The sequence below is a fragment of the Pleurodeles waltl genome, chromosome 2_2, assembly GCF_031143425.1.
Source record: "Pleurodeles waltl isolate 20211129_DDA chromosome 2_2, aPleWal1.hap1.20221129, whole genome shotgun sequence".
In the NCBI taxonomy this organism is placed as follows: domain Eukaryota; kingdom Metazoa; phylum Chordata; class Amphibia; order Caudata; family Salamandridae; genus Pleurodeles; species Pleurodeles waltl.
Genome location: NC_090439.1, coordinates 866,783,040 through 867,359,755, shown reverse-complemented (window position 1 = coordinate 867,359,755; position 576,716 = coordinate 866,783,040). Strand labels below are relative to the sequence as shown.

The 576,716-nt window shown below is 45.9% G+C and overlaps 1 protein-coding gene across 1 annotated transcript; it reads right to left on the bottom strand.

Moving 5' to 3' along the window:
• Nucleotides 1-109,915: 109,915 nt before the first annotated feature.
• MTDH (metadherin) lies at nucleotides 109,916-392,737 on the bottom strand. Its single transcript, XM_069220519.1, has 12 exons — nucleotides 392,174-392,737; nucleotides 357,478-357,582; nucleotides 350,599-350,680; nucleotides 339,591-339,755; nucleotides 338,595-338,822; nucleotides 270,245-270,334; nucleotides 237,649-237,747; nucleotides 230,722-230,846; nucleotides 205,994-206,113; nucleotides 185,322-185,441; nucleotides 133,096-133,255; nucleotides 109,916-111,734 (listed from the first exon to the last, which is right to left on the bottom strand). The coding sequence occupies exons 1-12, from the start codon at nucleotides 392,516-392,518 to the stop codon at nucleotides 111,664-111,666; spliced, it is 1,710 nt and encodes a 569-aa protein (XP_069076620.1). The 5' UTR covers nucleotides 392,519-392,737; the 3' UTR covers nucleotides 109,916-111,663.
• Nucleotides 392,738-576,716: the final 183,979 nt, after the last annotated feature.

The following is a 576,716-nucleotide window of genomic DNA, read 5'->3' as shown; positions in this document are numbered from 1 at the left end:
GTGATTGGAAATCGTGCCCCCCATAAATGGTGCCGCCATTCTTGAAAGGCCAATTTTATTGCCAGAAGTTCTCTTTCAGCAATAGTGTAATTTTGTTCTGCGGGTAGACGTTTTTTGGAAAAATAAGCTATGGGATGCATAAGACTGGTTTTTGGATCTCATTGAGAGAGAACACCAATGACTGCCACTTGAGAAGCATCTGCTTCTACATAATATGGTAGCGAAGTATCAGGATGTTTAAGAATAGGAGCAGAGGTGAAGCTTGTTTTAAGCTTGTCAAACACTTGTTTTGCTTCTTGGGTCCACAGGAAAGGAACCCCTTTTCGTTATAAATGAGTGATTGGAGCAACTACATCGGAAAAGTGGATAATGAACCTTCGATAGAAGTTAGCAAAACCGAGTACTGTTTCCACTTCTTTTATTGTCGTAGGCTCTGGCCATTTAAGGATGGCATCAATCTTTTTTGAGTCCATGTGAACCCCTTGAGCAGAAAGCACAAAACCTAAAAAGTCCACCTGAGACACATAAAATTTAAATTTTTCTAATTTTGCATATAATTGGTGTTCCCGTAATTTTTTAAGAACTTTTGAAACATAGAGTTCATGTTCATTCTCGTTGTTAGAGTATATTAGTATATCGTCTATGTAGATGATCACAAAGTGATCAAGGAATTCACCTAAAACCTCATTGATGAAAAACTGGAATGCCGCTGGAGCATTGCATAGACCGAATGGCATAACACAGTATTCAAACAGGCCGTACTTTGTGCGAAAGGCCGTTTTCCATTCGTCACCTTTGCGGATTCGTATGAGATAAGCCCCTCAAAGGTCTAATTTGGTAAAAATGGTGGCCTTCTGTAGCTGGTCCAATAACACTGGGATTAGTGGAAGTAGATACTTATTTTTTATAGTCACTTTATTCAGGGTTCTATAAGTCGCGTGGGCTCTCATTATCCTAAATGAGACTACTGGATTTCTAGGTAGCAGGATCGTTCCTGGTGTGGGGGACTTAGTCTGACCCACTTGGAAGGACCTCTGTCACCCTCAATCCGGTTTTGCTCCGGCTAACTAGGAGTGCCTCATCTCTCCCATGGGGAAGAGATGATTGGGCAGCCGAGGGCATGACATCTTTGGAACTTCTCAGGGAAGTCGTGGTCACTCAGATCCAAACCAGCTCTCTCATTTACAGTATGATCTCATATACAAATGACAAAGGCAGTTTGAGTTTTATATATATTGCTTTTAAAAAAACGACTGCATTTTAGATAAGGCATGAGCCGCAATAACCAGAACCATACAACACAGTAGGATTGAAATAGTCACGATGAGAGTGAAACATAAAAACAACGCTATCATGGTGTTAATGGAGTCCATTCTCTCTCTCAATTAGTTATATTTCGAGCACAGCATGTTAAGCTACTAACTTGCCTTTCAGATTCCCCGGGAAGCCATCAACCCTCATACCTGAGCAAAGGCCTGGGATCTGGTTCAGCATCTGCAACGAGGCAGTCATCGTCTAGTTGTGGTTTCATGGTCGGAATCTCCCTCTTGCGTGTATTAGGACAAGCAATTGTTTTTATAACTAACATGTCAGTGTGATCACAAAATGTCCCTATGCAAGAATGCCAAAGACTAAACTCCTACCACGTCTATCGGCAATGTACCAGACTGTATCCTTGACTGAAGCACAGAGTGAGCAAGAATGTGTTATTGAGAACTCCAGTGCTGAAATAGGCTAAACAGTGTAATATCAAAAATAAAACAAGACCGTAGAACTGGCTATTTGAAAAATAACAGTACGAAGCTGAATAAAATGCATTTAGAGCAAAGTGCACAGAGGCTCTATGCTGCAAGCAAGGAATAAAATACATCCAGGGCAAAGTGCGCAAAGGCCTAACGCCAGAAGCAAACGTGCAAAGGATACATAAAAATGACCACACTACACCCTCCCCTTGTCGGTAGTAAGTGGTTCTAACCAAAAACGAAAAACAAAAATAATATGCCCCAGATATAAAAATATACAAAACACATTTCGACAAGTCCAGAGGACAGCAAAGCACAGAACCATATTTAATTTTGTAAGCATGTGACGGTAAAGCCAAATCAATACAATGTCAATTTAGAAGAAAACCCAATTTCAAATGGAAGCCACGGAAAGCAGGATATCCTCCACCTCGGCAGATGTCAACACCGGAAAATCCATGCCAACTACTATCATGGAGCAGGTGTGTTCCAAAGCCCCAGAACCATCCAAGGCGGCATCGCATGCAGGGCCTATGAACGAGACAATACCATCTTCCTCCAGGAAGGGAATCTCATAAACTGCCTCACAAAGCAAATGCAAACGCAGTGCACATGTCTGGGAATGAGCCCTAATCGGGAACATCAATAGATTAGCATCAACCACTGGGGGGCGCTGCAGTGAGAGACAGAGAGCCATTGCATGTTCAAACGAGCACCAGAGGCACCGAAACACGGGTTGCACACAATCCAAAACTGGTCGGAATGACAGAGACCAGTCACACTCCAAAGTTCCCAGGAGTGTTGCTCCAAAATGCTGCATCATGCGTTCACAACACAGCTGGCTGATGGGAGCGCCCATATTGGATCTGGTCGCGGCGGGACAGCCATTGCGGAAAAACAACAGCAACAGCGAAACACCAGCCAATAAAGCCAAAGTGATCGGAAATCCTCCAAAGATGCGTCCGAAAATTGAATGAATAGCCGAAGGTATCAAACCGAATATGGAAGAGAAGGCATGAGCAAACCCAACACCAACAGCTTTAAAAAAAATGTGCAATTCCAGCAGTGCTGGACGCATTAAATATACATACCACGAGTTCACCAAAGTGGCTCGGAAAGTTAGTATTTAAAAGGGACTGTATTTCTGCTGATGACCTCGCCACCTGAAGTGCGTAGGTCTCGCGTGCAGATGTGAGGGCCACATGCTTTTGAAACAATAGAGCCTTCAGTCGACTCAACTTGTCCAAATTCACCTTGGAAGTAGCAATGTGAGGCCAGATGTCTGCTACCTCCCTAAATTGAGTGGGGGGAAACAACATATTTCCGCAGCACGTAACGGCCTTGATGACAACGACCACGTAAACTATTCCGGCACGCGTGCCACAATAGGCTTCACTGTTAAGAAGGACGTAGCTGCCGTTTGAAAGCACCTGGAATGTGTTTTTAATCACGGGGATTGGAACTCCCTTTAGATAGCAAGCTAAATTAGCAACCAAAGTATTACACGCCCCATGCAAGGACAGCTGCTTACAAACCATCGAATGGCTGACAGAAGTTTCACATTCGCTACCGCTAAGAAAAACCTCCCTCATACCATTAAGACATCTGTATAAAAAGGGAAGCTCCCACACCTCATGTATGTAACTGTCTCCCAATTTCTCATATCTGCCCACCGGAATATGCTTCAAACAAGAAGTGAATTGCAGAGTGGAAATAGGCAAATGTATAACCCTGTGTATCAACCATTCAGCTGACGGAATCTCAGCCACAGTAAAAGGCAACTTCTCCAACTTTTCAATATTCAACATAACATATGTCACCTCCTTTTTAGCTATCAGTTGCTGCTGACGCGTCGAATTAAAGGAAAAAATAAATCTCCCTGGCTCTGATGTGCTGCCACGGAACGCGACCTGCCTTTAATGTCTGTAGAGTCCAACCCAACTGTATAATGGACCGCGTTTCACTCTGCCCATGATATAAAGAAGACATATCTGATCTAATAAACTCTATAGCAGAGGAAACAATGTTATCAATCGTATATACACGGTCGGACAGGGTATGCATTCCATTATCCACAACAGATAACGCTTGTCTCAAATTCTCTTGATCTATCTGCCTCAACCGGGCCGCCGCCTCCTGTTGTGAAAGTTTCCATATCTCATTGTACACTTCATACAAAAACTGTTTTTTTTCGGGGCACTCTTGGACCTGACAAAAAATCTTGCAAGTCAGTATAATTAGACAGTAACGTGAGATGTGTCTTAACTGCATCTAGTGTGGATGACTTTAACCATTGTTGACAAAGTTTCCCCACGCTATATGTAGTAGTGATATCAGCATGTTCTGGTGATATGTAGCGAGGGTCTGCCCTACTAGTCCTGAAACCCCCCGAAGAGGTGACAAAACGTTGATGACACCCATTAGTGTCTATGGGCCACAATAACCACCCGCCTGGACGTGTCAATGAAGTGTTAAGCGTACCATTCTGGACCCAGTCTGTAAGCTCACTAAATGTGGCATTAATATATTGCTGCCAATTTTTTATTTTGGAAGGGACAGGTATGCTAGGCAAATTCAAGTCTCTAATAGTTGCTAAGCCCAAACAGCTAGTCTGTTGTACAGTGTCATTTAAGAAAATCATTTGGACAGGAATAATACATGCCCTAAACAATGTATCCCTGCCCCGCATTTGCCAATTTTTCGTTCCCCAGACACTTTTCAAATCAACAGTTTTGGACCAGTATTCATACCCCTCAACCGAAAGTTTGGATACAAACAAATTTGAATACAGTAATTTAGTATCAGTCAATAACATTTGCTTATTAGCATGCGGAGTAACCTTAAAATAGTAAGACTTAGCACTCTGTTGATTATGCCCAGAAAAATATGCAAATTTATCAGAATAGGTTTTTTAACTCTCCTGTGGAGGAGTCGGGCAATGTTCCCATTGCATATACTCAAATATGGATTTAGGGCTACTGGCTTTATGAATAAAGTGGCGTCCATAATAATTGTAGCAAAACATGTCACCATAATTATCTCTAAATTGGTAAGCATCTTCATTCTCATAGACAGTATAATATTGCAATTCTGTCAACATAGAATCAACTGTCTTTACATCCCAATCATCAGATACAATGCCTGGTATAACGATATAATTCATTGACAATTTGACAACATATGGTATTTGAATTATTTCAGTGGGTCCATATATATCAAACATTACTCTATCCCACACAATCCCATCCGGAATTGGTACAGCAGAAATGTTCACTAAGGACAAGTCTCTTCGGACCATATGCAATGAAAAATGTGGTTTCAACACCATCTCCACCTGTTCAATCTCAGATCGCTCAGGAAGAAAATGACCATGTATCACCAGAAAAAAGGTAACAACAAACCCCAACCATAGGAAAAAAGTCATCACAGTCATGACGAGCCACAGATAATTCCAAGGAACAACAAAATATGTGTTTTAAAGCCGATACAGCAGCTTACGTGGACCCAGGGCTGGTGTTGAAGAGGACGAGGAGTCCGATACGGTATCATCATTGTTATTAAAGCAGCCGGAGGCAGTCCTCGCAAAAGGTGCAACCGTAAACAAAGGAGCAGATTGTGGCTCTCGCCGTGGTACGCTGTAGATAACACCTTCAGCAACATTAGTAGTCACAGCAACTTGATCAAAAGATTCCAAATTATTCGTTGTTAGTGGAACAATCGCAAAATCAGCTACCACCTTCCCCAAGCTCAGAGAGGAAACAGCGTCGGTGCTAATCACCTGCAGCGGAACATTATCCTCAGTAGTGAGAGGGATTCGGGAACTACTGGGCGTTCCTCTTGGTCTGCTGTGTAGAATTGGCCACATGTTGTAACTTGACATTGTCAATGGAAACAAAACGATTTCCTTTGGCCCCTTGCAGCGGTGGCAAAATCACAGTTCGCGTGCCGTGGATCCCTAGCACAGGGACTGGCACTCGATACGAAGGGCCAAATTATTTTTTCACTGCGACCTTTTCACGCACAAGATCCCCAATTCTGGGAATCCAACCAGTAGGCGTTACTGGTTCATCCTTAATTCCTGTGGAGGCAGCACTGGCAGAAGAGTTATCTTCACGGAATTGTTGTAAATCCTGCAAAACAGTGACACGATCATTTATGTCAAAGGGCGTATCTGCCGTCTCCACACCAGGACCATCTAGATCAGGAGCACACATTTGTGTTCCAAACAGGCACTCATATGAAGTACGGCCCCCCAGGGACCTTCTAGGCAAGTTATTAAGTGCTCTCTGTACTCCATACAGGTGGGCTAGCCAACTACGACCCGTACCTATAACTCTGGCCGTTAAGGATTGCTTTAAATCGCGATTTAATCGCTCCACGACTGAATTTCCCTCTGGATGAAATGGAGACGAGAACTAGAACTTGACCCCCAACGAAGCCATGGTGTCCCTGAATGCCTTAGAGGCAAAAGCAGGGCCCTGGTCCGAATGAAAAGCCGCAACTGCATATGTATCGACAAAGATGCGCAAATCTTTAATAACAGTTTGAGCATCAGCCGAGCGCTGTGGCCAGACCCACACAAATCTGGAGCACGAATCCACAGCTACCAATATATATTTGTATGCACTATCTGGTGTCAGCGGCCCACAATGATCCAAGTACACACACTGTAAAGGTTTATTCGATATCAGAAGGGGTGTCTGCTGCGGGCGTCTAGCCGTGGAAACTTTAATTTGTTGGCAGATGTCACAACAAAGGACATACTGTTTCGTCTCTTTATAGAGACCAGGCCACCAGCAACGGGCCTGTAAGAGTGAAATTGTGGCAGCCACGCCAGCATGTGCAGATGCCGCCCCCTCATGTGCTGCAGTAATTAATCGAGGGCGCTCACTTTTATTGGGCATTTCGCGTACAGCAACGCCTGGTATTTTAACTACAGCGTTCAGCATACCACCCATGCAGTAATCATATTTAGAAGGGAATCCTTTAGGATAAGGTGTGCCATCAGCTGTAGCCTTTATGGCAGCCAAAATCTCCGAGTCTGGTTTGGGACTCAAACGAGTTACTGCGGCCACAGTGGCAACTGCCACTGCCGATTTCGCGGCTTCATCAGCCAAAGTGTTCCCAGCAACATGTATTCCAACGCGCTGGTGTCCAAGTGTATGCACAACATGGACTTTAGGAAGCATTTCCTTTAGATCCGCAACCTTCCCCCACAGCAATCTGTGTTTTATGGTGTTACCCTTGGAATCTCTGAATCCATTCAACCTCCAGTAATGTAAATATTAATTGAAAGACTGAACACAGTAATAGGAATCACAAACCAGCAGTGTGAATATTGCTGGATCCGCATGTTCCAAGGCTAACAACAGAGCTTTCAGCTCAGCCAACTGTGCCGTACAGTCTCCCAAGGTCTGTGTGTAAGTATGTTGGGGGCAGAACTTCTCCCCCTCCATATGGCCGCTCACCACCGCACATGCAGCAGAACACTGTTGCTTAGTCTCAACCGCTGGTTGCGCAGCGCCATCGGTGTACATTACCACCTGATACTGATCAATAGGCAATGTGCCAGCGGGAACTGGGTACTCCATTTCATATTGAAGAAATTCCTGAGTCTGCAGTTTAGGGTCAAATATGTAATCTACATCAGTGGCTGTAAAAGACGTTGCCCATTGTATCCATCGCGGGTGTAAAGCTTTCGAATTAGGAACACTCGCTTTTGTAACAGCCTCTAAGGCTGGAATCGGGGAAAAGACAATGATGCGTTGGCCCTGGGCAAGAGGTCGTTCTTTAATCACAGCCATCTGTACAGCAGTGAGAATTTTCTCAGTCTGTGCAAAACGTTGTTCTGCAGCAGAATACAAGTGGGACTTGTTTGCTATCGGCACTGTCTCACCCTCATTAAAGGTGACATATGGAAATCCAACGGCCTCAGCTATAACCCTGATGACCAGATGTGTTTTATTGTCCCGTGTGTGTAAATGCTTTACCGCTAAGAGATCAGTTTGCAAATCCCGAAGAATATGTGTATGCTCAATTGTCCAAAATCTATTCGAAAAATGTGGGCGAATCAACTCGTATAATGGCTTTATACGTGTAGCATAATCTGGAATGTAAGTTCTGCCAAAATTTAGAAATCCCAATAACGACTGGAGTTTTTGAATCGTATTGGGAGGATGCAACTGTGCACATTTTTCCAAAAAGTGTGGCGCTAAGCTCTTGCCCTCATTCGACAGCTCATATCCCAGGAAAATGACGCTGAGGAAGGCAATTTTTGATTTTTTTAAATTAAATTTGTAGCCTATTTCGGCAAATCCCACAACAATGCGGGTTACCCGCCTTAAATGTTGTAGTAACTTGTCATTGGTCAGATAGATATCATTGACATATGACAAAGCTTCAGGGTCCAACTCGTGCAAAATTTCAGTCACACGAGCCGAAAACAGTCCTGGGCTATTCTTATACCCCTGAGGCAAACAACAAAAAAAATTCTGGGAGCCAAACGGACTAAAGCTCGTATAATCCCTACTTTCGGGCGCTATATTTTGGCAGAAGAAACCATTCGAGATATCTAAAGTTGTTTTGTATTTCTTACTCACAATATTATTCATGAGCGCTGCGCTGTGTGAATTTTGTATTGCATATGTGCGTGTATGTCCATTTAAATGGCTGTAATCCACCACTATCCTATAAGAATGGTCCGGTTTAGCTACAGAAAATAAGGGATTATTAATCAGCGAGACACAGGGTTCAATAACTCCCTGGTACTCCAATTGTGTAAGTATTTTCCTCACCGATGCCCTTGCTTCAAATGTTATAGGATATTGCGGTTGCGGCTGAGGTTCGCCCTTAATCGGAATTACATGATAAGGTGAATCCCTGTCCCACCCCACGTGATTTCTATATAAGGTGGGTGCTTGTGCCAGAGCCCAATGAATGCTATAGGACTCTGCAAGTTCTCCCAGAACAAGTGGTGAGAATGAAGGTGTAAGAACCTCCTCCCCAACTGGACAGTCGCGAACAAAGCCTGGGGGCCAATCCTGTTCGGCCAGCAGAATGTCATACAATTTGACTACACGATCCCAAAAGATGGCGTTAATTGTGCGCTCAATGTCCCCTTCTAATTGTAAAGTTACTGTATAAACTCTATCGGGATCAGAGACACGCATATCTGCTGTTTCGACTTGTATGAAGTCATCAGTTGCTTTCATCTCCAGATGCTCTAGAAGATTCCGGCAAACTATTGTGACCTCTGCCGTGCTGTCTAATAGTGCTCACGCCCATGTCTTGTTCCTCAAGAGAACTCTCTTCTTGTGTGGCTAGTCTAACTGAGACCGCCGCCATCTTCTTCTTTTTAAACTGCTGCTTTTGTTGGGTCGGTTTCTCTTCTTTCTTGACAGAAACCTCCGTTGAGCGTTGTGATTCCTGTCTCGGTTTCACGTACTCTGTTCTCCGCTCTGACCGCCCACCTCTCTCATTTCTCTTTTCCGATTAGACCTGAAAGGAACGAGATTGGCGTGTATCAGTATATTGATATCTATCAGGCGTCTTCAAATTATCCCTATTTCTGAGATTATACCTAGTCTGTGGGGTCTCCGGTCGCGGAGATTCTCCCCTTTCTTTCTTAGGTGTTTGTTGTTTTTTCTCCCAGCGCTTCTTAGTACCCTCAGGTTGCTGTTGTTTAGTAATATCCTTACTATTCTTACCCTGAAACTGAGGCTTCTGCGGTCTAGCCCCTAGGCTATCACGACCTATACTTGAATATGTTTCCGCTATTATTCTTGGCAGCTCCCACTTCTGATCGAGTTGCGGGACATCACGAAGACGCATACGCACCGCTAGCCCTACTGCGTCCCCTTTTAGATTACTCAATATGATGGAAGAAACCGTGGCAAAATTGCCAATCAGTTGCATCCCTAGATCTAAGGCAGGGGCAGCCCCATATTCATCTTGAATTTGTTTAAGCACTTCCGGTAAATTAACCAATGTCGGTGTACCGTGTGCTGTAGTGTAGAGCGCGGCAAACACCGTGCCCCATGTATTACAATGGTCCACAGTAGGAACAATACCAAACGGTAAACGCATCGTCAATATTCTATGTTTATCCTGAGGTCCAGTATGGGGAAATACTGCTTCCAGCGTATAAATTTTTTGCGCCAGCAACCTTCCCCCACAGAAATCTGTGTTTTATGGTGTTGCCCTTGGAATCTCTGAATCCATTCAACCTCCAGTAATGTAAATATTAATTGAAAGACTGAACACAGTAATAGGAATCACAAACCAGCAGTGTGAATATTGCCGGATCCGCATGTTCCAAGGCTAACAACAGAGCTTTCAGCTCAGCCAACTGTGCCGTACAGTCTCCCAAGGTCTGTGTATAAGTATGTTGGGGGCAGAACTTCTCCCCCTCCATATGGCCGCTCACCACCGCACATGCAGCAGAACACTGTTGCTTAGTCCCAACCGCTGGTTGCGCAGAGCCATCGGTGTACATTACCACCTGATACTGATCAATAGGCAATGTGCCAGCGGGAACTGGGTACTCCATTTCATATTGAAGAAATTCCTGAGTCTGCAGTTTAGGGTCAAATATGTAATCTACATCAGTGGCTGTAAAAGACGTTGCCCATTGTATCCATCGCGGGTGTAAAGCTTTCGAATTAGGAACACTCGCTTTTGTAACAGCCTCTAAGGCTGGAATCGGGGAAAAGACAATGATGCGTTGGCCCTGGGCAAGAGGTCGTTCTTTAATCACAGCCATCTGTACAGCAGTGAGAATTTTCTCAGTCTGTGCAAAACGTTGTTCTGCAGCAGAATACAAGTGGGACTTGTATGCTATCGGGACTGTCTCACCCTCATTAAAGGTGACATATGGAAATCCAACGGCCTCAGCTATAACCCTGATGACCAGATGTGTTTTATTGTCCCGTGTGTGTAAATGCTTTACCGCTAAGTGATCAGTTTGCAAATCCCGAAGAATATATGTATGCTCAATTGTCCAAAATCTTTTCTAAAAATGTGGGCGAATCAACTCGTATAATGGCTTTATACATGTAGTATAATCTGGAATGTAAATTCTGCCAAAATTTAGAAATCCCAATAACGACTGGAGTTTTCGAATCGTATTGGGAGGATGCAACTGTGCACATTTTTCCAAAAAGTGTGGCGCTAAGCTGTTGCCCTCATTCGACAGCTCATATCCCAGGAAAATGACACTGAGGAAGGCAATTTTTGATTTTTTAAAATAAAATTTGTAGCCTATTTCGGCAAATCCCACAACAATGCGGGTTACCCGCCTTAAATGTTGTAGTAACTTGTCATTGGTCAGATAGATATCATTGACATATGACAAAGCTTCAGGGTCCAACTCGTGCAAAATTTCAGTCACACGAGCCGAAAACAGTCCTGGGCTATTCTTATACCCCTGAGGCAAACAACAAAAAAAATTCTTAGAGCCAAACGGACTAAAGCTCGTATAATCCCTACTTCCGGCGCTATATTTTGGCAGAAGAAACCATTAGAGATATCTAAAGTTGTTTTGTATTTCTTACTCACAATATTATTCATGAGCGCTGCGCTGTGCGAATTTTGTATTGCATATGTGCGTGTATGTCCATTTAAATGTCTGTAATCCACCACTATCCTATAAGAATGGTCCGGTTTAGCCACAGGAAATAAGGGATTATTAATCGGCGAGACACAGGTTTCAATAACTCCCTGGTACTCCAATTGTGTAAGTATTTTCCTCACCGATGCCCTTGCTTCAAATGTTATAGGATATTGCGGTTGCGGTTGAGGTTCGCCCTTAATCGGAATTACATGATAAGGTGAATCCCTGTCCCATCCCACATGATTTCTATATAAGGTGGGTGCTTGTGCCAGAGCCCAATGAATGCTATAGGACTCTGCAAGTTCTCCCAGAACAAGTGGTGAGAATGAAGGTGTAATAACCTCCTCCCCAACTGGACAGTCGCGAACAAAGCCTGGGGGCCAATCCTGTTCGGCCAGCAGAATGTCATACAATTTGACTACACGATCTCAAAAGATGGCGTTAATTGTGCGCTCAATGTCCCCTTCTAATTGTAAAGTTACTGTATAAACTCTATCAGAGACACGCATATCTGCTGTTTCGACTTGTATGAAGTCATCAGTTGCTTTCATCTCCAGATGCTCTAGAAGATTCCGGCGAACTATTGTGACCTCTGCCGTGCTGTCTAATAGTGCTAACGCCCATGTCTTGTTCTTCAAGAGAACTCTCTTCTTGTGTGGCTAGTCTAACTGAGACCGCCGCCACCTTCTTCTTTTTAAACTGCTGCTTTTGTTGGGTCGGTTTCTCTTCTTTCTTGACAGAAACCTCCGTTGAGCGTTGTGATTCCTGTCTCGGTTTCACGTACTCTGTTCTCCGCTCTGACCGCCCACCTCTCTCATTTCTCTTTTCCGATTAGTCCTGAAAGGAATGAGATTGGCGTGTATCAGTATATTGATATCTATCAGGCGTCTTCAAATTATCCCTATTTCTGAGATTATACCTAGTCTGTGGGGTCTCCGGTCGCGGAGATTCTCCCCTTTCTTTCTTAGGTGTTTGTTGTTTTTTCTCCCAGCGCTTCTTAGTACCCTCAGGTTGCTGTTGTTTAGTAATATCCTTACTATTCTTACCCTGAAACTGAGGCTTCTGCGGTCTAGCCCCTAGGCTATCACGACCTATACTCGAATATGTTTCCGCTATTATTCTCGGCAGCTTCCGCTTCTGATCGAGTTGCGGGACATCACGAAGACGCATACGCACCGCTAGCCCTACTGCGTCCCCTTTTAGATTACTCAATATGATGGAAGAAACCGTGGCACAATTGCCAATCAGTTGCATCCCTAGATCTAAGGCAGGGGCAGCCCCATATTCATCTTGAATTTGTTTAAGCACTTCTGGTAAATTAACCAATGTCGGTGTACCGTGTGCTGTAGTGTAGAGCGCAGCAAACACCGTGCCCCATGTATTACAATGGTCCACAGTAGGAACCATACCAAACGGTAAACATATCGTCAATATTCTATGTTTATCTTGAGGTCCCGTATGGGGAAATACTGCTTCCAGCATATTAATTTTTTGCGCCAGCCAAAATGGAGTTTCCTCACGTTTTGCTGGTACTTTACCCATAACTGAGTGTACAGTGGCCGGATTGAGACCCGGAACCACTGCATGTGGTTGCGCCGGAGCAGCACGCGCTGGGTTTGTGTTGAGTGTCTGCATCACAAATTGTACTAAACGTCTATATGTAGCTGTTAATTCCGTGTATAAATGACGAACTTCAGCCACCATTAAGTTAGCAACCGCTGGATGTGGTGTATATGTAGCCAATAAAGGCCAGGTAGGACCATCGTTACTTAGTGGACCTAACCGAACAGGTGCTATGGTGTGGGGTAGGGGGCCATCAAGCCAATTATTGTGTTCTTGATAAAATAGAGGTATCTCTAAATATGCATATGCCCTGTATTGTCCAGGGACATTAGCAAGAGTGTAATCGTGAAATGTGTTTGAATTCCCATCAACTGCTAGAAATATGACCCAGGAATAAAAATGTTCTGTTCTATAAGCTGCATCGGCGTCCACCACAAACGTGAGCGGACCCCCCTAGTTCGTCAGACCATGTGCTAACAGATGTCCTGTGAGCGGGTCTCGCATATTAAGTGCAATGTTTACTGCCTGGGGATTCGCCATTATGAAAACAGCGCTAGGTCAGAGAAGGCACACCAATATCGGGGTTTTCCTTTCAGAGTTCAAGCTTGAACAACCGACCACAAAATAATAGGATGTACCTATATTGTGGTGGCGGAAATCCTCAGTACCACGGACGTCTCCGTTAACGGAACCGAGGAATCAATATATATATATGAGACCGAGAGAGTCATCCGGACCCGAAAATTAGAGCCAGACCAATTGTTGGCGGCACCATGTCGCGTGGGCTCTCATTATCCTAAATGAGACTACTGGCTTTCTAGGTAGCAGGATCGTTCCTGGTGTGGGGGATTGAGTCTGACCCACTTGGAAGGACCTCTGTCACCCTCAATCCGGTTTTGCTCCGGCTAACTAGCAGTGCCTCATCTCTCCCATGGGGAAGAGATGATTGGGCAGCCGAGCGCATGACATCTTTGGAACTTCTTAGGGAAGTCGTGGTCACTCAGATCCAAACCAGCTCTCTCATTTACAGTATGATCTCATATACAAATGACAAAGGCAGTTTGTGTTTTATATATATTGCTTTTAATAAAACGACTGCATTTTAGATAATAAGGCATGAGCCGCAATAACCAGAACCATACAACACAGTAGGATTGAAATAGTCACGATGAGAGTGAAACATAAAAACAACGCTATCATGGTGTTAATGGATTCTATTCTCTCTCTCAATTCGTTATATTTCGAGCACAGCATGTTAAGCTACTAACTTGCCTTTCAGATTCCCCGGGAAGCCATCAACCCTCATACCTGAGCAAAGGCCTGTGATTTGGTTCAGCATCTGCAAAGAGGCAGTCAGCGTCTAGTTGTGGTTCCCTGGTCGGAATCTCCCTCTTGTGTGTATTAGGACAAGGAAGTGTTTTTATAACTAACATGTCAGTGTGATCACAAAATGTCCCTACGCAAGAATGCCAAAGACTAAACTCCTACCACATCTATCGGCAATGTACCAGACTGTATCCTTGACTGAAGCACAGAGTGAGCAAGAATGTGTTATTGAGAACTCCAGTGCTGAAGTAGGCTAAACAGTGTGATATCAAAAATAAAACGAGACCGTAGAACTGGCTATTTGAAAAATAACAGTACGAAGCTGAATAAAATGCATTTAGAGCAAAGTGCACAGAGGCTCTATGCTGCAAGCAAGGAATAAAATTCATCCAGGGCAAAGCGCGCAAAGGCCTAACGCCAGAAGCAAACGCGCAAAGGATACATAAAAACGACCACACTACAATAAAAAACTGGAATGCCGCTGGAGCATTGCATAGACCGAAAGGCATAACACAATATTCAAACAGGCCGTACTTTGTGCGAAAGGCCGTTTTTTATTCATCACCTTCGCGGATTCGTATGAGATAAGCCCCGCAAAGGTCTAATTTGGTAAAAATGGTGGCCTTCTGTAGCTGGTCCAATAACACTGGGATTAGTGGAAGTAGATACTTATTTTTTATAGTCACTTTATTCAGGGTTCTATAATCGATGCACGCCCTGAGTTCTCCCCCATCTTTCTTAGGGACAAAAAACAGAGGAGAAGAGACAGAAGATGTGGAATGTCGTATGAATCCAATGGCCAAAAGCTCATCTAAATATTGTTTAAGATAGTTATTCTCAGGTTCTGACAAGGCATAAATTCTACTACAGGGCAAGGTAGCGCCAGGCACTAAATATATGCAACAGCCAAAACTGCGATGAGGAGGTAGGGTGGTTGCTTTAATTTTGTCAAAGACATCTGAGTAAGCTTAATATTGTCTTGGAAGGACTATAGTTTCTACGGTGGGAGATGTTGCGCATAATAAAGGTGAGCTCCAGCACGAGGCTTCTTGATAACAGTACTGTAAACAGAAAGAGGAATTCAGAGTTACAGTACGGTTTTCCCAATCAATTCTTGTGTTGTATTGTTGAAGCCATGGCACTCCTAATATAGCTCCAAAAGTTAGGGTATCAATAGGATCAAAACTAATGGATTCGGAGTGACCACTGTCACAAACAAGAGTGATGGGCTCAGAGTAATAAGTGATTAACCAAGAAGATAACTCAGAACCATCAACGGCTCGAACTGGCTTAGGTTCTTGTTTACGCAAAAATATGGTTCCTAACTTTTTAGCCAATGTGATGTCTAAAAAATTGTCAGTTGCTCCTGAGTCTAGCAAGACAGATTGAACTTTCCTTACTTGATTTTGCAATATTATGGTCACAGTTATAAGAAAATGACGTGGAGATCTCGAGAGAGTATGTTTAAAAAACTTTGGGTTCTGTAGTGCTTCACGCAATGGATTGACCTCTATTTTCCTTGGGCTATTTAGTTTTCTGTACTTTCTATGGGGACATTTACAGGAGCAACTGTTTACTTGGGGGTGGCAGCCCTGGTTTTGGGTCTAATGGGACATTCACGAGCAAAATGCCCTGCTTTACCGCAATATAGGCATAAATTCTGAGAACGACGTCTCTCTTTCTCTTCACTAGTCAAAGGAGAGCGAAGGCCTCCTATTTACATAGGTTCGCTGCTATCATGTGTCTTTTACTCTTCTTTCTTTTCAGTGCATAACAATAAATAACATGCAGAATCTCCCCCTTTGCTCTTTTCCCCCCTCCTCTCACTTAAACGATGGTTGAGTTTCACAACCAAATCTATAAACTCAGAGCAATCATCTGGGGGGTCCACTATTTGAGACAGACATCCTTAAGGTCATCCCTTAGTATAATAATAATGAAGTTCTTTTTTCCTCAGGCCAATGGTTTTCAGATACTAATCTGTTAAAATTTGTAACATATGTTAACAGATCTTTCGTGCCCTGTTTTAAATTCAATAATTCTGTATCACTTGCTTGCATGAAGGTATGTTTGGAAAACAGTTTTTTGATTTGTGTCTTAAATGCCATAAAGTTATACAAAAGGGGGTCATCATTTCAGACTAGTGGGATTGACCAGTTGGCAGCATTTCCTGCTAGGTAAGACAGAATGAAAGCCACCTTTGCAGCGTCATCCAGGAAGGCAGTGGGCCTACACAAAAACTGCAAGTGACATTGATTCATGAAAATATCAAACTTGTTGCTATCCCCAGTAAATCTCTCAGGTGGGGCCAAAGGGACAGGTACAGGAGTTATCACAGTAAGTTTCACAGGTGTAACCTCATCTGTTTTAGTGGATTTACTAGCCGTAAATGTAGGTGGTCCTAAATACGTTTTATCGGATTTTGCGGTTGCACCAGACCAAGGATCAACTCGAGGTTTATAGCTATCCAATTCAACCCTAAGAGTATAATTCTCCTCCCTTAATTGTGCTACTTCTGCCTGAACCTGAACTAAGGCCTGTGCCAAGTCTACCATATTAACCTCAGCCTGTGACATGTTCGCTCAAGTGGATTGGTTTTTCGTGGGCTTGGCTTACTGACAATGCCACGACCATTCACCTGAAATCCAGGTATCCGTGGGAGCAAGGAGGTAACCCACATCCCTATGGATTATTCTCTCAAAGCCAAGAATAACAGCTGCTAAGGGAATAACCCCCGGGGGGAGGGTAGGGGTAGGGAAGATGGGAGAGGGAAGAGATAAACTAGTATCAGAAGCTCCTGTGACATCCAATCCAAAAGGAACGTGCCTCTTTTATAGTATATCACAATGCCTATGTGAGAGACAATGAACAAAAATAAGTATAGCCCTTTAGTGTGTGGAAAACAATGTAACATAAATCAAAACACACATTCACATACCATAGTCAATGCTGTAGTCAATGCTGGCAATGAGTGCTGACAGGTAAAATTAAATTTGTCTTAATGTTCACTTAATTTCATTGATTTACGCAATATTGTCTTTTCATTTCTCTCTATTCTTTCAACAGAATTCCAGGATCCTTTATAAGTTACCAGCAAACGGAGCAAGTAAAAAAATAATGACTATTACTGCATAGTCAATTCAAAAACATGTCCTGATTAACTTTTACCATAATGTTCCAAAGTTCAAAAAATAAAAGACAGCAGTTTCTTTGAAATAAATGTTGACCTTTATGAACAGTCTTTCCCTGAGAAAGTCACATTCATTTCTCTCTTTTTCTTTGTAAAATAAATCTGATAACACTGACCTTGAAGCACCCAGGGGCACAGGGGGAAGGATAGGAATCTTACTAGTAAAGCTGCTGGGCTTTGCGTTTTCCAAGAGATGAACCAAAATCCTTTCTTGCAGGAAATCTGCTCACTGACACAAAGACTTCAATGCTTCAAGGATCATCACAGGAACACTCTGACACAAAAACCAGAACTCTCGAAGCCAAGCAAGGAAACGTTTGAAGACTGTTTGTGGGAAAGAATTTAGCATGGTTTGTGCACTGAGAAAGAACCAGCATGCTTTTGTATAATTGGAAACGCAAACGCTCACACCAAAACAATAACAAAGAAGTATTCTTTATACTCCAGGGGGCGTACTAGAAGGTACAAGTCCTAACCATAAGAACAGTACAATATCCTATATTTTCCTACACTTTTTGATGGGGCGTGTAGGAAGTTGGCTCTGTATGTGCTATTTCAAAGTAAGGAATAGCATGCACAGAGTCCAAGGGTTCCCCTTAGAGGTAAAATTGTGGTAAAAAGAGATAATACTAATGCTCTATTTTGTGGTAGTGTGGTCGAGCAGTAGGCTTATCCAAGGAGTAGTGTTAAGCATTTGTTGTACATACACATAGACAATAAATGAGGTACACACACTCAGAGACAAATCCAGCCAATAGGTTTTGTTATAGAAAAATATCTTTTATTTTATTTTATTATTTTAAGAACCACAGGTTCAAATTCTACATGTAATATCTCATTTGAAAGGTATTGCAGGTAAGTACTCTAGGAACTTTGAATCATTACTTTAGCATGTATACTTTTTACATAAAACACAATAAGCTGTTTTAAAAGTGGACACAGTGCAATTTTCACAGTTCCTGGGGGAGGTAAGTTATTGTTAGTTTTCACAGGTAAGTAAGTCACTTACAGGTTTCAGTTTTTGGTCCAAGGTAGCCCACCGTTGGGGGTTCAGAGCAACCCCAAAGTTATCACACCAGCAGCTCAGGGCCGGTCAGGTGCAAAGGTCAAAGAGGTGCCCAAAACACATAGGCTTCAATGGAGAGAAGGGGGTGCCCCGGTTCCAGTCTGCCAGCAGGTAAGTACCCGCGTCTTCGGAGGGCAGACCAGGGGGGTTTTGTAGGGCACCGGGGGGGACACAAGTCAGCACAGAAAGTACACCCTCAGCAGCGCGGGGGCGGCCGGGTGCAGCGTGCAAACACGCGTCGGGTTTTCAATAGAAGTCAATGAGAGATCAAGGGATCTCTTCAGCGTCGCAGGCAGGCAAGGGGGGGGGCTCCTCGGGGTAGCCACCACCTGGGCAAGGGAGAGGGCCTCCTGGGGGTCACTCCTGCACAGAAGTTCCGTTGCCGGAGGGTCCTCCCTGAGTTGGTTGTTCTCCACCAGTCGAGTCGGGGTCGCCGGGTGCAGTGTTGCAAGTCTCACGCTTCTTGCGGGGAGTTGCAGGGGTCTTTAAATCTGCTCCTTGTAACAAAGTTGCAGTTCTTTTGGAGCAGTGCCGCTGTCCTCGGGAGTTTCTTGTCTTTTTCGAAGCAGGGCAGTCCTCAGAGGATTCAGAGGTCGCTGGTCCCTTGGAAAGCGTCGCTGGAGCAGGTTTCTTTGGAAGGCAGGAGACAGGCCGGTAAGTCTGGGGCCAAGGCAGTTGGTGTCTTCTGGTCTTCCTCTGCAGGGGTTTTTCAGCTCAGCAGTCCTTCTTCTTGTAGTTGCAGGAATCTAAAATCTTAGGTTCAGGGAAGCCCTTAAATACTAAATTTAAGGGCGTGTTTAGGTCTGGGGGGTTAGTAGCCAATGGCTACTAGCCCTGAGGGTGGGTACATCCTCTTTGTGCCCTCTCCCAAGGGGAGGGGGTCACATCCCTAATCCTATTGGGGGAATCCTCCATCTGCAAGATGGAGGATTTCTAAAAGTTAGAGTCACTTCAGCTCAGGACACCTTAGGGGCTGTCCTGACTGGCCAGTGACTCCTCCTTGTTGTTTTCTTTGTTTCCTCCAGCCTTGCCGCCAAAAGTGGGGGCCGTGGCAGGAGGGGGCGGGCAACTCCACTAAGCTGGAGTGTCCTGCGGTGCTGTGACAAAGGGGTGAGCCTTTGAGGCTCACCGCCAGGTGTTACAGCTCCTGCCTGGGGGAGGTGTTAGCATCTCCACCCAGTGCAGGCTTTGTTACTGGCCTCAGAGTGACAAAGGCACTCTCCCCATGGGGCCAGCAACATGTCTCTAGTGTGGCAGGCTGCTGGAACCAGTCAGCCTACACAGATAGTCGGTTAAGTTTCAGGGGGCACCTCTAAGGTGCTCTCTGTGGTGTATTTTACAATAAAATGTACACTGGCATCAGTGTGCATTTATTGTGCTGAGAAGTTTGATACCAAACTTCCCAGTTTTCAGTGTAGCCATTATGGTGCTGTGGAGTTCGTGTAAAACAGACTCCCAGACCATATACTCTTATGGCTACCCTGCACTTACAATGTCTAAGGTATTGCTTAGACACTGCAGGGGCACAGTGCTCATGCACTGGTGCCCTCACCTATGGTATAGTGCACCCTGCCTTAGGGCTGTAAGGCCTACTAGAGGGGTGACTCATCTATACCTGCATAGGCAGTGAGAGGCTGGCATGGCACCCTGAGGGGAGTGCCATGTCGACTTACTCCTTTTGTTCTCACCAGCACACACAAGCTGGCAAGCAGTGTGTCTGTGCTGAGTGAGGGGTCTCCAGGGTGGCATAAGACATGCTGCAGCACTTAGAGACCTTCCCTGGCATCAGGGCCCTTGGTACCAGAGGTACCAGTTACAAGAGACTTATCTGGATGCCAGGGTGTGCCAATTGTGGAATCAAAAGTACAGGTTAGGGAAAGAACACTGGTGCTGGGGCCTGGTTAGCAGGCCTCAGCACACTTTCAATTCAAAACATAGCATCAGCAAAGGCAAAAAGTCAGGGGGTAACCATGCCAAGGAGGCATTTCCTTACACAACCCCCCCCTCCAAACGAAAGAGGATGAGACTAACCTTTCCCAAGAGAGTCTTCATTTTCTAAGTGGAAGAACCTGGAAAGGCCATCTGCATTGGCATGGGCAGTCCCAGGTCTGTGTTCCACTATAAAGTCCATTCCCTGTAGGGAGATGGACCACCTCAACAGTTTTGGATTTTCACCTTTGATTTGCATCAGCCATCTGAGAGGTCTGTGGTCAGTCTGAACTAGGAAGTGAGTACCAAAGAGGTATGGTCTCAACTTCTTCAGGGACCAAACCACAGCAAAGGTCTCCCTCTCAATGGCACTCCAACGCTGCTCCCTGGGGAGTAACCTCCTGCTAATGAAAGCAACAGGCTGGTCAAGGCCATCATCATTTGTTTGGGACAAAACTGCCCCTATCCCATGTTCAGAGGCATCTGTTTGCACAATGAATTGCTTGGAGTAATCTGGAGCTTTTAGAACTGGTGCTGTGCACATAGCTTGCTTCAGGGTGTCAAAGGCCTGTTGGCATTCTACAGTCCAGTTTACTTTCTTGGGCATTTTCTTGGAGTTGAGTTCTGTGAGGGCTGTCACAATGGATCCATATCCCTTCACAAACCTCCTATAGTACCCAGTTAAGCCAAGGAATGCCCTGACTTGAGTCTGGGTTTTTGGAGCTGCCCAGTCCAGGATAGTCTGGATCTTAGGCTGGAGTGGCTGAACTTGGCCTCCACCTACAAGGTGTCCCAAGTAAACCACAGTTCCCTGCCCTATCTGGCATTTGGATGCCTTGATAGAGAGGCCTGCAGATTGCAGAGCCTTCAAAACCTTCTTCAGGTGGACCAGGTGATCCTGCCAGGTGGAGCTGAAGACAGCAATATCATCAAGATAAGCTGCACTAAAGGATTCCAACCCAGCAAGGACTTGATTCACCAACCTTTGGAAGGTGGCAGGGGCATTCTTTAAACCAAAGGGCATAACAGTGAACTGATAATGCCCATCAGGTGTGGAGAATGCTGTCTTTTCTTTTGCTCCAGGGGCCATTTTGATTTGCCAGTACCCTGCTGTTAAGTCAAAGGTACTTAAGAATTTGGCAGCCCCTAATTTGTCTATTAGCTCATCAGCTCTAGGAATGGGATGAGCATCTGTCTTGGTGACAGAGTTGAGACCTCTGTAGTCCACACAAAACCTCATCTCTCTCTTTCCTTCTTTGGTGTGAGGTTTGGGGACTAAGACCACTGGGCTAGCGCAGGGGCTGTCAGAGTACTCAATTACTCCCAATTCCAGCATCTTGTGAACTTCCACCTTGATGCTTTCCTTAACTTGGTCAGACTGTCTAAATATTTTGTTTTTGACAGGCATGCTGTCTCCTGTGTCCACATCATGGGTACACAGGTGTGTCTGACCAGGGGTTAGGGAAAAGAGTTCAGCAAACTGTTGCAGGACCTTCCTACAGTCAGCCTGCTGTTGGCCAGAGAGGGTGTCTGAGTAGATCACTCCATCCACTGAGCCATCTTTAGGGTCTGATGAGAGGAGATCAGGGAGAGGTTCACTCTCAGCTTCCTGGTCCTCATCTGTTACCATCAACAGATTTACATCAGCCCTGTCATGGAAGAGCTTAAGGCGGTTCACATGGATCACCCTCTTGGGGCTCCTGCTTGTGCCCAGGTCCACCAGGTAGGTGACCTGACTCTTCCTCTCTAGTACTGGGTAAGGGCCACTCCATTTGTCCTGAAGTGCCCTGGGAGCCACAGGCTCCAGAACCCAGACTTTCTGCCCTGGTTGGAATTCAACCAGTGCAGCCTTTTGGTCATACCACAACTTCTGGAGTTGTTGGCTGGCCTCAAGGTTTTTACTTGCCTTTTCCATGTACTCTGCCATCCTTGAGCGAAGGCCAAGTACATAGTCCACTATGTCTTGTTTAGGCTCATGAAGAGGTCTCTCCCAGCCTTCTTTAACAAGAGCAAGTGGTCCCCTTACAGGGTGGCCAAACAGAAGTTCAAAGGGTGAGAATCCTACTCCCTTCTGAGGCACCTCTCTGTAAGCGAAAAGCAGACATGGCAAGAGGACATCCCATCTCCTTTTGAGTTTTTCTGGGAGCCCCATGATCATGCCCTTTAATGTCTTGTTGAATCTCTCAACAAGGCCATTAGTTTGTGGATGATATGGTGTAGTGAATTTGTAAGTCACTTCACACTCATTCCACATGTGTTTTAGGTATGCTGACATGAAGTTGGTACCTCTGTCAGACACCACCTCCTTAGGGAAGCCCACTCTGGTAAAGATACCAATGAGGGCCTTGGCTACTGCAGGGGCAGTAGTCGACCTAAGGGGAATAGCTTCAGGATACCTAGTAGCATGATCCACTACTACTAGGATATACATATTTCCTGAGGCTGTGGGAGGTTCTAGTGGACCAACTATGTCCACACCCACTCTTTCAAAGGGGACCCCCACCACTGGAAGTGGAATGAGGGGGGCCTTTGGATGCCCACCTGTCTTACCACTGGCTTGACAGGTGGGGCAGGAGAGGCAAAACTCCTTAACCTTCTGGGACATATTGGGCCAGTAGAAGTGGTTGACTAACCTCTCCGACGTCTTGGTTTGTCCCAAATGCCCAGCAAGGGGAATATCATGGGCTAAGGTCAGAATAAACTCTCTGAAACTCTGAGGCACTACCACTCTCCTAGTGGCACCAGGTTTGGGATCTCTTGCCTCAGTGTACAGGAGTCCATCTTCCCAATAGACCCTATGTGTTCCATTTTTCTTGCCTTTGGACTCTTCAGCAGCTTGCTGCCTAAGGCCTTCAAGAGAGGGACAGGTTTCTTGTCCCTTACACAACTCTTCCCTTGAGGGTCCCCCTGGGCCCAAGAGCTCAACCTGATAAGGTTCCAGCTCCATAGGCTCAGTTCCCTCAGAGGGCAGAACTTCTTCCTGAGAAGAGAGGTTCTCTTTTTGGTGTTGTGTTGCAGCTGGTTTGCCAGCTGACTTTCCATTTCTCTTGGTAGGCTGGGCCATTTTTCCAGACTCCAGCTCTACTTTTTCACCCTGAGCCTTGCATTGTGCCCTGGTCTTGACACACACCAGTTCAGGGATACCCAGCATGGCTGCATGGGTTTTCAGTTCTATCTCAGCCCATGCTGAGGACTCCAGGTCATTTCCAAGCAAACAGTCTACTGGGATATTTGAGGAGACCACCACCTGTTTCAGGCCATTGACCCCTCCCCACTCTAAAGTTACCATAGCCATGGGATGTACTTTAGTCTGATTGTCAGCGTTGGTGACTGGATAAGTTTGTCCAGCCAGGTATTGGCCAGGGGAAACCAGTTTCTCTGTCACCATGGTGACACTGGCACCTGTATCCCTCAGGCCCTCTACACTTGTCCCATTAATTAAGAGCTGCTGCCTGTATTTTTGCATGTTAGGGGGCCAGGCAGCCAGTGTGGCTAAATCCACCCCACCCTCAGAGACTAATGTAGCTTCAGTGTGACACCTGATTTGCTCTGGGCACACTGTTGATCCCACTTGGAGACTGGCCATTCCAGTTTTAGCTGGATGGGAGTTAGAAGTGGTGGTATCTTTCTTGGGACAGGCCTTGTCTCCAGTTTGGTGTCCAGACTGACTACAGCTACGACACCAGGCCTTTTTGGGATCAAAGTTTTTACCCTTGTACCCAGAATTGTTTTGTGAAGAGGCTCTGGGCCCACCCTCCTGTGCAGGTTTTTGGGGGCCTGTAGAAGACTCTTTACTATTTTTGTTTTTGGCTGTCTCACCACCTTTCCCCTGGGGAGGTTTTGTGACCCCTTTCTTTTGGTCACCCCCTGTGGAAGTTTTGGACACCCTAGTCTTGACCCAATGGTCCGCCTTCTTTCCCAATTCTTGGGGAGAAATTGGTCCTAGGTCCACCAGATGCTGATGCAGTTTATCATTGAAACAATTACTTAATAGGTGTTCTTTCACAAATAAATTGTACAGCCCATCATAATCATTTACACCATTGCCTTGAATCCAACCACCTAGTGTTTTTACTGAGTAGTCTACAAAGTCAACCCAGGTCTGGCTCGAGGATTTTTGAGCCCCCCTGAATCTAATCCTATACTCCTCAGTGGAGAATCCAAAGCCCTCAATCAGGGTACCCTTAATGAGGTCATAAGATTCTGCATCTTTTTTAGAGAGTGTGAGGAGTCTATCCCTACACTTTCCTGTGAACATTTCCCAAAGGAGAGCACCCCAGTGAGATTTGTTCACTTTTCTGGTTTCACAAGCCCTCTCAAAAGCTGTGAACCATTTGGTGATGTCATCACCATCTTCATATTTAGTTACAATCCCTTTGGGGATTTTCAACATGTCAGGAGAATCTCTGACCCTATTTATGTTGCTGCCACCATTGATGGGTCCTAGGCCCATCTCTTGTCTTTCCCTTTCTATGGCTAGGATCTGTCTTTCCAAAGCCAATCTTTTGGCCATCCTGGCTAACTGGATGTCCTCTTCACTGGAGTTATCCTCAGTGATTTCAGAGGTGCTGGTCCCTCCTGTGAGGGAGCCAGCATCTCTGACTAGTATTTTTGGAGTCAGGGCTTGAGAAGCCCTGTCCTCCCTAGATAGGACTGGTAGGGGGGAATCTTCCTCCAATTCACTATCATCTTCATCTGTGTTATCCACAGAGGGGTTGGCTCTATCATACTCTGCCAACAGCTCCTGGAGCTGTAGTTTGGTAGGTCTGGAGCCCATTGTTATTTTTCTTATTTTACAGAGTGACCTTAGCTCTTTCATCTGGAGATGGAGGTAAGGTGTGGTGTCGAGTTCCACCACATTCATATCTGTACTAGACATTATTCTTCTAAAAGTTGGAATGCTTTTTAAGAATCTAAAACTGGTTCTAGAATCTAATTCAAACTTTTACAAACTTTTAAACTCTAAAAGAAATGCTAACAGGGACTAACACAAGGCCCTAGCAGGACTTTAAAGACTTTAGAAAAATTTCAAATTGCAAAAAATCAAGTTCTAATGACAATTTTGGGAATTTGTCGTGTGATCAGGTATTGGCTGAGTAGTCCAGCAAATGTAAAGTCTTGTACCCCACCGCTGATCCACCAATGTAGGAAGTTGGCTCTGTATGTGCTATTTCAAAGTAAGGAATAGCATGCACAGAGTCCAAGGGTTCCCCTTAGAGGTAAAATAGTGGTAAAAAGAGACAATACTAATGCTCTATTTTGTGGTAGTGTGGTCGAGCAGTAGGCTTATCCAAGGAGTAGTGTTAAGCATTTGTTGTACATACACATAGACAATAAATGAGGTACACACACTCAGAGACAAATCCAGCCAATAGGTTTTGTTATAGAAAAATATATTTTCTTAGTTTATTTTAAGAACCACAGGTTCAAATTCTACATGTAATATCTCATTTGAAAGGTATTGCAGGTAAGTACTCTAGGAACTTTGAATCATTACTTTAGCATGTATACTTTTTACATAAAACACAATAAGCTGTTTTAAAAGTGGACACAGTGCAATTTTCACAGTTCCTGGGGGAGGTAAGTTATTGTTAGTTTTCACAGGTAAGTAAGTCACTTACAGGTTTCAGTTTTTGGTCCAAGGTAGCCCACCGTTGGGGGTTCAGAGCAACCCCAAAGTTATCACACCAGCAGCTCAGGGCCGGTCAGGTGCAAAGGTCAAAGAGGTGCCCAAAACACATAGGCTTCAATGGAGAGAAGGGGGTGCCCCGGTTCCAGTCTGCCAGCAGGTAAGTACCCGCGTCTTCGGAGGGCAGACCAGGGGGGTTTTGTAGGGCACCGGGGGGGGACACAAGTCAGCACAGAAAGTACACCCTCAGCAGCGCGGGGGCGGCCGAGTGCAGCGTGCAAACACGCGTCGGGTTTTCAATGGAAGTCAATGAGAGATCAAGGGATCTCTTCAGCGTCGCAGGCAGGCAAGGGGGGGGCTCCTCGGGGTAGCCACCACCTGGGCAAGGGAGAGGGCCTCCTGGGGGTCACTCCTGCACAGAAGTTCCGTTTCTTTAGGGGCTGGGGGCTGCGGGTGCAGGGTCTTTTCCAGCCGTCGGGAAATGGAGTTCAGACAGTCGCGGTCAGGGGGAGCCTGGGGATTCCCTCTGCAGGCGTCGCTGTGGGGGCTCAGGGGGGACAACTTTGGTTACTCACAGTCGTAGAGTCGCCAGAGGGTCCTCCCTGAGTTGGTTGTTCTCCACCAGTCGAGTCGGGGTCGCCGGGTGCAGTGTTGCAAGTCTCACGCTTCTTGCGGGGAGTTGCAGGGGTCTTTAAATCTGCTCCTTGTAACAAAGTTGCAGTTCTTTTGGAGCAGTGCCGCTGTCCTCGGGAGTTTCTTGTCTTTTTCGAAGCAGGGCAGTCCTCAGAGGATTCAGAGGTCGCTGGTCCCTTGGAAAGCGTCGCTGGAGCAGGTTTCTTTGGAAGGCAGGAGACAGGCCGGTAAGTCTGGGGCCAAGGCAGTTGGTGTCTTCTGGTCTTCCTCTGCAGGGGGTTTTCAGCTCAGCAGTCCTTCTTCTTGTAGTTGCAGGAATCTAAAATCTTAGGTTCAGGGAAGCCCTTAAATACTAAATTTAAGGGCGTGTTTAGGTCTGGGGGGTTAGTAGCCAATGGCTACTAGCCCTGAGGGTGGGTACACCCTCTTTGTGCCCTCTCCCAAGGGGAGGGGGTCACATCCCTAATCCTATTGGGGGAATCCTCCATCTGCAAGATGGAGGATTTCTAAAAGTTAGAGTCACTTCAGCTCAGGACACCTTAGGGGCTGTCCTGACTGGCCAGTGACTCCTCCTTGTTGTTTTCTTTGTTTCCTCCAGCCTTGCCGCCAAAAGTGGGGGCCGTGGCCGGAGGGGGCGGGCAACTCCACTAAGCTGGAGTGTCCTGCAGTGCTGTGACAAAGGGGTGAGCCTTTGAGGCTCACCGCCAGGTGTTACAGCTCCTGCCTGGGGGAGGTGTTAGCATCTCCACCCAGTGCAGGCTTTGTTACTGGCCTCAGAGTGACAAAGGCACTCTCCCCATGGGGCCAGCAACATGTCTCTAGTGTGGCAGGCTGCTGGAACCAGTCAGCCTACACGGATAGTCGGTTAAGTTTCAGGGGGCACCTCTAAGGTGCCCTCTGTGGTGTATTTTACAATAAAATGTACACTGGCATCAGTGTGCATTTATTGTGCTGAGAAGTTTGATACCAAACTTCCCAGTTTTCAGTGTAGCCATTATGGTGCTGTGGAGTTCGTGTAAATCAGACTCCCAGACCATATACTCTTATGGCTACCCTGCACTTACAATGTCTAAGGTATTGCTTAGACACTGTAGGGGCACAGTGCTCATGCACTGGTGCCCTCACCTATGGTATAGTGCACTCTGCCTTAGGGCTGTAAGGCCTACTAGAGGGGTGACTCATCTATACCTGCATAGGCAGTGAGAGGCTGGCATGGCACCCTGAGGGGAGTGCCATGTCGACTTACTCGTTTTGTTCTCACCAGCACACACAAGCTGGCAAGCAGTGTGTCTGTGCTGAGTGAGGGGTCTCCAGGGTGGGATAAGACATGCTGCAGCCCTTAGAGACCTTCCCTGGCATCAGGGCCCTTGGTACCAGAGGTACCAGTTACAAGGGACTTATCTGGATGCCAGGGTGTGCCAATTGTGGAATCAAAAGTACAGGTTAGGGAAAGAACACTGGTGCTGGGGCCTGGTTAGCAGGCCTCAGCACACTTTCAATTCAAAACATAGCATCAGCAAAGGCAAAAAGTCAGGGGGTAACCATGCCAAGGAGGCATTTCCTTACAGGGCGCTTTTTACAAAGGGACACAGGCAACGCATGATGGGTGCTTCCTAACAGTAAGTGCTTCATTAACAGACGGGAGGGGTTTGGAAGTAGAAGCCCCAGCATTGAAGCACATCAAGATGTTTGTCTTGACAGCTACTGAGGGCAGTTCGAGGTCGAGGACCTCCGTTGCCCCACCCACCACAATTGCATAGGAAGCTCCCTCCTCTGTAGCCACTGTAGGGGGAGAGAGCAAGCCAGAATCTGGAGAGGTGTCCAGTTCACTGACCTCTCCTATTTCCTCATACCAGTCCAAAGAACATTCTAATTGATGTTCTAAGGGGTCCAGCGACCCCTCCCAATTTTCTCCCATGCCTCGATGTGAATAAAAAGGGTCAGGCACCGGTCTGGCACTTGTGGGCGCCGTCAAGTCCAGATCGCTGGGAATCCGAATGGCGCTGGTCCCATTGGAACCAAGGCCGAAAACGCAGCGCATGGCCTAATAAAATTCCTTTACCTCCGCAGGTACTGATCTGGCTCCCAGAAGCAGGGGGAAGTACAGAGTTGGACTGGGCAACGGCTCAGTGGAACCTTGCCTAGAACGCCGATGTTCCTCACGCGTTGCGTCAGACAACAGACAAGGTGAACTTGAACTGCGCTTGAACTGCTTCTTGTGCCTCTTCCCCGAGTGTCCCGAGGACCTCGAGTGTAACGAAGAGGACTTAGGGCTCCTGGAGCGGTCCTGCGACCTCCTTCTTGACTCCAAGGAGTCGTGTATTCCGGTGTCGTCAACTGCCAGGCCTCAAGCAGCTTTAGGGATCACTACCTCAAAGCTTTCGTCACTAGGGCCCGGCAGTCTGAGCAGATGATCTGTAACTGACGTGCGCTGACAGGTGCCACACGGTTTCAAGCCTGCCATCCTGGATAACATCCTTGACACACCACCAAGAAAAATCTTTGACAAGATGTCGAAAAAAGGCCTGTCAAAAAACAAAAGAGGGGTAGCTCTATCCAGATCTGTGTTAACTGCTGTGGAAAGAAAAGAACTGACATCCATGCGCCTGTGTGGCACCTAAGTAAATGACTGCGATGTCACATCCGGCGGTAACGCTCCCACCGACACCATGCAGAACCGAACATAGCCACCCGACGGCACACGCAGGGGTATTGCTCAAGCAAAATTTTCTGTATCCAGTCTGACACCTGGGAAAATTCAAAGGTAAGCAATATGCAGCAAGAAGTCTCTATCAGATGCACAATGTTTCGATTCCTAGTGTGTTATAGTAATTAATGGTTAATTTATGGTAATTGGGGTGTCTTTCTATTCTGTTTTTAGTATACTGATCCCTCCTCCATGAACTTTAACAAGATCAAACCCTGTTTCATTCAAGACTGTTTTAACACCTAGCCATACAGAATTATATTGGTATTGTGAGGTGAGATGTTTGAGAGACTCTTGGAGTACAGGGGAAGTGACAGTGGTAGTTGGGAGGGGAGGAGTCTGCCATTAGATTCTTTAGTATCGGCTAAAGAACATCATTTATGAAACATGAAGGCTAATGAAGGTCAAAAATAAAAAAGATGCACTTTAGTCGATGCAGGTTGCTTACAAAATGTACAATGTTCACTCAGTAGTTTTAGGTAATAAACAATAATAGAACTGTCTGCTCAATGGGGCCAGGTATTACGTCAAATGTGTGCACTTCACTGAACAGGTGCTGACCTGAACTCACTAAGGTGTGAAATGGTTGGAAGGGAAATCGAGGTAACCCAGCCCCAGTGTGCTTGACAATTTAATGGGACTCCTAAAACGATGTCCCAACTTATGCACAAGACAATTCACATCCACCATACCAGTCAAGAACTGAGGAAGGAGAGGCCTGATCAGAGGAAACCATTGCTGGCTACCACGAGAGTCAGGATCGCCTAATGATCATATCCATTGTGTTAAAGAATGACCCAGTCACATTTCAGAGGCTTGTGGACCATGTACTCAATGTTCCAGTGAACCTTTGGACTTTTTAGAGAATATTACTTTGTACAGTGAAAGTTAGAAGGGGCACATGGGACATATTCTAAGGATGTTGGCTGTATTACAGGTAGGAACACTGATCAGCAATGCAAACAAGTACCATGTTGGCCTTCTATTACGGGCACCTGTTTGGTGGTGAGAGTCCCAGATCTCTAAAAAAGCCTATGTCCAGGCTCTGATAGATTGAAAATTCTCACTACACAAACCCAGATGAGAGCCTTCTTAGTTCTCACCGGTTATAAGAAACTCTATGGTCAACTTTGAGACTATAGTTGCTCCTCTGAGAGCCCTGACCTACAGGAAACATCCCAATAAAGGTTTCTGAACAGAGGAATGGCAAAGGTCCTTTGATGAACTGGACAAAGCATGGTGTATTCCCCTTGGCTCCTGACTACGGTTGGCCCTTCGTTGGACAGATGGATGCTTCAAACAAGGGAGGTAGAACATCCCTGAATTAACTCAAAGGAAAGGGAGAATCTTATCATCATTATGTGTCACAGACTACTCCTATGGAAGTACAACTGGGCTGCTATTTAAAAAGAGTGCATTGTTACTTTAATATACTTTGGAAGTATTTGTTAAAGTCGAACATTATGGTCCAGCTGGACCATAAACCCCTCAAATTATCCGATTTTAGAGAGCACTACCTTCTCGGAACCTGGTCTAGGGACACTGTGAACCATGATCCTCATTTTCACAACTTATCCCTTGGCCTCCCTATGACCGTGAGCTCACCGTCTTGGTGCAGCACCTCTCCACTGATTGATCCCAGGAGATCAGGCGGCGGCCACTTCTCATGGTGTGCATGGTCTGTATCGGGGTGTGGGGGTACGTTCCATGTCCATAAGCCTAACAGAACCTCCGTTTCCATTACAAGGTACCTATGTGTTAGGAACTGATCCGCCTGGAGATCCTTGTGCTCTGGTAGTAAGCCAAATGGGATAATCGTTCAGCTGTGGAAAAGATTGCCTAGCGTGCCAAACCACATTGCCTCCCAAAGTTCTGGTCTGGCTTGTACCACTGCAGCCCAAAAGGCATTCACTGACGTAAGGGGTATTTCCAGGGCATACCCAGGAATCCAAGGCAACATCTGCAATGCTCTTCGATGGCTCCCGTGCGCCACAAGGAGCAGGCCGTTCTAGAGCTCAGTCCTGTATCTGCGTCTGTGCCTCAGTCTCTGCACCTAACCTTGCTAGGTTGTGGCCTGCGAGCCATCGGGCCGGCCACTGGAGCTGGGCCACCAGCTAAGAGTGCTCAAACACTGGGGCCCTCAATCCACCATACTTAGGCGGCAGCTGCAGTGTGGGGGAGAGCAACTCTAAATCTCCCCTTATTCCAGATCAATCCACCCAGCATCACATTCAAAATTTGGAAGGTGCCACAGGGGGTATGGAGCGGCAGATTCATAAAGTAATACAGGAAACTGGGCAACATCACCATTTTTGCAAGCACCACCCAGCCCTGATCCGTGAGGAGAAAGGACCACCAAAAGGCGATCTGAGGCTGAAGGGAGCATGTTTTTTGTGAGACTGCCATATATCAGGTCCCACGCCGTATCAAAAAGGTTATTGCCCAGATATCTGAAGGTCTGTGGCTCCCACCGAACAAGACCCCCAACCGTGATGACCTGTGCAGGACCTCCAGGAAAAATGGGGAAAACGCAGGTCTTGGCCCAGTTCATGCCTATCCCAGAGGCACCTCAAGAGCAGTCTGGGATATTTGCATTATGGGCAATGCCTGCACGCCGTCCCTGGTGTACACAAGAATATTGTCAGAATATAGCGAAACAGTGTGAAGCTGGCTTCCAATCGGTATACCCTAGGTATGCCCAGACTGTCGCAGTCATCGTGGTAGTGGTTCCATCACCAGAGTGAACAGCACAGTTGAAAGGGGTCAGCTCTGGCGAACACCCCTACATATCTGAAATGACTGTGAGATCCGTTGCCCTATCCTGACTCTAGCTGACGGTTCTGTGTAAAGGAGTTTAATCAACCAGAGTAACCTTCTTGGAATACCCATCCCGACAAACAGGTCGTCCCAGTCCAGGATGTCAAACCCCTTCTTGACATTCAGGACCAGGTGCACAGAAGGGCCAGTGCTAAGGGGCCTCCTGCAGTAGCCCATGCAATCTCAAGATATTGAACGTAGTAGACCTGCCTGGTATACAACCATTCTGGCCTGGGTGTAACAATATAGGAATGTCCCCCAGTAGATTTGCTGCTACTATTTTGATGAAGAATTTATAATCACTGCCCAACATGGAATGTGGACTAGATGAGGCAGAGGATGCCTGGGTCGCACCCGGGTTTCAGGAGCGACACTAGGAGCGCTTCTCTCATGGACGGTGGCAGGTGTCCCCCCACTAGAAAAGTCAAGTAGAGTTCAGACAGCTTAGGGACTGGAAGGGACTCATAGGTTTTGTTGATTTCGATGGGCAGGCCATCAAGGCCCAGAACTTTACAGGTAGGAGAGGCGCAAATGTCGTCCCATATCTCCTGCTCCATTATGGGCCGTCCCTATGTACTGCGGGTATCCTCAGTAACATGACCGTGGGTAAAAAAAATCCCCAAATGTAAACCTCTGCTGAAAAGGCACAGGGCTGGAGAGGGCCTAGTAGTGCTCACAGAAGGTGCCATGTATTGCCTCCTGACTGGTGTCGACTAAATCGGGGGAGGCATGGATGAAGGTAATCTGTTCGATGTCCGACGCGGGCCTTAACAGCCTCGCCAGCAGGAAGCCCAGTTTGGGCCTGTATAAGCTTACCCAGCTACCCATCCTGTCCCCTCCTTTCTTTCTACGTCTCTCATTAGCAAACTGCTTCTACTTTTATTATTTGCTAATTCTGAAAGTCGTCTTGCTGGAGCTCAGTTTCTATCCCAGTGTGCCCACTGGAGTACTGCTTCCAGGCCAGTCATGAAGATTGAGGTCCTCCTTCAAAATAGGTCATTAACCCCGATGCAAGCACACCCAGAAGCTTTTTAACCTGAATCAGATTAGCAACTGCTGCATTTATACCACCTTTCCCCATGTTAAATGTATGCCATGTAAATATTGCAATTTATACGCATAAGGTACTGCATATTCTGAGTTTTGCTGCTTGAAACAGAAAAACATATGGTAATATTGTGTTATTTCTCAATCTGAAGTGGGGAACTCAAAATGAGGAGGTAACAAGGCAACCGGTAAATACCTAACTAGCAGTACTGTTATTTACCAGATGCATTATTACTTCTAAGATACCAGGGTGCACAAAAAGAGATCCCAGCCTTCAAATCCGTCATCTAATGCCACAGACGTATTTACTTGGTAGTTGAGTATGTTCTTCCTTTGGGTTCCACTGTAGGCCCATGAAAATCTTGGTGGGTTTAGTAAACTTCAAATTTTAGTCATCCGCACAGCTAATATTCCTTTGTGGGCTTCATAGACATGAGATATTTGCTGACTTTTTTTTTTTTTTTTTTTTAGGAACCAGTGTCGTCTGGTGGGTTGCACTCCAGTGCTAGTGGATAGAATCCCTAGACCCATAACAGGCCTAGCTTTGGGACAGGTGCACCTCCTGGAGGTTGCCATCTTACCCATCCTTGGGTAGGCTACAAATAAATTTGTTGAGGTTTGAGACAATATCTCTTCCTTCCATTGAGAGTACGTATGTGACTCTTGGGTAGTACCCAGACCCCTAAGAAGTTATATAGGTTTTGGGAAGCTGCACCTGTCAGTAGGTCACAACCTTATTGTTTTTGGGTAGAAGCCCATGGACTGGGGGGTTGGAGTCTGAAAAAACAAACTACAATAGTAAACTTACTACTAGTAGTGACTTTACGACCCCATTTGATATTCTGCCCACCTTACGGGGACTAACCCAAGCGGGCGAAAATCTCTGTGTGGTGAAGTATACAGGAAATTATAAAAGTGTTTTCAACTTTGGAAAAAATTTGAAAAAATTATTATTTTTACATTAAGTATAAATGTTAATTAAGTCTATGTGTTTAGTTTGAATGTAGAAAAATATATAAAAAGGTCACAGTATTAATAACCTATTTTTTAATTACAAATGTAATTATTTTGCAAATATTAAATTCAAGTAAAAAATGTTGGGGCGTTTAAAAGGTTAGATTATAAAAATAAATTCCATCTAAAGAAAAAAAAAATCATTTTATTATGTACTTAACATTTAAAAGGAATATGAAAAAAATGCATAGCAATTTTTTTAATAAATATTAATATTAAATTATTATTAAAATTCAAATAAGGTAATACATATTTTTAAATACAATAATTATTTATGGATAATTTTTAACAGTGAATACAATTTAGTTCTAGTTTTTATTTCAACATTAGTTCCTATGGAGTTTTAATTTAAGCCCCTACCTCCATTATTTTCTTGGGTAGGGTGCTGCAGTACTAGTGATTGGCAATGTATGATGCTGTCCTTAGTCCAGCCCTGAGCTGGAGTACATTTACTACTCTTTTGGGTCTTTTTCGATTTTAGTAAATATAGAAGTGCGTGAATATCAATTTTCTTACTCTTTTGTGTGAAGGTGTTTGCCCTTCCCTAGAACCCTCTCAAACCCTTTCTAGACAACTCCTTACTCCTCCGTAAACCCCTTGCCTTTATTAAGTTTTCCCCATTTTCCAGCCACTCCTTTCTGTCCTTCCCACATTTACTACTGAAACATAAACTAACGTGTGGAAATCTCAGTCAGGCATAGATCTCAGCACAGAAAAGGTTGGAGAGTCAGGGGCCTCCATCCGTAAGTATGTAAATAGCATTTTATAGTAGGTTTGTAGTACTACTAAATTGTAAGAAATGAGGGTATTAATTGCAGTGCATAATTACCCACTTCAGGTATTAACCATAATCCTTGTCAGGGTGAACCCTCAAAGTCATTAAATTAACCTGAGCTCTACTCCCCTTCTAGTGATGGCAGGAGTGGACAGGCTTAGAGGCAATGTGCAAAGTATTCATAAAGTAAAAAAGTTGAAATGTAAAAGGAACAAGTTACTTATTTGCGGTAACACCTTATTTGGTAGAGATTATCAAGTCACAGCTTCCTTACCTTACAATATTTTCCAGACGTCAGACTGGATCCCGAAATTTGGGGGGGGGGGGCAGTATCCCTAGCACTGGTAGGTGGCATTATTTGGCATTGTCTGTGGCGGAAGTGACATGCGCCATGCCTACATAGGCACCACCCCAGAGCGCTGACGTCAGTTTCTTTTCCATACTTTCCATGCCAGAAGAGTGGGGCCATGCAGAGCACTAACCACTGGTGTGGTAAACTAAGCCCCTTAAAAGGGGAATAAATGGTTTCTTACCTGTAATCCCAGTTCTCTCTCAGGGGAATCTCCATGGAAAGTCATATGCTTTGAATAGTCCTTCCGACGTATTGGGATCCCGGAGCATTTCTTTAAAATATGTGTTCTTAAGTGTAGATGTTCGCCTTTCTTCAGTAAGGCCAGAAGAAACACTTAAGACATGAATAGTTTGCAGCCTATGATAAAAGGCTACAATGACTAATTTCTTCTGATTGTATTATAAAAAATATATATTTATATATTTTTTTTAATATATATATAAATAATTATATGTATATAAAAATGTAAGTCAAATTGGCTGGGAAAAGGTTGTTTGACTAAAATCTCTTTCACAAACACCTTTTTAAAAAAAAAAGATAAAGATGAAGGAACAGAGGACACTGTAGCTCCATAGGCTTATCTTATATAACTTTGAAAACATCATCTGCACCTTAAGGGCTCAGAGACCACCAGTATCCCATCATGCCCACCAGATGGCAGTTGCTTCAATGTGGCAGTTTAGATAGGTCTAACAATCATCTCTGTCATTTCCAGCGGGGAGGAGGGAGGGTGCTTATGACTTAGATGGAGATTCCCCTGGAGACAACTGGGATTGCAGGTAAGAAACCTTCTCTCTCAGGGGATCTCCACTGACAGTCATAAGCTTTGAAGAGAGAAGAAAGCCCATACCTACCAAAGAGTAATGGAAAAGGACAAAGAGCACAATCAACTGACTAGATTATCAGGGGCGGCTTCTCCGTTAGGGCGGAGGAGCGCTGCCCCCCTGCCAGCAGCAGAAGCTGCAACACTTTCACAACGAGGGGATAATGAAAGGGGCGGGGCATCTGGGGTGAGGAGCTGTGAGGGGGAGTGCTCAACACTCCCCCTCACTACGCATGTATGTTTGGGTGGCCGGCTTGGCCGGCTCGGGCACATGCAAGATAGGCTCTCTTCAGCGGCTGGAGAGAGCCTGCACAGGCCCCTAGTCTGCCTGGGTGCTCCCAGACAATCTTGATGATGCTTTGAGCAGCGTCAGGACTGACCCCAGGGCAGGCTGGGAGCCTGTGCCAGCGTACAGCCACCATGGATGAGGAGCGCAGTGTGGGACCGCACCGAAAAGTTGTGGTTTTTTTAAAATCTAATTTTATTACATTTTAGGTGACCCCCCTCCACCCCCACCCTGCTCCTTTCGAGCGAACGGGGTCGTGACTGTAGATTATGCAAAAACATTTCCCAGGGAGGCCTGTCCTTCTTAAGCATCTATTTTTGCATCAGAATCCAAACAATAGTGTTTGGTATAGGTGTGAACTAGCTCTCCATGTAGCCGTTTTACAGATCTCAGCGATTGGAATATTTCTCATTAAAGCATCTGCAGCCGCTTTCCCTCTAGTGAACTGAGCTTTAGGTCTACCGGACAGAACCTTATTTGCCTTCTGATAGCATAACAGAATGCAAGACACTATCCATCAAAATATGGACTGTTTGGACGTGGCTAAACCTGTACAGACCGGACCATAGTTTACAAACAACTGGTCCGACTTGCGGATATCATATGTTCTGTCTGAATAAAAATGTTAAGACTCTCCTCCTTTTAGCTGGTGTAGAAGGGTGCTGAAAGAAGGTTGATAAAGAAACAGTCTGATTGATGTGAAAATCTGAAATATCTTTCAGTAGGAATTTTGCATGAGTCCTCATGACCACCTTACTAGAATGAAAAAACATGTATGGTTTATGAGAACATAATGCCTGAATTTCGCTAATCCCATGTGCTGATGTGATCGCTACGAGGAAAGCAGTTTCCAGTCAGACATTGAAAAGAGGATTTATGAATAGGCGTGAAAGGGGCCAGCATGAGCCCTGAAAGGACTATACTGAGCTCTTAGGGAGAGATGGATGCCTTATGGGAGGGAAAACCTTCTTCAACCCTCTGAAAGATCCTTGATAACAGGTATTTTGAAAAAAAGAGGTTTGTGAAGGATATTTTCTGTAGGCAATAACTGCCACCAAATTAATTTTTATAGAAGAGAAGTTTGTATTGACTCTTAGAGGATCAAAGTTCTTGTCAGAACACCAGCTACAGAAGGCCTTCCATTTCAATGAATATGCAGAACGTGTTGATGGATGTTTTACCTCTTTGAGAATGTTCATACAGTGTTGTGGCAGATTCAAATGCCCGTATTGTACTAGCTCAGGAGTTGTGCTGCCAAACTTGGAGTGAACAATCTGGCTTCCGAACTTCGTCAGAAGGACTGGTCTAAACAGCAGACTCATGTTTGGACACACAAACATGGAGATCTGTGTACCACCATTGTCAGGGCCATTCCAGAACTATCAAGGTCATTCTGAGCCTTGAGTAAGACAGTTTGATGAGAACTAATCGAATCAGTAGGATCAGAGTAAAGGCGCAGAGAAATTTACCAGACCAGAAGTAGGTTGAGGTGAAGCCTGTCATGTTTTGTTTTCTGTGGTAGTGAATGGGGACTGTCCCATGTGCTGAAAATGCTTCGCACGTCATCATGAAGGAACCATTCATTCATGGTTTGCCAGAAAAGACACCGCTTAGAGTTTGCTTCAACATTTTGAACACCTGGGTGGGTTGCAGAAATCCACAGGTCTCCGGCTATCAGCCAATTCCAAATTGCCTGGGCTTTGTGAGACAATGGCCCGGATCTTGTTCCCCCTTGCTAGTTGAGGGAGTGCATGGTTGTTGTGTTGTCTGTCTAAACAAGCAGAGATTGTGTCTTGAAGAACTGGAGAAAACCCTTCAACACTAAGTGAACTGCTCTTAGCTCAAGGATATTGATGTGGTAAGTAATCTCCCTTGGAGACCATGTTCCCTGGATTTGTAGGTGATCCATATGTGCTTCCCAACCTGACAGAGAATCTGCAACTATCTTCGGAGATCGAACATCTTGATGAAATGGCATCCCTTGAAGTAGGTTTGCTGGAGAACACCACTATTTCAGGGACTGTTTACCTTGGGAGATAGTGTGATCGTGTCCTCCCATTTGCCTGAATATTGATCCCACTGATTCTATAGACACTCTTGAAGTGGCCTCATGTAGGGATGGGCATTCGGAGTGAGAAAAATGCACGAAGCCATCGAGCCGAGGAGAGATGATACTGTTCTCACCGTAGGATGAGAGACTTTCATGAGTGAAACCTCAGACAGATACATTCTTGCTTTTAGTGTTGATGGTGACACCTACGTAATGCAGATATCAGAATGGAGTAGAGGTCAATTTGTTGTGATTGACATGCAGTCCTAATCAGTGGAGAACACTGCATGTCAACTGATAATGAAGTTTGGCTTCTTGTATTGTTGACGCTTTGAACAGCCAATCGTCTAGATATGGATAGACGAATATTCTGAGCTTTCAGAGATGTGCAGTGACCACTGCCATACACTTTGAGAAAGTTCTAGGGGCTGATATGAGGCGAAATGGAAGCACTTTGTACTGGTAGGGATCTTGACCTAGGACAAACCTCAAGAATTCACTGTGTTTTCTGGCTACTGGAATAAGTATGCATCTTGAAGGTCTATTGAAGAGAGCCAGTCTCCTTGATGTGTTTGGGGATTAATCCTGATGCAGTGCAAACATTCAGAATGTTGCTCTCCAAACCCATTTGTTGGCTCTCTTCAGATCTAGAATGGGCCTGAATTCCTTTTTGCAGCCTTTCTTTTTCACCAAAAAGTAATAGGAGTAACTCCCCATGCCTCGTTGTTTGGAAGGAACGATCTCCACCGCTTGCTTGTGCAGAAGGATGTTGATTGGATGGCTTTAGTGATTAAATCTCTTTATTGAAATTTTTTTATAGAGTTGTGCAACAGCACCACCTACAACCACAGGCCGGTGGTTAGTGAAAACATATAATAAAATGGAGTGGGGAAACAGGGAAATGAGACAAATACCCTGCACCTATAGATAATCACTACTGTAGAGCCTGCTAACCGATTCTTCAATATGGGCAGACCTATTGCCCCTATGCAGTATCCGCTGTCTCAGTCGGGTATATGTCTGAACTAGTCAAGCATAGGACACGTAAGTAACGTAGACATATCAATTCCCTAAATTTGTCAGAGATAGGAAATACAGGGACCCCAGGTTTTATCAAAAGCTGGCAGGGATCCAGTAGCTACGGCCGTCAGTTTCTCCATTCCCACTTTATCCCAGAGCTTATGCAGCCAGTCTGCATGAGTGGGGATCATATCGGAACCCCATTGGATTAAAAGAAGCTGTTTGGCTGCTCTGATCGCCAGTGTGATGGCTCCACCTTTCGAAGCTTTGAGGGGGTATGTCTGCAGATTCGGAAGTCCTAATAGGATGTAACTAGGAAAGCGTGGTATGGTGGTGTCATAAACTTCGTCAATGGCGTTTGGGATGTTGTCACAAAAGGGGCTACTTGGGGAGTGCCACAAAATATGTGTTCGTGTAACCAGCTGTCCACATTTCCGCCAACACCGATTGGTGGTGTCCTTCCGCCATCCGGTGGCCCTTGCAGGCTTGAAGTATCAGTAGTGTGGTATTTTCAGAAATAATTTTTTGGTGTTCATATTGCGGGTTGTCACTCACGCACGATGTAGCACATCTCGCCATTCCCAGTCTGTAAAGGAACACCCACACTTGGCTTCCCATCTAAGCCTCAGGGGCGTCTGGGCAGGTGCAGCGGCGTAATCAAAAAGCCTTAAATGTCAGAGATAAAACTCTTATAATTCATGCGTGTTAATAATCACTTCTCAAAGAGAAGGAGGGGCCTACCCGCATGCAGTCGAATTGTTGGAGAGGACACCCAATGCCAGATCGCCAGATATTGCCAATAGACTGCCTGCGGGAGGTCATAAGCCAATTGGAGCCGGGGAAATTCCATAATGCCTTGAGCATCACAAAGATCTCCAATACTTTTGCAGTTGGAGTCCTTCCAGATCTTGAATGTGGGCTCAGTAAGTACTAGGGGGAAATCTGGATTGCCAATAATCGGTGTTTGCGGAGATATGGGGGGAAGACAGACCCTTACACGTTTGCACTTTGTCCCAGACGTCCATCGTGGTTCGTAGGATGGGAGAAACAGTCTCCCAGGGGGGCAATGTGCCCAAAGAGCCAGGGAACCCTCCAAATATGTTGTCCCGCCACTGCCTGATCAATAAAGCACCAGTGCTTTTCAGTGAGCGCACAGGACCATTCTAATAAGTAAAACAGACGGGCAGTCTGGTAGTAACCAACCAGATGAGGGACTCCCATTTTCTCTTTCCAACTGTGACAGGTAGGCATGTACCCGTGCCATTCGCGTCTTTTTCACAGCCCAGATGAATTCCAAGATCAGCCTCTGTATAGTATCAAGTACTCTGAGTGAGGGTTGTAATGGCAGGGTTTTCATAATGGATAGCACTTTGGGCAAAAGCATCATCTTTATACCCACTGCTCGGCCCAGCCAAGAGAGACCATAGCCTCTCCACTTGGCCAAAGCCCCACGCGCCTCACTCAACAGCGAGGTATAATGACATTCACCTGTAGTTGCTAAGTGTCCACTTTTAAAATAGCTATTTGTGAATAACTTGAAAAGTATACATGCAATTGAAATGATTCAAAGTTCCTAATGTACTTACCTGCAATACCTTTCAAACAAGATATTACATGTTAAATTTGAACCTGTGGTTCTTAAAATAAACTAAGAAAAGATATTTTTCTATACAAAACCTATTGGCTGGATTTGTCTCTGAGTGTGTGTACCTCATTTATTGCCTGTGTGTATGTACAACAAATGCTTAACACTACTCCTTGGATAAGCCTACTGCTCGACCACACTACCACAAAATAGAGCATTAGTATTATCTCTTTTTACCACTATTTTACCTCTAAGGGGAACCCTTGGACTCTGTGCATGCTATTCCTTACTTTGAAATAGCACATACAGAGCCAACTTCCTACATTGGTGGATCAGCGGTGGGGTACAAGACTTTGCATTTGCTGGACTACTCAGCCAATACCTGATCACACAACAAATTCCAAAATTGTCATTAGAAATTGATTTTTGCAATTTGAAAAGTTTTCTAAATTCTTAAAAGACCTGCTAGGGCCTTGTGTTAGATCCTGTTTAGCATTTCTTTTAGAGTTTAAAAGTTTGTTAAAAGTTTGAATTAGACTCTAGAACTAGTTTTAGATTCTTAAAAAGTACTCCAACTTTTAGAAGCATAATGTCTAGCACAGATGTGAATGTGGTGGAACTCGACACCACACCTTACCTCCATCTACAGATGAGAGAGCTAAGGTCACTCTGTAAACTAAAGAAAATAGCAACGGGCTCCAAACCTACCAAAGTACAGCTCCAGGAGCTTTTGGCAGAGTTTGAAAAAGCCAACCCCTCTGAGGATGGCAACACAGAGGATGAAGATAGTGACTTGGAGGGAAATTCCCCCCCTCCAGTCCTACTTAGGGAGAACAGGGCTTCTCAAGCCCTGACTCCACAAATAATAGTCAGAGATGCTGGTTCCCTCACAGGAGGGACCAACAACTCTGAAATCACTGAGGATAACTCCAGTGAAGAGGACATCCAGTTAGCCAGGATGGCCAAAAGATTGGCTTTGGAAAGACAGATCCTAGCCATAGAAAGGGAAAGACAAGAGATGGGCCTAGGACCCATCAATGGTGGCAGCAACATAACTAGGGTCAGAGATTCTCCTGACATGTTGAAAATCCCCAAAGGGATTGTAACTAAATATGAAGATGGTGATGACATCACCAAATGGTTCACAGCTTTTGAGAGGGCTTGTGTAACCAGAAAAGTGAACAAATCTCACTGGGGTGCTCTCCTTTGGGAAATGTTCACAGGAAAGTGTAGGGATAGACTCCTCACACTCTCTGGAAAAGATGCAGAATCTTATGACCTCATGAAGGGTACCCTGATTGAGGGCTTTGGATTCTCCACTGAGGAGTATAGGATTAGATTCAGGGGGGCTCAAAAATCCTCGAGCCAGACCTGGGTTGACTTTGTAGACTACTCAGTAAAAACACTAGATGGTTGGATTCAAGGCAGTGGTGTAAGTAATTATGATGGGCTGTACAATTTATTTGTGAAAGAACACCTGTTAAGTAATTGTTTCAATGACAAACTGCATCAGCATCTGGTGGACCTAGGACCAATTTCTCCCCAAGAATTGGGAAAGAAGGCGGACCATTGGGTCAAGACTAGGGTGTCCAAAACTTCCACAGGGGGTGACCAAAAGAAAGGGGTCACAAAACCTCCCCAGGGGAAAGGTGGTGAGACAACCAAAAATAAAAATAGTAAAGAGTCTTCTACAGGCCCCCAAAAACCTGCACAGGAGGGTGGGCCCAGAGCCTCTTCACAAAACAATCCTGGGTACAAGGGTAAAAACTTTGATCCCAAAAAGGCCTGGTGTCGAAACTGTAGTCAGTCTGGACACCAAACTGGAGACAAGGCCTGTCCCAAGAAAAGTTCCACTCCAAACTCCAATCCAGGTAACACTGGAATGGCTAGTTTCCAAGTGGGATCAACAGTGTGCCCAGAGCAAATCAGGGTCCACACTGAAGCTACTCCAGTCTCTGAGGGTGGGGTGGATTTAGCCACACTAGCTGCCTGGCCGCCTAACATGCAAAAATACAGGCAGCAGCTCTTTATTAATGGGACAAGTGTAGAGGGCCTGAGGGATACAGGTGCCAGTGTCACCATGGTGACAGAGAAACTGGTTTCCCCTGGCCAATACCTGACTGGAAAAACCTATACAGTCACCAATGCTGACAATCAGACTAAAGCACATCCCATGGCAATGGTAACTTTAGAATGGGGAGGGGTCAATGGCCTGAAACAGGTGGTGGTCTCCTCAAACATCCCAGTAGACTGTCTGCTTGGAAATGACCTGGAGTCCTCAGCATGGGCTGAGGTAGAACTAAAAACCCATGCAGCCATGCTGGGTATCCCTGAACTGGTATGTGTAAAAACAAGAGCACAATGCAAGGCACAGGGTGAAAAAGTAGAGCTGGAGTCTGGAAGAAAGGCCCAGCCTACCAAGAGAAAAGGAAAGTCAGTTGGGAAACCAACTGCAACACAGTCAGAAAAAGAGAACCTCTCTTCTCAGGAAGACGTTCTGCCCTCTGAGGGAACTGAGCCTTTGGAGCTTGAACCTTATCAGGTTGAGCTCTTAGGCCCAGGGGGACCCTCAAGGGAGGAGCTGTGTAAGGGACAAGAAACCTGTCCCTCTCTTGAAGGCCTTAGGCAGCAAGCTGCTGAAGAGTCCAAGGGCAAGAAAAATGGAACACATAGGGTCTATTGGGAAGATGGACTCCTGTACACTGAGGCCAGAGACCCCAAACCTGGTGCCACTAGGAGAGTGTTAGTGCCTCAGTCGTTCAGAGAGTTTATTCTGACCTTAGCCCATGATATTCCCCTTGCTGGGCATTTGGGACAAACCAAGACGTGGGAGAGGTTAGTCAACCACTTCTACTGGCCCAATATGTCCCAGAAGGTTAAGGAGTTTTGCCTCTCCTGCCCCACCTGTCAATCCAGTGGTAAGACAGGTGGGCACCCAAAGGCCCCCCTCATTCCACTTCCAGTGGTGGGGGTCCCCTTTGAAAGAGTGGGTGTGGACATAGTTGGTCCACTAGAACCTCCCACAGCCTCAGGAAATATGTACATCCTAGTAGTAGTGGATCATGCTACTAGGTATCCTGAAGCTATTCCCCTTAGGTCGACTACTGCCCCTGCAGTAGCCAAGGCCCTCATTGGTATCTTTACCAGAGTGGGTTTCCCTAAGGAGGTGGTGTCTGACAGAGGTACCAACTTCATGTCAGCATACCTAAAACACATGTGGAATGAGTGTGGAGTGACTTACAAATTCACTACACCATACCATCCACAAACTAATGGCTTGGTTGAGAGATTCAACAAGACATTAAAAGGCATGATCATGGGGCTCCCAGAAAAGCTCAAAAGGAGATGGGATGTCCTCTTGCCATGTCTGCTTTTCGCTTACAGAGAGGTGCCACAGAAGGGAGTAGGATTCTCACCCTTTGAACTTCTGTTTGGTCACCCTGTAAGGGGACCACTTGCTCTTGTTAACGAAGGCTGGGAGAGACCTCTTCATGAGCCTAAACAGGACATAGTGGACTATGTACTTGGCCTTCGCTCTAGAATGGCAGAGTACATGGAAAAGGCAAGCAAAAACCTTGAGGCCAGCCAACAGCTCCAGAAGTTTTGGTATGACCAAAAGGCTGCAATGGTTGAGTTCCAACCAGGGCAGAAAGTCTGGGTTCTGGAGCCTGTGGCTCCCAGGGCACTTCAGGACAAATGAAGTGGCCCTTACCCAGTGCTAGAAAGGAAGAGTCAGGTCACCTACCTGGTGGACCTGGGCACAAGCAGGAGCCCCAAGAGGGTGATCCATGTGAACCGCCTTAAGCTCTTCCATGACAGGGCTGATGTAAATCTGTTGATGGTAACAGATGAGGATCAGGAGGCAGAGAGTGAACCTCTCCCTGATCTTCTGTCATCAGACCCAAAAGATGGCTCAGTAGATGGAGTGATCTACTCGGACACCCTCTCTGGCCAACAGCAAGCTGATTGTAGGAGAGTCCTACAACAGTTTCCTGAACTCTTCTCCCTAACCCCTGGTCAGACACACCTGTGTACCCATGATGTGGACACAGGAGACAGCATGCCTGTCAAAAACAAAATTTTTAGACAGTCTGACCATGTTAAGGAAAGCATCAAGGTGGAAGTCCACAAGATGCTGGAATTGGGAGTAATTGAGCGCTCTGACAGCCCCTGGGCTAGCCCAGTGGTCTTAGTCCCCAAACCTCACACCAAAGATGGAAAGAAAGAGATGAGGTTTTGTGTGGACTACAGAGGGCTCAACTCTGTCACCAAGACAGACGCCCATCCAATTCCTAGAGCTGATGAGCTCATAGACAAATTAGGTGCTGCCAAATTCTTAAGTACCTTTGACTTGACAGCAGGGTACTGGGAAATAAAAATGGCACCTGGAGCAAAAGAGAAAACAGCATTCTCCACACCTGATGGGCATTATCAGTTTACTGTTATGCCCTTTGGTTTAAAGAATGCCCCTGCCACCTTCCAAAGGTTGGTGAATCAAGTCCTTGCTGGTTTGGAGTCCTTTAGCACAGCTTATCTTGATGATATTGCGGTCTTTAGCTCCACCTGGCAGGATCACCTGGTCCACCTGAAGAAGGTTTTGAAGGCTCTGCAATCTGCAGGCCTCTCTATCAAGGCATCCAAATGCCAGATAGGGCAGGGAACTGTGGTTTACTTGGGCCACCTTGTAGGTGGAGGCCAAGTTCAGCCACTCCAACCCAAGATCCAGACTATTCTGGACTGGGTAGCTCCAAAAACCCAGACTCAAGTCCGGGCATTCCTTGGCTTGACTGGGTATTACAGGAGGTTTGTGAAGGGATATGGATCCATTGTGACAGCCCTCACTGAACTCACCTCCAAGAAAATGCCCAAGAAAGTGAACTGGACTGTAGAATGCCAACAGGCCTTTGACACCCTGAAACAAGCAATGTGCTCAGCACCAGTTCTAAAAGCTCCAGATTATTCTAAGCAGTTCATTGTGCAGACAGATGCCTCTGAACATAGGATAGGGGCAGTTTTGTCCCAAACAAATGATGATGGCCTTGACCAGCCTGTTGCTTTCATTAGCAGGAGGTTACTCCCCAGGGAGCAGCGTTGGAGTGCCATTGAGAGGGAGGCCTTTGCTGTGGTTTGGTCCCTGAAGAAGCTGAGACCATACCTCTTTGGGACTCACTTCCTAGTTCAAACTGACCACAGACCTCTCAAATGGCTGATGCAAATGAAAGGTGAAAATCCAAAACTGTTGAGGTGGTCCATCTCCCTACAGGGAATGGACTTTATAGTGGAACACAGACCTGGGACTGCCCATGCCAATGCAGATGGCCTTTCCAGGTTCTTCCACTTAGAAAATGAAGACTCTCTTGGGAAAGGTTAGTCTCATCCTCTTTCGTTTGGGGGGGGGGGGGGTTGTGTAAGGAAATGCCTCCTTGGCATGGTTACCCCCTGACTTTTTGCCTTTGCTGATGCTATGTTTTGAATTGAAAGGGTGCTGAGGCCTGCTAACCAGGCCCCAGCACCAGTGTTCTTTCCCTAACCTGTACTTTTGATTCCACAATTGGCACACCCTGGCATCCAGATAAGTCCCTTGTAACTGGTATCCAGATAAGTCCCTTGTAACTGGTACCTCTAGTACCAAGGGCCCTGATGCCAGGGAAGGTCCCTAAGGGCTGCAGCATGTATTATGCCACCCTAGAGACCCCTCACTCAGCACAGACACACTGCTTACCAGCTTGTGTGTGCTAGTGAGAACAAAATGAGTAAGTCGACATGGCACTCCCCTCAGGGTGCCATGCCAGCCTCTCACTGCCTATGCAGTATAGGTAAGACACCCCTCTAGCAGGCCTTACAGCCCTAAGGCAGGGTGCACTATACCATAGGTGAGGGTACCAGTGCATGAGCACTGTGCCCCTACAGTGTCTAAGCAAAACCTTAGACATTGTAAGTGCAGGGTAGCCATAAGAGTATATGGTCTGGGAGTCTGTTTTACACGAACTCCACAACACCATAATGGCTACACTGAAAACTGGGAAGTTTGGTATCAAACTTCTCAGCACAATAAATGCACACTGATGCCAGTGTACATTTTATTGTAAAATGCACCACAGAGGGCACCTTAGAGGTGCCCCCTGAAACCTAACCGACTATCTGTGTAGGCTGACTGGTTCCAGCAGCCTGCCACACTAGAGACATGTTGCTGCACTGGGTGGAGATGCTAACACCTCCCCCAGGCAGGAGCTGTAACACCTGGCGGTGAGCCTCAAAGGCTCACCCCTTTGTCACAGCACCGCAGGACACTCCAGCTAGTGGAGTTGCCCGCCCCCTCCGGCCCCGGCCCCCACTTTTGGCGGCAAGGCCGGAGAAAATAATGAGAACAACAAGGAGGAGTCACTGGCCAGTCAGGACAGCCCCTAAGGTGTCCTGAGCTGAGGTGACTCTAACTTTTAGAAATCCTCCATCTTGCAGATGGAAGATTCCCCCAATAGGGTTAGGATTGTGACCCCCTCCCCTTGGGAGGAGGCACAAAGAGGGTGTACTCACCCTCAGGGTTAGTAGCCATTGGCTACTAACCCCCCAGACCTAAACACGCCCTTAAATTTAGTATTTAAGGGCTACCCTGAACCCTAGAAAATCAGATTCCTGCAACTACAAGAAGAAGGAGTGCCTAGCTGAAAACCCCTGCAGAGGAAGACCAGAAGACAACAACTGCCTTGGCTCCAGAAACTCACCGGCCTGTCTCCTGCCTTCCAAAGAACTCTGCTCCAGCAACGCCTTCCAAAGGGACCAGCGACCTCTGACTCCTCTGAGGACTGCCCTGCTTCGACGACGACAAGAAACTCCCAAGGACAGCGGACCTGCTCCAAAAAGACTGCAACTTTATCCAAAGGAGCAGCTTTAAAGACCCCTGCAATCTCCCCGCAAGAAGCGTGAGACTTGCAACACTGCACCCGGCGACCCCGACTCGGCTGGTGGAGAACCAACACCTCAGGGAGGACCCCCGGACTACTCTACGACTGTGAGTACCAAAACCTGTCCCCCCTGAGCCCCCACAGCGCCGCCTGCAGAGGTAATCCCGAGGCTTCCCCTGACCGCGACTCTCTGAAACCTAAGTCCCGACGCCTGGAAAAGACTCTGCACCCGCAGCCCCCAGGACCTGAAGGACCGGACTTTCACTGCAGAAGTGACCCCCAGGAGTCCCTCTCCCTTGCCCAAGTGGAGGTTTCCCCGAGGAAGCCCCCCCTTGCCTGCCTGCAGCGCTGAAGAGATCCCTTGATCTCTCATTGACTTCCATTGCGAACCCGACGCTTGTTCTAACACTGCACCCGGCCGCCCCCGCGCCGCTGAGGGTGAAATTTCTGTGTGGGCTTGTGTCCCCCCCGGTGCCCTACAAAACCCCCCTGGTCTGCCCTCCGAAGACGCGGGTACTTACCTGCTGGCAGACTGGAACCGGGGCACCCCCTTCTCTCCATTGAAGCCTATGCGTTTTGGGCACCACTTTGAACTCTGCACCTGACCGGCCCTGAGCTGCTGGTGTGGTAACTTTGGGGTTGCTCTGAACCCCCAACGGTGGGCTACCTTGGACCAAGAACTGAACCCTGTAAGTGTCTTACTTACCTGGTAAAACTAACAAAAACTTACCTCCCCCAGGAACTGTGAAAATTGCACTGTGTCCACTTTTAAAATAGCTATTTGTGAATAACTTGAAAAGTATACATGCAATTGAAATGATTCAAAGTTCCTAATGTACTTACCTGCAATACCTTTCAAACAAGATATTACATGTTAAATTTGAACCTGTGGTTCTTAAAATAAACTAAGAAAAGATATTTTTCTATACAAAACCTATTGGCTGGATTTGTCTCTGAGTGTGTGTACCTCATTTATTGCCTGTGTGTATGTACAACAAATGCTTAACACTACTCCTTGGATAAGCCTACTGCTCGACCACACTACCACAAAATAGAGCATTAGTATTATCTCTTTTTACCACTATTTTACCTCTAAGGGGAACCCTTGGACTCTGTGCATGCTATTCCTTACTTTGAAATAGCACATACAGAGCCAACTTCCTACATGTGTATTCTCTAATTGTCGGGTTGTGAGAACGCCAAACGTCCGTTTACCCACTCTCCTTCAGCCAGTGTTGAAAGCCTATAGAATAAGCTCCTGTCTGCCCATATCAGTGTGCCGATCTGTCACGAGGGTGTCAGGGACCTCATTGAAGTCACCCCCTATAAGAATGTCCATGTCCAGAGTAGTAAGCACCTGCCCAATGGCCTCTCTAAGGAACTCCTCCTGATACTCATCAGGGCCATAAATACAAGCAACCTTACTTTTTTATCCATGTGTGTCTATCTGCAAGGAAATGAGCCTCCCGTTCATCTCTGCCTGGGTACCCAACACCTTCCCGGGGAAATGTGTAGCTAATACAATCACCACCTACGCCCCAGGGCCTGCCGAATGGTACAGTCTATTGAACCATCGTGATCTCAGCCACTTCCAGTCCGTTCGTATCAGGTGCGTATCAAACATAAGTCACATTTGGATTCCCTGAGCAGCAAGAGCAGGGCTCGTCTCTTCACTGGGGCATTAAGGCCTCTAACATTGAGACTAAGGGCCAGATGTAGCAAAGGTTTTTCCCTATTCTGTGTCTATGGGAAAAAGTGTTCGTACATATGTCCCCAATTACCTTGATAGAAATGCACTCGGGGTAAGATAAAGGGGAAATACCCTTGAGGGCCCAGTCTGTGTCTAAATAAGTCAGCTACTAACAATGCCAGTGGTGAAATCAAAAAGTGAGGTGCGATAGGTATTGTCAACTTAAAAACAAATGGAACATTTAGATAACCAGAAACTGAACCAGTTCCCTGCCAGGGAACCACTCAAGGTCTGTCGGAGAGGTACATCCCACTGTACTAGATCATTCTCATTCCCGCCGGCATCCTCCATGGGGGTGGGGGGGGGGGGGGAAGAGGAGGCGAACCATCTGTCACTCCAAATGCACGCCCATCCCTGGACACTGAGAATCTGCTTCTGTCTTGGAGACACTCCCCTGGTGTTGCAAACTGCGCAGCAGGTCCGCCCTGTCCTTCTTGCTCTCCTCCTCAGATGGTTTATGGGTTTTCCCCTTTCGCTGTTGAGCTGCATCCCCACGGCCCCCTGCCCGCAAAGCCCGGTCCTGGTCCTCCGAAAGAAACCACCAAACCCCACGCTCATTTCGGGGAGAGATTCCGACTCCTCCAACGTGCGGATAATGCACATCTCACTACGCCAAACAAACTGTAGATGGAAGGGGTAGGCCCACTTATAGTGATTTCCTCTTTCTTGTAGCAAGGCTGTGACAGGTCAAAGGGCACGACAGCACTACAATGTTAGCAAGGAGAGATCTTGATCCAAAAATATTTTGTGGCCCTCAGTCAATTGCGTTCAGATCGCACATCGCTGCTAAAATTTGTCTTCTCTGTTTGTAGTAATGGAGGCACGTAAGCAATGTTCCCTATAATTTTTTTCCACTGTGTGTTGCAGTGTGCGGTCTCTGTGCGCTGCAGCCAAGGATACGTGCGCCAAGAAATTGACCATTCACGTGCGCGCAGCGCATAACTAGCCAAGATCTTTGTCATTAGCCTCTCCATACCACTAAAGCAAAAAAGGGATATCATTGCTCCATGCAATAGGGCATCAAGGCAGTTTTGTGACCTGGTTGCACACCCCAAGGACATGACCTGTTAGGGGAGCACATATATTGCTCTAAAAGGCATATTTAGGCTTAGAAAGTGATAACGCATATAAACTACCACAAAGTATAGGAATGGTGGAACATTTGATAACAGCACATTTTCTACTGTTCTGAAGCATTTCCTAGCTCATGAACCATTGATTTTCAAGACAAATATCACTTGCCCGCTTGTATGCTAAAGCAAGCCAAATGATGTTTAAAACACTTCCTGCAATATTTAAAAGCTGTTTTCATTTACTTTAATCCAGATTCAAATATAAGCATTATCTGCCTTAGGGGAGCACGTATATCGCTCAAAAAGGCTTATTTAAACTTAGAAAGTGATAACGCATATAAACTACCACAAAGTATAGGAATGGTGGAACATTTGATAACAGCACATTTTCTACTGTTCTGAAGCATTTCCTAGCTCATTAACCATTAATTTCCAAGACAAATATCACTTGCTCGCTTGTATGCTAAAGTACGCCAAATGATGTTTAAAACACTCCCCGCGGCATTTAAACGCTGTTTTCATTGACTTCAATCCAGATTCAAATATGAGCATTATCTGCCTTAGGGGAGCACGTATATCGCTCTAAAAGGCTTATTTAGGCTTAGAAAGTGATAACGCATTTAAACTACCACAAAGTATAGGAATGGTGGAACATTTGATAACAGCACAACGTGCGCGCTTGCCAAAGGGGCCTGCGCGATGGGGGAAGGAAAGGTGCGTGCGCGCCTTACAGGGAACATTGCATAAGTATGTCCTGTGTTTGGCCTGGGGTCTGGGACGGACGACCCATCCTATGTGTGCGGTCCAATATTATCTGCTGATCTTTGAGCACTGGTGCATCCCGGACAAAACAGGCAAATCTAAAAGTCTTCCAGGGATCCCATCGTCACCTGTATTGGTACTCTCCTAATATAGATGGAGCGCCGTGACCTATTCCCTAAAACTTCAAGTCTGTGTTCACAATTACTTTCTTGGAGGATAAGAATTTCTTGCCTGTGGTGGTCTAATTCTTCCTCTTGAGCATCATGAGTGCGCTCCACCTTGTCATCACACCCCAGCTCTGCAACATCACTCTTAAGATCCTTGCGAAGCATTCCAAATAATTGTTCCAAGAAAGATTTTATCATCGGGGTAATGTCTTCCTCTACCTGTTCACCATTGATTGATCCTCCGCCATCTGCTGCAGCTCCCCGGAGGTTCCTGTCTTTTTGCTGGGGTTTTTGCAAACAGCTCTTTCAGGCTGCCCTCTTTCTTGCATGTCTTTGTGTTGCCATGTCAGTCTGATGAGGGGTGCTCTCTCTGCAGCAAAAAACGTGTGACGCCCACGCAGAACCTCCACCTCTGGCCCCCCACTCTCTCTGCCAGTCTTCAGATTCATGGCTACCATCAAGGTCCACTCGGCTGCTCAGCGGTCGCGTTCAGGATGAGCTCTCCCACTTTTATGCACTAGTCAGTAACCACCACTGGGAGGTGGGGGAAGGGGGAGGGGCTCTACTCTTGTCCCTCTCTAAATCGCCAGGCCCCCAATTCCTCTTCCACAGGGAGGGGCTCTGGAGCATTCTCCCCCTGTCTCCAGGCGTTCTAAATCTCACCCGGCTCAGCGGTCATGCACTTCGTCACCACAACCGCCGGCAGGCCTGCCGTCCCCAGGCCCCTTCGTGACCGCACCCTAGTCCAAGTGTCTCTTCTCTGGATCCACTTGTCTCTCCTCCAGCCTCACCCCAGGAGACGATTACTCCTAGTTGTGCCTTCGCAGCTCCCAGCTGCTCCAATCCCCTTCTCTTCTTTCCAGGGGCTCCCAGTCAGGCCCCACCAGCCACGAGCCTCCATCTCAGGAAAAAAAGAAGGCGGTGGGCACCGCTCTTCTCACACCTGTCTGCGGTGTAAGCCCCTAGCTGCACCAGGTCTCTGGCTCCTTCAGTGCTCTCAGCCTCGGAGCACTACCTTCACACTGTGCAAATAGGGGAGCGCGGCAGGCCCCCTTTCTATATTGCTCGGGCCACCTTAGAGTTCCTCACCCACTTAACACCCACCCCGAACGACTCAGTTCGCGCCCTCCTCCAGCAAATCACCCGGCTGGCATTATGTCCCGGGGCTGGCGACTTCTTCAGGTCTGCTGGGCGCCTTGCCTTCCACCTCCATGGCTCCAAGCGGGCGTCCCACTGTCCTCATGGCCTCCGATGGTGCCTCACCGGGCAGGAGGCATTTTAAGCGGCTCCAGCTGCCCCCAGCCTGTGTCTGATGGTAGAGCTCCGCAACGGAGCTCCTATTCCGCCGCCATCTTGGCATCACCCCCTGATTGGATGGTTTTAGAGGGATATTTGGTGGAGGACTGGTAGATCTCAGTCAATACCACATTCTGTACAATATTTAAAACTGAGGTGCCTTTTGTGATGGATTGCCACGGTCAGGAAATGAAAGAAACTTCCCCATTCCGGAGAGGGTAACAGAAGAGGGGGGGGGGGAGTAGAGATTCATTGTTTGGAGCTTCTTGTAGGTTTTCCCCTCAAGCAGGCTGGTGACAGACCTTTGTTGTGGGTTTGCAATGTTATTGGTACTGATTAGGGTCTTTGTTGTTGTTGACCTTGGTACCTTTGAGAGGTTTGAACCCTTTGCGGGTGATAACGTCATTGGTAAGGCTTGCAGGTAGGCTTTTGCTGTTCTTTTTGTTTTTCGAAACCTACCACGTTCAGGATCTCCATCTCGATCATCATCCGAGCCATCTCGACATCAGTATGACTGCCTAATAAGGTGGATCCTTAGAAGGGAAGATTAATAATATATTGTTGCGCTTCTTATTTAAGAGTTGTAAGATGAAGCCAAGAGTGCCTTCTGATGGCCAAACCATGGCAGTACTCGTGGGCTGCTAGTAATAACAAACTGGCAGTTGCACTAATTAATTGGTTTGAGACCATTATGTCCTCGTTTACCACCTCAAAGAAGTCATTTGACTTTCTCAAAGGTCTGGAATGCCTAGATGTCGACAGACTTCTAGATGTTGATTTTCTCCTACTTCTCAGCGCCAACAGACTTATCAACGTCGAACTTCTCTAGTGCCTTGACGTCATGGTAACCCTCGACATCGACCTATGTCTCGACATTGAATATCACCTCTTCTTCAATGTTGACCCAACCATCGACGGTGAACATGTAGGGACTGTTCCTTGTCTTGATATCGATGTTCTCAATGTCAAGCTGCGATGACGTTTTTGATGCGGGCCTCTATTTTTGTTTCTCACATGCCTGGAGACCTCAGACGAACGTGGTAGAACCCTGGTAGAGGACTTACCTCTCCTCGCTCTCTGGATGTCCCATCTTTAGATTGCACGTTACCTACATCACTCCTCTGTGCCATGAAGGCTACTCTTCTCCTTTTGCCTCAGGGTGCGCCTGGAAAACTTCCTACAGTATGGATATCCATCAGAAACATGGCTCTCAGAAAGGCCAATGATGCAGACATCATGAGGGCCTGATTTGGATTTTTATTTCTTCCACGGGCAGGACACTTGTCAAATAAATACAGCATTTTATTCGACTAAGTAAAAACAATTCTGCCAGAAAATGACAGGAAAAGATTGTTGAATTAAATAGTTGTCAAAAATTTCTAGTGAGATTTTTTTAAGGAAAAAAGCCCGAGCTTGGTGCTTCAAGATCCTGTCACCAGGAGCTGGAGGGGAAAAAATTTAAGCAACTGCCACCTCCTGGGCATGATGGGATACTGCCTGGAAGATATCCAGGACAGGCACTCTGTGAGCTAACACAGTGGTCGCAGTCTTGGTTCTGGTGAAACGAGTTTGCAAGCCTTCAGGAGATTGCTTTTTGGCCACTGAGTAACAGATCTTGATGCAGAGCGCTATCCATCTTGAGATGATCCATTTCTGCACCGCCTTTCCTGTCTTTGCTCCGACATACCCCACGAAGAATCTATTTTCCACCTGGAACTCTGTTGTGCAGTCAAGGTAGAAAGCCAATGCTCTTTTTGAGTCCAGCAAATGGAGTCTCTCCTCTTCTTTAGAGGGGACAGAGTGATGGATTGGCCTAAGTGAAAGGGAGTTACCACTTTTCATAGATAGAATGCTCTAGTTCAAAGGACCATTTTGTCTGGGTAGATGTTCAGGTACAAATGATGTGCCAACAGTGCCAGTAAGTCACTGACCATGCGGACAGATGTTATTCCCACTAGGAAGGCCATTCTTATGGAAGGAATCTAAGTTGGCAGTTATGTGGTTCCAAAGGAGCATACATCAAAAATGTGAGAACTAGGTTGAGGTTCCACTCTGGCATAATGAAAGGTGCTGGCAACCTGGGAAATTCCAAGACGGCAGAAAGATACTTTTTGATGAGCCAAAAACAGAGCCCTGCTAGGCTAAGCTAGGAATAAACAAAAGAACTCGAGAAAGGAGTGCAGATAGAGGATCAATGTGTTTATCTGTACACCAGGCTACAGACTTGCACCAAAGGCAGGCCTATACCATCTTGGTGGAGACACACCTGGCTACCAAAATAACACTGCAGACTTTGGGCAGAAGGCTGAAAGCAGTCAACTGTTGTCACTCAATGTCTCCACATGAAGGTGTAGGATTTTCAGGTTCGCGTGCAGAACAGTGCCCTGCTGCTGCGATAGATGATCTTCCCAAAGAAGAAGACTGCTCAGAGGACCCGTGATCATGCTCAGCAGCTTGGGATACAAGACTCCGTGCTCAATCCAGAACCACAAGAATAACATGGGTCCAGTCATTCCTGATTTTCGTGAGAACTCTGGGCAGGAGCTGTATTGGCAGAAAGGCGTATAAGAATCAGGAGCTCCACTCCAGACGAAAAGCATCTCTGAGCAACAGTAGCCTTGGAAACTCCACAGCAGAAAACTGCTAATATTGCGTATTCTCAGCAGAGCCGGCAAGCTCTAACCAATGTTCTCCAAATTCCTGGAAGAGACATTGCTCCACCTCCAGATGGAGATATAATTTGTGATTAACTAGACATTGACAACTGTGTTTGTCTGCTCTGGAGTTCAGAGAGCCTGCTAGGTGTTCAACCACTAGGGATATAACCTGGTGTTCCAGCCAAATCCAGAGGGGCAAAGCCTCATGAAAAAAGGGGTTGAGGACCCCACACCACCCTGTTTGTTGCAATACAACATGGCAGTGGTGTTGTCAGTGAACACCTGTACCTATCTTTCTCCTGACTGAACGAAGAAAGGCTTTCAATGCCAATCAGAGCACCCGAAGCTTCAGTAAACTGATGTGGAGCCCAGATTCCACCGGAGACCATAGTCCTCTGATCTCCAGAAGGCCACCCCAGAATCGACGTCTCTGTCTCTACAGTCAGCTCTGGTTGGGGAAGGGAGAGTGCTCTACCACTGACCCATTTGCGGTTTGTTAAGACACAACTGCAGGTCTTCTGCAGTTCCCTACGAGATCTTGACCATGTCAGAGAGATTCACCTGATGCTGCGCTCACTGGAACTTCGGGTCCCACTGCAGAGCCCTCATATGCCAACAGGCATGTTTTATTAGTAGGATGCAGGAGGCCATGAAACCCAGCAGCCTCAGATTCAGTCTCACCGAAATCCAGGCTAGGGACTGAAACATTATATCTTGGCTTGAATATCCTGGACTCACCTTTCAGAAGGATAAGTCCAAAAATGCACTGTGACCAGGACACCTCCAATGAAAGGGTGCATCTGAGAGTCAGGTGCAACTTCAGCACGTTGATAGTGAACCTCAGCAAATGCAGAAGGTTCACCTGAGTTTTGAGGTAGGAGATGACTGCCTGTGGCAAGCCTGCCTTCAACAGCCAATTGTTGAGGCAGGAGAAGACGTTAACCCCTGGCGGTGAGCTGTGACCATCTCTATCACTTTCGTGAACACCCCAGGTATGCTAGTAAGGCCAAAGGGGAGCACAGCAATCTGAAAGTGCTCTTGGCCAACCGTCCAGTCTCTTGGGTTCAGGGCAGCTAGGACTCGTGCAAGCATCTTGAATTTCCCCTTTTCAGGAAGAGATTTAGAAGACACGGGTCTAGGAAAGGACAAAGGGCCACGTCCTTCTTGAGCACCAGAAGGTAACAGGAGTAGCAACCACTACCTATTTCTGATGCTGGCACCTTCTCCATAGTTCCACCAACTTTAGATGGTGGCACCTTCTCCATAGCTCCCTCAGTCAAGAGAACTAACACTTCCTGAGGGAGCAAGGAGAGGTGGTCCCCCCTCAGATGTTCATAAGTAGGTGGCATGGGTTAGTCTCAAAGGGAGGGAATAGCCCTTAGGACAAGCTGCAAACCCAAGGGTCAGATGTTATTGACCTCCATGGGTGTAGGTGATGGCATATCCTGCTCCTCACTGGATGCCCATGATGGTCTGAGGGCAAACAAAAGGGGTTTGAAGGCTGTGGCTGCTTTGGTAGGGGGAGGGAGGAAGTGGACTGGCCCAACTTCTGACATCCTGTCCCGTGCGGTCTGTAGGAACCGCGTCCTCAGCCACGAAAAAACAGTGAGATTTGTTGACTGCAGAAGTTCAGTGTATCAAGATGCTGCTGAAACCCCCTTCAGTGGCCACAAAGGGAAACAGCATTCACAACATGGCCCGAACCATGCATGCTGTTACATCACGTGGTACAATGACTGTCTCTTTAACACGCATTCCTATACCACACATATCTTTACAACAGGCATTAGGGAAAGCGGTGCTGGACTTCAAAGTCTAACGCTTCTCCTACTGATGCGCCAACTGGAGTTGGAATAGTAAATTATATCTCTTCAAAGTCAAACGCTTTCCCTAAGGTATGTTGTGTTAACAATATCTGTGATAAAGGAATGCGTGGTGAAGACGCATTTGTTGTAATGCCTGCGATGTAACACCATGCGTGGTAAAGTCATGCGTTATTCCAACATACAACCGGCCATAAAAGGTGAGGAAGACAGACTGGGGTTAACAGGGGGCCATGGAAAGGCCAAGGACCAGCCTGTAGCCCTGCTGTCCTTAAAGTACTCCAGCGAGGAATCCAGCTTCTCTTTGAATAAATTGGAGTCAAAGGGCATATCCATGAACAAAGCTTGGACATCCTCCAAAAAGCCAGTGGGTTCTCAACCAGGTGTGGCACCTAAGGGCCACAGACTGTGCAGGGCTTGGACCAGGCCCAGAGTAGGACATCTGTGAGGGCTTCATGGAATAGGAGTAATGGTTCAAGATGTCTTGAATACCACTCAGGGTAGAGTAAGGTCCATGACCTCAGCACCACAATTGCAAATGAGGTACCCTCTCTGTAGCCACAGTACGGGAGAGACCAGGCCAGTGTCTGTGGAGGAGTCCAGTCGACTGGCATCTGCAAGATCCTCAAACTAGTTGTTCTTGGGATCTTCTGTGTAGTATCTATACGGATCCATGGACGGATCCATGGACATGGATCCATGGACAACTCCAAATTATCACCAAAGCCAGACTTGTCAAATCAATAAGCCATTGGCTCAAATACGGTGAGTTTGAATCCACCTCCCCAGTTGGCACCGACATCGGACAACGTCCAGCTGGCTCCATATAGGGAATGACGATGGGGCCAGTGCCACGGTAGGGCCCTGGTGGCGCCAGGGACACCAGCACTGGAGCAGGTGTTGAAGGTCACTCAACAGGCACTGCTCCAGACCCATCAATAAATCGAATGGCACTGAGGGCAAACCGGCTGGTGGAAGACCAGTTGGGGCCCCTTCCAGACCCTGGGACCCTAAGGCACTTCAGGGGTGTTGCACCACTCAAAAATGAGGTGCATGGCCTTGCAAAATTTCTTAAGTTGGGTGGGGGTCACTCCAGTTCCCAGAAATTCAAGGAAATGCAGAGATGGCCCATGCGCATGCTTCATCACAGAGCTTGGCTTCGAGTGCCGATGGGCCAGCGACTCCTCCAAAGGCTTGTGCAGCAAAGTCAAAGACCTCCTAGACTGCTTTTTATTGTGGGACTTACCAGACAACTTGGAGTGGGGCACAAAGTGACCGGGTATGACTACACAAATGATCTTGGAACCTTCCTCGTGACTGAGACATGGGCATCGCGCAGGGAGAAGCTTGAAGGAGCGTTCCCTCAGCACCTTAGGGTGCATGGCGTGGCAACCCTTGCATGTCGTGGTGTCGCGGTCTTGCTCAAGACACCAGAAACAAACCAAATGTGGGTCAGTTAGCAACAACTGTAAATGACAGGCACCACATGGCCCAATACCAGCTTTTCTGGCAGACATCTTCCTCTCCAGGAGATATTCTCAAAATAACTTCAACAAAAGTCAGTCAAAAAGTGACTGTGATAGGTCTTCTGCGACTCTGCGCTGGCTGCTGCGTAAAGAAGGGAACTGACATCAGTTCTTGGGTGGCGCCTATATAGATAACTCACATGTCACTTCTGGCACAGGTGACGCCATGTGAAGCTGAACCATGCCACCTACTGGTGCGCAGGGGTACTGCTCGCCATAAACTTGTGGATCCAGTCATGTCCTAGGAATATTCTAAGGCAAGGAATCTGTGGCTAGAAGCCTTTATCACATAAAAATCAGAAAACAAATTAGACAGAGTAAAAGTTTCTAAACAAAGTGACACCAAGATGTTAAAATTCAATAAGGGGAACCAGAGATATATATATTTTTTTTCATTTTTTTAAGTAAAAATAGTTCCGAACAAGTATAAAGTGTAAAATGGCTGTGGTAGAGTGGGTCCTAGGTGCAATCTAAGGCTGCCAGCAATGGAGCACAGGTTGGATATGCTAACAAGGTTCATCCTGGTCAAATATTTTACGTTCTGAATTTCTTCCTTTAAGTTCCAATCCAACACAGGAGTACACTTCTAAAGCTCCCCAGGACCTTGAGGAAGGCACTTAGGATGACATAGGGTGTGAGGCAGATGCTAATGGAGAGTCCAATCCAGGCACCACTAATCAGCTGCAGGAAAGAGCCTCTTGTAACTTGCCGTCTTTGTAGCTATAACAGGTCAGCTTTATGACCCTTGGAGTCCACTTCTTGGTCCTGGATGCAAGAAAGAACAGGCCCAATCCTCCAGGGCTCTTCTCATGTTGCAGACAGCAGGTTCAGGTCTCTTCTGATCTCCCTCAGCTTCAGGAGTGTTCTGAAGTGGGTACCTAGAAATGCCTGGCAAATGTTGGTGGGTAGGACCACTGGGGATGCCCTAAACAACAGGTCAAGGTTTCCGGGGCTAACCCTACCCATTTTGTGCAATTTCAAGATGCCTGAGGGCTGGGGTGGGCTTGTCTCCTCCCCCACATGTAACACTACAATCCACTTTTAGGCAGTCCCTGTACCCCCCCCTCCCCTCCCCCCCACCCAGCAAAATCAGACAGATGTCTGGTAGGATAAAAGCTGTGTGTGAGCAGGGCCATGACCCTTGTAGTCAAACATTTGTCAATGGAAACACTGCGGTGTACTACCTAAATGTATTGCCTCCACCTAGACGCTGGGTCTTTTATAACTGACAGATCTTCAGGCCCTGAGCTTTTGATCAGCCAGTTATCAAGGTTAGACTAATATTTTCTTCCTCCGCAGGAATGCTGCGATTAGAGCCATGCATTTTGAGAATGTAGAGGTGTTGACTTGGGCCTGATGCTGATGGAGGAGAAGTGCCTCTTCCTCGAGCTGGATACGGGGATGGTAGTATGATCAGGCTTGTTGCTGTGGTATCCAGTGAGGGGTTTGAACCCTCTGATGGTAAGATAGCCAATTGTAAGGCCTGAACCTGCAATGTAATTCCTTTCTTTTGTCTAGGCCAGCCGCTTTGAGCGTGTACTGTTCAGATTTCACCCTGGCCATTTCATCATCTGCGTGTGTTCCGAATAATGAATTTCCTGTGAATGGCAGATTCAATATTCTTTGTTGGGCCTCAGCTTTTAGGCCAATAAGTCGAAGCAAGAAGGAGCGTCTGGTACAAATACTATGGGAGTAACCATGAGCTGCAAGGTCAGAAGCTTCCGCAGCTGCACTGATCACCTGGTTTGCAACCAGGCTGCCTTCATGTAGGATTTCCTCAAAATCCTGTCTTTCTTTGGCAACTTGTCTGTAAACCTTGATAGAGAATCCCTAAGTGATCTGTCGTACCTTCCTAATAATGCAGAGGTACTGTCCACCTTCATAAAGGATGCAGATGTACCGCACATCTTTTTGCCTACAGAGTCCATTTTGTTTGCTATTCTTATCCAGAGGAACTGCTGACAATGCCACCAGATGTGTTTTTTTTCTTGCAGCCGCTATGATCACAGAATCTGGTGGGGCAGGGTGGTAGGGCAGATCTAAAGAAAGTGGGTCTTGCACAGGAAATTTGTATTTTTTTTTTTTTAAAGTATACGCAATGGTGCAGCCCGTAGAGATACTGAAGTAAGAAAAACTTCCAGCACAGGCTCAAATAGACCTGGGACCAGAGGAAGGAGCAGTCTCGCTGCAGTTCTGTGATGGGGCATCTCGAATATGACTGATGCTGAAGAGACAGGTGCCGGTATGTCAATATTCAGCTTTGCTGCTCCTCTGATGAGAATGTTGTTGAAAGTAATGAGGATGTCCACTGTGGAGAACTTTGCAGGAGGTGAGTCCCACAATATTAGTGAATAGTCTTTCACCAATAAACAAGAGGTGGTTCACCAAGAAGGTGTTCTATGTTTGCCTCAGTGAGACCTAGACTGGTGGGACTGACAAAATCTGGAAGATGGGGCTCTGTGAGGTGTTCTAGATCTTGACCTTTGTCTTCGAGGAGTCCTGAACTGTGATCTACATCTCTGTGGTCTTTTAAACCTTATTGAAAATTTTGCCTGTGTCTGAGGAATTGAAGGAGCCTCTGGAGAAATTGTAGCAGGAGAAGTACGTTTTGGTGTCGGTGTACGCTGAGAGACCCTGGACAGTGAATATATTTGAGAATAGTCTAAACCAGGACTCTGATGAGGGTTATCACTTTTTCTGAGTTTTTCCATCTAACCTGGAGACAGGTTAATGGATGGAGACTTTTCTGTAACTGGGGACTCATAACTGTTTGGGGGCCGCACAATTGAGAGTTCTGAGGAGGGAGAACGGCTTCTCGACATCAATCTTTTATCTCTTTTTTTTGTTTTAAATCTTTTTATTGAGCAAGATATAGAAAGTGACAAAGCAATACAGCTGTTTCAAAGGAGTATACAGCTTCTTAGCTCATACAGTAAGAAGCTTTTAATAATGTGCATCAAGTAAACAAAAAAAAAGAGAGCAAAAAAGTAACCAAGAAGAGACAAGAAGAGAAGAAAAAAGAAAAAAGGAACTATACATTATATAACTGTGTTCACTCTGGTTATATCTTTTTGCATGTGTGCATAATGGCGTTCAAACATTAGGATTGTCGTTGGGTTGCCTGGGGGGGTGAAGGTGCACAGTTGATGTGGGTACAGGTTTTAAATAAAGGTGCATGTTCTTGCGTGGGCATGGCATATGCATATTCGTTTGGGGGAGTTTATGGCCATGTTGTCTTGATGAATCTAGCTAGTTCTTTAAGTTATGTGACCATTGAATGTTCTATTGTGGGTGCTTATTAGTGAAGAAAATGTATTGAGTCATGGGGGGAGCAAGTCAACTCTAGTTTCTATTTTAACCACAAAGCTGTCCCATATTTCGGTTCCTTCCTGTGGCTGGCCCGTCTGTTGTGCTTGTTTCAGTGTATGGGCTTCTGCTTGTGTACGGTTATATAGGTCGCGCAGCCAGGTTATGTAAGGAGGAGTTTGGGGCGCCTTCCAATTTATAGCGATCAGGCGTTTGTAGGCTACAAACGCCAGATCTATGAATTTGTGTTGGTGTTTATCACCTTTGGTGCGGTGGCGGATTCCTTGGAGACATGATTCTGGGGAGGGGGTGAGTACATGATCAGCAATTTCTGAGGTAGTTTTTGTGATTTTCTGCCAGCTTGCATTTATTGCGGAGCATTCCCATACCATGTGGTAGAAATTGGCAGTGGATGCTGCACATCTAGGACATTCCGATTTGGCATTGGGGTAAATTCTGTTGATGCGTGCTGGGGATAAATACGTCTGATGAATATAATTAAATTGAGTGTATCTCAGTCTGGTGTTTCGTGATACCGATTTGACCGTGGCTAGAATGATTTCCCATATTTTTGGGGAGATTGGATCAGCTAGTGCGGTGTCCCATCGAGATTTAGCTGGTGTTAGGTCTACACGGGCATTTGCTGTTAGGTCTTTGTATATCCTTGAAATAGTACCCTTAGTGTTGCCTATTGTCAGGAGCGTTGTGAGCAACCCGTATTCATCAGGTTCGTTATTACTATTGCCCCATAGGTCATGTATCAGTTTGGTGATGGCCCCATACATTAAAAAAGCTCCGGTGTGCATTACTTCCAACTCCGCCTGTTCCGTAAAAGTTTTCATGTGGGAGTCAGAGTATAGATCGCCCACATTTAGGGTTGCCGTTTCCCGTATATCATGATATAGTGCCAAATTCTGTATTTTCGGGATCTGTGATAGGGGTATTGTAGGTGAATATGGGGGAAGGTTGGACTTGCCCTGAACATATCTTTTCCAGCAAAATTTAGCAGCTTCCAATATTGGGGATCTATTGGGTGGAGAGGGAGCGCCCGCTAACAATGTTGTTAATATCATTTGCGATGTTGTGTATCCCTTCATGGCTGCGCATTCTGGGGACGTTGGGTTGTTAAACCATGAAGCCATCCACTGTAGTTGGGCCTCTGCATAATACAGTTCCAGGTTTGGCATACCCAAACCACCTTCTGCTTGTGAGTGTTGTGCAATAGCCAGTGATACCCTTCGTCTATCTCTGCCCCATAGCAATTCAGTTAGCAGGGAATGCAGTTTATGGAAGAATATACGTGGTAATGTCAGTGGGAGGGCTGTGAAATAGTACAGGAAACGAGGTAGGATTAGCATTTTAGCTATTGCGGTACAGCCGATGGGGGATAGTGGGAGCGATATCCAGAATGTCAGGGAGCTCCGGGTGGATCTAAGTAGACAGTCTAGATTACCCTCCTTTAGGTCTTTCATAGAGTGATAGATCTGTATGCCTAAATACTTAAAGGTGGAGGCTGCCCAGGGTAGTTGATATTGGGGTAAACTGCTGTGCTGTTCATTTGGTATGGGTGTTAGGGGAAAGATACACGATTTGGACCAATTTATATGTAGTCCCGAAACCTGTGCAAAGCTTTCTAGTATTAGCATTATTTCTGTGATAGATGTTGGTCCACCTCTAGTATGCCCCATTTGTGAGCGTCTTTACGAAGTCTAATTGCCAGTGGTTCCATTGCAATGGCAAATAATAGGGGGGGGACAGTGGGCAGCCTTGCCGGGTGCCTCTGCCTATTGGGATTTCTTCAGATATAATTTGACCTGTTTTGACTCTTGCTATGGGCTTGTGGTATAACGTCCTAATCCAGTTTATGAAGCCTCGCTGGAATCTGAATGCTTCTAATGTACTGTAGAGATACTCCCAGCTGAGTGTGTCAATAGCTTTTTCTATGTCTAGGGACATAGCTACTGCTTCCGTCCCGTTAGTGCCATGCATTAAGCGAATCAGTCTTCTAATATTTAAGAAGGTGCTTCTACCTGGTATGAACCCTGATTGATCTGAGTGTATTAGCTCCGACAGGTAAGGGAGAAGTCTATTTGCCGGGATTTTTCCTAGGACTTTACAATCAGAGTTAATAAGCGATAGGGGTCTGTATGACATGACGTCTAAGGGATCACGGCCTGGTTTTGGGAGCACGGCTATTAATGCTTCTCGCATGGAATCTGGAAGTTGCTTTCTGTTGTGTGCTTCATTAAACACCTCAAGAAGGTGTTGTAATAATTGGTTAGGGTATGATTTATAGTACTCTACTGGCAATCCGTCAGGGCCTGGGGCCTTGTTGCTTGCCATTTGCGAAAGAGCAGTTTGTAGCTCTTCTATTGTGATGGGGCCGTCTAGCATTTCTGAGTTGCTTATTATGTGTGGGTTTTGGGGAATCAATGTTAATAGTGTAGCAAGCTGTTGTTTAGGAGGGGGATTAGAGGTTTGATAAAGAGTGCAGTAGTACGTATGGAAGGCTGTGTTAATTTCGACTTGGGTGTTGACGACACGGCCTGTATGAAGTTTAATTGCTCCTATGGGTGCTGTCTGTATTGGTTGTCGGACCAACCAAGCGAATAATTTTCCTGATCTGTCGCCCTCTGCGTGTTGTCTCGCCTGTAGGTGTCTGTAATCGTGTTTGCATAGTCTGGTGTCTGTTTCTTTATAGTTTGGTCTGAGATCACTCAGTGTTTGCAGTGTGGATGGATTTATTGAGTGCTCAATCTCCGCCTTGCGCATTTTAATTTCTAATTCCTGTAGTTCTTTAGTAAGCACTTTTCTGACTCCTACTGTGGCCGCTAAACAGTGGCCACAGGTCACAGCTTTATGGGCATCCCTTTCAGTAGCGGGGGGTCTGTGAGAGCTTCTGATTGTAAGCGCCAAGTTGGAACACGGGTATGTGTGCGTCCCCATGTTATTGTGACATGCAGTGGATTGTGGTCCGAGATAGTGCGAGCTAGGTATTCTGATTTATTTATTTTGTGAATTATGTCAGGTGTTGCGAATAGCATGTCTATTCTTGTGTGTATTTTATGTACTGATGAGTAATAAGAGTATTCGCGATGCGTGGGATGTCCCGCCCTCCATGTTTCTTTCAAGCCATTATTTGCAGCCCATTCTACTAGGTCGGCAGTTGTGCGCCTGGCTGGTGCAGTGATCAGTGGGGGAATTGATCGATCCATGTGTATGTCTAACACCGAGTTAAAATCCCCACCCCATATACTAGGCTCAAATGGGTCTCTGAGTTTGCTGTTGTTGAGTGTCCATAAAAATTTGCGTTGGCCTGTGTTCGGGGTGTATAGAGCTACTATTGCTAATGGTTGACCATCTAGTTCCCCCTCCAATATCACATACCTTCCGTTTGTATCAATCTGCGTGCAGGATATTACAAACGGGACCCCTGGTGCTATCCATATCGCCACCCCTCGGGCGTAGGATGAAAAAATGGTGCCATATATTTGGCCCGCCATTTTGCGCGCATGTTTTCTAGTAAGGCCCGGTTGAGGTGAGTCTCTTGCAGCAAAGCTATGTGTATCCGATGTCGCTTAAGGTAGGCATACATTTGTTGCCGTTTACGTATAGCTGCCATGCCCCTGATGTTCCATGTGATTATTTTATATTGTGTTTAAGTTGTGTTGGTGTGCCATGTTATGTGTGTTGTTTTGCTAAGTTAGGGGGATGTATTGTCTGTGCGTTGCGCTCTACCCAGCATTTCCGACTGTGCTTTGTAATTAGGATATTACTGACTTTAGCAACAAGTACAATATTTGTGTTGTATGATTGTTTACCATGCCTATTGCTACAATCATGGGTTACGACATGTGCCTTGAGTGAATCACATCTAACAATGTTTGAAACAACAACTATATATAACTGTAACTGTGCATACAACACAGCTGTAATAAAGCCTGTGTCTGCCTTCTTAAAGAATCTGTCCATATGGAGTGGGGGGCGCTGTGGACAAATGTATCAGAGTTGTCGAGCTTCTCAGCCCGTTCTGCTCCCTGTACTGGTGCGTTCCTTCGGGCACCTCTGGCGGCTGCAGGTCTAGGCCTGGCAATTCTCCGCTTCCTTGCTAGTCATCAGGCTAGGTGGGTTTTTTACACTGTGAGGAAAACTGTTCCTGACTAAAGTTATTTTGGACTTTCCTGTTTAGCAAATATCATCTGCAGTGCGCGGGGTCAGGCTAGGGCCGCGGTTGGAGTCTGTGGAATCATATTGTGTTTCGAGGTCTGGCTCGCCTTCGTTTTGGATGAACTGGGACGTCAGGGATGTGTTGATGAAGCGTGTTGTGGCCTGTAATAATGAAGAGCGTTCTGCTTGGGATTGTTCAGGTGAAGGTTTAACATCCTGTTTCTTTCGTGGCTTGCGTCTAGACTTAGGTGATGACCATTTTTCCGCTGTGTTTCCCAAATTCGTTGTCTCAAGCTTCTGAAGTGCCTGGTGTGTGATCGAGGACTCCGGCGGTGGATTAGGCTCGTTTGATTCCATGTTGTTTGGTGGCGCTCGCGGGTTCTTTGGTTTGCCCATTAGGGGAGCGAGTCTAGTTTGATTCGTTGCTAGTGAATTGGCGCGGTACTTATAGGTCAGTCCGAGAGCAGTATTGATCAAATTCGATGTTTTTCTGGTTCCGTTAAGTTCAGGTTTTTACTTCAATAATGATGATCTGGCCTGTCCCTCGTAGAGTTTTTGGTATTGTTGAATGTTGCACACACGGTGTACTTTTATTCTGTAGTGAGCAGTAGTTGTTGGAAGCTACCTGATGTGGGAAGCCACAGTACGCTGTATGGTGCCCTAGTGGAGAGCCCGTTGCGGTGGGACAGTTGGTGCGTCTAGGCACTTGTGTGATGTCTGGTATACGTTATTTGGTCCTGGGGTCTAATCAGTTCCACTAAAAGGGCTTGCAGTTGTATTCTACTAGGTGTAAATTATTTACAGGCATTGAATATTTGGTGCGTAGCTTCCTGTGTGCAGCCGCGGTGCGTTATGTGGTGTCCTTACAGGCACTGCGCTGTTGCGGAATAGTTATTCTAGTCAGCTGTGTGGTGTCTGATGCTCCTTGGGGGACCTTGCGGCCCGGTCAATGCCGCCAATGGGGCACGCTGTTATGGTACGCTGAGTGATGAACTTTTGCAAGCGTTTAATATTTGATGAGTAGCTCGGGCCTCTTTTGCCCGCCTCTATGTCTACGCTACGTCGCTTATACCATGTATTGGGTGGTTGGGGACAGTTCCACCGTCTCAGGCCGCCATGGCCTGTCCGAGAGGCCTCCGAGGTCTCTCCTAGCCAGGTTCTCTCACCTATCGCCTCTGCCTCCCCGCCAGATCCCTTAGCCCACACGCGGGTTCTGTCCTCGTTTCAGCTCCACCTCCGTCTGGGGCGGTGGGGCCACGGAGTCCGGCTCCTCGTGTGGTCACGCTGCCCGTCTTAGCGATTGGCCATCGCGCCTGTCTCCGTAATCACGATACCGCTTCTCAGGGGCATCCAGGGTGCGTTTCAGAGCCTACCCTACGTAGGATTTTTGATGCTTTTGTATGTTGCGCACACGGTGTACATTTTATTTTGTAGCAGGCAGTTGTTGTTGGAGTACGCTGTATGGTACCTTTACGGACAGCCCATTGCTGTGCGATCAATAGTGCGTCTTCTAAGCACTTTTTTGGTGTCTGATATACGTTGTGGGGCCCTGGGGTCCGTTCAGTGCCGCTGGAGGGGCTCGCCGTTGTGCTCCTCGAGGTGTAGGTTATTTACAAGCATTGAATAATGGTGCAAAGCTTAATGTGAACAACCACGGTGCATTATGTGGTGTCTTTACAGACACCGCGCTGTTACGGGATAATTGTTGCGTCTTCTAGTCACCTATGTGGTGTCTAATGCGCCTTGGGGAGCCCTGCGGCCCGGTCAGTGCCGCCGATAGGTCACGCAGTTATGGTACTCAGAGTGAAGAATTTTTACAAGTGTTAAATATTTGATGCGTAGCTCGGGCTTCACTTGCCTGCCTCTATGTTCGCACTACGCCGCTGCTGCTAACCGTGGGCTGGATGCGCCTCTCACTAGGTCAGGCCCCTTGTGTATTGGCTTGTCGGGGACAGGTCCGCCATCTTAGGCTGCCATGGCCTGTCCGGGAGGCCTCCGTGGTCTCTCCTCGCCATCTCCGGGAGCTCTCACCTGTCTCTCGGATCTGGTGCTGCCGCTTCTGCCTCCTCGCTAGCTCCTTTAGCCCACACGCGGGTTCTGTCCTCGTTTCAGCTCCACCTCGGTCAGGGGCGCTGGGGCCACGCTGCCCGTCTTAACAATTGGCCATCGCGCCTGTCTCCGCAGTCACGATACCACTTCTCAATGGCATCCAAGGTGTGTTTCAGGGCCGCTGGAAGGTACCGGTGGCAGCACGTTTGGCGTCTACCGTGTTTAAGCACCGCAGGTGTCTTTTAAAGGATTTTTATTCGGGCCGAGAGCAGAGCTCTGTTTTATGCGACCGCTCTGGCCGCCATGTTGGCCACGCCCCCATCAATCTTTTCTCTTGACATTGATCTAGATCATTCTGGTTGAAAGGCCGCATGGTGTACATTCGAACGTCTCGGCGTTGACATTCGTGCCATCTCTCTTGGCGGCGAGACCATAGGCCTTGCATGTCTCAATGCCGCCTTGGGTGCCAGAGAGTGCCTCAACGGCGAGCCCAGACACTTCGATGTGTGCTTTGACGTTGATCTTTTGTGCAACGCTGATCTTCCTGATGGCTACCCTGTTTGAAAGTACAAGAAGGACTTAGTAGACACACACTTTTAGTGCTGTATAATAGAAATTAATCTATTAATGAATTCTCATAAAAGAAGCATAAATTCATCAATTACCACAAAGAAAAACAAGAAACTCTTCTTCCTAAAAACCATGATCTATAAGAGGATTATCTGAAATACTCTTAACAGAAATTAAACAATATACTGAAATTAAACAACATACTCCCACTGAGTTGCCAATATCAGAATTTCCCAATAAGGGATACTACGTCTCATAACTTTATGTATATTAATGCCCACCAGGCATACAAAAACCAATGCTCCACTTAAGTACATATCATGAAGTTATCACCTCTAGTGGTCAAGCTCTTCTCCACAAAAATGTTTACAAATAAATAAATATATATATATATATATGGAGTTCATTACTCCAGAATCCTCACTGAAGAAGCTGGAAAAAAGAACTAACCTGTCACCTAACAGTCACCCCTGGAGCATGATACATGATGTCCTGGAGGGCTTAAAGGGACAGTGGCAGTATTTTCTTGTTATGTTTTTAATGCAGCCTATTGGCTAACACTGCCTTAGTATTACGTTGCAGTTTTCTCTTAAATGAAAATTGTTTTTTTTACACTTTATGCTCTCTTTCTGATTTACAGGAATGTTCTAGTCTGGTAAGAGAATTATTAAAGGAAAACAATGTAAATTTGGCCTTTTTAGCCTATGATATAGGCTGCATAGATTTATATAGATGTATGCTATGCATATATATGTGAATTATATATATATATGGAAAATGTCACTTACCCAGTGTACATCTGTTCGTGGCATGAGACGCTGCAGATTCACATGCTGTGCATTATCCTGCCATCTAGTGTTGGGCTCGGATTGTTACAAGTTGTTTTTCTTCGAAGAAGTCTTTTCGAGTCACGAGACCGAGGGACTCCTCCCTTTCGGCTCCATTGCGCATGGGCGTCGACTCCATCTTAGATTGTTTTCCCCGCAGAGGGTGAGTTAGGAGTTGTGTACATAGTAAAAGTGACCATGCAATGGAGTGAGTATGTATGTACATAATGTGTATAAAAATAGTATATATTTACAAATGTACAAGTTTCATCAACTTATAACGGCTACAGGCTCCCGGGGAGGCGGAAGGGCGCATGTGAATCTGCAGCGTCTCATGCCACGAACAGATGTACACTGAGTAAGTGACATTTTCCGTCCGATGGCATGTGTAGCTGCAGATACACATGCTGTGCATAGACTAGTAAGCAGTTATCTCCCCAAAAGCGGTGGCTTAGCCTGTAGGAGTTGAAGTTGTCTGAAATAATGTTCATAATACAGCCTGTCCTACTGTGGCTTGTTGTGTTGTTAACACATCTACACAGTAATGTTTTGTGAATGTATGAGGCGTAGACCATGTGGCTGCCTTACAGATTTCGGTCATAAGTATATTTCCTAGAAAGGCCATTGTGGCGCCTTTCTTCCTAGTGGAGTGCGCCTACGGCGTAATAGGCAGATCTCTTTTTGCTTTAATATAGCAGGTCTGAATACATTTCAATATCCATCTGCAATGCCTTGTTTGGATATTGGATTTCCTGCATGAGGTTTTTGGAAGGCTACAAACAATTGGTTTGTCTTGCGAAATTGTTTTGTTCTATCAATGTAATACATTAATGCTCGTTTGATGTCTAACATATGTAAGGCTCTTTCATCTACTGAGTCTGGTTGTGGAAAAAAGACTGGGAGTTCCACTGTTTGGTTTAGGTGACACGGTGATATAACTTTTGGTAAGAACTTTGGATTTGTACGGAGAACCACTTTATGTATTTGTATAAAGGGTTCTTGTATAGTAAATGCTTGTATTTCACTTACTCTTCTAAGAGATGTGATAGCTATTAGAAAGGCTACTTTCCAGGTTAAGTATTGCATCTCACAAGAGTGCATGGGTTCAAATGGTGGACCCATGAGTCGTGTTAATACAATATTGAGGTTCCACAAGGGAACTGGTGGTGTTCTTGGGGGTATGATTCTTTTTAAACCCTCCATAAATGCGTTGATGACTGGGATTCTAAAGAGTGATGTTGAATGTGTAATCTGCAGATAGGCAGATATTGCTGCGAGATTTATTTTGATAGAAGAGAATGCTAGTTTTGATTTTTGTAAGTGTAATAAATAGCTTACAATGTTTTTTGCAGAAGCATGTAGTGGTTGAATTTGATTATTATGGCAGTAATAAACAAATCTTTTCCATTTGTTTGCGTAACAACGTCTTGTAGTAGGTTTCCTAGCTTGCTTAATGACCTCCATACATTCTTGTGTAAGGTCTAAATGTCCAAACTCTAAGACTTCAGGAGCCAGATTGCTACATTGAGCGATGCTGGATTCGGGTGTCTGATCTGCTGTTTGTGTTGAGTTAACAGATCTGGTGTGTTTGGTAGTTTGATATGAGGCACTACTGACAGGTCCAGTAATGTTGTATACCATGGTTGGCAAGCCCAGGTTGGTGCTATTAGTTTGAGTTTGAGTTTGCTTTGACTCAATTTGTTTACCAGATAAGGAAGGAATGGGAGAGGGGGAAAAGCGTAGGCAAATATCCCTGACCAACTCATCCATACCGCATTGCCTTTGGACTGAAGGTGTGGATACCTGGACGCGAAGTTTTGGCATTTTGCGCTTTCTTTTGCTGCAAATAGGTCTATTTCTGGTGTTCCCCAGTGTAGAAAGTAAGTTTGTAGTATCTGGGGATGAATTTCCCATTCGTGTGTCTGTTGTTGAGCTCGACTGAGATTGTCGGCCAACTGGTTTTGAATCCCTGGGATGTATTGTGCTATTAGGCGAATGTGAATCGCCCAATGCCAAATCTTCTGTGCTAAGAGACACAGTTGTGATGAGTGTGTCCCTCCTTGTTTGTTTAAGTAATACATTGTTGTCATGTTGTCTGTTTTGACAAGAATGTGTTTGTGGACTATTAGCGGTTGAAATGCTTTCAATGCTAGAAACACTGCTAACAGCTCTAAATGATTTATATGCAGTTGCCTTTGTTGAACGTCCCATTGTCCCTGTATACTGTGCTGGTTGAGGTGTGCTCCCCACCCCATCATGGAAGCATCTGTTGTGATCACGTATTGAGGCACCGGGTCTTGGAATGGCCGCCCTTGGTTTAAATTTATAGGATGCCACCATTGAAGCGAGAAGTGTGTTTGGCAGTCTATCAACACTAGATCTTGAAGTTGACCCTGTGCTTGTATCCATTGTGTTGCTAGGCACTGTTCTAAGGGCAGCATGTGTAGTCTTGCGTTTGGGACAATGGCTATGCATGAAGACATCATGCCTAGGAGTTTCATTACAAACATCACTTGATAGTGTTGGTTTGGATAAATGTTTAGTATTACATTTTGGAAGGCTTGTACCCTTTGTGGACTTGGAGTAGCAATCCCCTTTTGTGTGTTGATTGTTGCTCCTAAGTATTGTTGTATTCGACACGGTTGTAGATGCAATTTTTGGCAGTTTATAGATGTAGGAAGTTGGCTCTGTATGCACTATTTCAAAGTAAGGAATAGTATGCACAGAGTCCAAGGGTTCCCCTTAGAGGTAAGATAGTGGCAAAAAGAGATAATACTAATGCTCTATTTTGTGGTAGTGTGGTCGAGCAGTAGGCTTATCAAAGGAGTAGTGTTAAGCACTTGTTGTACATACACACAGGCAATAAATGAGGAACACACACTCAGAGACAATTCCAGGCCAATCGGTTTTTGTATAGAAAAATATATTTTCTTAGTTTATTTTAAGAACCACAGGTTCAAATTCTACATGTAATATCTCATTTGAAAGGTATTGCAGGTAAGTACTTTAGGAACTTTGAATAATCACAATAGCATATATACTTTTTACATAAAACACATATAGCTATTTTAAAAGTGGACACAGTGCAATTTTCAACAGTTCCTGGGGGAGGTAAGTTATGGTTAGTTCTTGCAGGTAAGTAAACCACCTACGGGGTTCAAATTGGGGTCAAAGGTAGCCCACCGTTGGGGGTTCAGAGTAACCCCAAAGTCACCACACCAGCAGCTCAGGGCCGGTCAGGTGCAGAGTTCAAAGTGGTGCCCAAAACACATAGGCTTCAATGGAGAAGGGGGTGCCCCAGTTCCAGTCTGCCAGCAGGTAAGTACCCGCGTCTTCGGAGGGCAGACCAGGGGGGTTTTGTAGGGCACCGGGGGGGGGACACAAGTCAGCACAGAAAGTACACCCTCAGCAGCACGGGGGCGGCCGGGTGCAGTGTGCAAACACGCGTTGGGTTTTCAATAGGTTTCAATGAGAGACCAAGGGGTCTCGTTAGCGATGCAGGCAGGCAAGGGGGGGGGGGCTCCTCGGGGTAGCCACCACCTGGGCAAGGGAGAGGGCCTCCTGGGGGTTACTCCTGCACTGGAGTTCCGATCCTTCAGGTCCTGGGGTCTGCGGGTGCAGGGTCTTTTTCAGGGGTCGGGATTTTAGAGTCGGGCAGTCGCGGTCAGGGGGAGCCTCGGGATTCCCTCTTCAGGCGTCGCTGTGGGGGCTCAGGGGGGACAACTTTGGTTACTCACAGTCTCGGAGTCGCCGGGGGGTCCTCCCTGTAGCGTTGTTTCTTCACCAGTCGAGTCGGGGTCGCCGGGTGCAGTGTTGCAAGTCTCACGCTTCTTGCGGGGATTGCAGGGGTCTTTAAATCTGCTCCTCTGGAAACAAAGTTGCAGTCTTTGTTGAACAGGGCCGCTGTTCTCGGGAGTTTCTTGGTCTTTTGGAAGCAGGGCAGTCCTCTGAGGATTCAGAGGTCGCTGGTCCTAGGGAAAGCGTCGCTGGAGCAGTTTTCTTCTGAAGGAGGGAGACCGGCCGGTAGGGCTGGGGCCAAAGCAGTTGGTGTCTCCGTCTTCTCTGCAGGGGTTTTTCAGCTCAGCAGTCTTCTTCGTATGTTGCAGGAATCTCAATTCTTAGGTTCAGGGGAGCCCTTAAATACTAAATTTAAGGGCGTGTTTAGGTCTGGGGGTTAGTAGCCAATGGCTACTAGCCCTGAGGGTGGGTACACCCTCTTTGTGCCTCCTCCCAAGGGGAGGGGGTCACATTCCTATCCCTATTGGGGGAATCCTCCATCTGCAAGATGGAGGATTCTAAAAGTTAGTCACTTCAGCTCAGGACACCTTAGGGGCTGTCCTGACTGGCCAGTGACTCCTCCTCGTTATTCTCATTATTTCCTCTGGGCTGGCCGCCAAAAGTGGGGCCGTGGCCGGAGGGGGCGGGCAACTCCACTAGCTGGAGTGCCCTGCGGTGCTGGAACAAAGGGGGTGAGCCTTTGAGGCTCACCGCCAGGTGTTACAGCTTCTGCCTGGGGGAGGTGATAGCATCTCCACCCAGTGCAGGCTTTGTTACTAGCCACAGAGTGACATAGGCACTCTCCCCATGTGGCCAGCAACATGTCTCGAGTGTGGCAGGCTGCTTAAACCAGTCAGCCTACACAGGTAGTTGGTTAAGGTTTCAGGGGGCACCTCTAAGGTGCCCTCTGGGGTGTATTTTACAATAAAATGTACAATGGCATCAGTGTGCATTTATTGTGCTGAGAAGTTTGATACCAAACTTCCCAGTTTTCAGTGTAGCCATTATGGTGCTGTGGAGTTCGTGTTTGACAGACTCCCAGACCATATACTCTAATGGCTACCCTGCACTTACAATGTCTAAGGTTTGGCTTAGACACTGTAGGGGCACAGTGCTCATGCACTGGTGCCCTCACCTATGGTATAGTGCACCCTGCCTTAGGGCTGTAAGGCCTGCTAGAGGGGTGACTTATCTATACTGCATAGGCAGTGTGTTGTTGGCATGGCACCCTGAGGGGAGTGCCATGTCGACTTACTCGTTTTGTCCTCACCAGCACACACAAGCTGGCAAGCAGTGTGTCTGTGCTGAGTGAGGGGTCCCCAGGGTGGCATAAGATATGCTGCAGCCCTTAGAGACCTTCCCTGGCATCAGGGCCCTTGGTACCAGGGGTACCAGTTACAAGGGACTTACCTGGATGCCGGGGTGTGCCAATTGTGAAAACAAAAGTACAGGTTAGGGAAAGAACACTGGTGCTGGGGCCTGGTTAGCAGGCCTCAGCACACTTTCAATTCAAAACATAGCATCAGCAAAGGCAAAAAGTCAGGGGGTAACCATCCCAAGGAGGCATTTCCTTACAATAGAGAACTCTTGTTTGTAAAGGGTTTCTATGACGTATTTTATGTCTAGAAGACACTGTTGCTGAGTGCTGGTTTTTATTAACCAATCGTCTAAGTAAGGGAATACGTGCATGTGCTGTCTCCTGATGTGAGCGGCTACTACTGCAAGGCATTTTGTGAATACCCTTGGGGTTGTTGTTATGCCGAATGGTAATACTTTGAATTGGTAATGCACGCCTTGGATTACAAACCTCAAGTATTTCCTATGGGAATGATGTATGGGTATGTGGAAATAAGCATCCTTGAGATCTAATGTTGACATGTAGTCCTGTTGTTTGAGCAAGGGAATCACGTCTTGAAGTGTCACCATGTGAAAGTGATCTGATTTGATGTAAAGATTCAGTGTTCTGAGGTATAATATGGGTCTCAGTGTTTTGTCCTTTTTTGGAACTAGGAAATACTGGGAGTAAACACCTGTTCCTTTTTGATGGTTGGGTACTAGTTCTATTGCTTTTTTTTTGTAACAATGCTTGGACTTCTAGTTGTAACAGGTCTAAGTGTTGTTTGGACCTACTGTGTACTCTTGGAGGCACATATGGTGGCAAATGTAGTAATTCTATGCAATAACCATGTTGGATAATGGCTAGGACCGATGCGTCCGTAGTTATGTGTTCCAAGTTGTGGTAATAATCTGTAAGTCTCCCCCACACTGGTGTTGTGCGGTGGGGATTTGTGACATTGAAGTCACTGTTTGGTTTGTGGGGTTTTTGGGCTCTGGAATTTCCCTCTTGTTTTAGGGAACTGTCCACCCCTATATTGTCCTCGAAAACCTCCCCTCTGATACTGGCCCTCCTATGTGGGTCTGACTTGTGAGGTGGAAGGTTCTGTGGTTTGGGCCCGAACCCCCCCTCTAAAGTGCGGCTTCCTAAAAGTGCCTCTGCTCTGTGGGGAGTAGAGCGCGCCCATGGCTTTGGCCGTGTCAGTGTCTTTTTTCAGTTTTTCTATCGCCGTATCCACCTCCGGCCCAAACAATTGTTGTTCGTTGAAAGGCATATTCAGCACAGCCTGCTGGATTTCTGGCTTAAATCCAGAGGTTTGTAACCATGCGCGTCTACGAATGGTTACTGCCGTGTTCACTGTCCTCGCCGCCGTGTCTGCTGAGTCCATAACCGACCTTATTTGGTTGTCCGAGATAGCTTGGCCCTGCTCAACAACCTGTTGGGCACGTTTGTGGAACTCTTTGGGAAGGTGCTGAATGAGATGTTGCATTTCATCCCAATGTGCCCTGTCTTATTGTGCCAACAGAGCTTGAGAATTGGCAATTAGCCGTTGATTGGCTGCTTGTGCTGCCACCCTCTTGCCTGCTGCATTGAATTTCCGACTTTCTTTGTCGGGCGGTGGTGCGTCTCCAGAAGTTTGTGAGTTTGCCCTTTTCCGGGCTGCTCCTACTACCTCCAAATCAGGAGTTAACTGTTGTGTGATATATACAGGGTCGCTAGGGGGAGGTTTATATTTCTTCTCCACCCTAGGCGTGATGGCTCTGCCTTTGACTGGGTCCTGAAACACCTGTTTGGCGTGTTTTAACATGCCTGGCAGCATTGGTAAGCTTTGGTATTGGCTGTGCGCAGATGACAGGGTGTTGAACAAAACGTCGTCCTCTATGGGCTCTGCATGCAATGCTACATTATGAAATGTAGCTGCCCTTGAAACCACCTGCATGTATGCAGTACTGTCCTCAGGTGGTGACGGCCTTGCCGGGTAGCAATCAGGACTATTGTCTGAGACCGGTGCATCATACAAGTCCCATGCATCCGGGTCATTTTGGCTCATCCCTGTGTGTGTTGGTGACTGCATCATTGGGGGTGTTGCTACTGGGGACAGATGTGGCGACTGTGTTGGCGATTCCTGTGGCGAGAACCGTGGTGGTGTCTTTTCTTTAGCCACTTTCGCTTTTGGCTGCATTTCCGCCTCTTGGAATGCGAGCTTGCGCTTCATCTTTACTGGAGGAAGAGTTCTGATTCTCCCCGTGTCTTTTTGTATATGCTGCCTCCTCTGGGTATGGTCTGGCTCTCCCATGCCCAGTTCTTGTTCAAATCGGTGACCTTGCAATTGTTTTGAAAGGCCTTGTTCCTCTGTATAGGAGCCTTGTTTCAGCTCCGAGGCCGCATGTTTTGGCACCAAAATCTTTTCGATAGTCCTTTTTGGCTCCGAGGAAACCTTTTTCACTTTCAGGGTGCCGAACTCTCAGTGCCGAGTCTGGTCAGAGCCGGTATATCTCGACTGGAGTCGGTAGTCTTTCGGCTGCTGGGAGGCCTTTTTCGGTGCCGATGTTTGGTCACCGTGTTTTCGGGTTAAGCCATGGCCTGTTGGCAGTGGCGTCCCCTTAGCCTTCATTATTTTGGAGTTAGCTTTTACCGGGGCTGGTTTACTCACGGTTTGTTGCGTCTTCGGCTGCTCGTTCTCGGACTCGTCCTAGTCCGAATCTCGAATGCAGAATCTCTCCTCTTCGACGTCGGTGTGCCCAGCCGGTGTCGACGCCATCTGGAGTCTTCGAGCTCTTTGATCCCGCAGTGTTTTCTTGGATCGAAATGCCCGACAGGCCTCGCAAGTATCCTCTTTGTGTTCGGGGTACAAACACAGATTACAGACCAAGTGTTGGTCTGTATAAGGATACTTTGCGTGGCAGTTGGGGCAGAAGAGGAAGGGGATCCGGTCCATGAGGTTTGAAGATGGACGCGGTCGGGCAGACCAGGCTCCGCTGAGGAGTGGAAGCCCCGAAGGGCCGCCGGAGCTCTTCTTTCTTCGGTGTCGATGTGCTAGCACTAATCCGGTACCGAGCGCAAACAATACCGTCTAATTTTCCGATGGATAACTATCTTTTCCAAACCGAAATACGGAGCGAAGAGGAACACGTCCGAACCCGATGGCGGAAAGAAAACAATCTAAGATGGAGTTGACACCCATGCGCAATGGAGCCGGAAGGGAGGAGTCACTCGGTCTCGTGACTCGAAAAGACTTCTTCAAAGAAAAACAACTTGTAACACTCCGAGCCCAACACTAGATGGCAGGATAATGCATAGCATGTGTATCTGCAGCTACACATGCCATCGAATATATATCTATATATATATCTATATCTATATCTATATCTATATATATATATATATATATATAGAAGGCGTTCTATATATAGAAGGCGTTTTGCCGAAACGCGTTGACATTGCATCTCAGGACTCTGTGTTACCTGCATAAGGAAATAAATTTGTGAACTGAATACGAGCTCATTGGATATGAATTTGCTTCGATAACTGGGATCCATTCGACGGGATCGGTGCAGCCGTCAGATGGCCATCAGTCCATCTGTTGAAGAATTATATATATATATATATATTTTTTAATATGTACTCCGGGGTCCCAGCATGTGGGTGGTACTATTGAGTGCTAATGACTATTGACAAGGATACCCTGGAAGAGAAGTACATTTTCTATTGCTTCCCATAGACTTTCGCTCATAACTATTCTACCTTATGATGTTGCTCTGCAGACAGAAATTTATTCGATGTTTTTAATGTTCTCAGACATTGTTGGTTTCAAGAGAGGCCATTTTTCCACCTGCCCTGTTTCTTCATACCACCTCTTCCACCCCGCTCCTAACCGCCTATCCTCCTGTTGTACCTTACTCCTGTATACTTGCTCCGCCCCTAAATCTTTCCTCTTTACCGCATTAATCACCCTGGTCTTCACTCTCTCTCCCTACCAGATCACTCTAGATCTGTATCCGCCTTCCCCACTGAACCCTTTCATACTGATTAATCGGTTTGACCTAGCACTCCCTTGTCCTTCTCTCCTTTCATCTTTCAAAATTCCTCTTCAACATTTTCTTCCTATTCCCTTCTGCACACGTATATAGCATCTCTTCAATAATCGCCTTTACATTTCTTCCGGAGTCGAAAACCTCCCTGCCCATGATCTTTCTCATGAACTATTACAGAAGAGATGAAGACTTCTCTTTTCCCCTTGAAACATTTCGCTGCCCTACGAGTCTCTACGGTCTCCACCCCAGCCACATTCCTTCACTCCCCATTTCCATGCCCTCTTACCTTGTAGTTCCCTAGCCGTCCTATCTCACCTAACTTCCTTCTCTTTTGTTGCCCTATCATCAGTGGCGGCCGGCAGCTTTAGGAGGGAGGAGGGCGGGGCGCACACAGACATGCACGCACACCCATTAACACTCATACCATTCAAACATGCACGCACCAAACATTCATTTTAAAACATCACACACACTCATTTTTTCACACACGCACATCCATTAACATTCATACCATTCAAACATGCATGCACCAAACATTCAATTTAAAACATCACACACATATACAAACACACACACACACACACACACACACACACACACACACACTTACCTTCAGCCTCCAGGTCTGACCTTCGGTCAGCCAATGAGGGAAGGCAGCAGTCCCAGCCTCGTCACAGAGTGGGATGGGGTCAGTGAGACTGCTGACCCCACCCCACTCTATGACGAAGTGTCACTGATTGACACTCACCCTGGGCACTTCAGGGCTTAAACTGAAGCGCCCAGGGAGAGTGTCAGTTGGTGATGCTTTCCTCGTCACCCAGGAGAGGGCCTCGAGGCACCTTTGCTGGGCTGAGGTCATGCCCATAGGAGCTTTGATCTCCTCAGCCCAGCAAAGTTCAGCTCAGGCAGCCAGGAGTCTGCGCAAATCGCGCATGTCTGCTCCTGGCTGCCTGACCTGAACATGAAGAGTGTCTGTCAGGCTGACCTTTGTTCAGCTTGACAGACACTCTCCATGGGGGGCAAAAGGTGGGGGGGCGTGGCCCCTCCGCCCTAAAGGACGGGCCGCCACGGCCTATCATGATGCCATCAAATCACTGCTCCCCCTCCAGGAACCTAAAAATAACCCAAACACTTCTGCATCTCCTTTTCCCTACACCACTCACCCTATCCACCCACCATCTATCCTCCATCCTCTAATGCAAGATCAATGAAAAGAAAAAGCACCTTAACATTCAGTCTTTTTACTGACAGTCTAGACCGTCGCTTCATGACTGAAACATGGCTAAGAGGCTACTATTACAGTCCCAAGTATAATTTAGTGGAAATATGTGCATAATTTTCTCACTAGCAGAGGGTTTAGGAATATAATCACTTAATCTAAAATCACATTACTACCCTCAGGTGACAAAAAGGACATCGCCATGTTGGTTAGATGGGCCAACCCAGTTAGTTGGAATAAATTAGTTATAAAAAAATTAAGGAGCTCACTCCACTTCCATGTTACATGCTATAATAAAGAGTAATGTCCTAAAGTAAAGTTTACATGAAACATTTTACTTGGTATCAACAAATGCTACATCCATATGGTCTTGCATAGATGATGCTTGCAGCATGCACCCTGTCTGGTAAACAGAAATGTACCTCTGCCCTAAATAACCAAGCTTGTGGATCTGGTATCCAGACTTTTCTTTGGCTCAGCACCCAGAACTAAATCCTACATGTGCTCTAAGACCAGGGACCTAAATTTACCCTGGAACCTACAGACTTTTTCTAAGATTAAGCAGGGTGTGTCAAAGGCATTACCCTCGAGCAACAAAAGAGGACTGTGTGTCCCTGGGAAATGTATAGTCAACGGTGGTTGCACCATAATGTTTTTGAATCTTTAACACATTGGCCTTTTTTCCTGTTCCGAAACAATATTGCTTATCGGCCCACTTATGTAAAGCTCTTCTCATGTGTCATGCCCCTAACCTGGGGTGACATCTCTGTGTAGTGCCTGCTAGCAGGACTCCAGTCGGGTTGTGTACTATATCATGGGTTTAATTTATTTTTTTTAAAGTTCACCACTCGGACTCGAGATGGTTCTGAGGTAGGCACATAATACATGAAGAGTGCTCATCTATGTAAAACAATAGTTTGCAATACCACTGGAAAGACTTGGAATGCTTTCCATAAGTCACAGCAAAACACCTTATGAAACATACAGGACGACAAAAATAGTAAAAATAGTAAATACTCTCATATGACCTGATCTGTTGGAAATGCGTGGAAAAGATTACCTCTGTTAAGGTGTAGTTACTCTGCATGACTTGAGAAAGATGTGGCAGAATACACAGTTTTTTGTTTATTTTCTGGCATGCCCTAAATCTCCTCCAGTGAAATTGACAAACTGCTGATTCACTGGAGATGCTCTGAACTGGACTTCGCTCCCAAACTGTACACCTTATGTATCTCCAATGAATGTGAAGGTGAAAACAACCTCTTAGAGCAGGCTATTTCTAACTGAACTCTTTGTGGTGGAAGCAATTCTAGATTAGGGATCCATGCATGGGTGCAAGGAATGTCTGTAGGAAAGTATCTTCTTTTGGCATGGTTATCCCCTCTCCTCCCCTTCCACCCCGCAGGTTACCTCCACCTTTTGCTTGCTGTCAGTGTGTTTAGACTGTGTTCTCTGGGATCCTGCTAACCAGGACCTCAATGACTGTGTTCTCTTCCTCTAAATTTGGTTGCTCCTAACCTGGTACACCCCACAATTGGCATACTGGTGCCCCCATCTAAGTCCCTAGTATATGGTACCTAGGTACCCAGGGCAGTGGGGAACCAGAGGTTCCCCATGGGCTGCAGCATGTATTATGCCACCTGTGGGATCCCATGCAAAATGTGTTTGCAGGCCTACCATTGCAGCCTGCGTGAAAAGGTGCATGCACCCTTTCACTAAAGGTCACTGCATCAGGTCACTGTAAGTCACCCCTATTGCAGGCCCTCCTAGCCCAGAGGGCAGGGTGCAAGTACCTATGTGTGAGGGCACCCCTGAATGTGCAGAGGTGCCCCTACGACCCCCAGCTCCATTTTCCTGGACTTCACAAGTGCAGAGAAGCCATTTTACCTGTGCACTGGACACAGGTCACTCTACCTATGTCCAGCTACATAATGGTAACTCCGAACCTGGGAATGTTTGGTAACAAACATGTTGGAATCATACAACCAATACTGTGGCAGGTATTGGTTGTAGGATTCCTTGCCCTCCGGTTGCTCCTTGGAGGACCCCCAGCATTTCTCTTACCAGTTTGCAGGATTTTCCCAGGAAGCCTGCACTGCTGCCCTCCTGCTGTTTGACCAGCACAAGCCCAGGAAGGCAGAACAAAGGATTTCCTTTGTGAGTGGGAGGCAACACCCTCTCCCTTTGGAAATAGGTGTTACATGCCTTGGGAGGGGAAGTCTGAAGAGCACAATTGGTGCCCCCCCTTGCATAAACAGGTTTGCACCAGTCCAGGGACTCCTCCCTATCCCCCCTCACACCCAGTGTCCCTGCTCTAGCACAAAACTGAACAATGGAAAGGGGAATGACCACTCCCCTGCCCTTCACCACCCAAGGGGAGTGGGGGTGCCCAGAGCTCCTCCAGGTGGCCACTTGATTCTGCCATCTTGAATCCAAGGTGGGCAGAGGCCCCTGAGAGCATCTGCGTGGCTAGGTCAGGCAAGTGACATCACTGCCCCCTCCTGATAGGTGGTCACCCTGCTAGGTGACCAATCCCCTTTCCTGGGCTATTTAGGGTCTCCCTCCTGGGTGGCTCTTCTCTCCTGCAAAACTAAGTGGACACTGCAATATAGGTGGTGGTCTGGAGTGGTCCCCTTGGTCCTCTCTACCAGGTGTCCAACTTGGGAGACAGTAAGCCCTTGTCTCTCCTTGCAGGTCTGCACTGTAACTCTTTCAGCTACCAAGGCTTGTTGGCTCTTCTTCCAAGGGATCTTCAGGCTCCGTGTAGCCCAGCCTCGAGCACTCTTCCATGCAAAACACAATCTCCTTCCTCTGCTCCAGCAACATGGGACTTCTCTCCAGGTGTTCTGAGTGGGGCTCACTACGACTCCTGTGTCTGAGTTGCCTGTGGGGGCTGCCTCGGACTGCTGGCTCTCCTCACTGCTGAAGGTCGCCTGGGACTCCCCTCATTGGGTTGAGGTCCCTCCCTCCGGACCTTCCTGGTCCCCATCAGCTCTCCCAACTCTTCATTTGCAACTCTTGCCTTTGCCAAGGCTTGTTGGTGGTTTTTCCATACCACTGACTGACTGCAACTCTTCTTTTGACATGGGACATCGCATGCATCCTCTTCACTGTCGACCTGGTCCTGCATCTCCAGAAGGATAAGTAGTGGCTCCTGCCCCAACTGCAACTGGATTTAGTCCCCTTCATTTGCAGGATCCATCTTCTGTTTCTTCCAGTCTTTCTTAGGGCTTGCACAGTCACTTTACAAAGTCTACCTGTGGGTTTGGGGGAAAACCAGATACTTACCTCCTCCCTCCTGGTCGCTGGAGGGCACTCGGCTACTTACCTTTTGGGCTTCCTAGTTCCTTCAGCTCCCCTCTACAGATTCCACTTCCTTGGCTGGGGGATTGACTATCGCATTCCACTTACTTAGTATATGGTTTGGTCTCCCCCTAGGGTCTCTGTTATTTTGTTATATTTCACTGTTTTCTATTGCTTTCTATGCCAATTCCGGACTTCTAATGTGAATATAACAGTGTGTTTACTCAGCTGATAGAGTAATTGCCTATATTTTACCGGTATCGCCGGTATTTTAATATTTGTGTTACTATTATAAAGTATGTTTATTTTTGTAACCCTGTAAGGTTCTTTCATGTGTGCGAGTGCTGTGTGACTATTGTGGTGTTGCTTAAGCTTTGCATGTCTCCTAGGTAAGTCTTGGCTGCTCATCCACAGCTACCTCTGGAGAGCCCTGGCTTCCTAGACACTGTCTACACCTAATGTGAATACCTGGTATAAGGTGATAACACACAAGGCCAGCTTTCTACAATGCCTACAAACTTTCATTTATAAAGAGCTCTGATACACAGGATCCCTTGGTTATCCTCTGATATGGGTAATGTATCTATGAGTGCTTCAATGTGAACAGTTGTTCATGTGGGACACCAGGTGCAGGGTTGCACAAGATGGTAGTCACTATGAAAGCTGTGAGTGTCTAAGGCGGACATGACAGCTTACATGTCCTTCCTGAAATCAGTGTCACCTGTGAGGGAAGGTAGCCAGTGATCACTGCTTTTGCTCTGGTGGAATGACCAGAGGGTTGCTTCTTGGCCAATGTGTACCAGATCTTGATAAAGAGCATGATCCATCTGGAGATGGTCCCCTTCTACATAGCCCATCTTTTCCTCGCTCCGACATACCCTACAAAGAGTTTGTCATCAACCTGGAACTCTAGTGTGCAGTCAAGGTAGAAGAACGCTCTTTTTGGGTCCAGACAATTAGCCTACATGAAAGGGAGTAACCACTTTCAGAAGAAATTAAGCTTTTATATAAAAAAACAGTTTGTCTGGATAGACTGAGATAAGGAGGCTTGGATGACAATGTCTGAATGTTGCTGACCCTCTGGGCAGATGTCATTGCCAAGAGGGAGGCTGTCCAGATGGTAAGGAGCCTGAAAGGGCAGTTGTGAAGGGGCTGAAATGGAGCACACATCAGCAATTTAAGTACAAGATAGTGGTCCACTGGGGCATAATAAAGGAGGAAGGTGGAACCATATGTTGCAGACCTTTCAAGAACCTATTTACAACAGGTGATTTAAAGAGGGAAGGCTGGTCAGGTTACTGCAAAAAAAAAACTGAAATAGAAAGGTAGCCCTTCAAAATGCCAAGAGCAGACCCCTGCTGGGCAAGAGAAAGAATGAAAAGAAGAGGCTGAGAAAGGGGATCTAGTTGTCTTTCTGGACACCATGTCACAAATTTCCCCCAACGTCAGGCGTATACCATCTTGGTGGAGGGATGCCTGGCTGCCCAGATAACATTACAGACTTTGGGAGGCAGGGCCAAAGCTGTTAACTTTCACCACTCAATACTCACGCAATAGGCCAAAGAGTTGACAAGGTGAGGTGGAGGATCCTTTCCTACTACTGTGGCAGAAGATCCTCCTGAACAGGAAGCCTCATCGGAGGATCGATGGCCATGCTTGACAGCTTGGGATACCAAAATCTCTGTATGTCCAGTATGGGGCCACAAGGATGACTTGGGCCTGGTCGTTCCTGATCTTCTTGAGAACTCTGGGCAGGAGTTGTATGGACAGAAAAGTGTATAGGAGGCCTGAGCTCCACTCAAGATGAAAAACATCTTGCGTGAGAGGCGCCTTGGAAACGCCAGTGCGCGAAACTGCTGACACTGAGTGTTCTCTGCAGTGGCGAACAGATCTAATCAAGGCTCTCCACACTGCTGAAAAAGACCTTGCACTACCTCCGAATGGAGGAATCATTTGTCATCTGCTGCTGAGCTTGTCTGCTCTTGCATTCGCCAGATGTCGAACCACTAGAGAAATGCCCTGACATTCCAGCCATGTACAGAGACGCAAGGCCTCTTTACAAAGGGCCAATGACCCCCACGTTGCCCTGTTTGTTCAAGATCCACATGGCGGTGGTTTTGTCCATGAACACCTGCACTAGCCTTTCTGTAATGGATACTAGAAAGGCCACTGATTGCTCATAGCTCCAACAGGTTGATGTGGAGTCTGGATTTCAGGGGGAGTCTCTGGATCCTATATGCAGGCGTCGCTGTGGGAGTGCAGGGGGGTCGACTCAGGGTGTCCATGTCATTGGAGTCACCGGGGAGTCCTCTGCGGTGTTGGTTGTCCTAAACTCGAGCCGGGGGCGTCGGGTGAAGTTTGAAGACCCACGCTTCTGGCAGGAAGTGAGAGTCTCTTTAAAGTTTCTTCTTTTGTGCAATTTTGTTGTTGTTTCTAGACAGAGCCGCTGACCTCTGGAGGTTCTTGGTCCTTCAGGTGCAGGTCAGTCCTCTGAGTCCTCATAGGTCACTGGTCCTGCTAGATGCGTCACTATGCAGGTTCTTTGAGTCTGGAAACAGGCCGGTAGGGCTGGGGCCAAGTCAGTTGTCATCTCAGTAGTGTCTGCAGGGCTTTCAGGTGAGCAGTCCTTGTTGTAGGTTGCAGAAATCTGATTTCCTGGTTTCAGGGTTACCCCCTAAATACTGAATTTAGGGGTGTGTTTAGGTCAGGGGGCAATAGCCAATGGCTACTGTCCTTGAGGGTGGCTATACCCTCTTTGTGCCTCCTTCCTGTAGGGCGAGGGGCACATCCCTATTCCTAATGGGGGAATCCTCCAAAACGAAGATGGAGGATTTCTAAAAGCAGGGGTCACCTCAGCTCAGAGCACCTTAGGGGCTGTCCTGACTGGTGGGCGACTCCCTTGTTTTTCTCATTATCTCCTCCGGATGTGCCGCCAAAAGTGGGGTCTGTGTCCAGAGGGGCGGGCATCTCCACTAGCCGGGATGCCCTAGGGTGCTGTAACAGGCATGAGCCTTTGAGGCTCACCGCCAGGTGTTACAGTTCCTGCAGGGGGAGGTGAGAAGCACCTCCACCCAGTGCAGGCTTAGTTCCTGGCCACAGAGTGACAAAGGCACTCACCCCATGTGGCCAGAAACTCGTCTGGTTGTGGCAAGCTGGCAGAAACTGGTCAGCCTAGCACTAGAAGTCGGACTGGTGTTCAGGGGGCATCTCTAAGATGCCCTCTGTATGTATTTTTCAATAAATCCCACACTGGCATCAGTGTGGATTTATTGTGCTGAGAAGTTGGATACCAAACTTCACAGTTTTCAGTGTAGCCATTATGGTGCTGTGGAGTTCGTGCATGACAGACTCCCAGACCATATACTCTTATGGCTACCCTGCACTTACAATGTCTAAGGTTTCGCTTAGACACTGTAGGGGCATAGTGCTCATGCAACTATGTCCTCACCTGTGGTATAGTGCACCCTGCCTTAGGGCTGTAAGGCCTGCTAGAGGGGTGACTTACCTATGCCACAGGCAGTGGGATGTGGGCATGGCACCCTGAGGGGAGTGCCATGTCAAGTTAGTCATTTTCTCCCCACCAGCACACACAAGCTGTGAGGCAGTGTGCATGTACTAAGTGAGGAGTCCCCAGGGTAGCATAATACATGCTGCAGCCTTTAGAGACATTCCCTGGCCACAGGGCCCTTGATACCAGGGGTACCATTTACAGGGAAATGATCTTTGTGCCAGGGCTGTGCCAATTGTGGGAACAAAGGTACAGTTTAGGGAAAGAACGCTGGTGCTAGGGAAGGGTTAGCAGGGTCCCAGCATACGTTCAATCATAACTGGCATCAACAAAAGGCAAAAAGTGAGGGGGTAACCCATGCCAAGGGAGGCATTTCTGTACACAACTCCCCTCCTCTCCCCCAATGAAAGAGGATGAGGCTAACCTTTCCCAAGAGAGTCTTCATTTTCTAAGTGGAAGAACCTGGAAAGGCCATCAGCATTGGCAAGGGCAGTCCCATGCCAATGCTGTGTTCCACTACAAAGTCCATTCCCTGTAGGGATATGGACCACCTCAAAAGTTTAGGGTTTCCTCCTTTCATTTGCATAAGCCATCTGAGAGGTCTGTGGTCCGTTTGAACTGTGAAGTGAGTACCAAACAGGTATAGTCTCAACTTCTTCAGGGACCAAACCACAACAAAGGCCTCCCTCTCAATGGCACTCCAACGCTGCTCCTTAGGGAGTAACCTCCTGCTAATAAAAGCAACAGGCTGGTCAAGGCCATCATCATTGGTTTGGGACAGGACTGCTCTTATCCCATGCTCAGAGGCATCAGTCTGCACAATGAACTGCTTTTAATTGTCTGGAGCTTTTAAAACTGGTGCTAATGAACACACAGCTTCTTTCAGGTGTTAAAGGCCTTTTGACAGTCCAAAGTCCAGTTAACTTTTCTGGACATATTCTTGGAGGCAAGTTCTGTGAAAGGTGTCACTATGGATCCATATCCCTTCACAAACCTCCTATAGTATCCAGTCCAGCCACCGAATGCCCTGACTGGAGTCTGGGTTTTTAGAGCTTCCCAGTCCAGAATAGTCTGGATCTTGTGTTGGGGTGGCTGAACTTAGCCTCCACCTACAAGGTGTCCCAAGTAAACCAACAGTACCCTGCCCTATCTGACATTTAGATGCCTTGATAGAGAGGCCCGCTGCTTGCAGGGCCGGCAAAACCTTCATGTGGACCAGGTGATACTGACAGGTGGAGCTAAAGACAGCAATATCATCTAGATATGCTGCACTAAAGGACTCCAAGCCAGCAATAACTTGGTTCACCAACCTTTGGAAGGTGGCAGGGGCATTCATTAAGCCAAAGGGCATAACAGTAAACTGATAATGCCCATCAGGTGTGGAGAATGCCGTCTTTTCTTTTGCTCCAGGTGCCATTTTGATTTGCCAGTACCCTGCTGTCAAGTCAAAGATACTTAAGAATTTGGCTGCACCTAATTGGTCAATGAGCTCATCTGCCCTTGGAATGGGGTGAAAATCTGTCTGGGTGACAGAGCTGGGCCCTCTGTAGTCCACACAAAACCTCATCTCTCTCTTTCCATCTTTGGTGTGAGGTTTGGGGACCAAGACCACTGGGATAACCCAGGGACTGTCAGAGTGCTCTATCACTCCCAATTCCAGCATCTTGTGGACTTCCACTTTGATGCTTTCCTTGACTTGGTCAGACTGACTGAATATTTTATTCTTGACAGGCATATTGTCTCCTGTGTCCACATCATGGGTACACAGGTGTGTCTGACCAGGGGTCAAGGACAATATCTCAGCAAACTGCTGGAGGACCTTCTTGCAGTCAGCTTGCTGTTGGCCAGAGAGGGAGTCTGAGTAGACAACCCATCTACTGAGCCATCTTTAGGGTCAGTGGAGAGGAGATCGGGGAGAGGTTCACTCTCAGCTTCCTGGTCCTCATCTGTAACCATTAACAAGTTTACATCTGCCCTGTCATGAAAGAGTTTACAGCGGTTAACATGGATCACCCTCTTGTGGCCCTTGCTAGTGCTCAGGTCCCCCAAGTAGATGACCTGACTCTTCTTTTCTAGCACTGGGTAAGGGCTACTGCATCTGTCCTGAAGTGCCCTGGGAGCCACAGGCTCCAGAACCCAGACTTTCTGCCCTGGCTGAAACTCAACCACAGCAGCCTTTTGGTCATACCACAACTTCTGGAGTAGTTGGCTGGCCTCAAGGTTTTTGCTTTTCTTTTCCATGTACTCTGCCATCCTAGAGCGGGGGCCTAGTATATAGTCCACTACATCTTGGTTAGGCTCATGGCGAGGTCTCTACCAGCCTTCTTTTACAAGGGCCAGTGGTCCCCTTACAGGATGGATAAACAGAAGCTCAAAAGGGGAAAACCCTACTCCCTTCTGTGGAACCTCTCTGTAAGCAAAAAGCAGGCATGGCAAGAGGACATCCCACCACCTTTTGAGTTTTTCAGGGAGACCCATGATTGTGCCCTTCAATGTCGTTAAACCTTTCTACAAGACCATTGGTATGTGGATAGTATGGTGTGGTGTGGTAAACTTGTAAGTCACCCCACACTCATTCCACATGTGCTTCAAGTAAGCTGACATGAAATTGTTACCTATGTCAGAAACCACCTCCTTAGGAAATCCCACTCTGGTGATGAGTGCTTTAGCTACTGCACGGGCAGTAGTGGACCTAAAGGGAATTGCCTCAGAGTACCTGGTAGCATGATCTACTACTACCAGGATATATTGGTTCCTTGATGCTGTGGGAGATTCAAGTGGACCCACTATGCCCACTCCCACAAAGTGGACCCCCACCACTGGAAGTGGAATGAGGTGGGGCCTTTGGATGGCCACCTGTGTTACCACTAGCTGACATGCGACACAGGAGGTGCACAACTCCTTAACCTTCTGGGACATATTGGGCCAATAGAAATGGTTGACTAATCTCTCCCATCTCTTGGCTTGTCCCAAATGCCCAGCAAGGGGAATGTCATGGGCTAAGGTCAGAATGAACTCCCTAAACTCCTGAGGCACTACCACTATCCTAGTGGCACCAGGTTTTGGATCTCTTGCCTCAGTGTAAAGGAGTCCATCTTCCCAATAGACCCTGTGGTTTCCACTGACAGTTCCTTTTTCTTGCTCAGTTGCTTGCTGTCCTAGGCCTTCAAGAGAGGGACAACTCTTTTTCCCCTCACACAGCTGTTCCCTTGAGGGCCCCTCTTGGCCCAAGAGCTCAACCTGATACGTTTCTAGGTCTATGGACTCAGTTCCCTCAGGGGATAGAACATCTTCTTGGGAAGAGTTTCTGTTTCTTGAGCTGTGCTGCAGCTGGTTCCCCAGTCTTCTTTCCTTTTCTCTTGGAAAGTTGGGCCATTATTCCAGACTCCAACACTTCTTTTTCACTCTGAACCCTGCATTGTGCCCTTGTCTTGACACCAGTTCAGGGATACCCAGCATGGCTGCATGGGTCTTGAGCTCTACTTCAGCCCATGCTGAGGACTCCAGATCATTCCCTAGGAGACATTCTACTGGCATTACAGAGGGGACTACCACCTGTTTGAAGCCAGTGACCTCTTCCCATTCTAAAGATACCATTGCCATGGAATGGACTTTAGTTGGATTGTCAGCATTAGTGACTGGATATGTCTGTCCAGCCAGGTACGGTCCTGGGGAAAACAGTATGTCTGTCACAATAGTGACACCGACACCTGTATCCCTCAGGGCTTCTACTCTAGTCCCATTTATCAAGAGCGGCTGCCTGTATTTTTGCATGTTAGGCGGTCAGACAGCAAGTGTGGTTAAATCCACCCCACCCTCTGAAACTAATGTAGCTTCAGTGTGGACCCTGATTTGCTCTGGGCACACTGTTGATCCCACCTGGAGACTAGCTATTCCAGTACTAACTGGAGTAATTGTTGTGGGACTTTTCTTTGGACAGGCCTTGTCTCCAGTTTGGTGTCCATGCGGTCTACAGTTTTGACACCAGGCCTTCTTGGGATCGAAGTTTTCACCCTTATATCAATTTGTGGACAGGCTCGGGCCCACACCCCTGAGCAGGTTTTTGAGGCCCTGTTGAAGACTCTTTACTTTTGTCCTTTGATGTCTCACCACCCTTCCCCTGGGGAGGCTTTGTGACCCCTTTCTTTTGGTCACCCATGTGGGAGTCTTGGTCACCCTAGTCTTGACCCAGTGGTCTGCCTTCTTTCCCAATGCTTGGGGAGAAATTGGACCTAGGTCTACCAGATGTTGAGGCAGTTTGTCACTGAAGCAATTACTTAACAGATGCTCTTTCATAAATAAATTATACAGCCCATCATAATCATTTACACCACTGACAGTTATCCAACCATCTAGTGTTTTGACTGAGAAGTCAAAATCAACCCAGGTCTGGCTTGACGATTTATGAGCCCCCACTGCCCCCCAAACCTAATCCTGTACTCCTCAGTTGAGAATCCAAAGCCCTCAATCAGGGTAGCCTTCATAAGGTCATAAGATTCTGCATCTTTACCAGAGTGTGTGTGGAGTCTATCCCTACACTTGCCAGTGAACATTTCCCAAAGGAGTGTTCCCCATTGAGATCTGCTGACTTTTCTGGTTGCACAAGCCCTCTCACAAGCTGTGAGCCACTTGATGTCATCACCATCTTCATATTTAGTTACAAACCCTTTGGGGATTTTTAGGATGTCAGTATTCTCTCTGACCCTATTTAAGTTGCTGCCACCAATCGGATTTAAACCCAAATCTTTGCTTTCCCTTTCTATGGCTAGGAGCTGCTTCTCCAAAGCCAATCTCTTGGCCATCCTGGCTAACAGGAGGTCCTCTTTATTGAGGCTGTCCATAATGCTAACTGAGGCACTGGTTTCCCCTGTGGAAGAACCAGGTTCTCCGACTATGATTTGTGGAGTGAGGGTTCTGTGAACCCTGTTCTCCCTAATTAGGGCAGGAGGGATGAGTTCTTCCTCCTGTTCACTAATTTCCTAATATCTGAAGGAGCATCCTCCACATCAGAGGGGAGGTCCCTTGTGAACTCTGCCAAGAGCTCCTGGAGCTTTGACTTGGTAGGGTTGGACCCAGTTTTTATCTTCCAGAGAGACCTTAACTCTGACATCCCTAGATGCAGGTAAGGTGTGAGATTGAGTTCCAGCACTGTCTCTTCTGTTTGACTCATTATCACTCTAAAAGTTTGGATTACTTTTTAAGAACCTAAAAACTACTTTTAGAACTTAAATCCTAACTTTTACAAACTGTTAAACTCTAAAAGAAATGCTAACTGGGACTTACACAAGGCCCTAGCAGGACTTTAAAACATTTATAAATAGTCAAATTGCAAAAATCAATTTCTAATGACAATTTTGGAATTTTAGTCATGTGATCAGGCAAAGTCTTAAATCCCACCGCTGTTCCACCAATGCAGGAAGTTGGCTTTGTATATACTATCTCAAAGTGAGAGATAGTGTGCACATAGTCCAAGGGTTCCCCTTAGAGGTTGATGCCAGGGCTGTGCCAATTGTGGGAACAAAGGTACAATTTAGGGAAAGAAAACTGATGCTGGGGGCTAGTTAGCAGGGTCCCAGCACACTTTCAATCATAACTGCCATCAACAAAAGGCAAAAAGTTAGGGGGTAACCATGCCAAGGGAGGCATCTCCCCACAAAGAGCAAGAAAACAGCCTTAAGCTACAAAACATACGAGGAGAAACAAGCACTGGCAAATCCGATAGGTCTTGGCAATGCGAGAGCTACTGGCTTTGTCAATGTAAATGTCTTCTTGCACTCTGCCCAGAGTGCTACCCCATGCCCCCCCCCCCAATCGAAACCAAACCACAGACCAAAGAATCACAGCAGAGGATCCATTAATAGGCACCCACAGATGGCCTATGATCCAGCCCCGGCATCAAAGGGACGTGAAGCAATGGAAGGAGGAACTGGAACAACACTCAAACCAGGATGGCTCAGATAAAAGGAAACCTCTGCTAGAGAGTCAGGTGTGACTTCAGCATACTGACTGATAACCCCAGAGGTTTAAGAAGGGCTGCCGGAGCCTGGAAGTGGTCTATGGCTGAATGTGGTGAGCTGCCAAACTACAGCCAGACAAATTAAGTGACACTACTATCCCTGATCTCTGAACATGTCACAACCACCACCATCACTTTTGTGAACACTCGAGGGGCACTAGTTAGGAGAAAGGGGAGCAACGCAAACTGAAAATTGCCCTAGGATACCCTGAACTGCAGATAACATATGTGGACTGCAGGATGGAGATATGCGAAGACACATTGTGCAGGTCCAGAGCTACCAACTAGTCTCCAGAATTCATGGCAGATAAAACCTGGGCCAAATGTGAACATCTTGAATTTGTCTTTCCGCAGGAAATCATTCAAAGGGCAGAGATTCAAAAGAGGAAGAAGGTCTCAGTCTGTCAACAATAGAAAATAGCAGGAATGATATTCAGTTCTTGTTTCCGAAGCTGGCACCATCTCTATGCCCCACTAAACAACAGCCTGAATTTCTTGCAGTGAAACAGCCAGCTGATTTTCAAAGGCGCTCTCAAGTAGGTGGAAGATGTGGTGAGTTGAAAAGGAATGGAATGATAAGGGTCTGTTCAAGTATTTAAAGGACCCATCTGATGTAATCTCTCCCCACCCCCTGGAGAAAGTATTGGATTTGTCCTCCTACAGGGTTGTCGTGGGCCATTAGGGGCAAGCTAAAGAGACTTCTGGGTCAATGCGTTGCCTGCCTGAAAGGGCTGGCATCCTTGCTGTGGTGCCGGAGTTGGGTGGGCCTGAATGATCTCAACCTCGTTTTAAAGGATTATATTAAGCTCACTCACCTCGTGCTAGTACACAGCAAAATTGCTTTCATTGTATTGCAGGAATAATACATCCCAAACGAACGAGTTACTTACCTTCGGTAACGACTTTTCTGGTGGATACATTAGCTACCTGTGGATTCCTCACCTCATGAATACTCCCATGGCGCCAGCATTCGACGGAAATCTTCTTACTAGTCTCTGCACGTCGACGAGGACATCACTGTCTCGCACGCGACGCCGTCTGACGTCATACAGGCAATAAGAGGTCCTCGACGACGTGCAGACGTCAGTACCAATCATTTTTTACGTGCATGAGAACAACCAGGCAATGCAATGAAAGAGCAAGGCAACATCCATTATATTGTAAAATACACCACATTGTATGAATAACTGTAAATCTTTTTATGTACATATATATATATATATATATATATATATATATATATATATATATAAAACTCTCTCTTTTAAAATATATACACACACCAAGTATATACATAAAGATATATACACATATACACATATATATATAAATATATTATATATATACATCTATTGCACCCTCAAGGACCAAGAGGAGCGCACTCAAGGATTACTTGGCAAGACCATAAAGGCAACGGGGAGGCGGGTGGGACCGTGAGGAATCCACAGGTAGCTAATGTATCCACCAGAAAAGTCGTTACCGAAGGTAAGTAACTCGTTCTTCTGATGGATACAACTACCTGTGGATTCCTCACCTCATGAATAGAGTCCCAAAGCAGTACCACGCCCGGCGGTGGGTGCCTAAATGGTCAAATCAAGAAATCCTGCAGCACTGACCGTGCAAAATGGCCGTCCCTTCTAACCTCAGAATCTAAACAGTAATGTTTTGCAAAAGTGTGAAGGGACGACCAAGTTGCGGCCTTGCAGATGTCGACCACAGGAACACCTCTGGCTAAGGCCGAAGTGGCCGACTTAGCTCTGGTGGAATGAGCTCTAATGCCCTCAGGAGGATCCTTCTTTGCCAAAGAGTAACATATTTTAATGCAAAGAACAACCCACCTGGATAGTGTTCTCTTGTGGACTGCCTTTCCTCTCCTCTTGCCCACGTATCCAATAAACAGCTGATCCTCCAGCCTGAAATCCCTTGTTCTATCGATAAAGAAGCTCAACGCTCTCTTTGGGTCCAGACGGTGCAGTCTTTCTTCCTCTTTGGAAGGATGAGGCGGAGGATAGAACGTGGACAAAGTAATTGCCTGAGCCAAATGGAAGGGTGAAACAACCTTCGGGAGGAAAGCAGCCTTGGTCCTCAACACCACCTTATCCCCATAAAAAGTTGTATAAGGGGGTTTTACTGATAAGGCCTGCAACTCACTCACTCTCCTTGCTGGTGTTATAGCTATCAGGAAGACTGTTTTTAAAACCAAATACCTCAAGGGGCAAGAATGCATAGGTTCAAAAGGGGACCCCATAAGGAAAGTCAGGACTAAGGACAAATCCCATTGCGGCATAACGAATGGCTTTGGAGGATATTGATTTAGAAGACCTTTCAAGAATCTGATAACAATAGGGGATTTAAATAAAGATGGTTGGTCTGGAAGACATATGAAGGCTGACAAGGCCGATAAATAACCTTTAATGGTAGCCACTGCACAACCTTTTTGCGCCAGAGATAGAGCAAAAGACAAAATGTCCGATAGATGAGCATGTAAGGGATCAATCTGCCTCTCTCCACACCACGCAACAAATTTAGACCACCTATTAGCGTAGATAGATTTAGTGGAGTGTCGCCTGGCCGCTAATATAACATCCACTACCTCAGGCGGGAGAGAGAAGGAACTCAGGTTGCCCCGTTCAATCTCCAGGCATGTAGGTGCAGACTCTGGAGGTTGGGGTGTAGAACCTGCCCCTGCGACTGTGAGAGGAGGTCTGCCCTGAAAGGGAGACGGAGCGGCGGGCACGTTGAGAGTTGGAGAAGGTCGGAGTACCACACCCTCCTTGGCCAATCCGGAGCTATTAAGATTACTAGAGCCCGGTCTTGGCGAATCTTCCTCAATACTCGAGGAATCAAGGGTATGGGAGGAAATGCGTAAAGCAACTGGCCGCACCAGGTCATTTGAAACGCGTCCCCCAACGCTTCCTGCATCGGATACTGAAGGCTGCAGAACAACGGACAATGCGCGTTCTCTCGAGTGGCGAACAGATCTACCCGAGGAAACCCCCACTTCTGGAAGATTAAACGGACTTGATCTGGATGGAGATGCCACTCGTGGTCTGCCGAGAAGTGGCGACTGAGACTGTCCGCACGCACGTTCAAAACTCCGGCCAGATGGTTTGCTATCAAGCAAATCCGATGGTCCTTTGCCCAGGACCATAGTCGAAGAGCTTCTCTGCAGAGAAGGTACGACCCCACTCCTCCCTGCTTGTTTATGTACCACATCGTGGTAGTATTGTCCGTTAGGACCTGTACCGACTGACCACGAAGGGAAGGGAGGAAGGCCTTGAGAGCCAGACGTACAGCCCGTAACTCTAACAGATTGATGTGAAAAATCTGTTCCTCTGGAGACCAAAGACCTTTGATCTCCAGATCCCCCAGATGAGCTCCCCACCCTAGAGTGGAAGCATCCGTTATGACTGTTGTCACTGGTGGCGACTGCTGGAACGGCTTTCCTTGTGAAAGATTGTTGCTTGCAATCCACCACTTCAAATCCACAGCAGCATCTCTGGAGATCTTGACAGTACCCTCTAGATCCCCTCTGTGTTGAGACCACTGCCTTCGGAGGCACCACTGAAGAGCCCTCATGTGCCAGCGAGCATGCGTGACCAACAGAATGCAGGAGGCAAAAAGACCGAGGAGACGAAGGACCTTGAGGACTGGAACTACCGCTCCATTTCGAAACATTGGAACCAAATCCTGAATATCTTGAATCCGCTGAGGCGGAGGAAAGGCCCGACCCAATGTTGTATCCAGTACTGCCCCTATGAACAGGAGGCGCTGAGAGGGCTCTAGGTGAGATTTGGGCTCGTTCACCGAAAAGCCCAGGTCGAACAACAACTGGGTTGTTGACTGCAGATGACGCAACACAAGCTCCGGGGACTTGGCTTTGATTAACCAATCGTCCAAGTAAGGGAATACTGCTATCCCCTTCCTTCTGAGCTCTGCCGCAACCACCGACATCACCTTCGTGAAGACTCGAGGTGCTGAAGTAAGACCAAACGGAAGGACCGCAAACTGGTAGTGTTGCGATCCCACCACAAACCGGAGATACTTCCTGTGTGACTTGAGTATCGGGATATGAAAGTAAGCATCCTGCAAGTCGACAGACACCATCCAGTCTTCCATGTTCAACGCCAAAAGCACCTGTGCTAGGGTCAGCATCTTGAACTTTTCCTGCTTGAGGAACCAATTCAAGATCCTCAGGTCCAGAATTGGTCTCAAACGACCATCCTTCTTGGGAATCAGGAAATACCTTGAGTAAACTCCTTGACCCCTTTCCTGCTCCGGGACCAACTCCACTGCGCCCTTTAAAAGGAGGACTTCTACCTCCTGTTCTAGCAACAGGAGGTGTTCTTGTGAACAATACGAAGGGCGGGGCGGGATGAGGGGCGGAAACTCCCGAAAGGGAAGGGTGTAGCCTTTTCCCACAACACTGAGAACCCAAGTGTCCGACGTAACAGTCTCCCATTTGGTGAGAAAATGCTGTAATCTTCCCCCTACAGGAGAGGAGTGAGTGGGAAATGGTGGAAGCCTAAGGCTGCTTCCCCTGCTGCACCCCGCCAGAGGATGAAGAAGAGGCAGAGTGCTGCTGAGAAGCTCCCCTGGTGCGGACCCTACCCCTCCCCCTAAAAGATCTATAGGGATGGGAAGAGGCAGGTTGCTGATATCTTCCCCGAAAGGAAGAGGAGGAAGAGCCACGCCCAAATCCACGAAACCTCCTGAAGAATCTGGAAGAGGCCGTGGAAGAAGGAGCTTGGAGTCCCAGCGACTTAGCCGTGGCCCTGCTCTCCTTAAACCGTTCCAAGGCCGAATCAGCCTTAGCCCCAAACAGTTTGTCCCCATCAAACGGGAGATTCCAACAATGTGGACTGTACATCTGCCGAAAAGCCCGAGTTACGGAGCCAGGCCTGTCTCCTTTCCACCACAGTTGTGCCCATTGCTCTGGCTACCGAGTCGGTGGTATCAAGTCCCGTCTGGATAATTTGGGTCGCAGCAGCCTGAGCATCAGAGACAAGATCCAAAAGACCCTGGGGAAGCTCTGTAAACGAAGAGGAGATGTCATCCATCAGAGCATGAATATACCTCCCCAGGATACAGGTTGCATTGGTGGCTTTTAAAGCCAGACTGCAGGACGAAAAAATCTTCTTCGACTGCGCCTCCAGCTTTTTTGAATCTCTGTCCCCCGGCACCGTCGGAAAAGAACCAGGCGCTGACTTGGACGAACAGGAGGCCTGCACAACCAAGCTCTCCGGCGTAGGGTGCCTAGATAGGAAACCAGGATCAGTTGGAGCCGTCCGATACCTCCTGGCCACGGCTCTGTGAACTGCTGGGGAAGATGCCGGCTTCTTCCACACCTCTAAAACCGGATCCAGCAGAGCGTCATTAAAAGGTAATAGAGGCTCCGCCGCGGCTGAGGCCGGATGCAACACCTCTGTCAAAAGGTTTTGTTTCGCCTCCACCACCGGCAAAGGCAGGTCCAAAAAACTAGCTGCCTTCCGTACCACTGTATGAAAGGAAGCAGCTTCCTCGGTATATTCCCCCGGGGACGAAAGGTCCCACTCAGGGGAAGTGTCCAGCCCACTGGCCGACTCCAGTCCACGCAGCCCATCACCCGAGTCCTCTAGCTCTCCTTCCTCTAGGGCTCGTTGGTACTCCTGCTCCTCTAGTACCCGGAGAGCACGCCTCCTTGAATGCAGTCGTTGCTCAATCCGCGGAGTCGACAATACCTCCGCCGAAGTCGGAGATCGGCGCCGATCTTCCGAAGCCACCGACGCCGCATCCGGCGCCACAGGTAACTTCGGCGCCGACTGAAGAGCAGATGAAACGGATGGACCCACCGGAGTCACAGGCCGAAATCTCGACGTCGACGGGATGGAAATCCCTGGGGCCAATCCCTCCGAAGCCATCGGAGCGGCCACCGGCGCCGACACTGGCGCCGAGCCCACGTTCCCAAACGGGAGAAAGGGCATAAAGGGTGCCGGCCGAAGAGGCGCAGGATCACCCAAAGAAAAGGCCAAAGGCCCAGACGGAGCACCCCCTGGAGCCATCTGTTGGAAGATGGCATACATCGCATTCAAGAATGCGGAACTATCGGCTCCAGGGGTGGGAAAAGCCGGATACTGGGGTGCCTGACTCGGAGGCGACCCCGACGCCGGCCTCGGCGTCTGCGCCGGAGAAAACACTTGAGGCTCCAATACCTCAATCACCGACGCCTGTCCAGGCGAAGTTGGAGACGCCGGAGAGAGCAACGGCGTCGAAGGATGCGGCGTCACCGTGGGGCTGACCTCCCATGTCCTCCGGCGCCGATCCGGAGACCTGGAACGAGCCTCCCTTGAATGACACCGAGATTCTCTACGGCGCCGGGAGTCTCGATGACGCCGATGTCTTGGAGAAGACTTTTTCTTGTGATGCTTCTCCTTTGACTTGGCCATAAACAGCTTCGCCTCGCGTTCTTTAAGGGCCTTCGGATTCATGTGCTGACACGAATCACAAGTCGAGATGTCGTGGTCGGAGCTCAAACACCAAAGGCAATCGGAATGAGGATCCGTCACCGACATCTTGCCTCCACACTCACGACAAGGCTTAAATCCAGACTTTCTCTGCGACATTATTTCCACAGAGAAAGAGTACGCAGCAAGATATACACTGTAACCGCAAGAGTAACAGTTGCTCCCTCGAAGATAACCGTTTCGAATGCACGGAAAAAAGGGAACTGACGTCTGCACGTCATCGAGGACCTCTTATTGCCTGTATGACGTCAGACGGCGTCGCGTGCGAGACAGTGACGTCCTCGTCGACGTGCAGAGACTAGTAAGAAGATTTCCGTCGAATGCTGGCGCCATGGGAGTATTCATGAGGTGAGGAATCCACAGGTAGTTGTATCCATCAGAAATCAGTATTTTCATCTACAAAAGATGGAAGACTGATCAGAGTCTGCACCAATAAGCTGGTAGAGCTGCAGAAGGTGATTCGGGCTGTGTCAGCCTGAATGCATGGGGAGTCCAGGCATGTCAAATTGGATTTGAGACATGATCTCTGCCGAAGACAAGACTAGTCTGGCTTGAAGTCAGACACTGAAAATGGAATAGGGTATTCCTCTGGTGCTAGCAGTCAGTACCGGCGTCATTATCAACAGTACTGGTGTGGACTTTGGGATGCAGAAGTCTGCACTGGTGCTGAACCTGAAGCAGCAAAGACAGCACAGAGAACAGATCTGTCGGCACAATCCTAACAGGAACAAAGACGTGCTAGAGAGAACGAGGAGTGCTAATTATTTGCAACATAACCTATCTGAAGGCCTTCATCTATTGCAATGTCGCAGATTACCTGGAAAATTCAAGGTGTCTCAGGGTAAATTGCAGATTTGGCTCCTTGGTGAACCAGAAACGAGTGGCATGTTGATGCCCCCTGATTTCTCAGAGCATGGCGTAACAAGATTGAAAGAGTCCAGCTTGGGATTCTAATGTTTCCTCTTCAAACTTTCTGATTTGGACCTACCCCAAGACATGCTGCACAACGAGCCTGTACTTTCAACTTTAACCAGCACTTGTATGGTTTGTTCTGGTGTTCTGCGACATACAAGTTTGCTTTGCGTTCACAAATCTCCTTTGGGTTCATGTGAGCACAATCCTCACACGACCTGGAGTCCTGTCCTGATCCCAAACACCACACGCAGACCTTTTGTGGTTCTGTCGTAGACATTTGTTTGTGGCAGACTCTGCATGTTCAAATCCTGTAGTCTTAGAAAAGCATAGTTCCTCTGCACACTAGTCTTATATTTCAGAAACAAAATCTTGGCAAAAAGTTAATCAAAACAATTCAGCAAAGAAGAGTGGAGATACAGTTCAGCGGTTGAAGAAGTTAACTGACATCACTCTGCAAAGCAGATGCCTATATCAACTTTGCTCTGTCACTTTTGGAGCAGAACTCATTTAACATGGAGCTGCATGGTGCCACATGACACACAGGAGCACTGCTGTGAAAACTTTCCAGATCCAGTCTTGTCCCTGGGTATTTTTCTAGAAGTGAGCAATCGGTGGTTAGAAGTACTCACCGGAAAGAAAGTGCCCCAAGAGTTTTCCGTGCTAGCAAAACAGTGCTGGCTAAGCATCCTCCAGGACATACTCTATAGCACAGGTTTCATGTAATCATAATGGCAGCCTATGGATTTCAGAAATGGAACTGACCTTCAAGGAGAAAGCCAGATTTGGGCATTCTCTTTCCAAAAGCAGAGACATTTAGCTAGTGTAAATAAGTCCGCAGAGGAAAGTTTCCTCTTCAGGAAAATAGCCATCACTACCACAGACTTGCGCTGATGGGTAACCAAAGACACATTATAGTGAATTTTAGAGGTCAATACCTATTGTTCTCAAGGAAGTGGACTGCCATCTTTGTGATGTTTTCTTCCGATCGCATGACCAAGTTTGCCATTTGGTGCTCTGATACCACAGGCAGGCTTCAGAGGTTGGGGTTGAGTCTGAATAGCATCAAGTTGTGGTAGGAATGCATGAAATTATACAATTCACTGGGGAACACAAGGGGCAGTAAGTAATTACCAATGGTTGAGATTAATTCAATAATCCCACCCATCCCTCTGTTTGGGTTAGACACCTGTGTTTAGTGTGCACTTGGACTCATGCTGCACTTCACTGATGAGGTGCAAATAGGCACAGAATGGAATTGCTTGTGCTTGAGGTTTGTGCTGACTGTTCCTACTGGAACACAATCAACCTGATTTATAGATGACAGCTGTCTAGAGTTAGATCAGCAAAAATAATTGGCTGTAATGTTGCTTAACTAATTATCTGTGACTGAGATTGTCAACTTGAATTTTGGTTCTCTCATTCTGAGGCAGGGGCGTCAGTTTATTGGACAGAATCTTTAAAGTATTGTCCATGTGGAATTTGTTGGTTAAGCGAAGGTCACTGTGCTCTCCATTAAAGGGTAATGAGAAGGGCCTGGATGCATTAAGTTTGACATCTCGTGGGGTATTTCTCCTGGAAAGCTGCCCAACCCAGTGGTCCATACTGAAGCAGACAATAGTGGGGTCATGCCACACAATGGCAGAAGAGACACAGATCAGTCATTAGTACTGGTCCCTACCCTAGATTGTGGGAGAAGCATTTGGGGTACCGTAGACTCTACCAAAGACAGTGGGCATGCATGGAGTGGGGCAAATCGGGTGTTAAAAATGGGGAGGGGTAGTCTGTATCCTTAGCCTTTTGCTTATGCTTAAATCAAAGATGAAATCAGAATTCAGGCAAAATCTTCACTTGTGTGAAGTGGAGCTGGGAATGTTTAGGCACATGTAGCAGTTTTTGGTCAAATGAGTCTCAATAGAGGTGCATGGCCAGGGGAGAATCTCGAAGTAAAGCCGGTACCATCTAAAACACTTACCTATGAACATGTGGCTGCCCAGGGGAGACCTTGTGGGTAATCCAGCTCATTAAAGAATTGGAGAAGCAGGGAGGTGGGTGAGGTATATTACTCATGGAAAAAGTGCACCTTTGGTGCCAGGGGAGCTCTCACCAATTACTATTGCTACCAGCTGGCCTGAGAAACATACTCTGGAAGGCTAGTGACCCTCACTGCTTGATTCTTTATGTGCCCCATGCGTTTCAGATGGGGCTCCCAAACAGAGCAAGGATATTTCATCCTAGTCACTGACCAAGAGTCCAAATTCCTCGTGGCAGCATCACACACACGGGTCCTTGCAATCACAGGGGGAGGCAGAGGAACTGCTAGGAGACAAGAATACTTTGTCAGACTGGGATTACAAAATAGACAATCTGTGGAAGGAGCTCTATGACCTGGTGCTAACCCCCAGAGTGATCACAGAAAACAGACTAGGTCCCTGACCCACTCGCAAAGTGGGAGGATTGTGCAACTTGTGTGAGAAGCAGAACAGTTAATGCATCCAGATTTGTTCTATATTATACTACAATGGTGACTTAGGAACTCCACACCTTGTTGGTGAGCACACACTGGAGGGTTTGAAACACAGGGTGCTGATCTCAGATGTGCTGGTCTTCTCTTTGACCTTGACAACTGGGTCTGGCTACAATAAATCATCTTTAAAAAATGAAAAATTATCGTACAGCTGATTGTTTTCATTTTCTCTGGGCTTTCTTGCACTGGTGGCACAGGGCCGGAGAGGATGGCCTTCATAAAGGTGGGGCTGTGGGTAGAATACCAAACTACCTCACTGGCACACAGGACCTGCTCAGGACAACAAGTGGTCGCCAAAACACTATAAACTTTCATTGTTGTTCCTTTTGATGGCATCCGCCATCTCCTATGTGATAGCTGGGCCCTTACTTTGCATCAAACCAGGCATCCCAAAGTGAGACCTCATACTAGCGTGAATCAGGTGACTGTTCCCCCAAGCAGCAGACTTATTTTGGCCAGCTGGTGCAGATGAGAATGTCAAAATATACAAATAGCAACAGTGCGGAGGGGAGGAAAAAAAAAAAAAAAAAAAAAGCTGAAAAATGTTTTAGGAAATCAGAGTTCCTTTTGGCAAACCGGGGATCACGAGAAACTGGTACCTTGCATGCCATTTGGCTGTAAATAAAAAGGGAACTGGTGAGAACAGGAATGTGTGCTCAACTGAGGGAGCATAAAGCCTATAACATCGATGAACTGGAGGTGCGGACAGGCAACCTTCTGAATTAATCTAATTTGTAGCAGTTTTGGGTACCATAATAAGGTATCAAGGCAAGTACTATCAGCCTGACCAAGAATCATTCAATTTATGGAAGGTTAAATGCTGAGGTACTTCTGGGCAAATCATTAATTTATCATGGACAAACAGGAATTTAATTTATCATGACACTCTTTACCCTACATTTTTTCAGTTTCTACAACAATTTAAGAGAACTGGCTTGAAGGGAAAAAAGTAGAAGAAAAAAAAAAAAAAAAAAAAAGAGTATAGGGTAAAAATAAAAACTGAACCATAACAGTATAAACACAAATTTCCAGTTCCAGCGACACCTTGACGAACGTGCTGGGGATTTCGAGGGCAGAACCAGAAGGAAGAATGTTCGTTTTCTAGAATTTTCTGAGAAAGCAGGCGGCGCTCCGCCAAACTGTTCCTGTAGGAATGGACCACAGCAACCCTTAAGCCAAAATGTCTTTCGAAATTCTTCATTACTGAACGGGCTCACAGGGTATTGTTGCCGCCACCAAAACAGGGAGCTCTTCCAAGTGCTATTAAAGCCCATCTATTTAACTTCAGAGGCCGGGATGCTATATTGTAAAGTCTCTGGAACTATGAACCTCCGACATATCAAGGAATCTCAATCTCCGTATTCCAGGACTATTCGCAACTCGCACAGGAACAACAGAAAACATTCATGTCCGTCAAGAAACGTCTGCAAGGGCTCAGCGTGAAATACAGTCTCCTCTTCCCAGCGAAACTGTATTCATTGCAAGGGCTCAACAATGTTTTTCTCTGACACCTCAGAGGCAAGCGACTGGTTGGATGTGCTCCCCCAGAATTCTGAAGGGACCCCAACCCAAAGGTCTCCTCGACGCAACCGGTCTAATCGCCTGAATTGTATGGGTCATGGAAGAAAAAGGCTGACTGATGCTTCCACGGTGGGGAAAATTATAGTATTCAAGAATGGGACACTCCAAACAGACAATCTAATTCTAGACTTGAGGGTTAACCTCTCAATAACGCCCAGTGAGTGTTCTGGGGCTGAGTGCACTGAGAATTCAGGCGCTGCACAGAATTCTATCTCTGAAGACTGCGACCATGATCTCTTCTGTGACCAGTAAACAGTGAGGGTCAAAGTGATAGTATATTTTACTAAAAGGATGGTCAGGATATCATACACACTTCTCAAAGCGATGTTTATCCCGTTTTCAAATGCTCACAATGGGATGCACTAGGAGAGAGTTGTGAGGGAGGGGGAGGAAGCTTGAGTGCCTTAGACCTCATTTCCCTGCCTCTTATCCACAATTTTAGCAAAGGACCTGATTATCTACATTGTAATTTTAGTTTTGTGTGTTAACCTGAAATATGTTATCTATTTGGGAAATGGAGCTGCTGTTCTCATTCCTAAGCCACAGCCAATTTGGGTGGGCGGATGTAGCACTACTGCCCATGGGGGAAGGGGGGGGGGGGGGGGGGGGTTTACAGGATTTCTTAAAGATTATAGGTTTTAAATGTTATGCTCTGCTCTTGTGTATTGTTGCTGCATTCATAAAATACTGGAACACCATTTCTGATGGAAAGGGGAAGGATCTCATCTGTAGGTCGGGAGAGGGTGGAGACGACAAAAGCGTCACGTCAATGTCTAAATGGTTGACCACATGGCTAAATTATTGACATGGGATGTTCATAGTATTTCCCAACTGAAAAAAAAGGAGAAGAGTACACTTATACTTGAAACGTTATAAGGTCTCTATTGCCTTTAAGCAAGAAACCCACATTTGGGGTAAGTGAATACTCAGTCTACACAAATGGAGAGGACAACTTTATGCCACATCCTTCTCCGGCTATGCCTGTGGAGTTTTAATTTGAGTAGCCCCTGGTATCCCCTTTCTACATCGACATCATCTCCTAGACCCTGAAGGCCGATATGTATTTTTATATGGCACTCCGGATGGTAGTGAAATTCGATTTATTAACAATTATGCTCCTAACACTGACTCCCCAGACAGTTACACCAATGTGTCCCGAGCCGCAGCACTATATCTGGGGGCAGATGTGATTAGGGCCAGAGACAATAACTGCATTTTAGAGGGTAGCAAAGACTGACATCCCCCACGACAACACACTAAAACTCACGACAGAAGCGCTCCATATTCTAATGAGAGAATTACATGTGTGTGGCCTCTGGCGCGTCCGAAACCCTGAAACAACAACTCCTGTTATACCCTGGCCACAGACACACATAGTAGACTGGACTATGGTCTGATATCCAACTCCTTGGCACCTTGGGTTTTGCATATTTCTTATTTACCTAGATATTTATCGAACCGCTCTCCTGTCCTATTAGAGTTGGGGCGGTTTTGACAGCAAACCAAAGATACCACTGGAAAGGCTCCGTCCAGAGGCGCTCACCGACCCCACCCTTTGCAATTACACTTAGAGATACCCTAGACCATTATTTCCAGGAGAATTATGGTACCTCGCCCAATAGGACAACTGACTGGGATGCAATGAGAGTTGTAATCTGGGGGGTATGTCTCAAAACTACTTACGGGGTTAAGAAACAACTCAAGAGACATCACATTGCACGAACAAAACGTTCATGAAATCGAGAAGGACCTCCCCTTCCACCCACAGTGCCTAGTGGACTGGAGAGACAAGTATGACACTATTAACGGGTGGCATGGCTTAGAAAAATACACCTTCATAACATATCGCGAGAGACTCAATATGGAGGGGGACAAAAGGGGTGAAATGCTGGCCCGACTGACTAAGCAGGAACATTCTAGAGTCCCAATCCTGACTTATGCACTAATCCAGGTCCGTCCTGCATATACACAAAAAGCCATCAATTACTTCTTTTGCTCTCATTCAAGTGAGGTGTATGCTAACAGCAAGCAGCCGCAGCTTGACGGCATACTCAGGGTATCTCCTTGCCACTCCGATCCCCAATCTTTGCTCTGCGGATAGTAAGACCCTGGATTGCCCACTCATGCGTGAAGAAATCATCATGGTTCTTCGCAAGATGAAACATGCCAAAACTCCAGGGAACGATGGTCTCCCAGTGGAGTTCTATGTCAAATACCCATATCCTAATTAACAGGCTACTGGAAGTCTTTGAGGATGCTCTCCAAGGGAGGTCCTCCTTCCCACACTCCGGGAAGCCGTGGTAGTGATGATCCAAAAACCAGGGAAGGAACACACCCTGGCCTTAGCATATAGACCCATTTCCCTTCTAGATCTGGATGTCAAGATTCTCAGTAGCGTCCTGGCCAGCTGCCTCTGCCCTTACCTCTGGTCCCTCATACACTCAGACCAGTCAGGGTTCATCCCCAGGAGAAGTATGTTACACAATCTAAGACTACTAGCTCACATATACCATGCCTCATACCAACTAGATAGTGAACATGCACTGGCTCTGCTAGATATTGAACAAGGCTTCGATTCTTTAAAATGCACGTATTTAAGACAGGTTCTTGGCAAAGTTGGACTAGGTCCCAAGTTTATTCTATGGGTCCAACTACTAATATATGCGGGCCCGTGTGCATACCTGAGGATTTGTCTCAGATTTATTCAATCTAAACTGGGGCACTAGGCAGGAATGTCTCCTGTCACCAATTCTTTTATCACTGGCAAAGGACCCCTCACGACACTACTACGCCAAATGCTCCACCCACAGGGGATTACCGTGCAGGAGACTACCTACGTGGTGCCTCTTTACATGGATGATGCCTTGGTCTATCTCCAGCGCTCGTCCCGTTCTGTCCCAATGCTCATACGGGCAATGCAGGAGTTTGGGTTATAAGTCAATCCTTCTAAGTCTACATTATATCGTTTGAGTGCCTTCTCGGGCATTGATGTAATTGATCTACCCCCTATGGGAATATCCTGGAAAGTCTGATATTTAGGGATATACCTTGCTCCTACAGAGACTGAGTTCTTGGAACTTAATATTGGTAGTTATCACAGGGCTCATGACGTCAGTCCGTTTCTGGAGAGACTTACCTTATTCACTCGTGGGGAAAATGGCAATAGCTAAAATGATCCTACTCCCTCCGATGTCTGTATGCTCTCAAGGGTAATTTAAGATTTCCCAACATTACTTCCGACAACTTGACAGTATATTGACCGATTAGCTATGGGTCGATAATGAGAACATGTCAGGCTCTCTATGTTAAAAAGACATTGGCCTCATGGTGGGACTGAGATCCCACACCTAGAATTTGATTGCATGGCTGCACATTTATAGCTTGCCATCCACTGGTTGGCAGAAGAAAGCTCATGGGGGAAAACAGCTCTTTGAGGGTACATACGGAGACGCAACACTACCTGCATTGCTGATGACTGGTTTTAAAGTCCCCCCGACATACCCTAAATAATCTGCCAGGAGGCTGAGATACGGGATAGACGGGTCAAGAGAGTAATCCAAAAGGCCCCATTAGCCCAAGACCTCCCGATCTGGATACTACAACCCTATAACAAAATAGAGGAATCCATGTCACTTCAGCGTTGGAAGGCTAGGTGATGTCTGACACTGGGAGACCTATACGCAGGAGAACACTTTATAACATATGCTGATGCAGTAAATACATTCGCTTTAGGACCAGGACAATTCTTACAATATCAGAAACGTTCGGCCACAGCCCACAAGATATGGCCTACATTCCCCAATGTCCCACCTAGCTCCAATACTCTCATCACTACTTGGCGTGACTGGGGTCCGACACTTAATCGCACATCTATACTGGGCATTACGAAACTATCTCCTGTTGCATCTTCTCCGAAGTCAAGCCAAGTGTGAGGAACTACAACCACACCTGCTAACAGATAAAGAGTGGCTGCGCATACATGAGGGAGGTCCGCACTGCCAGCACCAATGCAAGATTCAAACTTACGCAATATAACTTTGTTCACAAAACGTACGTTTCTCCCACCACAAAAAGTATTATTTACCCCACAAGTTCCGATAAGTGTCCCCACTGCCAGACCCTTGGTACAGACTTTATACACATGGCCTGGGATTGTACTGCCCTATCCCCATATTGGAACCAAGTAGTCTTGAGATGGACTATACCAATGGAAACAAGACAAATACTCATAGGCCTCATCCCGTCCCCTCCTGGAAGGAAACTCAGCAGTAAGCTCCTTGTGTTAGGTTTGACCTTGGCAAAAAGCTGAATTGCTATAAAACGGTTAAGTCCTTCACCCTGTGTACTCTGACTGGCTCAGGGACATTATTAAATGGGTTACAGCAGAAGAAATTTGCATGAAACGTACGTACTGATAAACTAGCGGATGATTTAACGGCATAGGTGGAAATGTTGGCTGACCTCAAAGACTCCTCCTCCAAGGACACCACAGATCGTTCATATACTGCAACACATACTAATTATGAAACATAAATGTACGTGACTAAGATATATACTATATCCCAATTTATGTTCATGGAATGCTTTACGCAAGAGCAAGGGTGGGGAGGTGGGATGGGGATTCAAGCTGTTGTAATGATCTTGGTGGTGAATCATGAGATTTGGTACCAATTGAAGTTATCTATATTCCCTCATAAAACCAGTATATTCATGGAAAAAACAAAAGCAAGCAGAAAAAAAAGTTCATGCGGATGATAAAGTACTAGCGAGCCATTAAACACTTGGACTGAAAGAAGAAAAAAAAAAAAACAGATAAAACCTTGGAAACAGATAAGTGTAAACCTTTGTTCTGTTGAAGCAGAAAATGTGATCTTTTTTGTCCTTGGAAACTGGGGAACAAGGTTCAAATCCCAGCCCTGCTCAACATCCTGTAATTTTGTGCAAATCACTGAATAATCCCAAACCTAGAAAAGTGTAACATCTGGTTCTCATTTAAGTGCTTTAATGCCCTTGGGTCACGTTTGCACTATATAAAACTGCCCCCCCGCCCACACACTCCGTGGTGCAATAAAATCAAACTCTGGATAAGAGGTGCCTGTATTCCACCCGCCACCCCACCCCCCAGCCTCCCAAAAAACTCATTACGCAACAAAACCAAAACAGAATCTGCTTGATTTATTTGAATAAATCAACTTAGAAATGTAAATTATTACACAAAAAAATTCTGAACACGTAAACATACCTGCCATGTTCCTGAATCTGGTGTTAATGCACCTGCATAAAAGTTAGCAATCATTTATGAGAGCGGTTCACGAATAAGGCTCAGCTTCAGGACAACTAAACCACCGGCTCTTCCAGTATTTGAGTTGTGCTGATTAATACTACCAAACTGCTGTCAACTACAACAATAAGACATAATATTGGATGGGCAATCAGTACCATTGGTTACAGCTGTTACAAATGGTTTAATTCTCTGCTCACTTAAAACAATTAAGCCAGTTACAACAATTAATTCATGGCTTTTTTGTACACACAATTTCTTTAAGACATGATCTGTGTTCAAAACTCACAAGTTTGGTAAGGGATATTTACAGTGTACATGACTTAGCATGCACTATTTATAGATACAAATATAACCTGCCAATTCCAATGTAATTAAACAGTGCTTGAAATGGTGATATACCTATAACACCATTTAGAATCGATAGTTTCAAGCTCAAAATTATGTGTTAGTACAGCTGCAATAGTCTCATGAAAAGTTTTATAAAACTCACCCTCTGCGAAATCTATATATATTCTCTACATACTACAGGTTAAGGCAGTAAAAAAATGTTCCTGAAACGCAGATATCTTTCTACTGTCAGTTAAAGCTGCCCTGTTTCGCCAGGCCCAATGCTTTTCCCTATACATTACGTTCTAGTTCCTGAATAAAAGAAAAAAAAAAAAACACTGCGCTTGCGTTTAGTTTTACGCTAACATTAACATAGCAAAAGGGACTGTAGGATAACAATTAAATGGATTATTAGGTTTAGGCAGAACGAACATATGGCTAATAGCATTAAGCATCCAGTTCTCCAATCAGGAGTGAGTTATGTGTACATTCTAGATAAAGACCTAACACTCGGTGAACAAAGCAGAAAACGTTCAAGAAGGAACAACAACCTATTTAATTACACATGGTTGTAGTTTCTTAAAACATAATTTAAAAAAGATCCCAAGATATTTTGAAAATTCAAGTGACGGAATCAGACAGTCAAATTTCTCACAATCCATACTCTCAAAACTTTCAACCGTTTCATTCTCCTTTATGTAATCAGAAAGCATATTTAAGTATTCAGAACCGTCAAGAGCTAACTGTACAACATTGTTGATTATTAATGGATTTCATATTTGCCCTTATGATTTACTACAGGCAAGCGCAACGCCTACCATTCTACTGTTAAATTATGGCATAATGTGTATATCAAACAAAACAATTTAAATTTAAAGTAGGTGCAAATTGTCAATACTTTAGAGTATCTGTTAGAAAATAAAAAACAAGAAATAAACATTACAGAAATCACCCCACCTAATTCTTTGCTCTTTAGATTCAAATCAAATCGGGCAAAATATGTTGTAAACAGGGCACTGCTTGTTAAACCTGTAACTCTGCAGCACTGGTTATCTCCCATCCAAATAAGGTGAGAAGCACAGATTTTTATTCGGTCTTCTAGTAATGTTGTATATTCTGCAGGCCTCTTCTTTCATTCGTTCCTTTCCTTGGATGGTTTTCATAGCAGTTTTGTTTAAAAATTGTTGAATTTATATAAAATCCTGTACATGTTCAAAAATTATTGCATAAACAGCATAATCTTCAAGACAGCGTTTCAACAACACGTCCAAATCATGAGGGGAGATGGGGGGGATAATCACGTTTCTCTTCTTGCTTTTTTTTTCTTTTTTACTTGCTTTGGAGACTCCCAGCTTTCTTCAGACTTGGCTAACAGAATAAACCAAAAATAAAGGGTGAGTATAATAACAGTGTTAACTGACCTGAGGAAAAAAGGTAATGTTTCCGAAGGATAAACCGATTTGTTGGCATGCAATTTAGTAATCATGAGCATTTCGGGCATTTTGGCATTACAGCAAAATAAATTACAGCTCAGAGCACGAAAAGCAAAAACTGCTAAAACTCTGATAAACCCAAACAAGAAATACTTACCTGTAAAAGCAGTGCTCTATCTTGGATACCTTCATGAAATTCACGCACTGAAAAAGGCCCTAAAAATGAAACAGAAAAATGGCCATTGAAGGCAACCGTTTGTTTTCTGTTATATTTATTTGTATAGGCACAACTCATTCGGGAGGATATCCTGGCACTAAAAGCAGGAGCTGTATCGGTCGAGGCGCTGTCAGTGTTAGGGGAAAGGACAACTCTTAATTTTTTTGCAGAAGTTAAGAACTGAAGCGGCGGCTCCGATTTGCTGGGATAAAGCAGTTCCAGTTTTTAGGAGTGGAGCTGGAGAAGCTAAGCCACCTGATCTGGTTGTTTGTGCGCGGTGGCGGCAGCATTTTTTTTGTTTTTTTTGCTCTTACTAGCCAGCCGACTAGGTAAGGGTAAACATGCATGCCATATCTTGTTTGGTCTGCTGCTACTGTGAGATATTTTGTAAACACTCTTGGCATTGATTTTATCCCGAATGCTAATACTGTGAACTGATAGTGAGCCTTTTGTTACCACAAACCCGAGATACTGTTTGTGCTTTGGATTCATTAGGATATGCAATTAGGTGAGTTTTAAGTCTATAGTTGCCACACAATGCTCTTTTTGCAATTGTGGAATGACCTCCTGTAATGTTGTCATTTTAAATCTGAGTCTTCATACAGGGAGTGCAGAATTATTAGGCAAGTTGTATTTTTGAGGATTAATTTTATTATTGAACAACAACCATGTTCTCAATGAACCCAAAAAACTCATTAATATCAAAGCTGAATATTTTTGGAAGTAGTTTTTAGTTTGTTTTTAGTTTTAGCTATGTTAGGGGGATATCTGTGTGTGCAGGTGACTATTACTGTGCATAATTATTAGGCAACTTAACAAAAAAAAATATATACCCATTTCAATTATTTATTATTACCAGTGAAACCAATATAACATCTCAACATTCACAAATATACATTTCTGACATTCAAAAACAAAACAAAAACAAATCAGTGACCAATATAGCCACCTTTCTTTGCAAGGACACTCAAAAGCCTGCCATCCATGGATTCTGTCAGTGTTTTGATCTGTTCACCATCAACATTGCGTGCAGCAGCAACCACAGCCTCCCAGACACTGTTCAGAGAGGTGTACTGTTTTCCCTCCTTGTAAATCTCACATTTGATGATGGACCACAGGTTCTCAATGGGGTTCAGATCAGGTGAACAAGGAGGCCATGTCATTAGATTTCCTTCTTTTATACCCTTTCTTGCCAGCCACGCTGTGGAGTACTTGGACGCGTGTGATGGAGCATTGTCCTGCATGAGAATCATGTTTTTCTTGAAGGATGCAGACTTCTTCCTGTACTACTGCTTGAAGAAGGTGTCTTCCAGGAACTGGCAGTAGGACTGGGAGTTGAGCTTGACTCCATCCTCAACCCGAAAAGTCCCCACAAGCTCATCTTTGATGATACCAGCCCAAACCAGTACTCCACCTCCACCTTGCTGGCGTCTGAGTCAGACTGGAGCTCTCTGCCCTTTACCAATCCAGCCACGGGCCCATCCATCTGGGCCATCAAGACTCACTCTCATTTCATCAGTCCATAAAACCTTAGAAAAATCAGTCTTGAGATATTTCTTGGCCCAGTCTTGACGTTTCAGCTTGTGTGTCTTGTTCAGTGGTGGTCGTCTTTCAGCCTTTCTTACCTTGGCCATGTCTCTGAGTATTGCACACCTTGTGCTTTTGGGCACTCCAGTGATGTTGCAGCTCTGAAATATGGCCAAACTGGTGGCAAGTGGCATCGTGGCAGCTGCACACTTGACTTTTCTCAGTTCATGGGCAGTTATTTTGCGCCTTGGTTTTTCCACACGCTTCTTGCAACCCTGTTGACTATTTTGAATGAAACGCTTGATTGTTCGATGATCACGCTTCAGAAGCTTTGCAATTTTAAGAGTGCTGCATCCCTCTGCAAGATATCTCACTATTTTTGACTTTTCTGAGCCTGTCAAGTCCTTCTTTTGACCCATTTTGCCAAAGGAAAGGAAGTTGCCTAATAATTATGCACACCTGATATAGGGTGTTGATGTCATTAGACCACACCCCATCTCATTACAGAGATGCACATCACCTAATATGCTTAATTGGTAGTAGGCTTTCGAGCCTATACAGCTTGGAGTAAGACAACATGCATAAAGAGGATGATGTGGTCAAAATACTCATTTGCCTAATAATTCTGCACTCCCTATAAAATTTCTTCATAAATTGGAGGTCTGGAATTGACCATACATACCCGCCTACCTTCGGCGTTAGAAATTATGTTTAGTAATTTCCCTTGTTTAGATATTCATTTAGCACTGCCTGCATTGCCTTTTCTCCAGCAATTCCTCTACCTCCTTGAGCAGGTGAGATGTTACTTCTTTTGAATGGACCTTCTTTGGTCCCCTTGTTGAAGGTCTCTTGACTAATTTTATGCAATATCCATATTTTATTACGTTTAGGATCAATTTTTCTGATGTTATCTTTCTCCACTCCTGAAAGTTTTTTATTCTGCCTCCCACTGGTGTTGTGTGTAGGAGTTTGTGATCTGGGTTTCCCTCTCAGTGATGTTTGTGAGAGGTTGTGGAATGTTGTGAAATCACGTGGTGCGGTTTGATTCTCTCCAATTGGCTGCCCTCTGCTTCGTATTCTTCCACGAAAGGACTTTTGTCCTTCCTGCTGGTACTGCCAAATCTGCAGGGTTGTGGCAGACTGATTGCTTCCCTGGAATGTTTGGTGAGATTATCCTGACTGGAAGTTGCCTTTCCACGTGGGACTACGCGGTGCTACTATTCCCCTTTGCATTCCTTCTCGAAACTGCAAAGCTCCCATTGATTTTGTTTCATTATATTTCTTGAGCTGGTTCAATGAGTATTCCACTGAGCTCCCAAACAATTGTTCTCCATTGAAAGGGGTATTAAAGTATGTTTGCCTACACTTCAGGCTTGAACCCCGAAATTCTCAGCCATGGGTGGCAGGGTAGGGTGATGCCCATCATATGGATGCGCCTGCTGCATCAAATGCCGACTTGAAGCATGTATTGTCGATGTTTTTCCCCTCGTCCACCAGGTATGCAGATCTCTTCCTGTATTGGTCAGGCAGCTCCATCATCATTTCAGCCACCTCCTCCCAATGCTTCTAGACATAATGATTTAGGATGCCATTTGAATTTGTGATGCGCCACTGGTTTGCAGCACTGCGCTCAGATTTTCGACCCGAGGCGCATCCTCCGGCTCTCCTTGTCTGGAGGTAGGCCAGACATAAATGGGATGTTGCCCCTCTTATGTGCTGTTGAGGTGATAATCAAATCAGCTGGCACTGCACACCCTTTATGTAGGCTGGGTCTGTTGACGAGTACTTATATTTTTTTCTCCATCCTTGGAGTTATGGCTCTACAAGTGGTGGGTTATTTGAAGGCCCATCGTTTCTGGTTTAGTAAACTAGGAGGCACTGGCAGGAATTGGCTCCTGGCTTGTGTGGGTAGAAATTTTCCAGTGGGATATAATACTGTGGCGTTTCTTCCTCCACCTGCACCCATATCTGTCCACAGCTTTCTTAATCACAAGGTTACAGACGCCAATGTCATCTGGAGTTGATGGCCTTGATGGATAGCGGTCAACCCCCTCTTCCGGGGAGTCTGTCCCCCAGATCTTGCCACTGGGCTTCTGTGTAGTCAGAGCCTTTGTAGAATCCTGCCATATGTTCCTCCTCTTCTTCATAGAAGAGTCCCTCCTACTGTGGCTCTGGTGTTAGAGAAGCCCCAACTTATTTTTCACCTGTTTCTTCGGTGCCAAAGTCTTTGTTGAAATTCGAAAACCCTTTAGGGCTTTCCTTGAACTCCTTAGGTGGAAGGGCAGCCATTTTGGCCTCAAGACATTGCTTCTTGATTTCTTCTGCTCGTTCTTGGGCATCGAGGTTAGCTGTTGTCTTTCTGTTTAACCCCTTGGGTGCCTGGGGCAAGCTGGTCTCGTCCTCTGTTGCTGTGTGCAGAGGATGAGACCAGCTCATCCTGCACCTGGCCCACACCCCTCTGTCAGGGAAAGAAGGGGCATCGCTACCCCTTCCACTCCACCCTTGTGATATCTGATGATTGCGCACTAACGTCAGAGGTCACCTCCTATTGCACTGGAAGCTAAGCCTCCAGCGTGAACTGAAGAGAAATGCAAAGCAGAAACCTCTAGACGCCAGGGATTATTTACTTTTTTCTCCCCCCCCCTAAACAAGAGGGGAGCAACCCCCTTAACCAAGGGTTGCTCCCCTGGGGAGCAAATTATTTTTAGGCCATTTCTGCCACCCATTAAAATATTTTAATTAGCAGTTAGATGTCCTCGCTCGTACTACTCATGCTGTTCTGTTTATGAAGCAAGAGACTTACCATGGTCTCAGGGATTTGGGTCCTCCCTGTACTTTAGATCGGGTGACCCTGCATACACTAAGGGCGTAGTACGCCAATGATACTTTCTGACATTCCTTAGAACGCTTACACGATTTTAGCCTTGAAAAAGTCGCATTTTGTGGCTAAACACGCGTTGGCTGTGAATATGGAACAACGAACATCCTATGGATGTGACACTTGCGAATACTTTTAAAGAACCCAAAACCACTCAACTTCATTGGTGGACTTATTTACTTATGGTTACTCTCGGAGTGCTGCGGTGTCTTTGACCAATTCTGAGTGGTGTTTCATGTGAACACCAGATCACACTCTGGGAGTAGGGGAACTCATCTCACTGCATCGCACCATAGCTTCCATTTCAACAGTAACTCTATTTTACGTACATGTTTGGGAAGTGCACCCCTTTGAGCCACCACTGCCCATTTTCTTTGTTTATAACTTTCAGAATCGTCCAACTTGGAATGATGAGGGCTGCACTTTTTGGACTTTGGGACGCTGCCATGTAGAAAAATCTACGAGACCTAGACACATCTGAAAACGAAACATCTGTGAGAGTCCAGGGTGGTGTGCTTCACATGCACCACACTTTTCCTACCCACAATGCCCTGCAAACCTCCAACTTTGCTTGAAATCACACATTTTCCCCACATTTTTGTGATGGAACCTTCAGGAATATGCAGGAATTCACAAAATTCCTGCCACCCAGCATTGTTGCAGCTATACCGATAAAAATTCTGCCCCACTTGTTGGCCTAAAAATGTTGTTTTCCAAACTGCCCTTTTGGACCTGCTTTGGTTCCCTTCCAATTTCGGCATGTTTTTGGCTCTTCCCTGTCAGAGGCGCTTGGCCAACCTACACAAGTAAGGTATAATTTTTATTGGGAGACTGAGGGGAACGTTGGGTGGTAGGAAATTTGTGCCGGTGTGGTGATCCCACACAGAAATGTAGGTAAATGTCATTTTATTTTAGCTAAATTTGAGATCTGGTGAGGATTATGGGTAAGAAAACACTGGGGGATCCACGCAACTCACACCTTCCTGGACTCCCTTGGGTGTCTAGTTTTAAGAAATGTTGTTTTGGTAGGTTTCCCTAGATGGCAAAAACGCAGGTGAGAGCACTACAAGGTACCCCATTCTGGGTTCCCCTAGTTGTCTAGTTTTCAGAAATGCCCAGGTTTGCTAGGTTTTCCTAGGTGCCAGATGAACTAGAGGCCAAAATCCACAGCTAGGCACTTTGCAAAAACAGGTCTGTTTTCTTTGGGAAAATGTGATGGGTCCATGTTGTGTTTTTAGGAATTTCCTGCCGCAGGCACTAGGCCTACCCACACAAGTGAGGTACCATTTTTATCGGGAGACTTGGGAGAATTCTGGGTGGAAGGAAATTTGTGGCTCCTCTCCGATTCCAGAACTTTTTTAATCACCGAACTGTGAGGAAAGTGTTTTTTGACAACTTTTGAGGTTTGCAAAGGATTCTGGGTTACAGAACCTGGTGAGAGCCCCACAAGTCACCCCATCCTGGATTTCCCAGGATATCTAGTTTTTGTAAAATGCACAGGTTTGGTAGGTTTCCCTAGGTTCCGGCTGAGCTAGAGGCCAAAATTCACAGCTAGGCACTTTCCAAAAAAACATGTCAGATTTCAATGTAAAAATGTGATGTGTCAATGTTGCATTTCCTGTCGCGGGCATTAGGCCTACCCACATAAGTAGGGTACCATTTTTATCAGGAGACTTGGGGAACAGAGAATAGCAGTGTTATCGTCTTTTCGTAGATTTTTTCCTTCCAAATGTAAGACGGTGTGTACAAAAGATGTCTATTTGAGGAATGCCCTGTAATTCACATGCTAGTATGGGGAGCCCGGAATTCAGAGATGTGCAAATAACCACTGCTTCTCAACACCTTATCGTGTGCCCATTTTGGAAATAAAAGGGTTTCCTTGACACCTATTTTTCACTCTATTTCAGCAAATGAATTGCTGTATACCCGGTATGCAATGAAAACCCATTGCAAGGTGCAGCTCCTTTATTTGCTCTGGGTACCTAGGGTTCTTGATGAACCTACAAGCCCTATATATCTAAGCAACCAGAAGAGTCCCGCAGACGTAATGGTATATTGCTTTTGAAAATCTGACATCGCAGGAAAAATTTACAGAGTAAAACGTGGAGAAAAAAAAAGACTTTTCCCCCATCCATGTCAATATTTTTGTTTCAGCTGTTATTTTCTGTAGGAAAACTTGTAGGATCTACACAAATGACCCCTTGCTGAATTCAGAATTTTGTCTACATTTTGGAAATGTTTAGCTGTCCGGGATCCAACATTAATTTCACACCCATTTCCATCTCTTACTGGAAGGAGGCTAAAAGCACAAAATAAATAGTAAAAATGGGGTATGTCCCAGTAAAAAGCCGAAATTGTGTTGAAAAATGTGTTTTTCTGATTCAAGTCTGCCTGTTCCTGAAAGCTGGGGAAAAGGGAATTTTAGCACCCCAAAGCCTTTGCTGATGCCATTTTGAGGGGAAAAACACATGCTTTCTACTGTAGCCCTTTTTCCCATTAAAAAACAAACAAACCTACATTTTCGTTGTATTTTGGCTGATTTCTTGGTCTCCTTCAGGGGAACCCACAAACTCTGGATACCTCTGGAATCCCTAGGATGTTAGGAAAAAAGGACCCAAAGTTGGTGTGGGTAGCTTATGTGGCCAAAATGTTATATGAGGGCCTAAGTGCGACTTGCCCCAAATAGCCAAAAAAGGTCTGCCACCTGGGGGGAAAAGGCCTGGCAGCAAAGGGGTGAAGAGTCCTTCGACGAGGTCAGTCGTCAAGCTTTGATTTTCTTCTAGCGATCTCTCTTAAAATTGCAACATCTTTTCCTCGTCAGTCCTTCAACAACTGGGATTTTTCTGGAGATCTTCCTCTTGTGGTGTCGATTTCTAGGGACTCGAGGGGCGCTCTGTCTCAGGGCATGCCTGTGGTTGGCGAGTGTTTGACTCAAAAGGTGACGAAAGGAGCCTTGGTGTCAAGATTTCTTTGATTCGGTCATTTTCTTTGAGGTTGTTGACGCTCTTACCTCGTGTCACTGTCTCCTTGGCTTCCTGAGCTTCAATGTTGATGATCCATAAGTCGGCATCCGAAGTTTCCCCTTAGCACCTTTGGCGACATTTTCCTAGTCGTCGCTCGGAACGCCTAGGTCTCTTATGGTTACAGTTGTCTGCTGTCTGCGTGATATGATGGGCTCGCCTCTGTCTTTCTCTCACACTCAGCGTCTTCAATTTAAACACGGAGCAGGCACTGCAGCAGTAGCTTTGATGGTCTACAGGCTGAACGAGGCTGCGATTAGGTGTTAGTCCTTCTGCAAGAATTTATGGTGGCAATTTGGGCAGAACTGTCCATTAGTCCACAAAAGGAGCCCCCTGCATGGGCATTCTCGAAACCATTGAGGAAATTCTTCTCCTCTCCTGAGATCTCCTCCCGTACCACAGTGATCTTCCCCGAATTATGTGAACTTTCAGCGAACTTCTCCTGAACTTTTCTCAACTCTTCTTCCTCGTGCAGAGCAGACTCTGGACAACCACACAGCCTTCAAAAACACCATCCACACACACCAACAACCCATCCAAACCGCCAAGAGAACCGCCTTCAAAGACCGAATCAACAACAACACACACAGCCACAAGGAGCTCTTCAACATCATGAAGGAACTCTCCAACCCAAGCTCCAACGCCAAAGACATCCCGCCATCTCAAGACCTCTGCTACTCCCTAGCCTCCTACTTCCACTGCAAGAATGCAGACATCCATGACAGCTTCAGTACCCAGACCCCCCCGGGAACCACCAACACCACAGATTTATCTCCGACCAACCTCCTGCTCTCCTGGACCCCCCGTCAACAACAATGACACCATCAAGATCATGAACTGACCGCTGCCCTCACACCACATCCTCAACAAAGCAAGCTCAGTCATCACACAAATCTACAAATGGATCTCCACCGAAACCAGGAGAAAAGTCACCCAAGCCCTCGTAAGCAGCAAACTGGACTAGGGCAATGCCCTCTACGCAGGAACCACGGCCAAACTCCTGAAGAGGCTGCAACGCATCCAGAATGCCTCTGCACGTCTCATCCTGGACATCCACCACCACTGCCACATCACAGGCCATCTGAGAGACCTGCACTGGCTTCCAGTCAACAAGAGAATCACCTTCAAACTCCTCACCCAAGCTCACAAAGCACTTCACAACACCGGACCAGAATACCTCAGATTGCTCTTCTTCTACACCCCGACCCGGCATCTCCGATGTGCTGACCTCACCCTCGCAACCGTCCCATGTGTCCGTAGAACTACAACCAGCGGCAGATCATTCTCACACCTCTCCGCCAAGACGTGGAACACTCTTCCCACCCACTTGCATCAGACGAAAGACCTCCTTCTTCAGGAAACTTCTCAAGACCTGGCTGTTCGAGCAGTAGCAGGACACCTGCCCCCCCTCCAACCTCAGCACCTTGAGACCCTCATGGGTGAGTGGTGCGCGCTTTACAAATTTCTGATTGACTGATTGTTGAAGAGCCTTCAGCACAACATCAAGAACCAATAGCGAAAATAATCTGAAGATGGCGACCAAAGGTGGGATCTCCTGTAGGAAGCAGTACGATGTCACAAGGGACAAGTGGACGTCGAAGCCCACCAATAAGAAAAAAAAAAAATAGAAGGACTACAAAAGTTGGGAAATTCCAGACCCAACCGCTAGTTGTGGAAAAATGCAGATGTGAATCGAGAAAAGATTCACGCTGCAAAAAAAAAAGTTTGTAGGTCTCAAACAACCAAGGTACCACAGCCAAAAACTGATCGGCACAGTACAATGGTTTTTCATTGTGTACAGAGTATGGAAAATGTCACTTATCCAGTGTACATCTGTTCTTGGCATGAGACGCTGCAGATTCACATGCTTTGCACATCCCGCCATCTAGTGTTGGGCTCGGAGTGTTACAAGTTGTTTTTCTTCGAAGAAGTCTTTTCGAGTCACAAGATCGAGAGACTCCTCCCCTTTCGGCTCCATTGCGCATGGGCGTCGACTCCATCTTAGATTGTTTTCCCCACAGAGGGTGAGGTAGGAGTTGTGTATTATAGTAATAGTGCCCATGCAACGGAGTAAATATGTATGTACATAATGTGGTTTAAAATGATATATTTACAAATTTACAAATGTTCAAGATCAACTTCGAAACGGCTACAGGCTCCCGGGGAGGCGGGTGGGCGCATGTGAATCTGCAGCGTCTCATGCCACAAACAGATGTACACTGGGTAAGTGACATTTTCCGTTCAATGGCATGTGTAGCTGCAGATACACATGCTTTGCATAGACTAGAAAGCAGTTATCTCCCGAAAAGCGGTGGCTCAGCCTGTAGGAGTTGTAGTTGTTTGAAATAAAGTTCGTAGTACTGCTTGTCCTACTGTGGCTTGTTGTGTTGTTAACACATCCACGCAGTAATGTTTGGTGAATGTATGAGGCGTAGACCATGTGGCTGCCTTACATATTTCAGTCATTGGAATGTTTCCTAGAAAGGCCATAGTAGCACCTTTCTTCCTAGTTGAATGTGCCTTTGGTGTTATAGGCAGATCTCTTTTCGCTTTGAGATAACAGGTTTGAATACATTTAACTATCCATCTGGCAATGCCTTGTTTGGATATTGGATTCCCTGTATGAGGTTTTCGAAAAGCAACAAACAGTTGTTTTGTTTTCCGTATTTGTTTTGTTCTATCAATGTAGTACATTAACCGCTTTGGTGCGGGCGTCGGCCACTGGCCGACGCCCACACACCCTCCCTGGTGCGGGTCACGACCAGTGGCCGACACCAGGAAGGGCATTAATAAATCCTCGGGTGCGTCGCACCCGAGGATTTATTTTTATTTTTTTTACTTCCCTGGGGAGACACGGAAGCTACCGTGTCTCCCCCTGCCCCCCACCCGCCCCTTTGTGACGTCAGCGCGCCGCGAGGCGCGCTGACGTTGCAAAGGTGTTTTCCCCATCAAAGCAGGAAGCAGGAAGCAGCCTTGCGGCCGCTTCCTGCTTTGATGGGGAAAACGGCCTTTTACACGTTCGGGAAGGCCTCGTAAGAAAGGGGAGAGTCTCCCCTTTCTTATGAGGCCTTCCTGAAAGTGTTTCCTGGCCCCCGATCGCAGCTGTGCTGCGATCGGGGGCCAGGAAACACTTTCAGGTTTCCTGGCCCCCCCCGATCACAGCTGTGCTGCGATCGGGGGGGCCAGGAAACACTTTGAAAAGGCCTCGTAAGAAAGGGGAGAGTCTCCCCTTTCTTAAGAGGCCTTCTGAAACTGTTTCTGGCCCCCGGCCAGTATATGTAGATATATATATATATATATATATATATATATATATATATATATATATATATCTAGATATATATATATATCTAGAGGTAGATCTGTATCAAAGAGATTTATAAAGCGCGCTACTCACCTGTGAGGGTCTCAAGGCGCTGGGGGTGGGGGGAGGGAAAGGGGCTGGGAGGTTCACTGTTCAAAAAGCCAGGTTTTGAGGCCCTTCCTGAAAAGAAGTAGGTTTTGGGTCTAGCGAAGGTGGGTTGTGAGTGCGTTCCAGGTTTTGGGTGCAAGGTAGGAGAAGGATCTGCCCCCGGTGGTGGTGTGTTTGATGGGGGGGGACAGAGGCGAGAGAGAGGTCAGCTGAGCGGACGTTTCGTGTGGGGGTGTGGAAGTTGACTCTCGTTGAGGTAGGCAGGGCCTGTGTTGTGGAGTGATTTGTGTGCGAGGATGAGGATCTTGAAGGTGATCCTTTTGTCAATGGGGAGCCAGTGGAGGGATTTGAGGTGTGGAGAGATGTGTTCGTGTCGGCGGAGGTCGAGGATGAGTCGTGCTGCTGAGTTCTGGATGCGTGTAGTTTGCGCTTGAGTTTTAGAGTGGTGCCGGCGTAGAGGGCGTTTCCGTAATCAAGCCTGCTGCTGATGAGTGCGTGAGTGACAGTTTTTCTGGTCTCTGTGGGGATCCATTTGAATGTTTTTCAGTATACGGAGTTTGTTGAAGCATGAGGAGGTAAGAGCGTTGATTTGTTGGGTCATCGAGAGGGAGGAGTCTAGGATGATGCTGAGGTTCCGTGCGTGGTTGGCAGGGGTGGGTGCAGGGCCTAGCGTGGTGGGACACCATGGGGGGTCCCAGGTGTTTTTGTGTGGGCCAAACAGGATTATTTCGGTTTTGCTTGAGTTGAGTTTCAGGTGGTTGGCTGTCATATATATATCACTTTTGTCAATATGTGTGTGGTTTCCCTGGGTGGAAAAGGGTCCGACTTGTCTAGTGGCAGTTTTAGTGCCATAAAGAAGCGCAGAAGGTTTATATGCCTACTGCAAAGAGCACATCTGTATTTTATGTAAATAGCTGCGTACATTAGTAAAGTCTATGGAGAGATGAAGGGCACTTTTGCTGGGTGGTAATGAGGGAATCCGAGGAGGAGGGAGTGGGAGCACCAATAATGATTGTTGGACTGGGCGCAGGAGGTGCTAAAGACTGTGACGAATGGTATGTGACAAGGTGTTTTTTGAGTGTCTTGAAAGTACGTGCTGATTGAGGGAAGAAGCGCAGGTAAGGTGGCCTCTACTGTTGCACGTATCTCACACACACCATCAATTTTGTGACTGTCTACGTAGGCTAGTGTTTTAGAGCAACAGTTTAGCCAATAGCAGAGATGGCATCTTGATGGATGACTGCTGCCTGCACTCGGGTTATAGAGGACCGCTCTGACATAGGATCAGAGACTGAGACATCAGATACTGAGACAGCATCTGAGGGATAGGATAATGGCGCAGACTCTGGGAGTGATTTTTCAGTCAGAGGAGTCCCATTCGAAAACTCCTCTTCCAGTACATTATGAGGAAGGTGATGAGGACAGTCCTGCTGTCCCTTCGCAAGCTGTTCGTGCAACTGGGTAATAGTGGGTTAGGCCAACCCGGAGAGCAGGTGAATGCGGCGGCAAGCAGAGAGAGAGTGCTCTCTTGGGAGCTCACCAATTTAGTTCAGCCCCAAATTCCACCACCCAAATCATATTGTGGAGACATCAAAATTGTCTATGGCAAAACAAACTGGTTTTGTAAGGCAGGCACCTGTGTTTTTGGTCCTGGATTCGGCGGCCATATAGAGAAACACACTAAACCCAAACATTTCTGGAAACAAGACATTCGGGGGAGTCCACAGAGGTGTGACTTGTGTGGATTCCCCAAAGTTTTCTTACCCAGAATACCCTGCAAAGCTGAAATGTTGAAAAAAACCTCTATTTTTCTCGCATTTCTGTCACACAAACTACAGGAATATGCTGGGATCCACAACATTCCTACCACCCAGTGACTCCTCACCTGTCCTGATAAAAACACTACCCCACTTGAGTGCCTACATCTAGTGCCTGTGTCAGGAATGGATCACCCCAGGGTCAACAGCTGCCTCACGTAAGGACCAACATTGACCGTTGTGTGATCTATTCCTGTCGCAGGCACCAGGCCTAACCACACAAGTGAGGTATCATATTTATCGGGAGACTTGGGGGAACGCTGGGTGGAAGGAAATTTGTGGCTCCTCTCAGATTCCAGAACTGTCACCGAAATGTGAGGAAAACGTGTTATTTTAGCCACATTTTGAGGTTTGCAAAGGATTCTGGGTAACAGAACCTGGTCCGAGCCCCACAAGTCACCTCATCTTGGATTCCCCTGGGTTTCTAGTTTTCAAATATGTGCTGGTTTGCTAGGTTTCCCCAGGTGCCGGCTGAGCTAGAGGCCAAAATCCACAGGTAGGCACTGTTTTCTATGAAAAAATGTGATGTGTCCACGTTCTGTTTTGGGGCATTTCCTGTCGCGGGCGCTAGGCCTACCCACACAAGTGAGGTATCATTTTTATCGGGAGACTTGGGGGAACGCCGGGTGGAAGGAAATTTGTGGCTCCTATCAGATTCCAGAACTTTCTGTCACCGAAATGTGAGGAAAACTTGTTTTTTTAGCCACTTTTTGAGGTTTGCAAAGGATTCTGGGTAACAGAACCTGGTCCGAGCCCCGCAAGTCACCCCTCCTTGGATTCCCCTAGGTCTCTAGTTTTCAGAAATGCACAGGTTTGGTAGGTTTCCCTAGGTGCCGGCTGAGCTAGAGGCCAAAATCTACAGGTAGGCACTTCGCAAAAAACACCTCTGTGTTCTTCAAAAAATTTGGATGTGTCAACGTTGCGCTTTGGGGCGTTTCCTGTCGCGGGCGCTAGGCCTACCCACACAAGTGAGGTATCATTTTTATCGGGAGACTTGGGGGAACGCTGGGTGGAAGGAAATTTGTGGCTCCTCTCAGATTCCAGAACTTTCTGTCACCGAAATGTAAGGAAAACTTGTTTTTTTAGCCACTTTGAGGTTTGCAAAGGATTCTGGGTAACAGAACCTGGTCCGAGCTCCGCAAGTCACCCCTCCTTGGATTCCCCTAGGTCTCTAGTTTTCAGAATTGCACAGGTTTGGTAGGTTTCCCTAGGTACCGGCTGAGCTAGAGGCCAAAATCTACAGGTAGGCACTTCGCAAAAAACAGCTGTGTTTTCTATAAAAAAAATAGGATGTGTCCATGTTGTGTTTTGGGGCATTTCCTGTCGCGGGCACTAGGCCTACCCACACAAGTGAGGTATCATTTTTATCGGGAGACTTGGGGGAACATAGAATAGCAAAACAAGTGTTATTGCCCCTTATCTTTCTCTACATTTTTTCCTTCCAAATATAAGAGAGTGTGTAAAAAAGACGTCTATTTGAGAAATGCCCTGCAATTCACTTGCTAGTATGGGCACCTCGGAATTCAGCGATGTGCAAATAACCACTGCTCCTCAAAACCGTATCTTGATCCCATTTTGGAAATGCAAAGGTTTTCTTGATACCTCTTTTTCACTCTTCATATTTCAGCAAATGAATTGCTGTATACCCAGTATAGAATGAAAACCAACTGCAGGGTGCAGCTCATTTATTGGCTCTGGGTACCTAGGGTTCTTGATGAACCTACAAGCCCTTTATATCCCCGCAACCAGAAGAGTCCAGCAGACAAAACGGTATATTGCTTTCAGAAATCTGACATCGCAGGAAAAAGTTACAGAGTAAAACAAAGAAAAATGGCGGCTGTTTTCAGCTCAATTTCAATATTTTTTTATTTCAGCTGTTATTTTCTGTAGGAAAACCTTGTAGGATCTACACAAATGACCCCTTGCTGAATTCAGAATTTTGTCTAGTTTTCAGAAATGTTTAGCATTCCGGGATCCAGCATTGGTTTCACACCCATTCCTGTCACTAACTGGAAGGAGGCTGAAAGCACCAAATATAGTAGAAATGGGGTATGTCCCAGTAAAATGCCAAATTTGTGTTGAAAAATTTGGTTTTCTGATTCAAGTCTGCCCGTTCCTGAAAGGTGGGAAGATAGTGATTTCAGCACCAGAAACCCTTTGTTGATGGCATTTTCAGGGAAAAAACCACAAGCCTTCTTCGGCAGCCCTTTTTTCCCATTTTTTTGGAAAAAACAAAATTTTCACTGTATTTTGGCTATTTTCTTGGTCTCCTCCAGGGGAAACCACCAACTCTGGGTACCATTAGAATCCCTAGGATGTTGGAAAAAAAGGACGCAAATTTGGCGTGGTTAGCTTATGTGGACAAAAAGTTATGAAGCCCTAAGCGCGAACTACCCCAAATAGCCAAAAAAGGGCTCAGCACTGGGGGGGAAAAGGCCCAGCAGCTAAGGGGTTAAAGCTCTTTTGATGTCTAATGTATGTAGTGCTCTTTCAGCTACAGAATCTGGTTCTGGAAAGAACACTGGTAGTTCTACTGTTTGATTTAAGTGAAACGGTGATATGACTTTTGGTAAGAACTTTGGGTTAGTTCGTAAAACTACTTTATGCTTGTGTATTTGAATAAAGGGTTCTTGTATGGTAAATGCCTGTATTTCACTTACTCTTCTTAGGGATGTGATGGCAATGAGAAACGCTACTTTCCATGTTAAATATTGTATCTCACATGAGTGCATGGGTTCAAAAGGTGGACCCATGAGTCGTGTTAATACAATGTTAAGGTTCCACGAAGGAACTGGTGGCGTTCTTGGTGGAATAATTCTCTTTAGGCCCTCCATAAATGCTTTTATGACTGGGATCCTAAATAACGAAGTTGAGTGGGTAATTTGCAGATAAGCTGAAATTGCGGTAAGATGTATTTTAATGGATGAAAAAGCTAGCCTTGACTTTTGTAAATGCAGTAAGTAGCAGTAGGAAGTTGGCTCTGTATGTGCTATTTCAAAGTAAGGAATAGCATGCACAGAGTCCAAGGGTTCCCCTTAGAGGTAAAATAGTGGTAAAAAGAGATAATACTAATGCTCTATTTTGTGGTAGTGTGGTCGAGCAGTAGGCTTATCCAAGGAGTAGTGTTAAGCATTTGTTGTACATACACATAGACAATAAATGAGGTACACACACTCGGAGACAAATTCAGCCAATAGGTTTTGTATAGAAAAATATTTTTTCTTAGTTTATTTTAAGAACCACAGGATCAAATTTAACATGTAATATCTTGTTTGAAAGGTATTGCAGGTAAGTACATTAGGAACTTTGAATCATTTCAATTGCATGTATACTTTTCAAGTTATTCACAAATAGCTATTTTAAAAGTGGACACTTAGTGCAATTTTCACAGTTCCTGGGGGAGGTAAGTTTTTGTTAGTTTTACCAGGTAAGTACGACACCTACAGGGTTCAGTTCTTGGTCCAAGGTAGCCCACCGTTGGGGGTTCAGAGCAACCCCAAAGTTCCCACACCAGCAGCTCAGGGCCGGTCAGGTGCAGAGTTCAAAGTGGTGCCCAAAACGCATAGGCTTCAATGGAGAGAAGGGGGTGCCCCGGTTCCAGTCTGCCAGCAGGTAAGTACCCGCGTCTTCGGAGGGCAGACCAGGGGGGTTTTGTAGGGCACCGGGGGGGACACAAGCCCACACAGAAATTTCACCCTCAGTGGCGCGGGGGCGGCCGGGTGCAGTGTTAGAACAAGCGTCGGGTTCGCAATGGAAGTCAATGAGAGATCAAGGGATCTCTTCAGCGCTGCAGGCAGGCAAGGGGGGGCTTCCTCGGGGAAACCTCCACTTGGGCAAGGGAGAGGGACTCCTGGGGGTCACTTCTGCAGTGAAAGTCCGGTCCTTCAGGTCCTGGGGGCTGCGGGTGCAGGGTCTTTTCCAGGCGTCGGGACTTAGGTTTCAGAGAGTCGCGGTCAGGGGAAGCCTCGGGATTCCCTCTGCAGGCGGCGCTGTGGGGGCTCAGAGGGGACAGGTTTTGGTACTCACAGTCGTAGAGTAGTCCGGGGGTCCTCCCTGAGGTGTTGGTTCTCCACCAGCCGAGTCGGGGTCGCCGGGTGCAGTGTTGCAAGTCTCACGCTTCTTGCGGGGAGATTGCAGGGGTCTTTAAAGTTGCTCCTTTGGATAAAGGTGCAGTCTTTTTGGAGCAGGTCCGCTGTCCTCGGGAGTTTCTTGTCGTCGTCGAAGCAGGGCAGTCCTCAGAGGATTCAGAGGTCGCTGGTCCCTTTGGAAGGCGTCGCTGGAGCAGAGTTCTTTGGAAGGCAGGAGACAGGCCGGTGAGTTTCTGGAGCCAAGGCAGTTGTTGTCTTCTGGTCTTCCTCTGCAGGGGTTTTCAGCTAGGCAGTCCTTCTTCTTGTTGTTGCAGGAATCTCATTTTCTAGGGTTCAGGGTAGCCCTTAAATACTAAATTTAAGGGAGTGTTTAGGTCTGGGGGGTTAGTAGCCAATGGCTACTAGCCCTGAGGGTGGGTACACCCTCTTTGTGCCTCCTCCCAAGGGGAGGGGGTCACAATCCTAACCCTATTGGGGGAATCCTCCATCTGCAAGATGGAGGATTTCTAAAAGTTAGAGTCACCTCAGCTCAGGACACCTTAGGGGCTGTCCTGACTGGCCAGTGACTCCTCCTGGTTATTCTCATTATTTTCTCTGGCCTTGCCGCCAAAAGTGGGGGCCGGGGCCGGAGGGGGCGGGCAACTCCACTAAGCTAGAGTGTCTTGCGGTGCTGTGACAAAGGGGTGAGCCTTTGAGGCTCACCGCCAGGTGTTACAGCTCCTGCCTGGGGGAGGTGTTAGCATCTCCACCCAGTGCAGGCTTTGTTACTGGCCTCAGAGTGACAAAGGCACTCTCCCCATGGGGCCAGCAACATGTCTCTAGTGTGGCAGGCTGCTGGAACCAGTCAGCCTACACAGATATTCGGTTAAGTTTCAGGGGCACCTCTAAGGTGCCCTCTGGGGTGTATTTTGCAATAACATGTACACTGGCATCAGTGTGCATTTATTGTGCTGAGAAGTTTGATACCAAACTTCCCAGTTTTCAGTGTAGCCATTATGGTGCTGTGGAGTTCGTGTAAAACAGACTCCCAGACCATATACTCTTATGGCTACCCTGCACTTACAATGTCTAAGGTATTGCTTAGACACTCTAGGGGCACAGTGCTCATGCACTGGTGCCCTCACCTATGGTATAGTGCACCCTGCCTTAGGGCTGTAAGGCCTACTAGAGGGATGACTCATCTATACCTGCATAGACAGTGAGAGGCTGGCATGGCACCCTGAGGGGAGTGCCATGTCGACTTACTCGTTTTGTTCTCACCAGCACACACAAGCTGGCAAGCAGTGTGTCTGTGCTGAGTGAGGGGTCTCCAGGGTGGCATAAGACATGCTGCAGCCCTTAGAGACCTTCCCTGGCATCAGGGCCCTTGGTACCAGAGGTACCAGTTACAAGGGATTTATCTGGATGCCAGGGTGTGCCAATTGTGGAATCAAAAGTACAGGTTAGGGAAAGAACACTGGTGCTGGGGCCTGGTTAGCAGGCCTCAGCACACTTCCAATTCAAAACATAGCATCAGCAAAGGCAAAAAGTCAGGGGGTAACCATGCCAAGGAGGCATTTCCTTACATGGTGTCTTGAGGAGTTGGATTTTCGGCATGGGGAGCACCCACGGTTGAGGGGGCTTACAGAGGCTGCAAGCAGCGTCGGTGAGTCCACAAAGGGCAAGTCCAAGGTGGGCTTTATCTCTGGAGGGCAGGGGGACAACGCTGGCACCATTGGCCAACTTCAACTCGGGCTGGGTGGCATGGGTGCAATGGTAATTTCAGGTGTCGGGATTTGGTGGTCTGGAGTCATCTCTGGTCTCTGGAGGTGCCTGCAGGATGCAGGAAAGCAGCTCTGCTGCTCCACTGGAGTTCCTGGGTCTTTGTTAAAGGCAGAGAGTCCACCCAGGCTTTTGGAGGCATGACAGCTTGCAGGATGAGACAACTTTGGTGCAATTTGGTGGGAACATCTGACAGGTCGGCAGGGCTGGTGCCAAGTCAGCTGCTTCTTTCTCAGTCTTTGCTTCTGTGGCTCTTGAGTGCCCACCTTCGTAGGTCAGCAGGGATCTCATTTGCTGGTGTGAGGGGCTCCCCAAAATACTGAATTTAGGGGAGTTTAGGAGAGTGTAGGGTAGTAGCCAATGAGTTACTTACCCCTGGGGTCAATACGCCCCTTATATGACCACGTCATGTGGGAAGTGGGCATAACCCTGTCCCAGAGTTCCTAATTCTGCCAACACAAAAATGGCAGATTTCAAAATGTGTCCACATCAGGCAGCTCACCTTAGGGGCGGGACTGACCTGAGGAGTGGACACCTCTGAATACTAAATTTCCCACATGTCCAGGTGCCAAATGAGCCCTGAGGCAGGGGTAGGTTTGCATCTTCCTTCTGAGGGAATCCAGCTTCTTTGAAGCTCACTGTCTTGGAATGCAGATTTGCATGTCATCCTGTTGGGTGGGGTGTGTTAACACCCCTGCCAGAGCATGCTGTATTCCTGCCTGCCCAAGAGCAAAGGCTCTCACCCCTGGGGGTCAGAAACCTGTCTATTTGTGCAGGTTGATAAAAACTAGTCAGCACAAAGGTAGAGGGTATGTTTTCAGGGGGGCACCTCTAAGGTGCCCTATGGGTGCCTTTTCATTAAATCCATCACTGGCATCAGTGCGGGTTTATTAATACGAGATGTTTGATAACAAACATCCCTATTTTCATTGAAGCCACCATGTGGCTGGGGAACTGGTACTGAGCTATTTCGACCACATTTACTTATAATGGTTTCCCTGTTCACTCAATATGTCTGAGAATCGATAAAGATATAGCAGGGGCTTATCTGCTCTTACAGATATGTCCGCACATGTAATATAATGCACCCTGCCTTAGGGCAGGAAGGCCTGCTGTAGGAGTGACTTACATATATTGCATTGTTAGGGGACATGGCACACAGTTGTGCCATATCTTGTTTTCGTTTTTAGCAGCACCAAGACATGCAGCCTGGAACAGCAGTCTGCCTGTGCTAGGTGAGGGGTCCCCCAAGGATGGCACAATCCATGCTGCAGCCCTTGGGGATCCTCTTGTACCCCTGCCCTAGGTAGTAGGGGTACCATTTACTAAGGAGTTAGAGGGGTGCCAAAGCTATGCCCAATTGGGGAACAATTGCACAGTTTTAGGGAAAGAGATCTTGCAAAGGGACTGGTTAGCAGGAACCAAGTGCACTTTCAGTCAAAATTGCATCAAATACTAGGCAAAAAGTGGGTGTGACCAGGTCAAAAAGGTGCACTTTCCTACAAATACCAATTACTTTAATTCATGTCTCGGAGACACAGTAGACCCAACTGCAGAATACATTTGGAAACACTAATTCAACCGCATGCTCAGATAAAAGTGCTAAAATTTTCAAAACACCATCTACCTGTCTGACTTGAGGTGAATTATTAAAAGAGTTGGTGCCTCGGGTTGTGCGTAAAGAATTGAAAAGAAGTCATTTGTATACAACTGGAGCAATAAAATGTACATGAGAGAAATACTACAAGAGGATGCTGTGTACTGGTGAGAACAAGGTTTTGTAGCCTCAGGGAGCCTACTGTTTAAACAAATTGTAACATTTTGCAGCATAAGCATCAGTGTCTCTGGAACAGATACTGATGTGTAATCTATGCCAGGCTGTTCATTGAAAGAGCTACACTATTTTGCTGTCAGTAAGTGTTTATCTGTGCACATTATGCTCATCTAGACATTTGAGATTCATTTAATTCATAAATTAAATATGCAGTTTGCAAAGGGCAAAAGTGAGTTAAAAGTGCCCGAGCTTGTAGTAGGATCAATTTTATTTGCTTTTAAATAGACAGTCTTGAGCTGGAACCACAAGAACAAAGGCAATGCATACTAACATTTCAGCATCCGATCTCTGGTACCTAAAACAGCAAAATATATTTCACATTACCTAGCAGAACACTGCTATAAGAAGCAATTGTAACTAGACAAACAGGTCTTTAAAACCATACATAACAGAGAATGCAAGTTAATATCACAGGTCCCCAAACTATAGGATCAGATACCTATTCAATAATCTTAACAGGAAAGAACTCTAACTTTTAAGTAAAAATAATCCCTCTACTCATTATGCCAGTAGTATGCTTCAGGGCAAAGAGCGCCTACAAATGACTGTTTATAGGGAATGAACTGCAACTAACATTAACTAGCAATTTGTCTGATTACTAGGCAGTCCTAATGCTCAACACTAATTCAGCTCTAAATGATCCATTAATGGGCAACACAACACTTAACCTGGATGACAGAGGCAGAAGGCATTGAACAACAAATCAATCCACAATTCAACATATTCAGTATAAAGCACTTACTCTGCAAAGGTGGAGGCACACTATTTTGCTTATTCAAACTGGAAACATCTGCCTCTTGCAGTGGCTGTGGCACTTGGGCGGATATCTTTTCAGTATTATTCTGTGATACAGGTACAGATGGCTCAGTAAAAACAGCTAGTTGACAGGATACTTCCACGGGCTGTTAAATATGGAACAAAACTTAGCTTTAAAACACAACTACTCTGACAAGTTAAATTACTTAATATAGTCAGGAAAATGTTACTTAACTGTAACAACCAGTTTTACAGCTTGAGTGATGTGCATTCACATACTGTGCAAACTCCTGCCACCAGTATTAGGCCCAGGACAATAGAAATTGTTTTTCCTAGAAAAATGAGGTTCAGTCGTGAGGGGACCAGTTATACCACCAATGAAGCCCACAAAGCACCAGGTTGCAGACTTCACCTCAAAATATATTTTCCCCCCACCATCATGGGTAAATGTACATGTGGAGATGCAAAGCAGTACATTAAGGTAGCAAATATTTCGTAGTGATGTTAAAACTGGTGTTAGAGCATCTGGGAAGGTGTGTAGAGCGCTGTGAGCCTATATTATTACAAAATGCAAACCAATTGTTACATGTAAATAATGTTTTCTGTTGCAACCTGTGCTGTTGTAGTTTACATGTACATAGATTGTAAAGTAGAGCCTACACCCCTTAAAATTTGGCCAACTTGTGATTTTTGTCAAGCCTGAACGTCCGGGCAGAAATGCTGGGGAACTAGGGGTGTGGTGTGTTGTGTGTTGCACTTGTTCAACTTTGTAAAATCAAGAGATTGACTGTCATGAACATAAGATGACCTTTAGCAAAAACCTAGGGTCTCTGAAGAACACTTGTGCGGCTACTTTAGGTCATTTCTTATGAGTAGAATGGGATCTTGGTATCTAATGTAGCATGTTTAGCTATGTAAATCAATGGACTGATTGTTGGACAGGACGATATGAACTTTGGCACAAAAAATAAATAAGGGTGCGTCCTAAGAACAACTGTTTCTGTAAAGGTTCCTCCACCAATAAAGCTTGCAGTTCACTCACTCTTTGAAAAGAGGTGATCACTTCGAGGAAAAACACTTTCTATGAAAGGAATTGTAGGGGGCACAAATGAAGGGTCTCAAACAGATCCATAGGTCTAGTAAGGATAATCTGATCTGGGCAGACTGTGATTGGGTGGAGGTAGTGGAATTAGAGGGGGAGGGCAGTATTCTCTTAAGGCTCTCCCTAAAGTCTTCGATTTCAAGAATTTGTAAACACAGTCGTCTATATTTTCGAGGTAGGCAGCTTGCTACGTGCATCCAGATTACGCAGATAAAGTGGCTTTGTGAAGCTGTAACAAGTAAATACTTTATACTGTGATTGCTAAAGGTTACATGTTAAGACTACTACAGTAGTGTAGAAACCTCTTCATTTAGCAGCATTACAACCTTGCATAGTAGGATAACTAGCATCCACTATTAAGATGGTTATTTAGTAGCCAAATTAAAGGACCTTGAGTGCTAAATCACAAGCTTGAGCGCCTTATAGATAGCTCTATATACCTGATATTACATGAACAAATCTGGCGGAGACTGTGGTTTCTCTTGATGGTGATGGCTATTTCTTGAACTAGCGAGTACCACAATAAGTGAACCCACTAATGGGCTACTAGAATCAATGCCACTGAATTTTGCTGCATTTCTCGGACCATGTACTGAATCTGTGGTAGTGGGGGAAAGCATAAGCAAATGTCCCTGATCAGCTGATCCATTCTCAAGAGATTGTGGGATAGGGTGCCTAGGAGTGAAGACCTGGCCTGACAGTTCGGGCTGGACTATTCCCATGGGAAACAGGGTCAAGACTGATTTGCATATGGCTGGGTCCAAACTGGAATGGCATGGGTAGCAAAAAACCGATGAATTTAGGCCCAGATATCTGTACTGGGGTTTAATGTTAGACATTGTTCAGCCTTCCATCCATCACTTGACCTTTTTAGAAGTGAGGTTTTGGCATTATTCGCTGCATGGCAAACAGGTCAGCTGTTGGTGCTACCCAGTGTTGGAAGTACTGCTAGAGTAGCTGGGTGCTGAGTCCCCATTAGTATATTTGGTGATGGCTTCTGCTGAAGAGATCAGCAATGGCATTGTCCTCCCCTGTAAAATGTGCCAGTAAGGATAATTGGCAGTCTGCCAATGCTACATTGCCTGGCTGCACATTGCCCACCTCCACTTGCCTCCCATGTTTCTGTACCTAATACATGACAGTCATTGTCAGTTCGGATGAGAACTACTTTGTTGTAAATTTGCTTATAAATCTCAAAGATAAGTGCACTGCCATGAGAAACATCCCACTGATGTGTGGCAGGCACTCGGGGAGTACCACTATGCCTAGATTATGACAACTGCCCATGTGAGCCCTCATCCCAGGAGAATCTTAACTGTACTGCTCACTAGCAACTGTAGATCTAGAGATGGTCTGCCCTGTTGACAAGATGTTCTTATTCCACCAATGCACTTTGTGCTGAACACTCTACTAAGACCAGATATGCCCAATTCCCAGGCACTTGTGACATATGGGAAAGGTGTTTATTCAACAGGTGCATGTGCAATCCTCCACTTGAAACTAGTGCAACAGAGAACACCACCATCTCCAATATTTTCATTATTATTCTGTCAGAAGACACTAGATAAAGTAAGGGGGAGCAGCCTTTGAAATACCATCATGTGCTGCTTCCTGGGATAAACTTTGTCATTGACTGTATTGAGAGGGCTACTACAAAATCCGGTTTGTTGGGGACACTGGTCTAACTTTTTATCATGAAGCTTAATTTGTAAGGCAGTTTATTTTGTTAAAAAGGGCGCTAGGCATTGACCATGACCTATCCCGCTTACCTGACAGTTTGCCAAGCATGGAAAGACAAATGCGAGTGCAAGGGTGCACTATTACAGCAAGCCATTTGATAAACACTCTTGGAACTGTAATGACCCTAAGAGGCACTACTTTTAATGTGAAATGAAGGAATAGTTTGTTACTTGTAACTCCAGTTCTCTCGTAGGGAATTTCAATTGAAGTCCTAGGCACTGAACAGTCCCGCACATGTGCGGGACCCTGGAGCACTTTTACACAATATAATGTGCTCGCCTTTCTTCAGGAAGGCCTGCAGTCACTTAAGAGAAACATTCTGCAGCCTAAAGGAACAGGCTACAAAGGCCCAATTTCTTCATCTTGTACATAAAAAAGGGTCCAGGAGATTATATATGTATACATTTTCATGATGTTTTTATAAAAACATAAATGTCTTTCACAAACCGTTTTTTAAAGCAGGGTAGTGTAGCCCCATAGGCTGTTAATATACGAGTTAAAAAATAGGGGCTGTGCCTTAAGAACCCAGTGACCGCTAGTATCCCTTCATGCTGAGCAGGCAACAGTTGCTTCAGTTCTTTTTGAGGCAATGCATGATGATATGTAGGCCTACTGGTTACTTCTGTCCACTCCATCGGGGAGGAGGGAGGGTTGCTTATAACTATAATAATGGAAACTCCCCCACGAGAGAACTGGAGTTAGAGGTAAGAAACTATTCCTTCTCTCTTAGGGGATTTCCATTTATAGTAATAAGCAATGAGTAGAGTAGCAAGCCCATCCCTACTGAAAGCAGTGGAGAAAACTGAGCGAACTAGGGTAGAGGTTTTAAGCAAACAGATTTCAGAGGGAGGCCTGTCCTACTTGAGCGTCTGCCCTGGCACCAGAGTCCAGGCAGTAATGTTTGGTAAATGTAAGAACAGATCTCCATGTGGCTGCTTTGCAAGTATCTGGTATCGGGATATTTCTCAATAAACCAACTTTAGCCGCTTTACCTCTAGTGGAGTGTGCTTTAGGCTTAGCTGATATTAGCTTTTTGATAGCACAATAAGATACAGGAGACTATCCAGAGATGGATTGTTTGGAAGTAGCTAAGCCCGTATGGATCGGACTGTAGTTGATAAACAATTGGCTCAATCTGCTGATGTATCATGTCCTATCAAGATAGAATTTCAAAACTCTACTGACATCCAGGGAATGAAGAAATATTTCAGCTGGAGTAGAGGGATTCTGAAAGAATGTAGGTATTGATATGGCCTGATTAACGTGGAAATCCAAAATAACCATAGGGTGTAGTTTCGGGTGAATTCTCATAACCACCTTGCTTGAGTGGAAGACTGTGTGTGGTTTGTGAGAACAAAGCACTTGGATCTCCCCAACCATGGGAGCGGATATTATTGCTACAAGGAAAGCAGTCTTCCAAGAAAGGTGTTGTAGGGAGACCTTGTGAATAGGCTCAAAGGAATCCTGCATAAGATTAGAGAGTACAATATTAAGCTCCCAGGATGGTGAAGGACGCCTAATGGGAGGTAGTAAGGGCTGCCAGGTGAACCTTTATAGAAGCGAATTGCAAGCCAGATGGAATAAGTATTGAAGAACATCTTCCTGGCAAGAGGTAGGGTCCACCTTATTAGAGCGACACCAAATGCAAAAGCTCTTCCGCTTGAAGGGATATGCGGAACATGTTGAAGGCTGCTTAGCCACTGGGAGGATGTCCATACAGCCCTGCCACAGATTCAAGGGTCCGTACAGCACTAGCTCAGGAGCCATGTCACCAAATTCAAAGAGGAAAGACTGGGGTGTATCATCTGGCTTCCGGACTTTGGTAATAGGTCTAGTCTGCATGGCAGCTTGAGATGTGTATGGACAGATCGGTGAAGGTCAGTGAACCACCAATGACACGGCCACTCCGGAGCTATAAGGATCATCCTGGCTCTCGATTGGGACAGCTTGATGAGAACTGTTGGGATCAGGGATAATCAGCAGAAACGCGAAGCAAAATTTGCCGGACCAGTTGATCCATAGGGCATTCCCAAGTGTCGCTGGCTGGAAATACCTCGAGGTGTAGCATCAGTGTTTTCTTTTTTCTGTAGTGGCAAACAAGTTGATGGCCGGGGTTCCCCACTGTTGAAAGATGTTTTGGATGTCATCGTCGTTTAAGACCCACTCATGGTTTTCTTGCAGGAGTCTGGTGAGGGAGTCTGTGTGAGCATTTTGAACAGACTTCAAAGTAAGCATCTATACTTATTTAGAAGTCTAGAAGCGGGAGCTGCACAAAGCCTTTCAAAAGAGAAAGAGACACTTAAACAATCTGCATGTAACTTTCCAAGATCAGACTTAAGGGGACACATGGATCATTGGGTCCTAAAGTTTACATTTTTCATTGAAATTCACATATGGAATTATGGGCAAGCGTGAACACCAATTGTCGTCTGAGGACAATGCATACTTGTTACTGGGTGGGTAAATTACTGCAGGGTATAGCTAGTGCTAATTGGGTGTCTGGGTAGTGAGAGGCGAAGGAAATGGGTAAACTATATGGTGGAAGGTCACCCCTTTGGGCCTCTAACCAGTGGGCACAGTCAAAGGCACAGAAACAAAGTGATGGAAAAAAATGTATTCCTCAGGATCACATTACCATTCACCTTTTAGCGCTCATTGGAGCCACTCTAGAAAGACCAAATAAGTCTCTCATACTCCCACAGGAACAGTCCTGCCCAAATGAACATGCCAGGTCTTCTCAGACAGAGCTGGCAAATAAATGATAAATTGGAATGTGGCCCAGGTGAATATATGTAGCTGAGATTAACCTAAAAATGCCATACATTTTTTAAAAAGTTTTTTTTTAAGTCAATTCATGCTCAGACATGTGCCCCATAATCACAGTCCCACTGGACCCAAGATGAACCTCGGTGACTAAGCCTGAGAAGCCAAAACAGACATGGGGGTGTCTTGTGTTCCAATCTGAAGACAACCTGTTCTGACTGTTCATGCTAGACAGTTCTTATTTAAGTTGTACCAAGTTTGGGTTACATATGGCTAGACTGGAAAAGTGGACAAAAACAATTGATTGTAATGCAGCCTCAATAATGATCCCAAACAGACATTAATTGAAGCACTCCACAAAAGATGGCATGGATTATCTGCTCAAGAATGTTTTCAGTGAAGTGACCTTCACACCTCTCTCTTCAGTGGAACAAGCACATAAGTTGCTGGCCATGCTTTCCCCAGCTGGTGCGGTGCACTGCCCAGTAATCGCCAAACAGTTCAATTACAAGGACAGTGACCTTGTTCAGTGTCTAGCGAGAGAAAAACACAACTTTGGGCATGAGGGTAATGACATACTCAGCTATCCTGATTTTAACATATCTGTTCAGGCAGCCAGGTGTGAATTTCTTCAAAAACTTCAGAAAGCTGGTACGTCATATGCCCTGCTGTATCATGCCAGATTTCAGATCGCAGAGAACTGCAACTATCATACTTGCTAGAGCAGAACAAGTGGACAGCTACCTTTTCAAGGCTCTACTGATTTGTTTTTTCTTTTTAATTAGCACCTGTTAGAAATGGGGTTTCTGGTTGGCTAGGGTATGCACCTCAACCAGGCAGAACCCACCCACTCTAGTCAGGGCAAGGGAGTTGTACGTCCACGTTAACCCCTCGCTCCCCCCCTTTGCAGCTTGGCACGAGCAGTCAGGCCTATCCCAGAGAGCAATGTGTAAAACGTTTGCACAACACACGTGACGCACCACAAAGGAAACACAACACCAAGTTACATGAAAATATACTGAATTTTACACTACGTAATTATTAGACCAAACATCAACTATCTGTAGTATCCTGCTGCCTTAGCAGTTGTCAGAACGTTACACATTAGTTACTCTGCAAACTAGCAGGAGTCACATATAACACACAGGTTACTCAGTATTCTGCAACGTAAGCAGTAGTCAGGGAACATGTTATTATACCAAAGCATTTGTCATAAGAATATCATAAACGCCCATAGTAGGATTATAATAAAACATTTGGCAAGTCATGAAAACATTAGTATGGTATGCCAATAGTAAGAACATTTACATAAATATATAAAGGCATCAAAAACAGGTAGGCAATATAGGTATCAACAAAGTCTGTAAAAAGAACCTAAGATATACATAGCAGAGTACCTGCTCTGATGATGAAGGAACTTCCAGTGCTTAGAAGATGAAAAATGGGGCCCGGCACTCCTCTGGGCAAAACAGGGGCCTCTGGTATCCTTTGGTCAGAGGAGGGCGGCACTGGGGGCCCCCCGGGCCTCAACCAGCCCTCACGAGGGGGGCCAAAGTCCTCAGGAAAAATGCAGGGGGGAGCCACACACCCCTCCGGTTCGTAATGATCTCTTTGGGTCCCCCCCCCTCCTGTGCCTGCACTGGCCCTCCGCCCATGGCCTCTGCCAGCAGGTCCAGAGTTTTGTGGGGGAATGGGGAGCCAAGGGTGAGGCTTCCTTTCCCCCCTGACTGGCAAAAGGAACCAACAGTGGCCTGGTGGGGCGAGGGAGCCTCCGATGAGGCTTCCGTCCCTGCCCACCGGCACCAGCAGAACTCGGCGGCCCGTCCGGCTGCCGGAAAGGACAGGCACCAATGTAGGTGCCTGCCTGTGCCCCGGGGGCGCTCCACAGAGCGTGCTTCACCCCAAGGGCATGACAGAAGCGCTCTTGCTCCAATTTCTTGTGAAGTGGAATCTTCTCGTGCCCGGGGGCACAAAGGACAGCGCGGTGCCGGCGCTGAAGAATTCGCAGCCCAAGTCGTGCCGGTGATACCTCCTCAAAAGGAATAAGCGCGTTTTAAGGCGACACATGCAGGAAATGGGAAGCGCTTTCCAGCGCTAAAGAAATCCCCAAGGAAGAGCTTTCCAAAGCGCTCAACTCAGAAACAAAGGGAAGCACCCCTTGTACTTAGAAGTGGATCCAGGGGTCAGGAGCCACGGCACCCTGCCCCTGGGGAGCAGAGTTCTAGGGAAAGGCCCACAGGTGGAGGGGCCCAGCAACAGGCCAGCACAAAGAGGATGCAGCAAGTGGCAAGTCCTTTACAGTGACCAAGCAGGTCACAGGTCAGCACAGCAGCAGCAGTCCATTGCGCCTCCTGGTGAGTCCTTCCAGCATTTCTGTGTCCAGTTCCAAGAGTCTCTAAAATTGTGGGGAAAATTCCCCCGTACTTATACTCAGTCCTTACAATGTTTTGCAATGGTAGGGAGAGGAGGTTCCAGCCAGTTACAACTGGTTCTGAGGGTGCCCCCTCTCTCCTTCAGCACAGGCTCCAAACATCAAGTGGGGGGGGGAACGCCCCTATTGTGTGAGGCTAGGACACAGCCTTTAGAAATGTAGGTGTGCCCCGCCTCTCCCTTCTCTCAGCCCAGGAAGACTATTCAGTATGCAGATGCACCTGCACCTCTGTGACACCTACACCCTCCCCTGTGTACAGGCTGTCTGAAAGGTATGCACAAAGCCCCAACTGTCACTCTGCCCAGACGTGGATTGGAGTCAAGCTGTAAAACATCAAAGTCCTAAGCACAGGGAAATGCGCACTTTCTAGAGGTGGCATTTCTGTAATATCAATAAAAAAAATACACCTACACCAGTAAGCAGCATTTATTATCACCATCACAACCATACCAAAAATGCCTAAGCTACCCCTCATAAATCAGACAATACCCCTAAACATAAGGCAGAGCATTTCTAATGCAAACCTATGAGAAGGCAGCACTCACAGCAGTGAGACATCAAGTTAGGCTGTTTGTCACTACCAGGACAGGCCACGCAACCTGGCACATGTCCTGCCTTCTACCTACATGGCACCCTGCCCATAGGGCTAGCTAGGGCGTATCTTAGGGGTGACTTATGTAGTAAAAAGGGAGTTCTGGGCCTGGCAAGTAAATTTAGATGCCAGGTCCCTGTGGCAGAAAACTGCACACACAGGCCCGGCGCTAGCAGGCCCACTAGTAGTATTTAATTTACAGGCCCTGTGTATAGAGATACCACTGTACAAGGGACTTAAAGTAAATTAAATATGCCAATCAGGTATAAGCCAATCATACCAACTTTAGATGGGAGAGCACCTGCCCTTTAGCACTGGTCAGCAGTGATAAAGTGCTCAGAGTCCTAGAGCCAACAGCGAGAGGTCAGAAAAAAATAGGAGGAAGGTGGCAAAAAAGACTGGGGATGACCCTTTGTAAGGAAAAACGTCCAACAGCACCACACTCAATATTTATTTTATGTAGCAGAAGCTCACAAATTTAGCCTCAGAGGCATTAGTCGAAACCACGTCTGCGATATGGGTTTAGTCATTGAGTGGGTTGCTCTGAGGAGTTATAAACCATGGACAGCCTGGCCCACGTACGTGGTGTAGAAGGAGAAGAAAAATGTTACGTGCCCAGTAAGATCTGTTTGTGGCATGTAGTGCTGTAGATTCCCATGCTCTGCATACTCCAGCCATCTAGTGTTGAGTCCGGCGTTGTGCAAGTTGTTTTTCTTTGAAGAAGCGTTTCGCGTCATGGGATCGAGTGACTCCTGTCGGTGATACTCCTTTGTTAGATTGTTCTTTCGCAGGCAGGTGAGAAAAGGAGTGTAGAGGAAGTACAGAGAAAGATGCCTCTGCAAATTAAGTACATATGTACATACATATAAACAAACATAATGTAACTTGAACGGCCACGGACATCCGGGGAGGACGCATATGAATCTACAGCACTATATGCCATGAAATGGTGCTGTCTGGGTAAGCAACATTTCCCGCTCGATGGCATGTGTGGCCATAGATACATATGCTCTGCATAGATTGTGAAACAGTCCCTTCATAAAAGCGGTGGCTAGCTGTAGAGGTTGCAACTGATTGGAAAAGTGTTTGTAACACAGCTTGACCCAAGTTGGCTTGCTGACGTGCTAATACATCCACACAGTATTGCTTTGTAAATATATGTGGTGTAGACCATTTAGCTGCCTTATAAAATGTCAGCTCTTGGGCTGAAAGAAAACTGGTAGCTCAATGGATTGGTTTACAAGGAATTGTGAAACAACTCTAGGAAGGAACTTCAGGTTTGTGAGAAGGACCACTTTGTCTCTATGAATTTGGAAGAAAGGTTCTTCCACGGTTAGTTCTGCTGCTCACTGACACACCTGAGCGATGTGACGGCAACTAAGAAAGCCACCTTCCAAGAAAGGTGTTTAAGAGGACATGAATGAAGTGGCTCAAAAGGAGGGCCCATGAGCCTGGTAAGCACAATATTGAGGTTCCAGGATGGTGCAGGAGGCACCCTGGATAGAATAACCCTTTTAAGGCCTTCCATGAAAGCTTCAATGACTGGGATTCTAAACAAGGAATTAGGTTATCTGTTCTACAGCTATGCAGCTATTGCTGTGAGGTATAGGCGAATGGAAGTGTAAGCTAAACTCGCTTTTTTGTAAAGGGAGCAAATTAAACACTTGAACAGTAGCTTTGAAGTGGTCAATACATTTGGGTTGGCAGTAGCACACAAAACATTTCCATTTTGAAGCACAACATGCTCTGGTTGTGGGTCTGCCGGCTTCCCTGAGAATGTCCATGCATTCCGCAGGCAATCCTAAGTAACCAAACTAAGACTTCAGGAGCCATTTCGCAAGGCTGAGTGACCTGGAGTCTGGATGTCTGATTTGGTCTTGATTTTGAGTGAGAAGGTCTGACCAGACCTGCTGGGAAGCTTCTCGTGGGGGACTAATTATAGGTCCAGAAGTGTGGTGACCCATGGCTGACGTGCCCTTGTGGGAGCTACCCGAAATGGAATAAGAGTGAGATGTGAAAAAGCGTAAGCAAATATCTCTGACCAGTTCCTCTATAGAGCATTGCACTTGGATAGAGGGTGTGGATACCTGGAGGTGAAAAGTGGGGATTTTGTGTTTTCTGCTGTCGCAAAAAGGTCTACCTGAGGCGTTCCCCACATGTGAAGTATGTTTGAAGGCCTTGTGAGTGGAGTTTCCATTCATGGACTTGTTGCTGCATCCTACTGAGCAGGCCTGCTAAGTCGTTGTCTGTCTGACAATTGGGATGACCATGTCTCCCCCCCACTTTCTGTAGCTATTGTATGGCTGTCATGTTGTCCATGAGGACTAAGACAACCTTGTGAGACCGGTGATGAAGAAAAGCTTTCAGGGCTAAAAGCACTACCTGAAGCTCGGGGTAACTGATAAGTAAGGATTGGTGACTGATCCTATAGGCCCTGTAATGTGAGGTGTTGAAGGTGAGCGCCCCAACCAGTAAGTGATGCATTTGTGGTCAGAATGATCCGGCACAGGGTCCAGAAAAGGAGGCTGCCATTTCAACCGGTTGGTGGGGTTCCACCATTGCAGAGAGCAATGAGTATGGCAGTCTAAACACTAGATCTTCTAGGTGACCCTGTGACTGAAACCATGGACAAGATAGACAGTGTTGTAGGAGACAGTCTGGCACGGGGAACGATGGCAATGTAGGATACCATCATCCCTAACTGGCACATAATAGACCTGGTAGTGTATGTGCAACTCTCCTGAAGTTTGGGAGAAGAGACTTAAAACTCTGAATGCAGGCCTGGTTGGGGTACACTAGCCCAAAATCTGTATTGAGAATAGCTCCTAGATGAGGCTGTTACCTGAAGGCGTTTGAGGTGGGATTTTGAAAAGTTGGATGTGAAGGAGGTATATTGTCAACAGAGTATGATGTTGCCATTGTTGGAAGGTACTGGCTTTGATGAGCTAGTTATCTAGCTAAGGGAACATGTGTATGTTCTGTCTTCTGAGGTGTGTGGCAACTACTGCTAAGCACTTTGTGAAGACTCTGGGGCAGCTGTGACTCCGAAAAGCAGGACTTTGAACATGTAATGTTCATCTGTAACCACAAATCTTAGGTATTTGCGAAGTGGAGGGTGCGTAGGAATATGAAAGTAGGCATCCTTTAGAAGTAGAGCCATCATAAAGTTGCCTTGTTGCATAAGTGGAATAACGTCTCAAAGAGTAACCATGTGAAAGTGTTCTGAGAGAATGTACTGGTTTAATGGTCTGAGGTCCAGAATAGGCCTGAGAGAGCTGTCTTTCTTGGGAATGAGGAAGTATAGGGAGTATACAACTGATCCCTGGTTTTGTAAGGAAAGAGGCTTGATGGGCCCTTTGAGAAGAAGGGATTGAACCGCTTGTTTGAGAAGGGTAAGGAGCTCGTGGGATAGCCTGTGACTACAAGGGGGAACGTTTGGAGGAGTGGTAATGAGCTCCAGACAATAACCATATAGAAAAATGAAAAGGACCTAATGGTCGGTGGTGATGTTGGCCCATTCTGAATGAAAATCTTGAAGCTGTCCCACAACAGGTCTGGAGAGAGCAGAGGGAAGTTTGAGGTAGTCACTGATTTGCATTGGAGGCAGTGCCTCAGGAGGTGGTGCTCTTACCTTTACCCTTGGTTACCTCTGCAGGAACCCCTATTGAAACCCCTAGAATAGGAGTGATTTACAGTGGAGGATGAGCTTCAGGAGGCGGTGCTCTTACCCTTACCTTTGGTACCTCTGCAGGACCCCCTATAGGGTCCCCTACAGAAATCCCTAGAATAGGAGGGTGAGGACTGTCTGGTTTGAGAAGTAGACTCCTCTGAGGATGTGGATTTGTAAGCACCTCTGAAAGTGGGGTGACAAAAAGTGCCCATTTGCGGGGGAGGAGGGACTGTAGAGCACCCATGGCCTTAGCTGTGTCAGTTTCTTTGTGAGCTTCTCAAGGGCTGAATCCATTTGAGGGCCAGAAAGCTGCTCCTTATCAAATGGCATGTTGAGGACCGCATGTTGTACCTCTGGTTTGAAACCAGAGCATCGGAGCAACGCATGCCTTCTTATTAAGACACTTGTATTGTTGCCGCGTCTAGGGAAAAGTGCATAGAATTATTTGTTATTGTTTGCCCCTCTGCAACAATTTGCTGCCCTCTCTTGCGGTGCTCCTCTGAGAGGATGACTGTGCCAACACTCACCCCAATCAAGAAACATTCAAACAGACGCATCGACAGAAAGGCCTTCTGGTTCACCGCCCACTTCCAAGAATCCAAGCAAACATGCCGAAGACTCGAGAAGTGGCACCAAGAACAGACACCGGACAACCACACAGCCTTCAAGAACGCCATCCGTAGACACCACCAACTCATCCGAAGCGCAAAAAGAACTTCCTTTAAAGAACGCATCAACAACAACGCACACAGCTATAAGGAGCTCTTCAACATCATGAAGGAACTCTCCAACCATGGTTCCAATGCGACATCCCGCCATCACAAGACCTCTGCGACTCCCTAGCCACCTTCTTGTACCGCAAGATCGCAGACATACATGAGAGCTTCAATACCCAGACGCCCACCGTCAACAACTGACACCAGACTCACCACCCCCCAGCCACACCAACCTCCTACTCTCCTGGATCCACGTCAACGAAGACACCACCATCAAAATCATGAACACCATCCAATCCGGCTCACCATCTGACCCCTGCCCTCACCACATCTTCAACAAAGCAAGCTCCGTCATCACAACCCCAACTCTGGAAGATCATAAACAGCTCCTTTGAGACCGCCACCTTTCCAGAGAGCTGCAAACACGCAGAGATCAACGCCCTCCTCAAAAAACCCAAGGCGGCCCAAAGGACCTCAAGAACTTCCAGCCCATCTCCCTGCTTCCCTTCCCAGGGAAAGTCATCTAGAAGATTGTCAAACAACTGACCCGCTTCCTTGAGGAGAACACTCTGGACTCATCCCAAGCCAGATTCCGCAGCAACCACAGCACCAAAATCACCCTCATCGCCGCCACCGACTACATCAGGACCCTACTTGATAATGGTGAAACCGTGGCCCTCATCCTCCTGGACCTCTCGACTGCCTTCAACATCATCTGCCACCACAACCTACTCACACACCTCAACGACGGAGAGATCCGGGACAGAGCCCTGGACTGGATCACCTCCTTCCTCACCGGCAGAACCCAGAGAGTCTGTCTTCCTCCATTCCGCTCCTAAGCCACCAAGATTATCTGCGGCGTACCCCAGGCGTCGTCCCTCAGCCCGACCCTCTAACATTTACAAGGCTCCGCTCGCAAACATTGTCTGATCACATGACCTCAACATAGTCATACGCATATCAGAAACAGCTGATCCTCCCTCACCAAGGATCACACCACCGCCAAAACCAACCTCCACGAAGGAATAAAGGCCATCGCCAAATGGATGAAGAACAGCTGCCAGAAACTGAACTCTGACAAGACTGAGGTCCTAATCCTCAGCTCCACCTCCTCCACCTGGGACGACTCCTGGTGGCCTACCCCACTGAGAACCGCACCGACACCCACCAAACCACACACGCAACCTGGGGTTCATCCTGGACTCATTGCTATCAATGACCCAGCAAGTCAACGTCATCTCTTCCTCTTGCTTCACCATCCTCTGCATGCTTCGGAAGATCTACAAATGGATCCCCACCGGAACCAGAAGGACGGTCACCCAAGCCCTCGTAAGCAGCAGACTGGACTATGGCAACACCCTCTATGCAGGAACCACGGCCAAGCTCCAGAAAAGACTGCAACACATACAGAACGCCTCCATATGCCTCATCATGGACATCCCCCGCCACATCACAGCCCACCAGAGACACCTGCACTGGCTCCCCGTCAACAAGAGAATCCCATTCAAGCTCCTCACCCACGCTCACAAAGCACCGTACAACACCGGACCAGAATACCTCAGACGACTCTCCTTCTACACTGCGCTGACCTTGCCCTCACCACCATTCCACGCATCCACAGAACAACCGCCAGTGGTACATCGCTCTCCCACCTCGCCACCAAGACGTGGAACCCCTATTCCTATCCACCTGCGACAGACAAGTCCTGCTAACCTTCAGGAGACACCTCAAGACCTGGCTGTTCGAGCAGTATCAGCACCCCTGCCACACAGTCTGATGGGCACAGACAGCCCACCGTTGGGGGTTCAAGGCAACCCCAAAACCATAGCAACAACAACACAGGGTCGGTCAGGAGCAGAGGTCAAAAGGAGGGTCCAAAACACACAGGCACCTATGAAGAACGGGGGTGCTCCGGTCCTAGTCTGCTTACAGTTAAGTACCTGCGTCCTCCGGGAGCAGATCAGGGTGGATTTGTAGAGCACACAAGCCCACAAAACACACCCTCAGCGGCACAGGGGCGGTCAGGTGCAGTAGGCAAAGTAGGTGTTGGGTTTGTTATTGAAAGTAATGGAGGGACCCCAGGGTCACTTAAACAATGCAGGCAGGGCACAGGGGGGTTTCTCGGGCCAGCCACCGACTAGGCTAGGGTGAGGGCCGTCTGCTGGTCACTCCTGCACTGGTAGGTGGTTCCTCCCAGTCCTCGGGGCTGCGGGTGCAGTGCTTGGTCCAGGCGTCTGGTTCCTTTGTTACCAGGCATTTGCGGTCAGGGCGAGCCGCTGGATCCTCTATGCAGGCGTCGCTGTGGGGGTGCAGGGAGGTCGACTCAGGGTGTCCACATTGTTGGGAGTCCCCTGGGAGTCCTCTCTGCGGTGTTTGTTGTCCTGGACTCCAGCAGGGGGCATCGGGTGCAGAGTGTGAAGTCTCACGCTTCTGGCGGGAAGTGAGACTCTCTTTAAAAGTTGCTTCTTTGATGCAAAGTTGTTGCAGTTTCTGAACAGTGCTGCTGTTCTCTGGAGTTTCTTGGTCCTTTAGGTGCAGGGCAGTCCTCTGAGTCCTCAGAGGTCACTGGTCCCTTTGGATGAGTCGCTGTGCAGGTTCTTTGAGTCTGGAGACAGGCCGGTAGGGCTGGGGCCAAGTAAGTTGGTGTCTCCGTCATCTCTGCAGGGCTTTCAGGTCAGCAGTAATTTCTTCAGGTTGCAGGAATCGGATTTCCTGGGTTCAGGGTTGACCCTAAATACTGAATTTAGGGGTGTGTTTAGGTCGGGGGGCAACAGCCAATGGCTATTGCTCTTGAGGGTGGCTACACCCTCTTTGTGCCTCCTCCCAGAGTGGAGGGGGGCACATTACTATTCCGAGTGGAGGAATCCTCCAAACTCAAGATGGTGGATTACTAAAGGCAGGGGTCACCTCAGCTCAGGGCACCTTAGGGGCTGTCCTGAATGGTAGGTGGCGACTTGTTTCTCATTATCACCTCCGGACTTGCCACCAAAAGTGGGGGTTGTGTCCGGAGGGGTGGACATTTGCACTAGCTGGGATGTCCTGGGATGCTGGAACAACAGGCAGGAGCCTTTGAGGCTCACCGCCAAGTGATACAGTTCCTGCAGAGGGAGGTGAGAAGCACCTCCACCTAGTACAGGCATTTTTCCTGGCCACAGAGTGACAAAGGCACTCAACCCATGTGGCCAGAAATTAGTCTGGTTGTGGCAGGCTGGCAGAAACTGGTCAGCTTAGCATTAGGAGTCGGACTGGTATTCAGGGGGCATCTCTAAGTTGCCCTCTGGGTGTATTTTACAATAAATCCCACATTGGCATCGGTGTGCATTTATTGTGCTGAGAAGTTGGATACCAAACTTTCCACATTTCAGTGTAGCCATTATGGATCTGTGGAGTTCGTAACTGACAGACTCCCAGACCATATACTCTTTATGGCTGCCCTGCACTTACAATGTCTAAGGTTTTGCTTAGACACTGTAGTGGCACAGTGCTCATGCAACAATGCCCTCACCTGTGGTATAGTGCACCCTGCCTTAGGGCTGTAAGGCCTGCTAGAGGGGTGACTTACCTATGCCACAGGCAGTGAGAGGTGGGCATAGCACCCTGAGGGGAGTGCCATGTCGACAGTCATTTTCTCCCCACCAGCACACACAAACTGTGACACAGTGTGCATGTGCTGTGTGAGGGGGGGGGTCCCCAGGGTGGCATAATACATGCTGCAGCCCTTAGAGACCTTCCCTGGCCACAGGGCCCTTGGTACCAGGGGTACATTTACAAGGGACTTATCGGTGTGCCAGGGCTGTGCCAATAGTGGGAACAAAGGAACAGTTTAGGGAAACAACACTGGTGCTGGGGCCTGGTTAGCAGGGTCCCAGCACACTTTCAATCATAACTGGCATCAACAAAAGGCACAAAAAGTTAGGGGGTAACCTTGCGAAGGAAGGCATTTCCTTACAGACAGTACTCGTGGGTTGTGCAGATGTTACCTCGTGGCTTTCGATGTCAGACTGCACAACAGAGACCTGGATCGAGAAGGCCTCCTCCTATTGTTCAGGTTCCTCCTGGCCATGTTTCTTCCTAAACCTGTCCAGTGTGTCATCCAGAGTCTTGTGCGCCATCTCAAGTCGACGAGCTCTTTGGTTCCAAAGCATCTTCTTCAACCGAAGTATCAGCAGGTGTCACAGATATGTTCCTGGTGATCAGGGAGAGGTACAGGTTACACATCAGCTGTTGGTCAGTATGGGGAAATTTAGTGTGGCACCGAGGACAGAAGCAAAATGGCCTTCGTTCCATCACCTCAGCATAATGGTCGGTGCCGCATGGTGAGGTAGGCCCGAGATGTGCGAGGACGCCCCCGGAAGGCACAAGGTTGGTGCCCTGACCGAAGATTCAAGCCGAACGCTTAGATAAGAATGCACAATCGAGAGACATTACCATCGAAAAAGAAGACTAAGAGATGTTTTGAACCAGAGCGAGTCGCAAGACTGTCAGACACACGTCCGAACCAGAGGGAGGAGAGAAAACAAAGGAGTCGATGCCCATTCGCATTATCGCAGAGAGGAGTTGTAAGGAAATGCCTCCTTGGCATGGTTACCCCCTGACTTTTTGCCTTTGCTGATGCTATGTTTTGATTTGAAAGTGTGCTGAGGCCTATTAACCAGGCCCCAGCACCAGTGTTCTTTCCCTAACCTGTACTTTTGTTTTACACAATTGGCACACCCTGGCATCTAGGTAAGTCCCTTGTAACTGGTACCCCTGGTACCAAGGGCCCTGATGCCAGGGAAGGTCTCTAAGGGCTGCAGCATAGCTTATGCCACCCTGAGGACCCCTCACTCAGCACAGACACACTGCTTGCCAGCTTGTGTGTGCTAGTGAGGACAAAACGACTAAGGCGACATGGCACTCCCCTCAGGGTGCCATGCCAACCTCACACTGCCTATGCAGTATAGATAAGTCACCCCTCTAGCAGGCCTTACAGCCCTAAGGCAGGGTGCACTATACCATAGGTGAGGGCACCAGTGCATGAGCACTGTGCCCCTACAGTGTCTAAGCAAAACCTTAGACATTGTAAGTGCAGGGTAGCCATAAGAGTATATGGTCTGGGAGTCTGTCAAACACGAACTCCACAGCACCATAATGGCTACACTGAAAACTGGGAAGTTTGGTATCAAACTTCTCAGCACAATAAATGCACACTGATGCCAGTTGTAAGGAAATGCCTCCTTGGCATGGTTGCCCCCTGACTTTTTGCCTTTGCTGATGCTATGTTTACAATTGAAAGTGTGCTGAGGCCTGCTAACCAGGCCCCAGCACCAGTGTTCTTTCCCTAACCTGTACTTTTGTATCCACAATTGGCAGACCCTGGCATCCAGATAAGTCCCTTGTAACTGGTACTTCTAGTACCAAGGGCCCTGATGCCAAGGAAGGTCACTAAGGGCTGCAGCATGTCTTATGCCACCCTGGAGACCTCTCACTCAGCACAGACACACTGCTTGCCAGCTTGTGTGTGCTAGTGAGGACAAAACGAGTAAGTCGACATGGCACTCCCCTCAGGGTGCCATGCCAGCCTCTCACTGCCTATGCAGTATAGGTAAGACACCCCTCTAGCAGGCCTTACAGCCCTAAGGCAGGGTGCACTATACCATAGGTGAGGGTACCAGTGCATGAGCATGGTACCCCTACAGTGTCTAAACAAAACCTTAGACATTGTAAGTGCAGGGTAGCCATAAGAGTATATGGTCTGGGAGTCTGTCAAACACGAACTCCACAGCACCATAATGGCTACACTGAAAACTGGGAAGTTTGGTATCAAACTTCTAAGCACAATAAATGCACACTGATGCCAGTGTACATTTTATTGTAAAATACACCACAGAGGGCACCTTAGAGGTGCCCCCTGAAACTTAACCAACTATCTGTGTAGGCTGACTGGTTCCAGCAGCCTGCCACACTAGAGACATGTTGCTGGCCCCATGGGGAGAGTGCCTTTGTCACTCTGAGGCCAGTAACAAAGCCTGCACTGGGTGGAGATGCTAACACCTCCCCCAGGCAGGAGCTGTGACACCTGGCGGTGAGCCTCAAAGGCTCACCCCTTTGTCACAGCCCAGCAGGGCACTCCAGCTTAGTGGAGTTGCCCGCCCCCTCCGGCCACGGCCCCCACTTTTGGCGGCAAGGCTGGAGGGAACAAAGAAAGCAACAAGGAGGAGTCACTGGCCAGTCAGGACAGCCCCTAAGGTGTCCTGAGCTGAAGTGACTAACTTTTAGAAATCCTCCATCTTGCAGATGGAGGATTCCCCCAATAGGGTTAGGATTGTGACCCCCTCCCCTTGGGAGGAGGCACAAAGAGGGTGTACCCACCCTCAGGGCTAGTAGCCATTGGCTACTAACCCCCCAGACCTAAACACGCCCTTAAATTTAGTATTTAAGGGCTACCCTGAACCCTAGAAAATTAGATTCCTGCAAACTACAAGAAGAAGGACTGCCTAGCTGAAAACCCCTGCAGAGGAAGACCAGAAGACGACAACTGCCTTGGCTCCAGAAACTCACCGGCCTGTCTCCTGCCTTCCAAAGATCCTGCTCCAGCGACGCCTTCCAAAGGGACCAGCGACCTCGACATCCTCTGAGGACTGCCCCTGCTTCGAAAAGACAAGAAACTCCCGAGGACAGCGGACCTGCTCCAAGAAAGGCTGCAACTTTGTTTCCAGCAGCCTTGAAAGAACCCTGCAAGCTCCCCGCAAGAAGCGTGAGACTTGCAACACTGCACCCGGCGACCCCGACTCGGCTGGTGGAGATCCAACACCTCAGGAGGGACCCCAGGACTACTCTGATACTGTGAGTACCAAAACCTGTCCCCCCTGAGCCCCCACAGCGCCGCCTGCAGAGGGAATCCCGAGGCTTCCCCTGACCGCGACTCTTTGAATCCAAAGTCCCGACGCCTGGGAGAGACCCTGCACCCGCAGCCCCCAGGACCTGAAGGACCGGACTTTCACTGGAGAAGTGACCCCCAGGAGTCCCTCTCCCTTGCCCAAGTGGAGGTTTCCCCGAGGAATCCCCCCCTTGCCTGCCTGCAGCGCTGAAGAGATCCCGAGATCTCTCATAGACTAACATTGCGAACCCGACGCCTGTTTCTACACTGCACCCGGCCGCCCCCGCGCTGCTGAGGGTGAAATTTCTGTGTGGGCTTGTGTGCCCCCCGGTGCCCTACAAAACCCCCCTGGTCTGCCCTCCGAAGACGTGGGTACTTACCTGCAAGCAGACCGGAACCGGGGCACCCCCTTCTCTCCATTCTAGCCTATGTGTTTTGGGCACCACTTTGAACTCTGCACCTGACCGGCCCTGAGCTGCTGGTGTGGTGACTTTGGGGTTGCTCTGAACCCCCAACGGTGGGCTACCTTGGACCAAGAACTGAACCCTGTAAGTGTCTTACTTACCTGGTAAAACTAACAAAAACTTACCTCCCCTAGGAACTGTGAAAATTGCACTAAGTGTCCACTTTTAAAACAGCTATTTGTCAATAACTTGAAAAGTATACATGCAATTTTTATGATTTAAAGTTCCTAAAGTACTTACCTGCAATACCTTTCGAATGAGATATTACATGTAGAATTTGAACCTGTGGTTCTTAAAATAAACTAAGAAAAGATATTTTTCTATACAAAAACCTATTGGCTGGATTTGTCTCTGAGTGTGTGTACCTCATTTATTGTCTATGTGTATGTACAACAAATGCTTAACACTACTCCTTGGATAAGCCTACTGCTCGACCACACTACCACAAAATAGAGCATTAGTATTATCTATTTTTACCACTATTTTACCTCTAAGGGGAACCCTTGGACTCTGTGCATGCTATTCCTTACTTTGAAATAGCACATACAGAGCCAACTTCCTACATTGGTGGATCAGCGGTGGGGTACAAGACTTTGCATTTGCTGGACTACTCAGCCAATACCTGATCACACGACAAATTCCAAAATTGTCATTAGAAATTGATTTTTGCAATTTGAAAAGTTTTCTAAATTCTTTAAAGTCCTGCTAGGGCCTTGTGTTAGTCCCTGTTAGCATTTCTTTTAGAGTTTAAAAGTTTGTAAAAGTTTGAATTAGATTCTAGTTGTAGATTCTTAAAAAGTATTCCAACTTTTAGAAGCAAAATGTCTAGCACAGATGTGACTGTGGTGGAACTCGACACCACACCTTACCTCCATCTTAAGATGAGGGAGCTAAGGTCACTCTGTAAAATAAAGAAAATAACAATGGGCCCCAAACCTACCAAAATACAGCTCCAGGAGCTTTTGGCAGAGTTTGAAAAGGCCAACCCCTCTGAGGGTGGCAACTCAGAGGAAGAGGATAGTGACTTGGAGGAAAATTCCCCCCTACCAGTCCTATCTAGGGAGAACAGGGTCCCTCAAACCCTGACTCCAAAAATAATAGTCAGAGATGCTGGTTCCCTCACAGGAGAGACCAACACCTCTGAAATCACTGAGGATAGCCCCAGTGAAGAGGACATCCAGTTAGCCAGGATGGCCAAAAGATTGGCTTTGGAAAGACAGATCCTAGCCATAGAGAGGGAAAGACAAGAGATGGGCCTAGGACCCATCAATGGTGGCAGCAACATAAATAGGGTCAGAGATTCTCCTGACATGTTGAAAATCCCCAAAGGGATTGTAACTAAATATGAAGATGGTGATGACATCACCAAATGGTTCACAGCTTTTGAGAGGGCTTGTGTAACCAGAAAAGTGAACAGATCTCACTGGGGTGCTCTCCTTTGGGAAATGTTCACAGGAAAGTGTAGGGATAGACTCCTCACACTCTCTGGACAAGATGCAGAATCTTATGACCTCATGAAGGGTACCCTGATTGAGGGCTTTGGATTCTCCACTGAGGAGTATAGGATTAGATTCAGGGGGGCTCAAAAATCCTCGAGCCAGACCTGGGTTGACTTTGTAGACTACTCAGTGAAAACACTAGATGGTTGGATTCAAGGCAGTGGTGTAAGTAATTATGATGGGCTGTACAATTTATTTGTGAAAGAACACCTGTTAAGTAATTGTTTCAATGATAAACTGCATCAGCATCTGGTAGACCTAGGACCAATTTCTCCCCAAGAATTGGGAAAGAAGGCGGACCATTGGGTCAAGACAAGGGTGTCCAAGACTTCAACAGGGGGTGACCAAAAGAAAGGGGTCACAAAGACTCCCCAGGGGAAGGGTGATGAGACAACCAAAACTAAAAATAGTAAAGAGTCTTCTACAGGCCCCCAAAAACCTGCACAGGAGGGTGGGCCCAGAGCCTCTTCACAAAACAATGGGTACAAGGGTAAAAACTTTGATCCCAAAAAGGCCTGGTGTCATAGCTGTAAACAGCATGGACACCAAACTGGAGACAAGGCCTGTCCCAAGAAAGGTTCCACTCCAAACTCCCATCCAGGTAACACTGGTATGGCTAGTCTCCAAGTGGGATCAACAGTGTGCCCAGAGCAAATCAGGGTCCACACTGAAGCTACTCTAGTTTCTGAGGGTGGGGTGGATTTAGCCACACTAGCTGTCTGGCCGCCTAACATGCAAAAATACAGACAGCAACTCTTAATTAATGGGACTAGAATAGAGGGCCTGAGGGATACAGGTGCCAGTGTCACCATGGTGACAGAGAAACTGGTTTCCCCTGGCCAATACCTGACTGGAAAAACTTACACAGTCACCAACGCTGACAATCAGAGAAAAGTACATCCCATGGCAATGGTTACTTTAGAATGGGGAGGGGTCAATGGCCTGAAACAGGTGGTGGTCTCCTCAAATATCCCAGTGGACTGTCTGCTTGGAAATGACCTGGAGTCCTCAGCATGGGCTGAGGTAGAACTAAAAACCCATGCAGCAATGCTGGGTATCCCTGAACTGGTGTGTGTGAAAACAAGAGCACAATGCAAGGCGCAGGGTGAACAAGTAGAGCTGGAGTCTGGAAGAATGGCCCAGCCTACCAAGAGGAAAGGAAAGTCAGTTGGGAAACCAACTGCAACACAGCAAAAGAAAGGGAACCTCTCTTCTCAGGAAGAAGTTCTGCCCTCTGAGGGAACTGAGCCTTTGGAGCTTGAACCTTATCAGGTTGAGCTCTTAGGCCCAGGGGGACCCTCAAGGGAGGAGCTGTGTAAGGGACAAGAAACCTGTCCCTCTCTTGAAGGCCTTAGGCAGCAAGCTGCTGAAGAGCCCAAGGGCAAGAAAAATGGAACACATAGGGTCTATTGGGAAGATGGACTCCTGTACACTGAGGCCAGAGACCCCAAACCTGGTGCCACTAGGAGAGTGGTAGTGCCTCAGCTGTTCAGAGAGTTCATCCTAACATTGGCCCATGACATTCCCCTTGCTGGACATTTGGGACAAACCAAGACGTGGGAGAGGCTAGTCAACCACTTCTACTGGCCCAATATGTCCAACATGGTTAAGGAGTTTTGCCTCTCCTGCCCCACCTGTCAAGCCAGTGGTAAGACAGGTGGGCATCCAAAGGCCCCCCTCATTCCACTTCCAGTGGTGGGGGTTCCCTTTGAAAGAGTGGGTGTGGACATAGTTGGTCCACTAGAACCTCCCACAGCCTCAGGAAATATGTATATCCTGGTAGTAGTGGATCATGCTACCAGGTATCCTGAAGCTATTCCCCTTAGGTCGACTACTGCCCCTGCAGTAGCCAAGGCCCTCATTGGTATCTTTACCAGAGTGGGTTTCCCTAAGGAGGTGGTGTCTGACAGAGGTACCAACTTCATATCAGCATACCTAAAACACATGTGGAATGAGTGTGGAGTGACTTACAAATTCACTACACCATACCATCCACAAACTAATGGCTTGGTTGAGAGATTCAACAAGACATTAAAAGGCATGATCATGGGGCTCCCAGAAAAACTCAAAAGGAGATGGGATGTCCTCTTGCCATGTCTGCTTTTCGCTTACAGAGAGGTGCCACAGAAGGGAGTAGGATTCTCACCCTTTGAACTTCTGTTTGGTCATCCTGTGAGGGGACCACTTGCTCTTGTTAAAGAAGGCTGGGAGAGACCTCTCCATGAGCCTAAACAAGACATAGTGGACTATGTACTTGGCTTTCGCTCTAGAATGGCAGAGTACATGGAAAAGGCAACCAAAAACCTTGAGGCCAGCCAACAGCTCCAGAAGTTTTGGTATGACCAAAAGGCTGCACTGGTTGAATTCCAACCAGGGCAGAAAGTCTGGGTTCTGGAGCCTGTGGCTCCCAGGGCACTCCAGGACAAATGGAGTGGCCCTTACCCAGTGCTAGAAAGGAAGAGTCAGGTCACCTACTTGGTGGACCTGGGCACAAGCAGGAGCCCCAAGAGGGTGATCCATGTGAACCGCCTTAAACTCTTCCATGACAGGGCTGATGTGAATCTGTTGATGGTAACAGATGAGGATCAGGAGGCAGAGAGTGAACCTCTCCCTGATCGTCTATCATCAGACCCAAAAGATGGCACAGTAGATGGAGTGATCTACTCAGACACCCTCTCTGGCCAACAGCAAGCTGATTGTAGGAGAGTCCTACAACAGTTTCCTGAACTCTTCTCCTTAACCCCTGGTCAGACACACCTGTGTACCCATGATGTGGACACAGGAGACAGCATGCCTGTCAAAAAAAAAATCTTTAGACAGTCTGACCATGTTAAGGAAAGCATCAAGGTGGAAGTCCACAAGATGCTGGAATTGGGAGTAATTGAGCGCTCTGACAGCCCCTGGGCTAGCCCAGTGGTCTTAGTCCCCAAACCTCACACCAAAGATGGAAAGAAAGAGATGAGGTTTTGTGTGGACTACAGAGGGCTCAATTCTGTCACCAAGACAGATGCTCATCCAATTCCAAGAGCTGATGAGCTCATAGACAAATTAGGTGCTGCCAAATTCTTAAGTACCTTTGACTTGACAGCAGGGTACTGGCAAATAAAAATGGCACCTGGAGCAAAAGAGAAAACAGCATTCTCCACACCCGATGGGCATTATCAGTTTACTGTTATGCCCTTTGGTTTAAAGAATGCCCCTGCCACCTTCCAAAGGTTGGTGAATCAAGTCCTTGCTGGCTTGGAGTCCTTTAGCACAGCTTATCTTGATGATATTGCTGTCTTTAGCTCCACCTGGCAGGATCACCTGGTCCACCTGAAGAAGGTTTTGAAGGCTCTGCAATCTGCAGGCCTCTCTATCAAGGCATCCAAATGCCAGATAGGGCAGGGAACTGTGGTTTACTTGGGCCACCTTGTAGGTGGAGGCCAAGTTCAGCCACTCCAACCCAAGATCCAGACTATTCTGGACTGGGTAGCTCCAAAAACCCAGACTCAAGTCAGGGCATTCCTTGGCTTGACTGGGTATTACAGGAGGTTTGTGAAGGGATATGGATCCATTGTGACAGCCCTCACTGAACTCACCTCCAAGAAAATGCCCAAGAAAGTGAACTGGACTGTGGAATGCCAACAGGCCTTTGACACCCTGAAACAAGCAATGTGCTCAGCACCAGTTCTAAAAGCTCCAGATTATTCTAAGCAGTTCATTGTGCAGACTGATGCCTCTGAACATGGGATAGGGGCAGTTTTGTCCCAGACAAATGATGATGGCCTTGACCAGCCTGTTGCTTTCATTAGCAGGAGGTTACTCCCCAGGGAGCAGCGTTGGAGTGCCATTGAGAGGGAGGCCTTTGCTGTGGTTTGGTCCCTGAAGAAGCGGAGACCATACCTCTTTGGGACTCACTTCCTAGTTCAAACTGACCACAGACCTCTCAAATGGCTGATGCAAATGAAAGGTGAAAATCCTAAACTGTTGAGGTGGTCCATCTCCCTACAGGGAATGGACTTTATAGTGGAACACAGACCTGGGACTGCCCATGCCAATGCAGATGGCCTTTCCAGGTTCTTCCACTTAGAAAATGAAGACTCTCTTGGGAAAGGTTAGTCTCATCCTCTTTCGTTTGGGGGGGGGTTGTGTAAGGAAATGCCTCCTTGGCATGGTTGCCCCCTGACTTTTTGCCTTTGCTGATGCTATGTTTACAATTGAAAGTGTGCTGAGGCCTGCTAACCAGGCCCCAGCACCAGTGTTCTTTCCCTAACCTGTACTTTTGTATCCACAATTGGCAGACCCTGGCATCCAGATAAGTCCCTTGTAACTGGTACTTCTAGTACCAAGGGCCCTGATGCCAAGGAAGGTCTCTAAGGGCTGCAGCATGTCTTATGCCACCCTGGAGACCTCTCACTCAGCACAGACACACTGCTTGCCAGCTTGTGTGTGCTAGTGAGGACAAAACGAGTAAGTCGACATGGCACTCCCCTCAGGGTGCCATGCCAGCCTCTCACTGCCTATGCAGTATAGGTAAGACACCCCTCTAGCAGGCCTTACAGCCCTAAGGCAGGGTGCACTATACCATAGGTGAGGGTACCAGTGCATGAGCATGGTACCCCTACAGTGTCTAAACAAAACCTTAGACATTGTAAGTGCAGGTAGCACCATAATGGCTACACTGAAAACTGGGAAGTTTGGTATCAAACTTCTCAGCACAATAAATGCACACTGATGCCAGTGTACATTTTATTGTAAAATACACCACAGAGGGCACCTTAGAGGTGCCCCCTGAAACTTAACCAACTATCTGTGTAGGCTGACTGGTTCCAGCAGCCTGCCACACTAGAGACATGTTGCTGGCCCCATGGGGAGAGTGCCTTTGTCACTCTGAGGCCAGTAACAAAGCCTGCACTGGGTGGAGATGCTAACACCTCCCCCAGGCAGGAGCTGTGACACCTGGCGGTGAGCCTCAAAGGCTCACCCCTTTGTCACAGCCCAGCAGGGCACTCCAGCTTAGTGGAGTTGCCCGCCCCCTCCGGCCACGGCCCCCACTTTTGGCGGCAAGGCTGGAGGGAACAAAGAAAGCAACAAGGAGGAGTCACTGGCCAGTCAGGACAGCCCCTAAGGTGTCCTGAGTTGAAGTGACTCTAACTTTTAGAAATCCTCCATCTTGCAGATGGAGGATTCCCCCAATAGGGTTAGGATTGTGACCCCCTCCCCTTGGGAGGAGGCACAAAGAGGGTGTACCCACCCTCAGGGCTAGTAGCCATTGGCTACTAACCCCCCAGACCTAAACACGCCCTTAAATTTAGTATTTAAGGGCTACCCTGAACCCTAGAAAATTAGATTCCTGCAAACTACAAGAAGAAGGACTGCCTAGCTGAAAACCCCTGCAGAGGAAGACCAGAAGACGACAACTGCCTTGGCTCCAGAAACTCACCGGCCTGTCTCCTGCCTTCCAAAGATCCTGCTCCAGCGACGCCTTCCAAAGGGACCAGCGACCTCGACATCCTCTGAGGACTGCCCCTGCTTCGAAAAGACAAGAAACTCCCGAGGACAGCGGACCTGCTCCAAGAAAGGCTGCAACTTTGTTTCCAGCAGCCTTGAAAGAACCCTGCAAGCTCCCCGCAAGAAGCGTGAGACTTGCAACACTGCACCCGGCGACCCCGACTCGGCTGGTGGAGATCCAACACCTCAGGAGGGACCCCAGGACTACTCTGATACTGTGAGTACCAAAACCTGTCCCCCCTGAGCCCCCACAGCGCCGCCTGCAGAGGGAATCCCGAGGCTTCCCCTGACCGCGACTCTTTGAATCCAAAGTCCCGACGCCTGGGAGAGACCCTGCACCCGCAGCCCCCAGGACCTGAAGGACCGGACTTTCACTGGAGAAGTGACCCCCAGGAGTCCCTCTCCCTTGCCCAAGTGGAGGTTTCCCCGAGGAATCCCCCCCTTGCCTGCCTGCAGCGCTGAAGAGATCCCGAGATCTCTCATAGACTAACATTGCGAACCCGACGCCTGTTTCTACACTGCACCCGGCCGCCCCCGCGCTGCTGAGGGTGAAATTTCTGTGTGGGCTTGTGTCCCCCCCGGTGCCCTACAAAACCCCCCTGGTCTGCCCTCCGAGGACGTGGGTACTTACCTGCAAGCAGACCGGAACCGGGGCACCCCCTTCTCTCCATTCTAGCCTATGTGTTTTGGGCACCACTTTGAACTCTGCACCTGACCGGCCCTGAGCTGCTGGTGTGGTGACTTTGGGGTTGCTCTGAACCCCCAACGGTGGGCTACCTTGGACCAAGAACTGAACCCTGTAAGTGTCTTACTTACCTGGTAAAACTAACAAAAACTTACCTCCCCTAGGAACTGTGAAAATTGCACTGTGTCCACTTTTAAAACAGCTATTTGTCAATAACTTGAAAAGTATACATGCAATTTTTATGATTTAAAGTTCCTAAAGTACTTACCTGCAATACCTTTCGAATGAGATATTACATGTAGAATTTGAACCTGTGGTTCTTAAAATAAACTAAGAAAAGATATTTTTCTATACAAAAACCTATTGGCTGGATTTGTCTCTGAGTGTGTGTACCTCATTTATTGTCTATGTGTATGTACAACAAATGCTTAACACTACTCCTTGGATAAGCCTACTGCTCGACCACACTACCACAAAATAGAGCATTAGTATTATCTATTTTTACCACTATTTTACCTCTAAGGGGAACCCTTGGACTCTGTGCATGCTATTCCTTACTTTGAAATAGCACATACAGAGCCAACTTCCTACACCAGTGTACATTTTATTGTAAAATACACCCCAGAGGGCACCTTAGAGGTGCCCCCTGAAACCTTAACCAACTACCTGTGTAGGCTGACTGGTTCTAGCAGCCTGCCACACTCGAGACATGTTGCTGGCCCCATGGGGAGAGTGCCTTTGTCACTCTGAGGCCAGTAACAAAGCCTGCAATGGGTGGAGATGCTAACATCTCCCCCAGGCAGGAACTGTAACACCTGGCGGTGAGCCTTAAAGGCTCACCCTCTTTGTTCCAGCACCGCAGGGCACTCCAGCTAGTGGAGTTGCCCGCCCCCTCCGGCCACGGCTCCACTTTTGGCGGCAAGGCCGGAGGAAATAATGAGAATAACAAGGAGGAGTCACTGGCCAGTCAGGACAGCCCCTAAGATGTCCTGAGCTGAAGTGACTAACTTTTAGAAATCCTCCATCTTGCAGATGGAGGATTCCCCCAATAGGGATAGGACTGTAACCCCCACCCCTTGGGAGGAGGCACAAAGACCCACCCTCAGGGCTAGTAGCCATTGGCCACTAACCCCCCAGACCTAAACACGCCCTTAAATTTAGTATTTAAGGGCTTCCCTGAACCTAAAGACTCAGATTCCTGCAATTTACAGAAGAAGAGGGCTGCTGAGCTGAAAAACCCCTGCAGAAGAAGAAAGAAGACACCAACTGCTTTGGCCCCAGTCCTACCGGCCTGTCTCCTGCCTTCTAAAGAAACCTGCTCCAGCGACGCTTTCCCCAGGACCAGTGACCTCTGAATCCTCAGAGGACTGCCCTGCTTCAAGAGGAACAAGAGGAACAAGAAACTCCCGAGGACAGCGGCCCTGTTCCAAAAAGACTGCAACTTTGTTTCAGAGGAGCAGATTTAAAGACCCCTGCCATCCCCGCAAGAAGCGTGAGACTTGCAACACTGCACCCGGCGACCCCAACTCGACTGGTGGAGAACCAACACCTCAGGGAGGACCCTCCGGCGACTCCGAGACCGTGAGTAACCAAAGTTGTCCCCCCTGAGCCCCCACAGCGACGCCTGCAGAGGGAATCCCGAGGCTCCCCATGACCGCGACTGCCTGACTCTAAAATCCCGACGGCTGGAAAAGACCCTGCACCCGCAGCCCCCAGCACCTGAAGGATCGGAACTCCAGTGCAGGAGTGACCCCCAGGAGGCCCTCTCCCTTGCCCAGGTGGTGGCTACCCCGAGGAGCCCCCCCCCCTTGCCTGCCTGCACCGCTGAAGAGACCCCTTGGTCTCCCATTGACTCCCATTGGAAACCCGACGCTTGTTTGCACACTGCACCCGGCCGCCCCCGCGCTGCTGAGGGTGTACTTTTTGTGTGGACTTGTGCCCCCCCCCGCCCCCGGTGCCCTACAAAACTCCCCTGGTCTGCCCTCCAAAGACGCGGGTACTTACCTGCTGGCAGACCGGAACCGGGGCACACCCTTCTATCTATTGAAGCCTATGCGTTTTGGGCACCACTTTGACCTCTGCACCTGACCGGCCCTGAGCTGCTGGTTTGGTGACTTTGGGGTTGCTCTGAACCCCCAACGGTGGGCTACCTTGGACCCCAATCTTAACCCCGTAGGTGGTGTACTTACCTGCAAAACCTAACAATACTTTACCTCCCCCAGGAACTGTGAAAATTGTCCACTTTTAAAACAGCTAAATGTGTTTTATGTAAAAAGTATATATGCTATTGTAATTATTCAAAGTTCCTAAAGTACTTACCTGCAATACCTTTCAAATGAGATATTACATGTAGAATTTGAACCTGTGGTTCTTAAAATAAACTAAGAAAAGATATTTTTCTATAACAAAAACCTATTGGCCTGGAATTGTTTCGGAGTGTGTGTTCCTCATTTATTGCCTGTGTGTATGTACAACAAATGCTTAACACTACTCCTTTGATAAGCCTACTGCTTGACCACACTATCACAAAATAGAGCATTAGTATTATCTCTTTTTGCCACTATCTTACCTCTAAGGGGAACCCTTGGACTCTGTGAATACTATTCCTTACTTTGAAATAGTGCATACAGAGCCAACTTCCTACAGGAGTCACTTGATCCTGTGACTTGAATCGCTTCTTTGAGGAGAAACAACTTGCACAGCTCCGGAACCAACACTAGATGACAGGAGTATGCGGAGCATGTGTATCTACAGCCACACATACAATCGAACTAGAGTTTTCAACGCATATGTCAGGCCCCGATGGGGGATCGAAGCTACCCCAAAGTCTTTCGATGATCGGTGTCGATGTACCTAACTATCCCGATACCGAACGGAACAATACCGACGCTTTCTTCCGAGATTCTGACTAACTTTCCGAACCGAAACACGGAGCGAAAAGGAACACGTCCGAACCCGACAGCGGAAAAAAACAATCTAAGATGGAGTCGACGCCCATGCGCAATGGAGCCGAAGAGGGAGGAGTCCTTCGGTCCCGTGACCAAAAAAGACTTCTTCGAAGAAAAACAACTTGTAATACTCCGAGCCCAACACCAGGCAGTGGACTGTGCTCAACATGTGTATCTGCAGCAACATATGCCATCGAACGGGTATGATATCTGACCAGAATCTTGTCTGTTGGGACTACGTTGGCATGGTAAAGGAGACAAAAAGCTTAATAAATTTATTGACCTAGCCTTCACAGTGTTCAAACGTTTGATAGCCATGGACTGGAAAGCTCCACATGCTCCGGAATATAACCACTTGGCTGCGCGACCTACTAAAGTGCTCACACACAGAGGCTCAGACACTGCGCCAGTTGCAGTACAGAGGGCTGATCCAGGGAGGCTCTGAAATATGGGACACCTTTATTGTGGACATAGAGGCTAAGAGCGACATATATCCACCATGAGCCCCAAGTATACTACAAGACATCAAATCTGTCGTGCCTTCTTATTAGCAACCATTCACACATCACTGTAGATCGCTCATGTACTACATTCACTGCACACTACGTAGAGTCCACACACATTGGATGCACGGGCACTATTTATGTTGTGCTCCTTTTGCAAAAGGATCACCCACTAGTAGGACAGAACCATCTCCTAAGTATTACACAGCCAAGCTTGCCTGCTGAACTGCAGTTGTATATATCCGGCAGCCCCCCCCCCCCCCCCCCTTGACCCCCCCCAGGTCTAGAGACACACAATGTACCACCTCCCTATCCAAGACATGGGCAGATCAACCCACCCCACGCATCCTGTAAACCACATAAAGGACATTAATATGACATAGTTTAACAGTTTATTGTTGTGTTATTCCACAGTACAATAATATACGAACTGCACTAAATAAGTTTATATATGTGTGTGTAAACGGTATACCAGAATTAATGGATAAATGTACTGATGCTTTTCATTAAGTTTAATAAACAGATTTTTCTTTTTTTGTAAAAGGGTATGATATCTGAGTGACTGCAGCATCACACAACCACTACATGCCTGGCTAATTTTATAACAGAAAATCCAGTGGCTTCAGGAGAGGAACGTCTATTTCCACAAATAAAAAATAATTCCATGGATTTTATTAATTGGGAGGCTAAGTCTGTAAGCATTGCAATTTATTTAGAAAATAAAAGTATTAACCTACTCTCCAGCTTCAACATTACCTTTTGTTTAATCAGCATCGGTGTTCCTGAATGGACAGCAGTTAAGGTGCACGGTTTGTGAAGATGGACCACCATGAATGTCTCATTGTAAAAACAGACAAGGAGCTAAATCACCCCTGTGGCCTTCAACTGTTTATAGACATATGGTTTATAGTCAGAGAAGTGAAAAATGTATACACTATAAGGCATAGAATAGTATATATCCACTTCATCCAAGTCAAAGAACGGTGTAGGTGGATTAGTGGTGGAAGAAACTTGTATTTGGCTTTATATGTGTTACTGAGCATTTGTATTGCTATTTTTCTGCATGATGTGCTATTTTGTTGCAACATGTTTATGCTTTCTATCTTTGTATTGTATTTTACAGCTGCATTGTTTGGGTACCGACGGGTTGCGGTGCTTTGCTGGTGTCATGAAGTGCTATTTACCTATGCTTGTTATGTGTTCATTTGGGTGTGCTATGTGACAATTGTGGTGTTGAACTGCACTAACATGCTGTAAAGTTACTCAGGGTTTGGGCTCCTGATGTTTGGATTTGTAAGAGTGCTTAATGCTATTAATATCACTTGCCCAAAATACGGTCTGGTAGGCTCAAAGTGCAAAAGTATAGATCGCAAATGGGCCAATCAGCAACCAAGGAAGATTGAAACTCTCACACGCAATTCCCCCTTAAAAAACATACTTCTAATGATCTGTGCCCAGTCGTCTAATATGACAGCTGCCTGTTTTGTCCTTATGCTGTGCCCACGTGCTTTTAGCCACACCATTTGCCTCGTCCCTCTTCACCCAGAGAATACTGGGCATGGTCTTTGGCCATGACCAACAGGAATAGAACACGAGCCACGGTCTTCAGCCCTGCCATATGCACAACGCATTATACCTAGTCTATTCTGTCTTGATAGTAGTTTGGCACAGCCAACAGCAAGAATACTTAATGGCCCTGGGATTGGTCAGTACCTTTAGACATTTAGCTCAATCAATGACTGTCTTGATATGGAATGAAAATGTCACTTACCCAGTGTACATCTGTTCGTGGCATCAGTCGCAGTAGATTCGCATGTTTTGCAATAGCTCGCCATCTGGTGTTGGGCCGGAGTGTTACAAGTTGTTTTTCTTCGAAGAAGTCTTTCGAGTCACGGGACCGAGTGACTCCTCCTTTTGTCTCCATTGCGCATGGGCGTCGACTCCATCTTCGATTGTTTTTCCCCGCAGAGGGTGAGGTAGGAGTTGAATTGTAGTAATAGTGCCCATGCAATGGAGTGACTAAGTATGTACCTATTTAAGGTTGAGATGATACATATACAAATAGTTGAAGGTAACTTCCAAACTGCTACAGGCTCCCGGGGAGGCGGGTGGGCACATGCGAATCTACTGCGACTGATGCCACGAACAGATGTACACTGGGTAAGTGACATTTTCAGTTCGATGGCATCTGTCGCTGTAGATAAGCATGTTTTGCATAGACTAGTAAGCAGTTATTTCCCCAAAAGCGGTGGATCAGCCTGTAGGAGTGGAAGTAGTTTGAAATAATGTTCTTAATACGGCTTGACCTACTGTGGCTTGTTGTGCAGATAACACGTCTATACAGTAGTGCTTGGTGAATGTGTGAGGCGTAGACCATGTGGCTGCCTTACATATTTCTTGCATTGGGATGTTTCCTAGAAAGGCCATGGTAGCACCTTTCTTTCTGGTTGAGTGTGCCCTTGGTGTAATGGGCAGCTGTCGTTTAGCTTTAAGGTAGCAGATTTGGATGCATTTAACTATCCATCTGGCTATACCTTGCTTTGATATTGGGTTTCCTGCATGAGGTTTTTGAAATGCAATAAATAGTTGTTTAGTCTTTCTGATGTTCTTTGTTCTGTCAATGTAATACATCAATGCTCTTTTGACATCTAATGTATGTAGTGCCCTTTCAGCTACGGTATCTGGCTGTGGAAAGAACACTGGAAGTTCCACTGTTTGATTTAGATGGAACGGTGAAATAACCTTTGGCAAAAATTTAGGATTGGTCCTTAGGACGACCTTATTCTTGTGTAGTTGTATAAAAGGTTCCTGTATTGTAAACGCCTGAATCTCGCTTACTCTTCTTAGGGAAGTAATGGCGATGAGAAATGCCACCTTCCAGGTTAGGAACTGTATTTCGCAGGAGTGCATGGGTTCAAAAGGTGGACCCATAAGTCTAGTTAGGACAACATTTAGGTTCCATGAAGGAACAGGTGGTGTTCTTGGTGGTATAATTCTCCTAAGGCCCTCCATGAATGCTTTAATGACTGGTATCTTATATAGGGAAGTTGAATAGGTAGTCTGCAGGTATGCAGATATTGCTGCAAGGTGTATTTTAATGGAAGAGAAAGCCAGGTTAGATTTTTGTAAGTGAAGCAAGTAACCCACTACATGTTCTGGAGTTGTGTGTAATGGTTGTATTTGATTAATATGGCAGTAGCAGACAAACCTCTTCCATTTACTTGCATAGCAGTGCCTGGTGGATGGCCTTCTGGCTTGCTTTATGACTTCCTAGAATTCGGGCACTTACAACTTACCCAAGAATGTATGGATTTCAGGAGCCAGATTGCTAGATTCAGCGATGCTGGATCTGGGTGTCTGATCTTTTGGTTGTGTTGTGTCAACAGATCTGGCCTGTTGGGCAATTTGATGCAGGGTACTACTGATAGGTCTAGCAGCGTTGTGTACCAGGGTTGCCTTGCCCAAGTTGGTGCTATTAATATGAGTTTGAGTTTGTTTTGACTGAGTTTGTTTACCAGGTAAGGAAGGAGAGGGAGAGGAGGAAAAGCGTAAGCAAATATCCCTGACCAGTTCATCCATAGGGCATTGCCTTGGGACTGTTTGTGTGGGTATCTGGATGCGAAGTTTTGGCATTTTGCGTTCTCCTTTGTCGCAAACAAGTCTATCTGAGGTGTTCCCCAGAGTTTGAAATAAGTGTTCAGAATTTGGAGGTGAATTTCCCATTCGTGGACCTGTTGGTGATCTCGAGAGAGATTGTCTGCGAGTTGATTTTGGACCCCTGGTATAAATTGTGCTATTAGGCGAATTTGGTTGTGAATTGCCCAACGCCAAATCTTTTGTGCTAGCAGGCTTAACTGCGTAGAGTGCGTCCCCCCTTGCTTGTTTAGATAATACATTGTTGTCATGTTGTCTGTTTTGACGAGAATGTATTTGTGAACTATTATTGGTTGGAAAGCTTTTAGTGCTTGAAAAACTGCTAGAAGTTCTAGGTGATTTATATGCAGTTTTGTTTGATGTACGTTCCATTGTCCTTGTATGCTGTGTTGATCGAGGTGTGCTCCCCACCCTGTCATGGAAGCATCTGTTGTTATTACGTATTGTGGCACTGGGTCTTGGAAAGGCCGCCCTTTGTTTAAATTTATGTTGTTCCACCACAGAAGCGAGAGGTAAGTTTGGCGGTCTATTAACACCAGATCTAGAAGATGACCCTGTGCTTGAGACCACTGTGATGCTAGGCACTGTTGTAAGGGCCTCATGTGCAGTCTTGCGTTTGGGACAATGGCTATGCATGAAGACATCATGCCTAGGAGTTGTAATACCATCTTTGCTTGTATCCCTTGTGTTGGATACATGCGTTGTATGATGGTGTTGAAATTTGGAATTCTTTGGGGACTTGGAGTGGCTACTCCTTTTGATGTGTCTATTATGGCTCCTAGGTATTGTTGTACCTTGCGCGGCAGAATGTTGGATTTTGTGAAGTTGACGGTGAACCCTAGTTTGAAGAGGGTTTGTATGATATGATTTGTGTGATTTGAGCACTCTATTAACGAATGGGCCTTGATTAGCCAGTCGTCTAGATATGGGAACACATGTATTTGCTGCCTTCTTATGTGTGCAGCGACTACCGCTAGACATTTGGTAAAGACTCTTGGTGCGGTTGTTAATCCGAAAGGCAGTACCTTGAATTGGTAATGTATTCCTTTGAATACAAACCTTAGGTATTTCCTGTGCGATGGGTGTATTGGTATATGGAAATAAGCATCCTTGAGGTCTAAAGTTGCCATGTAGTCGTGTAGTTTTAGCAATGGTAATACTTCTTGTAGTGTGACCATGTGAAAGTGGTCTGATTTGATGAAAGTGTTCACTACTCTGAGGTCTAGGATTGGTCTCAGCGTTTTGTCTTTCTTTGGTATCAGAAAGTACAGTGAGTAAACTCCTGTGTTTATTTGTGTGTTTGGCACTAATTCGATTGCATTCTTTTGCAATAGTGCCTGCACTTCTATCTCCAGGAGATTGGAATTATGTTTTGTCAAATTTTGTGCTTTTGGTGGTATGTTTGGAGGGAATTGTAGAAATTCTATGCAATAACCATGTTGGATAATTGCTAGAACCCAAGTGTCTGTAGTGATTTCCTCCCATGCTTTGTAATAATGACTTATTCTTCCCCCCACTGGTGTTGTGTGGAGGGGGTGAGTGACATGTGAGTCACTGTTTAGTAGTAGGGGTTTTGGGGCTCTGAAATCTTCCTCTATTCCTAGGGAATTGCCCTCCTCTATATTGTCCTCGAAAACCTCCTCTATACTGTCCCTGGTAACTGGACGGTGTGGCTTGTGAGGTGCTGGCTTGTGTGCTCTGACCCCGAAACCCCCCTCTAAAGGGTGTTTTACGGAATGTGCTGTAATTCCCTCTGCTCTGCGGGGAGTAGAGTGCGCCCATGGCTTTGGCAGTGTCCGTGTCTTTTTTGAGTTTCTCAATCGCTGTGTCCACTTCTGGACCGAACAGTTCTTTTTCGTTAAAAGGCATATTGAGAACTGCTTGCTGAATCTCTGGTTTAAATCCAGACGTTCGGAGCCATGCATGCCTTCTGATAGTTACAGATGTATTAATTGTCCGTGCAGCTGTATCTGCAGCGTCCATGGAGGAGCGGATCTGGTTGTTGGAAATGGTCTGTCCCTCCTCAACCACTTGTTTTGCCCTATTTTGTAGGTCCTTGGGCAGATGTTCAATGAGATGTTGCATCTCATCCCAATGGGCCCTGTCATAGCGCGCAAGTAGTGCCTGGGAGTTCGCGATGCGCCACTGGTTTGCAGCTTGTGCTGCGACTCTCTTACCAGCTGCATCGAACTTGCGGCTTTCTTTATCTGGGGGTGGTGCATCTCCAGATGTGTGGGAGTTGGCCCTTTTCCTAGCTGCTCCTACAACGACAGAGTCTGGTGGCAGCTGTGTAGTGATGAAAACCGGGTCTGTAGGAGGCGCCTTATACTTTTTTTCCACCCTTGGTGTGATTGCCCTACTTTTGACCGGCTCCTTAAAGATTTCTTTTGCGTGCCGGAGCATACCAGGGAGCATAGGCAGGCTTTGGTATGAGCTGTGGGTGGAGGAGAGTGTGTTGAATAAAAAATCATCCTCGACCTGTTCTGAGTGGAGGCTTACATTGTGAAATTGTGCTGCTCTAGCCACCACTTGAGAATACGCGGTGCTGTCCTCTGGTGGAGATGGCTTCGTAGGGTATGCCTCCGGACTGTTATCTGACACTGGGGCGTCGTATAGGTCCCATGCGTCTTGATCTTGGTCACCCTGGCTCATGGTTGTGTGAGCTGGGGAGTGTGATGGAGTTTGTGCTGGCGAGACGTTAATCACGGGCGGAGGAGAGGGTGGTGGGGTAACTCTTTTCACCACTTTCGGTTGTGGTGTCTGTTCAGTTTGGAACTCCAACCTTCTCTTTCTTCTAATAGGGGGAAGGGTGCTTATTTTTCCTGTCCCCTGCTGTATGAAAATACGCTTTTGCGTATGGTCCACATCAGTTGATTGTAGCTCTTCCTCAAACCTATGCTTTTGCATTTGGGAGGTTAGCGAGTGCTCTTCTGTATAAGAGCCTGAAGCTGGGTCGGTTGCAGTTTGTTTCGGGCCCGAAACTTTGTCTGCATCCTTTTTCGGCTCCGAGGTGACTTTTTTCTTTTTCGGGGCCGAAACCTGTCGGCGCCGATCTTCTTCGGGGCCGCTGTCTCGGCGTCGAGCCGTGTCTACACCGGCATCTCGGTGTCGATGCTTGTCTCCAGCACTTTCTCGGTCCCGAGAAGGCTGCGTGCCGGTGTCTCGACCGGAGTCGGACGATCTCGGCACTGTTTGGGCCTTTTTCGGTGCCGACGGTCGGTCACCGAATTTATGGGTGGAGCCATGGCCTGGTGGCAGTGGCGTTCCCTGGGCCTTGTAAATCTTCCTCTGAGTGGTTTTCGACGTCTTACTCACGGTTTGTGTATCGTCGAATCCTTCGGAGTCTGAGTCTTGGATCGAGAAGGTACCTTCCTCTTCTTGTTCCTCGAACTCTCGGTGGGCTGTCGGCGCGGACGCCATCTGGAGTCTTCTGGCTCGACGGTCTCGGAGTGTTTTTCGGGACCGGAACGCACGACAGGCCTCGCAGGTGTCTTCACTGTGCTCAGGTGACAGGCACAGGTTGCAGACCAAGTGTTGGTCTGTATAGGGGTATTTATTGTGGCATTTGGGGCAGAAACGGAACGGGGTCCGTTCCATCGGCGTTCTTCAGCACGCGGTCGGGCCGACCAGGCCCCGACGGGGGATCGAAAATCTACCCCGAAGGGCACCGGAGCTCTTCGATCCTTCGACGCGGTGTTGAATCTAACTACGCCGATCCCGAACGCAACAATACCGTCGAAAATCTTCCGAAATTAGCTATCTTTCCGTTCCGAAACTCGGAGCGACGGGAACACGTCCGAACCCGATGGCGGAAAAAAAACAATCGAAGATGGAGTCGACGCCCATGCGCAATGGAGACAAAAGGAGGAGTCACTCGGTCCCGTGACTCGAAAGACTTCTTCGAAGAAAAACAACTTTTAAAACTCCGGCCCAACAACAGATGGCGAGCTATTGCAAAACATGCGTATCTACAGCGACAGATGCCATCGAACATGTAGATATGAGATAGTCTCAATTTGGGAAGTATGCCATTCTGGAGAAATAAAGGTTAAGTGCAAGGATCAAAAAGCATTTGTTCACAATCATGAGCAGTTCTTATAAAAAGAATGCCTATAGCACTGGCCGAATTGGCTTATGATTTCTTTTGGCTTAAAGGATCAACCCAGTTTATGTCAGGGAACGGGTGAAACGTGTACCCATTTATCATTTGAGGGCAATGCCTCATGCAAGGGCAAAATTCATACCATTTTAAGTATATGGCTAGTGAGACTAGACTATGGGTAGTCCCCTCAGGCCAAGGGATGGTTGAGCCAATTAGAGTCATCATGGTCCAATCTTTAATAAATTCCACAGCACCACTAAGAATATATGAACAGCACATACCTCAGGCCTATTCTTAAGTTTGAGGACACAAAGGCAACAAATAATATTGAGGCACAAAGGGCACCTTTAGGTATACTCCAGAATAAGGCTCACTGGTGGATACCTGGCCCTGGCTCTGCAATAAGGGCACTGGTAAAGATTCATCAAGGATCAATTAGGCAGCAGAACCTCAGACAAGAGAAGACAGTGCCCAGTTGACAGATGAAGGTTACAACTAGCCTATCCTGTTCTAGATTTAAACCTTTATTATATGATAAAACCCTACTGAAAGGGAAACAACCCTAATCACTTTAAACAAACACTGATAAACATCGGCACAAACTAAAATGACATTCAAAGAAACTAGCTTGAGAGAGAATGATCCCATTTCATTTCTGTCTGAAGGGGCCATTACAATTGTAACTTTGTTATACTTTATAGCAGTAAGAAAGACCAGTCTAAGAGTATTCTGCTCGGGTTTTGTTGTTAAGGAATGTGCTTCTTCCATTTGTTTTACCCATTTTTTCTGTTCTTGGAACAAATATGAAGAAATTAGAAGCGTGTTTTAAGTCTGATCTAAATACTTTTATATACTGTAGAGAATCTGTGAATATTAGGATCCTATTTGATCGGCCGTATTTAATTCTTTCACTGTTTGGTAAAATGGCTGGCTCATAAGAATTTCTGCCAACATGTACTACCACATGTACCCACAACAAACGGGTAAAACCTTTTGATATATCGACTCCCTTTTCAAACCCATCACTATTGATACCACCTATCAAACACACCAGAATTTAAACAGTGAATGCAAGGCATAGTAGCACATACCTGTGAAACGCATGCTGTCACCATGCATATGGGATAGTGGTGAATACATGACATTAGGCTTCCACATAACCAAATTCATAGCTGCAAGGTGTTTCATTGGTAAATATGACACCTCAGCTAACACTGGCTTTTTACACAGCTGCACTTTACTTTACTGCTGTGGTCTCAGCTCATAGTTACATTGTTAACAGCAAAACGTCAATTCCCAGGTTATAATGCGATGTCTGTTAAAAGGTCTGGCCTGACACAGTGAGTTATTTTCCATGGGGACACTGGACAGCTCTGAATGCTCACACAACAGCAGCACCACCTTAATGTTTTCAGGCAGAGTGCAGAAAAGCAGGGGTGGGCATGCCTAAAGCATCACGTTTTAGGAGCTACAAATTAATCTGGTGTAATACAAAATATTAAAGGTTTCACACGGTACTAAGCTGCTGGCAGATGTGACCACCCCCTACAAGGTCATAATAGGAAGAAGTAGGTGAATGACTTCTGTGTCCAAGAATTTCTTAAAACATTTGAATATAGCACTCTTTTGCTTCTAACTCATGAATAGTCCCGTAAACCAGAGTCCTGAAAGAATGAGATATCAGAGAGGGTAATGAGATGTGAGTGAGATTGCAGTAAACAGATTTTCTATGCTTGAAAAGGCTAACATGAGTCCACAGGACACATTGCCAGTAAGAATGTGTAAAGAAATGCCTCCTTGGCATGGTTACCCCCTGCCTTTTTGCCTTTGCTGATGCTTTAATGATTTAAAAGTGTGCTGGGACCCTGCTAACAAGGCCCCAGCACCAGTGTTCTTTCCCTAAACTGTACTTTTGTCTCCACAATTGACACACCCTGGCATCCAGGTTAAGTCCCTTGTAACTGGTACCAAGGGCCCTGATGCCAGGGAAGGTCTCTAAGAGCAGCAGCATGTCTTGTGCCACCCTAGGGACCCCTCACTCAGCATATGCACACTGCCTCCCAGCTTGTGTGTGCTGGTGGGGAGAAAACGACTAAGTCGACATGGCACTCCCCTCAGAGTGCCATGCCAACTTCACACTGCCTGTGGCATAGGTAAGTCACCCCTCTAGCATCCATTACAGCCCTAAGGCAGGGTGCACTATACCACAGGTGAGGGCATAGGTGCATGAGCACTATGCCCCTACAGTGTCTAAACCAAACCTTAGACATTGTAAGTGCAGGGTAGCCATAAGAGTATATGGTCTGGGAGATTGTCAAACACGAACTCCACAGTTCCATAATGGCTACACTGAAAACTGGGAAGTTTGTGTAGTTTGTGTAGGAAGTTGGCTCTGTATGTACTATCTCAAAGTAAGAAATAGTGTGCACAGAGTCCAAGGGTTCCCCTTACAGCTAAGATAGTGGCAAAAAGAGATGATTCTAATGCTCTATTTTCTGGTAGTGTGGTTGAGCAGTAGGCTTATCAGAGGGTAGTGTTAAGCATTTGTTGAACACACACACAGGCAATAAATGAGGAACACACACTCAGTCAATTACAGGCCAATAAGTTTTTATATAGAAAAATATATTTTCTTAGTTTAAACCACAGGTTCAAGATTTACAAGTAATACTTCAAATTAAAGTTATTTCACTTGGGTACTTTTGGAACTTTGAATAATCACAATAGCATGTAAAGTTTTGGCAAAAATGGCAATAAGCTATTTTAAAAGTGGACAGTGCAAAAAAATCAACAGTTCCTGGGGAGGTAAGTAGAGGTTAAGTTCACAGGTAAGTAAAACACTTACAGGGTTCAAAGTTGGGTTCAAGGTAGCCCACCGTTGGGGGTTCAAGGCAACCCCAAAGTTAAGACACCAGCAGCTCAGGGCCAGTCAGGTGCAGAGGTCAAAGAGGTGCCCAAAACACGCAGGCTTCAATGGAGAACAGGGGTCCAGTTCCAGTCTGCCTGCAGGTAAGTACCTGCATCCTCGGGGGGGTTGGGTCCCGGGGGAGGGGGGGGGGGGTGGTTTCAGACCTGCGGGGTTTTGTAGGGCACGGGGGGGGGGGCTGGGGGAGGTGGGGAACACAAGCAGGCACAGAAAGTACACCCTCAGCAGCACAGGGGCGGCTGGGTGGAGAGTGCAAACAGGCATCGGGTTTCAGATAGGAAGTAATGGGGAGACAAGGGGGTCTCTTCGACGATGCAGGGAGGCACAGTGGGGGGCTCCTCAGGGTAGCCACCACAGGGGCTGGGCAGAAGGTCGCCTGGGGTTCGCTCCTGCACTGGAGTTCGGTTCCTTCAGGTCCTTGGGGCTGCGGGTGCAGTGTTGGTTCCAGGCGTCGGGTCCCTTGTTACAGGCAGTCGAGGTCAGGGGGAGCCTCTGGATTTCCTCTGCAGGTGTTGCTGTGGGGGCTCAGGGGTGTCGTCTCTGGCTACTCACGGGCTCACAGTCGCCAGGGAGTCCTCCCTGTAGTGTTGGTTTTCCGCAGGTCGAGCCGGGGCAGAGTGGAAAGTCTCACGCTTCCGGCGGGAAATGTGAAGTCTTTAAAGTTGTTTCTTTGTTGCAAGAAAGTTGCAGATTATTGATCAGGGCCGCTGTTCACAGGAGTTTCTTGGTCCTTGGTTGCAGGGCAGTCCTCTTAGGCTTCAGAGGTCACTGGTCCCTGTTGGATGCGTCGCTGTTGCAGTTTTCTTCGAAGTTGGGAGACAGGCCGGTAGGGATGGGGCCAAAGCAGTTGTCGTCTCAGTCTTCACTGCAGGGCTTCAGGTCAGCAGTCGTCCTTCTGGTTAAGGTTGCAGGAATCTAGTTTCCTAGGTTCTGGGGAGCCCCTAAATACGGAATTTAGGGGTGTGTTTAGGTCAATGGCTACTGTCCTTGAGGGTGGCTACACCCTCTTTGTGCCTCCTCCCTGTGGGGAGGTGGGCACATCCCTAATCCTATTGGGGGAATCCTCCAAACTCAAGATGGAGGATTTCTCAAGGCAGGGGGTCACCTCAGCTCAGGACACCTTAGGGGCTGTCCTGACTGGTGGGTGACTCCTCCTTGTTTTTCTCATTATCTCCTCCAGCCTTACTGCCAAAAGTGGGGTCAGTGGCCAGAGGGGCAGGCATCTCCACTAGCTGGGATGCCCTGGGGCGCTGTAACAAAAGGGTTGAGCCTTTGAGGCTCACCACCAGGTGTTACAGTTCCTGCAGGGGGAGGTGAGAAGCACCTCCACCCAGTACAGGCTTTGTTCCTGGCCACAGAGTGACAAAGGCACTCTCCCCATGTGGCCAGCAACATGTCTGGTGTGTGGCAGGCTGGCAGAAACTGGTCAGCCTACACTGGAAGTCGGGTATGTTTTCAAGGGGCATCTCTAAGATGCCCTCTGGGTGTATTTTACAATACATTGTACACTGGCATCAGTGTGCATTTATTGTGCTGATAAGTTTAATACCAAACTTCCCAGTTTTCAGGGTAGCCATTATGGTACTGAGGAGTTCGTGTTTGACAGACTCCCAGACCATATACTCTTATGGCTACCCTGCACTTACAATGTCTAAGGTTTTGCTTGAACACTGTAGGGGCATAGTGCTCATGCACCTATGCTCTCACCTGTGGTATAGTGCACCCTGCCTTAGGGATGTAAGGCCTGCTAGAGGGGTGACTTGCCTATGCCACAGGTAGTGTGAGGTTGGCATGGCACTCTGAGGGGAGTGCCATGTCGACTTAGTCATTTTCTCCCCACCCTTGAGTCCCTAGGGTGGCACAAGGTATGCTGCAGCCCCTAGAGACCTTCCCTGGCATCAGGGCCCTTGGTACTTCCCCAAGAGAGTCTTCATTTCTAAGTGGAAGAACCTGGAAAGGCCATCTGCATTGGCATGGGCAGTCCCATTGGCTACTGCCCTCCCAGACCCAAACACACCACTAAATTCAGTATTTAGGGGCTCCCCAGAACCTAGGAAACTAGATTTCTGCAACTTGAAGAAACAAGAAGGACTGCTGACCTACAAGCCTGCAGAGAAGGAGGAAGACGACAACTGCTTTGGCCCCAGCCCTACCGGCCTGTCTCCAACTTTGAAAACCTGCAACCAGCGACGTATCCGACAAGGACCAGCGACCTCTGAAGCCTCAGAGGACTGCCCTGGACTTAAGGACCAAGAAACTCCCATGAACAGCGGCCCTGTTCAAAACCTGCAACTTCTTTGCAACAAAGAAGCAACTTCCAAAGACTTCACGTTTCCCGCCGGAAGCGTGAGACTTCACACTTTGCACCAGACGCCCCCGGCTCAACCTGCAGAAAACCAACACCTCAGGGAGGACTCCCCGGCGACTGCGAGCCCGTGAGTAACCAGAGACGACCCCCCTGACCCCCACAGCGACGCCTGCAGAGAGAACCCAGAGGCTCCCCCTGACCGCGACTGCCTGTAACAAGGGACCCGACGGCTGGAACCAACACTGCACCCGCAGCCCCCAGGACCTGAAGGAACCGAACCTCAGTGCAGGCGCGACCCCCAGACAACCCTCTGCCTAGCCCAGGTGGTGGCTGTCCTGAGAAGCCCCCCCGTGCCTGCCTGCAACGCCTATGTGTTTTGGGCACCTCTTTGACCTCTGCACCTGACCGGCCCTGAGCTGCTGGTGTGGTAACTTTGGGGTGGCCTTGAACCCCCAACGGTGGGCTGCCTATGCCCCAACCTTGAGACTTGTAAGTGTTTTACGTACCTCCAAAACTAACCTTTACTTACCTCCCCCAGGAACTGTTGATTTGTGCACTGTGTCCACTCTGAAAATAGCTTATTGCCATTTTTACAAAGACTGTACATGACATTGTTTTCATTCAAAGTTCCTAAAGTATCTTAAGTGAAGTACCTTACATTTAAAGTATTAACTGTAAATCTTGAACCTGTGGTTCTTAAAATAAACTAAGAAATGAAAATGTCACTTACCCAGTGTACATCTGTTCGTGGCATTAGTCGCTGCAGATTCACATGTTTCGCACAGTCCGCTGCCTGGTGTTGGGCTCGAAGTATTACAAGTTGTTTTTCTTCGAAGAAGTCTTTTTTGGTCACGGGACTCCTCCCTCTTCGGCTCCATTGCGCATGGGCGTCGACTCCATCTTAGATTGTTTTCCCCGCAGAGGGTGAGGATGGAGTTGTTTGCTATAAATAGTGCCCATGCAATGGAGTGAATACGTATGTACATAAAAAGTTTATAATAATTATTTACAAATGTACAAATGTTTAAGATTTAAGATGTACTTCTAAACGGCTACAGGCTTCCCGGGGAGGCGGGAGGGCACATGTGAATCTGCAGCGACTAATGCCACGAACAGATGTACACTGGGTAAGTGACATTTTCAGTTCGATGGCATATGTTGCTGCAGATACACATGTTTCGCATAGACTATAAAGCAGTTACCTCCCCTAAAAGCGGTGGTTTAGCCTGTAGGAGTTGAAGTAGTTTGGAATAATGTTCTTAGTACAGCTTGGCCCACTGTAGCTTGTTGTGCATTTAGTACGTCTACACAGTAGTGTTTAGTAAATGTATGAGGCGTAGACCAGGTTGCAGCCTTACATATTTCGCTCATAGGAATGTTTCCTAGAAAGGCCATTGTAGCACCTTTCTTTCTGGTTGAGTGTGCCTTTGGTGTAATAGGCAATTCTCTTTTGGCTTTAAGAAAGCATGTTTGAATACATCTGACTATCCATCTAGCAATGCCTTGTTTAGAGATTGGATTTCCTATGTGTGGTTTTTGAAAAGCTATGAACAGTTGTTTAGTTTTCCTGATTAGCTTTGTTCTGTCAATGTAGTACATTAGTGCTCTTTTGATGTCTAATGTATGTAGTGCCCTTTCAGCCACGGAATCTGGTTGTGGGAAGAACACTGGCAATTCTACTGTTTGATTTAAATGGAATGGTGAGATTACTTTTGGTAGAAATTTTGGATTTGTTCTTAGAACTATTTTATTTTTGTGTATTTGAATAAATGGTTCTTGTATGGTAAATGCCTGTATTTCACTTACTCTTCTGAGGGATGTGATTGCAATGAGAAATGCGACTTTCCAGGTTAGATATTGCATTTCACAGGAATGCATGGGTTCGAAAGGTGGACCCATGAGTCTTGTTAAGACGATGTTAAGGTTCCATGAAGGAACTGGTGGTGTTCTTGGTGGTATAATTCTTTTTAGCCCTTCCATGAATGCTTTAATAACTGGTATTCTAAATAGAGACGATGAATGAGTAGTTTGTAGGTAAGCAGATATTGCTGCGAGGTGTATTTTTATAGATGAAAAAGCGAGATTCGCTTTTTGCAAATGTAGTAAGTATCCCACTATGTCCTTTGTAGAGGCATGCAATGGTTGGATTTGATTGGTATGGCAGTAGCAAACAAATCTTTTCCACTTAGATGCATAGCAGTGTCTAGTGGAAGCTTTTCTAGCTTGTTTTATGACCTCCATACATTCTTGTGTGAGGTCTAAGTGTCCGAATTCTAGGATTTCAGGAGCCAAATTGCCAGATTCAATGATGCTGGGTTTGGATGCCTGATCTGTTGTTTGTGTTGTGTTAACAGATCTGGTCTGTTGGGTAGTTTGACATGCGGTACTAGTGAAAGGTCTAGTAGAGTTGTATACCAAGGTTGTCTTGCCCATGTGGGTGCTATCAGTATGAGTTTGAGTTGGTTTTGACTCAACTTGTTTACTAGATATGGAAGGAGAGGGAGAGGGGGAAAAGCGTATGCAAATATCCCTGACCAACTCATCCATAGAGCATTGCCTTGTGATTCGCGGTGTGGGTACCTGGATGCGAAGTTTTGGCATTTTGCGTTTTGTTTTGTTGCAAACAAATCTATCTGGGGTGTTCCCCAAATTTGAAAGTACTTGTTCAGAACTTGGGGGTGAATTTCCCATTCGTGGACTTGTTGGTGGTCTCGCGAAAGGTTGTCTGCTAGTTGGTTTTGGATCCCTGGAATAAATTGTGCTATTAGGCGAATGTTGTTGTGAGTCGCCCACTGCCATATTTTTTGTGTTAGGAGACACAATTGTGTTGAGTGTGTTCCTCCTTGTTTGTTTAAATAATACATTGTTGTCATGTTGTCTGTTTTGACAAGAATGTATTTGTGTGTTATTATGGGTTGAAAGGCTTTTAAACGCTAGAAATACTGCTAACAGTTCTAGGTAATTGATATGAAAGTTTGTTTGGTGTACATCCCATTGTCCTTGAATGCTGTGGTGATTGAGGTGTGCTCCCCACCCTGTCATGGAAGCATCTGTTGTTATAACGTATTGAGGCACTGGGTCCTGAAATGTCCGCCCTTTGTTTAAATTGTTGCTGTTCCACCATAGAAGCTAGAGGTATGTTTGGCGGTCTACCAACACCAGATCTTGAAGTTGACCCTGTGCCTGTGACCATTGTGATGCTAGGCACTGTTGTAAGGGTCGCATGTGTAGTCTTGCGTTTGGGACAATGGCTATGCATGATGACATCATGCCTAGAAGTTTTAGCACAAATTTTGCTTGTAACTTTTGGTTTGGAAACATAGCACTTATTACCTTGTGGAATGCTTGCACTCTTTGTGGACTTGGAGTGGCAATTCCTTTTGATGTGTTGATGGTTGCCCCTAGATATTGTTGTGTCTGACACGGTTCGAGGTGTGACTTTGTATAGTTGATGGAGAAACCCAGTTTGTGAAGGGTTTGTATGACATATGTGGTGTCGTTTGTGCACTTTTTTACAGTGTTGGTCTTGATTAGCCAATCGTCTAGGTAAGGAAACACATGTATCTGTTGTCTCCTGATATGTGCTGCTACTACTGCTAGACATTTTGTGAATACTCTTGGTGCAGTTGTTATTCCGAATGGCAACACTTTGAATTGGTAATGTATTCCTTTGAATACGAACCTTAGGTACTTTCTGTGAGATGGGTGTATCGGTATATGAAAGTACGCATCTTTTAGGTCTAATGTGGTCATGTAATCTTGCTGTTTGAGCAGTGGAATGATGTCTTGTAGTGTGACCATGTGAAAGTGGTCCGATATGATGTAGGTATTTAGTGTCCTGAGATCTAATATTGGTCTTAATGTTTTGTCTTTTTTTGGAATTAGAAAGTACACGGAGTAAACTCCTGTGTTTTTTTGTTGTACTGGTACTAACTCTATTGCATCCTTTTGCAGTAGTGCTTGAACTTCTAGTCCTAAAAGTTCTAAATGTTGTGGTGACATTTTGCGTGTTTTTGGAGGGATGTTTGGTGGGAATTTGTGGAATTCTATGCAATAGCCATGTTGGATTATTGCTAATACCCAATTGTCTGTTGTAATCTGCTGCCAAGATTGGTAGAATTGGCTTAGTCTTCCCCCCACTGGTGTTGAGTGAAGGGGTTGTGTGACTTGAAAGTCACTGTTTAGGTGGAGGTGTTTTTGGAGTTTGGAATCTTCCCCTACTCCTTGGGAATTGACCCCCTCTATATCCCCTGAAACCTCCTCTTTGGAATGAACCCTGATATGGTGTGGTTCTTGTTTGTTGGCTGGTGGTGTCTGTGGGTTGGCCACGAAACCCCCCTCTAAATGGAGTTTTCCTAAAAGAGCCTCTGCTCTGCGGGGAGTAGAGTGCGCCCATGGCTTTGGCTGTGTCTGTGTCCTTTTTAAGTTTTTCAATGGCTGTGTCCACTTCAGGGCCAAAAAGTTGTTTCTCGTTGAAGGGCATATTAAGGACAGCCTGCTGGATTTCCGGTTTGAAGCCTGAAGTGCGGAGCCAAGCGGGTCTCCTTATGGTGACAGCAGTGTTGACTGTTCTCGCTGCAGTATCGGCTGCGTCCATTGAAGAGCGGATTTGATTGTTTGAGATCGTTTGTCCCTCTTCAACTATTTGCTGCGCCCTTTTTTGGTATTCCTGTGGAAGATGGTCTATGAGAAGTTGCATCTCATCCCAGTGTGCGCGGTCATATCGGGCCAGCAGCGCTTGAGAATTTGCGATGCGCCACTGGTTGGCTGCCTGTGATGCTACTCTTTTTCCTGCCGCATCAAATTTTCTGCTTTCTTTGTCCGGAGGTGGGGCGTCGCCAGATGTATGGGAATTTGCTCTTTTGCGAGCTGCCCCTACTACTACGGAGTCAGGTGGTAACTGCGAAGTAATAAACACTGGGTCTGTGGGTGGTGGTTTGTATTTCTTATCCACCCTTGGGGTGATGGCTCTTGATTTTACGGGCTCTTCAAAAATTTGTTTTGCGTGCCGCAACATCCCTGGTAGCATTGGGAGACATTGATATTAGCTATGTGTAGCCGAGAGGGTGTTAAATAAAAAATCATCCTCTATAGGATCGGAATGCAGTTGGACATTGTGGAATTCTGCTGCCCTAGCCACCAGTTGCGAGTATGAGGTACTGTCCTCTGGCGGTGACGGCTTTGTGGGGTATGAATCGGGATCATTGTCCGGCACTGGGGTGTCATATAGGTCCCAAGCGTCTTGATCCTGATTATCTTGACTTATGGTAGTTTGCGCTGGTGAGTGCATTTGTGGCGGTGTTTGTGCCGGCGATGCCTGTTGTGGTGGAGAGGGCGGAGGCGTGACTTTTTTAACCACTTTGGCTTGTGGTTGTGCGTCATCCTTGAGAAGTCCGATCCTTCTTTTTCTCATTATTGGGGGAAGGGTTGATATCTTCCCTGTGTCTTGCTGGATGTACAGTCTCTTTTGTGTGTAGTCTGATTCTACACTTTGGAGCTCTTGTCCAAATCTGTGCATTTGGCCACTTATTCCTTGTTCCTCTGTGTAGGATGGAGGTGTGGAACTTTTCGGCGCCGAGAGAGAATCTTTTCTCGGCTTCGGCACCGACAGAATTTTTGTGGCTTTCGGCAGGGTGTCTCGGTGCCGATGTTTTTCGGTGCCGGCATCTTGTTTTTGCCTCTCTGAGCCGCTATCTCGGCTCCGAGGTTGCTCCATGGCGGTCCCTCGACCGGAGTCGGGTGTCTTCGCTATGGGCGTGCCCTTTTTCGGCGCCTTCGATGCCTCGCCGGTTTTATGGGTCGAGCCATGGCCTGTTGGCAGTGGCGTCCCCTGGGCTTTTGTCTTCTCGATGGTTTTAATTTTCGACGTCTTACTCACTGTTTGTTGCTGTTGTTCGACGTCGGAGTCTCCGGATTCTGATTCCGGAACCGAGAATGTTTCCTCTTCGTCGTCGAAACGTTGTTTTGTCGGCGTGGACGCCATTTGTAGACGCCTGGCTCTTCGGTCCCGGAGTGTTTTTCTGGACCGGAAGGCTCGACAGGCCTCACAGGTATCCTCCTTGTGCTCGGGGGACAAGCACAAGTTACAGACCAAGTGCTGATCTGTATAAGGATACTTACTGTGACATTTTGGGCAGAAACGAAACGGGGTCCGTTCCATCGGCTTCGATGTCGCACGCGGTCGGGCCGACCAGGCCCCGACGGGGGATCGAAGCTACCCCAAAGTCTTCCGATGATCGGTGTCGATGTACCTAACTATCCCGATACCGAACGGAACAATACCGACGCTTTCTTCTGAGATTCTGACTAACTTTCCGAACCGAAACACGGAGCGAAAAGGAATACGTCCGAACCCGACAGCGGAAAAAAACAATCTAAGATGGAGTCGACGCCCATGCGCAATGGAGCCGAAGAGGGAGGAGTCCTTCGGTCCCGTGACCAAAAAAGACTTCTTCGAAGAAAAACAACTTGTAATACTCCGAGCCCAACACCAGGCAGCGGACTGTGCGAAACATGTGTATCTGCAGCAACATATGCCATCGAACATATATTTTTCAATATAAAAACCTACTGGCCTTGAGTAAGTCTTTGAGTGTGTGTTCCTCATTCATTGCCTGTGTGTGTACAACAAATGCTTAACACTACCCTCTGATAAGCCTACTGCTCGACCACACTACCACAAAATAGAGCATTAGAATTATCTACTTTTGCCACTATCTTACCTCTAAGGGGAACCCTTGGACTCTGTGCACACTATTTCTTACTTTGAAATAGTATATATAGAGCCAACTTCCTACAGAGTGTCACTACATATCCTGCATTACTTCTTATGTGCTTTATAACAAAGACAGGAAAAAAAGTCACATTACGTAAACACTGGAAAGCACAGTTTTTGTCTGAGTTATGCAGCGGTATAAACACGGATGAGCAATGATTTCATGAAGTCTGGAACACACTGAGAAAACACCACTGAAATCCACAAAAATAAACATTATAGACAGAACAGCCAAGTTACAACCTAGATTAGTTCAAATCAGGAGTAGATGCTGGAAAAAGACCATAGACTAACAAGTCCAGAATAAGGCAAACCATGATCTCCAACACAGGTTTGCATGTAAGTACATGGCATCTACAGGAACACCCCAGAATTAGGCCACATAATGATGGATTCCCAAATATAAGACCTAATGGCATCTCAGCTGCACCTGCATCTGTAGCCAGATGACCGATGCAGTCTCCTAAAATATGAAAGCTTTAAGATTGGGGTTTCAAACAAACGGTCTACTAGTAAGTGGCAAAAAGGTTTGACAAGAGTTTGCAGTCCTGAAAACCAGATGCAGACTATTACAGAAGAACTGCAGCTATGCAGCAATGTAGAGAGAAATGTAGGAAATTCAAGTTTCTTTCTCTAAATAGTTGATTCAAACAGCAGTCGCCAAATACTTGGGGCCAATATATTTAATGGGCTAAGATGAAAGGACTGATTTGCTAAAATGTAAGCAGCGTGTGAGAAAGGGACAAGGCTGAGAGGAAGTCTTTCGATGGCCATTCATTCTTCTGTCATATGAATGCACCTGCTCTGGTACCATCCAAAGGGAAAGACTAGGTTATAAGCTGTAGATGTCTATTTGGTTGCACCTTGAGATGTTTTGTTGAGGTTTTCAGTTTTAGTCTATTGACATTCATTTTGAGTGGAAAGTATCTTATTTACAAAGCGAGATGAATGTATTTAGTATGAAGGCTAATATTGCACATACCTCATCTGGCTCACTAGGTATTAAGGTATTTAAAGGAGGTGCTATCTCCTGTGTTGTTTGGATTGCTGGGAGCTCTTCTTGGCAGTCATCTCCGATCTCTCTGTCCACATCATCTCCATCCTTTGAAGAAATTAATTTGCTTATAAACATATCACTCAGTTAAAATGGACATTCAATTTGCAACTAATATCTTTATCTCAACCAAACATGCACGTGAATAAATCTCAATATTAATCTAAACAAATGCTTAAAAGCCTGAACTAAAATAAAGTTAACCCAGGAAAATGCTTAAAAGTGTAAATTAAGAATACAAATCCAAAACACCGTATAAAAATGTTTTATTAATCTAAATCAGGATTAAGACAGCAAACAATACAAGGAACTATTCCTTCAGAATCACAAGCTGCATGGAGTCACAAGAGCAGAATATTTATTATTAAGATTGGAAACAAAGAAGAACCAATCAATTACACACAATATTTAAATGACAACTCATAATATTATATTTACCCACAAGCCTGGTCCAAAAAAGCCTGGAGTTCCTTGGTTAAAAATAAACAGTTGTCGAATCCAAGACTAACAACTGATGTATAGTAAAAAATAAAGCAGCAACGGCGATACTATTTACCAACTCTGGCCAGGCAGGGCTATGGGGATTTATTAGCGCTAGATTAATACATTATTTGCCTTAAGTGTTTTTACCAGAAAAAGAATCACTGAACAGCAGATTCCTCATCTTTCCAATCTTTCCTGACACCAGACTAATCTGGACACTAACAATGGCATCTCACTGACAGATGGAGTTATATGCCTACTTCACAGCTCCACTGGTCTCCGGATTTGACGACACAGAGCCACATAAATACCTAACACATGTGCACTGATGTTGGTTTAATCTTTTTGACAATTCTGCACACAAAAAAAACACAGAGTATAGTAGACAGAAGAGAATTTCCCTGGCAATATGCGAAGATTAGCTTGAAACCTTACTAATTCCTCGATGGCTCAACTCCACATAAAGGGAAGAAGGGAGGTGAAGAATCTGTGGTCAGATAAAATATAAACCAGAAAAGAATGTTAGCAAGGGCAATTTATTCTTCTGATGGATATTTTTATCTGAAGATTCCTCACCTTAAGAATTGATACTGAAGCAATGCGGTTTCCTTAGAAGTGGGACAAAGAACTGGACTGTTAGCAGAAACCCAGGACCTGGCACAACGGCCTGCTTGCAGACTTGGGAACTAATAGAATAGTGCCTTGTAAAAGTATATACACATGCCCCATCTGGATGCTCTAGTGGAAGTGTGCTAAAGTTCTCAGGAGGGCCCTTTCTTGGCCAATGCATCACAGTTTGATACAGAGGCCAATGCACCTGGATAAGGATCAGGACTCACCTTTGTTTCACATCTACAAACCCAGCAACTGCACATCCACACAGTACTCTTTACTTCTTAGTTCTATAAAGAGAGAGGTTTGCTGTGAGTTCAAATGGTGAAGCCTCTTCTTTTGACTGGTGCTGTGAGGAAAAGAACTTGTGGTGAACATCTCCACATGGAAGCGGGAGACCATTTAAAAAAAGAAAAAAAAAAGAAAGGGGGATACACAAGTCCTATGCACCAGATTTTCAGGAAAAAAGTGCATGAGCACTTTGCCCCTACAGTGTCTAAGCAAAACCTTAGACATTGTAAGTGCAGGGTAGCCATAAGAGTATATGGTCTGGGAGTCTGTCATGGACGAACTCCACAGCACCATAATGGCTACACTGAAAACTGTGAAGTTTGGTATCAAACTTCTCAGCACAATAAATGCACACTGGTGCTAGTGTGCATTTTATTGTAACATACACCTCAGAGGGCACCTTAGAGATGCCACCTGAAACCTTAACCGACTACCCGTGTAGGCTGACTGGTTTTAGCAGCCTGCCACACACCAGACATGTTGCTGGCCACATGGGGAGAGTGCCTTTGTCCCTCTGTGGCTAGTAACAAAGCCTGTACTGGGTGGAGGTGCTTCTCACCTCCCCCTGCAGGAACTGTAACACCTGGTGGTGAGCCTCAAAGGCTCACCCCTTTTGTTACAGCGCCCCAGGGCATCCCAGCTAGTGGAGATGCCCGCCCCCTCTTGCCACGGCCCCCACTTTTGGCGGCAAGGCCGGAGGAGATAATGAGAAAAACAAGGAGGAGTCACTGGCCAGTCAGGACAGCCCCTAAGGTGTCCTGAGCTGAGGTGACTGACTTTTAGAAATCCTCCATCTTGCAGATGGAGGATTCCCCCAATAGGATTAGGGATGTGCCCCCCCCTCCCCTCAGGGAGGAGGCACAAAGAGGGTGTAGCCACCCTCAGGGCTAGTAGCCATTGGCTACTAATCCCCCAGACCTAAACACACCCCTAAATTCTGTATTTAGGGGCTCCCCAGAACCTAGGAACTCAGATTCCTGCAACCTAAGAAGACGACGACTGCTGAACTGAAAAACCTGCAGAGAAGACGGAGACACCAACTGCTTTGGCCCCAGCTCTACCGGTCTGTCTCCCCACTTCTAAAGACACTGCTCCAGCGACGCGTTCCCAGGGTCCAGCAACCTCTGAAGCCTCAGAGGACTACCCTGCATCTAGAAGGACCAAGAGCTCCAGAGGCCAGCGGCTCTGCTCCCCAAAGACTGCAACTTTGCAACAAAGAAGCAACTTTGAAACAACACACGTTTCCCGCCGGAAGCGTGAGACTTTGCACTCTACACCAGACGCCCCCGGCTCGACTTGTGGAGAACAAACACCAAAGGGAGGACTCCCCGGCGACTAAGAGACCGTGAGTAGCCAGAGTTGAGCCCCCACAGCGACGCCTGCAGAGGGAATCCCGAGGCTCCCCCTGACCGCAACTGCCTGCTTCAAAGACCCGACACCTGGTAAAGACTCTGCACCCGCAGCCCCCAGGACCTGAAGAATCCGACCTCCAGTGCAGGAGTGTCCCCCAGGTGGCCCTCTCCCTTGCCCAGGTGGTGGCTACCCCGAGGAGCCCCCCCCCCCCCTTTGCCTGCATCGCTGAAGAGACCCCTTGATTTCTATTGCGAACCTGACGCTTGTTTGCACACTGCACCCGGCCGCCCCCGTGCCGCTGAGGGTGTACTTTCTGTGCTGACTTGTGTCCCCCCCGGTGCCCTACAAAACCCCCCTGGTCTGCCCTACGAAGACGCGGGCACTTACCTGCTGGCAGACTGGAACCGGGGCACCCCCTTCTCCATTGAAGCCTATGCGTTTTGGGCACCACTTTGACCTCTGCACCTGACCGGCCCGGAGCTGCTGGTGTGGTAACTTTGGGGTTGCTCTGAACCCCCAACGGTGGGTTACCTTGGACCCAAACTTGAACCCCGTAGGTGGTTTACTTACCTGCAAAAACTAACAAACACTTACCTCCCCCAGGAACTGTTGAAAATTGCACTGTGTCAAGTTTTAAAATAGCTATATGTCATTTATGTGAAAACTGTATATGCTATTTTGCTAATTCAACGTTCCTAAAGTACCTACCTGCAATACCTTTCATTTAAAGTATTACATGTAAAATTTGAACCTGTGGTTCTTAAAATAAACTAAGAAAAGATATTTTTCTATACAAAAACCTATTGGCCTGGAATTGTCTCCGAGTGTGTGTTCCTCATTTATTGCCTGTGTGTGTACAACAAATGCTTAACACTACTCCTCTGATACGCCTACTGCTCGACCACACTACCACAAAATAGAGCATTAGAATTATCTCTTTTTGCCACTATCTTACCTCTAAGGGGAACCCTTGGACTCTGTGCATGTTATTTCTTACTTTGAAATAGTACATACAGAGCCAACTTCCTACATTGGTGGCAGCGGTGGGATACAAGACTTTGCATTTGCTGGACTACTCAGCCAATACCTGATCACACAACTAAATTCCAAAAATTGTCATTAGAAACTGATTTTTGAAATTTGTGCTATTTTTCAAATTTTTTAAAAGTCCTGCTAGGGCCTTGTGTTAGTCCCTGTTAGCATTTCTTTTAGAGTTTAAAAGTTTTCTAAAAGTTTGAATTAAGTTCTAGAGATAGTTTTAGATTCTTAAAAAGTATTCCAACTTTTAGAAACAATGTCTAATGCAGAAGAGAATGTGATGGAACTCGACATCACCCCTTACCTCCATTTTAGGATGAGAGAGTTAAGGTCTCTCTGCAAATTAAAAATTATTAAAACAGTTTCAAACCCTACCAAATTACAGCTCCAGGAGCTTTTGGCAGAGTTTGCCAAAAACAACTCCTCTGAGGATGATCTCACAGAGGAGGAAACTAGTGATGTGGAGAAGTCCCACCTCCAGTCCTAGTTAGGGAAGTCAGGGCTCCTCAAACCCTGACTCCAAATGTGATACTCAGAGATGCTGCTTCTCTCACAGGAGAGTCCAGCAACTCTGTAATCACTGAGGATAGCCTCAGTGAAGATGACCTCCTGCTAGCCAGGATGGCCAAAAGATTGGCTTTAGAGAGACAGATCCTAGCCATAGAAAGGGAAAGACAAGAGATGAGTTTTGGTCCCATCCATGGTGGCAGCAACATAAATAGGGTCAGAGATTCTCCTGACATGTTGAAAATCCCTAAAGGGATTGTAACTAAATATGAAGATGGTGATGACATCACCAAATGGTTCACAGCTTTTTGAGAGTAAACAGATCTCACTGGGGTGCTCTCCTTTGGGAAATGTTCACTGGAAAGTGTAGGGATAGACTCCTCACACTCTCTGGAAAAGATGCAGAATCATATGACCTCATGAAGGCTACTCTGATTGAGGGCTTTGGGTTCTCCACTAAGGAGTATAGAATTAGGTTCAGGGGGGCTCAAAAATCCTCAAGCCAGACCTGGGTTGATTTTGTGGACTACTCAGTGAAAACACTGGATGGTTGGATTCAAGGCAGTGGTGTAAATGATTATGATGGGCTGTACAATTTATTTGTGAAAGAACACCTGTTAAGTAATTGTTCAAATGATAAACTGCATCAGCATCTGGTAGACCTAGGACCAATTTCTCCCCAAGAATTAGGAAAGAAGGCGGACCATTGGGTCAAGACTGGGGTGACCAAGACTTCCACAGGGGGTGACCAAAAGAAAGGGGTCACAAAGACTCCCCAGGAGAAGAGTGTTGAGACATCCAAGGGAAAAATAGTAAAGAGTCTTCTACAGGGCCCCAAAAACCTGCACAGGAGGGTGGGCCCAGAGCCTCTTCACAATCCAATTTTGGGTACAAGGGTAAAAACTTTGATCCCAAAAAGGCCTCGTGTCGGTGCCAGGACACCAAACTGGAGACAAGGCCTGTCCCAAGAAAGGTTCCACTTCTAACTCTACTCCAGCTAACACTGGAATGGCTAGTCTCCAAGTGGGATCAACAGTGTGCCCAGAGCAAACCAGGGTTCACACTGAAGCTACATTAGTCTCTGAGGGTGGGGTGGATTTAGCCACACTGGCTGCCTGCCCCCTAACATGCAAAAATACAGGCAGCAGCTCTTAATTATTGGGACAAGTGTAGAAGGCCTGAGGGATACAGGTGCCAATGTCACCATGGTGACAGAGAAACTGGTTTCCCCTGGTCAATACCTGGCTGGACAAACTTATCCAGTCACCAACGCTGACAATCAGACTAAAGTACATCCCATGGCTATGGTAACTTTAGAGTGGGGAGGGGTCAATGGCCTGAAACAGGTGGTGGTCTCCTCAAATATCCCTGTAGACTGTTTGCTTGGAAATGACCTGGAGTCCTCAGCATGGGCTGAGGTAGAACTGAAAACCCATGCAGCAATGCTGGGTATCCCTGAACTGGTGTGTGTCAAGACAAGGGCATAGTGCAAGGCTCAGGGTGAAAAGGTGGTGTTGGAGCCTGCAAAAAGGGCCCAGCCTACCAAGAGAAAAGGAAAGCCAGCTGGGAAACCAGCTGCAACACAACAACAAAAAGAGAACCTCTCTTCTCAGGAAGAAGTTCTGCCCTCTGAGGGAACTGAGCCTATGGAGTTAGAACCTTATCAGGTTGAGCTCTTAGGCCCAGGGGGACCCTCAAGGGAGCAGTTGTGTAAGGGGCAAGAAACCTGTCCCGCTCTTGAAGGCCTTAGGCAGCAAGCTGCTGAAGAGTCCAATGGCAAGAAAACTGGAACACATAGGGTCTATTGGGAAGATGGACTCTTGTACACTGAGGCAAGAGATCCCAAACCTGGTGCCACTAGGAGAGTGGTAGTGCCTCAGGAATTCAGAGAGTTCATTCTGACCTTAGCCCATGACATTCCCCTTGCTGGGCATTTGGGACAAACCAAGACGTGGGAGAGACTAGTCAACCACTTCTACTGGGCCAACATGTCCCAGAAAGTTAAGGAGTTTTGTGTCTCCTGTACCACCTGTCAAGCCAGTGGTAAGACAGGTGGACATCCAAAGGCCCCCCTCATTCCACTTCCAGTGGTGGGGGTCCCCTTTGAAAGAGTGGGTGTGGACATATTGTGTCCACTTGAACCTCCCACAGCCTCAGGAAATATGTACATCCTAGTAGTAGTGGATCATGCTACTAGGTATCCTGAAGCTATTCCCCTTAGGTCGACTACTGCCCCTGCAGTAGCCAAGGCCCACATTGGTATCTTTACCAGAGTGGGCTTCCCTAAGGAGGTGGTGTCTGACAGAGGTACCAACTTCATGTCAGCATACCTGAAACACATGTGGAATGAGTGTGGAGTGACTTATAAATTCACTACACCCTATGATCCACAAACTAATGGCCTTGTTGAGAGATTCAACAAGACATTAAAGGGCATGATCATGGGGCTCCCAGAAAAACTCAAAAGGAGATGGGATGTCCTCTTGCCATGTCTGCTTTTCGCTTACAGAGAGGTGCCTCAGAAGGGAGTAGGGTTCTCACCCTTTGAACTTCTGTTTGGCCACCCTGTAAGGGGACCACTAGCTCTTGTGAAAGAAGGCTGCGAGAGACCTCTTCATGAGCCTAAACAAGACATAGTGGACTATGTACTTGGCCTTCGCTCAAGGATGGCAGAGTCCATGGAAAAGGCAAGTAAAAACCTTGAGGCCAGCCAACAGCTCCAGAAGTTTTGGTATGACCAAAAGGCTGCTATGGTTGAATTTCAACCAGGGCAGAAAGTCTGGGTTTTGGAGCCTGTGGCTCCCAGGGCACTTCAGGACAGATGGAGTGGCCCTTACCCAGTGCTAGAGAAGAAGAGTCAGGTCACCTACCTGGTAGACCTAGGCACTAGCAGGACCCCCAAGAGGGTGATCCATGTGAACCGCCTCAAGCTCTTCCATGACAGGGCAGATGTGAATCTGTTGATGGTAACAGATGAGGACCAGGAAGCTGAGAGTGAACCTCTCCCTGACCTCCTCTCCACAGACCCAAAAGATGGCTCAGTTGATGGAGTGATCTATTCAGACACCCTCTCTGGCCAACAGCAATCTGACTGTAGGAAGGTCCTGCAACAGTTTGCTGAGCTCTTTTCCCGAACACCTGGTCAGACACACCTGTGTACCCATGATGTGGACACATGAGACAGCATGCCTGTCAAAAACAAAATATTCAGACAATCTGACCAAGTTAAGGAAAGCATCAAGGTGGAAGTCCACAAGATGCTGGAATTGGGAGTCATTGAGGGGCACTCTGACAGCCCCTTGGCGAGCCCAGTGGTCTTAGTCCCCAAACCTCACACCAAAGTTTGAAAGAGAGAGATGAGGTTTTGTGTGTACTACAGAGGACTTAATTCTGTCACCAAGACAGATGCCCATCCCATTCCAAGAGCAGATGAACTCATTGACAAACTAGGTGCTGCCACATTCTTAAGTACCTTTGACTTAACAGCAGGGTACTGGCAAATCAAAATGGCACCAGGAGTAAAAGACAAGACAGCATTCTCCACACCTGATGGGCATTATCAGTTTACTGTTATGCCCTTTGGTTTAAAGAATGCCCCTGCCACCTTCCAAAGGTTGGTGAATGAAGTCCTTGCTGGCTTGGAGTCCTTTAGTGCAGCTTATCTTGACGATATTTGTATCTTTAGCTCCAGCTGGCAGGATCACCTGGTCCACCTGAAGGTGGTTTTGAAGGCTCTGCAATCAGCAGGCCTCTCTATCAAGGCATCCAAATGCCAGATAGGGGCAGGGAACTGTGGTTTACTTGGGTCACCTAGTAGGTGGAGGCCAAGTTCAGCCACTCCAGCCTAAGATCCAGACTATTCTGGACTGGGCAGCTCCAAAAACTCAGACTCAAGTCAGGGCATTCCTTGGCTTGACTGGGTACTACAGGTGGTTTGTGAAGGGAAGGGATATGGATCCATAGTGACAGCCCTCACAGAACTTACCTCCAAGAAAATGCCCAAGAAAGTAAACTGGACTGTAGAATGCCAAAGGCCTTTGACACCCTGAAACAAGCAATGTGCACAGCACCAGTTCTAAAAGCTCCAGATTACTCCAAGCAGTTCAGAGGCATCTGTCTGCACAATGAACATGGGATAGGGGCAGTTTTGTCCCAAACAAATGATGATGGCCTTGACCAGCCTGTTGCTTTCATTAGCAGGAGGTTACTCCCCAGGGAGCAGCGTTGGAGTGCCATTGAGAGGGAGGCCTTTGCTGTGGTTTGGTCCCTGAAAAAGCTGAGACCATAGCTCTTTGGTACTCACTTTGTAGTTCAAACTGACCACAGACCTCTCAGATGGCTGATGCAAATGAAAGGTGAAAAACCAAAACGGTTGAGGTGGTCCATCTCCCTACAGGGAATGGACTTTATAGTGGAACACAGACCTGGGACTGCCCATGCCAATGCAGATGGCCTTTCCAGGTTCTTCCACTTAGAAAACGAAGACTCTCTTGGGAAAGGTTAGTCTCATCCTCTTTCGGTTGGTGAGGGGGGGGGGGGGGGGGGGGGGGGGGGGGGGGAGGGGATGTGTAAGGAAATGCCTCCTTGGCAAGGCCCTGATGCCAAGGAAGGTCTCTAAGGGCTGCAGCATATCTTACGCCACCCTGGGGACCCCTCACTCAGCACAGACACACTGCTTGCCAGCTTGTGTGTGCTAGTGGGGATAAAACAACTAAGTCGACATGGCACTCCCCTCAGGGTGCCATGCCAACCTCACACTGCCTATGGAGTATAGATAAGTCACCCCTCTAGCAGGCCTTACAGCCCTAAGGCAGGGTGCACTGTACCATAGGTGAGGGCATAAGTGCATGAGCACTATGCCCCTACAGTGTCTAAGCAAAACCTTAGACATTGTAAGTGCAGGGTAGCCATAAGACTATATGGTCTGGGAGTCTGTCATGCACGAACTCCACAGCACCATAATGGCTACACTGAAAACTGTGAAGTTTGGTAACAAACTTCTCAGCACAATAAATGCACACTGGTGCCAGTGTACATTTTATTGTAACATACACCCCAGAGGGCACCTTAGAGATGCCCCCTGAAACCTTAACCGACTACCCGTGGAGGCTGACTGGTTTTAGCAGCCTGCAACACACCAGACATGTTGCTGGCCACATGGGGGGAGTGCCTTTGTCACTCTGTGGCTAGTAACAAAGCCAGTACTGGGTGGAGGTGCTTCTCACCTCCCCCCTGCAGGAACTGTAACACCTGGTGGTGAGCCTCAAAGGCTCACCCCCTTTGTTACAGCACCCCAGGCACTCCCAGCTAGTGGAGTTGCCCGCCCCCTCCGGCCACGGCTCCACTTTTGGCGGCAAGGCCGGAGGAGATAATGAGAAAAACAAGGAGGAGTCACTGGCCAGTCAGGACAGCCCCTAAGGTGTCCTGAGCTGAGGTGACTGACTTTTAGAAATCCTCCATCTTGCAGATGGAGGATTCCCCCAATAGGATTAGGGATGTGCCCCCCTCCCCTTGGGAGGAGGCACAAAGAGGGTGTAGCGACCCTCAGGGCTAGTAGCCATTGGCTACTGCCCTCCCTGACCTAAACACACCCCTAAATTCCGTATTTAGGGGCTCCACTGAACCTAGGAACTCAGATTCCTGCAACCTAAGAAGAAGAGGACTGCTGAGCTGAAAAACCCTGCAGAGAAGACGGAGACACCAACTGCTTTGGCCCCAGCTCTACCGGCCTGTCTCCCCCCTTCGGAAGAAAACTGCTCCAGCGACGCTTTCCCCAGGACCAGCGACCTCTGAATCCTCAGAGGACTGCCCTGCTCTAAAAGGACCAAGAAACTCCAGAGAACAGCGGCTCTGTTCACCCAAGACTGCAACTTTGTTTCCAAAGAAGCAACTTAAAGACAACTGCATTTCCCGCCAGAAGCGTGAGACTTGCAACTCTGCACCCGACGCCACCGGCTCGACTTGTGGAGAAACAACACTTCAGGGAGGACTCCCCGGCGACTCCGAGACTGTGAGTAACCAAAGTTGTCCCCCCTGAGCCCCCACAGCGACGCCTGCAGAGGGAATCCCGAGGCTCCCCCTGACCGCGACTGCCTGATTCCCAGATCCCGACGCCTGGCAAAGACCCTGTACCCACAGCCCCCAGGACCTGAAAGATCGAAACTCCAGGGCAGGAGTGACCCCCAGGAGGCCCTCTCCCTTGCCCAGGTGGTGGCTACCCCGAGGAGCCCCCCCACCCCCTTGCCTGCATCGCTGAAGAGACCCCTTGGTCTCCCATTGATTTCAACGACAAACCCGACGTATGTTGGCACAATGCACCCGGCCGCCTCCGTGCTGCTGAGGGTGTACTTTCTGTGCTAACTTGTGTCCCCCCCGGTGCCCTACAAAACCCCCCTGGTCTGCCCTCCGAAGACACGGGTACTTACCTGCTGGCAGACTGGAACCGGGGCACCCCCTTCTCCATTGAAGCCTATGTGTTTTGGGCACCACTTTGAACTCTGCACCTGACCGGCCCTGAGCTGCTGGTGTGGTAACTTTGGGGTTGCTCTGAACCCCCAACGGTGGGCTACCTTGGACCCAAACTTGAACCCCGTAGGTGGTTTACTTACCTGCAAGAACTAACAATTACTTACCTCCCCTAGGAACTGGGAAAATTGCACTAAGTGTCTAGTTTTAAAATAGCTATATGTGTTTTATTTGAAAAGTATATATGCTATTGTGATTATACAAAGTTCCTAAAGTACTTACCTGCAATACCTTTCATGCAAAGTATTACATGTAGAATTTGAACCTGTGGTTCTTAAAATAAACTAAGAAAATCTATTTTTCTATACAAAAACCTATTGGCCTGGAATTGTCTCTGAGTGTGTGTTCCTCATTTATTGCCTGTGTGTATGTACAACAAATGCTTAACACTACTCCTTTGATAAGCCTACTGCTCGACCACACTACCACAAAATAGAGCATTAGTATTATCTCTTTTTGCCATTATCTTACCTCTAAGGGGAACCTTTGGACTATTCCTTACTTTGAAATAGTGCATACAGAGCCAACTTCCTACACATCTCATATGCCTAACTGCTCGACCACGCTGCCCAAAAAGAGAGCATTTGGGATGTCATTTGTGCCTCTGTGATACCTCTGGAGATTGCTTGGACTCATTAAACAGTATCTCATTATGGTTCAATATATAAAGAGCCAGCTTCCTACAGTAACAAGCCCAAAAGTCTTAAACCCTCTGGTGTGGGCCTCTGCCAACCAGTGGCCGACAACAGGAAGGGTGTTATATAAAAAAAAAAAGAAAAAAAAAAAAAGAGAAAAGTAAATCGTCCGGTGCGTCACACCAGAGGATTTTGTTTTTATTTTAAAAAACCCCGGGAGACAGGGAAAAGCTTCCATGTCTCCCTCCCCTCCCCTTTGTGACGGCACGTTGACGTCACTTGTTTTCCCCACCGGAGCAGGAAGCAGCAGGTAAGGCCGCTTCCTGCTCCAGTGGGGAAAACATGCCCAAATGGGCCTCCCAGACATTCGGGAAGGCCTTGTTTGAAAAAGGAGATTCTCCTCTTCCAAACGAGGCCTTCCTGAAACGATTACGAGGATGCTGGGTGGTAATGAGGGAATCCGAGGAGGTGGTCGTGGGAGCACCAATAATGATTGTTGGATTGAGTGCCAGAGGCACTAAAGACTGACGATTGGTATGTGGCAAGGTGAAGTGGTAGTGTATCTTTGTTTTTTTTTGTGTGTCTTGAGAGAACGTGCTGATTGAGGGAAGAAGCAAAAGGTAAGGTGACTGACCTTTACTGTTGTATGTATCACACACACACACACACACACACACACACACACACACACACACACACACACACACATAACCACCCACCAGCAATTCTGTGACTGTTTACGTAGGTTAGTGACTTAGAGCGACAGTTTAGCCAGTAGCAGAGATGGCATCTTGTTGGATGACTGCTGCTTAATCCCTAACTCCGATTATAGAGGACAGCTCTGACGTAGGATCAGAAACTGAGACAGCAAATACAGAGACAGCATCTGAGGGATAGGACAATGGTGCAGACTCGGAGTGATTTTTCCCACAACTCCTCTTCCAGTGATTCTGAGGTAGGTGATGAGGACAGTCCTGCTGTCTCTTCGCAAGCACAGTCTGTGCAGCTGGATAATAGCGGGTTAGCCCAACCCAGAGAGCAGGTGCATGTGGCGGCAAGCACAGTGAGTGCACTCGCTTGGCAGCTCCCCGATCAAGTTTAGCCCCAAATTCCACCGCCCAAATCGTATTGTGGAGACATCAAAATTATCTATCACAAAACAACCTGTTTTGGAAGGCAGGCACCTGTCTTTCGTCCAGGGCTCGGCAGCCAAATAGGGAAGTCTACCAAACCCAGAAATTTCTGGAAACTAGACACCTGGGGGGGGGGGGGGACGAAGTCCACAGAGGTGTGACTTGTGTGGATTCCCCAAAGTTTTCTTACCCAGAATACCCTGCAAAGGTGAAATGTTCAATAAAAACTATTTTTTCTTGCATTTCTGTCACACAAACTACAAAAATATGCTGGGATCCACAAAATTCCTCCCACCCAGTGTTTCCCCACCTGCCCTGATAAAAATGCTACCCAACTTGAGTGCCTGTACCTAATGCTTGTGTCAGGAATGGATCACCCCAGGGTCAACAGTTGCCCTCATATAAGGACTAACATTGACCATTGTGTGATCCACTCCTGACACGGGCACGGGCACTAGGCCTACCGACACAAGCGAGGTACCATTTTTAACTGGAGACTTGGGGGAATGCTGGGTGGAAGGAAATTTGTGGCTCCTCTCAGATTCCAGAACTTTCTGTCACCGAAATGTGAGGATATTTTGAGGTCTGCAAAAGAATCTGGGTAACAGAACCTGGTGAGAGCCCAACAAGACACCCCATTCTGAATTCCTCTAGGTGTCTAGTGTAAGGAAATGCCTCCTTGGCATGGTTACCCCCTGACTTTTTGCCTTTGCTGATGCTATGTTTTGAATTGAAAGTGTGCTGAGGCCTGCTAACCAGGGCCCCAGCACCAGTGTTCTTTCCCTAACCTGTACTTTTGATTCCACAATTGGCACACCCTGGCATCCATGTAAGTCCCTTGTAACTGGTACCCCTGGTACCAAGGGCCCCGATGCCAGGGAAGGTCTCTAAGGGCTGCAGCATATCTTATGCCACCCTAGGGACCACTCACTCAGCACAGACACACTGCTTGCCAGCTTGTGTGTGTTGGTGAGAACAAAACAAGTAAGTCGACATGGCACTCCCCTCAGGGTGCCATGCCAACCTCACACTGCCTATGCAGTATAGATAAGTCACCCCTCTAGTAGGCCTTACAGCCATAAGGCAGGGTGCACTATACCATAGGTGAGGGCACCAGTGCATGAGCACTGTGCCCCTACAGTGTCTAAGCCAAACCATAGACATTGTAAGTGCAGGGTAGCCATAAGAGTATATGGTCTGAGAGTCTGTCAAACACGGACTCCACAGCACCATAATGGCTACACTGAAAACTGGGAAGTTTGGTATCAAACTTCTCAGCACAATAAATGCCCACTGATGCCAGTGTACATTTTATTGTAAAATACACCCCAGAGGGCACCTTAGAGGTGCCCCCTGAAACTTTAACCAACTACCTGTGTAGGCTGACTGGTTCTAGCAGCCTGCCACACTCGAGACATGTTGCTGGCCCCATGGGGAGAGTGCCTTTGTCACTCTGAGGCCAGTAACAAAGCCTGCACTGGGTGGAGATGCTATGACCTCCCCCAGGCAGGAGCTGTAACACCTGGCGGTGAGCCTCAAAGGCTTACCCCCTTTGTTCCAGCACCGCAGGGCACTCCAGCTAGTGGAGTTGCCCGCCCCCTCCGGCCACGGCCCCACTTTTGGCGGCAAGGCCGGAGGAGATAATGAGAATAACAAGGAGGAGTCACTGGCCAGTCAGGACAGCCCCTAAGGTGTCCTGAGCTGAAGTGACTCTAACTTTTAGAAATCCTCCATCTTGCAGATGGAGGATTCCCCCAATAGGGATAGGATTGTGACCCCCTCCCCTTGGGAGGAGGCACAAAGAGGGTGTACTCACCCTCAGGGCTAGTAGCCATTGGCTACTAACCCCCCAGACCTAAACACGCCCTTAAATTTAGTATTTAAGGGCTCCCCTGAACCTAAGAATTTAGATTCCTGAAACTACAAGAAGAAGAGGACTGCTGAGCTGAAAGACCCCTGCAGAAGAAGAAAAGAAGACACCAACTGCTTTGGCCCCAGACCTACCGGCCTGTCTCCTGCCTTCTAAAGAAACCTGCTCCAGCGACGCTTTCCCCAGGACCTGCGACCTCTGAATCCTCAGAGGACTGCCCTGCTTCAAGAAAGACAAGAAACTCCCGAGGACAGCCGCCCTGCTCCAAAAAGACTGCAACTTTGTTACAGAGGAGCAGATTTAAAGACCCCTGCAAATCCCCGCAAAAAGCGTGAGACTTGCAGCACTGCACCCGGCGACCCCGACTCGACTGGTGGAGAACCAACACCTCAGGGAGGACCCTCCGGCGACTCAGAGACTGTGAGTAACCAAAGTTGTCCCCCCTGAGCCCCCACAGCGACGCCTGCAGAGGGAATCCCCCGGCTCCCCCTGACCGCGACTGCCTGACTCTAAAATCCCGACGGCTGGAAAAGACCCTGCACCCGCAGCACCCAGCACCTGAAGGATCGGAACTTCAGTGCAGGAGTGACCCCCAGGAGGCCCTCTCCCTTGCCCAGGTGGTGGCTACCCCGAGGAGCCCCCCCCTTGCCTGCATCGCTGAAGAGACCCCTTGGCCTCCCATTGATTTCCATTGAAAACCAGACGCTTGTTTCTACACTGCACCCGGCCGCCCAGTGCCGCTGAGGGTGTACTTTTTGTGTGAACTTGTGTCCCCCCCCGGTTGCCCTACAAAACCCCCCTGGTCTGCCCTCCGAAGACGCGGGTACTTACCTGCTGGCAGACTGGAACCGGGGCATCCCCTTCTCTCCATTGAAGCCTATGTGTTTTGGGCACCACTTTGAACTCTGCACCTGACCGGCCCTGAGCTGCTGGTGTGGTGACTTTGGGGTTGCTCTGAACCCCCAACGGTGGACTGCTTTGGACCCAAATCTAAACCCTGTAGGTGGGTTACTTACCTGCAGAAACTAACAATACTTTACCTCCCCCAGGAACTGTGAAAATTGCACTAAGTGTCCACTTTTAAAACAGCTATTTGTGTTTTATGTGAAAAGTATATGTGCTACTGTAATTATTCAAAGTTCCTAAAATACTTACCTGCAATACCTTTCAAATGAGATATTACATGTAGAATTTGAACCTGTGGTTCTTAAAATAAACTAAGAAAAGATATTTTTTCTATAACAAAACCTATTGGCTGGAATTGTTTCGGAGTGTGTGTTCCTCATTTATTGCCTGTGTGTATGTACAACAAATGCTTAACACTACTCCTTTGATAAGCCTACTGCTCGACCACACTACCACAAAATAGAGCATTAGTATTATCTCTTTTTGCCACTATCTTACCTCTAAGGGGAAATCTTGGACTCTGTGCATACTATTCCTTACTTTGAAATAGTGCATACAGAGCCAACTTCCTACATCTAGTTTTCAGAAATGTCCAGGTTTGCTAGGTTTTCCTAGGTGCTGGCTGAGCTAGAGGCCAAAATCCACAGCTAGGCACTTTGCAAAGAACATGTCCGTTTTCTATGGGAAAATGTGATGTGTTCACGTTGTGTTTTGGGGCATTTCCTATTGCAGGCACTAGGCCTCCCCACACAAGTGAGGTACCATTTTTATCAGGAGACTTGGGGGAATGCTGGGTGGAAGGAAGTTTGTGGCTCCTCTCAGATTCCAGAACGTTCTGTCACCGAAATCTGAGGGAAAAGTGTTTTTTGCCAGATTTTGAGGTTTGCAAAGGGTTCTGGGTAACAGAACCTGGTGAGAGCCCCACAGGTCAACCCATCCTGGATTCCCCTAGGTGTCTAGTTTTCAAAATGCACAGGTCTGGTAGGTTTTCCTAGGTACCAGCTGAGCTAGAGAACAAACTCCACTGCTAGGCACTTTCCAAAAGACACATTTGTTTTCAGTGTAAAAATGTGATGTGTCCATGTTGCGTTTTGGGGCATATTCTGTCGCGGGCACTAGGCCTACCCACACAAGTGAGGTACCATTTTTTATTGGGATGACATGGGGGGGGAACACAGTAGAAAAGAACAAGTGTTACTGCCCCTTGTCTTTCTCCACATTTTTTCCTTCCAAATGTGAGCGTGTGTAAAAAAAAAAGACGTCTATTTGAGAAATGCCCTGTAATTCACATGCTATTATGGGGACCCCGGAATTCAGAGATGAGTAAATAACCACTGCTTCTCAACACCTTGTCTTGTGCCCATTTTGGAAATACAAAGGTTTTCTTGATGGCTAGTTTTCATTCTTTATATTTCACCAAATGAATTGCTGTATACCAGGTATACAATGAAAACCTATTGAAAGTTGCAGCTCCTTTATTGTCTCGGGGTACCTAGGGTGCTTGATGAACCTACAAGCCCTATATAGCCCCGCAACCAGAAGAGTCCAGCAGACATAATGGTATATTGCTTTGGAAATCTGACATCGCAGGAAAAAGTTACAGAGTAAAACTAGGAGAGAAACGGCTTTTTTTCACCTCAATTTCAATTTTTTTTTTTTTTATTTCAGCTGTTATTTTCAAGGGGGACAACCTTGTAGGATCTACACGAATGACCCCTTGCTGAATTTAGAATTTTGTCTACTTTTCGGAAATGTTTAACTGTCTGGGATCCAGCATTGGTTACACACCCATTTCTGTTACTAACTGGAAGGAGGCTAAACGCACAGAAAAATAGTAAAAATGGGGTATGTCCCAGTAAAATGCCAAAATTGTGTTGAAAAATGTGATTTTCTGATTCAGGTCTACTGGTTCCTGAAAGCTGGTAAGTTGGTGATTTTAGCACCACAAAGCCGTTATTGATGCCATTTTCAGGGGGGGCACATGCTTTCTTCTGCAGCCCTTTTCCCCCATTTTTCTGAGAAAAAAAAAAGATTTTTTTGCTGTTTTTTGGCAAATTTCTTGGTCTCCTCCAGGGGAGCCTACAAACCTTGGGTGTCTTTAGAATACCCTAGTATGTTGGAAAAAAGAGATGCAAAATTGTGGGGGGGGGGGAAGGGGAGGAGGCCCAGCAGCTAAACGGTTGACGTGTGCAGTGGATCCTCTACTGGGATTAATGTGGTGATCAGACGATACAAGGATGTCAGGTCACACAGCTCATTGCCAGCCAGGAGGGACAAATGTTGTTTCTTTCTGGCGACTCTTCCTAGGTGTGGAATGCTCTTCTAGCAGTGAGGAAATTCTCACCTGAGAAGCTGTAGAAAATATGGACTGAACTGCAGAAGGAGACATGTACCGAACCTTGGAGACTTTTGAAAGAGTGGTAAACAAATTGTTTTGTCGTCGACTGAGCTAGTCTGATACTGTGTTCTATTTGATGGTGATCACGTTTGAACTAAGTGATTCCAGTACCCTCAACATCACTAGTGTGTGATGGTATGATGGTATTTCTTGGACAATGAAGCTGATCGGTCTGTGTCGATGTGTGGACGTCGATCTCTCTTTGGACAGTGAGAGGGCAGACTGTGTCAAGGTCATCTGCGATCGTGAAGTCGGGCTTCGGCGACGATGAGGAGGATGTCCATCTCATCTGCTTTTCTCCTTTGACCTGCCTCTGGTCTTTAGCAGTAGGTGGCAGAGAAAGTGAAATAGGTTGATGCTGAACTTTCCATTTTCTCTCCTTTCTCTCTTCCTCAGATCCCGTGTCTTCCAACATGCTTCAATCTTATATTTTTCCTGTCTTTTAAAGTTTTTAGACATCTTCCTGCAGGTGCTGCATTCATAACAGGCATGAGAGGATGGCAAACATGCTACGCACACTTTGTGGGTGTCACTTAGTCTTCTTCCTTCAACATGAAGGGCACTTTGAGCAAAAACTGTTTCTCTCCACAGCAGGTGATCAATATTGAGTGAAGCTAAGTGAAGCTAATAAAATGGCTTTCCTGACAGGAAAATATAAGTTTTTTTGTGAAAAAAGCATCGGGTGTCCTGGGATCCTTCTCTCATGAGCTGGTAAAAAAACAGAACTGGATCAGAAAGGCTATTGCTAGTGCAGTACAGTGTGGGAAGAGTTGTCTTCAAGGTTTTTAAAAAGGGACAGGCTCATTTATTCCTCTTCTATCTATGCCTTAGGTAAGCCAAGCAGGCTACATTGTACCTTTGTGTTCTATGCTGTTCTATTCAATGCAGATACTCCTTCTCAATATTTTCATGTGAAGGAGGGAAGAAAAATAAAGGATTATGAGTCTGTGCCATGGGAAATGTAGAAACCACTATGTTTGGGGGGGGGGAGAAGATGGGGGGAGAGGGTAGGTGATGGGGGCAACTTTTTTGTGTCTAAAACTGCAAAGTGCAACAGACAGATAGGACTTGTGCCCCTCTGTGCAGAAGCAATTTCTACCAACAGGACTGTTTTTAGAATAAGGACTTGAAATTGACAACAGTGCATCGTCTTGAATGGAGGCCATCAAGAAGGTCAAAATACGGTTGAAATCTTATTGAGAAAAAAAAACAGAATGGGTAGGTTTAGGGTGGGGTGGAAACAAGTAAAGCAACCCTTTCACATCTTTCAGAAAATGTGCCAATAGTGACTATTTAAACAGAGCGATTGGTCAGGCAGCTGCATGAACTGTAGCCATTGCTAAGCCCGGACACACTTAATTCCAGCAAGTGACGAGACGCATCTGATAAAAAGTTATAATTCTTTGTAAATGTCTGCAGAGTTAGGAAAGGGGGAGGGAAAGAAGAAGGGTGGCAGAAGGTCATTTCAAAACGGTGTCTCTTACACCTCTGATGACATCCTTCAACAGGGTGAGTAGTGCCACTCCTTTATTTACGAATCAATTGTGATTTAACACTAGATGTAGGACACATTTTAGAGTCCAAGGCTGCCTCATGGAAAGGGGATGCTCTCCAACTAGTCATCATATATCAGCACTCGAATCCCTTCAAAATATAGGTAGTCGTGAAAATGGCCGGAAGAAAGGGATGAGGCTCAGGAAGCCTAAACTAAACAATTGGTTTTATTTGTTGTGGGTAACTGTGCCCCAGACAAGCAAATGCGAGGAGATTCAACCTTCAGACACAATAGAATGCTCCATGAACCCATAAGGGAATCAAATGTGACCTTTTGCTAATTTGGGATATAGAGGTCCCAGGAAGTGCACCAACTAGGTAGGTCACAGAAGTGCCTAGTAAAATAAGAAGGCTGGATACTTTTTGTCCATATCCTCCTGAGCTACTTGATGGTCGTGATAAACAGCCTATTTTGGCTGGTGAGAGCAGAGGGGTCACTATAGCTTGCCTTAAGTACTTGAACGGCATGATAATTAAATGACTGGGCAGTGCTGGCTGCTACTGTACCCAGAGGGAATGTGGGACTGGCAAAGGAAATGGAGGTAGGATATCATTACCCACTTCTGAGGAGAAAAAAACACAAGTTCTGCTGATGTAAAAATCAGATGCTTTATGAAAAAACTGTTTTGGATAAAGAAAGGGCCAGAGACATCAATATTGATGGCCTAATACTCTGTTCAGTATAGCTGTTCTGAACAACGTTCCATTACGTCTGATGCTTCATTGATGGATGGAAGGGTCCTCCTGAGATGGTGTACATGAGGTCAACGGAACCCTAGAATTTTCACTGGGACATCTTGGTCGCAGTTAAGACTGGGAATAACAGACTCGTTCCCACTGAAGCATCCCCTTTGTTGACTGGTCTGGAAGAAAATTAGGCATTTAAGATGGGAGGACGTTCACAGCTGGAACAAGGGGCTTGATGCCACTTGCACGATACACGTTTGTCATAGTTTCACAAATTACTCCCTACTCTTCTGTAAAAAACACATTGGCAGCTGACCACAAATTTGAATGCGAAGTGTGGTACAGTCAGGCGGCATCGTTGCAAGAATGCCCATTCAATCTTACAGACAACAGCCATCAGATGCACCCTATAATTTGAGGATACCACAACAATGGACTTAAAACAGGTTTCCACACATTAATGTTATACAAAGGAAATTGCTCTGCCTGAAGGTATGTTTGAAATCATTACTATGTTTTTTCAAACTAATTACAGATACCTAATGCCTAAAAAACGAAGTTGTTTTAACCATAGATTTTTCAGAAAACCAAACACAGAAAACGTTTACCTGAGCAGCAGATGTTCCATCTTCACCTTGCTTCTTTTTCTTCTTTTTCTTCTTCTTTGTTTTACCACTTGTAGAGCTCTGAACATTGGGATCTCCCTTTTCCTTTTCATCATCTGAAATCTAAGAAGCAAATATGCACAATTTGACAACAATTACACTGATGGTGTACAGAATCAAGAGCCTCTGATAACTAAGTATTGGATTGCAATGAAACCTGTATATTAGTTCATGCATGAAGATTTCCAAGTATTTAATAAAAAAGCAGGAATTGTTGCAGGGTGTGTTAAGGGCACACTTTGTCTATAGGACAATCTTTGCAAATATACAGAACAATCGATGAGCTGGTTGAAGTAATCTGCTGCAGTTAGTGGCATTAGCCTAAAGTCAAATTCATAAATAAGTTGGATTATTTAATTAGAACGCACATGTTAAACTTCCACCTTAATATTGGTCTCCTACTCTAGATAAGCATGTAATTCAGACTTTTAAAAAAGACCCTTATCACAGGATGAATTGAATTAAGCAGGTCTCTTTCCTGAAACTGCTGGTACGTGTAGACATGTAGATGCAGATTACGAGACCTCCTAGGCTTAGCGATGTCAGAAAAACATTTGATATTGTTCACTTAACACTGGTTGCAGACTAGCCTCCACATGTCAAGGACAGAACTTCTTCTGGCAATTGGTAGCACGGGAAGAATGAATCAAGGCTTTGTGAAACACCTTAACAGAATCATTTTGGTGCTAAATTCTGGGTGTACATGAGTCATGCCTATAAAGAGATACTGAATTGTTATAAAGAATCCACATTTCTGCTTAGCAGTTGACGGTTTAGTGGTCATTTAAAAATAACACTCAACTGACAGTCGATGCATGTCTAGGAACCATGTCTACCTTACGTAATATGGCGTTACAACAATCCTTTGGCAACCACACTTAAGGAGCATCAAGACTGCTGATGTATTCTTTCAATGTTTTCCTCCAAGCAGATACCTTTTGTTGCATGCCACACAATTTGATATTACACCATGGGTGTTCAACTGTATTTTTCCTTACAGGTAACTGGAGACAAGTAGAGGGAGGGGTATGTTCTAACCTAATTAAGAAGATATAAAGTTACTTATCTTCGGTGACACTCGCTCATGAAAACTCTAAATGCAGATTTTATATCAGGCTCTAAGGCAAGGATTACGCTGTGCTTTTTTCACTTTATTTGCCAGCAGCCAATAAAGAACAATCATAAAAGAAAAACTTCACTGCCTGTGACACTCAGGCAAAGGAAGAAACAACATTAACACATCAGTTCAGCCAATCACGATCCAGCATACTCCTTCAAGAGCCTCTGTAGACCTTCTTGCCTCCCCCCCCACACCTTTTCTTCGATGCTCCAGCAGCAGCAGTTAAGTACCTTAGACGCATTACTGCATTAATTTTATTCATGTTTGCTTACTTGATAGTGTGACTAAATACATCTTTTCCCTTCCACAAAGTGCAAACGCTTATACGCTCCTTTGCGGGCGCATTTCTATTTCCCTGCCGCTTCCCAGCAGCATGGACGGCCTCCGTGCGAGGTGTCTCAGGACTCTTGCGCAGCGCGGTCTTCCAACAGCATGAGGGCGCTGAGGATACCTCACTCAGGACCTCAGCACTTCTCTTTTCTCTGCTGTGGCCTGCGCACATATCAGGTTAGCTCTAAAGAGAGAGGTACTGCCTGCCATTATCTCAGTTGCAGGTTTGTTTTTCGGTAAGCATTGCTGTGTGTCGGATCCCGCCGCCTGGAGTCTGAACGCCCCAGCGAGGGTAATTGGTTTCACTGCACTGCATGGTGGTAATTACTTATTGGACACCGACCAAGGCGAGTTCCAGTCTCCTTGATCCCAGTGGTGTGTTTTGGGCGTCCTTGGCATTAATTTGGTGGCACAAATTCTGACTGCATTTCTCCAATGTGGCTGGCACGCACATCACCTTAGACCAGAGGTCTCCAAACTTTTTTAGGCTGAGCCCCCCATGTAAACTTTTTTTTTTAAGACATCGAGGCCCCCCCCCCCCCCCCACACACCCACTCACCCACCCACACCTGACAACAAAAAATGCTGGAAGCTGGTACCCTGCATCAACAGCCATTCCCATCCACAGAGTCCAGGACATATATGGAAAATCATATTAAATAACATAGGAGTTCATAGTCAACTGAAGTCTTTGCAGTGCCTGTGGTTAAGTGGCAGATGTTTATTACAAAGTTCAAATGAAAAGTCTCCAAGAAACATTTTGCACCAAAAGAATTACAATCCTGCTTTATTTTTCACATAAAACACAAAATTTGGTCTGGATGAATAAAAACCCTAACTATATCTGGAAGACAGACTCATCACAGATAGTTGCAGACTCATAAATTCTATTTAGGCAACTGGATCAGTAAGATTATTGAACAAAGAAACATCAGAGGATGGTGAGCAGAAGGGCAAGACTTGCAGTAGGGTTTTAATAAACCAGTTTGTAATTTGTCCGTTTCAAAGAGACAACAGCAAAGAAACCTGAATGTTCATAATTTAATATATTTTTAGAATTTTTATATAGCGAAACACATCCCAAAGGTATTGTAGCGCTTTACAGGAGCACCTTTTATATTACACAGAGATGCATCAATTTTTTGTAAGCATAGGGAGACTAAGTGATTTGCTCAGAATCACATGCTGTTATGCCTCTATCTCACCCCAGACACGATATCTGGAAACGAATTCCAGCAAAGCATGCTTTTTGACACAAGTTAAACATCTGTGATTATGTGTACGGCTAGGTGTCACCAGTAGGAGGCTATCCACAATTTGCCAGGAAGGCTTGGGGACACCTACATTAGTCACATACATGATTGAAGTGATTCAACTGGATATTTCCCCTTCTTCTCTAACAAGGTGTCATTCCTTTGTAAACATAATTGTCTTATAAGAAAGATCGCCTTCCATAGACTAACATCCATCTGCCCTGCGGAAGAAGTGATGACAGATGGCATATTTCATAACATTTGTTATATCAGGCAGTGATGTTAATCATGGTCAAATTCATTCTCCCTAAGTAGGGACATTTTAAGGATTTTGGGGCCCTGGGCCAAACATATTTTGGGGGACCCTCCTCGGAACAGATTTTGATTTCTGAGCAGTGGACAGTGCACAGGCACACTTGTCTAAATTCTAAATGTGTTTACATTTCATATTTAGGAATGTGGTATATGTTTTCAATATTGCAACGCAGCAACAGCTCAATGTTACCGAAAATAATCTCTGTGACACTGTCCCGTTTCTCATGTGAGGTCCTGTTTTGATCTATAAGAAGCCTTTTTATGTATACTGCATGAGACAAACACATTTGTCTGCAAAATGTCTGTAATAGACTCACACATCACCCACATCAAACATATTATCTGTTTAAGAAATATACAAGCTCATTGGGAGGAGACTCACTCCAGAACAGAGCTGGCTCTATCGGGGGCCCCCTGAAAGTCTGGGGCCCAGGGTCACAGCCCACTTTGCCCATGATTTTAAAAGTCTCTGTCCCTAAGTCACCGGTAAATCAAGTGTTTTGCCCAAGGATCGCAGGATGTTGATCAGATGCCGCGATTCAACCTTGCTCCTTCAGAAAGAGAGTCAGCCACTGTGGCAGTAATCTCTCCTTGTCGAAACAATTATTGAGACGAAAGGAGAAAGAGTATAAAAAAAAAAAAAAAAAAAAAATAAAGAAGAAAAAAAACAAACAAAAAAAAAACACTCTTCACGCTTGCTTGCCAGTGAACGGAATCTTCAGGAATGCAGCCCGTTTAAATTCTTGCAGTGAAAGTCAGTAGCGTGAGGTTACAAACCAGGATAACCTCGGAGGGGAAGGCTTCAGCAGCATGGCAAAGGCCAGCAACCCGATGTGAAACTCGGCAACCACGAGGCAAAAGGCAGCAGCAAAGCGAAAGTATTTTGCAGATTTATGCCTGCAAAATGTGCAGCAACATTGAAAGGTGAAATGGCAGGGAGGAGTGCGAGCCCCCCCTGGGGGGCGCGCCCAACACTTTGAAGACTTATGCCTTAGACCCAAAGCGAGCAGCACGGTCGCCCATTATCTCCATTGCAGGTGTATTTGTCGGCAGGAATTGAAGTGTGTCGGACCCCGTGTACCAAGTGTGTGGCTAGCACTTGTGAATTGTATTGGCTTTTATTAGCCAATCTTCTAAATGTGGGACCACATGTATGTGTTGTCTTCTTAGGAATGCTGCAACTACCGCTTAACAATTGGTGAATATACTTGGTGCTGTTGTTACCCCGATTGGTAGTACCTTGAAATGGTAGTGCTTTCCTGCAATGACAAATCTTAGATATTTGCGGTGTGCTGGATGTATAGCAATGTAGATTTAGGCATCCTTGAGATCCAGTGCTGTGATGTAATCCCTTGCCATAGTAGGGGAATAACATCTTGCAGAGTGACCAATGGATCTGCTCTTTCTCTACAGATTGATTGGCCAGAGATCTAGAATTGGTCTTAATGAACCGTCCTTTGGGAAGTAGTGTGAATAACCTCCTGATCCTTGTTGGGATATAGGTACTGATTCTATAGCCCCTTTGAGAAGAAGGGACTGTACACCTGCTCCTTCAAAAGAGTGAGATGGTCTTGAGAGTTTGTGTGAACGAGGGGGAATGTTTGGTGGAGTGGAGATGAGTTCTAGACAATAGCCATTTTGGATAATTGATAAAACCCACTGGTCTGTAGTGATGTACCATTGTGGATAAAAATAAAGTATTCCTCCCACAGGAGATGTATGCACAGTGGGGATTTTTAAGAGGTCACCGTTTTTGTTGAGGTAGAGGAACCTCTGGAAGCAAGTGTTTTCTCTATTAGATCCTCTGAATTAACCTCTGGTGTAGAAATGCGAGCCCTGTTTCTGTTGTGAGGTGGATGGTTCTGTAGTCAATGGTGTGAACCCACCTCTAAATTGTGGCCTACGAAATGTGCCTCTAGTAGGTGTGGTGTACTGTGCACCCATAGCCTTAGCGGTCTCTGAATCTGAGTTTTTCCTGTGGTGGTGTCCACCTCCGGTCTGAATAAGTGCTCCTTATCTAAGGGCATAATTAAGACAGCTCGCTGTATTTCAGGTTTAAAATGTGACCACCTTAACCAAGCATGCCTTCTAATGACCACGCTAGTGTTGACCTCTCTTGCTGCTGTATCAGCTGCATCTGTAGCACATTTAATTTCATTATTAAATATAGCTGGTCCCTCTGTTACTATTTGTTGCCCTCTCTTCTGATGTTTGGGTTGAAGATACTGTAAAAGCTCTTCCATCTTGTCCCAGTGGGCCCTATCATACCTTGCCAGGAGTGCTTGGGAATGTGCAGTCCTCTAGTGGTTTGCAGCCTGGGAAGCCACCCTTTTACCTGCTGTAACTATTTTTTTGTTTTCTTTGAGGAGCATCTCCTGTAGACTATTAGCCTGTTTTCTTGCCACACTCACAGTTGTGGTAACTGAGTCCTGATAAGGAATGGATCAGAGGTTGCAGGTTAGTCCTTTTTAATCAACCCTAGGTGTAATGATCCTAGCCTTAAAGGGTTCTTTAAAAATGTCAAATGCTTGGCTAAGCATGCCTGGAGGCATTGTACTCCTTAGATGTTAATGTTCTGAACAAGAAACCTTCTTCAATGGGATCTGTGTGCAGATGAACATTATGGTACGCAGATGCCTTAGCTATCACCTGGCTATAGGCAGTGGTAACTTCAGGTGGAGATGGTCTGGCTGGATAAAGATATGGATCATTGGAAAGAATGAAATCAGGATCACATTGATCCCATGGATCTGTATCCTGCTGAACATCACTTAGGTTATCCCTATGTGGTGATGCTGCTGATGTCTGAAGAATATGTTGGTGAGGGTGGGGTAGAAAGAAGGAAAGGAGAATGTGGAGGTTGCTGTGTAGCCTTTTCCTTCTTCTTTTATTTGAGACTGTCTTTGGTTGAGGCCCAGCATCCAGAGTCTCCTGAAAAGTCAGTTTTCTTACAGTAGTTACCGGAGGAGAAGCAATGATCCTTCCCGTTTTCTTCTGTATATGAAGTTTGCACTGTTTAGCATCAATGACCTCTAAAACAGACGATAGTAGATGATTCCTCTGTAGCTGTGGTATGCTTGCTACTGATGGTTTTCTATTCCAAAAGGTTTCAATACCGAATGTTTGACTCTGACCAAAAATGTCGGCTTTGAAAGTGATATTGATTTTTTTGGCTCTGAAATGGAAATTTCCGGTTTTCGGCTCGATACCGAGACAGATGTAGTAGTCCGTTTAAACAGTGCCGAATGAACCTCGGTCTTGGATGTTCGATGACGAACCTGAAGGTTGGTCACCCGGATGTATTTTTCGGCTCCGACCATGGCCCGAATGCAGTGGAGGACCGAAGACCAGTGCAGGAGTCTTTTTAACTGTTGTTGGTTGATGTGATGGGGCTAATGTACTCACGTACTGCACTAGTGGTATGGACTGGCTGTCGATGTTGGAATCTTGATCAGAGTCCGAATCTCTAATGGAGAAGGCTGTGTGCTGTCCCACCTCTTCCTGCATGTGCTCCTCTCCGAAGATGTTGAGTGTCATCTGCGGGCTTGGATGCCATCTCTAACCGACATTACGGAGTGTCTTTTTGGATCTAAAAGATCTACAGGCGTCGAAGGTCTCTTCTCTGATCTGGAGACAGGCACAGATTGCACACCAAATGCTGGTCGGTGTATGGAAATTTGGCGTGACACTAAGGTCAGAATCAAAATTGAATTAATTCCATCAGCCTGACATCGAAGTCGGCCCAAGAAGGGCGAGGTCGCCCCCTAATGGTGTGAAAACAACCCAGACGATCTAAATTTGATTGACTATAGAAAAGGTAGAATAAAGTTCAGAAGTACCATACTGAGATCCACCGGAGCGAGAGGAAACACGTCGAACCCAGCGGTGGAAAGAAAACAATCCAACAAAGTACTCAATGCCCATTCGCAGTATCACTGAGAGGAGTCACTCAAACTTGTGACTCGAAGATATTCTTAGAAGAAAAACAACTTTTAACAATTTGAGCCAAACCACTAGATAGCGGACTTATACAAAGCATGTCTATCTACAGCTACACATGTGATCAAACAAAATGTTTTTTCCTTAGATCAGGACACAACTGTACTCGCAAGTTTTTCTTTTTCATAGGGACAGAGTCTTCTAAACAGGACTGAATCGCAACTTGAGTGGCCTTTGTCGCAGGAAGAAAGGGGGCAAGAAGGTCTAAAGAGGATCTTGAAGGAATATGCTGGCTCCTGATTAGCTGAACTGATGTGTTAATGCTGTTTATCCCTTTCCCTAAGTTTCATGGGAAATCAAGTTTTCTTTTATGGCTGCTGGCAAATAAAGTGAAGAAAGAACAGCGTAATCCTCACCTCCGTGTCCTTAATAGAATTAACACTTTCCATTACGATAGCTAGGAAATTCTACATTCCTCAACTCCCCAGGCGCAAGACTGGATAAGGAAAATTTCAACAGAATGAGTCCATACGCCAGAAGGCGGTGTTGCAACATGCAAGTACAACCCATGCATACTGACACAAGTTTATCTTATTCCCTTTCCACACCCTCAGACACAGAGTGTAGAACAATTGTTGGCGATAGTGTGAAAATCTTTAACTTGGGACCTTTTTAGATGGCATTGATGGCACTCCATAGAACAAGGAGATGGAAGGACAGTGGGAAAGCTGAAGTTAGAATATCTATCAAGAAAAGCGTTACTGAATGCAAGTAACTTAGCCTAATAAATACTTACATTTAGAATGCATACCAAGACAAAACCTCCCAAAAGGGTGGAGAGTATGTGGGATGGACGGAGACCAAAAAATCCTTTAAAACTGGGCAAGCAAAGTGACCTCGGTAGACCTGGCTGTCAACACAGTAGTGCTTAGGGAAGATATAATTCCCACAGCGTAGCCTAACGGATAGCAAGAACTGGCATCCCTTATGCCATGCCTTGTCCCTGGTGGAAAAGATTCTCATGGGGGAAAATAGGGGTGTAGGGTGTAACACCATACTAAGACTTTTTCCAGGGTCCTTGATGCATAATTGTCTGGAAGAAGGAAAAGGGAAGTACAGGTTGGTTATATCAATGGTATTTGCAGCTCATTCACACGGCATGCCTACATCAAGAGCCCTAAGGCACACCTGTACATCATCTCGAAAAGCGTGCACATCAGAAATGTCAACACAAGGCTAAGAACTCAATGAGGTATCACAAATGGTTTGGAAGTAAATATATGTGGCAAACCATCAAAACAAAAGCATCAAAAAGGAAACTTAAACAAGGATGTTTTGTCTGGGAAATGCAGAAAGCCGGAGGGAAAAGTTTGTTTCTGGTGGGTACTATAGCTACAGATTTCTCGCCGCCCTCCCACTTCCCTCTTCTGTAGAGGGGCCTCTTTACTAGTAAATCGGCTCCAAGTTAATATTCAGCATACTGTTACCAACAGTTGTTTAAGTTAAGCGCGTGGGGGATAGAAATGGAAAGACAAGTAACCGATGCCAGCAAGCAGGGGTGGTTATACATGTGGCTACACTCCATCACTTCCAGGGCAGCAAACAGCCAACGTGGAGCAGCACAGAGGCTCCTGGTGGCGCACAGAAACACTGCTGAAGAAACACTTTCCTGAATACAGTCTAGCACCTAGGGAGTATTCCAAGTTGAGGAATAGGGGTGGCTAGATATAGCCATTTCATATCTGCTGCATAGTGGGTGTCAATTTTCACCTTGACAATTCACTACTGACTCAATAGCCAGGTCTGTTGGGAGGGGCACTTTGCCCGTTAGGCCCTGCAGAACATTTTGGTCTGAGCCAACCTTGGTTTGTTTTGGTATCTATTTACAAGGAAAGAACCTCTTGCCTCCCCCTTCTTTGCAATGGTCTCTTTTCTCCATCTTAAAAGGGTCCCAATTTAGAGATGTGTACACTATTCAATCAGATCAGATACTGGCTCTGTGTCAGATGGCATAGACAGTGTTCAGTGGAGATATAAGGCTATGGTGTCACTTCCAGTGCAGGATGGAGTGACACAGCTGAACTATGCCACCGGCCTTTGAGCAAGGGAATACCTGAAAGAAGAAAAAATAAGAAACAAAAAAAGCTCTGGATCTAGCCTGGCAAAATTCAAAAGTGGAGGAATATGCATTTATAACTATCCATTAGAAAGGCCTAAGAGGGGAAAGTTACATACCTGTAGACAGTTCTGCTTGTAGGAATGCGCATTGAAGTCCTAAACCTTGACTAGTTCTGTGCTGCCTGCATGGACCCCGGAACACTTTCAATATATATCTGTGAAACGTCCAGGAAAATATATGCAGTGTTCATCACTGGAAGTCCTTTTCCATATAAAGTCAGTGAACACTGTCAGAGATGTATTTTCCTGGAGAAGGCTGCAGGAGAATAGCAGATTGTATGTACTAAAAATGGCATTTTTGTTTTGGACACCTGCAACATATGGTCATAGAAAAGGCTGCCCAATCCTAAATACAGTATTGGAAGGAAAAGCCAGTCTGACAGGCTAACTCTGAGAAGCTTAGGAAAAGAGACCTGTACCTTTAAGGGTCTGAGAGAGACCCTGTTCCAGAATGCACTGTTTTGGCAGGTTGCTCGTGAGTTTTTTTTACACGATGCACAGAATACAAATAAACCTTGAAAGCCGGACAGGAGGGAGGGCGTTTATGACTTCAATGAAGATTCCTACGATGCAGGACTTTCTACAGGTATGTAACTTTTCCATCTGCATCGTAGGATCTTCAACAACAGTTATAAACCTTGACTAGAGTAGCATGCTAAAAACATAAGCTCCTTACAGCGGCTGTTAAAATATCCACAAAAATTACAGCTTAAGTGAAATAGGTTCGAGTTGAACAATCAAATTATTTGAATACATTTATGAGAGTTTCAGCACCAAATCTAGACTCTGCTTGACTGAAAGTGTCTAGACAATGGTATTTTGTGAATGTGTGAAGCAAACCTCCAAATGGCTGCTTCACAGATGTCTAGAACTGGTACTTGTCTAATCCAGGCTGTTGCAACCATCCCTCTTGTTGAGTGGGCCTTGGGTTTACCTTCCAAGGGCTTGTTTGCAATTTGCTAGCTAAAGGAAAAGCAAGACACAATCCATCTAGCTAGGGATTGTTTGGATGTTGCTAAACCTTGCCATAAATGACCATAGCTAAGATATACGTAAATTTCTAAAAGATGTGGATTTATTGTAAGATTTTAATGTCAAGAGAATGTAAAGACCTTTTCGCTAGGGAGGTGGGGTTAAGAAAAAAAAAGTAAGCAGAGTGATAGATTGGTTGATATGAAAATCTGATACCACCTTAGGTAGAAACAATAGTTGTGTACTTATAATAACCCTATTGTGAAGGAAAAAAGTGTGAAATGTCCAACTGCAGAGAGGGCTTGTAACTCACTAACTTCGAGCCACTAAAAACGCTGTTTCCCATGAAATGTGTTGCAGCGTTGCTTTATGGATGAGTTCAAAGTGGGGACCCATAAATTTCGAAAATACCAAGTTAAGCTCCCACAGAGAAGGGCTTCTGGCAGGTGGAAAAGCCTTCTTTAGCCCGTCAAGAAAGTCTGACTACTGGTATTTTGAAAAAGGAGTGCTGTGTTGGTGACTTGCGATACGCAGTGATAGTTGCTAAGTGTACTTTGATAGAGGATAATTGTAGTCCTGACTTCGTGAGATTTAACTTCTCACCTCAAGCCCAGGAGATTGGTCTTGTAAGTCGCTGTACTCTAACTGTTTGCAGAACTTGTTTTTCCTCGCATAAGACAACTCTGCCGAACTCAGAAATTGCACCCTCTTTGTAAAGTGAAAAGAATTCATATTTAAAAACGCACACACCTGAATCATTTTTCTGTAATGCCTAAACATACATAAAGGTACTTGCTATGTTTATAAACTGGTGTGGATCTCCTTCGAGTCATGTGTCTCAATTATTTACTATTGTGTGTATTTGTAGATGTCATGCACTCCTTCCTGTGTTTGCAGCCTAAGGCATAGTAGTCCAATTCCACATAAAGGGGCAGCTTCCTACAAGGGACAATTGTCTTGATCTTGTTCTGCCTTGTTTGTTTATATAATACATTGTAGTGGTGTTGTCCGTTTGAATCATGAGGTCTTATGATGTTGGAGACGGAAGAAAAGCTTTGAGAGCTAGGTGTACAGCTTTCAGTTTCATAAAGCTGATGTGATAGGAATGTTCCTTTCGAGACCAGAGACCTTGAACAGTTAATTGATTCACATGAGCACCCCATCCTGTCAGTGATACAGCGGTTATGATGGATTGAGATGGTGTTACTTCCTGAAAGGGAACTCCTGCCAGAAGATTCTGAGCGTTGGTCCACCAAGAGAGTGATAAGCTGTTAGGCGAATGCGATCTCCCCAGTGATCTTAATTGGTGACCACTGATCCTCTAGACACATTTGGAGAGGTCTCATATAAAGACGCATGTTTGGAAGTATGGCACTGCAAGAAGCCACTGATCCTATAAGAGAGGCTTCTTTGCGAACTGTTGGCTTTTTCTGCAGTATGATGCGTGTGCACTTCGTTTGGATTGATAACACCTTTTCTTCCAAAGGAAACACTTCTTCCTTTGGGGTGTCTAAATATGCCCCTAGACACAAGAGACTTTGTACTGGTGTGCAGTTTGCCTTTTCTGAGTGGATGTGCACTACCAGCTGAGTTAGAAGAGATGCTGAGGTGGCATAGCATTTCTTTGTCTTGGTTATCAAGTCTGCTCTTATTAATCAGTCATTGAGGTATGGATATACAGAAATACCTTTTTCCTTAGATGCGTCGCTACCACTGACATGCATTTGGAAAAGGTGCGAGGGGCTGATTTCAGTCTGAATGAAGTGCACCGTATTGGTAGTGGTGCATTCCTACTACAAATCTCAGAACTGCCTGTGATGGTGAATGATTAGAATGTGAAAGTACAAAACAAATCTTGTAAATATACTGCAAAAAAGCCAATCATTCATTCTGACATGAGGGAATGATATGTGCAGTGACAGCATTCAGAATGTTTCTCTTTTTATACATTTGTTGAGGCTCCTGAGATCCAGTATCTTTTGAAATTGTTCTTATTTTTCTATTTGACAAGAAAAAATCTGGAATAAACCCCTTGGTTCCTCTAATGTAATGGAATTTCTTCTAATGCTTCTTTTTGCAATAGAAAAAATGTTTCCTGTTTGAGATCGTGGAAATTAGCTGTCGCAACTTGATGAGGAGGCACAGATGTTGGAGTGGTTGCGAAGTGGTGTGCATATCAGTTGTGAACGATGTTTAAGACCCATCTGTAAGGAAATGCCTCCTTGGCATGGTTATCCCCTGACTTTTTGCCTTTGCTGATGCTATGTTTTGATTTGAAAGTGTGCTGAGGCCTGCTAACCAGGCCCCAGCACCAGTGTTCTTTCCCTAACCTGTACTTTTGTTTTCACAATTGAAACACCCTGGCATCCAGGTTAAGTCCCTTGTAACTGGTACCCATAGTACCAAGGGCCCTGATGCCAGGGAAGGTCTCTAAGGGCTGCAGCATATCTTATGCCACCCTGGGGACCCCTCACTCAGCACAGACACACTGCTTGTGTGTGCTGGTGAGGACAAAACGAGTAAGTCGACATGGCACTCCCCTCAGGGTGCCATGCCAACAACACACTGCCTATGCCGTATAGATAAGTCACCCCTCTAGCAGGCCTTACAGCCCTAAGGCAGGGTGCACTATACCATAGGTGAGGGCACCAATGCATGAGCACTGGGCCCCTACAGTGTCTAAGCAAAACCTTAGACATTGTAAGTGCAGGGTATATGGTCTGGGAGTCTGTCAAACACGAACTCCACAGCACCATAATGGCTACACTGAAGACTGGGAAGTTTGGTATCAAACTTCTCAGCACAATAAATGCACACTGATGCCAGTGTACATTTTATTGTAACATACACCCCAGAGGGCACCTTAGAGGTGCCCCCTGAAACCTTAACCAACTATCTGTGTAGGCTGACTGGTTTTAGCAGCCTGCCACACTCGAGACATGTTGCTGGCCACATGGGGAGAGTGCCTTTATCACTCTGTGGCTAGTAACAAAGCCTGCACTGGGTGGAGATGCTTATCACCTCCCCCTTGCAGGAGCTGTAACACCTGGCGGTGAGCCTCAAAGGCTCACCCCCTTTGTTACAGCACCACAGGGCATTTCAGCTAGTGGAGTTGCCCGCCCCCTCCGGCCACGACCCCACTTTTGGCAGCAAGGCCGGAGGAGATAATGAGAAAAACAAGGAGTCACTGACCAGTCAGGACAGCCCCTAAGGCAACCTGAGCTGAAGTGACTCTGACTTTTAGGAATCCTCCATCTTGCAGATGGAAGATCCCCCCAATAGGGATAGGAATGTGACCCCCTCCCCTTGGGAGGAGGCACAAAGAGGGTGTAGCCACTGTCCGGGCTAGTAGCCATTGGCTACTGCCCTCCCTGACCTAAACACACCCCTAAATTCTGTATTTAGGGGCTCCCCTGAACCTAGGAACTCAGATTCCTGCAACCTAAGAAGAAGAGGACTGCTAAGCTAAAAAACCCTGCAGAGAAGACGGAGACACCAACTGTTTTGGCCCCAGCTCTACCGGCCTGTCTCTCCCCCTTCTAAAGACACTGCTCCAGCAACGCTCTCCCCAGGACCAGCGACCTCTGAATCCTCAGAGGACTGCCCTGCTCTAGAAGGACCAAAAAAACTCCAGAGGACAGCGGCTCTGTTCACCCAAGACTGCAACTTTGTTTCTAAAGAAGCAACTTCAAGACAACTGCGTTTCCCGCCGGAAGCGTGAGACTTGCTACTCTGCACCAGACGCCCCTGGCTCGACTTGTGGAGAAACAACACTTCAGGGAGGACTCCCCGGCGACTACGAGACCGTGAGTAGCCAGAGTTGCCCCCCCTGAGCCCCCACAGCGACGCCTGCAGAGGGAATCCCAAGGCTCCCCCTGACCGCGACTGCCTGACTCCCAGATCCCGACGCCTGGAAAAGACTCTGCACCCACAGCCCCCAGGACCTGAAAGATTGGAACTCCAGTGCAGGAGTGACCCCCAGGAGGCCCTCTCCCTTGCCCAGGTGGTGGCTACCCCGAGGACTCCCCCCCCCCCCCTTGCCTGCATCGCCGAAGAGACCCCTTGGTCTCCCACTGATTTCAATGACAAACCAGACGCGTGTTTGCACACTGCACCCGGCCGCCCCTGTGCTGCTGAGGGTGTACTTTCTGTGCTAACTTGTGTCCCCCCCGGTGCCCTACAAAACCCCCCTGGTCTGCCCTCCGAAGACACGGGTACTTACCTGCTGGCAGACTGGAACCGGGGCACCCCCTTCTACATTGAAGCCTATGCGTTTTGGGCACCACTTTGACCTCTGCACCTGACCGGCCTTGAGCTGCTGGTGTGGTAACTTTGGGGTTGCTCTGAACCCCCAACGGTGGGCTACCTTGGACCCAGTAGGTGGTTTACTTACCTGCAAGAACTAACAAACTCTTAATCCCCCCAGGAACTGTTGAAAATTGCACTGTCTAGTTTTAAAATAGCTATATGTGATTTATGTGAAGACTGTATATGCTATTTTGATTATTCAAAGTTCCTAAAGTACCTACCTGCAATACCTTTCATTTAAAGTATTACATGTAAAATTTGAACCTGTGGTTCTTAAAATAAACTAAGAAAATATATTTTTCTATACAAAAACCTATTGGCCTGGAATTGTCTCCGAGTGTGTGTTCCTCATTTATTGCCTGTGTGTGTACAACAAATGCTTAACACTACTCCTTTGATAAGCCTACTGCTCGACCACACTACCAAAAAATAGAGCATTAGTATTATCTCTTTTTGCCACTATCTTACCTCTAAGGGGAAGCCTTGGACTCTGTGCATACTATTCCTTACTTTGAAATAGTGCATACAGAGCCAACTTACTACACCATCTGTCAGTTGTTATTCTTATCCACTCGTCTAGGAAATAGGTCCCCCCTCCCCCCACAGCAGTGGAAAACTGTGGAGGGGGTGTGTACCTTTCATTGTTTAGTATTCAAAGAGTTGTTGCCTTTGGTTTGTGAGGGTTTTTGCAGCGAAGATCTTAGTCTCTGATAACGGTTTTGAATAGATCTTTGATTTTGCCATTGTTGGGGGATACTGGTAAGGCCATCTAGAGCTTTGAACCCTATGGTAGTAGAATGTCCAGTCCCTGGACTTTTATTGTTGCTTATAGGCCTTTTTCTGTCCTTCTAGGCCAACAGCCTTGAGTGCCTGTTTCATTCTACATGTGAAGCATTTCTTCTTCAAAATGTTGCCCAAAGAGAGAAGAACCAGAGAAAGGTAAGTTCACAAATTTGTAACTGTACTTCTGGTTCTAAAGATAACAATCTTAGTCACAATGTATGATGGAGAGAGATGCCATGAGAAAAGGCAGTGGCTGAAAGCCTGACTGAGTCCACCGCAGCACTGACTGATTGGCAATTAGAGAGCCCTCACTAATCATCAAGATAATTTTGCTGCTTGTGAGATGATAGGCCATCCATAAAGGATTTCATGACTTCCCAAATCTCACAATGGTATCTGCCCAAACGTGCAGCTGAATCGGCATTGCCTAAGTGTGTTCATACTGTGCCATACATCTTTTTGATAGCGTCCATCTGTTTGCTTTGTCACTCTGGTAGAGATGTCATTTCTGGAACCGAGACCGGCCTTCTTCGCACCACTGTGACGATAAGAGTCAGGCTTAGGATCAGATTTAAGAAATTCAGAATCCTGTTGTGGAGGTTTGTATTTTTTTTTCAACAGCCTAGGTGTTACAGATTTAACTGTTGCTGGTAATAGTGGCAAAAGAGGTCTTGGGGGGTCACTCTAGGCTGTAGGGTTCTCCAGGATGACCAAGACTGTTGGCTGAGCAGTGTCTATTGGAATGTTAAGCTTAGAAACACATCTCATCAGAGCATCTTGGAAGGGGAGGATATCACCCACTGGCGAAACCCTTGCTGGTGATTGAGCCTGAGACGTCAGTGTAAGATGACGAACAAGTTGTGGCCGGAGAGATTGATCATGATGTTGTGGAGGGAGTCCAGGATTTTCTGGGCCAATTCATTATCGGGCATGAAGCTTTCCACTTGCGAATAGGTGACACTGATGTTGCTCTAGAGAATTGTCTCATGGTGACAACTGTAAAGGTTGTATAGGTACTTGCACAGAGCCAGACAATGGAATTATGGGTCGGTTTGGTGAAAGGCCCATAGTTTGAGATGGAGTCTCTGACTGCGGAGATGAACCTGACCAATAAGAAGTGGAATCTCCATATGAGTGACTCTTGAAGTAGAGAGCAGAGTCGCCAACATTGTACATGTTCACAACTATAGCCGGTGTCCTAAACAGAGAACGGTGTTGCTTCGACGTAGAGTGCGACTTGGTCTTAGTCACTGATAGCTGGGATTTCGACTCGACAACTAGGGATGTGAATGCAACATCAATTGGTGGGATCTTGACATCAAGTGGTGAGATCGGCACAGCTCTTAAACCTGACAGCAGTGTTGAAACCTTTCTTGGTGTTAAGGGAAGTCCTGCTGCGGACCTTGACGTCAATCTTTGACAGTGGAGAAGTGCAGTTGACATGGAGCTTTCCTTTGAAGGTGAACAGGTAGGTGCTAAACCTCTCAACCATGACCTCAAAGTTTTTGACATTGGTGAATGACATCGGTCGGAATGGCGGTGCCGAAAGGGTGATTTTTCAGCCTTAGATCTCCTTATGTGAGAGTTCGTACCTGTTTTTTGCCGCTTTTCCAGAGAGTTGCATGAGACAGGCCTCTCCATTTTCATTTACCGGTCTGCTTTCATGTCTTCCATCCAACCACAGCACCTGATAACTTCTGTGTCTTTTAGGGTTCTTTCTGAAATGTTGCTGCATTTATCACAGGCCTTAGAAAGATGTTTGGGAGACAAACACCACACAGACCTTGTGGGCGTCAAAAGGAGGCTCTCTTCCTACCACAAGAAGGGCATTTTGTGAAGAGAACAGGCATTCTGAAAGAATCGCTTCTGAATTCCTTAAGAATCAGCAGTACTTGTCAAAAGAAGTCTTAAATGCCAAGTAAAAAAAGGCTTTTAAAGTTCTGAGAAGGTTTATCAAAATTCTGGTGAAGAAAAACACCAGAGCTGTTCTGCAATACTGCCTGAAGGAGCAGAAAAAAAGAGAACCAACACTCTCAGGCAACCTGCCACTACAGTGCATTCTGGGATGGGGTCTCTGTGGGGTCCTTAAAGGCACATGTCCCTTTTTCTAAGCTTCCTAGTGTTAGCCTATCAGGCTGTCCTTACCTTCCTATGCTGCACCTAGTACTGGGCAGCCTTTTCTAGGACAATGTTGCAAGTTTCCAATGGCTCTTTTGAGTATATACAAACTGCTATTGTCCTCCAGCATTCTCCAGGAAAATACATCTGACAATCTACACTGACTTTATATGGGAAATTGACTTTCAGAGATAAACACTAAGCAGATATTTTCCTGGACTCTTAAAATACATATATTGAAGAAGTTGTTCGGGGGTCGCACAGGCAGCACAGAATCATTCAAGGTTTATAGCTATCAATGAAGATTCTACAACACAGAAGTAACCTTTCACTGGGCCAACTGCAATGCCTTGCTGGACTATGGAGAGAACAAAAGAATATTGGAAAGTCTGTGTAAGGAAATGCCTCCTTGGCATGGTTACCCCCTGACTTTTTGCCTTTGCTGATGCTAAGTTTTGATTTGAAAGTGTGCTGAGGCCTGCTAACCAGGCTCCAGCACCAGTGTTCTTTCCCTAACCTGTACTTTTGTTTCCACAACTGGCACACCCTGGCATCCAGGTAAGTCCCTTGTAACTGGTACCCCTGGTACCAAGGGCCCGGATGCCAGGGAAGGTCTCGAAGGGCTGCAGCATATCTTATGCCACCCTGGGGACCCCTCACTCAGCACAGACACACTGCTTGCCAGCTTGTGTGTGCTAGTGAGGACAAAACGACTAAGGCGACATGGCACTCCCCTCAGGGTGCCATGCCAACCTCACACTGCCTATGCAGTATAGATAAGTCACCCCTCTAGCAGGCCTTACAGCCCTAAGGCAGGGTGCACTATACCATAGGTGAGGGCATAAGTGCATGAGCACTGTGCCCCTACAGTGTCTAAGCAAAACCTTAGACATTGTAAGTGCAGGGTAGCCATAAGGGTATATGGTCTGGGAGTCTGTCATGCACAAACTCCACAGCACCATAATGGCTACACTGAAAACTGGGGTGTTTGGTATCAAACTTCTTAGCACAATAAATGCACACTGATGCCAGTGTACATTTTATTGTAACATACACCCCAGAGGGCACCTTAGAGGTGCCCCCCTGAAACCTTAACCGACTATCCGTGTAGGCTGACTAGTTCTAGCAGCCTGCCACACACCAGACATGTTGCTGGCCACATAGGGAGAGTGTCTTTGTCACTCTGTGGCTAGTAACAAAGCCTGTACTGGGTGGAGATGCTTATCACCTCCCCCTGCAGGAACTGTAACACCTGGCGGTGAGCCTCAAAGGTTCACCCCCCTTGTTACAGCACCCCAGGGCACTCCAGCTAGTGGAGTTGCCCGCCCCCTCCAGCCACGACCCCACTTTTGGCGGCAAGGCCGGAGGAGATCATGAGAAAAACAAGGAGGAGTCACTGGCCAGTCAGGACAGCCCCTAAGGTGTCCTGAGCTGAGGTGACTGACTTTTAGAAATCCTCCATCTTGCAGATGGAGGATTCCCCCAATAGGGATAGGAATGTGCCCCCCTCCCCTCGGGAGGAGGCACAAAGAGGGTGTACCCACCATCAGGGCTAGTAGCCATTGGCTACTAACCCCCCAGACCTAAACACGCCCTTAAATTTAGTATTTAAAGGCTCCCCAGAACCTAGGAACTCAGATTGCTGCAACCTAAGAAGAAGAGGACTGCTAAGCTGAAAAACCCTGCAGAGAAGACGGAGACACCAACTGCTTTGGCCCCAGCTCTACCGGCCTGTCTCCCCACTTCTAAAGACACTGCTCCAGCGACGCTCTCCCCAGGGACCAGCGACATCTGAAGCCTCAGAGGACTGCCCTGCATCTAGAAGGACCAAGAACTCCCGAAGACAGCGGCTCTGTTCACCCAAGACTGCGACTTTGCTACAAAGCAACTTTGAAACAACTTGCGTTTCCCGCCGGAAGCGTGAGACTTGACACTCTGTTCTCCACAAGTCGAGCCGGGGCCGTCAGGTGCAATCACTTCAGGGAGGACTCCCCGGCGACTGCGAGACCGTGAGTAGCCAGAGTTGCCCCCCCCTGAGCCCCCACAGCGACGCCTGCAGAGGGAATCCAGAGGCTCCCCCTGACCGTGACTGCCTGCTTCTAAGAACCCGATGCCTGGTAGGGACACTGCAACCGCAGCCCCCAGGACCTGAAGGATCCGAACTCCAGTGCAGGAGTGACCCCCAGGTGGCCCTCTCCCTTGCCCAGGTGGTGGCTACCCCGAGGAGCCCTCCCCCCTCTCTCCCCACCCCCCCGCATCGCTGAAGAGACCCCTTGGTCTCCCATTGAAATCTATTGAAAACCTGACGCTTGTTTGCACACTGCACCCGGCCGCCCCGTGCCGCTGAGGGTGTACTTTCTGTGTGGACTTGTGTACCCCCCCGGTGCCCTACAAACCCCCCCCTGGTCTGCCCTCCGAGGATGCGGGTACTTACCTGCTGGCAGACTGGAACCAGGGCACCCCCTTCTGCATTGAAGCCTATGCGTTTTGGGCACATCTTTGACCTCTGCACCTGACCAGCCCTGAGCTGCTGGTGTGGTAACTTTGGGGTTGCTCTGAACCCCCAACGGTGGGCTACCTTGGACCCAAACTTGAACCCCGTAGGTGGTTTACTTACCTGCAAAAACTAACAAACTCTTACTCCGCCTAGGAACTGTTGAAAATTGCACTAAGTGTCTAGTTTTAAAATCGCTATATGTGATTTATGTGAAAACTGTATATGCTATTTTGCTAATTCAAAGTTCCTAAAGTACCTACCTGCAATACCTTTCATTTTAAGTATTACATGTAAATCTTGAACCTGTGGTTCTTAAAATTAACTAAGAAAAGATATTTTTCTATACAAAAACCTATTGGCCTGGAATTGTCTGAGTGTGTTTTCCTCATTTATTGCCTGTGTGTGTACAACAAATGCTTAACACTACTCCTTTGATAAGCCTACTGCTCGACCACACTACCACAAAATAGAGCATTAGAATGATCTCTTTTTGCCACTATCTTACCTTTAAGGGGAACCCTTGGACTCTGTGCATACTATTCCTTACTTTGAAATAGTGCATACAGAGCCAACTTCCTACAGTCTGGCTTGTAAAGGGGTTGACGTCTAAGACACCACACTAAGCAACAAATCAGTCCTACAGCCCCGAGTAGCTGGACGTCTTAGATGCAGGTATGGCAGCAAAGATAATATCCACCGCCTCGGTCGGCATTGGCCATTCAATTGCCATGCATTGAGGTGCTAATTGTGGAGATTCAGATGCAAGCCCCTGCTGCTGAGACAGGAGAAACATGATAGGAGGGCAAATGCTCAGACTCTGAAGCTCTGGGTAACATACTCTCATGGCACAGTCCAGGGCACTCAAGATGGCATTGATTCAGTCTTTCACTGGGAAGGCAAACAGGAGACTCATGGTCCATTCCAGCCAGAATCAATCTCTGGAGTGCCAGAGGATATTCCCGTGCACAAACGTCTTCAAACTGCACATCCTAAAGAATGGTGACTAGCTTGAGCCAGGGCTTCCCCCAGTGTTTGAAGATGTCCTGCACCACCCCACAGTCGAAACATCACTCAAGATTTGCCATATGACCCCCTGCTCAGTTAATCCATTGTGGTATTCAAGGACTGTGCCAAGTGGTTGGCAACCAGGAAGATGTTGCTACTTCTAGAGAGACAGAGTTTCTTGACACAGAGCCCACAACACCACTTCATACTGTTCACCACATTGCAGTAGTGTTGCCCTTGATATTCTGCGTCAGACTTTAAGAACGGCAGGAAGGCTTTGAGGGCCAAAGACTTCTCCTGAAGCTCCGGTAGGGTGATGTGGAGTCATTCAAAGGTCTGAGCTCCACCTTCCCGAGGTGCCCACCCCCCAAAACCAAGCAGTAAAAGGTCTTTCTCAACTCCGAGTGGGGTAGGAAGAGATGTTTGCAGAGGGTCAGTTTGGCATCTGACAGCCACCACTACAGATCCTGACCAGTGTCCCATGAGGCCTGAATTGAGTTGGAGAGGCAGTCCACTGAGATTTGAGAGGCTTGCATGTCCCACCCAACGTTGTGGATAGAGAGGCAGCAGGGCCCAAAATGTGCATGAGGCATCCTTACAGAGATCCAGGACTGATCCAGAAGTGATCATAACCTGAATTGACTCACTGTGGTGGTAAAGGAAAGGCCTTGAATGCCACTGTGCCCAGAACTGAATTGCCTCAATAACTGAAAAGTATTTGTGTGGGCCTCAAGTGGAACTTTTGCTCAAAGGTGAAACCCAATAATGTCAAGAGTTTGGCGATCTCGAGGTAGTCAATGACTGACTGTGGCAAGTCCACTTTAAGCAGATTGTTGTCAAAGAATGGAAGTATATGCAACTCCTGACTGCTATCACCCACATGAACACCTGAAGGGTTGAGGTAAGGGTATGGCACATTTAAAGCGTTCTTGGCCAACTCTGAACCACAGGTAATGACTTTAGGAGAGGTATATGAAAATGTGTTCTGCCAGTCCACGGACATAATCAAATCTCTAAGGTCTAGGGTCTTAGGTTTAGGAAAGATAGGATCCTGAGCATTCGGAATTTGTGCTTCTGCAGAAAGGAGTTCAACAGGCAAAGGTGATGGAAAGGCTTGAGGCCCCCCATTCTTGTTAGAAAGATGGATGTAGCACAAATAACATCCGTCGCCCTTCTCAGTTCGGTCCCATTCATTGGAACCCTTGGAGATTAAAAGATTTACCTCTTGCATCAGTTTAACTTACGTTCCAAATTCGTTCTGGAGTGAAAGGAAGATGGTGCAGGGAGAAAATGAAGGGTAGTGTGCAGTTCCTTTGCAAGATTTTTAAGAGCCATTTGTCTGTTGTAATGGATCTTCAGCCAGAGAGAAAAGTATGAATCCGGTCTTCCACCAGTCTGACATGACGGCAAAGTAAAGCATATGATGCCCTGTGCAGTGTCCTATAGTGCCACATTAGCCACTTGAAAGGATTCTACTGTCTGCTGTTTTGCTTGTTGCTTATTGGACTGATGTGGCCTACAGGGCAGCCCTCTGGAATAGCACGTCTTTTTTTAAATTGATGGGGCTATTGCCTCATTGGTGTGCAGTGGCTTGATTGTCTTTAAATATTTCTTGCACAGTGTATGCTTCCCCTCAAACCCCCTTACCTGAAGTGTCTTCTCCCATCGAAGGGTATATCCATTAAGGATGCTTGCAGATCGCTAGAAAAATTCAGCCTACCTCATTGAAGCTGCCTGCCAACACAGTTAGCAGTATCCAAGCCTGCACTGATTACATACTGTACTGCATCATGCCCTTCATGTATAATCTCACCCAGAAAAGCTGACATCCTCCTGGATCTCCAGTTAGACACATAGGGCCATGTGTACCCAATAAACAAACTGCATTTATGGACCTAAGAGCCATGCTCACCGAAGAAATCGTTCCATTACCAAATGCATTAATCCTTTTGGAGTTCAGATCTAAAGGACTGTACAGAACAGAATTAGGATTGACGTTGCTGGTAGAAGTCTACATAAAATTTCCTGGTGTAGTGTGCTTGGTTAGGCAGTTCAAACTCTGGGAGGAGGTCTATGTTGCCAGGCCACTGGCTTGCTGACTGTCGTGCAGAACAAGGCTTAGGCCAGGTACCCATCAAATCATCAGTGAGGGCATAATGAAATGTTAGAAAGGACTCTGATATTGCCCATTGTTGGAGAATTTGTCAAAAGATAGTTTTTTCCTTAAAGGAGAGCAACTGCAGATAGCCTTCCGCCTCATCAGTGTCCTAAAAGGCCACATTTATTTTCTTGCAGGGAGTCCGAATCAGAGCAGCAAAAAGTGGAGGCTCGGCTGGTAGCTGCGTCATGGGAGAGGAATATGGTTGGAGTCAAGTGCTAAAATACCTGGATGCACTTTCGTATTCTTGAGGTGCAACATCATATGAGCTCAGGTGGGGCGCTACATTGGGGGTCGGCACCGGTTCTTCAGCAGCACTGGAGTCCATACAGATAGGGACTGGTGTGGATCTTGGAGCCACATCGTATTGGAGTCTGTACTGGACTGGTAATTTGTGCCAAGATGACAGACTACATGCGAGAAAGGCCCACCAGTAGAAATATACTGGAGGCCCCTGCAGTTCTACAGGGACCTAAGGCACCCCAGAAGGTGGCAGAATTGCACCACAAAGTTACAGCATGGTCTCCTTGAAGGCCGCTATGTGGTGTGGGGTTGATGGCAGCCCAAGAAACTTTGGGAGTACTGGGACTAGCTAATGGACTGGTTCTGGAACTAGGGACTTGAAAAGGGTGCAATGTTTATCTTGAAGTCCATGCGCTCTTTTGAAGTAGAGTTCTGGGATGGGGAGGAGACTCATTTCACCTTTTTGTATTTACCAAAAGATTTCATCTTGCACATAGAGTATGAGCAGGAAGTGGATCATTCCAAGAACGGCCACGGGACTAAGAAAAAACTGGTCCTGTGACCTGAGTGGGTGTTAAACCTGTGCATCAACAGTGATTTCTTCTTGTGTTCAGCAAAGTAGTGCTTAGGTTCATGTCCAGGATTGCTTTTGTATGCACAAGGCACACTTATAACACAAATTGGAGTCGTGACTAGTGCCCAGGGACCAAAGACGTAACTTGCACAGATCCATTAAGTACATCTGCTTCCTGCAGTCTGTCTTGAAGCATGTCTTTCTTTGTGGGGGCAGCGTTCCCAGACACACTGTCTTAATAGTGTTAGAAATAGACAAAGATTGAGGAAGGAGCTGAAAGGCATGGAAAGCAGGGTTAGGTGGTTTTTATTTGCAACTCCCCTCCATCACTTCAGGAGAAGTACAAATCCAGAGTACAAAGCCAACATGCAGCTGTACCTTCCGACTGGTGCACAGGAGCTCTGCTGTTGAAGATCTCTGGATCTTTGTCTGGAACCTCTGGATATTTTAAAGGTGAGGTTTTGCAGCTAGAGGTATCCACCAATTCTAAACCACCCCAATCAAATTGTTCACTGCTGCCCTACCTTTACTTTTGTAACAGTTGTTGCTTCTAGTGTCAGCTGGAAAGCAGAAAGTGCACGATCAATTACATCTTTTTTTGTTTAGTGCAGAGGGAGTCATGCGAATAATTAGGGGAAAGCAGATTTGATGCTAACAGAGAAGAGAAGAATTTTCTATCACAGTAGAGGGCTGCAGGATAAGCAAAATAAATGCTCTTGTGCACTAAGAGCAGCTCACATGTCAGTGGGACAGGAGCTGGTTGATTGTTCTGAAAGTGCCATGAAGCATTTTCTGACCATGGGAACTTAACTGTTACTATTTTTTTTAATCAACACACACTTAAAATCAGAATTTGATTTAAGAACATGGTTACTGACCTTTGGAACGTCGGTTACTGGCTCTTCAGTAAGTGGAAGAGATGGAGTTTCTTCTTCAGCAAAGTTTCCCCATTCCTCTGCTGGTGCCTTCCAATCAGAGACAGTCTCTGCACAGTTAAGCCCATCTAGAAAAAAAATACAGTGACTGAAATGGAGTTGAAATGGAGTCTAGCAATAAACAAAACCTGGAAAAAAAGATATTCGGTTTGGCACTTAAATCAAAATCATTAGCAATTGAAGACCATGCATACAGGATCAGATCTGATATAAGTAGACTAACTGAACATCTAGGGAAGAGGATGGATTAGATGGTGAGGCATGTGGCGAAGGTTCAATTAAGGTTTCAGACCATGTTAGAAGTAATATGGAGGAGTGATATGATCAACATCAGAAAGATAGAATAGGTGGCTGATCTTGTTTAAAAATTTGTTTTTAAAAATGCATGTAGCAGGGCAGAAGAGCACGTGACTTGGTTCAGATTCTTTAAATTCTCTTCTCCGATTAGGTGTAAAGGATAGAATTGATACTCTAACATACAATGATCGATAGGGGCATATAGGAACATGCCATTTAGTTTGGGTTTCCCTGATGGGTGGAGGGCTGCACTGAGTGGACAGTAAATTGGAGGGGGGAGGGGGAAGAAGAAAGACAAAAAAAAATAGTCCTAATTAGTATTGACAGCAGATCTGGTGTGAGAAATGTGGTGCTTCCAACATTAAAGGGTGGGTAGATGAGGCAGATTCAGATACTGGAATGTCAATGGGTTGCATAAAACATATATACACAGAAATCAATATAGCAATATCTTCAGGATAGCTTAATCCAGATCTTAGCTCTGCAGGAGACTCACCTGACCCTGACTGACAGTAAAAGATTATTTGGGAGGCAGAGATGGATACAGCAGATGGCATGCTCCAACCAATTCCAAGGGGGTTGCTTTATTTATCAGTAAATATCCTGGGACAGTGGTTGGAACATAAAACTGCTAAAGCCAGTAGATGGGTAATTGGAAAGTTTAGATGCAACAGGATTGTGCTTAACTTTGCTCGTTTTTATGGTCCAAATTATGATAATGCAGGACCTTTGGAGACACTTCGAATAGCTATAGCAGAGTTTCCATCCCAAGTGGTAATAGGTGGCAATTTTAATGTCATCTTAGATAAAGATTTAGACATCTTCTATACAGAGAGTAATCTTGGTTAGCGTAGCAAAGGCGTTAATTGGGCTGATCTAAGTTTATGGTCCCTTGAATGCATGGATAGTAAAGGTAGGCTCAGAGAGGGGGGGTATACCTTTTACAGCAAAAAGGTTTCATAGTTATTCAAGAATTGATTTAATTCTGGTAGACAATATTTGGAGAAGTAAAAGGCGTAAGATATATCCTGGTGCATGGTTCAGACCACTCAGCTGTTGTGCTAACGCTGAGATTGAGGTGTCAATAGACAGTAGTTGGACAGTAGATAGAACATTGAGGGATAATGTGGTGGTAAAAATATTGGGAGCAAGCAGACTTTAAAAAATAAAAAATAAAAGTAAGAGCACTGTGTCTTCAGTCATAATATGGTATACTTTTAAGGCTTATATGCAGGGAATCATGCGTAAAATTGCCTTAAACAGGAATAGACAAGTAAGAGAGGAAGTTAGGAGGAAAGAAGAGGATATTATGGAGTTAGAGAGAGTGATATCAAGTGTACACTGTAGATAAGCTCAGGGTATGTGTAATGAACGGACTGGAAAACAAGAAGAGTTGAAAAACTTACTAGTGGGCAGGGTACAAATCAAAATGGCAGGCCTCTCAGTAAGCAGGTTATGAATAGGGGGAAAGTGGCAGACTGCTTGCTTGGAAGGCAAGAGTACATAGAACGAGGAACTACATCAGGAAGTTAAAGATAGATAAGCAGGGGAACACTTCGGAGAATCCTGCAGTTATAAAGGAAGTTATCAGGAAAGGGTTTGTATCATTATATAGAGGGAGTGTAGTAAGCCAGACAGGCAGGTTATGGGAGAATGGTTGAGGGACTAACAGCTGCCAGCTCTGGAAAAGAAGGATAGAATCAGCAGAGGAAGTGCTCAAACAAACTGAGCAATGAGAAAGCTGTCGGCCTGAATGCTCTTCTGCCTGAATTTTATAAAGTCTTGAATTAAGTGATAGCCCCAATGTTAGTGGAGCTGTTTGATCTAATATACAATGATGTAGGAATACCTCCAAGATTAGCAATCATTACTTTGATTGTAAAACCCAATAAAGACCCGGAAATAGTTGAATCCTAGAGCCAAATACCCTTGTTGAATAATGATTATGATATATTCTGGGATAATAGAAAAAAGACTGGTAAAGGCAGTGGCAATAGTAATACGTAAGGATCAAAAGGGGTTTCATTCTGGTAGACAAATGCACAACCTCACTTATCAGTTGATATCAACTATCAATTTTGCCAATGTAAGTGGAGATCCATTGGCAGTAGTCCACTAGATGCCGCCAACACATTCAACAGAGTGTACTGGGTTTACTTAAGGGAGCGAATGGGGGCTCTCCTCTTTATTAATCAAGGAGATAAAAAAAGATAGATAAACAACCATCAGCTAGGAACCGAGTGAATGGGCACTAATGAACAGATTTAAAGTCAGTTGAGGAGCGTAACAGGGTTGCACCCTTTCAGTCTTGTTTGGCTTATACATAGAACCTTTGACGCAGGCTTTTAGGCAGGATACAATGATTGTGCCATTTCAGTCCGTGAACTATGTTTAAAAAAAAAAAAAAAGTGTCTACATGCTGATATTATTCTTTATTATAAAGACCCTGGCTTAACAGAACCTCGGATGGAATAGTAGGCTACTGAGTTTGGGTCCTTTTTAGGACTGACAGGTGATGGGCTGGAACTTGTCAAACTTCAGAGGCCCTTTCCAATTCAGGATCACGTATCTTGGTATTACAATCAGTGACAGATTGGACGATCTGCCTACTGAATGTTAGGAGGGAGATGAGGATGGTGTTTAATAGACTGAGAAACCTCCCCTTGAAAGTATATGCTCACAAATCTGATTAAAATGGAAACACTTCAGAGTCTGACATATCTGTTCAACAATATACCATCTTAAAAGACATTTTATTAAAGATTCAGGGGATGTTGAGAACCTCTTGTATGAGCTTGCAACGGGGTTAGATTCAGTTGGAAGAAGCTCAAAAGGAGATTGGATAAAGATGGTCTAGCTCTTCCAGATTTAAACGATGCTTGAGCTAGCCTTTCAATTTAAAAATTGCAGAATTCTGCTTTCCAGACCGGATAACTCATGCAGGTGCAAAATGTTTTCAGCTTTATTACAGAACTGATCTGACATTTTTCAAAAAGGTGTGACTAAAGATTTTCAGAGTTGCCCTGAAGGTATGGCACAGCATAAGGAAAATGCTAGGGAACAGATTATTATATAACACACGCACCCATTTGGAACTCTAAGTACCCGAGATAGCTTGAAAGACCATCTTAAACCTCCCATTAAAGGAAGCAGGACTGTCATACTGGGATCAGCGGAAAGACCAGGCCCTTTATGTGGTATGTGACTACCGTGTAAAGGGTCCAGGGGTTTCCCAGTGAGTGGACAGGGCTTGCTATGCAATCCCAAAGGGCTCTAGTTAGGGGTAGTGTGGCCGAGCAGCCTTGGGCTTAACACAGAGGAGTGCAAGAGACCTAACAAATACTCATAATAGTTAATAAGTGAGACACGACACAAGAAGAACAGCCACACCAATTTACAAAAATAGCAGGTATTTTTTTATATATGTTTAGGCATCAGAGTAAAAAGGGTCAGGTAAGTACGTTTTTAAGTAGGAATTCTTTTCACTTTAATAAGTGGACGCAGTGCAATTTCTGAGTTCTGCAATGTAGTGGGCAAGGTCCAAGAACCACAGTACACCGTCAGCAGCACAGAGGCAACCGGGTGCAGAGTGCAAAACTGCGTTGGGTGCTCAACACGTTCCTATGGAGATCAGTCACTGTGAAAAGAGGCTGCAGGCTATGACTGGGTGTTCTGTTTGGGTAAGCCACAGAGTGTGTTCAGGTCTTGCGATGTAGGACACCAGTAGTCCCTTCCTCCTCCGCCCGGGACGTTCGGGTGCAGATGCGATATTAGCAGCCAATAGGAGTCAGACAATCTCCACTTCCCTAATTCCCTGCTTGAGAATTATTTTAATGCTGTACAGGGATACACAGTGGGTTATTAATATTATGCATATTATCCTAATGCTCATGTACACCTTGAAGAGGGGAGGACAGATGTTGTCTTACAGGGACTAAATCATCACTTTGGCATTTTTTGGAATATTATACAAGACGTTAATGTATGTAGGAATTTTGTTGCAGTTGTCCACCTCACTTTTAGCCCTCTTTAGAACTACTAGAGGCTGTTTATTTCGGCTTTCAGTGCCCTGAGGCCTGCCAACCAGACCTCAGTGATAGTGCTTTTACCCCTAAAACAAGTGAAGTCTAATTGGACCTCAATTGGCATCGACTTTAGCACCCCTGTAAGTCCCTAGTAAATGGTAACCCTGGTACCTAGGGCATGGGTGCTAAAGATGCTACCCTAAGAGGTCCACACACAAATTACACAAACACAGTCATTGCAGGCTGCGTGAAATGGTGCAAACTATGTTTGACATGACATGGTGCACTCCTGTGTGCCATGCCAAAGATGCTGCATGGGCTATATGTAAGTCACCCATAGAGCATGCCTTGGAGCCCTAAGGCAGGGTGCACTGTAGCAAGTGAGGACATATCTGCATAAGCAGATATGCCCTGTAATGTCTAGTAGCATTGCTAGGTATTGCAAGTGAGAAAGGAAGCAATCTTAAGGTATGTACTGGACAGTGCTCAAAACGAGTTACCCAGCTACACAATGGCTTCAGTCAAACCTTTGGTCTTTGGTATCCAACATCTCGTCTTAATAAATCCATACTGACACCAGTATTAAATTCATTAAGACATGCACCCAGAGGGCACCTCAGAGGTGACCCCTGAAAACCTATTAAGTCCTCTAGTGTGATTACTGACTGGCATCGACCAGCCTGCCACCACAGATGAGTTACTGATCCCTGGAGGTGAGAGCCTCCGGCCAGAGCTCAGAAACAATGCCTGCTCCAGAGGAAAGTGTTATTACCTCCTCCAGCAGTGAGACACCCCTAGGGTGGGCTACCTGAAGTGAACACAAAGGAAAGAATTCTAACATCCTGTGTGTGGTGAAATTAGGCAGTATGGGGCAGGGTTATGCCCACTCCTTGCAGGAAGAAGTCATATTGGGGGGGGGTTTAGTGACCCCCAGAGGTAAGTAGTCCATTGGTTACTACCTTACTCTCTCCTTAACGCCCCTTCAAATAGTATTAAGGTAGCCCCTTGACACCAGGAAAACAGATCAAGTCAAGATTTCGACTACTGGGAACCAAGGAAGAAAGAAGTAGGACAAAGAAAGAGAACAGAAAACCTGCACTAAAGACTGGCAACAAACCCTGCCAGGCTGCCTGCATTTCGACAATTGTTAGGAACAACTTCACAAAGAGTTGGACAACCTTCCCAAACCTTTAAAGGACTGCCCAGCATCTCAACAACCTGGAAAGACCTCTGTTGGAGCAGAGAAGCTGCTTCCCTGCATCTGCAGGCACCGCTTGCAAAGTCCAGTACTCTGTCCCTTTGGCCATTGATCCCACCGGTGGAACAAGGAGCCAGGAGAAGATTGTTTGGAGCTCAGGAAGAAAACCACCCACTTCCCTGAAGTCCTGAGATGCTGACGCCTCACTGCTCCTATACCCAGGGTATCAGACCCCTTGCACCAGCCAAAGCTTGTTGACGACCCAATACGGGCTCCAACAGCCCAAAGACAGCACTACCGACGAGGGACGTCAGAGCTGAAAGCCAACATCGAGAGTGGCCCTAATAGCCTGTTTTACCCTCTCCACCAGGTCACTGATTCAGAGTGAGCCTCTGACCACTGTGACCCGACGCCGAAAAGCACCACTGCACCCCAGCCTCACAGTCAGCGTCCAAGTGAACTGACAGTGCCAAATGGGTCCATAGATCCTCTACAGCAGAGTCGATTATTTCAAGTTTGAGCATTTTCAGATCGAATGCAGCTCGCTAACCAGTGACAATGGTTCAGAGAAGCCAACATGACAGATAACAGTGGGAGCAACCCTCAGCTTTCTGTGGTGACACTATGGTCAGCACTATTAGCATTTTGTCTCTAATGAAACCTAACCATACTGTATAAAGGCACAGAATGAACAAATGCAGAATACACTCGGAGTCCACTCATTGTGGAAGATAGAGGACTTAACGAGTTTTCCATAGCTGTAAGCTCACAATCTTTGGTTTCTGTTGTCTACTTCAGTGTAGATAGATGTTGCAATCACCCATGTTCTTCAACCCTACTTTTTTTTTTATCCACCACAACTGTGCAAGCGCTTACCAATTAAATGGCAGAAATGTTATCTAAAAATATATAACATGCTGTGTGACACTGTGAGCTCCAGGTCAACCATATAATGAGTCTTACTGATTCCCCGAATTGTGCATGTCCAAAACAGAAACAAGATGCTTTTTCAAGCCTTAACCTGCAATAACTTAGCATACTGCTTTCTTAACTATAAAACAGTGTTAATAATTATTAATTACTCTCTTCACGGTCACTCAATGTGTTGACTTTAGGATGCTGAAATACACAGAAAACGTACACTCAAATCAGTGATCTTCAACATTAATGTAACTAACAGCAGGCAAATGAAACAACAGAACAATCTTACAACAATATGAATCAGGGATGTCAAGCCAGAAAATGCTGCTTTAGAGCCTTCAAAGAAAACAGTGAGCAAAAAAAAAACAAAGAAAAAAAAAAAAACACCCTTGGGCATGACCAAAATATTACATTATGGTATGCACATACTTGATCCCGACCACTCATCATCAATACGAGGTTGATTACAGCTTAAATCCCACTGAACGTCAGGGGCATTTGCCTGAGAAACGGGTTCACTGGTAGACCCTAAAACAAATAAAAAAATACAATAAATATTTTCTGCAAACCATTTTTGCAATTAAGCAAAAGTGTTCTAATTCCATTGCATTTGACAAACTTTGAATTAAAGAGGAGACAACATTAAGGAAGCAACTAAGTTACCCATTGCTGCGAAATTGGATAACATATGTAGAATACTTAAAGAAAAATGTCAAAATACTCACAATAGCAATTATAGTATGTAGGAAGTTGGCTCTGTATGTGCTATTTCAAAGTAAGGAATAGCATGCACAGAGTCCAAGGGTTCCCCTTAGAGGTAAAATAGTGGTAAAAAGAGATAATACTAATGCTCTATTTTGTGGTAGTGTGGTCGAGCAGTAGGCTTATCCAAGGAGTAGTGTTAAGCATTTGTTGTACATACACATAGACAATAAATGAGGTACACACACTCCGAGACAAATCCAGTCAATAGGTTTTGTTATAGAAAAATATATTTTCTTAGTTTATTTTAAGAACCACAGGTTCAAATTTAACATGTAATATCTTGTTTGAAAGGTATTGCAGGTAAGTACATTAGGAACTTTGAATCATTTCAATTGCATGTATACTTTTCAAGTTATTCACAAATAGCTATTTTAAAAGTGGACACTTAGTGCAATTTTCACAGTTCCTGGGGGAGGTAAGTTTTTGTTAGTTTTACCAGGTAAGTAAGACACTTACAGGGTTCAGTTCTTGGTCCAAGGTAGCCCACCGTTGGGGGTTCAGAGCAACCCCAAAGTTACCACACCAGCAGCTCAGGGCCGGTCAGGTGCAGAGTTCAAAGTGGTGCCCAAAACGCATAGGCTTCAATGGAGAGAAGGGGGTGCCCCGGTTCCAGTCTGCCAGCAGGTAAGTACCCGCGTCTTCGGAGGGCAGACCAGGGGGGTTATGTAGGGCACCGGGGGAGACACAAGCCCACACAGAAATTTCACTCTCAGCGGCGCGGGGGCGGCCGGGTGCAGTGTTAGAACAAGCGTCGGGTTCGCAATGGAAGTCAATGAGAGATCAAGGGATCTCTTCAGCGCTGCAGGCAGGCAAGGGGGGGCTTCCTCGGGGAAACCTCCACTTGGGCAAGGGAGAGGGACTCCTGGGGGTCACTTCTGCAGTGAAAGTCCGGTCCTTCAGGTCCTGGGGGCTGCGGGTGCAGGGTCTTTTCCAGGCGTCGGGACTTAGGTTTCAGAGAGTCGCGGTCAGGGGAAGCCTCGAGATTCCCTCTGCAGGCGGCGCTGTGGGGGCTCAGGGGGGACAGGTTTTGGTACTCACAGTCGTAGAGTAGTCCGGGGGTCCTCCCTGAGGTGTTGGTTCTCCACCAGCCGAGTCGGGGTCGCCGGGTGCAGTGTTGCAAGTCTCACGCTTCCTGCGGGGAGATTGCAGGGTTCTTTAAAGCTGCTCCTTTGGATAAAGTTGCAGTCTTTTTGGAGCAGGTCCGCTGTCCTCGGGAGTTTCTTGTCGTCGTCGAAGCAGGGCAGTCCTCAGAGGATTCGGAGGTCGCTGGTCCCTTTGGAAGGCGTCGCTGGAGCAGAGTTCTTTGGAAGGCAGGAGACAGGCCGGTGAGTTTCTGGAGGCAAGGCAGTTGTTGTCTTCTGGTCTTCCTCTGCAGGGGTTTTCAGCTAGGCAGTCCTTCTTGTTGTTGCAGGAATCTAAATTCTAGGTTCAGGGAGAGCCCTTAAATACTAAATTTAAGGGAGTGTTTAGGTCTGGGGGGTTAGTAGCCAATGGCTACTAGCCCGGAGGGTGAGTACACCCTCTTTGTGCCTCCTCCCAAGGGGAGGAGGTCACATCCCTAATCCTATTGGGGGAATCCTCCATCTGCAAGATGGAGGATTTCTAAAAGTTAGAGTCACCTCAGCTCAGGACACCTTAGGGGCTGTCCTGACTGGCCAGTGACTCCTCCTTGTTATTCTCATTAGCACCAGTGTTCCTTCACCTAAAATGTACCATTGTATCCACAATTGGCACACCCTGGCATTCAGATAAGTCCCTTGTAACTGGTACTTCTAGTACCAAGGGCCCTGATGCCAAGGAAGGTCTCTAAGGGCTGCAGCATGTCTTATGCCACCCTAGAGACCCCTCACTCAGCACAGACACACTGCTTACAAGCCTGTGTGTGCTAGTGAGAACAAAATGAGTAAGTCGACATGGCACTCCCCTCAGGGTGCCATGCCAGCCTCTCACTGCCTATGCAGTATAGGTAAGACACCCCTCTAGCAGGCCTTACAGCCCTAAGGCAGGGTGCACTATACCATAGGTGAGGGTACCAGTGCATGAGCACTGTGCCCCTACAGTGTCTAAACAAAACCTTAGACATTGTAAGTGCAGGGTAGCCATAAGAGTATATGGTCTGGGAGTCTGTCAAACACGAACTCCACAGCACCATAATGGCTACACTGAAAACTGGGAAGTTTGGTATCAAACTTCTCAGCACAATAAATGCACACTGATGCCAGTGTACATTTTATTGCAAAACACACCCCAGAGGGCACCTTAGAGGTGCCCCCTGAAACTTAACCGACTGTCTGTGTAGGCTGACTAGTTCCAGCAGCCTGCCACACCAGAGACATGTTGCTGGCCCCATGGGGAGAGTGCCTTTGTCACTCTGAGGCCAGTAACAAAGCCTGCACTGGGTGGAGATGCTAACACCTCCCCCAGGCAGGAGCTGTAACACCTGGCGGTGAGCCTCAAAGGCTCACCCCTTTGTCACAGCCCAGCAGGGCACTCCAGCTTAGTGGAGTTGCCCGCCCCCTCCGGCCACGGCCCCCACTTTTGGCGGCAAGGCTGGAGGGAACAAAGAAAGCAACAAGGCGGAGTCACTGGCCAGTCAGGACAGCCCCTAAGGTGTCCTGAGCTGAAGTGCCTCTAACTTTTAGAAATCCTCCATCTTGCAGATGGAGGATTCCCCCAATAGGGTTAGGATTGTGACCCCCTCCCCTTGGGAGGAGGCACAAAGAGGGTGTACCCACCCTCAGGGCTAGTAGCCATTGGCTACTAACCCCCCAGACCTAAACACGCCCTTAAATTTAGTATTTAAGGGCTACCCTGAACCCTAGAAAATTAGATTCCTGCAACTACAAGAAGAAGGACTGCCCAGCTGAAAACCCCTGCAGCGGAAGACCAGAAGACGACAACTGCCTTGGCTCCAGAAACTCACCGGCCTGTCTCCTGCCTTCCAAAGATCCTGCTCCAGCGACGCCTTCCAAAGGGACCAGCGACCTCGACATCCTCTGAGGACTGCCCCTACTTCGAAAAGACAAGAAACTCCCGAGGACAGCGGACCTGCTCCAAGAAAAACTGCAACTTTGTTTCCAGCAGCTTTAAAGAACCCTGCAAGCTCCCCGCAAGAAGCGTGAGACTTGCAACACTGCACCCGGCGACCCCGACTCGGCTGGTGGCGATCCAACACCTCAGGAGGGACCCCAGGACTACTCTGATACTGTGAGTACCAAAACCTGTCCCCCCTGAGCCCCCACAGCGCCGCCTGCAGAGGGAATCCCGAGGCTTCCCCTGACCGCGACTCTTTGAACCTAAAGTCCCGACGCCTGGGAGAGACCCTGCACCCGCAGCCCCCAGGACCTGAAGGACCGGACTTTCACTGGAGAAGTGACCCCCAGGAGTCCCTCTCCCTTGCCCAAGTGGAGGTTTCCCCGAGGAATCCCCCCCTTGCCTGCCTGCAGCGCTGAAGAGATCCCGAGATCTCTCATAGACTAACATTGCGAACCCGACGCTTGTTTCTACACTGCACCCGGCCGCCCCCGCGCCGCTGAGGGTGAAATTTCTGTGTGGGCTTGTGTCCCCCCCGGTGCCCTACAAAACCCCCCTGGTCTGCCCTCCGAAGACGCGGGTACTTACCTGCAAGCAGACCGGAACCGGGGCACACCCTTCTCTCCATTCTAGCCTATGTGTTTTGGGCACCACTTTGAACTCTGCACCTGACCGGCCCTGAGCTGCTGGTGTGGTGACTTTGGGGTTGCTCTGAACCCCCAACGGTGGGCTACCTTGGACCAAGAACTGAGCCCTGTAAGTGTCTTACTTACCTGGTTAACCTAACAAATACTTACCTCCCCTAGGAACTGTGAAAATTGCACTAAGTGTCCACTTTTAAAACAGCTATTTGTGAATAACTTGAAAAGTATACATGCAATTTTGATGATTTGAAGTTCCTAAAGTACTTACCTGCAATACCTTTCGAATGAGATATTACATGTAGAATTTGAACCTGTGGTTCTTAAAATAAACTAAGAAAATATATTTTTCTATACAAAAACCTATTGGCTGGATTTGTCTCTGAGTGTGTGTACCTCATTTATTGTCTATGTGTATGTGCAACAAATGCTTAACACTACTCCTTGGATAAGCCTACTGCTCGACCACACTACCACAAAATAGAGCATTAGTATTATCTCTTTTTGCCACTATCTTACCTCTAAGGGGAACCCTTGGACTCTGTGCATGCTATTCCTTACTTTGAAATAGCACATACAGAGCCAACTTCCTACAGGAACCCTTGGACTCTGTGCATGCTATTCCTTACTTTGAAATAGTGTAGGAAGTTGGCTCTGTATGTGCTATTTCAAAGTAAGGAATAGCATGCACAGAGTCCAAGGGTTCCCCTTAGAGGTAAAATAGTGGTAAAAATAGATAATACTAATGCTCTATTTTGTGGTAGTGTGGTCGAGCAGTAGGCTTATCCAAGGAGTAGTGTTAAGCATTTGTTGTACATACACATAGACAATAAATGAGGTACACACACTCAGAAACAAATCCAGCCAATAGGTTTTTATATAGAAAAATATCTTTTCTTAGTTTATTTTAAGAACCACAGGTTCAAATTCTACATGTAATATCTCATTCGAAAGGTATTGCAGGTAAGTACTTTAGGAACTTCAAATCATCAAAATTGCATGTATACTTTTCAAGTTATTGACAAATAGCTGTTTTAAAAGTGGACACTTAGTGCAATTTTCACAGTTCCTAGGGGAGGTAAGTTTTGATTAGTTTTACCAGGTAAGTAAGACACTTACAGGGTTCAGTTCTTGGTCCAAGGTAGCCCACCGTTGGGGGTTCAGAGCAACCCCAAAGTCACCACACCAGCAGCTCAGGGCCGGTCAGGTGCAGAGTTCAAAGTGGTGCCCAAAACACATAGGCTAGAATGGAGAGAAGGGGGTGCCCCGGTTCCGGTCTGCTTGCAGGTAAGTACCCGCGTCTTCGGAGGGCAGACCAGGGGGGTTTTGTAGGGCACCGGGGGGGACACGAGTCCACACAGAAATTTCACCCTCAGCGGCGCGGGGGCGGCCGGGTGCAGTGTAGAAACAAGCGTCGGGTTCGCAATGTTAGTCTACGAGAGATCTCGGGATCTCTTCAGCGCTGCAGGCAGGCAAGGGGGGGGTTCCTCGGGGAAACCTCCACTTGGGCAAGGGAGAGGGACTCCTGGGGGTCACTTCTCCAGTGAAAGTCCGGTCCTTCAGGTCCTGGGGGCTGCGGGTGCAGGGTCTCTCCCAGGCGTCGGGACTTTAGGTTCAAAGAGTCGCGGTCAGGGGAAGCCTCGGGATTCCCTCTGCAGGCGGCGCTGTGGGGGCTCAGGGGGGACAGGTTTTGGTACTCACAGAATCAGAGTAGTCCTGGGGTCCCTCCTGAGGTGTCGGATCGCCACCAGCCGAGTCGGGGTCGCCGGGTGCAGTGTTGCAAGTCTCACGCTTCTTGCGGGGAGCTTGCAGGGTTCTTTAAAGTTGCTGGAAACAAAGTTGCAGCTTTTCTTGGAGCAGGTCCGCTGTCCTCGGGAGTTTCTTGTCTTTTCGAAGCAGGGGCAGTCCTCAGAGGATGTCGAGGTCGCTGGTCCCTTCGGAAGGCGTCGCTGGAGCAGGATCTTTGGAAGGCAGGAGACAGGCCGGTGAGTTTCTGGAGCCAAGGCAGTTGTCGTCTTCTGGTCTTCCGCTGCAGGGGTTTTCAGCTGGGCAGTCCTTCTTCTTGTTGCAGGAATCTAATTTTCTAGGGTTCAGGGTAGCCCTTAAATACTAAATTTAAGGGCGTGTTTAGGTCTGGGGGGTTAGTAGCCAATGGCTACTAGCCCTGAGGGTGGGTACACCCTCTTTGTGCCTCCTCCCAAGGGGAGGGGGTCACAATCCTAACCCTATTGGGGGAATCCTCCATCTGCAAGATGGAGGATTTCTAAAAGTTAGAGTCACCTCAGCTCAGGACACCTTAGGGGCTGTCCTGACTGGCCAGTGACTCCTCCTTGTTATTCTCATTATTTTCTCCGGCCTTGCCGCCAAAAGTGGGGCCTGGCCGGAGGGGGCGGGCAACTCCACTAGCTGGAGTGTCCTGCTGGGTTGGCACAAAGGAGGTGAGCCTTTGAGGCTCACCGCCAGGTGTGACAATTCCTGCCTGGGAGAGGTGTTAGCATCTCCACCCAGTGCAGGCTTTGTTACTGGCCTCAGAGTGACAAAGGCACTCTCCCCATGGGGCCAGCAACATGTCTCGGTTTGTGGCAGGCTGCTAAAACTAGTCAGCCTACACAGATAGTCGGTTAAGTTTCAGGGGGCACCTCTAAGGTGCCCTCTGGGGTGTATTTTACAATAAAATGTACACTGGCATCAGTGTGCATTTATTGTGCTGAGAAGTTTGATACCAAACTTCCCAGTTTTCAGTGTAGCCATTATGGTGCTGTGGAGTTCGTGTTTGACAGACTCCCAGACCATATACTCTTATGGCTACCCTGCACTTACAATGTCTAAGGTTTTGTTTAGACACTGTAGGGGTACCATGCTCATGCACTGGTACCCTCACCTATGGTATAGTGCACCCTGCCTTAGGGCTGTAAGGCCTGCTAGAGGGGTGTCTTACCTATACTGCATAGGCAGTGAGAGGCTGGCATGGCACCCTGAGGGGAGTGCCATGTCGACTTACTCATTTTGTTCTCACCAGCACACACAGGCTTGTAAGCAGTGTGTCTGTGCTGAGTGAGGGGTCTCTAGGGTGGCATAAGACATGCTGCAGCCCTTAGAGACCTTTCTTGGCATCAGGGCCCTTGGTACTAGAAGTACCAGTTACAAGGGACTTATCTGAATGCCAGGGTGTGCCAATTGTGGATACAATGGTACATTTTAGGTGAAGGAACACTGGTGCTGGGGCCTGGTTAGCAGGGTCCCAGCACACTTCTCAGTCAAGTCAGCATCAGTATCAGGCAAAAAGTGGGGGGGTAACTGCAACAGGGAGCCATTTCTTTACACAAGCCCCCCCCAGCCTACAGGCCAGGAGACTCAGCCCAAGCTGGGAGAGTCTTCCTAGTCTGTCAGGCGAGGAAGAGTAGGAGAAATAGGCTGGTTAGTTGCAGGGCCTACTCTGCCTTACATCCTTCTGTTCAGGTCATTCCCTTTGGGGAACTGACCCACTTCCACAGTGATAGGACCTAGTCTGAATTGCCTCTTGTCTGCCTCTTCAATGTCTCCACCCATTCTTTCTATTTTGGTCTTAGAGGTGTCCACCTCTGCTAACCTTATCTTGGCCAGGGTCACCCCTAGCTTACCCAGAGAGGTTACCCAGAGCTGGAGTAACCCCACCATGACCAATAGGGTCAGGGGGCCTAACTTGCTATTTGGCATGGGGTCAGACCACCATGCTAAGGATAGTGCAGCCATAAAGGTTAACACCCAGCAGAGGCCACTGACAGCTGTCAGTGCCCAGAACCACACCTTTAGCTCTTCACCTAAAAGGGAAGGGGCTAAGTTACAGGCTTCTTTGGGTTCAGGTTGCCTGTCTGCTGTATTGGAGTGGGGGGTTACCACATCTTGTAGTAAACACCCTCCTTCCACTCTTTCTTCTGTTAGCTGAGGAGCCACCCACTCAGGTTTAACAGTTGCCTGACTAGCCAGGACTTCTTGTGGGTCAGGTTGGACTTTATCAGGGCCATTTTTGGAGTTCTCCCCTACTGGAGCAGAATCTCCTTGGCTTGCTGTAACCTTGGCTAAAGGTTGTCCACCCTTCCTACTCTGTTTTCTTTTCTTCTTCTTCTGGGGCCTGCTTGCATTTACTGCAGAGGCAGGACTTCCAGAATCCTTGGGAGAGGACTGGCACTGAACCAGTTTCTCTCTTGGGCTCTGACTAACCTCTGGGTAGTCATTTCCAAGGAGACAATCAAGGGGGAGGTCTGTACTGACTACTACCCTTCTCCAGCTAAGAGTGCCACCCACTTCTATGGGCACTAAAGCCACAGGCCTCTTAGTGACCCTGTCTAGGCTAACTCTTACCCTGGCAGTCTCACCTGGGATGTACTGGTTCGAGAGCACCAGCCTGTCATGCACAATAGTGTGACTGGCACAAGTGTCTCTCAGGGCAGTGGTTGGGATTCCATTCACCAGTAGGTGGTGGAAGTGTCTACTTCCCTCTGGAATCTCCAACTCACCTGTTGGGCCCTGTTTCCAGTTGAAGGCTATGAAGACCTCCTCATCTGAGGAGTCATCTCCCATGGCTACACTGGTTACCCCTGGAATTTTGTTCTGGGGTTTGTTTTTGGGACAAGAAGTGTCCTTGGTGTGGTGCCCAGACTGTTTACAGTTGTGGCACCATGCCTTAGTGGCATCCCAGTTCTTACCCTGGTACCCACCTTTGTTTTGGGTTGTGTCTTGGGGCCCACCCACCTGTTCTGGTTTTTGGGGGCCTACAGAGGACTCTTTTTCTTTGTTTCTAGTGTCACCCACTTTCTCCTGGGGAGTTTTTGTAACCCCTTTCTTTTGGTCACCCCCAGTGGAAGTTTTGGTTACCCTAGTCTTGACCCAGTGGTCTGCCTTCTTTCCCAATTCTTGGGGAGAAATTGGACCTAGGTCTACCAGATACTGATGCAACTTTTCATTGAAGCAGTTACTTAAAATGTGTTCTTTCATAAACAAATTATAAAGCCCAACATAGTCACACACTTCATTTCCAGTTAACCAACCATCTAGTGTTTTTACTGAGTAGTCTACAAAATCAACCCAGGTCTGGCTCGAGGATTTTTGAGCCCCCCTGAATCTAATTCTATACTCCTCAGTGGAGAATCCAAAGCCCTCAATCAGGGTACCCTTCATGAGGTCATAAGATTCTGCATCTTTTCCAGAGAGTGTGAGGAGTCTATCCCTACACTTTCCAGTGAACATTTCCCAAAGGAGAGCACCCCAGTGAGATCTGTTTACTTTTCTGGTTACACAAGCCCTCTCAAAAGCTGTGAACCATTTGGTGATGTCATCACCATCTTCATATTTTGTTACAATCCCTTTGGGGATTTTTAGGATGTCAGGAGAATCTCTGACCCTATTTAAGTTGCTGCCACCATTGATGGGACCTAGGCCCATCTCTTTTCTTTCCCTTTCTATGGCTAGGAGCTGCTTTTCCAAAGCCAATCTTTTGGCCATCCTGGCTAACTGGATGTCCTCTTCACTGGGGTTATCCTCAGTGATTTCAGAGGTGTTGGTCTCTCCTGTGAGGGAACCAGCATCTCTGACTATTATTTTTGGAGTCAGGGTTTGAGGGACCCTGTTCTCCCTAGATAGGACTGGTAGGGGGGAATTGTCCTCCAAGTCACTATCCTCTTCCTCTGAGTTGCCACCCTCAGAGGGGTTGGCCTTTTCAAACTCTGCCAAAAGCTCCTGGAGCTGTATTTTGGTAGGTTTGGGGCCCATTGTTATTTTCTTTATTTTACAGAGTGACCTTAGCTCCCTCATCTTAAGATGGAGGTAAGGTGTGGTGTCGAGTTCCACCACAGTCACATCTGTGCTAGACATTTTGCTTCTAAAAGTTGGAATACTTTTTAAGAAACTAAAACTGGTTCTAGAATCTAATTCAAACTTTTACAAACTTTTAAACTCTAAAAGAGATGCTAAACAGGATCTCACACAAGGCCCTAGCAGGTCTTTTAAGAATTTAGAAAACTTTTCAAATTGCAAAAATCAATTTCTAATGACAATTTTGGAATTTGTCGTGTGATCAGGTATTGGCTGAGTAGTCCAGCAAATGCAAAGTCTTGTACCCCACCGCTGATCCACCAATGTAGGAAGTTGGCTCTGTATGTGCTATTTCAAAGTAAGGAATAGCATGCACAGAGTCCAAGGGTTCCCCTTAGAGGTAAAATAGTGGTAAAAATAGATAATACTAATGCTCTATTTTGTGGTAGTGTGGTCGAGCAGTAGGCTTATCCAAGGAGTAGTGTTAAGCATTTGTTGTACATACACATAGACAATAAATGAGGTACACACACTCAGAAACAAATCCAGCCAATAGGTTTTTATATAGAAAAATATCTTTTCTTAGTTTATTTTAAGAACCACAGGTTCAAATTCTACATGTAATATCTCATTCGAAAGGTATTGCAGGTAAGTACTTTAGGAACTTCAAATCATCAAAATTGCATGTATACTTTTCAAGTTATTGACAAATAGCTGTTTTAAAAGTGGACACTTAGTGCAATTTTCACAGTTCCTAGGGGAGGTAAGTTTTGATTAGTTTTACCAGGTAAGTAAGACACTTACAGGGTTCAGTTCTTGGTCCAAGGTAGCCCACCGTTGGGGGTTCAGAGCAACCCCAAAGTCACCACACCAGCAGCTCAGGGCCGGTCAGGTGCAGAGTTCAAAGTGGTGCCCAAAACACATAGGCTAGAATGGAGAGAAGGGGGTGCCCCGGTTCCGGTCTGCTTGCAGGTAAGTACCCGCGTCTTCGGAGGGCAGACCAGGGGGGTTTTGTAGGGCACCGGGGGGGACACGAGTCCACACAGAAATTTCACCCTCAGCGGCGCGGGGGCGGCCGGGTGCAGTGTAGAAACAAGCGTCGGGTTCGCAATGTTAGTCTACGAGAGATCTCGGGATCTCTTCAGCGCTGCAGGCAGGCAAGGGGGGGGTTCCTCGGGGAAACCTCCACTTGGGCAAGGGAGAGGGACTCCTGGGGGTCACTTCTCCAGTGAAAGTCCGGTCCTTCAGGTCCTGGGGGCTGCGGGTGCAGGGTCTCTCCCAGGCGTCGGGACTTTAGGTTCAAAGAGTCGCGGTCAGGGGAAGCCTCGGGATTCCCTCTGCAGGCGGCGCTGTGGGGGCTCAGGGGGGACAGGTTTTGGTACTCACAGAATCAGAGTAGTCCTGGGGTCCCTCCTGAGGTGTCGGATCGCCACCAGCCGAGTCGGGGTCGCCGGGTGCAGTGTTGCAAGTCTCACGCTTCTTGCGGGGAGCTTGCAGGGTTCTTTAAAGTTGCTGGAAACAAAGTTGCAGCTTTTCTTGGAGCAGGTCCGCTGTCCTCGGGAGTTTCTTGTCTTTTCGAAGCAGGGGCAGTCCTCAGAGGATGTCGAGGTCGCTGGTCCCTTCGGAAGGCGTCGCTGGAGCAGGATCTTTGGAAGGCAGGAGACAGGCCGGTGAGTTTCTGGAGCCAAGGCAGTTGTCGTCTTCTGGTCTTCCGCTGCAGGGGTTTTCAGCTGGGCAGTCCTTCTTCTTGTTGCAGGAATCTAATTTTCTAGGGTTCAGGGTAGCCCTTAAATACTAAATTTAAGGGCGTGTTTAGGTCTGGGGGGTTAGTAGCCAATGGCTACTAGCCCTGAGGGTGGGTACACCCTCTTTGTGCCTCCTCCCAAGGGGAGGGGGTCACAATCCTAACCCTATTGGGGGAATCCTCCATCTGCAAGATGGAGGATTTCTAAAAGTTAGAGTCACCTCAGCTCAGGACACCTTAGGGGCTGTCCTGACTGGCCAGTGACTCCTCCTTGTTATTCTCATTATTTTCTCCGGCCTTGCCGCCAAAAGTGGGGCCTGGCCGGAGGGGGCGGGCAACTCCACTAGCTGGAGTGTCCTGCTGGGTTGGCACAAAGGAGGTGAGCCTTTGAGGCTCACCGCCAGGTGTGACAATTCCTGCCTGGGAGAGGTGTTAGCATCTCCACCCAGTGCAGGCTTTGTTACTGGCCTCAGAGTGACAAAGGCACTCTCCCCATGGGGCCAGCAACATGTCTCGGTTTGTGGCAGGCTGCTAAAACTAGTCAGCCTACACAGATAGTCGGTTAAGTTTCAGGGGGCACCTCTAAGGTGCCCTCTGGGGTGTATTTTACAATAAAATGTACACTGGCATCAGTGTGCATTTATTGTGCTGAGAAGTTTGATACCAAACTTCCCAGTTTTCAGTGTAGCCATTATGGTGCTGTGGAGTTCGTGTTTGACAGACTCCCAGACCATATACTCTTATGGCTACCCTGCACTTACAATGTCTAAGGTTTTGTTTAGACACTGTAGGGGTACCATGCTCATGCACTGGTACCCTCACCTATGGTATAGTGCACCCTGCCTTAGGGCTGTAAGGCCTGCTAGAGGGGTGTCTTACCTATACTGCATAGGCAGTGAGAGGCTGGCATGGCACCCTGAGGGGAGTGCCATGTCGACTTACTCATTTTGTTCTCACCAGCACACACAGGCTTGTAAGCAGTGTGTCTGTGCTGAGTGAGGGGTCTCTAGGGTGGCATAAGACATGCTGCAGCCCTTAGAGACCTTTCTTGGCATCAGGGCCCTTGGTACTAGAAGTACCAGTTACAAGGGACTTATCTGAATGCCAGGGTGTGCCAATTGTGGATACAATGGTACATTTTAGGTGAAGGAACACTGGTGCTGGGGCCTGGTTAGCAGGGTCCCAGCACACTTCTCAGTCAAGTCAGCATCAGTATCAGGCAAAAAGTGGGGGGGTAACTGCAACAGGGAGCCATTTCTTTACAAATAGCACATACAGAGCCAACTTCCTACACACGTCTACACAGTAGTGCTTGGTGAATGTGTGAGGCGTAGACCATGTGGCTGCCTTACATATTTCTTGCATTGGGATGTTTCCTAGAAAGGCCATGGTAGCACCTTTCTTTCTGGTTGAGTGTGCCCTTGGTGTAATGGGCAGTTGTCGTTTAGCTTTAAGGTAGCAGATTTGGATGCATTTAACTATCCATCTGGCTATACCTTGTTTTGATATTGGGTTTCCTGCATGAGGTTTTTGGAATGCAATAAATAGCTGTTTAGTTTTCCTGATGCTCTTTGTTCTGTCAATGTAATACATTAATGCTCTTTTGACATCTAAAGTATGTAGTGCCCTCTCAGCTACGGAATCTGGCTGTGGGAAGAACACTGGAAGTTCCACTGTTTGATTTAGATGGAACGGTGAAATAACTTTTGGTAGAAATTTAGGATTAGTCCTTAGGACAACCTTATTTTTGTGTAGTTGTATAAAGGGTTCTTGTATTGTAAACGCCTGAATCTCGCTTACTCTTCTTAGAGAGGTAATGGCGATGAGAAATGCAACCTTCCATGTTAGGAACTGTATTTCGCAGGAGTGCATGGGTTCAAAAGGTGGACCCATAAGTCTAGTTAAGACAACATTTAGGTTCCATGAAGGAACAGGTGGTGTTCTTGGTGGAATAATTCTTTTAAGGCCCTCCATGAATGCTTTAATGACTGGTATCCTATATAGGGAAGTTGAATAGGTAGGCTGCAGGTATGCAGATATTGCTGCAAGGTGTATTTTAATGGAAGAGAAAGCTAGGTTAGATTTTTGTAAGTGAAGCAAGTAACCCACTACATGTTTTGGGGTTGCGTGTAATGGTTGGATTTGATTAATATGGCAGTAGCAAACAAACCTCTTCCATTTACTGGCATAGCAGTGCCTGGTAGATGGCCTTCTGGCTTGCTTTATGACTTCCATACATTCTTGAGTAAGTTGTAAGTGTCCGAATTCTAGGATTTCAGGAGCCAGATTGCTAGATTCAGCGATGCTGGATCTGGGTGTCTGATCTTTTGGTTGTGTTGTGTTAACAGATCCGGCCTGTTGGGCAGTTTGATGTGGGGTACTACTGATAGGTCTAGCAGCGTTGTGTACCAGGGTTGCCTTGCCAAAGTTGGTGCTATTAATATGAGTTTGAGTTTGTTTTGACTGAGTTTGTTTACCAGATAAGGAAGGAAGGGGAGAGGAGGAAAAGCGTAGGCAAATATCCCTGACCAGTTCATCCATAGGGCATTGCCGTGGGACTGCCTGTGTGGGTATCTGGATGCGAAGTTTTGGCATTTTGCGTTCTCTTTTGTCGCAAACAAGTCTATTTGAGGTGTTCCCCAGAGCGTGAAGTAAGTGTTCAGAATTTGGGGGTGAATTTCCCATTCGTGGACCTGTTGGTGATCTCGAGAGAGATTGTCTGCGAGTTGATTCTGAATCCCTGGGATAAATTGTGCTATTAGGCGAATTTTGTTGTGAATTGCCCAACGCCATATCTTTTGTGCCAGCAGGCTCAATTGCGTTGAGTGCGTTCCCCCTTGTTTGTTTAGATAATACATTGTTGTCATGTTGTCTGTTTTGACGAGAATGTATTTGTGAACTATTATTGGTTGAAAAGCCTTTAGTCCTTGAAAAACTGCTAGCAGTTCTAGGTGATTTATATGCAGTTTTGTTTGATGTACGTTCCATTGTCCTTGTATGCTGTGTTGATCGAGGTGTGCTCCCCACCCTGTCATGGAAGCATCTGTTGTTATTACGTATTGTGGCACTGGGTCTTGGAAAGGCCACCCTTTGTTTAAATTTATATTGTTCCACCATAGAAGCGAGAGGTAAGTTTGGCGGTCTATTAACACCAGATCTATAAGGTGACCCTGTGCTTGTGACCACTGTGATGCTAGGCACTGTTGTAAGGGCCTCATGTGCAGTCTTGCGTTTGGGACAATGGCTATGCATGAAGACATCATGCCTAGGAGTTGTAATATCATCTTTGCTTGTATTCTTTGTGTTGGATACATGCGTTGTATGATGTTGTTGAAATTTTGAATTCTTTGTGGACTTGGAGTGGCTACTCCTATTGTTGTGTTTATTATGGCTCCTAGGTATTGTTGTACCTTGCATGGCAGAATGTTGGATTTTGCGAAGTTGACTGTGAACCCTAGTTTGTAGAGGGTTTGTATGATTTGATTTGTGTGGTGTGAGCACGTTATTAACGAATGGGTCTTGATTAGCCTGTCGTCTAGATACGGGAATACATGTATTTGCTGCCTTCTGATGTGTGCAGCGACTACTGCTAGACATTTGGTAAAGACTCTTGGTGCGGTTGTTAAACCGAAAGGCAGTACCTTGAATTGGTAGTGTATTCCTTTGAATACAAACCTTAGGTATTTCCTGTGCGATGGATGTATTGGTATATGGAAATACGCGTCTTTGAGGTCTAATGTTGTCATGTAGTCGTGTAGTTTCAGCAATGGTAACACTTCTTGTAGTGTGACCATGTGAAAGTGGTCTGATTTGATGTATGTGTTTAGTATTCTTAGGTCTAGGATTGGTCTTAGCGTTTTGTCCTTCTTTTGGTATTAAGAAGTACAGTGAATAAACACCTGGGTTAATTTGTGTGTTTGGTACTAACTCGATTGCATTCTTTTGCAATAGTGCTTGAACTTCTATCTCCAGGAGCTCGGAATGATGTTTTGATAAATTTTGTGCTCTCGGTGGTATGTTTGGAGGGAATTGTAGAAATTCTATGCAATAACCATTTTGGATAATTGCTAGAACCCAAGTGTCTGTAGTGATTTCCTCCCATGCTTTGTAATAATGACCTATTCTTCCCCCCACTGGTGTTGTGTGGAGGGGGTGAGTGACATGTGAGTCACTGCTTAGTTGTAGGGGTTTTGGGGCTTTGAAATTTTCCCCTATTCTTAGGGAATTGCCCTCCTCTATATTGGCCCCGAAAGCCTCCCCTGTACTGTCCCCGGTAACTGGATGTTGTTGCCTGTGAGGTACTGGCTTGTGTGGCCTGACCCCGAAACCCCCTTCTAAAGGGTGTTTTGCGGAAGGTGCTGTAATTTCCTCTGCTCTGCGGGGAGTAGAGTGCACCCATGGCTTTAGCAGTGTCCGTGTCTTTTTTAAGTTTCTCAATCGCCGTGTCCACTTCTGGACCGAACAGTTCTTTTTCGTTGAACGGCATATTGAGAACTGCCTGCTGAATCTCTGGTTTAAACCCAGACGTTCGTAGCCATGCATGCCTTCTGATGGTCACAGATGTATTTATTGTTCTTGCAGCTGTGTCTGCTGCATCCATGGAGGAGCGTATCTGGTTGTTTGAAATGTTCTGTCCTTCCTCAACCACTTGCTTTGCCCTCTTTTGTAGGTCTTTGGGTAGATGTTCAATGAGATGTTGCATCTCATCCCAATGGGCTCTGTCATAGCGCGCAAGTAGTGCCTGAGAGTTAGCGATGCGCCACTGGTTTGCAGCTTGTGCTGCGACTCTCTTTCCAGCTGCATCGAACTTGCGGCTTTCCTTATCTGGGGGTGGTGCATCCCCAGATGTGTGGGAGTTGGCCCTTTTCCTAGCTGCTCCTACAACGACAGAATCTGGTGGCAGCTGTGTAGTGATGAAAATAGGGTCTGTAGGAGGCGCTTTATACTTTTTTTCCACCCTTGGTGTGATTGCCCTACTTTTGACCGGCTCCTTAAAGATGTCTTTTGCGTGCCGAAGCATACCAGGGAGCATAGGCAGGCTTTGGTAGGAGCTGTGGGTGGCGGAGAGGGTGTTGAATAGAAAGTCATCCTCGACTTGTTCTGAGTGGAGGCTTACATTGTGGAATTGTGCTGCTCTAGCCACCACCTGAGAATATGCAGTACTGTCTTCTGGTGGTGATGGCTTTGTAGGGTATGCCTCCGGACTGTTATCTGACACAGGGGCGTCGTATAAGTCCCATGCGTCCTGATCCTGGTCACCTTGGCTCATGGTGGTGTGAGCCGGGGAATGTGATGGAGTTTGTGCTGGTGAGACGTGAATTATAGGTGGAGGAGAGGGTGGCGGAGTAACCTTTTTCACCATTTTTGTTTGTGGTGTTTGGTCAGTTTGAAATTCCAGTCTTCTCTTTCTCCTAATAGGGGGAAGGGTGCTTATCTTTCCTGTCCCCTGCTGTATAATGAAAATGTCACTTACCCAGTGTACATCTGTTCGTGGCATCAGTCGCAGTAGATTCGCATGTTCTGCAATAGCTCGCCATCTGGTGTTGGGCCGGAGTGTTACAAGTTGTTTTTCTTCGAAGAAGTCTTTCGAGTCACGGGACCGAGTGACTCCTCCTTTTGTCTCCATTGCGCATGGGAGTCGACTCCATCTTCGATTGTTTTTCCCCGCAGAGGGTGAGGTAGGAGTTGAATTGTAGTAATAGTGCCCATGCAATGGAGTGACTAAGTATGCACCTATTTAAGGTTGAGATGATACATATATAAATAATTGAAGGTAACTTCCAAACTGCTACAGGCTCCCGGGGAGGCGGGTGGGCACATGCGAATCTACTGCGACTGATGCCACGAACAGATGTACACTGGGTAAGTGACATTTTCAGTTCGATGGCATCTGTCGCTGTAGATACGCATGTTCTGCATAGACTAGTAAGCAGTTATTTCCCCAAAAGCGGTGGATCAGCCTGTAGGAGTGGAAGTAGTCTGAAATAATGTTCTTAATACAGCTTGACCTACTGTGGCTTGTTGTGCGGATAACACGTCTACACAGTAGTGCTTGGTGAATGTGTGAGGCGTAGACCATGTGGCTGCCTTACATATTTCTTGCATTGGGATGTTTCCTAGAAAGGCCATGGTAGCACCTTTCTTTCTGGTTGAGTGTGCCCTTGGTGTAATGGGCAGCTGTCGTTTAGCTTTAAGGTAGCAGATTTGGATGCATTTAACTATCCATCTGGCTATACCTTGTTTTGAAATTGGGTTTCCTGCATGAGGTTTTTGAAATGCAATAAAGAGTTGTTTAGTCTTTCTGATGTTTTTTGTTCTGTCAATGTAATACATCAATGCTCTTTTGACATCTAATGTATGTAGCGCCCTTTCAGCTACGGTATCTGGCTGTGGAAAGAACACTGGAAGTTCCACTGTTTGATTTAGATGGAACGGTGAAATAACCTTTGGCAAAAATTTAGGATTGGTCCTTAAGACGACTTTATTTTTGTGTAGTTGTATAAAAGGTTCCTGTATTGTAAACGCCTGAATCTCGCTTACTCTTCTTAGGGAAGTAATGGCGATGAGAAATGCCACCTTCCAGGTTAGGAACTGTATGTCGCAGGAGTGCATGGGTTCAAAAGGTGGACCCATAAGTCTAGTTAGGACAACATTTAGGTTCCATGAAGGAACAGGTAGTGTTCTTGGTGGTATAATTCTCCTAAGGCCCTCCATGAATGCTTTAATGACTGGTATCTTATATAGGGAAGTTGAATAGGTAGTCTGCAGGTATGCAGAAATTGCTGCAAGGTGTATTTTAATGGAAGAGAAAGCTAGGTTAGATTTTTGTAGGTGAAGCAAGTAACCCACTACATGTTCTGGAGTTGTGTGTAATGGTTGTATTTGATTAATATGGCAGTAGTAAACAAACCTTTTCCATTTACTTGCATAACAGTGCCTGGTGGATGGCCTTCTGGCCTGTTTTATGACTTCCATACATTCTTGGGTAAGTTGTAAGTGCCCGAATTCTAGGATTTCAGGAGCCAGATTGCTAGATTCAGCGATGCTGGATCTGGGTGTCTGATCTTTTGGTTGTGCTGTGTCAACAGATCTGGCCTGTTGGGCAATTTGATGCAGGGTACCACTGATAGGTCTAGCAGCGTTGTGTACCAGGGTTGCCTTGCCCAAGTTGGTGCTATCAATATGAGTTTGAGTTTGCTTTGACTGAGTTTGTTTACCAGGTAAGGAAGGAGAGGGAGAGGAGGAAAAGCGTAAGCAAATATCCCTGACCAGTTCATCCATAGGGCATTGCCTTGGGATTGTTTGTGTGGGTATCTGGATGCGAAGTTTTGGCATTTTGCGTTCTCCCTTGTCGCAAACAAGTCTATCTGAGGTGTTCCCCAGAGTTTGAAATAAGTGTTCAGAATTTGGGGGTGAATTTCCCATTCGTGGACCTGTTGATGATCTCGAGAGAGATTGTCTGCGAGTTGATTTTGGATCCCTGGTATAAACTGTGCTATTAGGCGAATTTGGTTGTGAATTGCCCAATGCCAAATTTTTTGTGCTAGCAGGCTTAACTGCGTGGAGTGCGTCCCCCCCTGCTTGTTTAGATAATACATTGTTGTCATGTTGTCTGTTTTGACGAGAATGTATTTGTGAACTATTATTGGTTGGAAGGCTTTTAGTGCTTGAAAAACTGCTAGAAGTTCTAGGTGATTGATATGCAGTTTTGTTTGATGTACGTTCCATTGTCCTTGTATGCTGTGTTGATCGAGGTGTGCTCCCCACCCTGTCATGGAAGCATCTGTTGTTATTACGTATTGTGGCACTGGGTCTTGGAAAGGCCGCCCTTTGTTTAAATTTATGTTGTTCCACCACAGAAGCGAGAGGTAAGTTTGGCGGTCTATTAACACCAGATCTAGAAGGTGACCCTGTGCTTGAGACCACTGTGATGCTAGGCATTGTTGTAAGGGCCTCATGTGCAGTCTTGCGTTTGGGACAATGGCTATGCATGAAGACATCATGCCTAGGAGTTGTAATACCATCTTTGCCTGTATCTTTTGTGTTGGATACATGCGTTGTATGATGGTGTTGAAATTTAGAATTGTGGACTTGGAGTGGCTACTCCCTTTGATGTGTCTATTATGGCTCCTAGGTATTGTTGTACCTTGCGCGGCAGAATGTTGGATTTTGTAAAGTTGACGGTGAACCCGAGTTTGAAGAGGGTTTGTATGATCTGATTTGTGTGATTTGAGCACTGTATGAACGAATGGGCCTTGATTAGCCAGTCGTCCAAATATGGGAACACATGTATTTGCTGCCTTCTTATGTGTGCAGCGACTACCGCTAGACATTTGGTAAAGACTCTTGGTGCGGTTGTTAATCCGAAAGGCAGTACCTTGAATTGGTAATGTATTCCTTTGAATACAAACCTTAGGTATTTCCTGTGCGATGGGTGTATTGGTATATGGAAATAAGCATCCTTGAGGTCTAAAGTTGCCATGTAGTCGTGTAGTTTTAGCAATGGCAATACTTCTTGTAGTGTGACCATGTGGAAGTGGTCTGATTTGATGAAAGTGTTCACTACTCTGAGGTCTAGGATTGGTCTCAGTGTTTTGTCCTTCTTTGGTATCAGAAAGTACAGTGAGTAAACTCCTGTGTTTATTTGTGTGTTTGGCACTAATTCGATTGCATTCTTTTGCAATAGTGCCTGCACTTCTATCTCCAGGAGATTGGAATGGTGTGTTGTTAGATTTTGTGCTTTTGGTGGTATGTTTGGAGGGAATTGTAGAAATTCTATGCAATAACCATGTTGGATAATTGCTAGAACCCAAGTGTCTGTAGTGATTTTCTCCCATGCTTTGTAATAATGACCTATTCTTCCCCCCACTGGTGTTGTGTGGAGGGGGTGAGTGACATGTGAGTCACTGTTTAGTAGTAGGGGTTTTGGGGCTTTGAAATCTCCCTCTATTTCTAGGGAATTGCCCTCCTCTATATTGTCCCCGAAAACCTCCTCTATACTGTCCCTGGTAACTGGACGGTGTGGCTTGTGAGGTGCTGGCTTGTGTGCTTTGACCCCGAAACCCCCCTCGAAAGGGCGTTTTACGGAATGTGCTGTAATTCCCTCTGCTCTGCGGGGAGTAGAGTGCGCCCATGGCTTTGGCAGTGTCTGTATCTTTTTTGAGTTTCTCAATCGCTGTGTCCACTTCTGGACCGAACAGTTCTTTTTCATTAAAAGGCATATTGAGAACTGCTGGTTGAATCTCTGGTTTAAATCCAGACGTTCGGAGCCATGCATGCCTTCTGATAGTTACAGATGTATTAATTGTCCGTGCAGCTGTATCTGCAGCGTCCATGGAGGAGCGTATCTGGTTGTTGGAGATGGTCTGTCCCTCTTCAACCACTTGTTTTGCCCTATTTTGTAAGTCCTTGGGCAGATGTTCAATAAGATGTTGCATCTCGTCCCAGTGGGCTCTGTCATAGCGCGCAAGTAGTGCCTGGGAGTTCGCGATGCGCCACTGGTTTGCAGCTTGTGCTGCGACTCTTTTACCAGCTGCATCGAACTTGCGGCTTTCTTTATCTGGGGGTGGTGCATCTCCAGATGTGTGAGAGTTGGCCCTTTTCCTAGCTGCTCCTACAACGACAGAGTCTGGTGGCAGCTGTGTAGTGATGAAAACCGGGTCCGTAGGAGGCGGCTTATACTTTTTTTCCACCCTTGGTGTGATTGCCCTACTTTTGACCGGCTCCTTAAAGATGTCTTTTGCGTGCCGGAGCATACCAGGGAGCATAGGCAGGCTTTGGTATGAGCTGTGGGTGGAGGAGAGTGTGTTGAATAAGAAATCATCCTCGACCTGTTCTGAGTGGAGGCTTACGTGGTGAAATTGTGCTGCTCTAGCCACCACTTGAGAGTACGCGGTGCTGTCTTCTGGTGGAGATGGCTTCGTAGGGTATGCCTCCGGACTGTTATCTGACACTGGGGCGTCATATAGGTCCCATGCGTCCTGATCTTGGTCACCCTGGCTCATGGTGGTGTGAGCTGGGGAGTGTGATGGAGTTTGTGCTGGTGAAACGTTAATCACGGGCGGAGGAGAGGGTGGTGGTGTAACTCTTTTCACCACTTTTGGTTGTGGTGTTTGTTCCGTCTGGAACTCCAACCTTCTCTTTCTCCTAATGGGGGGAAGGGTGCTTATTTTTCCTGTCCCCTGCTGAATGAAGATACGCTTTTGCGTATGGTCTACATCAGTTGCTTGTAGCTCTTCCTCAAACCTATGCTTCTGCATTTGGGAGGTTAGCGAGTGCTCTTCTGTATAAGAGCCTGAAGCTGGGTCGCTTGCAGTCTGTTTCGGCATCGAAACTTTGTCTGCGTGTTTTTTCGGCTCCGAGGTGACTTTTTTCCTTTTCGGGGCCGAAACCTCTCGGCGTCGATCTGTTTCGGTGCCGCTGTCTCGGCGTCGAGCCGTGTCCACACCGGCATCTCGGTGTCGAGGCTTGTCTCCAGCACTTTCTCGGTCCCGAGAAGGCTGCGTGCCGGTGTCTCGACCGGAGTCGGACGATCTCGGCACTGTTTGGGCCTTTTTCGGTGCCGACGGTCGGTCACCGATTTTATGGGTCGAGCCATGGCCTGGTGGCAGTGGCGTCCCCTGGGCCTTGTAAATGTTCCTTTGAGTGGATTTCGACGTCGTACTCACGGTTTGTGTATCGTCGAATCCTTCGGAGTCTGAGTCTTGGATCGAGAAAGTACCTTCCTCTTCTTGTTCCTCGAACTCCCGTTGGGCTGTCGGAGCGGACGCCATCTGAAGTCTTCTGGCTCGACGGTCTCGGAGTGTTTTTCGGGACCGGAACGCACGACAGGCCTCGCAGGTGTCTTCGCTGTGCTCAGGTGACAGGCACAGGTTGCAGACCAAGTGTTGGTCTGTGTAGGGGTATTTATTGTGGCATTTGGGGCAGAAACGGAACGGGGTCCGTTCCATCGGCGTTCTTCAGCACGCGGTCGGGCCGACCAGGCCCCGACGGAGGATCGAAAAAACTACCCCGAAGGGCACCGGAGCTCTCCGATCTTCGATGCGGTGTGGAATCTAAGTACGCCGATCCCGAACGCAACAATACCGACGAAAATCTTCCGAAATTAGCTAATTTTCCGTTCCGAAACTCGGAGCGACAGGAACACGTCCGAACCCGATGGCGGAAAAAAAACAATCGAAGATGGAGTCGACGCCCATGCGCAATGGAGACAAAAGGAGGAGTCACTCGGTCCCGTGACTCGAAAGACTTCTTCGAAGAAAAACAACTTGTAACACTCCGGCCCAACACCAGATGGCGAGCTATTGCAGAACATGCGTATCTACAGCGACAGATGCCATCGAACAAATACGTTTCTGCATATGGTCTACATCGGTGGATTGCAGGTCTTCCTCAAACCTATGCTTTCGCATTTGGGAGGTCATTGATTGCTCTTCTGTATAAGAGCCTGAAACTGGGTCGGTTGCAGGTTGTTTTGGCACGAAACCCTGTCTGCATCTTTTTTCGGCTGCGAGGTGACTTTTTTCTTTTTCGGAGTCGAAACATCTCGGCGTCAATCTTCGTCGGTGCCGCTGTCTCGGTGTCGAGCCGTGTCTACACCGCTATCTCGGTGTCGATGTATGTCTCCAGCACTTTCTCGGTCCCGAGAAGGCTGCGTGCCGGTGTCTCGACCGGAGTCGGACGGTCTCGGCACTGTTTGGGCCTTTTTCGGTGCCGACGGTCGGTCACCGAATTTATGGGTGGAGCCATGGCCTGGTGGCAGTGGCGTCCCCTGGGCCTTGACAATCTTCTTATGAGTGGTTTTCGACGTCTTACTCACGGTTCGTGGATCGTCGAATTCCTCGGAGTCCGATTCGTGTATCGAAAAGGTTTCTTCCTCTTCTTGTATCTCGAACTCTCGGTGGGCTGTCGGCGTGGACGCCATTTGAAGTCTTCTGGCTCGACGGTCTCGAAGTGTTTTTCGGGACCGGAACGCACGACAGGCCTCGCAAGTGTCTTCACTGTGCTCAGGTGACAGGCACAGGTTACAGACCAAGTGTTGGTCTGTATAGGGGTATTTGTTGTGGCATTTGGGACAGAAACGGAACGGGGTCCGTTCCATCGGCGTTCTTCTACACGCGGTCGGGCCGAGCAGGCCCCGACAGGGGATCGAAAACTACCCCGAAGGGCTCCGGAGCTCTTCGATGCGGTGTTGATTCTAACTACGCCGATCCCGAACGCAACCATACCGACGAAAATCTTCAGAAATTTAGCTGTTTTTCCGTTCCGAAACTCGGAGCGACAGGAACACGTCCGAACCCGATGGCGGAAAAAAAACAATCGAAGATGGAGTCGACGCCCATGCGCAATGGAGACAAAAGGAGGAGTCACTCGGTCCCGTGACTCGAAAGACTTCTTCGAAGAAAAACTTGTAACACTCCGACCCAACACCAGATGGCGAGCTATGCAAAACATGCGTATCTACAGCGACAGATGCCATCGAACATGTTAATTACACCAAGGCACCCACAGACCACTGTTAGCTAAAATCCATGCTGTGTAGCGGATGGGCTACAAGATACCACAATCTGGTAATAAGAGACATGGACCATACCAGACATCCTTGTGCTTAAAGGTACTGGCAAGAGTGGCATCTCCATGTGCTTCTGAGAACAGACCAAAGAGTCAACGGTTCATGTTAGGCAGGGAAAAAAAACCAGTCTCCATGCACCATAAAAAGGAGCTTGTCTTCTGTTTTAAAGGAACCCAAGGTATCTGGCAATGTCAGAGTTTGTTTTTATGGCTAGTCAATATGACATTCAAATAGATGCTCACCGTCAAATGCCTTATCTAGTATGAAACGCTGTGCCTCAGGGAGGAAAGGAAAGATACTGAGCATAGCCAGCGCTTGCGCCTTAAGGATTACAGCAACTGCAATTTGCTAGAAGCCTCTGGTGCCTATGTCCGAGCCCTATCAATCACTACTGCCGCTGCTTTAACACCTTCTTTCAGGATGGATTTTGCTTTCTGCTTCTTATCTTATCAGTTGAAGATCCAGGAACAAGAGGCTTTTTTAAGCCGTAAAGTGCAATAACATAGCATCTTTCTTTCTGAAATTAATGTTAATTACTCAGCTCATGGTAGTATTGACTTTGGAAGCCTGGAAGTTACAGAAAATGCAAATCACCTGTCTACATTTGCCCATCACCCCACAACAGCAAGAGCATTAGCAGTGTTGATGGCTGTTGTTGTAAGTCTGGACAATCTCCTGCCAAAGTTGACAATTTTTCAGCCTTATCATCCTGGAGCGATTATGCAGGGCAAGGGAAGGTTCTGTGAGCGGCACTCTGCTGCCTCCATAACCACAGAGTCTTTCTGTAGGTGGCCTATGAAGCATGCACAAATATTATCAGGTGCCCCATGTTTTTTGCGCCCTGAAGAGAGCCATGGCAGAGAGAGATGCTAGCCCTTGCATTATTCTGACTCGTACCTGCTAAATGAAATCACCGATGGCAATCACTTTGATATAGTGCTGCCTTAAAAATCATTAAACAATATATATATATATATATATATATATAATTTTTTTTAAACACATCAGTCTAACTATGAACGGAAATTGAAATCTTTAAGGCTCTTTTGACCAGAACATGAAAATGAGCAATGTCATCTGGCCAGGAGTCCACATGTGGTGGCACTGGCTCTGATGTTGTCTGTGATATGTATTCATCCAACCAGTCAGGCTGATCTTGAGGTTGTTTTGGCATTCACCTTCTTCACCCTCATCATTAAAATGTAGTGGTTGCATGCATTGGTGACTGTGATTAGGAGGATGTAGTACTATTTGAGGAACAGGAGTTGCACTTTGTGCTGTTCAGCATGCTGTTGTGGCTGAGACAGGTGACCTGCATAATCAGGTGGACGTGACAACCTGGTATAGTATTCTGACATTTAAAGCAACTAATAGGATTCACTAGGACCATTATCATAGGCAGGTCCCCATACAGTTACTCCTCATTAATATCTCTTTGAGTGACCACAATGAGTACTGTCATTTCTTTGCTGTGAGTCATCTCGTGATTGTCCTCGAAATATCTTAAAGGCTGCTGTTCCTCAGGCCCTCTTCATTCATAAAGCTCCTCATCCTCAATATACTCCAGGCCCTTTAGAGAGTTGAGTAGCTGTTCAAAATGGATCCTCATCCTACAACTCCCTTTTGGTGTTGAATGGTTTCTTGGGTAAACAAAGCAAGACCTTGTTTGGGAGATGTATCTCACGGTTTTAGAGATGTTAACAATGCAACCAATGGTTTCACAGCTTGGCTGGTACCAGATGGTATGAGCACGACTGTCTAGTTGATGATGGTTTACGATTCAGCTCAGTGAAGAAACAGTGATTTTTCTCTAGTGCGTCAGCAGTGATTGCAGTCTGATTAAGTTAATGGTGCAGTCTTAACAATGCCTTGAAAGAGTTTCTTTACAAGAGGAACACCAGAAGGTATTTTGCAAGCCCTCTCTGGCTGCCTGCAGACTACCTTCAGACCTTATTGGGCAGGTCGCTAGATACCTATGGGTATGATTTTGCCGATCTAGTATTCTGAAATTTTTATATGACCCTGGGCCATTTAATGTTTTTTTTTTTTTCCCCCAGGGGAAGATTCCTCACCCGAAGGAATGACCTCCAAAACCGTTTTAGCCTGGAACTACAGGAGTAGGCAACACTGATGCTTGTTAATAGTTTTAGTGGAAAAAGTATGGCAAATCTTTCAATCTTTGGTCATAGAAAATAGATGCGAGCTTCACGAGGTTCGGCAGCATAACGTTTATTATCGCCCCAATAAGCACAGGGTCTACATAGTTTTCTTGAATTCTGCCAGCCTAACCACAAAATGAAACCTATTTCAGCAAATTATCACCACACTAACTTCACAATAGCAAATGCTGTAGGTCGAAGTAGTATTCAATAGTAGGTGAAAAGTTTGGTTACTCAGCAGAGTTCTACACAGTGATACTTCCCTTGCCACGCATGCTTGCTTCTGAGAGTGATGTGTGCCTTCACCTCTTTGGTTGAACTTCGAGTCACTACTAATGATGTGAAAGGGCTGTTAAATCAAATATTTTCCAATATAATTTGCCAAATCAAAAAGTTATAAAAAGTATCAGGTTAGATCGATGTACTTTTGAGGGGCACCAGATGCAAAACCTTTTCTATTTAAAAGGAATAGGAAGTTCCAGTGGAAGGACATCTGATTTCTTTCAAAACGTTCATGCAATTTACTGGAAGATTTATAGTTCTGTATTGCAAAAGTTCAGGAGCCAAGTTCCCAAGCTCAACTATGGCAGGCTGTGGTGCAGGATCTGGCCTCAAACTTAGACACGCAATTCGGTCTGAATGACAGTCTTCTGTGCCTGTTCTGAGCAGTGCAGAAGGTCAGTACACTATCAGTGCCATGGCCACTCTGGAGTGAAGAAAATCCTCCTCATCTAGTCGTTTTCCTTTCTGCTCAGCACTAATGGAATGGAATCAGAGGAAATGCGTCAAAGGTCTTTTACCAACTGATCAAAAATGTTCCCGAAGCGTGCCTGGTTGGTATTTTAATGGATATGTAATTTGGGCATTTCTCTTGTTCTCTGCATTTGCGAATATGCAGACTTATGACCAACCACATCCCCGCCCACCCATCCTCCCCCTCCACCAGTCACTTCCAGGCACTGTCGCAACATCACATCCGCAGACAGGCGTTTGGAACAAGAAAGATGCAGGGTGGCACGGAGTCCATTACAGATTTAATCGGAGGGGTCATCAGCAGTTTCATCCTTAAAGGTTTCTGATAGTGCTGACAGATAAGACAGTGTCTCCGATCCGAAGGACACCTTCTTGACGACAGCATACTAGGACTGCCCACATGTATTGGATAGAATGCTCTGGATTCACCAGAGTGATTCACCCACAGCCACTGCTGATGTAACAGTCTCAAAATGACACTGAGCTCCTTGAGGTGCCTTTCTAAGTCAGCTGTCCAACGAGGGACAGACTGCTAAGCATTTAAGTCCAGGCTGAAAGGCAGGACTTGTACTCATTAAGGACACTGCGCAATGGAATTCTCAAAAGAATGTAATGCTTTTCAAATGATTGTGATGTGTAACAATGCCTAGGGCACACATCCAATGCCTCTGATGGAGCTCGGGGTACATCTGGTAGACTACAATATACAAATTGTTGCTCTTCATGTAGTTCTCTATTGCCCTGAGGTCTAGTATAGGACTGTACATTCCTCCTTTCTTTTAAACCGGAAAGTAATAGTAGACGCCACTTCATTTCAGGGAAGATTGGCCACTTCCACAGTTTCTTTGATCAGAAGAAGACTTCCACTCTTGGCAACTTTGTTTTGTTTTGCTAATGAATTACCAATCTAAATACCCTGAGGTGGGGTTTGTGGAAAGTGATACTGCTGAGGTGGTACTTGAATTTCTTTTAGGAGCTATCAGTAGAGAGGGGTTCCCAGAGACATTGGTCACCAATAACTATGTTTACTTCACTACTGGGTGAAATGTCTCAATTCTTAAAAACTAACACACACATAACAATATGCAGGTCAGAACCACTCTGTATGACCCTCAGTGCAATGGCATCGTGGGACATTTTAACAGGTATTTGAAAGAAACTGTCAATCTAGCCATGACAGGCAAAATTCCTTTTGCTGTCACATGTTGTGAAAGAAAGAAGGACAGTAGTCTTCAAACTTGGGGTAAGCCCCCTGTGGGGTACTCAAAATTTTCCTAAGGGGCTGCACCAGGCTTTAGCCAAGCGAAGCATAACAGGGCTTTGTTTTAAGCTGAAAAAACATGAGCAGCATTAAACTGATCTGTAACATGCCATCATTAGCATGTTTTGTCATTCATATCCAAGCTGGGAAAATGTGTCAAAAGGGAAGGGACGCCAAATACTCTTCAAAAACTCCCACTCCACACCCACTTCTAATAATCACACTGTGGATACTTTTACATGTTAGTAAGGCCTGCCTGACCAGAATAGAATGTTTGGCATCAGGTATTTGATTACATTTTTTAAAACAGTAACAACACTTAACTGCAATGTTTAAATAAGCCTAGACATATTGAAACACTGCCACCTGAATACAATAATTGTGAAAAATTCAGAGGGGGGGGCCCTGATATATATGTTTTCCACTGGGGGAGGGAAAGGGGTATTAAAACGTTTTAAGACCATTGCTGTAGACATACAGAATTACCCCTCACTCTGTTACTGGAGTGTTACCTTTATTGATGATGAAGAGCAGACAATCCACATCAAAACCTCGTCCAAGATAGTTCAAAACAAGGTTTCATACTAATGATTGTGCCCTATCTAAACAATCTTGATAAGATAAAGGCAAATTTCAGATCTAAACAGGTAAACTCAAAGAAAAGGTATGATTTCATGCACAAGATCTCTCCATCTAGATTTGCTCTGGGTGATTACATAAGGATTTGTTTAGGCAGGCGTGTGATTAAGAAAAAAAGCCAATATTCCAAACCTCTTATAGTAATTAAGATCAATACAGGCGGTGTCATCACCCAAAAAGGTAAGTGTTGGGGCTTCATGGGATTGTCAAACTGTAGGAAGGGTGTTTTCCTGGTATTCAAAAGCAATTGCCTGGCTATACAAGCAATGACAATGAGGAGTGTGATATGCCCTCCTCTGGTTTATCTTTCGACATTCTTGAAGATAAATATAGAAGCGTGAATGAATCTGTAGATAGAAGGTGCAATATATCCGAACACAAAAACAGAACCAGTGAGTTTAGCCATGGGTCCATGATCAACAATGAAGGATGTGTTGCGGACAGAGTGAATAATGTTTCTAGGTCAAGGTTTCCATCATCTTAAATTTTTTTGATTATAGTAGTTCACATAAGAAAGAAAATGTGCTTTATAATGGAGTATACCCTGACATATTCAATCAAAGCAACTTTAGATGGTATTGGATGTTGTCTAGGGTTGGATGAAGGGAGCAGATGACCAAAACATCAAAACAGCAATTATGTACCGTATTCAACACCTTTCTGCCAGTTATTATTTTCCACTATACTAGATTGCAGATGGTTCCATCTATTGGTCGCTGCTCGACTGGTATTCCTGCTGCAGCTGCTGTTGGATGCCTCTTCCTTGTGTGGTCTATCAAGTTTGAAAGGATTTTTGAAGAGGATGGTGCAGGTGGTAATGCTGCAGCCGTTGATAGTCTTGAACCCTCTGCTGCTGGTAACATCTATCATAAAACTTGCATGAATGATTCCTGTACCCGATGCAATTTTCAAGGCCAGTTGTCTTCAGTGTATCCAACTCAACCTTCATGAGCCGCAGTCAGTGGTTCTAGAAAAGAGAAGGCTTAAAAGCCTCTGGACAGCCCTGTGATTTTAATACAGTAAGGTGGAGTCAAGAAGATCAACAAAGAGACCATGACTGGTAGCCAAGGGTGGCTCAGTAAGCAGTAGCTCGAATACCTTTATTGGAGTAACTTATCTGTTTTCTCAGGGAAGCTTTTATTGACCCCACAGGAGAGATTCCCAGAGACCCATCATACCCACTCAGCAGGGCAGTGTCACTAGCTCCTTTCATGACAGTCACTGATGTTCCGCAGAATTTTCTATTAATCGCATCTATTTTCTTGTCTTTCCGGAGGCACCAAAGAGGATGGCAAAGCAGTCACTATAACGGAATCAGAAGCAGAATTTGCATGTAAGAAGAGATTAGCTTGTTCAGGAGCCATCTACTTCTGTGAACCCGCTAGAGCAAACTTCGCTGAAGCTTGAGTGAGGAACAACTTCCCGAATCAAAGGCAGCAAAGAGTGTGCAGAAGATTGATGGTGCAGTTTTTCAAAGATCACTGAGGTGTTTGGCTAGGTCGTTGGGTTACTACGTTAAGTAGCATTCGTCAAGAAAACGTAATGGAAGGTGATAACATCTATAGGCAAAACCCTTGCAGGCAAAGAGTTGAAGAGGACTGGATAGTATTACTGGATGGACGAGTAAAATCGACAGAATAGTTGCGATGCAGAGATAGACAGTCTAGAAAAATGCAAAGATCTAGAGCAATGCAAAGATCTTTGATGTCTGAAGTAATGACGTAATAGTGTATGTTGACATGAATGACAATTTCTACTTAACCGAGGAGTTCTAGAACACGGTAAGAGTTCTGGACCTCCTTTAAAACCTCAGACTCCAGACGCGCATCAGAGGGCCTCTGTGGAAGGCAGTAGTAAAACCAGATGTAGTGCCAGAAGAGCAGCTGTAAACGATGCAGACAATATAGGCTGAGTGAGGAGCAAACCACTGTTGCAGGTAGCCCAACTGAAGAGGTTGCATTGGAGAGTGAGCTGAGCCAAAGATAAAGTTGCTGCTGGTGAGATCTCTCTGGACAGTTATTAAGACTACCATACATGGAACCCTCTTTTTTGTGCAGAGCCACTCAGTAGAAATGTGGAAAGATCGGCTTGTGGAGGAATTCTTCGCGTTTTCGGTTGACCCTTTCTTGAAGGCAAGTACCTTTGACATAATAGACAGACTTCAAACAGGTGCGTTGTTTTTTTCTTTTGGATATTGTCTCCCCAACAGGGGTCCTTAGTAATAGTGCAAGTACAGGAGATAAAAGGAACACCCTCTCTACTTTCCTCAGGCCTTCTGGATGCTGCCACTTCATGCCTGTATTGGTCTTCTTGAAGTCCACAATGCAGAATCGTCTCTGTTCTTCAAAAGGTCTCCAATCTTCATACAGAATTCAAAAGGAATCTGGACAATGAGAAATGGGACTAAAGACAATACAGATTGCATAAGGGTTTGTTGGGACCTTCTTTGTTGCACAGTTTGGAAACTTCACAAAAGATTGCATTTCATGAAGTGAAAATATTTTTTCTAATCAGAAAAAAGAAAAGGCATGTTGCCTGACCCAAAAGACATTAAGAGAAGCTGTTTTGAAAGGTTTAGAAAGGTTCCCCAAAGGAAAAAAAAAAGTTCAAGGTCAGTGATCCAGAATCTTATCAACAGGAGCCAGAAAAAAAGAAACAACCGACAACTGCTCTCTACACAGCATGCTTTGATACTGGTGGTTCCATGAAAGCAGTGGGTGTTTTCCCTGCCTTTCAGGCTTCAGCATTAGGCTACATTGTCCCTGGTTTCATTTATCCTTTTGCTAAAAAATATTTGTGAAAGTGTTCTAATCACTTGGTTATTCTAACAAATAAGTTTTTTACAATTTTATTTGTTAAAAGTAAATGGACAAAAAATGGCCAACAAAGCCATTCATATGCTGTTATAAAATACTTCTGATTGAAAAAAATTGGGCTATTAAAAAAATCCTGTTTAAACATACTTTTGTAAAAATATGTTCCAGGATCCAGAGCTTGGGTGGAAAAAATTCAGTGTTTGTGACTAATCATGAAGATAACTTGGAGTTTGTGCTGGTCCATCAGTCCTAACCCAATACCTATTGAGCAACTTGCTCTTGTAAGGTTGTAAATTGGCTTTTCTTGTTCGCACATTGGAATTCCACATCTAAGATGGGCTACTCTGCCTATATCAAATGCTTGGAGAGTCGGCCTCTCTAAAATCTGTCTATCAGATCAAGATCATGTTCATGCGGTTTCCTACTTTTGAGTGAAACAGTTGAAAGGTTTTGTTCCTCCCCAAAAAATCTACTTAATATTTCGGTTTTTATTTAATTTTAGTCCTTCAGTAAAACAGGATTTATTTTTGGTTATTCAGCAAATGCAGCCCAGAAAATATATTTCAAGTAAATATATTCTCCTGGCACACATTTTAAGCATTCTCATGACTGGATTTTACTGAGTCATTGAGATGGACATGGTTTATCTAGGCAGGTATTGCCACAAGTTAATGTCAATGCTGTCTGACTTTTCCCTGCATCTCCATACGTTACAGCTAAATTGGCAATGCAGCTTATTATGCTTGCAGTGGGTGGACAGGTGCGCACGGAGTTCGGAAAACTGATATCCCAGGTTTGCAAAGTTAAAAATCATTCATGCACGTAATCTCATTTTAAACAATTACCAACCTACCAGTAACTACTGGATTTATGGCGAGAGAAGGGAACGAAGCAGAACTATTTTCTGAGGTGTTTATTCTTCCATCAACAGCAGACCAAGCAGCTGCAAAACAGAGACAATATTAAGATTAGTTCATAACATCAAGAACATTAGTATCCAATCTGTCCCAGGGACTAATAACAATAGCAAGGTTGTCAGATCCCCTTCCTACCAAACGACATTCAATTCCATACTAATACAGATTAGGCACTACAAATGCTAATTAATGATAAACAGAAGTGGAAAATAAACAGGTGTGTAGGAAGTTGGCTCTGTATGTGCTATTTCAAAGTAAGGAATAGCATGCACAGAGTCCAAGGGTTCCCCTTAGAGGTAAAATAGTGGTAAAAATAGATAATACTAATGCTCTATTTTGTGGTAGTGTGGTCGAGCAGTAGGCTTATCCAAGGAGTAGTGTTAAGCATTTGTTGTACATACACATAGACAATAAATGAGGTACACACACTCAGAGACAAATCCAGCCAATAGGTTTTGTTATAGAAAAATATCTTTTCTTAGTTTATTTTAAGAACCACAGGTTCAAATTTAACATGTAATATCTTGTTTGAAAGGTATTGCAGGTAAGTACATTAGGAACTTTGAATCATTTCAATTACATGTATACTTTTCAAGTTATTCACAAATAGCTATTTCAAAAGTGGACACTTAGTGCAATTTTCACAGTTCCTGGGGGAGGTAAGTGTTTGTTAGTTTTACCAGGTAAGTAAGACACTTACAGGGTTCAGTTCTTGGTCCAAGGTAGCCCACCGTTGGGGGTTCAGAGCAACCCCAAAGTCACCACACCAGCAGCTCAGGGCCGGTCAGGTGCAGAGTTCAAAGTGGTGCCCAAAACGCATAGGCTTCAATGGAGAGAAGGGGGTGCCCCGGTTCCGGTCTGCTTGCAGGTAAGTACCCGCGTCTTCGGAGGGCAGACCAGGGGGGTTTTGTAGGGCACCGGGGGGGACACAAGCCCACACAGAAATTTCACCCTCAGCGGCGCGGGGGCGGCCGGGTGCAGTGTTAGAACAAGCGTTGGGATCGCAATGTAAGTCAATGAGAGATCAAGGGATCTCTTCAGCGCTGCAGGCAGGCAAGGGGGGGCTTCCTCGGGGAAACCTCCACTTGGGCAAGGGAGAGGGACTCCTGGGGGTCACTTCTGCAGTGAAAGTCCGGTCCTTCAGGTCCTGGGGGCTGCGGGTGCAGGGTCTTTTCCAGGCGTCGGGACTTAGGTTTCAGAGAGTCGCGGTCAGGGGAAGCCTCGGGATTCCCTCTGCAGGCGGCGCTGTGGGGGCTCAGGGGGGACAGGTTTTGGTACTCACAGTCGTAGAGTAGTCCGGGGGTCCTCCCTGAGGTGTTGGTTCTCCACCAGCCGAGTCGGGGTCGCCGGGTGCAGTGTTGCAAGTCTCACGCTTCTTGCGGGGAGATTGCAGGGTCTTTAAAGCTGCTCCTTTGGATAAAGTTGCAGTCTTTTTGGAGCAGGTCCGCAGTCCTCAGGAGTTTCTTGTCGTCGTCGAAGCAGGACAGTCCTCAGAGGATTCAGAGGTCGCTGGTCCCTTTGGAAGGCGTCGCTGGAGCAGAGTTCTTTGGAAGGCAGGAGACAGGCCGGTGAGTTTCTGGAGCCAAGGCAGTTGTTGTCTTCTGGTCTTCCTCTGCAGGGGTTTTCAGCTAGGCAGTCCTTCTTGTAGTTGCAGGAATCTAATTTTCTAGGGTTCAGGGTAGCCCTTAAATACTAAATTTAAGGGCGTGTTTAGGTCTGGGGGGTTAGTAGCCAATGGCTACTAGCCCTGAGGGTGGGTACACCCTCTTTGTGCCTCCTCCCAAGGGGAGGGGGTCACATCCCTAATCCTATTGGGTGAATCCTCCATCTGCAAGATGGAGGATTTCTAAAAGTTAGAGTCACCTCAGCTCAGGACACCTTAGGGGCTGTCCTGACTGGCCAGTGACTCCTCCTTGTTGCTTTCTTTGTTCCCTCCAGCCTTGCCGCCAAAAGTGGGGGCCGTGGCCGGAGGGGGCGGGCAACTCCACTAAGCTGGAGTGCCCTGCTGGGCTGTGACAAAGGGGTGAGCCTTTGAGGCTCACCGCCAGGTGTTACAGCTCCTGCCTGGGGGAGGTGTTAGCATCTCCACCCAGTGCAGGCTTTGTTACTGGCCTCAGAGTGACAAAGGCACTCTCCCCATGGGGCCAGCAACATGTCTCTAGTGTGGCAGGCTGCTGGAACTAGTCAGCCTACACAGACAGTCGGTTAAGTTTCAGGGGGCACCTCTAAGGTGCCCTCTGGGGTGTATTTTGCAATAAAATGTACACTGGCATCAGTGTGCATTTATTGTGCTGAGAAGTTTGATACCAAACTTCCCAGTTTTCAGTGTAGCCATTATGGTGCTGTGGAGTTCGTGTTTGACAAACTCCCAGACCATATACTCTTATGGCTACCCTGCACTTACAATGTCTAAGGTTTTGTTTAGACACTGTAGGGGTACCATGCTCATGCACTGGTACCCTCACCTATGGTATAGTGCACCCTGCCTTAGGGCTGTAAGGCCTGCTAGAGGGGTGACTGACCTATACTTGCATAGGCAGTGAGAGGCTGGCATGGCACCCTGAGGGGAGTGCCATGTCGACTTACTCGTTTTGTTCTCACTAGCACACACAAGCTGGCAAGCAGTGTGTCTGTGCTGAGTGAGAGGTCTCCAGGGTGGCATAAGACATGCTGCAGCCCTTAGAGACCTTCCTTGGCATCAGGGCCCTTGGTACTAGAAGTACCAGTTACAAGGGACTTATCTGGATGCCAGGGTCTGCCAATTGTGGATACAAAAGTACAGGTTAGGGAAAGAACACTGGTGCTGGGGCCTGGTTAGCAGGCCTCAGCACACTTTCAATTGTAAACATAGCATCAGCAAAGGCAAAAAGTCAGGGGGCAACCATGCCAAGGAGGCATTTCCTTACAAGGTGTTTAAGATATTACTTTGCATTTTATAATTATGGAGGCCGCTGAAGTGGTAAACTAACCAACGCCTCCATCCTCACAACACCCTCAATGTGGATTTAGACAATTTTTTGCTCATTTTTAACCTGCTGTTTTGGGATGATGAAGTATGCTTTCCATGTGGACCATGCTCAAGCAAGCAGTGCACAACTATTTAAAAAACAGGCAATAATTTTTCTTTCTCAAATGGACATCATCCAAAAGGACCCTTCCAGCTTTAGACCTGCATTCTTACTCTGAAACAGACAACCTCTTGAAAGCAGATTCTTTTATAGGCAACTGACGTTGTTCATCACGCCCTGCTGGATAGGTATGGGGAGAGGGATGTTACAGAAATGAGGGGAAAGACAAATTATGCTGCACTCATCTTCAGTGGTTTTTGTAGGCAGTCTCAATGCCAGGCCTTAACTCCAACCTATAACCATAACATTTGGGGGTTACTCCAAAGGTTCTGAAAGTCACTGAGTCTTTTAAAAATCTGTATTAAGCCTCTTCCTTATTTTACCAGCTTGACAGCCTCCCACATTCACATGCATAGAGACAGTCATATTTTCTTTTGGCTAGGTGGTCATTTTAGAGGCCCTATTAGAGATCATTATGAGGTTCTAGCAAAATACGGTGCACATCTGGAAATGGATGGAGAGCAGGTGGCTTAAGTTTAACTTTAACAAGGGCAAGTGCTGGTTATTATCAGGGGTCCACAAGTCCTGTTAAACTATGTGCTTATCCCAAGTCTGTTTCAACCATAAAACATCTTGGCTTCAACATGAATAACTCATTTTCGGTGTTAGCTAGTATTCCAGGCTGGTTTATTTACAACTGAATATTTACACTACAACCTGCTTTGTCATCTGTAAACTGGATTATGATAGATATGGAAAATGTCACTTACCCAGTGTACATCTGTTCGTGGCATGAGACGCTGCAGATTCACATGCTTTGCACATCCCGCCATCTAGTGTTGGGCTCGGAGTGTTACAAGTTGTTTTTCTTCGAAGAAGTTTTTTCGAGTCACGAGATCGAGGGACTCCTACCCCTTCGGCTCCATTGCACATGGGCGTCGACTCCATCTTAGATTGTTTTCCCCGCAGAGGGTGAGGTAGGAGTTGTGTATTACAGTAATAGTGCCCATGCAATGGAGTAAACATGTATGTACATAATGTAGTTTAAGGTGATATATTTACAAATTTACAAATGTTCAAGATCAACTTCGAAACGGCTACAGGCTCCCGGTGAGGCGGGTGGGCGCATGTGAATCTGCAGCGTCTCATGCCACGAACAGATGTACACTGGGTAAGTGACATTTTCTGTTCGATGGCATGTGTAGCTGCAGATACACATGCTTTGCATAGACTAGTAAGCAGTTATCTCCCCAAAAGCGGTGGTTCAGCCTGTAGGAGTTGAAGTAGTTTGAAACAAAGTTCGTAGTACTGCCTGGCCTACTGTGGCTTGTTGTGCTGTTAACACATCCACGCAGTAGTGCTTGGTAAACGTATGAGGTGTAAACCATGTGGCTGCCTTACATATCTCAGTCATTGGAATGTTTCCTAGAAAGGCCACAGTGCACCCTTCTTTCTAGTTGAGTGTGCCTTTGGTGTAATAGGCAGTTGTCTCTTTGCTTTGAGATAACAGGTTTGAATGCATTTAACTATCCATCTACCAATGCCTTGTTTGGAAATTGGATTTCCTGAATGAGGTTTTTGGAAAGCAACAAATAATTGTTTTGTTTTCCGAATTTGTTTTGTTCTGTCAATGTAGTACATTAACGCTCTTTTGATGTCTAATGTATGTAGTGCTCTCTCAGCTACAGAATCTGGTTGTGGGAAGAACACTGGTAGTTCTACTGTTTGATTCAAATGGAACGGTGATATGACTTTTGGTAAAAATTCTGGATTTGTCCGTAGAACTACTTCATGCTTGTGTATTTGAATAAATGGTTCTTGTATGGTAAATGCTTGGATTTCACTTACTCTTCTTAGAGATGTGATGGCAATTAGAAATGCAACTTTCCATGTTAAATATTGCATTTTACATGAGTGCATGGGCTCAAAAGGTGGACCCATGAGTCGTGTTAAGACAATGTTGAGGTTCCATGAAGGAACTGGTGGTTAGCTTGGTGGTATAATTCTTTTTAGGCCTTCCATAAAGGCTTTTATGACTGGTATGGATAAGTTACTTACCTGTAAATCCTAGTTCTCTTCCAGGGGTATCCTCATCAAAGTCATAAACATTGAATATTCCCGCCCTTGTGCGGGGACCCCGGAGCATATATAAAATATATACACATTATACATGTGTAACAAACAGTCATGCAGGCTATCATGTTAAAAACAGGCTAAAATGCTTTATTATTTATTTATTTATTAAGTTTTTTTTTTTTTTTTTTTTAAATACTACAATAGAGCATAAATAAGTACCCAAGCTCCTAAAACTAGGCTTGGGGAAGTAAGCAGTAGCAAACTCTAGTGAAAAAATAGAGAAAACTGCATTGAAAAACAATGAAGCATTCTTAGCCAATAGGCTGCATGTAGGTTAACACAGGAGAACCATAAAAACTTTGGCACTGTGCCTTTAAGACCCTGAGCACCTCCAGTATCCCACCATGCCTCAGGGGTGAAGGAAAGGTGACAGTTGGTTCACAGTTAGGTCAGTTCTTTTTACGGTGACAATTTGTATAATTGAATCAAAATACTGTCTGTCCTGCACTTCCAGTAGACGTGAGTCCGGGGAGGAGGGTGGGTTGTTTATGACTTTGATGAGGATACCCCTGGAAGAGAACTAGGATTTACAGGTAAGTAACTTATCCTTCTCTTCCAGGGGATCCTCATCAATAGTCATAAACATTGAATAGATTAGCAAGCCCATCCCTAAACCTAGCGGACTGTCCGATAGAAGTGCAGGAATAGACATGTCTTACGCAAATAAATTCCTTAGAGAGGCCTGCCCCACTTGGGCATCCGCTCTTGCATCTGAGTCTAAACAATAATGTCTTGTAAAAGTATGGACAGACTTCCATGTAGCAGCCTTACAAATCTCAGATATAGGAACATTGTTAAGGAGAGCAGCAGTAGCCGCTTTTCCCCTTGTGGAATGCGCTCTAGGCCGCGCCAGCAATTGTCTATTAGCTAGCTGGTAAGTATTAACAATACAAGAGACTATCCATCTTGATATTGTTCGCTTAGATGCTGCTTCTCCTGTCCTTAAATGACCATAGTTCACAAACAAGTGGTTAGAGTGTCTAATCGATTTTGTCTTGTCCAGATAAAATTTCAGCACTCTTTTCAAGTCTAATGAGTGCAATGCTTTCTCAGCCGGAGTTTCCGGATTGGGAAAGAACGTCAGTAAAGTTATGGTCTGATTAATATGGAATTCTGACACCACCTTCGGAAGGAAAGATGGGTGAGTTCGTAGAACTACTCTATTGTCATGAAAAACCGTGTACGGTTCTTTTGCAGACAAGGCCTGGATCTCACTGACCCTCCTCGCTGAAGTAATGGCCACCAGAAAAGCCGTTTTCCACGTAAGGTGTTGTAAGGAGGCCTTATGGATAGGCTCGAAAGGAGGGCCCATAAGTTTTGCTAGGACTATGTTCAGTTCCCACGGAGGAGAAGGCCTCCGAATTGGCGGAAAAACTTTCTTCAAACCTTCTAAGAAATCCTTGACTACAGGTTTCGTAAAGAAGGATTCCTGAGAAGGTGACTTGCGATAGGCAGTAATAGCAGACAAATGTACCTTAATAGATGATACCTGCAGACCGGATTTCGCTAGGTGAAGCAAATAGGACAGTATGACGTCCTCCTGCGCCCGTATGGGATTATGGCCTTGCTGACAGCACCATATGTAGAATCTCTTCCACTTAAAAGCGTAGGAACGCCGCGTGGAAGGCCGTTTGGACTCTTTCAAGATGTTCATGCACTCCTGCGAGAGTCCTAGGTGCCCATACTGCAGGAATTCAGGAGCCATGCTGTTAAGCTCAGAGAGGGTAGGTTGGGATGCAGAATCCTGCCCTCCATTCTGCTCAGAAGATCCGGTCTGCACGGCAGCCTCCTGTGAGGTTTTTCCGACAGGTTGAGGAGATCCGTGTACCACAATTGCCGAGGCCATTGTGGTGCTATAAGAATCATTCTGGTCCTGGATCCGTAAAGTTTGCTGATCACTGCCGGAATGAGGGGAATCGGAGGAAAAGCGTAAAGAAATGTCCCTGACCAGTCGATCAACAGGGCATTCCCTCGAGATCCTGGACGGTAGAACCTGGATGCGAAGTCTGGGCATTTCCTGTTTACATCGTCTGCGAAGAGGTCCAGTTGAGGCCGACCCCATTGCGCGAAGATGTATTCTGCGACTTCGTCGTGCAGGACCCAATCGTGAACGTCCTCCAGGTGTCTGCTTAGAAAGTCTGCTTCTACGTTCTGCTGACCTGGCAGGTGAACTGCTGTGATTGACATTCCTCTGGCCAGGAGCCAATGCCATATCGCTTGGGACTCTCGTGAAAGGGGTAGGGATCTCGTTCCCCCTTGCTTGTTCAAGTAATACATCGTGGTTGTATTGTCTGTCTGTATCAATAGAGTTTTCCCCTGAATTAGCGGTGTGAAAGACTTGAGAGCCAGATGGACCGCTCTGAGTTCTAGCAGATTGATGTGGTACTGCTTCTCCTTGTCTGACCACAGACCCTGCGCTTGAAAGGGACCCAGATGAGCCCCCCATCCCTGAAGAGACGCATCCGTTACCAGAGTGTCGGATGGAAGTACCTGGTGAAACGGAGCGCCCACTGACAGGTGAGGTCTGTGCATCCACCATCTCAATGACTGCAGTGCTACCTCCGGTAGCCGCATTGTGTCTTCCCAGCGACCTGTTCTTTGGCTCCAATTGGCCTCCAATGCCTCTTGGAGGGGTCTCATGTGGAGTCTGGCATTTGGGACAATAAAGATGCACGATGCCATGGAGCCCAGTAGTGATGTCACCTGACGTGCCGTAGGTGCGCTGGCTCTCAACAGGTCCTGGCACTTCATGTTTATTGAGGACAGTCGTTCCTCCGAAGGATACACTTTTTGTAGTTCTGTGTTTATGATAGCTCCTAGGTAGTGAAGACTCTGCGTTGGAGTCAAGGTTGACTTCTGGTAATTGACCTGAAGACCTAGAGCTTCGCAAACTCCTAGTACAATGTCCCGATGGCTTCTCGCCTGCTCCGGAGAAGAAGCCTTTAGTAGCCAGTCGTCTAGGTATGGATATATGTATATCCTTTGTCTTCGTAGATGTGCCGCCACCACTGCCATACATTTCGAGAAAACTCTTGGAGCAGATTTCAGGCCAAAGGGTAGAACCCTGAACTGGTAATGCTGTAACGCTATTCGAAAGCGCAGGAATTTTCGATGCTTTGGAGCTATTGGGATGTGGAAATACGCATCCTGTAGGTCGATGGAGCACATCCAGTCTCCCTGATGCAGTTGAGGGAAAATTTGGTGAAGCGCTAGCATTCTGAACTTCTGCTTTCTTATGTATTTGTTCAGCAGTCTTAGATCCAGGATTGGCCTGAAAACGCCCTCTTGACCCTTCTTTGCTACTAGAAAGTAACGGGAGTAGACCCCCTTTCCTCTGTGGGCAGGTGGAACCCTTTCTATGGCATTCTTTCTTAGGAGGGCGAGAGCCTCCTTGCGTAGCAAGGTGAGATGAGCCGAATTGTGTTTGGTTGGTGGCAAGTGTGGTGGAGGCTGCTTGAAAAGGAGAGAATAGCCATGTTCGACAATATTGAGCACCCATTTGTCTCTTGTGATAGAGTGCCACTCGTGAAGATGAGCAATAATACTTCCCCCCACCGGAGTGGTGTACAGTGTCGAGGGAAGCGAGACTTCATTGCTTAGTGGGTGCTTTTGGAGTGGACTGTTGAGGTCTACTTGACCCTCGCTCCCTTGTGTTTCTTCGTTGAAACAGAGGGCGTCCCTGTCGTTGCTGAGACCTTTGCGACCAATGAGGGGTTTGAACCCTCTGTTGGAAAGGGCGTCTATCGTACGGTCTGTACCTCCGCCTGAAATCTTTCCTTCTTTCGAGGCCTACTGCCTTCATGGTATCCACCTCGGTCTTCATGCGGGCCATCTCTTCGTCTGCATGGGCACCGAATAGAGAATTCCCGGCAAATGGGAGATTCAGGATACGTTGTTGTGCCTCCTGTTTCAAGCCAGTGAGCCTCAGCCAGGAAGATCTCCTCGCACAGATACCATGTGCGTACCCATGAGCCGCCAAATCCGCCCCATCCGCTGCCGCGCTGATAACGTGGTTAGATACCAGGCATCCTTCCTGTAGAATCTCTTGGAAATCTTGCCTGTCTTCTCTGGGCAGTTTTTCTGTAAATCTACTGAGGGAATCCCACAGAGAACGATCGTACCTGCCCAGGAGCGCAGACGCACTAGAGACCTTCTTTGCTGAAGCCGCTGTCCCGCACATCTTTCTTCCCAGAGAGTCTAAATGCCTGCTCTCTTTATCCGGGGGTACCGTGGATGAAGATGCCACCGAGTGGGTCTTTCGGGCGGCAGCTATGATCACTGAGTCTGGTGGCGGATCCTTCCTAAGGAATAAAGGGTCTTGCTCTGGAGCCTTGTACTTTTTAAGAATCCGAGCCGGGGCAGACTTAAGCGAGGCTGGGGCCAGAAAAGTGTCCATGGTCGGCTGCAACAAACCAGGCACTAGAGGCAGCAACTTTTTCGACGCTGATCTCTGTTGTAGCGTCTCAAAGATGATTGATGAGGAGGTAGACGGTTCGGGAACCTCTATATTGAGTTTCTGCGCTCCTCTTAGCAACACCTCGTTGAAAGTGGTTATGTCATCCACTGGTGAGACTCTAGCAGGTGGTGAATCTGTAAGAGTAGGTGAGTAACGCCTGACAGAAGAACCTGATGAAGACCAAGAGGGTGATCTTCTTCAGCGCGACCTGGATCTCCGTTGAGAGCGAGATCTGCTGCGGGACGCTGAAGCCGAGCGTCTAGGCCTCGCGGTCGGCTGTTGAGGAGCTGAACGAGCCCGTTCTGCCCCGGCTGTCGGCGATGGCGTTCTTGGCGGGGAGGCAGTGGGTGAATACATTCGCGAATATAGCGAATCTGGGGAGGCCGCTGGTCTGTTGAGGCTCTCCAGCCATCTCGGAGATAGGTTGATGGGCGAGACATGCCCAGGAGATGCTCTTGACCGAGAAGAGTCGCTCGGTATGGAGACCACTGGAGACTGAGCCTTGTCTGGTGAGGGGCGATGTTCTGCTCCCTGTTGGACAGGTAAAACCTGCGTCGACGTCGATGGCTGTTTCGACGTCGAAGGATGCCCAGTCGGTTGGTCCTGCCTCGACGTTGATTTCCTCGACGTTGAGTGCCTTGACGTCGAACGGCGTTCCTTGGACCTCGACCTGCTCGCCGTCGTGTGCCTCGACGTGGAGCGATGGGAGGTTGACGGCGGATGTTTCTCGTGCCGTCGTGGAGATCTCGACGTCGTGTGTCCTGACGTCGGGGGCGCACAGCCTTTGGCGGTGACCGGACATGCCGGCGATGGCTCGACGTCGATCGGCGGGCTGCCGTCGACGGAGACCTGCCCCTGCTCTGATGTTCCCTCGACGCCGTTCCCTTCGACGTCGGGTGTGTCGCCGTCGACGGCGATCTATGCCGGTGGGACGGTGGTAGCGACGACGTCGACGGTGAACAAACAGGTATTTTCCTACCTGTCGATGTCGACCGGGCCATTCTCCCCTGAGAATGGCCTTCTGGATGCTTGGGGAGTGAGGAGGACGATGTTCTTTTCCTCTCCTGAAGCCCATGAAGTCGGATCTTCTCTCTGTCTTTCAGAGTCCTCCTAGACATGTTCTTACAGAACTTACAAGTGTCAGGGCAGTGACTCTGAGGCAGGCACACTATGCACAGAGAGTGGGGATCTGACTGGGCCTTCTTCTTCCCACAAGCAGGGCATTTGACAAAAAGAGAAGGCATTTTTCTGTCAGAAAAAACCTTCCTAGCTCAGACAAAGATGTTACTTGTCGAGTGAAAAGTGAAAAAACGCTTTTTTTAAAGAATTTTTCTGAGGAAAACTCAGAAAAACTGAGAGCTCAATGCTCCAGGATCCTCTCAGAAGAAGCCGGAAAAAAGAACTGACCTAACTGTGAACCAACTGTCACCTTTCCTTCACCCCTGAGGCATGGTGGGATACTGGAGGTGCTCAGGGTCTTAAAGGCACAGTGCCAAAGTTTTTATGGTTCTCCTGTGTTAACCTACATGCAGCCTATTGGCTAAGAATGCTTCATTGTTTTTCAATGCAGTTTTCTCTATTTTTTCACTAGAGTTTGCTACTGCTTACTTCCCCAAGCCTAGTTTTAGGAGCTTGGGTACTTATTTATGCTCTATTGTAGTATTTAAAAAAAAAAAAAAAAAACTTCATAGAAATAAAGCATTTTAGCCTGTTTTTAACATGATAGCCTGCATGACTGTTTGTTACACATGTATAATGTGTATATATTTTATATATGCTCCGGGGTCCCCGCACAAGGGTGGGAATATTCAATGTTTATGACTATTGATGAGGATCCCCTGGAAGAGAACCTAAATAGTGAAGTTGAGTGGGAAATTTGCAGGTAAGCTGAAATTGCGGTAAGATGTATCTTAATGGATGAAAAAGCTAGTTTTGACTTTTACAAATGTAGCAAGTAGCTTACGATGTCTTTAGCAGATGCGTCTAAGGGTTGAATTTGATTATTATGGCAATAATAAACAAACCTTTTCCACTTATTTGCATAGCAATGTCTAGTGGTTTGTTTTTTTAGCTTGTTTTATGACTTCCATACATTCCTGTGTAAGGTCTAAGTGTCAGAACTCTAAGACTTCAGGAGCCAAATTGCTAGATTCAGCAATGCTGGATTTGGGTGTCTGATCTGTTGTTTGTGTTAACAGATCTGGTCTGTTTGGTAGTTTGATATGAGGCACTACTGAGAGGTCTAGTAGTGTTGTGTACCAAGGTTGTCTTGCCCAAGTTGGTGCTATGAGTATAAATTTGAGTTTGTTTTGACTCAACTTTTTTACTAGATATGGAAGGAGTGGGAGAGGGGGAAAAGCGTATGCAAATATCCCTGACCAACTCATCCATAACACATTGCCCATAGACTGATCTTGTGGGTACCTGGATGTGAAGTTTCGACATTTTGCGTTTTCTTTTGTTGCAAACAGGTCTATTTGTGGTGTTCCCCAATTTTGGAAGTAAGTGTGTAGTACTTGGGGGTGAATCTCCCATTCGTGGATCTGTTGGTGATCCCGAGAGAGATTGTCTGCTAACTGATTCTGAATCCCTGGAATGAACTGTGCTATCAGGCGAATGTGGTTGTGTATCGCCCAATGCCATATTTTCTGTGTCAGGAGACACAACCGTGTTGAGTGTGTCCCTCCCTGTTTGTTTAGGTAATACATCGTTGTCATGTTGTCTGTTTTGACAAGAATGTGTTTGTGGCTTATTATTGGTTGAAATGCTTTTAACGCTAGAAATACTGCCAATAGTTCTAAGTGATTTACGTGAAACTGTTTTTGCCGAGAGTCCCATTGTCCCTGAATGCTGTGTTGATTGAGGTGTGCTCCCCAGCCTATCATGGAGGCATCTGTAGTTATTACGTACTGAAGCACTGGGTCTTGAAAAGGCCGCCCTTGGTTTAAATTTATATTGGTCCACCATTGAAGCGAGGTGTATGTTTCGCGGTCTATCAACACTAAATCTAGAAGTTGACCCTGTGCCTGTGACCATTGTGATGCTAGGCACTGTTGTAAGGGCTGCATGTGCAACCTTGCGTTTGGGACAATGGCTATGAATGAGGACATCAAGCCTAGGAGTTTCATTACTATTTTGACTTGTATTCTTTGGTTTGGATACATGACCTGTATTACATTGTGAAATGCTTGTACTCTTTGTGGACTTGGAGTGGCAACCGCTTTTGCTTTGTCGATTGTTGCCCCTAAGTATTGCTGTGTCTGACACGGCTGAAGGTGTGACTTTGTGTAGTTGATTGAGAAACCTAGTTTGTGTAGGGTTTCTATGACGTACTTTGTGTGTTGTGAACACCGTTCTAGTGTGTTGGTTTTGATTAACCAATCGTCCAGGTACGGAAACACATGTATTTGCTGCCTTCTGATATGCGCAGCTACTACTGCCAGGCATTTTGTAAAAACTCTTGGTGCAGTTGTTATTCCGATGGCAACACCTTGAATTGGTAATGTACCCTTTGGAATACAAATCTTAGGTACCTTCTGTGTGAAGGATGTATTGGCAGATGGAAATATGCATCCTTTAGGTCTAGTGTTGCCACGTAGTCTCGTTGTTTGAGCAGAGGGATTACGTCCTGTAATGTCACCATGTGAAAGTGATCCGATTTGATGTAGGTATTTAATGTTCTGATATCTAATATAGGTCTTAGAGTCTTGTCTTTTTTGGGTATGAGAAAGTACAGAGAGTAAACTCCTGTTCCTTTCTGTTGAATTGGTACTAATTCTATTGCTCCTTTTTGTAGCAGCGCTTGGACCTCTAGTCCTAGAAGGTCCATGTGTTGTTTTGACATATTGTGTGTTTTCGGTGGGACGTTTGGAGGGAATTTGAGAAATTCTATGCAATAACCATGCTGGATAATTGCTAGGACCCAAATGTCTGTTGTTACTTCCTCCCAATGTTTGTAAAATTCGGTTCGTCTCCCCCCCCCACAGGTGTTATGTGTTGGGGATTTGTGACGTAGAAGTCACTGCTTGTTTTGAGGAGTTTTGAGACTTTGGTACTTCCCTCTACTCTTTTGGAATTGTCCCCCTCTATATTGACCCCGAAAACTTCGCCGCTGATACTGGCTCTGATAAGTGGGCCTGGTTTGTGAGGTTGTGGGTTCTGTAGTTTGTCCTCGAAACCCCCCTCTAAACTGTGTTTTGCGAAATGTGTCTCTGCTTTGTGGGGAGTAGAGTGCTCCCATGGCTTTGGCCGTATCAGTGTCTTTTTTAAGTTTTTCGATAGCAGTGTCCACCTCCGGCCCAAACAACTGCTGTCCGTTAAAAGGCATATTCAGCACGGCTTGTTGCATTTCCGGCTTGAATCCTGACGTACGCAACCATGCGTGTCTCCTTATGGTTACTGTTGTATTTACTGTCCTGGCAGCTGTATCTGCTGCATCCATTGCTGATCGTATCTGATTATTTGAGATACTTTGTCCTTCCTCCGCCACTTGTGCCCTTTTTGGAACTCTTTGGTTAAGTGTTCAATGAAATGCTGCATTTCGTCCCAATGAGCCCTGTCATATCTTGCCAGCAGTGCTTGCGAATTGGCAATGCACCATTGGTTGGCCGCTTGTGCTGCAACCCTTTTCCTTGCAGCGTCGAACTTGCGACTCTCCTTGTCTGGAGGTGGTGCGTCTCCCGAGGTGTGAGAGTTTGCTCTCTTGCGAGCTGCCCCTACTACCGGAGTCTGGTGTTAATTGCTGCGTACTATATACAGGGTCTGTTGGCGGTGGCTTGTACTTTTTCTCCACCCTTGGAGTAATGGCCCTGCACTTCACGGGCTCCTGAAACACTTGTTTTGAGTGTTTTAGCATTCCAGGTAGCATAGGTAAGCTTTGGTACTGGCTATGAGAGGAGGACAGTGTGTTAAACAAAAAGTCATCCTCAATAGGTTCTGCGTGCAAGGTGACATTATGAAATGCTGCTGCTCTTGACACCACCTGTGTGTAGGCTGTACTGTCCTCAGGTGGCGACGGCCTCGCTGGGTAACAGTCTGGGCTGTTATCTGACACCGGCGCATCATAAAGATCCCATGCGTCGGGATCATCCTGACTCATTCCAGTATGAGTTGGGGATTGCATCAGTGGTGGAGTGGCTACCGGTGATGTGTGGGTTGATGGTGGTGGAGACGGTGGCAGAGTTGTTTGTCTTGCCACCTTTGCCTGTGGCTGCTTGTCCTTTTCTTGAAAGGCAAGTCTTCTTTTCATCCTAATTGGTGGAAGAGTACTTATCTTCCCTGTGTCCTTTTGGATGTGGAGCCTTCTCTGAGTGTAGTCTGGCTCCATTGACTAGTTCTTGTCCGAACTTATGTCCTTGCATTTGTGAGGACAGTCCTTGTTCCTCTGTGTAGGAACCCGATTTCGGTTCCGAGGCTGGTTGTTTCGGAATGGAAACCTTTTCGGTAGCTTTTTTCGGCTCAGACGACACTTTCTTTACTTTCGGCGTCCCGCCCTCTCGGTGCCGAACTTGCTCGGACCCTCTGTCTCAGGTCGAGGTTGCTGTGTGCCAGTATCTCGACTGGAGTCGGATGACTCAGACACATGCGTGCCCTTTTTCGGTGCCGATGATCGGTCACCTATTTTTCGGGTTAAGCCATGGCCTGCTGGCGGTGGCGTCCCCTGGGCTTTTGTGTTCTTTTCGTGAGTTTTGTGTGTCGACGTCTTACTCACGGTTTTAGGCGTCTCTTCGGGATCGAGCTTGTCCGACTACGACTCCTGGATGGAGAAGGTTTCTTCTTCCTCCTCGAGGTGTCTTTGTCCTGTTGGCGCCGACACCATTTGCAGTCTTCTTGCTCTTCGGTCTCTTAATGTCTTCCTCGACCGAAACGCTCGACAGGCTTCACAAGTATCTTCTCTGTGTTCTGGAGACAAACACAAGTTACAGACCAGATGCTGATCTGTATAAGGATACTTGTTGTGACATTTGGGGCAGAAGCGGAATGGGGTCCGTTCCATCAGCCTTGAAGAGACACGCGGTCGGGCCGACCAGGCCCTGACGGGGGATCGAAAAAAAACTGAAGGGCCACCGGAGCTCTTCCAAATATCGGTGTCGATCTGTTGTAACTAACCCGATACCGAACGCAAACAATACCGTCGAATTTTCTGAGATTCTAACTATCTTTCCGAACCGAAACGCAGAGCGAAAAGGAACACGTCCGAACCCGATGGCGGAAAGAAAACAATCTAAGATGGAGTCGACGCCCATGTGCAATTGAGCCGAAATGGGAGGGGTCCCTCGACCTCGTGACTCGAAAAGACTTCTTTGAAGAAAAACAACTTGTAACACTCCGAGCCCAACACTAGATGGCGGGATGTGCAAAGCATGTGTATCTGCAGCTACACATGCCATTGAACACACATATATATATATATATATCAGATCTGCAGATTCACATGCTTTGCATTATCCTGCCATCTAGTGTTGGGCTCGGAGTGTTACAAGTTGTTTTTCTTCGAAGAAGTCTTTGAGTCACGAGACCGACGATCCATCTTAGATTGTTTTCCCCGCAGAGGGTGAGGTAGGAGTTGTGTATATAGTAAAAGTGCCCATGCAATGGAGTGAGTATGTATGTACATAATGTGTATAAAAATAGTATATATTTACAAATGTATAAGTTTCATCAACTTATAACGGCTACAGGCTCCCGTGGAGGAGGGAGGGCGCATGTGAATCTGCAGCGTCTCATGCCACGAACAGATGTACACTGGGTAAGTGACATTTTCCGTTTCATGGCATGTGTAGCTGCAGATACACATGCTGTGCATAGACTAGTAAGCAGTTATCTCCCCAAAAGCGGTGGCTTAGCCTATAGGAGTTGAAGTTGTCTGAAATAATGTTCGTAATACAGCCTGTCCTACTGTGGCTTGTTGTGTTGTTAACACATCTACACAGTAATGTTTTGTGAATGTATGAGGCGTAGACCATGTGGCTGCCTTACAGATTTCTGTCATAGGTATATTTCCTAGAAAGGCCATTGTGGCGCCTTTCTTCCTAGTGGAGTGCGCCTTTGGCGTAATAAGCAGATCTCTTTTTGTTTTAATATAGCAGGTCTGAATACATTTCACTATCCATCTGGCAATGCCTTGTTTGGATATTGGATTTCCTGCATGAGGTTTTTGGAAGGCTACAAACAAATTGTTTTGTCTTGCGAAATTGTTTTGTTCTATCAATGTAATACATTAGTGCTCTTTTGATGTCTAACGTATGTAAGGCTCTTTCGGCTATTGAGTCTGGTTGTGGAAAAAAAACTGGGAGTTCCACTGTTTGGTTTAGGTGGAACGGTGATATAACGTTTGGTAAGAATTTGGCATTTGTACGGAGAACCACTTTATGTTTATGTATTTGTATAAAGGGTTCTTGTATAGTAAATGCTTGTATTTCACTTACTTTTCTAAGAGATGTGATAGCTATTAGGAAGGCTACTTTCCAGGTTAAGTATTGCATCTCACAAGAGTGCATGGGCTCAAATGGTGGACCCATGAGCCGTGTTAATACAATATTGAGGTTCCACGAGGGAACTGGTGGTGTTGTCGGGGGTATGATTCTTTTTAAACCCTCCATAAATGCTTTGCTGACTGGGATTCTAAAGAGTGTTGTTGAATGTGTAATCTGCAGATAGGCAGATATTGCTGTGAGATGTATTTTGATAGAAGAAAATGCTAGTTTTGATTTTTTAAGTGTAATAAATAGCTTACAATGTTTTTTGCAGAAGCATGTAGTGGTTGAATTCGATTATTATGGCAGTAATAAACAAATCTTTTCCATTTGTTTGCGTAACAACGTCTTGTAGTAGGTTTCCTAGCTTGCTTAATGACCTCCATACATTCTTGTGTAAGGTCTAAATGTCCAAACTACTTCAGGAGCCAGATTGCTAGATTGGGGTTTTGATCTGCTGTTTGTGTTGAGTTAACAGATCTGGTGTGTTTGGTAGTTTGATATGAGGTACTACTGACAGGTCCAGTAGTGTTGTATACCATGGTTGGCGAGCCCAGGTTGGTACTATTAGTATTAGTTTGAGTTTGTTTTGACTCAATTTGTTTACCAGATAAGGAAGGAGTGGGAGAGGGGGAAAAGCGTAGGCAAATATCCCTGACCAACTCATCCATAACGCATTATCTTTGGACTGAGGGTGTGGTTACCTGGACGCAAAGTTTTGCCATTTTGCATTTTCTTTTGTTGCGAATAGGTTTATTTCTGGTGTTCCCCAGCGTAGAAAGTAAGTTTGTAGTATCTGGGGATGAATTTCCCATTCGTGTGTCTGTTGGTGATCTCGACTGAGATTGTCGGCCAACTGGTTTGGAATCCCTGGGATGTACTGTGCTATTAGGCGAATGTGAATCGCAAATCGCCCAATGCCAATTCTTTTGTGCTAAGAGACACAGTTGTGATAAGTGTGTCCCTCCTTGTTTGTTTAAGTAATAAATTGTTGTCATGTTGTCTGTTTTGACAAGAATGTGTTTGTGGACTACTAGCGGTTGAAATGCTTTCAATGCTAGAAACACTGATAACAGCTCTAAATGATTTATATGCAGTTGCCTTTGTTGAACGTCCCATTGTCCCTGTATACTGTGCTGGTTGAGGTGTGCTCCCCACCCCATCATGGAAGCATCTGTTGTGATCATGTATTGAGGCACTGGGTCTTGGAATGGCAGCCCTTGGTTTAAATTTATAGGATTCCACCATTGAAGTGAGAAGTGTGTTTGGCGGTCTATCAACATTAGATCTTGAAGTTGACCCTGTGCTTGCGGCCATTGTGTTGCTAGGCACTGTTGTAAGGGCTGCATGTGTAGTCTTGCGTTTGGGACAATGGCTATGCATGAAGCCATCATGCCTAGGAGTTTCATTACAAACCTCACTTGATAGTGTTGGTTTGGGTACATGTTTAGTATTACATTTTGGAAGGCTTGTACCTTTTGTGGACTTGGAGTAGCAATCCCCTTTTGTGTGTTGATTGTTGCTCCTAAGTATTGTTGTATTTGACACGGTTGTAGATGTGATTTTTGGTAGTTTATAGAGAACCTTTGTTTGTGAAGGGTTTCTATGATGTATTTTATGTCTAGAAGACACTGTTGCTGAGTGCTGGTTTTTATTAACCAATCGTCTAAGTAAGGGAATACGTGCATGTGCTGTCTCCTGATGTGAGCGGCTACTACTGCAAGGCATTTTGTGAATACCCTTGGGGCTGTTGTTATGCCGAATGGTAACACTTTGAATTGGTAATGCACGCCTTGGATTACAAACCTTAAGTATTTCCTGTGGGAAGGATGTATGGGTATGTGTAAATAAGCATCCTTGAGATCTAATGTTGACATGTAGTCCTGTTGTTTGAGCAAGGGAATCACGTCTTGAAGTGTCACCATGTGAACGTGATCTGATTTGATGTAAAGATTCAGTGTTCTGAGGTCTAATATGGGTCTCAGTGTTTTGTCCTTTTTTGGAATTAGGAAATACAGGGAGTAAACCCCTGTTCCTTTTTGATGGTTGGATACTAGTTCGATTGTCTCTTTTTGTAACAATGCTTGGACTTCTAGTTGTAACAGTTCTAAGTGTTGTTTGGACATATTGTGTGCTCTTGGAGGCACATCTGGTGGCAAATGTAGGAATTCTATGCAATAACCATGTTGGATAATGGCTAGGACCCACACGTCCGTAGTTATGTGTTCCCAGTTGTGGTAATAATCTGTAAGTCTCCCCCCCCACTGGTGTTGTGTGGTGGGGGTTTGTGACATTGAAGTCACTGTTTGGTTTGTGGGGTTTTTGGGCTCTGGAATTTCCCTCTTGTTTTAGGGAACTGTCCACCCCTATATTGTCCTCGAAAACCTCCTCTCTGATACTGCCCCTGATATGTGGGTCTGACTTGTGAGGTAGAAGGCTCTGTGTTTTGGGCATGAAACCCCCCTCTAAAGTGCGGCTTCCTAAAAGTGCCTCTGCTCTGTGGGGAGTAGAGCGCGCCCATGGCTTTGGCCGTTTCCGTGTCTTTTTTCAGTTTTTCTATTGCCGTATCCACCTCCGGCCCAAACAATTGTTGTTCGTTGAAAGGCATATTCAGCACAGCCTGCTGGATTTCTGAGTAAGCAGTTATCTCCCCAAAAGCGGTGGTTTAGCCTGTAGGAGTTGAAGTTGTTTGAAATAAAGTTCGTAATACTGCCTGTCCTAATGTGGCTTGTTGTGTTGTTAACACATCTGCACAGTAATGTTTTGTGAATGTATGAGGTGTAGACCATGTGGCTGCCTTACAGATTTCTGTCATAGGTATATTTCCTAGAAAGGCCATTGTGGCGCCTTTCTTTCTACTGGAGTGTGCCTTTGGCGTAATAGGCAGATCTCTCTTTGCTTTAACATAGCAAGTTTGAATACATTTCACTATCCACCTGGCAATGCCTTGTTTGGATATTGGATTTCGTGCATGAGGTTTTTGGAAGGCTACAAAAAATTGTTTTGTCTTGCGAAATGGTTTTGTCCTATCAATGTAATACATTAGTGCTCTTTTGATGTCTAATGTATGTAATGCTCTTTCGGCTACAGAGTCTGGTTGTGGAAAAAAGACTGGGAGCTCCACTGTTTGGTTTAGGTGGAACGGTGATATAACTTTCGGTAAAAATGTGTAACAGATCCAAGTATTGTTTGGACATGTGTGCTCTTGGAGGCACATTTGGTGGTAATTGTCAGAATTCTAAGCAATAAACATGTTGGATAATGGCTAGGACCCATGAGTCCGTAGTTATGTCTTGCCAATTTTGTTAATAATCTAGGAGTCTCCCCCCCACAGGTGTTGTGTGTTGGGGGTTTGTGATGTTGGAGTCACTGTTTAGTTTGTGGGGTTTTTGAGCTTTGGAATTTCCCTTTTGGTTTAGGGAACTGTCCACCCCTATATTGTCCCCGAAAACCTCCTCTTTGGTATTGGCTCTGGTATGTGGGTCTGGCCTGTGAGGTGGAAGGTTCTGTGGCTTGGGCCTGAAACCCCCTCTAAAGTGTGGCTTCCTAAAAGTGCCTCTGCTCTGTGGGGAGTAGAGCGCGCCCATGGCTTTGGCCGTGTCAGTGTCTTTTAGTTTGTCTATAGCTGTATCCACCTCCAGCCCAAACAATTGTTGTCCGTTAAAAGGCATATTCAGCACAGCCTGCTGGATCTCTGGCTTAAATCAGAGGTGCGTAGCCATGCGTGTCTCCGAATGGTGACCGCCGTGTTTACTGTTCTGGCGGCTGTGTCTGCTGAGTCCATATCCGATCTTATTTGGTTGTTGGAGATACTTTGGCTCTCCTCTACAACCTGTTGGGCACGCTTCTGAAACTCTTTGGGAAGGTGTTCAATGAAATGTTGCATTTCGTCCCAATGTGTCCTGTCGTAGCTTGCCAGTAGAGCTTGCGAATTGGCAATTCTCCACTGATTGGCTGCCTGTGCTGCCACCCTTTTGCCTGCTGCATCGAATTTCCGACTTTCTTTGTCGGGTGGTGGTGCGTCCCCAGAAGTTTGTGAGTTTGTCCTTTTCCGGGCTGCTCCTACGACTACTGAGTTAGGAGTTAATTGTTGCGTAATGTAAACCGGGTCCGTAGGGGGAGGTTTATATTTCTTCTCCACCCTAGGTGTGATGGCTCTGCTCTTCACGGGGTCTTGAAACACCTGTTTGGCGCGTTTTAACATGCCTGGTAACATTGGCAAGCTTCGGTATTGGCTATGTGTTGATGACAGGGTATTGAATAGAAAAATCATCTTCTATAGGTTCCGAATGTAATGCTATGTTATGGAAAGTAGCTGCCCTGGAAACCACCCGCATATAAGCAGTACTGTCCTCTGGCGGTGATGGCCTTGCTGGGTAACAGTCCGGACTCTTATCAGAGACTGGTGCATCGTATAGATCCCATGCATCTGGGTCATCTTGGCTGATCCCTGTGTGCGTTGGTGACTGCATCATTGAGGGGTGGTGCTATTGGGGACAGATGTGGTGAGGGTGGTGGCGGTGTTTGTGGAGAAAACTGTGGTGGTGTTTTGTCTTTAACCACCTTTGCTTTGGGCTGCATTTCCGTTTCATGGAATGAGAGCTTCCGCTTCATTTTAATTGGGGGAAGAGTTCTTATTTTCCCCGTGTCTTTTTGTATATGGAGCCTCCTCTGTGTATGATCTGGCTCTCCCATCTCCAGTTCTTGTCCAAACTTGTGGCCTTGTAGTTGTGAGGAAAGGCCCTGTTCTTCCGTATAGGAGCTTTGTTTCGGCTCCGAGGCTGGGTGTTTCGGCACCGAAACCTTCTCCGCAGTCTTTTTAGGCTCCGAAGAAACCTTTTTTGATTTCGGGGTGCTGGTATCTCGGTGCGGAGTATATTCTGAGCCGGTAGCTCGACCGGAGTCGGATGTCTTTGGCTGCTGTGCACCCTTTTTCGTGCCGATGCTTGGTCACCGCGCTTTCAGGTAAAGCCATTGCCTGTCGGCGGTGGCGTCCCCTGGGCCTTCATGATTTTTGAGTGAGTTTTGGCCGGGGCTGGTTTACTCACAGTTTGTTGCCTCGTCGGCTGCTCACTCTCGGGCTCGTCTGAATCTGGGATGGAGAAGGTCTCCTCCTCTTCGACGTCGCGGTGTGTCCGGCCAGTGTCGACGCCATTTGAAGCCTTCGAGCTCTCCGGTCGCGCAGAGTCTTCTTGGACCGAAATGCCCGACAGGCCTCCCACGTATCCTCTTTGTGTTCAGGGGACAAACACAGATTACAGGCCAAATGTTGGTCTGTATAAAGATACTTAGCGTGGCATTTGGGGCAGAAGCGGAATGGGGTCCTTTGCATGAGCCTTGAAGATGCACGCAGTCGGGCCGACCAGGCCCCGTTGAGGAGTGGACGCTCCGAAGGGCTGCCGGAGCTGCTCTTTTCTTCGTTGTCGATGTGCTATGTCTAACCCGATACCGATCGCAAACAATACTGTTGAATTTTCCATTTGTTAACTAACTTTTCCGAACCGAAATACGGAGCGAAGAGGAACACGTCCGAACCCGATGGCGGAAAAAAAACAATCAAAAATGGAGTCGACGCCCATGCGCAATGGAGCCGAAAGGGGAGGAGTCCCTCGTTCTCGTGACACGAAAAGACTTCTTCGAAGAAAAACAGCTAGTAACACTCCGAGCCCAACACTAGATGGCGGGATATGCACAGCATGTGTATCTGCAGCTACACATGCTATCGAACATTATATATATATATATATATATATCCCCATATATATCCAAGAAAGAAGTGACTCAAACAGATGATCTCACTAAAGAACAAAAATATATTTCTACTACAACGTTTCAGCTTCCGCCTTCCTCAGGTAGTACAAGATGGTTCTCTCAGTGGCTGCACAGCTGACACTGGTGGATTTTTTAAAAGCATCATGAGTGAAGATTCCAATTGGAATGTGGAATCGATGCAGTCCTGAGAACTCTTGAGAAATGCAGAAATCAACTGGTATTGTCAGTGATGTTCAGTCCATCTGGATGCAGTGATTTTAAACGGTACATCCAGAAATTCTCGGATGTGCAGTAGTTCTTCCTTTAAAACATGTTCCACAGGGAAAATCTTCAAATCTGATAGTAAATGGTCCACAAGGTTAAAATGGTTGGCTACAGGCTGGTCAAGTTTCTTGTTAATTATTGCCAATTTGTGGTTCCTGAATCGTGTACGGAGGTCATTCACAGTTTGACCTACATATTGTTTTTTCCAAAAGGTGCATCACATGTGAATACCTTTTACAAACATCATCAGTAACTAGCTCGGTTACAAAAAGGACCTATGGAATAAGACAGCATCTTACATGTTGCTCTAGATGCATTATTTATGTGATTCAGTGCCAACGTCAAAGCTGTAAAAAACAATATGTAGGTCAAACTGTGAATGACCTCCGTACACGATTCAGGAACCACAAATCGGCAATAATTAGCAAGAAACTTGACCAGCCTGTAGCCAACCATTTTAACCTTGTGGACCATTTACTATCAGATTTGAAGATTTTCACTGTGGAACATGTTTTAAAGGAAGAACTACTGGACATCAGAGAAAATTTCTGGATGTACCGTTTAAAATCACTGCATCCAGATGGACTGAACATCACTGACAATACCACTTGATTTCTGCATATCTGAAGAGTTCTCAGGACTGCATTGATTCCACCTTCCAATTGGAATCTTCACTCATGATGCTTTTTAAAAATCCACCAGTGTCAGATACACATGCTGATGCTGTGCATAGACTACAAAGCAGTTTGTCTTCCTGTAGGAAGTTGGCTCTGTATGTGCTATTTCAAAGTAAGGAATAGCATGCACAGAGTCCAAGGGTTCCCCTTAGAGGTAAAATAGTGGTAAAAAGAGATAATACTAATGCTCTATTATATGGTAGTGTGGTCGAGCAGTAGGCTTATCCAAGGAGTAGTGTTAAGCATTTGTTGTACATACACATAGACAATAAATGAGGTACACACACTCAGAGACAAATCCAGCCAATAGGTTTTGTTATAGAAAAATATCTTTTCTTAGTTTATTTTAAGAACCACAGGTTCAAATTTAACATGTAATATCTTGTTTGAAAGGTATTGCAGGTAAGTACATTAGGAACTTTGAATCATTTCAATTGCATGTATACTTTTCAAGTTATTAACAAATAGCTATTTTAAAAGTGGACACAGTGCAATTTTCACAGTTCCTGGGGGAGGTAAGTTTTTGTTAGTTTTACCAGGTAAGTAAGACACTTACAGGGTTCAGTTCTTGGTCCAAGGTAGCCCACCGTTGGGGGTTCAGAGCAACCCCAAAGTTACCACACCAGCAGCTCAGGGCCGGTCAGGTGCAGAGTTCAAAGTGGTGCCCAAAACGCATAGGCTTCAATGGAGAGAAGGGGGTGCCCCGGTTCCGGTCTGCTTGCAGGTAAGTACCCGCGTCTTCGGAGGGCAGACCAGGGGGGTTTTGTAGGGCACCGGGGGGGGACACAAGCCCACACAGAAATTTCACCCTCAGCGGCGCGGGGCGGCCGGGTGCAGTGTTAGAACAAGCGTCGGGTTCACAATGGAAGTCAATGAGAGATCAGGGGATCTCTTCAGCGCTGCAGGCAGGCAAGGGGGGGGCTTCCTCGGGGAAACCTCCACTTGGGCAAGGGAGAGGGACTCCTGGGGGTCACTTCTGCAGTGAAAGTCCGGTCCTTCAGGTCCTGGGGGCTGCGGGTGCAGGGTCTTTTCCAGGCGTCGGGACTTAGGTTTCAGAGAGTCGCGGTCAGGGGAAGCCTCGGGATTCCCTCTGCAGGCGGCACTGTGGGGGCTCAGGGGGACAGGTTTTGGTACTCACAGTCATAGAGTAGTCCGGGGGTCCTCCCTGAGGTGTTGGTTCTCCACCAGCCGAGTCGGGGTCGCCGGGTGCAGTGTTGCAAGTCTCACGCTTCTTGCGGGGAGATTGCAGGGGTCTTTAAAGCTGCTCCTTTGGATAAAGTTGCAGTCTTTTTGGAGCAGGTCCGCTGTCCTCGGGAGTTTCTTGTCGTCGTCGAAGCAGGGCAGTCCTCAGAGGATTCAGAGGTCGCTGGTCCCTTTGGAAGGCGTCGCTGGAGCAGAGTTCTTTGGAAGGCAGGAGACAGGCCGGTGAGTTTCTGGAGCCAAGGCAGTTGTTGTCTTCTGGTCTTCCTCTGCAGGGGTTTTCAGCTAGGCAGTCCTTCTTCTTGTTGTTGCAGGAATCTAATTTTCTAGGGTTCAGGGTAGCCCTTAAATACTAAATTTAAGGGCGTGTTTAGGTCTGGGGGGTAAGTAGCCAAGGGCTACTAGCCCTGAGGGTGGGTACACCCTCTTTGTGCCTCCTCCCAAGGGGAGGGGGGTCACAATCCTAACCCTATTGGGGGAATCCTCCATCTGCAAGATGGAGGATTTCTAAAAGTTAGAGTCACCTCAGCTCAGGACACCTTAGGGGCTGTCCTGACTGGCCAGTGACTCCTCCTTGTTATTCTCATTATTTTTCTCCGGCCTTGCCGCCAAAAGTGGGGGCCGGGGCCGGAGGGGGCGGGCAACTCCACTAGCTGGAGTGTCCTGCGGTGCTGTGACAAAGGGGTGAGCCTTTGAGGCTCACCGCCAGGTGTTACAGCTCCTGCCTGGGGGAGGTGTTAGCATCTCCACCCAGTGCAGGCTTTGTTACTGGCCTCAGAGTGACAAAGGCACTCTCCCCATGGGGCCAGCAACATGTCTCTAGTGTGGCAGGCTGCTGGAACTAGTCAGCCTACACAGACAGTCGGTTAAGTTTCAGGGGGCACCTCTAAGGTGCCCTCTGGGGTGCATTTTGCAATAAAATGTACACTGGCATCAGTGTGCATTTATTGTGCTGAGAAGTTTGATACCAAACTTCCCAGTTTTCAGTGTAGCCATTATGGTGCTGTGGAGTTCGTGTTGGACAAACTCCCAGACCATATACTCTTATGGCTACCCTGCACTTACAATGTCTAAGGTTTTGTTTAGACACTGTAGGGGTACCATGCTCATGCACTGGTACCCTCACCTATGGTATAGTGCACCCTGCCTTAGGGCTGTAAGGCCTGCTAGAGGGGTGACTGACCTATACTTGCATAGGCAGTGAGATGCTGGCATGGCACCCTGAGGGGAGTGCCATGTCGACTTACTCGTTTTGTTCTCACTAGCACACACAAGCTGGCAAGCAGTGTGTCTGTGCTGAGTGAGAGGTCTCCAGGGTGGCATAAGACATACTGCAGCCCTTAGAGACCTTCCTTGGCATCAGGGCCCTTGGTACTAGAAGTACCAGTTACAAGGGACTTATCTGGATGCCAGGGTCTGCCAATTGTGGATACAAAAGTACAGGTTAGGGAAAGAACACTGGTGCTGGGGCCTGGTTAGCAGGCCTCAGCACACTTTCAATTGTAAACATAGCATCAGCAAAGGCAAAAAGTCAGGGGGAACCATGCCAAGGAGGCATTTCCTTACACTTCCCATAAAAGCAGTGGTCAGCCTGTAGGAGTTGAACTTGTTTGAAATAATGTTCCGAGTACAGCTTGACATACTGGGGCTTGTTGTGTTGCTAAAACATATACACAGTAGTGTTTAGTGAATGTATGTGGTGTTGACCAAGTAGCTGATTTACATATTTCAGCCATTGGTATATTTCCTAAAAAAGCCATTGTAGCACCTTTCTTCCTTGTAGAATGTGCTTTAGGAGTAACGAAGAGTTGTCTTTTGCCTTTAATCCAGCATGTTTGGATGCATTTTACAATCCATCTTGCTAATCCTTGTTTTGAAATGGGGTTACCTGTATGAGGTATTTGAAAAGCTACAAACAGTTGTTTAGTTTTTCTGAATGGTTTTGTTTTGTCTATCTAGTACATTAGAGCTCTATTAATGTATGTAGAGCTCTTCCTGCCACAGAATCTGGCTATGGGAAGAAGACTGGTAGTTCCACTGTTTGATTTATATGAAAAGGCGAAACGACTTTTGGCAAAAATTTGGGATTTGTTCTTAGTACAACTTAATGTTTGTGTACTTTTATGAACGGTTCTTCAATAGTGAAGGCTTGAATTTCGCTGACTCTTTGCAAAGACGTAACTGCGACTAGGAAGGCAACCTTCTGTGTTAAGAATTGCATTTGACATGAGCGCATTGGTTCAAATGGTGGGCCCATAAGTCGCGTAAGCACTATGTTTAAATTCCAGGAGAGAACTGGAGGTGTCCTGGGTGGAATGATGCGTTTTAAGCCTTCCATGAAAGCTTTAATAACAGGAACTCTAAATAAGGAGCTGTGCTGTATATTTTGTAAATATGCTGAAATTGCACTAAGTTGTATTTTTATGGAAGAGAATGCAAAATTTGATTTTTGTAAATGAAGTAAATAGCATACAGTATCCAGTATTGATGCTGTAAGAGGGGCAATCTGTTTAGATTGACAGTAATATACAAATCTTTTACATTTGTTTGCACAGCACTGTCTAGTAGTGGGTTTTCTTGCTTGTTTAATAACCTTAATATATTCTGATGGTAGTTGTAAATATACAAACTCTATGACCTCAGGAGCCAAATCGCTAGATTGAGTGTTTTGGGATGTGGGTGCCTGATTTATCCTTTGTTTTGTGTCCACAGGTCTGGTCTGTCTGGGAGTTTGGAGTGTTGTACTCCAAAGGTCAGGACAGGTCTAACAAGGTTGTGTACCACAGCTGACCGGCCCAAGTTGGTGCTATGAGTATCATATTGAGTGATTTGTGACACAATTTGTTAACCAGAAACGGAATGAGTGGGAGAGGGGAAAAAGCATAAACAAATATCCTTGACCAACTGATCCATAGAGCTTTGCCCTTGGATAGGGGATGTGGGTGTCTGAATGCGAAGTTTTGGCATTTTGCGTTTTCGCTTGTGGCGAACAGATCTATGTTTGGTGTTCCCCATTGTTAAAAGTATTTTTGAAGTACATGAGGGTGAATCTCCTACTCCTGTGTTTGTTGGTGATTGCTGCTGAGAACATCTGCCAATTGGTTGTGTATCCCTGGAATGTATTGTGCTAACAGGTGAATTTGGCTGTGGATTGGCCATTTCCAAATTTTCTGGGTTAGGAGGGAGAGTTGGGATGAATGTGCCCCCTCCTTGTTTGTTTAGGTAATACATGGTTGCCATGTTTTCTGATTTGATAAGGACATTCTTCTGTGTGAGAAGAGGCTGAAAAGCTTTGAGTGCTAGGAAGACAGCTAACAACTCTAAATGATTTATGTGTAGCTGTTTGCGTTTGGCATCCCATTGTCCTTTAATGTTGTGATTGTTGAGGTGAGCTCCCCAACCAATCATTGATGCATCTGTTGTAATTATGGTATGAGGCACAGGGTCTTGGAATGGCCACCCTTTGTTTAGATTTGTGGAATTCCACCACTGAAGGGACATGCATGTTTGGCGGTCTATCAACACTAGATCTTGAAGTTGACCATGTGCCTGTGACCATTGTTGTGCAAGGCACTGTTGTAAGGGCCGCATGTTTAGTCTTGCACGTGGAACAATTGCACTACATGATGATGCCATCATCCCTAAAATCTTCATGACAAATCTGACAGTGTACCGTTGATTTGTCTGTATCTGTGTGATTATATTTTGGAATGCTTGTATTCTTTGCGTATTTGGACATGCTAGCGCTCTGAGTATTTAGTATTGCACCCAGATACTGTTATAATTGTGCAGGTTGTAGATGCGACTTTTGGTAATTTATTGAGAACCCTAGCGTGTGCAGGGTTTGTATTACGTAATGCGTATGGTTTTGACACTGCGTATGACTGTTTGATTTTATTAGCCAATCGTCTAGATATGGAAAGACATGTATATGTTGTCTTCTTAGGTAGGCTGCGACTACCGCTAGCCACTTTGTGAATACCCTTGAGCTGTTATTCCGAAGGGTAACACTTTGAACTGATAGTGCTTTCCTTGAATGACAAACCTGAGATATTTTCTGTGCGCAGGATGGATGGGTATATGAAAATACGCATCCTTGAGGTCTAATGTTGCCATGAAATCGTGTTTTTGGAGTAGTGGGATAACATCTTGAAGAGTTACCATGTGAAAATGTTCTGACAGGATGTAAAGATTGAGGGCCCTCAGAGCTAATATTGGTCTGAGGGTGCCATCTTTTTGGGGAATTAGGAAATATAGTGAATAAACTCCTGTCCCTATTTGAGCTTGTGACACGGGTTCTATTGCTTGTTTGAGTAAGAGAGATTTGACTTCTTCCTGTAACAGATTGATGTGTTCTGTGGATAGTTTGTGTGACTTTGGTGGAATGATTGGGGGAGTTTGTATCCATTCTAGGCAATAGCCATTGCAGATAATTGAGAATGCCCAATTGTCTGTGGCAATTTTGTGACACTGTGCGGAACTGTTGTAGTCTTCCCCCCACAGGAGAGGTGTGGAGTGTAAGGGGATGAGACAAGTCACTGCTTAGGGTGCTGCGGAGTTTGCTTAGAGGTTTGAAATTTCCCTCTATTTCTGGCATACTGCCCCCTATATGTGCCTCTAAAACGACCTTGTTGGTATTGTGGTTGGTAGGTTGGTTTTGCCTGCGATGTGGATGCCTCTGCTGTTTGTGTTCCTCTAAACTGAGGTTTCTGAAAGGATCCCCTGTATGGTGTGGAGTGTAGTACACCCATTGCTTTTGCGGTGTCTGAATCTTTGCGCAATTTCTCAATGGCTGTGTCAACTTCTGGGTCAAAAAGTTGTTTATTGAATGGCATATTTAACAACACTTGCTGTATTTCGGTTTTAAAACCAGAGGACCTGAGCCATGCATGCCTTCTTACTGTTACTACAGTGTTGACAATACTAACAGCGGTGTCTGCTAGGTCTAGGGCAGATCGAATTGGATTATTCGTAATGGCTTGCCCTTCAACCACTACTTGCTGTGCCCTCTTCTGAAATTCTTTGGGGAGATAGCCTAGGTCTTGCATCTCATCCCAATCGTATCTAGCTAACAGTGCTTGTGAGTTAGCTATCCTCCACTGATTCGCTGCTTGGGATGCAACTCTCTTCCCTGCCGCAACAAACTTTATGCTTTCTTTGTCAGGAGGGGGTGCATCTCCTGATGACTGGGAGTTTGCCACTTTTCTGGCAGCGCTGACTACTACTTAATCTGGAGGAACTTGTTGTGTTATGTAATCAGGATCAGAGGGAGGTGGTTTGTACTTTTTCTCTATCCTGGGCGTAATTTTATGTGCCTTAATTGGCTCATTAAATATTTGATCACGTATTTTAACATGCCTGGGAGCATGGGGAGGCACTGATATTTTGAATGTGTGGAGGAGAGGGTATTAAACAAAAAATCCTCTTCTAACGGTTCAGTGTGCATGGTGACCCCATGGTATGCTGCAGCCCTAGCTAAAACCTGATTGCACACAGTGCTATCCTCCGGTGGTGAAGGCTTAGAGGGATAGCTGTCTGGGTCATTGCTAGGAATGGGATCTGGATCATAAAGATCCCATGAATCTACATTGTCCTGTTGTGAGTCAAAAGAGTGTGTAGGACTGGTAGGAGAAGAGGTATGCAGGCAGGGAGAGAGGAGGGGAATGAGGAGGAGAAAATTGAGGAGGTGGTTGTGGTGGTTTCTCCTTCGGCACGTTAGCTGGAGGCTGCTTAGTCTCCAATTCCTCCTGAAAGGCTAGCTCTCTCTTAGGTTTTAGAAGAGGTGCTGTTAGGATTCTGCCTGTTTGTGGATATGAATCCTGGCTTGACTTTCGTCCATTACTTCAAGTATTGGCTGTACTTGAGACTCCGCTTCAGAGGTTTTGTGGCTTTCTTTTAGTCTCTTTGAAAGTCCATGCTCCTCTGTGTAACCTGCCCTTTTCAGCTCTGAAGCCGGCTTTTTCAGTATCGAAAATGATGGTGCAGTGGATGATCTCAGCTCTAAAAGGGATTTCCGAATTTTCGACTCCGAAAAATGGTGTTTGCTGGAGTCGGACACAGAGCTTTTTATTGCCTCCGATGGTTTTGGAGGAGTGGCCTTTTTTGGCACCGAACTGGTAGTTTGGTCACAGGTAGTCTTTTTTCGGGCCGAGCCGTGGCCTTCCGGCAGTGGCAAACTCAAGGCCTTATGTTATTTTCTTTGTGATGGTACAGGGGCAGGCATACTCACATGTTGTCCTGCCGTGACCGGTCGGGTCTTCCTCGGATTCCTGTTCAGAGCCAGAAACTCTAACGGAGACTGCTGTCTGCAGGATTTCTTCCTCCTCCACGTCGAGATGTTCGGAGCTTCTGGATGCCATCTCGAGTCTTCGTGCCCTCCTGTCTCAAAGAGTCTTTTTGGACCAGAAGGATCAACAGGCCTCAATTTTCTTCCCGATGATCTGGGGAAAGGCAAAGATTACAGACAAAATGCTGGTCTGTATAAGGATATTTCGCGTGGCACTGAGGACAGAACAGGAATGGAGTCCAATCCATAAGGCTTCCACACGGTCGGCCCGACTAGGCCTGAGTTGGGCACGCGCACCCGAAGGGCAAGCAGAGTTGTCCTATCAGACGGTACCGATGTGTCGATGGAAGATGTAAACCGATCAATACAATACAGACGAAAATAAAGCATTTTCAAAGTTTTCCAAATCGAACTTTCGAAGCAAAAGGAAACAAGTCCGAACCCGACAGCGGAAAGAAAACAATCTAACATGGAGTTGATGCCCATGCGCGATGGAATCGAAGAGGAGGAGTCACTCGAAAACACTTCTTCGATGAAAAACAACTTGTAACACTAGATGGCAGAAGTATAATGCACAGCATGTGTATCTGCAGCTACACATGCCATCGAACATATCTATATATAGATACCGATCTATAAATATATCTGTATCTTCGAAAAAGGAATGCTACATCTAGTGATCCCCATCCCACCCATTCCTTAAGGCTATCTTACACTCCGCAGCACATCTTAATGAGAGCCTGAAGAAGTTTTCACATCAGCCCTCACCTTGAATAAACGACATTGGTTACCTTTCAAGGCCGCCTATCTTCAAAACCAGCTGCATCATCTACAAAGCTATCACCAGCAGCGGACAAAGAAACCATCAGACTGGAGACTAAGAAGTGTAAAGAACAACAAAAAAAATAAACACAGTGGCCTTTTATGGACTATGCAACCAAGATCTAGACTAACTTCCCTGTATCCATCAGTACCACTCCAATGTAGGAAAAAGATGTGATGCACCACTTTCAAAAACACTAAATCATAGTACAGAAAAAAAAACTTTCACTGCTGTTCCAGAACCCAGATACTCCTTATCACTCGACCACATGCTTGCCTTTGACCCTACACAGCACTCTGGGTTCGCCCGCCACAAATACTACATATGTACACAGAGGGGATCAAGGAAAATGTGGAGGCTTACTCGACTACTGGTGCATAGAAGCTGGACTCTGCCACACTCTCTTCAAGTCATTACTGGTTGCCTTTGGTTAATAATTTTTCCTGCATTTTCTACCAAAATCCTTATGGCATCTACCTTCAGTTTATCACAGAAACTAGCTAAATATGCTTGCTTCCTCATACCAAGGCTTTCCTCTGTGCCCCCCCACCCCAAGATCAGTAACCAGATTAAAATTTCAAATATTGTGAAAAGCCCTTTTCATTTCTTCTACCCAACTTACGAAAATGCCAATAATTAAGTCCGCCTAGAGATTATGTTTACCATGGTGCATTTCCATTATTGGAGAATGTTACAAAAATAGTTCTTCAGAAACAAAGTCCAATTTCCAGGTTAATATCTTCTGTTTTCTACTGTGCTGTAGAAGTCCTAGAGCTGGTAAATGCCATTTGGAGAAGCTGCAAATTGTATAAAACTCATGTCATCATTAACAAGTTCAAACACCTCCCAACTATTAAAAAGCTCTGCACTGGGAAGTAATACAAGTACTGTACTCGGATGTAAACATGGAATAGCACACGAGTCTTCATGAAAAACGTATTTCTGTGAAATGAGATAAAATAGCACCACTGGTATAAGCGTTACAGTTTAAAACATCTTGACGTATAAGGATCAACAAACAAAAAAACAGGAAGGAAATGTGTGAAGAATAAAGACTAAACTCTTAATATTCGGTCGACTAAAATCAGATCTGCTTTGGACAAGGACTTACATAATGAAAGGACATGTCCAAGAAAATACTTTCAGCGGTATGGAAGAACAAGTTACTTATATTCGGTAATGCCTTATCTGATAGAGACTCTATGGAGTCTCAGAATGCTTACCTTAGAATTAAACCCAGGTGTCAAAACTAAATCCAGAAATGTTTTTTTTTTTTTAACCGCCCCCTTGTAAGCCGGTAGGTGGTGTCACTCGGCTCTGTGTGGCATCTGTGCCGTAAATGACAATAAAAAGGCGTCACCACAGAGCGCTGATTTCCGTTTCATTACTGCCTTTCCGCACTAGAAGCACAGGACCATACTGAGGTATTGAACCAGTGTGCCAGAGAGAGGTCCTCAAGGATCTCTTGATATGCATTTGACAGACTGCAGAATAGGGAGGTTGGCAAGGAATCTACAGTTGGAGTCTACCAGATAAGGAGTTACCTAAGGTAAGAAACTTGTTAATCTGATAGAGACTTCTAAGTGCAGGTTCCGGTTCCTTACCTTAGAATAGATATCAAAGCAATATCCCAGAGGGGTGTCTGTGGGTTGTTCATACTAAGAAATCCTGGAGTCTCGAACAGGCAAAATGCCTATCACACTGGACCTGACTGTACAGGAATTGGTGCTTGGTGAATGCAAGTAGAGATGCCTTGGCTCTGGTGGAATTAGCCCACAAGCCCTCAGGGGGGTGCTTCTTCCCAAGTGCATAGCAGATCTTTAGGCAGAGGACAATCCACCTGGAGATGGTTGTCTTTTGTACTGCTTTAAGTTCCTTTTCTCCAGCAAAGCCCACAAAGAGTTGATCCTCTGCTCAGATGTCTTCAGTATGATCAATGTAGAATGATAACGTTAGTTTTGGGTCTAGACCGAGAAGCCTCTCTTGTTTGGGAGGGTGATGCGGAGTCAGTAGCTTAATGGTCTGTGACATGAAAAGTGGTAACGGCTCGGAGGACCAACTTGTCCGGAGAGAATATAGTATATGGAGGGCCCTCGGAGGGCGAGCACAATCAGAAAAGTAAGGACCAAATTAAGATCCCATTGAGGCATAATGAAAGGGGTGGAAGGACACGTGAACTTTTCAAGAATCGTGCCACAATGGCGGCTTGACCAGCAGGGTTGATCTTGCAAATGCAAGATAGTAGAGATGGACAAAACATACCCTTTAACTGTGCCCAAAACAAGCCCATGATGGTCGAGAGACAATATAAACAGGAGAATATCTGATAAGGCTGCTGGTGAAGGATCACCGGATTAGCAACATACCAAGCAACAAATTTGCCCAGCAGGTGTACAGTTTTAATGAAGGGACATCTGGCTGCTATTACATACTCCTGGAGGCAGGTCAAAAACTCAGCTGTAGCCACTCAATACCCACGTGTGAAGTTGTAGCGTGTGCAGGCTCAGGTGCAGAACTCTGCCCTGCTACTGAGACAAGGGATCCCCACGAAGAGGCAGCCTGGTTGAAGGGCCGATGCTCATGCTCAGGAGTTTGGGATATGAAAATGAGTTACTTACCTGTAACTACAGTTCTCTAGTATTGTATCTTTCATAGATTCACATGCTTGAATCATTCCAAATCGTTAAAGAGGTAATTCCACAGTATCTTAAAGCAGTAAGTGACATTACCTAATAGTCACTGCAATAGCCTATGTCCTTTTTTAAACAACCATTTGCAATGCAATGGGTCTTACGTTTGCTCAAGGTAGAGCTATTAGCGTTGTAAATACCCAACTGGACTTTTCTTAAAAATAAAAATAAAAACAGTTAACATAAGTGAGCCTACTCAAAGCGCCGCCGTGAGTGCGAAGAGAGAGACAAAAGGAAAAAAGTTTGCTTGCAGTCAAAGTTAATCAGCTAAAGTGCAATTATCCATGTAAAAGGGTCGATGGCCAAGGCGGTAACACAACTGGGACAAACGTAAAGCAGTTACCAACAAAAACAAAGGATTTTTGAAGGGAAAGCCCACACACGAGTGGCAGTGATGGGCGTGGTTAAAAGCCCAGATGCATATCAACACGTCAGAAAAGCAGCGCTGTCATGCTCGACCTAAAAAGGACCAACATTGAACTATAACCAATCAGACAACAGTGCCCTGTAGAACATTCCGAAGCACAAGTGTGACGAGTTATATCTAACTATATAAGGGAAGCCTTTCAGGGAAGGAAGGCGAGTTGTATGTGTATCTACCAAAGATACCAATACTGGAGAATCGTAGTTACAGGTAAGTAACTCATTTTCTTTTGCAGTGTTGAATCTTTCATAGATCCACATGCTTGTATCAGAATAGCAAGCTATTCTTGTAGTTAAACAATGCAGTAATCTAATTACCCTTCTGAGGATGGTAGGTAACAACTTAATATATATCTATACATCTAAAGTATAAATAATAAAACAATCATGTATCATAACAAAGTATGCATTCACACATAAAAGCAATAAAGCCCCTCTATGAAGAGAGGCTTACTGTAGGGAGCTGGGTTCTGGTTGCAGTACCCTGCCCTGCCCCCACCTTTTGCCTGGTTTTTAGATGCAACTTCGACTGGAGTGCACTGGGTTCCTGCTAAACAACTCCCAAGTGCCACTGTTCCTTCCCTAAAACAGGACACCTAGTCACTTGTTAGCCAAGCGACCAGGCCCTTAAACCGCCTGTAAGTCCCTAGTAAAATGGTACTCCTGGTACCTATAGGGCATGGGTACCGAAGAGGGACCCTCAGAGCTCCAGCACAACCTGCACCACTCTTTGGGACCCAGCACCAACCTTATGCAGACTGCCATTGCAGGGTGTGTGACAAGGTGCTCTCAAAATTGAAAGCACAACATGGCACACAGCCTGTTTCCATGTCCCCTAAACACTGCATGCCATATATTTAAGTCACCCTTCTAGCAGGCCTTACAGCACTAAGCCAGGGTGCATTATCCTACATAGGAGGGCATATGTGCATGAGCAGATATGCCCCTGTCGAATCTGAGACACAGTAAGTGAACAGGGAAGCCATTTTAAATGCATGTGTGGGACACTGGTCACTGAGTTCCCCCGCTACATGATTGCTTCTCTGAATCATGTGATGTTTGGCATAAAACATCTCAGAATAATAAACCCTCACTGACCTCAGTGATGGATTTATTTAAAAGAAAAATGCACACAAAGGGCACATTTAGAGGTGCCCCCTGAAAATCTACCAACTATTAGTGCGCTGACTGTTCCTGACCAATTCAGCCACCACAGGCACGTTTCTGGCCCCCACCAATGTGAAAGCCAGTGCTTTCGACCGCCCGATACAAAAGCCTGCACTGGGAAGAGGTGTGACTTCCTCTCCCAGTAACAACGGACATTCCAGGGCGAAGAGTGTCAAAGGCCTTGCTGCCTTTGTAAAGTGACCCAAGTCTCTCCAGATGGCGGAGATGACCACCCCCCCGTCCTGACCCCACTTTTGGCTGAAAAATGTGTTAAATTAGGAGGAGTGTCCAACTTCATGCCAGTCCCACCCGTAAGATGGACGAGCTGAAGAGGACACTACTTTTCAAATTCCTCCATCTTGTCTGGAAGGAATTAGGCTACTAGGGTTAGCGCTAAGCCCACTTCCCAGCAGAAGTGATCATAGGAAGGATGTAGTCACCTTAAAGGAGGCCAGCCCATTTGCTACCTCCTGGCACTCCCTGTAACACCCCTAAATGGAGTATTTAGGTGGCACGCCTGAACCCCGGAACTCTGATTTGACAACCTAAGAAAACCCAGACAAAAAAAAGCGTTGCACCTGCAGAAGAAAGAAGCAGCAGCTGACCTGGACCCAGCACCTCTTGGCCAGCCTGCTGACTTCAAAGAATCCTGCACAGAAAAGCCAACTCGTCCAGCCTTCAATAAAGACTCGCGTCTCCTGTGGGCAGTGGATTTGCTCTGCAAGTAGAAAACTCCAAAGAAAAGACTAACTGCTGAACCCTGGAAACCTGACACCAGAAGTGACCACTGCACCCCATGTCCACGAACCAAGGTAAAGCCAACCAACAGTGCAAACGTGGGTCCCCAGCTGTCCAGAGTCCAGTGTGGTCTCACCCCTCTCGGACTCCTGCTGCCTCTGCACGCAGGCCCCTATCTCCAAGGCTTGATGAGAGAGAAAATCTGACAGCTACAGCAACCACTACACACTACACCCATGACCTCTGCTAAGGTGGGTTATCAGTGCCAACTGTGTCCCCTAGCTCTTAGGAGCTCAAGTCCACACTGGGACTACCCCTCCCGTACTTCCCCACGACCCATGCAGCCTCAACGTACAAGACCCCCTGACCGCGAGTGCTCCCAGATGTGAAAACCTGACACCTAAGGACATACCTGCATCTGTTGCCTCCGGGCACATAAGAGTAGGCCCAAAGTACACCTACGTCTCCAGCATCCCAAGTCTACTACCTATCTTCTTGCCGTCACTGACCTGCTTCCTAGCCAGAGCCTGCAGTCTCCATGAAGAAGAAACTCCTATAGGAAGCCACTGGACATCCAATACCTTACTGCACCTCTGCACCCAGCTGCCCCAGTGCCACGCGGTGTAACCTGTAAGTGTGGTTCTGATCAGTGCATCGCCAGCAAGGCTTCATCCGCCGTCTTACGAGCCATAATACAGCTTGACAGAGTCTTGCTGGCATGGTGCTGCAAAACCTCCAGGACCCATCCCCTCCCGACGTCTGCCTTGCAGAATAAGGTAAGGTGATTGTCTGAAAGTTGGGGGGGTGTAGAGTGTTGGGTGCATGTGTGTGGTGTGTATGTGTGCAAATGTGGATGTAGGAGTGAGTGTTTTTGAGCGAGTGAGAGGGGGTGTCTGTGTGCAAGTCTGCGAGTGACTGGTCGTACATTGTGCAAGAGTGCGAAAGGGGAGGGAGTGGGGATGTGAATGAATGTGGATGGGGTGTGTGAGCGACTGTGGATGAGTAAATGTGGACGAGGGTGCTTGTTGGTGTGAGTGTGCATGTGTGTGTAAGTGGACGGGGAGGGGGGATGCGTTTGTGGACAGGCAGAGTGGGTGAGTGTATGCGGTGGGGGGGTGAGTGGAAGTATGCAGTGCAGGGCGGAGGGGGGAGTGAGGATTAATGCGGTGCTGGGGGGTGGGTGTTTGGATGGATGTGTACAGTTGGGGGGTGTTTGGAAGTGTATGGAGGGGAGGTGGGGTAGGGTGGGGTGTTTTTAAGTGTTTGGATGGGTGGGGTGCATGGAGGTGTGGGGACATGTGCATGTGCGTGCCAGCAACAGGAATGAGGATTTCTGTTGGCAGGTGCGTTACAGACACGGTTTTCGTGGCGGGGTGACCGCCACAGAAAGCCTGGCAGTCTTCAGCCTTGTAATCTGGCCGGCAGGCTGGGGCCTAACACCGGGCCGGAGATGCTCACCGCCAGCTGTCTCGGTGCGGCAGCTTCTGCCAAACCCCACAACTTGTAGTGTGGCTGTAAGACACCCACAGTGCGGCTGGTGGTCCAATTACTGACAGCCTCGTAACGAGGGACTAAGTTCCTCTTTCTGAAACTGCTAAGTATTTATCCTTAAAAGTCTACTAATTTGATTATGAAGTTCTTGGGTTCCAAACATATATAAAAAAAAGTTATGTTTCTAAGTTGGTCTCAAATTTATTCTTGGAGTCTCATTTATAGCCTCTGTGAGTACAACAAGTGCTTAGCACCACCTTCAAATACGCCCAACTGCTCACCCACACTACCACAAATAGTGTATTAATCCTATCTACTTTTGCCTCTGCAATACCAATTGGGGATCCACTGGACTCTCTGCAAAGTGTACTTCGTTTTAGTGCACTATATAGAGCCAGCTTCCTACAATTACCCTATTGGAAGAGATGGCATAACACTGCCTGACCTACAGCTGCATCGCTGCAGTGTGACGATTCCAGGCAGTAGTGCTGCATGAACGTGTGGTTGATCTTCCACGCTGCAGCACAGTATCTCTTTTCCAACAGGATGCCTACAAACAGAGCAGTCGAGGTGGAAACTGCTCTTGTAGAGTGTGCCTTAGTCTTAACTGATTGGTTTGCCAGCTTTTAATTGGCAAAACTGGATGGTAGCATCTTGCGATAGTTGCTTTTGTGACTGAAGCACCTTGTTTGGATGGACCATACAATACTAACAGTTGGTCAGTCTTCTGAATTTGTTTAGTATGGTTAAGAGGGGTTTAAGAAAAAAAGGAACAAAGTGTGATAGATTTGTAGAGATGGAACCTTGGCAATGAATCTACGATTCGTCCATATAAGAACATAGTCCTCAGTGAAACGTAGAAAAGGTTCCTGTGAAAGTTTGAATTTTGCTGACTCTTCTATCAGAAGTGAGAGCCAACAGTAATCTGACCTTCCAAGTAAGGAACTTCAGTTCTGCCTTGTGGATTGGTTTGAATGGCGGTGTCATAAGCTGGGAACCACATTGAGATGCAATTCCAGAGGAGCTTGTTTTGGAGGGGAAAAACGCTGAATAATCCCTTCATGAATTGCTGGACTATTCTTGTAGAACAGAGAGAAAAAGATAGTGAAGAACTTCTGTATCTTGAATTTGCAGCGAGGTGAACTTTGACAGACGCATGCACCAATCCTGATCTACCAAGTAAAAGGAGGTAAGGTAGAATCTGATTCGGTAATACTTCCAGCGGATGGAGGTTATGTTGTTGACACCAAGAACTGAATAATTTCTATTTCAATGTGTATGTTTTGTTTGTGGATTCAGCTCTTGCTTTGGAAAATATATCCCTACAGTCCACAGGAATGTCTAGGTCTTTGAATTCAGGAGCCATGCATACAATTGAAGAGAAGTGGGATCCAGATGCAGGACCCTACCTTTCTTCTTTGTCAACAGTGCTTTCGTTGCTGGGAGGTGAATGGGTTTGGATTCAGAGAGTAGCAGGAAGGAATGGTTTCTTACCTGTAACTCCAGTTCTCTCGTAGGGGTATTTCCATGATAGTCATAAGCACTGAATAGTTCCGCGCGCCTGCGGGGACCCCGGAGAACTGATGTGAAGTATATTCTTAAGTGCAAATACCAGCCCTTTGAAAAAAGGTCTGTCAAAAAACCACTTAAGAATAACACTATGCAGCCTATGTTAACAGCTACACAGGCCAAATTGTTGAAAAGAAAACAGCTGTAGTGTAAATTCACGTTCAAATACCTATTTATTCTAGAAATGTAATAAAAAATAAATTCTCATACTTTATTTACACCTCTCATGAGAATAAAACAATGCAGGGCAGTGTAGCCCATAGGCTGCCATTATACAGAATGTAAAAAGAGCTGTGCCTTTAAAAAAGTAAAGTCTTCCTGTATCCCATCATGCACAGCAAAAGGCAGTTGCCTCAGTTCTTTTTGAAGGCTTGTAACCTGACATGAAGGAACAAAACATTTGTTGGAGTACCAACATCGATACTATTATGGCAACCTTTTCTACGTCAACTCCACCGGGGAGGAGGGAGGGTTGCTTATGACTATCATGGAAATACCCCTAACTGGAGTTACAGGTAAGAAACCAGTCCTTCTCTCGTAGGGGATTTCCATGTATAGTCATAAGCACTGAATAGACTAGCAAGCCCATCCCCATAACCGTGGTGGAGTAGACAGAATAATACTGACAAAAAACATGAGTCATGCAAATAAATTCTTAAGCAAAGCCTGTCCAACCTGCGCATCTGCCCTAGCTCTGTATCAAGGCAGTAATGCTGAGTAAAGGTATGGACCGACTTCCAAGTGGCAGCCTTGCATATTTCTGCCAAAGGGACATTTCTCATCAAGGCTGCAGTAGCTGCCTTCCCTCTAGTAGAGTGGGCTTTTGGCCTACCACCAAGGGATTTGTTCGCAAACTGATAACATAACATTATACATGAAACAATCCATCTGGATAAAGATTGCTTAGACGTGCTCAACCCTGTTCTAACTGGACCATAGTTAACAAAGAGTTGTTGTGATTTACGTAAGCATTTTGTCCTGTCCAAGTAAAATTTCAAAACCCTCTTTACATCCAGAGAGTGCAGAGTTCTCTCAGCAGGAGTAGTTGGATTTTGAAAGAAAGTTGGTAATTAAATGGTTTGGTTCACATGAAAGTCAGAGACGACTTTTGGTAAAAATTTTGGATGAGTCCTCATTACCACTTTCGCAGAATGAAAAACCGTGTAAGGCTCTTGAGCGCAAAGGGCCTGGATTTCGCTGACCCTACGCGCTGAAGTGATTGCCACCAGAAAAGCAGTTTTCTATGTGAGATGTTGAAGTGATGCCTTATGTATTGGCTCGAATGGAGGTAGCATCAGACGCGCTAAGACAACATTCAGTTCCCATGGAGGAGATGGCTTTCTAATGGGAGGAAAGACCTTTTTTAAACCTTCCAGGAAGTCCTTAATAATTGGAATCCTAAAAAAAGAAGTTTGTGAAGGGCTCTTTCTGTATGCCGTTACAGCCGCCAAGTGTACCTTTATTGATGACAGTTGTAAGTCCGATTTTGCCAGACTTAGCAAGTATGGCAGGATAGATTCCTCTCCACAGGATACCGGGTCAATGGTGTTGTCTAAACACCACACACAGAATCTCTTCCACTTGCTTGCATATGCCGATCGTGTGGAAGGGCGCTTTGCTTCTTTCAGGATTTCCATACAGTCCTGAGGTAGGTTCAAGTGTCCATATTGCACTAGCTCAGGAGCCATGCTGCCAAACTCAACGATGAGGGGTTGGGATGAGACATCTGCCCTCTGAATTTCGTGAGCAGGTCCGGACGATAAGGCAGCCTGATGTGTGGTTTGAGTGACCGGTGAAGAAGGTCTGGAAACCACCATTGGCGTGGCCATTCCAGAGCAATTAGGATCATTTTGGACTGAGCATTGGATAACTTCTGGAGGACCGCCGGAATCAGGGGAAGCGGTGGAAAGGCGTAAAGAAATGCTCCTGACCAGCTTATCCAAAGGGCATTCCCCAGTGTCCCTGGATGGTAATATCTGGAGGCAAAGTTTTGGCATTTTTTGTTTTCTGGGGTTGCGAATAGGTCTATAGAGGGGGTACCCCATAGTGCGAAAATGGAACGAACGACGTCGTCGTCGTCGTGCACCCATTCGTGGTTCTCGTCCATTACGCGACTGAGAACATCCACTTGAACATTCTGGATGCCAGGCAGGTGAGTTGCCACTAGCGACAGGTTCCTGGCTAGAAGCCAATGCCAGATTTTCTGAGCCTCTCTGGATAAAATCCTGGACCTGGTGCCTCCCTGTTTGTTTACATAGTACATAGTGGCCACGTTGTCCGTCTGGAGAAGGAGAGTTTCCGCTCTCAGAGAGGGAAGGAAGGCTTTGAGCGCAAGGTGGACTGCGCGAAGCTTCAGCAGGTTGATATGATAGAGACTCTCTCTCTGTGACCACTTGCCTTGGACTCGAAGATGTCCCAAGTGCGCTCCCCATCCGAGCAGTGACGCATCTGTTACAATGGTTTGAGTTGGAGGCTGATGTTGGAAGGGAATCCCCACCAAGAGATTGTTGGGTGAACACCACCACTTGAGGGACTGTAGGGCGTGGGGAGAAAGGAGGACTTTGCTTTCACAATCGTCCATCAGTTGACACCATTGATCCTCCAGGTTTTCCTGTAAGGGTCTCATATGGAGGCGAGCATTGGGAACGAGATGGATGCAAGACGCCATCGAGCCCAGTAGAGAAGCTATTACTCTTGCCGTGGTCTGTGGAGTTTCCTGTAGCTGTTTGCACTTTTGGAGAATCGATAATCGTCGTTCCCCCGAAGGAAACACCTTTCCTAAATTGGTATCTATAATGGCCCCTGAGTAATGCAACCTCTGAACAGGCGTTGCTGTGGACTTCAGGAGATTGACTTGGAGACCGAGATTCTGTAACAGCTGTAGAGTCCATTTGAAATGCTGTTGCGCCTCTAGATAACTGGAGGCCTTTATGAGCCAATCGTCTAGATAGGGGTAGACAAATATTCGATGTTTTCTCAAGTGGGCGGCTACCACCGCCATGCATTTGGGAAAGGTTCTCGGCGCTGATTTGAGGCCGAAGGGTAGAACCGCAAATTGGTAATGACGTTTTCCAACGGTGAACCTTAGGAATTTTCGATGTTTCTTGGTCACCGGAATATGAAAGTAAGCGTCGCAAAGGTCTATCGCACAGAGCCAGTCGCCCTGACGAAGATGTGGGTAAATTTGGTGCAAGGATAGCATCCTGAATTTCTCTTTGCGAATCCACTTGTTTGCTGTCCTTAGGTCTAGAATGGGACAAAACTCTTGCTTGTCTTTCTTTGGCACAAGGAAATACCTCGAATAAATCCCTTTCCCTTGCTGGCTGATGGGGACGGGTTCTATGGCTCTTTTTTGTAATAGAAGTCACTATTCTAACTGAAGAGCTTCGAGGTGGTGGCTGTCTGGTTTGGGTGGAACAGATGGTGGAGGACTGGTGAATCTGAGAGTGTAACCATGTCGCACAATATTCAATACCCAGGCGTCTGATGTGATGTGTAGCCACTCGTCCAGATGATTTGAGATACTTCCCACTACCGGAGTGGATAACGGAGGAGGGGGAAGCGAAGATTCAGGGCTTAGACGCGGGAGCCTGTCGAGTTGCCTGAGTTTGTGGTGTTGAACGACCCCTTGTCGACCTTCGTTGTGTGGAGAAGCCCCTTTGATGCTGCTGCTGCTGGGGGCGTGAAGACATCCAGTGTGGTGTCTGATACCTGTGGGTGAAAAGTCTTCGCTGATATGGACGGAATACCTTTCGTTGTTCTTTTGGGTGTTCCATGCCTACCGCTTTTAGAGTATCTAGCTCAGACTTCATCCTGGCCATCTCGTCATCGGCATGAGAGCCGAACAAAGTGGAGCCTGAGAAAGGTAAATTCTGTATTCTCTGCTGTGCTTCTGGCTTGAGAGATGTTAATCGCAACCATGCATGTCTTCTTAGCGCTATTCCGTGAGCGTAGTTATGTGCGGACAGCACCGAAGAATCATCTGCAGCACTTATTACCTGGTTAGAAACCATGGCTTCCTCACTCACGACCTCCAGGAAATCTTCCCTTTTGTCCTTAGGAAGATGCTCCGCAAACTGCAGTACAGAGTCTCAGAGGGCCCGATCGTATCTCCCTAATAAGGCAGTGGCGCTGGCTGCTTTCATTGTGATGGCTGCAGTAGAGCATACTTTTCGGCCTGCAGCATCGATCTTTCTGCTCTCTTTATCCGGAGGTGAGGAGGAAGACGGTGATGTAGAATGCAATTTCTTTGCCGCTACTATAACCACCGAGGCCGGTACTGGGTTTGACCTCAAGAATAGAGGATCTTGTTCCGGTGGACGATACTTCTTAATAAGTCTGGAAGGAGCAGACTTCGTTGTGGCCGGTGTAAGAAAAATATCCATTGCCGGTTCAATAAGACCCGGAACCAGTGGAAGCAAAGGTCTCAAAGATGTCCTCTGATGCAAGGTCTCGAAGATTACGGATGTCGATGGAGCAGGTACCGCCAACGGGATATTCAGTTTGGTCGCCCCTCGCACTAAGACCTCCTGGAATGTATTCACATCATCTATGGGGGACACTCTAGGGGACGGTGAGTCCGATAGAGTTGGAGAGTAGTCCCGTGTAAACGAAGAAGAATGTCTATGATGTGAATGTTGAGATCTCTGCCGTGACTCATGACGGTGGTGCAGAGAGGAAGATGAACGTCTAGAGGAATGTCCAGAAAGCCTTATGGATCGCGTTGGAGTCCTCAGAACAGACTCTGAAGGAGGAGCCGGAAGAGGAGCCATAGGTGTTACTGGTGTCTGCGGCAACGGCGACTGTTGAGGAGAGAGCTGTGGAGACTCTGGAACTAGGATGAGTGAGGCCGAGGATTCTGACGTGGTATAAACCCTTCTAGGCCTCTTTGATTGTCGCCTCAGCGTCAACACACTCCGACGTCGAAGTGCGGTGACGACGAGTGCCTCTTGACGTGGATTCCTCTCGCCGTTGAGAACCTCTCGACGACGACCCTCGACGTCACTGTGGTGACGGCAAACGTCTCCGACGGCGAGCACTCTCCCTTGACGCCGATCGCCCTCGCAGTGTCGACAGCGAACCGGACTCAGATCTCCGACGTGGAGCGTCCTCGTCGTGTCGACGGCGACCCAGATCTTCTCGACGGCGAGCGTGCACGCCGTCTCGCCGGCGAAAAGGCTGTCGACGGCGAACGGTGCTTCTTCCTCACCAGTGATCCAGTTCGACGGCGAGCACGTTGGCGCCGTTCCCTGTCTCGACGTTGACGCCCTCGACGTCGTCAGAGACCTGTGCCGTTTTTTAGCAGGTCTGGTGGGAGTTACAGAGGAAACAGGGTGAGCCCTGGTAGAAGACTGACCTTCTCCTCGCTCTGTGGTAGAATGACCACTTTTTCTCCTGTCCTCTCTTGCCTGAAGTCGGATTTTCTCCCTATTACGAAGAGTCCTTCTGGAGAAAGTTTTACAGATGTCACACGATTCCGGTTTGTGGCTGGATGGAAGGCAAATTATACAGACCCGATGTGGATCTGTTTTAGCCTTTTTTCTGCCACAAGAAGGGCATTTATCAAAAAGTGAAGGCATTTCAAAATAGAAAAACCTCAAAATTCTGTCAGAATTTAACAGAAAAAAGTAGGAAATGATCACTCAATATTAAAAACGTCGAGTGAAATTGAATTTCAAAAGATTTTGAATGAATTTCTGTCAAAAAAAGGCTTTGCGAGGTAGAGCTCAATGCTTCAGGGTCCTGTCAGAAAGGAGCCGGAAAAAAGAACTGAGGCAACTGCCTTTTGCTGTGCATGATGGGATACAGGAAGACTTTACTTTCTTAAAGGCACAGCTCTATTTACATTCTGTATAATGGCAGCCTGTGGGCTACACTGCCCTGAATGGTTTTATTCTCATGAGAGGTGTAAATAAAGTATGAGAATGTATTTTTTATTACATTTCTAGAATAAATAGGTATTTGAACGTGAATTTACACTACAGCTGTTTTCTTTTCAACAATTTGGCCTGTGCAGCTGTTAACATAGGCTGCATAGTGTTATTCTTAAGTGGTTTTTTGACAGACCTTTTTTCAAAGGGCTGGTATTTGCACTTAAGAATATACTTCACATCAGTGCTCCGGGGTCCCCGCAGGCGCGCGGAACTATTCAGTGCTTATGACTATACATGGAAATCCCCTACGAGGGAACTCTGTTAAACAATGCCGTCAGGGCCATTGTGGAGCATTGAGGATTAGCTGGCATGGTTCCCTTTACATTTTCTTGAAAAGTTTGAGAATGAGAGGGAATGAGGGAAAAGTGTATACAAAGATCCATCTGATCAAAAATGCATTCCCCCCCCCTCCCCCCCCATGACCCCCTCTGAGATTTACAGTCTGTGTAGAAACGGCATTTTCTATTTCCCTGAGATGCAAAGGGACCTAAATCTGGTTTGCCCCACTTCCGAATATGGTGTTGAGAGTTGGTTGATTGAGCTCCCATGCGTGGCAGAATAGACTGGTTCTGCTCAACGTGTCCGCTAGATTGTCACGTACGCCTGTCAGATGTTCTGCTCTCATGGATATCTGGTGTACTAGATCCCATCTCCATATTGTTTGAGCCTCCAGAGAGACAATCCAGGAGTTTGTACCCTCCTGCTTGTTGAGATAATGCATGCTGGTGGTGTTGTCTGTCTGTATTAATACGGAGGACCCTTGTATTCTTGGTAGGAAAGACTGAAGTGCTAGAAACATTGCTCTCAGCTCCAGGAAGTTTATGTGCATCTTGGATAGTGAAAGACTTAATCTGCCACGGATTTAGAGATCTTGAAGATGGGCTCCCCAACCCTCTACAGAAGGGTCCATGGTGATTATATACTCAGGAACTGGAGACAGGAACGTTAGCCCTAATGAGAGATTCTTGGAGGCTTACCACCAAGGAAGCACTTTTTTCATAGTTAATGTAATCTGAATTAGATCGTCAAATGAACCAGTCACTTGGACCCATTGCGTGTCCAGTTTTTCTTGAATGGATCTCATTCCGACATGAGCACAGAGCACCAAAGAAATGGCTGATGACATCATGCAGAGAAGCGACTTCCGAAGGGCAGAGGAGAATTCTCTTTTGGAAAGATTGTGGACTGACAACATGATCCTTCTTAGCCTCTCTGTGCGCAAGAATGCTTTCTCCTGTAACGTATCCAGGGATGCTCCTAGGAAGGTTATCCTGCTACAGGGCAAAAGGAGAGACTTTTGGTAGTGGACTGTGAGTTCCAAAGATTGAAAGAATCGTAGGCAAGCTGCGGTAGCCTCCGATGATTGCTGAGGGGATGGTGCTTTTATGAGCCAGTCATTGAGGTAAGGAAAAGCTTGCAGGTCTTTTTGTCCAAGATGTGGTGCTACTGGAGCAAGACATTGGGTGAAATTCCAGGAAGCTAACCTTAGTCAGAAGGGAAGAACTTTGAATTAATAATGAGTGCCTGCTACAGTAAAGCAGAGGAACTTTCGATGTCTGCGATGGATAGGAATGTGGAAGTGCGCATCCTGCAAATCCAGGCTGGCCATACAATCTCCTTGATTGAGGAGCTGCAATATCTCCCTTTTTTCTGAAGGTACTTGAGTTTTCTTAGAGCCAGAATGGGACATCATTCTCCATATTTTTTTCTTTACTAGGAAGAATCAAGAATAGAAACCCATTCCCTTCTGAGAGTGTGGGATTTTTCTATGGCATCTTTGAACAGCACAGCTAGTGCCTCCTTCTTGAGCAGGGTGGGATCAGATAGAGGCGATCTTTGAGGTGGATGAGTAGGAGGCAATGTTGTGAACTCCAAAGTATGTCCATACTGGTTAAGATCAAGGACCACTTGTCCATTATAATGTTTTGCTAGTGATGGTAACAAGAAAAGCATGCTCCCAGAGACAGAGGTGCTAAGGGGGGTGTGAGGTGTGCAGAAGGCAGTAAGGTGTCACGGTTTTCTAACAGTGTTTCTTGACTGTGTTGGCTGCTTGAGCTGGGGTTGCTGTTTTGAGTATGCAGCGGCTGGTGGTGCACGATATGATTGGTACTGCTGATAGGTAGGACGAAAGGACTGATAGAGCTGGTACGATTGATATAGTCGGTATCCAGCATGAAAGGAATAGATACCTCGTCCGGGGGGCTCCTCTGAAATGCGTTTTCCTGAACTGGAGTGTTCCTAATGACCTTGTGGTGTCTGAGTCCTTTTCAATTACTTGTAAAGCATCATCATTGTGCTTCCCAAATAAGCCATCTCCATCATATGCCATGTCTAAGATCTTGGCCTGTACTTCAGGGCGAAATGTTGTTGCTTTAAGCCAGCCCTGGCATGTAAGGACTGCTGACCCTGCGAGCTGGCGAAAGCAGAGGGAATCTATGTCCATGGCGCAATTGATAATTTTGAAAGCATACCTCTCACCTTCTAATAATATTTTTCTTGCTTCCGCTTTGTCATCAAGTAAAAGATCGAGGTTAGGTGCAATGTTTGACTACATCTGGCGGTCACACCTGCCCAGGATTGCCCAAAGAATTTGCAGTAGGGACAGTAGTGCATGAAATGGTGGAAAATCTTTTGACACCATCAAAGCGCATGCCTTTTTTGTCGGTTGGAGTTTATATGGGCACTGAAGGCTTCTTTGACTGGTGCAGAGCCACTTGTACTATCACAGAGTCTGGCTTTGGATGTCCCGCCGAACACCCGAGAATCATCAGGGACCTTATATTTCTTGTCAATTATAGGAAGAACTGCAGTTACTGTAGCCGGTGTTTTCATTATCTTTATACCTTCTTCCAAAATGTAATCATTCATGGGGATTGCCCTCAAGGTCTTCCTTGACTGCTCCTTTAAGTCATAGAGAAAGCAGCCTGACTACTTGACTGTGATTGGAAGTTGAAACCTCATAGGTGCCCTTTCCATCAACATGTGAAAGCCACTAATATCCTCTGGTGGAGTATATACTGTTTGAGGCGCTGGAGGAGATGGTGGGAAATGAGGTATTACTACCACCTACTGGCAGCTGGGTGTCCTGAAGTTCTACCTCTTTTCCGTCATCTTCAGATGACGATGGATCAATGCTTGAAACTGGTGTCATCCTAGTCAAAGGAGGCAACATAGAAGGATGAGATGCCAGGGCCGGAGGTGGTGGATGCGGAGGCAAGGGTGTTGCCCCGCGGGTGAAGGAAAACTTTTATGCTAGTCCTTCAACACTGCTTGAAAGTTTTGTACTAAAGCAACCAAAGTTGGACCATGGGTTTGTGAGCAGGCTCCATCTACTGTCTGAGTTTGTCCCAGTAATAATGGTGGTGATTCGCCAGTTCATAATAGGTAGCCTCTTCCTCCTCCTCATCAATATCATGGTATTTTACATAAAGTTGGGATGGACTATAAGCTGGTTCCAAGGGGGAGCATCATCGTCACTGGGTGGTGGAGGAGAGATTTGCACAGGATCTTGCAGAAAATGTCTTGTCGAAGAGACAGTCGACAGTGGCAAATCCAATATGAGGATCAGTAGTAGCACTGATGGTTTCTTTGGCTTTAACAATGGTGTCATTGACTATGCCTCTGTCGGTGGTGTGATGGTTATCGACAAGGTGGTCGTTTTAGTCATTGATGGGGTGGTAGTTGTCAACATTGCAGACCTCGTTGACGAGATGGACGTCGGAGTAGAAGTATCCGTTGTTGTTGATTTCATCTTTGTAGGCGTTGGCGATTGTTTCAACGGCGATTTTGTCATCGATGACGAGGGCTTCATGGATAGTTTGATCTTACCAATGCAGATTCGGAGGAGGATTTCCTAGGCTTTAAAAGCAACACAGATGATGGAATTGAAGGGTCAGATTTCCTTTTTGTGAGGAGCTTTTGGAAGACTCATGGTGTGTATTTTTAAAAGCTTTTTTTAATGCCCTTCTGATGAACTCTGCAACCTTTCTCTCTTCTTAGATTTCTCCTGTGCAGTGGTGAAACTCTCACTGTTCCTCCTCAGAGACAAAGATAGTCTAATTTTCAGCTTTTGTAGCCACAACACCCTTCCTTCTCTATCCTTGAGAATTTTAGATGAAAAGGACCACAAAGCCTGTACTGGGTGGAGGTGCTTCTCACCTCCCCCTGCAGGAACTGTAACACCTGGCGGTGAGCCTCAAAGGCTCACCCCTTTTGTTACAGCACCACAGGGCATCCCAGCTAGTGGAGATGCCCGCCCCCTGGACACAGCCCCCACTTTTGGCGGCAAGTCCAGTGGAGATAATGAGAAAAACAAGGAGTCACCCACCAGTGAGGACAGCCCCTAAGGTGCCCTGAGCGGAGCTGACCCCTGCCATTAGAAATCCTCCATCTTAGTTTTAGAGGATTCCCCCAAAAAGGAATAGGGATGTGCCCCCTCCCTTCAGGGAGGAGGCACAAGGAGGGTGTAGCCACCCTCAAGGACAGTAGCCATTGACTACTTTCCCCAGACCTAAACACCCCCCTACATTTAGTATTTAGAGGAACCCAAGAACCCAGGAAATCAGATTCCTGCAACCTGAACTACAAAGGAGGACTGCTGACCTACCTGCAGAGACGACGGACGACGACAACTGCTTTTGCCCCAGCCCTACCGGCCTGTCTCCCGAGTCAAAAACCTGCAATGCTGTGGACGGATCCAAAAGGGACCAGCGACCTCTGAAGCTTTGGAGGACTGCCCTGACCCCCCCAGGACCAAGAAACTCCTGTAAGCAGTGGCTCTGCTCAACAACAACATCCTTGCAACAAAGAAGCAACTTTTAAAGAACTCACTCTTCCTGCCAGAAGCGGGAGACTTAAAACTCTGCACCCAACACCCCCCGGCTCAAGATCCAGAGAACCAACCCCACAGGGAGGACTCCCCGGCGACTGCGACCCCGTGAGTAGCCAGAGTCGACACCCCTGGACTCCTACAGCGATGCCTGCAGAGAGAATCCAGAGGCTCCCCCTGACCGCGACTGCCTGCAACAAGGGAACCAACGCCTGGACCAAGCACTGCACCTGCATCCCCCAGGACCTGAATGAATGAACCTCAGTGCAGGAGTGACCCCAGGCGACCCTCTGCCTAGCCCAAGTGTTGGCTGGTCCGAGAAGCCCCCCGTGCCTGCCTGCAACGCTAGAGTGACACCCCCCCGGGTCCCTCCATTGAAACCTATTCAAAACCAGACGCCTGCTTTGCACACTGCACCCGGCCGCCCCGGTGCCGCTGAGGGTGTGTTTTGTGTGCCTACTTTTATCCCCCCAGTGCTCTACAAAATCCCCCTGGTCTGCCCCACGAGGACGCGGGTACTTACCTGCTGGCAGACTGTAACCAGAGCACCCTTGTTCTCCATAAGCACCTATGTGTTTTGGGCACCTCTTTGACCTCTGCACCTGACCGGCCCTGAGAGGCTGGTGTGGTAACTTGGGGGTTGCCTTGAACCCCCAAGAGTGGGTGCCTATGCCCAGGATCTGAGACTTGTAAGTGTTTTACTTACCTCACAATCTAACCATTACTTCCCTCCCCAGGAACTGTTTATTTTTGCACTGTGTCCACTTTTAAAATAGCTTATTGCCATTTTAACAAAAACTGTATATGTTATTGCTCTAATTCAAAAAGTTCCCAACTTACCTGTGTGGAGTACCTTGCATTTTATGTATTTACTTCAAATCTTGAACTTGTGGTTCTAAAAATAAATTAAGAAAATATATTTTTCTATATGAAAACCTATTGGCCTGGAGTTAGTCTTTGGGTGTGTGTTCCTCATTTATTGCCTGTGTGTGTACACAACAAATGCTTAACACTACCCTCTGATAAGCCTACTGCTGGACCACACTACCACAAAATAGAGCATTAGAATTATCTAATTTTGCCACTATCTATAAAGACATGTATGTGTTGTCTTCTGAGGTGAGCGGCTACTCCAGCTAGATATTTTTTGAAAATCCTTGGAGCTCTTGTTATGCCGAAGGGAAGTACCTTGAATTGGTTATGTTTGCCAGCTATTACAAATCTTAGGTATTTGCGATGAGCTGGATGTATGGGAATTTGAAAGTAAGCATCTTTGAGATCCAAGGCAGTCATGTAGTATTGTTTTTGTAGTAGGGGAATTACATCCTGTAGAGTGACCATGTGAAAATGTTCTGACAGGATATATAGATTTAGACATCTGGGATCTAGAATGGGTCTGAGAGTACCATCCTTTTTTTTTTGGTACAGGTAATATAGTAAATATACTCCTGTTCCCTGTTGTGATACTGGAACAGTTACTATTGCTCCTTTTAGTAATAGAGATTGTACCTCTTGTTTTAGCAGAACACTGTGTTCTGGGGAGAGTCTGAGAGCGAGGGGGAATGTTTTGTGGAGTAGAAATGAGTTCTAGGCAGTAAACATTTTGGCTAATTGAAAGTACCCACTGATCTGTGGTGATGTTTTGCCAGCAAGAGTGGAATTGTTGCAGTCTTCCTCCCACAGGAGATGTGTGGGATGTTGAGGAAGTCATGGTTTTGGGGGCGTGGTGGCACTATTTGAGGTATTAAATTTTCCTCTGGCACTAAAGTCTTAGCCTCTGTAAGAGCCTCTAACTGATTCTCTTGGATAATACTGCTGGGTTTGTTTAGGCTGCGAGGTGGAAGCCTCTGTAGTTTGGGGTTTGAAACCTCCCCATAACTGCTGTTTGCAAAAGGAACCCTGATAAGGTGTGGTAAAAAGGGTTCCCATGGCTTTTGCAGTGTCTGAATCCTTTCTGAGTTTTTCTATAGTTTGGGCAACTTCAGGTCAGAATAGATTTTCCTCATCAAAAGGCATGTTAAGCACTGCCTGCTGTATTTCGGGTTTAAACCAAGGGGATCTTAGCCATGCAGGTCTACTAACTGTTATGCTAGTGTTGATACTTCTAGCTGCAGTATCAGCTGCATCAAGGGCAGATCTAATTTGATTAGTGATTGCTTGTCCATCTTCAACAAGTTGTTAGGCTCTTTTCTGATACTCTTTAGGTAAATATTGCAAGAATTCTTGCATTTCATCCCAGTGTGCCCTGTCATACCTTGCTAACAGGGCTTGGGAACTGGCAATATGCCATTGGTTAGTTGCTTGTGTAGCTACCCTTTTACCAGCCGCATCAAACTTTCTACTTTCCTTGTCAGGGGGAGGAGTATCCCCTGAAGACTGGCTATTGGCGCTTTTCCTTGCAGCACTAACTACAATAGAGTCTGGTGGTGCCTGTTGGGTGATGTGAACTGAATCCGTTGGCGCAGGCTTATATATTCTTTTTCATATATGTTTGGGGTTAGAACCCTATTCTTGACAGGTTCCTTAAATATGTCTTCAGCATGTCTAAGCATACCAGGCAGCATTGGTAAACACTGGTAGCATGAGTGAGTGGAGCACAATGTGTTAAAAAGAAAATCCTCCTCCAATGGTTCAGCATGCAGCTCAACTCCATGGTATGCAGCTGCCCTAGGAATGACCCGAGTATAAATCGTACTATCCTCTGGTGGTGAATGTTTGGACGGATAGAGATCTGGGTCATTTAATGGTATAGGATCTGGGTCTTAAGTCCCAGGGGTCCACTATATCTCCGTGAGAATGTGTTGGTGAGGGCAGTGGTGGTGGGGTAGTAGGTGGTGAAGGGAAAGAAAGCTGTGGCGAATGTGGTGGAGAAAGCTGTAAAGGTAATAGCTTCTCCTTTCTTTTAAATATTTTTGCTGGTGGCGGAGCAGTGTCAAGAGACTCTTGAAACACCAGTTTTCCCCCTATGTATCCTTCTTTGTCTACTGTCCATAACGTCCATGTAAGGAAATGCCTCCTTGGCATGGTTACCCCCTGACTTTTTGCCTTTGCTGATACTATGTTTTGAATTGAAAGTGTGCTGAGGCCTGCTAACCAGGCCCCAGCACCAGTGTTCTTTCCCTAACCTGTACTTTTGTATCCACAATTGGCACACCCTGGCATCCAGATAAGTCCCTTGTAAGTGGTACCCCTGGTACCAAGGGCCCTGATGCCAAGGAAGGTCTCTAAGGGCTGCAGCATGTCTTATGCCACCCTGGAGACCCCTCACTCAGCACAGACACACTGCTTGCCAGCTTGTGTGCTGGTGAGAACAAAACGAGTAAGTCGACATGGCACTCCCCTCAGGCTGCCATGCCAGCCTCTCACTGCCTATGCAGGTATAGATAAGTCACCCCTCTAGTAGGCTTTACAGCCCTAAGGCAGGGTGCACTATACCATAGGTGAGGGCACCAGTGCATGAGCACTGTGCCCCTACAGTGTCTAAGCAATACCTTAGACATTGTAAGTGCAGGGTAGCCATAAGAGTATATGGTCTGGGAGTCTGTTTTACACGAACTCCACAGCACCATAATGGCTACACTGAAAACTGGGAAGTTTGGTATCAAACTTCTCAGCACAATAAATGCACACTGATGCCAGTGTACATTTTATTGTAAAATACACCCCAGAGGGCACCTTAGAGGTGCCCCCTAAAACCTTAACCAACTATCTGTGTAGGCTGACTGGTTCCAGCAGCCTGCCACACTAGAGACATGTTGCTGGCCCCATGGGGAGAGTGCCTTTGTCACTCTGAGGCCAGTAACAAAGCCTGCACTGGGTGGAGATGCTAACACCTCCCCCAGGCAGGAGCGGTCACACCTGGCGGTGAGCCTCAAAGGCTCACCCCTTTGTGCCAGCACCGCAGGACACTCCAGCTAGTGGAGTTGCCCGCCCCGGCCCCCACTTTTGGCGGCAAGGCGGAGAAAATAATGAGAAAAACAAGGAGGAGTCACTGGCCAGTCAGGACAGCCCCTAAGGTGTCCTGAGCTGAAGTGACTCCAACTTTTAGAAATCCTCCATCTTGCAGATGGAGGATTCCCCCAATAGGATTAGGGATGTGACCCCCTCCCCTTGGGAAGAGGCACAAAGAGGGTGTACCCACCCTCAGGGCTAGTAGCCATTGGCTACTAACCCCCCAGACCTAAACACGCCCTTAAATTTAGTATTTAAGGGCTCCCCTGAACCTAAGAATGTAGATTCCTGCAACTTACCTGAAGAAGAAGACTGCTGAGCTGAAAAACCCCTGCAGAGGAAGAACAGAAGACACCAACTGCTTTGGCCCCAGTCCTACCGGCCTGTCTGCCTTCCAAAGAAACCTGCTCCAGCGACGCTTTCCAAGGGACCAGCGACCTCTGAATCCTCTGAGGACTGCCCGACTTCGAGAAAGACAAGAAACTCCCAAGGACAGCGGCCCTGCTCCAAAAGAACTGCAACTTTGTTTCAAGTAGCAGATTTAAAGACCCCTGCAACTCCCCGCAAGAAGCGTGAGACTTGCAACACTGCACCCGGCGACCCCGACTTGACTGGTGGAGAAACAACGCTTCAGGGAGGACCCTCCGGCGACTCTACGACTGTGAGTAACCAAAGTTGTCCCCCCTGAGCCCCCACAGCGACGCCTGCAGAGGGAATCCCCAGGCTCCCCCTGACCGCGACTGTCTGAACTCCATTTCCCGACGGCTGGAAAAGACCCTGCACCCGCAGCCCCCAGCACCTGAAGGATCGGAACTTCTGTGCAGGAGTGACCCCCAGGAGGCCCTCTCCCTTGCCCAGGTGGTGGCTACCCCGAGGAGCCCCCCCCTTGCCTGCCTGCAACGCTGAAGAGATCCCTTGATCTCTCATTGAAACCTACAGAGAACCCGACGCTTGTTTGCACACTGCACCCAGCGCTGCTGAGGGTGTACTTTTTGTGCTGACTTGTGTCCCCCCCCGGTGCCCTACAAAACCCCCCTGGTCTGCCCTCCGAAGACGCGGGTACTTACCTGCTGGCAGACTGGAACCGGGGCACCCCCCCCTCTCTCCATTGAAGCCTATGTGTTTTGGGCACCTCTTTGACCTTTGCACCTGACCGGCCCTGAGCTGCTGGTGTGATAACTTTGGGGTTACTCTGAACCCCCAACGGTGGGCTACCTTGGACCCAAACCTGAGACTCGTAAGTGATTTACTTACCTGACAAAACTAACAAAAACTTACCTCCCCCAGGAACTGTGAAAATTGCACTGTGTCCACTTTTAAAACAGCTTATTGTGTTTTATGTAAAAAGTATACATGCTAATGAAATGATTCAAAGTTCCTAAAGTACTTACCTGCAATACCTTTCAAATGAGATATTACATGTAGAATTTGAACCTGTGGTTCTTAAAATAAATAAAGAAAAGATATTTTTCTATAACAAAACCTATTGGCTGGATTTGTCTCTGAGTGTGTGTTCCTCATTTATTGCCTGTGTGTATGTACAACAAATGCTTAACACTACTCCTTTGATAAGCCTACTGCTCGACCACACTACCACAAAATAGAGCATTAGTATTATCTCTTTTTGCCACTATCTTACCTCTAAGGGGAACCCTTGGACTCTGTGCATGCTATTCCTTACTTTAAAATAGCACATACAGAGCCAACTTCCTACAGTCCAAAATTGGCTGGATAGCAGAGTCCTCAGAATGATATCCAGATGTTTTTATGCCTTTGGAGGATTGTTCAGTAATTGTCTTTGAACTGTGTTTTAAAACGGCTCGAAAGACCGGTCTTCTTTGTAGAAGGATTTTTTTCGGCTCCGAAATGGTACCTAATTTTTTTGGTCCCGAAGATACAGTCTGTGATTTTGGCTCCGAAGCCAGACGTTGAATTTTCGGCTCGGCAGTGAAGCTTTTAATGTGTTTGCTCGACTCCGGCGTCGAACCGTGGCTTTCTGGCAGTGGTGCTGGGAAGAAACATTTTGGTAACAGTCCCATACCTTTTTCTCAGTCTCCACTTGACAAAACTTTCCAGACAGCAGCTGAACTAACTTGTGTACTAGTTTTGAAAATTTGGTGAAGACTCGTCAAATGGTGCCAGCTATAACCACATACTGGCTATCACTAATAGGATATATATATATATATATATATATATATATATATATATATATATATATATATATATATATATATATATATATACACATATATACATACACACACACACACACACACACATATATATATATATATATATATATATAGATACAAAAGGTTACTGGGACGTTATAGTTAGGCTCACATTTTAAACTTACAAAACCATAAAAATTCACCCGATAGAGTTATGTCATGTAACTTGTTCCCTAAGGTAAATATAACTCGCGCCTCTGCTATGCCCAGTTTTTTTTGTCAAAAAACATTTACTGCAAATATTACACTCATTATCAAAGATGTGATGAGTGCTATAATTTGTGGTGTAATTACAAGTTCATGGCGAGGGCGTGAGTTATAGTTACCTTAGGGAACAAGTTAGTTACTTGAGATAATGTCAACTACAACAGGTGAATGTCTATGGTTTTGTAAGTTTAAAATGTAAGCCCAACTATAAACGTCCCTGTAACCTTTGTTTTTTTCCAGAGAATTTCTGTCTTTTTCTTTTTTTTTAAATGTAGAGTGATTTTCATTACTATACGTTATTCCAACCACTGAAGCGCACGACCTGCAGCCAGGCCCTGGATCAACTTCCTATAACTAACCAACATTGCGCTGCACAAGGCCTTCGCCCCTGTGCAGTATGGTTGGCTGCAGGGCCTGGCCTGCAGCCAGCCCCTACAGACTACCCTCCTAATCACCCAACCCCATCCTGTGCACAGGCCTTTGCCCATGCGCAGCTGGCCGCAGGTCAGCGCGGTCCTCCTCCCCTGTATGATTTCAGCCCCGGGGACCCCATCCCCCGTGGCCTACCCTTCTAATTTTTTTTTTTTAAATTTGGGGAGGGAGAGAGGCCCGCATCCCCCAGCCGACCTTGGCCTCAGGGACCCCATTTCCAGGGGCCCAGCCTAAACATTTTATTTATTTATTGAGGGGTGGGGGTGAAAGGTGGAGGGGGGCCCCTTCCTGAGGCCGATCACCGCCCCAGGGACCCCATCCCCCAGTGCCCGACCATGTTACCTTTGTGCCTCCCAACTTTACAATCTAGCCCTGGCGAGGTGGTGGTGGTCCCTGGGGCTGCCCCACCACCTGCATTTGTTTACCTATTCTGCCCCGGGAGGTGGCGGTCCCCAGGACAGCGGAGGGGGTGGTTGGGCGAGAAGCCTAGGCACCACCCTCCCCCGACTTGATTATTTACTGTCATTCAAAAGCCCCGGGGAGTTGGCGGTCCCCGGGAAAACAATAAGCCTAGGAGGGGGGCCCGCCGCCTCATTTCTTTAGTATGCCCCCAGGAACTGGCCCAGCCAGGGGACTTTTTTTATTTTTTATTATAATTAAAAGAAGTAAAAGTGCACAAATTTGTAGCAAAAATAAAATAAGGCAGGAGGTCAGGGTATTCCTATCCGCCCCCCCCCTTTTCAGCTTAAGCAGAGTCTTAAGACAGCTGCCAACACTTCATGGTTGAAGTGTTGGCAGCCAATCAGAGCTGTGCATTTCACTGCACAAGCGTGGTATTATTCACAAAGTCGTTGGGGAGGATCTGTGACCCTAGATATACAAATGTATTTTTCCTTTAAATTTGGGTGTAATTCCATCCAGTGGTTCAGGCTGTATTCGTGTTCAAAGCTACTACAGGAATGAACATGGGAAACACATGATTTTTGGACCTTCATTCCCCCCCCCACCCCCTTTTTTTTTCCCCCTCAGCCTCCGCTTGACTGATCACCACAAAACTTTTTTGTGCACCACAGGAATCACCAGGAAACTTTTCTGGAAAGTATCGTCAAGTTTCGTCAAACTGTGCCAAAGATAAAGGCAAGTCAAAAAATGCTTTTTCTATGGAAACATGGCCCTAATTAGAACTGCCTGGGTGCTTTAGAGCTTCTTACGGAAATGGGAGTAGGTGGTCCAGATACTTACTCTTTAAGACAGACAATCCCCTTGCCCATTTGATAAAAAATAAATAGACGTGATGGAGCAGATGTTCTGTTGTATTCAACACAGTTTATTGTGGTATTCAGATTATAGACCCTTTTTCTACAGTTGAACCTTATTCGTCTGAGGTTTCTCAGTCTTTTCCTCAGTGGTTTCTTTGCACTGACCGATTATGGAAAAGAGTTAATATAGCCACCTCTGTAGGCTGACTTCTTAATTCCTATTTACAAGCAATGTCTTTCAACAGAGACATGTTTATTTGGAGAAAAACCATGTCCATAGCCAGAGCCATATTTAAAACTTCTAGGTCTTCACAGCTGTCGGTGTTCCTTACCCACTCCAGTGGAGTGAGGGCATCAGTGAAGTAGGCAGGTCAGATAACCTGATGTGTTTCACCAACTTTGATACCCCAAAGGGGCGATTCAGTCCTTATCTCAGCCTTTGGATTATAAGAAATGTAATAAGCTCAACTATAACCTTGGGTGGGATGGTGTAGTGCCATGCAACAGAAGAGAAGATGTGCAATTCAAAAGCACCATACCACCAAATCTGAAATCCTCCAGCTGCTTGCAAATTACTCTCCCCTAAATGCAACAGCTTCATGGATCTCATTAGGTACAAGTGGGCTGCTTCCTTCCCATACACTATTTTCGCTTCATATCAATGGTCTTATTGTAGAACGGAATCAGTGCAAAAATGATGCCCCCAAGTTAGCGAATATGAGGATTCCGGCCCTCATGTTTGCTGAGGATACCCTTCTTCCACCAAGTCTCCCATGGTCCTCCAAAAGCTCCCGAGTCTTTCTGAATGGAGCGGGGCACAGAAATCAATGTGGGGAAGACTAAGCTTATGATAGTTAATCCAAACAACTCATTGAGTGCCAACCCAACACTTGCAGGGATCCCGCTCTCGAGAGTTCCTACTTTTACCTACTTGGGTATCACGCCAACAGAACATCCAGGATGGCAGACCCATGTCACCAGCGCAGGTTAAAACTGGACCAGGTGGTGGGTGGCATAACTGAGATGTCATGCAACTCTTCATTTGGACCTATACAGCCGCCCCTTCAGATGAATAATCATCAAGCCCCGGCAGTAGCTACTTATGGAGCAGAGTTGTGGGGGCCCCTGGTGGCCTCCATTCTAGATCTAGTGGAGAATCACATTTTGCAACTATTGGTCAACACCTCTATTAGAATCCCTCTAAACCCCCTTAGATTAGATCTTGGGTTAAGAGCTCTGTCGGGAAAATTAGGTCTTCGTCCAATCCTTTACTGGAAGAGGATCTGGGCTACTCTAGAACTCCGGCAATACTGTGAAGGACTTCAATAAATTCTTACCCTTGCAAGCTTTAGCAGTTTACCATGGATCAAGTTCATGAATGCCACTCTGGGGGAGATTGCCTATCTTGGGGCACTCCTCACGCATCCCAAGCCAAAGAAATTTTCTAAGTCTATTATTAAAAAAATCCTATTTGCAGTTTCAAGACTCCTTTATACAGTACCGGGTCAGTAGAGGTATACTGACGGGTGCCTTTCTCTCAGTTAAGAAGTCGGACTATAGAGAAGATGTATTTATTTTTTCAGATAAGATCAAGCACCCACCCCCTCCACCAAAGCTAGGTGTTTATTTTTTTAATTTCATTATGGAACCCTATCCCTTCATTCTTTCACAGAGAAAATGAACTAAAAACTGGACTATGGCTGACTAGCAATGTCCTGTGGTGCCCTTGCAGAAACCACTGAGCATGTACTGTTTTTTGCGCTGCCTACATTGCTAGTAGACGATGTTGGATTCTTCTGCTGTATCAGATTTGGGGTATTAGAGAGTATAAAGTTGCTGATAGGATGCTCAAGACAAACTTAAACAGGTCTATGATCTAAGCCCTTACTCGCTTCTTGTTGGCCATGTGGAGAGCTAGGGCCAAGATTTGTGCTGCTCATGAGATCCAAGCTAAAGTAGTTGCCTAACGCGTGTGATATAATAGGCACTCCCACAACTTTCAACAATCAAGCTTCTCTGTCCTGGAATTTGTTTTAAAGAATTATCTCAATTTGTTTTTTTGATTTTTTTCCAATTTATTTAATGTACTTTTATGCCTCTAGTTTCAGATAAATTGTTGTTTAAAGCAAACTGCCTCATTCATCCAATGGATTACTTAAAGCTAGCCATGAGCAGTAGCAGAATGTAAACTTAATCGTGTTTTAAGCATTTTAGACAATCACCTGAGCCCAAGGCACAAGAGCAATTCCCAGCCAGTTAGGAATGAGAAAAGCATGAGGACAGAGTAAGGAAGCTTGTATTTATTAAAACGTTTTGAGAACCTCCGCATTAGTACTTTCCACTCCCAAGAACTGAAAATAATGTTACAGTTAAAATGCAGCATTAAAAAGCCAATATGTCTGCTTTAAAGAGCCAAACACATGTAAACACAGTCATTCACAAATGCTGTTTATAAGCGTTTCATGCACACGTGACCTCTCATGTTAAAGCCTGTCCTACTAGCTTTGCCAATGTTGAGGCTAAAAGCAATAAAAAGGACTGCCTTAGGTTTAGAATGCATACAAGGAGATAAAGAATTGTATGTGGCAAACTACATGGGGAATTGATTTAATTTAAGAGATGTAAAATAGTTCCTCAGGCATTTCAATGGAAGAACTTCTGAGAAAGCAAGAGGATACACGCAATAACATGAGGTGAGAGAGTAATACTCCTTTCAGTGGCGCCAAAGTCTAATCTACATTTTTAAGAACAGTTAACCATTTTTAGGTTTGGCTTAACAGCACAGCTGTTTACAAGATGTACTGGTAACAGATCATTAGTAAAGGATAGAAAAGAAAAAAAAAATCCTAGACTACAGATGTAACAATTCACAAAAGTGGTAAAACCAACAGGAACAGAACAAGTGAGGGGCATTCCGGCTTGATGTATGTTGTGGTGGGCAGAGAAGGACTAACAACTTTGGAATAATTCTTGACCTAATTTGTAGGTAACAAATCCAACAATCCATTAACATTTTTTGATGAGAAGTTCGGCTGTGGGTAAGGCTTTGAGGTGAAGTTATAATGCAAAATGAAAATGTCACTTACCCAGTGTACATCTGTTCGTGGCATCAGTCGCAGTAGATTCGCATGTTCTGCAATAGCTCGCCATCTGGTGTTGGGCCGGAGTGTTACAAGTTGTTTTTCTTCGAAGAAGTCTTTCGAGTCACGGGACCGAGTGACTCCTCCTTTTGTCTCCATTGCGCATGGGCGTCGACTCCATCCTCGATTGTTTTTCCCCGCAGAGGGTGAGGTAGGAGTTGAATTGTAGTAATAGTGCCCATGCAATGGAGTGACTAAGTATGCACTTATTTAAGGTTGAGATGATACATATATAAATAATTGAAGGTAACTTCCAAACTGCTACAGGCTCCCGGGGAGGCGGGTGGGCACATGCGAATCTACTGCGACTGATGCCACGAACAGATGTACACTGGGTAAGTGACATTTTCAGTTCGATGGCATCTGTCGCTGTAGATACGCATGTTCTGCAATAGACTAGTAAGCAGTTATTTCCCCAAAAGCGGTGGATCAGCCTGTAGGAGTGGAAGTAGTCTGAAATAATGTCCTTAATACAGCTTGACCTACTGTGGCTTGTTGTGCGGATAACACGTCTACACAGTAGTGCTTGGTGAATGTGTGAGGCGTAGACCATGTGGCTGCCTTACATATTTCTTGCATTGGGATGTTTCCTAGAAAGGCCATGGTAGCACCTTTCTTTCTGGTTGAGTGTGCCCTTGGTGTAATGGGCAGCTGTCGTTTAGCTTTAAGGTAGCAGATTTGGATGCATTTAACTATCCATCTGGCTATACCTTGTTTTGAAATTGGGTTTCCTGCATGAGGTTTTTGAAATGCAATAAAGAGTTGTTTAGTCTTTCTGATGTTCTTTGTTCTGTCAATGTAATACATTAATGCTCTTTTGACATCTAATGTATGTAGTGCCCTTTCAGCTACGGTATCTGGCTGTGGAAAGAACACCGGAAGTTCCACTGTTTGATTTAGATGGAACGGTGAAATAACCTTTGGCAAAAATTTAGGATTGGTCCTTAGGACGACTTTATTTTTGTGTAGTTGTATAAAAGGTTCCTGTATAGTAAACGCCTGAATCTCGCTTACTCTTCTCAGGGAAGTAATGGCGATGAGAAATGCTACCTTCCAGGTTAGGAACTGTATGTCGCAGGAGTGCATGGGTTCAAAAGGTGGACCCATAAGTCTAGTTAGGACAACATTTAGGTTCCATGAAGGAACAGGTAGTGTTCTTGGTGGTATAATTCTCCTAAGGCCCTCCATGAATGCTTTAATGACTGGTATTTTATATAGGGAAGTTGAATAGGTAGTCTGCAGGTATGCAGATATTGCTGCAAGGTGAATCTTAATGGAAGAGAAAGCTAGGTTAGATTTTTGTAAGTGAAGCAAGTAACCCACTACATGTTCTGGAGTTGTGTGTAATGGTTGTATTTGATTAATATGGCAGTAGCAAACAAACCTCTTCCATTTACTTGCATAGCAGTGCCTGGTGGATGGCCTTCTTGCTTGTTTTATGACTTCCATACATTCTTGGGTAAGTTGTAAGTGCCCGAATTCTAGGATTTCAGGAGCCAGATTGCTAGATTCAGCGATGCTGGATCTGGGTGTCTGATCTTTTGGTTGTGCTGTGTCAACAGATCTGGCCTGTTGGGCAATTTGATGCAGGGTACCACTGATAGGTCTAGCAGCGTTGTGTACCAGGGTTGCCTTGCCCAAGTTGGTGCTATCAATATGAGTTTGAGTTTGCTTTGACTGAGTTTGTTTACCAGGTAGGGAAGGAGAGGGAGAGGAGGAAAAGCGTAAGCAAATATCCCTGACCAGTTCATCCATAGGGCATTGCCTTGGGATTGTTTGTGTGGGTATCTGGATGCGAAGTTTTGGCATTTTGCGTTCTCCCTTGTCGCAAACAAGTCTATCTGAGGTGTTCCCCAGAGTTTTTAATAAGTGTTCAGTATTTGGGGGTGAATTTCCCATTCGTGGACCTGTTGGTGATCTCGAGAGAGATTGTCTGCGAGTTGATTTTGTATCCCTGGTATAAACTGTGCAATTAGGCGAATTTGGTTGTGAATTGCCCAATGCCAAATTTTTTGTGCTAACATGCTTAACTGCGTGGAGTGCGTCCCTCCCTGCTTGTTTAGATAATACATTGTTGTCATGTTGTCTGTTTTGACGAGAATGTATTTGTGAACTATTATTGGTTGGAAAGCTTTTAGTGCTTGAAAAACTGCAAGAAGTTCTAGGTGATTGATATGCAGTTTTGTTTGATGTACGTTCCATTGTCCTTGTATGCTGTGTTGATCGAGGTGTGCTCCCCACCCTGTCATGGAAGCATCTGTTGTTATTACGTATTGTGGCACTGGGTCTTGAAAAGGCCGCCCCTTGTTTAAATTTATGTTGTTCCACCACAGAAGCGAGAGGTAAGTTTGGCGGTCTATTAACACCAGATCTAGAAGGTGACCCTGTGCTTGAGACCACTGTGATGCTAGGCATTGTTGTAAGGGCCTCATGTGCAGTCTTGCGTTTGGGACAATGGCTATGCATGATGACATCATGCCTAGGAGTTGTAATACCATCTTTGCTTGTATCTTTTGTGTTGGATACATGCGTTGTATGATGGTGTTGAAATTTTGAATTCTTTGTGGACTTGGAGTGGCTACTCCTTTTGATGTGTCTATTATGGCTCCCAGGTATTGTTGTACCTTGCGTGGCCGAATCTTGGATTTTGTGAAATTGACGGTGAACCCTAGTTTGAAGAGGGTTTGTATGATATGATTTGTGTGATTTGAGCACTCTATTAACGAATGGGCCTTGATTAGCCAGTCGTCTAGATATGGGAACACATGTATTTGCTGCCTTCTGATGTGTGCAGCGACTACCGCTAGACATTTGGTAAAGACTCTTGGTGCGGTTGTTAATCCGAAAGGCAGTACCTTGAATTGGTAATGTATTCCTTTGAATACAAACCTTAGGTATTTCCTGTGCGATGGGTGAATTGGTATATGGAAATAAGCATCCTTGAGGTCTAAAGTTGCCATGTAGTCGTGCAGCTTTAGCAATGGCAATACTTCTTGTAGTGTGACCATGTGGAAGTGGTCTGATTTGATGAAAGTGTTGACTACTCTGAGGTCTAGGATTGGTCTCAGTGTTTTGTCCTTCTTTGGTATCAGAAAGTACAGTGAGTAAACTCCTGTGTTTATTTGTGTGTTTGGCACTAATTCGATTGCATTCTTTTGCAATAGTGCCTGCACTTCTATCTCTAGGAGATTGGAATGGTGTGTTGTTAAATTTTGTGCTTTTGGTGGTATGTTTGGAGGGAACTGTAGAAATTCTATGCAGTAACCATGTTGGATAATTGCTAGAACCCAAGTGTCTGTAGTGATTTTCTCCCATGCTCTGTAATAATGACCTATTCGTCCCCCCACTGGTGTTGTGTGGAGGGGGTGAGTGACATGTGAGTCACTGTTTAGTAGTAGGGGTTTTGGGGCTTTGGAATCTTCCTCTATTTCTAGGGAATTGCCCTCCTCTATATTGTCCCCGAAAACCTCCTCTATACTGTCCTTGGTAACTGGACGGTGTGGCTTGTGAGGTGCTGACTTGTGTGCTTTGACCCCGAAACCCCCCTCGAAAGGGCGTTTTACGGAATGAGCTGTAATTCCCTCTGCTCTGCGGGGAGTAGAGTGCGCCCATGGCTTTGGCAGTGTCCGTATCTTTTTTGAGTTTCTCAATCGCTGTGTCCACTTCTGGACCGAACAGTTCTTTTTCATTAAAAGGCATATTGAGAACTGCTTGTTGAATCTCTGGTTTAAATCCAGACGTTCGGAGCCATGCATGCCTTCTGATAGTTACAGATGTATTAATTGTCCGTGCAGCTGTATCTGCAGCGTCCATGGAGGAGCGGATCTGGTTGTTGGAGATGGCCTGTCCCTCCTCAACCACTTGTTTTGCCCTATTTTGGAAGTCTTTGGGCAGATGTTCAATGAGATGTTGCATCTCGTCCCAGTGGGCTCTGTCATAGCGCGCAAGTAGTGCTTGGGAGTTCGCGATGCGCCACTGGTTTGCAGCTTGTGCTGCGACTCTTTTACCAGCTGCATCAAACTTGCGGCTTTCTTTATCTGGGGGTGGTGCATCTCCAGATGTGTGAGAGTTGGCCCTTTTCCTAGCTGCTCCTACAACAACAGAGTCTGGTGGCAGCTGTGTTGTGATGAAAGCCGGGTCTGTAGGAGGCGGCTTATACTTTTTTTCCACCCTTGGTGTGATTGCCCTACTTTTGACCGGGTCCTTAAATATGTCTTTTGCGTGCCGGAGCATACCAGGGAGCATAGGCAGGCTTTGGTAGGAGCTGTGGGTGGAGGAGAGTGTGTTGAACAGGAAATCATCCTCGACCTGTTCTGAGTGGAGGCTTACGTTGTGAAATTGTGCTGCTCTAGCCACCACCTGAGAGTACGCGGTGCTGTCTTCTGGTGGAGATGGTTTTGTAGGGTATGCCTCTGGGCTGTTATCTGACACTGGGGCGTCGTATAGGTCCCATGCGTCCTGGTCTTGGTCACCCTGGCTCATGGTGGTGTGAGCTGGGGAGTGTGATGGCGTTTGTGCTGGTGAAACGTTAATCACGGGCGGAGGAGAGGGTGGTGGTGTAACTCTTTTCACCACTTTTGGTTGTGGTGCTTGTTCCGTCTGGAACTCCAACCTTCTCTTTCTCCTAATGGGGGGAAGGGTGCTTATTTTTCCTGTCCCCTGCTGAATGAAGATACGCTTTTGCGTATGGTCCGCATCAGTTGCTTGTAGCTCTTCCTCAAACCTATGCTTCTGCATTTGGGAGGTTAGCGAGTGCTCTTCTGTATAAGAGCCTGAAGCTGGGTCGCTTGCAGTTTGTTTCGGCGTCGAAACTGTGTCTGCGTGTTTTTTCGGCTCCGAGGTGACTTTTTTCCTTTTCGGGGCCGAAACCTCTCGGCGTCGATCTGTTTCGGTGCCGCTGTCTCGGCGTCGAGCCGTGTCCACACCGGCATCTCGGTGTCGAGGCTTGTCTCCAGCACTTTCTCGGTCCCGAGAAGGCTGCGTGCCGGTGTCTCGACCGGAGTCGGACGATCTCGGCACTGTTTGGGCCTTTTTCGGTGCCGACGGTCGGTCACCGATTTTATGGGTTGAGCCATGGCCTGGTGGCAGTGGCGTCCCCTGGGCCTTGTAAATGTTTCTTTGTGTGGTTTTCGACGTCTTACTCACGGTTTGTGTATCGTCGAATCCTTCGGAGTCTGAGTCTTGGATCGAGAAGGTACCTTCCTCTTCCTGTTCCTCGAACTCCCGTCGGGCTGTCGGTGCGGAAGCCATTTGAAGTCTTCTGGCTCGACGGTCTCGGAGTGTTTTTCGGGACCGGAACGCACGACAGGCCTCGCAGGTGTCTTCGCTGTGCTCAGGTGACAGGCACAGGTTGCAGACCAAGTGTTGGTCTGTGTAGGGGTATTTATTGTGGCATTTGGGGCAGAAACGGAACGGGGTCCGTTCCATCGGCGTTCTTCAGCACGCGGTCGGGCCGACCAGGCCCCGACGGAGGATCGAAAAATTACCCCGAAGGGCACCGGAGCTCTTCGATCTTCGATGCGGTGTTGAATGTAAGTATGCCGATCCCGAACGCAACAATACCGACGAAAATCTTCCGAAATTAACTATTTTTTCTGTTCCGAAACTCGGAGCGACAGGAACACGTCCGAACCCGATGGCAGAAAAAAAACAATCGAGGATGGAGTCGACGCCCATGCGCAATGGAGACAAAAGGAGGAGTCACTCGGTCCCGTGACTCGAAAGACTTCTTCGAAGAAAAACAACTTGTAACACTCCGGCCCAACACCAGATGGCGAGCTATTGCAGAACATGCGTATCTACAGCGACAGATGCCATCGAACCTCTAGTTTTGAAAGATTGAGCAGACAAAAATATGGGTCACTCAAGCGCTGAAAGACAATATTCTGCATTAGAAACTTTCAATGTAAAAAATGGTAACTGTTTTTAGCAGGAATCATGTACATAGAAACATTGCACTTTAGACAATATTACAGCATTGTTTAGCACATTGCCTCACCACCGCATACAGTTCTAGAATCAATTTTGTTTACAAACACATTTCATGGTTTAAAGAACGTTAGCTTACGAATGCTTTGGAACAATGGACGTTCACTCCAAGGTGCACTCCAATCTTTGCCATTGGCATCACCAGAATCCTGACCCCACGTTGACGTCTCAGGCTTCTTCTTTCCAGCAGTTGATGACTGTATTGACACCCACTTCTCTTCACCTCCAACGAGCTGTGGTATTTTGACAGGCTTTTCATTCCAGCCACTTCCATTTACTGTTGGCAATATAGATGATTCAGTGGTAACTAGAATACAACAATGGGAGATAAGAAAAAACGTCTAAGATAACAAAGTAGAAGAAGAGTAAATGCTGGTTAACGTAGTGGCTTCAGGTACTTGCTGTTCAACTATTGTGTAGGACTGGGAGCTTCAGAAAAAGAGTCCGGTTTATTTTCAGGCTTTAACTAAGCAATACATATTTTCCTAGCATACAACTGTCAATTTATAAAGAGATAAGCAATGTCTTAGTACAAGAAGTACAGCCCTTGTAACAATGGCCTCATGCCATCATAACCAGTAAGTCACTGACAAAAGGAGACCTAAACCTCAAAGAGACACAGGGATAAATGCCAAGGTGCATCATAATTATTATTAATATATATGCTGAGCGTCAGTGTATTCAGCCACAACATAGTTAATGCAACAGAGAAGAAGGTACAGAACATATTTTTAATGTCTACAGCACACGGTTCAAACTACTCACTGACGGCAAATAAGGATCTGTAAAAGGCTTTAAACTATTTTAGTGAAAGAGGTGCAGGTTTTACACATTCACCATATAACCTTGTTTAAATATGTTGAATATCGCAGATCCATTAAGAAATTGAGCCACAAAGTACTAACTGCACAAGTGTGTCAGAATTTACAGTGTTGAACAATTGCAGACCGTGGAATTATAAACAGGTTTATACCAAGTCCACCATATGATGCACATTTTTGATTTAGTGAGCCAAACAGACATCTTTCAAATGAATACAATCTCATAAGAAAGCACTGAGGATGACTCACGATACCTTTATTTTTTCTTATCCCAGCTGGAAAAGATGACAGATTGGTCTGCGGTTCGGTGGCAATCAAAGCTGAAATTTCCATACCAGCAGACTCTGATTCACCGGATCCTTTAACACGCTTGCGATGTTGTCTTTTCTCTTTGTTACTGATTTTGGTTTCCCATGTTCCTGTTGAACACCCAAAAAAGCAATATTAAACCAGGAACAAACACTGTGGCAAAATTACAACAAACATTAGGCACATTTACAAAATGAAAGGCCATACTGCAATGATTTGTCATTAGCCTGCATTTCTAAGAGCCTTTTTTGGCCCACTTAGAAGAAGTTTATTAATTTAGTCTCAAAATCTAGGCACTGGTTACCTACCTGAAACAGTTTGGGCTTCAAACCCTTCCTGATTGCTGTTGAACATTTATTGCTATCTAGTTATTGGTGTGAAAACTCTGCCATTAACATAGTACAAAGTCACTAATTTCAGACTATTTTCTGATGTGTTTTTAAGTTACTCTTCTACTAACCTTAAATCATCCATGAACCCTTCCTTTCTCCCTCCCTCACAAGGGAGGCAAAAAGGTCACAATGGAATCTAGAAGAGGTTAATGCAGCAAAGTCATTGCTACTGGTAAGTTACTAGTTTTCCAGATCAGCATGCTGTTTATACATTATATAGCAGTGCCAACACCTTGAATGAGGGAGTCAAGTGTGGCTGAGAGCACATAAAGGTTTCAGAAATTGGTTACTTACCTGTAACTCCAGTTCTCAAACAGTGGTGTCCCAGCCTAACAGGGAAGGATTCAAGCATGTCAGCCTATAAAAGATAGAATGTTGGAGAACCTTATGCACAATTTGTGCTTCTGTTCTTTAATTTTATATCCATGATACAGAATTCAGTGAATGTGTTTTACTGAGGACCATGAAGATGCCATACCTACGTCTTTAAATGACAGGTCTGCCAAATATGATAACGTTTTCCATTTTTAGGCCTGGCGACCACTTTACCTGCCTTGCCAGGCTCAGGGTTTTCTAATCATCTGAAATAAAAATACATACATCTACAAGGACTTTTGGTAAGCCCACTTCATTAAGGTTCACTTGCATTTTGCTCCGGCCACAACAGCATAAAGCATTGGGAAATCCATAGGTTATCTTTCACTTTGAGTAAAGTCAATTTGCCTGATCACGTGTGCACAGCTTGGTGAAAAGGAGTGAATTAGAGCACAAGCACTGGTGTGTCTGGGAAGGTGGGCTGCTCTTACATTTTATATTTTATCCTACTTGATCTGTTGGGTTTGCAAATGCTTGTTTCCTTTGGAGCAGGTCCTTAGTGTTACACTTAAGGTCTTCCCTGCTAGTGTTTAAACACATTTCAATAGTATGCACTATTCACCTTGCTAAGGCTCCTTTAGACACCGAAGCAGTGTCCAAAGAACTGGTTGGACTTTATTATTGACTGTGTCTCCTGTATGAAGAACACAATGGCCCTTCTTACATCCAGGGTGTACAGGTCCCTTTAAGATTGTGTCTTTGGCTGTTGGGAAAAAAAGTGGTTAGCTGAATAGACTGATAGACTGATAGACTTTGGCGTGCAGCAATAATGAAGAGGCAAGTCAGTTGTTATCTGCACTCTGATTGGTCTAATTTCCTATTATACATGAACAACTTCATCATTTATTAAATCAAAAAAGGAGAAGGGTTTGTACGGCGCACATCCTGAAGTCATGCAGTGTGAGGTCCTTTTACAGACAACAATGAAGGAAACACCAAGTACTGAAAAATAAAGCACACACATTGATTTATTTCAGTTAAGCCTGAAAATTCTCTCTGTAAAAATGTAAATAGAACATCTTGACAAATGTGTTGATTACACACTGTGATATCCACTAAAGGTAATTAGGGAACTATTCACTTTGAATATTCTACAGTATTCCCTAAATAGACATAGGAGGTGAATAAAATTTTGTTACATGTTAAAAGCTAGGTTAGTGATTAAAGTCAAACATCTTTTAAAAACACATTTTAGTAATTTTAAATATAAAGTGGTGTAATTCTGGCGGTGAAACGCTGCACATAATTTGTTAGTAGATAATGTTATGGACATATGCAAAAGCTTTTGACAAAATGTTTGAGGGGGCGTCAGAGAACACGTTCCAGGAATATTACAACTTCTGCAAGTAAATGGGTCGTGCAGCAGGTTGCAAATATAGGTTTTATGTAGCATAAATGGAATTCTTCAGTTATACATTTGTTTTGTACATCCTTGCAAAGGTTAGTACAAGCAGTAGCCATTTATGATAAACCTGTGTACCACAACAAAGGAAGGAAGCACTTTGTTCTGTGGTATTCAAAATAAGAGAATTAGAACAAAAACACTTATTTGGATTTGCGCTTTTAACTTTGTGGAGGCAGTATTCTTGCAGTTATGTTCAGATAGGAAAATGCATATGAAGCTTTTAATTTCTTTAAGGAAATATTTCCTGTAGACGAACAAAAAATTATTTAAAGAGAATAGTATACAATTAATCATGCTTTCTAAGGTGGTGTTATTGGAAGACCCAAAAGCAACTTCTAGACATTATCTCAAATAACAGAATGTTAGCAATAAAATGTGCTGGTACATTAACACATTTTGTTTTTAAGTAATGCAGTTCTAATTAACTTTTAGATTATGTTTTGAGCATGTGACAAAACAGAGCGGTGGGCTTTCACAATCATTTAGAGATTATGTTTTAAATAAAAAATTAAAATTAAACCCCCCCCCCCCTCACCAGCTTTAGACAGAAGAAGAATCACATAGGATTTCAGTCCCGTTCACCCAGGATTATGAGCCTCAACTCCATGAGCACATTTTAGAAAGGATGCACGTCATTGAAAAGATTTTCAAAGAAGACCTCAGAAGCCTTTGCTTCCAGTTCTTGCAGTAAAAGAAAGTAATCCACGCAGCTTCAGGGCAACTGCAAAGGAGACACATCTTGCTAGGACTACTCAGGCAGGTCGTAATGACCAGCCACATGGCTTTGCTGGGCAATCGCCAGCTGCACAGGAATAAAGAATCATAAGGATTGCATTGTAGCCACAGTGTAGGACGGTCACCTCCTGTTTCGATGGACCAGTGGCATGGACAACTACTTCCTGCAGAACAGTGCAGGAATGCAATAAGTACCACAGAAGCAATAAGTACCACAGAAGTAATAAGTACCACAGAAGTAATGATCACACCATAAGATCTGCATGTACTCCAACTGTCACACTATCAAGGCAGGATGATACCATGGGTGACTATGGCATAAAATAGAGCTCTGATTAAAAATGGAAACCTACTCCACAGTGATTGCTGGTGGATGCTGGAACTTCATAGAGCACTTCAATGACGGACAGAGGATGCACCAGTACTGAGCACCACAAACACTTCATGGACCTTAATGGTCCCCTGCCCCTAGTATCTGCACTGTGCTGCTCACAAAATATCTAGAGAAAGCTTGTTTGAAGTGTGGCATAGCACACGGTTATTGAGGCCTGATAGGCACTCTTGCCTTTTTGTCATTCTCTATTGGTATCTGGTCCATACAAACAGAACTGGTCTTTCAATTCTTAATAAGGATGCATTTAACAGGCCACATACCATCACTTGCTGTTACCTGTATCCTAAAAATGAATATCTATTTTTCAGGACGATAAAAAAAAAAAAAAGGGAGGATGACACTGGCAAGACTGACAATGAATGAGAGGCATAACCCTTTCTGCAAGTTGTCCAAGATAGGAATGACTGTCAACAAACAAGTTATTGCTGAGTGGACTGATTGAAAGCCCCTAACTGTATTTGTAATGCCTGGTACTATTACTTTCTATTGATTACATAAATACTAGGAGAGAATAGTGAAAAAGTCAATGCTTTAAGAAAAATGTTAACCTATTACTTGGCACCTACAGAAAGCACATTCACCCAGGGGTGTGGAATTTAATAAAATATTGTAGGAAGTTGGCTCTGTATGCACTATTTCAAAGTAAGGAATAGTATGCACAGAGTCCAAGGGTTCCCCTTAGAGGTAAGGTAGTGGCAAAAAGAGATAATACTAATGCTCTATTTTGTGGTAGTGTGGTCGAGCAGTAGGCTTATCAAAGGAGTAGTGTTAAGCATTTGTTGTACATACACACAGGCAATAAATGAGGAACACACACTCAGAGACAATTCCAGGCCAATAGGTTTTTGTATAGAAAAATAGCTTTTCTTAGTTTATTTGAAGAACCACAGGTTCAAATTCTACATGTAATATCTCATTTGAAAGGTATTGCAGGTAAGTACTTTAGGAACTTTGAATTATCACAATAGCATATATACTTTTTACATAAAACACATATAGCTATTTTAAAAGTGGACACAGTGCAATTTTCACAGTTCCTGGGGGAGGTAAGTTATTGTTAGTTCTTGCAGGTAAGTAAACCACCTACGGGGTTCAAATTGGGGTCCAAGGTAGCCCACCGTTGGGGGTTCAGAGCAACCCCAAAGTCACCACACCAGCAGCTCAGGGCCGGTCAGGTGCAGAGTTCAAAGCGGTGCCCAAAACACATAGGCTTCAATGGAGAAGGGGGTGCCCCGGTTCCAGTCTGCCAGCAGGTAAGTACCTGCGTCTTCGGAGGGCAGACCAGGGGGGTTTTTTAGGGCACTGGGGGGGGGGGGGGGGGGGGGGGGGACGGGACACAAGTCAGCACAGAAAGTACACCCTCAGCAGCACGGGGCGGCCGGGTGCAGTGTGCAAACACGCGTCGGGTTTTCGATAGGTTTCAATGAGAGACCAAGGGGTCTCTTCAGCAATGCAGGCAGGCAGGCAGGGGGGGGGGGGGGGCTCCTCGGGGTAGCCACCACCTGGGCAAGGGAGAGGGCCTCCTGGGGGTCACTCCTGCACTGGAGTTCCGAACCTTCTGGTCTATTCCAGGCGTCGGGATTTTAGAGTCAGGCAGTCGCGGTAACGGGGGAGCCTCGGGATTCCCTCTGCAGGCGTCGCGGTGGGGGCTCAGGGGGGGACAACTTTGGTTACTCACAGTCTCTGAATCGCCGGGGGGGGTCCTCCCTGTAGCGTTGTTTCTCCACCAGTCGAGTCGCGGTCGCCGGGTGTAGTGTTGCAAGTCTCACGCTTCTGGCGGGAATTGCAGGGGTCTTTAAATCTGCTCCTCTGGAAACAAAGTTGCAGTCTTTGTTGAACAGGGCCGCTGTTCTCGGGAGTTTCTTGGTCTTTTTGAAGCAGGGCAGTCCTCCGAGGATTCAGAGGTCGCTGGTCCTGGGGAAAGCGTTGCTGGAGCAGTTTTCTTCTGAAGGAGGGAGACAGGCCGGTAGGGCTGGGGCAAAAGCAGTTGGTGTCTCCGTCTTCTCTGCAGGGTTTTTCAGCTCAGCAGTCCTCTTCTTCGTAAGTTGCAGGAATCTGATTTCTTAGGTTCAGGGGATCCCCCTAAATACAGAATTTAGGGGTGAGTTTAGGTCAGGGAGGGCAGTAGCCAATGGCTACTAGCCCGGAGGGTGGCTACACCCTCTTTGTGCCTCCTCCCAAGGGGAGGTGGTCACATTCCTATCCCTATTGGGGGGGATCCTCCCTCTGCAAGATGGAGGATTCCTAAAAGTCAGAGTCACTTCAGCTCAGGTTGCCTTAGGGGCTGTCCTGACTGGTCAGTGACTCCTCCTGGTTTTTCTCATTATCTCCTCCGGCCTTGCCGCCAAAAGTGGGGCCGTGGCCGGAGGGGGCGGGCAACTCCACTAGCTGGAATGCCCTGTTGTGCTGGAACAAAGGGGGTGAGCCTTTAAGGCTCACCGCCAGGTGTTCCAGCTCCTGCCTGGGGGAGGTGATAGCATCTCCACCCAGTGCAGGCTTTGTTACTAGCCACAGAGTGACAAAGGCACTCTCCCCATGTGGCCAGCAACATGTCTCGAGTGTGGCAGGCTGCTAAAACCAGTCAGCCTACACAGGTAGTTGGTTAAGGTTTCAGGGGGCACCTCTAAGGTGCCCTCTGTGGTGTATTTTACAATAAAATGTACACTGGCATCAGTGTGCATTTATTGTGCTGAGAAGTTTGATACCAAACTTCCCAGTTTTCAGTGTAGCCATTATGGTGCTGGGGAGTTCGTGCATGACAGACTCCCAGACCATATACTCCTATGGCTACCCTGCACTTACAATGTCTAAGGTTTTGCTTAGACACTGTAGGGGCACAGTGCTCATGCACTGGTGCCCTCACCTATGGTATAGTGCACCCTGCCTTAGGGCTGTAAGGCCTGCTAGAGGGTTGACTTACCTATACTGCATAGGCAGTGAGAGGCTGGCATGGCACCCTGAGGGGAGTGCCATGTCGACTTACTCGTTTTGTTCTCACTAGCACACACAAGCTGGCAAGCAGTGTGTCTGTGCTGAGTGAGGGGTCCCCAGGGTAGCATAAGATATGCTGCAGCCCTTAGAGACCTTCTCTGGCATCAGGGGCCTTGGTACCAGGGGTACCAGTTACAAGGGACTTACCTGGATGCGAGGGTGTGCCAATTGTATGAACAAAAGTACAGGTTAGGGAAAGAACACCGGTGCTGGGGCCTGGTTAGCAGGCCTCAGCACACTTTCAATTCAAAACATAGCATCAGCAAAGGCAAAAAGTCAGGGGGTAACCATGCCAAGGAGGCATTTACTTACAAATATCTACTGGTTTATGGGACAGGTTGCTTCTAAAATTTAGTTGTCCTGAAAAGAAAAGAAAAAAAAAATATATATATATATATATATATATATATATATATACACACACACACACACACACACACACACACATATATATATACACACACACACACACACACACACACACACACACTTGTCCCTTCGATGCTAGGTAGTGCGGCAACAAATTATGGAAGCAATCTTATTATGTAAGAGCTCTCATAATAGCCTCTCTCATTATGCCAGGTCTACTGCCATCGCAGTGCTTGAATACTTGCAAATTGTAAGGAAATGCCTCCTTGGCATGGTTGCCCCCTGACTTTTTGCCTTTGCTGATGCTATGTTTACAATTGAAAGTGTGCGGAGGCCTGCTAACCAGGCCCCAGCACCAGTGTTCTTTCCCTAATCTGTACTTTTGTATCCACAATTGGCAGACCCTGGCATCCAGATAAGTCCCTTGTAACTGGTACTTCTAGTACCAAGGGCCCTGATGTCAAGGAAGGTCTCTAAGGGCTGCAGCATGTCTTATGCCATGAAAAGTATACATGCAATAGGTCAGTCACCCCTCTAGCAGGCCTTACAGCCCTAAGGCAGGGTGCACTATACCATAGGTGAGGGTACCAGTGCATGAGCATGGTACCCCTACAGTGTCTAAACAAAACCTTAGACATTGTAAGTGCAGGGTAGCCATAAGAGTATATGGTCTGGGAGTCTGTCAAACACGAACTCCACAGCACCATAATGGCTACACTGAAAACTGGGAAGTTTGGTATCAAACTTCTCAGCACAATAAATGCACACTGATGCCAGTGTACATTTTATTGTAAAATACACCACAGAGGGCACCTTAGAGGTGCCCCCTGAAACTTAACCGACTGTCTGTGTAGGCTGACTAGTTCCAGCAGCCTGCCACACTAGAGACATGTTGCTGGCCCCATGGGGAGAGTGCCTTTGTCACTCTGAGGCCAGTAACAAAGCCTGCACTGGGTGGAGATGCTAACACCTCCCCCAGACAGGAGCTGTAACACCTGGCGGTGAGCCTCAAAGGCTCACCCCTTTGTCACAGCCCAGCAGGGCACTCCAGCTTAGTGGAGTTGCCCGCCCCCTCCGGCCACGGCCCCCACTTTTGGCGGCAAGGCTGGAGGGAACAAAGAAAGCAACAAGGAGGAGTCACTGGCCAGTCAGGACAGCCCCTAAGGTGTCCTGAGCTGAGGTGACTCTGACTTTTAGAAATCCTCCATCTTGCAGATGGAGGATTCCCCCAATAGGGTTAGGATTGTGACCCCCTCCCCTTGGGAGGAGGCACAAAGAGGGTGTACCCACCCTCAGGGCTAGTAGCCATTGGCTACTAACCCCCCAGACCTAAACACGCCCTTAAATTTAGTATTTAAGGGCTACCCTGAACCGTAGAAAATTAGATTCCTGCAACTACAAGAAGAAGGACTGCCTAGCTGAAAACCCCTGCAGAGGAAGACCAGAAGACAACAACTGCCTTGGCTCCAGAAACTCACCGGCCTGTCTCCTGCCTTCCAAAGAACTCTGCTCCAGCGACGCCTTCCAAAGGGACCAGCGACCTCTGAATCCTCTGAGGACTGCCCTGCTTCGACGACGACAAGAAACTCCCGAGGACAGCGGACCTGCTCCAAAAAGACTGCAACTTTATCCAAAGAAGCAGCTTTAAAGAACCCTGCAATCTCCCCGCAAGAAGCGTGAGACTTGCAACACTGCACCCGGCGACCCCGACTCGGCTGGTGGAGAACCAACACCTCAGGGAGGACCCCCGGACTACTCTACGACTGAGTACCAAAACCTGTCCCCCCTGAGCCCCCACAGCGCCGCCTGCAGAGGGAATCCCGAGGCTTCCCCTGACCGCGACTCTCTGAAACCTAAGTCCCGACGCCTGGAAAAGACCCTGCACCCGCAGCCCCCAGGACCTGAAGGACCGGACTTTCACTGCAGAAGTGACCCCCAGGAGTCCCTCTCCCTTGCCCAAGTGGAGGTTTCCCCGAGGAAGCCCCCCCCTTGCCTGCCTGCAGCGCTAAAGAGATCCCTTGATCTCTCATAGACTAACATTGAAAACCCGACACTTGTTTCTACACTGCACCCGGCCGCCCCCGCGCCGCTGAGGGTGAAATTTCTGTGTGGGCTTGTGTCCCCCCCGGTGCCCTACAAAACCCCCCTGGTCTGCCCTCCGAAGACGCGGGTACTTACCTGCAAGCAGACCGGAACCGGGGCACCCCCTTCTCTCCATTATAGCCTATGCGTTTTGGGCACCACTTTGAACTCTGCACCTGACCGGCCCTGAGCTGCTGGTGTGGTGACTTTGGGGTTGCTCTGAACCCCCAACGGTGGGCTACCTTGGACCAAGAACTGAACCCTGTTAGTGTCTTACTTACCTGGTAAAACTAACAAAAACTTACCTCCCCCAGGAACTGTGAAAATTGCACTGTGTCCACTTTTGAAATAGCTATTTGTGAATAACTTGAAAAGTATACATGCAATTGAAATGATTCAAAGTTCCTAATGTACTTACCTGCAATACCTTTCAAACAAGATATTACATGTTAAATTTGAACCTGTGGTTCTTAAAATAAACTAAGAAAATATATTTTTCTATAACAAAACCTATTGGCTGGATTTGTCTCCGAGTGTGTGTACCTCATTTATTGTCTATGTGTATGTACAACAAATGCTTAACACTACTCCTTGGATAAGCCTACTGCTCGACCACACTACCACAAAATAGAGCATTAGTATTATCTCTTTTTACCACTATTTTACCTCTAAGGGGAACCCTTGGACTCTGTGCATGCTATTCCTTACTTTGAAATAGCACATACAGAGCCAACTTCCTACACAAATTCAATCCCTACTATTGCAATTTTCTTATTTTCCCACCTTTCCACAGATCTACATACTGGGGCTGAAGGAAGCAGTAAACAATAGTTCCAGGGTCATAATTCCTTTGAGTCCGCAAGCCTACTAACTTGCGTGTATTAAGGATTTTCACCAGCTGTTCTCTAATCTTTTCCCATAATGAGAATGTTTGGAAATTTACTCCCAACAACGGCAGAAATAGACGTTCTTCCAGGGTTGGGGGAAAAAAGTGGTTGAAGGGAAAGTGAACCCTCAATAGATTTTCACATGAGCAAATCTACGCATGCATATTTGCTTGTGTTAAAATACAGTTCACAAATATTTTCTAGGAGTACGATTTCCTGGTCTACTTAGGTTAGAGCTTGTGAATTCATGAAAGCCCCTTATTCAGAGACCTACACCATGGGTGCACTATTGAATTGGGTCCCTAATTAGGTCTGGAGTTAAAGACATTTTGTTTTTATTGAACTTCTATTTCCCTCTGCAGCAACTGGCTTTACTGCGAGTGATCGCATTCTGCTCTTCCACAAGGAGCATATTGGTAAACAAAGTGGTTGTGTTCAGTGCCAGGAACTACTGTAGCAATCAGTGGCAGAACAAAACTGGAGCGGGTGGGTGGGGGTCTACAAGGAACATAGAAGGCCCACCCAACCAAACTCACTCAGGGAAGATGCTGAAGGGGCCCCCCTGGAAGTTTTTCCCATGCTGGGCCTTTGTTATGCCACTGGTGGTAATGAGTGCTTTTTGAGACCAGAAACTTTTTTGCCAGTGTTTGTTACAAAGGTAAGGGCCTGGGAGCTCCTACAACAATAAAGTGTTACAAAAGCCATGTCAAAACAAGACACGCATTGATGAAACCAAGAGACTCTCACCAAATGTCAGATCAGTTTGCTTTGCCAGTGCTTGTTTATTTTCATGCTTCCCATAATCTTGCTGAAAATGGTTTCACTGATTTTCCGCTAGGAATATTTTTTTTAAATACTAGCATGCATCAAAACGTTGCTTTTTTTCAGAAAATTTTATTTTGAAAGCAAACAATCATCACTCTTGCTTACAAGCTTCTGCAAACATTTGCACCTAATCAGAGTGTATTCTGGGAGCATTATACTTAGCCTTAGGCTCATATTGTTAAACTTATCAAACATGCGTGTGCACTTTTTTCTTTTATACTTTAACCACTATCAGTAGTGCAGTGGGACTTTAAAGCATTTATTTATAGCGCTCACCCTAATAATAAAGGCTTTCCATTAATGAACCATAAATGCAAGTTCGAACAGCATTAACAAATGGACACACATTATCTAAACTGCAGCTGGTTCCCTTCTCTACTTGCCCTACGGACAAAACAAACAAGCAAACGTATTGCCCTTGACCCCAGACAATAGGTCTCGGGCGTAGAGCTATAGGAATTCCACATCTCTTCTACTTTTCAAAATATGATTTCATACCTTCTTCAAACTCCTTTCCATCTAAGATGGATGTAAATTGCCCTTGCTTCAGGTCTGACTTTGTTTTCTTCTTCTTCTTAGGCTGAAAAAAAAAAAAAAAAAAAAAAAAGTATTTTAGTTCACACTATCCACTTCGAAACGTAAATGACTATGTTGAACTACATCAAATTGCAGCTCTTTTAAAGTATAAATTGCAAAAGTGTACAGCCTTTTACACAAAAAGAATAATTGTTCACTGGACAAACTAAAAATAACACCACATCTTAAAATCTGCAAGTACCACATCAAAACATGAAACAAACAGCTTAGACATTTCCCATCTAGGTCCTCTCTAGCTCATGGCCGTACCAGTCAGGTGCTCCCACTCATCGACTACCTCCGTCCACAGGTACGCTATAGGTAGTCTGCGAACTCCTCGGGGGACACACCCTCCTCACCCCCCCTTTTTGAAGCACCCTTTCCTTGGCTCTGGCCTACAGCGTCACTTCTCAACCCTAGCCCTCCCGCTGGCTTCCGGGCCATGGAGATTCTCAGTTTGGCTAGTATCAGGGCCACATCTACGAAGAGATTCCCTACTTTTTTTTAGGCTTGGGTCTAGGAAAGGCCCCCAGCAGGCACGTCTCAGCTGTATTCTCCAGTGAGCGGCTCAGGGTTGCATTGAGTTTCACAAGTACTTGCTCCCCAAACGCCACTAGATGTGTGCACCCCCAAGTCATGGGAAGTAAGCCTGCATCTAGTGTTGCACATTTAGTACTTGGCCTGGGCTCGCCAGCCCCCGTAGATAGCCCCAAGCCTGTGCAGCATCAGGTATGTCTTCTGTGTATAGTTATATTGGATGTATTTCTATATGTTGTTGCACAACATCTCTTGGGGGTCCGTCAGTATTCTCTCCCATAGCAGTAGCTCAGGGCCGCAAAGCACCCCACTCCTAGATTGCTTATGACAGCGGCCCCAACAGCTCAGCACCCTTGCCAGTCTCAGGATCTGCAATGCAGCTTCGCGAATAACGTCCCCTTATTAGGCGCACTTCCAATCTGGCCAAGCTCCAGAAGTCTTGCCCCATCCAGCCATTGTCTAACCTACTGGATCTGTGTCGCCAAGTCATAAAGGGCAGTCGCAGGTGGTGCATGGTTATGAGAGAGACCCACGGACAGTCCCCATTCCATATTAGCTCCCTCAGAAGAGAGTCTAGCTCCCGAAACCAAAACACTGGAATCTGCACCAGTAAGTTTGCAAGAATAAAGTAGCCTTGGACGCATGATCATCTTGGAGAGCAATATGCGCTCCATGACTGGTAGCTTCAAAGAGATCGCCCGAAGGAAAAACAGGATTTTAGGGAGAGCATTGCCTTGCCTAGGTTGACCTCTCGCAGATCATCAGTTTTATGGTAGACTTGGATCCAGAGATACTTAAATGTGTGGGGTACCCAAAGAATGTTTGGTGGGTAACATCTGGTCACAGAGCCTCGGGCATCACGGGGAAAACTTTTTGGCTCGGTTTACCCAAAGGCCAGAGAAGGACCTGTATTGTTCAAGGAGCTGCAAAACTCAGCCTTTAGCCTCCTCACCATTCTGCAAGTAAATCAACAGGTCATCCTCAAAATAGGGATAAAATGTGTACATCACCTTCAACTGTGAGTCCCCTACCCCGGCACTCCATCCTAATATATTCTGCCAGCAGCTCAATGGCCAGGATGAAAGGCAATGGTGACAGCAGACGTCCCCGTCTTGTAACACGGAAGATATAATGGGTGTGTGATATGGTGTGTCCGGTTTTCACTCTGGCAGTAGGCCTGGAGTACAACAGCCACACCCAGTGGCCCATCCCAGCCCCATGTAGGTCATGGCAGCCCCCCCCCCCCCCCCTGCCCCTTTACTGTAATTTCCTCCCGCAGGGCACCCAGGCTCCTGCGATCGCAGTCCTCATGTTTCCAGGTGCTGGCAGTTAGGCCTCTACTCCCCTGGTGCATTCGCTGCCACCCCAGGGACCACTGAGTCAGTCACTCCGGCAGGCACCACGCCCTTTTCCAGTCACCCGTTACAACAGGGGCCCTCGTTCCTTGAGCTTTAGTAGGCAGGTGCGATGTTAATGACCCTCATTGGCACCCGGGCCTCTCTGCGGCTCCACATATCACAGCCCAGCACCACCATCAAGCAGTTCCCCAGGGTCCCACTCAGACTCAGCAGAGCAGTTGGGCTGTCTCTCTCATCAGCCCTACTTCGGCATCATGGCTATAGGTAGTTGCTCCCCAGGAGCTCTGTTTGGTACATGTACCTCCCCGTCAGACGCTTGTGCCCAGGGCCTTGCAAGGCCTCAAAGCCCCCTTCAGGCCCAGCTAAATCCACTTGCTCTTGGTATATGCACCACTTCAATTGAGCTGCAGCAGAAGCTCCACGAGGCCGTGCCCTCTACCATTCTCCTGCTGCAGGCGGATTACAGGAGGGTGGGATGATGCCCGCCCTCCGCTCCTCGCCAGCCCTGTTCTGGTGTCACAGCTATAGGCAGACACGACCTTGTTACTCTGATCTGTACCACAGTCTCCCGGTCAGGCCTCTGTGCTCAGGGCTATGCAAGGTCTTTATTACCCCACCGGGCCAGCCAACTCCTCCTGCCCCAAGAATAGACTACACTACAATAGGGGCCACAGGGGCGCAGCTCCAGGCTGCTGCGCCTCTTGCTGGTCTCCTGCTGCAAGACACTTGCGGTGGGTGGCAAGCTGCCAGCCCTCCTTTCCACGATCAGGTCTTTCCGTGGCTGCTCTACTATTGGGCTAACTTCTCACGACAGGCCCTTCTGGCAGCAGGTAGGCAGGTCACAGCTCTCTCCAGTGGCTCACCAAGGTCCCTCCTAGTGCCACTGCCTTCCGGGTCAGTTTCTCGCTGCCAGCCACAACCCTCCGGTGCAGCCGTTGTTTCCTTGCCACCCTGGTCCTGGCAGCCTCTTTTGGCACCCCACGGGTGCTACAGTGTCACCGTAGCCCAGGGACCACTGCAGAGGGAGCCAGGGGAACCCCCTGGTGTCGTATATAGGGTCAGGGTCTCCGATGCTGCCCCTAGGCACCCTTTGTAACGGGACAGTATCAGGCCGCCGCAGAACTATTCTATTAAGCATCTACCATGATGACTCTTGGTTACATCCCCATCCGTTCCTCTTACAAGTTTTTAACTCAAGCTGCTTTGATGGGTCAAGAAAATATTCAAAAACTACCCTAACTGCTGTTCAGAGAACCTTCTTTGACCTCCTACAATCTGAAACAAAGTAAAGTTTCAGGTTCCTTGACTGGGGGAGAATGCCAGTAGAGAGTTGGGAGGCCGATATCACAAGCTCTGTCCCAACTAAAGCTCTGTCCCAACTAAAGTCAGAAATCCCCAGGCCCAAACTAATTCCCCCCGGAATTCTTTAAAGTGGCAACATACTGAATTATAGGCCTCATGCACCACATGTTTAATGAGGTCAAAAAGAAGGATACATTAACAGAGTCTTGAGACAGATTGACATTCTTATATAGAAGGAAGGGATACTGCCAGAAGAATGTCCCTTCTGTATATCGATCTCCCTTCTCGACATAGAAACCAAGCTTCTGGTGAACAGACTAGAGAGAGGGGTGGATGACATAACTGACCCTGATCAGTCAGGCTTTATGCCTTACAGGGCGATGCAGAACAATCTGAGGCGCCTCTATGGGAGCTTGGCACACAGGGACCGGATCGGGGAGCCAGCGGTTGTATTATCACTTGATGCAGAGAAGGCATTTGACTCCATAGAGTGGATGTGCAGTATTGCAGAAGATGGGCTTCGGCCTGTCATTCCTGGGATGCGTTACGTTACCATGCTGCAAGCCTCTGGCCAGAGTCAGTGTCAACGGGGTAAGGTTGGATAACTTTCAGCTGGGCAGGGGGACCCAACAAAGGTGCTCTTTGTCCTGGTTTCTATTCATGATGCACTGGTTAGAGGCCCAAGATGGGCCCCTGATTGAGAGAAAGTGATTTTGTTGCATTCAAATAATATACTGCTATATTTAGCAGACCCTGAAACTTCAATTCCCTGTATTCTTCATATAATCAACATACGTGGGAATTTGTATTAATGAACAAATCCATTGCGTTTCCATTGACAAACTGGTCTCCATCCAGCAGTTGGGAGAATCAATTGGCTTCAGGTATCTGGGGGTATATGTAACCACGGACAGGGATAGATTCCACCAAGAAAACCTAGAACAAGTATAAAGGCTAAGCAGCCCTATACAAGATGATCTACCTGCCCAAGTTTCTATACGTATTGCAAAACATCCCAGTTGAGCTCTCAGATAGGTTTTTCTTACATGTAGACGTGAGGACTAAACAGTTGCTATGGGATAGAGGGTCAGCCCGTTTTGCACTTTCACCCTTAAGCTGGTAGATATTGGGGTGGCCCTACCGAAACTGAGTTTATACTACTGGGCGGCCCCATTGCAGTTTATCAACAACTGGGTTTACGTGACGCAGCAGGAGCGATGACATCACTGGGGTGGAAAGGCCAGGTGACACTGCACTGGTGTGGGATTCTGCTCTATTGGCATGCCTGTAACAGGTCAAGGGCAATAGGAAATAGGACTTTTGGGGTATTTCGAAGGTAGGTGACATATGGTGGGATGAAGATGATACCAGTCCCCAAACTGCACGTAAATTTCGACCCGACAGGGAGTCAATCTCTTTGCTATGTGCAGATAAAACATATCCTGCGAGCATACGGGGAATCTCCTAGGTGATGGTGTGGAGGAGATGAATACTGGTGGCCCACTGCATAAGCATGCAGGTGTGTGTGTGTATATATATTTTTTTAATATATCTCTATGTAAATAATACACACACACGCACACAGACACAGACACACACACAGAGCTCATGAATACTAGGTTCCCTCCGATGTAATGCGGATGAAATGGGAACAAGACCTGGGGAGGCTAGAAGACGAAGCTTGGTGGAAGGCATGTAGATGCCCCTAGGAGGTGGCCAACTGGGCAGGATCCAGGCTGGTCCAGCTTAAAATCCTTCTTAGGGCATACTACAAGAGAACCAGGCTATACTAGATGGGGAAAGATGACCAAGGTTTCAGGAGGATGTGGGCAGGAAGAACTTTGATTGATGCCATCTGGAATTGCACTTGCATTAAGGGTCATTGCGAGGTATTAAGATGCAGGATTTCCTCCTTGTTGGACTGTTCTGTAGCACTCCCCCCCCCCCCCCCTAAAACTGGTAATGTTAGGCAGGAGTGGTGGGTGGACACTGGACAGGTACATACCCCTCTTCTGCAACATGGCACTAATGGTGGCAAGGAGTGATATAGTGTGCTACTGGGGAGGGGCAAGGATCCCAGCACAGTCTGAGTGGGTCTTTAACAGACTCTGGGCATGAGAGTTAAGGCAGTGGTCTACTGGGCCGGAAAGTTCCCTCTAAAGTTTGATCAGATCTGGGGTCCATGGAAAAATGGTGTGGAAGATGTGGCATAAATGGGTCCAGATCCCGGGGCACCACTCAGGTTGTAACGCGGAAGGACCTGCAGGGTTGAGTTTCAATACCCTATGTTGCCAGGAGTGCTGTGCAAGGAGAAGGGAATGTGGGGTGGGCATTGTCAAAATAGCTTGATAGGAACCTGGATGCACCATATGGGACGGACAAGTGCCTTATCACAGTGTACTCTTAGTAACTTGTTAAAACTCAAGACAGATGTGCATACATACAAATACCTATTGAAAACTAAATGTGGGTTTTCCACCCTCCACAATATTAGCAGATGCAGCTAGATTTTTTTTTTTGCTGACTGTCCATGGGTTCCTTACAATGTACACTGAACTTTTATATCATTTTAATACTAGAAACTTGGGCTAATACCTATTTAATCATTGTGCTTCAGCTGGGTATCACTTCCAATACTATTAAATGAATTTCAGTTTTTATCAGCTCCCTTTATAGAGCAACCCCCAGAGAAATAATGTAATACCTTGTAATTTACAATCTAGTTAACAGATATAATCTCAGAAGTATATGTAACATCAATAGCCCCCATTATAATTTCTCATGGAGCAAACTTTTGCAGATTCCTATCGAGAATAATTAACAACACAAATTCACTTGATGTTTAAACAGCAGCTCTTGAGTATTAAATGGGAGGTCCACTAAGCATCAGCCATCTTTGGAGAGGGGGGTTGGGGAGTCTAACCAAATTTGCCATAAAGGACAATGTCTGATTTAACACAGATTTATTCTTAGTGAAATGTAAGAACTTGCTTGAAGCCTTTGTGGTTTTTGGCGTTGCTGAATTATTTGTTCTGCACATTATCAGCAGTCAGCTGCCATCTGGCTAGCAAAAGAGCTCAACAGGCCTCTCACTGCACTTGCTGCACTTTCATGCAAGGCCCAATGTCCCCCAAATCTCTGCGTCACTTGCAGGTTTATAGATGATGTAGGCAAATCATGTAGAACAAAGTCTGCACATTCATACACACCAGGTGCACTGTCGTAGTTCATCCTCCTCCCACCAGCACGCTTAAAAACTAAGCTGCATCTCTCCCCTCACAAAGTGGAAGTACTGGCTTAATAATACCCTTGGTGTTTTGAAATTTTGGGAACTATCATCTCCCACACCATCACTGATTAGAGTCTTCGGAAAGGAGGAGCAACATCCATCACCCTTGTGAGGAATAATACTGTGATACCACAAGTTAACAAACGACTTCTCGTTTAAGTTCTCTTGAACGCACAATGACCCTACCCCTCATCTACAAGAACCAGTAAACAAACATCATCTTTTATTTTTATCTAAATCTATAGCCTTATATTTGGGAGCTGGCTAAAACATCCATAATTTTGGTGTCCACCTTTTTTGCACTGTATTACCTACCTTCTCAATTTTCTTTTCTGCATCCCGTCCTTGTTTCAAAGTCTCTTTTTGAGTCAATTCAATTATTTCCTCCTCGGACAGCTCAGGGACAGACAGCTCACTAGGCTGTAAAAGCAAAAGTTAAGAATGTGAAGTAGACTGCATGAATACCAAAATGAAAACAAGGTAAATGCTAAACAATGAGCCTTTAACCCAATACGTTTAATCATGATACTGGAAACATGAGAGACTCCATCAAATTGCTCTCATTTGGCAGGGATTAAATCGTACTTTTTATTGATGTTGGTGGAACTGTTTGTCTAGTTAACTTTAACACTGAAGAGGATTCCTTGTCACACTTTCACTCCCACCATTAAAGTTGATTCCACCCGACACATTCACTCCCACCCAAAAATATCAAAATCCTTTCAAACATTTGTTTTATTTATTTTTTACAGTAATTAAAAACACTGCACTGTCAGAAACACAAATGCCCCTTTTCATTCATATTTGTTAGTTTATTGGAAGAAGCAGTCTTTGTAAAAGTACTGCATATAGCTAATTTGAAACTTTCAATCAGATCTGTTACAGACACAAGCAAACATATAATATTTGTTGACTCAAATAATGAGAGAGAAAATGATGAAGACATCACAATCATATAGAGCACGCCCTAGTACCTAAATTACAATAAATGGTAGGGGGCATTCACAAGTATTAGCTGTTAATGCATACATTTGTTTGTTTCACCTGGTCAGTGGTGGGGTAATTGATCGCAGGGATAATTTTTGTCTCTGTAGAGCAAGTACATATTTTAATAATTGGTCTGAATTTTATTATGGATGGGAATGCTTCTGTGTGCTTTGGGAGCTCGTTCCTTGGGTGAGGCCATGATAGGTGAAACACATGGGGGTCCAAACAAATGCCAAACAGGAGAAAAAAAAATAGTGGTGTGGAGTGAAAGTAGTTGGGAGAGGTAAGGAGGAGTTGAACTATTTGTCAACTACAGTGAGTGAGAGCTACTGCTTCTTATGCCTAATACATACTAGAGATACTGTCAGTAAGGCAAACGCCCATCTGGTCATGTTGGAAAAAACTGTGCGTGGCGAAATGTATAATTCTGTCCCAGGCAGTGGATGCTTATATGGTTAGCCCTATCAGCTGGCTATTTTAGTATTTGAGCTTACCTGATGAGGAATTAGGGTAGTCTACAAGAAAATAAGTGTTGCCAGAATATCTCCTATGTTGAGCAGCTGAAAATAAATCCTGGTTATTGGAGATGGAAACTAACCAAATCATTTTCACTGTGGAATCACATACTAGTACTAGGTTTCTAGCTCAGGAGGAGGGTGCCGGAGGAAATAAAGTTGTGGAAGTAATTGCTTCAGGTCTACACTAATAGGAAGGCCACTGAGTGGAAAACAGATTTTGGACTGGCATGAAAGAAGTGAAAGGACGAAAGAATTTGCATGCCACTGGGGAGTAGATGGTCTACAAAAGTAAGAGAGATGAAGTTGCCAAGGTATGCAGTAGGGGATAACAGTAGAGGGGCCTGATCTAAAACTTGGGGCACACCTTGGGAATACTACATTGTATCATTTTCCAGAGTACCCCCATGGCCAGCTTCTAGCAATTCAAGCTATCATTTCAATGGCATTTTAAGTATTCTAATCATTATGGAAACAGATATACCAGTAAATAAACATAAAATTATAGGTGGAAATACACCATACTAGGTTTTAACTAGAACCAGATGGTTTCGTCAAAACAACTAAATAAATAAAATCTAGGATTTGTAAAGCACAGCAAATGACCCATGAAGGTCTCAAGTTACTAAATTGTAGGCACAGGAGATTAAGTGATTTCGCCCCAAAAAAAAGTTTACAAAAAAAATAAATAAAAAAAATAAATAAATAACACACCTCACAGGATGTTGAGCCGATGCAGCAATTCGAACCGGAGTCCCCCAGTTCAGAAGTCGGGAGCTCAGGCAATTATGCCACCTCCTCTCTCTTCTAATATATATGCAAAAATACATTCTCTGCCTTATGAAAGCAGCAATGATCGAATCTACTTCAAACAAGAACTCTCCTTTGGCCGCTTGGTTGAGAAATGCTCTTTCATGCACATATTAAAAGATTGGCATAATAGGGGGTATGGATATACAGAGGCACATCGCAGGAAAGCAGCGGGAAGGCTAAAGGGCTGGGAGCAAGTGGTGTCAAGGGGTCCTGTTAGAATATGGATCAGTTTAGACGCCAAATGGGAAAGGGCTGCAGCATGCATTGATCACCACAGGGTGTGACTAGCTTGCACACTGTAAGCAGTAGTTTTCCCTGCCATTCAGGCATGGGCTAGGTATTTATTTGAAGTTGAGCCTGTAGATATTAAGTATAGTCTGCATTTATCGTTGCAGGAAATTGTTAAGGCTTCATTTTGACCATGTTTGTCCACAAACAATTTTAGCAGGGGCTATGTGTTTTGGGGCCAGATGTAGCAAAGGGTTTTTCCCATTCTGTGTCAATGGGAAAATGTGTTCGTACATATGGCCCTTGGTATCGAGGGTCATTGCTCTGGCCGTTTTCAATATTTTTACTTGATCTCCCATCCAAAGAGTTACAGTAATCAACCTTTATTCCAACTCCTATCACAGTAAATTGCGATCATGGTTTACCAGATTGCCCACTGAAATTCTGAAAACAAAAAAGTAATTTCTTTTAAGCATGCTTTTAGAGTTGTTTCACACAAAGGCCATCCGAGTGAAATTAGGTTTTACATCTTTACTTCTTTTTTTTTTTTTTTTTTTTACTATACACAAGTTCAAAGGAATGTCCTCACATACTTATCTGGCACTCATGTTTCATTTTAGGACATCACCACACTCTCAAAAAAAAAACTTTGTTTTGATGGACTCTGGGCCTACATCCTAGGATCAGGGAGCCACTTTCTGGTCTAATATCCATAGAGTAAGTTTAAAACCAGCGTGGTAACCCAGCAGGGGTTTTACTTCGTAGGGTACAACTTGGTATTAAAAGTACTGGGCATGTGGTATAGGAAAATAAATACCCCAACACCACTAGTTTGTGGACATGTTTCTGTCTAGCAGCTCAAAGGAATCCATGGCATTCATCAGGACATGTGCTGGATCCTAAACAAGTATATAACCGTTGTATACAAAGAAACAATAAAATGATACTTGCTACTAATTCTTAGGTTCTCAGATCACCTGTAAAAGAATAATAAACGAGTGTGTCATATGTCAATATTCATATACACTGATAAATCTGGACAAAAAGACTGCCAAACATTCCATACCGCATACAGAGCTGAATTGGGATATATAAGGAAAATGGACAGAGACCCTTGCGATCACCTGGAAGAAGAGCCAGTAACAGAAGGCGGGCTGAGAGGAAGGCACCTTGGTGTAGTAAGTGGGGAACGGAAAGTAAAGTAAGTTATACCACCAATATCAATAACACTGTGGAGATAACCACCTCTTTTCTCTAACAAGAGTATGATTACAGGCGTTCCTGGGGCCTGTCTCCATATGGTTCACATAACCCTCAATTAGGTAAGAGTAGTGCGACACAAGACTGACTGGGTGTGATACAGGAGTGCAGTGTCACATTTACACTGCATGCAATGAGATGAGTTTCTGGTCAGACAATAGAAAACATGCCAACTGACAAGGAAATCACCAAACTGCTGGTATAAAAGACTGCTGCTTAATGCAGGTAAAAGGTTGCAAAACTAGGTCAAACAGAAAATGGCAAAGCTGGTCACTTTGTTCAGCACTGTATCCTAATCAAAATTAAGATGACAAACCACTGAGCCTCACACAAACCATCTGTATCGCATTATCCAATTGTTCATCCATGACGCTATCTGCATAATTAAATATTTGCCCCAAGATACATCACCTGCTGCATAATATTTTTTATTTTTTAACAGAAAAAGCGGTTTCTCAAAATTAGCACGTGTAGCCATGCAGTGGAAGGCCCTTTGCAAATATCAATTAGTTACCCTTTCAGTTACGGATTGATGTATTTAGGTGTTAAAGTGATAGTAAGTTGAAACTTCTGCCCAGATAGTATTAAAATGACCGAAGTTTACAAATTAAGTAATTCTGCAACAAAATGAGCTGCATCATGCAGAATAATTTGCCTGCTGCACAATTCCAGAAGTCCATCTTATATTTCTACAGGATACACAGAAGCCTTTGACAAAGACTATAGAAATACATATACAAGAGTTGCACGTTATCACTTGGCATTTGTTTTAGTAATCCAGTTTAAGTTGGAGGTATTAGATTCTGTGTTACACTATTAGGATGATTTAGAACCAAGCTTTCTTAAATTTTACAGTCCTCACATCAGACTATTTTAATTTAATCTACATCAGTGCCCATTACACAGTCTAAAACCTTAGGCTGTTGGAGCAATATCAATAATTTCAGCAACAATCGCTTTCCTAAAGAGTTGTAGACTAAAGTTGGTAGAGTACTGGGGTTGTTTAACTTTTTTTTGTTTTAAAACAACCCTTTCTAGGCTTTCGTCTACGCACCCTGTGCCAAGCCTTTTTTGGGGGGCTATTTACAGCGGTTTGCGCTTGGGCACCCATAACTCAACCACGTCAAATTTGCGTCCTTTTTTCAAACATTCCAGGGATTCTAAAAGGCACCCAGGATTTGTGGATTCCCCTGAAGGGAGACCACAAAATTGTTTCTACTTTTTGTGCTTTAAGCCCTCCTTCCAGTTTTTGGTGGGAACAGGTGTGAAACCCAGGGTGGATCCCTGAAAGCTATACATTTCTGAAAACTCGACAACAATCTGTATTCATACAGCACTTGCTGCACCTACTAAGGTGAAAGATTTTTGATTACTTTTTCAACACAAAACGAAGTGACTGCATTTACCATGATGCATTGGGGCTAACTTTTTGCTGCAGTGTGAGGCGGTGTGCTCCCTTTCTTCTTTTTGAACAATCTATTCGGCAAGGCCAAGAGGTCATTTGTATAGATCCTTCAAGGTTTCTCCCCCTCCCCCCCCCCCCCAAAAAAAAAGTGTTGATATAAAAACATATTAACCCCTTCCCCGCCGCGGACGTAATGGTTACGTCCATGGCAGCGCCCGTGTGACGCCATGGACGTAACCATTACGTCCTGGGACTGGCAGTCGGGGGAAGCGCAAGCCCCCCAAACCCCCCAGGCCAGGGCTGAAAGGGGAATCCCTTCCCCTTTCACCCCCATCCCCCCACCCCCCCCCCCCTGATTTCATGGAAAGGGGGAAAGACGCGCTGGAAGCCATTTGCTTCCAGCGCGTCTAAGGGAGAAGGTGAGTTTTTCACCTTCGTGCGGGGTGGGGGTGCTCTGAAAGAGGCATCGAGGGAAAGGAAAGGGTTTTCCTTTCCCTCGATGTCTCTTTGAGCATTCCTGCTGCCCGAGCGCAATGCGATCGGGCAGCAGGAATGCCCACTAGACACCAGGGATTTGTGTATGTGTGTGTGTGTGTGTGATTTTTTAGTGTGTGGGGGAGCGACCCCTTGGGCAAGGGTTGCTCCCCTTTGGGGGCAAATGTATTTTGCGTCTAGATTGGCCCTATTTTTAGGCCGATCTGCCCCCAAGGGGGGCAGAAAGCCACTAGACACCAGGGATTTTATTGTTGATTTTTATTTTTTGTGTTGGGGGGGCGGCCCCTTGGGCAAGGGTCGCCCCCAGTGGCCCTCATGTATTTTTGGGCAGTTCTGCCACCCTTGGGGGCAGAGGGGCCTACTTTTTTTAGGCCTTTCTGCCCCCAAGGGGGCAGAATCCCAATAGCGCTAGAAATATATGTTTGTATGTGTGCTTTGTGTTGGGGGGTGGCCCCTTGGGCAAGGGTCGCTCCCCCTGGAGGGGCAATGTATTTATCGTCGTTTCTGCCCCCCTTGGGCGCAGATTGGCCTTATTTTTAGGCCAATCTGTCCCCAAGGGGGGCAGAAAGCCACTAGACACCAGGGATTTTATTGTTGTTTTTTTTTTTTTATTTGTGTTGGGGGGCGGCCCCTTGGGCTAGGGTCGGCCTCAGGGGCCCATATGTATTATTGGGCAGTTCTGCCCCCCAAGGGGGGCAGAATCCCCAAAGCGCCAGGGATACTATATGTGTGTGTGTGTGCTTTGTGTGGGGGTGTGGCCCCTTGGGCAAGGGTACCCCCCCACCCCCCAAAGGATGCAATGTAATCTGGGCGATTTCTGCCCCCTCCCCTTGGGGGTAGATTGGCCTATTTTTTTTAGGCCCATCTTCCCCCAAGCAGAGAACACTAGACACAAGGGAAAATTAAAAAATGGTTAGTGGCGGAGTGTTTGTCAACTGGCGAAGTATTTGCTTTTATGATCATAACAGTTTTTCTCCTTTTTGTTCTAGTTCAAAGCTTTTGCTGACTTTGCTGTGGCTTGTTGCAGTTTTGGCAGCAGTTGTCCTGCAGTTTGCGTAGTTGCATGTTTTAGGGAAGTAAGGAAAATGTCACTTACCCAGTGTACATCTGTTTGTGGCATTAGTCGCTGCAGATTCATGTGCTTTGCATAGTCCGCCGTCTGGTGTTGGGTCGGAGTGTTACAAGTTGTTTTTCTTCGAAGAAGTCTTTTCGAGTCACGAGACCAAGTGACTCCTCCTACTTTGGTTCCATTGCACATGGGCGTCGACTCCATGTTAGATTGTTTTCCCCGCAGAGGGTGAGGTAGGAGTTGTGTATGCTAGTAATAGTGCCCATGCAATGGAATGAATAAGTATGTACAAAATGAAGATTAAAATAATATATTTACAAATGTACAAATGTTGAAGATTACTTCCAAACGGCTACAGGCTCCCGGGGAGGCGGGTGGGCGCATGTGAATCTGCAGCGACTAATGCCACGAACAGATGTACACTGGGTAAGTGACATTTTCCGTTCGGTGGCATGTGTAGCTGCAGATACACATGCTTTGCATAGACTAGTAAGCAGTTATCTCCCCAAAAGCGGTGGTTCAGCCTGTAGGAGTGGAAGTAGTTTGAAATAAAGTTCTTAGTACAGCTTGACCTACTGTGGCTTGTTGTGCAGATAACACATCTACACAGTAGTGCTTAGTAAATGTGTGAGGCGTAGACCATGTTGCTGCCTTACATATTTCGTTCATTGGAATATTTCCTAGAAAGGCCATGGTAGCACCTTTCTTTCTGGTTGAGTGTGCCTTTAGTGTAATAGGCAGCTCTCTTTTTGCTTTAAGATAGCAGGTTTGGATGCATCTAACTATCCACCTGGCTATACCTTGTTTTGATATTGGATTTCCTGTATGAGGTTTTTGAAATGCAATAAATAGTTGTTTTGTTTTCCTAATTAGTTTTGTTCTGTCAATGTAGTACATTAGTGCTCTTTTGATGTCTAATGTATGTAGTGCTCTTTCAGCTATTGAGTCTGGTTGTGGGAAGAACACTGGTAATTCTACTGTTTGATTTAAGTGGAATGGTGAGATAACCTTTGGTAAGAATTTTGGGTTGGTTCTTAGAACTACCTTATTTTTGTGTATTTCAATAAATGGTTCTTGTATAGTAAACGCCTGAATTTCACTTACTCTTCTTAGAGATGTAATGGCAACGAGAAATGCAACTTTCCACGTTAGGTATTGCATTTCGCAAGAATGCATGGGTTCGAAAGGTGGGCCCATGAGTCTTGTTAAGACCATATTGAGGTTCCATGAAGGAACAGGTGGTGTCCTTGGTGGTATAATTCTTTTTAGTCCTTCCATAAACGCTTTTATGACAGTTATTCTAAATAGGGAAGTTGAATGAGTAATTTGCAGGTATGCAGATATTGCTGCGAGATGAATCTTTATGGAAGAGAAAGCTAGATTTGACTTTTGCAAATGCAGTAAATACCCTACTACATCTTTTGGAGATGCATGCAATGGTTGAATTTGATTATTATGACAGTAACAAACAAATCTTTTCCATTTACTTGCATAGCAGTGTCTAGTGGAAGGTTTTATAGCTTGTTTTATGACCTCCATACACTCTTGAGTGAGTCCTAAGTGTCCAAATTCTAGGATTTCAGGAGCCAAATCGCTAGATTCAGCGATACAGGGTTTGGATGCTTGATCTGTTGTTTGTGTTGTGTTAACAGATCTGGCCTGTTGGGTAGTTTGACATGAGGTACTACTGACAGGTCTAGTAGTGTGGTATACCAAGGTTGTCTTGCCCATGTTGGTGCTATCAGTATGAGTTTGTTTTGACTCAATCTGTTTACTAGATATGGAAGGAGAGGGGGAAAAGTGTACGCAAATATCCCTGACCAATTCATCCATAGAGCATTGCCTTGGGATTGCCAGTGTGGGTACCTGGATGCGAAGTTTTGGCATTTTGCGTTTTCTTTTGTTGCAAATAGATCTATTTGAGGTGTTCCCCAAATTTGGAAGTAATTGTTCAGGATTTGGGGGTGAATTTCCCATTCGTGGACCTGTTGGTGATCCCGAGAGAGATTGTCTGCTAGCTGGTTCTGGATCCCTGGAATAAATTGTGCTATTAGTCGAATGTGGTTGTGAATTGCCCAATGCCATACTTTTTGTGTTAGGAGACACAACTGTGTCGAGTGTGTCCCCCCCTGTTTGTTTAAATAATACATTGTCGTCATGTTGTCTGTTTTGACAAGAATGTATTTGTGGGTTATCATGGGTTGGAATGCTTTCAATGCTAGAAATACTGCTAACAGTTCTAGGTGATTTATATGAAACTTTCTTTGATGTACGTCCCATTGTCCTTGGATGCTGTGTTGATTGAGGTGTGCTCCCCACCCCGTCATGGAAGCATCTGTTGTTATCACGTATTGTGGCACTGGGTCTTGGAAAGGCCGCCCTTTGTTTAAATTTGTGCTGTTCCACCATAGAAGCGAGATGTATGTTTGGCGGTCTATCAACACCAGATCTAGAAGTTGACCCTGTGCATGTGACCATTGTGATGCTAGGCACTGTTGTAAGGGCTGCATGTGCAATCTTGCGTTTGGGACAATGGCTATTCATGAGGACATCATGCCTAGGAGTTTTAATACCATTTTTGCATGTATCTTTTGATTTGGATACATGGCTTGTATCACCTTGTGAAAATTTTGAACCCTTTGTGGACTTGGAGTGGCTATCCCTTTTGCTGTGTTGATTGTCGCTCCGAAGTATTGCTGTGTTTGACACGGCACAAGGTGTGACTTTGCATAGTTGATGGAGAAACCCAGCTTGTAAAGGGTTTGTATAACATAATCTGTGTGGTGTGAACACGGTTAGCGAGTTGGTCTTGATTAGCCAATCGTCTAGGTACGGGAACACGTGTATTTGCTGCCTCCTGATGTGTGCAGCTATTACTGCTAGACACTTTGTAAAGACTCTTGGCGCTGTTGTTATTCCGAATGGCAACACTTTGAATTGGTAGTGTATTCCTTTGAATACGAACCTTAGGTATTTCCTTTGCGAGGGATGTATCGGTATATGAAATACGAATCTTTTAGATCTAATGTTGTCATGTAGTCTTGCTGTTTCAGCAGTGGGATTACGTCTTGTAATGTCACCATGTGAAAGTGGTCTGATTTGATGTAGGTGTTTAGTGTTCTGAGATCTAATATTGGTCTTAGAGTTTTGTCTTTTTTGGGTATTAGAAAGTACAGTGAGTAAACTCCTGTGTTCTTCTGTGGACCTGGTACTAATTCTATTGCGTCTTTTTGCAGTAATGCCTGAACTTCTAGTCCTAGAAGGTCTAAATGCTGTTTTGACATATTGTGTGTTTTCAGTGGGACGTTTGGAGGGAGTTGGAGAAATTCTATGCAATAACCATGTTGGATAATTGCTAAGACCCAAGTGTCTGTTGTTATTTCCTCCCAAGATTTGTAGAACTGGCTTAGTCTTCCCCCCACTGGTGTTGTGTGAAGGGGTTGAGTGACCTGTGAGTCACTGCTTGTTTTGAGGGGTTTTTGGACCTTGAAATTTTACCCGGTTTCTTGGGAATTGGCCCCCTTTGTATTGGCCTCGAAAGCCTCCCCTTTGGTATTGTCCCTGGTAGGTAGGCGGTGTTGTTTGTGAGGTGCTGGCTTGTGTGGCTTGACCTCGAAACCCTCCTCTGAAAGTGGTTTTACGAAATGTGCCAAATGTGCCTCTGCCCTGCGGGGAATAGAGTGCGCCCATGGCTTTAGCTGTATCAGTGTCTTTCTTTAATTTTTCAATTGCAATGTCCACTTCTGGGCCAAACAATTGTTCTTCATTGAACGGCATATTAAGCACTTCCTGCTGTATCTCAGGTTTGAAGCCGGATGTGCGCAGCCATGCGTGCCTCCTTATTGTTACAGCAGTATTTATTGTTCTTGCAGCTGTACCTGCTGCATCCATAGAAGAATGGATTTGGTTGTTGGAAATGTTCTGTCCCTCTTCAACCACTTGTTTTGCCCGTTTTTGGAATTCTTTTGGGAGGTGTTCAATGAGATGCTGCATCTCGTCCCAATGGGCTCTATCATATTGCGCTAGGAGTGCCTGCGAGTTGGCGATGCGCCATTGATTTGCAGCTTGTGCTGCAACCCTTTTCCCCGCTGCATCAAACTTGCGGCTCTCCTTGTCAGGAGGTGGTGCGTCGCCTGATGTGTGAGTTGGCTCTTTTACGAGCTGCTCCTACGACAACTGAATCTGGTGTCAGTTGTGATGTAATAAAAAGCAGGGTCTGTGGGCGGTGCCTTGTATTTCTTCTCCACCCTTGGAGTTATTGCTCTGCTTTTCACTGGCTCCTTAAAAATTTGTTTAGCGTGCCTTAGCATCCCCGGGAGCATAGGAAGGCTTTGATAATTGCTATGGGTGGATGACAGGGTGTTAAAGAGGAAGTCATTCTCGATAGGCTCGGAGTGCAGCGATACATTATGAAACTCTGCTGCCCTAGCTACCACCTGTGCATATGCCGTACTGCCTCAGGCTGTGAGGGCTTAGTGGGGTACGACTCCGGGCTATTGTCTGATACTGGAGCGTCATAGAGATCCCATGCGCCCTGATCATCTTGGCTCATGGTGGTATGAGCTGGTGATTGTGGCGGAGTCTGTGCCGGTGATATATGAGTTGTCGGTGGTGGAGAGGGTGGTGGAGTTACCTTCTTTACCACTTTTGCTTGTGGTGTCTTGTCTTGGTTTTGGAAATCTAGTTTTCTTTTCCTTCTGATTGGGGGAAGTGTGCTGATCTTCCCTGTCCCACTTTGTATAAAGATCCACTTTTGCGTGTGATCTACGTCTGTTTGTTTTAATTCCTCCTCAAATCGGTGTCTTTGTAGTTGGGAGGACAGTGATTGTTCCTCTGAATAGGAACTGGCTTTCGGTTCGGTTGCTGGGCGTTTTGGCACCGAAACCGTGCCTTTTGTTATTTTCGGCTCTGACGAGATTTTCCTCTTTTTCGGCGTCGCACCCTCTCGGTGTCGACCATCTTCGGTGCCGCTATCTCTGTGTCGACCATCTTCGGTGCCGCTATCTCTGTGCCGAGCAGCTTCGGTGCCGCTATCTCTGTGCCGAGCAGCTTCGGTGCCGCTATCTCTGTGCCGAGCAGCTTCGGTGCCGCTATCTCTGTGCCGAGCAGCTTCGGTGCCGCTATCTCTGTGTCGACCCTTTTCTGCGGCACTTTCTCGGTCCCGAGATTGCTGCGTGCCTGTGTCTCGACCTGAGTCGGACGATCTCGGCACCGTCTCGCCCTTCTTCGGTGCCGATGGACGGTCACCTACTTTATGGGTTGAGCCATGGCCTGTTGGCAGTGGCGTCCCCTGGGCTTTGTCTGTTTTTCCCTGTGATGTTTGTTTCGACGTCTTACTCACGGTTTCTTCGACGTCGAATTCTTCGGAATCCGATTCGTGGATGGAGAATGCTTCTTCTTCTCCCTCTTCCTCGAACCTTCGTTGTCCTGTCGGCGTGGACGCCATCTGTAACCTTCTGGCTCTTCGGTCTCGGGGCGTTTTTCTCGACCGAAACGCTCGACAGGCCTCACACGTCTCTTCTTTGTGCTCGGGTGACAGGCACAAGTTACAGACCAAATGTTGGTATGTATAGGGATATTTACTGTGGCATTTAGGACAGAATCGGAACGGGGTCCGTTCCATCAGTCTCGATGTTGCACGCGGTCGGGCCGACCAGGCCCGACGGGGGATCGAAATTACCCCGAAGGGCTACCGGAGCTCTTCTGGATTCGGTGTCGACTCTAACCTAACTCGATACCGAACGAAACAATACCGACAAATTTTCCGTTGATTCTGACTAACTTTCCGACCCGAAACACGGAGCGAAAAGGAACACGTCCGAACCCGATGGCAGAAAAAAAACAATCTAACATGGAGTCGACGCCCATGCGCAATGGAACCAAAGGAGGAGGAGTCCCTCGGTCTCGTGACTCGAAAAGACTTCTTCGAAGAAAAACAACTTGTAACACTCCGACCCAACACCAGACGGCGGACTATGCAAAGCATGTGTATCTGCAGCTACACATGCCACCGAACATAAATTTACTCCAAGTGAGTATTGTTGCAATGCATGAATGACATGTTTGTAGGTGGTGTACTGAATGCAGGATTGTGTGTGAAATTGTCCTTAGATTTATGCACAATGATTATTGTGTTGTCTTATGCCTAATTTGCTTTTTTTTTCTCTTTTTAGTGGGATATTGTTGGTGATTGCTGTGGCTGTGCAGAGTAGTTGCTGGTGAGTCAAGCTTTTTCAGGCAAGTGAGCAGTATAGTTTTTGAGTTTATAACTCTTAGGGATAAACCTATACTTTGTAACTTATCTTACACAGTGCTGGTTGTTGGTGGTGTATTTGTCCAGTTAATTTTTGTAGGAAGGATCATGGCTAGCCGTAGGATGACCGCTCAGCAGGTTGTTAGTGTGTTTTTTGAGTCATCTTCTGACCATGAATATGAGACTGACTCTGCATCTGAGGCAGAGGAGGAAGTGCAGGATTCTGGAAGTGAATTTTCTGTCAGAGATGAATCATCTGATGATGAAGCCACTCTCAGTGCTGATGAAGGGCCTGTTTTAGAGGAGGACAGTGATGTGCCAATGGTGCAGGAGCCAGCGGCTGAAAGGCTTCCCATTGGAAGACCTGACACATGGGTTGCACCAAACATGGAGCAGCCACAGTTGCCTGCGTTTACTGGTTTTCCAGGGTGTGGAGTTAATACGGAAAACTTTTTGCCCGTCAACTTTTTTGAGTTGTTTATGGACGATATATTTTTGGAAGAGATTGTTGAGCAGACTAATTTGTATGCAGAGCAGTTTTTGAGGGACAACGCTGCCAGACTTAGGCCACACTCTAGAGCTAGCCGGTGGATTCCCACAAATCTGGAAGAGTTGAAAAAGTTCTTGGGTTTAACTTTTTTGATGGGGCTGATAAGGAAGCCATCGCTGTCTTCATATTGGTCTACTAGTCCCTTGATGGCAACTGCTATATTTCCTGCCATCATGAGTCGTAACCGGTATGAGCTTCTTCTTCGGATGTTGCATTTTGTAGATAATGCTTTAGCCTTGCCACAAGATCATCCTGATTCTGATCGTCTTTTTAAGATTAGACCGGTCCTTGATCATTTGGTAGATTGGTTTCCAGAGATCTATGTTCCAGGGAAATAAATATCTGTAGATGAGTCTTTGGTCCTGTTCAAGGGTCGTTTGGTTTTTAGGCAGTACATTCCTAGCAAGAGGGCACGGTATGGAATTAAATTGTATATGCTGTCAGAAAGTAGTACAGGATATGTTTATAATTTCCGGGTCTACACTGGTAGGGATTCCAATATTGACCCCCCCTGGTTGTCCTCCCACTTTTGGAGTTAGTGAGAAAATTGTGTGGGAACTTGGTAGACGACTGTTTAACAAAGGTCGCCATTTATATGTAGATAACTTCTACACTGGAGTTCGGTTGTTCAAGGAGTTGTTCAGAGTGGACACTGTTGCTTGTGGCACAATCCGCTCTAATCGGAAAGGCTATCCAAAAGAGCTTGTCTGTAAAAAACTTGAGAAGGGACAGTGCAGTGCCTTGCGGAATGATGAGCTGCTAGCTCTGAAATTTGTAGACAAGAGGGATGTATACATGCTAAGCACCATCCATGATGAGAGTACTTCACCTGTGGCTGTTTGGGGTCAGGTTGCCGAAGTGCGCAAACCTGTGTGCATCTTAGACTATAATAAGCACATGGGTGGTGTTGATAGAGTAGATCAGAGGTTAGAACCTTACACTGCTGCTCGTAAGTCTTATGTGTGGTATAAGAAATTAGCGGTTCACTTGTTCCACTTGGCAACTTTTAATGCTTTTGTTGTGTTTAAGGATAGTTCTCCAGAGTCAAGGATGACATTTGTGAAATTTCAGGAGTCTATCATAGCTAGCCTTGTTGTGCTGGAACAGGCAAGAGTTCCTAGAGAAGCAGTGGTGGAGGATGTGGCTAGATTGAAAGATCGTCACTTTGCTGAGCACATTCCTCCCACGGCCAAAAAAAACTTTCCTGCTAAGAGATGTAGAGTCTGTGCTCGAAGAGGTATCAGGAAGGAGACTAGGATGTACTGCCCTGATTGTCCTTCAAAGCCTGGGCTGTGTGTGGGTGGCTGTTTCAGGAGCTACCACACACAGAAGAATTATTGGGAAATTCCGTGAGCGTAAACTGGTGTTTTATATTTTTATATGTTCGGTTTCACGGTTGGCATTTAGTCATGTATTCAGTTAGAGCTTTTGTGTTTGTAGTTTTGTACTAATTTATTAGTGGTTTCTTTGTTGTTTAAAAACAAAAAAAAAAAGGGGATGGCATGTGTAGGGTGGCGCTGGGCTGGCGGTGTGGGTGGGGTGGCGCTGGGCTGGCGGTGTGGGTGGGGTGGCGCTGGGCTGGCGGTGTGGGTGGGGTGGCGCTTGGCTGGCAGTGCCAGCCAAACGCCAGTCCACACACTCATCAGCTGGTGTGATTGCTGTATCAGGCATGTGGGCGTATGAAAGTGATGGGCCCTTGACTGGCGCTGTCTGTGGATGCGAGTCTTGTAATGTGCTGGGCCCGTGGCTGGCGGCGTGAATGGTCTAGTGCATGTCATGTATGAAAGGTGTGTGAATGGACTGTAAAGCGGTTGGTGCCTTGTCGTGGCTTTACAGCTCACGAGCTGTGAGTCATTGGTTCAGTTTTTTGGCCTTTCAGTTATTACCAGTGCATTTCACTTTTGTGAAATCTCTTGTTAATAAAATTTGATCTACTGAACCATCACTCACCCTCGTGCCAAATCCAACCAGTATGTGTGGTACAAATGACAAAACCTGCTCCGCTGTAATCTGGCGTCGCAGCACACTTGAGACACGCTAGGTGTCTCAGGTGGGACCCCGATGATGAAGCATGCCACCAACTTGGTTGGTGGGTGAGGGGTCTTTTTCACATAACCTAAGTGCGTTTCTTTTCACAATTTTAGTGCTTGGCACATCACAGACGTATGTGGACACATCAAAATGATATATTACAAAACTACCTGTGTTTGGGGGGGGGGGAGGGGGAGAGGGGCCACCTGTGTTTTTGGTCCTGGGTGCGGCCTTCATCTAGGGAAACCTACCAAACCCAGACATCTCCATTGCAGGGAGATGTGGCTTGCGTGGATCCCCCAACATTTTCTTACCCAGACGCCTCTGCAAACCGCAAAATTTGCATAAAAAAGCATATTTTCCTGAGTTTTGTTTGTACGATCACCGCTCCAGCACAAAATTCCTACTCCCCAGTGTTCCCCTCAGTCTCCCAAGTCAAATGACACCTCACTTATGTGGGTCCCCAAAGCAGAGTCAGTCTAAAGATGTATAAAAGAATATGTCCTTATAAACTCCCTGTGCTATCCCCTCTATCTCTACAAGTTCTGGGCCTTATTCTGTTGCAGGCACCTGGCCCACCCACACAAGTAAGGTATCATTTTTTACCAGGAGACTTGGGGGAATGCTGGGTGGAAGGAAATTTGTGGCTCCTCTCAGATTCCAGAACTTTCTGTCACCGAAATGTGAGGAAAACGTGTTTCTTTAGCCACATTTTGAGGTTTGCAAAGGATTCTGGGTAACAGAACCTGGTCAGAGCCCCACAAGTCACCCCATCTTGGATTCCCCTAGGTCTCTAGTTTTCAACAATGCACAGGATTGGTAGGTTTCCCTAGGTGCCAGCTGAGCTAGAGGCCAAAATCCACAGGTAGGCACGGTTCTCTATGAAAAAATTTGATGTGTCCACGTTGCGTTTTGGGGTCCGTTTCCTGTCGCGGGCGCTAGGCCTAACCACACAAGTGAGGTATCATTTTTATCGGGAGACTTGGGGAACGCTGGGTGGAAGGAAATTTGTGGCTCCTCTCAGATTCCAGAACTTTCTGCCACAGAAATGTGAGGAACATGTGTTGTTTTAGCCAAATTTTGAGGTTTGCAAAGGATTCTGGGTAACAGAACCTGGTCCGAGCCCCGCAAGTCACCCCTCCTTAGATTCCCCTAGGTCTCTAGTTTTCAGAAATGCACAGGTTTGGTAGGTTTCCCTAGGTGCCGGCTGAGCTAGAGGCCAAAATCTACAGGTAGGCACTTCGCAAAAAACACCTCTGTTTTCTTCCAAAAATTTGGATGTGTCCACGTTGCGCTTTGGGGTGTTTCCGGTCGCGGGCGCTCGGCCTACCCACACGAGTGAGGTATCATTTTTATCGGGAGACTTGGGGGAACATAGATTAGCAAAACAAGTGTTATTGCCCCTTGTCTTTCTCTACATTTTTTCCTTCCAAATATAGGAGAGTGTGTAAAAAAGACATCTATTTGAGAAATGCCCTGTAATTCACATGCTAGTATGGTCACTCCGGAATTCAGAGATGTGCAAATAACCACTGCTCCTAAACACCTTATCTTGTGCCCTTTTTGGAAATACAAAGGTTTTCTTGATAGCAATTTTTTACTCTTTATATTTCAGCAAATGAATTGCTGTATACCCGGTATAGAATGAAAACGCACTGCAGGGTGCGGCTCATTTATTGGCTCTGGGTACCTAGGGTTCTTGATGAACCTACAAGCCCTATATATCCCCGCAACCAGAGGAGTCCAGCAGACGTAACGGTATATTGCTTTCGATAATCTGACATTGCAGGGAAAAGTTACAGAGTAAAACGTAGAGGAACATTTATGTTTTTTTTCACCTCAATTTCAATATTTTTCTTTTTCAGTTGTTATTTTCTGTAGGAAACCCTTGTAGGAACTACACAAATGACCCTTTGCTGAATTCAGAATTTTGTCTACTTTTCAGAAATGTTTAGGTTTCTGGGATCCAGCATTGGTTTCATGCCCATTTCTGTCACTGACTGGAAGGAGGCTGAAAGCACAAAAAATTGCAAAAATGGGGTATGTCCCAGTAAAATGCCAAAATTGTGTTGAAAAATTGGGTTTTCTGATTCAAGTCTGCCTGTTCCTGAAAGCTGGGAAGCTGCTGAGTTTAGCACCACAAACCCTTTGTTGATGCCATTTTCAGGGGAAAAACCACAAGCCTTCTTCTGTAGCCACTTTTTCCAATTTTTTTGAGAAAAAAAACGAAATTTTCCCTGTATTTTGGCCAATTTCTTGGCCTCCTTCAGAGGAACCCACAAAGTCTGGGTACCTCTAGAATCCCTAGGATGTTGGAAAAAAAGGACGCAAATTTGGCTTGGTTAGCTTATGCGGACAAAATGTTATGAGGGCCTAAGCGCGAACTGCCCCAAATAGGCAAAAAAAGGCCTGGCACAGGAGGGGGAAAAGGCCTGGCAGCGAAGGGGTTAAAAATTAGTAGGGAAAACGTGGATTTGTAACAACATTTTTGTAGAAAGGTGGCTCTTTATATAGTGGACCAAAATAAAGGACACTGTGCAAGGAGCAGGAATGTGGAATTCCTATAGCCGACGCCCGGGACATATTGTTTGGGGGTCAAGGGCAACAAGTTTTCATGTTTATTTTGTCCTTGGTAAAAGTAGGCCCAATCCCCAGCAGCACAAACCATTTGGCTAACAGTTTACAGGGAAGGGGACTGTCTGCAGTTGAGATAATGTGTCCAAATGTTAATGCTGTTCAAACTTTTATGTATGGTTCATTAATGAGAAGCTTTTATTATTAGAGTGAGCGCCATAAATAAATGCTGCACTACTGACAGTGCTTCCAGTAAAAAATAAATAAAAAAAAATAAAAAAAAAAGTGTACACACATTTGAAAAGTTTATTAATAGGAGGCTAAGTATACCGCTCCCAGAATGCTCTGATTAGGTGCAAATGTTTGCAGAAGCTTGTAAGCAAGAGGGATGATTTTTTGATTTCAAAATAAAATTCTAGGGGGGGGGGGATAAAAAAAATAAATAAAAAAATTAGCTACTATGAAATTTTAGTTATTTCTTTGAAGCGTTGTTTAGTAAAATGTGCTGATGCATGCTGGAATTTCCCAAAAAATATTCCTAGTAGAAAATCAGTGTAACCATTTTCAACAAGATTATGGGAAGAATGAAAATAAACTAGCACTGGCAAAGCAAACTGATCCAACATTTGTTGTGAGCCTTTTGGTTTCGTCAATGCGTGTGTTGTTTTGACATGTCTTTTGCAACACTGTTGTTGTGGGAGCTGCCAGGCCCCCACCATTATAACAAACACTGGAAAAAAGTTTTTGGTCTCAGTAGTTCCTGGCACTGAACACAACGACTGTGTACCAATATGCTCCTTGTGGAAGAGCAGAATGCGATCACTCACAGTAAAGCCAGCCGATAGAGAGAGACATAGAAGTTTAATAAAAACAAAATGCCTTTGTTAACGACAAATCTAATTAGGGACACAATTCTTAAAGAAAGTCACAAAAGTGCACCCATGGTGTATGTCTTTGAATTAGTGGATTTCATGAATTTTCAAGATCTTACAGAAGTAGACCAGGAAATTGTAATCCTAGAAAATATTTGTTAAATGTATGTTAGCATGATCAAATATGCATGTGTAGATTTGAGCGTTTACAAGTTCGCTTTCCCTCCAACCACAAATTTTCCTCAACTTTGGAAGAATGTCTACTTCTGCCCTTGTCCGAAGCAATTTTCCAACCTCTCATTATGGGAAAAGATTAGAGAAGAGCTAGTGAAAATCCTTAAAACATGCAAGTTAGTAGGTTTGCAGACTCAAAAGAATTCCAGCCCTGGAACTATGGTTTACTGCTTCCTTCAGCCCCAGAACGTAGATCTGCAGAAAGGTGGCAAAATAAGGAAATTGCTACAGTAGGGTTTGAAATTCCAAGTATTCAAGCCCTATGATTGCAGTAGCCCTGGCATAATCACAGAGGCTATCACGAGAGCTCTTACATAATGAGATAGCTGCCACAATTGATGCCAGGTAGCTTGGCAATAAAAAGGGACAAGCAGATTTTTTTTTGCAGGACAAGTAGATTTAAGAAGCAACTTGTCCCATGGACAAGTAGATATTTTATTAAATTCCACACCCCTGAAAGAGTCCAAGCAATCCCCAGATGTATCAAAGAAGCACAAATGACATCCCAAATCTTCTCCGTTCGGGTAGTGTGGTTGACTAGATAGGCATGTCAGAGGGTACTGCTAAGCATGCAAGGCACACACTCATGCAATAATTAAGAGACCCACAATAAAGAAACCTGCCGCCAATTTATAAAAATATCATTTTTATATCAAATTTGATACCAAGATCACTGGAGTGAGGCGAGTACTTTTTGGTGTTTTTAAAAGTAGACACTTACTACATTTTTCAGGAAGCTGCAATGCAATCCGATGGAGGAAAACACAGATTGCAAACCAGGTAGAGTACGACGACTCACGACGCCAATCTCCTGGCTTTAAGGTGAGTTTGGGGCAACGTCCAAGGCCACACCAATAGGTCACTTCGGGAAGCTCTGGTGCGTCCGGTTGCAGAAGAGTATTTCAGCGTCATGTGTCCCATTCAAGTCTGTGGGGATTGGTTTGGTTACAAAGTCGCTGCAGGGATGGACTGAAAGGACAGTCCAGAGGAACCCACGGGGGACTCAACCCTCGAGGTCCTCGGGCACATAGGGTCACTGTCAGTGCACTCCTCAGGCTGTAGGCCATTGGTGCAGGTGTGTCTTCTGGCAGTGGGTCTGGTATTGGAGTTACCCGGGATTGCAGGGGAGGCCCGCAGAAGCACTCTCCAGGTGTGGATTGTGGGTCAAGTCCTACCAAGTCAACAAGTAGTCTCAGGGCTCACAAGGTGGGGAAATGTGAAGACACCCTTGGTTCTCTTCTCCTGGGACCAGGACAGATGGGTGCAGAGTTGTTCTAGGTCATCTGGTCAATCGCAGTAGCAAGGGGGTCTGCAGAAATATTCAGCAGACGCCTTCGTGAAGTCCACAGTGAACACGAACAGGTGTGTTTTTTTTGGAGAGCCTGGGGACCACGCTGACATCGTTGGCGCACTTTAATAGGGGCTGGGTGACTTGGGTGCAGCTGTGATGTCTGGCATCAGCTTTATGGCAGTCTCGGCCCTCTCAGGTCTTTTTCTAGGGCGCCTGTGGATGCAAGAGAGCAGCTCCTATAATCCAAGGGAGTTTCTCCTACCGATCGACAAAGCACTAGCAGCTCTCCAATTTCTTGGAGGCTGCAGCAGCAGCAGGACATCAGTTGCTCCTCAAGGGTCTGGTGCAGCGGGTAGGCAGGTAGGGTTGGCGCCAAATCAGTCATGCTCATCAGTTCTTGGGTTCAGCAGGCATCTTAGCCACTCCTTTAGTGTCCAGCAAACAGCTGGGGATCTGGTATCAGGGGGTCCCTAAAATACTCAATTTAGGGGGCGTCACCCTGTCTGGAGTTCCTAAATTCCACCACACCCAAGATGGAGGAATTTCCTAAGTTGTTTCCACTTCAGGCTGGTCACCCTAGGGGTACTCCCACTCTGGAAGTGTGACAGGACTCCTGCATAGTCAATTTTCCCACCTGTCCGGGTGCCAGATGGGCTCTTGGGCAGGAGGATTGGCATTTTCTTCAAATGAAGGCCAGATCTGCATATCAAAGATGGTGGGCTTCTTTAAAGCTCTTTCCTTGGAATGCACGTCATCCTGTGGGGAGGTCACACCACAGCCTCAACAGACTTTCGAGGGCGGAGGCTCTCACCCTTGGAGGTCAGATTCTTGTCCGTTTGCTGCAGGCTGGCCAGAACCGGTCAGTGAGCTCACCAGCTGTTAGTAGGGTTTTCATAGGGCACCTCTAAGGGGCATGTATTAATAAATCCATCACTGAAATCAGTAAGCATTTATTAATACGAGATGTTTGATACCAATCATCCCTAGGTTCAGAGAAGCCATTGTGTTGCTGGGGAATTCATACTGACCAGTGTCCAGAACATGTATTTAAAATGGCGGACTTTGACACTTACGATGTCTAGGAATCGACTAAGCCATAGTAGGGGCATATTTGCTCATGCATATATGCCACTACTTATAATATAATGCACCTTGCATTAGGGCTGAAAAAAAACATTTTCCACGCATTTCTGTGAGTTCTGGAATCTGCACAGAGCCACAAACTTCCTTCCACGCAGCATTCTCCTACGTCTCCCAATAAAAATTATGCCTCACCTATGTGGTAGGCCTAGTGCCCCTGACAGGAAACGTATCAAAATGCAACATGAATAAACACATTTTTCCACGCAAAACTGCCCTGTTTTTTTACAAAGTGGGTAGCTGTATGTTTTTTGGCCCTAACTCAGCTAGCACGTAGGGAAACCTAGCAAACCTGTACATTTATTTATTTTATTTTTAACTGGACATCTAGGGGAATCCAGGATGGGGGTGACTTGCATGTATCCCATGAGGTATTTTTTTTTTTTAACCCACAATGCCCTGCAAACCTCAAACTTTGACTGAAATCATGCATTTTCCTTACATTGATGTGGTGGAAACTTCTAGAATCCGCAGGAATTCACAAAATTCCTACCACCTAGCAGTGCTCCACTTGTGCTGATAAAAATACTGCGCCACTTGTGTGGCTGGACCTAGTGCCGGTGACAGGAACTTATCAAACCAAGGGCAATGGGAGCCCTTGCATGGGCACCTATTGACACAGGTTGTAGCCGTTCCGATCGCTGTCACTATGGCCCCAACTAGTGGTGTAGCACTTTTATCAGCAGAAATTTGAGGGAAAATTGTGTGTTTTTAGTCAACATTGGAGGTTTGTATTGCACTCTGGGTAAGAAAATGATGTGGGTTGGATGCAAAGCACACCACCTGAACTCCCCTAAATGTCTAGTATTCAGACCTGTCTGGGTCTGGTAGGTTTTTCCCAGGTGGCAGCCTACCCAAGCCCAAAACGTGCAGCTGTTCACCATTGCATGTGTAATGATATTGGGAGCTAGCCAACCTCTCCTGGGACATTTGTAAAAAGACAACCCCCAAAAAAGAAAAAAGAAATAAATACATTAAAAAAAATTAAATATCCTCTTGCTTGCCATTGGGATGATATGCTTTAGTCTGCAGAGGAGCAGAAAGACTGTCTTCCCATTTTTGAGGGTGGTGGGGCATAGCCTTCCCCATGCTCGGCAGACTGCACCTCACCACACAAAAAGAAAACCACCTTGGTGTTTAGTGGGCTATTTCTCTCTCTGCGAGAAGACACCCCACCACTGCAACACATTTGTTACATACATGCCCAATTTTGCTGGTTAGATAAAGACAAACTGTCTAAAGTTGAACACCAACAAGACCGAAGTGGTCATTTTCGCAAACAGTGCATCACAGTGGGATTTTGCCTACTGCCCGAGGGTATCTACATCATAATAAACAGCAAACGTGACATGACCATCTACGTCAATGCTCTCACTGCCCAGTCATCAAATGGCTCTCGATAATTACCAAGAAAACTGCCACCGACTTTTTGCCACAAGCAAGCTAGACTACGGGACACCAGCTACACCGGTACCAAAAGAACTCACCACAAGACCGCAGGCTATCTAGAACTCAGCGGGCAGACTCACTCAACCTCCCATGCTGCACATCCAATCGCACTTAACTTGAAGGAATTCTAACAGCTCCCCATATACACACATGCACAATTCAACCACCTCTCCTTCAAGGAACTACACAATTCAGGCCCAGCATACCTTAACAATCTCATCTGCTTTCACAAATCAGACACTTTTGCTCAGCTGGACTTCTACTTGCGTTCATCCCACGCATACAGAAAATTAGATGCGGTGGTCGAGGCTTCTCTTACATGGCTCCTAAAGCATGTAACAACCTGCCACTCAACATTTGAACTTCCTTGTCACTTCTTGAATTCTGCAAGATGCGGAAAACCTAGCAGTTCGAGTAGCCACTCTAGGCCAAATTCTCAGCTTTTTTTTTTCATAATTGGTCAGCCCAGAATACCATACAAGGTGATACCAAAACAAAACAAAAAAAAAAAAAAAAAAAGACACCAAATAAGTCTACTGCCTAGAAGAGGCCAGATTCTTTCAACCCAGCCAACTACAGACCCCTCTCCAAGTGGTGTCAAGGGCGTCCTAACCTACTGATCCAGCACTGAAATACCAAGTATCTCCACATGAGGTTACCGCAAGGTCAAAAGTGGATTGGTCTTACCACTTAGTGACTACTTAGTTGCCTTAAACAAAGTGTATCATCCCATCTTACTTACAAGTTCAAAAATACTAGAGCTCAAGGATCCATGCCTTGGATGGAGTAAATGTTCCTCTCAAGGCAAATACAACTCATGTCCTTCTCCCCCTTACAATCAATTTTTTTTAACACTGAAGCAAGATTTCCTCAAGGTTCCACTGTTTAAATACTGCTTGTCAGTCACAACCTCAGCCCACCCACGGACATTTTTCATGCTACAACTAGACAAACTAAATGTATCACCCTGGGGCTATAGAACACACTTCACTAGCACTTGCTTAGGTCTCCTGCCTGTAAGCAGTAACAAACTGGATGAATACTAATTGTCTCAACCTCAAAGATTGAAATCCACATGTGGAAATAGTTTGCCTTCAAGTCATGTGTCCAAAGGATGCCAGGAGCTTTGCACTAAAGCAAAGTATGTCAAGAACCACCATGGAGGTGGAGTTTCTTTAATTCCACATGTACACCTGGTAATGTAATGTTCATCAAATTCTTCAAGGATCATTTGTCCCTTCTCTTCCTTCTGAAGGGTAAAGAAACCATTGAGCTTGTACTGTACGAGTTAAACTACATCAAGGAGACCTACACGGGGGCCCCACCTTCCTCATCTGCAGACTCCTCCCCAGAGCTGGCAGACTGCCCCTCCACTTTCGAATACTGGGCCCAGTCCCTATCACCATGGTAATCATGTCTTGTTCTCAGCAGTCATTAATTACATTAGGTGACACTCAATAACAGCCATCAGAGAGTATGCCTAGTCTCCCTTCATCAAAAGGTCAGACTCAGCTCCTATCTCAAGCACAAGTCTGTCCTCACAGCTATCTTCACTCATCTACAATAACCTGCGGCATCACAGAACAGTGACATGTTTGGAACTCATTTTTTTTTTTAAACCCACTGCACTTTACACTCTATTCTCATACAGAACATATTAACTCTGTGAAATGTATACTCTTCGCATGCAAACCCCAAAAGATCTACAGGCCTATATCAATGAGGCTATCTGCACACAAAGGCCGATATTATGACATACTCAATTACCATAAGGGTTAACTGGCAAAGGTTTTATTACTTTTGACTTAACGCTTTTGTGCCCAGAAGATGGGTCATCAAGCAAGTGGGAGAAAAACTGCGGAAAATGTCAAACAAGATGTGCACCAGTCTGCAATCATTATCGGAGTATCAATTTATGTTCTAAATGCTACCAGTGCACCAGGAAAAAAACTTTAAAGTGAAAGGGGCAGATGCAGAAAAGCACAACCCTCCACTAATGACATTTTCAACTGCTTTGAAGAGAATAAAACCTAAATGTTCTAGTAATCGTTGGTATATTTCCACTTTCCTATGTTGCCCTGTATGCTCTTGCTTACGGGGGGCTTTTTTCCTCTAAGTGGAATCTACTGGAGTATGTGTTAGCTATTATAAAGGGGATAAAGAATGCAGACAAAAAGAGAACGATGCAAGTGGACGAAGGGGAGTAGGCTGTTCAAAGAAGAAGAGGTGGGGTAGGCTGGGCATGGAAGAAGAAGAGTGGATAGTCTACCCGCAATTCCTCATTCTCAGGTGACAGGAAGCCGGCATAAATGTACGGGCTATCTTCCTTCTCAGGAGGTAGGTCTGAGTCACCAGGCTGCATCTCAGTCACAGTGGTTCCACAATAATCCCAGCATTAAGTGCTCCTCACACCGAGCCTAGCATAGATGCGGTCTATATAATAAAAAAAACTGTCCTTATCGCACTGTGACAGAGGTGTGAAACAGCTACTTTGGTTTGTCTAGCATAAACAGGGTGTCTCCTGACTAGTACAGAAAGAGGAAAACAAGGGTATTGCCTTCTGACTGTACGGCCCTGGACTAAATGTGTACACTACAGGGCGACACTGCCTACCAAGATTAAATGCATATGCAACACATTTTTGTCTTAGAGGAAAAATATGTCAAAAGTCACCATGAGAAAGCTAAAACTGAAATCTAAAACGTAGACTAAGTGCAGACCCTACAACAAGTTATGGTTATTTATGCAACCATAAACCATCACCAAAGAACTGCACAGTCATGATTCACAGATGACATCATCAGTGATCTCAATTATTACTTCTTTACTAAAGCACCAGCTAAAGTAAAAAGCTAGTAAGCCATTCACCCGTGTGCAGTGCCCAGTTCCCTAGCCCCCCAAAATCAAAAAGCTCTTTTTGCTGGGCATAGCACTGGGACAGGTCACAAGCAGAGCGCCACTAAGGTCATGCACAGGGGGCAAAGGGCCTTGCTTTCTATTACCCCTACAACCCAATTGTCTAGCCACTGTGTCCCAAAATCAGCTGTAAAGCTGGAAGAATGCATCACAGGTTTTGTCACATATGGAGGTCCCCCGTCCCTATGTACACACACACACCAAACTCTATGCTAATGACAGAAGGCTTTATCTTTGAACCTTTATATCCTTGGATGATAATATTTTGGACTGTTAACAAGTTTACTTGTTCTTGACGAATCTGCATTAACTTCTGCAGACCACTGCCCTGGTTCATGCAGACCAGTGCACGGGTGGGCATGGGGGAAAGGAGTAGGATTTGGGAAATCGGTTTGAAGCAGGGGAGTTATTACTATTATTGAGTGTGGGGAAGGGTCATGTCTCAAGAGATGCAAATTCCTGAGTGGTCAAAATGTCCCCGCAGCAATGGTAATTAACAGCATCCTCAATTATACATCCATATACATGGTTTATGCCATCATGTTCTTCGTCTGCATTTAGTTTAAAAAAAAAAAAAAAAAGTTATTCAACAATCATCAGGAAGCAATAAGTTAAGTTTGTACAGTAAGGTAAATTCACTCTGAAGATGCTTCGTTCCTTTAAGGAGAATTATTTTTAGGTTTAAAATAATCAGTGAGGCAGTAAACAATGCTTTTCTCACCGCTAATTTAATAAACTGGAATGTGACCTTAGCATCTTAATAATAAATGTGAGAATGTACATTTATTAGTATAGTTGTTCTAATTAACACATTTACCCACAGATTGCAGGTTACCTTTTTAACTGCACAATTCTAACCTCATTCTGGTTAAATACAACTAAGGCAACCTCATTCTGGGTTTGGATAAAACACCTAAGGCACATAAAAAGGTGCTGTCGCATAAACAATAAATTCAGATGTTTAGAGTGCAATATGCTATTACCATCATGTTTACTGCCATTGTTGAGGGAAAGGGGTCATCATGACACACGTGTGTAAAATTTTACATAATATCTACTAGTCTAAGGAAAGGAATGCTCTGAAGTCTACCCATCCTATAAAATAAAATAAAAGTGTTTCCAATTTGACACAATGCATTAAGTTGACAAATGATGCCAACATTCTCATATCAGAGCTGTGATAATACATCTGAAATAATGTAAACGAATGTTATGTCAGGATTTAGATTCAAGCTGCCTTTACGGTCATGCCAGACACTAAATATACCATGGTTCTACTGATAAAATAAAAAAAGTCTTCGAATATTCCAAGACTGTGTTATACAGACTCTGCTTCTGAATGGGCTGTGCTTAGGCCTCGATTCAGCAGGGCTCAGGCAGCACTTTCATTATGTCAGAGTTCTGATTATAGCAGAAATCAGCACACATCATTGTTCTAATATTACCACTGCTCTACTTCTTACTTTAGTTTCTGAGAAAGTGTGATCCAGTGCCTAATTTGCCAATGGACAATTAATAAAACCACTTAAAGTCCCACCTTTGCCACTTAAGCACACTGTAATTCTTGGGCAAATCATGTCCTTGTCTTAAGCCTCTGTTCTCTTGTCTGCCATAATTTTGAGCAAACAGAACTAGATTTACTCTGCAAGGTCTTGTCAAAGTCCCAGTGTTACAGAGTAGTTTCCCAAGGCTATTTGCGCATGCAGGGTTGGCTTAGACATGCCAAAAAAAAAAAAAAAAAAAAAAAAAAAAAAAACACACACACACACACACACACACACACATCTGCAACATACAGAAGCAGGGAACAAGAGTTCCACTGTGGAGGTAAATGCTTCCCCACTGGAGAAAAAAAGAAAAAAAAAAAAAAGATTAGCTGGTAAATAAGTGGCCTTCAAAAACGTTTGCTAGGAGTATGGTTTCCAGATCTACTTCTGTAAACTCTTGCGTCTGCCTGAGTCTTCAATCTGCTCAAAAGCAGGATCACAGAATTCCATGTGCAATTTTGTGACTAAGTATGGGTACACTTTCTTTTAATACTGCCAAGGGCAGTTTTCCACAGATTTGCCCTTCTTAATTTCATGAATACTGTCAAGCATCAAACAGTTTTATTAAATTATTTTTTAAATAAATATTTAGTTTTTCCTTTAAACAGTGAAAAAATTGAGCAAAACTGCCTGTAACTTACGTCAGTTTTTTTCAAACTTCAAATATGAATTTACTATACATCTTCTGGAAAACATTCACTAATCTTGCTTTCTTTAGCAGTTATTTGCATGTAATCAAGAAGTATTACAAATAGCCAAAAATGTATAACTTTTGCAGATATGTGGGCATGTTTGTATAATACAAGCACTGCTAATAACGCAGGCAGAGCTTACAACTCACTGTATTTCCTTAGAGCATGCAGCCCAATAGTAAGTGGTTCGCATTACTAAACACTTGTTAGGTCTAGCATCCATGGTGTGGTTTTCTCCCCTAAATTTTGGCCTTCAACTCCGTTTTGCTGGTTTTAGGACTCTACACTTTAATAGCTGCTAACCAGTACTAAAGTGGTTGTGCTCTCTTCGTAAAACATAGTAGTATTCGCCTGCAGTACTGATTGTCACTTAAACAGCACTTTAAACATGTCTCAGGTCTACCACTGCAGCCAGTGTGTGCAGTTTTTCAACTGCAATGTCGACCTGGCAAATTAAACATTTTGCAAGGCTCAACCTTCCTGTTCAATACATGTAAGTTACTCCTAGGGTAAACCCTCGGCAATCCAGAGGGCAGGGTGAAGTGTAATTTAAAATTAGGATATTTACTTTAAAGTTTTACATGTCCTGGTAGTTAAAAAAATCATTTTCACTACTTCAAGGCCTGTTTCTCCCAAAGGATATCATTCGAGTTACCTTATTAAATTTCATAAGTGAGTATTTCTTATTGGGAGCAGGTAACCAGTCATGTTTGGCATCTTTGGAATTGTAATGAAGAATCCTCTCTCACAGTGAGGTCGGATTTTAAATTACAATTCTGAAAGTTTGCATTTCCTGTCTTAGCCATTTGGTGCCTGTAGCCGCTCTCTAGGTCACATGACTGTAGCTGACAGGTTTTGTGTATTCTTCCTAGACAGCCACACACAACAGGGAGCTTAGATGGGCCATCACTGGCAAGATGGAGTGCAGAGTTGGACACAGCCCTACTTACACTTGAATGGGCTGCGTCCTGCCTCCACACAAAGGGATGCATAGCCCCTGTAGTTAGTCTGGCTCTCGGGAAGGGAAGGGAAGGCAGGATGCCCGTGGACATCAAAGGGACACCTCTAGGAGCTTCTCCCACTTCAAAGGAAAGCCTAGGTATAAATACTGTACCTTGGATCCCAACTCTTCAGCAGGCTTCTGTACATGACGCTACTCTGCCAGGTAGAAGGACTGATGCGCTGCAGAAAGGACTGCCACTCTGCTGTACTGCTGCTCTTCAGGACTGCTGCCTTGCTTGCCTGCTGCCCTCTTGCCTGGGCGAGAAAGACTAGACCTGCATCTGTTGAACCCAGGACCCCAAAGTGACTCCAAGGGATAGTTGACTTGCCTTCTGATTAGAGCCTCAGGGACAGAAGGCTCCAACAATCTTGAACCCAGCACCTGAATTCTACCCTACCAAGTGGTGCCACACCATTCCTGAAACCTTGGAAGTGGACCTGAATGTGTTCCACCAGCCCATCTGTGGATCGAGCAGAACCAACACATCTCCTCTGCTGCATGGCACAATCCTGTATTAGGGGTCCGGCCGTATATGATATATGCAGATCTCGCCCTTGCACCATATACTCCCACGACCAAACTGCACATTTTAAACTGACAGCCAAAGGATTTTTGAAAGTTGACTACTTATCGAGTGGACAAACTACACAAACTAAATTGTTCTTGAATCCAAATGATATATCCTATGCATGATGAATTACACACTTAATCCAGAGTCATGGCCTCTACACAAGGCCTTGGCGAAATTTTAACTTCGCTGGCATAATTTTGCTTCTCAAAATGTACATAAAATTACACCACTGCCCCCATACAGTAATTTTGGAGACAAATGTTAAATCAAGATGTACTGCTGATGTATTCTCTGAACACACGGTATTTGAAGTCCATTTTGTTTTACCCAAGTGGACCGTAAATTTGAGCACAAAACTACAAATCAAAATACAGCGGTTCGCATTCGGAACACGAACTGAAGTTCCTTTTAACAGGGTGGTCAACAAATATTTCAGTTAGATATATTAAACGAGCAGATTGTTCAGGTAATTTTAGAGTGCAAACCTACAAATAGAAACGCCAGTTTTTTTTTTGTTACTGTGAGCAGGCGTAAATCTTCTAAAAATTACTTTTTCAAGTTGAATGTATCGACTGAGATGAATTTCATGTAATTTTGTGATACTTTTGTGTAATTATGCAACACCAAATTACACAGGTCATTCTGTACCAGAATCTATACTGACTGCACAGCCCTTCAACACTCAGAGGAGAAACCTCTTCCTTTGTTCACTCAGCAAAACTCTGGAACTCTTCTCTAGTAAAAGGTATGCATCATTCATTCAACATCAACGGGAAATCAGGAAAGTATGAAGTACTGGTTTTCCTCCGAAGAGCTATTCACAAAGTGATGGATCAAATGTTTAAAATAATCTAAGCCAGTGGTAATTACTCAAGGTCAAATACCCACCCATTATTATTATGCACACCATGCCATCTCAGCTTAAACCCAGCCATATGGAAACAACTCGAACATACTCTAACAGTGGTTTTCAAACTTTTTAATGCGGAGATCCCCCACCCCAGTGGGGGAAGGGGGAAAATTGCCTCCTCCTTCAGATTTTTTCACAATTATTTTATTAAGTTGGCAATGTTTAAATATGTCTAGACTTGTTTAATTATTGCAGTTAAGTTCTGCTAACTATTAATAAATGTTTTTCTGCTTAAAACAAAGCACTATTATCTGCATAATGCTTCTTTTGGCCAGAACCTGCCCCACCCCCCAGTTTAAAGACCCCTGCTATAGCAGGAACAGTCTAACTCGAACTGCCAGGTCAGATCCTCCCTCAACCTGAACACAAGCAAGCCAGTACCGGTTTAGACCTTATCAAGGCTCATAAGCTAAGTATAGCTTGGTTCCACTGGCACAGTGTGCATGGGACCTGCGTATGGGCTTACCTGTCCCAAGCAGGCCGTTACATAAAAGAATACAAAAAAAGTGGTGGATTGAATGCTTGAATTAATCTCGGACACCGGTAATTACTCAGGGCTGCATTCCAGTATACTGTTATTTCGCACACCATGCCACCTCAGTTTGGACCCAGCCATATGCAAATCAGTGTTGATCCTGGTTCAATGAGAACAGTCCAGCCTGTATTGCCCGTTCCTATTTGAGCAGGGTCAAGATTGATTTGTGTACAGCTGGGTTCACACCAAGGTGGAAAGATGTGCAAAATAATGATGGACTGAGATGTGGCCCAAGTAGTTACCAGTCACTGAGATCAATTAAAGTATTCCATCCATCACTTTTTCGAATACTTTCCCCAAGAGATGACACTACCAAAATGTATTACCAGAGCATTTCGAACCAGCGAAATGTTATCGGGTGACACACACAAGGATGGCATCAGTTATATGCAAATTTATTTTTCACTTCCCTCTAAAAACTGGTGCATGTACACAGTCGCTTTAACATGGTAAAAGAACTCCTGTAGGTCCTTGTGAAGCTGTATCTTAGTGTTAAGCACTTTTGGGACCAACATCAATATGGACTAAAGAGCACACTACGTTTGGTCTAATGTCTACTATTGGTGCGATCTTTCATGGCAATATGTTTTAGATGTCTCCTGGTTAAGTCAAGGCACTATGTATATGATAGACTGCATGCTTCAAGAAAACTGACCGATATATGGGAGATGGTAATAAGAAACCCAGCTATGGTCGACCTGCAGCAGATCTTAGGAGACTGTGTAGAACTTTGACACACATTCAGAAGGATCTTGAAAAGCACAATTGTGTGTGTGTGTATATATATTTTTTTTTTTTTAGGTAAAACTAGAGATGGGGGTGAGAGTAATAACCTTGAGAGAAACTTTCCAATTTTTACATTAAAATCAGTAGAAAATCTATTGAGATACTGCAAAACCCTTCACATATGACCTCATTCACTTAGCCTTCAACGGCCCCCTAACCAACATAAACCTTTGTTTCCCTTAATCACCCTGTTCGTTTGTAGCAGTCTTATGTTTCCTACCTTTTTCTTTAAACACATTTTATTTCATTGAAGGCCTTCTTCATCTCAGGCATTACTTACTGCCAATACATATTTCCCCATGTATTTAGGATCTTATTATTTGTATACAAATAACTTGAATGTTTATTTGTACGCGGCACAACGGTATGCATGTGTTTTATTATTAGCAAGATGATTGTGCAAATGGGTTACTGTTAATGGATTCAGGACTGAAATTGGGCTTAAATATTTAGTGCATTTGGTATCTTTTGAAAAATAATGGTATCTGCAAATTTCCCCAAAAAAAGTCTAGCTCTTAAACCAGTGCGGTTTGCAAGTAATGCATATGGTCAGAGAAAATTCCCTTAACATGCTAAAATATAATACACCAAGTTGGCCATTACAGCAAGGGGTATATGGACGTGCTTCCCAGACCATCCAGTACACTTTACGGTGATGGGAGCATTCTGCAGTTGGGCTGGATTTAACACTTGTTCACTCAGATGTACAAGGTACAAGCTAGTTCTCTTCTGTGCCAGTTATTTGTGTTAATTTATTTCTTTGATGTTTACTTTGTGTTTAAAGTCTGATGTGACAGCAGGGCACTCTATACCAGATGTAAGCAGAGGCCGCATTCTACGCTTTATCAGTTCCTATCTCCAGCCAATTCTGTTGTAAATTCCTTTTGGTGTCCTTTAACTGACTGCTGGTATTTCATAACATTAATGATCACATCCATCTGAAACTATTCTGTATTAGGTTGTTGGAAGCTACAATATTAGATGTTCGAATTAATAAACAAGCAAATCTTTGGAACACATTTTTTCTGGGCTCAATTTCATAAATGTATCTTTAATACGTTTTGACCAGGAAGAAAACCAGCCTCTATCGTGTTTAAGTTGCAGCACTTGCGACACTATATTTCCTTTCTAGTTTCCTCCTACTTTTGATTCCTTCTTTCATTCACCATTTTTCTTCCCTTTTTCATTCCTTCAATTCCTTTTTTCCTCCCTTCTTGCTTTATGTTCCCTTCTTTCAATCCTTTGTTCTATCTCAAAGGCGAGAGGATGACAGGCAGTTGCACAACAAATGGGTTTTTAGGTCTCTTTTAGACACGACCTTTTGATTTTACTAAAATTGGGCACATGACCTGGTTACTTATACTATATTTGGTCACACTTCATCAATCTGTGGTTGTGTCATTAACATTTTTCTTCAGCCCACTCAAGCATGCATGCATGCATGCATTAAGGAGCAGTGCGTTGGCCCACTTGAGCCACTGGCTAACTTCACTGAGTTACAACATGCTTCCCTTTCACTAGGAGCACATCCACATGTGTGCTTGTTTGAGACCAAAAAACAATACTGCTTTCAATGAGTTTTATACTGACAAACACCTAGCAGCTTTTCAAAAAATAAAGATTTTCAAAAGGGATGACAAAACGAGAATTGCCATGACATACTGGAGTTGCCAATGCTTGTTTTAAAATTTAGAAGAGACTTCATAATATGTTCACATAATGGCTGTTTTATGATTTGCATGCCATCAAATTCCATGGTTCGGCTCATGCATGGGCTCCTAAGAGCCAAGCGATGGCTCGGTTCTCTGTATTAATTTGTTGGCTCTCTCACCTAGTTAAGTTTTAGTAGAACAACTGTATCCCAAATTCAAAAGGTAAAAATGGTATATAATAATAAATAAAAAAAACAAACAGCACATGGATCAGATCCGGACGAGACCACAACTTTGACATACTGTTGATTGCAACCATTTAACGTATCCTGATCTCGGATCGAGTTAAAGGAGGACGAGCTGGGGAGGGCCTGAGAGCTGTTAAGGCCCCATCTGCCACACTCAAAAGCGTTTTACTGCATGGAAGTCTTCACCTGCTCGCTTACCAAACCGTACCCAATTTAAGTCTCAAGCAAGGGCACATCACTGCTAGAGCGTGATGTGGGGTGAATTAGGGGCGGGCTGTCGTGCGGCGTTTGCAATTGCCCCTTAGGGAGAAGGGGCTAAAGATATTTTCAAACACCTATGACCTGGCACGCATTTAAATAAGGCCCGCATCCTGACACCAGTCGGATTGGATTTCCCTGGACTGCTTGGAATGCACTATGGACCTCCTACCCTGGAAGCAGTCGTGGCACTAGCTAAGATGCAGAGAGTGACTGAACTCTGGTCCCGTCCCGTGTAAAGGCAAATCTGTTCACCCTCACCCTAAATAGCTATGTAACAGCGGATCTTTAGAAGCAAGTGAGCCAACCGGATCCTTCCGTTTGCTCTGCATCGCGATATTGGTAAAAAAAAATAAAAAAATAAAAGGCAATTGCTTTTATGCCTTACACCCCCAGTCAGCCCATTCCACTTTAAAGCGCGTATGGCGGCCTTTCGTAGACCCATAAGGCAGCTTCAAGCTGCCCTCGACCCACCACACACAATGCAGACCCATACTGCGTCTAGATCATATTCGGGGCAAGAGTCCTACTGCAGTGACACAGCGCCAGTTACTCTTCCAATAGGGACCCTGCGCGCTTAGCATGCTCCCATTGCAATATACTGCACTATACGAATACATTTACGAACAAAAATAGCTATATCTGCACCAAAAGTAAAGGCTGAATACTCCTACAAGGAGGCTCTTTTGAGCAAATATAGGAGAGCCCCTTCACTTTCGACCCTCACCTTGCTCTTTTCGGGTCCCTTTCTCTTGCTCTTCTTCCTGGCCTCCTCGTTCTTGGTGCTCCTGGACCCCGCTGGGACTTTGCAGACAGCGGTGACAGCTTCAGTCTGGCTGGCCCGGCTCTTTCTCCTGCCTGCGCATCCCGCGACAAAGAATATCAGACCCAGCAGCAGCACAGGCACCAACAGTAGCGCCCAGGAAGGGAGGCGCGCGGGTTCAAGTCCCAGGTCAAGACCTAGCTCACTGTGGAGCAGCCCGAGGCCCAGGCCCAGCAACTCCCGCAGCCGCTGTGCCGCTAGCTCGGCCTGCTGAAGAGCCGCTTCCTGCCAGACTCCAGCGGCGTCCATCTCGGCGAGGCCCTGTGGGTCCTAATACATCCCGCGGAGCAGGAGCCTGACAGTCCCCGGTGAGCCGCCGAATTGGCACAGCGAAGCGGGGAAGGAAGATCAAAGAGGCTGGGAGCTCCAGCCAGTTGCCTGCCTCTGTCGGGCGTCACACATTTAACGGCCGCGGCTCTGGCAGCGCAACGTCACCACTTCATCCCCAGCACCAGGCCGGAGACTCGCGGCAGACGTTGGTCCTTCTTCTATGTCTATGAAATGGCCGACTGACACGACGCTTGTGGAGATAGAAAAAATTGTCATCACCTGTCAAAGGCGCTGTTGTTTTAGGTTTGCGGTGGTCGCTAGAAATTTTTGCTGCTCGCAGACGTTACTTTTATGTTTAAAGAGCATTATGCGTAACTACTTGTCACGGTGACCAAAAGCTAGTGATTATTTAAATTTAACTTAGTTTTGAAATTCGACGAGCCTCTAATTGAAGAAAATTCTCATAAATTATATGTAACAATACGCAACGGTAAAATTGCTCTATATATCTACCCATGTTTTTATTATAATTTTGTATTCTAAAGCATTATTCTTTTTTTTTTTTAAGTTGGAAGTTCTTTTCGAATTTCCGAATACATTTCGAACTTGCACTTTCCAAGATGGCCGACACCTCTGCCTCGCCATGACAGTTTTGACAGTCTAGGTACTTTCGGAAGAACACTTGGATTGAGGCCTGTTCAAGAAAGAACAAGTCATACGTGTTTTAACCTTGCAATAGCAAATTACATTTTTAAACAGCTGCCAGACTAAGCTTGATTAGTATACAGGATACGATGTGTTCTTTGGTACTCATGAAATGTCTGCTTTTCATTTATAAATATTTTTTTCTTAGAAACCATACCTGCCGGATAGCGAATAATAGCTGCTCGTATTCTAAGCTAAATGCCACGTTTGCATACGCTGAAATGGATTAGGCAGTAGCCACGTGCACAAACGCACTACAGGTTTGGAAACACTACACGTGTGTAATAGCCTGGGCCCATTGAAAGGGAACATACTGAAATGATTATTAAGGATGAGGGGAATAACAGCCAGCATTCTCTCAAGTGTCCACTGGTGGCAGTGCAGTATAACATAGCTGGCAAGGTTTCAGATTGCTACATGTGACATTTTCATAATTTCAGTGTAATTAATAGTGACATTTCAACACTATGAGTGACACATCTGTCAACTGCACCAAAAATCTCAGTGTGAGGAGGGGGCGGGGCCTTGGAGGGGATGTGGCCTTGTGCCAAGAAGCACCTAAGAGGTACCTTTGTGCCCACCCTAGTCCAGTGCTTAATTTGTAAATTAAGAGGTGCTGGTGCTCAAAGCCCTTCTCTCAAATACGCGGCTGCTGTAATTAAATCTGCCAGCCCTGAATACTGAGGCAGCGTAATACTGAAGACATCTCGGGCCTCTTCAGTCCATTTACGGCCACCCCTGCCCCTTCAGCTCATCCTGCAACTTTCTACTTTCTCCCTTTATGACTCTTTTTAGTTTTTCCTTCTTCCGTCTTTCACATATGTGTCCTTTGCTCGCAGCAAATGCTTGAGGCATAAGAGTAAGCCCAGGCCACCACAAATAAGTGGCAGTGCTCAGCACCAGAATCAACAAGCACAAATTAAGCACTGCCCTAGTCCCAAACAACCCCCTATGAGGAAAAAAAAAACGCTTGCTGAGGCTGTTGCCGATGTCTTGGGGTATTTTCACACTCATTAATGGACATCGGCAGTTAAAAGGTCTCCTAAAACAAGCTGTGGTTTTCAGCTTGTTTTCTCTGCCACCCTGTGAGAGAGACCTGTGAGGGGAGCCAATATGGTGTCACACGGTGACACTGTGTATATGGTGTCACATGGTGGCACTGTGTGAGTTGGCAGGTCTTAGCGTGACACTTTGTCACGATTAAAGGCAAGCACTGAAGTGCATGGAAAGAGGTAAATATGAGGAATTACACCCTTTTTGATCTATGAAAAGCAGTACAATATCGTGGAAGTCCTGCAAAACCCCTGAAATGAAAGTTAATACAATTTTAAAACAATGTGCCTACTCAACACTTCTTCAATTCCAGGCTGCAACCCATAGCACTGTAATGCTCATGTCACTATTCCCCAGAGCATGAACAGAATTGCTCCTTTTAATGTAAACTGTGAAAGTGAAAACACGAAAACGCGGAAGAGAAGGAAACTATCTTCTATTGCTTGGTGTGTTTGTGCAACCAGAATATTGTTCATGTGATAAAATTATGCCGACCACAGCCTCTGGTAGGGCCTGTGATCGTTCTCAACATACCAGCACTTCCACGAATGGAGTGAGAGGCCAAGAACAGCAGAAGTCTTCACTGAGCAAGCATCTGAGTCTGCTTATAACAACAAGAGCATGGATTAAAAATAAACCTTTGTCAGCAAGGCACATGTCATGACCACGGACGCCAAACCATGCCATTAAAATCCCCATAATACAGGTTTCCCAAAGAGAGAAATCTTTTTATGTCTCCAGACTCCAGAGTAGTGTAAGATTAAAATTACACAAGTCTCCCAAACAAGCATACGCAGAAAAAGTCCAAGACAGCGACTGCACCATTAAGCATTCAGCACAAAGGATTCTGAGTGCCTAAAAGCATTTCTCACGCCAAGCAATGGTTATTCATTGTGTCCTAATACGGTCAGGCACATGCTGCAGAGTCTGAACATCAATTGAACAAAGGGCAGAGTACGTCACTCACCTGACCGCTGCACAAGTGCCTGGGTGAGCGATGTGTTATGGTGTTGGTCGGGCTGGAGAGGGTGTGGACAGACTGCAGCCTCAGGCCGCAGTTCAGAACTGTGTCTGTGAGGACAAAGTGTTACATGCACCTCTCCTTTCATCGCTGAGGAGTGTGCGTTTCATCGCTGAGGAGTGTTTCACTCTGGCTGACTGCTTGCAGTCAGTGGCAGTAAATATCTGAATACTCAGTTTCCAATCACATCACAACTGCTTCTCTCTCACTTCGCTTCCACACTCACAGGACCCCCTGCATCTTGATAGTCCTTTAATTTCTGTGTGCGCGCCTGGCAGAGAAAGTACACCACCTAATGGATTTACAACTTGGTTGCCCGTGCAGGCCTGATGATGGCCCACATGTGTCTCAAAGCCGCTGGGCAGGGCCACTAGAGGGAGTGCAGTTTGTTATTGACTGGAACAGTGTCTCCAACTCTGCCAGTCACCATAACAGCTGGTTTCCCAGGCCCGTTGGCAGACTAAATTACTTCACAGGCAACGGCAGCAGTGCACACATTAAGCGCTGTACTAGTGGCTGGTTTTCAGAGCCCCTCATGATTCCCAAAGGAGTCAGGGATCTCCATACCCGTGACTAATGAATTTTAGTGTGTTGATGCCGACACCAGCATTCAAATGCGTTAGTCTAACTCCTGTTGTGTGGCACTTGGAAGGGCTGGTGTAATGCCCACATCTATAATGTGAAATAAAAAAACTCTAGTATTCTTGATAGGAATTTTCAATTTTACTACTGACAAGGAGGTGAGGGTTATGCTTCTCTTTTTTTACTCAATTTTTACGGAAGACAATTAAAATGTTAAATTAAAAAATACTACATTTCGCATGACAACACTCTGTCTCATGTTCCAACCATGAGCCCTCAGCCCTATATAATCCCCATAGCTGGCACATTTCCCAGGTCCATGCGTGATGTGCTTCGTCAGTCCAGGTGTTTTCCTTTGAATTCTGGGCCTTGTAGTCCTGTTTTTTGGTGGAATAAGCAAGACTACTGTTCCCAGAATTCAAAGAAAAAAACCTGGACTTCAGCAGCACATCATGCATGGACCTGAGAAACGTGGCAGGGCTGAATCCCCAAAATGACATCCTGCATCCTCTTTTTTTCCCCAAATGTGGAAATAGCAGTTAATCAGTCGAGAATCATACAACGAAAGGATCACCACCAACTGGAAAGCCAAGACTCAACAGGAGTCCGACTCGAAGACCCTTGCCCCAGGTCATCGAAGATCTCTTTCAAGATGGGAAAAATTCCCTTGAGGACTAGAACGATAACAGGAGAAGCTCCCACACTGCACAAGCTCTGTTCAAACAGCGTTTACTTTTCGTAGTTGCTTTTGAGGAAAAGAAAAACACTGAAGCCGTAAACACGGGCCCACATAATGCAAAGGCTTTCAAAACAAATAACCAGTAACAGGGTGAAAACTATACATCATTTAACAAACATAGTATCAACAGCATAAATGCATTTACATTTACATAAACATGGTGGGATAGTCCTCGACTCTGTGCCGTTAACACAATTGAAAATTGTTATTGCGAACACTAGAAAATTGTTAATTCTATTTCAGGACTGGACTCTCTGATTATCCTTGTTTAAAGCTGAGCCACAACCACAGAAGCAACATCAACAATAGGTTTATAGTAAAATTACATAAGTATGGACATGGACAACCAATCCACTGCTCTCAGGATATCATGTAACTGGGACCTTAACACAAAAGATTTCAAGGACATGGCTCTTCTAGCTGAGTGAACACCAAAAATGGAAGTATCAATTCCAGCCTCGGACTGAAGCAAACACATCCACCTAGCCAAGGTGGGCACTCTATAGCTCTGAAGGGTTTCTGTAAAGCAATCAACAACTGACCCCCCATGTCAGAACAAAACTCACAGGTATTTTCCTCATAAACCTTTAAGCATTGCACAACACAAAGCTTATTATTACCAGGGAACGCTGGGTAGGGCACTGACCTGGAAATGTATTATGTCCTTCTGGAGATAGCAGCGACAGCTGGCAAGTACTTAGAGTGGGGGGGCAGGGGACAGGCAAATGGATGGTGGGTGAGTGCATGCATGCAAGGTGAGTGGCAACAGTAAATTAAAAAAGAAATAGCCACTTACCTTGCTGGCTGCACAATGTCCTCGCTCAGCCCGTGTTCTGCTCTGTCTCCTCCAGGCTCCAAGACTCCAGCAAATAACCCTAACCAATCTGGGTGCTGCTTTCATGCTGGTAACCAGCATGAAAGTAGTGCCAGGATTGGAGGGAGTGGCCTTTCTCAATGCTCTCAAGAGCCCTGGAGGCCTGTGCTTTCTCTAACCCAGCTTTCTAAGACAGCTGAGTTAGAGATGTTTAAAATGCGCATGTCTGACTAGCTGTCGCAAGAAGGCCGACTAAAGAGACATGCTCATTTGAAACTAGTGCACAGGCAGTCCACCACTCCTCCCTGCTTCTGCTGCCACTCAGCAGGCCCGCCTCATCCTGACACTCGGTTCGGGGCGGGTTAAGGAAAAATAAAATGGTAATGAATTAACTTCATTACCATTTTATTTTTCATCTCTGGGGCTTTTTGGGGGGCATTTTAGTTGGGCGACACTTCTCTGCTCTAATGGAGGGGCTGCCCCTGGGAGATAGAGAAGGTAACTCTTTCGGGGGAAAAAACTCTCCCACTGAGATATAAAACCCATACAACAGATTTTGTCTTGCAGAAAATTAAATATAAAAGCATAGTCAGCTTGACTGACAATTGTTTGTACAATAAATATTTATTATCCAGCCAAGACTCTAAAAGGGTTTGGACAATATTGATGTCCCATAAGACAGAATACCTCGGTTGAGGGGGCTTGACCATGCAAATAACCCTTAACATTTTACACACCACCGGATGACCACCAATGGGTTTACCTTCCACCGGAAGATGTCCCATAGAAATAGCGGATCTAAAATTATTAACATATGGGTAAGCCTTACCCACTGAAGCTAAAGGAGATAAGAAATTTATGACATAAACATCAATTGGCTCCAATGGGATCTGCACCCCATTCATGGCACCGACCACAATTGCATCTCCATGCCAAGACATACTACTGAGTCCTTGCGGACCAAGCCTTTACAGTGAATGCCACCGCTTCTTGCTAAAGTCCTGGGATAGTCCATCTTTCCCAGAACTCTTCCATGCCAAAAGCAAGAGGTGTTCCGAGAAGATCAGAGGATGTGGTTGTGCCACTGAGTCCAGTAATAGATTCCAGCGGAACAGAATCAATACCGGGCAAGCAGAAGCCAATTTGAGAATTACCGGAAACCAAGCTTGCACTCTCCAGAAAGGAGTCACTAGAATCCTCTCTGCCCCTTGACAGCTCACCTGGGAAAAAACCCCGGGAATCATCACAAAGGGGGGAAATGCGTAGCCTAGGAAGCGGGACCATTTGTGAAGGAAAGCATCTGTGTCCTGAGCTTTCGAATTTGGTCTCCAACTGAAGAAAGTCAGAAGTTGTCGACTGAGGCAAGATGCTAAGTGATCCACTGAGCACAGGCCCCATCAGTGGTGCAACACATTGAAAACCTTCGAGTGAAGTCTCCAATCACTGAAATCTCGGAGATGACAGGCATGCCAATCCGCAATAGTATTGCATCGGCCCAGGAAATACACTGCCAATACAGATATTCAAAGTTGAAGGCAAAAGTGCCAAAAGTACTTGGCTATCTCCTCAAGGAGACATAACTTGGTCCCGCCCAACTTGTTCATTTCCCTGACCGCAGGAATGTTGTCAATTCATTGGAGGATTCAACAGTCTGCCTTTTCTGGAGAGAGACTCCGTATTGCAAAATAACCCGCTAGGAGTCCCAGTCAGTTGATATGGAGATACAGCGATCGTGCCGCAATGTGCACTCCAGCTTTTCTGGCTGGCGTCTGATTCTATTATCGTCTCTGGGGCCAAGCCAAGGATCAATCTGACACTCCAGGCCTCCATGTAATCCAACCACCAACACATTCCATCTTGGCCTCTGTCTTAGCCAAACTAACTTGTTCTGAATAACTGAGACCCTTGCAGAGGTCCTGAATCTTGAGCCTTTTAAGGGCTCTGCCCTGGAGAGAGCCTGGAAAAATGGGCTGGATTGAAGAAGCAAGAAGTCCTACAAGGTGTGCTATCGACTTCAAGGCTATCATCTGTCTGCATAAAGCAGACCTCAACTCTTTTTTGATATTTCAAACTTTCTTAGGAGGAAGGACTAACTGAATCAGGATGGAGTCCACATGAAATACCAGAAATTCTAGGTGTTGAGATGGGACAAGAACCGATTTCTTGGCATTGATGATGAAACCCAGATCCTGAAGGAGGAGAATCATCCACTCTAAATGCAACAAGACTATCTGAGGACTTTGGGCCATGGTAATGATGTTGTCCAAGTAGATATTGTCGAGCCTGACAAGCGATTGCGGATTAACCATGGTGCCCACATACTAGATATATGTGGGCATACTAGATGCCCACACTAGGAATAACTACTGATATTGCATCTGCCCTCAGGTTTAGCATAACCAATTGTTAACTGTCTGTTGAAGGTTTATGTGTGCTCATTCACGGCTGGTGACTGGACAAAGTGGCAGGGGCGGGAGGAATAAAAAAAAAAAAAAAAAAACTTACCTTAACCAACCACTGGACGGCAGCTCTCCACCACACTCCAGGCATGGGCTCCCAGCCTGCCCTGCGTCCAATCATGACATTGCTCAAAGCAGTGTTATGATTGGCCTTTAGCACCCTGGCTGGGCACTCTAACACAGCCTGGGAGCCTGAGCTAGCTCTCTCCAACCTGGCACCATAGTGCTGGGTTGGAGAGAGCCCTTGTGCGCATGTGTGTTTGGCTGGGCCGAGACAGCCGGCCAAACAAACATGCGCACTGAGGGGAGTGCTCTGTGCACTCCCATGGCCCGTCCCTTTAAAAATAAAACAATTATAATTTTATTTTTAAAGGTTTGCAGCTGCTGCTGGGGGGGTGGTGAAGCTTCTCTCCCATAGCGGCAGAGCCACCTGTGTGTGTGCTTGCTTCCATATATTTAGGAAAACAGAACCTTGACTTTGCTTGTTCTTAGTTATTATAGAAGAGCTGGTAATTCTCACAAGGTTCTAATGGGTGTGTCCGGAAGCAGTGGCTATAAAAACCACACCCTTTCCAAAACACGGCACTTACTGTCTGAGACTTCGCCCTATGACAACAAGCTGCTGCGATCTGGCCTGGCGTCCTTTGACCGCTGTGCCCGTTCTTCACGTCAGAATCTTCTCGGCTCCCTGCAGCATCCCACAGCACCTCACCTGAGGGGTGAGAACAGAACAGAATCAAATAGCAGTAATGCGCCACGTGTGCCTCTTAACGAAACTTACACCCTCTCAGTCATCTTGACACGACAATCACGTAGAGAGTGTCATATTGAGAGCACACAACTGATAACTGCACGCTTGCTTTTGCCCGCATTTGTTTTCATTGTACAAAGATCACAGTGAACTGGATCCATTCTAATTCTTGTTGTCCTTTCAGTATTACTTCTGTGATTACTGAATGTATGCCATAGATCAACAGTATTGCACAGAGTTAATCGCAGTTGGGGTACTTATTGTATTGTGAGTTCTTAGCACTTGACAACCATCATTTATGTGTGAAACAATTATTTGTGTGCTTATTAACACTAAATGACCACTATTTGGTGTGCTGTTAATACTTAACTACTACTATTTGGTGTACTATTAACACTGAACAACAAAAATTCAGTATGCTATTAATACTGTATTTCTATAGTGTTGTCTGGAACATTTATGCAGTACATTATTGTGTATTGTTTAATTGTGTTTGTTTAACATGTGTATCGCATGAGATCTCTTCTGTGAATTAACCAATCAACCACACAATCAGAGCATCGAAGACTACCACACCATCTATATCAACCCATAGGTAGGTGTTAATGGGAAAAAAAATTCCAGCAAGTTGCTTATGAACACATGGTCAGTTAATGTTTTCCTTGCTACCGGGTTCCTCTAAAGATTTCTGGGAACACGTTTAGAGAGAGGGAGCACCTAAAGTGGGAAATGGGATAACAGCAAGTACCAAGGATTAAACCCTCCCTTATTCCATTGTGTAAACCAGTGACAATAACAATAGTAAAGTGTGATGAAGTAGTGTAGTTCGATAACAGTTATTCTCATTATAGGAGGTGTTCAGCATCTACAAAAATCTTGACAATCGTCATTGTTGGTGATTGTGGAGTGTAGGTAACTGCAGTATCCTCTCCCCCCACGTTTTGCCTGATATTTGATGCTAACTTGACTGAGTGCGTGCTGGGATCCTGCTAACTAGGCCTCAGCACCTGTGTCCTTTCCCTAAAACTGTACCATTGTTTCCACAGTAGGCACACGTGTGGCACACAGATAAGTCCATTGTAAAAGGTACCATTGGTACCAAGGGCCCTGTGGCCAGAGAGGGTTCCTAAGTGCTGCAGCATATACTATGCCACCCTAAGGGACCCCTCACTAAAACCCTGCACACTACTATTGCACATTGTGCGTGTTGGTGGGGAGAAAAAGGTTAAATCTGGATGGCATCCCTTCCTGGGTGCCATTCCCACAACCCACTGCCTGTGGCACAGGCAAGTCACCCCCCTTGCAGGCCTTACAACCCTAAGGCAGGGTGCATCATACCACAGGTGAGGGCATAGCTGCATGAGAAATATGCCCCTACAGTGTCTAAGTCAATTTGTAGACTTTGTAAGTACAGTATGGCCATAATGAGTACATGGTCACTATGAACTCCACAGCTCCATAATGGCTTAATTGAAGACTGGGAAGTTTGGTATCAAACTTCTCAGCTCAATAAAACCACACTGATGCCAGTGTTGGATTTATTGGAAAATGCACACAGAGGTCATCTTAGAGATGTCCCCTGTATTTCACCCAACCATTTAGTGTAAGGCTCACCGGTCTTTGCCAGCCTGCCACTAACAGACAAGTTTCTGACCCCATGGGGTGAGAGCCTTTGTGCTATCTGGGGTCAGGAACAAAGCCTGCTGTGGAAGGAGGTGCTTCACACCTCCCCCCTGTAGGAACCGCAAACACTTGGCGGTGAGCCTCAAAGGCTACAGCCTCCTGTTACACTGCCCCAGGGCACTCCAGCTAGTGGAGATGCCCAGCCCCCCTCCCCTGGACCAGGCCCCACTTTTGGCAGTTGGTGTGGATGTGAAAATTAGTAAACACCAGATGGTGGAGTGTCCACTCCAGCTAGGACCACCCATAGGGTGCCCAGAGCTGAGGTGACCCACTATTGGCAGAATCCTCTATCTTGCTTTGGAGTTTGTAAGTCAATAGGGTTAGGAACGTGCCCCTCTCCTCAGAGGGAGTAGGCACAGGAAGGGTGTAGCCACCCTCAAAGACAGTAGCCGTTGGCTACTGCCCTCTGACCCCTGTAACACCACTAAATCTAGTATTTCGGGGAACCCCTGAACCTTGCTTTTCAGATTTCTGGCCACCTAACAAGAAGAAGAAGGACTGGAGAGCCACACCAGCAGAGAAGACTCAAGATGACAACTGATATGGCCCCAGCCCTACCGGCCTGACTGCAGTTTCAAGAATCCTGCTACAAGAAGACGACTCATCCTGCAGGACCAGCAGACTGCCTGCCTACCCAAGGGCCAAGATCTCCAGAGGACAGCGGCCCTGTCCACAAAGGAACCTCCAAAAGGACTCCAGAGCTTACCCAGATCCGCAAGTCCTGCCCACTTTGTACCCAACGTCCACGGCCCATGTCCAGGTGGCCCACCAGTCCACAGAAGGCCCCTAGGTGATTCCAACCACAAGTCCATCCTGGATTGACCCCTCCTGACCAAAATGAAGACACCTGCAGCCTAAATCCAGAGGGCTCCCTGACTGCGACTGGATCCAGTGAGGATGTCTCGATGCCTAAAGATAAACCCGCACCCTCAGCCACCTGGCCTTGGGGAATACAACCGATGGTCCAGCAACGTCAGGTAGGCTCTCTACTTACCTGTCCAGCAGTTGATTTTCTTCAGTCAACTCCCTGGACGACACCTGCAGCATCTTTATGACCCCCAGGATTCCCTCATTGAAAAGCATTGGGCGCTTGATGCTGTGTTTGCACCCGGTCACCCCTGTGCCACTGAGGGTGTGTGTTTGGTGCTGACCTGTGGCCCCCCAGTGCTGGTCTAAACACCCCAGGTCTGTGACCTGAAGTCGCGGGTACTTACCTGCAAGCTGTTTCTTTCTGAGCGCCCCCTGTCCCCTCTCCGTAGGATTCCATTAAGTGGCCGACACCAACTTTGACCTCTGCACCCGGCTACCCCTGTTTTGCTGGTGGTGCACCCTTCTTGCCTTCCTAAACTCTGCCCTGTAGACACCTTAACCCCTGAAGACTGGGATCGTAAGTCAAGAATTTACCTGTAAATTGTGTTGTTACTTTTCCTCCCCTAGGATTACATTGCTTTCTATGAGAAATTGCACTTTGTCCACTTTTAAAACTGAAAATGATTACTTATCTGTAAACTGTTTTATCTGTGAATTCTAAACAAAGTGCATTTGATACTTGAAAGTGATACATTCTTGAAACTGTACTTACCTGCACCAAAGATCCTTTTGGTTCTAGAAATAAAGTAACAATATATTTTTGATACATAAAACAATTGGCCTGGAGTTAGTCATTGAGTGTGTGCCTCATTTTGTGACTGTGTGTGTACAAAAAATGCTTAGCACTACCCTCTGATAAGCCTAACTACTTGACCACACTACGACAAAAGAGACCATTAGTATTATCTACTTTAGCCTCAGGGGATCCACTGGACCCTGTGCACACTATACATTACTTTGGTATAGTATGTACAGGGCCAGCTTCCTACAAAGGGTACCTTCTCCCTCTCTCTCTTCTAATCCCCTTTCCCCGGTGTGTCCCTGTGCCGTGTAGAGTTCATGGATCGCAGTAAGACACCCAGGTGGAGTTGGAAATCAGCAGCTTGGTTCTACTTTGTGCCTCTGTGGGATAAACAGGTTACTGCTTGACAGAACATCAAGCCCACATTTATAATCCTAGCTGGGCACAATGGAGTTGCCAAAAATGTCCTTGGTTGGTTTGGCCAACATATTAGGAAACCTGCAATGCAAAACACAAGCTTTAGCACACCGTTTGGATGATTTACAAGGTCGGCACCCGGTTCCACCCCCTAATCCACACTGGGATGCACTCTTTGGCGCCAAGCCAAAGCTAGCTCACAGGTCTGCTAGATCTTCTGACCCTACTGTTAGTTGGGGTCAAGACAGGAGACAGCATAATCCTGTTATTCACATTCAATACTGAATTGCTCAATCTGTGACAAGGTACCAAGAATGTTGTTTCATACATAACATCTTTTAATAGATTAGTCACTGAAGCTGAATGGCCGGAGGAAAAGAGAGGGTCCTTATTCTGCAGAGTTTAAAGGATGAGTTAAAGATCTCTAACACTAACACTTGTGAGGAACTAATCGATTTGTTAATCAAACTGGTTCATTGCCTTACAGAACATCAGATCAATAGAGGGCGATCAGAAAAAGTAGTGGTAATTTGAGACAGAAAGCATGACACTGTTAAGACTTCTGATGAAAGTGAGCCAATGCAAATAGATATTATGGAGGATCTCTCCCACAGGAGGAGCGACAGTGTAGATGCGATCAGAAACTTTGCCAGTATTGCAGTAAAAAGGGTCATTACCTGAAAGACTCCACAGTGAAACCAAAACAAAAAGAAATCTGTTTTGAAGGTTTATGGAGCAGGAACCAATAACTCAGGAGCAGGAATTTAAAACAAATGATGTTGAAGGAGACTAGTTCCATGGGTGTAAATCATCCAGAAGTCTCCCATACCTCGGCCGAAACCAGTTCTCTCAATAACTACCTACACTTATGCATCTCTACCTAGGTGTTTGGGACCAACATAACACATTTACCTAAATAAAATTACTTCTTGATTCTGGTGCTACCGGAAATTTTATGGATATTGCAGATGCTCAGGAATTAGGGTTACCACTTCTTTCTTAAACGTGTCCAGAATTGGCCAAAACCATTGATAGTAGTGCCTTATCCTCAGGCCCCATTACCCAAACAACGTGTTAAAGGCCATGCTCTTGTACAATAATCTCTGAGAAAAGATTAAGTTTGATTTCATTAATGTCCCTCAGTTTGTGACCATTTTAGGTATTCCATGGTTTCAGAAACACAACCCCATCATTAATTAGGTCACTCTGGAGTTTTCCTTACGATCCCCTTTTTGTGCAATGCACTGTTGGGATGACTTCTTTCATAGACAAATTTACATCACCACTGTTGGTCAAACAGACAATCACGACACCAGCTTGCTTCACGAATGCCAGAACTTTGTGGATGTGTGTGACCAAAAACAAAAGATGTCAACTCTTCCCCCACATTTCCCGGTGGATTGCAGGATAGCCTGCAACCTGGCTCACAAATTCCTTTCATCTGTATCTATGCTCTTGCACCCAGCCTCTTCTCCACAGTTTTGTTCCTAAGAAAGGAGGGGAGATCAGGCCCTGCATAGATTATAGAGCTCTAAATAGGATCGCTGTAAATACAGATGTTTTTAAGCTTTGATTTCTACACTAATCAAGTTAAAAATGCATGTATTTATACCAAACTGGATCTGCGCGGTGCTTACCATCTTGGAAGAGTCCGGGAGGGTGATGAGTGAAAAACAGCCTTTTGTACCAAATTTGGTTTGTACGAATATTTCGTCATGCCTTTCGGATTCTGCAGTACACCCACAGCCTTCCAGCATTTCATCATTTAAGCTCTACGGGAGTTTATCAATCAGTGCATAGTCGTCTATATAGATGACATTCTGATCTGTTCCAATTCCTATGAGGAACATGTTACCCATGTCAAGGACATCCTACATGTACTATGAAAACATAATCTTTACACCAAGCTTGAGAAATGTAGCTTTCATGTTCAGAAAGTAGAGTTCCTGGGCTACATACTAACTACTAATGGAATTTGAATGGACCCAAGAAAGGTAGAAGCCATAACACAATGGAAAGACCCCAGTCAATGCGCTCTCTTTCCTCTAAATTTGGTTGCTTGGGACTTTATTCACCCCCACAATTGGCATACTGGTGGTCCTCTATAAGTCCCTAGTATATGGTACTTAGGTACCCAGGGCATTGGGGCACCAGAGGTTCCCCATGAGCTGCAGCACTTATTGTGCCACTGATGGGAGCCCATCAAAATGTGTCTGCAGACCTGCCATTGCAGCCTGCATGAAAAAGTGTGTGAACGCTTTCACTACAGGTCACTGCCCCAGGTCACTGTAAGCCACCCCTATGGTAGGTCCCCCTAGCCCAGAGGGCAGGGTGCAGGTACCTGTGTGTGAGGTCACCCGTCCATGAGCAGAGGTCCCCCTACGAACTCCAGCTCCATTACCCTGGACTTCCTAAGTGCGGGAAGCCATTTTACCCATGAACTGGACACAGTATCCAGCTACATAAAGGTAACTCTGAACCTGGGCATGTTTGGTATCAAACATGTCAGAATCATGCCCTAATACTGTTTCCCATATTGGTTGTATGATTCCATGAACTTTGGGGGCTCCTTAGAGGACCCCCAGCATTGTTCCTACTAGTCCTCTGGGGTTTTCCAGGAAGCCCATGCTGCTGCCACCACTCAGGTTTCTGCCCTCCTGCTGCTTGACCAGCTCAGGCAGAGGAAGGCAGAACAAAGGATTTCCTGTGGGAGAGGGAGGTAACACCTTCTCCCTTGGAAATAGGTGTTACATGGCTTGGGAGGGGTAGCCTCCCCAAGCTACCAATATGCTTTGAAGGACACATTTGGTGCCCTCCTTGCATAAACCAGTTTGTACCAGTCCAGGGACCAGTTGTCCCTGCTCAATCCCCTGTCCATCACCACCCCAGGGGTGGTGCCCAGAGCTCTTCCAGGTAGCCACTTTATTCTGCCATCTTGAATCGAAGGTGGAGGAGGCCCCTGGGCGCATCTGAGTGTCCAAGTCAGGCAGGTGACTTCTCAGCCACCTCCTGATAGGTGGTCAACCTGATAGGTGACCAATCCCCCTTCCTGGGCTATTTAAGGTCTCCATTTTGGGTGGGTCCTCAGATTTGATATGCAAGATTCCAGCAAGACTACTCTGCATTGTTTACTTCATCTTCTGGCTACCAGGACTGCAACTGGATCCTCCCGGACCTGACAATCTGCAACTCAAGCGACGACTCAGCTCTGCAACATTGTATGGCTCCTTCCAGCATCTGCAACATTTCGGTGGCTGTGCATCGTCTGAGAGCGACAAGTCTTCAACCTGCACAAGAAGCAAGAAGAAATCTCCTTTGGAGTGAAGGATTCACTGACCAGCATCCGCAGGCACCAACTGCAACGACATCTGGCTGCGTGAATCCTCTCTTCTGCAGAACTGCATGGATCCTGCAACACAGGTGGTGATCTGGAGTAGTCCCCTTGGTACATTCTAGCAGCTATCCAATTTGGGAGATGGTGGGACCTTGCCTCTTCTTACACGACAGTACCCCTGTGCACTGCGACTCTTGTAGCTACCAAGGCTTGTTGGCTCCTTTTCAAAGGGATCTTCAGGCTCCATGTAGCCCCATCCTCCAGCACTCTTCCTTGCAAAGGACAGTCTCCTGCCTGCTGCCCCAGTGACGTGGGATCCAGGTGTGCTGAGTGGGCCTCACTGCAACTCCTGTGCCTGCTGCACATGAGTTGCCTGTGGGGGCTGCATCCTCGTCTTTTGGCTCTCCTCACTGCTGACGGTCACCTGGGACTCCCCTCCTTGGGCTGAGTCCCCCTGGACCTTGCTGGTTCCCAGAAGCTGTGCAACTCTTCATCTGTGACTTTTGCCTTTACCAAGGCTTGTTGGTGGTTTTCCAACACCACTGACTGACTGCGACTCTTCTTCTGACATGGGGCATCGCCTGCATCACTTCTGGAACTCCTCTCCTGCTCCGGTGCTGCACATCTGATTCCTTGTCTCCACCATCGACCTGGTTCTGCATTCCCAGAAGTGTGGGTAGTGGCTCCTGCCACAACCGGACACTCCAACTTGAACTGAACCTGGTCCCCTTCTTTTGCAGGTCCTCATCTGTCAGGATCCACATTTGGTTTCTTTCAGTCTTGTCTGGATCTTGCACAGTCTTTTTTCAAAGTTCTCCTGTGGGTTTGGGGAAAATCCTGGTACATACATCTTTTCTCCTGGTCACTGGGGGGCACCCTGGTACTTTTGCCGGTTACTAGTTCCTCAAGCTCCCCTCTACAGATTCCACTTCCTTTGGGGAGGGACTACCTTTCACATTGCACTTACTTAGTATATGATTTGGTCTACCCCTTGGGCTTTCACTGCTTCCTATTGTTTTACTATTTACTATTGCTTTCTATGCTAATTACTGACTTCTAATGTGTGTATATAATAGTGTATTTACTCACCTCCTAGTGGAGTATTGCCTATACAGTATTTTAGAATTTGTGTTACCATACTAAAGTTAAAAAAAAAATGTACACTGTGTGGTTCTTTCCTGTGTAAGTGCTGTGTGACTGCAGTGATATTGCATAAGCTTTGCATGTCTCCTAGATAAGTCTTGGCTGCTCATCCACAGCGACCTCTAGAGAGCCCTGGCTTCCTAGACACTGTCTACACATCACTAATAGATAGGGGATACCTGGTCCTGGTATAAGGTGATAACTCCATAGGTGCTCATCACACACCAGGCCAGCTTCCTACAGCCAGTTAAAAGACACATTTAGCAAGGACCTGTTTTACAACATCTAGATCCTACACAATCATTTATAGTAGAAGCTAAGACCTCTCAAGTGGCTGCAGGAGGGATTTTTATCACAATGTCATACACTCACCTGAGAATTACACACAGTGGCATATTTCTCACAAGTTAAATCCTGCAGAATTCAACTATTCAGTGGCAGACCGCAAATTGGTGGCCATCAAACGAGCATTTGAGGAATGAAGGCACTACCTCCTGGGAAGTGTACACACAGTAAAAATCTTAACTGATCGCAGGAACCTACAATTCCTAAAGTCAGCACAAGCTTGGTCCACATGACAGCTTTGTTAGTCACAGTTCTTTAATGACTATGACTTTCTCATCCAATTTCAACCTGGGTGAAAAAATGGGAAGGCAGATGCACTGTCCAGATATGGTCACATGAATAGCAACCAGGCAGAAGAACCAGCTTTGATTATCTCCCCAAACAAGCTAGTAGGGACTACTATAATTGAGTTAGACTTTTTACTCTAAGTAAGATGTGAACACGAAAGCACCACAGCTGTAGAAATTCTTCAGCATTACACCACATACTTCACTACTCACGAGAGACTCACATATGTATCACACCGACTGTACTTACCCTGTGTAGAATTGCAAAAAAAAGGCTTAGCAGTGGTGTCCCACTCATAAACATGCTGGTCATCCCGAAGAGAATAAGACCCTTCATCCATATCCAAGGATACAAAGGCATTTGTAGCTGATTTTGTTATATGTGCTCAAGGGAAACATTCTCATCATGCCCCTGTAGGTTCATTGTTACCCTTGTGTAGGAAAGTACCATCTTGCCTGGCATGTTATACCCATATTTCACTGTATATATGTTGTTTTAGTTGTATGTGTTGCTGGGACCCTGCCAGCCAGGGCCCCAGTGCTCATAAGTGTGCCCTGTATGTGTTACCTGTGTTATGACTAACTGTCTAACTAAGGCTCTGCTATCCAGAACCTCAGTGGTTATGCTCTCTCATTTCTTTCCAAATTGTCACTAACAGGCTAGTGACCAATTTCACCAATCTACATTGGCATACTGGAACACCCTTATAATTCCCTAGTATATGGTACTAAGGTACCCAGGGTATTGGGGTTCCAGGAGATCCCTATGGGCTGCAGCATTTCTTGTGCCACACATAGGGAGATCTGACAATTCTTACACAGGCCTGCCAGTGCAGCCTGAGTGAAATAACGTCCACGTTATTTCACAGCCATTTACCACTGCACTTAAGTAACTTATAAGTCACCTATATGTCTAACCTTTACCTGGTAAAGGTTGGGTGCTAAGTTCCTTAGTGTGTGGGCACCCTGGCACTAGCCAAGGTGCTCCCACATTGTTCAGGCAAATTCCCCGGACTTTGTGAGTGCGGGGACACCATTACACGCGTGCACTATACATATGTCACAACATATGTGTGGCGTCACAATGGTAACTCCGAACATGGCCATGTAACATGTCTAAGATCATGGAATTGTCACCCCAATGCCATTCTGGCATTGGGGAGACAATTCCATGATTCCCCGAGTCTCTAGCACAGACCAGGATACTGCCAAACTACCTTTCCCGGGGTTTCACTGCAGCTACTGCTGCTGCCAACCCCTCAGACAGGTTTCTGCCCTCCTGGGGTCCAGCCAGGCTTGGCCCAGGAAGGCAGAACAAAGGACTTCCTCAGAGAGAGGGTGTTACACCCTCTCCCTTTGGAAAAAGGTGTCAGGGCTGGGGAGGAGTAGCCTCCCCCAGCCTCTGGAAATGCTTTGATGGGCACAGATGGTGCCCATCTCTGCATTTGCTAGTCTATACCAGTTCAGGGATCCCCCAGCCCTGCTCTGGCGCGAAACTGGACAAAGGAAAGGGGAGTGACCACTCCCCTGACCTGCACCTCCCCTGGGAGGTGCCCAGAGCTCCTCCAGTGTGCTCCAGACCTCTGCCATCTTGGAAACAGAGGTGCTGCTGGCACACTGGACTGCTCTGAGTGGCCAGGGCCAGCAGGTGACGTCAGAGACTCCTTCTGATAGGCTCCTTCAGGTGTTGCTAGCCTATCCTCTCTCCTAGGTAGCCAAACCTCCTTTCCTATCTATTTAGGGTCTTTGCTTTGGGGAATTCCTTAGATAACGAATGCAAGAGCTCATCAGAGTTCCTCTGCATCTCTCTCTTCACCTTCTGCCAAGGAATCGACTGCTGACCACGCCGGAAGCCTGCAAAACTGCAACAAAGTAGCAAAGACGACAACTGCGACCTTGTAACGCTGATCCTGCTGCCTTCTCAACTGTTTTCCTGGTGGTGCATGCTGTGGGGGTAGACTGCCTCCTCTCTGCACTAGAAGCTCTGAAGAAATCTCCTGTGGGTCGACAGAATCTTCCCCCTGCAACCGCAGGCACCAAAGAACGGCATCACCGGTCCTCTGGGTGTCCTCTCAGCACGACGAGCGAGGTCCCTTGAACTCAGCAACTCTGTGCAAGTGACTCCCACAGTCCACTGACTCTTCAGTCCAAGTTTGGTGGAGGTAAGTCCTTGCCTCCCCACGCTAGACTGCATTGTTGGGAACTGCGTGATTTGCAGCTGCTGCGGCTCCTGTGCACTCTTCCAGGATTTCCTTTGTGCACAGCCAAGCCAGGGTCCCCGGCACTCTAACCTGCAGTGCACGACCTCCTGAGTTGTCCTCCGGCGTCGTGGGACCTTCCTTTGTGACTTCGGGTGAGCTCCGGTTCACTCCACTTCGTAGTGCCTGTTCTGGCACTTCTGCGGGTGCTGCTTGCTTCTGAGTGGGCTCTTTGTCTTGCTGGACACCCCCTCTGTCTGCTCACGCAATTGGCGACATCCTGGTCCCTCCTGGGCCACAACAGCATCCAAAAACCCTAACTGCAACCCTTGCAGCTAGCAAGGCTTGTTTGCGGTCTTTCTGCACGAAAACACCTCTGCAAACTTCTTTGCGACGTGGGACATCCATCCTCCAAAGGGAAAGTTTCTAGCCCTTGTCGTTCTTGCAGAATCCACAGCTTCTACCATCCGGTGGCAGCTTCTTTGCACCCACAGCTGGCATTTCCTGGGCATCTGCCCACTCCCAACTTGATCGTGACTCTGGGCTTGGTCCCCTTGTTCCACAGGTACTCTCGTCTGGAAATCCATCGTTGTTGCATTGCTGGTGTTGGTCTTTCTTTCAGAATTCCCCTATCACGACTGACTTCTGTGCTCTTTGGGGAACTTAGGTGCACTTTGCACCCACTTTTCAGGGTCTTGGGGTGGGCTAGTTTTCTAACCCTCACTGTTTTCTTACAGTCCCAGCTACCCGCTACAAGGTCACATAGGTTTGGGGTCCATTCGTGGTTCGCATTCCACTTCTAGAGTATATGGTTTGTGTTGCCCCTATCCCTATGTGCCCCCATTGCATTCTATTGTGACTACAAATTGTTTGCACTGTTTTCTATTGCTATTACTGCATATTTTGGTATTGTGTACATATATCTTGTGTATATTTGCTACCCTCATACTGAGGGTACTCACTGAGATACTTTGGCATATTGTCATAAAAATAAAGTACCTTTATTTTTAGTATATCTGTGTATTGTGTTTTCTTATGATATTGTGCATATGACACTAGTGGTACTGTAGGAGCTTCACTCGTCTCCTAGTTCAGCCTAAGCTGCTCTGCTAAGCTACCTGTTCTATCAGCCTAAGCTGCTAGACACCCCTCTACACTAATAAGGGATACCTGGACCTGGTTCAAGGTGTAAGTACCCCTTGGTACCCACTGCAAGCCAGGCCAGCCTCCTACACCTTGCCAATACCAACCGCACCCTGGCATACAATATCATTGGACTTTGTAGTAGAATTACCCAAATCACAGGCAGGCTTTACCATCATTCTGGTAGTAGTAGACCATTTGTCCAAAATAACACATTTTATTCCCATGAAGGCCTCACCCTCAGCTTTACAATTGGCACACATCTTTTTGTAGTCAGTAGTTCGCCTTTATTGTCTTCCCTAGGTACTGGTTTCCAATCGAGGAACACAATTTGTGTTGAAATTCTGGAAATCCCTTTCTAGTGAATTAGATATGGATGTCCACCTTTTACCTAGACACCGCCCACAAACAGTTGGGCAGACAGAAATGGTGAACCAATGTATGGAGCAGTATCTCCGGTGCTATTTATTAAGCTCTGAGGTGGATTTGTCTGACTGTCTGTGGGTAGCGGAATTTGCATATAATAATGCTGTCCAATCATCTACCGATTATTCACCCTACTTCTGTACTTATTGGTTTCATCCACATATGTTGCAAATTGATTTGGTACCCATCTTACTATGCCAGCTGTACAAGAGTTTCTGACTTATTTAGCAAACATTCAAACCCAGTCACAAAAAAACCTGTACGTAGCTAAACAAATGTACAAACTAAACGCCATTATAAAAAGGTGCCCTAGTTCAGAGTACAAGGAAGGCGTTGGAAAATTGATTATTGGTAAGGGCAGGGAAGTACCTACACTTGGTAATAGGCCACTAACCTCCACTTAAGTCCAGTTAGGTCTCAATAAATTAAACTCAGCTCAACCCTTGGTAGCTTGGCAACGAGTGACAAGGCTTAATCTAGGAGACATGTGTAGAGCATTTAAAAATTACAAAACAGTAAATAAGTAAAACACAAAACACAATAAAAATCCAACACCAATTTATAACAATAGATTATATTTTTATCTTTAAAATGACTCCAAAAGGATTAAAATCAGATAAGGGGAACCGGAGATATGAATTTTTAAAGAATTAATGCTTTCTAGCGCATAGAAGCAAGTAGCGCTCAAAGGGTTAAAAAAAAAGGTCACACTGGAAAGGAACAAAGTCCAGAGTTCAGGCCACCCACAAGGTAATACTGTCACACTTACTCTCAGAAGTGTTTCTTGATTCAGGAAAGTGGTCCACAGCACCAGCCAAGGGTTCAGACGCTCTGGTTTGCCTCTTGGGGTCTGGGACTACAACTCTCACAATGCACCTCTTCAACTTATGGAGTTGCTCCAAACGTCTCCAAACTTCTGGATCTTCTTCCAGAAGTCCCTTTTGGGTCCTTGAAGTGTCCACAACTTGTTGCAAGGTTCCAGAAGCTCTGAGTTGCTCCTTGGGAGTTGGGACTACAATTCCCAGAATGTACCTGGTCAGAATTCTCAAATGGCCACTGGACGCTGGTCAGCTGAGCTCTGCTTGCAGGACTTGATGCAGGGGGCTCAGGGGCAGCTCCTTTGTACCTGTAGCAAACAGGATGTCCCTTCTTGAACAGTAGACGACAGGCAATGTCCTTTTAGTGGTGAAACCCAAGTGTGCAGCTGGTGCAGCTGGTGCAGTCCTTCAGAGTGCAGTGCCAAGGTGCAGGTAAGGGGTCCAGCAGGGCAGTCCTTCTTCTTCTGACGTTCTTCCTTGTTGGATCTGGTAGGGAACTGAGGTGTGGGTGCAGGTCTGACAGTTTTATCTTTGCTCCTGGGTGAAAAAACATGGGGGTCCTGGTTCTCCAATCAGGTGCAGGGTCCTTCCTCCACTGATGACCACTTCCTGGGAAGTGTGGCAAAAATCAATTGCAGGGGGCAACATTCCTCAAAAATCCATCATGACTGAAAGTGATTTTTGGAGATTACATCTGGCTGAGTCCACCCACCCACTGGTGTGGTTAAACACCCTTCTCCTGCCGTCTCCTAATCTAATCAGGGGGCACCTAATTTTCTGGGTTTGCAGGATGTGAGGGAGGTGCTGGGTTGCTCCAAAGGTCCTTCTCTGCCTTTGGCAGCCCCTCCTTCCTGCTTCCTCATCTGCTGAGGGAAGATCCCTCCCTCAGGCACATTCCTTTGTGTTGTTCAGCCCAGGCTACTTCACACCTCATCAATGCAGCCTGGCCAGGCAATCAGAGCAAAGCAAAATATCACAAAAACAGTGGTCTAAAGGTAGGGATCAATTACATCAATATTTTTAAACACAGTGATTAATACTGTCTTTATGGACCGATTATTGTCCAAAATGTATTGAAATGAATTATATGCAAGGTAGACAATAACTTATTGGTGAATATCAACAAAATACGAAAAAAAATTCTACAACATAAAATATTACAAACATCAAATAAAACACATGGACTTGAATTCGCATTTGCATCTTAATTCAACTCTGGTCAACAACTAGCTTCTCCACGTCTTATAGCTGACCGGGTCGTGAATAGAGGATTATGCCCAATAACCTTTCTTTGTATCAAAATGATGGTGGTCACAATATAAAAAAAATCTAATTGTAATCTACTCTGTTGCGATGATTGCAGGTTCATACACAAGCAGCTAGCAAATACCTCTATGTCTTTACAGGTATTTTGTAGTGCATATTGAGTGATTTTTTGCCAAGGTGGTTCCAATCTTAAAGAACGCAATCTCACCAATATGTATGTCAACACGTTTCGGCCTTTTCAATCAGGGCCTCATTAGGACTATCAAAGGGCAGCGTCACCTCTGTCAAACGCCATATCTTTCTTAAAGCGCATCGGGATTTGCCATTTTATCTGCAGATGCTTCTCCGATGATTATAAATCGTTTCGGGAGGCTATTTGGCCCACAGCGTCACTGCAGCAATTCTGCCTCAATGGAGCAAAGCAGCAAAACACTACAGGGCTGAAGTTGGCAACTTTTTTAGGAAAAGTTTAAAACTCTTTACCTGAACAAGTTATATTAAATCCAACAATTGTAAATTGTTGGATTTATTATAATAATTAATTTGATACCAAACTTAAGGAATCTGACACTTAAGGGGACTTTATAAATTAAAATAAAGTCTCCCCGTTCTAGCCAATGGAGGCCATTCACTACAATGAGGGAAAAATGAATTTGGCTGTTTTACCTCACCAGTGCTTATAAAACTATTTTATAAGGTCCCTGCTTATAGTTACATGGCACTGAGCCCTAGGGGCACATAGGGCACACCTTAGGGGTGACTTACATGTAAAAATAAGGTAGTTTAAGACTTTGGAAGTACTTTTTATTCCAAAATTGAATTTGCATGTAACTTTAATTTAAAAGCAGCCAGCAAGGCAGGCCTGCCTTTAAAATGACACTGAGCACTTCAGCAGTGTGCCTATAAGTGCACTACCTATGCTGGGGTCCCTAAACCTACTTACCCTACCATATACTAGGGACTTATAGGTAGGTTGACATAGGTAATTATAATTAGCCTAATTTGCATACTGATTTTACACAGAGCACAGGCCCTGGGACTGGTTAGCAGTACTCATGATACCATCAGAGTCAGGAAAACACCAGCAAAAAGTGAAAAATGGGGGCATAAAGTCAGGGGCCTCTGCAATCAGCCCTGTTTTCTCACAGAAGGACAACAAGTAAAGTTATCCACCAAACATATTAATCTGAAAGGTTCATGAAAAGTACATCCCAGGTTTATTGGGACTTTTACAATCAACAAGAAAATGAATGAGGTGGCTATGAAACAGGATTTACTACCCTTGTTGCCAATACATCCAGTGTTTCACATCTTGTTACTGAAACCCGTATCCAATACTATGTACTGTCCAAAGGGCTTTCCACGATACTGGTCAACAGTCACCTAGAATATGAGGTGAAAGCTATTTTGGGCTCCAAATAAGTGTGTAACAAACTCTATTATTTATTAGACTGGAAAGGTTAAGGTCCTGAAGACCAATCGTGGGAGCCAGGAGGACATGTTCATTCCTCATGCCTAGTACATCAGTTTCATCGGTGACATCTGGACAAACTAAAACCAGTTGGGGGCACCTTGAGAGGCATGTACTGCTGAGCCTGCAGGCCAGTTGCTGATTAACCATGGTGCCCAGGACACACGTGTGTGCATACTTGATGCCTCCACAAGGAATAACTACTGATATTGCATCTTCCCCCAGGCTTTGCATAACCAATTGCTATCTGTTGAGGGTTTATGAATGCTTGCATTGACAAATTTCCATATACTTAGGAAAACAGAACCTTGACTTTGCTTGTGCTTAGTTATTATAGAAGCGCTGGTAAGTCTTGAGAGGTTCTAATGGGCGTGGCCAGAAGCAGTGGCTATAATAATCAGGCCCGTTCCAGAACATGCTGCTTACTGCCTGAGACTTCACTCGATGACAACAGCGCGTTCTCAGCTCCTGCGATCCAGTTTGGCATCATTTGAGGGCATTGCCAGTTCTTCACATTAGAATCTTCTCGGTTCCTCGCAGCGTTCCTCGGTGACTCACCTGAGGGGAACGAACAGAAAAGAATCAACAAATTTAATGGCGGTAATGTGGTGCATGCATCTCTTAATGAAACTTACCCACTCAGTCATTTTGATATGACGATCATGTAGAGAGTGTAATGCTGAGAGCGTTTAACTGATAACTGCGCACTCACTTTTGCCCGCATTTGTTTTCACAGTGAACTGCATCCATTCTAATTCTTGTTGTCCTTTTGGGATTACTTCTGTGATTACTGCATGCGTGCCGTAGACCAGTCATATTGCGCATAAAGTTCATAGCGCTTGGGGTGCAAAGTATATTGTGAGTAATTAGCACCTGACAACCATCATTTATGTGTGTTACAATTATTTGGTGTGCTTATTAACACTGAACGACTACTATTTGTTGTGTAGTTAACACTCAATAACTACTATTCAGTGTGCTATTAATACTGTATTCCTATAGTGTAGTCTGGAACATTTACGCAGTACATTGTCATGTATTGTTTAATTGTGTTTGTTTAACGTGTTTCCTGAGTTCTCTTCTGTGAATTAGCCAATCAACTACGCAATCAGAACATCAACGACTACCACATCATCTGTGGTAACCCATAGATATGTGTTAGTGCTTAGGGGAAAAAAGGTTCCAATGCGTTGCTTTTGAACGCATAGATAATCTTTTCCTTGTTACGGGGTTCCTCTAAAGATTTCTGGGAACTCATTTAGAGCAAGAGAAAGCACCTAATGTGGGAAAGAGGATAACAACAGGTGCCAAGGTTTAAACCCTCTTTTCTTCCAATGTGGAAAGCAATTATAATAGTAAAGTGTGATAAAGTAGTGCAGTTTATTAACAGTTGTTCTCATTACAGGAAGGTGTTCAGCCATCTACAAACATCTTGACAATCAACATCGATGGCTGTTGTGGAGTACCATCTGTTTTTCTCTCTCTTCAAATCCCCTTTACTCTGATATGCTCTTGTGTTAGCCGCGTAGAGTTCCAGGTGGAGTCAGGAATCAGCAGCTTGGTTCTACGTTGTGCCTCTGTGGGATAAACAGATTAGTGCTTGACAGAAAATCAAACGTACTCCCCTCGCTTGAAGGGACTCTACTAAAACCCGGAAGGTCAACTACCCGCCTACATACCATCCACCCACCTTCTTGGAGGATGTCCCACAGAAGAAGGATGGCCTCTATCTTGAAGTGTCAGTAAGTTATCCACGCATTGAAATCCTTCAGGTTGAGTACTAGATGAGACATGCCTGATTTCTTTTCTACCAAAAAGATAGAGCTGAGAAACTTGTTCATGTGAGGAGAAGTTTCCTCTAGGCCCCTTTCTCTAGGAGAAGTTACATTTTAGAGGAGATGAAATCTTGCTCTTGAGGGGAAAAATACATCATGTTGGGATGGGAGGGCTTTAGTGGGGTGTTGTAAAACTCCAATTTATACCCTTGTACGAATTCAAGAACCAAAGGGGCTTTGGTTAGCATCTGCCCATTGTGAAGGAATAGCCCAATTCTTACCCCCAAAGAAACCTCTGAGAGCAGAATAGGTCTCATCTGTAGATCCAGATTCCTGGAAGGTTCCTTGTGCTTCTCTATATCGTCCCCTTCTGAAGCGGTTTTGCCTCCGCAGAAGGGGTAGAAGGTGGAGTTGTAAGAGGAGTCTTGTCTATTCCCCTTTACCTCATTGGTAGAAATTACGCTTTGGGCATGGGTGGTAACCCCGGCCGTATACATGCCCTCTGAAGTGTCCGGCCCTGCTAAAAAGGGATGACGGAACACCTTTTTGAGGGACCCACCGGCCTTATCCAAATTGCTGATTGTGGCAACGAATTTGGATAGCTCCTTAAGAAAAGGGGCCCCATAGAGGAGACCCTGCGCTACTGGACCTGCAACTGACAATGCTAATTTGTTGAGTTTTGAGTCAACCATAATGATGTTTGGTGGATATTGCACAATTTGCATTGCTCAGTTGGCACATGGGCCCCTGAGCCTAACCCACTGAGATGTCAGGGTTGATAGGGGTCACCGAATCCTTGGCTAGATATGTCTAATAACTTGCCTGGCTGTGGCACCAGGCATGATTGAGGCCCTTCCTGAGGTCCTTTGAATACGTCTTGAGGAAAGTAACCAAAGTGGGGTCCCCTTTAGGGGTTTCTGTCACTCTGCTGGAGGGAGATCCAGTCTGGGGCACTCAGCGCACAATAAAAAATGTGATGGACACACTGTTGTCGTCAATCTTTTTGATCGTTTTTATATTCTATATATACTAATCATGGTTGGAATTCTTGTATTTTTGTATTGTATATTTACAATCTTAGTTTGCCTACACCAGTATGACTTGTCAGTCAATGTGTGCTAGGTATTTTAGCTATTTCTAATTGAACATAAAATAGATTTGTGTGCTACAGTTTGGGCTAAATAATTGAAATAATTGTATTTGTATTTATATAAGTTATCTGGCCATCTGGCACTTTATTAATCCATGTTCAATTTATTTAAGAATAATTTTTGGCAATCAATAGCATTAACGCAACCGGTCCGATGGCGTTTTCCCTAAATGTGTGTATATATGGATTTTCTATGTTTAAAGATGGCCGCCATTTTGCCACATATAGGGTGTCACTGAAATATAAGAAGGGTTATTTTCATATATACAGATGTGTTAAAAGATGTCTGCCAATGTCCAGTGGAAGGAGTTAGCCGAAACGCGTAGACATTTGGTTGGGACAGCGTTATTGCAATCACTATTGAGAAAAGTAGAAAAGCGGATGAATTCGCGTTAAGGCGATGATTATGCTTTTCTTTCCATGCTTTTATTTAACAGCAGCCAATGAAAACTTGTTAAACCAAAAAACGTCATTTCCCAAAAGTCTTTGTATGACGTGATGACCATAGAGGAGGACTCCTATAAAGTGCAGCCTCACCGAGAACAACTCCTCTTTCTTTGCACAACAACCGCAACAGATAACAGTTCCAGTCTTAACCTGAATCTTGAAAAACTCCATATCAACGAACAACCTGTATTATCAACAGGAGAATCCCATCCATCCGGGAAACTGATCATGAAAGAACGATGAGAGAATTTACTTGTCTTCATTTCCTAGAAAAAAAAAGAAGAAAAAAACGGACCATAAAAACTGAACATCATAAAATGATCCTTAAACATTCTACCAAAAAGGGTGAGAAAAGCACTGAAATACAATGACCATGTACATACATTTTTTAACATTACCATAGTGTACAATAATAAGAATAATATAACATATTAACGGTGAGGTGGGATAATCATCGCCTCCGTGTCCTTAATAGAATTGAAAAATTCTTAACGTGAATGCTAGAAATTGTTTTATTCTATGTCAGGAGCGGAGGCTCAGACTATGCTTGTTCAAAGCTAATTCACCACCACCGATGCAATATCCACAATAGGTTTACAGTAAAATGCTTTAAATATAGATGGAGAAGACCAATCTGCTGCCTTTAGAATGTCTTTTAAACGAGAATCCAAAGCAAAAGATTTTGATGCCATAGCACCTCTGGAGGAATGCGCACCGAATTTTGAAACATCAATGCCTGCTTCATTCAATAACCATTGCATCCATCTAGCCAGAGTGGCTGATGAAACAGGGTGATAAGTTTAACTAATGAAATTAGTAATTGACCCCCCATATGCGAACAAAACTCTTCTGTACTCACCTCATAAGCTCTGAGACACTGCACCACACACAATTTGGGATTAGCCACAAAACTGGGATAAAATACCGATTTCAGATTACATTAAATTCTTTGCGAAATGGAAAAAGTCACTCCTTCGGGAGAAAAAACTCTGCCTGCCAAGTCAAGGGCTCTAACATCCAAGACTCTCTTACAAGAAATTGAACATAACAACATCATGGGTTTGGCCGAAAGTTGCTTTCTGGACAGAAATCTATTGGACGGCCATGATTCCAAAAAACTTAGAACAATGTCTACACCCCATAAAGTGGAGTAACGAGGACGAGGCGGATTAGCTAATCTAATACCTCTCAACAGTTTACAAACAATGGGAAGCTCTCCAATGGGTTTGCCCTCAATAGGTAAATGACCCGCAGATATAGCAGATCGATAATTATTAATTGATCGATAAACTAAACCTGACGCAGCTAAAGAAGACAAAAAATTTAGGACCAGACTGCAATCCGCTGAAGAAGGATTTGCACCCCGAGCACTACACCAAGTACTCCATCATTTCCAAGCAGAAGCGTATCTTTTGTGTGTACTGGATGACCAGGAACCCGCAATGAAGTCGGAAGATTCTTTCGAAAGTCCTGGGATACTTCATCTTTCCCTGAAAGACACCACACCATCAGTTACAACTGACCTGACAGAATCAATGGATGAGGGAGGCACAGAGGGTCCTGGAGAAGGTTCTTCCTGAAAGGAAGTATTATTGGATGATCGCAACTCAACTCCATAGCTAGCAGAAACCAGGCCTGAGAGGTGTCACCAGAACCAGACCCGCTTGTTGAAGCCTGATCTGCGCTAACACTCTGGGGATCATCAAGAAGGGAGGAAAAGCGTATCCGCGCTCCTGAGACCAATTCTGAAGAAAAGCATCCGTGGCTGATGCTTCCGGGTCCGGCCTCCAACTGACAAAACGTTTTATCTGACAGTTGAGGCAGGATACAAATAAATCTATTGAAAATGGACCCCACCGGGCATAGAGCGCCCGGAATACCTTGGGATGAAGTCTCTAATCGCTGTAATCCCTCAGATGTCGAGAATGCCAGTCCGCAACTAGATTGTTGCTCCCTGGTAGATATTCTGCAATAACCGGGATCCTGTGTTGTAGACAGAAGTGCCAAAAATCTTTGGCAATCTCCGCTAACATGCGGGATCAGGTTCCCCCCAATTTGTTGACATACCTCACCGCCGAGATATTGTCCATGCGCAGAAGGATACAACAGTTCGCCTTGATAGGGGAGAAGCTCTTGATCGCAAACGAGCCTACTAGAAGCTCCAAACAATTGATATGGAGACTCAGTTCAGTACTGGACCAACGGCCTCCCGTGGAGACTGATCCGCAACAGGCTCCCCAGCCCCAATGACTTGCATCGGACTCTATCACAACGTCCGGGGATGAGCTGAAGATTGCTCTGCCGTTCCAAGCCTCCATGTGCTCTAACTACCAAGTTATTTCTGACCGAGCCTCCTCCGAGAGGAGAATTTGGTCCGCATAACTGAGACCCTTCTGAAGATGGGAGATCTTCAATCGCTGAAGGGCTCTGTAATGGAGAGGACCTGGAAAGATCGCCTGAATCGATGAAGAAAGCAGGCCCACCATATGGGCAATCGCCCTCAATGATACAGTCTGACTGGACAATAGAGATCTCAACTCCCTCTTGATTGAATGAATCTTCCCCGGTGGAAGAACCAATTGAGACCGAATATAATCTATCCGGAAACCCAGGAAATCCGTCTGTTGAGACGGGATCAGAACAGATTTTTGGGCATTGATTATAAAACCCAAGTCTTGCAGCAGAGCCACAGTTCATGCCAGATGAGAAAGAAGAAGATCCGGATCTTGGGCCATGATCAAAATGTCATCTAGATATATTATTAGACGGACCACTCGAGAACGCAGGGACTCTACAACCGGACGCATCACCTTCGTGAAGCACCAAGGGGCTGATGACCGGCCAAACAGGAGAACCTTGTACTCGTAATAAACATTTTCCCAAAGGAATTGAAGGAATCTCCGGTGAGGAGGAAAAATAGGAATGGTCAGATAAGAACTTTCAAGTCTAATCGAACCATCCAGTCTCCTTCTTGGAAAATGTCTCTCAGCAAGTGAATGCCCTCCATCTTGAAATGACGGTACAGTAGGAAACCGTTTAATTCTTTTAAATTCAGAACCAGACGTGAACCACCCCCTTTTTTGTCTACCAGAAATACTGGACTGAGAAAACCGAAAGGGTGTTTTGATACCTTGACATTGGCGCCCTTCGCTAGCAGAGCCGAAAACTCTGCGGAGATGAAACTGCGCTCTTGAAGGGAAAAATATGTTGGACAGGGAAGGCATTGCTGGGACGGGGACTCGTAGAACTCCAGCTTGAACCCTTGCACGGTCTCTAGAACCCAAGCGTCGGAAGTAATTTGATACCATGTTTGCAAAAAACATTTTGTTCTTCCCCCCAACATTACATCTCAACTTGCAATAAGGCTCACCTGTGGATCCTGACTCCTGGGAGAAAAATTGGTGGCCTTCAGATCTCCCTCTGCGGTACCTGGGGCGACCTGCTCTTGGTGGTGAAGGGTAGAAGGTTGAAGAGGAGGAGTCATATCCCTGAAAGCCACCTCTTCCTTGGTGGTAATACCCATTTTGAGGGCCCTGCTGGTTGAAGCGGCCAAAGGCACACCCTCTGTAGTGTCCGGCCCCTCGAAAAAGTGGATGCAGCACACGTCTAATCGAACCCTGACCGTTGTCCAAACTTACATAAGTTGCCACAAATTTTGAAAGTTCCTTGATAAAAGGAGAATCAAACAGTAAACCTTGCACAACAGGTCCTGACTCGGAGGTAGCTAATTCTGCCAATTTGGGGTCTAACTTCATCAAAATGGACCGGCGACGCTCAGAAGATATAGCACAATTTGCATTGCCCAAGACGCAAAGCACTCTTTGAGCCCAACCTGCCAAAATATCCGGGTTAATCGCCTCTCCTGACTCTTTGGCTTAAAAAAACAACTCTAAGATTTTTGTCAGTGGACCAGAAACGTCCAACAGTTTGTCCTGGCATCCACGCCAGGCGCGGTCTATACCCTTCTTAGGATCATTGGCAGATTTTTAAAGAAAAGTGACTAACGTAGGATCCAATTCCGGTGTCTCTGTCACCTTGGAAGGGAAATCCAGCCTGGGGCATTCAGACCGCAGTCTGGAGCAAACCTCTTTATCAAAACTATGTCTGATGTGGGATTCCACATAATCTGCTAGCTCCGTAGGTGGTAACCACATCTACGAACGGGGATGAACAATGTCTTCCGGTTCGAATGTCAAAACTCTAGGAGTAGGAGCTTCTTGATAATGAGATTTCTTCTTGCGTTTACGGGGGGTCATCCCCTTGCTCAGACGAGTGCTCAGAAGAAGAAGAAGCCGAGTCACTTCGGCTTTCTTTTGTGTGGATGCATTATAATCATGCTTCTTAGCCATGGCCCTGACAAGGGTCTCAAAGTCCGCCAAATGCGGGTTATGACTCTCCTTAATGGACTGAGTACCAGAAGAAAGGGAGGGTTCCATAATAGACAGAATGCCTGAAGGGGCCACCCATCCCTGTTGCTCTGCAAAACACAGAAGGTGATGCTTCATGGGTTTGATAGCCTGTGCTAAGGCTTGGTTGACTGTGTGATGCACCCCAGCGTCCAAGGCATACACTAAGCTCTGTTCAAAAGAACCAGCAGGTTCCTCAAAATAATATTTGTCCTCAGCCTGGTCTCCATAACCAGCCATACTGTAACACAGCAGATGGTCTCCAGAGGAGCAGAAAACTATATTTATACATGCAGGGCCGAAATATAAATGTTCAGGTGTGGAGGGAGCTGCCCTGAAAGCAATCAGATAAATATACAATCCAGGCACAGCCTGAAAATCAATCTATTTTGCAACCCCAGTGTCCAAGCAGTGAGGTGTAAATGGGGAGAAAAAATCATTCAATCCAGCCCAGAAACGAAGGAACACGCGTATCTTTGTGCTCAATGAAAGCGCTCCTTAAAATCACCAGCGTGCTAAATATGGAAAGGAATTCGGAGTTCTGAAACACTCGGAAACGCGAGCGTTGCAAAACAAAACCAAAACTGGGACCGGAGAGAAAAAGGACTGCGCGGAGACGTGCGCGCCCTCACTCCCCTGCTCCCACTCCACCTAATAAGGGGTGCGAGCTGATCGGTCGCCCCAGGGAGGACAAAACCGCTCCCAATAATATCTTAAACAAGCTGCAACAACACTGTAAATAAAGTAAACACAGTATAATAATTGAATGCACTTAACTGGCTGCGAAGCAGCAAAGAAAGAGGAGATGTTTTCGGTGAGGCTGTACTTTATAGGAGTCCTCCTCTATGGTCATCACGTGATACATAGACTTTTGGGAAATGTAGTTTTTTGGTTGAACAAGTTTTCATTGGCTCCTGTTAAATAAAAGCATGGAAAGAGATCCATAATCTGAGCCTCCGGTCCTGACATAGAATTGGGATCTGACTTCTTTATCAAATTCCTGGTAGATGTGGGACTGAACATACCAGCCACTTCTTGAGGAGGCATCTATATAATGGTAAATGGGTAAATTATGTCCCCCGGTACATAATCCAGCACTTTGGGTTGTTTCTGGGAAATCGTCATGGCTCGCTTTGCACTTACGTTTGCTAGGTCTGGGCTCATGTTCGTGCTCAGAGCCATTTGAGGTTGTGGAATCTGATTCCTCAAGATTTTGTGAAGGCAACAGTGGAATAACAGGAGGGGTGCTACAGGCCTAGAGCCTACTGTCACGTGGGCTCTCATTATCCTAAATGAGACTACTGGATTTCTAGGGAGCAGGATCATTCCTGGTGTGGGGGACTAAGTCCTACCCACTTGGAAGGACCTCTGCCACCTTAAATACGGTTTTGCTCCGGCTAACTAGCAGTGCCTCATCTCTCCCAAGGGGAAGGGATGATTGGGCAGCCGAGCACATGACATCTTTAGTACTTCTCAGGGAAGTCGTGGTCACTCAGATCCCAACCAGCTCTCTCATTTACAGTATGATCTCATATACAAATGACAAAGGCAGTTTGAGTTTTATAGATTGTTTTAATAAAACGACTGCATTTTAGATATTAAGGTGTGAGCCGCAATAACCAGAACCATACAACACAGTAGGATTGAAATAGTCACGAAGAGAGTGAAACATAAGAATAACGCTATCATTGTGTTAATAGGTTACTTTCTCTCTGAGTCTGTTCTATTTCGAGCACAGCATGTTAAGCTCTACGCTTGCCTTTCAGATTCCCTGGGGAGACATCAACCCTCATACCTGAGCAAAGGCCTGCGATCTGGTTCAGCATCTGCAACAGGGCAGTCAGCGTCTAGTTGTGGTTCCCTGGTCGGAATCTCCCTCTCCTGTGTATTAGGACAAGGAAGTGTTTTTATAACTAGCATGTCAGTGTGATCACCAAATGTCCATACGCAAGAATGTATATCTGCAATCCAAAGACTAAAATCCTACCACGTCTATCGGCAATGTAACAGACTGTATCCTTGACTGAAGCACAGAGTGAACAAGAATGTGTTATTGAAAACCCCAGTGCTGAAGTAGGCTAAACAGTGTGATATAAAAAATAAAACAAGACCGTAGAACTGGCTATTTGAAAAATAACAGTACGAAGCTGAATAAAATGCGTTTAGAGCAAAGTGCACAAAGGCTCTATGCTGCGAGCAAAGGAATAAAATACATCCAGGGCAAAGTGCACAAAGGCCTAACGCCTGAAGCTAACGCGCAAAGGATACATAAAATTGACCACACTACACCCTCCCCTTGTCGGTAGCAAGTGGTTCTAATCAAAATGAAAATAAAAATATGCCCCAGATATAAAAATATAAAAAATACATTTCGACAAGTCCAGGGGATACCAAAGCACAAAACCAATTTTAAATTTGTAAGCATGTGACGGAAAAGCCAAATCGTTACAATGTCAATTTAGAAGAAACCCAATCTCAAATGGAAGCCACGGAAAGCAGGAGATCCTCCACTTCGGCAGATGTCAACACCGGAAAATCCACGCCAAATACCATCATGGAGCAGGTGTGTTCCAAAGCCCCAAGGCGGCATCCCGTGCAGGGCCTATGAACGAGACAATACCATCTTCCTCCAGGAAGGGAATCTTGTAAACTGCCTCACAAAGCTAACGCAACCGCAGTGTACATGTCTGGGAATGAGCCCTAATCAGGAACATCAACAGATTAGCATCAACCACTGGGGGGGCGCTGCAGTGAGAGACAGTGAGAGACAGAGAGCCAGTGCATGTTCAAACGAACACCAAAGGCACCGAAACACGGGTTCACACAATCCAAAACTGGTCGGAATGACAGAGACCAGTCACTCTCCAAATGTCCCAGGAGTGTTGGACCAAAATGCTGCATCATGCGTTCACGACACAGCTGCGCTGACGGGAGCGCCCACATTGGATCTCGTTGCGGTGGGACAGCCATTGCGGAAGAACAACAGCAACAGCAAAACACCAGCCAATAAAGCCAAACTAATTGGAAATTCACCCAAAATGCTTCCGAAAATAGAATAAATAGCCAAAGGTATCACACCGAATATGGAAGAGAAGGTATGAGCAAAACCAACACCAACGGCTTTGAAAAAATGTGCAATTCCAGCAGTGCTGGACGCATTAAATATACGTCCCACGAGTTCACCAAAGTGGCTCGGAAAGTTAGTATTTAACAGGGACTGTATTTCTGCTGATGACCTCGCCACCTGAAGTGCATAGGTCTCGCGTGCAGATGTAAGGGCCACATGCTTTTGAAACAATAGAGCCTTTAGTCGACTCAACTTGTCGAAATTCACCTTGAAAGAAGCAATGTGAGGCCAGATGTCCGCTACCTCCCTAAATTGAGTGGGGGGAAACAACACATTCCTGCAGCACGTAACGGCCTTGGTGACAATGACCACGTAAACTATCCCGGCACGCATGCCACAACAGGCTTCACTGTTAAGAAGGACGTAGCTGCCGTTTGAAAGCACCTGGAATGTGTTTTTAATCACGGGGACTGGAACTCCCTTTAGATAGCAAGCCAAGTTCGCAACCGAGGCATTACACGCCCCATGCAAGGACAGCTGCTTACAAACCATCGAATGGCTGACAGAAGTTTCGCATTCACAACCGCTAAGAAAAACCTCCCTCATACCATTAAGACATCTGTATAAAAAGGGAAGCTCCCACACCTCATGTATGTAACTGTCTCCCAATTTCTCATATCTGCCCGCCTGAATATGCTTCAAACAAGAAGTGAATTGCAGAGTGGAAATAGGCAAATTTATAACCCTGTGTATCAACCACTCAGCTGACGGAATCTCAGCCACAGTAAAAGGCAACTTCTCCAACTTTTCAATATTCAACATAACATATGTCGCTTCCTTTTTAGCCATTAGCTGTTGTTGACGTGTCAAATTAAAGGAAAAAAATATCTCCCTGGCTCTGATGTGCTGCCACGAACGCGACCCGCCTTCAATGTCTGTAGAGTCCAACCCAACTGCATAATGGACCGCGTCTGACTCTGCCCATGATATAAAGAAGACATATCTGATCTGATAATGTCTATAGCAGAGGAAACAATGTTATCAATCGTATATACACGGTCGGACAGGGTATGCATTCCATTATCCACAACAGACAATGCTTGTTTCAAATTCTCCTGATCTATCTGCCTCAACCGGGCCGCCGCCTCCTGTTGTGAAAGTTTCCATATCTCATTGTACACTTCATACAAAAAACGTTTATTCCTGGGCACTCTTGGACCTGACAAAAAATCTTGCAAGTCAGTATGATTAGACAGTAACTTGAGATGTGTCTTAACTGCATCCAGCGTGGATGACTTTAACCATTGTTGACAAAGTTTCCCCACGCTATATGTAGTAATGATATCAGCATGTTCTGGTGATATGTAGCGAGGGTCTGCCCTACTAGTCCTGAAACCCCCTGAAGAGGTGACAAAACGATGATGACACCCGTTAGTGTCTATGGGCCACAATAACCACCCGCCTGGACGTGTCGATGAAGTGTTAAGCGTACCATTCTGGACCCAGTCTGTAAGCTCACTAAATATGGCATTATTATATTGCTGCCAATTTTTCATTTTGGAAGGGACAGGTATGCCAGGCATATTCAATTCTCTAATTGTTGCTAAGCCCAAACAGCTACTCTGTTGTACAGTGTCATTTAAGAAACTGTTTTGGACAGGAATAATACATGCCCTAAACAATGTGTCCCTACCCCGCATTTGCCAATTTTTCGTTCCCCAAACACTTTTCAAATCAACAGTTTTGGACCAGTATTCATATCCCTCAACAGATAGTTTGGATACAAACAAATTTGAATACAGTAATTTAGTATCAGTCAACAACATTTGCTTATTAGCATGCAGAAATAATATGACTTAGCACTCTGTTGATGATGCCCAGAAAAATATGCAAATTTGTCAGAATAAGTTTTAGAACTCCCCTGTGGAGGAGTCGGGCAATGCTCCCATTGCATATACTCAAATATTGATTTAGGGCTACTGGCTTTATGAATAAAGTGGTGTCCATAATAATTGTAACAAAACATGTCACCATAATTATCTCTAAACTGGTAAGCATCTTCATTTTCATAGACAGTATAATACTGCAATTCTGTCAACATAGAATCAACTGTCTTCACATCCCATTCATCAGATACAATGCCTGGTATAACGATATCATTCATTGATAACTTGAGAACATACAGTATTTGAATTATTTCAGTGGGACCATATATATCAAACATTACTCTATCCCACACAATCCCATCCGGAATTGGTACAGCAGAAATGTTCACAAAGGACAAGTCTCTTCGAACCATATGTGATGAAAAATGCGGTTTCAACACCTTCTCCACCTGCTCAATCTCAGATCGTTCAGGAAGAAAATGACCATGTATCACCAAAAAAAAGGTAACAACAAACCCCAGCCATAGGAAAAAAGCCATCACAGTCATGAAAAGCCACAGATAGTTCCAAGGAACAACAAAATACGTATGTTTGAGCTGATACAGCAGCGTACGTTCACCCAGGGCTGGTGTTGAAGAGGACGAAGAGTCCGACACGGTATCATCATTGTTATTAAAGCAGCTTGAGGCAGTTCTCGCAAAAGGAGCAACCGTAAACAAAGGAGCAGATTGTGTCTCTCGCCGTGGTACGCTGCAGATGACACCTTCAGCAACATCAGTAGTCACAGCAACTTGATCAAAAGATTCCAAATTATTCGCCGTTAGTGGAACAATCGCAAGATCAGCTTCCACCCTCCCAAGCTCGGAGAGGAAACAGCGTCGGTGCAAATCACCTGCAGCGGAACATTGTCCCCAGTAGTGAGAGGGATTCGGGAACTACTGGGCGTTCCTCTTGGTCTGCTGTGCAGAATCGGCCACATGTTGTAACTTGACATTGTCGATTGATACAAAGCGATTTCCTTTGGCCCCTTGCAACAGCGGCAAAATCACAGTTCTTGTGCCGTGGATCCCTAGTACAGGGACTGGTGCTCGATATGAAGGGCCAAATTCTTTTTTCACTGCGACCTTTTCACGCACAAGATCCCCAATTCTGGGAATCCAACCAGTAGGCGTTACTGGTTCATCCTTAATTCCTGTGGAGGCAGCACTGGCAGAAGAGTTATCTTCACGGAATTGTTGTAAATCCTGCAATACAGTGACACGATCATTTATGTCAAAGGGCGTATCTGCCGCCTCCACACCAGGACCATCTAGATCAGGAACATACATTTGTGTTCCAAACAGGCACTCATATGAAGTACGACCCCCCATGGACCTTCTAGGCAAGTTATTCAGTGCTCTCTGTACTCCATACAGGTGGGCTAGCCAACTACGACCCGTACCTATAACTCTGGCCATTAAGGATTGCTTTAAATCGCGATTTAAATGCTCCACAACAGAATTTCCCTCAGGATGAAATGGAGACGAGAACTGGAGTTGGACCCCCAACGAAGCCATGGTGTCCCTGAATGCCTTAGAGGAAAAAGCAGGGCCCTGGTCCGAATGGAATGCCGCAACTGCATATGTATCGACAAAGATGCGCAAATCTTTAATAATAGTTTGAGCGTCAGCCGAGCGCTGTGGCCAGACCCACAAAAATCTGGAGCACGAATCTACAGCTACCAAGATATATTTGTATGCACTATCTGGTGTCAGCGGACCACAATGATCCAAGTACACACACTGTAATGGTTTATTCGATATTAGAAGGAGCCCCCTCATGAGCTGCAGTAATCAATTGAGGTCGCACAATTTTATTGGGCACTTCGCGTACACCAACGCCTGGTATTTTAACTTCAGCGTTCAGCATACCACCCATGGAGTAATGATATTTAGAAGGGAATCCTTTAGGATAAGGCGTGCCATCAGCCGTAGCCCTTATGGCAGCCATAATCTCCGTGTCTGGTTTGGAACTCGAACGAGTTACTGCGGCCACAGTGGCAACTGCCACTGCCGACTTTGCGGCTTCATCAGCCAAAGTGTTTCCAGCAACATGTATTCCAACGCGCTGGTGTCCAAGTGTATGCACAACATGGACCTTAGGAAGCTTCTCCTTCAGATCCGCAACCTTCCCCCACAGTAACCTGTGTTTTATGGTGTTACCCTTTGAATCTCTGAACCCATTCATCTTCCAGTAATGCAAATATTCATTGAAAGACTGAACACAGTAATAGGAATCACAAACAAGCAGTGTGAACTGTGCCGGATCCGCATGTTCCAAGGCTAACAACAGAGCTTTCAGCTCAGCCAACTGTGCCGTACAGTCTCCCAAGGTCTGCGTATAAGTATGTTGGGGGCAGAACTTCTCTCCTTCCATATAGCCGCTCACCACCGCACATGCAGCAGAATACTGTTGTTTAGTTCCCACCGCAGGTTGCGCAGAGCCATCAGTGTACACGACCACTTGATATTGATCAATAGGCAACGTACCAGTGGGAACTGGGTATTCCATTTCATATTGGAGAAATTCCTGTGTCTGTAGTTTCGGGTCAAATATGTAATCTACATCAGTGGCTGTCAAAGACGTTGCCCATTGTATCCATTGCGGGTGTAATGCTTTCGAATTAGGAACACTCGCTTTTGTGACAGCCTCTAAGGCTGGAATCGGGGAAACGACAATGATGCGTTGGCCCTGGGCAAGAGGTCGTTCTTTAATCACAGCCATCTGTACAGCAGTGAGAATTTTCTCAGTTTGTGCAAAACGTTGTTCTGCAGCAGAATACAAGTGGGACTTTTATACTATCGGGACTGTTTCACCCTCATTAAAGGTGACATACGTAAACCTAACGGCCCCAGCTATAACCCTGATGACCAGATGTGTCTTATTGTCCCGTGTGTGTAAATGCTTTACAGCTAAGAGATCAGTTTGCAAATCTCGAAGAATATGTGTATGCTCAATCGTCCAAAACCTACTCAAAAAATTTGGGCGAATCAACTCGTACAATGGCTTTATACGTGTAGCATAATCAGGAATGTAAGTTCTGCCAAAATGTAGAAATCCCAACAACGACTGGAGTTTCTTAATCATATTAGGAGGTTGCAACTGTGCACATTTTTCCCAAAAGTGTGGCGCTTAGCTCTTGCCCTCATTCGACAGCTCATATCCCAGGAAAATGAAGCTGAGGAAGGCAATTTTTGATTTCTTAAAGTTAAATTTGTATCCAATTAAGGCAAATCCCACAACAATGCGGGCTACCCGCCTTAAATGTTGTAGTAACTCACCATCTGTCAGATATATATCATCGACATATGACAAAGCTTCAGGGTCCAACTCGTGCAAAATTTCAGTCACACAAGCCGAAAACAGTCCTGGGCTATTCTTATACCCCTGAGGCAAACAACAACATTTTTTCTGAGAGCCAAACGCACTAAAGCTAGTAAAATCCCTGCTTTCGGGCGCTATATTCTGGCAGAAGAAACCATTTGAGATATCTAAAGTTGTTTTGTATTTTTTACGCACAATATTATTCATAAGCGCTGCGCTGTGTGAATTTTGTATTGCATTTGTGTGTGTATGTCCATTTAAATGTCTGTAATCCACCACTATCCTATAAGAATGGTCCGGTTTAGCGACAGGAAATAAGGGATTATTCATCGGCGAGACACAGGGTTCAATTACTCCCTGGTACTCCAATTGTGTAAGTATTTTCCTTACCGATGCCCTTGCTTCAAATTTTATAGGATATTGCGGTTGCGGCTGAGGTTCGCCCTTAATCGGTATTACATGATAAGGTGAATCCCTATCCCACCCCACATGATTTCTATATAAGGCGGGTGCCTGTGCCAGAGCCCATTTAATGCTATAGGACTCTGCAAGTTCTCCCGGAACAAGTGGTGAGAACGAAGGTGTAATAACCTCCTCCCCAACTGGACAGTCGCAAACAAAGCCTGGGGGCCAATCCTGTTCGGCCAGCAGAATGTCATACATTTTGACTACACGATCCCAAAAGATGGTGTTTATAGTGCGCTCAATGTCCCTTTCTAATTGCAAAGTTACCATATAAACTCTATTGGGATCAGAGACACGCATATCTGCTGTTTCAACTTGTATTAAGTCATCAGTTGCTTTCACCTCCAGATGCTCTAGAAGATTCCGGCGAACTATTGTGACCTCTGCCGCGCTGTCTAACAGTGCTAGTGCCCATGTCTTGTTCTTCAAGAGAACTCTCTTCCTGTGTGGCATGTCTAACTGAGACTGCCGCCACTTTCTTCTTTTTAAACTGCTGTTTTTGTTGGATTGGTTTCTCCTACTTCTTGACAGAAACCTCCGATGAGCGTTGTGATTCATGTCTCGGTTTCACGTACTCTGTTCTTCACTCTGACCGCCCACCTCTCTCATTTCTCTTTTCCGATTAGTCCTGAAAGGAATGAGATTGGCGTGTATCAGTATATTAATATCTATCAGGCGTCTTCAAGTTATCCCTATTTCTGAGATTATACGTAGTCTGCGGGGTCTCAGGGCGCGGAGATTCTCACCTCTCTTTTTTTAGGAGTTTGTTGTTTTTTCTCCCAGTGCTTTTTTCGTACCCTCAGGTTGCTGTTGCTTAGTAGCATCTTTACTACCCTTACCCTGAAACTGTGGTTTCTGTGGTCTAGCCCCTAGGCTATCACGACCAATACTGGAATATGTTTCCGCTATTATTCTCAGCAGCTCCAGCTCCTGATCAAGTTGCAGGACTTCACGAAGATGCATACGTACCGCTAGTGCCACTGTCTCCCCTTTTAGATTACTCAGTATGATGGAAGAAACCGTGGCAAAATTGCCAATCAGTTGCATCCCTAGATCTAAGGCCGGGGCAGCCCCATATTCATCTTGAATTTGTTTAAGCACTTCCGGTAAATTAGCCAATGTCGGTGTACCGTGTGCTGTAGTGTAGAGCCGGCAAACACCGTGCCCCAAGTATTACAATGGTCCACTGTAGGAACCATACCAAACGGCAAACACATTGTTAATATTCTATGTTTATCCTGAGGTCCCGTATGGGGAAATACTACTTCCAGCGTATTAATTTTTTGCGCCAGCCAAAATGGAGTCTCCTCTCGTTTAGCCGGCTCCTTACCCATAACTGTGTGCACAGTGGGCGGCTTGATACCCGGAACTACTGCATGTGGTTGTGCCGGAGCAGCACGCGCTGGGTTTGTATTGAGTGTCTGCATCACAAATTGTACTAAACGTCTATATGTAGCCGTTAATTCTGTGTATAAACGACGAACTTCAGCCACTGTTAAGTTAGCAACCGCTGGATGTGGTGTATATGAAGCCAATAAAGGCCAGGTAGGACCATTGTTACTTAGTGGACCTAGCCTAACAGGTGCTATGGTGTGGGGTAGGGCGCCATCAAGCCAATTATTATGTTCTTGATAAGCTAGAGATATTTCTAAATATGCATATGCCCTGTGTTGTCCAGGGACATTAGCAAGAGTGTAATCGTGAAATGTGTTTGAATTCCCATCAACTGCTGGAAATATGACCCAGGGATAAAAAAGTTCTGTTCTATAGGCTGCATGGGCGTCCACCACAAATGTGACCGGACCCCCCTGGTTAGTTAGACCATGTGCTAGCAGATGAATCGTGAGCGGATGTCGCATATTAACTGCAATGTTCATTACATGGGGATTCGCCATTATGAAAACAGCGCTAGTTCAGAGAAGGCACACCAATATCGGGGTTTTCCTTTCAGAGTTCAAGCTTGAACAACTAGCCGCTATAACTAGGATCTACCGATATTGCGGTGGCGGAAATCCTCAGTACCACGGACGTCTCCGTTGACGGAACTGAGGAGCCAATGTATATATGAGACCGAGAGAGTCAGCCGGACCCGAAAATTAGAGGCAGACCAATCGTTGGCGGCGCCATATCGCGTGGGCTCTCATTATCCTAAATGAGACTACTGGATTTCTAGGGAGCAGGATCATTCCTGGTATGGGGGACTAAGTACTACCCACTTGGAAGGACCTCTGCCACCTTAAATCCGGTTTTGCTCCGGCTAACTAGCAGTGCCTCATCTCTCCCAAGGGGAAGGGATGATTGGGCAGCCGAGCACATGACATCTTTAGTACTTCTCAGGGAAGTCGTGGTCACTCAGATCCCAACCAGCTCTCTCATTTACAGTATGATCTCATATACAAATGACAAAGGCAGTTTGAGTTTTATAGATTGTTTTAATAAAACAACTGCATTTTAGATATTAAGGTGTGAGCCGCAATAACCAGAACCATACAACACAGTAGGATTGAAATAGTCACAAAGAGAGTGAAACATAAGAATAACGCTATCACAGTGTTAATAGGTTACTTTCTCTCTGAGTCTGTTCTATTTCGAGCACAGCATGTTAAGCTCTACGCTTGCCTTTCAGATTCCCTGGGGAGACATCAACCCTCATACCTGAGCAAAGGCCTGCGATCTGGTTCAGCATCTGCAACAGGGCAGTCAGCGTCTAGTTGTGGTTCCCTGGTCGGAATCTCCCTCTCCCGTGTATTAGGACAAGGAAGTGTTTTTATAACTAGCATGTCAGTGTGATCACAAAATGTCCCTACGCAAGAATGTATATCTGCAATCCAAAGACTAAACTCCTAACACGTCTATCGGCAATGTAACAGACTGTATCCTTGACTGAAGCACAGAGTGAACAAGAATGTGTTATTGAAAACCCCAGTGCTGAAGTAGGCTAAACAGTGTGATATAAAAAATAAAACAAGACCGTAGAACTGGCTATTTGAAAAATAACAGTACGAAGCTGAATAAAATGCGTTTAGAGCAAAGTGCACAGAGGCTCTATGCTGCGAGCAAAGAAATAAAATACATCCAGGGCAAAGTGCACAAAGGCCTAACGCCTGAAGCTAACGCGCAAAGGATACATAAAATTGACCACACTACACTACCAGCTTCTCATAGGCCACAGAGTGGGGACCCTTAGCTGATTTCTCTTTGGACTTGCCTTGTCTGACAGGATAGCCATCATCTATTGTCAATGGGGGCCAGGGATCAATCCCTGTTGTCTAGCGTAGCCACACAGATGGCGTTTAAGGGGGGCCTAGAGCCTTGACTAGAGCTTTCTTGACTGACTTTTGGACCTCAGCGTTCAGCACCTCCACCAAGTCTTGCTCCAAAGATCCCTCTGCGGCATCATAATATTCCTCCATTTCTCCCTTGAAAGGATCATACATTGCCATAATTCTGCTCCGCAGGTACAATAACACTTCAGGAGAAATCAAAATCACCACCAAATAAATCAGGAACTTTCAGGGGGAGTGCACACAATATCAAACCCCTAGGCAGGCACAAAGAAATCAATAGTACATGGATGGAGTAGCCTGCAGCCCTCTAGGCCTAGGCCTAATCACATCCCTGGAATTTACACTAGCCAGGGTGTCGATGGGGAGCAGCATGGGACCAGAAGCACAGGCGAACAAGACGTGCCGCCTACACGTTTGAAATAGTAGTGCTGAATGAGACGGCACTGAAGAAATGGGTGCATGCGCACACGTGGCCCGTAAATTACGGTGACCAGACGTCCTGAATTTCCCCGGACAGTCTCGGTTTTCAGAGGACTGTCCTGGTGTCCCGACGCTTTTGTTCATTTTACATAAATGTCCCGGTTTTTGGAGCAAAGGTCAGGTCAACTTGCCAACGCTTCTGTTAACTTTAAATAAATGTCCAGTTTTTTTGGACAAAGGTCGGGTCCACCTGCGACACACACACACACATTTATAGGACAGGCTGGATGTAAAAGTGAGACTAAAGGCTTTAGTCCTACTTTTATGTCTAACTTGTCATGGTTTTTTCTTTTAAAAATCTGGTCATCCTACCCGTAAATATATATAAAAATAGGACTGTGTGGCCAGTAGGCCTAGCTCATACTAGTAGTAGCCTCCACGCTCCTCTCTCCCACTCCACTCAAAGCGGCATGTGCATCACAGCTGTACTGCTGGGAGGCCAAAGCCACCCAAGCCAGGACTGCGGGGAACGCTATTCAACCACAAATGAAATGCACAATAAATACAGGGAAAGTCAAATCGGACAAACTTGGTGCATGCAGTATCACCAGCAACACGTGAACCACTTGTGCAAATAATCTGAACGTAATTGCTGCAGAATAAACCATAAAAGCGCTTATACACAAACTAAGAAATAAGCAATCATAAAATACACAATACAAAGTGTTATAAACAAATGTAATGGCACACACCATACATAGCTTTATAACCAAATGTAATGGAATGAGGCACTTATCTGGCAGTAAAGCAGCAAAGACGGAGGGTGCAGGACTTCATTTGCACAATTATATAGGGATGAGGGCTCAATAGTTGGTACAAGTGACAATGGTTATGGGAAACATAGTATTATCAAATTTAACATTTTATTAGGCTGCTGTAAAAAACTGAGTGAAGAAAGAGGAGCATACTCGGAGCCTCCGGTCCTGAGGTAGAATTTTGAATTTTCTAGCTGTTGCAGCAAGAATTTTCAATTCTATTAAGGACAGGGAGGCGAGGATTATGCTTCCCGATTTGTGACGGCCAAAAATGACTTCATTTTCTCTGTCTTCTGCCTGAAAATACCTCATCTTCAGCACAAGTCAAGGGGAGGAATACATTCTCCCAATTTTTTTTTTTTTTAAATCTTCAACTTTCCTCTTCTAAAATGTTGCCATGTATGAATTCCTATCCAGGTCGGCAGCAGGTACAAGTAACTTGTCTTTAAAATAAAGTTGAAACAATGTATCATTCACTATCGTCGAATTAACCATTTGCGGCAAGCTTGTAAAACTGGACCCAGTGGGCTAGTGGTAGCAATGCTTTGCACAGGCTCCCGGAAGCTCTGTCAGCCTGTTTAACAACGGCCATAGAATGATAAAGATATTCTATCAAGCTGCTGCTTTACAAGGTCTGCAGTCAACTTGCCCAGCTGCAACATCTCACAATAAACGTCTAGGTTCTGAAAGCCTATAAGATCGGTATACCGTTCTTTCACTGTTGTTATGAACTCATATTTTGAATCTCACTCCTGTGGCTGCTTTTTTTCTACTTTAGTAGACTTTCGCTAACAATAAAACTGTGAGAAAACGTGCATTGTCTTCTACTTACATTGAACAAACTCCCCTCCATCAAAATGCTCTCATGTAATAACATGAACAACAGGCAGGTGTTGGGGGTCAGGTGGGGGCTAAAGAATCATGATAAACTGTGGATGAAAGGGGGGATAACGAAATACAGACAATAGAAACAATGCCTCTATCACAGCGTTTTCAGCAGAGGTACACTAATTAAACTGAATAAATCTGTGGTTGATGGAGGGGCCCGCAGAGAGAAAGAGACCCACTCTAGTCTCTCCGCGGGCTCTTTCGGGAAGGGGAAGTGATGGCGCGGGACGAGATTGGTTTACAGGTAAGTGGGGGTGGGCTTTAAAGGTGGGGATAAAAGGGGGTGTGGGGGGAGGGACCAGCCTCTTTCCGTGTAGCCCATCGCACGTTATGTTTGGCCTCCCACCCACCCGGCAAAGGTCGAGAGATGAGAGAGGAATGAAGTTTGATTTAAGCGAAAGAAGGGGTAAGTGGGCGGATTGTCAGTTAGGGCAGGTTGCAGGGAGGGGTAGGCAGTAGATGGGGGAGGGTGGTGAGTCAGATGCGGGCTTGGCCACCCTTCCAGGGAATAAACAAGCAGGTGAAGGCTGTGAGTGGGGGTACGCACAAACCAAATGGGGCATGAAAGGAAAAGGGGAGTGTGTAGAGGAATGGAAACGAAATGAGGGTTTGGAGTGGAAGGATGAGCGAGGAGATGTTAAAGGGAGGGCATTATTAAAGTTGCGGTTTTCGAAACAAAGTTAAGGTTATGTTCCTTGTTGCAATCCTGTCCAAATAACTGACCTTCTACACTAAATGGCTGTCACTGAATTTTGTCCCTATCCATGCTTCACAGAAGAACAGGAAGTAACTCCAAGGCACACAATGGCCAATTAGGAAGCACAAAAAAGAGTGACAATTATTCAAATGAATGGTAAGCAATGGCAGGGCCGCAAGCACCTAGTTGTACACAATAGTGTCTAGTAAGCGTGAGCGCATGCACTTGCTCGTACTGCTCCTGCGGTCTCAGATCTAAAAAGGATTATGCTTTAACCATCTTTACTGTATTCTCAGAGCAGTCAATTAAAGAAACAAACAAAATATAAGTCCCATAAATGTATAAACTGGACATGTCAACACATGACCCCCAACAACCAATAGCAGAGTCCATAACAGTATGTAATTCTACTCCATCATCACCTGGTCCTCTTTGTTTGCACAGAGGATAAACTTAAGATTTTCTTTGCTTTCTTTTAAACATCATTGCTTTTCTTCCATAAATACAAGGCTAAAACAGTAGCTAAATCTCGTCATCCTATACTTGCCAAGACATGTCACACTGTCTTAAAACATCACTTGTTTGCATACTATCAATCTATTATTGGTCAAACCAAACACCACATATTACAATGTAAATGTATTCAAACATACTTAGACCCACTGTAGCTTCTGGCACTTTTAACAATTCAGGTTTGCCTCCTCAAAGGCTGCTGGGTGGTATAATCCTCACCTCCCTAACAGAATTGAAACTTTCCTTCACGATAAATAGGACCTTTTTCATTCTATGTAAGAACTGGTGGGTCTGATCAAGCTTACTTGTCACCAGCTAAGCCAACTGTGTCACTGGTTTAAAGTGGAACTTCTTGAAAGTCAAATCTGGTGACCAGTCAGCTGTTCTTAGGACGTCTTCCAATTTAGCCCATAAAAGAAATAAAAGAAATACCTTAGAAGACATGGCGCTTCTTACTGAATGGGCACCAGACACAGAAATGTCAATATCTTCTTCCTGCATCACCCATTTAGCCATAGTGGATGAAGGAACTAGTTTATGAGTTTTTGTGATAGAGCTCAACAACTGATTGCCGCTTTTCACATTGTGGATGTAAAACATTATCCCGTCCTGAGTAAATTACCATGCTGGTAAGTCTAATTCTCACACATCCAATTTTTATTTTACATGAGATGAGACAAAGTAGGATAGTCACCTTTGAAAAAACTTGTTTCCTAGGAAGGTCAGAATTATCAGGTCAACAGTCAGGTAAGAGTAGAACCTTGTTCACATCCCATGTTTTGGAATGCTTGGGCCCTGGGGGATTACATAGCCTGATACACCCTCATGAGTTTACAGATTAAGGGGTGTATACTGGGTTACTTGCCACCTCAAGATACCCTGCGGAAATTGCCAACCTGAATGAGAGCATTTTGGAATATGACACAACTCCATCATTCCACCTCTGGAGGACACGTGCACAGATCATCTGCAGTCTGAGAGACATCATCACAACTCATCCAGAGTCCCTTCCACACTTCTACTTGTTTGCCATTTTGAGATTTGTTTGCTACTGAAAACCTACATTTATTTCCATGGACTTCAAGACCCATAATGCACTGCTGGGTAGACAGTAATACCTGGAATCAGTGGTCCATTGCTTCCTATAGGAATAGTTCTTCTGTTCCTCTGTACTTGATTCTCTCATCAAGGACATGTGAGAAACTAGAATTGGACACACCTGTGATCAGTCTTGTGCAGCCCAGCCATGTGACTCTGCCCTAGGCTTGCTGCTGCTTTATACTGCTTATAAGCTGCAATTTCCTGAAGCTCCCTGTTCGTGCATTGAAGTTTGTTACTTTGTGTACTGTACCTCTTGTTGGTTTGTTTTCCAGTCCAGTTCCTGCTTTGCTTCAGCCACAGCCTGTGCCCTGTTGCTGTGCAGCCTGCTACAGATTTCACCAGCCGTTTGCCTTTCTTTCTCATTCATCTGTTTCTTTCTACTCTTGGTGTAGCCCTTGTGCTGCTCCCTTTCTAATTGTTCCTAGTTTGTTCTTTCTGTTCCTGTTATTTTCCCCTTACTTATTTCTTTTGCTTCTTCCTTAGCTCCTGTAATTTCTCTTTTATGTCTTAAACTTTGTCCCTGGTTAATGTTTCCTTTTTCTGTTATTCCTATGCAGTCTTTAGTTCTCCTGAAGTTCAAGTCTCTTACTTGTTACAGTTCCTTGAATCCTTTTGTATGATTTGCCTGTTCTCCAGTTTTTCCTTGCATAGCTTGCTCCTGACTGTTGGCTATAGTCATCCTAAAGTTCAAGTCTCTTTGCTTGTTAGAGTTTACTGGAATCCGCATATGACTTGTTTGTTCCCCAGTTTTGTTCCATGCGTAACCTGTTCCTGAAATATTAGCTACAGTTCTGAGGCTACTTTCTAGCGCTTACTCTGTATTTTCCTTTTGGGCTATTGTGTCTGGTAAGTGTACTATTAGTCTTTACCTGCATATATGTGTTTTCCTTTGTACAGGGGTTGGCTCCTGGTTTGCAGGAGACAATTCCTGTCCCATCCTTTGTCCTTTGAGGATATGTCCGCTACTGAAGAAGGGAATGTCAGGAACCATCTGTGTGCCATGGGCTCGGATGGATAAGGAAAAATCCACCGTTGTTGGATGGGGCAGGGAAATGGATCTCATGCTTTGAGAAGAACGCTGCAGGAATAACCCCAGCGACAGGCGACGTGTTAAAGTCTGCTAAGCAGTATTTTCGGACAGCAGATTAAAACAACGTTTGCCCATCCCAGCAATCACGCTGACAAACACAGAGCATGACTGGGCTGCATTCAATTAATTCAGCAACCAAATATGGGCGGCCCTGAGGAAAATGTTTCCTGACTGCCCAGATGTAGGAGGGTAAATGGCAGAAATCATTAAATCTGGGGAGCTCATAACAGATTTTCGAGACAGGATGAGAGAATGGTGGGGACAGGAAACAGGAGAGCCATGGACCGATACAGGTCTCAGGTCGTCTTCTTTTACGTTAGCCTCAAAAAGGGGCTGCTCGCTAATATACAAAACAGTTTGAGTAGCGTAGTAGGGCTAGATACCAAACTCTGGTGGGAGATACAAGCACACATATTGCTCTTTCATAAAAGAAAACAGGAAAAGGACAGGGACAGGGAAAAACAGGAGCAAGCCCAGAGAGACACCCCTAATTTGGTCCAACAAAATATAAGGAAGACCGCACTCGAGGGGCCACATTGGCTGCAAGCATGCAAATGCACCCGTTCTGAAGAGTGCTCCACTACAAAACCACAGAGAGTTTCAATATAGTTGTAACAACAGAACCCAGGGAGGTTGGCAGCAGCCAGACCCCATAGAATGTCTCTATTGCTACAGGATGGGCCACATATCTGACAGTTGCTGGCAAAGGGCATATCACAAGCAGAAGTGGATGAGCTGGGGCCAGACCCTGCAGAAAGTCCATCCCCAAAACTAAGCCCAGGGAAACTTTAATGCACCTTAAATTCAGCCACATGGAAGTCAGTCCACCGCTGCACCACCAGAACAGGGGTCAGCTAATTGGACCAACACAGGCATCGGCAACCACAGACAGGAAACAGAGCACAACAAGGACAGAGGCCACAACTGCAGCAGGTAGGGCTAACTGTTTGGGGAAGCAATGCCTTTGCGTAGACGCTGAATCCAATTGAGCCTCAACCCTTAGTATCCCCAAAGCAAAGGTTCCATTTCAGACACCTTACAATTCACTGCAGTAAAACTCAAAAGAAAAGCAAAAGAGACACCATTAGAGATTTAAACCTTTACTTGTATTAGGGAAGCTCAGGGTTGCTGTGTGACTGTCGATCGGATATCCTCACTGGAGTTTACCATTCAGGGTGCCTGCTGGAGAATAGGCCCCACTCTACTGACACCCCACCCCCCAGGGTGGGGTTAGTCATCCACACCCCCACAGTCTGACAAGGAGGCTGGGAGGACGGGACAGCTCACCGACCACTGCTTAAAAAGTAGGCACCCAGGTCCCTGTACCCACAAACAAATTAGGGCGGGTTCTAATTACCAAGTCAAGAGATCTCCATTCTTGGGCACCCAGCTGGGATCATAATGCCTTTGTAATGTAGTCCTAGCAGCAATAGAAGCAATAGAGCCCACAGAAAGTTAACGGCCTCCAGCCAAATGAAGGCCCACTTTTGGTTCCAAAATGAAGCTGTCCTCCATTGTCAGGAGCCAGGCTTCTAGTAAGCCTGAGATAGCAAAGACCACATACCCTCCACAGCACATGTACAAGTTCCGACAGATTGCAAAGCACTGCATGACACCAAACCAGTAGGGGGGAGGGAGGGGTTCACCAGAACATCCAACAGCCCCAATCCATTTACATATTTCTGACAAACTTTGAGTTCTTGGCATTGCTCCAGGCTCTCCAAGTGGGATATTTTGGTCTCCTCCTTTCTCTCAAAGCTTTCCAAGTAATAGCTGGGAACTGCAGGTCCAAATAAGATATGGTCCGAGGGAGAGGGGGGTGCCGGGGAAAGGGAGGCCGACAGATCCATCATATCTTCAAGGAGAAGGGAACAAAGAGATATGCTCACCTGTTTCAGGCCTGGCAACCAGCTAACATGCAAGGCCTCACACACACCGGCTGAAGGGAGGACCCATCCCAATTTTTATCACTGCAAATCAGAGGCACATGGGGGCCGTGGAATAACTTTCGAACCCCCATCCGATTCACTACAGTTAAAAGGGCAGATCATGCGAAGGTCTATGGAAGCGCCCAAAGACCAATAAAAGAAGCTCAAAAGCTATCCCAGAGAAAGCCTCTAGAAAATGGCATAGCCAAGACACCTGCTGCGACTTGGAAGGGTCACATTGCATGCCTCATGCCGGTGCTAGAGTTATACACATGTGACCGCAGTGCACGTTGCAATCACTGACCAACGTTCAGTGCGACACGCCTCCTCTTTTACACATCCCCCATGCGCATGTAGGTCAAAAACACAGCCCACACCAATGGCACCCCCATGCACACTAGGGTACTGGAGAGCTGGTGATGCCAGCAGAGTGCTAGTTTAAAATCAGAATTACCCACATGCAAACAAGAATCACTCAGTGAAGCATACTTTCGGATATAGACTTCGCCAGGCACGGAGAGGGGGGATGCTCAACAACCCATAAAAATCAATATGTGCCTAAACAGTAACCCATTTTTTCCAAAGTAGGTACCCCGAGTGGGGCCACCTTCCGGTCACTTACTAAAATCATGGAAAATGCAGGAATTCCTAGGACATGCAAGGATGTAATGTTGCTTGTTTCATAGCAACCAGGTCTTGTTCTTGTCCAACAGGTCTGCAGTCGAGCTGCTAAGTGCACCATTTCTTCAGCGGACCGCCACCTTCTCAGCGGCTGCTCCAGTACCCAAGAAGATCTAAAGCCACAAACTGCTCCAAGAACTTTCCACACCAATACCCCCAATGGAATCAAGAGCTACAACCCATTCCAAGGACTTTCGTCATCAGTACCCCCAACTGGATCCCAAACTACACAGTGCTCCAAAGATTTTTTTTCCAAACTGTTTACAGCCAAGAAACTCCAATCACCAAAAGAACATGGACATCACCGCTGGAATCATCTCAAGGCCTACAATATTTTATAAGTTATGTGTTTTTATGCATTTATACATCCTCTGTTTAATAGGGGTGCTACTGCATCCATGCATTTCCAAAGAACAGCCCATTCTAATGGAGTCTATTCACAAAATGTCACTGCGCTTACATAGAGACCTCTCCCACGTCACCTATCACCCCACCCAATACTAGCATTCCACACGCACTATACAGCGCCCCTTACTCAACAGGTGATATCAGCACATGACCGCTGTGGGCTCCAAGTCATCAGTCGGGTCATGTTACGTCTGTTCGCTTATACCATATGCATTCGGTGCAGGTAGGCTTTACCTATCCCAAGAGGTAGCCACTGAAAAATAAAATGTCCCTCTCCATCTCTACCTACGTAGGATTAGGGCCAAAATACAACCTAACGGAGTAGAGCCCAATGGGGTAGTAGTAAATCTGACCCGCTACGAGACCAATCCTACAGCATTGTACCTTCTCACCGGGCCTAGCAATATCCAAACTGAGCTGGATAGGATGTGCGGAAAGTGAGCTATCGGGGAGAACACTATTTGGGCCTCAGATTTTCCAGAGAAGAGATTCTTGAAGGTAGCTATACCACCTAACCAGTGCACAAACACACCCACTCCCACTTCCATCTGTGGTCTCAGGGTAACTCTTAGTGTATCTGGGGCTGTCTTCATTAACAAGTAGGTGCCAGACATGGAGTTTCAGTGCAGGACCATCCAACTTGATGATATGAAGGGAAATGGGTCTTGTAGGGAAGGGTTAAAGAGCAGTGTAGATACCCCATGTCAGGAGACCTGGGACACTGAGCTAGATAGATACACATGGATAGAAGGGAAGGGGCAGCCCCTAATTGTACAGAAACTCACGTTGTATTCTTTATGTTTCAGAGAAAAGGAATTATTCCGCTGGATACAAACGAAAACTGTACATAAAGTAATAGAAGTTGAAATCCCACTTGGTTGTGAAGATTTGAACTTATGATTCGGCTGTGGTTTGAAATTGATACTCTGAGTCAAAATGATGTATCCAGATATATTTATTAATAAACGTCTGAGTCTTGGTTGTCCTTTATAAATACAATCTTGTAAGTTTGTAACCAGAAAGCCGACACGTGTTTTGCACCCTAGTGGTGAGTTCACCTGGGGCTTTTTCAAGGCTATAAATGATATATTATAATAAGGACAAGGTTCGAAAAGGACATTAGATAGTTATTAGTTATGTGAATTCTACTATGTGGCATGAGCAAAGACTATACCATAATGTACCCCGTACTCAGTGTGCCATGGTGAAGTGAGAAAAAAGAAGAGATGAAAAATACATCACTTGGTCTTGCAGAAATTATCAGTTGGAACTCCGACCGATATCTGTGCTCCTGATTGTTAACCATTTTAGTGAGTGATTGTCATTCTAGGATAAGAGACGATTAGTTTTTTACTGGGCTAGGTATTGAAGGTTCATGCACTTGTGTAAAGAGTACCTCTTATCTTGGGTGGTGCTGGCAGACAGTGCTTGATGATATTATATAATTGGTGTGAGTGCACTAATGTGAGATTAAAGTATAATTGTGATCAAATTAAAACGTAAGGAACAAAAAGATGTTCATACCTAATGGTAATCATCAACAAGAATCCATGGTTAGAATCAAATAAAGGTAATCTGAATATAAATAACATATTTTATGCCAAATATTCTTCAGAACTTGACAACTAATATCATAGTGTAGCAGTTAAACTGCAATGGTGTAACATTGGTAATAGATACAAAATTATAGAATGAAACGGGTGCTGCTACACTGTTATATCCGAAATGATTGCAGAAACTATGATCAAGTTATAACAAAAAGTTGCTTCTGTAGTTTGTGCAAAGGATTAAGGTGAAAGTACAATCATTTCAAAGTACATATCTATTCATTCAAATCACTCGACTAATTTGAAGGCTTTAATGATCCATTGTTGTTATGGCCTTAGCATTAAAACGTAGAGCCTAAGATAAATGGGCGGTAGCTAGGGGGCAAAGAAACCATGCTTTTAACACTGTATGTACAAGTGGGGCATAATATAAACCATATGCGGTAGCTATTTAAGGCTACTTGGGTGAAGGGTGCCTAGTAATGATGGTGTAAGTGAATGAGAAGACTAGCAAAGGAAGCCCAAGATTGGGTCACTTACCGAAAACATTATACTGGGCTAAATCCCGTATGTACTTGATGGCGTTCTAGTCCTGCGCCATGTTGATCTGTAAGTCCCTTTACTGTCTTTAGCACAGAATTGGACAGGCAGTCCTACTTCTATTTTTCTCTCTCACTGAGGAGCATTTGAATAGAAAGGAGTAAAAGTGAAAACGGCAGCCATTTTAAAGAAAGTCAGATCATAAAATGTAACTTGTGTATATATTGCTTTAGTCATTCTATCAAGTACTTACTTCTATTTTTTATTATTGTTTGATATTTTTTAAAATGCGGTAGATTGTCACATTCATTTAAATTTAGGGACCTGGTGACAGTGATAGCTAGTAGTTTTTATATATATTGAATATACATAGGGTGAAACGTTCTACATATTCGTTATTTATCCTTTGATGGTTGCAGATAAAAGAGGAGTTATTTAGATTATTGTCTATGTATTAGTGACAGGAGCCCTTCCAAAAGATGGATTGCAGTGAGAAATTGTATGCAGGATAAGAGATAATTAGAGGAGAGGAGATAGTGGCAGCTTTATTAATGAGCCATAAGGGTGAAAAGGTAATGCATGAAAATATGTGGGGGTGTTAAATAACATCCATGTTGGCAGGACCATGAGGGTGAGAGTATGTTAGGTTGTCAAAAAACACACTCATATTTATAAAAAGAACCAGATATTTATGGTGTCTGTTAGGCACGAAGTATATCTAATGTAGGTCGTTCTCCCTATTTTCTGTTATCCTTTGCTAGTTACAAGATAGGGTTTTGTGCGATGGGCGGTCTGTGTTTGAGGGGACAGGAACTCATCCAATAGTAGATTACAGTATTTCATAGCAGCAATAACGGAAATGTAGGTTTCAGGTATTGTGTGGAGAGGGATACTTATATGGAGCTTGACACGTAAGGAGCAGGAATATCTAGGGACGAAAACTGGTGGTAGCATATGTGTTCATATCATATCCAGAGAGAAACAGTAATGTTGAATGGTACAGTGATGAGTTAAACTTCCTGGGTAGAACAGGGGAACAGTTTGCAAGTCATGGAGCCAACTAGTGCTTAAAATACAAATACTCAGCAAGCAAAAAGTCCCGAGATTTTTTGTAGTTCTACAGTGAAGCCAGTAGTGCCATTCTCGGTCTTTGTTAAGGCCCTGGCAGAATGTGTTAAAATTTATAATCAGAGTGCCTTCCTTTTGGGGTAGTTTTAGTTCAAGGTTGCCGCCCGAGGATGTTATTTTAGTTTTGTTAGACCACAGAATTTAAATGTTCATGTATGGGAGTGACTTGTGAGAAAGTGTTCAAACAATGGAAGTCTGCAGTTATCTCTTTGTATATTCCAAAGGTGTTCCTGTATTCTTAACTTGAGTGTTCTGGTTGTGCTTCCTATGTAAGCCTTATTACATGGACAAATAATAAGGAAGACTGTGTAGGTGCTCTCACAATTAATAAAGTCTTGTATCGTAAGATGTTGGTCATTAACTGTGATAGTCTTGAGTTTCGTCAGACTGAGTTTGCAAACAGAACAGTTAGTACTTGAGATAGGTTTCAAGTAGTGTTGGACAGTTTCCTTTTCTTGGTAAAAGGATGAACAAATTTTGTCTCTGAGATTTGGGGCTCATTTGAAGCTCAACTGTGGAACTGGTGGGATATATTGTGAAATAGAAGGATTTCTGTTGAGTAGGTACCAGTGTTTGATGAGCAATTTCTGGATATATTGATGACCATTGTGGAAGCGAGTAATGAAGCAAATTGGTGTGTTCTGGATTGATAGTTTACTCTTATTTAGGATTAAGTTACAATCCATTTTGTCAAATTGCTCCTTGGTATGCCTCAGTCTAGAATGGTTATAGCCACGTATTGATAGGCGCTCCACAATTTCAGAGGAAAATATTTTCATAGTCTTCCCTGTATTACAATTAAGTCTAGCCTGTCTGAATTCACCTGCTGGTATATTGTACTTTGTGGGTGATAGCTTGATGCATGTAAGATGGAGTTGGCCGCTGTTGTCTTTCTGTGAAAGCGGATATGTAGTCTATTATTATCAATATAGAGTGTGAGATCCAGATATTCAAGTGTTGTTCGTGAAATTTGGTAGGTCACTTCAATGTTCCACTTGTTAGGTGTAAGTGAGTGTAGAAATTGCTGAAGGAGGGACTCCTGACCTTGCCAAATTAGAATGATATCATCAATATATCGACCCTAGAAGATAATATGTTGTGAGAAATGTTCTTGGTCTTCATTCCAGAGCCGGTGGAGCAAAACGAGCTCCCATCGCAGTCCCTTGTTGTTGAAGAAAATATTCTCCCTTGAATAGGAAAATGTTTCTGTAACACAGAAAGACAACATCGCTATGATCATTTCATTTATTTCGAGGAAATGTGCAGAGCATGAGGATAGGCATCTTTGGACTGCCTCAATGTCATCTCAATGTCTGATAGAAGTATAGAGACTGACCACGTCTATGGTTGTTAGTATGAAGTCTGCTTGCCAATCTATATTTTGCAATTTCTGTAGGATATCCTTTGTGTCTTTGATAAAAGAAGGTAGATTCTTCATGAAGGGGTGTAGTTCAGAATCAATAAAGATGCCCAAATTGGAGCAGATGGAGTTGATACCTGAGATGATGGGTCTTCCCTTCGGTGGAAGGCCTGCCTTATGTATTTTAGGGAGGAGATGTAAAGTGGGTGTGATTGGATGCTCTACAAACAGAAAGTTTTTCTCCTCTGGGGTAAGAATTTCTCTTGAACACCAATGGTTCAGTGAGTCCCGGAGTCTATTTTGGATTTCCTGGGTAGGGTTAAGCGGGAGCATTTATAGTATGTGGTATAATTTATTTGTCAATAAGCTCCCTGTAGATAGTTATTCTTGTTGAGGATGACAATGTTACCCCCTTTTTCTGCTTCTTTGATCAAAATAGTATTGTCTGTTTGTAAGTCTTGGATTGCCTGTCTCTGTTTGAAGTTGTTATTTAGAGGAAAATATTTATGTTTTTTGACATATTTTTGGTATTCCTGGTCAAGATCCTCCATCATAGCTGTAAAAAACAAGTCAGTAGAGCTACCAGATGGTAATACTGGTGTAAAGGTTGATTTAATTGGTAAGTTTGAATGTTTTTAGAATGATGTGTCAATGTTTAGGGTTTGTTCTTGTTCCTCAATTCTTGAAAGGTTACTCAATAGTTGTATCGTCTCTAAGTCCTGAGCGGTAAAATTGCTCTTGATGTGTTGTTGGGAGGATGGAATTTTATTTTGATCATGTGTTGAAAAGAAAGATTTTAGGTTAAATTTTCTCGTGAATTTAAACAGGTCAACCTTGGTTTGAACTAGGTCCCAGCTTACGGTAGGGCAGAATGAAAACTGTGGCACAATCCTGCACATTCTGAACATGCAGTGGGGCACCTCCACGCTGATGGGCACCTACTGGCAATACAGCAAGTTTGCATACACTCAGATCATCCTTGGATGGTTTGTCCTCTGCTCCCTTGTCACCATACACACCCCAACCCTGGTCATCTCCAGAGAAGATCTGTCTGAACTGTACCAACACCTGCTAAGGAAGAAGATGACTCTGTTGCATCAGGCCCGAGAGAAAAGAACTGCAGAATATTTTAGATGGGCTCAGTACAAGGATGTTCCTGAGGAATTCAGACTGTTCACCAATGTCCAAGTATCGGTGGGAGGATCCGTACCCTTCTTCACCTTGCAGACATAAGTAGACGCCCGCTGGTTGCAAATAACTCGGTGGGAAATGCTCATAATGATAAGCAGCACTAAACTCTGCCTTAATGCAATCAAGGAATAACTGAGAGCCATCGGTCTCATGGTGATGCAACATTGATATGCATCAGACTTGATGACCGCAATGGAGGGTGGGGTGTGTATGAAGATTGGTGCATCTTGCTGTACTTTCATACCTGGCAACGACATGGACAATGGGACTCTGATTCTTGCCATCCAAGCATTGCACTGACTACAAAGAGACATGTGTAAAGAGGGAGGAGCCCCTGAGCAGGAGTGGTTCACAAATTGGTTCTCCTGGCTCCCCTGGTGGCTGACAGGTCTGTGCATGTCATTATTGCCCGTTTTCGTCATATTACTCTTTATGTATGGTTCCTGCAAGTGGGGGTTTCCTGCTGTAAAACGCAGTCCTCAAATTGTGTAGAGTATAAGTAGTTAGGGATGTGGTACAATAAACTCCCAACAATGTGTCTGTCATTACGTGTGGGTTTGATGGTGTTTTTGAAAATTCAACTAGACGAAGGAATGTTAATATTGGAGTAATCAATGTTGATGCATGCAACAATACATTCATATACACGAACAATGTTGCATCACTCTTACAAGATTTCCCTGCCATGAACTCTCCATCAATGCCGGCATGTAGGTATGTGATAAGGCAGGCTCTGAGACGTAGGCCTGAGGTTACTGACTGACAGGTCACAGGTGGGCTAACACTTAACCGGCAGACAAAACGCGCAAACAGGAAAACTTAGATCAGATTCCCCCAGATAGATGCAGCAGCACCACAATGGTATCAGGAGATTGGCCACAATAAAACACATATGGCTAGAGGGGTGTGTACACTCACAAAAACACAATAAAGTTAGATGCCACATATAGTTAAGAACACTTAGCAAGTCAGACACAGCACACACAGCCACCATGCGCCCCTCAGGCCGGACATCTCGACATGTACTTGCTGGCCCACATTACGCCCATACAAGGTCAAGGCGCCCCTGCATTTGTTATCTGGAACCCTATTTACAACTCCATGATAACCGTTCGCATTTTTAAGGAAGAAAGGAGTGTCTTTATTACTTAATGGTACTCTGAGAAATTTATGAAAACCTACTCCAAACTGTACATTGAGAGACAGCCCTCAGACCCCGGTTCTGTAACTGCTCCCCTCGCCGTATCATTTAATTAAACAAACTGTTCCTGTTTTGCCAGATGGCTCTTGTTTTTTGTTATTTAAGGTAAAACCACATTTGAGCAACCCACAACATAGCATCCAATGTCTCAACGGTTGATGGAAGAATGTGCGCTATGGAACTCGCCGTGTCAGATTCTCTTGGGAAAAGAAGTCCACCACAAAAATTGATGATCATAGCTAAATGAGGAGAAGCCCAAGTAGTAAATTAATCAATTGTCATGGATTGCAAGAAGTCACTTCACACGGAGGCCAGGCTCTCTCTAGACTAACAACGCAGCTGTATTCCCATTTAGCTCTTATTCTTTCTAGGATTTAGGGTGTCCATCTGGGGAAGCAGACTTGCTTATAAGCGATGCAGGAGCTGTGGCTACCACATGGATTAAGGAGCCAGAAGCAAATACTGCTCCAAATCCAAGAAAGAACAATCGTGTTAAGGCTCGTCTATATTTTATTTAAAAAAAAAACCCTGCTTAAAATACTCCAGAAAACCATTAGGTACAAAAAAGTATTGAGCAGCTAATGGGACACTCATCTGTGGAACCTCGTGAGACCAGCAGGGCAAAACCCATTATGGAGCGTGAAACTTAACCTAGACTAGCTGAATAAAACATGCAAGTACCTAACTCCATTAACAGATACAGTGGGAACCCTGCCCAGCGGCTCAAATGCAATTCTGACTGCAAAAAGTATACCCACATCCAGGGCTTCGCAATAGGCCTAAGGGATTTGCTTTCAGAGCTTATTCTCCCATGTGATGTAGAAAACTCCACAAGATCAATGACTCATCAGAAGATTTCAGCTAAGCTTAGGTGCCCTAAAGCAATTGCTACAACCCAAACTAACCCATTGATAGCTATTCCATATGACACCTCGAACACAATCATATACCTGACCCTTCAATCACCTTAAGTGGATCTGGGTGGAAAAGAGAAGGAGATAAATACTTGGTTGGGCTCTGCTGGTATGAAGCTCAAATCCACACTAATTGGCCTTGATTTCATAATTAGCCGTGCAGAGGCCATAAATGATTTAAATATGTTGCACCAGCTGCCTCCTGCAATTACTTTCTCCAGGACATAACGCTGCCCAGAACCTAGGAACTCTTACCACAAGTATGCAGCATATTGTTCATTTCAGAAAACAAATCTGCCCGAAAGGAGGGCAATCACTCCACTGTCACATTGTAATGGGTGGCCTGTACTTCCAGATGAGCCATCCAGTCAGCAAGACATGATCGGCAGGCAAAATCCCAACATGGAGTCCACAATTTTTGGCACCTAATTTTATGCTAGCAGCAACAACTTAATTTACAATATAACTTAGCTTACTCCAATCTATTGTTCAAGCGGCCCTCATGATGTTCTGAATGGAGGCAACCTTTTAAGAGTGGTCCGGGTGTTGCCTGGTTTAGATAAAGTATCATCTAATGACATACTTCGGGTAGGCTTCATGACAGTAACAACTCAGATAGGCCCAGAGAAACAACTATATCTCAGTGGGCAAATAATGCTCTTGCTAATGCACTTGTAGCAAACAAAACTGCAGTCACTATGGGGAATCCCTGTTGGCGAAGAGAAGGCTGAGCAGTACTGAGCTTCTTAGAATCTCAACCTGGCAATGATGTGACTTTGGAAAGAAGCCAACAACAACTAGGGATGCTCCTCAAGTCTGCTCGTGGCTCAGTGACTTGTCTGACTGACCCACAAAACCTGGCTCTAAGAACACAAATAAAGAATTATACCATCTGGGAGCCAGATATGCAGTTTGTTAATAAAGTTAATTTTAACATCACTTCAGTCTCTGTTGATCTACCAGGGTTGTATGAACCACGCATGCCATTATTATGCATGCTTTTACAACACGTCCATTACCTTGCCTATGCCTTTACCGCGCAAGCCTTTACACGCAAGTCATTACCACACACATGCCTTTACCATGCATATCTTACAATGAAAATGTAAGTATATAACAGGTAAGTGAAAACCTTTTATTGTTTTGCCAAACTCTTTGGCACAATATGACAAATCTTCACATAATTTCCAAGACTAGTTTGCCACTCACTTCAGCTGCTGGCTTGAAAATTTTGGGGTGATTCGTCAAGAGGGGACTGAGAAAAAGGGGGATCACAAAATGCATTTTCCCCATGCAGTTTTCCACAGCGACTTTAGAAACGACTACAGCCTGAACCAGCATGTCACGTTTTATTGTTCTCTTCAAACTGGTGACACGGAGTTGCATTGTTAGCATTAGGCTTTTTTAACTTTTTGTAGGTATAATCCCTCAGTATATCATGCATTCTTTTTTCCTCCCTCTCTTATTGTTGTACTTCTAGAGTCCAGACAAGTCAAATGATGCATTGCTCTGACGATGACCTTGTAAAAATAATTGAGCCCACAGTTCCTTGAGGTCCAAACGTGTTGGCAAAATTACACGAGGAAGGTGGAGTGGCCCTTCCTGTGCCATAGAAGAAATCAAGTAACAAGAACCTGGAGAACAAGTGGACAGAGATTAGTAGGGATGGAGACTATATATATATATATCTATATACATATATATATATACATATCATTGTCAACTCCTGCTCCGTAAGGGGCCACAGACCCTGCAGGGCGGCCTGGGTTACTGGGGCGAAGCATCCCACAGAAAATATCTCCAAAAAACGAAAAGCCCAGGCACCAGTCCATGTTAAAATCCAAGCATTTAATAACATTTCTGAGCAGCAAGACAAAAAATCCTGACGCGTTTCAGCAACAGCATGCCTTGTTCACAGGTAAGTAAGAGCAGGTGTGAGTGAGCCAGTGCTTTTTAAATACACAGTCATGTGACTTCAATAACCAAACTCCAACTCCCATAATGCACAGTTCCATATAAATAACTTCCTGAATTGGAGCGCTTAATTTCGATATAGCTGCAATAGCGTCACAGGCACCTCAGTTCACCATATAAATGTTCTTGTGTGCACTAGGTATCCATTACTTGATAGTCCACTTGCTTTTACAGTTGCTGCCCAGCGTGATAACAGCTGAATAAGGAATACATGAAAAGTAAGAGGAGAGGCACACTGTCTCCCTCCTATCCCTTGCTCACCTCCATCACAATATATTTCTCTGATAAATGCCTTGTTTGCATGAAGGAGAGCGGGTCGGGCCCCTTCCATAAAACTATCATTGTCAACTCCTGCTCCGTAAGGGGCCACAGACCATGTTAAAATCCAAGCATTTAATAGCATTTCTGAGCAGCAAGACAAAAAATCCTGACGCGTTTCGGCAACAGCATGCCTTGTTCACAGGTAAGTAAGAGCAGGTGTGAGTGACTGGTGCCTGGGCTTTTCGTTTTTTGGAGATATTTTCTGTGGGATGCTTCGCCCCAGTAACCCAGGCCGCCCTGCAGGGTCTGTGGCCCCTTACGGAGCAGGAGTTGACAATGATAGTTTTATGGAAGGGGCCCGACCCGCTCTCCTTCATGCAAACAGGGCATTTATCCGAGAAATATATTGTGATGGAGGTGAGCAAGGGATAGGAGGGAGACAGTGTGCCTCTCCTCTTACTTTTCATGTATTCCTTGTATAGCTGTTATCACGCTGGGCAGCAACTGTAAAAGCAAGTGGACTATCAAGTAATGGATACCTAATGCACACAAGAACATTTATATGGTGAACTGAGGTGCCTGTGACGCTATTGCAGCTATATGGAAATTAAGCGCTCCAGTTCAGGAAGTTATTTATATGGAACTGTGCATTATGGGAGTTGGAGTTTGGTTATTGAAGTCACATGACTGTGTATTTAAAAAGCACTGGCTCACTCACACCTGCTCTTACTTACCTCTGAACAAGGCATGCTGTTGCCGAAACGCGTCAGGATTTTTTGTCTTGCAGCTCAGAAATGCTATTAAATGCTTGGATTTTAACATGGACTAGTGCCTGGGCTTTTCATTTTTTGGAGATATTTTCTGTGGGATGCTTCACCCCAGTAACCCAGGCCGCCCTTCAGGGTCTGTGGCCCCTTACGGAGCAGGAGTTGACAATGATAGTTTTATGGAAGGGGCCCGACCCGCTCTCCTTCATGCAAACAAGGCATTTATCCGAGAAATATATTGTGATGGAGGCGAGCAAGGGATAGGAGGGAGACAGTGTGCCTCTCCTCTTACTTTTCATGTATTCCTTGTATAGCTGTTATCACGCTGGGCAGCAACTGTAAAAGCAAGTGGACTATCAAGTAATGGATACCTAATGCACACAAGAACATTTATATGGTGAACTGAGGTGCCTGTGACGCTATTGCAGCTATATGGAAATTAAGTGCTCCAGTTCAGGAAGTTATTTATATGGAACTGTGCATTATGGGAGTTGGAGTTTGGTTATTGAAGTCACATGACTGTGTATTTAAAAAGCACTGGCTCACTCACACCTGCTCTTACTTACCTGTGAACAAGGCATGCTGTTGCCGAAACGCATCAGGATTTTTTGTCTTGCTGCTCAGAAATGCTATTAAATGCTTGGATTTTAACATGGACTGGTGCCTGGGATTTTCGTTTTTTGGATATATATAAATATATATATATATATATATATACTGTATATATATATATATATATATTTATATTTATATACACACTCTTCACTGGGCTATTTGGGCTTTGTACAAATTTTTTCAAGCAAACCCTGTGATCTGTCCGAGGGATAACTTTCTACAGATTCATGTTTACAGGATTCTGGACATTGTTTATTTGTATGTGATAACCCCCTAAAATGATCTCCTTTTAAGAGGTTGATGGTGTTATGTATTGATTTTAGGTGTAGAGAATCATTATTCTATTTTCTTGTGTGCTCTTTGTTAAGTATCACAAGGTGATTATTACTAATATATATACATATTACTTAATGGCGGTGGCTACTAGGTAGTAATAGTTAGGACATAGTTTGTATGTAAAAAGTTATTTTTTTGCTTGCCTATATCATTGGCACTGCTTGCAGAATCTTCACAAAACATTTTTAAAAATGTGCCAGTCCCGTCAGCTGCAGCCTGGAAAGTTTTGGTGTGATCTGTCTAGGGGGGCTGAGAAACATGTGTTCCCCGTTCATTTTTCCATAGGGATTTTGGACAGCAATAGTGCAAAAACTACTGAATGAATTACACCAAATTTGGCAGGAAGGTAGGTCCTGGTCCAGAGTGCTTTTTTGTTTTAGTGTAATTCCGTTCAGTAGTTTTTGAGAAATTGAGGGGAATTCAAATTTGGATATCAAGGAACGCCAAGAATTCGTGACCCCTCCCAATTTCGTGCAGAGATCTGATTGGCTGATAACACATCAACAACAGAAACTGTTGAAGTGCTGTCAGCCATCTTGGGAATTGGCTGAAGCCAAGTCATTAAAAAAATAAAAAAAATAAAAAGGGCCATGGTACAGACACACTGACCCGTTAACTCTGGTGCTGGGGTCCCAAAGGGAACCCCCAGGACTAAAACGCATTTAGAGACATGGTGGAACCATGGATCCACCGTAAAAAGAAAAGAAAAAGGAAGCGTAGTCTCCAGCCCTTTGTTACTGTAAAGCAGGGCAACACTGTATTTGGAACGGAGCTGGTTGGCCCACCACTTCCTGGGGACCACCACCCCCAGGCCTATGCCTACGTTGGAAGGGGGCCACAGAGCCACCCTCTTACAGCCACTGATAGCCCTGGGGCAAGCCACCACCCAGGGCCAACTCCCGCTATGTCCCGGGGTGCAAACCCCCAGTACTTAGCTGTATGCTGTTGCTTGGCTGCAGCTTTGCAGCTGCAGCCAAGCTACAGCAAATTCTTTGGGTTTTTATAGCAAGACCTGTAAAGCAGGTCGCCATACACTGCTAATTACCGCACAAACTTCAGCGCTCATGCCATCTTTCATAACATCATTGATAATATCATTGTCATATTTGCAGTAAAGTTTTTGATGAAAAAAATTTGCATGGCGAGGGCGCGAATTATAGTTACCTTAGGGCACAAGTTATAGTTACTTGAGCCAACCCTAACTATAACTGATGAATTTCTATAGTTTTGTACGTTTAAAATGTGAGTCTTACTATAACGTCCCCGTAACCTTTGGTTTTGTAAGTGACTATACATGTATATATATATATATGAGGTTATTTTGTGTAACAAGATGATAAAACTGAATACCAAGATGTGAATAATACATGATTACACACAGGATTAAAGTTCTGATTTGTGCATTTTATTGTAATCAATGAATTGATAGCTGGTGGGGGGTCACATGTGTTTTTGCTCTGCTTTGAGTGATCCCTTCCTTACCCAGGCTTTGGAGGCTCAAACCCCATTTTGTTGTTTATGGGTCCCAAGAAAAAACATGAATGAAAAGATAAGGGGGCAGGTTAGGAATATCCCGACCCCTTGACATGGTGGTGTCCCATAGGGACTCTGCAAGTGGCCAAAAATGTTTTTTTTAAATACATTTTCCTGCAAATAGTTTTTTTTGCCCCCCTGGATGGATCAGATCTTGGGTGAAAATACTTACAAAAATAAAGGAAGGGGGGCTTACATGGCTCCCCTCCCTGATCGATACCCCATCCCCCAGGGTCAGGCCGAATGTTGAAACTTTAACCTGTGCCCTAAGGTAACTATAACTCATGCCCACGCCATACACTGCTAATTACCCTACGTAATACATCACTCATAACGTCTTCTGTGATATCCTTAATAGTATCACTGCAACATTTGCAGTGAAATTGTTGAGGAAACTGAGTGAGTAATACTTTAGGGCACAAGTTATACTTTCTGGAGATAAGCATACCTATAACTGCTAAACCTCTATTTTTTTTGTGTGTGAAATCTGAACCTAACTATAACAGCCATGTAACCTTTGTTTTTTAGTGAAAAAAAATATATATACATATACGCACACACACATGCACACAAACATACATAAATATGTGTGTATATATCTATACAGTATATCTACACACACACACAGATATGTATATATTAACTTAACAACCCCAACCCCTAAGCTCAACCAGCCCTAAACGCTAGGAACACCCCGCTACCCAAATACTCTTAACCACTCTAAACCCTAATAATACCCTGCCACCCAAATGCCCTCACCCACCCTAAAACCTAAAAATACCCTTGCCACCCAAATACCCTCACCCACTCTAAACCCTAAGCATACCCTTGCCATTAAAATACCCTTACCCACCCTAAATCCTAAAAATACATTTGCCACCCAAATACCCTCACTCACCCTAAACCAGCAGGTTTTAACCTGCTTCAGTCCTTTGCTCCTGCCCTACTTCCCTTCCAGCATGTTGGCACTCTCTTGTTTGTATTCCCTTTAGAGACCACACACAAAGCCAGTATCCAGTCTTGTCCCAGTCTCACCCAGCTAGTGCTCTGACCACTCACTCTACTAGCTCCCTGTTAGTTCACGACAGTGGTGTTCTTAGCAACTAGTGTAGTTTTACAGAATACGTCCACCAACACTCTGGGCTTTTTACAGACTGGTTCCTAGTAGAGCCCCCCTTGCATCAGAACGATGCCTCTGCATCAGAACACCGAATACCCCTTGGTGGTCTTGGCAGAAATGTTCTTCCCAAACCTGTGAGGGTTAATCCTCCCTAACTAACTAGCCTTTTCCCTTTGTAATTTGAATATCAGAGCCCTGCATGTAAAGCAATGTGCCAAGAGCAGATTTCATGCATTTCATGCTGTCAGTTTTAATCGAGTGCGGCTGCCGATTACAAAATGGCAAATTTAACTAGAAGGCGAGAGCAACCAGTTGCTGAGTGTGATCGCCTTCCAAATGTGGCGCACCTCCACCCGCGCCACCCGTTGTGACTAAGCTGTCACCTCAATCACATCTCCGCTTTCAGCCACATCGGAGGCAGGAGAGGCCGATCGGAAAGAACGAGTATTGACCATTAGGATAAGGTGCGAGCATTGGCACCAATAAGAGAATAATCTGGCACCATACGATCACCTAATTTAAATATAGTATCGTAACATCCATTAATCACAACCTTGCGTTAAACTGTTATATTTTTAAATCGTTATGAACCTAGGGGCACTTATCTGCGGTTGCTGTAGCAAAGCAAGAGGAGGAGAGAATGATGGAGTGGCTTTTTATACTATTGTAGACATTGCTATTGGTTGTTGGAGCCACGTGTTGACATGTTATGTTTATACTTTCATGGAAGATGTGCTTTCTTTTTATTTGCTACTGTGAGAATACAGGAAAGAAAGTTAAAACATAATCAGAGTCTCCAGCCTAGACATAGAATGCATTCTGTTTTCAGCATTTGTTATTGTTTACATAAGAGGATGTTTTTATGGTTTTAGTACAAACGTGTGACAAACGCACACTTTTAAAATCATTGAATTGCTGGCTGCAAAGTCGTACAAATACGTAATGCAATAGCTCATTTTTACATGGTGGATAATGGGTGGTAAAAGGATGTTACATATCCTAGGCACAGTGTTGAACAAATCCCATTACGGATAATAGGGACAGTGATTTTCTACATGGGGGATGATGAATATTAAATGGCTGTTAGATATAACTGGCGTTTTCAATATTTCAGGAAGGTGTTTGTAATTAGCTACTGCACAAATGGGGGCATTATGTGCTTCAAAGAGCTGTTGAATACATTTTATACTATATTCTGTTCCATGTTCGGATAAAGGGAATAGCGAATTCACTGTGTTCTTACATTACTTTAAGAATAAAGGGCATACTGATTTTCTGCACGAGGAATGATGGGTCTTAAATGACTGTTACATGAACCTTACGCTGTATTTCCATGATTCCAGTAAAAAAACAGTAATACGTTATTTTACACATGAGGATTAAGGGTGTTAATGGGCCATTGAATAACTTTGCACTATGTTTTAACTCCTCAGCTGCTGGTCTTTTCTCCCCCCTGGTGCTGAGCCCTTTTTTGGCTATTTGGAATAGTTTGCGCTTAGGCCCCCACAACTGTTTGTCCACATAAGCTATCTACACCAAATTGGCGTCCCTTTTTTCAAACATCCTGGGGATTCTAAAGGTGCACAGAGTTTGTGGGTTCCCCTGGAGGAGACTGAGAAATTAGCCAAAATACAGCTAAAATGTGGGTTTTTCGGAAAATAATTGAAAAAGTGCTACAGAAGAAAGCACCTGTTTTTCCCCCCTGCAAATGGGACCAACTATAGGTTTACAGTGCTAAAATCACCATCTTCCCAGCTTTCAGGAACAGACAGACTTCAATCAGAAAACCATTTTTTTCACACAGTTCTTTGCATTTTACAGGGACATACCCTTGTTTTACTAGTTTTGTGCTTTCAGCCTCCTTGCAGTTAGTGACAGAAATGGGTGTGAAACCAGTGGTAGATCCCAGACAGCTAAACATTTCTGAAAAGAAGGCAAAAGTCTTAATTTATCAAGGGGTCATTTGTGTAGATCCTTCAAGGTTTTCCTACATAAAGTAACAATTGAAATAAAAAAAATATCGAAATTGAGTTGAAAAAACCAGCCATTTCTGTCTACATTTTCTTCTGTAACTTTTTCCAGCTATGGCAGATTTTTTTTAAAGCAATATACAGTGATGTCTGCTGGACCCTTCTGGTTGCAGGAATAATTAGGGCTTGTAGGTTCATCAAGAACCCAAGGAAACCAGAGACAATAAATGAATTGCACCTTGCAATGGGTTTTCATTGTATTCCTTGTATACAGCAATTCATTTGGCAAAATATAAAGAGTGAAAAATAGGTATCAAGGAAACCTATGTATTTCTGTAATGAGCACATAATATGGAGTGTAGAAGAGGTGATTATTTCACATATCTGAATTTGGGGGTATGCATACTAGCATGTGAATTACAGGACATTTCTCAAAATGACTTCTTTCTTACACACTGTCTTACATTTGGAAGGTACAAATGTAGAGAAAGACAATTGCCAATAACACTTCTTCTTCTATTCTGATTTCCCCCCAAAGTCTCCTGCTATAAATGGTACCTCACTTGTGTAGGTAGGCCTAGTCCCTGCTACAAGAAATGCCCCAAAACACAACGTGAACACATCACATTTTGAAAACGGATACATTTTATGCAAAGTGCCTAGCAGTGGATTTTGGGCTCTAACTCAGCTACCACAAAGAGAAACCTACCAAACTTACAAATTGTTTACAAACTAGATACCTAGGGGAATCCAGGATTGGATGACTTGTGGGGCTCTCACTAGATTCTGTCACCGAGAATCCTTTGCAAACCTAAAATCTGGCAAAAACACTTTTTACTCAAATTTCAGTGATGGAAACCTTTTGAAACTGAGGGGAGTCACAAACTTCCTTCCACCCAGCATTTCCACAAGTCTCCCGATAAAAATGGTACCTCTCTAGTGTGGGTAGACCTAGTGCCTGTGACAGGAAACGCCCAAAACCACAATGTGGACGCATCACATTTTTACAATGAAAACAGACGTGTTTTTTGCAAAGTGCCTGGCTGTGGATTTTAGGCCTCCAGCTCAGCTGGCCCATAGGAAAACCTAACAAACCTATTGATTTTTTAAAACTAGACACCTCGGGGAATCTAGAATGGGGTGACTTGTGGGGCTCTCACCAGGTTCTGTCACTCAGAATCCTTTGCAAACCTCTATATGTTGCTAAAAACACATTGTCCTCAATTTAAGCGATGCAAAGTTCTGGTACCTGAGGGGAGCCACAAACGTCCTTCTACCCAGTATTCCACCAAGTCTCCTAATGAAAATGGTACCTCACTTGTGTGGGTAGGCCTAGTGCCGCAACAGGAAACACCCCAAAACACAATGTGGATGCTCTCATACATCACACCAATCCGAGGACTTGACTGTGAGCAGATCGTTGGAACGCAATGTTTCAGTTAAAACAGGGTAATGTTGTGTTTTAGTCTGTTTTCAGTGTCACTTAATGTTTTTAAGGTTTTGCACTTTGCACTTCGTATATTTAAAAGATTAAGCTAACAGGTCGACTACCCGTGAACAAGGACACTTAGGTGGTCATTACAACCCTGGCGGACGGTATTAAAGAGGCGGTAAGACCGGCAACAGGCTGGCGGTAAAAAAATTGGAATTACGACCGTGGCGGAAACCGCCAACAAAGACAGCCACTTTAACACTCCGACTGCCATGGCGGTACAGACAAACAGCTTGGCGGTCATCGCCATCAGACAGGCGGAAGACAAAGTAACGCCCACAGTATCACAACCTACCAATCCGCCACCTTTTTCCGGCGCGGATTCACCGCGGATAAAAACACGGCGGAAACAGGACTGCGAAGGGAAAAAGCTCACCTCTACACACCCCACGAAGAATTCGGACGCCATGGAACCAGAGCTGTACATCCTGCCAGCCCTCATCTTCTTGCTCCTCTACCAGGAGCACAAACGGCGCGGCGAAGACCATGGTAAGTACTGCACCTACGACACAGGGGAGGGGGGAGGGAAAAAACAGGGACACACACACGCAACACCCCCACCCCCACCCTCACCCACTACAACACACACACTAATACAGCATGATACATCACAGTTACACCCCCAGACCCCCCATAAGAATGCAAAGACAAAAGGAAATGAGTGTAACCATTGTAATATATTAAAATGCAGTAGGCAAAAATATGTATATACACCATAAACAAATTATACCCCAAGCTTAGTAGTCCAGGTAGTGCTCCAATGAAGTCAGTGGAACACTGGGCCCACACGGTATGGGCGAGGCTCACACAAGATCCCCGACCATGACGGAGAGAACACTGCAGGGGCATCAGAGAGCAAGAAAACAGGCACCTCAGGGGGAGGGAAAGGGGGGGCACCTCAGCCGGTTGAGTGCACAACGCCAAATCCACGAGAGGGCCACATGCCCACTGTTCAATCCTGGGGAGTGCTAAGCCACAGTCTCTCAAGTCTCTACAGTGGGTGGGTTGCCCACTGTTCCATCTTGGCGAGTGCAAAGCCACAGTCTCTCAAGTCTCTACAGTGGGTGGGTTGCCCACTGTTTAATCCTGGGGAGTGCAAAGCCACTGTCTCTCAAGTCTCTAAATGTGGGTGGGTTGCCCACTGCCATATCCTGAGGAGTGCAAAGCCACAGTCTCTCAAGTCTATACAGTGGGTGGGTTGCCCACTGCTATATCCTGGGGAGTGCAAAGCCACAGTATCTCAAGTCTCTACAGTGGGTGGGTTGCCCGCTGCCATATCCTGGGGAGTGCAAAGCCACAGTCTCTCAAGTCTCTACAGTGGGTGGGTTGCCCACTGTTCCATCCTGGGGAGTACAAAGCCACAGTCTATCAAGTGGATGTATCTCTCCACTGGTCCTGGAGGGGGCCTTGTGCCCAGAGTGCTTCATCCTGCTAAGGACAGAGGTAGTGGATGACAGTCTCCACTGGTTCTGGAGGGGGCATGGTGCCCAGAGTGCTTCATCCTGCTAAGGACAGAGGTAGTGGATGACACTCTCCACTTGTTCTGGAGGGGGCCTTGTGCCCAGAATGCTTCATCCTGCTAAGGACAGAGGTAGTGGATGACAGTCTCCACTGGTTCTGGAGGGGGCTCTGTGCCCAGAGTGCTTCATCCTGCTCGTGACGGACTCAGTAGCGTCAGTGCCCTTGGCGCTCATGGGCCAGCGGTGCTTGGAGCGGCGGTGCCCTGTTCAGCGGTGCTTGGAGCGGTGGTGCCCTGTTCAGCGGTGCTTGGAGCGGCGGTGCCCTGTTCAGCGGTGCTTGGAGCGGCGGTGCCCTGTTCAACGGTGCTTAAGGCGGCGGTGCCCTGTTCAGCGGTGCTTGGAGCAGCAGTGCCCTGTTCAGCGGTGCTTGGAGCGGCGGTGCCCTGTTCAGCGGTGCTTGGAGCGGTGGAGCCCTGTTCAGCGGTGCCTGAGGCGGCGGTGCCCTGTTCAGTGGTGCTTGAGGTGGCAGTGCCCTATTCAGCAGTGCTTGAGGCGGCGGGCTCCTTTGCAGTGACTCAGCTGCTGGTGGTCCTCTCTGTCCCAGCGGGGCTTGTGCTGGCGGTCCTCTCGTCTCAGCGGGGCTTGTGCTGGCGGTTCTCTCTGTCCCAGCGGGGCTTGTGCTGGCCGTACTCTCTGTCCCAGCGGGGATGATGTCGGTGGCCTGGCCAGCGGGGATGATGGCGGTGGCCTCCTGGCCAGCGGGGATGATGGCGGTCTCCTCCGCCGTGCTGCTCTTCCCAGACTTTCCTGGTTTCTTGTGGCCCTTCCCCACCTTGGAAGGTGTCGCAGCTGACTCCACGCTCCCACCGGGACCCCTGGGAGCAGGTTTGGTGGCTGGAGTCTTCCCCCTCTCCTGCCCAGAGTGCTTCATCCTGCTAAGGACAGAGGTAGTGGATGACAGTCTCCACTGGTTCTGGAGGGGGCCTTGTGCCCAGAGTGCTTCATCCTGCTAAGGACAGAGGTAGTGGATGACAGCCTCCACTGGTTCTGGAGGGAGCTCTGTGCCCAGAGTGCTTCATCCTGCTCGTGACGGACTCAGTAGCGTCAGTGCCCTTGGCGCTCATGGGCCAGCGGTGCTTGGAGCGGCGGTGCCCTGTTCAGCGGTGCTTGGAGCGGCGGTGCCCTGTTCAGCGGTGCTTGGAGCGGCGGTGCCCTGTTCAGCGGTGCTTGGAGCGGAGGTGCCCTGTTCAGCGGTGCTTGGAGCGTCGGACGCCTGTTCAGCGGTGCTGGAGCAGCGGTGCCCTGTTCTGCAGTGCTTGGAGCGGCGGTGCTTGGAGAGGAGGAGCCCTGTTCAGCGGTGCCTGAGGCGGCGGTGCCCTGTTCAGCGGTGCTTGAGGCGGAAGTGCCCTATTCAGCGGTGCTTGAGGCGGCGGGCTCCTTTGCAGTGACTCAGCTGCTGGCGGTCCTCTCTGTCCCAGCAGGGCTTGTGCTGGCGGTCCTCTCGTCCCAGCGGGGCTTGTGCTGGTGGTCCTTTCTGTCCCAGCGGGGCTTGTGCTGGCGGTCCTCTCTGTCCCAGCGGGGCTTGTGCTGGCGGTTCTCTCTGTCCCAGCGGGGCTTGTGCTGGCGGTACTCTCTGTCCCAGCGGGGATGATGTCGGTGGCCTGGCCAGCGGGGATGATGGCAGTGGCCTCCTGGTCAGCGGGGATGATGGCGGTCTCCTCTGCCGTGCTGCTCTTCCCAGGCTTTCCTGGTTTCTTGTGGCCCTTCCCCACCTTGGAAGGTGTTGCAGCTGACTCCACGCCCCCTCCGGGACCCCTGGCAGCGGCTTTGGTGGCTGGAGTCTTTCCCCTCTCCAGCCGGGCACTGGCCAACTTTTGATGCTTGACAGGTGGGGGGCTGTCCATGCTGTGGCTCCTTCCCACACTGGCTGCCCTGGTGGCCGGTGCACTCCAGATTCCGGTGACTACAGGCACCACTGGTCCCGAAGATGTTGTGGTTGAGGTGCTAGATTGAGACCTGGAGAGTCGGGCCCTAGGAGATGGACGGGGTGGGGAAGGTGTGGGAAAGAGGTCAAGGTTGGACAGGAATTTTTTTTGGGAGACACTGGGACAGGTAGCTGGAAGGGGTTTGGGAGTGGAGGAAGAGGTTGTGGTTGTAGGAGGTGTTCGTTTGGTGACCTTGGGTGAAGGTGCATGCGCTGGAGGCTGTCATGAGGTGGATGGCTGTTGGGTGGGTGTGTGCCTGCGTTTGTGTATCTTGGGAGGTGGCGTCACAGACACACTGGGAGAGGACAAAGGGGACGTGGTATTGGGGTTGGTGACTGCACGTGAGCGGGGTGTGGTGGTGGGTGTGCTGGTGATGGCAGTAGTGGCTGTAGATGTAGTGCATGCAGGTGTAAGTGTAGACAAGACTGGGAGGGAGGAGGGAGATGAGAAGGAGGGGGACACAGTGGAGGCAGTGGATGTTGGTGTGTCTGCATGTGTGTGATGCTTGCGTGAGTGCCTGTGGGATGTGTGGTGCTTATGTTTGCCAGAGCTTCCCTTGTGTGTTGACGTGTGTGCATGCTGGTCTGAAGGTGTGCTTGGGATAGGCTGGGGTACAGGGGATTGGGTCTGGGTGGAGGAAGTTGGAGGGGGGAGGCTAGAGACAGGGACAATGGCTGCCATCAGTGCTGAGGCCAGAGTCTGAAAAGCTCGCTGAAGGGCCGCCTGACCAGAATGAATGCCCTCCAGGAATGCATTTGTTTGTTGCAACTGCCTTTCTACACCCTGGATGGCATTCAAAATGGTAGACTGCCCAACAATGAGGGACCTGAGGAGGTCAATGGCCTAGGGCAGCAGGGGTGACTGGGGCAGGGCCTGAGGTGCCTGGGGCAAAGGTGATGCCCACCCTCCTGGGTGAGCGGGCACGGGGCAAAGGCTGAGGGGCTGCTGGGAGGGCGGTGCTGGTAGTGGGGGTGGTGGCTGTACCTGTAGATGGGGGGGCACAGATGTTGCCGCCACCACAAGGGAGCTCCAATCAGAGGATGAGTCCGTGTCGCTGGTGTCAGCTCCTGTCCCCACTGTGGATCTCCCCTCACCCTCCGTCCCACAGGTGAACTCCGAGTCCGTAGTGTGGCACTCCATGGCCATGTGGGATGCAGCTCCCTCGTGCTCCGGTGCCACTGCTCCTCCCCCTGATGATGCTAATGCACACAAGAACAGGGAGACCACAAAAAGGGGGGGAGGCGACAGAAGAAAGAAATGTTGAGTGTATGCATTACCGCTACCGTTGGGGGACATGACAGACACAGAAGCCCCCTGCACTATGTTGCGCTCTTCGGCTCCACTGTTCAATCCCTGGGAAATTGCCTACTAGGCTATGCACGACATCTGCACACATGGATGACACAGGGGCATGACTAGGTGTACTTGGCACTCTACAGAGGTGGGGTGGGGTGCCACATGGCCTGCCTTATGGAGGGACCTTGCCTACTAAACTCGCCCTGGCCTAGGGAAACCCACAGCCCACCTCCACCACCCAGACCCCTCCACTGCACGCAAAATCAGCAGGATGAGAGTGTACTCACCCCCTTGTGGCTGCTGTGATGCCCTCAAGCGCCCATCCAACTCCGGGTACGCCACCGCCGGGATCCTGAACACCAGGGGGGTCATGGTGCGAGGGGCACTCCTCCCACGTTGGGAGGCCATCCCCAGCTGAGCTTCCGCCGTCTTCTTGCTCCAGCGGCGAATATCCTCCCATCTTTTCCGGCAGTGGGTGCTCCGTCTGTGGTAGACCCCCAGGGTCCGGTCGTCCTTGGCGATGGCACGCCAAATATATTTTTTCTGGTGGGCGCTGACCTACATGAATTGTACAGGGGGGAAGAGAAACTTATTACCAGGTGCACCGTCACAGTCATTGGCCCCCATCCCTACCCTTGCCATGTGGCACATGCACTCACCGTTGTTTCATGCACACAGCAATCTCCCCCCCCTTCTTAAATCCACCCCACTCCACACAGGCATAGCCCATACAGCATGCTCCCAGTGAACTTACCTGTTTGCCTGGAGGACCGTAGAGTAGCGTGTACTGGGAGAGGACCCCGTCCAAAAGTTTCTCCAACTCCTCCGATCTGAAGGCAGGGGCCCTTTCCCCAGACACTCGAGCCATTGTCTCTTCCAGACCAAGGTCACAGCAGCACTTGCAGTGTAGGTCCTCTCCTGTCGAAGATCAGGTATCAAATGATTGAACAGATAGAAAATGGCGGTCACGTCCGCAGTGGTGCGTACCGTCACCGCTGGCGTACATCGTCATTGGCTCCTGAGACCCATAGGGTCCAATGTTAACCAATGCAGCATTGCGCCGCGGTCTTCGACCGCCTACGGCGACGGTGTACAACGCCAGCGCAGTTACCTCACATCCCATTGTCCCACTTTAGAGGTCAGACAGCCGCCATTCCAGGGGCCCACATGGCTTCATTTTTTACTGCGTCACACATACCTAGGCCTAGACTCAACACACATACAGGCCACTTTTCGGATTAGGATTCGTGTTCTGTGTAAGCTGTGGGTACGTACCTCTGAATTGGTTGACTCTGTGCTCGCTGTTTTCTTTCATAGGCACCGTCCGCTGGGACATGTGAGGAGATGGCGGCATTCTCCGGTGTACAGACTGCTGGTGGACCTGTTGACAAGGGAGGAAAGACATGTGATCATCACATACAGGCTTGACCGTGCCACTATCCAGGAACTGTGTACCCAGCTGGAGCCAGACCTGATGTCAGCTATCCGCCATCCCACAGGAATCCCCCCTCAAGTGCAGGTGCTGTCAGTGCTCCATTTCTTGCAAGTGGGTCATTTCAAACAACAGTGGCCATTGCATCAGGGATGTCCCAGCCTATGTTTTCCAACGTGTTGTCCAGAGTGTTGTCTGCCCTGCTGAAACACATGCGGAGCTACATCGTTTTCCCTCAGGTTGAGGATTTGCCTACAATGAAAGGTGATTTCTTTGCCCTGGGACATATCCCCAACATCATAGGTGCCATTGATGGGACACATGTGGCTTTGGTCCCCCCCGCAGGAATGAACAGGTGTACAGAAACCGGAAGAGTTATCATTAGATGAATGTACAGATGGTATGTTTGGCAGACCAGTACATCTCCCATGTGAATGCCAAGTTCCCTGGCTTAGTGCATGACGCCTACATCCTGCGGAATAGCAGCATCCCTTATGTGATGGGTCAACTCCAGAGGCACCGTGTGTGGCTATTAGGTGAGCACCTGGAAGCAAGACAGTGGGAATGGTTGTCTGGGTCTGGGGCTATCCCTACAGGTTAGTGTGTGTCTAACAGTTGTCCCTCGACATTTGGAGGTGATGTCAGGATACTTCAATTCGATTTCCTCAGAAGCAGAAGATAACTCCTCAGTCCCGAACCGAGCTACTCACAACGAATATTAATCCTTCGTGCTGAGTACCCCGGAGGGGGAAAGGGGAATGGGATGGTAGAGAGACTGCCACAGAGATGATGAACGCCAGTACTCAGTCTGCCTCTTCACATCTAAGATTGGATACAGCACCCTGAGTTCTCTGTAGCCTTGATTCTCTCTATAAATGATAGCTCTTCTTTAAAAAATGCTTATTACTGATTCTGGAAGAACTTCTCAACCTTTGTTAGAGCTTGGTTTTATGATGCTATATATATATATATAGTTGGTGATAATGCGTTCTTCAAATCAGCTGATGTTATTTAATTTCTCCTGTCTTATTGTGACTTCTGTCAATACTTATATTTGTAAATGCTTGTTTATTAAAGTTCGTTTCTCCTTTCCTACTTCGACATTTGTTGATAACTTGTATTTGTAAATGCATGTTTATTACAGTTAGTTTCTCCTTCCTTACTTAGACATCTGTCGATAACTTGCAGTTGTAAATGCTTGTTTATTTAAGTTTGTTTCTCTTTTAAACTCTATTTTGGTTTATTACCATTGAATTTGTAAATGCTTATTTGTTAACAGTTTGTTTCTCCTTTAAACTTGGCCTTTGTTTATAACCTTGACATTTGTAGATGCTTGCTCTTTTAAAGTTCGTTTTTTCTTTGACTTTAATATCTTAAACAAGAACCTTGTAAACATAAGGTTAATTCATACATTAACTCTGTACCCTTGCCGACTTCCATGGGCACGGTCTACTATCAAACTCTTCGAATAAACCTTGACAATATTTATCCATTTTCTGTAATATCTTCAAATGTAATTTTACCTCACAGGAGTTTCTGTTCTGAAGCGCGCTCTCTCTCCACACAGCTGATTCCTGTCAGACCTCAGTTGAAGTGCAAGGCTTCCAGCTGGAGAGCTCGTAACCTAGCAACCAACTGATTGCAAGACTAGAACTGTAACTAACCTTCAGGACTCACAGCGGCCATCTTGGATCTTCTCTTCTTGATTCTTCCTTTGAAATAAGCGCAAGATTACTCTGTACTTCTTTGATTTGACTTGGCAAGTTTGTGTGGTCATGACAGTACTCCCCCTCAAGGAACAGTTCTCCAATTTAGGTTTGCTTGGGTAGGTTCTATGAAAGTTTCTCACTAATCTTGAAGCATGTACATGCTCGTGTGGCTCCCAGGATCGTTCCTCTGGACCATAACCTTTCCAATCAATTAGATAATAAAGCTGGCCATTACGGATTTTGGAATCTAAGATTTGATTGACCTCATACTCTTCTGCAGAGCTAATCTGGATAGGAATTGGAGGGGAGTTTTGACGTAAATTTGGAGGACTGTTCTGTAACAAGGAGACATGGAAAACAGGATGTATCTTTAGATGAGCTGGCAACTGCAATTTAACTGCCACTGGATTGATCATCTTGTCAACTTTGAATGGGCCTATAAATCATGGCTGAAATTTGCGATTTCCTTTGAGACGTAAATGACGAGTGGATAACCAAACTTTGTCTCCTTTTGAATAAATGTGGCTCTCTCTTCTTTTTCTATCAGCCTGAGTCTTATATGAGTCTTTTGCTTGAATGATGTTTTTTCTAGCAATAACTAACGTGGTCTGCAAATCCCTCACCATCTCTTCTACAGCAGGCACTGAATCATCTTCTTTACCCAACATTACATTAGGATGTCTACCATGGTTCAGATAAAAGGGGGTGAACCCAGTGGTGGAATGAACAGCATTATTGTAAGCAAATTCAGCTGCCCACATCAACTCGGGCCATTCCTTCTCTTTATCGAATAAATTGAGTCTAAAATACTGTTCTAACTCTTGATTCACTCTCTCTGTTTGCCCATCGGTTTCAGGATGGTAAATGGTAGAGTAACGAGAATCAATTCCTAATCTTTTACTAAAGGCCTTCCAAAAGCGAGAAACAAATTGGGACCCCCTGTCTGAAACTAGAATTTTTGGGATACCATGGGCGCGTACTATGTGTTGTGTAAACAACTGTGCAACCTGTGGGGCTCGAGGGATTTCTTTCAAAGGAAGGAAATGCGCCATTTTAGTGAAAGTGTCTACAAAAACTAGGATCGTGTTAAAACCTTGGCTACTAGGGAGGTCCACTATAAGATCCATAGTAACAGTATGCCAGGCATGGGGTGCAGTGGGCAAAGGTCTTAACAGACCTTGTGAAGCTGTTCTATTTGATTTCCCTCTTTGACATTTGTCACAAGTTGACACATATTGTCTTATCTGAGTTTTCATTTTTGGCCACCAAAATTCTCGTTGTATTAGATTTTGAGTCTTTTTAATTCCTTTGTGTCCAGCCAATTGATCGTCATGATAAGCCTGAAGAATTTTTTCTTGCAGCTCCACAGTCGGAACATACAGTGCACCTTTAAAGTATGGCAAACCTTTTTTGATTTCTCTTCCTTGGCCTTCTTTGGACCACTTGAGCATTCCTTCGAATGTTAAGTTTTCTTGAATTTCTTTGGTTAAATTTTCATACAATATGGCAGATATGAACTTCTCTTGTGGAATAATCAATTCTTTTTCTGGAGGCTCTTTAACTGCACCGGTATCAATTCGAGATAGAGCATCTGCCTTCCCATTTACTTTTCCTGGTCTGAAAGTGATAACAAAATCAAAGTCTGCAAAATATAGGGACCAACGCCGTTGTCTAGCTGTTAGAGTTCGAGCTGATTTTAAAAACTGTAAATTTCGGTGGTCCGTGTAAACGGTCACTTTATGCTTAGCTCCCAAAATGTAATGCCTCCACTCACAAAAAGTTTCTTTGACTGCCAATAGCTCCTTATCCGCAATTGAATAATTTTTCTCTGGTGGTGTTAATTTTCGAGAGAAATAGGCCACTGGATGTAATTGACCTGTATCTTTATGACGCTGGGAAAGGATCCCTCCTATGGCAACATCTGAAGCATCTGCCTCCACATAATATGGCTCATCTGGATTGGGGTGGAGCAAGATTGGAGCTGAGACGAAGGAATTCTTCAAAAAATTAAAAGCATTTTCAGCTTCTTTTGTCCACTCAAACTTCACTCCTTTCTTCAACAATCGAGTAATGGGTGTTACTGTTTGAGAAAAATTGGATATGAATCTTTGATAAAAATTAGCGAACCCCAAGAAACTCTGGATCTCTTTGACATTGCAAGGAGAAGGCCAATGTTGCACTGTCTTTATCTTGGCAGGATCCATCCTAACTCCTTCTGGTGACAAAATGAATCCTAAGAACTCAACTCGTTCCACATGAAATGCACACTTCTCCAATTTTACATAGAGATGGATTTCTTGCAACCTTGTGAGGATGGATCGAACATGGGAAATGTGCTCCTGTAGATTGTCGGAAAAGATTAAAATGTCATCTATATAAACCACGGCAATCCGGTCGAGGAATTCTCGTAATATATCATTAACGAAATGCTGAAAGGTAGCGGGAGCATTGCATAACCCATAAGGCATCACTTGATATTCAAATAATCCGTATCGAGTCCGAAAAGCGGTTTTCCATTCATCCCCTGAAGCCACTCAAATCAAATGATATGCTCCTCGCAGGTCCAATTTGGTGTAGATTCTAGCATTCTTTACTTGATCTAATAAAACTGACACTAAAGGCAGTGGCTATCGATTCTTGATGGTAACCTGATTGAGGGCTCGAAAATCAATGCAAGTTCGAAGACTCCCATCCTTCTTTGGTATGAAAAATAGTGGGGATGACACTGGAGATTCAGAAGGACGAATAAAACCATTAGCAAGATATTGATCCAAATACTCCTTTAAATGTTGATTCTCTGCTTCGGTCAATGCGTATATTCTGCTACATGGCAATATCGCACCTGGCTCCAGTTCAATTTTGCAGTCGTAGGGTCGATGTGGTGGCAATTTCTCAGCCTCCTTTTCATCAAAAACGGCGACTAAATCCTCATATTCTTTTGGGATTTCTGCTGTCTTTAGTGCACAGATCATTGAAGAGTGTGATGATAAACAGGCCGCTTGTACCAAATGTGGCGCTGCAGTTTGTAAGGTATTCGCCACTCGTTGATCTAAAGGAGTTGTCTTGGGTTCTGCTTTCATCAGGGCAACTCCCTCTACTGATGAAGCTGGCCTTTTCCCGACTGAAGAGCTTTGGGTTTCTTGGGACAGTTTTTAACAAAATGCCCAGATGCACCGCAATATAAACATAGTTGATTCACTCTTCTTTTCTCTTTTTCTTCCTTAGATAAAGGACCTCTGATGGAACAAATTTGCATTGGTTCTTCTATCGTTATCCCTTCTCCGGCTCTCGTATGATAATTTCTTACACGATCAATTCTCAGGGGAAATGGTCGATACTCTCTTCTCTTTTCTGCTCTTCGTTCAGTTAACTGGTGGTCAATCTGTAACACAAGATCAATTAACTCCGAAATTTCGGTGGGTCTATTTGGAACTTGTGCTAAGGCATCTTTCAATTCATCTCTCAGTCCACGATAAAATATGGCGGCTCTTTTTGACTCCGGACAGGCAGGCTCTACAATGAGTTTATTGAAATGAGCCAGATAGGCTACTAGATCTTTATTAGCTTGTCTGATTTTCCAGTAGTTCATTGTCAGTGGCTTGAGCTGCAGTTCGCCGATCAAACATTCTTAAGAACTCTTCCTTGAAATTTTGGAAATTATATAAAACAGGATCATTTCTGGAAATTATTGGCATGGAACATGCGGCCGCATCTCCTGTCAGATAAGACAATATAAATGCCACTTTGGACTGGTCTTTGGAAAAAATGACTGGTCTACATAAAAAATGCAAGGAGCATTGGGTCAGAAAAATCTGCGCCTTATTTGGATCCCCACCGAAGCGCTCGGGTTGAGCCAAAGGAATAATAGGGGAAACCGCATGAATTACTTGAGTGGATATACCTGCAGACTGTGAAGGGCTAGAGATTTGTGAAAACACAGATTCATTTGATTTAGCGGTTTTCCCTAACTCATTTATTCGCTGTTTTATTTGGACTGTTTCTTCTATGGTGTTATTTAATTGTTTGTGTAACCCTTCCAAAACGGTGGCTAATGCTTTTATATCAATTCCTTCTGCCATTCTGCTCAGGAGGAAATCTGTTTTTTCCCTAAAATTAGGGTGATGGCACTTCAATCTGTCAGGATACTTCAATTCGATTTCCTCAGAAGCAGAAGATAACTCCTCAGTCCTGACCCGAGCTACTCGCAACGAATATTAATCCTTCGTGCTGAGTACCCCGGAGGGGGAAAGGGGAATGGGATGGTAGAGAGACTGCCACAGAGATGATGAACGCCAGTACTCAGTCTGCCTCTTCACATCTAAGATTGGATACAGCACCCTGAGTTCTCTGTAGCCTTGCTTCTCTCTATAAATGATAGCTCTTCTTAAAAAAATGCTTATTACTGATTCTGGAAGAACTTCTCAACCTTTGTTAGAGATTGGTTTTATGATGCTATATATATATATATATATATATATATAGTTGGTGATAATGCGTTCTTCAAATCAGCTGATGTTATTTAATTTCTCCTGTCTTATTGTGACTTCTGTCAATACTTGTATTTGTAAATGCTTGTTTATTAAAGTTCGTTTCTCCTTTCTTACTTCGACATTTGTTGATAACTTGTATTTGTAAATGCATGTTTATTACAGTTAGTTTCTCCTTCCTTACTTCGACATCTGTCGATAACTTGCAGTTGTAAATGCTTGTTTATTTAAGTTCGTTTCTCTTTTAAACTCTATTTTGGTTTATTACCATTGAATTTGTAAATGCTTATTTGTTAACAGTTCGTTTCTCCTTTAAACTTGGCCTTTGTTTATAACCTTGACATTTGTAGATGCTTGCTCTTTTAAAGTTTGTTTTTTCTTTGACTTTAATATCTTAAACAAGAACATTGTAAACATAAGGTTAATTCATACATTAACTCTGTAGCCTTGCCGACTTCCACGGGAACGGTCTACTATCAAACTCTTCGAATAAACCTTGACAATATTTATCCGTTTTCTGTAATATAATCTTCAAATGTAATTTTACCTCACAGGAATTTCTGTTCTGAAGCGCGCTCTCTCTCCACACAGCTGATTCATGTCAGACCTCAGTTGAAGTGCAAGGCTTCCAGCTGGAGAGCTCGTAACCTAGCAACCAACCGATTGCAAGACTAGAACTGTAACTAACCTTCAGGACTCACAGCGGCCATCTTGGATCTTCTCTTCTTGATTCTTCCTTTGAAATAAGCGCAAGATTACTCTGCAAACCTTCTTCCAGTTTGGGCTTTGCTGTCTCCACTAAGGATATTTCTTAGCTTTTCTCATGCACTTCTTTGATTTGACTTGGCAAGTTTGTGTGGTCATGACAGGTGACTCTGGTTACCCCAACCTGTCATGGCTACTGACCCCAGTGAGGAATCCCAGGACAAGGGCAGAGGAATGCTACAATGAGGCCCCTGGGCGAACACGGCGGATAATCGAGTGGACCTTCGGCCTCCTGAAGGCCAGGTTCAGGTGCCTCCATATGACATATCCCTATTCTACTCACCAAAGAAGGTATGCCAGATCATCGTGGCATGCTGTATGTTTCACAACTTGGCTTTGCGAAGACAGGTGCCTTTTCTGCAGGAGGATGGTCCAGATAGCGGTGTTGTTGCAGCTGTGGAGCCTGTGGACAGTGAAGACGAGGAAGCAGAAGAAGAAGACATGGACAACAGGGACTCAGTGATCCTGCAATATTTCCGGTGAGACACAGGTAAGAATACAAACCTGCCTACTACATGTACTTTAACACTACTACCTCTCTATTGTCTGTCGTTTTCACTCAGTGTATGGTCACTGAGTTGTCACTCTCCCTTAGGGTTTCACAGATATGGGTCCCACTGTGTGAAATCTGCTTTGATTCCTCATGGACTAGAGCTGTGTGACATAGGTATGTTGACATTACAATTGAAAGAGATTTTTGCCACAGTAATTGCTAATACACTATTTTGAAATCACAGACTGACTCCAGATTGTTTTGTGCTTCAAGGGTGTTTATTTAAGTGTTCAATATTGGAGGGGGTTGCAAAATGGTGAGGGGTGATGGTGGAAGAATGTCCATGGCAGAGTCCAGTCTGTTAGTCTCACAGGGGCATTGCCCAAATGGGCATAGGAAGTGGAGCTGGGGCAGTTTGAGGATGGACAGGGTGACAAAGTGGGACAGAAGGATGGCATTCAGGGTGGTCTCATTTCTTGGCGGGGGTCTTGGCATCATTCTCTGTCTTTGTCCTGGATCTCAGGGACCGTTTGCGGGGTGGTTCTCCCTCTGCAGGGGGTGGGGTGCTGGTGTGGTGGTCCTGTGGCGGTGCCTCCTGTCCACTAGCGACCGGAGGAGGTGGTGGGCAGTTCATCGTCCAGGCTAGTGTCAGGGGCCCCTTGTTGTGCCACAGTGTCCCTCCTGGTGTTGAGGACTTCCTTCAGCACCCCTACGATGGTGCCCAGGGAGGAATTGATGGATCTGAGTTCCTCCCTGAAGCCCAAATACTGTTCCTCCTGCACGCGCTGGGTCGCCTGAAACTTGGCCAGTACCGTTGCCATCGTCTCCTGGGAGTGGTGGTAGGCTCCCATGATGTTGGAGAGGGCCTCGTGGAGAGTGGGTTCCCTTGGCCTGTCCTCCCCCTGTCGCACAGCAGCCCTCCCAGTTCCCCTGTGTTCCTGGGCCTCCGCCCCCTGGACCGTGTGCCCACTGCCACTGCCCCCAGGTCCCTGTTGTTGTTGGGGTGGTGGGTTATCCTGGGTTCCCTGTAGTGGTGGACACACTGCTGATTGACGTGTCCTGGGGACAGAGGTATGGGCCCGCTGGGTGGGTGCTGTGCTGGTGTTTCCAGAGGGTGGAAGCTCTGTAGTGGCCTGTGACTGTGTGATGGGAACCGACTGTCCCGAGGTCCCCGATGGGCCGGGTTGGTCATCTAGATCCAGTTGGACAGAGGTGCTGTCATCACTGTGGGCCTCTTCTGTTTGTGGTGTGGACATGTGTGGACCCTCCTGTACTGTGACGTTGGGTAGGGGTCCTGCAGGGGTATAAAAGGATGTTTATTACATCTGTGTGTGGCATGGTGTGCAATGGGTGGGTGACCGTTTACTCCAGTGCTTGCATTCCTGTGTGGGACCTTGTGTGATGATGGTTTAGGGGGGTGTATGGGTTTGTGCAGTGGGCATGCTTTGGTGATGGATGTCCATGCTTTTTTGTTGCATGCAGGGCTTGGTGTTGGGATGTGTGGTTTGTGATGTTGGGACATTTGTGAGGAGTTGGAGTGATGGCGGTGAGGGTGAGGGTGGGGGTATGTGATGGCATGCTGGTAGGGTGGGGGATGTAATAGTTAGGATTTGATTTACCAGAGTCCATTCCGCCATCTACTCCTGCGAGGCCCTCAGGATGCAGAATCGCCAAGACCTGCTCCTCCCATGTTGTTAGTTGTGGGGGAGGAAGTGGGGGTCCACCGCCAGTCCGCTGAACCGCAAGGTGTTGTCTTGAGACCACGGAACGCACCTTCCCCCGTAGGTCATTCCACCTCTTCCTGATGTCATCCCGATTTCTTGGGTGCTGTCCCACTGCGTTGACCCTGTCCACTATTCTTCGCTATAGCTCCATCTTCCTTGCAATGGAGGTGTGCTGCACCTGTGATCCGAATAACTGTGGCTCTACCCGGACGATTTCCTCCACCATGACCCTGAGCTCCTCCTCCAAGAATCTGGGGTGTCTTTGCCGTGCCATGAGGTGGTGTGGGTGATGTGTGGGGTGGGGTGTGTGGTGATAAGTGTGCTGATATGTAGTGGGGTGTTGTGTGAGGTGTGTGGAAGGTATGTGGGTGATGGTGTTGTGTGCTTGTGGATGCTAGTATTGTTGATGGTGGTGTCTCTCTCTCTGTGCTTCTTTCTCAATTGTGGTCGTAGGGGGTTGTGGGTGATGTGTGTTTTATATTGTATTGGGTTTGTGGGAGTGGTATATGTATGTGTATCAGGTATGTGTATTTTGAATTGTCCAATGTGGCTGTGTTTTGTACGTGTGTGTGCATCTTGAGCGCGGCGGTGTGTACCGCCAATGGAATACCACGGTTGAAAGATCGCCACGTGGATTCGTGTGTCGTGATAGTCTGGGAGTATTTCTGTTGGCGTGACGGTGGAGGTTTTGTTTTTGCCAGTTTATCACTGACCTTTGCTGTGGCGGACATGTGTGGGTGTCCGTATTTTGGCGGATTCCGTGCTGTGGGTCATAATGGCTGTGGCGGATTTCCGCAGGCGCGGCGGTGTGTTGGCGGTCTTCTGCACGGCGGTAAGCGGCTTTTACCACCAATGTTGTAATGACCACCTTAGTTTCCAAAATATGTTGGGTTTTACTCCTCCAATAAAATCCTGACTTCAGCTATCCTTCGTGATGGAGACTTAGGGGGTCATTCCGACCCTGGCGGTCATAGACCGCCAGGGCCGGGGACCGCGGATGCACCGCCAACAGGCTGGCTGTGCATCCAGGTCAATTCTGACCGTGGCGGTAAAGCCGCGGTCAGAAAAGGGAAACCGGCGGTTTCCTGCCGGTTTTCCCCTGGCCTGAAGAATCCTCCATGGCGACGCTGCAGGCAGCGCCGCCATGGGGATTCCGACCCCCTTCCTGCCAGCCTGGTTCTGGCGGTTTTGACCGCCAGAACCTGGCTGGCGGGAACGGGTGTCGTGGGGCCCCTGGGGGCCCCTGCAGTGCCCATGCCAATGGCATGGGCACTGCAGGGGCCCCCTAACAGGGCCCCACAAAGATTTTCAGTGTCTGCATAGCAGACACTGAAAATCGCGACGGGTGCAACTGCACCCGTCGCACCCTTTCCACTCCGCCGGCTCCATTCGGAGCCGGCATCCTCGTGGAAGGGGGTTTCCCGCTGGGCGGGCGGGCGGCCTTCTGGCGGTCGCCCGCCAGCCCAGCGAGAATCTCAGAATGACCGCAGCAGTCTTTTGACCGCGGTACAGTCTTCTGGCGGTTCCCGCTTGCCTTATTCTTTACATCCGAGATGAGTTAGGATGGATCGCCTGGTTGTTTTGATGTGTTCAGCTTGCTATATATATATATATATATATATATACATACATACATACATATGTTGACAAAAGTGATCTTGCTATCTATCTATCGATCTATCTATATATGTAAATATAGATAGATAGCAAGATCACTTGTGTCTATGTATGTGTGGTTTCACTGGGGGCTGCAATTCGTCCCCAAGGAAACCACACACACATATAAAAGTGATTTATTTACATATACATAAGGAGAGAGAGAGAGAGACACGAGACAAGAGACACTCTCTCCCTATACTTATGTATAGGATATATATATATATATATATGTGTGTGTGTGTGTGTGTGTATTTATATATAAATATATCTATATACATATATAGTCACCACCGGTTGTCTCACAGCATGTTTCTTTGCCGGTGCCAGCATCAGAAGTCGACCATACCTCTATAACATGTACACAACACCAGAATAACTCTACACTCCAGGGATTCATTCTCAAAGCAACACACATACTCCGACCAATGAAGGTCAACCCTTGCTTTTAGGCAGTAATAAAAATGTCAAGATAACTCTTGTGATTATGTTCCTGGTAGAGAAAGAGATCGGACTTTAGTCTAGTCGCAGTTTTGATGCCATAAAGTAGCGCAGAAGGTTTATATGCCTGCTGCAAAGAACAGATGTGTATCTTATGTGAATTTCTGAGTGGATTAGTAAAGCCAGCCATTACCTGTGCTTCAAAACAAATGTAATATATGCGTGAGGGGGCTATGGAGAGATGTAGGGCACTTTTGCTGGGTGGTAGTGAGGGAATCCGAGGAAGAGGTCATAGGAGTGGGAGCACCAAAAATGATTGTCGGACTGGGCGCCATCAGTGCTAAAGGCTGTGATTATGGGTTTGTGGCAAGATGAAGTAATAGGATGTCTTTTTTTGTTTTTTCCAGTGTCTTCAAAGAACCTGCTGATTGAGGGAAGAAGCAAAGAAGCGACGGAAAGGTGACTGACATTTACTGTTACACACATGACACACACACACCCACCCACCAACAAATTTGTGACCATATCTGCCTTCTACGTATGCTAGAGGGACAGTTTAGCCAGTAGCAAAGATGGCTTCTCATTGGATGACTGCTGCTCATGCCCTAACTCGCGTTATGGAGCACAGCTCTGAGGCAGGATTAGAGACTGAGACAGCAGATACTGAGACAGCAGCCAAGGGAAAGGACGATGGAGTAGACTCTGTGAGTGATTTTTCAGTCAGAGGAGTCCCATCCGACGACTCCTTTTCCAGTGATTCTGAGGGAGATGATGAAGACAGTCTTGCTGTCCCTTCACAAGTAAAAGTCTGTGCAGCGGGACAACAGCGGGTTAGCCCAACACAGAGAGCAGGTGCGTGTGGCGGCAAGTGTGCTTTTTTGGCAGCCCCAAAATTTTGTTCAGCCCCAAATTATACCTTTTACTGGTGACACTGGATGTGAAGTAGATACAGCCAACCTTTTGCCAATTGAATACGTCCATCTCTTTTTGGATGTAGACTTCCTTAACCCTTTCGCTGCCAGGCCTTTTCCCCCTCCTCTGCAGAGCCTTTTTTTGGCTATCTGGGGCAGTTCGCACTTAGGCCCTCATAACTTTTTGTTCACATAAGCTACTCATGCCAAATTTGCATCCTTTTTTTTCCAATATCCTAGGGATTCTAGAGGTACCCAGACTTTGTGGGTTCCCCTGAAGGAGACCAAGAAATTAGCCAAAATACAGTGATTTTTATTTTTTATTTTAAATGGGAAAAAAGGGCTGCAGAAGGCAGCTTGTGGTTTTTTCCCTGAAAATGGCATCAACAAAGGGTTTGCAGTGGCAAGATCACCACCTTCACAGCTTTCAGGAACGGGCAGACTTGAATTGGAAAACCCAATTTTTCAATACAATTTTGATATTTTACTGCGACATACCCCATTTTTACTATTTTTTGTGCTTTCAGCCTCCTTCCAGTTAGTGACCAAAATGGGTGGGAAACCAATGCTGGATCCCAGAAAGCTAACCATTTCTTAAAAGTAGACAACATTCTGAATTCAGCAAGGGGTCATTTGTGTAGATCCTACAAGAGTTTCCTACAGAACATAACAGCTGAAATAAAAAAATATTGAAATTGAGGTAAAAAAACAGCCATTTTTCTCCACGTTTTACTCTGTAACTTTTTCCTGCGATGTCAGATTTTTTAAAGCAATATACTGTTACGTCAGCTGGACTCTTCTGGTTGTGGGCATATATAGGGCTTGTAGGTTCATCAAGAACTCTAGGTACCCAGAGCCAATAAATGAGCTGCACCTTGCAATGGGTTTTTATTCTGTACCGGGTATACAGCAATTCATTTGCTGAAATATAAAAAGTGAAAAATAGGTATCAAGAAAACCTTTGTATTTCCAAAATGGCCACAAAATAAGGTGTTGAGAAGCAGTGGTTATTTGCACATTCTGGATTCCGGGGTGCCCATACTAGCATGTGAATTACAGGGCATTTCTCAAATAGGCGTCTTTTTTACACACTGTCTTACATTTGGAAGGAAAAAATGTAGAGAAATACAAGGAGCAATAACACTTGTTTTGCTATTCTGTGTCCCCCCAAGTCTCCCGATAAAAATGGTACCTCACTTGTGTGGGTAGGCCTAGCACCCACGAAAGGAAATGGCTCAAAACTCAACGTGGACACCACATTTTTTCATAGAAAACAGAGGTGTTTTTTGCAAAGTGCCTACCTGTGGATCTTGGTCTCTAGCTCAGTCGGCACCTGGGAAAACCTAGCAAACCAGCACATTTTTGAAAACTAGACACCTAGTGGAATCCAAGATGGGGTGACTTGTGGGGCTCTGACCAGGTTCTGTTACCCAGAATCCTTTGCAAACCTCAAAATTTGGCCAAAAAAACACTTTTTCCTATCATTTTGGTGACAGAAAGTTCTGGAATCAGAGAGGAGCCACAAATTTCCTTCCACCCAGCATTCCCCCAAGTCTCCTGATAAAAATGGTACCTCACTTGTGTGGGTAGGCCTAGCGCCCACAAAAGGAAATGGCCCAAAACACAACGTGGACACATCAAATTTTTTCATAGAAAACAGAGGTGTTTTTTACAAAGTGCCTACCTGTGGATTTTGGCCTCTAGCTCAGCCGGCACCTGGGGAAACCTAGCAAACCAGCACATTTTTTAAAACTAGACACCTAGGGGAATCCAAGATGGGGTGACTTGTGGGGCTCTGACCAGGTTCTGTTACCCAGAATCCTTTGCAAACCTCAAAATTTGGCCCAAAAAACACTTTTTCCTATCATTTCGGTGACAGAAAGTTCTGGAATCAGAGAGGAGCCACAAATTTCCTTCCACCCAGTGTTCCCCCAAGTCTCTTGATAAAAATGGTACCTCACTTGTGTGGGTAGGCCTAGCGCCCACGAAAGGAAATGTCTCAAAACACAACGTGGACACATCAAAATGATCAAATACAAAACTACCTGTTTTTTCAGGGGGGCGCCTGCGTTTTTGGCCCTGGGCTCAGCAGCCTTCTAGGGAAACCTACCAAAGCCAGACATTTCTGTAAACTAGACACCCAAGGGAGTCCAGTGAGGCGTGACTTGCGTGTATCCCCCAATGTTTTCTTACCCAGAATCCTCAGCAAACCTCAAATTTAGCTAAAAAATCACATTTTTCCCACATTTCTGTGTGGGATCACTGCACTGGGACACATTTCATACCATGCAATGTTCCCCTCAGTCTCCCGGTAAAAATGATATCTCATTTGTGTAGGTGGGCCAAGTGCTTGTGAAAGGGAAGAGCCAAAAACATGTCGATATTGAGGGGGAACAAAGGGGGTCCAAAAGGGCAGTTTGCAAAAAAACATTTTTAGGCTGACAAGTGCAGCAGAATTTTTATCGGTATAGATGAGACAATGCTGGGTGGTAGGAATTTTGTGGATTTCTGCAGATTCCAGAAGGTTCCATCACAAAAACGTGGGAAAAATATATGATTTCCAGCAAAGTTGGAGGTTTGCAGGGGATTGTGGGTACAAAAATGGTGCGGGGTGCATGTGAAACACACCAGTCTGGAATCACCCAGATGTTTAGTTTTCAGATGTGTCTAGGTTTTGTGGATTTTTCTACATGGCAGCGTCCCAAAGTCCATAAAGTGCAGCCCTCACCATTCCAAGTGGGACGATTTTGAGAGTAAGACAAGTTCTCATGGCCCAAATTTAAAACTAAAACCCAAGATAATCAAATGCCTTCTTGCTTGCTGTGGGATAGAATGTTTTAACGTGCGGGGGAGAGCTGAAAGACTGTTACCCCCTTCAGTTGAGGTGGGGGCGTAACCAGGCCCATACTGGTTGGTAGCCACCACCCCAATATTTTTTGTTTTTTTAAAATTCCCTGGCATCCAAGGGGGGCAAAAATGGTCTAAATACAATTTGGCCCCCAGGGGAGCGACCCTTGCCTAATGGGTCGCTCCCCATCTCTAAAAAAAAAATAAAAAATAAAAAAACACCCAATTTTTTTTAGCCCTGGCGCCTAGAGGTTTCTGCCCCCCCCTGGGGGCAGATCGGCCTAATAACAATAGGCCGATCTGCCCCCAGGGGGGCAGAAATGGCCTAAAATAAATTTGACCCCCCAGCCCCCCCTCCGGGAGCGAGCCTTGCCTACGGGGTCGCTCCCCTTGCGTAACATTGGCGCAAAAAAAAAAATCCCCGGTGCCTAGTTGTTTCTGCCCCCTTTGGGGGCAGATTGACCTAAAATCGGCCGATCTGCCCCCAAAGGTGGCATAAATGGCCTAAATACAATTTGCCCCTCCAGGGGAGCGACCCTTGCCGCTCACCATCTGTAAAACAACAACAACAACAAAAAATCCCCGGTGCCTAGTGGTTTCTGCCCCCCTTGGGGGCAGATCGGCCTAATTAAAATAGGCTGATCTGCCCCCCCCAGTGGGGCAGAAATGGGCTAAAATAAATTTGCCCCCCAGGGGAACGACCCTTGCCTAAGGGGTCGCTCCCCTTGCGTGAAATTCACGAAGAAAAAAAAAACTCCTTGGTGTCTAGTGGTTCTGTCCCCCTTGGGGGCAGATTGGCCTCATAAAAATAGGGCAATCTGCCACCAAGGGGGGGCAGAAAAGGCCTTAAAAAAATGCCCTCCCTGGGAGCGACCCTTGTCCAAGGGGTTGCTCCCTTATGCCAATTTCCAAATAGAAAATAAATCCCTGGTGTCTAGTGGGCATTTCAAAAGCGGGATTGCTTTACAATCCGGCTTTTGAAACTCTCAGAGAGACTTCAAAGGGAAGGAAATTCATTTCCTTCCCTTTGAAGCCTCTCCTGCCTCCTCCACGTGATCGGAAGAGGCCTCTGTCGGGGGGGGGAATCAGGGGTGGAAGGGGAAGGGATTCCCCTTCCATCCACGACCGGGGGCGTGGGTGGGGGGCCCTTAGCGCTCCCCCCGGTTCCAGGCTGCAGGACGAGGTGCAGCAAACAAATGTTCGTGCCATGCAATTACTGAGGGAGCATGGAGGTACTCTAGGGCCCTGTTCTAGGGCACGCCAGTGGACTCCCACTTTGCTGGCAGAGTTGAAGATATTTTTGGGCCTTACGCTCAAAATGGGATTGTGCAGAAACCCACCTTGCAATCCTTCTGGACAACTCACACAGTTTTGGTAACCACGTCTTCACTCAGGGACGTGAAACAGAAGGGCCCTATTCATATTATGAAGACATGAAAGTGATCTATCACAAAATAAATTGGTTTTGTAAGGCGGGCACCTGCATTTTTGGTCCTAGGCACGGCGGCCATATAGGGAAACATACCAAACCCAGACATTTCTGAAAACTAGACACCTTGGGGAGTACACTGAGGTGTGGCTTGTGTAGATTCCCCAAACTTTTCTTACCCAGAATACCCTGCAAAGGTGAAACATTGAATAAAACTCGATTTTTCCTCGCATTTCTGTCACACAAACTACAGGAATATGCAGGGATCCACAAAATTCTTTGCTACCCCACTTGTGTGCCTGTGCCTAGTGCCTGCGTCAGGAATTGATCACCCCAGAGTCAACAGTAGTTCTCATGTAAGGACTACCAGTCACCATTATGTGATCCATTCCTGTGACGAGCACTAAGCCCAGGCACACCAGTAGGTTAGCGTTTTTATTGGGGCAAGTTGGGACTAAGCCTACCCACACAAGTGAGGTACCTTTTTTATAGGGAGACTTGGAAGAATGCTGGGTGGAAGGAAGTTTGTGGCTCCTCTCAGATTCGAGAACTTTGGAGCACCGAAATGTGAGTAAAAAGTGTTTTTTTAGACCAATTGTGAAGTTTGCAAAGGATTCTGGGTGCCAGAACTGGCTGAAAGCCCCACAAGTCACCCTATTCTGAATTCTACTAGGTGTCTAGTTTGAAAAATGTATAAGTTTGATAGTTTTCCCTAGGTGCCGGCTGAGCTAGAGGCCAAAATCTACAGCTAGGCACTTTGCAAAAAACAGGTCAGTTTTCATTAAGAAAATGTGATGTGTCCACGTTGTGTTTTGGGGCATTTCCTGTCAGGGGCACTAGGCCTACCCACACAAGTGAGGTACCATTTTTATTGGCAGACTTGGGGGAATACCTGCTAGAAGGAAGTTTGTGGATCCTCTCAGATTCTAGAACTTTCCATCACCGAAATGTTATGAAAAAGTGTTTTTTGCAAAATTGTGAGGTTTGCAAAGGATTCTGGGTAACAGAACCTGGTGAGAGTGCCACAAGTTACCCCATTTTGGGTTTCCCTAGGTGTGTACTTTTAAAAAATGCACAGGTTTGGTAGGTTTCCCTTAGTACCGGCTGAGCTACAGCCCAAAATCCACAGCTAGGCACTTTCCAAAAAACAGGTCATTTCTCAATGTAAAAATTTGATGTGTCCATGTTTTGTTTTGGGGCGTTTCCTGTGACGGGAACTAGGCCTACCCACACAAGTGAGGTACCATTTTTATCGGGAGACTTGGGGGAACACAGAATAGAAGAAGTGTTATTGCCTATTGTCTTTCTGTACACTTTTTCCTTCAAATGTAAGACAGTGTGCAAGAAAGAAGTCTACTTGAGAAATGTTCTGTAATTCACATGCTAGTATAGGGACCACTGAATTCAGAGATGTGCAAATAACCACTGCTTCTCAGCATCTTATCTTGTGCCCATTTTGGAAACACAAAAGTTTCCTTGATACCTATTTGTCACTTCTTAGATTAAATTAATTGGTGTTTACCTGAAATACAATGAAAACCAATTGCAAGGTGCAGCTCATTTCTTGGCTCTGGGTACCTAGGGTTCATGATGCACCTACAATCCCTATATATCCCCTCAACCAGAAGACTCCAGCAGAATTAAATAAATCTGCCATAGTTGGAAAAAGTTAGAGTAGAAAATGTAGACAGAAACTGCTGTTTTTTCTCAACTCAATTTCAATATTTGTTTTATTTCAGCTGTTACTTTCTGTAGAAAAACCTTGAAGGATGACCCCTTGCTGAATTCAGAATTCTGTCTACTTTCCAGAAATGTTTAGCTGTCCGAGATCCACCATTGGTTAAACACCCATTTCTGTCACTAACTGGAAGGAGGTTGAACTAAAAATAAATAGTAAAAATAGGGTATGTCCCAGTAAAATGCCAAAATTGTGTTGAAAAATCTGGTTTTCTGATTTAAGTCTGCCTGTTCCTGAAAGCTGGGAAGATGGTGATTTATGCACCACAAACTCTTTGTTGATGCCATTTGCAGGGAAAAAACACATGCTTTCTTCTGCAGCACTTTGTTCCCATTCCCCCCCCCCCCCCCAATAAACATTCAGATGTATTTTGGCTAATTTCTTGGTCTCCTCAAGGGGAACCCACAAACTCTGGGTACCTTTAGTATCCCCAGGATGTTGGAAAAAAAGGACACAAATTTGTTGTGGATAGCTTATGTGGGCAAAACGTTATGAGGGCCTAAGCATAAAGTACTCCAAATAGCCAAAAAAGGCTTGACACATGAAAGGGAAAAGGATTGGCAGTGAAGGGGTTAATAGAAGTGTCTGCTGGGCACATATATGTGGTTGACAATTGTGTAGCAGTTAAATGTACGTAGCAAGCAGTGGCATAACGAAACTTGAGGGGGCCCCCTGCTAAATCTCTGTAGGGGGCCCTTTCTCTCTTGGATCCAGACAGCTGCCTACGGTCCGTTCACTGAGTACTGCGCTGAGGGGGCCCCCAGGAGCTCACGGCCGCCAGCACCGCAGGGGCTGCAGGGGCCTACGTTACACCACTGGTAGCAAGGAGTGATAAAAGCCAGTCATATCCAATGAAGTGACTTTTGGTGTCGATTCATGAGTGAGAGGGTCACTACCACTGGTAATATGATCACTTTAAACAATGTATGAAGATAAGAAAACCGTGTATCAATCAGATAACAGTTTATTGTATTAACCTCATAGATTACAATAAGAAAAATATTGCATTTCAAAGCAAGAAAAATTTGTTAATAAGGGCTTATGAATATGCTGAACACAATTTTTCAGAATTATGTAAAATTAATAATGCCAACATCAAGTTTACCGCCTCTGAAAATGAACTCATTTTTGCATCAATAAAACATTGTCTCAAGTATAGTCTTCTTAAGTGCAATGGATTTGGTCAAATACATAGTATGTGCATGATAGTTTCCCTTTTATACCTACAAAGATGGCAGTTTTCCCTTGCAAGCTCTGATTTCAAGATCCCTCAGATTTGAAGGTGCATATGTATAGCAGACAAAATCTTATATATTTCATTTTTATTGCACTGTGGAGACTGGAACCGACGAAGTCATTGTGGGCCAATACATATGATTCGGATACCAGGTCTATGTGTTTATGCTCACTTAGGGCCAGATGTAGCAAAGGGTTTTTCCCATTCTGTGTCAATGGAAAAATGTGTTCGTACATATGGCCCTTAATGAGGCAAGACCATTCTCCCTCTGAATAGTAGGTAGGGCTCTTCATATTACATTTTTATGTGCCACTTGACTTAAGTTAACCAGGGTCTCATGGGGCCACATGTACAAACCATGTTGCAGGCCGCAAACGGGCCAGTTCACAGAATCATCCTGCTTGCAAACGCTAAAAGGCTTTTTGACATGTACCAAATCCAAATAGAGATTCGGTAACATGTTACATAATCGCATATTGGGCTTGCGGTTCGGTAGTAGGAAGTGGCGTGTTGAGGGCGTCCCTTCTTAATACCGAATAGCAGTGGTATGTGTGAATATTTTGCGACCGAAATGCGGGTGCAAAACATTTGCATTTTATTACCAATTTCAAATTGGTGGTAACCCATTCCCAACTGTGAATGTTTTTAAAATAATTTTTTAAGAGCAGGCAGTGCTCCCACGGTCCACTGTCTACTCTTAAAGAAATCAAAAGAAAACTTTTCTTTTTTTTTTAAACGCATCCTGATTTCCCATAAAAAAACGGGATGTATTTTAATAAAAAACATTGCTTTATTCAAAAGCAATCACAGACATAGTGGTCTGCTGACCACAACAGGCCACCATCCCTGTGATTTTTGCAATTCTCAATAAGTCTCAAAGCGAGACCTACTTCATTATTATTCATGAGGTAGGTCTGTTTGCGACCCACTGAGGACTGTAAATGAGACTCAAAAGAGTTTCATACATTTGAAATAATTTCCTAATTGCGATTCGCAGGAAATCGCAATAAGGAACTCGCTATTTTAAACTTTTGTACATGTGGCCCTAAGTCCGGTAAATGGTGAACTTCAAATAGCTTATTTATTATTGGGATGTTCAGTTACATATCCTTGTTTGAGGGTTTTTTTACATTCTGAAATTAGATATTTTAGAGTTGTTGAATCAGACCCAGCAGAGTCACAAATGTAGTTCAGTGCAACCCCATTGTGAAGGGATACTAGAGATTTTAAGTTCAACTCTAGTTTGATAACAGAATGAGGTGTGGCAGTTTGCAGATGTATAAGTTGCCACATATTCTGCATGGAGATTTTTTCAAGATTAATTGTGGACTTGCCATTTAAAGCAGGGAATACATGTAGTAATAAAGGGATTATCTTCATTCTTAATGGCGTTAAAGATGAGTCAATTGTTCTATCACCAAATAATTTGGCAATCCTCATTATAGATTTGGTGATGGTAACTGAGTTGACCTTCCTGCTTACTAGGTAGTTACATCAAGATAACCCAGTGTCAATGAGGACTGTGAGCTGGTCATATTGTTTGACTGTTTCAATTAGGGCTTTTCCTTTTATCTAGGCCATTTTCTTTAATTTTTTTTGTCGAATATCACAACCTTGTTTTTTTGATTGATTAAGCTGTTAGGCCATTTACCTGAATGAAGTAATTTAACAGACTTAATAGATGTTGTAGGCCTTTTCGAGTTTAGGACATTTTCACCAGATCATCAGCATATGCCAGATGTGCAACCTCTTGAGTTCCGGGTTTGTCGGTACAGCCTGTTCCAGGTCAGAATATTCCGGTAAGTTGACTATATACAATGAGAATAGATGCAGGGTCAAGATACAGCCTTCTTTTAATCCATTCTCCATATCAATTTTGGCTGACAAGTCATTATCAGTAGTGAGTTTTACCTATAGCCATGTGTCTGTGTGCAGTTGAATTATAAAGTGCAATAGTGTTGGATCAGTTCACCAAAGTCTGAGCTTGTTACATAGTCATTGGCAATCAGCGTTAATAAAGATTGTGGAATAGTCCATATAGCAGACATATAGGGCCTCATTACGAGTTTGGCAGTCTTAGGACCACTATGTTGGCGGTGGCAGTCGTACCGTCAGCAGGCTGGTGGAGGAGACCGCCAAATTATGACAGTGGCGGCATTCAGTGCAGAACACAACCAGCCAGCACCGCCACTGCGGTCCGGCAGCCACAGACAATGGTAGCCACCTGCAGACTGACGGGGACCATGTTTACGCCAGACAGAATACGAGGTTCCACACCGCCATGGTTTACGCCGCGGTCGCACCACCACCGAAACCCAGGCAGACACCAACTGTATAAAAGGAGACACTCACCTTCAGGAAGCCCTACTCAGCCGGACCTGCCATGCAACCAGAACTACACGTCATCCCCCTGCTCCTGCTCGCCCAATGATTCTGGAATCTGCACCGATGACAACAACAGCAACTGTAAGTACATACCTGGTACTCTTGTAGATTGTCAATTTTGTACACTCACACAACAAACATTGGGGAATGGGGTGCCAGGACGACACACATGTAACAGCACACAAACACACACACTCAGATATAGCCGCACACACTTGCATATAAACAAAAACCATGCTACGGCCAACAAACACACATGTACACACGTCACAAACACACACAGGTACATATGAAACACAGCACAGGCCCACACTCAGACAGTATCCCACAACACCACAACACGTCACAACCGCACCATCTCCAATCACATGTGAGGAACCCACAGGGGACACTACCCAGGGTCACATCACACATACATCACTACGTAACGCCAAGAGGCACACACACACACACAATTACACAACCACAGTACTTGCTGATCGACTTACACAGAACATCGTACCTAACATACCAGGCACAAAACACACACACAGTCAAAGCACACAAAGCCACACTACACACCAACAAACACATCTCAACACAAACAACACTCGATCCCAATACTACAAAAATATCTTGAACACACATTTGTCCATCACACAACACACCTACCACTTACAGACAGAAGCACTGCACACAACCTCACTTACTGGCCACATAACACAGTTAGCTCAAGCAGCACACATACACATACAGACACACAACTAATGTCAGCCAGGAACACCTCCATACCAGGGAAAAAATGCATGACAAAGATGTAATCAACAACAGGTTGGATCTAATGATTATTGAATAAAATAATTAGTAAAAACAAAGGCCATAGGCCAGTCCATAATTAATAGTCACAATGCACACAGTGCACATATGTGTGGCCCGAACTTGACTCCTCACTGCCCTGTAACCTCCACAGGTAGGGGCAAGCAGGCACCTCAGTGGTCATGAGGGCAATGTTGGAGGGAGGGGTTTGGGTTTACGTTTTGAAGGGGGGCTTTGGGATCTGGGTTGGGAGAGGGGGGTCTGGGCTGCATCTTAGGTTTAGGGGAGGGTTGTTTTTTACGAGGGTATGTTGGGTGGCTGAGTGTGGGTGTTGATGTGTCTTGGGATGAGGGAGGTAGAAGTGCTGGGGGATGCCGTGGTGGGTGAGTGGCTGTCTGTTGGGGTGGTGACTGCAGGTAAGGTGGATGTGCTGCATGCAGGTGTGTCAGTGGTTGTGGTGTCTGCGGGTGTGGTGACTGGGGTGGATGTCTGAGGGTCTGCTGTTGTGCTGCCTGTGGGTAGGACTGGTGTGGTGGCTGGATCTGCGAATGTTGCTGTAGTGTCTGCAGGTGTGCTGTCAGTGATGCTGGGGGTGGTGGAGGTGTCAGGGCAGCTTATGAGTGTTGGTGCATGCACATCTGACTGTTGCTTGTGTGCATGCTGGTGGTGTGTCTTGTGGTGCTTGTGTTTGTCTGAGCTACCCATGGATGTTGAGGTGGATGCATACCCATCTGTCTGTGTGCTTTGGCTGGGTCGGGGTAGAGGGTTTTGGGATTGGGAAGAGGAAGGTGGAGGGGAAATGGGAGACAAAGGCTTACTGGCTGCCGTCAGTGTGGAGGCAGCCAGTCTGAAAGGATAACTGTAGGCTAGCCAGTGCACAGTGAATGCCCTACAGGAATGCATTGCTCTGCTGGATCTGAGTTGCAAGTCCCTGGATGGCAGTCATGATGGCTGACTGGCCCACAGAGATAGACCTCAGGAGGTCAATAGCCTCCTCACTCAGGGCAGCAGGGCTGACAGGGGCTGGGGCAGAGGTGCCTGCAGCAAAGGAGATGCCCACCCTCTTGGGTGAGCAGGCACGGCCAAATGGGTGGGGAGCTACAGGGAGGGCGGTAGTAATAAAGGGGGTGGCGGACTTAGATGGTGCTGTGGTAGTTCCAGATGGGTCCGCGACCGACAGGCAGTCTCCACTGGAGGAGGATTCCAAAAATGACAACGTGCATCCTGTCTCTGCCGTAGCACTCCTTTTGCTCTCCAGGCCACTGGGCCCGTTGGAGTCGTGGTATCAGCACTCTGGGTCAGGTGGCGGGCAGCTTCCCCACTCGGCTGTGCCCTGTCTCCTTCGCCTGCCGATGCTGATGCTGAGAAACAGAGAGAGATGTAGGGTCATCACATTCTTTACATAAACATACAGTACGCCATACACAACAGTAATAACACATCTATGTGTAAAACACCCCCAGGTAGGAACCATTTTGAGCCAATATAATGTCAGAACAACATACTTTCCACAACCCTGTATGACAACTGTGTCACACCCAACATGAGCCTACTATCTGACCACTACACCACCATCCTATCAGTACAGCTTAAACCCAAACTATTCCTGCACAAGATGATTTGTCAACATAAATAACATGTCCCTATACAGAGCATGACTGTGAAGCTACGAACCATCAATGGAATTCAATGTTCACTTTGATTTCAAATTCATACCTACCCCAAACCTAGACTTTCTCAGTCCATTGCCAGATGTAATGTTCAATGAAAGTTACCTCATCACAGTCCAATTACAACACAGCATGTTGCTTAGCTATCACATCTCTAAAATGTAGCTGTGTCTAAAACATTCACAATGGCAAATGACTCAGATGCATAAACACCATTTGGCTATCAAATGTTGAAGTATAATAGACTACCAAACCATTTCTCCAACACATGTATCAACTATGTTTTTGCAAAGCAGTGCACAGACATTAAGGACCTACTAATCTTAGTTATTCTCACATAGAAAACAGTCATGTACATCAGTAGGGGTCTACTAAGAGCACAGGAAACACCCACAGACAACCACAGAGAGCATACCAACACCTTCAATGCAATGGACACCTGTTGTCCACTAATCATGTTGAGTAGCAACCTCAAGATGACCAGATAAAATGACCAACATCATTATCAACAATTCAGACATGAGTCACCTTACATCTTTGGAGTACACTTACACTGACATAAACCACTTCTAAAATAACCATGATTAACACAGACACCAAGAGTCCAGCAATTTGACTGACAACATATACCATATACTATTCCACCAACATTTAACTGCCAACTACAACATATGCAACTCTATGTAGTCATGGTAATATGAGCTTATACATACTAAAATACTTCAAAACATATTCAGAATAGCAAAATAAATTATGCCAACCGAAAATCGCAAATCAAATGGCAGGAGGTACCAATATACACATGATGTTGGGGAAAAAACTGCGGATCTAGTACCTATTTAGGAGATCTGCTATGTAGCCTGGGTAAAATAAACTGACTAAGTGAATAGCAGGCTGGCCAATTACCTGCTCAATAACATGTACATGGTACAGATTGTCTGAACTCACATGTATATGATATGTCTTGCACTAGGAATGTATAATTACGACCATGCTTTTTATCATGTAGGATGTCCACCCTGAACAAACATTACATTTGCCAATGGACAGTCCATACTTAACAAGTGGGACACCTCCTCACACCTCTGAGTAAATCTAGCAAGTATGCCTCTTCTGAATGAAAAAACACCCTCACATGAAATTGATATCTATAGCACAACTCAGGAATAGTTGGCCTGTTTCTCACCTGTCAGACCCCATGTTCCTATGTTGCACATAGAGCTAGATCCAGTGGAATAGGAATGGACTAAGACCAAAGAGCTAGACAACTTACCAACAGGATATATGGACTATGGATCAGTAGGTGGGAAGGATGACACTGCAGCTTACTTGTATGTATTGCATTGTAGTGGTAGACGTTACACAGTCACATGTGCATCACCACATGCTGTCATACTATAGGTTTAACATAGCTGAGTTTTATTTCCATATACACAATACCATGTCCACACCTATGTATCAATGGTACCGTTGTACTTCTGTGTGTTCCAAGGAGACCATTAACCTTCAGCACTTATAGCATTGTTACAGTTTAGATACGGACACATTAGACACTGTACTGGCAGAGGGATTTGTAATGTCTGTAGTCAGTACTTAACCCCTTGTGGCTGCTGTGCTGCCCTCAAATGCTCATCCAACTCAGGGTAGGCCACCTCCAAAATGCGGGCCATTGGGGGGGGTCAAGGTCCGATGGGCACCCCTCCTCGCTGGGAGGACATCTCCAGCTGGGCCTCGGTGGTCTTCTGGGCCCAGCGTCTCAGGTCCTTACATAGCTTCCTACAGTGGGCGCTTCACCGGCTGCGGACCCCCAGGGTCCCCACTTGCTTGGCGATGGCACTCCAGATCCCCTTTTTTTGATGGGCATTGACCTGAATTGAGGACACAGACAAAAGGAGAAAGTCATGTCCACATGTACCATACCAACACAAGTGGTTAAAACTCTTAAGTAACAGCAGGTAGGCAAACATTCCCATCCTCTAAGTTAAAAAACCTTCACAATTTAGCATCTGCAGGCAGCCCATGTGGGAAGTGGAGTGTCACATACTATATGCATGATCAGTACCTGGTATTGACTACACACAATGTCCAGGCTACATGAGTGTCCTTACATGGAGTGACTAAAAAACATTTCTCACACCATCATTGTTGTCCATTTTGCAATGTATGCTGTGTTTTAAGGAAGTTACATTGCATACATCTATCATGTGACACTACTATATGTCTGCCTATGCACATGTACATTTTCCATACACCCAGACATGATTTGTGAAACCTTCAGTAATTCGCATTTCATGTACACCATCATACACTCCAACTTTCACATATCGATATGCCATTGGACTCATGTGCTCCTCTGGTGCACCATATAGCTGTTCATACAGGGGTAGGACCTCCTCAACAAGCTTGTCGAGCTCTTTTGGGGTTAAGGCTGGGCCCTAGCACCTGCAGGACGTGGCATGATAGCTCCCAGAGGCAGTACACAGCAGCTCAGGTAGTGGAGGTCTTGCTGGCAGCAGTGTCAGGAGTCCAGCGAGCAATACTGCAGAAAATGTCAGTCACGGCTGCCACGTACAGGACCGTCACCTCTGGTGGACATCACCATTGGACCAAGTCCGCCAAAAGCAGCAATGTGTTCCAATGGTAATGTCTACTGTGGTTCTAACCGCCTACAGCCATAACGACATCCGTTGACGGAGTGAGTTCACTTCCTCAGGTCCAGTACAGTGGGTCAGGCAGCTGCCAGTTTGATGCAATGATATGTATGGAAAAGTATGGGAATCTGCATCATTAACTATTCCCTATATTGTGCAAAATATCAGTGAGTGCAGCCTTTATGTTTAGTAGTCTAATTGTGCATATGAGTAGTAAAAGCTGTGTGACAGAGGGAATGTTGGAAATGGAAATGTATACCTATTCTCAACATCCTGTGTGCATCGGTAATGTAGCTTTGGTGCTTCAAATATGTTTCACATGTTACCACATGTAAGTTGGACTATCAAACACTGACAGTCACAGATAAGTATGCACGTATAGTACATTAGAGGATTCAGGGAATGTGAACCAAGGGGAGTGTCATAGGATGCATAGCAAGATGCTGTACTTCAGATGTCATATGTTGTCCCTGACATCGACAGCAGATATGCCTGACTTGTATATGGACATATTCATTATGTGTACATTGTAAAAGTCACCTACAATCTATTTGTTTTTCCACATAATTACCCTGGCATGAGGAGAAGAAGACAACCTCCAGTGTACCACCCACTAGTGGACCTGCACACCATGTACGATAGGCACATCATACAGATCTATTGCCTGAATAGGCAGACAATCATGGACCTTTGTGATCAGTTGGAGCCAGATCTGATGCCTGCCATTCGCAATCCCAATAGCATACCTCCCATCATTCAAATAATGTCAGTGCTACACTTCCTGGCCACTGGGTCCTTTCAGAATACAGAGGAACTTACTGTAGGGATGTCTAAGCCCATGTTCAGGCTAGTTTTGAAGGATGTACTGTGTGCATTGTTGAAACACCTGGACATCTACGTCAGGTTACCTCAACGTGCGTATTTGGCCCATGTAAAGGCCGAGTCTTATGCTATGGGACACATTCCACATGGGGTTGAGCCATAGATGGCACCCATGTTGCCTTGGTTCCCCCCATTGCCAATGAAAAGGTATACAGGAACAGGAAAACTACCACTCCATCAACGTCCAAGTGGTGTATTTGGCAGACCAGTACATTTCACAAGTCTGAGTGAAGTATCCAGGATCAGTCCATGATTCCTTCGTCATGTGCAACAGCAATATCCCACTGCTGATGACACGACTATGCACAGAGGGGGCCTGGCTGGTTGGTAAGTCACATTTGACGTTTGTTTGCCAAGTTTCTCTCTTGCTATCACAAATGTGCATGTGCCAGATATATGTTTGTGTTGTGATACCCATTCCTTACAGGGACTCAGGCAATCCAAACCGGCTTCGGTTTTTGACACCATTGAGGAACCAACCACGCCAGGGGAAGTTTGCTACAATGAGGCTCACGGAAGGACAAGGCGTGCTGTTGAGTGGACTTTTGGGCTCCTGAAGGCAAGGTTTAGCTGGAGGAGCCCTCCTCTACTCACCCAACAAGGTATGTCAAATAATTGCTGCCTACTGCATGCTCCACAACCTTGCCCTGAGACATCAGATTCCATTCATACCAGATAAGGAGGAGACAGCAGAACCTGTTGGAGGAAATGCAGATTTGCCAAGTGATGATGAGCCAGATGAAGATGAGGCTGGAGACTCCAGGGCAGAGCTCATCTATCAGGACTTCAACTAACTCAATGCATGTGATGTCGTCTTCATGATGAGATTTAATTTTGTAACCTAGAATTGATGGTTGGGATCTCACCTCCTATTTAACAATATCCATGAGGTCTTAGGTAGCTCCAATGCGAATGAGTCAGTTGTGCATGCTGTTTGTAAATTGGTATTGTGTACAGGACAGAGTGGTATACAATGTTCTGATTTGTTACTGCACATGCAAAGTCACACTTGTGAAAATAACTTGGCAGAATAGTTTACAGCTATGTCCTATCCATCATCTCTGTCAACAACAGATTTGCTGAGTTTCAGTTTGGCTCCTCCTTGGCAAGTCACTGACAGTGTCAGGGGCAGATGGGAATTGCAGGTAGACATGAGAAATGGACATGGATGAAACCAGGTACTGATTGGCACGAGTATGTGCCATGTAACTAATATAGCCAGACTGTCAGGACACTGGGGTGGAATTGTGTTTTCCCACCCAGAAGACCTGTTTGGTACTGGAGGTGGTCAAATGGTGTCATGTGTGTGTCCATATGTGTGACACATGTGAAAATGTTGAACCAGAGCCTCTATCATCATAATGGTTTCTGTTGTATGTGACCTACCTGTAACACAGCTGTCAGTGCGTTCCTACTTTGCAGACCAATGTGCATGTCTCTGTGGACTGACAGAGGTGAGTGGCAAGCCTACAGGCACATTACCAATGTAAATGAAAGGTCCCTGGACTGGGGACATCAGTACTGATCTCTGTCTGCATCGTGGGGCATGATTGTTAGGAAGCTAAGGTGTGGGTATGTGATGAGGCTTTACATGGGGTTACAGAGGACCAATCGGTATGCCTCCTGGCTTGTATAAAGAAAGACATGTCCCTAACTTCTCTGTCCTGTGGGTTAGTAGTGTATGACACCTAATCTGACAATCGTAAGTCACTAGCAGTACTATTCATCTGCTGTTTGCTAATCTAGGAATAAATGTGTGGAGATGTAGAAAACAGCTGTATTGGCTTCTGTCTATTTCACAATCCCAATGTAATGAGTCTCCTGGTGATGTAGTACACATGTGATGTCCATAACAAAGGTTGTGCAATAAAGAGGGACATATTGACACTATAGTTGGAATACATGACAGTTGTATCTGGTTGATGAATGACACATACACAGGACCTGTGTTAATGTGTTATTTATTGGGGAGTGAAAAAGAATATGTGTGAATAGAAACACAAAATACACAAAGTAAACAGTGAAGGGTTTGGTCATGGTGGCTGAAATCATCAGGGTAGCTGCTACACCATTAGGATACACAGGTCCAGTGTCCTTGGACCACTGTCAACAGGGTGTATCTGTGGCACATAAGGGGAACCAGTCAGGAGAGGTTTATTTCCTGTCGGCGGGTTTGGTCTTGGCATCTGCTCCTCCTGGATGTCTGGGTGGACATCCACATTTGCGGGGGGTTCCTCTGCTATAGAAGGTGGGGTGTCTGAGGCATGTCCTTCCCCTGGCACGTTGTACATTTCACTAGCAGCAGCTGATATTGAAGGGCCTGAAGAGTCATTACTAGTGGAAGAGCCCTGATGTTGTGTGGCAGACCTACTCAGGGTAGTATTAATGTCCCACAGCACCCCAGCAATGGAAGCCATGATGGCATTTTGTACCTGCCACTGCTGCATGACTTCCTGCTGGTTGTCCCTCTGCAGTTGTTGGACTTTCCCCATCATGGTGACTACGTGGCTCATCATGCCTTGGTAGTTTTGATTTCCTGGTCAGTATTGTCCCTTAGAGGCCCCATCCTCTGGTCCACACAATTCCTCCCACGTACCCTACACCCACATGCCTGTGCCCCTGGCACAGTGTGCCCACTCTCAGTGGTGGCAGGACCATCCTTGTCAGGGCTGACGGCGTGAGACTCAGGTACCTGTATTTGGGGGCACACAATGGATGAAATAGTCCTTGGGACACAGGTTTGGGGGCGTATGGTTGCCTGTGATGTTAAGACAACAGGACTGGTAGGAGCTGCTGTGGGCAGGGTGAGGCTGACAGTTGTTGACTGACCAGGTGTCCCTGATGGGCTAGCTTAGTCCTCAGTGTCCACACATCCAGGAGTGTTGTCCTCACTGAGGGCCTTCATCCTGAGGGGTAGTGGCAGTCTCTGTTATGCTATCCATGGTGGCAATGGCAAGATTACATGTGGGAGTAGTGGAACACAGAGTTGCAGTAAGTGATACAAGTGATGTTTAATTTTGAGGATTAGTGATGTTGTATGAGATGCACAAAGTGCCTTAACAAGATCCCCAGAAATGACAATAACAGCTGCTGCAAAATCTTACTTAGTACAACATGAGACTCTGTAAGTTCAATACCATACACTATAATTATTGATGTTAAAATATGTTGGTAGCCATTAGACTGCTGATACCATCTTATGCTGTCTGACTATTGACATGGGTGTGTACTTTTGTTGCCTAGGGAAGTATCTGGCATAATACATGGCACAATAAATGCTGGACACTGCACAATAATGTCAGAGTAGGAACACAGTATGGGAGTAAGCAGTAGCCATTGAACTCTATCTGGATGTTTTGCATGTACATCCACTTTGCATCTAGATTTCCAGGCCAAGTGAGTATATTTCAATTTCAGGTATATTTGTTCTAAGGGCAGTTTGATGGGGTACTCAGCCATAGCTGTGTTTTGCTCGTAATGATAGTGGAAGTGGACCTTTGCATTACTGTCATTGCCATACACTGTTTCACAGTTGCACATTATTGGTGGGTTGAATTGGTAGTTAGTTTCACATGTATGACAACCCACTTTTGGTGCACTGTTCAGGTTTTCATAATGGTGGTATATTACCTTCTGGGAGTTGTTGTGCTATCAGTTCCCAGTACTTCACATGCCATTCCCAAGGGCTGTGGTGCCAGATGAGTTAAGGGGACATGTGGCATGCCAGTGAGGGGTATTAGGACATTTTGACTGAGGGATGGTAGGTGGTTTGTTAATTGAGGTGGGATAAAGTGGTGAGGGAGCATGCAGGATGAATCAATTGGGTGACATGAATGTTGTGTGGACTCACCAGACTCCACTCCCCCAGGTATTCCTGTCAGGCCCTCAGGATGCAGTATGTCCAATACCTTCTCCTCCCAAGATGTAAAAGTAGGGGGAGGAGGTGGGGACCCACCGCCAGTCTTTAGTACCACTAGCTGGTGCCTGGATGTCATGGAATGCACCTTCCCCAAGAGGTTGTTCCACCTCTTCCTGATGTCCTGGTGGCTAGGTGCCTACAGCATTGCCCTGTCGACAATTCTTTGCCACAACTCCATTTTCCTGGCAATTGATGTTTGCTGTTGTTGTGCTCTGAACAGTTGTGGCTCTACCCTGAAATTTTCGTCCACCACGACCCTCAAATCATCATCTGTGGAACGTGTTTTTTTGTGGGGACATGGTAGTGGTGGTAAAGACTGTGAGGTAGTCTAGGTACTTTGATGTGAGTGGGTGATGTCTGTTGTGTGCTGTGTGTAAAAGTAAATTGTGTGTTGTGCAGATCTGTGATGTATGCATGGGTGTGAAAAGTATTTATAGAGAAATCTGTGATTGCTGTTCCTTCTCTGTGGCTGTTAGTGGCATTCTGTTTGCAATGAATTGTGGATTATGTAGGGGTGTGTTACATAGTGGAGTGTGTAGGTGTGTCGAGTGTGTGGATATGTGTCAGGTGTGGGGTATTCAAACTATCCAGTGTGGTGTTGTGTTCAGTGTGATGTGAGTTGAGACCGCCGCGGTTTGCTGAGCCTGTGGTTTTCCACCATGGAAGAACTGCTGTTGTGATTTGTGGATCATAATCTGTTGGGAGGATTTTTGTCGGGCTGGCGTTGTTGGTGGTGGAACGCCCTCTTTTCCGCCCTCCAGTGTCCTGGTGGTTTTGGAAAATTGGCTATTTTTTGGCAGACTTCACTGTCAAGTTGGATTACCGCCAACATAGCGATCTTTTGGTAGCCGCCACCGTGGTGGTCTTACCGTCAGACTGCCAAATTTGTACTGAGGCCCATAATGGTGTTTTATTTTTTACTGAATTGTTTTCACCGACAAAGACAATAGTGGAGCAACAAGGGAGGAGTCCTGTTTGAGTTAGAGGTATTAGGCATTGATCAATAGCCCACTGTACCAATTGGTTTAGTAAGAATTTTGCAAATAATTTTCCTTCAAAATCCAGGAGGGCTAATATTCGAATTGTTTTGGATCTTGTTTTAGGCCCCTTTTATGTATTGAATGAATTAGTGCTCTTTTCCAAGATGTGGGAAAAATCCCAGTAGAAATAACCTTTGAGAATAGATTGCTCAATAATGTACTCCAAAACTGGACATCAAGTTTTGCCAGGTTTGTAGGAACATCATTTAGTCCTGCAGCTTTTAAAGGGTGGGAGTTCTTAATTAACTATCACCTCCATGGCAGTCGCAGCTCGTGGGAGGGAAAAGGGGCGGGTGGCATGTGATGGGGGGGACGACAAAAAAAATAGAATAATTAAAAACAAACTTACCTGTCACACTGCTCCGATCCACTATTCTCCTCCACTGCAGACACCGGGCGCCATCCTGCCCTGCGTCCAATCCTAACTGGTTGGCAGCATGAAAGCAGCATTAGGATTGAATGGAGCACCCTGGCTGGGTGCTCTGAGGCAGAGTGGAAGTGTCTGCCTGCTCCATCCAACCCGGAAACACAGTGTCGGGTTGGAGAGAGCCTAGTGCGCAAGGCAGCACCCAATACGGCCCGAGACAGCTGGGACGTCTATACATTCGCACTTAGGGGGAGTGCTGTGTACTACCCCTCTGCCCATGTCACGCCCCATTGCCCCACCCCTTTTACAGCAAAACCACAATAATCTTAGTTTATTATGGTTTTACTGTAAATGTTTTGCAGCTGCTGCTTTTGGCGGGATGGCTACGCTCATCCCTTCACCGCAGCACTCGGATTGGTTGGAGCGCCAAGACACGGCACTCCAAGGCAAAGTGGGAGTCTCAGCCTGCTCTCTCCAACCCGGCAACAGAGTGCCTGGTTTCATAGAGCCTAGTGTGCATGTGTGTTTGGCCGGTCCGAGACGGCCAGCCAACCCTACATGCGCACTGAGTGGAAGTGCTGTGCACTTCACAGACCGTTGACCCACCCCTTTTACATAAAATGATAAATGTAGTTTTATTGGAAACATAGTTTTATTGTAAAAGTTTGGCAGCTGCTGCTGCTGACAGGGAGCAACGCTCCTCCGCCTTAGCAAAGGAGCAGCGCCTGCACTAGACCCTATCAATCTAGAATGCTGCTGCCCAAAGAATTTTTATTTTGAACGAAGGTGACCACATCACTTCTGCTGTCAATGATATGTACAGGCTACCCGAAGCAAGAACAATCTCTTTCAAAGCATTACATTTGGGAGCAAAGCAAACCCAAGTCATCTACCAATGTATATAATGTCCAGTTTTTAGCTTTACATCCAAAGAAGGAACAACAGATCAAGAACAGCACTGTCCTAATATTCTAAAACATGATTTAATTTGTGTTTATGTTTTAACAAGTATTGACATAGTATTCATGCAGTTCCAAAACAATCACACATCCAGAGTGGCAGAGTCATGCTAAATGTGACAAATCTCATTGAGGCTATCACGTGTTGCGTATGAGAAATAACTGTATTGTTTATATTCATGTTAGCATTTTGACACCAGTCCACATTTGATTCACAGGGTAGGCAAATCAGATTGATTACTAGTATCACTGTCCTAATAATTCACAATTTTGAGAGAAACACTCATAGTGTGTAGGCATGTACCTTCCCTGAAATCTGATGACCAGCTTACCCATGAAAATAAGGAAAACCAACCATCATCTGTAATTTAGAAGAGCAATATAAGATTGTCTTGTGTCCAGAATCTGACTCAACACACCCTAAATATACAATCTCAAGATTTCAACCAATGAACTTCAAACACATGAGCAAACTATATTATTACCAGGAGAACTATACGTACCACCAAACCTATCCGGTCATTAGCATATCTAATGATATTAGTACTACTGGTGATAATTTAGAAGAACTATGGAATAATCTCCTGGAACACTGCAGGTTTAGACAGATATTTACATTTAACTGGGGATACATTGCTGGCTTATCTTAATGAACATCATATAGTATGTGTTAGAAATGGGGTCTTTGGTTGGCAGTCAGGTTACCCCATGTCCAAGCAAGGACCCTAATTTTAGTCAGGGTAAGTCACACACAATCCAAATTATCCTGTGCCCACCCTCAGGTAGCTTGGCACTGAGCAGTCAGGCTCAACTTAGAAGGCAATGTGTAAATTATTTGTGCAATAAATCATGCAACAACACAGTATAGCATCACAAAAATACACCACACAGTGTTTAGAAAAATATCTAATATTTATTGGATAAAATGCAGGTCAAAACGATTAAAATGCAATAGGTATATGTTGAGATATCACTGTAAAAGTGATATAAAGTGTCTTTAGTCTTTTAAAAGCATTAAATGTCTCTTTCAAGCACAAAGTACCTGGTTCGCGTGCAAAATCTCCACGAAGAACCACAAGAAGGAGATGCGTGGAAAACAAAGAGGTGTGCGTTGATTTCTCGGGCCGCACACAGCGTTGAGTCATTTAGTTTTCACGCAGGGACGGCTGTGCATCAATTTCCAGCGCTTGGTCATGGATCCTCTTCGGGTTGTGGGGACACCCCGGGGACGATATGTGGATTTCTGGCGCTGACAGGACGAAGTCACAGGGGCTGTGTCGATCCGGTGGAAATTTCTACCGCACGGCAGGTGCTGCATCGTTTCCTCTCTGGAAGTTGGGCTGGGTTGTTCTGGCTCAGCTGTACGTCGATCCAGTAGGATGTGCGTTGAATTTTCTGGTTGCTATGCTGGCGCTGCATCGATCTTCTTGTTGCGATGTCGGGCTGCGTCGTTCCGGTTTGGCGTGCAGTGAATTTTTCTCAGCGATGTAGGCTGTGCGTCATTTCTGGCAGGCTGTGCGTCGACTTTCACCGCACAAGGAGCCCTTCTTGTAGAGATGAAATATTTTTGGTCCTGAGACTGTAGGGAACAGGAGGCAAGCTCTATCTAAGCCCTTGGAGAGCAGTTCTCACAACAGCCAGAGAGCAGCAAGGCAGCAGGGCAACAGCAAGGCAGGAGTCCTTCCCAGAAAGCAGACAGGTGAGTCCTTTGGGCAGCCAGGCAGTTCTTCTTGGCAGGATCTCTTCTCCAGGAACTGTCTTGTCAGGTAGAGTGTCTACCTCAGAAGTGTCTGAGTTGGTAGGGGCAGAGGCCCTGTTTAAATACCCAAATGTGCCTTTGAAGTGGGGGAGACTTCAAAGAGTGGCTCAGAAGTGCACAATGTCCCCTTTCAGTTCAAACCTGTCTGCCAGAGTTCCAGTAAGGGGTGTGGCAGTCCTTTGTGTGAGGGCAGGCTACTGTCCTTTGACATGCAAGCGTCAGGCCCTCCACCTTCCCAGTCCAGGAAGACCCATTCAAAATGCAGATGTATGGAAGTGAGGCTGAGTATCTTGTGTTTGGGGTGTGTCTGAGTGAATGTACATGGGAGCTGTCAACTAAACCCAGACAGACGTGGTGTCACGTACTGCGCTGGACTTCTCACCTCTGGATTTCGGATTGGCGAATACACCAAGTCTTCTACAGGTCCTGGATACTCCCAGATAAGGGCGACCCCTTCTAGTAGCCACGGTGCCGCTTGACAAGCTACTCCAAAGCAGACCGTACCCTCCAGAAGGAGTCCCAGAGGGAACAAACCCCAACACTGGGGAAAAAACCTCTAACAGGAACTCCTGAAGGAAAACAAGAAAAAACAGGACTTGACAACAGGAAACAAAAATAGGCAATATCCAGGGTAAAAGGCAGGAAAAAAGGAACAGGCAAAAATCTCCCAAGGCAAAAGCAGGAACAAAGAACAGGCAAAAATCTTCCAAGGCAAAAAGCAGGAACAAAGAACAGGAGCGAACAGCACAACCAGAAGGAAGTGTTTGCAACGCAAGGAGGAACAAGACTGACTGACTTATATACTGAGAAAAGGGAAGTGACATCACAGGAAAGGGAAGTAACACCATCTTGGATTGGGAAAAGCCCATAGCCAGTATAGGAAAAAGAAAGTAGTATAACAGAGAAACGGAGCATGCTGGGACAAAAACACAAAGAAGACAAGATGGACACAACATGGATAGAGACAGGCAAAAGGACCAACAAAAAACCCACCACCAACAACAAAAGAAGAAAAAAGGCTACAAGTAAGTGTAGCGCGACCGGGAGCGAAATATATGCTTCCCAGAAAGCATAGTCAAAAAACGCGGGGAACGGCGCTCCGAATATCGGTAGCGCGTTCCACCCGCGAGGACAGAAAGAGACACCGCGTCAGAGCGCGGCGTTACAGAAGGTCCCCTCCCCGAGGCACCATGTTCGTCAGGATGATTGTCAAAAAACAGGCGAACCAAACGGGGAGCATGGACGGAGGAAGCATCCTCCCAAGAACAGTCACTGAGGGGGTATCCTTTCCAATGGACCAAAAACGGAAGTTTGCGTAAAAAAATTCTGGAATCACAGATCTCCTGGACTTCAGACTCAGGCTGTCCGTCGATAGAAAGAGGAGGTGGACGTTGGAACTGGCGATGGTAAGGATCAGGAATAAAGGGTTTCAACTGGGACACATGGAAAACAGGATGAACCCTCCAGGTATGAGGTAAGCGGAGACGCACAACTACAGGATTCAGGATGTGCGAAATTCGAAAGGGTCCATAAAAACGTGGTTTGAACTTATTGGTGGAAAACTGGGATGGTAGAAATCTGGAAGAAAGCCATACCTTGTGCCCACTTGATACAAAGGGGCAGCTTGCCGATAACGATCCGCCTTTCGCTTCATAGCTTGTTTCGAAGCTAGGAGAGTTGTGTGAAGTAGGCCCTGGATTCGACGGATCTGTAGTGAAAAAGAAGTGACTGCAGGCACAGAAGGGGATGTTCGAGAAATAGTAGTGAAAGTCCTCGGATGAAATCCATAAGTACAATAAAAGGGTGTGGTCTTGGTCGCACTATGTATTGTGTTGTTATAGGAGAAGTCAGCAAGAGCAAGATATTCTGACCAATTGCTTTGTGTGGCATTACAGTAACATCTCAGATACTGCTGAAGCTCTTGATTCACTCGTTCAGTTTGCCCATTCGTTTGTGGATGGAAACCCGAGGATAAAGAAATCTCAATGTTAAAGAAGGCACAAAAAGCTCTCCAGAAACGTGATACATATTGAGGCTCTCTGTCCGAAATGACCTCTTGAGGAAGACCATGGAGGCGAAAAATATCCCGTAGAAAAATGCGACTCATTTCTGGGGCCGTTGGTAGTTTCTTCAAGGCTGAAAAATGGCCCATCTTGGTGAATGAATCTACGGTCACCATGATTACTTGGTTACCAGAGGAGGTAGGTAGAGAGCCTATGAAATCCGTGGATAGAGTACACCAAGGAGCGGAAGGAACAGGTAAAGGTCTTAATAAACCTGCCACCTTAGTTAGGGTGTCTTAGTCTGGGCACAGACTGGGCATGCTGACACATAGGTTTCAGTGTCTCTCTTTAGCGAAGGCCACCAAAAAGATCGCTGAAGCAGCTCCTGGGTCTTCCTGACACCTCAATGACCGGCTATAGGAGAATCATGGCACATTTGCAGGGCTTCTGTCTACACTTTCTTGGTAGGTAGGAAAAGAGCATGTTGATGATAGAAGTAGTTGTTCTTCTTCTGCAAAAAAGGAGTCACTCTATCCCATTCTGAAGCAGACAAAAACTGGTACTCGGATTGAATGCGTTCTTGAAAAGATTGAGTAGCTCCGATGATCCTGCTAGACTCAATAAGATGTGGAGAGGAGTTCTGGGCTATGTCAGGATATCTGCGGGATAAGTCATCTGCCACTAAATTCTGGGAACCAGGTATGTACGTGATCACGAAATCGTACTGGCTAAAGAAGAAAGCCCATCGAGCCTGACTACTGTTGCGACACTGAAAGCTCCGAAGACACTGGAGATTACGGTGATCAGTCCTAGCTTCAAAAGGCTCTCTGGAACCCATCAGGAAATGCCTCCATTCCTTACAAGCTACTTTGAGAGTGAGTAGTTCTCGTTCCAGTAAGGAATAATTTCGTTCAGCCTCTGATAGAATATGAGACAGATAAAAGATAGGATGTTCCAATCCATCATTGTCTTGCTTCTGCAGCAGAACTGCTCCAATAGCTCTGTCTGAGGGATCAGTCTCGACGATAAATTTATTGGTATTGTCAGGATGACGCAACACGGGTGCTTGGGTAAAGGCTGTCTTTAATTCTTGAATCGCACGTTCAGCCTCCTTTGTCCAAAGGAAACCCTTCTTCAGGTTCTCTTTCTTAATTGTTTGTGTTATGAAACTTTGTAGGTGGGCAAAGTTCTGTATAAACTGACGATAAAAGTTTGATAAACCAAGAAAACATTGCGTTTCTTTAATGGACATTGGAGAAGGCCAATCTAATATGGCACTGACCTTGTCAGAATCCATGGATATTCCGTGTTGATTAATACAAAACCCGAGATACCTTACTTCAGATTTATGGAACTCACACTTCTCAGGTTTACAAAACAGTTGGTTTTTCTTGAGTCTTTCCAGGACTTGCAGGACATGATCTACATGGTGCTCAGGATCACGGGAATATATCAAGATATCATCCAAATAGATGACTACATATTGATTGAGTACATCAGAGAACACTGAATCCATAAATCGTTGAAAAACAGAAGGGCGTTGGTCAGTCTAAAGGGCATAACACGATACTCATAGTGCCCAAAAGGGGTACGGAAAGCTGTCTTCTATTCATCTCCTTCCTTGATCCGAAGGAGACGATAGGCACCCCGTAAGTCTAATTTAGTAAATATCTTGGCTCCTTGAATGGCATCCAATATATCTCTGATTAAAGGCAGTGGATATCGATCCTTAATCGTTATTCTGTTGAGTTCACGAAAGTCCACACAAGGACGCAGATCCTTAGTCTTCTTTGGGACGAAGAAGAGTGGAGCCCCAGCGGGGGACGTGGATGGAGCAATCAAACCGTTGTGTAAGTTGTCGTCTAAATATTCCCTTAGCACCTTCTTTTTTTGGTCTGTCAGAGAATACATTCGACCTAAGGGGATGACTTCATCAGGAATTAAAGGAATAGCACAGTCATTACTGCGATGAAGTGGCAAAATAGGATTACTAGGTTTCTGAAAAATCCTGATATATTCCTGATAACAATCTGGAACCCCCTGGATAATATTGTTAGAGTTAGTGTTATCATTAGTTGACTGACAGGACCTTTTTGGAGTCCAATAAGAAGTAGTGGAATAACAATTGAGTTGAAAAAATGAAGACGTTAGGGATATAGTTCGTGTTTCCCAATTGATATAGGGGTTGTGTCGGGCTAACCAGGGAATTCCCAAAATCATGATGTGATTTGGTGAGACTATGAGATCAAAGGCAACGTGTTCTTGATGCCCCCCAAATGTCAAACAAAGAGTAGGAGTTGAGGCCACCACAGGTCCTGAGGTTAACGGAGAGCCATCCACCGTGTGAACCTGCTCAGGAGTTTCTTTAGGAATGCGGGGAATTCCTTTACTCGTAGCCCAGGTCTCATCCAGATAGAGTCTACTGGCTCCACAATCAAGGAGAGCCAGAAGATGTTCTTTTGATCTTGTGAACTTTGTAATTTGACCGAGAGGATAAACAGGGTGGACATGCTTTCTTTGGAGGAACATATTGATGGTACTTCAGCTCCTCCCGTCTCCTTCCTCCTTACAGGGGACAGTAGCTGGCGTTTCCCGCAGGCCTTGAGGGACGTACCGGACAACTACGGATCAGGTGGCCAGCCTTACCACAGTACAGGCAAAGTCCCCTTCGTCGTCGTTCCTCCCTTTCTGACTCCGTCAATGGCCCACGAACCAGATCTATCTGCATGGGCTCTTCATGGGGAGGTGGAGAGGCTTCAGATGAACTATCTTCTGTTCGCCGACTGCTAGCACGGAAGGTACCGGACTGGTATGGAGCTCTAGTTCCACGTCTTTCCATCTTGCGCTCTCGAAGTCTATACTCGATGTTCATAGATTGATCCATTAATTCTTTCAAAGAACAAGCTGGAAAAGAGTGCACAAGCTCATCTTTAATTTCTTCACGCAGGCCTCGGCGGAAAAGGGTTATAAAGGTGTGTTCTACCCAGGAGGTTTCAGCTGCCAGCTGTTTGAAGCGGGTTATATACTGCAGTACATCCTGATTACCCTGCTGAATGTCACATAAGGCTTCTTCAGCTGCTGCTTCTACCCCAGGTCTCTCAAACATTTGTTTGAAAACAGTCAGGAAAGCGGAATAGTTAGCCAGGACTGGGTCATCTGCAGAAACCAGGAGTCGCCCAAGCAAGCGCTGGACCAGACAAGGCGCTAATCAGATAGCCCACCTTAGCCTTATCTGAAGAAAACTGGAGTGGACGAAAGGCAAAGAAAACCGTCAAGGCGTCCAAAAATTCCTTCATCTTTAAAGGATCTCTGGAATATCGATGGAATAGTAGCAGATACGGGTGGTATGTCCATTGATCGGGAAGACAAGACCTGTCGTGTTCTCTGCCCGTAACTGTTGTAACTCTTGGGCTTGTTGTTGGACAGTCTGTAACACAGCTTGAGCATGTTCTGACGCCTCTCCCTGTGGATCTTCCATGGCGCTCTCGCAACGCTGAATCTTTTGGCGTTGCAATCTGTCACGTACTGCGCTGGACTTCTCACCTCTGGATTTCGGATTGGCGAATACACAAGTCTTCTACAGGTCCTGGATACTCCCAGATAAGGGCGATCCCTTCTAGTAGCCACGGTGCCACTTGACAGGCTACGCCAAAGCAGACCAGACCCTCCAGAAGGAGTCCCAGAGGGAAAAAAACCCAACACTGGGAAAAAAACCTCTAACAGGAACTCCTGAAGGAAAACAAGAAAAAACAGGACTTGACAACAGGAAACAAAAATAGGCAATATCCAGGGTAAAAGGCAGGAAAAAAGGAACAGGCAAAAATATCCCAAGGCAAAAGCAGGAACAAAGAACAGGCAAAAAATCTCCCAAGGCAAAAGCAGGAACAAAGAACAGGCAAAAATCTTCCAAGGCAAAAAGCAGGAACAAAGAACAGGAGCGAACAGCACAACCAGAAGGAAGTGTTTGAAACGCAAGGAGGAACAAGACTGACTGACTTATATACTGAGAAAAGGGAAGTGACATCACAGGAAAAGGAAATAACACCATCTTGGATTGGGAAAAGCCCATAGACCAGTATAGGAAAAAGAAAGTAGTATAACAGAGAAACGGAGCATGCTGGGACAAAAACACAAAGAAGACAAGATGGACACAACATGGATAGAGACAGGCAAAAGGACCAACAAAAAACCCACCACCAACAACAAAAGAACAAAAAAGGCTACAAGTAAGTGTAGCGCGACCGGGAGCGAAATATATGCTTCCCAGAAAGCATAGTCAAAAAACGCGGGGAACGGCGCTCCGAGTATCGGTAGCGCGTTCCACCCGCGAGGACAGAAAGAGACGCCGCGTCAGAGCGCGGCGTTACATGTGGATTGTAAAGCACAGAAGGATTTAAGTGCAAAGAAATGCTGACATACTAAAAATGGCATTTCTAAAATAGTAATATTAAATCCAACTTCACCAGTCAGCAGGATTTTGTATCACCATTCTAAATATGATCTTCCTACTCCTTTCAGATCAGCAGCTACCACTCAAACAATATATGAGGGCAGCCCCAATGTTAGCCTATGAAGGGAGCAGGCCTCACAGACTTTTGCCTACACAGCACCCTGCCCTATGGGTTACCTAGGGCATACCTTAGGGGTGACTTATATGTAGAAAAATGGGAGTTTTAGGCTGGGGGAGTACTTTTAAATGCCAAGTCTAAGTGGTAGTGAAACTGCACACATATTCACTGCAGAGGCAGGCCTGAGACATGGTTAGGGGGCTACTTATGTGGGTGGCACCACCAGTGCTGCTGTCCACTAGTAGCATTTAATTTACAGGCCCTGGGCACAAGTAGTGCACTTGACTAGGGACTTATAAGTAAAATTAAATGAGCCAATTGGGTATGAGCCAATGTCACCATGTTTTAAGGCGAGAGCATGTACACTTTAGGGCTGTACGACGGAATGCCGACTGACAAAAACAACGGGTGCCTAAACAACGAGGTCGGAACACCGACCTCGTTGTTACTACTAATGCCTTTACCACGAATGCCTTAACAACGATATTTCGTGGTAAAGGCATTCCTGGTAAAGTCATTAGTAACAGGCACCCATTGATCCTGCATGCCTCACCCTACCCCCCCAACCCCAATCCAAAACCTAAAACCCCCGACCCCCCACCCCCTCCCCAAAACCAAAAACGTCCCAACCCCACCCCAAAACCTAAAACCCCGACCCCCGACCCCCTCCCCAAAACCTAAAACCCCCCACTTACCTGAGTCGTCGCCTCATCTGCGTCGTCCTCCTCAGCCGACTCCCTTGTTTGTACCTTAACCATGCATGTTCGTTGTTCAGGACATGCGTGGTTAAGGCACAAAATAACAAAGTCGTGGTTAAAGAAAGCGTTGTTCCGCTTCCGTTAACCAGGACTTCGTTATAAAAAAGTCGGCATAAAGGATGTTTCCCGCACTTTAGCACTGATTAGCAGTGGTAAAGTGCGCAGAGTCCTAAAGCCAGTAAAATGAGGTCAGAAAAAGAGAAGGAGGAAGGCAAAAAGTCTGGGGGGTGACTCTGCAGAAAGGCCATTTCCAACATATCCCCCTTCCAGCCTGCTTAAGGCGATAGAACATGGACAATGGCCCACTACTGCAGGGGCACTTGCCAGTTCTATGCCTTTCTGACTCAGTGAGGCTTCTCTGTCTATACTCTCTGGGGCCACTGAACTGACCCCTACGGAACCCTTCTCCTCAGCCAACAAAGTGGAGTGGCCTGTTCCACTCCTTGGGTCTGACTTCTGTCCCCAACCCAGGGAAATCTCTGTCCACAAGGACAGAAACCAACAGACCCCACTGACAGCAGTCAGTGTCAAGAGCCAGGCCCCAGACCATCCACTGCTAAGTGGAGACCCTGAGTGGGGCCTTTGGATGAGCCTCTCCTCCAGCTGGGGGGCTGGTAGGGAGCTCCCAAGGGGCTCCTGAAGCATCACAGAATGGGGGGGCAGTAGCCCCACGGGTCTTGCACCCCTTCTCCATTCTTACCAGTTCAGGAGTGGGTCCCTGATACTGGTCACTCAGCCCAGGGTCTGTACCCTGAGGCTGGACAGAGGACAAGGATGAGTCCTTCCTCACCTTGCCTCCACATCTGGGCTCACGTACCCTCCTCTGGGGAGTGGTACTGCCAGACAGCTGAGTAGCCAGGGCACCGTTAGGGGTCAACCCTCTCAGTTTTCCTGACACTAAGGGTAACTCATTCCCCAAAATGCAGTCAATGGGCAGCTGGGGACTAACCATGACCTGCCTCTGGGTCACCTCCCCACCCCACTCTAGGGACACCAGGGCCATGGAGCGGAAGAAATCCTCCCCAATGGCTGGAGTCACTCTACACACCTGGCCGGTGTACAGCTCTGGTGACACTAGTCTCTCCACCATCATGGTAAGACTAGTCCCTGTGTCTCTCAAAGCGGTGACTGGGACCCCATTCACTTCCACCTGGTGGAAGTGACGACTCCCACATTCAGGGATCACCAACTTACCCTCTGAGTCCACCTCCCAACTAAAGAAGATGAAGGCCTTAGGGGAAGACCTTCCCCTGTGGACTTCTTCCCCTTAGGCCACATTGGCCACCCCTGTAAAGATCCCACCAGGGGGTGATTTATTTGGACAGACAGAGTCCCCTTTCCTGTGTCCTAGACATGGTTAGGGGGCTACTTATGTGGGTGGCACAATCAGTGGTGTAGCCCACTAGTAGCATTTAATTTACAGGCCCTTGGCACATGTAGTACACTTGCCTAGGGACGTATAAGTAAATTAAATAAGCCAAATGGGTATGAGCCAATGTCACCATGTTTTAAGGAGAGAGCATATGCACTTTAGCACTGATTAGCAGTGGTAAAGTGTGCAGAGCCCTAAAGCCAGCAAAAATGAGGTCAGAAAAAGAGAATGCAAGAAACATGGACGTCCTGAACATTTTCAATATCAAGCTTCTCTATAGATGAAATTCTAGCAAATAAGAATGTACTAAAAAGACCCAGCGGGAACTTGCTGACTATGTAACAATGGGAAAAGCACTAGATTCAAATTAGCAACTAATAGTAGTCTAGATGTTTTGAAAAACATTGAAATAATATAAGGAACCAGCTTAAATACTGTGCAACTTTGGCAGAACTCGATCCACTTTCAGGAATGTTTGGTGAGCCATTTATATTATAACAGGGGACTTCAATCAAAATCTCTTGTCCCCAGAACGACGCACCCTAAATTCTAAGGACCCAGACTCCGTTTACAATATTCCACATGCATGCATACATTTAACAGGGAAGGATATTTGACTGATTCCAATAACTAGATACACACTTACCGCACTGTCAGACTCCGAGTGTAGCTTACTTAACGGTCGGCTTACACAGGTGAGCGTTTCATTTTAAAAAAAATTAATTCTACCCCCACATGTGCCGCCCACCCCCTAAACATGCCATAAGCCACTGCTGGTCTACTGGTATAAGCAAGGCATGGCAGCATGGACCGCAGGTGGGTAATTGAAGTAAAGAACAATATGTCATAATGTTCTCAGTGTTGAAAACAATTTTCATCACATTGTTGATCGGCCTTTGGCATTCAAATATAGGGTTGATAATCACATCTAGATTCTGTACTTCTGTCAAGTGTTAGGGGCCATCCCATCTCTTTAGGCCAGGTTGTGGTGTGGTTGTAGAATTTTCATAGCCCAAAGTGAGGATCTCAGTGTTTGAAGAATTTATTTCAGGTGAGGTTGTAGCATCCAGGTGTCCACTTCATGTAGGCGATCAAAGCGCCCTATGCCCCTCGACCTGGCATTGTTTCCAGGTTTAGAATAATCTGGATATCACTGTAGTTGCAACAGGTAATGTTAAATTTGTGGGCAAGATTACAAATGAGGTCATATATACATTGAAGAAAAGAGCTGCAATTGTTAATCTTTGGGGGACACCTACCTTTGTGATACACACCCTGGGAAAGTTGACTATTGCTTTGTATCCTGTTTTCATTGAAGGACCTAATCCACTTTTGGACTGTGCTTTGAATTTCCGTGTCATTCAGTCTTTGGAGCATTACTTGGTGGTCCGCAGTGCTAAAAGCAGCTGAGAGATCACGTAGTTATAGGACTCTGTTGAGATCTATCATGTCCATGAGGTCATCCCACATTGAAAATAGTTCAGATTATATGCCTCTTTCAGGTCAGAAACCCATTAATTTGTTGGAGAAAAGAATCTTTTGCTGAATTAAATCTGATATCCAAATTAATACAGATGTTTCACTCAGTTTATCCAGAAAAAACACATTCTATGTTTGTATTTAGTTCCCTAAATCTGCAGAAGGAGACAGCCACATATTCCGCATTAATGCAGAGGATGTGAACATCTCATACAACACATTAAAAGTGAAAATCCTATTAGCGAGAACACCAAAATGGTTTTGTTTTTTTAAAATAACTTCAGGACTTCATGTGTCTCAGTGTTATTTTGTTTTTACGTTGTGTGGCAATTGGCACACACAGTGCACTGACATCCCACAATGACAATGAAACCAGACACGCATTAGGTCCAAACTGTTTTTATTTTTATCAGTGCTCAGAGTCACATCTCAGCCCCCTCAAGTATCGTTTCAGGTGGGAGAGATACTGTTTGAAAGGGGACAATTCCTATTGGGATCGTCCTACTAGGCACAATGAATTTGGTTGTGGAGGGAGCAGCCACCTAGGCAACACCAATAGTGCCCTCCAAAACAAGCAATCTTTTCCTCCCTAATGGGTAGAAAGCCTGCAATGACACCAGGGTTCTTTGTATTAAAACTAAGGATGGGGCAGCTTCACCCCTACTCATAATAGACACAACAGTCCTTATGCCCCCTAGAGTAAAATTGGACAGGTTACCCTCAATCTGCCTCTACAGGAAAGAAAGTCTACTGGATGCCAGGGATAACTTTTTAAAAGGAGAAAGAATGGGGAATGGGGCACATGCATCCTGGCATCACCCCAGTGCCAAAGTCCTAACTGTCTTTCTGCCTCCCTCCTCCAGGGCATAGATCATCCTCATCCCCAAGGAGAGCGAGTGGAACTTTGGATTCTTTTGGACAACGATTTAATGGATAGACTGGTAGACTTAGGGTAAATCCCAATTTCCTTATAATTTTCCATGCTGAATGACTACAGTATTTGGGATTGGGTCACTTGTCAACCACGAAACTCCACACACCGTATTTCTGAAACCTCAAGATAAAGAAGAGTCCAGGATGGATTGGCTTGCATGGATCCCTACACATTTTCTCACCATGAGTCTCATGTGAATTTCAAAGTAAGGGTTGCAAGTATCCCTTGGTGGTCGAGGAGCCGGGCTCCAAATACAGAAACCACTCATGTTGTTACAATGGATACATTTTCTCCATTTTTTAGCCTATTGTAACATTAGACAAACAGTGGGAAAAGGGGACTTTTCTTAAAAAAAACAAATACAGTCAGCACAAGGCTGTCGAGCTATCTAAACCCTCCTTGAGAACGTATGTAATTTTACAGAGCACCTTTGGGGTGGAGATTTATTTATCTGATGTTATTCATCCTTGGGAGAGAAGTTTTCTTTGCCAGATCTGTCAATCCTTTCTCATCAATCATTTTGCACTTTATGTTTTTTGAGACATAAAATGTTTTCACTTAGGTTTTTATTTCCTCTTCTTAAAGAGCTTGGTGTTACCAGATGTAGACCATGCACTTACAAATTGGGCTTGGGATAATTTTTTTACCATCCAGACACAAGGAGAGAAACGAAGAATCACTACTGCACACCCTCCTACCCGCACTGAATGTGCGGTGGAAGATGAGAAACTGATCAATTCGGTCATTCTATCTTTACCGTAGGACAGTTGTTCTTAACTGTTTGACTTCTATGGACCCCACCTTCATCATTACTGGAACCCGGGGACTAACACTGAATCATTATTGGAATCCGGGGAACCCCACAGAACAATTACTGGAAGCTGGAGACTGGGGCCTAAGCATTTTTCTGAACATTTGAACCACAAAAACATGCATAAAAATTACAGAAACAAGCAATCGTCAAACTAATATAGACATGATGAAATATTTTAGTTAATTCGCAAACATGTATAAAAAAAACTACATTTTAATGAAAAGGTTGATGCTTTCTAAATTCAACTGAGGCCACTCATTGTCCATACCACTGACTGATACACTTGCACTGCTCCCATGAATTAATCTGAGGATCCAAACTAAATTGTAGCCTCCATGTTCAAATTCCTTCACCTTCACTTTCACATACTGTTTTCAATTTTTAAGTTGTACTTTTTAAATACAATGCACATTGCCATATGAGATACTTAGGGCCTACCCTAGGGGTATTGTATATGCATTTAAAAGGAAGGTTTAGGCCTGAAAAAAAGGTTTATTTTGCCAGGTCAAAATGCCAGGTTAAAACTGCATACCCAGGCATGGGGAATGCTTTAAAGGGCTATTTAACTGGGTGGCGTGGTCAGTGCTGCAGGCCGACTAATAGCATTTAAGTTACAGCCCAGGGGTACTAGTAAAACCACTTTAATAGTGACTTACAATTAAATTAAATGTGCCAATTGGGAATACTCCAATTTCACCATGTTTAAAGGAGACAGCACAAGCACAAGTAGTTTATCAGCAATGAGCAGTGGTAAGCAGTGGTAAGTCTTAAGGCCAACAAAAACGAGTTCAGTAAACAGGAGGGGTGGTGGGGGGAGAGAGAGAAAGAGAGAGGAAGAGAGAGAGAGACTTTTTTTTTGTTCTCCATGTTTCCTTCTTTGCTGGCCCTGTGGTGGTGATGAGTAACTACCATTCTGTGGAACCACTGTGTGTTTCAATCATTTTATTCTACTTTTAAGAGCCATTTAAAAAATATTATTTTTCTAGGAGCATTGATAGAAAAAGACCATTTCATTAGTTTTTTTACCCAATGTATTTATTTTTGCTTGTGGCTGGCTGTGATTTTTTTCAATTTTTGTCTGCCTCCCATAGGGGTCCCATGGGTCATGTAGAGGAAACAACAATTATTTAATTATTGATTCTGATTTTTGCCTGCCTCCCCATGCCTTCATTGAGGTCAGGTGCCCTGGAGGGACACCAGTTATTATTCAATGAAGTTATTTTGTTTTTGTCTCCCTCTCATAGGGTTCAAGCTAGCCTGGGAGCTACATCAAGTTAGCTTTTCTTGTTTAATGTAGATAGTTAGCTTGTGAAGGTATACTCTTGTTAAGAATTTATAGTGATGATAATGATGACGACCTGTATTAAATTGACTAAATTACCCATGTCTCACTAACTACTCATTTTTCTTGCTATCTGCAGGTTCACAAGACATCATGCACAATACTGAGATACAGAAAAGTCTGTGAATTATCTGACAATGTGACATGGTGGTTCTCCGGTAAGTGCCGGTAAGTGCTTCTGCTCATGCTGAGTGCTAAGAAGTATGAAGATGGCCCGAAAGAAGAAGGTTCCTGCCAAGAAATGGACTGTGAGGAGAAGAACTCTACTGTCAGTGCCACCACAGGCATCAAACCCTTTTTTTCCAGAAACGTGATATACCTGGTGCCCCGTCCTCTGGGTTGAAAGAGGCTGGCAGTAGCATCACCACTGGATCAACAACACTAATACAATCAAATTCCAAAATCTCAGCACCACAGTGATTGAAGTCAGGTAGAGCAGTGAGTCTGAAATTGATTTATTCCAACAACAAACCGAACCTTCACAGGAAAGTCAACAACAAGAACTACAGTCTGTAACAGCTGATTTTCCAGAAGTAGGAGGAGAGCAAGTTGTATTATGCTCTTCCATAGTATGATCTCCGGTAAAGAAAAGAAAGAGCGCTTCCACATCTTCTCTGAGTCCCCACTCCAATGATCTTGACATGGATTGTGGCACAACCAAGGCCCTTCACGAGAGAAAATGGAAAAGAAAGGTTCCTAAAATCCTTCAAAGCGAGGAAGATGATGAGGAGTCAGTGATGGTCAGTGCAGAGAGTGGCATAGAGGAAGTACAGATCAGCAACAACACCTGCTTCTATCTTTTCCAAATACCTACAGCAACCATCACCCCTACCATAGTCAGAGCCTTCCCTAGAGAAAGGCAAATAGGACCATCAATCTCCACCTCAACAAGTTCTTCAGAGTTTGGTACAATAAGAAAACTCTCCTCCCAAGTTTGGGACTACTTCACACTTAGGCTCCAGGAGCAACAAACCGTAGAATGCTCACTTTGCAACAAAAAAAGTTTGTTGTGATAAGTCAGGTGAACATTACAATACTGGGGGCCAGCTGGCCCATATGAAACACCAACAAACAATCTTGCAGGATGAGAACTTCAATAGGAACTGCTGGTAAAAAGGAAGAAGAAGTTCAACTGATAGAAGTAGGTGGTGGTGAGGAAGAAGAATATGATGGCATCATGCAAAGCAGCCATGTTGCTCTTACTGTGCAGTCATCACCCACAGCAACTTCAGAATGACACAAGGGACAGAGGGATAAAAGGAGCTCAACAGCCTACCTGCTACCAGTAGGTCGATATTGGGTGTATCACAAAGAAAACACTTGCAATAACCACCAGGGCTATGTTCAGCAAGGAACCCCAGTATCAACAAGGCCATTCAACTATCCATTCATTTAATGAGAAATATGTTCTTGGTTGACCTACTCTCTTTTTCTTGGTTGACCTCCTCCCTTTTTCTTTTGTGGAAGGAGAGGGGTTTCTGGAATTTGTGGAGACCTTCCTCCTAAAGTGGAAGGTTCCAATCCAGACCTATTTTTCCACAGCTGCTGTGCTAGTGTTTTTTTGCAGAGTTTACCATCTCCAACACCATTGGAAGCACCATTACTTTGTTTTTAGCATTGCACTGCAGCGTGGAATCTTTCTGATTTCAGGCCATGCAGCATTATGGGGTGTGTGTCCTGGGTGACTTTGCTTCTTGGTGACAGCTTTCAGTGGAGTCACACACTATGATGTTGCTGTCTGCAGGATCTCTGTAGCACTTCAGGCATGGAAGATTAGGATTTCATAATTTAGTAGTCCATGCCAGATTTTCTTCCTTGTTTAAGGTCTCCTATTACACATATTTAGTCTTTAAATTACCCAAGGTAAGATGGCTAATGTTATAAATGGGGTCTCTAGTTGGCAGTCGGTTTGCACCCTGTCCAAGTAGGGACCCTCACCCTAGTCAGGATAAGGGAGATACCCGCTCAGATAACCTCTGCTCACCCCCTTGGTACCTTGGCACGAGCAGCCAGGCTTATCTCAGAAACAATATGTAAAGCATTTGCACATAACACACAGTAATAAGTGAAAACACTACAAAAGGACACCACACCAGTTTTAGAAAAATAGCCAATATTTATCCATGTAAAACAAGACCAAATACGATAAAAATCCAACATACAGCAAGAAAAATATGAATTCTGCAAGATTTACTCAAAACTACAGTTCCTTCAAATCGATAGCTCCACCTGCGGCTATCAACAAAACCAACAGTTCAGGCTGGCCACGGCGTTGCGGGCCAGCTATGGTATCGGGAAGACCCGCAAACAGTACCTTGGATTTGCAGGGCGTCGTGATCCTCGCGGTGAGCTCCGGAGAGCGGCGTCACTGACGTTGCAGTGTCGGTTCCGGAGTCAGTGCAGGAGTCGTCGGGCCCTTGAGGTCACACGCGTTGCAGATCAAGCTCTAGGCTGATGAAGTCAGTTGCGCCGGCGTGGATGGCGTTGGGGCTGCGGTGCGAAGCAGGACGATGCAATGTGCGGTGTCCACAGGTCACGGTGCAGGCAGTGGCTCGGTGCCGGCACCCAGCAGCATTGGTGAGACCAGGGCTGCGGTGTGAAGCGGGGCAGTGCAACGTGCGGTGTCCACAGGTCACGGTGCAGGCAGTGTCGTTGTCATTGCTGAAGCGCTGTTGTCGGCAGGCCAAGCCAGCGGTGCGGGACAGGACGGTGCTTTGTGACCCTCACGAGGGGTGTCCACAGGCCATGGTGCAGGCACAGGAGTCAATGGTGCGGGCGTCGGTGGACCGGAGCAGCGGTGCAGGATGGGACGGTGCTTCGAGTACCTCACGAGCAGTGTCCACAGGCCACAGTGCATGCAGCGGTGCTGGTGTCAGCAGGAGCGTAAGCGTCGGGGATGCCCAGGCTGCGGTGTGAGCAGGCGATGCCGGAGTGTGGGCCCACAGGTCACGGTGTGAGCAGCAGCTCGGTGAAGTCGTCCGATGACAGCGTCAGGGTGACCAGGGTCACAGTGCGAAGCAGGGCAATGCAAATCCATGTAGCGTCGGCAGGTCATGGTGCAGACCAGCGGCATCGTTGGCGGCATCCCAGTGGTTTCTCCTCTTGAACAGCACAAAACACACAGTTCCCAGTGCAGCAGGTCGAGGAAACTGAAGCCTTTGGGGTCCCTGAGACTTCCAACAGGAGTCAAGCTATACTCCAAGCCCTTGGAGAATTTTCTCAAGCAGCACACACAGCTAACTTCACCCTTTGCACTCTTTTCAGGCAGAAGCAGCAACTGCAGGACAGTCCAGCAAAGCAACATAGCAAAGGGACAGTACTCCTCCTTCAGCTCTTCAGCTCTTCTCCTGGGCAGAGGTTCCTCTTAATTCCAGAAAGATTATAAAAGTCTGGGGTTTTGGGTCTTTTTCTTATACCCAGTTGGCAAACTTCAAAGCAAAGTCTCAAGTGTTTGCAAGATCCTTCCTTGTCCAGGGCAGGCCCCAGACACTCACCAGGGGGTTGGAGACAGCATTGTGTGAGGGCAGGCACAGTCCTTTCAGGCGTGAGTGACTACTCCTCCCCTCCAGCACAGATTGCTACTCAAGATATGCAGGCTACACCCTAGTCCCCTTTGTGTCACTGTCTAGAGGAGAGGTGTGAACAGCCCAGCTGTCAAACTGACCCAGACGGGAAATCCACAAACTGGCAGAGTCACAGAATGGATTAAACAAGAAAATGCCTACTTTCTAAAAGTGGCGTTTTCAAACTAACAATCTAAAAACCAACTTCACTAAAAGATGTATTTTTAAATTGTGAGCTCAGAGACCCTTAACTCCACATTTCTATCTGCTCTCAAAAAGAAGCTGCGCTTTAAGGATATTTAAAGGCGGCCCCCATGTTAACCTATGAGAGAGATAGGCCTTGCACAGTGAAAACCAAATTTGGCAGGATTTCACTGTTAGGACATATAAAACACACTAGTATATGTCCTACCTGAAACATACACTGCACCCTGCCCATAGGGCTACCTAGGGCCTAACTTAGGGGTGCCTTACATGTAGTAAAAGGTAAGGTTAAGGCCTGGCATGTTGGTACACTTGCCAAGTCGAATTGGCAGTTTAAAACTGCACACACACACTGCAATGGCAGGTCTGAGTCATGTTTACAGGACTTCTAATGTGGGTGGCACAACCAGTGGTGCAGGCCCACTAGTAGAATTTGATTTACAGGCCCTGGGCACCTCTAGTGCACTTTACTAGTAAATCAAATATGCCAATCATTGATAAACCAATCAACAGGACAATTTCTATAGGCAGCACTGATTAGCAGTGGTAAAGTGCACAGAAACAATAAACCAGCAAAAACAGACCTAAAAAAATAGGAGGAAGAAGGCAAAAAGTGTGAGGATAACCCTGCAAAAAGGGCCATTTCCAACAGCTATGTTTTCATTTCATTCTAGAAAGAAGACTAGATCAGTTTCAACTCGCATCAAAACTATTTTTTTTACCTGTTGCTCACTCATTAGACTCACTGATTTACCTTTGTATCATGCTTCTGTCACGGTCTGCCCAATGCTTTTAACCTTTGACTGAAGAATTTGAAAGAGCACCCGGTCTTCTGCTGGTTCTGGACTGACCAAGATAAGAGCTACCCTTTCTAGTAGTCATGGTGCTGCTTGACAGGAAACGCCTAAGCAGACCGTACCCTCCAGAAGGAGTCCCAGAGGAAAAAAATAAAACTGGGGAAAAACCTCAAAACAGGAACTCCTTAAAAAGAGGGAAAAAACAAGAGTGAAAAAAAAAGGAAAAATTGGAAAAGTCACGACGAACAGGAGCAACGATCACCACCAAGTAGAAGTTTTGAAACACAAAGAAGATCAGGACTGAGTGACTTATATACTAGGAGAAAGGAAGTGACAACACAGAAAAAGAAAGAAAACTACACCATCTTGGATTGGGAAAGGCCCTGTAGCGGAGTGTCAGTAATGGAGGGACACATGCGTCTTTGATATAATAGTTTATTAAGGTAAATACGGGTTTCATAGTCTCTGAATCTTTTATCCTTGTTCTGTTTTGGCTCTTTGTTTTTTCCTTCCCCTTTTATCTTTATGTTTTCTCTCTTTTATTCTTCTTTAGCCAGAGGGCGACTCAGGAGGAACATGTAAAGAAAGAAGAATACAGAAGGTTGGTGTGTATGTTCTCCTTTTTACTTTCCTTCTTTCTCCTCACTGTTTCTGACTCTTTCTTACAACCTCTTTGCTTTTCTTTTGTTTATTTGTGCTGTTATTTTTGCTCTCCTCTCTGATATTTTCCTTCTCTCTATCTTGTAGCCTTCCTTTATTTCCTGATATGTTTTTTCCTCTTTATCTTCTCTTTGTATTTCCCTTTTCTTTCTGCCTTAGTTTATTTCCTTGTCTTTGGCTGAGTTTCTTTCCATTCTGCTCTATTTCCTGAGCTTGATTTCCTCCTATTGTCAAAATGTCGCAATACACACACACAAAAATGACGAGTATATGCGGATATAAAATAATATCCGAGAGCATAACCTGCTTTTTCTTTGTCTCCTTTTTTTTCTTTGGTGTCTATCTACATACCATATGTACAAAACAACAGGAATAAAGAAAGAAAGAAAAAAAAAACAAGCTTTGTGTGTGTGAGAAGAAGCTCACTTTATGGTTGCATCAACCCCTTTTCTGTATCAGTGTTTAAATACCGGAGGGAAAACAAAATAAAATAATAAGACAAACGTCCCTTTTCCCCGTTCCGTACCTGGTTAGGCCACGCTCTTCCCAGAGCGTGGCCGGCTTCAGCATCCTGCTGCCTCCTACTCGTCTCCTCCGAGGATTGGCTCCGGCGTCGTCGTTTCCTCACTCAGCATCGCGGTCGGCCCTTCTGTGGTCGTCTCGCTACCCAGGTCGGGTTCTTTCCCCTCAGGGGTCAAATTAGGGGATTTAAAAATCCCAGCACCATCCGGTCCCTCGGCGTTCCTCGATGCTGGGGAAAGTACTTCCGGGTAGGGGCAAAAGGCACCAGAAGTACCCCCGGGGTCTCTGGCGTCTGCGGACGTACCCCCGGGCATTGGAGGTGTGTGTTTGCGGAAGACACCCTGCTACAGTCACTTCCTCCGGACAGTGGCCGTTCGGGCCACAAGTCAGAAGGATAACGCGAAAGGTAGTCAGCGTTGGAGAGGAGTGAGCCAGGCGAATGCTGAATCTGAAAGGAAAAGGATTGATGGGATAAAAACCAACGGAGCACCCAAGCATTAGAGTCCTTATGGCGCGCCAATCAGGTCGGGGGGCATGGTCAGTAAGTAGCGTAAAGGTCCAACCCGCCAAATAATAACGCAAGGACTCGACAGCCCATTTGATCGCCAGACATTCTTTCTCAAGGGTAGGGTAATGCCTCTCCCAGGGCAAGAGCTTGCGGCTTAGGAAGACTATAGGATGATAGAGCCCATTCTCATCAGCCTGAGAAAGGACAGCCCCTAGCCCCTGATCCGAGGCATCCGTTTGGACCTGAAAAGGCTTCTGAAAATCAGGGCAATGTAATACCGGCTTGATAGTCATGAAATGTTTCAAGTGTTCGAAGCGGGCTTTCTCAATATCTGTGAGATGAGTAATTTGATTGGGCTTGTTTTTTTCCAACAGGGCAGTGATGGGGGCTGCTATTTCTGAGAAATGAGGAATGAATCGTCTGTAGTATCCTACCATCCCTAAGAAGGCTCTGATATCCTTTTTTTTCCGGGGAAGGGGAATTTGTGTGATGGCCTGCACCTTCTCTAGTTGAGGTTTCACTACTCCATGTCCAATTACATATCCCAAATAAATAATGGTCTCATATCCAATCTTACATTTATCTGGGTTCGCTGTAAGACTGGCATCTCTAAAGGCATGTAATATGTTGGTCAAGTGGGAGATGTGGTCCTCCCAAGAAGTACTATAAATGCTGATGTCATCTAAATAGGCTGCTGCATAATTTTGAAAGGGACAGAGTACCAGGTCTATTAATCGTTGGAAGGTGGCAGGTGCACCATGTAGGCCAAAAGGAAGAACTTTAAGTTGATAAAGACCGGAGGGGTTGACAAACACAGTTTTCTCTTTATCTTCTTCTTTTACGGGTATTTGCCAATAACCTTTGATGTGGTCTACTGTGGTCATATACCTGGCTTTCTCTAAGCGTTCCAGTAGATCATCGATTCGAGGCATTGGGTAGGTATCAAAATGAGAAAGAGCATTCAACTGTCGAATATCAATGCAAAATCTAATCGTTCCATCTGGTTTTGGAACCAGGACTATGGGAGAACACCAAGGACTGGAGGACCGTTCAATGATACCTGCCTGTAGCATCTGTTCTACTTCCTGTTCTACCAGCTTCCGTCTGGCTTTGGGTATTCATTATGGCCTCTGTCTGGCTACCCTGTCTCCTATTGTTCGAATGTGATGGTGTTTCAAATGGGTTTTGCCAGGGGTTTTTGAGAAAACAGCTAAATAATTATTCTCTAACCTAAACAGTTGTGAACTCTGAAGGGGAGAAAGAAATCACCGAACTGAGGCCAACATTTTGTTTTATTTTGTGCCTCTAAGGGGTATAGTGGTAGGTCATCCATGGTTCCAGTATTAACATATAGAATACGGCGGGAATTATCTGTATCATGCCATTGTTTTAAGAGACTGATGTGGTATATTTGTTCTCTCCCGGTACCTGCAGGTATTTCTATCTTATAAATAACAGGAGTGACTTGTTCTAAGATAGTATATGGGCCTTGCCAATGGGCCAGAAGCTTATTCTCTGTAGTAGGTGACAATACTAATACTTTCTGTCCTACATCTAGGGTTCTACGTCTACTGGTTTTGTCAAAATAGTCCTTTAGTTTTTCTTGTGCATCTTTTAGACACGTGTGGGCCGCTTCCCACACCTTGTGTATGGTCTCTTTTAAGTCTTTCGCATAGGTTAGAACACGTTTGCCTTCTTCATATATCTCTTCCTACTGTTCTACAACATGTCTAATAAGGTGCGAGGTTGACGACCAAAAAGGACCTCAAAGGGACTATGTCCTGTGGATGATTATATGTGTTTACAGAGAGCATAGAGAACCAGGGGCAATTTTTTCTCCCAGTTTTTTCCTGACTCATTAATGGTTTTCTGAAGGAAATTCTTAATCATTTTATTGTAGCGTTCCACTAGTCCATCAGTTTGGGGGTGGTAAACAGATGTTCGTGTCTGCCGTATTCCCAATATTTGACAAACTTCTGACATTAAGCGGGACATGAAGGGGGTCCTCTGGTCCGTAAGTATCTCTATACAATAAATCGTACTTAAGTTGAAAATTAGGACCTACTGACTGATTCTCAGGAGCTAGAGCTACCTGCCAGGCATTCTTCAGGGTTGGGTCTTCTCTTTGGGATTGTCGAAACTGACTGGCAATAGATAGGACTGTCTTCAGAGGATCAGAAGGAGAGTACTTCTTCAAGTATAGTCTATTATTCTCCCTTTTTTGCGATTTCATGAGTTTCTTCCTTGGATGGGTCTCCTCTATGTTAGAGGATACAAATGGGGCTTCCTTCTACCAGTTTTCCGTAGGCTTCTGTTGCTTTAATGTATCTAAAAGATCTGGGAAGGCTTCATAGTACTTCCCGATAATAAGATCTTCACCTAAATTAGGTATTACCCCTACGGATATATATTCCTCTTTTCCTCTCCAATTAATTGCTATAGTAGCAACTGGATATAGTTTCTGGTCTCCGTGTACTCAAGTAGTTAATACTTGTATATCCCTTTTCCACTGTCCGGGCTGTACATGTGCTTTGTTTACTACGCTTTGATTACATCCAGAGTCTATGAGTATGAACCTTTTTCATTATTGACTAACATGGGGGTGGTATATTTTGTTTTGCGTGACCCTGCCCATAAAACCCATCCTCTTGCCAGTCCTATTTCCATAGGTTCTTCTTGTTCTTTCTTAAGGGGACAGTGCTGAGCTATGTGGCTCCATTCAGCACAATGGAAGCATTGGGACCCCATATTAAAATCTTTGGGTGGAGCCTGTGGAAAATTGGGTTTTTCCAAGCTAGGGCCTGCGGTTGGTTTTACAAGAAGTGGTTTAAGGATAGAACCCCGACTGGAGAGGGTGATAGTCTTGGGGGAAGAGCTCCTAAACTCTGGGGCTTGATGGAAGGCGCATGCTAAATCAATAGCAATAGTATTATTGAAGTTTGGATGTTGCCGGATCCAGTTTCTTGTGGCGGGAGGAAGAGCATCCAAATATTGTTCTAACACTACGGTGTCAAACATAGTGTCCTTGGATGTTTCTTTGGGATTTAACCATTTTCCCACGATATATTGTACTCTGTACTCTGTAATGCAGTGTGCGAGGATTCTCCTGTGGAGCCCACTTAATTTTTGTTGGAACCTGACCCGATAGCTTTCTTGATCTAATCCAATTCTTTCCAGGATAGCTTTCTTGATTTCAGCACTGTGCCCTGGATATGTATAACGTATAACATAGCTGAGGTGCATCAAGTACTTACTAGGAGGGTCATTACGACCTCGGCTGTCTTTTTGCAAGACCGCCGAGGGACCGCCGTGCGGAAGACCGCCTGTGCAGGCGGTTTGCCGCTCGGCGTATTATGACTGTTGGCTGCTCTCCGTCGTTATTCCGAAGGAGAGCCATCAACAGCCATACTTGCGGGCGGTGGGGAAGTGGGGGTTGCTCCACCTCCACTGCCACGCCAACAGAACACCGCCCAGCGAATCACGTCCTGTGATTCGCCGTGGCGGTGTTCTGTTGGCGGTGTGGTGTCGGCGGAGCTGCCCCCATGGCTCCCGTCCCCTCCCGGAGGATCGACGGACCAGGTAAGTCGATCGTCCGTTAGGGGAGGGGGGTAGGGAGGTGTTGTGTGTTGTGTGCGTGCATGGGGGTGTGGATGTGTGTATGTAGAGGGGGTGTGTGAGTGCGTGTATGCTTGCGGGGTGTTGTGTGTATGGGAATGAGTGCGTGTATGTCTGTGGGTATGTCTGTATGGATGTGTGCATGTATGTTTGAATGTGGGTGTGCGTGTCTGTGTGTGTGGATGTAGGCATGTATGTTTGTGTGTGTGCGTGTGTGTGTTGGTGGTGCCTGCATGCGTGTCGGGTGTGTGTGAGTAATGTTATGTTGGGGTCGGGGTGTGGAGGGGGGCCCTGCCACCTTTGGGGGGTGGCAGGGGTGTAGGGGAGGGAGTCGGGGTGGGGGTGTGGGATGGGGGAGACCCCTATCAGTGCCAGGGAAGGAATTCCCTGGCACTGATAGTGCTTACCGCCATGGATTTCATGGCGGTTGAAACCACTGGAAATCCACGGCGGTAAGACGGGTCCAAATACCGCCAGGGTTGTAATGACCCCCTAGGTGTCATTCTGGAGTGAGAAGCAAAATCTAGAAGTCTTTAGTAGGGCTGCCAGCCCTTCAAAACTTTACAAGACACCCCTTTCAAATGAAAAAGAACTGCTTAACAAGTCTGTCACAAAGCTACAATAACTCAAGTGTTACTAAATGCCTCTTGTGAGTAGGATGCAACTGTTTCAAATGTTTAGCACAAAGTTGAGGGTGTATGGCTCCAACTTTTGCTACTGTAATAAATGGTGCTTGCTTTCCATGGCATATGTCAATGTTGGTATATGCTGATGATTTAACATTGTATCTTTCAATAACTGTCTTGTTTACTATGGACGACTTGTGAAGACAATCTGGTTGTATAGGTTCTAACAGTTACTGGTTGTTAAGACAAGTGCCTTCAAACTCAAACTGTTTTTGAGTGGTTGGTACTATGTTTGTGTTGCAGTAAAATGACCAATGCCTTGTGTTACAAATAGATAAAGATATTTGGTGACAGAGACCCTTCTGTTATTCATTCATATATGTATATATATATATATATATATATATATATATATATATATATATTCACAAACCTGCAATCCCTCAATTTATACTGCTGGAGGTTCCTCTCTCAGATGCACAAATCTTCAACATTTCTTCACAGAGAGAGATGCAGTTCCTCAAATTGTTGCTTGATGTCCCTTTTAGTCAGAAACAAAATCCTCAAAACTCTTTCATGAAACTGCAGTTTCACAAGTCGTTACTGGAGGTCCCACTCCAGTCAAATGCAAAAGCACTGAAATTCTTTCATGAAGCTTCTGTTCTTAAGGCCGTTACTACAGGTCCCTCATAAGAAGATGCAAAATCTTCAAACGTTTTTTACAGAATGGCAATTTCTCAAGATGTTACTAGATATTCCTGTCCAGTCAGATACAAAATCCTCAAAATTCTTTCATGAAGCTGCAATTCCTCAAAGCACTATTAGATATCCTTCTAAAGTCAGATACAAAATCTTCAATCTTTTCATGAAGCTGCAGTTCTGCAAGTCATTATTACAGGTCCCTCTCCAGTCAAATGCAAAAGCACTGAAATGCTTTCATGATGCTGCAGCTCCATTGTTACTAGAGGTCCCACTCAAGTCGGATGCAACAGCTTCAAAAGACCTTCACCAAGCTCAGGGGGTGAGACTTTAACAAATAAACTTGCATATACACTTTTGCTATTTTACTGATTTGTTCTTGTTTGCCCTGGGATAGATTAAGTTGCCAAAACTGGTGTGTAATAATGAGTAAAAATTACAGATTTCAGTAAATTTCTTGATGACACCCTACCATATGTAGGAACTACCAATTGCTGGTAAGTCACAGCTCTACGCTGCCCTATGGGCTGTCTGTATTTACACATCTGCTCAAAACTATGGTGTGCTAGCTAAAGAGAGCAAGAAACAAGCCCCAGTATAGATGACCAGTACAAAATAAGAAAAGTCTTTGTTGAAGCTGCAGTTCCACAAGCAGTTATAAGAGGTCCATCTCTAGTCAGATACAAGCGACTGAAATGTCAATCACAAACCTGAGGAGGTATGGCCTTTACCTAAAAGTGTGCATGCACACTTTAGCTACTCTAGTGACTTGTTTTCATTTTCTGTAGGATAAATAAATATTTGAAAGCTGATTTATAGTGAGGAATCAATATTGCAAATTACAATAAATGATCTTAGATTTATGGAAATAGTTGATGAAATCCTACTATACATACTTGGGGTACTATTTTTTAGATGTAGATATGCATGTTCAAGGGCAAAATTCAGTCACTCAAAGTGAAAGCATCCAATGGCTGGAGTGGGCTGGCCTTTGATCTATACTTTGTTCTGTGGTGGGAGGGAACATAATTTGAATGACATCTCAACAAACTAATGGTTTGTATTTTTGTATGACATGTTGTGGAAAACATGAGATTGGCATGACAGCTAAAGCTGGCTTTAGACCAGACCTAAGAATGAGCTATTCCCAGTTTCCACAACAGGTAACACTAGAACATAATGGAAAATGTATTCAGTAGCTCTTTAAAGCCCATATTCCCCATCCGTAAAACAGATAATCACTTCTTCATTACATGAATCCTGACAGCACAGTGCCAGTTATATGTAACAGCCTTTAACACCTGTCATCCACCATGTAGAAAATTACAATGCCCATTATTTAAAAAAAGGGATGTAGGAACTATTTACCATCTCTAATTTGCCATGTAAAAATTAGTTATTTCAATTTTCACAACAGGAAACATTGGAATGTAGTGGGAATGTATTCAACAAACCTATAAAGCCCATAATCCACCTATGTAAAATAGATAGTTAATGTTTTCAACAGGAATCAAGAAAACACAGTGCCAGGTATATGTAACAGGCCTTTACCACCCATAATCTTGCATGATAAAAATGAGGTACTCCCATTTTTCAAAAAGGAAACATGAAAATGTTTTGTCAAATGTATTTAACAGCCATTTCAAGTCAATAGTACCTTATTCCTAGAATAGCTCATTACAATTTCTTTACAGGACAATTGAACATACAATGCCAGGTATATATCTAACAGCCATTTAACCCCCCAAGTATAAACTCCCTATGCACATTATCCCTAATGACATTTTTAAAACACATCCTGGAATATATAACAGCCATTTACCACCTGCAATACACCATGTACAATAAGCTATTTCACATCTCCTAATAGTAACCATTGGAATACAGACACAAATGTGTTCACCATCTCATCCCCTAACACCTGTAATTCTCTGTGTGCAAAATAACTATTACCATTACATGACAGGAATCCCCAGGTTTACAAAAATTCCCAGGTATAAAAAAACAATACCTTACAGTGCTAGGCATGTGTTAGAGCCACATAGCATTTAGCTATGCCAATTGTCCTTAAAGAAACATATCACCTATTTTGCCAAGTTTGTGTTACTACGATTTAACAGTGTCTGTTGGGCAGTCTCGTTCCTGGGAGCAATGCCCCCTAAGTGCTCTACTATGAGCGCTTCTCATCTGTTTTGCATATCTCCGGCGGCATTTTGAGGAGATACGCCAAACAGATAAGAAAGGTTGTGGAAACATATCCAATGAAGAAGCACAACTGAATATGTTTGGGTAATGAATAAAAACCTTTGGAAAATCAATTGAGAAAGTATTCCAATCATTTCATAACAATCTCATTTTGGATTTCATTTAATTTTTTTACATTTATTGGCATTTCTACATGAATCATCACTTACGAGACAGAATGCAACAATAAGTAAATCCACAGAGTGGACAATCAAGTTTCACCCACTTTACATATAAGGACAGTGTCCTATCAGCAGATCATACATTAAGAAGCAGGAAAGTGTGGCATGTGAAACAAGTGTGATAATACTCCCGATCATCTTAGTGCTTCCATTCATGTCGGGGACCAGTCAATATGCCTTTAGTAAAAGTAGAGCAAACTAATAACTAACAACTAATAATAAAATCCTTTAGCTGAAGTCGCTCTAGGTAGCGTGCTGAAGAGCGGTGGCAGGTATACCCGGAGCACAGCGTCAACCCAATGAGTCGGGGGTGTGGCTCGGATGTGGCTGCTGCAAGAGGGGGGGGGGATAGGAGAAGGGGAACTGAAGGGGGCCCACTCTCACAGGGACCCCATCTGGAGGTCGCAGGGGCCCCAGTGTAACTCAGTATACATGTACGCCTAATCGAATGAGTAGCCACCTGTAGCATTCAACTATATCCAGGGTGCAGTGCAGGAGGATCCACCTTAAGTGTCCCAGAGCGTGGCTGCACCTCGGTCTCCTCATAGCCGGCGGTCATGTGCCATGGCATCCTCCTCCTCCAGAGCCCATTTGTGAGTCACTTGAAGCCAACATCTGAATGTGGGTGGGTTTGGAGCTTTCCAAGTCATAGCAATCATGCACTTAAAGAGGACTGATGCCAGGTCTACCATCTTCAAGTAATGTTTTTTGGGTTTAGTGCACTTTGTGACCCCCAGGAGACAGATGAGTGGGTCAGGCGATAATCACACTTCAATCTCCACTGATACCTGTTCCATCACCTGTTCCCACAGCCACATTAACAGAGGGCATTGCCAGACCAAATGTATAAACGTGGCATCTGTGTGGTCATAGCATGGGCAAGCTGGAGATACCCCGGGGAACATTTTGTGGAGGCGATGTGGCATTAGGTAGGTTTGATGTAAGTAGTTCAATTGTGTGAATTTCAGGCAGGTGTTTCGAGAGATGCATTTCACCCGCTCCAGTGCCATGGTCCGCTGCTTGCTCGTCACCTCCACACCCAAGTGTTCATCCCATATGGGTCTATCTCGGATCTGGAGGTCAGCATGACTTGTCTGTAGTGCAGTGTAGAGTGCCGACACCACCCAGCGGCCCAGTCCGTGTGTTAAGAGGCATTGTAATCCTGTGTGCAGTGTTGGTTCAGCCTGTCCTGGCGGCCATACCTCCTCGATAGCAGTCATAAGTACATTATATGTAAGGAAGGGGTGGACTCCCAGCTTGTAAAGGTAACTCAGACCCTGGAAGGAGAGCAGTGCACCCTTCTCATACAGATCACCCAGTTGGGTAATCCTGCTTCCTGCCCGAGGGAAGGATCATGGGCCCAAGCAAAGCTTTGAGCCCGAGCAAGGCTCCAGAGGGGCTACTGAGGTGTGTAACAGGGCGGTGCACAGTAAGATTGCATGTATGGGGATCAAACCAGTTTGGTCACTTGCGTAAGTCTGCCCATTGCCCTGGATGGACCTCCCGGTTAGAGCAGCCATTCCAGTAAGTTCATGCCTTCTAAGCCGGCAAAAACGAGTCTGCCCTTGCCAGCTTCATCTCCAGCAAGAAATTGTATAGACCACTGCAACTGAGCTACTGCGAAATACAGCTTCAGGTCAAGGACCCCCAGGTCCCCTTTGAGCATAGGGCGCTGAATCAATGGAAGCAATTGTCACTTTCGTGCAGTGTCCCAGACGAGTTTGAATTCCAGACTCCTCAGAGCAACAAAGAAGGATCTGGGAGGAAGCATTGACAAAGCAGCAAAAAAATATAACAGCCTCAGGAGCACTAGCTTCTTCGCTATCAATGCCCTTCCCATGGGTGAAAGGGGTAATTGCACCCAAAAGTGCATGGATTGATGAAACATGGTCAGGGTCCTACCATAGCTACCATCAAACAGGTCCTCATCTGTATGATAGACATTCACTCCCAAGCATTGAAAGGTGACAAAACTCCAGGGGAGACACCCTGCTGCCGGCACCACGCAACACTGAGGCGCAACCCAGTGCAGTGGAAAAATACAGGATTCATCCCAGTTTACCATAAGGCCTGTCATGTCCCTGAAGAGATCAAGTAGGTTGTATAGGGCTGGCAACGTATACACATGATCACGTAGATATACAAAGACATCACCTGCATATAAAGACACAGCGTGCCAGTCCAGACCCACTTTGATGCCACATGCAGGGCCCCTGGCACATAACTGAACAACCAGAGGCTCCATGGCCAATGCAAAGAACACTGGGGACAAGGAACATCCCTGTCTGGTTCCTCTATTAATGGCAAAAGAGCGAGACCTCTGGCAGTATACAAGTATAATGTCCAGTGTCCACCATCCTTGTCACTCAGGAAGCTCCTACAGCAATGGGAAGGCCGCCAGGCAGTGCCCCACATCCAACAAGATTTACATTGACTCACTCCTTTTGGTGCCTCGGAAGTCTGGGGGCTTCCATTGAGGGGAACCTGGCGGCGTGTGTAGCAATCCCAGGTCCGAGGCACCTCAGCCAAGAGGTCCAGGTTCCGAGTCGAGGTCAGTGTACGGAGGTAACGCTCTGTACCTGTTTGCGATGTGTTTGGTAATCTCTGCCAGCGCGTGCCCTTTCCATGGCAGGCTGTTCTTCTAAGGGGTGAGATTTCAGGCAGCATGGGTGGTGACGAAGGCGCTTAGACTTGCTCTCATACCAGCCCAGTTGGGCATCATCACGGTGCTCTGGTTGCTCAGGCACCCCTTTAGTGCAAAGCCACTGCCAGGCCTCCTTCGGTGACATGAAGAAGTGCATAGTGCCTGCATCCACCACGCGCAGCCGGGCTGGTAACAGTAAAGCAGAGGATGAATTCAAAATACGAAGATGAGCCTTGATTGCAGCAAAGGTATTGTGTATTTTTGGACCTCTGCTGTGTAATCCAGGTAGGCCATAATGATGTTGGTCCCATCGAATGTCCAAGGTCCTTAGCCCTGAAGAGCTGCAGTAATAGATCTCTGTCCCGGGTGCAGAGGGGCCCCCCGGTAATGAGGGGTGATCTGGAACCCTGTGTGCCCATTCTACAGAAAATAATTACGGGACATTATTAGCTAGCACTGTGGTCATCAGCCAGGTCTCAAGGAATAATTCAGTGTTCAGGCCCTCAGGTCATTCCGGGAAGCTCCAAGTCTTTAGCTCGAGCTTGGAGCACCTGTACCTCTGCCTTGAGAGCCTTGATGGCTCATAGATGTTGCGTAGGCCGCATCCACCAGGGATCCACAGAAGGTGTTCCCTGCCATAGTTGCCGTCCCGATGGAGCCTCCAATGTGAAACAATTTACAATGAGTCTCTAAGGGCGTTGCAGCAGCCCCCCGGCCACTGGACACCAGCGGGATACCGGGACCTCTAGTGCGCGGTGCCCAGGTGGCGTCGGGTCCGCATGCCACGATGCTTCTTCTCCTCACAGTCTATGCCAAGGATCACCAGTGATCCCAAATAGGCACAGCAGGCAGGGTGGGGCACCTAGGGAGAGGCTCCATGCACAATGAGCAAGTCAGGGCAGTTGTGGGAGGTCCACGAAGGAAAATGGGGTCAGGGTATTAAGCACCCGACCCAGTAAGGATCAGAGCTCCAGCACAAAATGTCCGATCATGACGCCATCTTGGCCACGCCCCCCATTTTGAGTTTCATAGTAGTGTACTTAGGGCATATTGGTCCCAGGAAGGAGACAGCGCAACAGACACTTGAACTTACGCTTATGATCAGAAAGCGATAAAGAACGTTATGTGCCCACTACCACTGAAATCCGTTGTGTTGCAGCTGTTTTTGATCTAACAATGCAATAGTTAAACCGGCACATATTCACCACACTAGGAATGTACAATGGAATAAAAAACACTGTATTACACAAGGGAAAGCATCAAATTTAATAAATACAAGAACATATCCGCAGACGTTCACTATGTGACTGTTTACCAGCAGGGTAATGCCTAATGAAAAGGGTGCGTGAGAAAGATGGATGATTTGGATATGTCACGTAAGCATTTAAATAAAATATTTTACTTTCATATACTGGTAAAACAGCACAATTACCTATTTGTGTGACCTTGCTACCGGCAATTCAATGGCCAAACAAGTGTGTGCTTTTTAGTACCACTACGTTCTAGGTTGGCTCGGCTCACAGGTTCTCAGTGCTAGAATACCCTCCAGAGTGATAGTGCATTCTACAGATCTGCATAATGTAACATAAAAAAGATCAGCAAGCACAGCGTGGGAAATAATGCTGGTTATTTATGGTAATAAAACGAGAAAAACATTTAGTTAGGTAAAGAATAACATTTGCCTGAAACAGAGTAAACTTTCACTGTGTACATCTAAGCATTAAATTGTACTACCACCGGGGGACAGGGAATGACTCATCCCATCATTCCCAATAATACTTTTAGTATGTCCTCTATGGAAGAGTTGTCTGCAGATGCGTTAACGTTAAAGAGGATATTCCAGATCTCAAAACCACATGTTAGCGTACTGATGACATCACAAGATTTGACGTCACATGAACATGGCTTAATGGTGACATCACAGCAAACCAAAGTGTATTGGGACCTATATTATGAAAAACTACCCTTTGACTTCAGACCCAAATGAGACATTTTTAAGCAGTGTGGTGAACCTTAACCTGATAAACATGTTCGCAATTAAGAATGCTGTCCAGTGTTCTTAGTTACTAACCTAGTTTTCAGTGGCAAGACAGGTAGTATAAAATACTGTACACACATGGATATGTGAGTAATCAAATGGGCATAGGAAAAGAAATAGGTGGAACAGCCAAGAAACGAAAAAACGACATTAGTGCAGAGTCAGAGGTTTAACTAGTCCTGCCAGACCTTGCCAAACACAGCCAGATATTATTCAAAGAACCAATGCTAACCACATGGCTCGTCATCATCGCAAAGAAGCCACTTCCACCATGAAGTCCATCCACTCAGGGGCCCCATCGGACCCTTTCCCCCACCACACCTACTCCAGAGGATGCAACCCACCAACAACATGCTCACACCCATTTTGAATGCCTCCACCTTTTAAGCAACCTTCACAGAAGCTTGGAAAACATGCAACTGTCTTTTCATTGCTGAAGAAGCCCTCAGCAGAAGTTCCCTCTGCAGACTCTGCAGTGCTCACCAACTACAGGCTGATCTCCCTGCTACCATTCTCAGCCAAGGTTTTATAGAAAATCCTCAACAGATGCATCACAAAATACCCGAATGACCACCAACTCCTCAGCATCGCTCAGTCTGATTTCGGAACCAACCATAGCACAGCAGCTAAGATCAGTGCCAGCACTAGGGAAAGGGGAGGAGACAGCCATATCTCTGCAGATATGGCGCTCTCCTGCTCCCTCCGTCTTGTGCAACGCAGTACAGATTATTTGGCTGCTGTGCTGCGTTGCCGGGATGGATGGTAAATCTGCCCCGTAGGGTCTCCGTTCTTAAGCCCTGTCTGTACTCATAGCACCAGGCCTGGAAATATGGCACTATGGTTTTTTTCAAACCAAACCACTCCTTCCTATGCTCAGAACACATCTGGGAATCCTTCCTTTAAAACTCATTTGGGATACCTTATTGAACTCCTTTGTAGTATATTTGTCTCTCCTCTCCTCCTGAAGGTGGGTACTTGAACCACCTTTCTTGTGGTCCTCCCCAAATACGTTCTTGAACACTATGATGTTGAGCCAGAGATCCGCTTCCTTTGCAAGCTTCCTAGGAACAGTGAATTTGGAATCAACCTGATGCTGGCGTAACTTTGTAAATAAATTATTGAAGATGTGCTCATGCATAATCAGATAATACAGCCAATCATAATACTTTACCTTACTGCCCTTCACTCACCATATATTGCTATCCTCACACATCTTCAAAATCCTTGGAAGACTGGAGTGACTGTTTCTGGCTATTTCTCTATTTCAGGTAATACTTCTCTGAGGTTAGACCAAATTTGAGTGTGATGGCATCCTTCTTGGGGACATACCTAGCATAGTGAGCTGCATCTAGAACCAGTTATGTGTCCCTCCCACAAATGGGCATGTCCTACCAAGGTTCACCCTCAGTTTTCTGGCCCTCTATGCATATGGAAGGCTGCAAACCATTTATCAATGTCATTCCCCCCTACCTAACTAGGCAGCAGGTCTTCTGGGTTGTGTACCCTGTGTTTACCTCTCCTAGGAACCTCCGAATTGCTGCTGCCATCATTACTATTTTTTTTGCAGTTGGGAGACCTCAAGTCCATCTTCTGCTGTCTCCTCTTGTGGGCCAGCAGAACCTTCTTCTCTTCTAAGACCACCTTTTTTCTCCTCCAGGGCAAGATTTGTGGCTGTCTTAGTCTCCTGAGCAGCCAGGGCTGGAGCTGCCTTAGTCCGTTCAGCAGCCAAGGCCCATTTTATCTCCTCAAGGGCAAGGGTAGCCAGCTACATTTTAGGGACCTCTTAGCTTGCCTGTCCTGCTGCTGTGAAAAGGGCAACTACTCTAAACATCTCAGATGGTGCTGCTCCTTGATGAGAACTCTCTGCTGGCACTGGGGCCTACTCAGCTTCACGCTCATTCTCCTCCTCAACTTCATCCTCATTCTTCTCTGAGGTTTACTGTAGCTGACAGACCAGTTCCCAGGTTCCAAGGGCAATCTGGAAATCCTCCTTCTGGGATTCCTTACTCAAGTTCAGCCCTTTCTTTTTGCATGTACACCTCAGCTATGCCTTGCTAAGACTATCCATGTCAGCCAGGCCCCTCTCCATTTTCCCCAAAGACTTTAGGTGCAAAAATTGAATGCAAGAATGAATTTAGGAAAAACAAAATGAAAATACCCCAATTAATCGCAAGCCAATTAAAAATCCAAAAGTAATTTATTACTGTAAATTTAGAAAGGCATTTTTTATTTCCATTTACATCACTATGTGGCACTGCAAAACACCTAGAAATGTGCTAGATGCCACCTCTGAACCCCAATGTTGGAAAGTAATCTGAAAAGCCACTAGCATGATGTGAGATATCTATGGTAGCAAGAGGGTGGCCCTAAAAACATGTTGATTTCAGAGGCAGAAAGGATATTTTATGAAAACAGGTATAGGATCTAATTGTTGCATTTTTCAGTCTCCAAATATTGCAAATCCCTACATGGACACGGGTATCTTGAAAGATATTTTCAGTTCTTCTCTTACGCTGAGTTTGAAGAGGATCAAACATATCTAAGAAGAAGTCCATTAAAAAATTCAAATCCACCCCTAAAATGACATCCCCGAAAAACTACACAGTTCCCACCTTATCATTTAGAGCAGTCTTGCACTGCCATAAACTAGACCATAATAGGAGGCAAGATTAACTCTCTGGCCCCCAATCTCCAGCGGGAGAATATACAGTGTCCCCATGATCTTTAATAAGTGGATGATATCTTAATTGCAAGCCTTTTTAACCAAAATCGCTACCACCCCCATTGAGTAGCATTAGTAGAAGAGTAAAAACTGTCACAAAGTCCTAAAGTTTCCAGCTTATCATTTTCCTTTCCCTCATTAAAATGCACCTCTTGTAGAAGGACAATGCTTGAGGTAAATCTCTTAAACCAAGCAAAGATGGCATCTCTTTTCAGTTTTTTATAAGAACCGTCTGCAGTAAAACGAATAAACATTAATTTCTTCATAAGTCAATAGTAATTCCAATCAATGCTGACATTCGGAATGTAGCCTAATACTAGAAAACTTTAACTCCAATTTCATCACAACCCTGATCTCCATTGCAGCTATGAAAGTAACCTTTCTTCATTTTATTTCTTCCACTTTCCTTCCTGCCCCTCCACCCTGTGCCCCTCTCCCCAAACATCTGATACCATCAATTAGCACTTGCGATTATTTGGATGTGCCTAAACCCCATACACTGAGCCCGTGCCAAGCTAACATGCCATAGCATCTTGGTCTCAGACATCTCAGAAAAATGTAAAATCTGCCACACCATAGTACTTCCAGCTTTGCTGGTTGAATGCTATATGCCTGTGCTCAATACCCTAACTTCTTCAGTCATGTGCTTGAATTCCTACTGACATCAGGAGGTCTCAAAAAAGACTTCAGGAAAACTATGAGGGAGAAATTATGCTCAACATTAACAGTTTTAAGTTTAATAATCTTTTGTAGAACTTTTTCTTGGACTCTAAAGTCTTGGAAATGTACTAGAATAGTCTGAGGTTTCCTCCCTTATTTTGGCTCCATGAGGGGCTCCCTGAGGGCTCTGGCAAGAGATAGGTCTGTCTGAGGTTCTTGAAAAACAAGGGCTGAAATTGAATTAGATATAGCATCTATGATGTCCGAATTATTATCCCACTTTTCAGGAAACCCCGCCAAACGCATATTAGATCCCCACGATTGATTCTTAAGGTTTCCCATTTTGATTTTGATGCTATTCATCTCTTTCTGAAGCTGCAGAACCTCCTCAGACTTTTTAGCTTGTATGTTTTCTAAGAATGAAACTCTCTGCTCAGCTTCCTCACAGTGAGCATTCAATTTTTGCTCCAGCCTGCCTGCCATTTCTGCTTGCACAGCCTTTAGTTTCTGTATTTCCGTGATCAGAAGGTAAAACATTGACAGCATGTTATTGCTGGATTCTCCTGACTCCTCCGAGAGGCCTTTATAGCATACAATTGGAGGAAATCACTGGAGCAGGCATATAATTTACAGGTAAGGTTATTGAGAGCTAACAGTGGGCTCGGGTCAGGGAAAGAAGCCTGGGCTAACTGCAAATCTCTGGAATCCCACCTGAGGACGTTCTCTCACTGGCAAGATTCCAGTGAGGTTGTCACACATTCCCCTCTATTATACTTTACACACCTATATTAGGAAAAACATCAACACAAATTTGACATATATACATATATTACCTAGTGCCGGTCGCCAGTAAGTAGTTATAGTTAGGACCTAGTTTCCATTGATGGAGCAGTTTTGGTTTTGCCAATAACTTTGGGGCCGCTTGACGAATCTTCACAAACTTTTCAAAACTTTTACTTTGGTCAATGCAGCTGCTGTCTTGAAAGTTTTGGGATGATCTGTCAAGCATGCTCTGAGAAAAAGGGGAGTCCCAAAACACGTTTTCCCCATTCATTTTTCCAAGGGTCCTTTAGACACGCCTACAGCCCGAACCACTGGACGGAATTACACCAATTTGGCACAAAGCTAGATTCTGTTCCACAGATTATGCTTTTTGTGGTGTAGTGTGAATCTGTTCAGTAGTTTTGGAGTAATATCTAGGGATGCGGATCCACTGTGATGATATTTGATTGGCTGCCAACACTTCAACAAGGAGGTGTTGGTAGCCATCTTGGGACTTGGCTTCAGCCGAGTCCCAGAAAAAAAAGCCAAGGGTAGAGTCACCCGACCCCTTAGCCCTGGTGCTGGGGTCCCTGGGGTCCCTGAGGGACCACACCAGGGCTAAAAAGCATTTTTTTAAAAACATCAGAAAAATCTGTGGATAGATTGCAGATTTGTCAAGATTAAAAAAAAAAAAATGTGGGCCTTGAACTTTCTATTTTTTTTCCCCAGGGTGGGCTAGGTCCTGGTGGATTATGGGGCTTAATAGATAAGGGGGCACACAGGGCCCCTCTCCTTAGGCTTTAATTAGCCCTGGGGACCTCCACCTCACTGTGGCAAAATGCTTTTTTAAAGTGGGGAAGGCCTGACGGCCTCCCCCACATTCCCGGGGGCAACCACTTCCCTGGGGCTTTATGTAATCAACACGCAGGCCCACCCCACCCCACTGCCGCAGACTACCTCATGGGCTTTTTTAATTAAATGGGGAGGGGGACCCAACCCCCAAGCACCGGTATCCGCCTCCTCCCTGGGGTATTGTTAATATTGACTGCTGGGGGGGTGCGCCTCCCCCACTATTCCGGGGACCACAACCTTCCGGTGGCAAAGATGAAAAAAAAAGTAAAGAGGGTCTGTTTCGTACCCCCTCTATCTCTGGGGACCACCACCTCCCTGGGGCTATATTTGTTGGAGGAGCCACTAATGGCCCTGGGGACGGCCAGCCCCCAGGACCGGTCAAACAGGTCCCGCTGTCAAAAAACTGAGTTTTCATCTCTGTTTCCTGCATGCAGATATGTGTGCAGGGAACAGAAAAGAAAGGTTTGCTTCATCAACCACCCGTGCTGCTGCTTAAAGCAGCTCCTTGCTTGCTAAATCAATGGGACCGCTGGGAGGCCTTGAGGCTTCCTTCCGGGTTCCATGTAACCCGCAAGGGGCACATTATAAAATATAAAAAGAAAAATGTAGGGACTGCCGGGAAGCCCTTGAGGGCTCCCCCACAGTCCCAGATAGCCCATAAAGGGTTAAGAAAATGTTTAGGAAAAAAAAAGAATAGCTCGGTGTGAAGGTCACAGATCTTCACACAGAGCAGTGAGGCTTTGAGTCCAGCTGGACTTGTTTCCTTCCTTTTAAAAAAAATAGAAATGTTTAAGGCTTATATGAAAGGGGATCTTACACTTTTTAAATGACAAATACATTTTTGTTTTCAAAATTGTGCAGAAATATCTCATTCTAAGTATATCATACATTCAGCACCTAAAAAGTGTCTATGTCTTTCCCTCTCAGTCTCTTTTTTCCCTCTCTTTCATCCACTTTCTCCCACTCACCCACCCACTCAGACACTTATGCTTCCACTCACAGATCCACTCAGACACTCATGCACCCACTCACAGAAGCACTCGGACCCTTGTGCACCCACTCAAAGGCCCAGTCAGACCATCATGTACCCACTCTCAAACCCACCCAGACAGTTATGCACCCACTCACAGACAAACTCAGACTTTCACACAGCCACTTACAGACCCACTGACACCCTCATGCACCCACTCACAGACCTGTGCACACACTGACGCACCCACTAAAACACTGATGTACACACTTTCACACCCAGCAGACACTCTGACAGCCAAAACTGCCCCCACATAACCCTCTCTCTCCTATTCTGACACCCAGAGAGCCAGCTGCGCACAAACAAAGGGTCTTGCGCAGCGTGGGATTGGGTGGTTAGGGGGTTGGCCGCAGGGTCTGGTTGCAGGCCAGGTCTTGCGGGCAACCTCTGATGCGCACGGGCAAAGGCTGTGTATGGTGCAAGGTTGGGTGCGCATAGGGGGTTGGCCTCAGGGCCAACTGGCGGTGGTTGGATTAACGTATAGTAATGAAAATTCCTATACGTTAAAAAAGCCATAGAAAGTCACAGAAAAAAGCAATGTTTACAGGGACATTATAGTTGGGAAACAGAATTTGAAAAACATAGAAATTCACTGAAAAACCAAAGTTACAGAAACGTTATGGTTAGGCTCACATTTTAAACGCACAACACCATAGACATTCACCTGTATAGTTAGAGTTATCTCAAATAACTAAAACTCATGCCCTAATGTAACTATAACTTGTGCCCCTGCGTTGCACATTTTTTGATTTTTTTTTTTTACTGCAAATATTGCATTCATATTATCAGTGATGTTATCAAAAATGTCATGAGTGCTGTAATCTGTGGGGTAATTACCAGTGCATAGCGAGGGCGTGAGTTGTAGTTACTTTAGATCATGACTTATAGTTACTTGAGATAACTCTAACTATAACAGGTGAATTTCTATGGTTTTGTATGTTTAAAATGTGAGCCTAACTATGACGTCCCAGTACACTTTATTTTTTCAGTGAATTATATATATATATATATATGAACGACAAATTCAGTGAAACCCGACAAAGGTTTATCAATAGGGGATACACACTAAAATCTATTAAGCTAGGAGAATTCAGGTGTTGGCTAAAAAAAGTAATGTGCTAGCACACCCTGAACAGAATAAGGATGAGATCAGACTGATTTTGGATTACAGTAAAGAAAACCATCAAATTGTTAAAGCATTGAGAAGACATTGGCATTTAATCCAAAAAGATAATGACATAGGACACCGGGTTGGAACGTGTCCTTCTATTACATATCGAAAAGCACCATCTCTACAGGATATGCTAGTTAGAAGTCATTTTGAGTCGCCCACAGCTTTTGATTGGTTAATAGGGGGCAACAAGGGCTTTTTCTGTTGTAGAAAATGCAAAGCATGCAAAATTGGTTGTGACAAAAAGTTTGTTACCGATTTTAGAGGAAAAAGTCTAGTGATCAAAGAAAAAATTACATGTGAGACCTCTTTTGTGGTGTATGTTTTAGAATGTCGTTGTGGCCTTAAATATGTGGGCAGTACCATATGCCCCTTAAGAAAGTGCATCTTAGAACACATAAGGGCAGTGCAAAATTATGACATGTCTTATGCTATAACGAAACATCTTAAAACTCACCCAGACCTGAATTGGATGACCATGAAATACTATGGTATAGCAACTGTACATAAACATGAACGAGGGGGTGATAGGGTTCAGAAACTAAGACTTTTGGACTCGAAATATATCATCAAATTAAAAACCAAGCTGCCCCATGGAATTAATTACGATGAGGAGTTGTACTGCCACCTATGATGTTGAAATAGCAATGATATATTTTTGTCCTTACAGTAATGCCAAACATAGATAATTATGAGCTTAATGCAGAATTCGTAACAATAAGGGGGAAAGCATCCCCATAGTGACCTGAAAGATATAGCCTGGTTGTTGATTATCAATCATAAGTAACAAAAGGTATGACAGTAGTATCCTATATACTATGTAACATGCATGGAGGAGTAGCAATTCTTTAAGTGTTTTTTTTGTTCACACTTTATCATCACACACTTGTTCTGATTATTCTGGGCATGTACTATTTCACTTGTCTTCTTTTGTTATATTAGTAACACTTTTGTGATAAGTTTATATTTATGGGTGACATGCTATTGTATTAGATACATTATATACAACTACATATCCCAGAATGCCACATAAAGGCATAGCTTAGTGGAAAAGTATAAATGGCACATGTTTTGGAGTAACAAATTACCGTGATCAAGACCGTGAAGGTCGAAACGCGTAGGTGTTAGGTGGTGGGATGTTTCGTTGTCTGTAATTAAAGTGGATTCATTACAATCCTGTGAGTGCGGCATCTTTAACTTAAATGTTAAACTGGTAAAATGATTTATGGGAATTGGTCCTTCCCTGATGCCTGCACCGACGAGCTGAGCGCGCCCCTTTCTGTGGATCTGTTGGAGTTTAATATATATACATATATATATATATATATATATATATATATATATATATGCACATACATACAAAATAGTTAACCTGAACCCAGTTATAAGGTAGACAACCGGTTATAACGTATACATTTGTAACATCTACTATCAAGAGAATCTGCATAGAAGGTGATACGTACTAAACCTTGTATTCCTATTGTCTCCTTTTAATTTACAAAACAATTATATTTATATTAACAAAGAGGATTAATTAAGATACCTAGCACATGTGATAATCCTCATGCTATTTAGTTGGATGTTTCTCATGCTTTGACTCAAAATACAGATCATCTTGTGACCTTCTTCCCCCCATAACCACAGACATACAAATCTGTCAAACATTACATTATCCCTGGGTCACAAATACCTAGACAGCCTGACCACTTTACTCTTCCTCCACAGATTACCATCTGACAATTCAACTACATTATTACCCACTCTGAGAATCTTTAAAGAATTTGAAAACTTCAATTTATAATTTTTCCTTTCTTTACTCAAACCCACTCACCAACTGTCGCTTTGCTGAAATTAAAATTGGTTTCAGATTGGACATCGCTTCTAATCCTCTCATTTTCTCAAATGGAGATTTGTCCCCATTCAATGTTGGAGTGGTGTGATAACTCCACAGTAGCTCCTTGATGCATTGATGACAATCCCTTACATTAAATAGAGCCAACTGCAAACCCTCTTTTAAAATTCTCATCTATCTTTCTACAATGCCATTATTCTGCAGGTAGTAAATAGACATGCAAATATGTTCTATACCATGGCCTGTTAAAAACTCTTTCATTTCACTTGATGGCAATTGTACACCATTGCCCGTTACTAATTCCCTAGGAAACCTCTCTCATTCAAAAACATCATTCATGAACTGAATTACACTCTTAGATGTGACCTGGTTTACAGATTTGACCTCTGGCCATTGCGAAACGGATCAATCAAACAATGGTATAAACTGAACTCTTGAATAGACACATGGAACCAGTTGTATCGAAGGAGATTCTGATACTTTGCTTTGTCTTGATGTGGCTACTTTCGTATATTCAAGTGTTTTCTGAGATTTGTCACTGATGTTACATTCAATGCAGGATCTGACTCTATCTTCAACTTCTCTGTCCATGCTTGGCCACCAGAAGTCACTTCTAATTCTACTCTTCACGCAACTCATTCCAGGATGTCCCTCATGACCCAAGTCTAAAACACCTTTGTTCATATTCACCTGTACTACTGGTCGCATACCCCGAAACAGCAGACCCTCTTGTTCCGATAATTCATCTGCTACATGTAAATAGGATAAAAAATCCTCATTAGCTAGTCTTTAACTTACCCATCTAGTCCTAATGTACTCTAACACCTTCTGGATTACCACATCTTCTATCACATGCTACTCCCCACTGCTCTTCTGTAATGCACCCTCCTGACACTTCACAAATGGTTAACATTTTCTCTAAATCATCATCTTGAATCTGAACCTTGTCATCCTCATCTACAGGAAGTCTTGATAAACGGTCTGATAGGACATTTCTGACACCAGGCACATACGCTACCTTGATGTGGAACTGTTGCAATTTGCACTGCCACCTTGCTACCCTAGATGTTGGTCTTCTACAACCCCTTTTGGTGAATAGGTCTACCAATGTGTAATGATCAGGCCTTATTTTGATTGTGGAACCATATAAATATATTATAAAATATTCAATACCCCACCAACATGCTAGTTTTTTTCATTTCTAGAGTAAAATATTTCAATTCTGCGCCCCTTCAAACTTCTTGAAGTGACAGCAACTGTAACCACTTTACCCCTTCTGTCCTGTAACTAGAGAGCACCTATTCCTACACTGCTGGCATCCGTCATGATAATAGACCCACAGTTGATATCAAAAGCAGACAATGCTGGAGCATCAAAATAAGTTTTATTAACCTATTGAACTGTTACTCCATATAAACAGTTGACTTTTTTAATCATTTCCCTTATATGTCTGGTTTGGTCTGCATACGGAGGTATAAACTTTGCATAATATTCTGCTAACCTGAGGAATGACCTAAGCTCATCCTTGCTCTGTGGATTAGGTGCATCTTCTATGGCCTTAACAAGACTCTGTTTTGGAGATATTCGCAGTTTGCCAATATTGTGTCCCAAGTAATCTATGGATTCCACTTCAAATTTACATGTATCTCTTGTTAATGTCAACCCATTGTTTTGCAAAATGGTTAAAACCTTATACAAAGTTTCCAGTTGTTCTTTTTTTGTTTGCAAAATGCAAGTATGTCATTTTGAAAATACATCATATTTTTCTCCTTCTTAACTAACTTATGCATAACCCTATGGAACACCGCACAAAGACATGTTAACTCAAAAGGCATTCTCTTCTATCTGTAGGCCCCCTTGGGTGTTATGAAGGGCATGTAGTGCTTGCTGTCTTCATGCAATGCAATTTGGCGGTATGCACTAGACAAATCTAAGGTGTGAACACTGTTGCACCACCCAAATGAGAGAACATCTCCCCAATGTTGGGCAATAGATGGCAATCTACCTAAACACATTCATTAAGATCTCTCAAATCTACACTTAACCTGCTTTTTCCATTGAATTTATGCACAACTACCACATGTGACAGCCACTTTGACAACTCTATTTCTTCTATAATGCCTTGCTTGTACAATTTATGTAATTATTCCTTCAGTGCATTCCTCATTGATAAGGGAATGTTTCTGACTTCATGAATTATCACCTTAGCACCCTCTTTCAATAGGATTTGATGCACAAAGTTCTTTAATAGACCTAGCTCTGCAGAAAACACTTTGGGAAATACCTTCTCCCATTCCTGAGCATTATCCTCATCATTTTGTGAGATCCAATAGCTGTAACCCAAAACTTGTTTAGGATGATTCGGGTCTAGTGTCATCATGAGGTCTCTTTGTTAAGGTCAACCTATAAACAGGAGCCATGTTTGCTACATACACTTTGGAAACAAATGTAACAAATCATCACTAATCAAGGTGTGCCCTGCCCCTGAGTCCACCATCACCTTTATGTCTTTACCCCCACTGATCTCTATACAGAAAGGGGCTTCCATTGTTGTTTCGTTAATCTCATAAATGCCTAGAACATACTCCTTCATATCATCTTCTTCTAATTTGACTTCCTTAATATAATTTGACTTGTGTTGCCTGGTACTTACATGGATTTTAGCATGCATGTTTGTGTTCATACATTCTTGAATAATGTCCCTTTTTTCTGCAAAATCTGAAAATCTGCCCAATTGCTGGACATGATTTGTCATTAGATGTATGCCCAGCTAAACCACACTTAAAGCAAATCACTTCCTGCTTTTCAGTCGGTTTCCTGCACCAATCCATTTTTGATTCAGGATGTTTGGTTTTATCTTTCTTTACAGAGTGTACCTCCTCAGTTATTTTATTAGATAACTCTTTCAAACCTAATTTTGTTTCCTCAAATTGATAGGCTATATTTATAGATTTTTGTAAGATTAAGGGGGTCATTAGCAGTTTGGTGGACGGAAACATCCATCTGCCAAACTCCCAATGAGGAGACTGCTGTGGTGCTGGCCGTCTCTTCACCAGCGCCGTTACAACTTTCCCACTGGGCTGACAGGCAGAAACCAAGGCTTCTGCCGGTCAGCCCATTGGGAAAGGTGCGCCTGCATTGTTCCCAGCTCATAATTGAGCCGGCAGCAATGCTGCCACACCAAAGTGCACAAGCACCCTTCAAAAGCACACTGTCTGCACAGCAGACAGTACGCATTTAAGGGTGCTGGGCAGGGGGCCTGTGGCATGGGCAATGCAGGTGCACCCCTGTGGCCCCCGCACTTGTTCTCTGCCAGCCTTTTCATCGTGGTGAAACTGCCATGAAAAGGCTGGCAGAGAACAAGGCTGTAATCAGCAGGGCAGTGCTGAGTTCAGTGGTGCCCTGGCTGATTACAACCAGAACTGCCATCAGCCTGTCGGGATCTTGGATCATGGCGGTAGGTAGGCGGGTCTGTCTGGCAACCTTGTAATGTGGTGGTCGGACCGCTACAGCTGCCGCAGTCTGACTGCCACCATGCAGACTTGTAATCGGCCCATAAATCTTCAATCAGTAACAATTTCCCCTGAAGTTTAACATCTGACATTTTCTGTACCATTTCGTCACATATCATTTGATCTCGAAAGACCCCATAGCTACATTTGCAGCTAATATTCTTAGATCATTAACAAATGTGTCAGTTGATTCACTGGGTAGCTGCCCCACTTCCCAAAAACGTATGCCTAGCAACAACCACTTTTGTTGTTGTTTAGTGTCTATCTAGCTGTTTTCAAGCTATTTCATAAACATTCTCTTCATTGTAATCCTCCTCCTTTGTATTTAATGGTGGTAGATAATATGGAATCCGTCTTCTCTCTGGCCCCAGACAATGTTTCAACATGGCAAACCTTCTTTTTTCTGTGTACATATCCCCACCTATTGCTCTAAGTATGCTTCAAAGCCATCTTTCTAGAGTGACCATTTTAAATTAGGATTCCCAGGAGTGGATTAGAAAGGCACAGGAGCTGAAATGCATTCTATAGTAAATGTAACAAATGTGGGTGTGAAGTTTATTAGAATATCTCTAAATGGAACGTAATAGAAGTAGATCATTAGATTCACACTTATTGAATATCCGGTGTGTGAAAGCGCTTCTGACCTGTTGTCATCTACCATGGAGTTTCACCACACTCATCTCATGCCCATCACTTTCATTCGTTCGTGGGATGGTCCTTCAAAATTCCCTTGATTTAGTTTGTCAAAGGCATGCATACGTCATGCCTTTTCCACTGTTTAGCTCTCCTTAAGATCACTGCCCAAGTACAGTACTGTCACGCTTTGCATGGATATCTGTTGACTTGAGGCACCTTTTTTTCTGCTCCAGCCTCACACCTAACTTGTATCAACAGAGGTGTTTCTCTCTTCAGCAATATACTCCGCTCTTGTTCAGCTGTATGCTGGGTTTTCTTCAGATTTTCCTGGCATGCTTTGTGGTAAGAAACAGTCTGATGCGTTGAGCTGAGGTGTTTTAATGGACCTGTGTGGCCTGAAGCTTCTCGTCGGAAGCTCGTATGCTTGTCTTGCCTGCTTTGGCCGAGTGGCTTCTCACTTTCATCATGGAAACTTGATATAAGTGAACTCCGCTTTCAGCCGAGCTCCTACCTCATCCTGGCACAGGCCTCCATTTAGGTGCATCGAAGCATGACCAGATTAGTGCAGGGTGGCCCAAGGCCAACAAGGAAATGTATTATTCCCTACAGGGGATCCGTTGTCTGTGTCTGGCAGTTCAAGGTATCTTTTCCAGTTCCACATACATGTGCCACTTAAGTGCTCCGAAGCTAGCCCCAATAATAGCATTCCTTTGATGACTGTTTGCTTTAGTTGGCCACAAACCACTGATACATACTTTTGCATCTCAGAAGAAGGAAAGGGATGCCCCTTTAGTGTCGCTTCTGATTTATTTTCTGAAAGGGTCACACGAGGGAAAAGAAGATTTTGGTTAAATAAGCAAAAATCATGTGGAGAGATATATCTGTTCAGCATTTGTTATATGTGACTCTAGTTTGTACATAGCCCTGTTTTCTTCTGAAAGCCAGTGGAATGAGTGTATTTGTGTCTGAGAACATTAAAGTGAGATCTTGTGGATAAGTTTAGAACTGTATCCAATCATAGGAAGGAGTATGGAGGAAGGTCAAGTAGTAGGCTTTTGTAGGTATTAACTAAGATTAAGAGAACTAGACACTGTAAAATGTCAGCAAAATTATCTGATGAACAGAAAACAAATGCTGCACAGTTTTAAGAAGCATTAAGGCAATTCAAATCATCAAGGTTCAACTAATTTGGAAAACCCTACAGATTGGCCAATCAGGGAATGACATGCTTGGGGAACACATGGGGGCAGAAGACAAAAGGCAAAAAGATTTTGGAAAAAGATAATCTTTGCCAACAGGTCACTAACTAGGATGAGCAAAAGTAAGTAAAAAAGGAAGGCATTAGCATTTTAGAAACTTGACCAAGAGTCTTCTTCTTTGGGTTAGGGAAAATCTACAAGTCTCAGCAAAGTTTTTCAAAGGGGAAAGGGCAGAGAGGACAACATATCTCAGAGTCCAAGGTGTCCAGGAAGGAGAATGAAGGGAAAAAGCATTCTGCTTCTTCTCTTCCTGGATTCTGACTTAAGTCCAACTGGGGAATAATATGTTAAAGTTCATAGGGCAAGATGATTTGTCAGTTCATCAGTCCACTTGACGTTGAAGAGGTAACATCAAATAGAAATCGATCATGCAACTTCAACTTGAAACATTGGTATGGTTTCCCATGTTTGTCATGAGAACCGTGCCCAACTGTACTCTTCCATGCAAGATTGTAGCAAATATATAATTCATCAGTCCAAAGTACTCAATATTCCATCCTCAAGGATGACCTCCTGAACTCTCTGTGTGTGTGTAGAACAAAAGACATCTATTGCCAAGCTATCATTATCATGGGACCAAAATCTGGAAAAAAGGTACACATTAGCTTGATGACTTGACATTTTTTACCCAGTCACGAATATAGGGTCTAGCAGACCTCACTTAGGCTAATGCAAGTGAATTAAAACAGCATATTAATACATTGAAATAATACAAATTTTAATACGCAGCTATAAATTCAGCATTAATAAATCTTGATTAGCATTCATGTTACAGTCACTTTAAACAAAATAACTATGTTAATAAATTTCCATAAATGTGGGTCAGAACTGCATTTCTCTATTTTTGTATACAAATTTAAAACACTTTTCGTCAAAAATCTAATATTGTTTTAATGCAGACTGTTAGTTTAGACTCTAAAATATAACAGAATTATTGATTAATTCTTCAAACGTCATTTAATCTCAGTACCACGTAGGATTCAGGGACTAGTCTAAAGTGAATGAACACTAACATAACTTCTCAGTGCATCACATTAAAATCAAATCATTTGTATTTTGATTAATGTTCTGCATAAACTGTCAAGTATAGAAGATCAATGTGACATGAGGGACAGAACTACAATTTCTGCTACATCAGTTCCCCTTCTGATGCAAATCAAGCCGATCACACAGATTCCAAACTCTCATTTTCAGTGAGACAGCTCAAAATTTCAGAGGCTGTTCCAGGCAAGGCTTTCTAGACTCCTTGAACTGCTTGATGTTACTATAATATATCCGTCTCCTGGTTTCCATTTCAGTCTCTTCCTGTCTTCTTTTACTCTTTGCTCTTTTCTCTTTCAGCTTCTTGAACAATTTGTAAAGACCAACTGCAACTAGGGTGCACAAAGCCATTATCAATAGGGGTCTCAAAATGGTTCCAATAATTCCTTTCCCTAGACCAGTGGTTCCGAACCTGTGGTCCGGGGACCCATTGGGGTCCCTGAAGCCTCTTCAGGGGGTCCGTGACTGCTTAAAAAATTAAACATTTATAACAGATTAGGTCCCCAGCTTTCAGTAATGACTTAATGGGGGGTCATTGCCTGCAGCAATTTTTGCAGGCAGCTGTAATGCATTCAACTGATTATAAATCTTATCTCCACTGCAGATAGGGGATCCAGAGAATGTCATGAACCCTCTCTGGGACTGCAACTGTCTGGAATCATGAATGGCACCAAAACCATACTATCAGTGAAAATTGTCACTTTCAACTGTTCAGAAACACAACATGCTCTACTAAGAGCTACTAGTAAGAGCTACTTGGGCGGAAAAGACTCCTCGAAGCCAGGACACTTCAGTCACACCTGAGAATGTGCAAACTGCTTAACCAGCTTTCAGGGTATCATCTTTATCTCTTAAACAGGAGCCATCAACAAACATGACATAGTCATTTTCAGTTAGGGGAATATCTTGAATTTCAGGTCTTGGTTTGGTACACAGTTCACTCACATTGAGACAGTCATGCTCAACCTGATCATCACACTCATTGGCATTTTCAACAGAGTAAGGCAAAAGAGTAGCAGTATTCAGAACAGTAAACCTCCTAAGAATGACATTTAATGTGGCAAGAATGGTGGAGGGGGTTTGGGCTTGCCCTTGGAAGGAGGGGTAGTGGGCATGGACCGGGGGGTGGCAGAGGGACCTGGGGCAACACAGGGCCTTTTCTTCCCTGGGGAAGGGGCACAGGAATGTGAAGGGCGGACTGGGGCGGACTTGGACAAGGAAGGAGTGGACTGGGCAAGGACATGGGCACATTTAGGGACAAGACGGGGAGGGCCAGTGGGTTCAAACAGGTAAACACAGGCTAGGAAAAGCTTCTTAGGTGTAGTTGGAGGGGATTTGGAGGCAGGTCTGGGAGTGGAGGCTGAGGGAGTGCTTGTATCAGGTGTAGGTGCGCCGAACGTGGATGCAGGTGCCTGTAAAGTATGCTTATGTGTGGTGGATGTGTGTGTTGTGGATGTGTGCGAATGTTCGAGTGTTTTGGTAGGAGGGGCTGTGGGAGAAGACAGGCTATAAGTGTACATGGATGTTGTCCAGGTGTCTGCAGGTCTGGTGAGCGTGATGCAAGTGTCTGTCAATGTAGTCATGGTGAGTGCAGGTGTGGTGTCTAGGGTGCATGTCTGGATGTCAGATGTTGTGGTGACTGCATGAATGGGGCCAGCAGCAGTGACTGAGGGTGCAGTGCATGTGGGTGTGCATGGTGACAGACAGGGTGGTGGGGGAGGTCGACACACTGGGGGAAGTGGATTTTGTGTGTGCTTTAGTATGTTGGGTGTGTGCATGTCTGGGGTGGGAAGTGTGGTGCTTGTGTTTGTCAGTGTGCTTCTTGTGTGTTGATCTGTGTGCATGGGTGTCTGTATGTGTCAGAGTCACCAGATCCTCGGGGTCTGTGCACGTTCCCAACAATTCCACCACAAGACAGCTCCAATACTCTGATTAGAATTGTCACAGAGTCTAAGACAGTCCAAGTGGGGAAAAGGGGATTAGGAAGGGAACAGCTGGGAAGGACACCTGTAGGAAGGAAAAGGTTAAAACACACAATATCAAGATTATATCATATTAATCAATACTAGGCTATGACTCTAAGCATTGTCATTCTGAAAACATGGACAACCTAAGCATAGACTTAAAATGACTAGGCTTCAAGATGACTGGATACCTGTGAGGGAATCAAGAAAGGTTAAATGCAACTTTCAAATGCAAGTATTATCTTTTGCATGAGGATCAGGAAATAATCTGAATGATTTCTAAACCATCATATGAATCGTGTTTGAGAAACTTATTATGTACACACAACATTACATCTAGAACTCTAGCTTTTTTGTTCTCTCAAAATTGCCGGAACATGAATTGCGCACATTGCAGATTTGTGCAAAGGTTGTAAATACCATAGAATGATTGTGCACCATGAATAACATAAATTAGACTCGAGAAATAAATCATGCGTCTTGCCAACTCGAAAGCCACCAAGTAAATGCCTTAAAATGGTAGCGCATAATGAACACCGTGATTTTAAACACAGAAAAGGAATCGCGCGGCTTGCCGATTCGAATGTCACCATATGAATGTCAGGAAATGGTAGCGTACAATGAATAACATGAATTACACACAAAAAATTAATCGCGCGTCTTGCTGATTCGAATGCCACCATGTAACTGCCAAGAAATGGTATCGCACAATGAATATCAAGGGTTAACGCACGATAAATGAATTGTGCGTCTTGCCGATTCGAATGCCACCATGTAACTGCCAAGGAATGGTAGCGCACAATGAATATCAAGGGTTAAAGCATGAGAAATGAATCGCGCGTTTTGCCGATTCAAGTGCCACCATGTAACTGCCAAGGAATGGTAGCGCACAATGAATATCAAGGGTTAAAGCACGAGAAATGAATTGCGCGTCTTGCCGATTCGAATGCCACCATGTAACTGCCAAGGAATGGTAGCGCACAATGAATATCAAGGGTTAAAGCACGAGAAATGAATTGCGCGTCTTGCCAATTCGAATGACACCATGTAACTGCCGAGAAATGGTAGCGCACAATGAATATCAAGGGTTAAAGCACGAGAAATGAATTGCGCGTCTTGCAGATTCGAATGCCACCATGTAACTGCCAAGGAATGGTAGCTGTAGGGGTGGGTTCAGTGGTACAGAGGACTCGGACTCGGATTTAGGCCCTATAAGGGCGTAAACGCCATTTATTTATTATAGTAAGGTGATTGTAGAAATAACGGCTTTACTTCTTTATAGTCTCTCTTTGGTATTGCTCTGTTGTTGGTTTGGGTTGACTTGTATGTCTCTTTAATGTTCTTTCTTTCTCTTTTAGATGGCGAACTCCAGGTAACTTCTTCTTGGTTCCCGTGGGCTCTCGGAGAAACAAGAGGATATGTCTAGGTAAGTGGGACGGTAGTTTGTTATCTCTATTATCTGTTAGTAAAAAGGGAGGGGGTGTGTGAGGGAAGGAACTATAGGAGATAGTGTCGGCGGGGTTAAAAGAAGAGAAGTGAGGGTGGAGTGGACTATTATTGTGGCTATTGTATACTGGTGATAGGGTGGGAAAGGTGATCCGTGATGTCCCAATCCCTGATACCCAAAACGACCCTCCCTGTTCCCTTCCTGCCCTCCCCGGCCTCCTATTCCTTCCTTCCACCACCCCTGGCCCCTTTACTGACGGTGCCCCTTTAATATGGCCCGTACCTTGTTCAGCCACGACCCTCCTGGGTCGTGGCAGGATTTCTCTCCTCCTCGCGGTTTCTTCTCAGCTCCACCGCTTGGGCTGGAGCTCCTTTCCTCGACACTCCGTTCGGTCACCGTGGCCTCTGGTTCTCGTGGTTCGTCCGTCTTCCTCTCTCCACCAGCGTCCTCGCGTTGCTCCTCGGCGTCCTCTCTTGTCTCGGCGTTTTTTTTTCTTCCCGCTGCGGCAACCCGGAAGTCCGGTGCCGGGCAAGAGCCCCACCCCCACGCGTCTCCTTGACGGTGCGGGTCGGGAACGGAGGAGGTGCGCGGCCGGCGCCATGACCTCGCGTCGGTAGGCAAGGTGGATGACACCCGCCTACAGTAGCGCACCATGAATAACATGAATTAAGCACAAGAAATGAATTGCGCGTCTTGCCGATTCGAATGCTACCTTGTAAATGCCATAAAATGGTAGCGCACAATGAATATCGAGTTACACACAAGCAAAGAATCGCGCGTCTTGCCGATTCGAGTATCAGCATGTAAATGCCATTGTTAGAAATGGGGTCTTTGGTTGACAGTCAGGTTACCCCCTGTTCAAGCAAGGACCCTCACTCTAGTCAGGGTAAAAGAGAATCAACCTCAGCTAACCCCTGCTTACCCCCTTGGTAGCTTGGCAGAGCAGTAGGCTTAACTTCAGAGCGCTAGGTGTAAAGTATTTGTACCAACACACACAGTAACTCAATGAAAACACTACAAAATGACACAACACCAGTTTAGAAGAATAGGAAATATTTATCTTAACAAAACAAGACCAAAACGACAAAAATCCGACATACACAAGTCAAGTTATACATTTTTAAAGATTAAACTCAAAAATAACGTTTAGAAACAAAAATGCTTCGATGAGATGTTAACACGGCGTTGTGACGGAGTCGTTCCCAACAAGCCGACACCAGTGGCGCCGGACACGGAGTCGTGTAGACCCCCAAGTACAGTACCTTTGGTGAAGAGTGAAAACAAGCCGAGACGCGAAGTCGGGGATCGCGGTGTCTGTGCGAAACGTTGAATCCACGCGCTTCGAGCGGCATCGGTCAAGACAGGGTGCGGCGACTTCCACGGAGTCGCGGACTTCAGCGGGGCTGCAGCGGCGTCGGGCCTGCGAAGAGCATTGTGTTCCAGCGAAGGTCACGGCGTCAGGTGCAGGCGGCGTTACCGGATTCAGCAGCGGCATCGGTCCGGAGTCGTACGAAGTCGATTTCCTTGGATTTTCACCAGCTTTCTTTTCAAGGGCCCAGGGACTGGATAGGGCACCACTTGTCAGAGCAGGAGTCTCTCACAGAGACTCCAGGTGCTGGCAGAGAGAAGTCTTTGCTGTCCCTGAGACTTCAAACAACGGGAGGAAAGTTCTACATCAAGCCTTTGGAGATTTCTTCACAAGATGGTGGCACACAAAGTCCAGTCTTTGCCCTCTTAATCTGGCAGAAGCAGCACTGCAGGAAAGTTCCACGAAGCACAATCATAGGCAGGGCAGCACTTCTTCCTCAGCTATCAGCTCTTCTCCAGGCAGAGGTTCCTCTTGGTTCCAGAAGTGTTTCTAAAGTCTGTAGATTTGGGTGCCCTTCTTATACCCATTTTAGTCTTTGAAGTCACCTTTCTTCAAAGGGGACTCACACCTACTTGTGAAATCCTGCCTTGCCCAGGCAAGGCCTCAGACACACACCAGGGGGTTGGAGTCTGCATTGTCAGAGGCAGGCACAGTCCTTTCAGATGAGAGTGACCACTCCACCCCTCCCTCCTAGCAGAGATGGCTAATCAGGAAATGCAAGTTACACCCCAGCTCCCTTTGTGTCACTGTCTAGTGCGAGGTGAAAAACAACCCAACTGTCAAACTGACCCAGACAGGGAATCCACCAACAAGGCAGAGTCACAGAATGGTTTAAGCAAGAAAATGCTCACTTTCTAAAAGTGGCATTTTCAAACGCACAATCTCAAAATCAACTTTACTAAAAGATGTATTTTTAAAATGTGAGTTCAGGGACCCCAAACTCCACATGTCCATCTACTCTCTAGGGGAATCTACACTTTATTCATATTTAAAGGTAGCCCCCATGTTATCCTATGAGAGAGACAGGCCTTGCAACAGTGAAAAATGAAGTTGGCAGTATTTCACTGTCACGACATATAAACCACATTACTATATGTCCTACCTTATCCATACACTGCACCCTGCCCTTGGGGCTACCTAGGGCCTACCTTAGGGGTGCCTTATATGTAAGAAAAGGGAAGCTTTAGGTCTGGCAAGTGGGTACACTTGCCAAGTCGAATTTACAGTGTAAAAATACACACACAGACACTGCAGTGGCAGGTCTGAGACATGATTACAGGGTTACTTATGTGGGTGGCACAATCAGTGCTGCAGGCCCACTAGTAACATTTGATTTACAGGCCCTGGGCACCTCTAATGCATTTTATTAGGGACTTAATAGTAAAACAAATATGCCAATCATGGAGAACCAATTACGTACACATTTTAAACAGGAGCACTTGCACTTTAGCACTGGTTAGCAGTGGTAAAGTGCCCAGAGTAACAAAAACAGTAAAATCAGAGTCCAGCACACATCAACAACCTGGGGAACAGAGGCAAAAAGTTAAGGGAGACCACGCCAAGGATCAAAAGTCTAACACGTGTCCCCCCAAGCTAAAAGTGGGGAGCAACTACTCAACCTCATGGGAGTTCTCATCACTAAGGTGGAAGAACCTGGACAGACCTTCAGCATTGGCGTGCTCTATACCAGGACGATGTTCCATTGTAAAGTCCATCCCCTGTAGGGAAATGGACCACCTCAACAGTTTTGGATTCTCACCCCTCATCTGCATTAACCATCTGAGGGGCCTGTGGTCGGTCTGAACTTGGAAGTGAGTCCCAAACAAGTAGGGTCTTAGCTTCTTCAGTGCCCAGACCACAGCAAACGCTTCATGTTCTATGGCACTCCACCTACGTTCCCTGGGTAGTAACCTCCTGCTAATGAAGGCTACGGGTTGATCTAGACCCTCTTCATTAAGCTGTGAGAGTACTGCTTCAATACCATGCTCTGAGGCGTCTGTTTGCACAACAAACTCCTTGGAGTAGTCAGGTGCCTGCAGCACAGGTGCTGTGCACATGGCAGCCTTCAGGGCATCAAAAGCGTTCTGGCAAGCCTCTGTCCAGATCACTTTCTTGGGTTGCTTCTTAGAAGTCAACTCAGTTAAGGGAGTAACAATGGTACCATATCCCTTAACAAACCTCCTGTAATATCCTGTGAGACCTAAAAAGGCTCTCACTTCAGTCTGGGTCTTGGGAGGCTCCCAAGCCAGAATTGTGTCAATCCTAGGCTGTAGGGGTGCCACCTGGCCACTCCCCACCTGGCGTCCTAAGTACACCACAGAACCCTGCCTATTTTGCACTTGCTCGCCTTAATAGTGAGGCCTGCCTTCTGCAGGGCCTCTAACACTCTCCAGAGGTGTTGCAGGTGTTCCTCCCATGTGGAACTAAACACAGCAGTGTCATCCAGGTAGGCAGCACTGAACTCATCCAGTCCTGCCAACACCTGGTTGACCAACCTCTGAAAGCTGGCAGGGGCATTCTTCATCCCAAAGGGCATCACGTTGAAGTGGAAGTGCCCATCTGGGGTAGAAAATGCTGACCTCTCCTTTGCCCCCTCAGTTAGGGCAATCTGCCAGTACCCAGATGTTAAATCAAACGTACTGAGGTACTTGGCAGCTCCTAACCGATCAATGAGCTCATCAGCTCGGGGGATGGGGTGTGCGTCAGTCTTGCTGACTGCATTGAGACCCCGGTAGTCCACACAGAACCTAAGTTCTGCAGTGGCACCAGGAGCAGCAGCCTTTGGGACCAATACCACTGGGCTGGCCCAAGGACTGCTGGAGTGCTCAATGACCCCTAGGGTTAACATTTTGGAGACTTCCTCCTTAATGCAATCCCTGACCCTGTCAGTCACCCTGTAAACCTTATGTTTAACAGGTGTACTGTCCCCAGTGTCCACATCATGTGTGCACATGTGTGTGGCTCCTGGGATCAGGGAAAACAGCGAGGCGAAGTGTCCCAACACGTGGTGACAGTCTCTCTGCTGTTCCTCAGTCAGGGAGGGGGAGAGGATCACTCCCTCCACAGACCCATCTTTCTCTCCTGCAGACAGGAGGTCAGGAAGAGGCTCACTCTCTTCCTCCACCCCGTCATCTGTCGCTAAGAGCATGGATAGCTCAGTTCGCTCAAAGTGTGGTTTGAGGCGGTTGACATGTAGGACCCTCAAAGGGTTCCTGGGGTATTGCAAGTCTACCAGATAGGTGACCTCGCTCTTTCTTTCCACCACCTCAAAAGGCCCAGTCCACTTATCTTGGAGAGCCCTAGGCTCCACTGGTGCCATGACCCACACTTTTTGTCCAGGCTGAAACTCAACCAGAGTGGCATTCTGGTCGTACCACTGTTTCATATCCTCCTGGCTTGCTTCCAGGTTCTCCTGAGCGAGACTCCTGAAGCGGGCAGTCTGGTTTCTTAGTGCCAGCATGTAGCTAAATACATCCTGGGGTGGTTTACTAGGAGCTTTCTCTAAAGCCTCCTTCAACAGACTGAGCGGTCCCCTCACAGGGTGGCCATAGATAAGCTCAAAGGGGCTAAAGCCAAGTCCCTTTTGAGGCACCTCCCTGTAAGCAAACAGAAGGCATGGCAAGAGGACGTCCCACTTACGCCTCAAGGGCTCTGACAGGCCCTGAATCATGCCTTTCAAGGTGCGGTTGAATCTCTCAACCAGACCATTACTTTGGGGGTGGTAAGGGGTGGTGAACTTGTAGGTTACCCCACACACCTTCCACAGAGACTTCATATAAGTAGATATGAAGTTTGTACCCCTATCAGATACCACTTCCTTGGGGAACCCCATGCGGGTAAAAACTCCCATTAAGGCATGTCCCACCACGGGGGCAGTGACCGTCCTTAGAGGAATGGCTTCTGGGTACCGTGTGGCATGGTCCACCAAGACCAGGATGAACCTGTTGCCCAGGGCTGTCTTGGGATCCAGAGGCCCCACAATGTCAATTCCTACCCGTTCAAAGGGAGTTCTGACAAATGGCAAAGGCTGGAGGGGAGCTTTACATTTCCTCCCACTCTTGCCACTTGCCTGACAAGTCTGACAAGACCTGCAATGTGCATCTGAGTGCCTGCGCATTAGGGGCCAGTAAAAGTGGGTGACAAGCCTCTCAAAGGTCTTGTCCTGCCCCAAATGTCCAGCTAACGGCACATCATGAGCCAACCCCAGTAGGAAGGCCCTGAAGCACTGGGGTACCACCAGCACACGGGCTGACCCAGGCTCAGGAACCTTAGGCTCGCTATACAGGAGGTCATCCTCCCAATAAATCAGGTGTGATCCTGGCTCCATGCCAGCCGCCTGGTATGCCGCCTGCTGCCGCAAACCCTCAAAAGTAGGGCATGACTTCTGTGCTGCACAGAATGCTTCCCTGGTGGGCCCCCCTTCCTGCTGCCACTGCGACAGCTCAGGGACCTCCCCCAGTTCAGCCACCTGTTCCCCTGTAGGCTCCAGGGCATCACCCTCAGGCTCTGCCTCCTCCCGGACCGTGGGAACTTCTGGGGCCGGTTTCCCGCGCCCCCTGCCCTTCCTCTTCTTGGCGGTCCCCTGGGCCACTGTTTCAGGCTCCAGTGGCTCTTGACTACCTTGATTGGCTGCCATAGACCGGGTGGATACGCATACCCACCCAGGCAGACCCAACATCTCCAAGTGAGACCTGTGTTCCACCTCCTTCCAAGGGGAACCCTCCAGGTCGTTACCTAGCAAACAATCAACAGGCATGGTTGGACTCACAGCTACTTTCCAGGAACCTGAGACCCCCCCCATTCAAAGGGAACCTGCGCCACTCTGCAGAGGCGCTCAGAGTTGTCTACCGCACTACTTGGTGAAGTACCCGGGGATCAAACTGCTCTTCAGACACCAGGTGACTCCTCACTGGAGTCACACTGGCTCCTGTGTCTCTCAGAGCCTCACCCTCTGTCCATTGATGGTCACCCATTGCCTGTACTTCTTAGTGTTATCAGGCACTAGGTTTCTCTGGACCCTCTCACTGCCCCCTAGTGAGACAAGGGTCATTTCTGCTGGTTCCCACCCACCTGAAACCAACTCCTCCCCAAGCGCTACACTGGCCAAACCCTGGGACGGTGCACCAGTGGGTGCCGGTGTACTTTTGGGGCATTTGGGGTCCCCCCTCACATGACCCACCTGGTCACATGCATAGCACTTACATGGGGGACCACCTGCCACTGGCTTCCCTGTGGACAACCATGGCTTCTTTTCACTGGGGGGTTGGGAATCCTTACCCTGGGAATCAGTTTGGGGCCCTTTAGAGAACTCCCCCTGTTTGCCGTTACCCCCACCCTTTCTTCTGAGAGGGACCCTTCCCACTCTTGGCGTGGTCTCCCCCATACCTCTTTTGGACTCTGGTGCTCTCCCAGCGGTCCGCTTCCTGCGCAAGCTTCCTGGGGTCAGTCAGCTTGCTGTCGATGAGGTGCTGGCGCAGCTCTGGAAAACATAAACTGTACAAGTGCTCCCAAGCAATTAAATTGTAAAGCCCCTCATACATGTTTACCTTACTGCCCTTCACCCAACCATCCAGTGACCTGCAAAAAGAATCAACACATTCCAACCATGTTTGGGTTTCCTTTCTTTTGTAGGATCTAAACTTCTCCTTGTACTGCTCAGGGGTGAGACCATACCTGGTGAGTAAGGCCTCCTTCATGACAGGGTAGGTGAGATCCTGAGCATCCCCTAAGACTGTCAGTGTGTCCCTCCCCTCTGCCTCAAAATGCTTCCACAGGGCTGCCCCCCAATGAGCTTCAGGGACCAGATTCATGTGGAGAGCTGACTCATAACCCTTGAACCACAAGTAGATATCATCCTCCCTCTTATAATCCCTCACAGGGTCTTTTGGGATGTGTACCCTTCTCTCAGGCTGCACTGTAGGATTGCTGCCACCATCTCTACTGGACTGGCTTCTATGATCCATCTCTCTCAAGCTAAGCTCATGAGCCATCGCTAACTTCCTCTCCTTAAGGGCTAGCCTCCTCTGCTCCAATTGGTACTCCCTTTCTGCCTGTCTGTCCTGTAACTCCTCAGGTGTCAGACCCTTGGATGAGACACTGATACCTGCCCTGGAGATCTTCTCCCTGGACATAACAGGCCCACCCACAATACCATTGTGTACTGAACACTCTTCCTCATCCTCCTCATCTCCCTCATCCTCTGTGTGCCCTTCAGTGCTCTTGGCTGTCACACAGGCCCTCAGCGCCTTTTGCAGCTCCTCCTTCCTGGATGAGCTCTTAATGGGACAGTCAAAACTTTTACAGAACTGCTTCAACTGAGCTTTGGTATAACTCTCCAATTTCTCAAGGTCAAAGTCAGCTCCAACTGATGCATCTCCAAGTAGAGACATGATGAAAGGTTAAAAAGAGTGCAAAGCTCCAAATGCAGAAAACAAGTTCCAAAATGAAGTTCCAGAAAAGTCAATCACAGGATCAGCGAAAAAAGAAACTGAATGCAGAGCAAAAACAGTCCAAATAGAAAAAAACAAAAATCACAAGACTAGTAGTATGTGGTCACGTAGTGGTCTGAACTCATACAGTACTGTGCACTCAATTACTGTATGTCAAGTACAAATACAAGTCCAAATCCCAACCGCTGATCACCAATGTTAGAAATGGGGTCTTTGGTTGACAGTCAGGTTACCCCCTGTTCAAGCAAGGACCCTCACTCTAGTCAGGGTAAAAGAGAATCACCCTCAGCTAACCCCTTCTTAGCCCCTTGGTGAAAAACGAAGTTGGCAGTATTTCACTGTCAGGACATATAAACCACATTACTATGGGGGTCATTCCGACCCCGGCGGTCATGGACCGCCGGGGCCGGGGATGCGGGAGCACCGCCAACAGGCTGGCGGTGCCCCGCAGGGCATTCTGACCGCGGCGGTTTGGCCGCGGTCAGACCAGGAAAACAGGCGGTCTCCCGCCGGTTTTCCGCTGCCCTGGGAATCCCCCATGGCGGCGCAGCTTGCTGCGCCGCCATGGGGGATTCCGACCCCCTCACCGCCATCCTGTTCCCGGCGGTTCCGACCGCCAGGAACAGGATGGCGGTGAGGGGTGTCGTGGGGCCCCTGGGGGCCCCTGCAGTGCCCATGCCGATGGCATGGGCACTGCAGGGGCCCCCGTAAGAGGGCCCCACTTTGAATTCCAGTGTCTGCTCAGCAGACACTGGAATTCGCGACGGGTGCAACTGCACCCGTCGCACCTTCCCACTCCGCCGGCTCCATTCGGAGCCGGCTTCCTCGTGGGAAGGGGTTTCCCGCTGGGCTGGCGGGCGGCCTTCTGGCGGTCGCCCGCCAGCCCAGCGGGAAAGCCAGAATGGCCTCTGCGGTCTTTCGACCGCGGAGCGGCCATATGGCGGTTCCCTCCAGGCGGGCGGCTCCCGCCGCCCACCGGGGTCTGAATGACCCCCTATATGTCCTACCTTATCCATGCACTGCACCCTGCCCTTGGGGCTACCTAGGGCCTACCTTAGGGGTGCCTTATATGTAAGAAAAGTGAAGCTTTAGGTCTGGCAAGTGGGTACACTTGCCAAGTCGAATTTACAGTGTAAAAATACACACACAGACACTGCAGTGGCAGGTCTGAGACATGATTACAGGGTTACTTATGTGGGTGGCACAATCAGTGCTGCAGGCCCACTAGTAACATTTGATTTACAGGCCCTGGGCACCTCAAATGCATTTTACTAGGGACTTAATAGTAAAACAAATATGCCAATCATGGAGAACCAATTACGTACACATTTTAAACAGGAGCACTTGCACTTTAGCACTGGTTAGCAGTGGTAAAGTGCCCAGAGTAACAAAAACAGTAAAATCAGAGTCCAGCACACATCAACAACCTGGGGAACAGAGGCAAAAAGTTATGGGAGACCACGCCAAGGATGAAAAGTCTAACAGCCATGAAAAAACCAAGCGCACATTCACACGCACCAGAGTAAAATTGTTTATCATGCTAAATTAGGCCCAAGAACTCGAAAGCCTTGGAGAACGGGATCGGGGGCCTAGCCCGACCTCCCTCTTACCGCCCTGATCAAGGATCACCAACAAAGTGAAGGGCAAGGCCTGGAAGATCAAAGTAGGCCACCAGAACAGGAGCTCAGGAAGTTGCCGCTGCTCTGCACCAGGACCTCTGAATAGTGAGCACGTGGAGCTGGGCTTGCTCCCTTTTATAGAGTCTTAGCCCAGCCCACCAACCACACCCAGGCATGCTGCAGGGAAAGCTTCTAGAAGGCCCTGGAAGGGGACCGCTCCCTGACACAGTCTGAAAGCCTGCAGCAATACATTACATGTGAACAGTATTTATATGCATGCTGAACATAAGTCTTCAGGATTAAACTCTGCAATGCAAAAGGTTAAACAACATCATATCAGCACAATGCATAAATTATGTTAGCTTGAAATTGTTAGGTTTTTGCATTCTAGTCACCCGTAGAGCGCGCACTGCCCTGATGTTGACAGTACTCCCCTCTCCCAGACGCACTCTAGGGCCTGGTTTGTCTGGATTGAGACGATGAAAACACCTCACAAGTACTGGAGCATGGATATCAGATGCGGAAACCCATGAGTTACTTTCAGGGCCATAACCTTTCCATGAGATTAAGTACCATAAGTTACGCCCTCTCAGTTTAGAATCCAACACTTTCTTGACTTCGTATTCTACTTCCCCCTTTGCTAGAACTGGAGCTGGATGAGGGCGGATCTTCTGGACTGCCTTTTTCAAGAAGGAAGTGTGGAACACTGGGTGAATCCGTAATGATCTTGGCAATTGCAGTTTATGATTTGCTGAATGACAGTGTAAGGACCTATGAATTTGGGGTTGAACATGTGCTTTTTTTTTAAGTCTATATGTTTTGTGGAAAGCCACACTTTATCACCTGGTTGATACTGCGGTCTCCCACAATGTTTCTTGTCATAATGCTTTTTGTATTTTTGTTTGGCCCTTTCCAAATGCTGTCAGAATCAATTTCTGGGTTTGATGCAGATGTTGTATGGTTTCTGACACAGCTGGAGTAACAGAACTTTCTTGAGGGATTGTGATGGGCAAGGTGTCAGGATGATAGCCAAAGAAGCCAAAAAAAGGTGTAAAACCAGTAGGAGTGTGGAATGAGTTATTGTAGGCTAACTCAGCTAACCAGAGCATTGATGTCCAAGAATGAAGTGCTTTTTCAGCGTAAGCACGTAGGTATTGCTTCAAAGTCTGATTTAGTCTCTCCGTTTGGCCATCTGTTTGAGGATGGTGGCTAGTAGATAGTGTAGATGTCACTTGGAGTGTTTTGCACCATGTCTTCCAGAAATTGGAGGCAAATTGCGACCCCCGATCAGAGAGGATCATTTTTGGCAGTCCACGATAACGAACCACTCTATTCAGTAAAATAGTTGCCAGTTCACTGGAGGTGGGCAATTTCTGACAGGCAATGAAATGTCCATATTTTGTGAGACTATCTACTACCACCAGGATTACTGAATGTTGTTGAACCACTGGTAGACCTGTAATAAAGTCTAAAGAAATGTGCTCCCATGGACGACTTGGAGTTGGGAGTGGATGCAACAACCCTTTTGGTTTTGAATGACTTGTTTTAGTGCGAGCACAGACTTTGCAGTTGTTTACCATCGCTTTTACATCTTTTGTTAGTGTAGGCCACCAAAAATAGCGTTGGATTAATTCAAGAGTTTTAGGAGTACCTGGATGACCTGCTGTAGGTATAACATGCAACCAATGAACCTGATCAAGGATCACCAACAAAGTGAAGGGCAAGGCCTGGAAGATCAAAGTAGGCCACCAGAACAGGAGCTCAGGAAGTTGCCGCTGCTCTGCACCAGGACCTCTGAATAGTGAGCACGTGGAGCTGGGCTGGCTCCCTTTTATAGAGTCTTAGCCCAGCCCACCAACCACACCCAGACATGTTGCAGGGAAAGCTTCTAGAAGGCCCTGGAAGAGGACCACACCATGACACAGCCTGAAAGCCTGCAGCAATACATTACATGTGAACAGTATTTATATGCATACATTATAAGTCTTCAGGATTAAACTCTGCAATGCAAAAGGTTAAACAACATCATATCAGCACAATGCATAAATTATGTTAGCTTGAAATTGTTAGGTTTTTGCATTCTAGTCGCCCGTAGAGAGTGCACTGCCCTGATGTTAACAGTATGTGTGCTTGGGATGGGTGAAGGGAGTGGGGTGCTGGAAGGGGTAGAGGTGGTGGGAGGGGGATGGAAAGACTAAGGACACTGGCTGCCATCAAAGAGGAGGCCAGAGCCTGAAAAGATCTCTGTAGGCCAGACATGGCACAGTGAATACCTTGGATGACATTCACAATGGTTGTCTTCCCTACAGAGATGGTCCTCAGGAGGCAATAGCCTCCTCCGTGAGGGCAGCAAGGCTGACTGGGACATGGGATGAGGTGCCTGGGGCGAAGGAGATGCCCACCCTCCTGGGTGAGCGGGCACAAGCAACTGGGTGGGGAGCAACTGGGGGGGTGGTGATGGTATGGGGGTGGCAGAAGATGATAAAGAATGGGTGGGCCCAGTAGGGTCCGACACCACCAGGGAGCTGCCATCGGAGGAGGTATCAGAGTCACTACCTCCAGTGGTAGTTGCCTCCCCCGTGGTACTCCATTCACCCTCTAAACCACTGGTCCCACTCGCCGGTGCCTAGGCTCCCTCTCCAGTTGATGCTAATGTAGAGAAAGGACACAAGAGCACAGGGGTGGGGAAACAAAACAAGAGAGAATTATGTTAAATCATGAATATATGTACAGTCTGGCTCACACACACTCCCACCCATGTCACGCATGTACCCTCAGCACACACAACATACGTAATGAATGTGCCCCTGACTAGTGGGCATGACCCCAGAATACACAAAATAACCCTCATGAAACACGACCCTGATACACTGTGTGAAGTACACCATAGAGAGACCATGCCCAGCCAATGCACTTACAAGTACATAAGGGACCCCTCATAGGCCATTAGAGGCTGCCAAAACTAGCCCTTACACCATCCCAAGGACTTGGAGGGGGCAGGTCTGCAGGAACACAGCTGTCAAAGTGCCTGACACAACAATGTATAAATCCCATAGCACCCAAATACATCCATCAAAGTGGTATCACAACAGTGTTGGTACTCACCCCCTTGTGGCTGCTGTGCTGCCTTTAAGCGCCCATCCAGATCCAAATAGGCCACCACCAGTATGCGGGCCATTAGGGGGGTCAGGGTTCGACGGGCACCACTTCCTCGCTGGGCCTCTCCGGTCTTCCTGGCCCAGCGCCTCAGGTCCTGCCATTCCTTCCTGCAGTGGGTGCTCCGCTGGTTGTAGACCCCCAGGTTCCGCACTTCCTTGGCGATGGCTTGCCAAAGGCCTTTCTTTTGATGGGCGCTGACCTACATGGGACACACAGAGGAAAGAAACAGACGTCAGTATGTGTGCACCGAATACAAATGCCATGTCGTTCCCTATGGAACGGCCATTGTTGACATGCATGTTGTCAACTCACAGGCAGAACTGACCAGACAAACTAAGGCTGGGCAGTCACACATCAAACTCACATGCATACCGGCATCCACCACACTCACACACATCTAAGGATAACAGATGGCAACTCACTTGCTCCTCTGGTCGCCCATACAACTTCGCATACAGTGGTAGGACCCGATCCACCAGCTTCTCAAGCTCCTCCGCAGTGAAGACTGGGGCCCGTTCCCCTGTAACCTGCGTCATCTCAGGGACCAGAGTCAGGACACAGCAGCACACCCAGTGGAGTACTACCCTTCACGGGAAATCAGGAGTCAAGTGTCAAGGGTGTGACAAAATGGCATAGGTAGCGCTGCCATGTGCTCCGGCACCGCCAGCAGCGATCATGATTGGTCCAGGATCCCCTTTGACAACCATGTAATCCAATGATCAGGTGCACAGCGCTGAACACCACCTTCCTCCATGACGAATAACGCCAGCGAAATGAAGACACTTCAACTCTATCATCCCTGGATGGCAGGAGGCTGCCATTTTACTACCACCACATCTCCATAGCCTGGCCAGGGGCCTCATCCAGGGCCCCAATCTCTCTCCCCTCTGTCGCTTGCTGACATCATTCTGTAATCCTCACATGTACCCATCTTTGGAAGTGTGTCCACACTGTGATGCCATTGTGACAGAGTTAACTCAGCACACATTTGCCTGATGGTGTAGCTCATTCTTACTGTTTGTGTGTGTTACCTACGTGTCGCATTTTAGAAAAAAAAAGTGACATCATGTGATGCAAGTGATTCCTGGATTCCTACGTTCAACACTTGCAAACATGTGTCCAGTTTCCCCAAAGGTCTGAACTCCCTGGCATCAAATCTGGATTTTATGCCTTTGTCAATATCCCCCATGTGATAGGTGCGATTGATGGAACCCACATAGCTCTCATACCCACAAGAGTGAATGAACAGGCGTACAGGAATCTTAAGCACTATAACTCCATGAAAGTACAATTGGGGTATACTGCTGATCCGTACACATCACATGTCAATGCCAGTTTGCCAGGCTCAGTCCATGATTCATTTGTCCTGAGAAACAGCAGTGTGCCACACATGATGGAACAACTACAAGGGGAGAGAGGTTGGCTCATAGCTGAGTGTGTATGACACTGGTTAGTACACTGCTGACACCCAGGCTGTGTGCAAGTAAAGGCAGTTTGTGCAAGTCCTCTTTCATCCAATTTTGCACATGATTCTGGCTACCCCAACTTGCAATGGCTCCTGACACCAGTAAGGAATCCCAGGACAGATGCAGAGAGAAATTATAATAAGGCCCATGGACGTACAAGGACTGTGATTGAGTGCACAATAGGTCTCCTGAAGGCTAGATTTTGTTGCCTCCATCTCTCTGGGGGATCCCTGTGCTATGTCCCTGACAAGGTGTGTAAGATAGTGGTGGCCTGCTGCATGCTGCACAGCTTGGCTGTGAGAAAAGCTATCCCCCTTCTGGAAGAGGAGGGTGCTGTCCAACCAGCCCTGCAACCTCAGAGAGGGGATGAGAGTGATGGTGAGGAAGAAGAGGGGGAAGATCTCAATTCCAGGACCCAGCGGATCCGATTATACTTCCAGTGACTCTAAGGTACTGTTCAATGATGCTGATGTCTTCACTGCATACTTACAGTCTGACTCATATGATACGTACTGTGGTGTCTTTTTTCAGTGGCAACGCTAAATGATGACTGAAGTGGCATCTGCCAGGGAACCCAATATTAGGTACAGTGTGACATACTTCAGACACTACAGTCCGTTGGATTTCCTCCTGCAATAAAGGTGTGATTATGATAGTAACTGGCTAATGTATACACAATCACAATTCATATCTCATATTGACGAGGGACATACGATTTGAGTGAATAGGTGTATTTATTAAATGGCAAAATATACTTAAGTGTGGGAACAGTGAAAGGGTGTGGACACATAGTGAACAACATACTCAGGTACATATGATCAGCTGTTGGTTGCACAGGGATATCCATTGGGCCATTGGAAGATGGTAAATTGGCAGTGGCATGTCAATGAGGTAGCCTAGTGGTACACAAGGGAGACAGTTCAGGGTAGAGTCACTTCCTGGCTCTGGTCTTGGTCTTGGCTGGTGTTTCAGTGAGTTATCTGGGTCCGAGGGCACGTTTGCAAAGGTGCAGCTGGGCTGCAATGTTAGGGGTGCTGGTTTTCTGTGTGTCCTCTGGCAGCGCCACCAGTCCAGTAGCTGCTGCTGGTGTAGATGGCAGGGCAGTGACATGGCTAGTGGTCAGGGCTTGCAGGTGGGTGGAGGACTCAGACTGGCTGTGGTACTGGTGCTGCAGCACCCCTGCAATGGAGGCCCTGGTGGCATTGAGTTGTTTCCATTGCTCCGTGGCCTCCTGGTGCTATCTGCAGCCTCTGATTCTGCTCCAGGATGGCCAGGATCTGGCCCATCCTGTCCTGAGTATGGTGGTATGCTCCCAGGATCTCAGGTATCACCTCCTGGGCTGCAGCACCCCTCCTTTGGCCACCCCCTTGGGCCACTCATGCCATCCCACTGGCCCTAGACCCTTGTGCCTATGCCCTTGCACAGGTCTGGCGGTCCCACATGCAGTTGGCCCTTCATCGTCCTGCCTGTTGGTGGGTGGAGACTCTGGCCTCTGTATGTGTGGTCCGCCAGTCTGTGGCTGGGAGACACTGGGGTGGGGTCTTTTGGCCAGAGCTGATGATGGTGGCTGGGTGGTAGGGGTGTCAGTGGAGTCCTGGGTGGGGATTCTGGAGAGTGACAGTCCAGGACCGTGTTATGGGGCAGGGAATTCCTCTATTTCCAGACATCCCTCTGCAATCTCCTGAGAGGGGCCTCTGTCTTCAGGTGGAGGGCTGGCACTCGTTGACGTTTCCGTCTGGGTGGCATGGGGGGTGGTGCCTGTGTGTGGGGGAATAGACAGGTGGGTGTCAGATACTTTATCGGCATTTGCTGCACTGCTCTGCACTATTTGATAGTTATATTCCCCTGTCATGGCATGCAAGGTCCCTTTGTGTACATTTAGGGGCCAGATGTAGCAAACACTTTGCGACTCGCAAACGGCGAAAATCGCCGTTTGCGAGTCGCAAATGCATGTTTGCTATGTAGAAATGCATTTTGCGAGTCGGAACCGACTCGCAAAATGCATTTCCGAGTCGCAAATAGGAAGGGGTGTTCCCTTCCTATTTGCGAGTCCCAGTGGTATGCAATTCCATTTGCGACCACGTGCGCGGTCGCAAATGGAGTCGCAGTTACCATCCACTTGAAGTGGATGGTAACCCACTCGCAAACGGGAAGGGGTCCCCATGGGACCCCTTCCCCTTTGTGACTGGACCCAAAATTATTTTTTCAGAGCAGGCAGTGGTCCAAGGGACCACTACCTGCCCTGAAAAAATCCGAAACAAAAGGTGTTGGTTTTTTTTTCTAAGTGCAGCTCGTTTTCCTTTAAAGAAAACGGGCTACATTTGGAAAAAAACAAACTGCTTTATTGAAAAGCAGTCACGGACATGGAGGTCTGCTGTTCCCAGCAGGCCTCCATCCCCGTGAGTGCCCTGAGTCGCTATGGGGTTGCAAATAGCAACCCACCTCATTAATATTAATGAGGTGGGTCTTTGCGACCCCCATAGCAACTCGCAGAAGGTGTCTGAGACACCTTTATGCATAGCAAATTACGACTTGCAATTTGCGAGTCGCACGGACTCGCAAATTGCAAGTCGCAATTTGCTTCTTTCCTACATCTGGCCCTTAGTTGCATTTTATGTGGGGGTGAAGGTGCATTGTGGGTGCCTTAGTGCCACTGGGATTCCATGCAAGGGTAGGTGACTATGCACATGGGGCTGGATGGAGATCTGTTTGTGGTCATGCAGGAAACTATGATGTTGGTGTTGTGGACTGGGTAGGGGATGGGGTCCTGGTGGTAGTGAGGGGATAGGGTGATACATGCAATTTAGATGTGGTGACTGTTAAGGTATTGTAGTTGACTTACCCAAGTCTAGTCCTCCAGTGAGTCCGGTGAGGCCCTCCGGGGCAGGATAGCCAGGACCTTCTCCTCCCAGTTGGTGTATTTAGGGGGAGTAGATGGGGGACCACCACCAGTCTTCTGTATGGCGATGTTGTGCCTGGATGCCATTGACCGGACCTTCCCGCACAGGTCGTTCCATCTCTTCCAGATGTCGTCCATTGTGCGTGGATGGTTTCCCACTGCATTTACCTTGTTCACTATCCTCTCCCATAACTCCATCTTCCTGGCCACGGGTGTCTGCTGCACCTGTGCCCCGAATAGTTGTGGCTCGACCCTGAGTATTTCATCCACCATGGTCCTTAGCTCCTTGTCTGTGAAGCCGTGGTGCATAGGGGGTGCCATGGTGTGTTATGGGTGGTGTGTCGTGGATGCTGGTGTGTGCTGGTGTGTGGGGCTTGTGATGGTGTTTGGGGTGAGTCTGTGTTTTGTGTGCGTGTTGTGTTGTCAATCTCAGTCGTGCTATTGGTGATGCAAAGGATTGTGGGGTGTGTATGTGAGTGTTTTATAGTGTTGTGGATAAGTGTCAGGTGTGTGCGTTTCAGACTTGCCAATGTGTGCATTTGTTGTTCGTGAGTCCCATTGCTGGCCGTGGCAGTCCATACCGCCCGCGGTCATTTCACATTCACTATCCGCCACGCTGCTTTGTGCATCATTGTTTGGTGGGTGGAGAGTTCGTCTGCATAGCAGTGGCGGGGTGGGGTGTACTGGCTTTCCGCCGTTGTATGCCCTGGTGGTGGGTGGAGGTTGCAGGATTTTTGGAGGTTTAACTTTTTGTCCACCACCACTGGTGGTCTTCTGTTCACCATCTCCACGGCGGTCAGCGTTGATTACCGCCAAGTTCATAATGAGGGCCTAAGTCTTGGTTCGGATTAACAATATTTCCACGGAGTAGGGAACAAAAACATTCAGATAGTGACCCATAACAATGCTTTCCACTGTTGAATGCTGATGCTCAGGGCTGCAACCACCTTCAAACAACCAGGCAACGCAGAGGCCACAGGATCAAGTGTGGCAGAAAAGTAGGCAACAGGCATGTTTGCATTTCCATGCAACTGTGTCAAAACTGAGAGAGCACATCCATCCTTCTCACAGCAAAACCCCCCCAAAAACCATTTGTTGTATTCAGGCATTCCTAGAGCTGAGGCTCTACATAAGCTTTGTCTCAGCTCTGCGAAGGCACATTTGCAGTTGTCATCCAATGGTAGCAAATCATACACATCTTTATGTGTCAGTCTATGTCAAGGTTTGGCCAAAAGGGAAAAGTTCAGAATCCACTGGGTACAGTAGCCAATCATTTCCAGAAACATTCAGACTTCTTTCTGAGTGGCACGGGAACTTATTTTCATAATTGCTGAGATTCTTTCTTGCAACACCTTCCACACACCTTTCTCAATGTGGTGATTTAGATTCAGGACTTCTTTCTTCAATACTGTAATTTGGCTGGGGAAACTGTATGTCCATTTTCTCCTAAATGATTCAAGAGAGCAATGGTGTCCCTCCTGCATGCTCCTCAAGTGTTTGATGCCACGAGTAGGTCATCAATATGCTGCACTAAGACTGAATGATAGGGCATTGATTTAAAATGGATGGACTCTCAGTATACTCTTGTGGAACTCGGAACCATGCCAAAACACTACTGCCTAAGTTGAAAGCGCAGAGATATTGGCTTTCCTCATGTAATGGTACAGAGAAAAATGCTTGGCACAAATTAGTCACTGAACCATATTGCTTCACATGGAATTTGTAATAAAAAATCTACATGATTCGGTACCACTGGACAACATGGAACAACATTTAGTTAATTGTTCTCAGGTCCTGGACTATGTGGTACTGCCCATTTGGTTTCCGAAGTCCTAGAATGGGAGAGTTACTTGAACTTCCCATTATTGCCTTCAGAATTCCTTGCGCAATCAAACAATGCTAAATGATGACTGAAGTGGCATCTGCCAGGGAACTCAATATTAGATACATATTTCAGACACTACAGTCCGTTGGATTTCCTCCTGCAATAAAGGTGTGATTATGATAGTAACTGGCTAATGTATACACAATCACAATTCATATCTCATATTGACGAGGGACATACGATTTGAGTGAATAGGTGTATTTATTAAATGGCAAAATATACATAAGTGTGGGAACAGTGAAAGGGTGTGGACACATAGTGAACAACATACTCAGGTACATATGATCAGCTGTTGGTTGCACAGGGGTATCCATTGGGCCATTGGAAGATGGTAAATTGGCAGTGGCATGTCAACGAGGTAGCCTAGTGGTACACAAGGGAGACAGTTCAGGGTAGAGTCACTTCCTGGCTCTGGTCTTGGTCTTGGCTGGTGTTTCAGTGAGTTATCTGGGTCCGAGGGCACGTTTGCAAAGGTGCAGCTGGGCTGCAATGTTAGGGGTGCTGGTTTCCTATGTGTCCTCTGGCAGCGCCACCATTCCAGTAGCTGCCGCTGGTGTAGATGGCAGGGCAGTGACATGGCTAGTGGTCAGGGCTTGCAGGTGGGTGGAGGACTCAGGTTGGCTGTGGTACGGGTGCTGCAGCACCCCTGCAATGGAGGCCCTGGTGGCATTGAGTTGTTTCCATTGCTCCGTGGCCTCCTGGTGTTATCTGCAGCCTCTGATTCTGCTCCAGGATGGCCAGGATCTGGCCCATCTTGTCCTGAGTATGGTGGTATGCTCCCAGGTTCTCAGATATCACCTCCTGGGCTGCAGCACCCCTCCTTTGGCCACCCCCTTGGGCCACTCATGCCATCCCACCGGCCCTAGACCCTTGTGCCTATGCCCCTTGCACATGTCTGGCGGTCCCATATGCAGTTGGCCCTTCATCGTCCTGCCTGTTGGTGGGTGGAGACTCTGTCCTCTGTATATGTGGTCCGCCAGTCTGTGGCTGGGAGACACTGGTGTGGGGTCTTTTGGTCAGAGCTGATGATGGTGGCTGGGTGGTAGGGGTGTCAGTGGAGTCCTGGGTGGGGATTCTGGAGAGTGACAGTCCAGGACCGTGTTATGGGGCAGGGAATTCCTCTATTTCCAGACATCCCTCTGCAATCTCCTGAGTGGGGCCTCTATCTTCAGGTGGAGGGCTGGCACTCGTTGACGTTTCCGTCTGGGTGGCATGGGGGGTGGTGCCTGTGTGTGGGGGAATAGACAGGTGGGTGTCAGGTACTTTATCGGCATTTGCTGCACTGCTCTGCACTATTTGATAGTTATATTCCCCTGTCGTGGCATGCAAGGTCCCTTTGTGTACATTTAGTTGCATTTTATGTGGGGGTGGAGGTGCATTGTGGGTGCTGTAGTGCCACTGGGATTCCATGCAGGGGTAGGTGACTGTTCACATGGGGCTGGATGGAGATCTGTTTGTGGGATTGTGGTCATGCAGGAAACTAGGATGTTGGTGTTGTGGACTGGGTAGGGGATGGGGTCCTGGTGGTAGTGAGGGGATAGGGTGATACATGCAATTTAGATGTGGTGACTGTTAAGGTATTGTAGTTGACTTACCCAAGTCTAGTCCTCCAGTGAGTCCAGTGAGGCCCTCCGGGGCAGGATAGCCAGGACCTTCTCCTCCCAGTTGGTGTATTTAGGGGGAGTAGATGGGGGACCACCACCAGTCTTCTGTATGGCGATGTTGTGCCTAGATGCCATTGTCCGGACCTTCCCGCACAGGTCGTTCCATCTCTTCCAGATGTCATCCATTGTGCGTGGATGGTTTCCCACTGCACTGACCTTGTTCACTATCCTCTCCCATAACTCCATCTTCCTGGCCACGGGTGTCTGCTGCACCTGTGCCCCGAATAGTTGTGGCTCGACCCTGAGTATTTCATCCACCATGGTCCTTAGCTCCCTGTCTGTGAAGCCTGGGTGCATAAGGGGTGCCATGGTGTGTTATGGGTGGTGTGTCGTGGATGCTGGTGTGTGGTTGTGTGTGGTGCTTGTGATGGTGTTTGGGGTGAGTCTGTGTTCTGTGTGCGTGTTGTGTTTTCAATCTCAGTCATGCTATTGGTGATGCAAAGGATTGTGGGTGTGTATGTGAGTGTTTTATAGTGTTGTGGATACGTGTCAGGTGTGTGGGTTTCAGACTTGCCAATGTGTGCATTTGTTGTTCGTGAGTCCCATT

Excerpts from the sequence above, each read along its gene's own strand:
- MTDH (XM_069220519.1), bottom strand. The coding sequence starts at position 392,518 with ATGGACGCCGCTGGAGTCTGGCAGGAAGCGGCTCTTCAGCAGGCCGAG. Across the intron at positions 230,847-237,648 it reads TGATGAGTGGTCGGGATCAA|ATGGGCTTAACTGTGCAGAG; the intron begins GTATGTGCATAC and ends TTTTTTTTCTAG. Across the intron at positions 185,442-205,993 it reads ATGGAACATCTGCTGCTCAG|GATGGAGATGATGTGGACAG; the intron begins GTAAACGTTTTC and ends ATTTCTTCAAAG.